Source organism: Narcine bancroftii, chromosome 3, assembly GCF_036971445.1.
Source record: "Narcine bancroftii isolate sNarBan1 chromosome 3, sNarBan1.hap1, whole genome shotgun sequence".
NCBI lineage: Eukaryota > Metazoa > Chordata > Chondrichthyes > Torpediniformes > Narcinidae > Narcine > Narcine bancroftii.
This window is the reverse complement of record NC_091471.1, coordinates 80,242,335-80,733,389: the sequence shown is the minus strand read 5'-3', so window position 1 is coordinate 80,733,389 and position 491,055 is coordinate 80,242,335. Positions and strand designations below refer to the sequence as shown.

General features: G+C 41.2%; 9 protein-coding genes and 1 pseudogene across 14 annotated transcripts; 4 read left to right on the top strand and 6 right to left on the bottom strand.

Moving 5' to 3' along the window:
• Positions 1-21,138: 21,138 nt before the first annotated feature.
• On the bottom strand, positions 21,139-22,956 carry LOC138756691 (general transcription factor II-I repeat domain-containing protein 2A-like). Its single transcript, XM_069923078.1, is given in 1 exon segment — positions 21,139-22,956. A coding segment is annotated over 1 exon segment (1,818 nt).
• Positions 22,957-37,205: 14,249 nt separating this feature from the next.
• On the top strand, positions 37,206-40,697 carry LOC138756147 (cyclin-O). Its single transcript, XM_069922788.1, has 3 exons — positions 37,206-37,789; positions 38,115-38,300; positions 39,806-40,697. Exons 1-3 carry the CDS (start codon positions 37,382-37,384, stop codon positions 40,280-40,282), a joined length of 1,071 nt encoding a protein of 356 aa, XP_069778889.1. The 5' UTR covers positions 37,206-37,381; the 3' UTR covers positions 40,283-40,697.
• Positions 40,698-47,553: 6,856 nt separating this feature from the next.
• Positions 47,554-74,352, top strand: mcidas (multiciliate differentiation and DNA synthesis associated cell cycle protein). The gene is made up of 6 exons (XM_069923077.1): positions 47,554-47,641; positions 48,733-48,824; positions 60,245-60,311; positions 61,915-62,144; positions 66,250-66,360; positions 73,096-74,352. Exons 1-6 carry the CDS (start codon positions 47,554-47,556, stop codon positions 73,558-73,560), a joined length of 1,053 nt encoding a protein of 350 aa, XP_069779178.1. The 3' UTR covers positions 73,561-74,352.
• Positions 74,353-77,789: 3,437 nt separating this feature from the next.
• On the bottom strand, positions 77,790-153,871 carry gpx8 (glutathione peroxidase 8 (putative)). Of its 3 annotated transcripts, XR_011353489.1 has the most exons (4): positions 153,550-153,871; positions 153,034-153,295; positions 82,882-83,116; positions 77,790-78,082 (listed from the first exon to the last, which is right to left on the bottom strand). XR_011353489.1 is itself a non-coding variant. In XM_069924355.1 (3 exons), the coding sequence occupies exons 1-3, from the start codon at positions 153,751-153,753 to the stop codon at positions 83,103-83,105; spliced, it is 480 nt and encodes a 159-aa protein (XP_069780456.1). In that variant the 5' UTR covers positions 153,754-153,871; the 3' UTR covers positions 81,620-83,102. The 3 variants fall into 3 exon arrangements, 2 of the variants coding, with proteins under 2 accessions (XP_069780456.1, XP_069780455.1); XM_069924355.1 differs by lacking the exon at positions 77,790-78,082 and having other exon boundaries at positions 81,620-83,116; XM_069924354.1 differs by lacking the exons at positions 77,790-78,082; positions 82,882-83,116 and adding an exon at positions 126,856-129,871 and having other exon boundaries at positions 153,550-153,852.
• A 1,527-nt stretch (positions 153,872-155,398) lies between these two features.
• On the top strand, positions 155,399-201,369 carry LOC138756689 (uncharacterized). Its single transcript, XM_069923076.1, has 8 exons — positions 155,399-155,488; positions 169,414-169,945; positions 183,596-183,729; positions 184,419-184,500; positions 195,077-195,199; positions 195,719-195,740; positions 196,298-196,413; positions 200,912-201,369. Exons 1-8 carry the CDS (start codon positions 155,399-155,401, stop codon positions 201,367-201,369), a joined length of 1,557 nt encoding a protein of 518 aa, XP_069779177.1.
• Positions 201,370-201,415: 46 nt separating this feature from the next.
• LOC138756688 (cell division cycle protein 20 homolog) lies at positions 201,416-221,841 on the top strand. Its single transcript, XM_069923075.1, has 7 exons — positions 201,416-202,166; positions 207,187-207,374; positions 208,832-208,926; positions 209,503-209,734; positions 212,765-212,890; positions 213,934-214,051; positions 221,502-221,841. The coding sequence occupies exons 1-7, from the start codon at positions 201,416-201,418 to the stop codon at positions 221,654-221,656; spliced, it is 1,665 nt and encodes a 554-aa protein (XP_069779176.1). The 3' UTR covers positions 221,657-221,841.
• A 28,528-nt stretch (positions 221,842-250,369) lies between these two features.
• Positions 250,370-269,630, bottom strand: LOC138756146 (granzyme K-like). 2 transcript variants are annotated; one of them, XM_069922786.1, is made up of 5 exons: positions 269,551-269,630; positions 267,542-267,698; positions 254,757-254,907; positions 253,253-253,528; positions 250,370-250,674 (listed from the first exon to the last, which is right to left on the bottom strand). In XM_069922786.1, exons 1-5 carry the CDS (start codon positions 269,609-269,611, stop codon positions 250,510-250,512), a joined length of 810 nt encoding a protein of 269 aa, XP_069778887.1. In that variant the 5' UTR covers positions 269,612-269,630; the 3' UTR covers positions 250,370-250,509. The 2 variants fall into 2 exon arrangements, with proteins under 2 accessions (XP_069778887.1, XP_069778888.1); XM_069922787.1 differs by lacking the exon at positions 269,551-269,630 and adding an exon at positions 269,062-269,164.
• Positions 269,631-290,052: 20,422 nt separating this feature from the next.
• On the bottom strand, positions 290,053-300,099 carry LOC138757293 (granzyme K-like). 2 transcript variants are annotated; one of them, XM_069924352.1, is made up of 5 exons: positions 300,019-300,099; positions 297,052-297,208; positions 293,931-294,084; positions 292,324-292,599; positions 290,053-290,357 (listed from the first exon to the last, which is right to left on the bottom strand). In XM_069924352.1, exons 1-5 carry the CDS (start codon positions 300,077-300,079, stop codon positions 290,193-290,195), a joined length of 813 nt encoding a protein of 270 aa, XP_069780453.1. In that variant the 5' UTR covers positions 300,080-300,099; the 3' UTR covers positions 290,053-290,192. The 2 variants fall into 2 exon arrangements, with proteins under 2 accessions (XP_069780453.1, XP_069780454.1); XM_069924353.1 differs by lacking the exon at positions 300,019-300,099 and adding an exon at positions 299,543-299,627.
• Positions 300,100-369,407: 69,308 nt separating this feature from the next.
• On the bottom strand, positions 369,408-382,006 carry LOC138756687 (granzyme K-like; annotated as a pseudogene).
• A 13,692-nt stretch (positions 382,007-395,698) lies between these two features.
• Positions 395,699-408,001, bottom strand: LOC138757292 (granzyme K-like). Of its 2 annotated transcripts, none has more exons than XM_069924350.1 (5): positions 407,869-408,001; positions 407,649-407,799; positions 402,813-402,948; positions 399,363-399,638; positions 395,699-396,933 (listed from the first exon to the last, which is right to left on the bottom strand). In XM_069924350.1, the coding sequence occupies exons 1-5, from the start codon at positions 407,930-407,932 to the stop codon at positions 396,736-396,738; spliced, it is 825 nt and encodes a 274-aa protein (XP_069780451.1). In that variant the 5' UTR covers positions 407,933-408,001; the 3' UTR covers positions 395,699-396,735. The 2 variants fall into 2 exon arrangements, with proteins under 2 accessions (XP_069780451.1, XP_069780452.1); XM_069924351.1 differs by having other exon boundaries at positions 407,649-407,785; positions 407,869-407,952.
• Positions 408,002-491,055: the final 83,054 nt, after the last annotated feature.

Below are 491,055 nucleotides of genomic sequence, written 5' to 3'. Positions count from 1 at the left end.
AACTAAAGAGACACAAGAATTACTAGCCCAAAAAATAGATATAATGGAAAATTATAACAGAAGAAATAACATAAAGATAGTGGGCCTTGAGGAAGATGAAGAAGGCAAGAATATGAGGGAGTTTATAAAAGAATGGATCCCTAAGGCCCTAGGATGTCCAGAACTACAGCAAGAAATGGAAATAGAAAGGGCACATAGAGCATTGGCCCCTAAACCACAACCACAACAAAAACCAAGATCTATTGTAGTAAAATTCCCAAGATATACTACAAGAGAAAAGGTACTGGAGAAGACAATGGAAAAAGTAAGAGAGGGCAACAAACCACTGGAGTATAAAGGGCAAAAAATCTTCATTTATCCAGATATAAGCTTTGAACTCCTAAAGAAGAGAAAAGAGTTCAATACAGCAAAAGCGATTTTATGGAAGAAAGGATATAAATTTACACTGAAGCATCCTGCGGTATTGAAAGTAGTTATTCCAGGACAACAAAACAGACTATTCTCGGATCCAGAAGAAGCACGAAAATTTGCAGAACAATTACAAAAATAGACTGAGGGATGAAGACGGGTAATGAGAGCAAAAATTATCACGATTGATATGTATGTGGGTAAAGACAAAAATAGACTGAGGGATGAAGACGGGTAAGGAGGGTAAAAATGACCACGATTGATATGTATGCGGGTAAAGAGGTATAAGAGTGAATAGAGACAATGGGCATATGTGAAAGTATCTGTAATTAGAGGAAAACATAGAGAGTATAGACAAGAATTAATAAGGGAAGGTAATGGAATAGAGAGAATAAGGAGGGAATTAAAAGAGTGACCTTTGTGACATATAAAAAGCGAAATCTTTTCTGGGGGGGGCTGGGTGGGGGAAAAGAGCGGTCACTGCAAAATCAGTTGACGCTTGCGAGTGGATTCGCAAATCCAAATGGAGAGGGGAGATGTGGTTGTCCGACAAGGGATAAAGGGCAACTCAGGAGGGGAAGGGGAGATTGGGGATAAAGAAGATAGAAATAGGAGAATAAGGAAAATGTTGGATGTTGTAGGAATGTTGTCTGGTAAAGAGTTGAAAATAAGAAAACAGAAATGGAAAAGGAGGAAAGGTAATGATGGAAAAACGGAAAGAGAAGATAAATAAAATATAAAATGGCTACGCTGAACTATATGACTTTAAATATTAATGGAATACATAACCAAATTAAAAGGAAGAAACTACTAAATTTACTGAAAAAGGAAAAAATAGATATAGCATTTGTCCAAGAAACACACTTAACTGAATTGGAGCACAAGAAATTAAAGAGAGATTGGGTAGGACATGTAACAGCAGCATCGTATAATTCAAAAGCAAGAGGAGTGGCTATATTAATTAGCAAAAATGTGCCATTTAAAATAGAAGAGGAAATAATAGATCCAGCAGGGAGATATGTTATGATAAAATGTCAGATATATTCAGAGCTTTGGAATCTACTTAATATATATTCACCTAACGAAGAAGATCAAAAGTTTATGCAAGATATCTTTTTGAAGGTAGCTAATACGCAAGGGAACATACTAATAGGAGGGGATTTCAATCTGAATTTGGATCCAAATATGGATAAAACGGGGAAAAAAATTAACAGGAAGAACAAAGTAACCAAATTTATAATTAAATCAATGCAAGAAATGAAACTTGTGGACATATGGAGGAAACAAAACCCAAAAGAAAAGGAATACTCATACTACTCGACTAGACATAAAACATACTCAAGGATAGACCTATTCCTGTTATCAGCCCACATTCAAGGGAGAGTTAGGAAAACGGAATATAAAGCTAGACTATTATCGGACCACTCACCCCTGTTATTGGCAATAGAGCTAGAGGACATCCCTCCAAGAATGTATAGATGGAGATTAAACCCCATGCTACTTAAAAGACAGGATTTTAGAGAATTTATTGAAAAACAATTAAAAATGTACTTTGAAGTAAATACGGAATCAGTGGAAGATAAGTTTATACTATGGGACGCAATGAAAGCATTCATTAGAGGGCAAATAATAAGTTATGCAACCAAGATGAAGAAGGACTATAATCAGGAAACAGAGCAGTTGGAAAGGGAAATAATAAACATAGAAAAAAAATTAGCAATAAAGGAAGATACAACCAAAAGAAGAGAATTGGCGGATAAAAAAATAAAACATGAAACATTACAAACATATAAGGTGGAGAAGAATATAATGAAGACAAAACAGAAATATTATGAACTAGGTGAAAAAACACACAAAATCTTAGCATGGCAGCTTAAGACAGAGCAAACTAAGAAAATGGTATTGGCAACAAGGAAAAAAGACAAACAAATTACATATAATCCAAAAGAAATTAAGGAAAACTTCAGAGAATTCTATGAACAATTATACCGAACCAAAAACGAAGGGAAAGAAGGGAAAATAGATGAATTTTTGACTAAAATTGAACTACCAAAACTACAAATAGAGGAACAAAATAAATTAACAGAACCATTTGGAACAGTAGAAATACAAGAGATAATAAAAAATTTACCAAATAATAAGACACCAGGAGAGGATGGACTCCCAATAGAATTCTACAAAACATTTAAAGACCTAATAATACCGCCCCTCCTGGATGTAATCAACCAGATTGATGAGACACAAAACTTACCAGATTCATGTAAAACAGCAATAATTACAGTGATACTAAAACAAGGGAAAGATCCACTCTCACCAGCGTCATATAGACCAATATCTCTGCTAAACACAGATTATAAGATAATAGCTAAACTATTAGCGAACAGATTAGCAGAACAGGTACCGAAAATGGTAAATTTAGACCAAACTGGATTTATCAAAAAAAGACGCACAACAGACAATATTTGTAAATTTATTAACTTAATTCATGCAGTAGAAGGAAATAAAGCACCGGCAGTAGCAGTTGCTTTAGACGCAGAGAAGGCCTTCGACAGAGTAGAATGGAATTACTTGTTCAAAGTATTGCAAAAATTCAGTTTACCGGAGAAGTATATTAATTGGATTAAAGCATTATATAAGGGACCGTTAGCGAAAGTGACAGTAAATGGACATGTATCAAAGCAATTTAACTTAAGCAGGTCAACGCGGCAGGGATGCCCACTATCACCATTATTGTTTGCGCTAGCTATAGAACCACTAGCAGAATCGATAAGAAGAGATAATAATATAAAAGGAATAAAAATAAAAGACAGGGAATATAAAATCAGTCTGTTTGCGGATGATGTGATAGTGTACTTAACAGAACCAGAACTATCAATAAAAGAACTATATAAGAAATTGAAGGAATATGGAGAAGTGTCGGGATACAAGATAAACGTAAATAAAAGTGAAGCCTATGAATAACGCGGATTTCTCAAAATTTAAGGAGGAATCCCCATTCAGATGGCAAACGCAGGCAATAAGATACCTAGGTGTGCAAATAAACAAAAATCTAGGCCAATTATATAAACTCAATTACAATCCACTAATGAAAAAATTACAGGACGATTTAGAGCATTGGAAAGAGCTAACACTAACACTGATAGGAAGGATAAACTGTATTAAAATGAACATTTTTCCAAGGATACTATACTTATTTCAGGCATTGCCAATACAACTGACAGAAAAATTCTTCAAAGAGTTAAAGAAAATAATAAGGAGATTTTTATGGAGAGGGGGGAAACCGAGGATAGCACTAGATAAATTAACAGAATGGTATAAACAAGGAGGCTTACAATTGCCAAACTTCAAAAATTATTATAGAGCCGCACAATTAAGGTACCTATCAGATTTTTATCAAACAAGGGAAAAACCAGACTGGACGAGACTAGAATTAGATAAAATAGGGGAAAAGATACCTGAACACATATTATATAAATGGGACGAAAAATTGGTACAACATAGAACTTCTCCAGTATTACACCATCTCCTCAATATATGGAAGAAGATTCATGTAGAAAGAAATAAAATAAATTACCAAATACCAAAACTAATATTGACGCAAAATAAGCTACTCCCTTTTACAATAGACAACCTTGCCTTTAGAAAATGGGGAAAAAAAGGGATTAAAAGAATAGAAAATTGTTTTTCAGGAAGTAGATTCTTATCCTTTGAACAAATGAGAGATAAGTACAATATAACTGGAGATACAGCGCTGGCATATTACCAACTGAGATCCTACTTGAAAGATAAATTAGGAAGCAACTTGAGTTTACCAGAGGGAAGTAACCTTGAATATGTGATTACAGATACAATGTTAATCAAAAGATTTATAAAAAATATGTATATTAAACTGCAAGAAAAGGAGAATGAGGAAACAAATGGTAAAACTAAACAAAAATTGGAACAAGATTTAAATATAAAGATAAAAAAGGAAACATGCGAGAAGTTATGCTCTGGAACGATGAGAAATACAATAAATACGAGGCTGCGTATGATACAATATAATTGGTTACACAGACTATACATTATACCGCAAAAGTTAAATAAATGGGACCCAACAGTATCTGATAGATGTTTTCGATGTAAAAAAGAAAGGGGAACAACAATTCATGCAATCTGGACATGTGAGAGAGTAGAAAAATTTTGGGATGATCTCAATCAGATATTAAATAAAATAACAGAAAACAATATACCAAAGAATCCAGAGATCTTTCTCCTAAGTAACATAAAAAATAAAGAATTTGGAATTGACTTGGAAGATGCACAAAAAAGATTTGTCAAGATAGCCCTAGCCGTAGCAAAAAAATGTATTATGTCAACCTGGAAATTGGAAGATAATTTGAGAATACAACAATGGTATATAGAAATGAATAAATGTATTCCAATAGAAAAAATAACATATAGTTTAAGAAATAATATTGAAATATTCGAACAAGTATGGGAGCCTTACATTAAATACAATAGCGAAAACCTACCGGGAACAAACATTACCTAAGTTGATGGAAGGAGAAGAAAAGAAAAGAATGGACTCAGTAGAATTTCTGGTGTATTTTTGTTGAATGACAACATTGTCTAACTGAATTAATGCAACCTAGATTGTATACCTAAAATGGATGAGGGGGGGGGGGGGTGGGGGGGTGGCTTGGGAGGAGGGAGGGGGAGGGAGAAAAAGTCACTGTAAATGTGTGGAAAAGAAAAAGTGTATATCATGGCTATTGTGATTTATGGTGTGAAAAATAAAAAATTAAAAAAAAAAAAAAAATCTTGCATAAACTTTTGATCTTCTTCGTTAGGTGAATATATATTAAGTAGATTCCAAAGCTCCGAATATATCTGACATTTTATCATAACATATCTCCCTGCTGGATCTATTATTTCCTCTTCTATTTTAAATGGCACATTTTTGCTAATTAATATAGCCACTCCTCTTGCTTTTGAATTATACGATGCTGCTGTTACATGTCCTACCCAATCTCTCTTTAATTTCTTGTGCTCCAATTCAGTTAAGTGTGTTTCTTGGACAAATGCTATATCTATTTTTTCCTTTTTCAGTAAATTTAGTAGTTTCTTCCTTTTAATTTGGTTATGTATTCCATTAATATTTAAAGTCATATAGTTCAGCGTAGCCATTTTATATTTTGTTTATCTTCTCTTTCCGTTTTTCCATCATTACCTTTCCTCCTTTTCCATTTCTGTTTTCTTATTTTCAACTCTTTACAAGACAACATTCCTACAACATCCAACATTTTCCTTATTCTCCTATTTCTATCTTCTTTATCCCCAATCTCCCCTTCCCCTCCTGAGTTGTCCTTTATCCCTTGTCGGACAACCACATCTCCCCTCTCCATTTGGATTTGCGAATCCACTCGCAAGCGTCAACTGATTTTGCAGTGACCACTATTTTCCCCCACCCAGCCCCCCCCCAGAAAAGATTTCACTTTTCATATGTCACAAAGGTCACTCTTTTAATTCCCTCCTTATTCTCTCTATTCCATTACCTTCCCTTATTAATTCTTGTCTATACTATCTATGTTTTCCTCTAATTACAGATACTTTCACGTATGCCCATTGTATCTATTCACTCTTATACCTCTTTACCCGCATACATATCAATCGTGGTCATTTTTACTCTCATTACCCGTCTTCATCCCTCAGTCTATTTTTGTCTTCACCCACATACATATCAATCGTGAGCATTTTTACTGTCATTACCCGTCTTCATCCCTCAGTCTATTTTTGTAATTGTTCTGCAAATTTTCGTGCTTCTTCTGGATCCGAGAACAGTCTGTTTTGTTGTCCTGGAATAAATATTTTCAATACCGCAGGATGCTTCAGTGTAAATTTATACCCTTTCTTCCATAAAATCGCCTTTGCTGTATTGAACTCTTTTCTCTTCTTTAGGAGTTCAAAACTTATATCTGGATAAATGAAGATTTTTTGCCCTTTATACTCCAGTGGTTTGTTGCCCTCTCTTACTTTTTCCATTGTCTTCTCCAGTACCTTTTCTCTTGTAGTATATCTTGGGAATTTTACTACAATAGATCTTGGTTTTTGTTGTGGTTGTGGTTTAGGGGCCAATGCTCTATGTGCCCTTTCTATTTCCATTTCTTGCTGTAGTTCTGGACATCCTAGGGTCTTAGGAATCCATTCTTTTATAAACTCCCTCATATTCTTGCTTTCTTCATCTTCCTTAAGGCCCACTATCTTTATGTTATTTCTTCTGTTATAATTTTCCATTATATCTATTTTTTGAGCTAGTAGTTCTTGTGTCTCTTTAGTTGTTTTATTAGATTCCTCCAATTTCTTTTTTAAGTCTTCTACCTCCATTTCTGCTGCTACTGCCCGTTCTTCCATCGTGTCCATTTTTTTCCCCATTTCTGTTAAGGTCATATCTATTTTATTCACTTTCTCTTCTGTGTTGTTTATTCTTCTTCTTAAATCATTGAATTCCTGTGTTTGCCATTCTTTAAATGACTCCATGTATCCTCTAACAAGAGAAAGTATATACTTTACCTTGCCTTTCCCTTTATCTATTTCACTGTATTCTTCCTCTTCTTCTTCCTCTAGGTTGGCCATCTGTTGTTTCTTTGCTGCCCTTTCCTCCTCTTCTTTCTTGTTTCCATTGTCTTCTGTGGTCTCTTCTTGCTGCAGGTGTTCTGCAGCTTTCGTTGCCGGCTGTGGAGATCGACTCCCCAGCTGGTCCCCCCTCCCGTCGGTGTGTTTTTTTTCATGCGCATCGCGCATGCGCGGTTGCGCACTTTTACTCGGCTCTGCGAGCCATTGTTGTAGTTCTTTTTCTACCGACCAGAGGTAGCGGGCTCCTCTCTCCACAGCGGGCCTCTTCGGACAGGTAAGGCCTTCACCTTTTTCCTCCGTTGTCTTCTCTTCCTCTCTTCTTACCGTTGATTTTGATTTTTCTTCTTTTGTCTCCATCTTCTTTCCACCTTTATACTCACTTTTCTTTAACTTTTATTTCTGTGCCTTTGTATTTTCTCTTGTTTTTCCCGACTTTTCTGGAGAGGGCTGGAGTTCTCCGTCCGGCCACTACTCCATCACGTGACTCCTCCGATGAGGGCTGGTTCATGTTCTGAATTCCTGCTGAAGTCCACAATCTTCTTGGTTTTGCTAACTTTGAATAATAGTTGGCTGATCTTTCTCAATCCTCTACACTTCATCATTGCCAACCATGTTGTCATTGGCAACTTTATAGATAAGCATTGAAATTGTGCCTGGCCACACTGTCATGTGTTTAGAGTGAGTAGAGCAGTGGATTAAGCACGCAACCTTGTAGTGGGCCTTTGTCTATGAGGAGGAGACATTTCAAATTCATCCTGACTGTGTTTTCCTGATGAGGAAATCATAGAACCAGTTGCAGAGGGGGTGCAGAGGCCCAGGCAGGGGGAGCTAGGCCTTAGGAGCTAGGGGACCCAATTGGAAACATTTTTTATGGGGCCCAGGTTCACAGTTAAGGTCTGTAAAATCTTAGAGATATATATGAAGTTTATCTCTATGGAAGAAAGGAAATCAATCAAAATGTGAGTTTAAAAATTGCATGTGAGTTAATGGACCAAATATATCTAAGCACATTTTAATCTAAAATTGCATTCATGTAAACCTACATGACATTAATTCAGTGCTATTAGCACACACATGTTCGAAACTTGAGCACAGTGGCATTAAATCTAAATTCTGACTGAGTTTTTAAAAGTTTGTTATGTCGGGTGATCCCGTATTTTGGAAGTCGTTATTTTGGATTTCTACTGTACAGTATAAATAAACACTTTAAAAAAAATTCATTTCTGTTTTCTATAAAACTTGCAATGTGGTGTTAGGTGTATGTTGCCATGCGTTGTGTGTATTTGACAAGACGAGAGAAGACTAGACTAGCGCTAGGCCCCCTTAGGCATGGGCCTAATTGGGAGCAATTGGTCCAATTGGCATCAAGACGGCCCTGGGACCATGGTTTGGAGCTTGTTGACTAGCACTAAGGGAATAATGGTTTTGAAGGCTGAGCTGTAGTCGAAGAAAAGCAGCCGTATGTATGAGTTGCTGTTTTCTGGGTGATTCAGAGTAGAGTGGAGAATCATTGATATTGCATCTGCTGTGGAATGATAAGCCGCTTTCAAGTGCATTCTCTGCCAAGAAATGGATGCAGAGCTTTGGAATCAGCCCTAAAAGCGCTGCGCTGTCCACCTGAAAGGAACAGCAGCACAGGAGGTGCCTTCCCGGAGCGCACTCTGGCTCCTGTCCATTGTAGCTTTCAGGCAGCTGCATTCAGGTGCCTAGGGGGACTTCAGTGCTCCGGCGATTATTCCTTCTAGAGGAGGGTTAGAAAATGCACCTCGGAGGCACCTCCTGCTCTTCTGAGAGCCGCACAGCGGTAGAATATGCGGCTTTACATTGGGGTATTCTGGCCACCTGAAAGAGCGTATAGCGATGTATTGTTGGCAGTTTGCAGTGGCTATACTTCGTGAGGAGTTTGAGGAGATTTGATATGTCATCAGAAGGCACTTTCAGGTGGCCAATTGCCCCGCATTTAAAGCCGCATGTTTAGGCAATAGGCGGCTGTTTTGAGACAACCTGAATGTGCAGGAGGCGCTCTTGAGGCGAGCTATGTAACCCTCCTCCGAGAGGAATAATCAGCTCAGCTCAGTGGCTCCCCCAGCCACCTGAATGCAGCTGGCTGAAAGCAGATGTTAAAAAGTCAGGCTACTGACATGGCAGTGACGTCGTCAGCCTGAGACGCCTGGCGTGAATCTTGAAACACATTGTGCAGGCAGACTAGTGCAGATTCAGTCGTTTTGTTTAGCAGTGAAGGGAAACAGTGCATTTGAACAATGGCTCTAAGAAAGACTAGTAACTGGTCTGAAGAAGAGGTAAGACTGCTTCTAGAACATCTGACTCAGGAATCCCAGGAAAAGAGCTCATGTCCCACATTTGAACGGCTGTCTGGAGTACTCGTAGCACAAGGGCACAAGTGCAGTAAAAACCAGGTGGTCACGAAGCTGAATAGCATGAGGAAGAAATTCCATGCAGTCCTGGACCACAACACGAGGAGCGGCAATGGACGCAAGGAGTGGCAGTACTTCGACCAGTGCCACACTCTCTGGGGGGCTAGCTGCTCAGCTAATCCCTTGAATGTAGCCAATTCTCTGGAGACCCCTGAATCCCCAGAGCTCAACCCTGAGGGATCTCAGGGTTCACACAGCAGCAATGCCACATGCCGACATGCTGGTCCAGGAGGAGGAGGCCACTGCCGAGGACCTGGCAGCCACGGATTTGGATGCCCCCAAGAGAGGAAGCACAGAGGTCACTGTCCCTGGAAGTTCTCAACAGAGAACACAGGTACAGTAGTGTGAGAGATAATAGAATATAGGAAGTAAAGCTAGTATGAATGAAATAAGGAATACTAGACTAGATTAGAGGAAGTTAAGTAAGTGCTGAGTAAGGATGAATTCTGATAAGAGTGTGAGGAAGGGTTACACAAGTATAATAGAATAGGGTTTTATAGTGATAGAAAGAATTAGCAAGTTCTGCAGAATTGGTAAGTCCTGGGGGTTGAGATGTGTGACTAAGGACAAAGGCATATTCAAGAAATAAGGACAATGACATGATGGAAGCCAGACAGGATACCCCATGGTCTTTCAAGTTTACAGAAACTGCACGCAGGCAGACAGAATTACCAAATGCCAAACCAATCCAGGAGGCAGAAGAATGTTAAGGGGGGGAGGGTACCTCTACACTGAAATGAACTGTATAAAAGTTGGGTGAGCCTCAGTATTTGTGTGTATTCCCATGGTAAGGGGAAGCACCCAAATTTGCACTGTTGTACAATAAATGTTCTTTGTTCTCAATTTTTGTCTCGAGCGAAATCTGTGAAGGTACTTCTGTTTCTCACAAGTAGCATTGAGGTTGTGTTTATGGAAAAGCACTTAAGTCCAATGCTGATGAACTTTTCCTGTTTCCACCCATAGCCTTTGGTCCCAGACGCAAACGCCAGTGACTGATGTAGGGTCAAGTTCTCGCGAAGGACCTGAAGGCGATGATGTTGGCACTTGACAGGGAGGACAGTGAGAGAGACCGCAAGTGTGCAGAGGAGGCGCTGGATCACGAGAGAGTCATGCTTGCCGACCAGAGGGAGGACGAGGAAGCAACGCACTGCTCTGAAGTGGAGAAGCTTGCCCAGTCAATGTCTGAGTTTGCCAGTTCCCTGCGGGGACTGAGTGCCACAATGGACAGGCAGTCAGTCATCTTCAACAGATTGGTCACGTGATTGGAGGCCTCCCCATCCCCATTCCCACAGTCATATGGTCAGCCTCATCCCATATACCTGGCCACTCCATCCAGTATGCCATTTCATTCCACACCAGTGCATCACAGTAGTGGACGCTTTGGCATGACTGAGATGCTGGCGTCCGGTACCAGTTCCTCATTTCCCCCCCCCCTCCAACTCGTTCCTCTCAATGCTGAAATGAGGTATGTGTCAGAATATACATCCTTAATGTTAACTTTTGTTGTTCATGAAGCCCCTCATAAGTGCAATGTTAAGTGCGACACTTTAAGGATGGAAACATTCAGCAGTGAGATGCTATGGTGCCGGGTGGTGGTGGTTGTTGTTTACTGTTTTAGTGTTTGATCTGCTGTGTTCAAGTGTGGAGTGGATTTGCACTGTTATTTGTCCATTCCATGATTTCATTCTAGTTTAAGAATGATGTGAAATGTTTACATTGCGTTATCTACCTCAGATATTTATGAAGCAGTATGATTTCTCAAATAACGTCTTTTAATAAATTTTGGACAAGCACACAAGTCACAAGTTTCATTTATATGCACCCTTTCGTTCGCGATAGCACATAACATGCCAGGCAGCAGGCTCATGTTACCACATTGGCTGGGGAGGGCGAAGTGGGGGTACAAGTCGTGGAAAATGGAGAGATGGGTAGCAGGGACATACCCTTACAGGATGGACATGATGAAAGATTGGATGGCCTGGTGCCCATGGCCTTGCTGATCACCACAATCTGACTATTGGACCATCTGCTTCAACCAATGTCCACTCTGAAGGGAAGTCTTCCTTGTTTATTTCACATATATTGTGCAGTACACAGCAGGCAAACACAACATCTAGGACTAAGGCGGTAGAGATATCTAGACGCTTGGACAGGCATCGCCAGCAGCCTTTTAGACAGCCAAATGCATGTTCCACCACTATCCTTGCTGAATTAAGGGCCTTGTTAAATCTTCGCTGATCCTGATCCAGTACTCAGTGCTGTGTGAACCCCTTCATCAGCCAGCTTCGTAGGGGGTATGCCGCATCACCCACAAGATGCGCTGGAACCTCCATTCCCTCAACATCCTTGGAAACCTGCAGGCACAACAATGCAGACTTGTAGTTAATTCATGCACCTGAACGTTGACACGCCAAGCAGGCATAACATTTGAAACATGGAGCTTTGAAGAGTGAACACTCACGTCACGTGGGAAGAGGTATCCGCCCTGATCCTCAGCTTTTCTATACAGAGGAGAGTTGGCAAGCATTCGGGCATCATGCATGTGGCTTGGCCACACCACACCAAATACATCTGAGAAGCTGTAACATGAATGGAAATCACAGTGGAAATCACACAATGAAGTTATAGTCATTGGAAATGTGATGTGATGTACATCAATAGAGGCTTAACTCACCAGAATCTGTGGTCAACCTCCGCTTGCAGAACCACTGAATGCCACCCTTTGCAATTGCAGTAAGCTGCAGCATCCATGCTGGGTGTGATAATGGGAATGTGTGACCCATCAATGGCACCAGCACACATTGGGTATCGCCTTTGGGCGAAGCCATCAATGGTCTCCTGGAGACGTGTTCCACTTGGCAGCAGTGTAAGGGATGGAATATGGGGAGTCAAGCAAGTGCTAATTAGAAATGAATTAGGATGGGGTGAAGGGATAATGGAATATGGGGAGTCAAGCAAGTGCTAATTGGGAATAAATTATGATGGGTTAAATAATAAGAATGGAATATGTGAAGGGGTCTTATAGTAGATAGATTTAGCAAGGGTTGATTAATGAATAAGAACAAAGACATGACACTTCCTGATAAACTGATAAGAAGACACTAGGCAGAATTACCTAATGCTAAACCAATCCAGGAGGCAGAAGAATGTTAAGGGGGGAGGTACCTCTGTACTGAAATGGAATGTATAAAAAGTTGGGTAAGCCCCAGTATCTGTGTGTATTCCCATTGTAAGGGGAAGCACCCAACTTTGCATTGTTATAAAATAAATGTTCTTTGTTCTCAATTTTTGTCTCGAGTGAAATCTGTGAAGGCACCTCTGCTTCTCACAGCAGGGAGATTAAACGTTTACTGAGGAACTTCCTCAAGGCGGCAGTCACCTCCTGCACCACCATGCACACGGTGCTGACATCTATTCCAAAGATGGTACTGATGGATCGATACTCACAAGGGGAGGCATACCACCACAAGGCAACAGCTAATCGAAGTCCAGGCTCCAATGGTCACTGCAAATCTGGTCTATGAGACTTCAGGTGAGGTTCTATCAGTACCAGCACGAAGTGAAAGGTGCCACGCGACATACGAAAGTGTCTGCTCCTCTCAGCATCATCAAATTTGGCGAGGACATAACTCCAGAACTTAGTGCCCTGCGGTCGGTTCACCCTCCAGAGAGACCGATGTGTCACCATAGCTAATTGACTGACCAGCAGCATTCCCCTTCGACTGCGGCGCTTACGCTCCACGTGCCTTTTGACTGCTAATTGCTGTCTTCTTGCCCTCAACCCTTGCAGGAACCTTCTCCTGATGGCACCCATGTGATTTTCACTTTGAAGAGCTTCAACAGCACAAGGGCCACTTCTGCTTCTTCAGGCGCATTCTTAGCACAGAATGCAACTGAAAAATCCTAAAGACTCTTCCAAATCCTACAGGAGACTCTTCCAAATCCTACAGGTGTACCATGGAGACTGGTTGCATTACTGACTCATTTGGAGGTGCTAATGCACAGAACTAGAAAAATCTATAGAGAATTGTGAAATTGGCAATGCCCTCATAGGCATTAGTCTCCACTCTTACAAGGACAATCTACAAGAGGCAGTATCTTAAAGCAATCTCTATACTCAAGGACCTTCACCACCCTGACCATGCCCTCTTCACACTGCTACCATCGGGAAGGAGGTGCAGGATCCTGAAAGTGAACTCCCAGTGGCACAAGGACAACTTCTTCCCCTCTGCCATCAGATTTCTGAATGGACAATGAACCACTGACACTACCTCACTTTCTCTTATTTTTGCACTAATGTGTTTATTTTTAAATGTAATTTTGAAACAATGTTTACACATTAGATGTTCCGGAAAAACAATGAATTTTGTCAAAAGTTCATGGCAATAAATTTTGATTCTGATTCTGAAATGCAAGTCAAAAAATACTGTTTAAATATCAAAAAATCAATTGAATCAACAATAACATCTCTGTTTGCAGTAGTTTCCTACAGCAACTTAGATTTGTATCTGCTTTTCCCATCTGAGAACATCACAATCTGCTTCACTGGAGAGATACAGTACGTACTGTACATGTTCTGTTTAGCTCCCCATACTATTTTTCAAAGTCCTCTAAACACTTTTATCATGCACTAGGCCAAAACTTGGAAAATTAGACTACTGTTACATTTGACCTAATGTGATAAGGTATTGGAATGTGTCACCTTTAGTTGTTATGCTCAGAAGTATTGTTTTGACACCCCAGGACGTGATTCCAGGACTTGATGTACTGCTAATTGCCGAAGATAATGTCTTGTATTCTTTTTTGCTAACAAAAGATAATGGTGCAAGATCATCTTCACACTTGCTTGTCATTGTTAAATCTGTTTTGCTTCAGGGCATACTTTAGGGTCTGGAGTCCAGACCAGTTGTTTGGTCTCCTACTCTCAACTGTGATGGCTGCATACAGAAAAACAAATAAAGTGAAGAGGTTTGGACTTTGCTGAACATGATGGGTATTTCAGTAGCATAGAAAGTGAATGAATAAAGTTATAATTTAACACTAGGTGCATCTTGCAATATTACAATTCAAAAGAAACAGAAAAAAGAATTTTTTAAAAGAATTGTACAAAAACTTGTCACTTTTCATTGAGTGGAACAAAGCAAAGATTTTAGCTGGACTTTGATTTATTTCATCTTGGTTGCTAGTTGCAATAAAACACAGAAAAACATGTCAACAAAGTAAATAATTAGTTCCAAAAAGTTATGCATAACTGTGGGAAGCACAGTTGGCGTAGCAGTTAGCGCAACGCCTTTTCACCGCCAGCAATAAGGACTGGTGTTCAAATCCCTGTGCCGTGTGTAAGGATTTTGTATGTTCTCCCCATGTCTGCATGGGTTTTCGCAGGGGCTCCAGTTTCCTCCCACCATTTGAAATGTACCAGGGGAAATTGAGTGTAAATTGGATGGCACAGGACTTGTGGGCTGAAATGGGCTGTTGTTGTGCTCTATGTCTAAATTTAAAATTAAAAAATTAAATCTCAATTGTGGTCTATGCAACACTCTATCATTGTATAGTTTTCAACAAACACAAACTCACTTTATTTTTTTAAAATGCTGAGTAAATGAGCATTTCTAGAATTTTCTCTTTTTATAAATGCCTGTTCAGTTGTGAACAATGACTCTGTTCAAGAATGTAAGGAATTCCCAGCAGAACACAAAGCTATTTCAGATGTTTTGATCAGCAAAGCGTTCTTCATTGCAAAATGATAAACACACACTAAAACTATTTATCCTTAAAGGTTCTCCATATGAAATGACTCATGTGATGGGAAAGACTTTAAAGCACATAAGAGGAAGGGTGCAAATGAAGGGAAATGCAAAAATTAAAGAAAGTGTTTAGATGAAAAGAACCAACTGCATATAATGGATTTAGTGTAGTCAAAAAGATCAAAGTAAGGAGCAGTGGAGACTTATGCCAGTTAATTTCTTAAATCCAACATAAACAGGCGTTTGACGACAAGGGAACGTTAAAAAAAAACAATCTAGAAAATGTAACTGAGGCGAAGACTGAATCAAACATGATCTATTCAATAGTGGAAGTGAATCCCAGTGACCAATATGCTCTTTCCACTTTAAAAAAAATGTTTATGTATATTGCAAGGTGACCAAGACTAGATACTAAAAAAAAATGTTAGGCAGATGGAAAAAGGGAAGATGGTGTTTATAAAGGGTAAAGTTTGGAAATGGGTGAGAAAAGACCTTTGTTCGGAATAGGGGAGTAGATCCATTAAGAGTAATAATCTCTCAGAAAGTAAAGGTTCATAATTCAAGACAAAGACGGGAAGTAGATTTGAATAAACAAATCGAATTGAGATGTGTAGAGAAAGTATGAAAAGCACAGTAAATGTGAGGTAGAGCTTGGTACAATATAATTTTATTCATCACTTATATTTGACATCACAAAAGCTAAGTACATTGAATCAGACTTTTTCCGATTTGTGCTTCAGATATGGACAGGAAGTTGGTTCATTTTTGCATTTCTACTTGGCACTTAACAAAAAAAAGTAGATAATTAAGGGACAAAAAAGAAGGAGGAACTTAATGTCACCAGAGGAATTAATACTGGTCAAAACCAAAACTAGTCAAAGAGTTTGTAACCTGGATGCTTTATATTCCAAAATGCAGTGGTAATGGGTCTGCAAAATCCCCAAAATTTAAAAAATGTATCAGCAGTGTTTGAAACTAGGATGTTCAAAAAGGAAATCAAAAAAGAAAACATGGAACTATGGGCCAATAAAGATTCCATCATTTGTTATAAATTTGTTGGAAGCCACTATTGTGGAAATGATTACATAATTTAGACAAGCAATACATGATTAGTTAGGAGTCACCATTGGTTTAATGAAAAGGAGTTCATGATGTCATGATGTTGTAGGAGTTTAGAAACAGTTATTATTTTAATGGTAGGAGTTCTGAAACAGTTATAGAAGGTAGAAAGAAAAAGCAAGAAAAAGCTAAAATGTTCTTTGTGTAAAATGGCACATGAAAAACAACAGAACAAAGTAAACAAGATAACAGAGGAATTCAAGCAGACATAGAAATATGCATGTACACACAAAGAGCTTGTTTAATAAGGGATGGGGAAAGGAGGTGTGAGCACGGGATAAGAGAAAGTTGGAGTCAGTCAAGAGTCAGACGAATAGGGAAAAGTGCCAAACCAATCCAAGAAGGACAAACGTAAGACAAATGTAAGGGGAGGTGAAGTGAAAATTGTATAAAAACAAAGAGGCTTCCCGTCCTCGGGGTACTTTCCCCGAGGTAAGGGGAGAGTACCCAACCTTGCAATGTTGTAAATATAAATAAATGTTCTTTGTTCTCAATTTTTTGTCTTGAGCAATTTCTGTGAAGGTACTTCTGTTTCTCACAATGTCACTAGGGTTGGTTTCACCCCGTGTGGTAACTCATGGTGTCATTCTCCCATACTAGACCATACAGAATCCTTAGTAATGTTTTTTGTACTAATGTTACTTGTAGGTCGTGATTCCCGTATATCACTGAATGTAACACCAATAGTAGTGATATAAAAACTAGTGTGGCGGCTCACCACAAGGCAGGTGAACCAGCCCTGCTTGTAAGCCACACGACGGGGCAGCTGGCCAAAATGGCGCCGTCGGGGGTTTCCCTTCCTTCCAGCTCGGGGCTCAGAAACCCGCGCTTGGGGACCACGTGACACCCGGGTGATGTCAGCGCCCTCCAGCACGGTTCTTAGCCAGGTCCGGACTGGGAGTATAAGTGCAGCCCACCAGCCTGCAATAAACTAGTCTGCTCACTGAGCTCAACCCGTCTGGTTGCGTGTGTTATTTATTGCAGGAGAAGTGTAGCCGCCGCTACAATTGGTGACCCGACTGGTTCAAATGTCTTTGAATCCATCATGAGCGAGCCTGGGATCAGCGCTATAGCCGTGAACCTGCCTGAATTCTGGGTTCAGGAGCCGGAGACCTGGTTCGGACACGTGGAGGCCCATTTTCACCTCCGCCAGATTTTGTCCGACACAACCAAATTCTACCATGTGGTTGCTGCCCTGAACCAGGTCACCGCCAGACGCATGTTGCACCTTGTTCAGTACCCACCCACTGAGGACAAGTACGAGACCATCAAGCGAGTGGTTACCGGGTACCTCGGACTATCCAGACACAAGTGTGCCACTCAGGTGCTGCACCTCGACGCCCTGGGGGACGGGTCCCCTATGGAACTGATGGACGAGATGCTCGCGCTCATGGGTGAGCACACCAACTGCCCACTTTTCGAGTGCATCTTCCTTGAACATATGCCTGGGGACATCCGCCCACTGCTGGTTCAGGAGAACTTCACTGCCCCGAGGAAGGTCGCCCAGAGGGCTGAAGAGCTATGACTCACACAATTTTTGGAAGGCTCAGTGGTCCAGCAGATCGTGAGGCACGGGCACGACCACGCCAAGCCTGACCCTAGTGCTGCGGTAGAGCACCTGGCCCCTGCAGGGGTCCCCAAGAGCATAACCAAGGCCACAGCATCCCCTTCAGGCCTCTGCTTCTACCACCAGCGCTGGGGAGCCAAGGCTTGGAACTGTCGTCAGCCCTGCTCGTTCCAGGGAAATGACCAGGCTGGCCGCTGTTAATGGTTGCAGCGGCTGGCCAAGGACACAGCCTTCTCTACCTGCGGGACTCAGTCAGTGGCCAGCGGTTCCTCGTTGACACTGGAGTGCAGATCAGCGCTATACCGGCTATGGCCATCGAATGCAGGAACCGACTGTTCTGGGTAAACTTGTATCTCTCACTTTGTTCATTTTAGATTGGTCACATTGTTTGAGCTACTGAAAGAAAACAGAGACACACGCCGAGAGCACTTCAGTTTATACAAATCTTTATTACTAAATCTAAAGCTGATTTCAAAATACAATATGCAAGCCCTTCCCAATTATACTTTCAATGCCTGGACTGGTCCCAACTGCTGAAGCGAGGCAATGACTCCACACTTGTAGTAGGTTGTCTGGGTGCCGATAGCAGCTTCTCCACCTCCCCTGACTGGGACGTTGGTTAGAGTCTGGAAGTTCTTCTTCTTGCTGAGAGATGCTTCCACCCCTCAGAGAGTCTCAAACTTCAGCAGTGGGACCATGGCTTATATTACCCAAAAATTGTGTACTCATAGCTTATCTCTTTGAATAAATTATTTACTTATCTTCAAGGTCTCCTGACAGTCTGCGACCAACAAAAGACAATTGCATCTCTGGGCCTCATGGTGGAAATTAGATTATGTCTACTGATTCATATCATCTCTGGGCCTCACGGTGTAAATTAGATTATGTCTTCTGATTCAAATACATCTCTGGGCCTTATGGTGGAAATTAGATTATGTCTACTGATTCAACTGCATCCCTGGGCCCCATGGTGGAATTTAGATTATCTCTTCTGATTCACATGTATAAGCTGGTCTAAATCCTCCATTACACCGACCTTGTGGACCTCCCCTCCGTGCGGCCAACGCAATGGCAATCAGGACGTATGGAGACAAGACAGTCCGCTTCCAGATTGGCCAACGGAATTTTGTGTGGAGGTTCACCGTCTTGTCCCTCCCGACTGCCATCCTGGGTGCAGACTTCCTCCTCGCACACAGGCTTCTGGTGGATATTCGAGGTAGGCGCCTGATGGACGCCTGTACCTTCCAGGCCGTTTGCCTCAACGCCTCCCGCTCAGAGCAACCAGAGATGGCCACGATCAGCACGCCCAGAGACGAGTTCCAGCAGATACTGGATGAGTTCCCGACTCTCCTCAAGCCACAGTTCTCCGCTGCCTCACCGCGTCATGGGGTGTTCCACCACATCCCCACCCAAGGCCTGCCGGTTCACACCAAGGCATGCCGGCTCCCACCTGATGACAAGCTCCAGGTAGCGAAGGAGGAGTTTTCGCACCTGTTGGAGCGGGGGATCATTCAGCAGTCCGACAGCCCGTGGGCCTTGCCGCTCCACCTGGTCCCGAAAGCCTCCGCAGCTGGCGTCCCTGTGGAGACTATTTACGGCTCAACAAGGCAACTGTTCCTGACCTTTACCCCATCCCTCACATCCAGAACTTTACAGCCAACCTGCACGGCGCAAGGGTCTTCTCCTTTTATAATTTTTTATTTTTTACTCTGTGAACCATATCAACCAAAATAGATTCAAACATTTCCCTCTTAAATATACACAGTGGGATTTTCTCCTCTTTTTCCCCCCCTACCATTCCTCCCCCTTCCCACCCCCCTCCAAAACCAATAAACATTCAACATATACAACAGAATAAAACCCTTAAACAATGTCATCACACAATGAAAATAAACAAGAAAAATGTGTCATCTACTTTTACACACTGGATCAAGTCATTTTGTCTTCTTATCATTTTAGGGGGTGGAGGTCCGAGGCAAGCCCTCTCTGTTATGTTCCATGTACGGCTCCCAAATTTGTTCAAATAATGTGACTTTATTTTTTTAATTATATATTATTTTTTCCAATGGAATACATTTATTCATTTCCATGTACCATTGCTGTACTCTCAGGCTCTCTTCAATTTTCCAAGTTGACATTATACATTTTTTTGTTACAACTAAGGCTATAATAATAAATCTTTTTTGCGTTTCATCCAATTTGAGGCCTAATTCCTTACTTCTCATATTACTTAGAAGAAAGATCTCTGGATTTTTTGGTATGTTGCTTTTTGTGATTTTATTTACTACCTGATTTTGATCTTCCCAAAACTTTTTCACTTTCTCACAGGCCCAAATTGCATGTACTGTTGTTTCCATTTCCTTCTTACAGCAAAAACATCTATCTGATAATGTTGGATCCCATTTTTTAAAACTTTTGAGGCGTGATATATTACCTGTGTAACCAATTATGCTGTATCATGCATAGCCTTATGTTTATTATATTCTTCATAGTTCCAGAACATAATTTATCCCATGCTTCAGTTTTTATCTTTATGCTTAAAACTTTTTCCCACTTTTGTTTGGGTTTATAGCTTATTTCATCATTTTCCTTATCTTGCAGCTTAATATACATGTTCGTTATAAATCTTTTAATTATCATTGTGTCTGTAATCACATATTCAAAGCGGCTTCCTTCTGGTAATCTCAGTCTGTTTCCCAATTTATCCTTTAAGTAGGCTTTCAGTTGATGGTATGCAAACATTGTACCATGAGTTGTTCCATATTTGTACTTCATTTGTTCAAATGTTAATAAATTATTTCCCAAAAAACAATTTTCTATTCTTTTAATTCCTTTTCTCTCCCATTCTCTAAAGCAGGGGTGTCAAACTCAAATTCACTGAGGGCCAAAATTAAAAACTTGGACTAAGTCGAGGGCCGAACTAAATATTTATTGAAATTTTTCAACAACATTTGCATGTTTTCTCTCAACATATGTAATGTAAAACATTTTCTTATTAAAATAAATGTTTAATAATAGTTTTGGTTAAACTCTTTCCAAAAGAAGCATTAACAAATAAGAAATAAAATATTCAATAAATAATATTTCTCTCTAGCCTTTAAGCTCCTTTTAAATGTATTGTTTTTCACAACCCAACAAGTCAAAAAAATAACAACTTGCTTCAATGAAAATCCAATCTTTCAACTATGAACAGTCCAAAGTTAACAAAAGAAAATATTAATCCAAGCTTAGCTTGCTACACTGTGATTTACTCTGATGCACCTTGATCTAAACCAGATACTTGGCATCTCTTCTTAGATGCAAGTTCATCAAACTCTGGTGTCAGACTCTGAGCTGAGGAAATCCTCAGGACTGAATGAAGGTGCTCGTCAGTAAGAAGACTCCTGTGTGGTGTTTTGTTTATCTTCATCAAAGAGAAGAGTTGTTCGCAGAGATTCGTGCTGCCGAACATTGACAACATTTGAGCAGCTTGTGTACGGAGTTGGGGCAGTGTGTCAGGAAGGAACTGTGGGAACTGCGCAGCACTGACCGAGTCATACTTTGACTTGAGTGTGTCATTACTCTGGAGCTCAATCAGCTCCATTTGGAGGTTGTTTGGAGCGCTTGTCACGTCAACCGCAAACGGATTGCTGAGTAGTTCAAATCTGCATTTCTGGGCTTCAAAGTCAGCAAATCGTCGGGAAAACTCCGCACGAAGTACGCTTAGTTTTTCAGCAAACTCTGCACTGGGCAACACGGCAGGTGAGATCTGTTCTTTCATAATTTGGCAGCACAGAAAATGAGCCATGTTTCCCTGCAGCATCTGAGTCTCCCACAAGCACAACTTAGTTCTAAAAGCCCTCACTGCACTATACATGTCTGTAATGATGAGCCCTCGTCCCTGAAGCTGCAGGTTTAGCGCATTGAGATGGCTCACGATGTCACACAGGAATGCCAGCTCACATTGAAACTTTTTATCCCTGAGCTCTGTTGTATCTTTGCCTTTGCTCTCCATAAACAGACATATTTCTTCATGCAGCTCAAAGCATCTCTTCACTACTTTTCTTCCTCGGCTAAGCCATCGCACCTCTGTGTGATAGGGCACGTCTCCGTATTCTGACTCTAACTCCTCCAGAAAGGACTTGAACTGGCAGTGATTTAAACCTTTGGCTCTTATGAAGTTAACTACTCAAGTTACAGTGTTCATAATATGCTCCATTTTCAAGGCTTTGCCACACAAGGCTTCCTCGTGGATTATGCAGTGGTAAACTGTAAGCTCACCTGCATGATTCTCCTGCATCTTTTCCCGAATCCTGCCCACCAGTCCACTTTTCTGACCACGCATCGCAGGTGCACCATCTGTCGTTAGTCCCACAAGTTTATCCCAAGGCAGCATCATTTCATTGAGACATTTGGACACCTCCTCGAAGATTTCTTTTCCTGTGGTTGTGCCATGCATGGATTTTAATCCTAAAAGTTCCTCTGTAACAGAAAGTTTCGTGTCCACTCCACGGATGAATATTGATAGCTGGGCAGTATCTGATGTGTCGCTGCTCTCGTCTACAGCAAGTGAATATGCCATAAAATCTTTCCCCTTCTCCTTTGGTTGTTCTTGTAGATTAGTAGCAAGCTCACAAGCACGCGCAGCCACAGTGTTTCTGCTCAGGCTCACATTTAAAAATGTTTGCTTTTTATCTGGGCAAATGACATCGCAAACTTTGAGGAGGCACTTTTTAACAAACTCTCCCTCCGTAAAGGGCCTGGCTGATTTGGCGATCTCTGCGGCCACAATAAAACTAGCCTTCACAGCAGCCTCACTTTGGAATTCTGCTTTGGTGAACATAGTTTGCTGTAAAACCAGACTTTTTTTCATCTCCTCCATCTTCTGGAGCTTTTGCTTCTCGTTCAGATCCTTATACCTGTCCTGGTGTTTTGTTTCATAGTGTCGTCTTATGTTATATTCTTTAACCGCAGACACACTGGCTCCACACACAAGACAAACAGGTTTCTCTTTTAAAATGGTGAACATATAGTCAGCCTCCCACCTGTCTTGAAAGGTCCTGTTTTCTATCTTTCGTTTGGCCATTTTTTGTAAGGGGTTTATTAGATGTGAGTTAGGCAACAGGACCTCGCAGATGTTAATGAAAATAAACAGAGGAGGTGGGGGCGCCAACGCATTTGCAAAGCATTCTGAGATTCAATTCAAATTCAATTCAAATAGCTTTATTGTCATTGTACAAAGTATACAACAAGATTAAAAGACAGCAGTTCAAGGTTACCAATGCAGCAACTCAACCACAGACAGCACCACGGAAGTTAAATAAACAAAAAAAAACGCCGCAGTTCTTAACATAACGGTCATCAGCCACCCGAAGTTCCAGCTCGTCCATTTTGCCTGCCAAGGATTGCACGTTGCCGAGAAGCATGCCAGGGAGCAGAGGTCTGCAGGGAGCCCTCCCCAGCCCAGCCAGCAGGCCCAAGCGGCATCCCCCCCCCGCCCCCTCTCCCTCCTCTGCCCCTGCCTCCGCCGCCAACAACCCAAGGAGTCTCCGCTGGTCTCGCTATCTCACCGGGAATACCGTGAGAGCGGTGGAACTCGTCCGCAACCTCCACCCCAGCGGAAAGTCCGATGCCCAGCAGCACCCATCCACAGATGAAGCTCAAGGAGACGCAGAGGTGACCTCCCACGTCCAGCCACATGGAGCTAGGCAGCGGATCCATTGTAGCTAGGCGGCGGGTCCGTTGTAGCTAGGCAGCGGGTCCGTTGTAGCTAGGTGGCGGGTCCGTTGTAGCTAGGCGGTGGGCCCGTTGGAGCTAGGCAGCGGGTCCGTTGTAGCTAGGCGGCGGGCCCGTTGGAGCTAGGTGGCGGGTCCGTTGTAGCGAGGCGGCGGGTCCGTTGTATCGGCGCCGCTGTGAATATCTAATTAACTTTCCTGTTAACTATATCGGTGACTGCTGTGCCTGCTGTGGAAGTGCTAAAAACTACTATGGTGGTACTTGCTGCTGTGCATGTGCTCTACTTGCGCGGCGGCCAGCGGGCCAACTCTAATATATATTTAATATGATCTTGCGGGCCAAATATAATTATATCGCGGGCCAAATTTGGCCCACGGGCCAGAGTTTGACATGTGTGCTCTAAAGGAAAGGTTATCTATTGTAAAAGGGATTAGCTGATTTTGCGTCAATAATAATTTTGGTATTTGGTAATTTGTTTTTTACCTTTTTAAGTGGATCTTCTTCCATCTATTAAGTAAATGATCCAATACTGGTGAGCTTTTATATCATACCAACTTTTCATCCCACTTATAAAGTATATGTTCCGGTACCTTCTCCCCTATTTTATCTAGCTCTATCTTAGTCCAATCTGGTTTTTCCCTTGTCTGATAAAAATCTGATAAATACCTTAATTGTCCTGCTCTGTAATAATTTTTAAAGTTTGGTAACTGCAAACCACCTTGGTTGTACCTCTTTGTTAATTTATCTAACGCTATCCTCAGTTTCCCCCCTTTCCATAAAAATTTCCTTATTATTCTCTTTAGTTGATTAAATAATTTCTCTGTTAAGGGAATTGGTAATGATTGAAATAAGTATTGTATCCTTGGGAAGACATTCATTTTAATGCAATTTACCCTCCCTATCAACGTTAGCGGTAATTGTTTCCAATTTTCGAAGTCTTCCTTGCAATTTCTTTATTAGTGGCTGATAATTTAATTTGTACAAGTGGCTTAAATTATTATATAACCTAATACCGAAGTGTCGGATAGCTGTGTTTGCCATTTAAATGGTGATTCTTTTTAAAATTCTGTATAATCCACATTACTCATTGGCATCACTTCATTTTTATTTGCATTGATCTTGTACCCCGATATTTCTCCATATTACTTCAATTTCTGATGTAGTTCTTTCATTGATATTTCTGGTTCTGTTAAGTATACTATGATGTCATCTGCAAATAAACTGATTTTATACTCCACCTTTATTTTTATCCCTTTTATTTTATTTTCTCTTCTTATCAGTTCTCCCAATGGTTCTATTGCTAAAGCGAACAGTGAGGGAGATAATGGGCATCCCTGCCGAGTTGACCTAATTTAAATTGGTTTAAATTAAATCCATTTACTGTTACCTTCGCCAATGGTCCATTATATAATGCTTTAATCCAATTAATATATTTTTCTGGTAGATTGAACCTCTGTAATACTTTGAATAAATAATTCCATTCTACCCTGTCAAGGGCTTTTTCTGCGTCTAAAGCTACAGCCACTGTTGGCTTCTTATTTCCTTGAACTGCATGAATTAGATTAATAAATTTATAGACATTATCCGCTGTTCGTCTTTTCTTAATAAATCCAATTTGATCTTGTTTTACTATTTTTGGTACACAGTCAGCCAATTTATTTGCTAATAATTTTGCTATTTTCTTATAATATGAATTAAGTAGAGATATTGGTCTATATGATGCTGGTGTTAGTGGATCCTTCCCCGTCTTGGTATTACTGTAATTATTGCTGTCTTACATGAATCTGGCATGTTTTGTGTTTCTTCTATCTGGTATGTTACTTCCAGGAGAGGAGGAATTAATAACTCTTTAAATGTTTTATAGAATTCTATTGAGGGAGCTGGAGCAGGGCGGAATCTTGGACTGAGCGGTTGGCACTGAAAAGAGATTCGAAGTGTTCTGACCATTGGTTAAGGATGGAGGTCTTGTCGCTGAGGAGGACTTTGCCATCTGAGCTGCGCAGCGGGCTTTGGACTTGGGGTGAGGGGCCATACTCAGCCTTTAGAGCCTCGTAAAAACCCCTGAAGTCGCCAATGTCCGCGCTGAGCTGGGTTCGTTTGGCGAGGCTAGAGCTGGATGAGGTCCTCACCTGGGAAGAGACATATAAGGCAATTGAACAACTGAAAAGTGGCAAAGCAGCAGGTATGGATGGAATCGCCCCAGAGGTCTGAAAGGCTGGCGGCAAAACTCTGCATGCCAAACTGCATGAGTTTTTCAAGCTTTGCTGGCACCAAGGAAAACTGCCTCAGGACCTTCGTGATGCCATCATCATCACCCTGTACAAAAACAAAGGCGAGAAATCAGACTGCTCAAACTACAGGCGAATCACGCTGCTCTCCATTGCAGGCAAAATCTTCGCTAGGATTCTCCTAAATAGAATAATACCTAGTGTCGCTGAGAATGTTCTCCCAGAATCACAGTGCGGCTTTCGCGCAAACAGAGGAACTACTGACATGGTCTTTGCCCTCAGACAGCTCCAAGAAAAGTGCAGAGAACAAAACAAAGGACTCTACATCACCTTTGTTGACCTCACCAAAGCCTTCGACACCGTGAACAGGAAAGGGCTTTGGCAAATACTAGAGCGCCTCGGATGCCCCCCCAAAGTTCCTCAACATGGTTATCCAACTGCACGAAAACCAACAAGGTCGGGTCAGATACAGCAATGAGCTCCCTGAACCCTTCTCCATTGACAATGGCGTGAACCAAGGCTGCGTTCTCGCACCAACCCTCTTTTCAATCTTCTTTAGCATGATGCTGAACCAAGCCATGAAAGACCTCAACAATGAAGACGCTGTTTACATCCGGTACCGCACGGATGGCAGTCTCTTCAATCTGAGGCACCTGCAAGCTCACACCAAGACACAAGAGCAACTTGTCCATGAACTACTCTTTGCAGACGATGCCGCTTTAGTTGCCCATTCAGGGCCAGCTCTTCAGCGCTTGACGTCCTGTTTTGCGGAAACTGCCAAAATGTTTGGCCTGGAAGTCAGCCTGAAAAAAAACTGAGGTCCTCCATCAGCCAGCTCCCCACCATGACTACCAGCCCCCCCACATCTCCATCGGGCACACAAAACTCAAAATGGTCAACCAGTTTACCTATATCGGCTGCACCATTTCATCGGATGCAAGGATCGACAACGAGATAGACAACAGACTCGCCAAGGCAAAATGCGCCTTTGGAAGACTACACAAAAGAGTCTGGAAAAACAACCAACTGAAAAACCTCACAAAGATAAGCGTATACAGAACCGTTGTCATACCCACACTCCTGTTCGGCTCCAAATCATGGGTCCTCTACCGGCATCACCTACGGCTCCTAGAACGCTTCCACCAGCCTTGTCTCCGTTCCATCCTCAACTTTCATTGGAGCGACTTCATCCCTAACATCGAAGTACTCGAGATGGCAGAGGCCGACAGCATCGAATCCACGCTGTTGAAGATCCAACTGCGCTGGGTAGGTCATGTCTCCAGAATGGAGGACCATCGCCTTCCCAAGATCGTGTTATATGGCGAGCTCTCCACTGTCCATCGTGTCAGAGGTGCACCAAAGAAGAGGTACAAGGAGTGCCTAAAGAAATCTCTTGGTGCCTGCCACATTGACCACCGCCAGTGGGCTGATATCGCCTCAAACCGTGCATCTTGGCGCCTCACAGTTCGGCGGGCAGCAACCTCCTTTGAAGAAGACCGCAGAGCCCACCTCACTGACAAAAGGCAAAGGAGGAAAAACCCAACACCCAACCCCAACCAACAAATTTTCCCCTGCAACCGCTGCAACCGTGTCTGCCTGTCCGGCATCGGACTTGTCAGCCACAAACGAGCCTGCAGCTGATGTGGACATTTACCCCTCCATAAATCTTCGTCCGCGAAGCCAAGCCAAAGTAGAAGAAAGAGAATTCTATTGGGAATCCATCCTCTCCAGACGTTTAATTGTTTGGCAGCTTTTTTAAATATATCCTGTAGTTCCTCTATTTCAAATGTTTTTATCCGTTTGTTTTGTTCCTCTTCTTGTAATTTCGGCAGTTCAATTTTAGCTAAAAATTCTTCTATTTCCTCATCTTTCCCCTTGTTCTCATTTTGTATAAATGTTCATAAAATTCCTTAAAGTTCTCATTAATCTCCATTGGATTATATGTAAGTTGTTTGTCTTTTTTCCTTGATGCCAATACAGTTCTTTTAGCTTGTTCTGTTTTAAGTTACCAGGCTAATATTTTGTGTGGTTTTTCTCCTAGTTCATAATAGTTTTGCTTTATTTTCATTATGTTCTTCTCTACCTTGCATGTTTGTAATGTTTCGTTTTTTATTTTTTTGTCCGCCAATTCTCTTCTTTTTGTTATATCATCCCTTGTTGCTAGTTCCTTTTCTGTACTTACTATCTCCCTTTCCAACTGTTCTATTTCCCGATTGTAGTCCTTTTTCATCTTAGTTACATAACTTATTATCTGCCCTCTAATGAAAGCTTTCATTGCATCCCATAATATAAATTTGTCTTTCACTGATTCCGTATTTCTTTCAAAGTATGTTTTAATTTGGCGTTCAATAAACTCTCTAAATTCCTGCCTTTTAACTAGCATGGAGTTTATCCTCCATCTATATATGTTCTTGGTGAGATGTCCTCCAGTTCTATTGCTAATAACAGGGGTGAATGATCATATAGCAATCTAGCTTTATATTCAGTTTTCCTAACTCTCCCTTGAATATGGGCCAACAACAAAAACATATCAATCCTTGAGTATGTTTTATGCCTACTCGAATAATATGAGTATTCCTTGTCCCTTGGGTGCTGCCTCCTCCATATATCCATAAGTTTCATTTCCTGCATTTATTTAACCATAAATTTGGCCACTTTATTCTTTTTGCTAGTCTTTTGTCCAGTTTTATCCAACATTGGATCCAAATTAAGTTTGAAATCCCTTCCTATCAATATATTCCCTTGCGTATCTACAATCTTCAAAAAAATATCTTACATAAACTTTTGATCCTCTTCATTAGATGCATATATATTGATCAAATTCCAAAATTCTAAATATATCTGACACTTTATCATTACATACCTCCCCGCTGGACCTATTATTTCCTCCTCTATTTTGATTGGTACATTTTTATTTATTAATATAACTACACCTCTGGCTTTTGAATTATATGATGCTGCCATTACGTGTCCTACCCAGCCTCTCTTTAATTTATTATGTTATGCTTCAGTTAGATGCATTTCCTGCACAAATGCTATGTCTATTTTTTCTTTTTTCAGGAAATTTAATATCCTCTTTTGTTTAATTTGGTTATGTATTCCATTAATATTTATAGTCATATAATTCAACATGGCCATCTCATACCCAGTTTACACCTCATTCCTGTTTGCTCCCCCTCAGTTTTCCCTTTTTAAACTCAATGTATGACAACACATTTAAAACATAAAATACTTCAACAGCTCCCTCATTCAATATTCCCTTAACCCCAAATGTCCCCCCCTCTCTGGGTTGCCCCTTATACCTTGCCGGGCAACCACAACTCCCCTCTCCATTTGGATTGTGAACCCAGTCGCAAGCGTCAACTGATTTTGCAGTTACGGTTATTCTCTCCCACCCAACCCCCCAGAAAAGACTTTTTTTTTCACATATTACAAAGCTCACCCTCTTTTTTTCCCCCTTACTTCCTTTCTCCCTTCTCTTTTTCCCTTTTTTAGTTCTTGCATATACATTATTTTTACATCTTTATATGTATTTTATCGCCGTTTTTCATTCTTGTTACATCTCTTTATCTCTCCTTCTGTCCTGTAGGCATTTTGCAAATTTTCGTGCTTCCTCTGGATCTGAGAACGGTCTGTTTTGCTTCCCAGGGATAAATATTTTAAACACAGCTGGATATCTTAAAATAAATTTATAACCTTTTTTCCATAGGATTGCTTTTGCTCCAACCTCTTCTTTAAGTGTTCAAAACTTGTGTCTGGGTAAAAAAATATTTTTTGACCCTTGTATTCCAATGGCTTTTTGTCTTCTCTAATTTTTTTAGTATATTTTCTCTTGTCATATATCTCAAAAGTTTTACTAAAACGGATCTTGGTTTTTGATCTGTCTGTGGTTTCGGAGCTAGTGTTCTGTGTGCCCTTTCTATTTCCATTCCTTCCTGTATTTCTGTCATTCTCAGGACCTTTGGGATCCATTCTTTCATATCTGTGCCTTCTTCATCTTCCTTTAGACCCATTATTTTTGTTGTTTCGCCTACTATAATTTTCCATTGGATCAATTTTCTGAGCGAACAACTCTTGTGACTCTTTAACTTTTATGTCACTTTCTTTCAATTTTCTTCTTAAGTCATTCACTTCCATTTCTACAGCCATTTCTCATTCTTCCACATTTTCTAATCTTTTCCCTATTTCTGTCATGACCAGCTCTATTCTACTCACTTTTTCTTCTGTACTTTTCATTTTTCTTTTCATTTCACTAAATTCTAATGTCAACTATTCTTTTTATGCTCTCATTTGTTCTTGAAAAAAACTTTATCTATATTCTGTCCATCTATTTTACCTTCTATTTCTCTGTGCAGCTCTTGGTCTTCTTCTTCCTCTTCTTCTGTGTCTGCACCTGTGTTTGTGTCTTCCTCTTCTCTTCCTTGTATCTGTGCCTCTTCTGAATTTCCTGATGAGTTGCTTGTCTCACTTTGCTGGGCTTCTTCTTGCTTGGCTTCTTGCTGTTAGTCCTCTTCTTCTGGGCTACTCATCTGTTGGGCCTCCTGCTGCTGCTCTTCTTTCCTATCACTCCTTTTCCTGTCGTTTTCCTCTTCTTCCAGCTAAGAGTCCTGGTGTCAGGCATCCCTCAGGTGGTCGCGTTGTGTTTGCCCGCTCCTCATCTGGGCCCCCCTCCTGTCGGTGTTCTCCCTTTCCTTAGTGAGCGCACTTCTGTTTGGCTCAGAGAGCCATTTTTGCAGTCCAGTGGTTGGGGGGGGGGGTCGCGACTCTGCGGGGTCATCACCAAGCTTGGAGAACGGGCTCTCTTCCCCACGACAGCTCCCTGTTTCTTCATGCAGGTAAGGCCTTCTCCTTTCTCTTCCAGCGTCTTTTCTTCTTTTTTTCCCCATTGTTTTTACTTTTTCCTTTTTGGGTGCCATTTTCTTTCTTTTCTCTACAACTTTATCTTTTATTTGTTAAGTTTTGTATTTCTTGAACTTTGTATTTTCTTCACTTTATTTCTTCTTTTCTGGAGAGGGCTGGTATTCCCGTGCCAGCCACTACTCCATCACGTGACTCCCCCGGCACGAGGGTCTTCTCCAAGGTTGACCTGGTGCGCGGATATCACCAGATCTCAGTGCACCCTGAGGACATACCCAAGATGGCCATCATCATCCCCTTTGGCCTGATCGAATTCATGCTGTTCTGGCTCAAGAATGCTCAAGAATGCTGCTCAGACCTTCCAGCATCTCATGGACTCTGTGGGCAGGGATTTGGATTTCGTCTTTATTTATTTAGACGACATCCTTGTCGCCAGCAAGGACCGGGTGCAACACAAGGCCCACCTACGTGCCTTTTTCTCCCGGCTAGCTGACTTCGGTCTTACCATTAACCCGGCTAAGTGCCAGTTCGGGAAAACGTCCATGAAGTGCCTGGGCCATACCATCACACCAAAGGAGACATGCCCACCACTGCGAGGGTTGCCGGCATCAGGGAGTTCTAACGCCCGAACAGCCTCAAGCAGCTGCAGGAGTTCGCGGGTATGGTCAACTTTTACAACCACTTCATCCCGGGAGCTGCGTGCATCATGCAGCGGCTGTTCGCCTTCATCGCAGCCAAGCACAAGACTCGCTTGGAATCCAGAAGCCTGCACCGCATTCGAGGCCACCAAGGATGCCCTCGCAAAGGCCGCCATACTCTCCCACCCGCACTCCGACCTGCATATGGCACTCTCTGTCGATGCCTCTACCACAGCTGTCGGAGCCGTCCTGGAGCAGCAGGTGAATGGGCATTGGAAGCTGCTGGCATTCTTCAGCCGCCTGCTCCGCCCGCCGGAACACAAGTATAGTGCCTTCGACCGCGAGTTACTGGGCATGTACCTGGTTGTGCGGCATTTCCACCATTTTTTGGAGAGAAGGATTTTTATCATCTTCACCGACCACAAACCCCTCACCCAGGCGCTCGCGTTGGCAAAGGATCCCTGGTTGGCCCGCCAGCAGCGTCACCTCTCCTTCGTGTCGGAGTTTACCACTGACATTCGGCACAAGGCAGAGAAGGACTATGTGGTTGCCGATGCACTCTTGCAACCAGCCATCTGCATGCTGTTACCCGGCCTCGACTTTGACCAGCTCACCCAGGACCAGGAAGCTGATGAAGAACCGAGGGGCTTTGAGACAGCCATCACAGGCCTGCAGTTCCGAGACCTCCTGACTCCGAGCGGCGAAGGCACCATACTGTGTGATATCTCCTTGGGCATCCCGCGCCCAGTGGTTCCATAGCAGAGGCGCAGGCAGGTCTTCCGTCACATCCACGACCTTTCACATCCGTCCATCAGGTCCACGGACCAGATGGTGGCAGAACGGTTCGTATGTCAAGGGCTGCAGAAGCAGATCGTGGGCTGGGCCAGAATATGCACCCATTGCCAGACATCCAAGGTGCACAGGCACACCAGGGCGCCCATACAGGAGTTTGAGCACGTCCAGGAGTGGTTCAGCCACATTCATGTGGACATCGTCAGGCCCTTACCCATTTCCTGGGGCTACTGTTACCTGTTTACGGTGGTGGACTGCATCACTCGCTGGCCCGAGGTGATCCTGCTGCCAAATGCTCCACCGACTCCTGCTCCCGAGCCCTATTGCACGATTGGGTCACCCGGTTTGCATCCCGGCTCACCTCACCAGCGATCGGGGCACCCAGTTCACATCTGTGCTCTGGGCACAGCTCGCCAACAGGTTGGGGATACAGCTAAACCACACCACGGCCTACCACCTGCAGGCCAATGTACCGGATGAACGTCTGCGCCTCACTGGTCCCGACTGGACGGATGAACTGCCTTGGGTGCTCCTGGGCATCCGCTCCACACCCAAGGAAGATCTGCAGGCATCATCAGCTGAGCTGGTCTACGGTGCGCCGCTGGCACTACCTGGTGAGTTCATCAACACACCTCATAATCCCCAGCGGTCGCCGCTCAAACTACTCCCTCACCTCAGGGCATGCTTGGACTCCTTCGAACCCCCACCATCGCCCAGGCATGGCACCTGCCCATCTCACATTCCTGGCGAGCTGCTTTCCACGGAGTTCGTTTTCGTTCGGCGGGGCCTGACTGCAGCACCTCTGCAGTGACCGTACGAGGGGCTGTACAGGGTTATGTAGCATTCCGGGTCGAGGTTCATGCTGGACGTGCGGCAGTCATGAGCTGTTTACCATGGACAGGCTGAAGCCAGTGCACCTCGGTCCCACCGAGCCCGTAGTCGTTGACTAGCTCAAGAAGTTTGGCCGCCCAGCAAAAAAGGACATTGGTACCGATTCTGGGGTGGGCTGTATGGCGGCTCACCACAAGGCAGGCAAACCATCCCTGCTTGTAAGCCACACGGTGGGGCAGCCGACCAAAATGGCGCCGTCGGGGGTTTCCCTTCCTTCTAGTTCGGGGCTCAGAAACCCGCGCTTGGGGACCATGTGATGCTCGGGTGACATCAGCGCTCTCCAGCGCGGTTCTCAGCCAGGTCCGGGCTGGGAGTATAAGTGCAGCACAGCAGCCTGCAATAAACTAGTCTGCTCACTGAGCTCAACCCGTCTGGTTGCGTGTGTAATTGCAGGAGCAGTGTAGCCGCCGCTACACTAGCAGAATTAAATTTACACCTTTCAATGAAAACAACAGCGTAAGCTTTAAGCGCCTGCTGACAAAACCATTGTAATTGATTGGAGCACTGATTGGAGCACATTAGAAAGTTCAAAAAGTAAATTAGCATGGAGTTTTAGCCTTGTAGGCTGCACCATTTCATCTGATGCAAGGATCGACAATGAGATAGACAACAGACTCGCCAAGGCAAATAGCCTCTTTGGAAGACTACACAAAAGAGTCTGGAAAAACAACCACCTGAAGAAACACACAAAGATCAGCGTGTACAGAGCCGTTGTCATACCCACGCTCCTGTTCGGCTCCGAATCATGGGTCCTCTACCGGCATCACCTACGGCTCCTAGAACGCTTCCACCAGCGTTGTCTCCGCTCCATCCTCAACATTCATTGGAGTGACTTCATCACCAACATCGAAGTACTCGAGCTGGCAGAGTCCGCAAGCATCGAATCCACACTGCTGAAGACCCAACTGTGCTGGGTGGGTCACATCTCCAGAATGGAGGACCATCGCCTTCCCAAGATCGTATCATATGGCGAGCTCTCCACTGGCCACCAAGACAGAGGTGCACCAAAGAAGTACAAGGACTGCTTAATGAAATCTCTTGGTGCCTGCCACATTGACCACCGCCAGTGGGCTGATATTGCCTCCAACCGTGCATCTTGGCGCCTCACAGTTCGGCGGGCAGCAACTTCCTTTGAAGAAGACCGCAGACCCCACCTCACTGACAAAAGACAAAGGAGGAAAAACCCAACACCCAACCCCAACCAACCAATTTTCCCTTGCAACTGCAGCAACCGTGCCTCCCTGTCCCGCATCGGACTGTCAGTCACCAACGAGCCTGCAGCAGATGTGGACATACCCCTCCATCAATCTTTGTCCGCGAAGCCAAGCCAAAGAGAAGAAAGAAGAAAGAATATTGATACATCTAAGCTGGCTTACGAAAAATGATTTTGTTGTTATAACTAACTACAGGGATATTTTTTATAAAATATATGTTTCTGCTGAAACACTGCGAAATTTTTTAGACAGTTTCTTTGGTGTCACCCCCTTTGATGGTGTCACCCGGTACAGTCCGAAACCCCAACCCCCCCCCCCCCCAGTGATACCAGTGTTACTAAGTTTATTAGAGTTCTTTAAGTGGAAAAGGTGGAGGACCAAATAGATGCAATATATAAGAATCAGAATTTATTGTCATGATCAAGTTATGAAATTCAGTGGTTTTGCAGCAGTATCAGAGTGTAAACGTTCATATTATAACCATCTTACATCAATAAATATGAAAAATAAATAATAGAGCAAGAAAAGTAAGGCATTGTCTGTGGTTTATTGATTATTCAGGAATCTGATGGCAGCGGGGAAGAAGCTGTCCTTGTGCAGTTGAGTGCTCATCTTTAGGCTCCTGTCCCTCTTTCCTGAGTGAAGAGACTGTGGCCTGGTTGATGGGTTCTTTGAGGATAGAAGCTGCTTTTTTTAAGACACTGCTTCATGTAGATGTCCTCAATGGAGGGAAGTCTGGTGTCTGTGATGTTGCAGGCCAATGTTATTTCCAAAAGAAGGATTTCTAAAAAAGGATTTAATTCTAAAAGGCTTTTGATAATGTGCCACACAATTGATTATTCCACAGGATAAGGATTATGGATTAAGTATATTAGCATCAACAGAAAATTAGTCAACAAACTAAAAACATTTGGATAAGTGAATCATTTCCGGTTGGATCCTTGTGGATTAGTGCTGGACCCCAGAAATTCACAAATTTTGATGTATGTACATTTGCTGAAAATACCAAGTTAGAGAGGGAGATATAAAAATTAGAAGAAAAAAATAAGGTGACAGATGCAAGGATTGGTAGGAAGAATTACATGTTGGTGTCAAAGATTGGGGTGCCCTTATGCAAGTAGTACAGAAAGCTATCAAGTATAAAGGTATTAAACAAGGAATGTAACAATTTTGGTCTTATTTAAGAATGGAATTAGTCAATTATTTATCTCTATATATATTTTCAACATCTTTGTAGTTATTTTTCCAACAAGCAGCAATTTTTAAAAACTGTTCAATCGTCTTCTCAAGGTGTTCCAGGATATCCAGGTTAGACGTGTGGGAGACACATATGCAGTTGGTTCAGGCAGTCAGCTGAATTCAGAATGGTCTGACCCAATGCTTGAAACATTCAGAATACTGCAAAACGTTGGTATTCCATGTATTTTGCGACGACTCTAGTGTGAAAATATATGGTCGTGGAGAAGGGAAAAATAAACTATTGCTTTATCAAGAATTTTAGTTCATAAAACATTTTTTTTCGGGAAGGAATGTTAAAACAGGTCCCGTCATCATTCATTTATTTCAAAATAAATCATTGCATGTATTTTATTTAACCATGTATTTGTTCGTTCACACACTGCTACGTTCTGTATTTGCTATATATGTATAAAATTTAAGTGTTGCAAATTATTTGACTAATTGCAGTATTTGAATTTAAATGGCGTATTATTAAACAATGGGATTCTTAACAGTATTGAGTTTTCCAATCTGATACTTCCATCAACATTGGGAACATTTTGTGCCCGACCAATTAACAGAGCATGTAACATAGATCGTGTTTATGTTTGATTGAGCAGTTTTGGATCAATCACATAAAAATAGGAGTTACAGGGAAGGTGGAAAAACTTGTTCGACTGTTTCCCTCGCAGTTTGAAAAACAGGTTGTGCGGTTTCCCCTTGCCCTGTAATCCCATCAACTCGGTGAAGCGTTTACGGTGCAGCAAAGGGTTAGTCGCTCTCTGTCGCTCAAGTCCTTGTGTGCTTGCTTGAAATGTGCACGGACTCGACTGTGTTTGTTCAGAGAAACTGCGCGACTCTCTCAGGGTGTCTGACATCACTCTCCAGGGGAGCCCTCCTTTCTCTGAGCCAGCGCGGCAACTCCCGCCCCTCTTTTATTCACGACTTTGAATGTCACCGGATGAAAGCTGTTTGCACAACAGAACCCCTAAATTTCAATAGTCTCTTTTGAGCTAACAATGCATACTTTAGGGGCCGTTGAAACCCAAAGTGTTTTTAGTTGTAAGTGTGTAGATTAAGGCAGTTCATTCACTCCCATTGAGGCGCCTTTATAGCAGCAATTTGCCATCGTTTACCCTTTGAACGAGCGCACATCTCAAATTGTGCAAGACAACAACAGAGAGGGGCAAAGCCTAAGTGGAGTTTGTCATCTGAATGGGTCTTATTCCCGCACACAAGAATCACCTGTAAATGTTCGGTTAGGGTGAATCTGCTTCGAATGCCTAAACTTTACGAGGTAAATTTACAAGGAATTTATAGTTTATATGACCACGTTTTAATCGTGCCATTTTAAACTCAAACACGCCGAATAGTTTTTATTTATGACCCTTTGCTCCTGATATTTATATAGTAATGATCCTGAAGGAATTTCACCACTCGTGACTTCGTTCTATCTTTGTTGAACACTACTTTGTTTAACGGGAACAAGATCTGGAAACTAGATCTGATTTACACCACGAAGTTGATCCAGTTCCATCACATTGAGACCGGTATCTAGTCCTTGATTATTTTTTAAATCGCATGTTGCAATACTCCATTAAACAACGTTGTATGATTCTCGGTGCGGGAATTCTTGCAGTAAAATCGGAATTCGAAATTGACAACTCCCCGCGTTGCCAAGTTACAGGTGGGTGCGCGCTGTGAAAATTGAACTGCTGTTGCCAATCCAAGTCGAAGGGGGGTGGGGAATGAGCACAGAGCGGTCATTTGACCGGGAAAACTGCCACCCTGCTGGGATTGGTGATACGGGGAGGGGAGGGGGGGAATCTGCCAACGTTTCAATTCGCTGAACCAATGCCAATGAGGCTGCGCTGGAGAGAAGCGAATTCAGGACTCAGAGTGAAGCTTGTCTCCTCCAACTCCTCAGCTCAACACTGATGGTTGCAAAAGCAATGAGCAAATTGCTTTCTCTGCCACCATCGCTGAGACAGTTCAGCCCCGCTCAACGAAAGCGACCGGCTGCCGTCAATGACGACGTTACTCCCGAAGAGAGGGCTGAGACAAGCCGTGACATCGCCAGGGCCCCGGTTAAAAGACCCAAGTATCCCAGACATCGAAAGTCAGGCATCGTTTCCAGCGGATGTGACAGTGACTTTTGCGCTGGTTCGAGCCCTTCAGACGCAGTAAGCGACAGTCCCGCTCTGAGAAACAGTTGCTCTTCTCACGGATTCATCAGTAATCTTGATTGGCAGGTTTTCAGAGAGTATGGGGAGGATTGTTACCACCGTCAACGAGAATCCGAGAAGAAATTCCATCCCCAGAACTGTTTAGCTCGACAGCCCCAGGTAAGTAAGACGGCAGCAATCTGAAGAAATAAAATACATAAACATCCCATGCATTAATCAATTTATTTTTGAAAACTTTAATGATTGCCTTACTTCCAAAACCCGAACGTGGCTAGTGTCTACCAACCTAATATTGCGGCCAGTTCCAGTGTGATCGTGCCCATCACTTGCCAGTAAACGGCGTTTTACCAGCCTATGTCTCTTGTGTTTCGCTCACATGGTTCCGGAGGGCAGGGTAACTTCTTCAGTTAGAAGAGGAATGCTGCCCTCTGTTTATTAACCTGATGTAAATAAATCCATTTAACTCCTTCATCTTTCCGCACAGGTAACTGCGGAAGACCGATGTCAACTCGTCAGCTGGCTGATTCTGGTTCACAGACATTTTAACTTCTGTTTTGAATCGCTGTGTCTCACTGTAAACATAATGGACCGGTTCCTTCAAACAACACCAGTGGCATCGGATTGTTTCCAACTGGTTGGAATAACCTCACTACTTCTGGCGTGTAAACAAGTGAGTGAGACAGTAATGAATAGGCATGTCCACCCTTTCCACTCTCGATCCATCCCACTTGTATTTAGATAGCCTGAATCGGGGCGGATGAAAACGATCAGGACCTAAGCCGATCGCCTTTTACTTCCTATAAATGGTGCGTGACCTGCTGATATTGTCCAGCACTTCGGTGCAAATGAAACGACTCGTGGTTTTCTCGAGGTTCAACTTATTTGTATATTGGCATTTTTATTTAGACATGCAGTACAGTGACAGGCCCTTTTGGCCTAGTAAGTTTTGAAGAGTGGGAAGAAACCGGAGCCGCCGGGGAAAACCCACACAGACGCGCGGGATTCGAACCCTGTTCACTCGTAACAACGTTGCGCCAACCGCGCCGTCCTTGCTGAGTTTCTCCGGCATTTTGGGGTAAACTAGTATTTAGGTCTGATGTTACCGTCATTTCGAGGGTGAAGTGATAGTTCCGGCTCTCTACAAGGTTGTCCATAAGTTGGGAAATAAGCAGAAGGGGATTCGATAGGATGTTGCGGTGAACGGAGGATTTGAGTTATAAGAAGTTGGGTCTTTCATCCCTGCACCGTAAGAGGCTGAAGGGTGGCCTCATGGAGGTCGATGAGGAGCGCAGACACAATAGATTTTCACCGTTTATTCCCCCCCCCCCCGGTAGAAAATTCTGAAACTTGGAGGGCTTCGGTTTAAAGTGAGAAAGGAGAAATTTAAGAGGGACCTGAAGGGGCCAAACTTCATCAGGGGGGGAGGAGCGGTCAGAGGAAACTTATGGACGCGGGTACAATTACAACCTTCAAAAGTCACTTGGACAGAAATATGGAATGGGACTAGCCCAGACTGCCAATTTGGTCGGCAGGGTCGAGTTGGCACAAAGGGAATGTTCCGTGTATCATTCACTTCTTCCTCCATTCAGTGGGATATTCCAAAAGTTTTCTTGCAGTAAAAACACAAAATGCTGGAGAAGTTCAGCAGGTCAAACTGTCTCCTTTATGTTGAAGTTCATACTTTGATGAAGGGGTCAAACCTGAAACGTCGGATACGTATCTTTACCTCTGCTGAGCTTCTCCAGCATTTTGTGTTTTTACTCCAACCACGGTGAATACAGATTTTTGTGCTTTACTTTCCAAAGTTTTCTTTGCTGTCCCTTCCCCTTAACCTTGACTCCATTATTGACTGGACACCAGCTTACCTCAGGTTTAAACGTAGCCAAAGAATCTGCCCCCATAGATCGATCGTTCCAATTACTCAAAATTCCCTGACAGAAGTAATTCATCCCCATCTCAATCTTAAATGGGCACGGATCTGATTGCAACTCCCTGTTCACCAGAATGGGCAAAATGGACGTGGGTTTAGGCGAATGACGATCACCAGACTGGAACTCAAATTCACACCATTCTGATACTGCCAACCGAGACAAACGAACGCTAAAAGGTAACAACAAGGCGACATAAATCTACACCTCGCGTATTTTCACCTACTTTTATCTCCCTTTCCCACAGGTTGAAGTTTACCCGCCGAGAATCAAACAGCTACTCGCTCTGTGTTGTGATGCTTTCACTCGTGAGCAGCTGGGTAACCTGGAGTGCATCATCTTGCTCAAGCTCAATTTCAAGCTGGCCGCACCCAGCGTGGACTTCTTCTTGGAGTATTTCACCAATAAAATTCTGCAACGCCATCAACCACAGAGAAGGGCTACGGGGACCGGACGGCTGGCCAGGCGCTTTGCCGAGCTCAGCTTCGCCGATTACTCCTTCAGCGGTTATCCCCCCTCTCTGCTGGCCATCTCTGCCTTCAGCTTGGCCGATCGTATGCTACATCCTGACGACGTTGTCGACCTGGACTTCAGTGACTACCCGCCCAGCGTGCTGGAGGACTGCAGGGACACGCTGAATGTGCTGGTGTCTTTGAACAAGGAGTCACTGGCATCCAGTCAGGCCTTTGAACCGAGAAATAATAGATTCAGCACTGAATTATGAAGTGTTCTTACCTTTCCTTGTACTGTACCTACTCTTATTTCTCAAGAGCATCACATCAATGTTTGCTGAATAAAACTGCACCAAATGTGAACATAAGTGGGTGTGGCAAAACAAAGTGGAATTTGATGTGGATGCAAGTTTACATTTTTGAAGAATAGTACTCATTGAAACCTCTGCTAGTTAAATTGTTTACTAATTATAGACTGGAATGATGTCGAAATGTACTGTAAATACAGGAAATAAATGAAAGCTGGTTACAATAGCCTGGTACAACCACCAAATGCACTGCTATTTACTGTATTAAACCACAACCTGTAAATAGTGTACATGAATATTGTATGTATTTTAAGGAATTGAATCTGCGATATTGTAGTGTCACATGACTAGCCATTAAATTATTTTTCACTAGTTTTAATATTTAGAATTATCATGATCCAAATTCATGTTTATGTTTACAACTCTCAGCATTTCTCCCTTATGGTTGCAAGGTCGCGATTACAAATGTTTCCTTAATAAATAAAGTGTTATGTGGGTATATATTGAACGCCCTCTCCTGAGTGCAATAATTCCCACTACAGCCTTCTGGTATTCCTTCACCTGTGAGGCAGATCACAGGAGGAAGGATAATAACTAATCTACCTAGTTTACAAATGGCAAGTCATCACATACAGCCCTGAGATTCTTTTTTTTCCTGCTGGAGGCAGAATTACCAGTTAGTGAGAGTATAAAATAACTACCCAATGCACACATGTAAACAAATAAAAAGAATAAATTGACTGCAATCGACAGAAAAGATCAATAGAGTGCAAAAGTAAGAGTCCTTAAATGAGTCCTTGATTGAGTTTGCAGTTGAGTCTGATGGAGGAGGGGTAGCAGCTGTTCTTGAACCTGGTGGTTCAAGTCTTGTGGCATCTATACCTATTTCATGATGTAGCAGTGAGAACAGAGCATGTGCTGGGTGGTGTGGATCCTTGATGATTGCTGTTCTCTGACGGCAGCGTTCCTGTAGATGTTCTCAGTAGCGGAGATGGTTTTGCCTGGGATCTCATGGGCTGTGTCCATTAATTTTTTAAGGGTTTTACACTCATGGCTATTTGTTTCCACATTTCAGATCATTTAGCGTTGTAATGCAAGTAATGAGCCATTATGCACAGTTTACCAGTAAATATTTACATGGCAGATTGTGTCTCATGAATCTGAGTTTTTTGAAGAGATGACCAAGAGAATTCAGGGTAGGATAGTGTACATTGTAAAATATGGACTTTAGCAAAGCCATTAACAAGATCCTGAATAGCATGTTATTCTAGAAATCACATGAGATCCAAGGTGATCTGGCTCCTTGGATTCAAAACTGGCTGAATTCAGGGAGGCATTAAAGTGTTGTAGAGGAAGAGTTGGAGGCCTTGGTAGTGGGTGCACTGCTGTTTTGTCATCTAAATCAATGGTTTGGATGGAAATAGAGTTAACTTGAGACAGCACCTAATAGTCTGATCTCGGAAGCAAAGCAGGCTCTGGACTGGTCAGTAGTTGAAGGGGAGACTGCGTAGGAATACCAGGTGCAGTAGATTTCTGAGAATGGCACTGGACAAAGTGGCAACTCTGCCTTACAGTAGACAAAAGGTTAAAAGAATTTAATGTATGTTACATTCTAAATATATTACATGACAATAATTGAAACTTTACCTTTGTTTAGTAAATTTGCGTATGACACCAAAATTGGTAGTGCAGTGGACAGTGGGGAAGGATACTGGTTTACAAAATGTCTAGACCATTTGGGTAGGTGGGCCAAGGAGTAACAAATGGAATCGAACTCTGATAAGTGTGAGGTATTTCACTTTGATAAATCAAATCTGGGGCAGGACTTGCACAGTGAAGTGTGGTGGATTCTGGGGAGGGTATCCTTGAAAGTGACAACTGTTACGAGCCCAAAGGACCCCAAAACCCAGCAGCAATAAGACATTCACCAAGCCAAGTGGTTTTCAAAACAAAAGTTATTTTTAAGCAACTTTAAACATGAAAATAGAATCAAACTCTACCCAAATTAACCCCCTTTAATTCTAAGTGCATGTGTGTGTAAATTTAAGAAAAGTTCTTTGGTTCACAGTTCAATCTCACTTCTTCCTCCCAAGTTCTCTGGTTGCAGGCAACTCTTATTCTGTGCACAGAATTTAACATGTATAAAGTTCACCAGGCTTTGGTGCTTGAAAGGTAAATGTTTACCGCTCAGGAAGGTTCTTGTAGGGTTTGCAGATAGAGATTTGTTGTTCCAGGATTTCCACAACAATGTCACCTCAATCCCTCACTGATGAAAATTGCCCCATCAGTATTTTCCAGATGGTAACCTCTTCCTCTAGGCCACCACAGAGCTCCATTCTGTTCCTCTTATTCCAAGAGAAACATCAGTTAGATAGCACTTCCAGCCATTCACTGCTTCCTGGATTGCTTTTCAGTGTCTCACACACACACACCCACACACTGACTGAGAGAGCTTGTGTCCTCTCTCCAACTGAAACTCCAGAAAAAGCACATGACTCATGTGACTTGCAAAACCCCACCTCCAGCAAACTACAGGAGTTCTTCCTCTCAAATTGTTATCTCAAGTATAAACAAAACCCAGGAGTGACCTTTCTGTGAGCACTTTGCAGAAAGGGTACTTGTACCATCCTGGCTCCAGTTCCAAACAATGGTCATTCATTTTATGACATTAGTTTAATTAACGCCTACTTGTGTAAGATGCATAACATTCTCCAGAGATCTTCAATATTTCTTCAGTCTTTCAAATAAGATCTGTTTTAAAATGTGTGTATGTATGTGACCTGCTCTAAATCTTAACAAATTCCCCAAAATAATATAATCATTACACAATCCAGGTGGAGAAGGTAGTGAAGAAAGAATTTAACAAGCTGGCCTTCACTAGATGGAATATAGAGCACAAAAGTTGGGAAGTCATGATTTGAGTTGACAGGAGTACTGGTCATTCAGCTAAAGGAAAGACATCATTAAATTGGAAGGGATGCAGAAGATTCACCAGGATGTTGCTGGAAGTGGAGGGGTTGAATTATTGGGAGGGGTTGGATATGATGGGTGCTTATTCCTTAGACAAAGGAAGCTGAGGTGTGATCATATAGAGATTTACAAATTCTTGAAGGACGTTGATAAGGTGAATCCTCAGTCTTTATCCCAGGATAGACAATTATACAACTAAGATAAGAGAGGAAAGACTGGAGAGGGTCCAAAGGGGATTCTTTTTTCACTCAGAGTATGGTTTGTATCTAGAACGACCTGCCTGAGAAAACTGCAGAAGTGGGCATAATAAAATACATTCAGACAAGAGGCTTGGCGAGATATGGACCAAGTGCAGTCAAATAGGATTAGCCAAGAATACCATTCTGATTGGCATGAACTAGTTGGGCCAAAGGCCTATTCTATTCTGTATGATCATATCTATGTCTTTCAAAACATTTCAAGATCAAATGTTTGATTGATGTTGGTTGAAGGATATCCATTGAAAAGACATAGAGACACCCCCCCCCCCCCATTGGTCTTCAAAATAATGTCATGGAATGTTAGGTTGAATTAAGGTCTGGTCAGAATGTTGCCACATTTGTTCACACAACATGCATACAGCATTGCACACTACTCAACTGGTTTGGCCACAACTAGAGTTTCATGTAGAAAATACAGTTTTTGTCCCCTTTGGCCAATCACTGAGTCTGAACCATTTCTCTACCGAAATAAAACAGAAATTGCTGGATTTCCTAAGCAGGCCAGGCAGTCAATGTACAGAGAAACAAGCTTTAAGGTTTCAGATCAATGCTCATGTTTTGCTCTCTATAGTTATTTTGGTATTTTGCAGTATTTTGATTTTTACCAAACTTTGAATGGATTCTTTTGGAGTAAAGAAGTCTGATTTGGGTTATAAGAATGAACCCAGATAAGAGGTAGACCAGTGAACTTGGAGACCAGTCACAATCTAACTAATTGGCAAAGAATCACATGTTCTTAATGCTCTCATTTTCCATACTCATAAATCCACATCAGAGTCAGAATCAATATTTATTGTCATGAACATGTCATGAAATGTATCATTTTGTGGCAGCTTTACAAGTGCAAATATTGCTATAAAATATGTTTAAAAGCAAATACATTAGTTCAAAAGAAGAGAAAGTGATATATGTCTATGGTTCATTGTCCATTCAGAAATCTGATGATGGAGAGGAATAAATTTTCATTTAAAACATTTTAGACATACAGCATGATAACAGGCCCTTCCAACCCATGAGGCCATCCCACCTAATTAACCTACATCCTGGTACATTTTGAAGGGTGGGTGCTTAACCATATAACAATTACAGTGTGGAAACAGGCCCTATTGGCCCTTCTAGTCCACACCGATTTAAGTGAACTCCACTAGTTCCATCTACCTGCTCCCTGCCCATAACCATCCAACCCCCTCACATCCATGTACTCATTCATCCTCCTTTTAAATGACAAAAATTACTCTGCTGCAACCACCTCTTCTGGAAGGTCATTCCACTCAGCCACCACTCTCTGAGTGAAGAAGCTTCCTCTTATGTTACTTCTAAAGTTTTGCCCCTGAACCCTTAACTTATGACCCCACACAGACATGGGGAGAACTTCTTATAGACAGAGCCAGAGATGTCCTTGTTGTCACTGGGTATGCCACCTTTCCAATGTATGGCCCGAGTGGTGAGGGTCCTTGAGGATAGATGCTGTTTTCTTGAGACATGGTGTTACGAGCCCAGAGGACCCCAAAACCCAGCAGCAATAGATATTTACAAACAGAAATGGTTACTTAAACAAAAGTTGTTTTTAATTATCTTTAAACATGAAAATAGAATCACACTTTAACTATTGACTTACTTAACCTAACTTCATCTCCTTCTAATTCTACATGCACGTGTATGTAATGTGTGTGTAAGTTCAGAAAAGTTCTGTGGTTCACAGTCCAATCTCACTTCTCATTCCTCCAAGTTTACTGGTTGCAAGCAATTCTTATACTGTGCGCAGAATTTAACATTGATAAAGTTCACCAGGCTTTGGTGCTTGAAAGGTAAATGGTTACTGCTCAGGAAGGTTCTTGTCAATTTTTCAGAGAGAGGGTTGTTGTTCCAGGACATCCACAACTGATGTACTTCCATCAGCCACTCCAGGGTCGTGCTGACGAAACCTGCCCCACCAGGATTTTCCAGGTGATAACCTCTTTCTTTCAGGTCACCACAGAGTTCCTTTTTCTTTCCCTTATTCCAAGTGAAACATTAGACAGCCAGTCCTCTCCTCTTGCATGAACTATAAGGGCTTTGACCAGGCCATCTTCCAAATGGGCTTGCCAGCTTGTCCTGTTCCAGTCTCAGCTACTTCTGCTGGCTGTAACACTGTACAAGTGCTCTCTCTCTGACTCTCTGAGAGAAAGCCTGCTTGACTCCCTCTGCTTGCAAAACCACATGACCTTCTTACAACAGCAAGCTCTCCTCCAGGCAATATATGGCTCCAACAAACTCTTTCATCTGTTGCCTTTTGTAAACAACAATCCATTAGTGAAGTCTCTTGAGCACTCTTCAAAGTTCTTGCAAAAGCTCTGGGGCTGATATATCTACTGTGGGGCAGAGCTCCAGTATTTTAAATAAGATCTGTTTTAAAGTGTTTGGATGTGAACTATTCCAACAAACCTTTCCCAGTTTATCTCCCAAAAATATATCTATATACTCTGTCACAATAGTCTCTTGTAGATGTCCTTAATGTGAAGACTAATACTGGCTGAGTTCACAACTCTCTGTAGTCTTTTACTGTTCTATTCTTTGGCTCCATAACAAACAGTGATGTAACCAGTCATGGTCCTTTGGCTTGGCTTCGCGGACGAAGATTTATGGAGGGGGTAAAAAGTCCACGTCAGCTGCAGGCTCGTTTGTGGCTGACAAGTCCGATGCGGGACAGGCAGACACGATTGCAGCGGTTGCAAGGGAAAATTGGTTGGTTGGGGTTGGGACTTGTGGAAATTTACATGTCTTTGGTGGGTGACATACCAAATCTCAACTCTTCATGAAGGCCACTGGGGAGCCTTCTTCATGATTGAATTAACATAGAGGGCCCAAGAAGTTGAAGTTCTAAACCCTTTCCACTGCTGACCCCTAGTGTTCTCCTGAAGTCCGCCATCAGTTTTGCTAGATGAGTGCAAGGTTGTTGTTGTGGCACGACTCAACTGTCTGATCTATCTTACTCCTGTCTGCTTCCTCATTGCCACCTGTGATTCTGCCCACAACATCGGCTAATTTGGACAAATGAAAAAAAGTGGAGGAAAATTCAGCTCCAGTTACTTTCTGTTCAAAATGAGATTGGCACAATTTTGCAATATTACTTATTCATTAGAAAATAGGAATCAATGCTAACAGAATTATAAGTGCCCTCCAAAAAAATTAATCTTCTCAATTTATTTTTCAATGTGCCAAATATAGCCCACTTATTTGCGAATAAAAATCACAAGAGCTCACATTTATTCAAAGAACCATAGAACACTGCAGCACAGAAACATGTGGTCCGTGCGGATTCAGCATCGTCTCATTGACCATAACACTCCATACCCTTACCCTCCATGTACCAATCCACTTTTTCACTAAATGTCGAAATTGAGACCGCATCTAGCAGTTCCGCTGGTAGCCCGAATTCAGCACTCTGCCTGAAGACGATCCCTCTAATGTCTCCGCCCCCCCTCCCACCCATTCACACTCAACCCATATCCGCTTGTTCTTGTCTCATCTCACCTCATTGACTATCTATACCCCTCTATCAAATCTCTCCCCAGTCTCCGACTCCGTACGGAATAAAGGGCGAACCTGCTCCATTTCTTTATTGGTACATACTTTATTGGTCATGTTCTGCACTTGATCGACCATGCCATAAAATGAACAGATGCTGGAGGCTCTCAGTGAGTCGAGCAGCTTCAGTGGGAGAAAAAGAATTGTCGACGTTTTGGTGTCTCCAGAGAATATTTAATTTCTATCTCTTTGATTTTATAATCACAACCCAAATATTACTTAATCATTTTCTCAATTGCCTCTTCAACTCACACACGTTACATTGAAACGGAAAAGGAATAATTCAGTCCGGTCATTCTTCATTAGTTGCGAGATGAAGGACAATTCGTTGCCTTGATCAATTTAATAAGTGCGTTGGTTAAACAAGGAGGAAGCAGGTGCTGGAAAAACTTTCACGGTGGGATTAATTTCTACTCACATAAATGTCACGTCGTGAGAATGATCATAAACCAAGCAAGGGTTTCCGTCTCTCCAGGACGGACACTGAGGGACTTGGACTTCACACCGGCAACACTTCTGCAGTTTGGTACTTGAAGAGGCGCCAATGAATGAGAAAAGGGCGCAGTTAAAATACAAACGGACGGTCTCTGGAGATCGCGGAGCTTTTCATTTTGCGCCCCGCTCCCGCATAGATCGCCTGGTCTTCAAGGCGCCACCTCTGGCGCTCACCCTGCCTGTTTACAAGGGACATTAATTGCTCTTTCCTGCTCATCTCCAGGGACGCTTTTCCCATAGAGACGAAGTAGAGAAGGTTGGATTGGATAACACTATAACGTGCATATTCCCGCTGGAAGAGGAATACCTTTCCAACCTCTGCCTGGAGGTTATTTAAGCTATAAATAGGCAACTTATGATGACATATTTATGTAAGTCTTCAGAGTATAGAAACAGTTGCAGAGAGAGACACAGAGAGGTGAAAATAAATAGTTATATTAATAAACAGTGGAAATGCAAAATGGAAGGAAAGTCTTTGGAGAAATTTACCCGAACAGGATGGCAGAGTTACCAATGCGCACTTCTGGCAAACAACTGCCGAAAGTTGATAAAAAGGTAGACCTTCGTCCGTGATGTTAAGTCACTCTGTGGCAGAGGTTATTTTCGAACATTGATGTATGAATTTCATTTTGGGTGATAATGTCGGTCAAATTCAATGGCAGCTCGAGTTGTATTTAAAACAGTGCACAGCCTCGTCAATTTTTTAAAACCATTTTAACGTTTTAGATAAGATGCGAAGGGACAATTCTTAACGTAATCGATTGCATTATTGCATTGCATTCACGATAGGATTACAAGTTTTAGCTTTTATTTTAAATGTTCACTCTTTATTCATTTCCAATGGACTTATGTTTTATGTAAGTCATATTTTAGAATTCAAAATTAAATTGACATCAGCACTGCTTTACATTGCTATTTTCCTGTGATGCGCAGAAAATTCGACAGGACATGTGTGGCGCGACCTCACCGGTGACCGTGTATTCTGAAGCAGCGGTGATGACTCCAGACCCAGGTGCAGGCAGTGTTTTAACTTGACTATATTGACAACTCAGATGTACATCGTGCTCGTGTTATTTGTATTCAAAGTCCAAATTTGTTGCTCGTCTGATTTTTTTATTTCAGTATTTGTGACCATAGATGAAACTGTGTGGCACGATTTGGCAGAATGTACATCTACGCTACAGGATGAATCATCAAATGAACCCATCCGACAGGTATGTGGCGGATGTTGTTTTCTCATTCATATTTATTGTGTGTGAATGGATGCCTGGGTGTGAATGATAATGTAGGAATTAGTGGGTCGAGAATGTATCTTCTTTGTAAGAAAGTAAATGGGTTTGAGGAAATGTGAAGGTTTGATGATGGTTGTATACATTAACTAAGAAGGCTTAAGATATATTAAATGGATGAACATGCATCAGTGAGTTTATATATGAGTATGTGAATGTGAACCTAAATGAGTCAATGCTTATATCATGTGTGTCAATACTGTATATGGGTCGGCAAACAAAAAATATATAAAAGAATGTATATAAGAATGGAGGAGTATAAATACATAAAGAGCCAAATAGGAATGTGAATGAATCTGTGAATGACTATATGAATGGATTTTGCATATGAGTGAATTAGAAAGGTCCCATATGTTTGTGTGTACTGTACATGGGATCTAAACCATTAATGATGTATAAATTTTGTGAAATCATCAGTGTTATATTTTAGGACACAGAACATGATTAACTTTACCTTTTATTTTGCTCCTAGTATTGAACGTTTATTTTGCTCCTAGTATTTAACGTTTATTTTCAAAAATCTATTACAGGGTTTACATTACATAAAATGAAAGCATCTTAGATGTTAACCATTTAAAATACAACCAGAGCAGTGATATTCTAATGTATTTTTTCTCTTTGTGAATGCTAAAATATCTTTTGCAAACTTTTAATATTAACTAAGTAGACAAATAATCATTTGACATACATAAAGAACTGTGAATGTTGTGATGAATTTTATATTCGTTGGACCATAATAGTCACACAAGCAATTTATCCCAAGTAGCAGATCCCTTTGCATGCAATGGCCCAAAATATTTAATTCAGTTATAAAACCCCCTCCATAAATCTTCGTCCGCGAAGCCAAGCCAAAGAAAGAACATGGGAATTTATATTGAATTGCTCATTTATCTTGTTTGTATGGAAGGTGAGCCTGAAGTTTGCACATTTGAGAAATGTTGTGTGTGTGTGTGTGTGTGTGTGTGTGTGTGTGTGTGTGTGTGTGTGTGTGTGTGTGTGTGTGTGTGTGTGTGTGTGTGTGTGAGAGAGAGAGATATATATTACAAAGTGAATTTATTGTTTCTTTGTGAGTAGTTCATTCTTTGCTTGCATGGTTATTGTAGAAAATAATGTTTAAAATATTTAAGTATGTATTGCATTTTCTGTAATTTGACATTGTTGTATGTGGAAGAGTAAGTAGAGTTTGGGGTTATGGGGAACAGGTGGGTAAAAGGAGCCAGGTCTACATGAGCAGGCTCATTAGGCCAAGTAAATTCCTTCTGCTCCTATTTCTTATATTTTTATGTCATGCACCCATTTTAGCTCCATGTCTATTTTTATGTCTATGGTTGGTGGAAAGAAAGGTTTCTAATGTTGAATGTGAAGTTTTATTGTTATTTTTCTATAAATTATAAAATATTGTAGGCTGAATCTATTTTGTGAATCACCGTTAACATTTGGAGAATTTGGAGTGAATGGTAAAATAGAAATATTATTTGTCAAAGGAAGGGTAGTATTTTGGGCCATTGCATGCAAAGGGATCTGCTACTTGGGATAAATTGCTTGTGTGACTATTATGGTCCAACGAATATAAAATTCATCACAACATTCACAGTTCTTTATGTATGTCAAATGATTATTTGTCTACTTAGTTAATATTAAAAGTTTGCAAAAGATATTTTAGCATTCACAAAGAGAAAAAATACATTAGAATATCACTGCTCTGGTTGTATTTTAAATGGTTAACATCTAAGATGCTTTCATTTTATGTAATGTAAACCCTGTAATAGATTTTTGAAAATAAACGTTAAATACTAGGAGCAAAATAAACGTTCAATACTAGGAGCAAAATAAAAGGTAAAGTTAATCATGTTCTGTGTCCTAAAATATAACACTGATGATTTCACAAAATTTATACATCATTAATGGTTTAGATCCATAAATTGAAACTACACAGTTTACAGCATTCGTCCCCTTTACATCGGTTGAAATGAGCCCCCCTGCATGATGGAATGAGAATGATCCTACTTTCCTGGCAGTTCTTGTGCTTGCTTGAAGGAAGATTTTTAACTTGACCCACTTTTTTATCAATGCGTCGCTGAGGAGCATCCACTATTCCATCATGTAAGCAAACAAATTAATTAGAACTAATTACTAAAACAAAAGCATGTGATGTCTCTAACCTACTCAGTTGGGACCATGTAGGCAGTAAATAGCTATTTATAAATTAATTAATGCATTCTGATGACATAAACAGTTAGACATTGATTGAACATCAGTGGAAATTGAACAGAAAGACCTTGAAAACTATTTGCTGAATGATTCATAACAAGTTTGTTGAATTAATTCATATCAACTTAATCTAGAGTATCAATTGTTAAATGATCTGTTTAACAGATTAGTTTTAATAAGCTTGTTTCTGAATTTCATTCATGATATATAGTCAATTTTGCAGAAATAAATATTCATTCACCTTGAAATAGAGATAACTGTGGGAAGTTGTTCATGACAAACTATCTTTGCTTTGATGGTCACTGGAAATATTTAATTCAGTTATAAAACACTATTCCTTGAACAATAAGTTTGGCATTAACTGGGAAGATTTTACATTTTAGTTGGTCAGGATGATGGCACAAAACACTAATATTACTATTTTTTGGTCGGAGCCATTGGATGAGTTCTGGACTGGTTACTCATTATCAAAAATCTAGGGATACTTACAGAGTACCATTGCTGCCTGTCTGAAATAACATAAATCAACCCTAATCAGGGTTGAATCACAGTTCCTCTATCATTCAGTTTCAGGCAACTTTGGCCATTTCACATGCAGAGTAAAGATGAAGGCTCACCAGTAGTTCTATTAATGTAGGGGATCTAATCATTACCTCTACTTTTGGAATCAATTCTGTTGAAGAGGATTGAGAAAAATACCTTTGGTTCAGATAATTGATTATCATCCATCATCAGCTGTGGTGTAGAACCCAAAAATTTCTGGAGAAGGTAATATGTATGTGGATCCAATTCCTGTCAATATTCACTATACACATCTACCCTGAAGATTAGTTATTAGAACAGGAGTTGACCCCATCTGGAGTGGCTGAAAGAAAATAGGAATTTAAGTTTAAAAAACAGAAAAGTTATGATTATTACCTGAATTTTTGATTGGATTCTATTTCTGAAGTGAACTGGTGAGTTTATACCAGTCCCAACATGAACATTGTTTCTCACCCTTTCCTCAACAGCATCAGGGGAAACTCGCTAATCTCTCCAGCTGTACAGATGTGTGCACAGCTGGAGAGGAACAGTACTGGAAATGGCAGAATTCACCAGTCACAGAATGTTGCTAATTGGCACATTCCAGGCAGCATGGGTACGTGCTAAGTGTAGCACTGAGGCTTGGTGGTGCCAATGCGAGGGGGTGCGGTAGGGAAGGACTGAGCATTGAGGGGCTGAGACCAAAGGGAAGCCCCTCAAACAACAAAGGGGGGGGGAATAAAGAAAATGTGCCTGTGCCATAGTAGTGGCAATGATGTAATTACAGAATGATGTGCATTGATGGAAATGTATAGATATGCCAATAAGGATGTAAAAAGGGTTTGAATGGTTTTCCTTTTTGTAAATAATTTATTGTGAATAAAGTTTTTTTTTAAATTCACCAACCACAGAGACAAAGAACACAGGTGAATGGGATAACCACCATGTCCAAGTTGGTCTGCAGGTCTCTTCCACCTGCTGCACATGTCTCACCAGAATGGCAATCCTCGTGTCACATTTGGAGGTTCACCGCCCCACACGTTCACCCCAACATGGTTAGCGTTAGAGTTTCCTTTAGAGAGGGATGCTCACCTGCTGAAAGGTAATCGGGGTGGGTCATAAATGCTGACTTGCCAGCAGTTAGCTTGCATTTTTTAAAAAAAGCTACTTCAAAACACATCGGAAGCAAAGGAAGGGAAATAGGTAACGATTAAAATTGATAGAAGGACCCGCGGAAAAACATGAGCCTCTGTGATAGGAGTTAAAGGCGAAATTCTGTGTTAGATTTTTTTTAGAATTTCCAGTGGATGCGGAGTCAGCAAATTACTAGATTTTAAAATCCAAAGTATTGGATTTTCGCATCCCATGGGGGTTGTAATTATGAATCGTTCAAACGTTTTGTGTCGTTTCCTTGTCTGGAAGAATTTGCATTATGTAAGATGAGCACACACAGATCCCGGGTGTGGCAGGAATGCTGCACGCAATCAGTGTGGAGACACAAGCTGGATTAATATTTGACTGCGTTGAAGTGTGCAGGTATTTGCTGGCTCCAGGTGCGCTGTGGTTGGCTTTGGGTCGTGTGACTGGCTTATAAATAGGAAGTGGGCTGGCTGTATAGTAGCTGCTCCGCGGTCGAGTGGCGAAACTCGTGTCATCTAAAAACCATCGCGGGCAGGATTGACAGATAGATGTTCCAGCCCCGGACACAAACTCACCACAGGGACAGCTGCCAGGGAACTGATTACTTCGGTGGTGACTTCTCTTTGCAGCTTCAACATTATTTCGTCGTCTTCTTGGATCACTCCCTCTTTAATCTTTGTGGCGTGCAAGATCGCTGTTGCATCAGGGCGATTGCAATTGTATTTACTTGAATCAGACAGTTTGTGCTGGGCTATTGCAATTTAACAAGAGATCTTTGTAGACAAACGGGAGAGCGTTGGCAGCTCTTGCAATTTCACTCCAAACCTGTTCCATGCCATTTCCTCAATGGAGGTTTGAATTCCAGGTATGTTTCTGTTACCTTCAGTGTACGTGTGTAGAATATATGCAGACAGAAACACACACCACTGACACACAAGCCACTGTCGTCTATTTTAGGACCGGGAAACAGGCAAGACATATTAATGAAGAGTGCCAGAGAGTCAGACGAAGAAGCATGACAGCGGACCAAAGTTTTAAAAAAAAAATTATTTTTCACACCATAAACCACATTGACCATGATACATACTTTTTCCTTTTCAAATATATACAGTGCTATTTTCTCCCCCCTCCTCCTCCCATCCCACCCTCCCTACCTCCCCCCTCCTCCTCCCATCCCACCCTCCCTACCTCCCCCCTCCTCCTCCCATCCCACCCTCCCTACCTCCCCCCTCCTCCTCCCATCCCACCCTCCCTACCTCCCCCCTCCTCCTCCCATCCCACCCTCCCTACCTCCCCCCTCCTCCTCCCATCCCACCCTCCCTACCTCCCCCCTCCTCCTCCCATCCCACCCTCCCTACCTCCCCCCTCCTCCCATCCCACCCTCCCTACCTCCTCCCATCCCACCCTCCCTACCTCCCCCCTCCTCCTCCCATCCCACCCTCCCTACCTCCCCCCTCCTCCTCCCATCCCACCCTCCCTACCTCCCCCCTCCTCCTCCCATCCCACCCTCCCTACCTCCCCCCCCCCCCACCCCGTCCATTTAAAGTACAAAATCTAGGATATACATTAAACCAGTCAAACAATGTTGTCATTCAATAAAAATAAACAAGAAATTCCACTGAGTCAATTCTTTTCATTTCCTTCTCCTTTTGTTAATTTAGGTAGTGAATGTCCCCGGTAGGTTTTCTCTATTGTGTTTCATGCAAGGCTCCCATATTTGTTCAAATATTTCAATATTATTTCTTAAACTATATGTAATTTTTTATAATGGAATACTTTTATTCATTTCTATATACCATTGTTGTATTTTCAAATTATCTTCCAATTTCCAGGTTGACATAATACATTTTTTTGCTACGGCTAGAGCTATGTTAACAAATCTTTTTTGTGCATCCTCCAAATCAATTCCAAATTCTTTGTTTTTTATGTTACTTATGAGGAAGATCTCTGGATTTTTTGGTATATTGTTTTCTGTAATTTTATTTAATATTTGGTTTAGATCTTCCCAAAATTTTTCTACTTTCTCACATGTCCAGATTGCATGAATTGTTGTTCCCATTTCTTTTTTACATCAAAAACATCTATCAGATACTGTTGGGTCCCATTTATTTAACTTTTGAGGTGTAATGTATAGCCTGTGATTCCAGTTATATTGTATCATACGTAACCTCGTATTTATTGTATTTCTCATCGTTCCAGAACATAACTTCTCCCATGTTTCCTTTTTTATCTTAATATTTAAATCTTGTTCCCATTTTTGTTTAGTTTTACCATTTGTTTCCTCATTCTCCTTTTCTTGCAGTTTAATATACATATTTGTTATAAATCTTTTGATTATTATTGTATCTGTAATCACATATTCAAAGTTACTTCCCTCTGGTAACCTCAGACTGCTTCCTAATTTGTCCTTCAAGAAGGATCTCAATTGGTAATATGCCAGCACTGTATCTTGAGTTATATTGTATTTATCTTTCATTTGTTCAAAGGATAATAATCTATTTCCTGAAAAACAATTTTCTATTCTTTTGATCCCTTTTTTCTCCCATTCTCTAAAGGAAAGGTTATCTATTGTAAAAGAGAGTAACTTATTTTGCGTCAATATTAGTTTTGGAAATTGATAATTTGTTTTATTCCTTTCTACATGAATCTTTTTCCAAATATTGAGTAGATGATGTAATACTGGAGAACTTCTATGTTGTACCAATTTTTAATCCCATTTATATAATATGTGTTCAGGTATCTTTTCCCCTATTTTATCTAATTCTAATCTAGTCCAATCTGGCTTTTCCCTTGTTTGATAAAAATCTGATAGGTATCTTAATTGTGCGGCTCTATAATAATTTTTAAAGTTTGGCAGTTGTAAGCCTCCTTGTTTATACCATTCTGTTAATTTATCTAATGCTATCCTCGGTTTCCCCCCTTTCCATAAAAATTTCCTTATTATTTTCTTTAACTCCTTGAAGAATTTCTCTGTCAAGTGTATTGGCAATGCCTGAAATAGGTATAATATCCTTGGGAAAATGTTCATTTTAATAGTTTATCCTTCCTATTAATGTTAATGGTAAATCTTTCCAATGCTCTAAATCGTCCTGTAATTTTTTTCATTAGTGGATAATAATTGAGTTTATATAGTTGGCCGAGATTTTTATTTATTTGTATACCTAGGTATCTTATTGCTTGCATTTGCTATCTGAATGGTGATTCCTTCTTAAATTTTGAGAAATCCGCATTATTCATTGGCATTGCTTCACTTTTATTTACGTTAATCTTGTAACCCGACACTTCTCGATATTCCTTCAATTTCTTATATAATTCTTTTATTGATAGTTCTGGTTCTGTTAAGTATACTATAACATCATCCGCAAATAAACTGATTTTATATTCCTTGTCTTTTATTTTTATCCCTTTTATATTATTTTCTGTTCTTATCAATTCTGCTAGTGGTTCTATAGCTAACGCGAACAATAAGGGTGATAGTGGGCATCCCTGCCGTGTTGACCTGCTTGAGTTAAATTGCTTTGATATATATCCATTTACTGTCACTTTCGCCAATGACCCCTTATATAATGCTTTAATCCAAGAATTTTTGCAATACTTTGAATAAATAATTCCATTCTACTCTGACAAAGGCCTTCTCTGCGTCTAAAGCAACTGCTACTGTTGGCGCTTTACTCTCTTCTACTGCATGAATTAAGTTAATAAATTTACAAATATTGTCTGTTGTGCATCTTTTTTTAATAAATCCAGTTTGGTCTAGATTTACCATTTTCGGTACATATTCTGCTAATCTGTTTGCTAATAGTTTAGCTATTATCTTATAATCTGTGTTAAGTAATGATATTGGTCTATATGACGCTGGTGTATTGCTTTAGTATTACTGTAATTATTGCTGTTTTACATGAATCTGGTAAGCTTTGTGTTTTACCAATCTGGTTGATTACTTCCAGGAGGGGAGGAATTAATAAATCTTTAAATGTTTTATAGAATTCTATTGGGAATCCATCCTCTCCTGGTGTTTTATTATTTGGTAATTTTTTTATTATCTCTTGTATTTCGACTATTTCAAATGGTTCTGTTAATTTATTTTGTTCCTCTATTTGTAATTTTGGTAGTTCAATTTTAGTTAAAAATTCATCTATTTTCCCTTCTTTCCCTTCGTTTTCAGTTTGGTATAATTGTTCATAGAATTCTCTAAAGTTTTCCTTGATCTCCTTTGGATTATATGTGATTTGTTTGTCTTTTTTCCTTGATGCCAATACCATTTTCTTAGCTTGTTCTGTCTTAAGCTGCCATGCTAGGATTTTGTGCGTTTTTTCCCCTAGTTCATAATATTTCTGTTTTGTCTTCATTATGTTCTTGTCTACCTTATATGTTTGTAGTGTTTCATATTTTATTTTTTTATCTGCCAATTCTCTTCTTTTAGTTGTATCTTCCTTCATTGCTAATTCTTTTTCTATATTTACTATTTCCCTTTCCAACTGCTCTGTTTCCTGATTATAGTCCTTCTTCATCTTGGTTACATAACTTATTATTTGCCCTCTAATGAACGCTTTCATTGCATCCCATAGTATAAACTTATCTTTCACTGATTCCGTATTTATTTCAAAATACATTTTAATTTGTCTTTCAATTAATTCTCTAAAATCCTGCCTTTTGAGTAGCATGGAGCTTAATCTCCATCTATACATTCTTGGAGGGATGTCCTCTAACTCTATTGTCAATATCAAGGGTGAATGGTCCGATAATATTCTAGCTTTATATTCTGTTTTTCTTACTCTATCTTGCATACGAGCTGATAACAAAAATAGGTCTATTCTTGAGTATGTTTTATGTCTAGCCGAGTAATATGAATATTCCTTTTCATTTGGGTGTTGTTTCCTCCATATATCCAAAAGTTGCATTTCTTCCATCGATTTAATTATAAATTTGGTTACTTTGTTCTTTCTGTTAATTTTTTTCCCAGTTTTGTCCATATTTGAATCCAAATTCAGGTTGAAATCCCCTCCTATTAATATGTTCCCTTGCGTATCTGCTATCTTCAAAAAAAATATCTTGCATCAACTTTTGATCTTCGTTAGGTGAATATACATTGAGTAGATTCCAAAACTCCGAATATATCTGACATTTTATCATTACATATCTCCCTGCTGGATCTATTATTTCCTCTTCTATTTTAATTGGCACATTTTTAGTAATTAATATAGCTACTCCTCTTGCTTTTGAATTATACGACGCTGCTGTTACATGTCCTACCCAATCTCTCTTTAATTTCTTGTGCTCCAATTCAGTTAAATGTGTTTCTTGCACAAATGCTATATCAATTTTTTCTTTTTTCAGTAAATTTAGCAGTTTCTTTCCTTTAATTTGGTTATGTATTCCGTTAATATTTAAAGTCATATAGTTCAGCGTAGCCATTTCATACTTTGTTTATCTTCCCTTTCCGTTTCTCCATCATCACCTTTCCTTCTTATCCATTTCTGCTTTCTTGTTTTGAACACTTTATAAGACAACATTTCTAAAAGATCAAACATTTTCCTTATTCTCCTATTTAAAACTTCTTTAACCCCATTCTCCCCTCCCCCTCCTGAGTTGCCCTTTATCCCTTGTCGGACAACCACATCTCCCCTCTCCATTTGGATTTGCGAATTCACTCGCAAACGTCAGCTGATTTTGTAGTGACCGTAACTACTCCCCACCCAGCCCCCCCAGAAAAATTTCAATTTTCATATGTAATAAAGGTCACTCTTTTAATTCCCTCCTTATTCCCTCTATTCCCTTTCCCTCCCTTATTAATTCTTGTCTATACTCTATATATTTTCCTCTAAATACAGATACATTCATGTATGCACACTATATATATACACACATATACCCCTTTACACACATACATATAGTTCGTGGTCATTTTTACTCTTATTACATGTCTTCATCTCTCTGCTTGTTTTGTAGTTGTTCTCCAAATTTCCTTGCTTCCTCTGGATCTGAGAATAGTCTGTTTTGTTGTCCTGGAATAACTATTTTAAGTACCGCTGGGTGCCTTAACTTAAATTTATATCCTTTTTTCCATAAGATCGTTTTCGCTGTATTGAACTCCTTTCTCTTCTTCAGGAGTTCAAAACTTATGTCTGGATAGAAAAAATTTTTTTGACCTTTATATTCCAGTGGCTTTTTGTCCTCTCTTACTTTCTTCATTGCTTTCTCCAATATATTTTCTCTTGTTGTATATCTTAAGAATTTTACTAAAATGGATCTTGGTTTTTGCTGCGGTTGTGGTTTCGGGGCTAAAGTTCTATGTGCCCTCTCTATTTCCATTTCTTCCTGTAATTGTGGTCTTCCCAGGACCCTGGAATCTTTTATAAATTCTCTCATATTCTTGCCTTCTTCATCTTCCTTAAGGCCCACTATCTTTATATTATTTCTTCTATTATAGTTTTCTATTATATCTATCTTCTGAGCTAACAGCTCCTGTGTCTCTTTAACTTTTTTATTAGATTCTTCTAATTTCTCTTTTAAGTCTTCTACTTCCATTTCTACAATTGTTTCTCGTTCTTCCATATTTTCCACTCTTTTTCCTAACTCTGATATGGCCATTTCCATTTTATTCATTTTTTCTTCTGCATTCTTAATTCTTCTTTTTATCTCATTAAATTCTTGTAATTGCCATTCTTTCACTGATTCCATATATTCTTTAAAAAAAGATACATCCATTATCTTGCCTTTCTCTTCTTCTTCCACTTCTTTCTGTTCTTCTTCTTCTTCCTCTGGATTGACCATCTGTTGTTTCCTTGTTTTCTTTTTACCCTCTTCTTTCTTGTTGTCGTTATTGTCTGTGTTCTGCACCTGCTGCTGTGGAGATCGACTCTGCAGCTGTTCCCCCTCCCGTCAGTGTGTTTTTTTTCATGCGCATCGCGCATGCGCGAGGAGTCGTGCATGCGCGGTTGCGCACTTTTACTCGGCTCTGCGAGCCATTTTTGTAGTCCCGAGCCCGGGACTTCCACTGACCTGCGGGAGCGGGCTTCTCTCTCCGCGGCAAGCCTCTTCGGACAGGTAAGGCCTTCACCTTCTTCTTCCGACATTCTTTCTTCTTCTTTTCTTCCTGTTGTTTTCGACTTTTCTCTCTTCGCTGCCATTTTCTTCTCACCTTTATTTTTACTTTATTATAAATTTTAATCTTGTACCTTTGTGCTTTGTGTGTTTTTTTAAACTTTTTGGGAGAGGGCTGGAATTCCCTGACCGGCCACTACTCCATCACGTGACTCCTAAGTGAAAGACTGGTTGAGGTTAAAATAGAACTTGATCAGAAACAATCAGTTTGAATTTGGCACTGTGATTTAATTCATTTTGATGGAAAGCCCTACAACACATCGAGCACCTTTGCATTTCATCGTGAACAACAACGACAGGATAAATTATAGTCTTGATTTGGGCGATGAAATTTCATTGCGGTGAATTATGTTCTTTTTTTTTTACAGAGTCTGCTGTCGCATGAAGCATCACAGTTTGACCTGCAGGATTTCAAGGATGTTGATATCATGTGCGGTCAGTACAAGTCATTCCATTTCGTCCTTATGAAACCATCAGAAAGTATGCCCAGCCTTTCGAGGGAATTCTATACTGTTCCCAATCCCACGTCTTAGAAACGAAGGAACACACCGAGGCACCTTTAATAAGGAATCATTCCTTTGCTGTTCCATTAACTCTGTAACCTTGGAGAAGTTAGAATATTTGGGTGACGAATGTCGTTTATAGGGGTTTCTTCTGAAAACATCGCAAAACGGTTTTCACATGAACCGTGTTCATTTTCTTTTGCTGCCTCTGTTCACTGCCGAATAAGCTTGAAGCGATTCGGAATGGGAAAAGGTTATTATTACATTTAGAGCTTCCACATTGAGTAAAAGAAACACGACCGAACTCGGCATCGACTAAAGAATTAATTATTGCGATTAATTATTGTAGAATTCGCGAGGCTGTTTATTGATGTCAGCACAGGTTATTGATCAAGACACGGTTAATAGTGAAGTGCGGCTAATGATGTGTCAACAAATCGAGTGGCTATGAGTGTCCCAAGGACAACCAGCAGACCTCGTTCAAATTCTACTGCATCACATCGCACCACCTTCCTTGTTCAGCATAAACCCCTTTCACACTTGTGTCCCATTAACTTGGCCGTTCACTGTCCCGGGATAGGAATGAGGGTTTGGCTTATCACACTTGACCACTCCTAACTGGGACAATGTAAGCTTTCACACTTGCAAGGAGCCCTCCCCGGGGTTAGAACTGTTCTACCTTCTACTGGTGACGTCATGACGCATCGAGAGATGGTGGACCTGCCCTAATTCCTGATCAATGTATTTGAACAAAATGAATCATGCCCAATTATAACATAATTAAGCTTTATGTACAGCACAGTCTGAGCCCATCAGCCCCTGTTCTTGTGTCGATCTATATAAACCTTTATAAGGGACCGTGGGACAGTGCTAGCAATAAATAGCAATAGTGGACAATTTTTAAACAGCGTGAGTAGGTGGAAGATGATTGATGCAGAGTAACAAACAGGTACAATGCAGTGAGATCAAGTAGCATTTTAATACAAACAAATAACACCAGAGGAGGCCATTCAGCCCACCTTGACCTTACTGATTCATTTTATACCACCGTGTTGCATTTTCCCATGGTCCCACGTTTTCTTATAAAGGACATGTTTAGTTTTCTTCTGTTGAATCTGCTCCCATAACACTTTAGGGCAATGCTTCTGAAATGGCAGCAGGTAGCCCATTTGCAAAATTCTCAACTCCCTTCTGCATTTTTATTTTGCCAGACATTTTCAAGCCATCATTTCTAGGTACTACATCTTTAGTCAGTGGAAACTACTACTCCCTATCTACTTTGTCCATCCCATTCTGAAGCCTTTCTCCCTTAGCTTTATTTCCTCTTAAAATGTAAGCTTCTTCACACCCACATAATTGAATTACTTCATCTCTGTAAGGGTTTCCTGCTAATTTTAAAGCCTTCTGTATAGTGTTTGTCACAGTGTTTCAGCCTAGATGTGATTTTATAAAGATCTCTTTGGTTTTGTACATAATGCTTTATTTCGATAATCCAATATCCCACATGCTAGAATTGCTTATTCTTCTGTCCACAGATCCAGCAACTTTGATGCAACCCTTATCCATGACAGACACTGACCTGCCACTTTCTGACTATGTGTCTCATCTTGACGCGTGCATCTCTTCATCAATATCAGATGCGCATGACTCTCTGATGGAAATGAACCTGCAGGCAGGCCATTTGCATTCGTCTGAGCTATTTTGGCGGGATGTGGCAGAAGAAAATCAGAAAGCTCTGGGAGATGCTCTTGAAGAAAATGAACATGTAAGAAATAAACCTGAAAATGTAACTGGATTTATCCATTTTGATCAGAGTTTAGCAACATAGATAGGAGAGGTTTAAGAAGAAGCTGAATCATCATCTTCTTGAGGGCAACTTGGTATGGTAATAAATGTCAACGCATCTTCAGATCTCGGCGTTAAATAAAAGATATGCTTGTGATCAAAACCAGCTGGTTCTTGCTAGATATCTGTATAGGTACAAAATTCAAATATTTAGCACGACTGGCTAGTTTTGTTAAACAAATGGTTCTTCCCTCGAGTAGAAATGCTTGAGTGAAATATGATTTTGAAGAAATTCTTATGTTTTGTTTCCTATTAAATAATAAAATAAAGTAAAATAAAAAGCCTTTGACACCGTGAGCAGGAAAGGGCTTTGGCAAGTACTAGAGCGCCTCGGATGCCGCCCCCCAAGTTCCTCAACGTGGTTATCTAACTGCACGAAAACCAACAAGGTCGGGTTAGATACAGCAATGAGCTCTCCGAACCCTTCTCCATTGACAACGGCGTGAAGCAAGGCTGCGTCCTCGCACCAACCCTCTTTACTATCTTCTTCAGCATGATGCTGAAACAAGCCATGAAAGACCTCAACAATGAAGACGCTGTTTACATCCGGTACTGCACGGATGGCAGTTTCTTCAATCTGAGGCGCCTGCAAGCTCACACCAAGACACAAGAGCAACTTGTCCGTGAACTACTCTTTGCAGACGATGCCGCTTTAGTTGCCCATTCAGAGCCAGCTATCCAGCGCATGACATCCTGTTTGTGGAAACTGCCGAAATGTTTGGCCTGGAAGTCAGCCTGAAGAAAACTGAGGTCCTCCATCAGCCAGCTCCCCACCATGACCACCAGCCCCACCACATCTCCATCGGGCACACAGAACTCAAAACGGTCAACCAGTTTACCTACCTCGGCTGCACCATTTCATCTGATGCAAGGATCGACAAAGAGATAGCCAACAGACTCGCCAAGGCAAATAGCGCCTTTGGAAGACTACACAAAAGAGTCTGAAAAAGCAACCACCTGAAGAAACACACAAAGATCAGCGTGTACAGAGCCATTGTCATACCCACGCTCCTGTTCGGCTCCGAATCATTGGTTCTCTACCGGCATCACCTACGGCTCCTAGAACGCTTCCATTAGTGCTGTCTCCACTCCATCCTCAACATTCATTGGAATGACTTCATCACCAACATTGAAGTACTCAAGCTGGCAGAGTCCGCAAGCATCAAATCCATGCTGCTGAAGACCCAACTGTGCTGGGTGGGTCTCGTCTCCAGAATGGAGGACCATCGCCTTCCCAAGATCATGTTCTCCACTGGCCACTGAGACAGAGGTGCACCAAAGAAGAGGTACAAGGACTGCTTAAAGAAATCTCTTGGTGCCTGCCACATGGACCACCGCCAGTGGGCTGATCTCGCCTCCAACCATGCATCTTGGCGCCTCACAGTTCGGCAGGCAGCAACCTCCTTTGAAGAAAACTGCAGAGCCCACTTCACTGACAAAAGACAAAGGAGGAAAAACCCAACTCCCAACCCCAACCAACCAATTTTCCCTTGCAACCGTGCCTGCCTGTCCCGCATCGGACTTGTCAGTCACCAACAAGCCTGCAGCAGATGTGGACGTACCCCTCCATAAATCTTCGTCCGCGAAGCCAAGCCAAAGAAATAAAATTGTATACCATTCTTTTAAAATTTTTATTAGATTTCCTTTTATCTCTGATTCATTAGATTTGGTATGAGAGGCTTAGATTGCTTCTATATGAACATAAATCTCAATATATTTATTTATAATAAATAATGTTTACCATACCACATGCTCAGATGAAAAGAACTCAATTACAGTTCTTATTGCCTGCTCCAAACTACTCCTGAATGGACTGGATTGGGCCTGAGTCATAGTGATGTCTCCTCTGAAGACATTGTGAACAACATTTGTTTTCTTTAACTGTAGTCCTGTAGTTTCATATTCAGAACTGTCAACACCATTTTAGATGACAATGTGTTTAATCACTCGAATTTAACTTCCTACTGTTGTTATGGTGCAATCTGAATCCATGTTTCCAATTCAATGGGCCAGGCCTCTCTATTATGTTACAGTGTATATTGAATGTAACTAGAATATTGGTTACCTACCCACTAAATGTTCAACATAGCTAGTGGAGTTGTTCAAGTGAACCGGCGTGTACTTGAAGGGCCGACATGGCCTGTTTCCACGCCGTAAACAGTTATATGGTTATATGGTTAATGAAGGCATACCATGTATAGATAAAAAAAAATTATATAAAAAATGGGAAATTATAGACAAAAACAACTTTGAGCTACCAATCCCAAATCTACTGAAACTGACAAAATAACAAGAAATCTAAAAAAAGGTTTTAAAATGAAAAAAAAAACCCCAAAAATTGGCAGACAGAATTATTTTTATTGAGTTATTAAAAATTGGAATCCTCTGTCAGATACATGGTGGGAGAACTCCAAAGTTTAAAAAAATGATAGATAAATGAAATAAAAAAGAATGAAATAAAACATGTTAATGAGATCAACAAGAATTCTGGGTGTCTCCCATTTTAAAAAAAATTTTTTTTTATTTTTCACACCATAAACCACATTGACCATGATACATACATTTTCCTTTTCAAATATATACAGTGTCATTTTCTCCCCCCCTCCTCCCATCCCACCCTCCCTACCTCCCCCCATCCATTTAAAGTACAAAATCTAAGATACATTAACCAGTCAAACAATGTTGTGATTCAATAAAAATACACAAGAAATTCCATTGAGTCAATTCTTTTCATTTCCTTCTCCTTTCATTATTTTAGGTGGTAGATGTCCCCGGTAGGTTTTCTCTATTGTTTTTCATGTATGGCTCTCATATTTGTTCAAATATTTCAATATTATTTCTTAAACTATATGTTATTTTTTCTTTCTTTCTTTTTCAATCTTTTTATTATTATTATAATTTATAAACACATACAGTTCAAAGAGATATAAAAAAATACATAGTAAGTAATGAATTAATACAGAGATATTAAACAATAATATTACAGAATAAAAATATATCATAAAAAAATATTTTTTGATCAGTTTAGGGTGTGAACTATCTCTAAAAAAAAGATATAATTAATAACAATATATGAAAAAAGAGAAAAAAAACCCCAAAAAAGAAGAAAAAACAAATCTGAATTTAAAAAAAACTTTAAAAAAAACCTACAGATATAGCTAAACCACGCCGATCACTCCGATCTCATCTTACAGCCCAATTATCATACATAATCATAGAAAGAAAACAGAGCCAGATCAACTCACCACAAATGAAAATATTGAATAAATGGTCGCCAGGTTAACTCAAACTTAGAAGGGGATTCATAGACAGAGTTTCTAATTTTCTCTAAATTTAAACATAGTATAGTTTGGGTAAACCATTGGAAAACAGTGGGAGGATTTACCTCTTTCCAATTCAATAATATAGATCTTCTAGCCATTAGTGTAAGAAAAGCAATCATACGATCCGCAGGAAGAGATAAATAAGTCAAATCTATCATAGGTAATCCAAAAATTGCAGTAATGGGATGTGGTTGTAAATCAATATTCAAAACAGTAGATATAATGGAAAAAATTTCCTTCCAATAATTCTGTAAAGAGGGACAGGACCAAAACATATGTGTAAGGGAAGCTATTTCCAATTGACATTTATCACATATAGGATCGATATGAGAATAAAAGCGATGGAGTTTATCTTTAGACATATGAGCTCTATGAACAAATTTATTAGTGAATGTTTTGCACATAGAGAAGAAGAGTTTACCAGTCGCAGAATTTTATTCCAATTTTCATTAGAAATATGAAGGTTGAGTTCTCTTTCCCAATCATTTTTAAACTTTTCAAAAGTCCCAGAATTTATTTTTGTAATTATAGTTATTTTTTCTAATGGAATATATTTATTCATTTCTATATACCATTGTTGTATTTTCAAATCATGAATTATAAAGTATAATTGTAGTTCTAGCATTTTAGAAAATATGATGCATCATTCTGCTCAAGCTTTGGAATGAAGCTTTTGTGACTAATCAGTGTTCTCGATTGCAGTTACAATTTACTTTAAAGCGAAAGCACCATGAAATATTAACATTGAAGGAGAGAAATGTCCAACTGAAAGAACTTGCCAGTAAGGCAAAACTTCTGGCGTCAATACTCGATGTAAGTATTTTAAATGTTAACAACTTTATTGCTATTTTTTATGAGAGGGGTATGGCATAATTACACATAAAATGCATACCTGTTTTAAGAAATCAAGAAGGAACAGATTTGATTGAATGGCCACATTAAAGATTTTGGAAATCTTGGGAGCAGTGGAGGAATGTGTGTTGGATTCTGGACTGGCCAGGCTGCTTACCCTATTGATGTGGCACAGTCAGCTCATCAAAACTGAACCTTAGGCCTCTCAAAACAGCCACACCAAGCTCTATACTGAATAACAAATGACCAATTAATGTATTGATAAGAATAAAAGTTAGAATTTAATTTATGAGCTTTTAAGTGATATTATTGGAATTACTTCATACATGCCTCCAATGAAGTGAGGGAACTAAAAAAAAAACTGGACCAACTTTAATTGGACAGTAAGACAGGTATTTTAGCAACACTGAGTGACAGAATGCACAGGGGGTGTCATTAACCCTCAAGAGCTGATATTGTTGTTGCACATTGAAGCCTCCCTGTTTCTGGACCAGGTTTACCCTTGCTTACCTTTGATGGCTGCCTACTTTAGGTGAGAATAGAAGATTCGGACTTTACCTGAGATAGTTTGGAGCTTGATTCATGTCAGAGAGCATCACTCTCCTCTTCCCACAATGGAAGGCAGTACCATAGATTTTTTTAAATGGCTTTGCTTGATCCATTTCCAGAAATATTGATCCATGGTGCCAATGTCATTGGAAGTTGTTTCTTTTGTTGGCAGGACAAGTTAATTAACACGACTTTGTGACATGGTACTCATGAAGATATTATAGATCATGGTAGAGTATTTGTTGTTTAACGGCCTGTTATTGTGGCAGTTGTGTGAGCTGAGTTTAGTGAACATAATAATTGACAATCTTCTACATCTTATGTTCAATCCAGGTGATTTTCTATAACCCATCTAAAAGAATCCAACAATATATATTGAGTTAAGCCATTTTGTAGGTACATATTCTGATTTTTTTTTGAAAAGCTTGCAATATCATTACACAATAGATACAAAATAATTTTCAATTTTCCCCCCACCTCCCACCTTACCTAACTCCTACAAATAGAAAAAGAAAAAGATAGAAAAAAGAAGAAAGAACACATACATAGTAATACTTATAATTATGTTTATAATACCATAATATATTTCTTGATGTAAATACCATATTCTCAAGAGGGGAGTTGTATTAGATGGTCTGGATCAATCTATATCCATAAATCTCATATGTCTCCTATATTTGACAAAATTTGTCATAATCATCTCTCATATTATAAGTAATTTTTTCTAATGGGAGACAATGTTTTATTTCATTAAACCATTCTTCTATTTTTACATTACTTCCCATTTTCCACATTTTAGCGACACACTTTCTCGCTACCTGCTGTTGCTAAACTCAAAAAACTCTATTTTGTCTAACCCAAACTTAATATCTTTATCATATCTATTACCCAATAAAATGATTCTTGGATCTAATTTAACCTTTACATAATTCTTTCCAAAAATCTTTTACCTTTTCACACAGCCATACTGAATGCAAAAAAAATCACCAACCTCTTTTTTACATCTAAAACATTGAATAGAAAAATTTGGGTTAAATTTATTCAACTTATACGGTGTATGATACATTTGATGTAAAAAAAAATGGAACCATTTGATATTGTATTAGTTACATTGTCTCTATATAATTTCATCCACATTTCTTCTTGAATTTGTATATTTAAGTCCTGCTCCCATTTCAATTTAGTTTTATACAGATCTTTTTTTCTCCTTTGTTTTTTGCAATTTATTATACATAGTGGTTATAAACCTTTGAATAATAAAAGTATCTGTGGTAACATATTCAAATTGACTATTTACCGGAAGTCTCAAATCTGTTCCTATTTTCTTCTTCAAATGTGATCTTAATTGATAATATACAAATATTGTATTTTGCGATATCCCATATTTCTCTTTTAATTGATCAAATGTCATGAAAATTAAACCTCTAAAACAATTTCAAATTTTCTGTATACCTTTATCATACCAAATGTCAAATAAAGAATTATTCATTGTAAATGGAAGAAGTTGATTTTGTCTTAAAGTCAAATAAGCCAACTGACAATTTCTTATTCCTCTTTCTACATGTATCCCATTCCATATTCGAAACAAATGTTTTAAAATTGGTATTTCTTTTCTACCTTTAAAAATTTCATCATTCCATTTATACAGTATTTGCTCTGGACTTTCTTCAACTCATTATTATTCAATATATTATTCAACTCAATATAGACCCACGGTACTTTTTCTCCTTTGATACCAAGAAGACAAAAATCCCAATTGAGCTGCCTTATAATAATTTTAAAAATTTGATAATCTCAAACCTCCTTGATCTTTTTTTATGTTAACTTTTCCATTCTTATCCTTATTGATTTTCCTTTCCATAAAACTCTCTAATAATCATCTAAAAAACATATCAGCCACTTGAATTGGTAATGTTTGAAATAAATAGTGAATTCTAGGAAAAATATTCATTTTAACACAATTCACATGCCCTATTAATGTTATTGGTAATTATTTTCATCTTTTTAAACCTTCCTACAATCTTTTTAAAAATGGTAAACAATTTAATTTATACAAATTATTCAATTGTTTACTTATTATCCCCAAATATTTAACCATATAATTTTTCCATTTAAATTTTGCTAACTTTTTACATTATGTATAATTTGCATTAACCATCAGCATAATTTCACTTTTATCCACATTAACCTTGTGTCCTGATACTAATCCATATTCTATTAATCTTTCATTTCATCTATTCAATAAGATTTCTGGTTTAGTCAAATATACTGTAACATCATCTGCAAAAATAGTAATTCTATGAACTTTACCTCCTAACTCAAAACCAGTAATTTCCTCATCTCTTTGCATCATTTCAGCTAACGGTCCTATTGCCAATGCAGATAGAAATGGTGAAAGTAGGCAATCCTGCCTTAAAGACCCTTCTAATCTAATCAAGCTTGAAATTTGACCATATTCTACTACTTTCATCTTTGGTTCATTATACAATGCCCTTTATTCCTTAATAAATATCTCATAAAATCCAAACTTATATAATAGCTTAAATTAAAAAGTTCCATTCTAATTTATCAAACACTTTTTCTGCATCTAAAGTAACTGCTACCACTGGAACTTTCCTTTTTTGAGTAATATTCATCAGCCATCTTTTTTTGTAATAAACTGCATCGGATTTATTTTGGAGGTTCTTAATCAAACGATTGGCCCATAATTTGGATACCATTGTATAATCTACATTTTGAGATATTGGTCTATATGAAGCTGCTTGTAGTGGATCTTACCCTTTTTTTGGGTATTACTGTTATCAGTGCCATCTTAAAATATTCTGGTACATCATTCACTAATCTAATATCCCTTTAAAAATTGGCACCAACAATTCCTTAAATTCTTTATAAAATTTCACTGGGAAACTTTCTTCTCCTGGCACTTTATTATTTTGCAATGTTTTCATAACATCATATATCTCATCTTCAGCAAATGAATTAGATAATTATTTCTTCTCCTCTTCACACAAATTTGGTAATTGAATTTGTTGCAAATATTGTTCAACTTTAATTTCATCTTGTTTTTAACTCAGACATATAATTTCTCATAAAACTCTCTAAGAAATTTTCATTTATTTCCTTCGACTTATAAACCATCTGACCATTTTTGTCTTTCATTGCTGTTATAGTCCTAGATACCTGTTCTTTCTTTAACTGCCATGCCAACACTTGTGAGCTCTTTCTCCCAGTTCATAATACCTTTGTTTAGTTCACATAATATCTCCTTTAACTCTGTATGATTGCATTAATTTCCTCTTTTCCTCATTTGGACTAATTTGTATTGTTTTCTCTAAATTGGTTATTTCTTTTTCTAATTGATCTACTTCTTTTAAATAGTCCTTTTTTAATTTTACTGTATAACTAATTATTTGTCCTCTTAAATATGCCTTTTAAGTATCCCATATAACAAATTTATTCTTTACCAAATCTTTCTTATTTTCCATAAAAAACTTTGTGTTTTCTTACAAAATCACAAAAATCTTTCCTTTTCAACAATGCTTTATTTAATCTCCACCTATATCCACTAACTTTTTCTTCTTCTTCACATACTATTGACAATAATAAAGGAGAGTGGTCCGAGATAGTACATGCCAGATTTTCCACCTGTGGAACTCTGGGTTGAACTTGAGCTGTCAGTAAAAACATGTCAATTCATGAATATGTCTTACGGCAAAAGGAATAAAATGAATAATCTCTATTATTCATCTGCATTTTTCTCCAAATATCTATCAATCCCATATCTACTATTAATTCTTTTAATTCTTTAGACACTTTACTATCTCCTGTGTATTTTCCCAATCAGTCCATTTTTGAATTTAATGTCAAATTAAAATCTCCTCCCATCAAAATCTTATTGGCATTTGACATAAATTTATTATCTTCTACATTTGGAGCATATAAATTCAACAAGGTCCAATTTTCTGAGGAGTATATTTGACATTCTACTAAAACATACCTTCCTACTGGGCCTTAAAATTTTTATTGGTAGATTTTTATTTTTCAATATTGCAGCTCCTTGAGCCTTTGAATTGAATGAAGCTGCTACGACTTTACCTACCCAATTTCTTTGTAATTTATCTAATTCCTTCTCCACTAAATGTGTTTCTTAGAAAAAAGATGTATCTATATATTCTTCTTTTTCATAAGTACCAATAATTTTTTTTGTTTAATTTGATTTTGTATCTCATTAACATCAAAACTCATAAAGTTAATCTTCCCAATCAATTTAGGTCAAATTAAATCCCTTCATCCAGCCTTCACCTTCCAAATCCCCCTCTAACATAACAAAGGCATTATAGTTCATTGGGTTTATTATACAAATAAATGTGTAGAAAATAGAAAAGCTGAGAAACAAGAAAAGATTGAAAACCCTCAAAAAGGCGCACATTTTCAAAGTATCCTTTTTATCTCCCTTAGTTATTGGACAAACATTCCCTTGCTCCCCTGAATCATGTGTGCGGTTGTAGGTTTGGCCACTACTCCAATAACTAAGGGAGATGAAAAGGGTACTTTGATAATGTGTGCCTTTTTTGGGGTTTTCTATCTTTTCTTGTTTCTCAAATTTTCTCCTGAATCTTGTGCTAACTTGCCTCTAAATGTATCTTATTTACAAGAAAATTCAGCTTTTCTGACACACCAATCAATAACGAAAATTTTTAATACAGCAGGATATCTCAAAACAAATGCATAAACTTTCTTCCTCAATACATTTTTAACGACATTAAATTCCTTTCTCTTTTTCAACAGTTCAAAACTTATATCCGGATAGAAAAAAAATCTTGTTTTCATTGTAGATCATTAAAGCTTGTCTCGCCTTCGCTTATTTTGCCGCTAATTCGAACACTTTCTCTCACCTCATAGCAAAGGAAATTGACTATATTGGATGAGGGTTTTGACCTTCTTGCAGTTTTGGTCTTAAAGCTCTGTGTGCTCTCTCGATGTCAAAGTATCCTTTAAATTCTTCTATTCCCCGTACTTGTGGTATCCAACTTTGTAAAAATTTCTTCATATCCAGACCTTCATCACCTTCTCTCAGCCCCACGATTTTAATGTTATTTCTTCTATTATAGTTTTCCTAAGTATCCATCTTCTGACTAAATTGTTCCTTCATCACTTTTTACTCTGCTAGCAGATTTTTTTACTTGACCTTTTAATTGCTGTATTTCAAATTCATTTCCTTTTATTCTTTCTTTCATAACTTCTAGTTTCTTATCCACTTGGTTTAAGGTGCTCTGCATCTGGCCAATCGCACCCCTATTTTCTGTCACTTTATCAGATATAACTTTAAGGGTCTGTTGTAGTGATTCTTCCAAAGTCTGTTGCAAATTGTCCATGTACATTTCAACCTCCGAAGCCAGAAGACCAGGCTCATTGGTTTCTCGAGGTCAGGATAACTAGCTTAGTTTTATTGTGTGTGAATTCACATTTGCATTTACAGTCATAGTTAGGTTAGGTTGCTTAATCTTGATGGTCCCTGATGATATTCACTTCTTTAGTGATGGTCCCTGATGATATTCACTTCTTTAGTGATGGTCACTCATGATATTCACTTCTTTAGTGATGGTCACTCATGATATTCACTTCTTTAGTGGGAGCCTTGATGGTTTTTAAAGCAACTTTCTTAGTTTTTCTTTACACAAAGAAAATTAATTAAGTCCCACTCATCCTCTGATCCCCCTGATCGCTGCTGTCCCTTCCCTCCCTTTTTCACCTATCATCTCTTGCCTTTGCCACCCCCCCCCCCCCTTTTTACCCCCCCTATATCCTTTTGTTCGGACGCTCACCGATACTCTTCCATACCTTGATGAAAAGCTCAAGCCTGAAACGTCGGTTAAGTATTCTTACCTTTGTTACATAAAGGTCAGTGTTTGACCAACTGCGTTTCTCCAGCAATTTATGTTTAACATAAGTGTTGACAGATTTTTGTGATTTACTTCTAGGATAGGTTTGATTTTTAAACCCAAACTGACTTTGAATATTGTAGGTTGATGATAAGTTTTCAAAGAATTTACTGGCCTTGGAAAATTTTGGAAGTAATAATGAATACAATATCTAATTCCCTTATAGAGATTTAATAAGAGAATTGTTAATTTTTTCTTTTATCAGAAAGTTATGAATCAAGACATGCAGAATACCAACAATACCACATCTGAGAGCTTTCCCTCAAGAAATCCAGGTAAGTGGCAAAAAGTTGAGGCAACCTATTTCGCTAACCAAGACTGTGATAAAGTGGATGAGATTTTAAGAGACATCTCAGAGAAATGCAATGCAGCGCTGGAAAAACTGAATGAAACAAGCTCTAAACTTCTTAAGGGAAATCATAATTTAGAAGGAGAAATTTGCAACGAAGAGCAGGAAACCATCAACATGTATGGAAGCTTCAATGGACTTCAGACATCCAGAATCTGCAATAGAGTCAATTTAAGTAGCAGTGAGCTGGACAACGATGTGTCATTTAAGACTTCAATTCGTGATCACTGTACAATAAGGACATTAGCATTTCCTCAGGGAAATGCATTTAGCACAAGGACACCCAGTGGTGGTTTCAAATTTCGATGGATTCCGAATTGATACAGATGATCAGCTAACTACACTGACCAGTGTAATTTTCCTTTCGCAAATACTATCAAGAAAGAAGTTGCTTTAAGAACCATCAAGGCAACCACTAAAGTATTAAAGAAATGAATATCACCAGTGACCATCAAGATTAAGCAAATTCCAAGACTGATACCACCACTCTTGTGCTGCCAACACTTAGAAGATTAAAATCTTCCTCAAAATTATTATTTCAGGTCAACCAAATACTTTGCAGTTAATATAAAATAAATGTAAAGGAGATTGGCATGTGTGTCTACACTATGCTATGCTTTATGGCCCTACTATTATTTTCAAAACAAAATGGGTTCTGAAATGGAAAGAAAAGAAAGATTTGCATTTTTATATCACACTCAGCACTGCAGGATGTCCAAATGCACTTGACAGCCAATGAAGTACTTTGGAAATAGGTGTAAAGTAAATAATGTGGTAGCAAATTTGCATACATCACAAATCTATAAGCAGATATGACCCCATAATTTGTGCTAATTCTATTGATTAAAAGATAAAATTTCCATGATATCTGGGATAACTCTTTAAAGTAGGATCATGGAGTCTTTTATATCCACCTGAGAGAGCAGAAGGAGATGTAATTTACCATGTTCAGAAAAAAAAGGACCACCAAAATTATCATCAGTCTAGTTTTTGATGTTCAAATCCTGGATAATTCTATGGATGTACCACAAAAATTGCTACCAACTGAATACATCTTGCATAAATCTTCAGGGATTTCAACATGTAGAATTAAATTAACTTATTTTCTGTACATAGCTGATAAGAGAATATTTTAATTTTGTTTGCATTTTAACACACTAGCAGTTTAAATATGTCATACAGCCGAAGAAATCGAGATGTATAATGCAAATTATTTTTAAAATAATGATTGTTTTCTTATGCTTTTTATACATCAGTGGAGACAATTAAATATAGATCTGTGTATGATTAAAGTTTAAATGAACCACATTTTCTAATCCTGTGCTTAAACATAATTTATTTTGATCTTTTAGAGATCCATTCCAAAACTTCTCAACAGTATTGGTAAAAATGTAAAGACCTGTTAAAAGTCGATAATAGGCTATCATCAGAATCAGAACAACTGCAAATCTATCTAAAAATGAGTTAAATGTTGGAACTTCACTATGAGTTAAGTCAAAAGAAAGAGTGCAATAAAAATGGAGAAAAAGAACATTGTGTCTACTGGAGGTCTAAAATCAAGATGGAAAGTTGGAGGTTGTAGAGCTCATCGAAAGAATCAAAGATTTGTTGATCCAAACCAAGGCTTTTATTAGCAAAAGACAGGAGCTCTTCACAGGTGGCCGACCAGTCCGGAATGATCCAACCTGGCTAGGGACACAACCCTTTAAGGCCCAGACAGTAGGCATGGCTTAGCTCTCAGCCAATCGCTGTAAGCACAGTCTAGATACTGTAACTATATACACTATATACATTGGTGATAGACCTGTAGAGAACAGGTACATTCATGTGGGCAATACTCTACTGACAACTTATACCATGCCAAAACAAAAAGGAAATGGGAAATTTGAAATCAGTAGGAGCGAATGGGTTGGTGTGAGTGAAAATTAAAAACCTTGAAAGTATCTGCTTCCATTAAGTCCATTTTTAACTTAACCCATACATAATACAAGAGCATGCTCATATGTTTAAAGTGAGTGCTGTTCAAATGTTAGAGTCTGTTGCCATTGTAGGAGCTTGACTACAGATTTTTAAGCACAGATATGTGGAGAATTGACTGCACGTGCTGTCTACATTAGTACCAAGCTATGAGAGGGGCTATATAGTGCATATATATATCTGCAAAACAACTCCAGGCATTTCTTTTCTTTGCTTTTGTTGTCTAGGTTTTCTTTTGTTTGATGTACAGAACTGACACAGAACTGACACAAATGACTTGGATGGGGTGAAATTAGTTAAGTGTGGCCAAGAAGCTTCCTTAATCAATATATCGAGGGACCTACTGGAGAGGACAGAACAATGGACCTCCACTTAAGGAACAAGATTGTGCACATGATTGAAATGTCAGTGAGGAGCACTTTGGACAGTGCTGGATTAAGGCATAGTCAGGCCTGTAGCATTTATTTTAAATGGTCCTAAATTATGCTGGCTGGCTGGTTGGCGAGGGTGAAATGTGACTGAAGGGCCCCCCCACCCCCTCGAGAGATTTTCTGACATTGACCCTGCATGTCTATTTTGGTGAGCTTGAATTATTCTTAAGAAAATGATGCTAGATTTCTTAGATCACTATGTATTCAGTGATTATCAGCACTGAAATTGTAGCCCCCCCCCACCTGTTAAAACTTACTTAAACATTTTGCACTTACACTGAAATTGCACCCACCCTAACCCTAACCCTTCCCTGAGAAAATTGTGCAGCCTGCAATGACCCATGAACATTGCCACACCCATGGACTGTGGTAATAACCCGATTAAAGGTGATAATTGGCTAAAATCGCTAACCTTACCTTTAATCGGGGTTACTAACACAGACTATCTCATAGCTGCTGCACAAAGATGAAAACAAGAAAGTTTCTCATAATTCATAGTATATAAACTCGGGGGCCCTTGAAAATCTGGGGCCAGTAGTGTATGCTACCTTCTCTACTACAATAATTTGGCCCTGACTTTGGAACCAGTGACCATAACACTATTGGTTTTAAAGTAGTTACAGAGAATGATAGGACTGGTCCACAAGTGAAGGTCCTAAACTGGGGCATCCAATTTTGGAGGCAGTAGGCAAGAACTTGCAGGGGTTGATTGAGAGTGATTGTTTGCAGTTAAAGGGTTAGCTGGAAAGTGGGATAGCAAAAGTTAACGCACAGCATACTCCTTTTAGAGGGATGGGGTAAGGCTGGTAAATTTAAGGTACTCTGGTGATGAGGGACATTGAGACTCTGGGCAGGAGAAAGAAGGCATACATCACGTTTAAGCAGCCTGGAGCCAATAATTCCCTTGATAAGTATAAAAAGTATAGGAGTACAGTTAAGAGGAAAAATCTGAAAGGCAAAAAGAGGACATCAGATGCATCTACCAGGCAGGATAAATGAAAATCCCAGGTGATTTTACACATATGGTCCCATTAAAAGTCAACATGACCTTAGTGTAGAGCCAGAAGACAACTAAGATTTTAAATAAATATTAGTCATTGCTATGGAGAAAATGATGGAAAGCAAGGAAATGAAGCAAACAAGTTGCAATATTCTGGACCAGGAAGGTGTTGGGGGTCTTGGAGAGCATGGAGTGGCCAAATACCCAGAGAGTAATGAAATGCTTCTTCAGACCTTGTGAGGAGCTTGGGAACAAGTTGTGGGAGCCCTTGCAGATAAATATACATAATATTTGTCTTCGGGTGAAGTGCTGGATGATTGGAGGGTAGTTAATGATGCGGTGATATTTTAAAAGGGTAGCAAGGACAAGTCCGTGTATTACAGGACAGAAAACCTGACATCAGGACTGGGAAAGTTGCTGGGGGTGATTCTGAGGGACAAGATCTACCAGCATGCGAATAGTCAGGGTCTGCTTGGAGGCTTTGTGCATGGAAGATTATGTTTCACAAATCGCCAAAAGGAGTGATGAGACAGTAAGGTGGATATTATATTTATAGACTTTAGCAATGCCTGAGATAATGTCCCATATGGCAAGTTAGTTCAGAAGGTTAATCACATGGAATCCAAGGTGAGTTGGCCAATTGGATTCAAAATTGTCTTGATGGTAGAAGACAGAGGGTAGTGGTGGAGAGATGTGATTCTAACTGTCCTTAATCATTTCTTGTCAAGTATGTTCTGTCTTTCAGAATTGCCTCCCGTAACTTTCCCACCACTAATGTTAGGCTCACTGACCCTGGCTTATCCTTTCAGGCTTCTTAAATAAAGTCACATCATAAAAATTCAGTCGCCTGCCCTGCCTTATTTCACAAAAGGAGGCCCAGTATTGTTACCTCTCTGGTTGGGCAATCTGCATGTTGCTTGAAAAAACTTTCTAAGCACATTCAATTGAAGCCCTTAGTACTAAAGCATTCCCATTCAGTATCAGGGAAATTAAGATCATCTACTATTACAGGCCTGTATTTCTTACTGCAATCTGCAATTTCCCTCTAATTCCATTAAAGCGATCATTTTTTTCTTATTTTTGAGTTTCACCCACGTAGTTTCACGGATGATCCCCAGAAATATCCTATTGAAGTACTGCTGTGATTTTTTTTCCTTTATCAAAAGCACAATGTTCCCTCCTTTCTTACATTCACTTCTTTTACACCTGTAACAATTGAACTCCATTGAGTTGACAGTCCTCCCCATTCTTCAACCATATTTCTGTAATAGTTATAATATCCCATTCCCATGTATCCATCCTTGCATTGAGGCCATCTGCCTTAGCTGGCAGGCTTCTTGTGTGGGTATTTCCTATTTGTGACTCCAGACCACATGTACAACTAGTAAATAGCCCAGCAAGACAATTGGTTCGAGGGAAACACGTTGGCTGGATCCTGAAAAAATAAACAAAATAAAAATCTGATGTAGCATCCGAGCAATTCCATGTCAGAAGAAATAGAATCACAATGTGTGCTTTCAAGTAGTGACATTCTGACTTTCCATGGTAGCATATTGCATATAGATAAATCAGCCAACCATTGCATCCCTCTCTGATGGGAAAGCAGAAAGGTGGTTGAGAATTTGGTGCATAAAACTCAATGCATGAATCATCTTTTGCATATTTTCATGTTAACAGGAGTTAGGGGTGGGTTATCATCCTCTGATTTTTAAAATAAACATGCCTCTTGGGTAATTCCACCTAAGTAAGCTGAGGTCAATTATATTCCTTCTGTTTTCATGTGCTGATAGATGTATCCATTGGAAGCAAAGCAAATACATGAATTTTATACCCAAGACTGATTGATGCTGGACTGGAGTTAGAGAATTTGGTTATCGTAAAATGAGGCTGAGTGTCAGAGAGAAAAGCAGCAGCATTTTGCTTGGTGGGGGAAGGAGACTGGGATCAGCGGCAAAATAGGGAGAGGAGGGTTTGTGGCTAAATGCCTTGAAAAAAAACCCAGCAAGCAATTAGTGAATTAAGGTTTGCCTTCTTCACCTGTTATTATCTTGTGATCATTTGACAGCAAGCACATTGTTCAAAATGAACAAAGGAAGGTGCAAACTTTTGTCGGAAATTTATTTATAGTATCTCTATACATTCATTTCAAATTGACTTAGTATAATATTACATAATAGATACTAAATAATTTTCAAATTTTCACCCCCCCACCTCCCCTAACCCCTTAGGAAACCACCATGTGGTGGTTAATTCCCAAAAACCCAAATGGGTGTGGTATAAACCACAAGTGGCATATGACTTTCGGGAGCAGAAGTACCACCCCCTCCCCCCCACCCAGGCAGACAAAATACATGTATAAACCGAAAAATCATCATTTCTTATATCCATAAAACCCCGGTCCATCAATTTAACCAATCTTATTCATAAACTCTTTTTTTGAAAATCCAAACTTGATATTAAATTTTGCACCCTTTCCACCCTCCCAACACTGAGTTAAACATTGTTTACAATCAATAAAAGCTTTTTTAAAATTTTTTTTTCAAGTCTTCCTGAATTTCATCCACTGAATTAAAACACCTCTGAACATCCCAGTTCAACACCGAATCTTCCATTCTTCTCAGTCTCAAGTTGAATTTGTAGCTTACTTTCAAAAAAAGTTTTTTCAAATCTTTTAAAATTTTCTTGAACATAATTCCTTCGGTCTTGATCTTCTAAAGCATCAATGTTATTCATAAGTTCTTTCTTCTGTGTTTCCCAATTTAATACCAAATTTTCCACTTTGTCAATCTTCTCAATGTTAAGTTGAAATTATTGTTTATTTTCAAGAAAAACTTATTCAAAATTTTTAACTCTTCTTAGACATTGCTCCTTCGACTTTAATTTTATAAATCATCAATCTTGTTCATAGTTTCTTTCTACTGAATTTCCAAATTTAATAATAAAGTTTCCGTTTTTTCCAATTTTCTCAATATTAAGCTGATCTTGTTGTTTAGTTTAAAAAAAAAACCTTTTCAAAACTATTAAAATCTGTTTGTAATGTATGCATACTCACAGATAATAAATACACTCTTCCAATATTCCATCCAAAAAAAAATCACTGATAAACCTTATTGCAGGTCAAGGAGTTCCATATATATGTTTATCTTCAGAAAATATTTCAAATATTTCAAATCAACATTCGTTGCCATCTTTCAAAAAGGAGTCCGAAATCAACTTTAATAAGTTCTGTTCTTGAGAAAATTCCAGCACCAACTCCGGCTCTGTCTGGGCAAATAGGTCAAATTTCTTCCAAAGTCAAAGAATGTAATTTGTTCTGTATTTATAGATAATAAATTCATCCTTCTGATATTCCATCCAAAAAAAAATCACTAATAAACTTTAATGTTATCTGGATTTTTAAAACTCATGGGCAACCAATGCCAATTACTGCAATTTATCTTCATAAAACATTTCAAATCAATATTCATCACCATCTTTCAGAGGGGTGTCCAAGACCAGCTTATCCGACAGTCCAATTAATGAGCTCCGTTCTTAAGAAAATTCCAGCCTTGACTCCGTGGTTCTGTCTGGGCAAGTAAGCCGAGTTTCTTCCAAAGTCGGAGAGTGTAGTTTTGTTCTGTATTTGAACTCTATTTTCCTTAATCTTTGTTGCCATTTTAAACTAAAAACAATTGATAAACAAAACAAAGACTTTTAACAGAAAAGAAATATTCTTAAAACGGGTATTTATATAACTGCCTGGGGGAGACCGGGAATGCATGTCCGCTCCCTACGCCATCTTGCCACGCCCCCCGCAAACTTTTGTAACGATCATCAAAATAACCCAAGGATTTCAGATGTAAAGGGAAATGCTTTCATAAAGTAAAAGGAGCTGTGGATTGCACCTTTGGGAATGCTTTCTTGTTGTGATTTTAGAAATAAGTGTGTGATTTTAAGGATGAAATATATGAAACATTCTAATAGATGTGGCTTTTCCAAAGCCATTTTCTCAGTGCCAATTTCATTGACCAAATAGCACACAAAGGTGTGTTGGATGAAGCCCATATGAATACTTGCTTCTCATATCAAATATTATTATTTTGGCCAAATTGTTTAGTCACTTATCAAGATATTTATTCTAAAATTGGCTTAAATAAATATTAAAAGATACTAAGAATATGTTTTGTTTGTAGAGGGGAGTTCATCTTCAACATTATAATTCCATTTAATTATGTTTCCATCTTTGATGAGGAATTGCTCAGAACATTATACACCTTTTATTGATGGTTCTCAGGAGTGGCATATTTTATATTACGTATTTATTGATGTCCCTTGTCAGTTCCCTTATATTTCAAATTTCTTTTATATTATGTTGCTTTCCATTATTCATGCATTGATTTTATTTTCATTTGACTTTACCTATGAAGGAAAACTTAATGCAAATACTTAAAACTATACAAAACCAAACATTGCAGGCTTTGTACTTCACGAAACTTTAACAGAAAGTAATAGCCAGCCAAAACTATTTTCCTTGCTTATCTTGAACCCATTGAGATCAATATTAAAGTTAAGTGCATAGCCTCACTGAGATCGAGTATTATGGCATTTCATGTCACTGCATGTGCCCAGTGCCCAAAGTTCAGATTTATTGTCAGAGTGCATACATAACATCGCACACAAGCCTGAGATTCTTTTTGCTACAGGTGAGGCAGTATTACTGTTGTATTGAAACTGCCGCTTCTCGTTGCAAAGAACACGACTCACAGAAATTGTTCAGTTAACTCTTTATTGAAGACCAAGTTAACCTGAGAGAACCCTTACTGCTTTCAGCCTTCAAAGTAGTCTCTGGGGGTCTCTGCCCGACAAAGGGATGCATCAATTTTTACATACTCAAGTAAACAAGTCAAACTAGAAGATTACATCATTATTCTTCATGTAAGATAAATTATCATTACATACAAGGTAAGTCACACCCCCGGTAGTCCCCTCCCCTATATCCCTGTTTCAAGGTTGAATAATAAGAGCACTGGGTTGCATTGACTCCACATTCAGCAAAAGCACTAATTTCTTAACTACACTGCTGCATTCAAAGCTCTCTGTTGGTGCCTTATGAAGGTCATACCAGTCTGCATTATATTAATGGTGCCGTCCCTTAATCTCCCAGACATCAGGCTTCCATTTTGTGTTTTAATTCATTTTAATACTTCAAAATTATTTTAATATTTACTTTAATACCACATGACTACTTCTTGATAATGCAAAAAGCTCTACTCAAGAAGATACATTTCCATGTAAACAAGTGAATAAATGTAAACAAACTGATTTTGCAATACAGAGAGAGAAAAAAATGAATAAAGGGCAAAAGTAAGAGTCCTTAAATAAGTCTCTGAATTTGTTGTTGAGGAATCTGATAGTGGAGCTGTTCTTGAACTAGTTGGTGTGAGTCTCGTGGCACTTTTTTCCTCTTTTTTGATTGTAGCAGCAAGAAGAGAGCATGTGCTGATTGGTGTGGATCCTTGACGATTGCTGCTGCTCTCTGATGGTGTGTTACCTGTAGATGTTCTCAATGGAGGGGAGGGTTTTGTCTGTGATGTCCTGGGCTGTGTCCACTACCTTTTGAAGGACTTTATGCTCAAAGGTATTGGTGTCCCCATATCAGACCATGATGCACTCAATCAGCACATTTCCCACCACAGAACAGTAGAAATTTGCCAGGGTTATGATGTCAGTCAAACTCCCGAGGAAATAGAGGTGCTGATGTGTTTCATGATGCCATTAGTGTGTTGGGTCCAGGAAAGATTCTCTGGGATAGTGACTCCCAAGAACTTAAATTTGCTCACCCTCTCAGCCCATGATCACTAGATCATACACCTCTGATTTTTCCTTCTTGAGATCAACAATCAACTCCTTGGTTTTGGCGACATTGAGAGTGAGATTGTTGTTGGTGCAACATCAAGCCACATTTTCAATTTTCCTCCTGTACGCTGACTCATCGTCATTTTTAATACAACCCACTAGCTTTGATGATGATGAGAAAACTCATCTTCACTTTTAAGAATCAGTTAAATATTGTTTCATTCTTCTCCCTACATTGAAATATTTTAATTTTCAAGACACCATGATTCATCAAATGACCCAAGAAATAAAAGATACCATAAATAATCTTTTAAACAGGAAGTTACAAGTAAATCTAGGGTTCAAAGGAAGTTTAAAAAATGTAATAAATGTTACAAAAAGTACTAAATCTGTATTCACCTTTGCATAGTCAAGATTGAGGCTTGACCCAAAACGTTGACTTACAACGTTTTGCTGCTTAACCCACTGAGTTCAACCAGAGTCCTGATGCAGTGTTTCAACATGAAATGTCAGTTTTTAAACCTTCTGTCTCCACAGATGATGCTTGAGATGCTGAGTTCTTCCAGTGTCTGTCTTTGTTCTCCTTGGTCTGCTGTGTTTTGCTTTGCATTCAGCTGTCACTATTTATAAATACCTGTATTAAACAAAAGTTAAAGAAAATAATTTAAGAACACTTTCTGTAGATAAATTAGAATGTATTTCTGCTTTCAATACAATCTTGTTCTTGACCACAATAAAGAAACAAGGATAGTTTTTGACATCAACAGTTTGAAAAATAAAGAATAATTTCTAAAGCAGCTTATTCTGGGTTAAAGTTCTTTATTTCCTTTCATTTCTTTTGGAAACTGAAAACTAAAGTTGGATGAAGAAATGGGAAGTAGTTTGCTTTGACACCTATCTCTTGATTATGAAACCACGCACTTTTACGTATTGTACACCTGCATAACTGCTGATAATTTTTGATTAATTATGTTACCGTATTTGCCTTCAGTTGTAAAGAAAGCATTATTAGAAGGTGATACATTTTAAATGTGGTTGTTCAGCTTTTAATCCATCTCTATATGAGAGGACGTTTAGGGGACAGTGCAATTTGGTTTAGTAATATCCCTTCTAAGTGGTAATGCTGAACTTGAATTTTGAGGATAGATAGAAATATCCTGGATTATTAGGATGGTAAAAATTTTAGGGTAGCCGCTATCTTTATCACCAAGCTTCGCAGACATTTTGAACATTCTCCGGAAATGCTTAGAAACAGAACACTGTTAAAGTAAAACGCCAAACTCTGCAGAAGCTGTGATTGTAGTAAAAACAGACTGAAATGCTGGAGGAACTCAGTTGGCCCTTTCAGTGACTATAAGAGACAAAGATATATTTTAGGCCTGACCCCTTCTTCAAAGAATAAGCCAAGAGCAGGAAATCTCAGAATATCTCAGAATTCAGAAATGCTGGCTGGGGGAGGAATCCAGACCAACAAAAGGTGTTCATTGGATATGATAAGGGATGAGGTAAGAATGTATCATGTTTGTGCCAAAGGAGATAGTATGGAGAGACAGAGATAGAAAAGCTGATGATGGAAATGGCGGGGGTGGGGGGGTGGGGGTGTGGGTGGGGGGGGGGGGGGGGTTTAACGAAAGCCAGAGAAGTCGAAATTAATGCCATCCAGTTGGAGGGTGCCCAGTCGGAAGATGAGGTTCCAAGTTATGGGTGGTCTCAGTCTGGCAGTATATGAGACCATGAACAGACATGTCAGCAAGGAAATGGGATGGAGAATTAAAAAGGGTGGCCACTGGGAGATCCATGCTATTGTGGCAGACAGAGCTGAGGTGCTGAACAAAGCGATCTCCCAGTCTGCATCTAGTCTCTTTGATGAAAAAGAGACCACAATAGGAGCACTGGATGCAGTATATGACCACTGCAGATTCACGAGTGGATTGTAGCTTCACTTGGAATGATAGTTTGGGACCCCAAATGGTGATGAAGAAGGAGGTGTGGGCGCAAGTGGAGCATCTCCTGCGGTCACTGGGGTAATTCCCAAGGGGATGATTGGTGGGGAGGGAGGAGAGGACAAGGGAGTCATGGAAGGAAATTTCCCCCTGTGGAAGGGAGGAGAGGAGAATGGCTAGTGGTGGGATCACGTAGTAGGTGGCAGAAATGGTGGAGATTTAGATGTGGAGGCTGGTGGGGTGGTAGGCGAGGATAAGAAGAATCCTGTCCTTGTTGCACGTGCGGGTGGAGGGGTACAGGGCAGAGGTATGGGTAATGGAGGATATGCAGGTGATTGCTGTGTTCATGGTGGTAGAAGGAAAGCCACATTGTTTGAAGAAGGAAGACATCTCTGATGATTTGGAATGGAAGTCCTCATCTTTATACTGAAGGGTGATCACATGGCATGTGCTTTGGCTATATGCATACTGCTGCAAAATTCACAAAATATTCATACTTTCCTGCACACTAAATGGTGCATCTAGAGGAAAATACACCATCTTGAATTGAGTTTGAAGAGAGGAGCAAAGGACAAGGCATGGGTGGATTAGAGGGTAGTGAATGGGGCAGGTGATTAAATTTCAGGGCCTGAGAGGTGGTTAGCCAAAAATTGGAGCTTGAGCTGAGAAAGGAGCCGAGAGCACATGCAAGGGGAGGGTTGGACATGATCCTTGGGGATCAGAATCTTGGGGAAGGTGGAACATGGAGATTGGAACCTATGAGAGATTGATTGGCTGAAGATCAAAGCCCCAGGATGATTGATTAGGTTTCAAAATTAGAGCTGGGGGAGGCCAATGGGAGGTTATATGGAGGACAATGGGTTGTTGGTGAAAGTAGCTAGGGGATTTAATAATGGGTGCTGAGAAAATTAAAGCGCGTCGACCTTGATTGGGTTTCCAGTGCTGGGCTGGGACTTGGGTCCCTGGTAGCTCTATGAAAGAATGGCTCTTCTGATGTTAGCTAATGATGGTTCCTGGTCAGAACAACATTGGTGATTTTAGGAAAGGAAAGTCAAAAGTATACAATCCAGTGATAATTGGGGATCAGGGTTGGAGAGAGTGAACAAATTTATGTTCTGGGGATTCACTATCTTGGATGATCTTTCCTTGACCCAACACACCAATGGCATTGTGAAGAAAGCATGTCAGGACCTTTACATCCTCAGGAGTTTGTGGAGGTTTGCTATGTCACCCGAAACCCTGGGAAATTTCAACAGAGGTGTGGTGGAAAGCGTGCTATTATGAGTCCAGAGGACCCCAAAACCCTCAGCAATAGAAATTCACCAAGACAAATGTTTACTTAAATAAAAGTTGCTTTTAATTATCTTTAAACATGAAAACAAGATCAAACTCTAACTTATTACTATTAACTTAACCTAACTTAACCTCCTTCTAATTCTAAGCGCATGTGTATGTAATGTGTGTGTAAGTTCAGAAAAGTTATTTGATTCACAATTCAATGTCACTTCTCACTCCTCCAAGTTCACCGGTATCAGGCAATTCTTATATTGTGTACAGAATTGAAATTTATGAATTTCACCAAGTTTTGGTGTTTACCTTATTCCAAGTGAAACACTATACAGCCAGCCATCTGTTCTTGTATAGACCACAAGAGCTTTGAACATGCTGAACAAAGAACTCACAACCCATCTTCAAATCTCTCTCACTCACTCAGAAAAAAGCCTGTTTGACTCTCACTGCTTGCAAAACTGCATGAGCTTCCTAGAACAGCAAACTGCAATTCAGACAGATTGCGGCACCGGACCTAATCTTTCGAGTTCGTTCATCTGTTGCTTTCCAAAACAATAATCCATTACTCCACAGCATGTCCAATTAACACCTTCTTGTGAAGTCCTTATAGGCATTCTTCAAAGTTAAAGGCCCTCGGAGCATAGACTGTCTGGCTTGAGCAGAGCTCTGGCATTTTAAATGAGATCTGTGTTGAAGTGTTTGTTTGTGACATACACTAAAAAACCTGCAACAATTTATCTCCTTTAAAACATATCTATATACAATATAAAATATAACATAATCTGTGATACCTTTTAATTCTAAGTGCACATGTATGTAATGTGTTCAGGAAAGTTCTTTGATTCACAGTCCAATCTCACTTCTCACTCCTTCAAGTTCACCGGTATCAGGCAATTCTTAAACTGTGCACAGAATTTAACATTTATGAATTTTCACCAGGCTCTAATGCTGAAAGGTAAATGGTTACTGCTCAGGAGGTTCTAGTTGGTTTAAGAGAGAGATTTGTTGCTTGTTGGACACACACAAACTGATTTCCTCCGATCATCTACTTCAGTGTCTTGCCGAAGAAACTTACCCCATCGTGTGTTTTCCAAATGATAACCTCTTCTTAAAAGTCACCACAGAGTTCCTCTTATTTCCTTTATTTCAGGACAAACACTCTAGCCAGCCATTTCCTCTTGTAAGGAATACAAGGATTTTCAGCAGGCTGAAGTCAGAACTTAGTTCTGCAGTAACTTTTGAGGCTGTAACATGACAAGCTAGCAGACTTATTAAAACCTCATTTTGAAGACAGATTCTAAGTTCTCTCCCTTTCTCTAAGAGAAATCCTGTTTGTTCTTTCCTTGCTCTCTCTGCTTGTAAAACCCAGAACTTCTTGCAGGGCTAACCCAATCCTTGAAAGATCTTTATCAGCACTTGAGCCTGGACTCTTCCATTTGGACCTGCTTTTTAAAATTCCTTTCAAAACAATTTCATTGTCTTTGCAAAGGCACTCAGAGCCTGGATATCTGGTTGGGGCAAAGCTCTAGCATTTTAAAGGAGATGTGAAGTGTAAGTATCTGTTTGTGAAGTGACCTATACTCTAAACCCCCACAATCTATCTCTTTTAAAGACACATTAATATATAATATAAAATATAATATAACCCATAACAATGCTGATCAGCTGCATCACAGTCTAGTATGGGGACACCCATACTAGAGTGTAAAGCCATCTTAAGGGTAATGGACACAGCCCAGGACATCACAGGCAAAACATTCCACACTATTGAGTACATCTGCGGGAAATGCTGCTGTTGGAGGGCAGCAGCAATCATCAGACCCACCCTACTCAGCTTTCGCTCTGTTCTCGCTGCTGCCATCAGGAAAAAAAGTATAGGTGCCGCAAGACTCAAACCACCAGGTTCAGGAACATCTGAACCATCAGACTTCTCAACAACAAAGTCAATCAGACATTTATTAAAGGACTCTTACTTGTGCACTTTGTTGATTTTCTTTTTTATTCTCTGTGTATTGCCCAGTTTGTTTGTATTCATTGTCTGTAGTTCTTTCTTTACATGTTTGCACTGTGTAGTTTTTTTTTGCACTACCAATTAGTGGTAATTCTTGTACACCCACAGGAAAAAAGAATCTCAGGGTTGTATGTGATGTCATGTTTGTAATCTGACAATAAATCTGAAACCTGAAGCACTGTGAAGAGAATGTTGCTAATGCTTTTAGGACAACATTCATGGTTCCCACTCTCCCCATCTCACTCTGCCAACTTTCCCTCTACCTCAACAACTCTCTGTCACCAAGCTGCATACCTCTACTCCCCAAATGCAGCTGATCCCATTCTTACTCCCCCACCAAGTAAAACGCTGTTCCACCAATCACAGTGTCAGCGCCTTCTCCTGAGTAGATGGTCACTCTCTTCCTTTAAGTGGTTTCTTTTCTCCTCAATCCCTCAAATATAGTGTTAATCCCTTCTCTCACAATCTGCCAAGTACACCAACGGTCCCTTCTCTCCCATTTCTCCCAAGCCTTTTCTCTATTTCGATTCCCCTCATGGAGCACCCTATTCAGCTTTCGCTCTGTTCTTGCTGCTGATCTGATCTCCATCAGATGGTTTGCCATTCCCTCCCTATCTTTCAAACTTAATTGGTGCTCCTTCCCTCCCCTGCTAAGTGTAGTGCCAGTAATTGTTCCTTGTATGACTGACAATCCTGGGCACTCTTTAATGTACACATAGTCCATTTAGGTTACATTGTTTGACATACTAACCTGTCTGCTTTACATAGTTCTCTCAATGTATTTGTTACTATGGTAACTAATTTACTGCATAACATGTTGTTCTAACTAATATGCTGGCACCAGTTGTATTGACATCCTAAATTTTAAAAATAATTTTTTTTAGACGTACATCATGGTAACAGGCCATTTTGGCCCACGAGTCCATGTTGCTCAATTTACACCCAATTAACCTACACTCCAGGTATGTTTTGAACAATGGGAGGAAATGAAGCTCCTGTGAAAACCCACACAGACATGGGGAGAATGTACCAATGTACAGACAGTACAGGATTTGAACCCCTGTCCCAATCACTGGCACTGTAAAGGCAATGTACTAACCGCTACGCCAACCATGCTGACCTTTAAAGTGCGACTGCGGAAGGATACCTAACCAATTAGTGCCAAGGAGTCTAATTTCATGACCAATGTGTAGAAATTGACTGACTGAATCAGGAGTTTTTACAAGCTTTATTTTTAGCTACACCAGGGAATCTATTTTTTCACTGTAGGCGCAAGATGGTTTACATCCAACAGCTTCCCTCCTATAGAAACAGCTAAAAGACAGTTGGTTCCTCCTCCATTTCAGGCCCAAGAGCAATTAAAAGGACAAAACAGACAACAGGCAGATCCCTCTTGTGTTACCTTACAGATCCTTGGGGATGGAAAGCAAGCGGCTGTCTCTCACAACTTTTAAGATCCTATGGCTGTTGCAATGGGAATAACCATCTAGCTGATCACACGGAACAAAGTGAATGAGAAAGCAGTAGTAAGGAGGCCAAAAGTAAGAACACCATCAATCAAAGAAGAAGTTAAAGAAATAATCTTTCAAGAGGCATAGAAGAAAGTAATGGCAAAACACCGAACAGATGATAAATGTTCCCATGGTTTCATCAATCTTTCTGAATGTGTGAGTTAATCAAAGTAATAAAGCAGTGAAGGATTAGGCAGTAAAATAGGTTCCATTTGGGAATTGAAGCAGGTGGGATGGTAGGTGTGGTGTTCAAAGAGTTTGGGTAAAAGAGCTAGGTGCCATTTAGAGATTCATAGTATTGTTTCTCTGTATAAATGAATAGGCAAATGAATTATTTTTGGTGGTACAAGGATGTACAGTTACTGGTACAAGAGGTACAAGAGTTCTTGGAAAAAGAGAACAATAACTTTTAATTTATGCACCTCTTATCATAATATGCGTCAGGTGAGTTAGATATTGTAAAGTAGTCTGGGTAGAGAGAAATACTCCCTCTGGGAGTAACAGTATACTGGGGCATCAGTGTGATGAGGAGATTAGTAAATGGCTCTGGGAATAGGTTAAATGACCAAATAATTAGTGGATTATAAATTACAGTGTTAACTTATTGAATTATGGCAATCATGTGGAATGACACATTAAGATTTTGGCACACTTTAAATCAATAGGATGCAATATTACTCTAATTGGATAAAGATCTAAGAGAAGGACAAACCAGTACTGTATTAGCTGTAATTTTTGTTTAACTGATATTAATGTTAAGAAAAGAATGAAATTGCAACTGAAAATGCTGAAAATTCTCAGCAGGTCAGGCAGCATCGAGGTGGGGAAAAAAGTTAAGATTGCATACTAATGATTTATTGTTAAAACTATTTTATTATTGCTATTGAAATTTTTTATTCAAGACTTTTCATATGGAGCATGATGGACCGAGCTGCAGAGGAAACTTTAGGGACAGGTACAATTATGGCATTAAAAAGTATTAAAAAGGTAATGTTTGGAGGAATATGGGCCAAATTCAGGCAAAGGGGATAAACTCAGAGAGACAATTAGTTGACATGGACAAGTGGGCCAGAGGGCTTGTTTCCATGCTGCACAACTCTATGACTCCATGTAGCTCAACATGATAACTCAAAAGGTAATAAGCATTTGAAGTCATAGTCCCACTCACTACATTTGCAAATTGTGATTTTAAATTAAATTAAAGCAAACATCAATTTTCGAGGTTTTTCTGGGTCAGTATAATTTAAAACTTCCAAAATGTGCCCTGCTGAATTTCTGTTGCATATTCATTTTCACAACGTGAGTAGGTTCAATTCATTTAGATTCTGCATAATTCTGTGGATGGGGCCTGATACTTATAAGAAAATAAATATTTGTCACATCACAGAAATTAGAGCAGAGGTGGCCAAACATTTTTAGTTATGGGCCACATATGGAAAAATATAAGGAGTCACGGGCCAAACAATATTAACCCTGGCAGCTTTTAACCAGTTACCCTGAAATAAAAACAGTGTTTTTAGACCAGAGAGCCCCTGCGCCATCGAAAATTGATTTTCTATCCAACTAACTATAAGATACTATTGAACAGATAACTGTTGAAATTACAGTAGTTTATTGATGTGCTCACATATTACGGGAGGCATTTCTGTATCTGCTGCTCTTAAATTTAAATTAATACCAAAAAACTCTCATTCAAAAAGCAGTGCACAATTAAAAGCTGGTGTAGTGACTACTCCAGTAGAGCTACTAAATCAATTCACCAGACACAATGGTTAGTTAGCAGCAAAACTCTTTCTTTCAAATTTGCCTCCTCTTTTAAATCCCCTCCAGCCCAGACACCTGGGACCGGAAGTGACATCACCTCATGCCTACAACTCACCTGAAGGGCGCGTGACTTAAAGAAAAGACAATGGGAGTCCCGTGCCATCTTGTAGGTGAGTACCTAACTCCCTAGTGTGCTGCAATTTAGCCCACAGTGCTGTGCGGCCGTTCGGCCCACTATGCTGGGTGCAAAATAAGAATGGGAGTAAAGATCAAGGGACAAGGCAGTCACCCATATTCTTCCACAACTCTCAGTGAATACAGTTCATGGCCTAAGTGTCCACCTTAATGATTATGATGCAATGTGTAAATCTGTAGAGAAGCTCTTAAAGAAGGCTATTATAATTAACAGATTCCTTGCAAATAAAATAAACACATTTGCCCTTGACTTCTGTGAAAAAGTATTCATTTTCCCCACTGTGTCTTAAATTTTTGACAGTCACTTGGTATTTTCCATCTTTTCGGTTCCGCCATGTTTAATCAACTGAGCTAAACATTTTCATCGATGAGTAACATTGCAATGATCGGTCTAGTATTTGATCAAAATGGTAGCGATATCTAGTGTTGAAAGTAAGAAGTGAAGGTACATACAGTGCAATTTATTTTTAAAGACTATGTTCTAAAGGGCCATATTTCATTTTAATTTTAAAATTCACCCTGGCCACTTAAAAACAGTCAATGGGCCATATTTGGCCACCCCTGATCTAGAGTCATGAATACAATCACTATTTTGGGAACTATTGCTACAGTAGTATCAATACAAGAGGAATTGCACTAGTAAAAATTATTCAATTAAGCAGAATTTTAAGTCATTTTTTACTGCTTTCCATTTTCTTTTACTGTTTTTTCTCTTTGTTAAATTTTGTCCTGCTTTTTGCTATTTTCATCCTACACTAATGTTTGCCTTAGTTTTGCATTAGTGGTGTATCTGGGCTTGAAATACATGAAGGCTGTATTACTGAGTGCACATTATCTTCTGGTAAAGTTACCTGGGTGATAAAATGTTGAATGTCCTGATAGCATAATAACATCCAAGAGTAATAGAAGAGTTTACAAAAATAAATTGGAATTGTTGGTGTGTTCACAACAAAATGCAGTCCAAGATTCTATCAAATTAGCACTTCACCCATCTCATCAGCAACTTTTCCCTCCTCCACTGGAATGTTGTGGCTCTATTGTACAAGATGCATCAAGGTTACCAATATTTTATTGAACAGTGGGTCCAAAATCCACAAACTTTATCTACTTGTATGATGTAAAGGTTTACACATCCAGCAATAATCACAGGGTCTTCTGGCCTATGAGCCTGTGGCTCCTATAAATACAGCAATTAAACTACATACAATTTTGAAGGATTGAAGGATTGGAGGAAACCGGAGAACTTGGAGGAAACCCACGCAAGTCACGGGGAGAAGGTAAAAGCTCCTTATGGACAGCACTCGATTGCTGGCTCTTAATAGCATTGCACCAACCACTACCATAGTCATACCACTTCTCCCGTACTGACATTGAGTTAAGTTAAAACAGCATTGCTGGAACACATTCACCAAACTGACCATAGTGGTATAGAAGCAAATTCATTATTTTCTCTGAAAAGAGAATTATAGATGGACATGAAATCTTGCCCTGCTGGTGAACCTCATTCTGAAGATGAATGAACAAATCTCAGAAAAGCCAGGGACATAAAATGGCATTTCACTCTGTCAAAAACAAACTGGAGGATTGATCCAAGAATATATTTGTTTTTTGTTTTCACTTCTTCATTCACATCAAGTTAACTAGAGATTATATATCATCCAGCTACCTGATCATTCATCTTATTGCTGTTTGTAAACTATACTCTTCAACACATCACTGTCTTATTTCTTACATACATTGGAATTTTCAACTTTTCAATATTGTACATTTTAATTTATTTGATAGCATGCATTGAAAATAACCTGGCTTTCAAGAAGACAGAAAATAGTTATGATCTCAGTTTCAATTGCAACTGTATAGACACATGGCTCTGGTGCCAGGTGTAGAGCTGCTATTACCAATCAGCCATCAGTCATTAGAAACAATCAATTCCCATTGAGAATATTCATCGTCATTTTAAGATCAGGCATCAAGATGGAGATTTTCAGATTAATGGGATCAAACACTAAATAAATGAGAATAAAAATGCACTCTGACGATAATATGTGAAAAAATCTCCAGTCTGTATTTTTGTTGAAATCTGTACCAGGAAAACTGAAAGCATTAGCAAATAAAACTAATTGATTTATATGTGTAAATACAATATCCATAGTTGACTGATAATTACTGAAACTGGCCAGCTGTTTAAATATGCCATTTACGACTGTTTTACCACTCTGCAACTACGGGAATATGCACTTTGCAAAATGCTGTCACTGTACACTCATCATGCAGTCATTCCTATTGGATACGTTTTTAAAATAGATTTTTTAACTTATTCATTTATTAAGTTTCAAGATATTTTTGAATACTTCTGACTCAGAAACATTAAGAAATATTTAGAACATACTTCAATGCTGTCTCACAGCTTGAATATATTCAGCAAAGTTAGGGTTCATGATGTAGCCAGCTGTCAAATTCAGTGTCAGGGCATTTCCATATGACACCTTCTCAAAGTTAGCATTGGGCAACTCACATCTTGATGAGACAATAGTAAGCATTGCCTGTCGATAACCACATCTTTATCAAAATGTTAAGTGGCAAGTATATAATTCTTGCTGTTTAGAAGCAAATTATAGTGTATTTAGACAGTTTATTAAATTATTTTGAAACATAATGAACCTGGTCAATTATTGGCCCAAAATCTGAGGAGACGATAAGCGAAGTAAGTGTACTCACTGATATAAGAATTAAAATAGGCCAATAACTTGTAATGAGAAGCCAGAACCCTCAAAGTTAAGATCACCACAAAATGCTGTACAATTTTGTGTTGTTCTGCTGTTAGTCTCACAAGGACTGAAACTTGACAAGTCAATTTTAGGATAATGCACATCTGTGCCATTATATCAAATTACATTCAATTAGATTCTGTCAGCAGAAAGTCAGGACTATTATTTAACAATGTAAGCACACTTCAGAGTGAGATTTATATTGAAAGCCACACAATATTGAAGTCTTAGAAATGGAAAAAGTAACACTGAAGAATCTCAATCTGTAAGCAGAAATTTTTCCTGAAGATTTTAAAAATTAAAAAACATTCCTTTTTTAAAATCTTTTATTATTTCATCACCAAGGAATGAAGATCTACCGGTACCAATGCCTGAAGAGGGCGCACAAAATCAATGAACCGGTGCGGACTCGAAAGGCCAACATGGCCTGTTTCCGCTCTGTAAATGGTTATATGGTTATATGGTTATATTATATTACTTTGCCTGATACAGGAAGTTCTCTGCTCAGCACTTGGGAGTCCTCATGCAGGTAAACTTGCAGGTTGAGTTGATGGTGTAGAAGGCAAATGGGATGCAGGCATTCATAAAAGGAATAGAATACAAGATCAGGGATGTGATGATCGCTGAGGCTTCATTAGACCCCGGTGAGACATCACATAGTATTGTGAGCAGTTTTGGGCACCTTATTTAAGAAAGGATATGCTGACATTAGAGATGGTTTAGAAGAGGTTCACAAGGATGATAACAGGAATTAAAGCGTTATCATACAAGGAATGTTTAACAGCTCTTGGCCTGCATGCATTGGAATTTAGGAGAATGGGGGGGGGGCAAAATTTCATTGAAACTTTTCAAATGTTGAAAAGTATGGACCGAGTAGATATAAAAAGGTTGTTTCTCATGGTGGGAAAGCCTAAGACAAGAGGGCACAACTTTAGGATTGAAGGGTATCCTCTTTTCTGGGCATCCACGTAGAACAAAGGTGCGGAGAAATTTCTTTAGCCAGAGGGTGGTGAATGTATGGAATTTCTTTCCACAGGCAGTTGTGGAGGCCAAGTCATTGGGTGCATTTTAGGCAGAAATTCATAGATTCTAGATTAACCACAGCATCACAGATTACGGGAGAAGGTTGTGGAATGGGGCTCTGTGGGAGAATGGATCAGCTCATGGTTGAATCAGAATCAGGATTTATTGTCATGAACATGCCATGAAATTTGGTGTTTTGCAGCAGCATCAGAGTGTAAACATTTATATTATAACCATCTTACAACAATAATATAAAAAATAAAAATAATAGTGCACAAAAAGTAAGGCAGCGTCTGGTTCATTGATTATTCAGGAATCTGATGGCAGCGGGGATGAAGCTCTCCTTGTGCCCTCAAATGCTCATCTTTAGGCTCCTGTACCTTTTCCCTGATGGTAGCAGAGTGAAGAGGGCATAGCCTATGTGGTGGGGGGTCTTTGAGGACAGAGGCTGCTTTTTAAAGACACTGCCTCATGTAGGTAACCTCAATGGAGTGATCTGGTGCCTGTTATGTTCCAGGTTGAGTTAACAACCCTCTGGAGTTTATTTTTGTCCTGAGAGTTGGTGCCTCCATACCAGGTGGTGATTCAACCAGCCAGAATGCTTTCCACAGTACATGTGTAGAAGTTTTTGAGAGAGTCTTTGGTGACATAACAAATATCCTCAAATACCTCACAAAGGATAGCCACTGGTGAACCTTCTTTGGGATTGCATCAACATGGAGGTTCCAGGGCAGATCCTCGGAGATGTTGACAACCAGGAATTTGAAGTTCTTGACCCTCTCCACTACTGAGCTCTCAATGAGGACTGGGTCGTGTTCCCCTGACTTCCTTTTGAAATCCACAATCATCTCTTTGATTTTGCTGACATTGAGCACAAGGTTGTTGTCATTCCACCATTCAACGAGCTGATTGATCTATCTCCCTCCTATATGCTTACTCATTGCTGTTTGTGATTCTGCCGACATCTGTGGTGTTATCGGCAAACTTGGAGATAGCATTGGAATTGTGCCTTGCCACACAGTCATGGGTGTATAACAAGTAGAACACCCTTGGAGAGCGCCTTTGTTGATAATCAGTGAGGGGGAGACGTTTCCAATTTGTACTGACTGTGGTCTTTTGATGAGGAAGTCAAGGATCCAGTTACAGAGTGGGGTACAGAGGTACAGAGTTTGTAGCTTCTTGACCAGCACTGAGGGAATAATGGTATTTTTCTCTCGCAAAAAGTGGTCGGTGTCTGGAACAGGATGCCAGGAGTAGTAGATAAACCTGTATATGCAGGGAATAAAGGTACTTACATCACGTGCAAGCAGTAGAGGTTTAGTTTAATTCGGCATCATGATCAGAGTAGATGACATCATGGATTGAAAAGCCTGTTCCTGTATCGCACTGTTTTACACTTTGGACACCTTGTGTTTTAATTTACCTTCCAACTTCTTTGTAAAATATGATCAAAATAATATCAAATATCTTTCAACTTACCTGGAATGTTTCTAAATCTGTTGGCCTAGTATTCATTTTTGTTTGCCCTGAACGAGAAGGTTAATACAAAATTCCCTGTAACAAGATGTGCTTCTTGGCTGTATAATTCATCTGTGATGTGTCCAACATGATGATAAAATAGATGAAAATCTCATAAAGCACATAGCATAATTTTTAAATGAGTTGTTGATAGGGATAGCTTTCAATGTACATTAAAAATGATGTAGTGTGCCCAGAACTGGAGGGTGAAGATAGCAGATGTAAAATACAGAAAACATGTCTGCGTTCGTGTTCTGATGAAGGCTTACAGTCCTGAAATATTAATTTTATTTCTCACTTCACGAATGTTGCATTGCTGCTTCATGTTTCTAAATACTTCCAGTGTTTTCTGTGATTTTTCAGATTTCAGCACCGTTTTACTTCATGTCAGTATTTCCGCTGCCCCCTTCTGGACAGATGTAGATGTGGCCTGCCAGTGTGGCTCAGGAATTAGATAATAGGAGCCTGCTTTGAGGTCTCTGTTATCCCCACACTTCCTGGCTATTGTGGACAAACCTTTGTCATGTAAACAAACAAAAGTATCTTAACTTTGTGTTGAAATTAATTCTAACTTATTGAGGTGCTTGGTGTATGAGTTATTCTACAATAAAATGATGGAAAATATTCTGGGTCTGAACCTGGAATAACTGAGAATGATCTTTAATAAATTGAATTTAACATTAGTATATAGGTAAAGATGTTGTAATTAATCATGTTAGTTGTTGAAAGTCCAAACAGGATGTGAGATCTGCAAAAATATGAACATAGCTAACAGGAATAGGAAAAGGTAATTTGTTCAGTAACTGAGGTCCAAGTTTTGGGTTGATGTGGCTGACCACTGAGGACCCTTCTTCAATTTTTACTTCTTCATCTTCCAACAAATGCCTTGCCTCTTTGGTTCTCTCTGCTCATCCTCTCAGCTATTCCGTATTTCAAGGTAATACCTCCTAAAGCTCCATGCTTAGAAGTAATTCTTACAGAAGACCACAGGTGAGGAAATATTTTTCAAGATATCACTCTGTAAAATGCCAAAACTCACAAAATCATGGATTGCTTGTAAAATAATGTCAATAAGTGGCAGAAATAAATCAAAAATTAACATTGAGGCTATAAAGTGATCCCTTTAAATAATGGGTAACAGTTTTGAGGATCAGACTTACTTTAAGGCTTTGTAATGTTAAGACATGGTATTAACTAGGGTGGTCCATGTTTCCTTATGATATAGAAGGAGGCTATTTGACCCATCAAGTTTCTTTTGGCTCACAGAACAATCCTGTTTCACCACTTATTTACCCTGTAAGGGGAGGTTCAAGAACCTGGTAGCCATTGGAAACTATTCTTGAATCAAGAGGAGCTGGTCTTCAGGAATCTGTGTCTTCTTCCCGAGGGTAGCAGCAATAAGAGATTGTGACTACAGTGATGGGGTCCTTTATGATGCTGGCTGCCTTCTTGAGGCAGTGGATGGGAGATCAGATCTTGTGATGGACATGGCTATGATCTTGTTCAGCCTTCTTCATTCCTGGGCACTTGAATTCCCAAACCAGGCTGAGATGCACCTATCAGTATACTTTCCACAATGCCTAATGGATAGTAGGTACCCAAGCATCCTCACTTTCCTCAACATGGTGTCTTTTGTGACTCACTACATCAATATATCCACAGATTTAAGATAAAATATGCAAAAGGTGTCACTGACTTCATCAAGACCTGAGTGGATGAGTGTGTGCCCACATGGGTATTCCCCAACTAGAAGCCCTGGATGAATCAGAGAATTCACAACCTGCTGAGGGAGAGAACAAGGGCATTTAAGACTGGGGATCAGGATCTTTACAAGACGTCTGGGTACGACCTGTGGAAGGCCATCTCTGAATCCAAGTGGCAATTCTGGAGGAAGCTAGAGACAGACAGATACACTCCAGCTATGGCAGGGAGTGCAGGCATTACAGTGTACAAAGTGGGGGTGAACAATATAGATGGCTGTGATGCTTCATTCCCTGATGAGCTGCACACTTTCTATGCCCGGTTTGAGAAGAAGAACCAAGCAGTGCCTACTAGAATCCCTGAAAAGGTTGAGGACCCCTATGATATCTGTCTCTGAGGGCGACATCAGAACATCATTCCAGAGGGTGGACCCTTGCAGGGCATCAGGCCCTTACAGCGTCCCTGGCAGGATACAGAAAATCTGTGCCAACCATCTAGCCTGAGCGTTCACGGGCATTTTTAACCTCTCATTGTGGATGTTTCTAAAGGGCATCAATCATCCAAGAAGAGCTGCCTCAAAAGTAGCACTAACTTCTACTGTGATGAAATGCAATTCGCCTCCACAATTGCTCTGGAAAGAGAATGCACTTTGGAAAAGCCCTTGGAAATAGCAAAACTATAATCTTTTTTATGCGTTCAGTGGCAATTTAATTCACATGAAGTTTTGGGACACCACGAAGAGGGATTGTTTAGGCTTGGTATCACAGGAACACCTCGTCTCCTGTTAGTGGATCCGGACGCGGGGACTGCGAGGCAGGGAGGACAGTGCCCTCCAATGCTGCGTGTGTGGGCGTGGGCGGGCTCGTTGCGAGGCGGAGTTTCGGTGGCGGCCGTGCCAGCGCCAAGGATGCGGCGATTGCCGCTCAACGCCACCGCTCGCTTTCCTGGCGGTGCCGCGCGGCGTCCCATCGTCTGTCTCCAGGGCAACGCCAAAAGCGCAGCTCGCGCTCCGGGGACGGCAGGCGCGAAAAACGCTGCAAGAGGCGGACTCCTTTCCTCATGGAACCGTTCGTGTCTTTTGTGTGGGTTGCACACAACAAATGGTGACTTGTGCCGCTCGAAATACCAGTTAAATGTTGCCCAGTTCTCAACCACCATGCATTCTTCTTCCAAAACACCCCTCGTCCGTAAGTGTTCATCGAAGGTCTCTAGAACTAATTCTTAATTCATTTATCTTAACGAATCCAAATGCTGTGTGAATCAGTTTATCTTCGTAATTGCAATCACTGTGCACGAAATGATCCCTTCTTGGTATTTTCCCCTGACTGACTAAACGATAAGGTGACATTTCAAACATTATTGTATATTGCATTTCAATCTCCGCAGCTCTATTAAAATCACATCTCTCTCTCCGCAATAATATCTGGAGCGGAAACTTGTTGCACGTCTCAACACATCGTCGGCGATACTCGACCAAGCATTTGGCCAGTTATTGTGGGAGAAGGAGTCCTTGAACTTTCTGTGCCCGAGAAGCCTAGCCTAATTTTCAGCTGGAAAGCTTTGGGTTCAGGGTGCACTCCAAAAAATTCCCTCCATGGAATAGGTTGACACTTTGTTGGATGACATCCATAAAGGGCTGCACCCCTGAAAGTGGTGGCTTCTAAATACATACATTTGGCCCTCATTAATATCACTAACCAGATTGGTTATTGTTGTTTCTGGGAGCTTGCTATGCATAAGATAATCGACAGGCTGGGTTGTGATGCTGAAAGTCGAATGTATCCTATAAATATATTTTGGCTGGTTTTTTTTTGAGGTGTGCTGCTCATTGGGTGACTTTGGGGAGAAAATGTTATTTTGCAAATCTACCAATGTAGAATTTTGGGATGTTAATTTCAGATCGTTTTAATAAGAGTTTATAAAGTGTCCAGGTTGCACTTGTAATGCTTTGAAAGCATAATTTAAATCATATTTTGATTATGAATGAATCATTTAATATCAATAAAAAAGCTGCTTCGGCATGCAACATTTTTGCTCTTTCATTATACTCTGTTTGGAATTAAGTTTGAAGCTAAGTTCCTTCATATCTTGGCGCTCTTCTACCTTAGTTCTATCATTTTGATGCTTTGTGAAAGGGGTCACAGCAATGAGAGATCTGTTATAAAAATGAGGCATTGTCCATTTGTTCTTGAATTAAAATCTGGAGAGATATTTGAAGGGGAGAAAAATCCAAAGGTGCAGAGAAAGTGTAGTCGTTCTCAACAGGGCCCACTTGGGCATGGACTGAAGTAAGATATATTTTGTTTTTGTGTAGTCGGTAGGAGAGAAGTACAGAAGAAACCATCTAAACTTGACTGCTTCGCAAGAGAAAGGGACCCATAAACATTGAGCAGAGTCCTAAGGGGGCCATAGACAAAAAAAAAATTGAGAATGGCTGGGAAGAGGAAGAGTTTGGAGAAGAGTTCAAATGACATCCTACTATAAAGTCAATCACAGTGATTCTGTTGCACCACTTAGTTTTCTACTTAAAATAAGTATAAGATCAATGTAACCTGCCTAAAGACTACATTGTGCGCAGTTTTGCCTCCTTATCTCAGAGACGATATGCTTGTTGTTGTGGGAATGCAGTGAAGATTCACTTGGCTCCTTTCAGAGATGACAAGTTTGTCAAGTGAGGAGAGATTGTGCAGCTGGGACAAGGTTTTCTATAGAAAACTAAGCAATCTCATTGAAACTAAACATTTTTATAGGGCTTGAAAGATTGGATTCAGAGAGGAGGCATCCCCTGAATGAAGAGTCTGGAATCAGTGGTCACAGTCTTATTACAAGGCATAGCCTATGTAGGAGAGAAATGAGAAAACATTGCTTGGAGAATTATGCATTTTTGCAGTGTTGTATCCTGAAAGATTATGAAGCCTTATTTACTGATTATGTTCAATACAAAGATCAATAATTTGTGGATATTAAGAGAATGATAGGATATGGAGACAGTGCCATAAAACAGGCGCTCTTCTACCTTAGTTCTATCATTTTGATGAATGGCAATGAAGATTTAAAGTGCCAGATGACCTCTTCCTGCTCCTATTTTGTATGTTCCAAATGGTTTACAATCACAAGATCAGAATGGGGAATACACTTGAAAACTGCACAATATTTAATTCCACGTGCTACTTCTCAGCAAATGAAATTGACCTCATCTGAACAGTAGGACCTAGACAACATTTATACGAGCCGATGAATGGCACATAATATTGGCAAAGTATAAGGGTCAGCTAATGACAATTTTCAACAAGGGAGAGCCTAACTATCTACTTTTGATATTCAGATGTGCTATCAATGCCTTCATCATCGATATCCTGCGGGAACCAATGACAGAAATGGAACCGGACCAGGCAAATATTGGGGCTGCAAGGGAAGATTAGATGCTGAATATTCTACAGCAAGTGACTTACTCCTTAAACCCCAAAGCTTTGTTGCTACCTTTAAGGCATGGTGAATACTCTTCACTTCTCACAGCAATCAGGTGGTTTGTTACCACCCATCATAAAGCAACCCAGTTGACTGACAACAAATGGATCATCCTCACTGTTTACTCTCTCCACCACTAGCACACCCTAGTTTCAGTAGCATAGTAGTGGTTTTCAAACTTTTTTTTCAGTTGACCAGCATTAATAATGTTTTCTGGTCTGCTGAACTTTTTATAAATTTCAACAAAAAAGATAAAAGCCCATTTTTAACTTCCCATAGCCCACCTGAGGGTTTCAGCCCTCAGCATGAAAACCTACAAAATGCACTACACCTACTCTTGACAGCAATTTCCAAACCCTCTGTCACCAAGAAGGCCAGGGGCCATAGTATGACAATGGGAAAGTACGCGAAAACCAACACCTGCACATTGAAAGGAAATTAAAAGAAAGTTCAGAAGAGTGAGGGGCAACTTGAGTGAAATGTTTAAAGTTTTGAAGGGTCTGGACAGAATTGGCAGGGAGAGGATGGTTCCTCTTGGTGATAGAATTTACTACTTGGGGCGGGGGTCACTATTTAACAAACATCACCTATTTAAAACAGAGTTGAAGTTTTTTTCTTTTATAGGATTGTGAGACTTTGGAACTTTTTTTAAAATGATAGTGGAAGCAGAGCTAAATCTATTCCTGATAACCAAATAAATGAAAGGTTTCTGGAGTTGACAGAAATGCAGAGTTGAGCTTAAGATCAGATCAGCCTTGATCTTATTGAATGGTAGAGCAAGGTCAAGAGGCAGAATGCCTCATACAGGTGCACGTATGTTCTGACAGTATTTATTCTCAATATTTTTGCTTGAGCAATATTCCATTATATATTTTAACTAATTATGAGGATTTTAATGTTTGAATAATATTGTGGTAACTTAAGCCCCGAATCTAATGTTAAATTTAATTCAATAACAGCCACAGTCATTAATTGCTGTTATGGTTATCAGCTCTTTCATTCGATTTGGTATTCCTTGTTGCATATTTGAATGACTAAAAGTGTTTTCCACTGTTACGTTTGACAGCCTTTTCAAATGGTATTATTCAATGTAAGAAACATCTGTCTGGAAGAGAAATGGAATAGATAATTGCCACGTGAAGTAGACATTGTAATTACCTACTGATAAGGCTGTACTAGATATCATACCATATGGCAGTGGCATCTGCTGAATAAAATAAGGAAAGCACCAACAGGTTTTACAATTCACTCTTTATGTCAGTTACTGGAGGTGTATTTTTTTCTTTAATTTCCATGTTTCAACAATAACAACAATTGAACCGCATACAATTAGAAGATTCTGTCATTTTTGTGTACTCAGGAAAGCTCATGGAGTACACTCCTTTGAAGAAGTTAAAAATTTGAAATTGTGTTATAGAAAAAAATATTGAGTTTTAATTTTCAGCAATCTGGTATATGACTTTGCTCTAAATGATTTTATTAAACTTAAAGTAAATCCAGAGTTTGATTATATTGACAATAATTTTCTGGGCAATTTCTTTAGGATCCTTTAGAAAATTTCCAAATGAAATAAGAAAGAGTAAAACTCTTGTTATCTGGAATTCATGCAACCAGCAGCCTCAAGCAACTGGCATAAAAAATCAAGGAAAATAAGTTAGAAAATTAAAATAAATTAGAATAAAATAATAGGTAAAATATGCAAGTTTAAAATTGTAAAAGTAAATGTTCTCTGAAGTAACACATAAACCTTTGGTAAAGATGGGAACAAATATTCAGCCAGTGGGGTGCCTTGGTCATACTTTGCTCATAGTAGCTGTTTGAATAAAGTTGTGTGAAACAGCAAAGGGGTCGCCCAGGATGAAGAGATGGTTGATGCTGCTCGCCATTGGGGTAACTCTCTTAAATGATCTCCTTATCCTTACTCAATGGGTCTCCCTGGTCAGAGGCTGTAAACTAGAGAGTGGGGGGGGGGGTGGTGGGAAGTTAATAATCTATAACTTTATTGTTCATCTTTCAGGTGGCTCTGTGGAGATTCAGCAACGGTTTAACATTTTTAAAGAATGTGACTGAGAAAAGTAAAATGCTTTAAGGTTTATATATTCATACAAGTGAAGTTTGTTCAGTGTAAGTACAATATAAACTTTTTGTCTTTTAAACTTTATTCTTAATGACGGTGTATTAATTGGGCATTAAGTCTTAAGCAAGTGGAATATACATTTTTCCAGCATCCACCAATCCCCATAGGTGCCGGATACCAGGGGGTTTTACTGTATTTGGTATTAAATTTTATAAAATGTCTCTGCAATATTGAAACAACATCCTTGCATCCAGTATTCCATAAATATTACACATATTTTAAAATAATACGTATAATGTTTTAATTTGGCCAATGAGGAAACAAAGGTAGACTCATTATAGTGTATTTACTTAATGGCACAAATTGAGTGGGTGCTTGAATCAGGAAGCTGAATGTTACTGATTGTGCTTTGAAACTCATTTTATATTGAGCTTCTAGGGTAGCTGGCCCATATGACCTTTATTTGCATCACCAGTTGCATCCCCTAAGTAAACTCTGGAAGGGTGAAAAATCATAGAGGAGATCATGGATAGCAGCAGTTTTAAAGAAGAAACTGAGGATCACTGCTTCCATCAGCAGTCCTTATTTACATACTGGCGCGGAGGGTAGCTAGATGCCCTACAGGATGGAAAACAAGACCTGTCGGTGGGGGGGGGGGGGGGGGTCAATGGTCATCTAGCAAACATGTGCCATGAAGTGCGGAAAGGGCATCCCTTGCAGTGATGACCATTCACTGCAACAGAACTTCCCTTAGCCATCATGGATCTCACCATGCCACCGGATCCGGGAGGGGATGTTGAGAGGCTGGATCGAGACCTGTGCAACCCATACTCACCTAAATCCATTAATACACATGCTGTTCCTTTCCTCATATCAAACCCCACAAACTGACTGAAAGGAACCATCATCATCCTTTAGGATGATAGCCAGAAGAAGGAGAAGACCTCCGACATCTACCCCAAATTTTCCTTCATTTTCCTCTGGTATGGGCCACTGCCACCTTGGAGAAAAAGGTGATGGCTGTTCACTCTATCCATTCCCCTTATAATCTTATACACCTCTCTGAAGTCACTCACGTAGTTCCAAGGAGAAAAGCTCATTCACTAAGATGTGTTCTGTAATCCAGACAGCATTCTGGTAAATCTCTGCACCCTTCCTGAAGCTTCCACATCCTTCCTATAATGAGGCAACCAGAACTGAACATAATACTCTAAAGAGTATTATTGAACTGCATCATTAATTACCTTGTGGTTCTTGAACTCAGTCCCCTGACTAATGAAGACCAATACACCACACATCTTCTTAACCACCCTATCAACGTATGCAGCATCTTTAAAGGATCTATGGACTTAGATCCCAAGATCCCTCTGTTCCTCGGCACTACTGAGAATTCTGCCATTAACTTTGTATTCTGCCTTAGGGTTTGATCTTCTAAAGTATATCACTTTGCACTTTTTCAAATTGAATTTCATCTGTCACTTCTCCGCCCAATGTTGCATCTTATCTATATCCTGTTGTAGCCTATGACAACTCTACACAACTCCTCCAAACTTCGTGTCATTTTCAAACTTACTAACCTGCCCCTCCACTTCCATATCCATGTAATTTATGAAAATCACAAAGAACAGGGGTCCTGGAACAGATCTGCGCAGAACACCACTAGTTACTGAATTCCAGACAGAATGTGTTCCATCTACTACCACTGTCTGCCTTCTGAGGTTCCCATGCCTCATGTCTTTCTGAATGAGCGTACCCTAGGGAACCTTGTTAAATGCCTTACCAAAATCCATATACACCACATCCACCAATCTACCTTTATCAGACTGTTTTGTCACCTCTTCAAAAACCTCAGTTAGGTTCATGTCCCTCAAAAAGATTATGCTTCTCCAGATGCTCATAAATCCTGTTCCAAAGAATCCTGCAATAGTTTGCGTACCACTGATGTAAGAGTCAATAGTCTATAATTCCCAGGATTATCCCTTTTACCTTTCTTGAACAAAGGAAAATTACTGCTGTCCTCTATTCCTCCAGTACACTCCTGTGGCTATGTTGATTATCGTCAAAGCCCCAATCTCTAGCCACACTTCCTGTAATAACCTGGGGTATATCCCAATTGATCACAGGGAGCTATCTACCCTGATGTTTTACATAAGCTCCAACACTACCTCTTTCTTAACTTCGACTTGCTCCAACACATTAGAATCAGAATCAGAATTTATTGTCATGAACAAGTCAAAAATTTGTTGTTTTGTGGCAGCATTTACAGTACAAACATTCATATAATCCACCTTACAACAATAAATAAAAATAGTGCACAAAAAGTCAAGATAAGGCAGTGACTTTGGTTCACTGATCATTCAGGATTAGCCTGTTCCATGCTGACCGCACACTTGTCAAGATCCCTTTCCTTGCTGAACACTGAGGCAAACATATTAATTAAGGACCTCACTATCTCTTCTGCTTCCAGGCATGTTGCCCCCTTTGTCCTCAAGTGGTCTTTTCCTCTCTCTAGTCATCCTCCTGATCTTCATGTTTATGTAGAATGCCTTGCTGTTTAATCCTATTTGTCAAGGCCTTCTCATGACCCTTGTTAGCTCTCCCTCAGTCCCTTCTTAAGTTCCTTCTTGACTACCTTGTAATTCTCAGGAGACCTACCTGCTTTTTGCTTCCTAAACCTAATATATGCTTCCTTCTTAAGCAACAATAACACCTTTGCCCTAGCATCCTTTTTGTTTCTTAATGGAGCACATTAATCCAGAATCCCATGCAAGTGGTCCCTAAATAACTTCCATATTTCTGTTGTGCATTTCCTTGATAACGTATGTTCTCTGTTCATGCTCCCAAGTTCTTGCCTAATAACATTGTAATTTGCCCCTTCCCAATGAAATACATTCTTCTATCATCTGATCCTATTGTTGTTCACTACTATGCTAAAGGTCAAAGAGTTGTGGTCACTATCTCTGAAGTGCTCACCTACTGAGACATCTGTCACCCTATCAGGTTCATTGCTGAGTACTAGATCCAGAATGGCTATCACTCTATCTGGCTTATCCACATACTGTGTAGGAAATACTTTTTTTGAAAACTCCAGGGAAATTCTTCCCCATCCAAACCCTTTGCATTAAGGAGATACCATCTAATATTAGGGAAGTTGAAACCACCCAAGATATAACCCTGTTATTTTTGCACCTTTTCAAAATTCTGCCTATGTATTTACCTGTTCCTCAGTGACCCGGTGGTTATTTGGGGACTTATAGTATACTCCCAATAGAGTGATTGTTTCCTTCCTGTTTCTGACTTCCACCCACACCATCCTGGACTTCCTTACAGAAACTCTACAGTCTGTCCGGGTTGGCAGCAGAAGGTTGAACACCGTTACGCTGAGCACTGACGTACCTCAGGACTGTGTGCTCAGCCTGCTCCTGTTCATGCACTGACTTATGACTGAATCGCCAGATGCAGCTCCAACTATGTCATCAAGTTTGTGGATGATATAACAGTAGTTGGCCTCATCAACAACAACAATGAGTTGCCCAACAGAGAAAAAGTGGAAAATCTTGTGAAATGGTGCGACAGTAACAGTCTGCATCTCAACGTGGACAAGATGAAGGAGTTAATCTTGGACTTCAGGAGGACCAGGAGAAATCACGCTCCACTACACATCAACAACTCTGTAGTAGAGAGAGTGGAGAGCACTAAGTTCTTTGTTCACTTAATTAGTGACATATCATGGACACTCAACATCTTGTCATTTGTCAGGAAGGAGCAACAGTGACTGTACTTCCTGTGAAGACTGAAGCAGACAACTACTGGCCACCATTATGTCAACCTATAGGAGTTCTATTGAGAGTGTCCTGTCTGGCTGCATCACAGTGTGTTATGGTTGCTGCAGAGAAATGGATCAGAGGTCAATCCAGAGGACTATAAGAAAGGGAGAGAGGATCACTGGAGTCTCCCTCCCCCACCCTCCCCATCAATGTGATCAACTGGAATCATTGCCTGAAGAGCGTGTGCAAAATCATTGAGGACCCCTTTCACCCTCCATGCAGCATCTTTCAGCTGCTCCTATCAGGGAAGAGATACTGGAGTATCAGAGCCAGCACCACCAGGCTGAGGAACAGCTTCTTCCCATGGGCAATGAGAATGCTGAATGACCAAAGAAACAGCTCACACTAACCATCTGAGACTCTAATTTGCACAAAACGCTATTTATTTATTTATTTGCATAGATAAAATACTTGTCCTACATATGTATTGTTGGCGTGTGTGTCTGCTTATTTTGCACTGAGGACAGAGAATGCTGTTTCATTGGGTTGTATTTGTACAATCAGATGACAATAATGTTGACATAGTAGATGATCCTTCCATGATACTACCATAACTAGCAATGCTAACCCCTCAGCTTCTTCCTTTTACTTCCTTCCCTGTTCCTTCTTAAACATATAAAACCTAGAACATCAAGCGTCTAATTGTGCCCTGATATCACAAGTCAACAAGAACTAACTTTCATCCATTAATGTTTAATGCTAGTAGTTGTAAAATCATGATGTATAGGTCAAAAATTCATAAATTGGATTCGAGGTCTTTGTAATGAGCCAAAGGTTAAGTTGACCAATGGTCAAATATTTTTAATATTCCCAGTATCTTGGTCAAGTAGACAAGGATATTCACTGTCACCAGCCCTCTTTGTACTGGCCATAGAACCCTTGGCTGAAGCTATTCAACAGGACTCAAATATTAAAGGGTTCAAATATTAAAGGGTTCAGAGTAGGCCAAGAGGAGCATAAAATTAGCCTTTTTGCAGATGATGTATTAATATATCTGACAGAGCTGGTAACTTCTCTACAAAGATTGCACTTGCAATTGGAAGATTATGGGAAAGTTTCGGGATACAAGATAAATTGGATGAAAAGTGGAATAATGGCTTAAATGAATGGAGACTCCACAGATTGCAAAACAAATACACAATTTAGATGGCTAGCAAATGGGGTCATATATTTGGGGATTAGAGTAGAAAATGATCTTAACAAATTATATGTTGAATGTTCTCCTCTTGCTTAGGAAAATTGAAGAAGATTTAAATAAATGGGTCACTCCTGATAACATTGATTGGTGGAGTGAGTTGCATTAAAATGAATATATTCCCACGTCTACAGTACCTCTTCCAGACTCTCCTGACACGACTATCACAGAAATTCTTCCAAAATTTGAATAAACTAATTAGGAAATTTTAATGGAAAAATAAGTTAGCTAGAGTCTCCATGGAAAAATTAACTTGGAAATTCGATAAGGGAGGATTACAACTTCCCAACTTTAAATATTATTATTGGCTGGCCCAGATGAAATTTGTCACTTCTTTCTTTGACGGAAGAGCCTTCATGGTTAGAAATTGAACTGCACAAATTCAGGGAAAGAGTTGCAGAAGATTTTATATACAAATAGGCTGTTAATTACTTTCAATAAGAGCTTTTCTTAGAGAAGAATTAGGTCCGACTATGACATTACCAGAGTGCAGTGAAATATTACGGACATAAGACCTAAAATGTGGCTGTCCAATTACCAATGAGAATTTCTTAAAATTGCATTGGCAGTGGTCAGGAAATGTATTGCAGTTACCTAGAAGTCTGATTCTCTCTTGGAAATAGCCCATTGGAATATTGAAATGCATAGCTGTGTTCCCCTGGAGAAAATTACTTACAATTTAAGGAATAAATACAATATGTTTTTGCAGGTATGGGAACCCTACTTACAAATTGTAGGGTTGAATACTTAATAAATAAAATACTTATTCTATTTATTTTTCTTTTCTCTATTTTTCTTCCTTTTATTGAAATTTAGATAAAAATAATTGGGCCTCTTCTTTGTTGAATTGATTTCAGATCTAGGTAGCTCCTTCTCTCTTTCTCTTTTTCTTTTTCCCCTCATTTTTCTTTCTCTTGTTTCCTTTTTCTTTTTTCCTTTGGCACCTATTTTCTTCTTCATTAGCGTTTTTGTTTGGGGGAGGAGGATAGGGATTATATTTGGAACATGTATTAATGATTCACATTTAATTTTCTTAATTGGGATGATAATTTGGTATTGTTTGTTGATAAAATCAAATATAAAATATTCCAAAAAAATCATACCATTTGTGAGAAAGAGTGTCTTTCTTATAATGCACAGTTAACAGGACAGGAATAATATCTTGGAGATATATTGGATGAGTTATTGAAACACCCAGTTGAGTACTGCATTGGATAAAGGATTCATATTTAAGAATTTGACATAAATACAGGCCTGTGAGGTTGAAGTTGAAATGATGATTGGTACAATTGTACTTACATTTTAGTTTTTGTATTATCAGAAATTCACCATCTTATTGGATTGAACTCAGAATCAGTTACAAAGCTAATCCCTGAATTTATTTATGTGAAAAGAAGTTCTTCAGGACCATTTTCTCTCGAGAAGGGAATTCTCCACCTCAAGGTATTGTTGGCTTGTAATTAGTTTCCTTTTAAGGCTTCATTAATTTTTTAAAGGAATTGATTTTTTTTCTTGAGAGTTACTTTTGTATTTGTTTCCACCACCCTACATGGCAGTGGCTTCCAAAATCCTTACCACTTTTTAGAAATATTTTAAAAGCAATTGGGAACGAGATTTGAACTTAATATTTTAAGATGAAGATTGGAACTCTACTGTTGGCTTGATTAATGATTCCTCATTTTTTGAAAGACACTGCTTATTACAATTTAAGGTAGTACACAGAACACATATGTCCAAACTTAAATCTAATTTTTATGCAAAAATTGATCCATTATGTGAGAAATGTAAAATTTTTGAAGCTTCACTGATCCATGTTTTGGGAATGCCCAAATTTAGAGAGATTATGGAAAGACATTTTCCAAACTATATCAGCGATTCTTAAGATTAATTCGGAACCTTGCCCATTAATTGTTCTGTTTGGTCTTTCCCGATTCCCAGATAGACTTCTATCAGTGTCTCAGGAAAAAGTTTTAGCTTTTACCATGTTGATAGCCAGGTGAGCAATTTTATTGAAATGGAAAGACCATTCATCCCCTACTCATACACAGTGGTTCTATGATGTAATGTCCTATTTAAATTTAGAGAAAATCAGATATAATATTAAAGATATAAAGTTTCAATTTATGAAAATGTGGGGCCCATTCTTATAATTTTATTATAATTAGATTAACAATTATTGTATGTTCTGGTCATTGTCTGTTCTCCTGGAGTCACCAGTGGTTCCACATTTTTATTTAGAGTTAATTTCAGTTTTTATTTCTTTTCTTTTTTTCCTTTATTTTATACAAGTTATTTCAATAAACAGGTTTTAACATGGTTGCATAGATCATTTCAATTAAATGTTTTGAGGTATTACCAAGCAATTGTTTTTTTTATTTTAAATTTTTTATTTTTCAGACTATGAACCATACTGACCAAAATACACACAAACATTTCCCTCTTGAATATACACAATGTCATTTTCTCCCCTTTTCCCCCCTCCCTTCCCTCCCTCCTTCCCACCCCCCTCCCCTCTCACTAAACGTTCAACATATCTGATACATTAAACAATGTCATCATACAATGAAAATAAACCAGAAAATTGTGTCATCTACTTTAAAACACTGGGTCAGTTCATTTCGTCTTCTCATTCTGTCATTTTAGGTGGTGGAGGTCCGCGATAGGACTTCTCTGTTGTGTTCCGTGTACGGTTCCCAAATTTGTTAGAATACTGTGATGTTATTTCTTAAATTATATTTTATTTTTTCCAATGGAATACATATATTAATTTCTATGTACCATTGCTGTATTCTCAGGCTATCTTCTGATTTCCAGGTTGAAATTATACATTTTTTTGCTACAGCTAAGGCTATCATAATAATCTTTTTTGTGCTTCATACAAATCGAGTCCAAGTTCTTTACTTATATTACTTAGAAGAAAGATCTCTGGATTTTTTGGTATGTTATTTTTTGTGATTTTATTTAATACCTGATTTAGATCTTCCCAAAACTTTTTCACTTTCTCACATGCCCATATTGCATACCTGTTTCCTTCTTACAGCGAAAACATCTATCTGATACTGTTGGGTCCCATTTATTTAACTTTTGGGGCGTGGTGTATAGCCTGTGTAACCAATTATATTGTATCATGCGCAACCTCATGTTTATTGTATTTCTCATAGTTCCAGACCATAGCTTTTCCCATGTTTCATTCTTTATCTTTATGTTTAGATCTTGTTCCCACTTTTGTTTGGGTTTACAGCTCATTCCATTGTTCTCTTTCTCTTGCAGTTTGATGTACATGTTTGTTATAAATCTTTTAATTATCATTGTGTCTGTAATCACATATTCAAAACTGCTTCCTTCTGGTAACCTCAGCCTGCTTCCCGATTTGTCCTTCAGTAGGTTTTCAGTTGGTGGTTTGCAAACATTGTACCGTGAGTTATACCATATTTGTACTTCATTTGTTCAAAAGATAATAATTTATTTCCCGAAAAACAATTTTCTATTCTTTTGATCCCTTTTCTCTCCCATTCTCTAAAGGAAAGGTTATCTATTGTGAAAGGGATTAGTTGATTTTGTGTCAATATTAATTTTGGTAGTTGATAATTTGTTTTTTTCCTTTCTACGTGAATCTTCTTCCAAATGTTGAGCAGATGGTGCAGTACTGGTGAATTCCTATGTTGCACCAGCTTTTCATCCCACCTATATATGTTCAGGTACCTTCTCCCCTATTTTATCTAGGTCTAATCTGGTCCAATCTGGTTTTTCCCTTGTTTGATTAAAATCTGATAGGTATCTTAATTGTGCTGCTCTATAATAATTCTTAAAGTTTGGTAGCTGTAAGCCCCCTTGTTTGTACCATTCTGTTAATTTATCTAGTGCTATCTTCGGTTTCCCCCCCCCCTTTCCTTATTATTTTCTTTAGCTCCTTGAAGAATTTCTCTGTTAGGTGAATTGGTAACACCAAGCAATTGTTGATGTAGTTTTTTCTAATTTTTCATTGGCTTTTTTGTTCCTGCTTACTTGTATACAAATGAATTATTATGTACTTGTCAATTCTGTATTTATGCTTATACGTTAAACTCAATAAAAATATTTTAAAATGAAATATTTAAGAATGGTCAACATTTGGAAGGATGTAGATTAGAGGTGTTCCAACTTTTTTTCCACTCATATACAATCCCTCTGCCTTTGTGATTAGTAAGGGATTACTTAAGATGGTATGTGGGGGGGGGGGGGGGGGGAAGACTTTGAACACCACTGATCTAGATGAAGGTTCAGGCCTGAAGAGTTGACCATTCTTTTTCTCCGACTGATGCTGATGAACCTCCTGAATTTCTCCAGCAGATTTTTTTTTTGCTCTTTAAATACATGTCTAATATCTTTAGAGAGGGAATCACAAGGCAGGAACCAGGTCAATTGAAAAGACAGTTGGCTGACATGGTCATTAAAGCCAAGGGTACCAAATACAGCAAAATTGAAGGACTAAAGGGGATGTCAGAAATGGAATGCATTACCTCCAAAATACTGTAAGTTAGAATACTTTTAAGGAGAATTTCCCTGCCCTTCTCTCATCAAAAACTCATTAAAAAATATTTTCAGGTGGTTCATCTTATTGTGATAGACATTGTTTTCATTCTGTCCAAGGTCTTGACGTCGTTCCTTAAGTAACCTAGCTGAGGGACTCGCGAAAGATTTCTAAACGCTTTAATTGATTTTCTTGTTTGCGTATTTTAACACCGTCGTCTACTAATCCAGGTATCTTATACACTTCTTAAATACTGTAAGCACACTGCTGCACGTAGATATTCAGTAACAGAGGGTCCTCTCCATTCTCTTTCCAGTAATTTTGGAACCAAACCTTTTGGAACATTAAGGGCGAGAGAGATAATATTGGAGACATTTAAAGAGGACAGATAATGTAAAAGATCAAAATAAAACCCAAAAGTTGGAGAAACTCAGCTGGTCAAGCAGTGTCCTCTCTACAGCAAAGGGCTATTGCCCGAAACGTCGGTTATGTATCTTTATCTTAAGTTTTGACTTCAACCACGTCCGCAGATTTTACGTGTAAAATAAGATACAGTTACATCTTGTTTGACCACATTTCCAGTGTATCTTTTACACGTAGTTAAACACGAAAATCTGCGGACGTGGTTGAAGTCAAAACACCAAGAAATGAATAAATGTATTCCATTAGAAAAAATAACATATAGTTTAAGAAATAATATTGAAATATTCGAACAAGTATGGGAGCCTTACATTAAATACAATAGCGAAAACCTACCGGGGACAAACATTACCTAAGTTGATGGAAGGAGAAGGAAAGAAAAGAATGGACTCTGTAGAATTTCTGGTGTATTTTTGTTGAATGACAACATTGTCTGACTGAATTAATGCAACCTAGATTGTATACCTAAAATGGATGAGGGGGGGGGGGGGGTGGGGGGGGGCTTGGGAGGAGGGAGGGGGGGAGAAAAAGTCACTGTAAATGTGTGAAAAAGAAAAAGTGTATATCATGGCTATTGTGATTTATGGTGTGAAAAATAAAAAATTTAAAAAAAACACCAAGACGGAGAAACAGCAGGTTTCTTAATGCAGCAAAGGTAAAAATACATTTTACGTAAAAACTGAGAAGACATTTCATTCGCAACATTGTTCCACCTCTTATTAAGGGGCAACGTCGCCAAAGAACAGGCGAAACGAAGACAGGCATGATGCTCTCTTCCTCATTACGACCTCGTCTGCTCATTTTCCAACGTGTTTAGAGATAAATCTTATCCACGTAACCGCACTCAGTGGATGCAAATGCTTGACAGATTATTTAAGAAGTTGGTTTATCCTATCCAGAATTTGGATCACTTCCCTTCCTTTTTAAACATTTTTCTAATACAAGATTTTTAAAAGACAATCGTGGGAAGAATTCGGCTGCCTCGGACACCGGTTTGCAAAAACTATTGTGAGCCTACAATAAGTGAGACCTGATGATTGATCTTTCGAAACAAAGAACGAGATACTGCGCTCTCTGTCCTCGTTCCTGAGAAAGTTGTCGTCAGCGCAGCCAAACTCGTAAAAACACAATAAGGTTCCGAGCTGCTCCAAACAGCGGGGACCATTTCGCCACTGGCTTTCGGACAACGGAGAAAACAATTTGCCGCCCCGGAAACTCAGTTTCGCGCTGATTCCCTGCTCGGTGTGTGATCAATTCTATTGACATTCCAAACAATATTGGATGACATTTCTGAAATTACTGTGTTCGAACCGTAATTCCATTTAAAACTTATAGAAACCGCAGCGCAAGGTGTGTATATCGGGGAAGCGGCATTGAATTGTAACAAATCATAACGTCAAAATATCGCTCACTGCGTGGTTTAAACACGTTACCCTGAAAAGTTAACAGACAAATGTATTAATATTCGTTTTTTAATATATTTTAAACACAGTCAATGAACACTATAAACAAAGTGCAGTCCAACATATTGTACATTCTTCTTTAATTTAAAGCAGCATTGTTCTAATGTATGGAATAAATACGCGGCTTTGATTGAAAAATAGTCCGGTTTTAGGCTATTAATACGCGCATATTTTCATTCGAAAGCATCGATGTGATGAATTGTGCAGGGAATCTACAACTGCAGTAGTCGTTTTTATTTTTGTGCACAGTTTGTATTTATTACATAAGTTTAAAACAAATTTACCTATTTTGTGGTTTAGCTCTTTTTCCAACTATTAATTTTCATTTCCTCTAATCAGTTTATTGATATATTTAATCAAAATTACATTTTGTTTAAATTGTCTATTACTTTATTTTCATCTAATTCCGCCTGTCTTCCCGCCTTAAACAACCCCCTTTTTCTTCTCCCCGCGAATTCACGGTTTCCAGTGGCGGGGGCCCGCACCGTCTCCACTGGTTCAGTCAGCGCCTATTTCCACACCAGATCCCGCGGGTTTCCGCGAGGGAATCCCTCTTGGCGACGTCACAGTATTGGGGCGGTCACCAGTTCCACCTATCCGCGAGAAGCTCGGGGTTTCCCGCTCGCTCCGGCGCTCGAAACAGCCTCTTAAAGCAATAAGGGCAGAAAGTTTCAGAGAGGAAGGAACTAGTTTGGGGCTCAGTGTAAACCAGCTATTTCTCAGGTCATTTAATGACAGCATAGCACTGGTTGGACTGGAAAATTAAGCGCAGAGAAAAGGACATCTTTGAGATAAGTTGCGAGGACAGATCTTCAGTTGTTAAGTTGTTCATTCCGAACTAACTTTTAGTGCTTAAGAATGGAGTGGAAATTAGAGCAGGTTTCTTCCCGTAAAACCAAGACGGGAGAGGAGATGCAATGGGTAAGTGCTGCTTAGCTTAACCCTTACGGACACATAGCAATCAGCACAGAGACCTCCTGAAAGGGAAGTTCCAGTGGGTGATTTCGATTGAGGTAGGTTTCAAAGACAGTAGAAAGCTAAAGTTATAGATCTCTAGCCAGATTTACTTTCTAATTTAGTCTAGAGTAAGGCATTAAACAAATCTGGAAATAATCAGGTCATTGAATGAGAACAATTGCTGCACTCTGTACAGAGCGGTGTAAACTATTGCTGTTTTGTTTTGCAGGAGACAGTAATGAAGCAACTTGCCAATGAGACAAAGTGGAGTTCACAAAAATATGCACACCGAATGTTTGAGGTATGTTTTTATGGATGTTTTATGGTGGTAGTAAAAAGTGAGAGGGTTTCACTCACAAAATGATAGCGTGAATGACATTATGTCTTGCTGTCACTCCTTGGCACCGGTCATCCATGATTAAAAAGACAGCAGAATTACTAACGAAATGACAACTTACAGTTGAATTTTGAATTGATAAATACAGACATAGGCAAAAGTTTAAACCCGTTCCAAAGTACAAGTACAGATATAAATGTTCTCTGGCAGATTTGTAATGGAAGGAAGAAAAGGTTGTGACAGTTAGGCAGTGTACTGCTAGCTGGCTGTTGTGTCTGACAGGTCAACAGCTGCTACTTACACTCCACACTGCTGCATCTGAGAGCACTTCATCAGTAATCTTGAAAGGCACCTCTCCTGCTAAATCTTTTTGTTAAAAGCAATTAGATAATTATTCAGTGATATTAAAAAGTAATCCTTTGTCCCAGTGATCATTTATTGGCCATTTCAGTGTGCTAACATTTCTGAAATAATATAATCTGAATTTGATTCTAAGTAGTTTGTCCTGGATTCACATTATCAATAAAATACTTCAAAGATAATGACATAAATTGCATCGAAGGAAAGTTGACCCAAGGAATTTAATCTCATAATCAGTCTATTTCTGGTCAAGAATTTACTTCACATTGAAGACAATTCTATCAATCTAAGTAATGTGAATCAAAATGAAAATAGCATTCTTTTTTTTTTATTTTTTTATTTTTTTTAAATTTTTTATTTTTCACACCATAAATCACAATAGCCATGATATACACTTTTTCTTTTTCACACATTTACAGTGACTTTTTCTCCCCCCCCCCCTCCTCCCAAGCCACCCCCCCACCCCCCCCCCCCCTCATCCATTTTAGGTATACAATCTAGGTTGCATTAATTCAGTCAGACAATGTTGTCATTCAACAAAAATACACCAGAAATTCTACTGAGTCCATTCTTTTCTTTCCTTCTCCTTCCATCAACTTAGGTAATGTTTGTCCCCGGTAGGTTTTCGCTATTGTATTTAATGTAAGGCTCCCATACTTGTTCGAATATTTCAATATTATTTCTTAAACTACATGTTATTTTTTCTAATGGAATACATTTATTCATTTCTATATACCATTGTTGTATTTTCAAATTATCTTCCAATTTCCAGGTTGACATGATACATTTTTTTGCTATGGCTAGGGCTATCTTAACAAATCTTTTTTGTGCATCCTCCAAATCAATTCCAAATTCTTTGTTTTTTATGTTACTTAGGAGAAAGATCTCTGGATTCTTTGGTATATTGTTTTCTGTTATTTTATTTAATATCTGATTGAGATCATCCCAAAATTTTTCTACTCTCTCACATGTCCAGATTGCATGAATTGTTGTTCCCATTTCTTTTTTACATCGAAAACATCTATCAGATACTGTTGGGTCCCATTTATTTAACTTTTGTGGTGTAATGTATAGTCTGTGTAACCAATTATATTGTATCATACGTAGCCTCGTATTTATTTTGCTATCGTATAATGACATTAAATAAAGAGAGAAGATGGTCGAATATAATTATACTCCTGTCCCTTATTTAATGTGGCCTAAAACTGCAATTATTAGAATATCTCCAGTTCAATTGATTAACTTGGTGTATCAGTCAATGTTTTAGCAAGGTAACAAATTCAAAATTAACTAGTTCATCATCATGGATAGTTTGTTATATTGGAGCCTCGTTTTATCTCGGGTACCATATTATACACTTTTGCTGGGTTTTTTTCTTTTACTCAAGTGCTTCAAAGTGATGGAATTGAGATGATCGTTTACAGATAATAAGGTGCCATTCATGTGCATTTTTCCTTTTATTTTGCAAATACTAGCAGTAGTAATTAATATTCTACATGCAAAAAGTCAGAGCTTCCATTGTTAACCCAAATAAACTGAGAAAAATAGAGATTGATTCAATGCAATGTTCAGAATGCATCTTTGGCATACAATATATAATAAATTTCAGTGTCCCTTAACAAAAATATAAAAAAGTTACTATGAGGTGGCTTTAATAAGAACTGGCTAGGATTCAGCCTCAATTTGAGATCTCCTCCAGAGCAGTATACAATCCTATAATCTAGATACAACTGCAATGTAATCTAATCTTAATCTCTAAAACGGATATAGACAATGTGTGAGAGATAAATGTGCTGTGCAGAGAGAACAAAATTTTGACTGTCACCGCTTCATTTAAAATTCATAACAAATTACGTAAAGCCAAAGACAGCTATGGATACGGTTTTACAAATTAGGTCTCGGAATAAGGTGGACAGGACATTGATATGAAGTTGGCTAAATAAAAGATAATGCAATCACGGTGAATGTTTCTTTTAGACTGAAGAAGCTGAACAGTGGAAATGTTCTTAATGGAAAATAAAGAACTAATCCATTTAAATTTCTTGGTGGCTTTATTACACATGATCGAGATTCACGATACACTTTGACATCATAATTTAATTCCAACTCAAATTATGTTTTGGGTCAAATATATTTTATGACCCTATGTGTGAAGAACAAGAATAATAGCCCAGTGATTTATAAAACAGTAAAGGCTGATGGGGCCTTTACATTTTTTCATCAGTATTACTGATCAGGAATTAGAGGTGCAAGCTACAATTTCTAAATTTGAGGATGACTCAAAACTTGGCTGAATTTGTAATCCATGAAGAGAAAACTGAGATACAAGTGGGACATAAATCTTAGGGAGATGAAAACTAAAGAAGAAATGTGAGTTGATGAATTTTGGAAGGAAGAATAAGCAGAGGCAATGTAATTAACTGTTCTAAAATGCATGCAGAAGGGCCCAGGGATATAGGGGCACAGGGTATTGAAAGTGGAAAGGCAAATTGAGAACATTTTGAACTTTAACAATAGACCAGTGATTCTCAACTTTTTTCTTTCCACTCACATACCACTTTAAGTAATCCCTATATCGTCGGTTCTCTGTGATTAGTAAGGGATTGCTTAAGGTGGTATGTGGGTGGAAAGAAAAAGTTTGAAAGGCACTGTTTTAATCATTCCTAATTGACTCGTTTTGTGCACGGTTTTATAACTCCAAAGGATATGGGCCAATGACAATTTTTCTTTTTTTTAAAAAAATTTTTTATTTTTCACACCATAAATCACATTAACCATGATACACACTTTTTCCTTTTCACACATATACAGTGCCAAGCAAATTATTTCAGTAACAGTTGGGTCTAGATCAGTGATTCTCAACCTTTCCTTCCCACTCACTTACTACCTTAAGCAATCCCTTACTAATCACAGAGCACTGGTGGCATAGGGATTATTTAAAGTGGGCAATTATTCTGCTCTCCTGTCATCAACTTTTGGGAGGCATTACCCAAGTGGAGAATGGGTATAAATGGGGAAGTGATGAACAAGATCTGACAATCTTCTATGACGATGTTGAGGTAGGATATCAGGAGAGCTACCAGCCATAAATTATTCTAGTGACACAAAGGTCTATTGAGTTGGTTTCCTGCCATCAATACACATGCAACTTAACCTGGCACAATGTAATTATGTCTCTACACTAGTTGGAAGACACTGAAGGGATATTGTTGTTGCAAATTTATTAAGTATGGAGCTTTATGATAGCATGAGTCAGGTAGGCAGTGTATTGTTAGCTGGCTGCATGGTGCTTAGACAGCAGCTGCTAAGTACCCTGCCACCTGCCCCATTGCCAATACTTCTTTCACCAGGACAAGCAGAAACTCACCAGAAGAAGAAACAACCTCCCATTTTGTGCATGGTGGTAAGGCAGTGTAATGTTAGCTGGTTGTATCCATCTTTGAGACCAGTTAACTTGCTGCTGCCCTCCTCCCGTGCATGCTTAATCTATTGTAATTTCTTGGCAACCGTTATTTTATGGACTGAAAATTTTCAGCTTAGTATGAATGAAGAGATTAGTATGGAAATGTTCTTAATGGAAAATAAAGAACTAAACCATTTAAATTTCTTGGTGGCTTTATTACACATGATCAAGATTCACGATACACTTTGACATCATAATTTAATTCCAACTCAAATTATGTTTTGGGTCAAATATATTTTTATGGCCCTATGTGTGAAGAACAAGAATAATAGCCCAGTGATTTATAAATCATTTCATTTGGGACTTTCAATGGTTTAGGAGTTAAATTTTCCCTCCTTTATTTGCTGTTTTTGTGTAAAGTCCTTGTGCAGCTGTTTGTCTGGTACTGACAGATCATCCAGTGAAAGAAGTACCTGCTTACAATACTCAGCAAGTATGCGCAAGGGCTTTACCAGGAACAATGATTTGGAGTTAATTAGGAATATGTGTGTTGATTAGGCAGTGTAATGTTAGCTGGCTGTCAAATAGGAATCAACAGCTACATGCACTACCACATCAGCTCATGGCCTCACAGCAACAAAACAATTATATTACCTTGATCATTGCAAAAAAAAAAGTCCAATGCACTTCATAAGATGTTCTTGAGTTACTGGACCTGGTGAATAAGCTGAAGCCATTCTCCAATTCAGGAAGCTGGTACTCCAGTAACTTGCTGTAGCATGGGGACTCAACAACTCTTGCACACACAAGGCTGACCACCTGATTTCTTCAGAGATCACGTATATAACTGGTCATGATCTCACTACAATAATGACTAAGTTTTGTTATTGTGATAGCATCATTGCCAAATTCTTTGTGGTTATGCATCAGTGTACCCATTAGACCCAGCAAGTGCCAGCCAGAGACCCAGTGCATCTATTTTGTTGCTGTTCCAAATCAGCAGATTGATAAGACCTGAGTGGGAATAGAGGTGAGGATAAAACATACAAGCACATTTAGGAGAAAGTGCAGGACTGGAAAACAGAAGGGCACAGAAGAAGAGGAACGGGAGAAATCTAATGAAGAATGTTAGCCAAGGCATTATAGTATTTTGAACAGAAAATGATTTGGGTAGTGGGGAAGGTCTTGATAAAATTAATTTAGATTAGATGAAATTCTAGTAGTCATTAGTGTGAACAGTTCAGTGAGAGCTGGATTGGAACAGGGTTCCAAAGTGTGGGTTGTATTTTTGAGGGGAAGCAGACAAAGTTGATGGGACTGGTTTGGGTTACCTGTTGAGCAGGAATCATGACAAAGTTCTGACTCATTGAGAATTTGACGTCGCACAACCTGACAGCACACATTTGTGGAATTAATTTTGTTAATGGAAACTAAAAAGTTGTTCTGGCAAGTATACACACAGGCATATAAATCAATGTAATACTTTAAAATATACAAAACCATTCAAATAAAATATTTTTATTTGTTTTGCATAGATTGTCAAAAAGCTCAAGGAATGTAATCACATTGATATACATCAAAATGTATTAATTTCCCAAACACAATTATTCACAGCAGGGCTGCTGCAGTTTTCTTCTGATCTTATCTTTAAATCTTTCATTTATTGGTTGATTTTCGCTTTTCATGAATCTTGCTATATTGTTTCATCACATTTACTAGAATTCAAGCATTTAAAAGTGAAATGCAAATCACAATTACTGCTATTAAACAGAGCAGTGAAAGCTCATACATAGATCAAACCAGAATTAAGCCACACTCATTTTAAGAACTTGTGAATGAAGTTCTCAAATGCCAACAAAGTAACAAGTACACATAATTTCAGAACAAGCCTTTAAAGTACAAAAAATCCCAAGGTTCTTTAAAGATTCTGAAAATATTAGGCCCCATGATTAAAAAAGAGGTAGATTTTAAGAATGGTCTTAAAGAAAGGTAGCAAGGGAGAGAATTTGAAAGCCCAAAACTGTCACTGATACTATAACTTTGAGAGAAAGTCTGGTATCATTTCTCCAGGAGTTTGTTTCATTGCTGTGGACCATCCAAAAATTGCAAACCCTCCCATTATCCCTATACAAGGACTTCACTCAAAAAAAATGTAATAATCACAGAAAAATCATTGCATCCTTACCCAATAACTTTTTCCAACCTATTTTCTAAGATTTTGATGTTTTTCTTTCTCAAAAAAGTTAACAGCTCAACCTCACATCCATAATTCTTGAAAAATACTTTGTACCTCTGCAGTCCAAAATTAACATGAATATAGGCACAGCAGATAAAAGGCAATGGTGCAACTGGTGACTCCACAGCTAAATGTCACTGAATGCTGGCTCTGCCATGGGCATTTGCAGAGTTTAATGTTTTCCCAGCCATTCAAGCCAGAGATAAGAAGAAATTTCTTCACCCAGAGAGAACCAAATCTTTGGTACTCTCTTCCTAGAAGGGGCATGAAGTTTCTGTCATTAAGTTTATTCAAGGTAGAGTCGTTCAATTTTTAGATTTGAAGGCAATCAGGAGATTGTTACTGCAGGAGAGCAAAGATCAGCCATGCAACAGGCTCAAAAGGCTGAATGGCCTACTCCTGGCTTTTATATCATATGGGCAAACAAACCTGTACATATGCTGTTTTTGGAGGTGTCCTAGTTTCACTGTTATGTTAATGGACAACCTAAATATAAAGAGGCAAACGTGTTACACAGTAAAACCTCTGGTATCTGGCACCTACAGGGTGCTTGAAACTCACTGTTACAATGCATAACTAATGCACCTGGATTAAGAATAAATAGTTTAAAATACAAAAATGCTATACTGCATTTACACTGAACAAACTTCACTTGCATGAATATGTAAACCTTAAAACATTTTTCTTTATTTTTAGTCACATTCTTTGAAACCATTTAACCATAGCGGCATTTCCAAGTTCTTTCCCCTCCATGGAGCTGCCTGAAAGACGAACAATAACACTACTGCTCCCAAGTTTACAGACAAAGCCTTACTAATATACTAATTAAGATTCTTACTAAGCAGGGATAAGGAGACACTTAGAGAGTCACCCCAATGATGAACTGCATCAACCAGCTCTTCATCCTGGGTATGCCATTTTATTCAAACATAACTTTATTCAAACAGATGTTACAAGCAAAGCATGACCAAGGCACTCTGCTTCCTGAATATTTGTTTTAAACTTTTATTTGTTCTTATTTACTTCAATTTATTTATTTTCCTTAATTTTTTTTGGCAGTGCTCGAGGGTGCCAGTTGCTTGCTGTACAATGAATTAACAGCAGATAGTGGTAGATAAATAGAAATAAAAACAGAGGAATATGCAAGAGTTGGTTAAGTAACTGTGGAAGAAGAGTATCATGATATAACTGAGTAGCTACTTTATATTGGGATGTGAGGGAGTTTTGAAAAACTTTTTACATCTCAAAAGATGCGTTGGCCTTTACCCAGCCAAACATATTTACTGTTCAACAAATTCAAAAAGTGAGCAATATGAACATAAAATCAGTTTTTTGTAGATTATGTATTAATATATCTGACAGAACCAGAAACCAAAAACTGCATTTACAACTGGAAGACTACAGGAGGGTCTCTGGGTACAAATTGGGACAAAATTGAGATTATGCTGTTAATTGATGGGGATTATACAAATTGTCAAAGAACTACGCAATTTAGATGGTTGAAGAATGTATTAAGTATTTGGTGATTAAAACAGATAATGATTTGAAAAATTTATATAACCTTGCTTAAGAAGGTTGAATTAGATTTAAATAAATGGATAACTTCTGAAAACTTTAATTGTTAAGAGTTTTTCCAGACTCTTCCAATACCATTACCACAGAAATATTTTTCAAAATTTGAATAAATTGGTTAGAAATTTTCTTTGGAATGTTAGCCAGAGTTTTCCATGGAAAAATTAACTTGGAAATACCATATGGGAGGTTTGCAACTTCCAAATTTTAAACATTACTATTGGGTGGCCCAGATGAAATTTGTCACTTCCCTCTTTGATGGAAGAGACAAGCCTTTGTGGGTGGAAATTGAACTGCACAAAGTCAGAGAGAGAGTAGCAGAAGATCTTGTATTATAAATGGGACACAAAATCTATTTCTGGTGGAAAAAAAGTATCTTTAACAAAGCATATTTTGAATATTTGGTATAAATTGAATAATTGAAACAAAATGAAAAATATCTCCAAAAATGCCCTTGTCTCAAAATAGATTAATTCCTTTAACAATGGATAATAAAATTCTACATACATGGTCCCAGAAAGGGGTATGCAGAAGATTATTATATGCAAGGGCAACTAATGCCATTTGAACTAATGTCAGTTAAAAAAATAGATATAATATTCTTAACAATACAATCTTCTACTTTCAATTAAGAGCTTTCTTCAGAAATGAATTAGGACTGGCCATGATTGTTACCAGAGTGCAGTGAAATGGAGATTCTGATTTGAAAGGTGAATACATGGAAATTTACATTTGCATTGTATTCTCTACTTCAGTTGTAAACTCCTAAGCAGGAGTTATATCAATCAAAAAAATGATGGCAATTTGACTTGAATATTAGTATTAGTGATAAAAACTGGTCCGATCTATGTCAAGACAGCATGACCAATAAAATAAATGTAAGCTATAGATTGGTGCAATACAAGTTTTTGCATCAGCTACATCTTACCCCGCAGAAATTACATAAATTCTAATATATCAGATATATGTTTTAGATGCGGTGAATAAATGGGAACCTTTTTACATTCTACCTGGTCATGCTGTAAAGTGAAACCTTTCTGGGAAAATTTATTAGACCAGATTATTAGGAAACAATTGCCACAAAGTCCAGAATTGTTTCTCTTATTGTGGACACAAGACCTAAACTGAGGCTGTCCAAGTACCAATTAGAATTTCTTAAAATTTCATTGACAGTGGCCAGCAAATATATTGTGGTTACTTGGAAGTCTGATTCCCTTCTGGATATAGCCTGACAGAATGTGGAAATGTATAGTTGTGTTCGCCGGAGAAAATGATGTAATTTAAGGAACGAGAATAGCATTTTGGCAGGTATGGCAACCAAATTTTCAAAATGCAGTGTTGAATATTTAGGGTTACTTATTCTGTTCCTGATTTCTACATCCTTGTTCTGAGGTCCTTGTCTGAGGTCTAGGTAAGAAAAGTAATTAGATCCTCTGAAGTGGATCCCAATAGTTCCTCTTTCTTGCTTTTTTGTCTCTATTTTCTCATTCTTTCCTTTCTTTTCTATCTCAGTGTTATGTTGGGGGGGGGGGAAGAGAGGGGATGGGTTGTTTAGAAATATGGACAACCTGTATCATTGATTTTTTTCATTTAAATTTATGTATTTGGGTAATGGTTAATTCTTGATACATGTTTGACCACAAAATTAAAGTATTAAAAAAAAATTCAATATGCTCTAAGGCTAGTTTTATCCATATTAGGCAAACAGCTGTTCTGCCATGTGACAGAGCACAGGCACCTGTGTAATGGCCATACAGGTTACAGAAATTTTGCTGTGCAGAATTCACAGATAATGGTCCAAAACTTTGAGATACAGAATAAAACTCGGACTCATAGAATTTATGTGAATACAAAGAAAACAGGTCAACATTATTAAAAAAAGTGCACGTTTCTTGACATGTGCAGATGACATGTTCTGGAAAATTGCTTTTTAGAAATGCACCCCTGGGGTTGCCTGCAATAAGGCACAATTACAATCAGGAGTATTGTCCTCAGGCCAAAAAAAAATTGAAGCATCTACAAAATTATTGATACATTATTTGGGAAAATTGATCTTTTAACAAATGCAAACTAAAGCCTTGCCATTATAAATAGTTTGGATAAATTGTGGATATGGTAGTTTATGAAACCAAAAGTATTTTGGAAGGTGCATTTATCTTCCTTATATCTCACACACACTTGACTAGGTGCTATAATTTGTCATGGGCAACCGAACTATATTATTTATTGGCTGATTACATTCACTGGAGAAAGTCTTGCAATACAGTTAAAAAAGGTAAATTAAAATAATGTTATTGTACAGGTTGGCATTATATCATATTGTTTCATAGAATCAGATCATCATTATCCAACACATTTATTTGAATGCTGGAGACAATCTATCTGAAATGTAGATTTTCTTCAGGTTTGCATATTCTCAAACTGAAATTAGAAAGTAGATAAGAATTGAGAAATAAGAATTTAACTGGTAATAGTGCAAAAGAATGAATGAACCAGATGACCTGGATTAAATATTTAAAGATACAGTCTGAAAACTAAAAACTGTGATTGTGGACATAAACCAGTGATCAGTCAATCAAACAGATGTAAACACTTCAACTTAAGTTTATCTTGAACCTTATCCACTACTTTCAAACACAAAAGCCGTTTTCAGGTGCATCCTCCGCCTTGAAGGCAGTTACAGGAGCGGATCCCAGCCTGAAGACTCACCTTTCAGGTGGCAGCCCTAAAAGGCTGCAACAGCCCACCCGAAAGGGCCTATTGATATCCAGAGGCGCCTCGTAGCACCTCCGCATTTGATGGTGGGGGGGGGGGGGGGGGGGGGGCGACTGGTGCCACAGCGCCACCCATCATAAATATGCAGCATAGCAATGGCCGTCCTCCCTACCCATAATCCCCCATGCAGATGGAACCGCTCTGTGTTTCCCCCGCAGTTCTAGCTGCATGGGGCTTTATGGGTAGGGAAGACCGCCATTACTATGCCATATTTTGCGCAGCAGAGAGCGGCCAGCTTGACTGTGACAGCCGCACCGGCCACCCTTGCCCCAAAGTCCCCCGCCCCGCTGCCCAACAGACCCTACCCTACTGGGGAGGGGAGGTTGGCAGTACATCGGGGCAGGGGCAGCCAGCAGGGGAACATTGGGACAGGGGCAGCCGGCTGGGGATGTTGGGCAGTGGGGAGGGTCCTGTCAGGTCATTTGGCGGGGGGATGTCAGGGAGTTGTGTCGCTGGCTGATAGTGTCATCAACCTGCCCCTAGGCAGCTGCTTCCAGCGGCCGCACATTCAGGTGCCTCAGTGGAGCCCGGAAATTCGCCGATTATCCCTCCCCGAGGAGGATTGGTGTCGGCGCCTCGGAGGTGCGTTTGGCGCATTCAGGTTGGCATCTCATCAGCTGCATAGGGGTAGAATATGTGGCTTTACATTCTGGCCACCTTCTCCCCAGCTGGCTGCTCCAGCCCCCCTCTCCCCAGCCAGCTGCTCTAGCCCCCTTCTCCCCCGCCGGGGGGCAGAGCGATCAGTGTGGGGACATTCCACGGGGGATAGCCCACGCTGGCTGTCCCAGCTGACAGCCAGCCATCCTAACTTGACAGCTCAAGGGACAGGAGTTGGAGTGCGCTCAGATGTGCATCCTGGTACAGCTGTCCCTTCAGATGGCCAGCGCTGTGCTTTTAGCACTGCCACCTGAACGGAAAATCAAAGGGCCGCTTTCTCTTCTTCAGGCGCATTCATACACCTGAAGAAGCCTTTAGATAACTCAGACAAAGCAGAATCTGAAATGACAAGGGTCAGACTTAAGCCGCTTTCAGGTGCAATCACTCTGAGAATGCTCCTGAAGAAAAGGCTGTGGGTGTGTTTGAATAGACGTTCAGGTGGCAGCGCTGAAGGTGCTAATCTGGCACCTGAAAGGGCTGGCTGCAGGAGAGGCGCCTTGGAGTGAATGCCAGCTCCTGTCAACTGTGGCCGTAGTCCCGCCCGCTGTCAGGCTGGGGCAGTTGGTGTGGGACATCGGGGCAGGGACAGGGGCAGCCGGCACGAGGAGGGGCATTGCCGGCTGAATGATATCAGTCTGCCCCCTAGCAGCCGCTTTCAGGAGCCACAGGGGACTGCTCAGATGCGGAGATTATACTTCCTTGAGGAGGTTTGGGTGAGTACTGCTCGGGGCTGGGTTTTGCGCTTTCAGGTGGCCTCCCGACTGCCACATTTGGGTAGAAAATGTGGCTTTACATCGGGGTATTCTGGCCACCTCAAAGCGACTAAGCTTAAAAGTCTGCCTCACTGGAGGCCTACCCTTAAACATGAGTTTCTTCCTCCACAAGTTGCTCCTTCTTCCATTCCTGTGACGTCCTCCTCCATCAAAATAGGGGTCGGCACTACCCGACTATGGGTGCCAAACCCTCCCCCCCCACTCCAGTCCAGCGTCATTGGACTGAGAGAGGCTAGATCCCCACACCCCCCCGAAGCCTTGGCCATTTCAAATGTAATGTGTATGTGCAAAGTTTCACGCATGTGCAATTGATCCTCTTGGCCCGGAGATCGATGTCAGTTGCCGGCGCCATCTTGGGTAGCAGTACTCGAGTTCTGCACTGGCGTGGAGTACACCAGTCGATTGATGCTGTGGTCTGGGTTGCGTTGAAGTCAACTCTGAAGGCTTCGTGTGCAAGGTAGGCGGAGTTACTTCAGTAATCGTTGACTGTTTAATGGCTGGGTTCTTGGGTGTTTGAGCTTTTATCTTCCTCATGACTGTTTGAAAGGTACTTCAGCAATGTAATCAACAGTTATAAAAAGTTTTTAAAACTTTCAAATGGGTTTTAAATAGTTCTTCCAGGAGGGGGTGTCTTCCCACGTCTTCTCCCTATGACATCATGCCACGCCCCCACTTCAACTTAAGTGAAGTATCAAGATGTTTACCAGGCATTGTTACCCTAAATACTATAGGTAATATATTTTGCTTTATGGACAATATAACAAATGTTTAGGAAATATTTGTTAATAGATTCTACCATATTAATGTAACTAATTAAACAACTTGAAATCTAGAATTCTGTGACATTGATTAGGTCTGATCCTAGATATGAACAAAACATTTCAATCACCTTTCAAATCACAAAACATATACTGAAACCTAAATGATGTCCATTTTAAGTAACGTCCAAATTTAGGTTGCTTCGAGAAATGGAAATGGAAAAGATAATCTGTTCATTCTTAGTGGTTGTTTAAACATCAAATTTAAATTGATTTCAGGATTATCACATTGTGTATAAACTTGCTGTTGTAGTTTACATGAACTGTAATGCTGGACTGGTAATTTTCAAAAATATTATGAGATGTTTACCTATATAACAAGACACCTCATGTAAACTTCAATAGCTATAAGTCTACCACAAAAAGATAGCACATTTCTATTGTAACACAATAATTAAATATTTGTTAGATATTGAACAAAATGGTGACCACATATTTCAATAGATATAGTTTCAATATTCAGTATCGGGACTTGAAACACATCTGTGTGGCTGGATATTTAAGAGGCGAGGGAAGTTTAATGGCTGGGTTCTTGGGTGTTTGAGCTTTTATCTTCCTCATGACTGTTAAACTGCAACAGCTTACATAAGCTTGAGAAGTGCCGACCATGATCAAACTTCAAACAACGAAGTTGTCTGACACAGCAGCTTAGTTCAAAACTCGTCTCTTTTATCGATTATAATTTTTGCCACTAATTCTGATATTTCTTGCTTGATGGTTGCCATGGGTTCTTCAGTTCGCCAGACCTTTACCACATGACCCTTTGGGTTGACCAGGTATTTCCAAAAATTCCATCGAGGTTCCATCTTTGTTGTATCTAAAATTTTAAAATACATAAATAATCATAACTACAAATAAAGTTAATGCATAAACTAAAGAGTAGGAGGAAACTTCTGAAACTGTCATAATTTGCTTAATCACAAGCGCAAAAATATTCCTGTTAAAATGCCAGGGGGAGGGGTCACTAACAAGGTAGAATACACCAAATTAGAAGGGAGTGATTTTTTTCAGACAATAGGTTGGATTGCACTGTAGACAGCCTGTTGCTGGAGTTTGTTGTCTGATCCTGAGAAAGATGACTGATCCTCCACATATGGTAGGCATTCTGATGAAGCACACTTGGCCACGTGGCCTGAGGCACTATATTTTGATGCTCTGCCCTGAAACATCTCAATGGCCTTTTTACAGCATTCTGCTGTCCAAGGGGTTTGAATTGCTTTTAAACGTCTCTGATATTTTGAATGCAAAAGATAAAGCAGTTTAAAAGATACATTTAATTAAAATCAAGAAGTTAACTAAAAATATTATTGGAAATAAAACATCATGTTTGTCATCAGTATCAATGATCTGGATGATAATGTGGTAAATTGGATCAGCAGGTTTTGAATCATAAAGATTGGAGGAGTTAAGGACAGTGAAAAAGATTTTCAAAGCTTGCAGTGGGATCTGGAAAAATGGCAAATGGAATTTAATGCAGACAAATGTGAGGTGTTGCATTTTGGAAGGACAAACCAAGAAAGGACATACACAGTAAATGGTAGGGCACTGAGGAGTGCAGTAGAACAGACGGACCTGGGTTTATTTCCTGAAAGTGATGTCAGAGGTAGATAAGGTTGTAAAGAGCACTTTTGGCATAATGGCCTTCATAAATTGAAGTACTGAGTATAGGGGTTGGGATGTTATGGTAAAGTTGTGTAATACAGTGCTGAGGCCAAATGTAGAGAATTGTGTGCAGTTTTAGTCACCTGACTACAGGAAAGCTATCAATAAGATAGAAAGAGTGCAGAGAAGATTTACTAAGATATTGCCCAGACTTCAGGAACTGAGTTACAGGGCAAGTACTTTGGGGCTTTAATCCCTGAAGCATAGAAGAATGAGGGGATATTTGATGGAGATGTTTAAAATAATGAAGGGGATAGACAGAGTAAATATAGGAAGGTTTTTTCCACTGAGGGTAGGTGAGATACAATCCAGAGAACATTGGTTAAGGGTGAAAGGGGAACATTAGGGGGAATATAGAATTTGGATAGGTACATGGATGAAAGATATGGAGGGCTATGGACTGGGTCAGTATGACAAAGCAGAAAAATGGTTCGGCACAGACTAGAAGGGCCAAAGGGACCTGTTTCTGTGCTGCAATGTTCTATGGTTCTAAAACAGCTAGCACAATGCCATTACAATGCCAACAGCCAGGGTTTGAATCAGGCTCTGTATAAAGATAAGGAACTTATTTTTCCTGTGACCTGTGTGGGTTTTCTCTGGGTGTTCTGATTTTCTCTCACCCTCCGTCAACTGTGCTGAACAGTTTAAAAAAATGTAAGCTAGTCCTGAGTATTTAACTGGAGATTCTTAATTCCATTTAAGTGTTTGACTGAAATATAAATAACAGAAAAATAAGTTATGGGATCGAAACTCATAGCAGCCCTGATTTTATTGAATTGCAAAGCAGACTTGAAGTACTTTTTATTTACTGTATACAGATTATATGCATATAATAGTGGAATCTTGTGGACCAATTTTTTAGTAAAATTTAGGGGGTCGGCTATTACACACATACTACTTTTGACCGCAGTAAGTACCTGCGTCATTTGGGGGCGTCAGGAGTGTAGTAAACCACTGTATGAATGTTTAGCCATCTGGAGACATCCCTTGGCCGATTGTACCTATGACTCCTCCCGCAGACACCTGAATAAAGGTGACTGTTCCATAGCCCCCTCCCCAGTTCAGGACAGTTGACCAGCATGGACTTGCCTCTATTCTATTGGTAATAAAAGCCTATCAGTTTTTCATAACTTATCTTGAATTTGATGCACCATCAATTATTTTATTAGCAATAAATTTTGATAATGGAGCAGATCTGAAAACCAGAGAAGTTGGAAATCAACCTGCAATGCCGGAAGCCTCCAATAACTTGAAATTCTGGTTGTGTTGCTTCGAAGCATTACTGCAAACATCACCTACTATCATTCTATCAGAGAATGACAAGCTGCAGGTACTACATTCCCGGGTTGAACCCCTGGTATGGTCAATGATCAGGGACACTAAGTCGTACCCAGAGACGATGGACATCCTGAAAGGCTAGTACCTGAGGAAGGTAAACAAGGTGTACGCGAGACACATCCTGGCTACCAGAAAACAGCGACCTGGGGAATTGAACGCTGAGTATCTCTGAGCCCTGCAAACTCTTGGATGGGCCTGCGACTGTAAGGCCATGACGGCCGCAATGAACACAGGGGTCCTGATCAGAGGTGCCATGTCATGGACATCAGGTCCTACTACATCTGGCAGAGGCCTTTGGATCAAGGTAAGCTCAACTTGTAGAGGGCAGTCGAACTGGCAGGCATGCTAGAGGTAGCCCTCCAGAATATGGAAGCCTACTCGGCGACCTTGTGGTTGCCCCAGGCATCTCCATCTTGGGATGTGGGAGGACCGCAACACTACGGAATGCCACCACTGCCATGTACCATCAGCAACCTGTCCATACTCCGCGAGCACCCGAAGTGTTACTTCTGCAGCCTGAACAAGCATTTGATGGAACACTGCCTGGCGAAAGACATGGTTTGCTTTAACTGGGGAAAAAAAGGACATTGCATGAAAGTGTTTCAGTCTAAGTCACTCCAACCCAGCAGCACTGTGTGTGGGCCATGGGGGCTCCATCTTCGATGCTGCCATCTTTGAAATCCAGCAGCAACTGTGTGCAAGTCATGGGGATTGCCATCTTGGGACAGAAACCCTGAACACTCCACCGCATCTACAGACAATGATCCAATATTAGCCTCCATCACGCTGGATCAAGGTAGCCCTCATCAACTCGATGATGGACAAGCAGGTTAATGGTAATGAGACAAGCTGCCTGTTCAATAGTGGGAGCACAGAGAGCTTCAGCTACCCCGACTTGGCGCAGCGTTACTCCCTTACAGTAAGGCCAGTAAGCCACAAAGTCTCTTTGGCCTTGAAGTCCCATACGACTGATGTTCGCAGCTACTGTGTAGTGACCTTGAGTGTGCGGGACACAGACTACAAAGACTTTAAACTCTTGGTGATCTCTGAACTGAACTGCCATGCTGCTGGAACTGGACTTTCAATACCCTACCTCACCGTCCGTAACCAGCAGTTCCACCAGCAAAAGCTCCCCAGCCTCTTCCCCCACTATTTCCAGCCCACAACCCAAAAAGATTGCCCATTGCGCACAACTCTTGACTCTCAGGATCACCCCTCCACCGTTGTTCTTTAACCTCAGCCCTGACTGTAAACCTGTTGCCACCAAAAGTAGGTGGTACAGTACTAGGGACAAGGCCTTTATTAGGTGGAGGTGCAGCGGCTACTCAATGAAGGCACTAATGAAGTCAGCACCAGATCCTGGAGAGCCCAAGTGGTGGTGGTGGTGATGAATGTGGAGAAAAACTATAGTCATTGACTATAGTCAGACCATTAACAGATATACGCAGCTGAACGCATACCCTCTTTCCCACTTATCCGATATGGTGAACCAAATAGCTTAATATCAGGTATTCTCCACCACTGATCTAAAGTCAGCTCATCAGCAGCTCCCCATCTGCCTGGAGGACTGCCAATATAACCATTTACAGCACAAAAACAGGCCAGTTTGGCCATACTAGTCTGTGCCAAACATCTTCTCCCACCTAGTGCCACTGACCACATTTGGCCCATAACCCTCCACACCTCTCTTGTTCATAACCTATTCAACCTTTCCTTGAATATTAACATCAATCTCACCTACCTCCACTGCTGGAAGTTCATCCCATACCCCCATCACCCCTTATGTTTCCTTTAAAGTTTCCTCCTTTTACTCTCAATCCATGCCCTCTTATTTGAATCTTCCCCCACTCTCAGTGGAAAAAACCTGTCCACACTGACTCTATCTGTCCCTCTTATAATTTTGAATACCTCTATCAAATCACACCTCCACCTTCTACGCTCCAGGGATAAAGTCCCAACCTGCTCAACCTTTCCCTGTAACTCAACCCTGAAACCTCCTCTGCACTCTCTCTATACTGTTTATATCATTCCTGTAATCCAGTGACCAAAACTGTACACAATATTCCAAATTTGGCCTCACCAATGCCTTATACAATTTCAACACAACATTCCACCTCCTGTGTTCTATACTCTGATTTATGAAAGCCAACATACTAAATTTCTTCACACCACCCTATCCACATGTGACTCAACTTTCAGAGAATTATATAACATGACTCCTAAATCCCTTTGTTCCACTGCATTCCTCAATTGTCTACCATTTAATGTGTATTTCCTATTTCGATTAGTCCTACCAAAATGTAGCACCTCACATTTATCAGTATTAAACTCCATCTGCCATCTTTCAGCCCACTCTGCTAACTGACCTATAACACCCTGTAAGCTTTGATAATCTTCCTTAACCTTTGTATCATCTGCAAATTTACCACCCTATCATCTAGTTGCTTAATATATATGAAAAACAGCAGTGGACCCAGTACTGATCCCTAAGGCTCTTCACTTGTCACCGGCCTCAAATTCAACAAACAATTTTCCACCACGACTTTGGGATCTCCCATCCAACCATTGTTGAATCCATTTCACTACTTCAACATTAATACCTAATGCTTCTACCTTCCTTATTAACCTCTTATGGGATCCTTATCAAAAGCCTTACTAAAGTCTAAACAGACATCCACCGCCGTCCCCTCATCAAACTTTTTGGTAACTTCCTCGAAAAACTCTGTGTTAGACATGAGCTACCACGTACAAAACCCCGCTGACTACTCCGAATCAATCCCTGTCCTTCCAAATAGTTGTATATACCATCTCTAAGAATACTTTCCATTAATTTACCCACCACTGATATCAGACTTACAGGCCTATAATTACCAGGCCTACTTTTGGATCCTTTCTTGAACAGTGGAACAACATGAGCCACCCTCCAGTCCTCCGGCACCTCCCCCGTGGCCAGTGACATTTTAAATATTTCTGTCAACGCCCCCCTCACTAACCTCCCCCAGGGTCCTAGGGATTATTTTGTCAGGACCTGGAAATTTATCTACCTTGATTTTTTAAAATATAGTCAACATTACCTCCTTATTAATTCTTTCATTATCCATGATCTCCCTACCATATTTCTTCACTTCATTTGGCTCAATATTCTTTTCCTTAGTGAATACTGAAAAAAAAAGTTTTAAATTTCACCCATCTCCTTTGGCTTCTCACAGACCCCTCATCTTCAAGGGTTCCAATTTTATCCCTCACTATTCTTTTACTTTTAATGTACCCTTTGGATTTATTTTTACTTTTCCTGCCAAAGCAGCTTCATATCTCCTTTTAGCTGTTATAATTTCCTTAAGATTTTTTAAAAACACCCCTTATATTCCTCAAGAAGTCCATCCATTCCCTGCTGTTTATACTTGTTGTACATATCCCTCTTCCTCTAAACCAAGTTCCCAATATCTTTTGAAAACCAAGGCTCCCTACAGTTTCTAACATTTCCTTTAATCTACATGGGTCGTACCAACTCTGCACTCTCAGAACTTCTCCTTTGGATATCCTCCATTTATATGCTACATTCTTCCCTGAAAATATCATCCCAATCCACACCCTCCAAATCTTTTCTCATCCCCTCGAAAACTGGTTTGGAGGCAGATGGCTGCATCTACCGTTTCCTGAGGGTTCCCTTTGGCGTCACCAACTGTGTCTCGGTCTTCCAGTGGGAGATGGACCAAATGGTAGACCAGTATGAACTGCAGGCCATATTCCCGTATCTGGACAACATCATCATTTACGGCCATGACCTGCAGGACCATGACACCAACCTCCAAAAATTCGTTCAGACTGCCAGAGTCCTCAACCTCATGTACAATAAGGCTAAATGTGTATTTTGCACAACCTGCCTTGCCATCCTTGGCTTCACATTGAAGAACAGAGTCACTGGCCCTGATCCCAATCACATGCACCCACTTTTGGAACTCCCCCCTTCCCCACAGCCTCAAAGCCCTGAAAAGGTGCCTGGGCTTCTTCTCCTATTATTCTCATTGGATCCCCAATTATGCAGACAAGGTCCACCCCATTGTTAAGTCTACTTCCTTTCCCCTGACATCAGAGGCCTGTGTGGTCTTTAGCCGCATTAAGGCAGACATTGCCAAGGCCACAATACACGCTGTGGATGAATCCACCCTGTTCCAGCAGAGAGCGATGCATTCAACTTCGCTCTAGCTGCCACCCTTAACCAGGTGGGCAGACCCGTAGCCTTCTTTTCCCAACACCCTCCAGGACCTTGAAATTCGACACTCCTCTGTCGAGGAAAAGGTCCAAGCCATTGTCGAGCAAACATTTTACCTTGCTGACTGACCAACTTAAAGTTGCTTTCATGTTCAACAAATCAGCAGTGAGGTAAAATAAAAAACGACAAGATATTGAGATGGAGAATTGAACCTTTCACCTCCAATTATGAAGTATCGGCCCGGGAATCTCAATGAACTCCCAGATGCTCTTTCCCGCGGAGCATGTGCCAGTTCACAAATAGATCGATTTCAAGCCCTCTATAATGACTTCTGCCACCCCAGGGTCATCAGGTTCTTCCACTATCTGCCTTACTCCATTGAGGAGTACTCCCAGATCTATGCAGAGAGCAATCTGCACTTTTATTGACCAGACAGAGTACATTTGATAAAGGCCACCTGCTCTTTTGAACGTCTGAGCATTGATTTCAAAGAACCCCTCCCCTCCTCTGACCACAACATGTACTTCCTCAACATCATTGAAGGGTACTCATGTTTCCCGTTCATCATCCCCTTCTCGGACATGACCACTGCCCCCGTCATCAAGGCCTTATGCAATCCCTTCTCCCTGTTTGGGTACCCCTGCTATATCCATAGCAACTGGGCGACCTCTTTTATGAGTGATGAGCTGTATCAGTACTTGCTAACCAGAGGCATCACTATGAGCAGGACCACCATTTACAACCCCCAAGGGAATGGCCAGGTGGAAAAGGAGAATGCTACCATCTGGAAGACCACTCTCCTAGCCCTGTATTCTAGAGGCCTTCCAGTCTCCCGCTGGCATGATGTCCTTTCTGAGGCACTCCACTCAATCAGATCACTCCTATGTACATCCACCAATCCTTCTCCACATGAAAGAATGTTTTTCTTCCCTAGGAAGTCTGCTTCAGGAACCATGCTGCTGGCCTGGCTGACATCTCCAGGGCCGGTCCAACTCCGGAAGGACGAGAGAAGCCACAAGCCCGACCCACTGGTCAAAAGTGTCCACCTCCTCCATATCAACCCCAATACACCTATGTGGCATACCCTAATGGGTACGAGGACACAGTCTGTTAGGGACCTGCCGCTCTCAGGGGCTCCTGAGACCATTACCAATCATCCTAACCCCTTCACCTATCATTACCCATAATGCACCAGGGCCATGGCATGTTAACCCAGCTCCAGCAAACGGCATGACAGTCTTGTCGTCACACATCCACCAAGCCAAAGCTGATGTCTACATACAGGTGTTCCAGACTGTCCAGGACTCAACAGCTGTGTCACAGCCAGTACTATGATGGTGGCAGCAGTAGACCAGACCACTTGAAAGACTTAATTTATAATAACATCTAATTCACTTCACCCCACCAGGCTCAACAAGGGGTGAATGTGGTAAACCACTGTATGAATGTTTAACTGTTTGGACACACCCATTAGCTGACTGTACCTGTGGCTCCTCCTACAGACTCCTGAATAAAGGTTCCACAGCCCCCTCCCCAGTTCAGGACAGTTGACCATCATGGATGTGGCTCCATTCTATTGCTAATAAAAGCCTAACAGTTTTACAGTTTTCTAGTCTTTTAGAGTTATTGATGGTGCATCAGGGGAGCTCGGATGGGAGATCAGGGCATTGGTATGCGGTGGGTGAGCGGCTGGGGTCTAGGTGAGAGTCTGTGGTCAGGGCGTCGGCAGCTTGGATGGACGGGTGGCTGGGATCTAGGCAAGAATCCGCAGTCGGGGCATCAGGAGCTCGGATGAGTGGGTGACTGGGGCCGGTTTCAGTTTCTTCTGATAATTACTGTTGACAAATAATGAAACTGTGGTAGGGAAATACTGTAACTAAACAAAGTGGTTCCAGAGTATAAAACACAATGCAACAGCAAGATCTGGACTATCTGTGAAAATTTTGAAATTGTTCAACACACCAGCTGTCTAATTTTCTGCTGCCAGGTAAACAACATTCAAGAGTGGTAGAGGGTGGAAACAGGCTACTCCACTCACTGCATCCACACTGATCAGAGGGTACCTATCCACATTAATCCATCTTCTAGTACTTGGCCCAAGGCTTTCTTTCTATGCCTGGATAATATAAGTGCTTGCCAAGATTTGCATGCTGGCAGCAATTCTACTTCAATCACACCCTTTAGTGCTATATTCTGGGTATTTTGGGTGAAAAAGATCCCAATAAACTCTCATTAATTCCCTTACATCTTACCCAAAATCTGTATTCTCTAGTTTTATTCGTCTCTGATGAGCAAAAAGGTTTCCTACACCTATCATTATTATCTCTTCCAATCTTGTTCCACCTTAACCCTCTCCTCTCCAGATAAAATTGATCAAGCCTCTCTAGTTTCTCACCACTGAAGTGCTCCATTGCAGGTCACGTTCGGGTGAACGTCCTCTGCACTCACTCCAGTGCTATCACGACAATTTAAGATGTCAATTTAAGTCACAATGCCACATATGGATTACAGGTTACAGACAGCATGGCAAAAGCCATCAAAACCAACACCTCATGCTATTTAAAATGAGAAGAAAGAATAATCGTGGAAATAAGCACTCTGGTGGTTACAAAAACAAAATAGTTATAATTCTGCAGGAGCGGCCTACTCAGTCTATTGGGTTTTCCAGTTACCTCTGCTAACTTTTAACGAATTATCTAATGCTTATGTAATTTGAGCCTCTGAGATTGTCAAAGACTCTTGGAAGAAGAAAGCTGGTTAACTAACAACTTTACTCAAAGTCTGATGAATGCAAGGGCGGCTTAACAAAATAGGTAATTGAGGCCCAGAGATAAGAGGTTTGAGGGGAAATTGGATTGTTATATGAACAAGTGGAGAAATGCTTTTTGTGATCTTGCAGTTTCAAAATCACTATTCTCTTGATGTCCTTGCATCACTTCTGAACTAATATGTTTCAAGAGTAGATGAATAACTTTGGAATATACATTGTAAAATAAATAAATGCTTGTCAGTGTTTTATTTCTTTTGAATATTTTTCTCAGTACTTACAAATTATGTGATAAACTTCAATTACTATCACTCCAATTGCAACAGACCCTAAATACAAAAAAACTTTGTAACAATAGAAATTGATGAAGGTAGGGCAGTAGATGTGGTGCATATGGATGTTAGTAAGGTATATGGCAAGGTACCCCATGGTAGACTCACTCAGAAAGTCATGAAGCATAGTATCCATGGAACTTTGTCTCTACAGAATTGGCCTGCCTATAGAAAGCAGAGTAGTGGACAGAAAGTATTCTGCCTGGGGTGGAGTCACGTGATGGAGTAGTGGCTGGTAGGAGAATACCAGCCCTCTCCAGAAAAGAAGAAATAAAGTGAAGAAAACACAAAGTTCAAGAAACACAAAACATGACAAATAAAAGATAAAGTTGTGGAGAAAAGAAAGAAAATGGCACCCAAGAAGTAAAAGGAAAAAACAATGGGGAAAAAAAGAAGAAAAGACACTGGAAGAGAAAGGAGAAGGCCTTACCTGCATGAAGAAACAGGGTGCCGTCGTGGAGAAAAGAGCCCACTCCCCAAGGTTGGTGACGACTCCGCAGAGTTGTGAGCTCCCGACCGCTGGACTGCAAAAATGGCTCTCTGAGCCAAACATAAGTGCGCAAACTAAGGAAAAAGAAAACACAGACGGGAGGGGGGCCTAGCTGAGGAGCGAACTAACACAGCGTGACCAGCTGAGAGACGCCCGACATCAGGGATCTCAGCTGGAAGAACAGGAAAACGACAGGAAAGGGAGTGATAGGAAAGAAGAACAGCAAAAGGAGGCCCAACAGATAACTAGCCCAGAAGAAGAGGACCAACAGCAAGAAGCCATGCAAAAAAACACCCAGCAGAATGAGGCAAGCAGCTGAACAAGAAAGTCAGAAGAGACACTGATACAAGAAAGAGAAGTAGAAGACACAAACACAGGTACAGACACAGAAGAAGAGGAAGAAGAAGACTAAGATCTTCACAGGGAAAGGTAAAATAGATGGACAGTATAGAGATTAAAAAAAATTTCAAGAACAAATGAGAGCATTAAAAGAATTTAGTGAAATGAAAAGAAAAATGAAAAGTACAGAAGAAAAAGTGAATAGAATAGAGGTGGTCATGACAGAAATAGGGAAAATATTAGAAAATGTGGAAGAACGAGAAATGGCTGTAGAAATGGAAGTGAATGAAGAAGAAAATTGGAAGAAAGTGATAAAAAAGTTAGAGTCACAGGAGTTGTTAGCTCAGAAAACTGATATAATGGAAAATTATAGAGGGCGAAACAACATAAAGATAGTGGGACGGAAGGAAGATGAAGAAGGCACAGATATGAAGGAATTTATAAAAGAATGGATCCCAAAGGTCCTGGGAACGACAGAAATGGAGGAAGGAATGGAAATAGAAAGGGCACACAGAACAGTAGCCCCAAAACCACAGGCACAACAAAAACCAAGATCCGTTTTAGTAAAATTTCTGAGATACACGACAAGAGATAATATACTGGAGAGGGAAAGGAATAAAATTAGAGAAGATAAAAAACCATTGGAATACAAGGGTCAAAAAATATTTTTTTACCCAGACATAAATTTTGTACTACTAAAGAAGAGGAAGGAGTTTAACACAGCAAAATCGATCCTATGGAAAAAAGACTATAAATTTATGTTAAGATATCCAGCTGTGCTTAAAATATTTATCCTGGGGGAGCAAAACAGACTGTTCTCGGATCCGGAGAAAGCACGAAAATTTGCAGAACGCGTGCAGGACAGAAGGAGAGATGAAGAGATGTAATAAGAATGAAGAACAACGACAAACTAGATATAAAGATGTAAAAATAATGTATAAATAGGAACTAAAGAAGGGAAAGAAAAGGGAAGAAAGGAAGTAAGGGGGGAAAAAAAGAGGGTGAGCTTTGTTATATGTGAAGATAAAAGTTTTTTTGGAGGGGGTTGGGTGGGAGAGAATAACAGTCACTGAGAAATCAGTTGACACTTGTGAGCGGGTTTGCAATCCAAGTGGAGAGGGGAGTTGTGGTTGCCCGGCAAGGGACAAGGGCAGCTCAGAGAGGGGGGGGGGGTTTCATTTGGGGTTAAGGGAATTTTAGATGTGGGAGTTGTTGAAGTATTTTATGTTTTAGATGTGTTGTCATACATTGAGTTCAAAAAGGGAAAACTGAGAGATGAAAATGGGGAAAAGGAGGAAGATGGTGGTGAGGAAGTGGAAATGAGGTGTAAACAGAATATGAGATTGCCATTTATATGACTATAAATATTAATGGAATACATAACCAAATTAAAGGAAAAAGGCTATTAAATTTCCTGAAAAAAGAAAAAATAGACATAGCATTTGTGCAGGAAACGCATCTAACTGAAGTGGAACATAATAAATTAAGGAGAGACTGGGTAGGGCACGTAGCGGCAGCATCATATAATTCAAAAGCCAGAGGTGTAGTTATATTAATAAATAAAAATGTACCAATCAAAATAGAGGAGGAAATAATAGATCCAGCAGGGAGGTACATAATGATAAAGTGTCAGATATATTTAGAATTTTGGAATTTGATCAATATATATGCACCTAATGAAGAGGATCAAAAGTTTATGCAAGATTTTTTTTGAAGATTGTAGATATGCAGGGGAATATATTGATAGGAGTGGATTTTAACCTTAATTTGGACCCAATGTTGGATAAAACTGGACAAAAGACTAGCAAAAAGAATAAAGTGGTCAAATTTATGGTGAAATCAATGCAGGAAATAAAACTTATGGAGGAGGCAGCACCCAAGGGAGAAAGAATACTCATATTATTCAAGAAGGCATAAGACATACTCAAGGATTGATATGTTTTTGTTGTCAGCCCCATATTCAAGTGAGAGTTAGGAAAACTGAATATAAAGCTAGATTGCTATCTGATCACTCACCCCTGTTATTAGCAATAGACCTGGAGGACATCCCACCAAGAACATATAGATGGAGATTAAACTCCATGCTACTTAAAAGACAGGAATTTAGAGAATTTATTAAATGCCAAATTAAAATGTACCTTGAAATAAATGCAGAATCAGTGAAAGACAAATTAATATTATGGAATGCAATGAAAGCTTTCATTAGAGGGCAGATAATAAGTTATGTAACTAAGATGAAAAAGGACTAAAATCAGGATAAAGAACAGTTGGAAGGGAGATAGTAAGTACAGAAAAAGAACTAGCAACAAGGGAAGATATAACAAAAAGAAGAGAATTGGCAGACAATAAATTAAAATATGAAACATTACAAACATACAAGGTGGAGAAGAACATAATGAAAATAAAGAAAAAGTATTATGAGCTAGGAGAAAAATCACACAAAATATTAGCCTGGCAAGTTAAAACAGAACAAGCTGAAAAAATTGTATTTGCATCAAGGAAAAAGGACAAACAAATTACATATAATCCAATGGAGATTAATGAGAATTTTAAGGAATTTTATAAACAATTATACCAAACTGAGAATGAGGGGAAAGATGATAAAATAGAAGACTTTTTAGCTAAAATTGAACTGCTGAAATTGTAAGAAGAGGAGCAAAACAAATTGATAAAACCATTTGAAATAGAGGAAATACAAGATATATTAAAAAAGCTGCTGAACAATAAAACGCTTGGAGAGGATGGATTCCCAATAGAATTCTATAAAACATTTAAAGAATTATTAATTCCTCCTCTCCTGGAAGTAATGAACCAGATAGAAGAAACACAAAACTTGCCAGATTCATGTAAGACAGCAATAATTACAATAATACCAAAGACGGGGAAGGATCCACTGATACCAGCATCCTATAGACTAATATCTCTACTTAATTCTTTTTCTTTCTTTGGCTTGGCTTCGCGGACGAAGATTTATGGAGGGGGTAAAAAGTCCACGTCAGCTGCAGGCTCGTTTGTGGCTGACCAGTCCGATGCGGGACAGGCAGACACGATTGCAGCGGTTGCAAGGGAAAATTGGTTGGTTGGGGTTGGGTGTTGGGTTTTTCCTCCTTTGCCTTTTGTCAGTGAGGTAGGCTCTGCGGTCTTCTTCAAAGGAGGCTGCTGCCCGCCAAACTGTGAGGCGCCAAGATGCACGGTTTGAGGCGTTATCAGCCCACTGGCGGTGGTCAATGTGGCAGGCACCAAGAGATTTCTTTAGGCAGTCCTTGTACCTTTTCTTTGGTGCACCTCTGTCACGGTGGCCAGTGGAGAGCTCGCCATATAATACGATCTTGGGAAGGCGATGGTCCTCCATTCTGGAGACGTGACCCATCCAGCTCAGCTGGATCTTCAGCAGCGTGGACTCGATGCTGTCGACCTCTGCCATCTCGAGTACCTCGACGTTAGGGGTGTGAGCGCTCCAATGGATGTTGAGGATGGAGCGGAGACAACGCTGGTGGAAGCGTTCTAGGAGCCGTAGGTGGTGCCGGTAGAGGACCCATGATTCGGAGCCGAACAGGAGTGTGGGTATGACAACGGCTCTGTATACGCTTATCTTTGTGAGGTTTTTCAGTTGGTTGTTTTTCCAGACTCTTTTGTGTAGTCTTCCAAAGGCGCTATTTGCCTTGGCGAGTCTGTTGTCTATCTCATTGTCGATCCTTGCATCTTAATTCAGATTATAAGATAATAGCAAAATTATTAGCAAACAGATGGGCCGACTATGTACCAAAAATAGTAAAACAAGATCAAACTGGATTTATTAAGAAAAGACGAACAGCAGATAATGTCTGTAAATTTATTAATCTAATTCATGCAGTTCAAGGAAATAAGAAGCCAACATTGGCTGTTGCTTTAGATTCAGATAAATGCCTTTGACAAGGTAGAATGGAATTATTTATTCAAAGTATTACAGAGGTTTAACCTACCAGAAAAATATATTAATTGGATTAAAGCATTATATAATGGACCATTGGCGAAGGTAACAGTAAATGGATATGTATCAAACCAATTTAAGTTAAGTAGGTCAACTAGGCCCATTATCTCCCTCACTGTTCGCTTTAGCAATACAACCATTGGCAGAACTGATAAGAAGAGAAAATAAAATAAAAGGGATAAAAATAAAGGAGAAGGAGTATAAAATTAATTTACTTGCAGATGACATCATAGTATACTTAACAGAACCAGAAATATCATTAAAAGAACTACATAAGAAATTGAAGGAATATGGAGAAATATCGAGGTACAAGATCAAAGCAAATAAAAGTGAAGTGATGCCAATGAGTAACATGGATTATACAGAATTTAAAAAAGAATCATCATTTAAATGGCAAACACAAGCAATCCGATACCTAGGTATTAGATTAGATAATATTTAAGACACCTATACAAATTAAATTATCAGCCATTAATGAAGAAATTACAGGAAGACTTAGAACATTGAAAAGAATTGCCACTAACATTGATAGGGAGGGTAAATTGCATTAAAATGAATGTCTTCCCAAGGATACAATACTTATTTCAATCGTTACCAATTCCCTTAACAGAGAAATTCTTTAATGAACTAAAGAGAATAATAAGGAAATTTTTATGGAAAGGGGGGGAAACTGAGGATAGCATTAGATAAATTAACAGAGAGATACAACCAAGGTGGTTTGCAGTTACCAAACTTCAAAAATTATTATAGAGCAGCACAATTAATGTATTTATCATATTTTTATCAGACAAGGGAAAAAGCAGATTGGACTAAGATAGAGCTAGATAAAATAGGGGAGAAGGTACCGGAACATATACTTTCAGTGGGATGAAAAGCTGATGCAATATAAAAGCTCACCAGTATTGCATCATTTACCCAATATATGGAAGAAGATTCACTTAGAAAGGAAAAAAAATTACCAACTACCAAAATTATTATTGACGCAAAATCAGCTAATCCCTTTTACAATAGATAACCTTTCCTTTAGAGAATGGGAGAGAAAAGGAATTAAATGAATAGAAAATTGTTTTTTGGGAAATAATTTATTAACATTTGAACAAATGAAGTACAAATATGGAATAACTCATGGTACAATGTTTGCATACCATCAACTGAAAGCCTACTTAAAGAACAAATTGGGAAGCAGACTGAGATTACCAGAAGGAAGGAGCTTTGAATATGTGATTACAGAAACAATGATAATAAAAAGATTTATAACAAACATATACATCAAGCTGCAAGATAAGGTAAATGATGAAATAAGCTATAAACCCAAACAAGAGTGGGAAAAAGATTTAAACATAAAGATAAAAAATGATATATGGGAAAAGTTATGCTCTGGAACTATTAAGAATATAATAAACACAAGATTATGCATGATACAATATAATTGGTTACACAGGTTATATATCACGCCCCAAAAGTTAAATAAATGGGATCCAACATTATCAGATAGATGTTTTTGCTGTAAGAAGGAAACGGGAACAACAGTCCATGCAATTTGGGCATGTGAGAAAGTGAAAAAGTTTTGGGAAGATCTAAATCAGGTATTAAATAAAATCACAAAAACCAACATACCAAAAAAATCTAGAGATCTTTTTTCTAAGTAATATAAGAAGTAAAGAATTAGGCCTCAAACTGGATGAAGCGCAAAAAAGATTTATTATGATAGCCTTAGCTGTAGCAAAAAAATGTATAATGTCAACTTGGAAATCAGAAGAGAGTCTGAGAGTACAGCAATGGTGCATGGAAATGAATAAATATATTCCATTGGAAAAAATAAATATAAAAAAAATAAAGTCACATTATTTGAACAAATTTGGGAACCGTACATGGAACGCAACAGAGAGGACTTGCCTCGGACCTCCACCCCCTAAAATGATAAGAAGACAAAATTACTTGATCCAGTGTGTAAAAGTAGAATGCACAATTTTCTTGTTTATTTTCATTGTGTGATGACATTGTTTAATAGTTTTATTGTATTGTATATGTTGAATGTTTAATGGGTTTGGAGGGGGGTGGAAAGGGGGGAAGGGAAGGTAGGGGGAAAAATGCCACTGTGTATATTTAAGAGGGAAATGTTTGTATGTATTTTGATTGATATGGTTCGCAATGTGAAAAATAAAAAAATGAAAGTATTCTGCCTGATGGTCAGTGACAAGCGGAGTTCTTCAGGGATCTGTTCTGGTACCCCTGCTCTTTGTGATTTTTATAAATGACCTGGATGAAGATGCTGGTGGATGGGTCAGTAAGTCTACAGATGGTGGTATAGATAGTGTTGAAGGCTGTCATAGGTACAACAGGTTATAGACAGGATCCAGATTTGGAAGGAAAGGTTGCAGATGGATTTCAATCTGGATAAGTGTGAGGTGAAGCATTTTGGAAGGTCAAACTTGAAGGCAAGGTACATGGTTAATGGTAAGATACTTAACAGTGCAGAAGAACAGAGGGACCTTGGGTTCCAAATCCATACATCTCTCAAGATCGCTGCGCAGGTTGATTGGACAGTAAAGGCGGCCTACGGTATGCTGAGTTTCATTAATCGAGTAATTGAGTTCAGAAGTCATGAGCTCTATAAATCTCTGGTGAGTCCAGTTCTGATCACTTCATTACAGGAAAGATGTGGAAGCTATGGAGAGGGTACAGAGGGTACCAGGATGTTGCCTGGATTGGAAAATATGTCTTGTGAGGCAAGGTTAGCAGAGATTGGGCTTTACTCTTTAGACTGATGAGAGTTACTTAATGGAGGTCAGCAAGATAATGAGAAATAGATAAGGTACACCATCAGCACCTCTTTCCCTGGGTGGAAGTAGCAAACACCAGAGGACATCTGTACAAAGTGATGGGAGGAAAATATAGACAATGAACCAGACAGTGTTTAATTTTAAAACACTAATTTTATTGGACTGTAATGATTTGGGTATAACACGTGCACACAATACCTGGGGATAGTGTAGTTTAAAAGTTAAAACTATAGTTTAAGTGTTAGAAATAAAATTAATGTTTTAAAATTAAACACTGTCTGGTTCATTGTCTATTGCAGCTCACTACGCTTAGTTCGTAACACTCCCTACTTAGCAAATATTATGCCCATTTATTTATCTACCAAAGTGCATGACCATACATTTTCTGACATATACCTATATTTCATTTGCCCCTTCTCTCCCCATTCTCTTAATCTGTCTAAGTCCTTCTGTAACCTCTCAGTTTCATCAACACTACCTGCACCTCCACCTACCTACATATCATCTGAAAACTTGGCCACAAAGCCATTCATTCCATAATCTAAAGAACACAAACTCCTGTTGTACACCATAAGCAACTGGCAGCAAACCAAAATATGATACCTGTATTCCAACTCTCTGCTTCCTGCCAATCAGCCAATTCTCTACCTTTGCTAATATGTTTCCTGTTAAACTATGTGCTCTTGTCTTGTGAAGTAGCCTCATGTGCAGCATTTTGACAAAAGCCTTCTGAAAATCCAAATATGCAACATCCACTACATCTCCTTTATCCAGCCTGCTTGTCACTTCTTCAAAGAATTCCAATAGGTTTGTCAAGCAAAATTTCCCTCAAGGATACTGTGCTGCGTTTGGCCTATCTTATCATGTGCCTCAAAGTACTCCGTAACCTCAATAAACTCTTAACATCTTCCCAACTACTGAAGTGTAGGCCGTTGAAATTTGGTGCTCAGAATTAATGTTGAACTGATGGGAAGACTGGAGTTGTTGCTGCTACACACTTACAAATTCTTATTGCATTGCTTCTGAAGAAATGTCTCAATCTGAGTGGCCTCTACGAAGCTTCCAAATCCTTGACATTTGTCTCTCCAAGTGACCTCCACTGTTAGTCACAATAAAAATGAAAAACTTTGCTTCCCAAAAAGACCCTCCTGGCACAGGTCAATCCACCAAAAAGGTCAAGTCATTCACAGAGCATACTTTGGTCTGAATTCCACAAAAATGGCTGGCCACAAGAGCGCTTTCTCTTCAGCAGTCAAAATGGTTCCCCCTTTCCAAAATCACAATGTCTTTGGAAATATATCGAATTCTGGAACAGACTGTGACAAACCTTCCCTCAGTCACTCCTGTCTATGGTATCCCTAACAGTGATAATCCCATTTTACTAAAATGGGAGCTCATAATAGGAGAAAATTGGAAATGCCCAGATGCAAAGGGAGCTAGGGTCCTCATGCAGGATAGTCTGGAGGTAAACTTGCATGTTTAAATTTTATATTTCCCCAGGACTTTGAGAGAAGTTAGTGAGGAAATAGCAACGGCTCTGACAGTGATTTTTCAAATGTCGTTAGAGACGGGTATAGTTCCGGAGGATTGGTGTATTGCTAATGTGGTTCTTTTGTTTAAAAAGGGTTCAAGGACTTTAAGTTTGATGTCTGTGGTAGGTTAAGTTCATGGAAAGTGTTCTTAGAGATAATATATACAAGTATCTGGAGACAAGGTCTGATCAGGAATACTCAACATGGGTTTGTGCGTGGAAGGTCATGTTTGACCAATGTTGAACTTTTTGAAGAGGTGACTAGGAATGTTGATGAGGGGAGAGCCGTGGATGTTGTCTATATGGACTTCAGTAAGGCCTTCGATAAGGTAAGTTAGGAAGGTTCAAGCGCTAGGTATTAACTTTAAGATAGTGAAATGGATTCAACAGTGGCTGGAAGGGAGATGCCAGAGAGTCGTAGTGGATGACTGTTTGTCAGGCTGGAGACCAGTAACAAGCGGTGTGCCTTAGGGTTCTGTATTGGGTTCCCTGCTGTTTGTCATTTACATTCATTATCTGGATGCTGGGGTGGTAAATTTGGTAAGTAAATATGTAGATGATACTAAAATAGGTGGAATTGTGGATAATAAAGGTTTTCAAAGATTGCAAAAGGATTTGGATTACTTAGAAGAGTGGGTTGAAAGATGGCAGATGGAGTTTAATACTGAAAAGTGTGAAGTGCACAAACATAGTAAATGGGTGAGCATTGCTGAATGCAGTGGAGCAAAAAGATCTCAGGACAATGGTTCATTGTTCCCTGAAGGTAGAATCTCAAGTGGATAGGGTGGTGAAGAAGGCTTTTCGTATGCTGGCCTTTATAAATCAAGGATAGAGTACAAGAGTTGGGAGGAGGTGTTGAGACTGTTCAAGGCATTGGTGAGGCCAAATTTGGAATACTGTGTGCAGTTCTGGTCACCAAATTATAGGAAGGCTATCAACATGGTAGAGAGAGTGCAGAGAAGATTTACGAAAATGTTACCTGGGTTTCAAAATCTACATTACAAAGTAAGATTGAGCAGATTAGGTCTTTATTCCTTGGAGCCTAGAAGTTTGAGGGAGGATTTGATAGAAGTATTTAAGATTATGAGGGGGATAGAGTTGATGTGGATAGACTTTTTCCCTCGAGGGTAGGAGAGATGTAAACAAGAGATCATGAGTTGAGAGTTAAGGAGCAAAACTTTAGAAATAACATGAAGGAGAACTCTTCACTCAGAGTGGTGGCTGTGTGGAATAAGTTTCTGGGAAAAGTAATGGTGGCAGGGTCCATTTTTTCATTTAAGGAAAAATTGGATAGGTATATGGATGGGAGGGGAATGGAGGGTTATGGGTAGGGTGCAGGTAGGTGGGACTAGAAGGGCCAAGATGGCCTGTTTCCGTGCTGTAATTGTAGTGTGGTTAAATGTAAATTTAGACATACAGTATGGTAACAGGCCATTTCAGTCCACAAGTCCGTGCTTCCCAATTTACATCCCATTAACCTACACCCCTGGTATGTTTAGAATGGTGGGAGGAAACCTGCGCAGGCACGGGGTGTATGTAGAAACTCCTTACAGAGAGCAATGTCACACTTAAACTCCCAGGAACATCTATACATTTCTCATTAGATACCAAAACCATAATCCTGCCCCACATAAATGTCTACCCATTTTCATCTCTACTGCATGCATTAAGCCATTGGTGAAGAAGGCAAATGCAATGCTGGCATTAATTTCAAAAGGAATAGAATACAAGAGCAGGGATGTGATACTAAGGCACTGCTGAGACTTCACTTGGAGTATTATGAGCAATTTGTGTTTCTCATTTAAGAAAGGATTGCTGATGTTGGAAAGCGTTCAGAGGAGGTTCACAAGGATGATTCCGGGAACAAAAGAGTTATATGATGAGTGTTTGACAGCTCTTGGCTCTTAACTGTATTTGTTATAGTTTTAGAGAATGGAAGGAAAATCCTGCAAGATTTAGGAGAATCTTTCACTTGAAACATTAATTCTGTTTTGCTCTCTCAATTTATCCTGTTTGACATGTTTCCAGCACTTTTGTTTCTCATTGAAACAATCAGAACATGTATCAAATGTTCTCACTGAAACATTTTGAATGTTGAAAGGAATGGAGAGAGATAGAAAGGTTGTTCCCCATGGTGGGAGAGCCTAGGCCAAGAGGGCAAAACTCGAGGATTGAAGGGCATCTGCTTGGAAAAGAGATGTGGACAAATGTCTTTAGCCAGAGGGTGGTAAATCTATGGAATTTGATGCCACAGGCAGTTGTGGTGGCTAAGTCATTGAGTGTATTTAAGGCAGAGGTTGCTGGGCTATTGATTAATCAGAGGATCAAAGCATATGGGAAGAAGGCTGGGCAGTGGGGTTAAGTGGGAAAATGCATCAGTTTATGATTAAATGGCAGGGCAGAGTTGATGGATTGAATAGCCTGTTTCTGCTTCTCTGTCTATGGACTAACTTGAATGTAGCACCAAGGGTTCTTGAAGTGAATCTCAAAAATGTGGTTTGATATAGCAAAAAAAAAGTAGTTCACGTGGTTAATTTTGAAATTTATTTGTCCCATACACCTGGTAGAGTGAGAATTGTTCTTTTGTGAGCAGTCTAAGATGTCAACTAAGACCAATGTAATGTTAACATACCAGGGGTATAGAGATACAATTAAAAAAAAAATCAACTAGAACATAGCAAGGGTAGCCTGAGAGTACCGTTCTAGGGATCATTCAGGAGCCTGACGACTATGAGAAGAAACTGCCTTTTAAGCCTGTTGGAGTGCAATTTTGCACTCTCAAGTTTTCTTGATGGGAGGAGGGAAAAAAATTATAGGTTGCAGTTAGTATTATTAAGTTACAGCAGTAATGAACCACATTAGAAGGTTATAAAAGGATTATGTTCAATATCCCAGTTTGCCATTTATGCTATTCTATGTGGGCAAACTGTAAACAATTCAAATAGCAAAGTGTACTCAATTCAGAAAAATGTACTTAAATTTACTCCTAATTAAGGCTAAAACACCTTTCTAATTGCTTTCTATGTCATGTTGTTTTTCATTGACTGCTGTATAACTTCAGTTTTTCTACTTCATGCAATTGAAGTGGATAAATTTTGTTCATTGATCATGTTCTTGCTGACTATACTATTTTTCCACATCCCGCTGAAGCCATTTTCATCTTCCTCCCTGTTCATAATTCCATCTAGTTTTGTATCAGCAATAAACACAGAAATAACCAAGGAGCTACAGGTGTTTCAAATTCAAAATAAAACAGAAAATGCTGTAAAGAATCTTTCACTTAAAATATTAATTCTGTTTTGCTCTCTCCATATATCTTGCTTGACATGCAGAATGTTTCCAGCATTTAAAAAAAAAAGGGCAATAGAACACTTGGTTCCCTTACCCACGTGATCCAGATTCTGAATAGCTGGAGCCCAAACACTAATCTTTATTATATCCCACTTGTGGGAAAGGTCTTTTATTCCCATTCTTTATTTTAATTTCCATGATATTTGTGCATTACCCATTCTTTCATATATTTCTCAGAGGGACTTTATGAAAAGCTGCCTGAAAATCGGAATACATTCCTTTCCACAAGCTCCCCTTTACACAATCATAGAACCCCATTTCATTAGACATACAGGATTTCCCTTCCCTACACCTATGTTGACCCTTGTCAAAGTCATCAATACAAAGACAAAAGTGCATTTTTGCTTAAAAATGCACAACAGGATAAAATATTGAAAACACTTAGCAGGTTAGGCAGAACCTGTGGAGAAAGTAATAACGTTTTCACCATTCTTTTCACCAGAACAATTGAGAAAAGCTGTGAGAGTAGAATCTTGAGTAGATGGAACCATCTACTGTCCCTCTTCCCTTCCCACTAGGACAGTTCTGTAAACAACCCAGCTCAATCCCTTCCTTCTCCCCCAGCAGAATAGAGCCAGTGGAGACACAAGTGACAACAGATGCTGCAACTGTAAGCTAAAATCAAATTGCCAGAGAAACAAGGCCAAGCAATACCCGTGAACACAAAGGGATAGTCGATTTTGATTATCCCCTCTTTTCACTCCATGTCCTGAGCCAGATCCTTGATCTGAAACGTCAACCTCGACACACCTGGCCCGGGCCACCAAGTTCCTCCATTAAGGTTCAATTTTTACAATAGACTCAGCACCTCTTTTCCAACAGAAACCCTGGATCGTTCTTAACACTGTGCACTTGCCAGGTTGCGAGTTTTATTGGGTTTTTGGGTGTGAAAAACTTGGCAGAATAGCCAAAGGCAAGAATTCAGGCCGGGACACGGTCGGGGAGGGGTTGTTTGATGGGGGAGATTTATCAATGAGAAGGGGAGGGGGTGATGTCTACAAAACAGAGGTTAAAAGCATTGATTTGGCACTGGTTCATCCAGAAAAAATATCTAAAGGAGAAACAGTTGAACGTTTAATTAGTTACTTTCACAGGGCAAATGACGGAAACGAATAGTTAAGCCGTCTTTACATTTTAGTCAACTTAGTTACAGACACAGGTTAAGACAAGTTTAACGAAAGAGAACGGCGACAGTGATCTTACCCACGAGATAGCGGAACGCCGGCTCACTCTCGTTCCCCAGAACTCTGATCTTGCCGAAAATGGGGAAAGTGGCTCCGAAGGTCGATTTGGCAAAGCTGTCGATTTGGGAATTGGTGCCGGGCTCGGATTTCCCGAACTGGTGACAGGGGAATGCAAGGACGTTGAAGTGCATGGGCCCGAGCTCCCTCTGCAGCTGCTGCAGGCCTCGGTAATTCTTTTCCGTGTATTCGCACTGACTCGCCACGTTGACAACCAAAGATGCCTGTAGGGACGGAACACAGACCAACTCACTCACCAACGATGCAAAAACTACACCCTGGCCAACTCGTCCCCTCTCTGCCGACTCAGAGAGTAACTTTCCAAATGAATCGTATTTATAAAGAAAGTGACATTTTCGGACGGGTCTAGGATGAACATGATTGATAATAACCGCAGCAAGAAAACGCACTGTCTTGTCCATTAAAAGCGATGAAGGCGCTCAGAAATGCAAAGCAGCGAAGCTTTGATGCAACTCACTTTGCCTCTGTATTTTTCCAGCGAGACCAGCTTCCCCCTGGAATTCAGAACTTGGAACGAGTAGAAGTCTTTGTTTTTATGTTTAAATAGTTTAAACTGCAGGACGCATAACGCAGCCAGGCAAACCAGCATGCAGGCGAAGACGGTGAAGATTCGGGCTTTTGGCGTCCAGGGTTTCAGTAGGAAAACGGGCACCGACTCCATTATGCTGGGAGGAGAAAGGGTTGAGCTGGACTGTAATTGGAACTGTCCTCGTTAGAGCGGAGGGAGGGGAGAGAAAGAGGAGGGAATAGCAGTAGAGATACTGAACGTCTTGTTATGTAACTATTGTCCATTGCCGCAGAAACTCAGCAACATAAGGCTAAGGTAATATTTCTCAACTTGTGGTTCGGTAGACTGCATGAGTTTGTTTCGGGGGTGGTCCACGGTGACGTGAGGGGGGTCAGTGATTTTGCATTTATTTAAGGGATGTGGGCTTTGCAGCTAGGCAAACAATTACTTTTTCCTAAAAATACATTTTATTCATAATAAGTAATTTACAAAAAAAAAGGAAAAAACAATTTAAAGTATTTTCAAACCCATAGTGTCATCCCTTCCAACCAGATCCTCAACACCTTCAGGTAATCAGATCTGACTGTGAAGGAGATGTCGGGCCAGTTACCAAAGAACATTGGCTCACTCTTGTTCCAGTTTACCCTGGCACCCGATGCTGACTCAAACTAGCCACAGGGGGTGGCAGAGTTAGTGTATAGTTTAGTGCAACACCTTTGCAGCACCATCGTTCGGGACCGGGTTTTGAATCCCGTGCTGTCTGTTTGAACGTTCTCTCGTGTCTGAATGGGGTTTCCCCAGGGGCTCCGGTTTCCCCCTGTGGTGAATGTCTGCCAAACTGCCTGTCTCCCCTCTGGCGAGCCTTGCTGTACTAACATTGACTGCATTATCTCTACTGTTAAGGACACTCCCCTTGGGTATAACTGTGTATGCACCTATTTCTTTCATTGTTGTACCATGAGTTTCTGCTAATAAAAGCCATGATTGTTGTTTGACCAAATCGTCTTTGTCTACTTCATCAACTGACACTTCAATTTTATTAGTAGAAATGGATGCAGCACTCAAGCCAGAGCGGCTGATAATCGACCAGTTTGCCCCAAGGGCCAGAGAAATTTTCAACCACTGGATTGCTCGTTTCGATTACTACATGGCTCAAAACAACGTGGTTGATGAGGTGATACAGTGGGGCCACCTGAACTCTCTGCTGGGTGAGGTCCCTTTCGCCGTAACGCAAGGAGCTACCACTCTGGCTATAGCCCGGGAACGTCTGACTGCTTACTATGCGGCGCCATGGAATGTGGTGCTTGCTCGACACCAGTTGCTGACTAGACGACAGAAACCCAGGGAAAGTGATGCTACCTATGCACTGGCCCTCGACTCACTGGCAAACAAATGTGATGTCAGGGCAGTCAATGAGCAACAACACCGCAATGCCTTGAAGCTGGATGCTTTTGTCAACGGGTTTGACTCCAGTTACATCCGACAGAGGCTGCTGGAGACGGAGCCCTTAACCTACGACCGGGCAGTCACTCTAGCCAAAACACTGAGAAGTGCCATGCGGTCCAGTGAAATGCTAGAAACCAAAAAGGAAACATCCAGGAGTGCTGAAACCCCGAAGGAAAGAAAAGAGCTAACTCCTGAAAAATGCTACTTCAGTGATAAGAGCTGGCACCCCAGACAGAAGTGCCTGGCTCGATTTGCTACCTGTAGCTATTGTGGGAAACTCGGCCACTTCGCTAAAGCGTGTAAGGCGAAAATTACTCCCACTGATAAGAAGGAGAAGAGAAGAACCAAGAAAATGTATTCTGGAGCTGCAGGAATGGAAGACAACTGTGAAAAGGGGAAATCTTCAGACGAGCAGGCTGAATCGCCTTCAAGTGACGGAGAGGTAAGATCCCCTGTGATAGCTCAATTGACTCCAAAGCTTGGGGGAATGGTACGGACTGGAACGGTCGACTATGAAGGAGGAGGTGAATGGTGAGAGTCTTGATTGTCTAATAGACTCGGGAAGTACTGACAGCTACATCCATGAGAGAGTTGCCAGAGCCTTAAATTTGCAGAGATATCCAGTGAACCGAAAGATATCGATGGCTTGTAGTGAACTTACAAAACTTGTACGGGGAAAGTGTAAAGTTACGTTAAATTTGCAGGGACATTGCCTGGCTAATGTGTGGCTCTTTATTACCCCAGAGCTCTGCGCCCCTGTGTTACTGGGGTTAGATATTCAATCTCAGATGAACAGTGTAGTGTTAAATTTCGGTGGGCCACTACCCACACTTACCATCCCCCGTGCTAGTCACTGCGGTCTGTCCGCATTAAAGATCGAAGCTCCTTCCCTTTTCAGTGATTTATCCCGAGTGTCAGCCGATTGCCACTAAGAGCCGTTCTTACAGCAAAGAGGATCGTGAGTTTATCAAAGCTGAGACTCAGAGACTGCTTAAAGAGGGAGTAATTGAACCTAGTAAATGTCCGTGCAGGCCCAAGTGGTAGTCGTGAAAAATCACACTAAGAGACAACTGGCTATTGACTACAGCCAGTCAATCAACCATTCACAAACCTGGATGCCTAGCCCCTGCCAAGGATCAATGAAATTATTAATTAGATAGCGCAATACAAAGTGTACTCCACTATCGACCTCAAAGCAGCTTATCACCAAATCCTTATTAAGAAAAGGGAATGGCCCTATATGGCTTTTGAGGCTGATGGGGGGTTATACCAGTTTAAAAGGGTACCTTTTGGTGTCACTATTAGTGTGTCCGTGTTTCATATTGTTAGGCCGCATGAGTTACAGGGTACGTTTCCCTATCTGGATAATGTCACTATCTGTGGGAAAACACAGGCTGAGCACGACAACAATTTAAAGAAATTTTTAGCAACAGCTAAAGAACTCAACCTTACATTCAACAAGGGCAAATGTGTGTTCAACGCGACAGAGCTGCCCATTCTGGGCTACATTGTCCGCAGGGCGAAATCCGCCCCGACCCGGAAAAAATGGCCCCCCCTTAAGGAGTTACCACCCCCAAACTCAGCAAAAGCCCTTCAAAGGTGTATGGGATTCTTTTCCTACTACTGCAAATGGGTTCGGGACTACGCCACGAAGGCACGCCCTTTGTTTGACACTAAATCTTTTCCTCTCTCTTCAAAGGCCTTGAAGGCTTTCGACTGAATTAAAGCTGATATTGCCAAAGCTGCAATCTCGTCAATTGACGAGGATGTCCCATTCCAAGTGGAAACTAATGCCTCAGATTGTGCCTTGGCAGAAACCCTTAATCAAAAGGGCAGACCTGTGGCATTCTTCTCCCGCACATTTTGCGGACCTGAACTTAAACATCCTGCCATTGAAAAAGAAGCCCAGGCTATTATTGAAGCTGTTTGCTACTGGAGACACTTTCTAGCCGGAAGAAAATTTACTCTTGTCACTGATCAGAAACCTTTTTTTAAAAATTTTATTTATTCATTCAAAATACAGATAATAAGTAACATATATAACAATAAACAAAACATGAATGTTATATTTTATATATATTAGAAAAAAGAAAGAAAAAAACAGGAAAGAACCCCCCCCCTTCAGCCAACTCTCCTAAGAGAGCCATAAAGAAAAAAATAAAGAAAAGTAAAGCATACATATTAAAATCTAGTCAATATAAATCAAAATGTAAATATTCTGAATATAACAACCACCTATTAATTAAACAAAACTATAGTTATCCGCAAAACATATGTAATTTTTTCCATTATTAAACAATATTTCATCTCATTATGCCAAAAGTCTCAAATTTAATCATTTCAGGTAAAATCTTACCTCTACCGAACACATGTTTTACCAAAGATCGAACTTGATAAAAATATGCTTACGCTTAATCGGACTGTTTAATCCCCGAACTTAAAAGTAGCAAACTTCAACTTTGACATATCCACTGATATTACTAAAAACTAATAATATCAATATATAAAGACGCAGGTCAACGTAAATAGGCCCTCCAATAGGAGAAAAAGAAACCACAAATTAAAGTCTAAATAAAATGAAAATAAAAAAAAGATAAAAAGAGAAAAAAAAACCAAAAAACTACCAAAAGGTAGTAATCCCTAAACAAAAGTTGGGTGTGGATCACCCACCAGTGGCTGATGACTAGTAGAACATAGAGCAAATTTCTCCCTCCCCAGCCAAACAAAGAATAACAAGATGTCATAATGACATAAAGAAAATAAAAATAAAAAAGTTCTTCTATTCTTCCAAGAAATTCCAGACTCGGTGACCCCATTTCAAGGAAATGGACTCTTTCCATTCCCATTTCTCCCATTTCTGTAGTTTCTTCCATTTCCAGAACAACCAGATTTTTCTTTAGGAGACAATGGTGGGCTACGTCTTTGTCCTCTTACACCTGGCAACGAGTCAGAAAAACTCATTGCTTCACACTCATTCTCAAAAATCCGAGATTGAAAGTCTCCACAAAACACCTTCAACACTGCCGGATAGCGAAAAGTCGACTTATAACCTTTACGCCACAAAACTTCTTTAACTGGATTAAATCGACGCCGACACTGAATAACCTCTTGACTCAAATCAGGATAGACAAAACCCTATTATTCTGAATCATTAACGGAGCTTGTCGTTGTCTCGCGTTTTGCACTGCTGGACGAAGTATCGTTTCTCTGTCCAAATAATTCAAACATCAAATTATCATGGGTCTCGGTGGTTGACCAGGCAGAGGTCTTCTTCTTAAGGCTCTATGAGCTCTTTCCAATACCAGACCTCCAGAGAAAAATTCCTGCCCCAGTATTTGTGGAATGCATTCGGTTAAAAAAAAGGAAGAGGATCTTGTCCTTCCATACCTTCTGGCAAACCAATAATTTTCACATTATTCCTTCTACTTTGATTCTCCAAATAATCTACTTTCCTCTCTAATTCCCTCTCATGTTCTCGCAATTCTTTAATGGATTCTTCCACCTCCAACACTTTTTCTGTATTAGAAGCCACTTGTTGTTGACATTTCAAAAAAGCAGCCTGAAATTGTTTAAAATCCTCACAAGATGCTTCCACACGTATTTTAACTTTATCCAGTTCCAAACTGAGCCTCTGAGACATTTCATTCAGCATAGACTGAATGATAAGGCTTAGCTGTTTACATTGTAATTCAGAAAAGCTCAGCCCTCCTTTCTCTAACGTAGTGGCAGAACCAGGTAACTGCAGCTCCTGCTGCATCTGAACAACAGGCAGTTTAACAGTTTTACTGCGGGTCTGGACTCCCAGCGAAGGCACCCCGACTTCCTCAGGGGGCCGCCGCTGTTCTCCCCCCGCAACCTGTTGTTGCTTCAAAAACTCACAAAAAAGACCAAAATATTCAGATTGGAGTATATCCTGGGGTATTTCAAGCAATGGAGTCGTCTTCTTGCGTGCCCCCTTCGTTAAAGTCGGCAGGCTACCAGAATCAGGATTCACATCAGGGGCACACGCACCTTCCTCCTGAGAATGGGTAATTCCAGCGATGTCCTTCTCCTGGTGAGTAGTAGTCATTTATTCAGCTCCCACAGGCAATCTCTGTGGTTTAGGCTTGAAAGAAAGCAAACCTGAAGTTGTAGCAGACTGTTTAGGCTCTAAATCTTCAACACTCCGAAAATGTAGTTTCTTCTGTACTTGAGGTTTAATCTTTTTACCATTAATAGCCATAACAATTCCTTGATACTTTAAACTAAGTTTAAAAAAATTTAAACCTGAAAACAAAGAGTTAAAAACAGGTTCTTAAAAGTCTGGCCAGAGAGGTCGAGATTACACGTCTAGACTCTACGCCATCTTGCCATGCCCCCCCCACTGATCAGAAACCTGTAGCCTACATGTTCAGTACTAAACACAAAAGTAAAATCAAGAACGATAAGATGGCACGCTGGCGAATAGAACTCTCAACTTATAATTATGAGATCCAGTACAGACCAGGTAGGTTAAATGATCCCTCTGACGCATTGTCACCATCTGCTGCTGGTGCTCAGCTGGAGGGGCTAAAAGAGATCCATAGCAGACTGTGCCACCCAGGAGTCACGAGGTTCTTCCACTACATAAGGGCTAACAACCTTCCTTACTCTCTGGAAGAAGTCAGGAAACTGACTAAAAGCTGTCCTGTTTGCGCAGAATGCAAACCACAATACTTCAAAGCTCCGGAGGCCACTCTCATCAAGGAAACCCGACATTTTGAGAGGATTAGCTTAGATTTTAAAGGGCCATGACCTTCCAACAACAAAAATGTATATTTCCTTACTGTAATTGACGAATATTCCAGGTTTCCCTTTGTGATACCTTGCCCTGGCGTCTCATCAGCAACTGTCATTAATTAAGTCACTGCCTTGGGTAAACTTGTACCTCTCACTTTGTTCGTTTTAGATTGGTCACAGTGTTTGAACTACCGAAAGAAAATAGACACACACACCGAGAGCAGTTCAGTTTATACAAGTCTTTATTACTAAATCTAAAGCTGAATTCACACTACAATATGCAAGGCCTTCCCAATTATACTTATCAATGCCTGGACTGGTCCCAACTGCCGAAGCGAGGCAACGACTGCACACTTGTAGTAGGTTGTCGGAGCGCCGGTAGCAGCTTCTCTACCTCCCTCGACCGGGACGTTAGCTGGACTCTTAAAGTTCTTCTTGCTGAGAGATGTAGCCACCTCTTCCAGAGTCTCTCTCTTCAGCAGTGGCTTATATTACCCAAAAGTTGTTTACTTCAAATCCTATCTCTGAACAAATGGTTTATTATCTTCCTCTTGCTGAGAGATGTTGCCACCTCTTGGAGAGTTTCTCACTTCAGCAGTGGGATCATGGCTCATATCACCCCAAAAGTTGTTCACCTCAAATCCTATCTCTTTGAACAAATGGTTTAATTATCTTCAAGGTCTCCTGACACTCTGCGACCAACAAATATAAACTGCTCTGGGCCTCGTAAGTGTAAATTAGATAATGTCTTCCTATTCGACTGCATCCTGGGCCCCCTGGGCTCATGGTGGAATTTAGATGTGTCTACTAATTCTAAAAAAAAACAGGCAAGTTCTCAGCCTTGCAGTAAAAGACACAGTTTAAATCTTCCATAACATTCCACCCCTTGGTCACAGGCTGTCAGACACGAGACTTAACAAGTATTTGAGTACAGAAGGAGCGAAAAAGAGAAACTAAAACTATGATAATCACAAAAATAAACAATAATGCAAGCAACCAATGGAGAATATTATGGTCCAATCTCCCAAATATACCATTTAACCATGAAAAAGGATTCAAACAATCCTTGTGGGCCACAATACCCAAACACTGAAGCTCATGAACAGATTTTGAAACATGCTTAACAATATCAGATATATTAGTGGATACATCGGGCCGTGTCCCCCACGGGCAACTCCCTCAGAACGTCCTCGACATTTCAAATCCAATTGCTGTCCAAAAGGTTGGACAGGTATATGGATGAGAGGAAGATGGAGGGTTATGGGCATTGTGCAGGGAGGTGGGATTAGAAAGGGGTGTTTGGTTCGGTGCGGACTAGAAGGGCCTAATGGCCTGTTTCCGTGCTGTAATTGTTATTATTATTATTATATTATTAAAGCAGCGGTTAAGCCAGATCAGCAGGAGCACAAGATGGAGGATCTGGAACAAAGAAGCCTGACACATGTCACTCACGATACCATAAGCGTTCAGTATTTATAACTAAATCCTCCTGTCCCTCAATAGCTACCCACCGAGTGTTACCCTGGGAGGGCCACTACCTGATAGTACCACCCATAGCTTTTGTCCGGCATTCTCTGGCTCGGGAATGGGGGGCAATGACTGTTTTTCCTCTGGAATAGGCTGTAGTTCAGAGGTGTGAAGAAGTCGGTGGAAAGGTGTACCTCCCTTCAAAGGGCGATGATTCAAATTGTTGACTGCCTGCTGCAACACATGGCACCACCCCTTCAGGGTCCCCAGTGGTGTTAACAAACGAATTTGTTCCTTCAGTAAGCCATTCATTCGTTCAACTAACCTGGCAGCCTGTGGGTAATAAGGAATATAGTGGACCCATAAAATACTGTTGTCAGCTGCCCAATCACAGATTGCCTTCCCGGAGAAGTGCGAGCCATTATCAGACTGAATTTCTGGTACATCATAACGAGAAATTAAATGGTTTAGTCCTTGGATAGTGCTAGCTTGGTCAGCCGTCTTGGTGGGAAAAGCAAAAACCAGGCACGAAAAGGTGTCAACCATTACTAGGATGTAACGTTTACCCATACAGTCTGGCATGTAATCAATTTGCCAGACTGCAGCTGAGCGAGCTCCCCGTCTTATTCGGCCATGCGGACCAAGAGGAACAGTGCGGGACTTCACAAGCTGACATGCTGGGCATCTACGCATGACCATGCCGACATCGTCCTGATGGACGGGTAAAGCATGTGTTCGGGCCCACATAGCTGATCCCTTCTCCCCCAAATGGCCACTCTGTTCGTGTGCCCATCGAGCCAGGGGGATGGTATCGGCACGGCTGATAGTGGCAAGCTGATCTGCTACTGCATTATGTTGTGCCATGTCCGTCGTCGCATTGGTATGGACGACGTTGCGGGCCTCACTACCCCTTCTTCTTGCAGAGCATCGATGGTGGCAGTAATCTCTTCCTGCCGCCCAGGGAGGCGATATTGTGGAATGCATACTGGTTTTTGGGGGGGCGGGTGGGAGGCACCATCACGGGATCCCACTTAGCCCGACCCACCACTAATCTTTTAGTAATAGTCCGAATTCCAAATGCAAATCCCCCTTGGCTAGTATTAAGGGCCGAACCGGCCAACATATTAATACCCAGGATACACTCGTCAGTGGCAGCCACCAGGGCATGTAACCATATAGGGGAAGGGCCATCACCCACCGTGGCGTGGACTTTTATTTCCTTCGCCAGGGTGATCGCTCCTCCCATCACCTCTATTCGAAATGTTGGTCCAGTCCAGAGGTCAGGGTTACCCGGAATCACCGAGTGCTCCGCACCGGTATCGACCAAGGCCAAATATTGGCAGTCATTACCCCCACCCCAATGGACTGTTAAGATGTAGGGCCCGTGGGTCCCCGTGTATCTGTCGTATCTCAATGGAGTAGACACGGGAGCCCTGCCCACACCTTCATGCTTTAGTAGGGTTCGGGGGCTTCCAGGCCCACATGCCACTATTATCCATAAGAGCTTTTTTAACCATCTGTTGTATCTCATCATGGATAACTGGAGCAAGAGAAGCTGGCTCGATAGGAGCAGCAGTGGGAGCAGAAGGCACAACTGGGCCAGGAGGACTCAGCAGCTGGGGATGATGTTCCCCTGCCTTCCTCTTATAAAGGGCATAAAGGACTGCAGTAGGTTTCCCATCAATATCACTTTTAGGTACGTCTAACTTTAACAAGGTTAGAAAAAAAGGTCCTTTCTTGTCGGTCCGTTATTAGCAGCAGCCCCTCTCCCTTCATCCTGCTTGTCTGATTTAACCTGGGTTGTACGTGAGTGGATTTTACCTCCCAACTCTAATTCTCTAAGCCCAGATAAGGCCAATTAGCAGACTAGTTACAGACAGAACCAGTCCCCGTACAGCAGAACGAACCAATCGGGTATGCATTCCGGCTGTGAATATCTCTTCATCAGGGCTCCCCCCATGTACCCACAGCCTCAAACACCCTGCATACAAGGCAGAGGCCAGGGCCTGCTGACGAATTACTGCTATACCCTCCTCTGGGGTGCCCCAATTGTTTTGCAAATGTAAATACCAATCTACTGGTGATGGGTATACTCGTAGCAGGGCATCCCCTAGAGTGGCAAGTAAATAATCCACCTCTCTCCCACTACCCCGCAGCTCAGCAGTGACCCGGATATCAGTAGTCAATGTTACTAATTCCAACAATTCCTCAGGGGTTAAATATACATTACCCCCTCCTTGCTCCCAAACACGCAGGAGCCAGGCTGCCAGAGTTTCTCCCACCTTTTGCCTATATTGATCTCCAATGGCAGCCAGCTCTTTTATAGAGAAGTTACGTATCATTGATTGCTCTTGACCTCTGCTCCCACTTTGGCCCACAGGGTCCTTTGCCCAATGGACGGGACGAGGCCTAGGCCATCCCGTAGAGGGGTGGGTCATTGAGCATAAGCAAGGGTTTGGGTATTTTCCCCGGGTCCTTTTGGGAGATCGGGGTATCTATCCCTTCAATCTCTTCCCTTACATCATCCCCCCTTTCGTCTCTTTGGAAAATCTGCTGTCTTACAGGGCGGGTGTGAACAGCGGTGGAGAGGGTAGTATGTTAAGCACATGCTGAGGAGTATCTGCATTATTACTATTGTCATTCCAGATATTCCCGTCCCAATTAGGATCGTCGCCATTCCTTATCATGACACGAATATGATGCGGATCGGGTTCTACTCCATGCCTTTCTTTATCTGCACAGAGCTGCTGCTGGAGTTTAATATTACGGCAGACAGTTTGGACATGCTTATCCTCCCATTCTTTGGCTCGGTCCTGACTGGTGCAAACAATCTCACTCATCATGGAACAGCGTTGTCGGAGGGCTTCTAACTCCTCCTCTAGTTGCTTGCTCTTATGCTGAGATTCTACTTCTCGCTGAACTGATTCTGCTTCACGCTGAACAGAGTGGCGTAAGGCTATGGCCAGCAGCCAAAAACTGTCCGTCAGCGTCCATTTTTTAACAGGAAATTTACTTTCTCGAAGGAGAGTGGCAACCCGCTCTCCCAGAGGCGCACTTGATGGATCTAACTTCTCATCTCAACTGAGGGGTGGTCCCAACAAAGACAGGGTATTGGCCAACATGCCAAACCCATTGTCTTTGGAAGTCCATCCCGGAATCAAGAATTGCTCAGGGCTCACCTCTTTCTTTCAGCGAAAGATCTTGAGACCAACCCTGCTCGCAGCGCCAATTGTCTTGGGTAAACTTGTACCTCTCACTTTGTTCGTTTTAGATTGGTCACAGTGTTCGAACTACCGAAAGAAAATAGACACACACACACCGAGAGCAGTTCAGTTTATACAAGTCTTTATTACTAAATCTAAAGCTGAATTCACACTACAATATGCAAGGCCTTCCCAATTATACTTATCAACGCCTGGACTGGTACCAACTGCCGAAGCCAGGCAATGACTGCACACTTGTAGTAGGTTGTCGGGGCACCGGTAGCAGCTTCTCTCCCTCCCTCGACTGGGACGTTAGCTGGGCTCTTGAAGTTCTTCTTCTTGCTGAGAGATGTAGCCACCTCTTCCAGAGTCTCTCTCTTCAGCAGTGGGACCAGGGCTTATATTACCCAAAAGTTGTTTACTTCAAATCCTATCTCTGAACAAATGGTTTATTATCTTCCTCTTGCTGAGAGATGTTGCCACCTCTTGGAGAGTCTCTCACTTCAGCAGTGGGCCCATGGCTCATATCACCCCAAAAGTTGTTTACCTCAAATCCTATCTCTTTGTACAAATGGTTTAATTATCTTCAGGGTCTCCTGACAGTCTGCAACCAACAAATGTAAACTGCTCTGGGCCTCATAAGTGTAAATTAGATAATCTCTTCCTATTCAACTGCATCCTGGGCCCCATGGTGGGGGTTTACTAAATATGCATCCTGGGCTCGTGGTGGAATTTAGATGTGTCTACTAATTCTAAAAAAAACAGGCAAGTTCTCAGCCTTGCAGTAAAAGACACAGTTTAAATCTTCCATTACAGTCACTTGACAGAATTTTCAGCATTTTTGGTTTTCCCAATTACATTCATACTGATAGGGGCTCAGCATTGATGAGCGCTGAACTGCAGTGAGCCCTGCCACGAAAGGGGATTGTCACCAGCTGTACCACGAGCTACAACCCACAGGGCAATGGCCAGGTTGAAAGGGCTAATGCTACAGTCTGGAAGACTGTTAATCTTGCTTTAAAAACACATGGTTACCCTGTTACACGGTGGCAGGAGGTGCTGCCTGAGGAACTACATTCTATTCGGTCATTATTGTGTACTGCAACAAATCAAACACCTCATGAACGTATGTTTGTCTTTCCTAGGAAATCAGGAACTGTGATGGACTGGCCAGCCTATTTATCTGAGTCTGGAACCGTGCTGCTGAAGAGCCACGCTCGGGCGCGTAAAACAGACCTCCTAGTCCAACCAGTTCAGCTACTGCATACTAACCCCAACTACGCTCATGTTAAATTCCCAAACGGGAGTACTGACACTGTACCCCTAAGAGATGTGGCCTCGCCTGGTTCACCCCTTTCTTGCACCCCTACTCAGAGTGAGCCTGAGAGGTTGGACTCATCCCCCCAGCCTGTGACCCCTAGTAAGCTTTCAGATGGCCATGCTGAGGCTCCACTGCCTCACGCTGGCGATTCTGGAGCGGGTCCAGAAGTCAGTCCTTCCCACACTACAGACCCAGGACCTGTACCAGTTCCCAAGGTTGCAAAGGAGCCACCTGTTTTGAGACGGAGCACCAGAATTCATAAACAACCTGATAGGCTGACATATTCATAAAACATCTCATTATATTTCGATTGCTTGCTAGATACTGGCATATTTTGGCTGTTAGAGTATTCTCAAGGCCAAACATGGTATCTATGTATCGCTTCAGTCTTTCGTAGCAGCTGTCCTTTTGATTTTAACCCTTCTTCTGCCGGGGAAGACTGTGGTGAATGTCTGCCAAGCTGCCTGTCTCCCCTCTGGTGAGCCTTGTTGTACTAACAGTGGATGTGCATTATGTCTACTGTTAAGGACACTCCCCTTGAGTATAACTGTATATGTACCTATTGTCTTTCATTATTGTGTCATGAGTTTCCGCTAATAAAAGCCATGATTATTGTTTGATCACATCGTCTTTGTCTACTTTGTCAACTGGCACTTCACCCCACTGTTCAAAGACGTACTGGGGGTGTAGGTTAATTGGGTGTAAATAGGGCAGCATTGATTCATGGGCCGAGATGGCCTGTTACTGTGCTGTATGTCTAAATTTAAATTTAGATACTGATCAACCTGTGGACGGATCGTGTATCTGAACAAAAGACAGCGATGTCATCCATGTACAGGTACAGGAGGCCTTGACTTGAGTGCCTCTACTTCGTAGCAACGTCACTCCTCATGTTCTCATCTTTACTTATGGATTCGGCAAAGGGCTCTACACAGCACACAGATAGGACTGGGGAGACTGGGCAACCTTGCCTTACTCCAGACTTGATGGGGAAGCTATCTGCTTCCCACCCATTGATTTGTCCTGTGCTACGGAGGTCTGTGTTTAATCCAATTTTGGATTCCCTCCCCAAAGCTAATTTTGGGGAGCATGCCCATCATGTACTTGTGTGATATCCGGTCAAAAAAACTTCTGGTCTCAGCTGACCAGGCAGGTGTCTGCACCTCTGTCCTGCATGTAGGTGATTATATCCCTGAGCAGCGTGAGGCTATCAGAGATCTTTCTGCCCAGAACCGTTTAGGTTTGGTCTGGGTGGATTACTGACCCCAGGCACATTTGATTCGATTTGCAGAATTTTATAGTTGATGTTTAACAATGATATGGGTCTCCAATTCCTGATATCCTCCTTCTCCCCCTATTTGAAGATAAGAGTGATGATGGGAGTCTGACATGCTGCCTGTCAGGAGCATAGCATTGTATACTTCCAGCAGGTCCGGACCCACCAAGTTCCAGAGAGGTGTGTACAACTCAGCTGGTAAACCATCGCTTCCGGAAGGCTTATTTGACCTGAAGGAATGGATGGAGTCTCTCAGCTCCCCCAGGGCAATTGGCTGGCCAACAATTAATGGCCCGTCACTAATTACCCCTGAGGAGGAGGTGGGGAGCTGCCTTCCTGAACTGCTGATGTGCACCCACAATGTTGTCAGGGAGGCAGTTCCAGGATTTTGACCCACCCACGATGAAGAAAGTGATATATTTTCAGGTTATGTGGAAGCCTAAGATGCTGCAGTTATTTTTTAGGTGGCTTAAATTTCTGCTACTGTGATTCAGGGGGTTTGTGAATGAGATGCCCATCTGGTAGGTTCTGAATGCATCAAGCTTCTTGAACACTATTGATGCTCCTGTGGCAACCAATGTGTTTGGTGTTCAGGCAAACTGGCTGTGATTGTAATGCACACGCAGTCGGAGCAGCCTACACCAAGATGGCACCAGGCATCTTCCCTTTGCCCTTCAAAGAAAGGGCCCCGCATGCGTGAAGTATGAATAGCTGCCAGTCAGTGATGCAACTTCCAGTTCCCAGTGGTGGGAACATGGAGCGCCTTTAAAACGCTCAGTGAGCAAACAATAAAGCAGTGAGCTTTGGAATGAACATGTCGACTGCCGGTTTCGTTATTCGGTCTGAGCGCGAATGCTGCACTCCAATCATTTTGGCTGTGTAGATAGTGGAAATCAATTTTGACCTTTATTGAGGTGCAAAATAGTCACTAACCTTCCAATTATATATGATAAATTTTGTTCAAATTACAGTAGTTTGGTGTGGAACGGGTTATTTTCATTTCCTCCTTCACTACTTTGTTCTATTTTTACCCATGATTCTCAGTGACTGACAATTATTTCTGCCATCTGCTTTTATAGAACAAATCTCCAAAATACATACAGCATTGATCATAGCACTCCTGTCACCCACGTACTTTATGTTAGTCAATTGTGTTTCATTTTATTTTTTGAGATTCTAATAAAATTAGCTTTGAACAGTGTGTATTTATACCATTTTTATTATTAACTTTAGTTTTTCTCTTGGAGCAATGAAGATGAGTTTGTTTTTGACTTTTGGTTAAGGGCATAAGATATTCCAACAGCTTCTGTACACCTTTCCCAATCTCCTTATCATAAATAGAAATTGAAGCAGGGGTAAACTGTAAACAGATCCCTGAATTCATGTCATCCTTGAATTTCAAAAATTTTATACCGCAGATTCTGAAAATCTAAAATAAAAAAAAACAACATCTAACATGCTCAACAAATCAGGTACTAACAACATCCAGGTTATAAAATGGCTACTCTGTGTCAAAAGGCAGCTGAAATTAAGATGAACAAAAATGGAATGCTGGAAGATTCAATTCGCACCTGTGGAGGCCAAAGGTATAAGGCAATGTTGCAGATTGAGACCTTGCACCAGAATTGAGAGGGAACAGGAAAGAGGGTTGCAGGTGATAGGTGGAACCAGATGGGAAAGTAATGATAGATGGGAGGGAGGGGATGAGAAGGATGAACAAATGGAGATGAAAGCTGGGTGGACAGGTGAGTGTGTGTGGGAGGAAAGTATCAGGGGTGTGGGTTACCAAAAATTGGATAACTTAATGTGAATACCATTGAGATGTAGGCTAACCAAATAGAATATGTTATTTTTTTCAATTTGCATTTGGCCTCTCTGCAGCAAGAGAAGGACAAGGACAGACAAGATGATGTAGGAATTGAAGGAGAGTTTAAATGACGTGCAACCAGAAGTTCAAGATGTGGACAGGGCAGTGCTCCACAAATCAGACACTTACTGTATGCTTGGTTTCACCAGTAGAGGAGACCACATTGTAAGCACTAATTGTGGCTGACAAAGTTGGAAGAACTGCCCCAGCTGGCTGTTTGGGTTCCTGGATTGAGATGAGGTGGGAGAGAAGAGACAGGTGTCATACTTCCTTCAGTTGCAGTGGTAATTAGAATTTATTTTCTTCACTCTCACTTCCAAGATTTTAATGTAGCACTTGCCAGGGTTAATAGCTATGTTAGATATAACATGGCATGTCAATACCATAATGTTCCCTGAACCTTTTTACCATTGTAGTTTTTCAATATTACTCAGAACTGCCATTGTTAACATTCACTCTTTCTGCTGGATTGCAGGTGGCAGAAAGAAGAAAGCACGTGGCTTCTCAATTCAAAACCAGAGCATCTGGGAATAGGATGAAATGGGAGCTGCCGAAACCAATCGCCAGCAGTAGCCCAGTTGTCACACGGTGGCAACACCTGAGTGGAAGAAAATTCAGTACAGATGTAGTAACTGGAGCCCCATTAATGACTGTAATAGAAGCAGGAGAGAAAACATGGACTGAGACACCATCGACAGTAAAGTCTAAAGAATTGACACCATCAAGAAACAATGAACATTTGGCTGGAGTGAAAGTGATAACAATGAGGCAGACAGAGCAAGAGACATTGCTAGTAGCAGAAGGTGGCAAAGGATCAGGCAGAGAGTGTGAAACTGAATCTGTGACCTTTGCTGGGAATGTGGTAAGGACAATAACTGGGACAGAAACAAATAGAAGACCTGGGATGGAGGCTGCAACAGATACGGACATGGTCACCAGAGTGGAACCTCCTGCATCTAGGAATGTGAACTTTCAGCTAGTTTCTCCAAGGCATTCTTGGACTTCAGGTATGTGGGTTTAATATTTTAACAAAACTAATATAGGTCTCAATTTTGCTGACCAAGATAGAGGAAAAGCTCTTGCCATTTTCCTCACTGACTTCTGTACACAGAAATTCGGTGGACTTCTCAGCAATAGAATTTTTTTTCTAACCTGAGGTTGTTCACTGTACACTAGCTACATCCAGGGGATTTATAGCACATATAAGCAGGACCATTGTAATATATTCATCAATCAACCAATTGCATTGCATAATCCTATTAAGACATGCAGTAATTGCATTTCAAGTTTTGTTATGTCAGAGGTGGTGGCCTTTCAACCCTTCAAGCCGATGTTGGGATTCAAAGCATTCCATTCAATCTCATTCCCCCACTTATTTACCTGTAACTTGTTCTCTCTCAGCTGGCTGTCAACTTGACGTGACTGTCCCATCATCCACCGAAACTAGGGGAAATTTACTGTGGACAGTGAATCTTTGGGATGTGGGGGGGTGGGGGGGGGACCAGAGCACCTTGGGAAAATCCACACACTCGAGGGAAAATGTGCAAATGCCTGGAGACAGCAGCAGACGTCATGATTGAACCCAGATTACTGGAGGTCTGAGGAAGCAGCACTGCCTCACTGTGCTTTCTCCAAACCAGCAAGGATGAAACAAGAAGTATAAATTAGATTTAAATGATGTAGCAAAAACAAAATGAAGATTGAGATACAGGAGAAAGGTGAGACAGAAAAAATAAATATGTAAAGAGAACACACACACACACACACACACACACACACACACACACACACACACACACACACACACACACACACACACACACACATTTTAACTGCTGAAGAATATGATCAGTAATAATGATCATATTACAGTAGGTTTGAAGTGAAGGTTGAGCTTGCAGCGAACCAGCCGGTGGTCAGTGTGGCATTCCGCGCTAGGCATGACCCTGGTGTGGAGCACATCTCGTTTGTCACTTTCTCGCACCAGGATGTAGTCCAGGAGGTGCCAGTGTTTGGATCGGGGATGCATCCAGGTGGTCTTAAGGCTGTCCCTCTGCTGAAAAAGGGTGTTTGTGATGACAAGCCGCTGTTCTGCGCAGAGCTCCAACAGGAGGCGCCCATTGTCGTTGCACTTGTCGACGCCATGCTTGCCCAGGATTCCTGGCCAGGTTTCTGAGTCTTTGCCGACACGAGCGTTGAAGTCGCCCAGAAGTCTGGAAGGCTGGCGGCAAAACTCTGCATGCCAAACTGCATGAGTTTTTCAAGCTTTGTTGGGACCAAGGTAAACTGCCTCAGGATCTTCGTGATGCCACCATCATCACCCTGTACAAAAACAAATGCGAGAAATCAGACTGCTCAAACTACAGGGGAATCACGTTGCTCTCCATTGCAGGCAAAATCTTCGCTAGGATTCTACTAAGTAGAATAATACCTAGTGTCGCCGAGAATATTCTCCCAGAATCACAGTGCGGCTTTCGCGCAAACAGAGGAACTACTGACATGGTCTTTGCCCTCAGACAGCTCCAAGAAAAATGCAGAGAACAAAACAAAGGACTCTACATCACCTTTGTTGACCTCACCAAAGCCTTCGACACCGTGAGCAGGAAAGGGCTTTGGCAAATACTAGAGCGCATCGGATGTCCCCCAAAGTTCCTCAACATGATTATCCAACTGCACGAAAACCAACAAGGTCGGGTCAGATACAGCAATGAGCTCTCTGAACCCTTCTCCATTAACAATGGCGTGAAGCAAGGCTGTGTTCTGGCACCAACCCTCTTTTCAATCTTCTTCAGCATGATGCTGAACCAAGCCATGAAAGACCCCAACAATGAAGACGCTGTTTACATCCGGTACCGCACAGATGGCAGTCTCTTCAATCTGAGGCGCCTGCAAGCTCACACCAAGACACAAGAGAAACTTGTCCGTGAACTACTCTTTGCAGACGATGCCGCTTTAGTTGCCCATTCAGAGCCAGCTCTTCAGCGCTTGACGTCCTGCTTTGCGGAAACTGCCAAAATGTTTGGCCTGGAAGTCAGCCTGAAGAAAACTGAGGTCCTCCATCAGCCAGCTCCCCACCATGATTACCAGCCCCCCCACATCTCCATCGGGCACACAAAACTCAAAACGGTCAACCAGTTTACCTATCTCGGCTGCACCATTTCATCAGATGCAAGGATCGACAATGAGATAGACAACAGACTCGCCAAGGCAAATAGCGCCTTTGGAAGACTACACAAAAGAGTCTGGAAAAACAACCAACTGAAAAACCTCACAAAGATAAGCGTATACAGAGCCGTTGTCATACCCACACTCCTGTTCGGCTCCGAATCATGGGTCCTCTACCGGCACCACCTATGGCTCCTAGAACGCTTCCACCAGCGTTGTCTCCGCTCCATCCTCAACATCCATTGGAGCGCTTACATCCCTAATGTCGAAGTACTCGAGATGGCAGAGGTCGACAGCATCGAATCCACGCTGCTGAAGATCCAGCTGCGCTGGATGGGTCACGTCTCCAGAATGGAGGACCATCGCCTTCCCAAGATCGTGTTATATGGCGAGCTCTCCACTGGCCACCGTGACAGAGGTGCACCAAAGAAAAGGTACAAGGACTGCCTAAAGAAATCTCTTGGTGCCTGCCACATTGACCACCGCCAGTGGGCTGATAACGCCTCAAACCGTGCATCTTGGCGCCTCACAGTTTGGCGGGCAGCAACCTCCTTTGAAGAGGACTGCAGAGCCTACCTCACTGACAAAAGGCAAAGGAGGAAAAACCCAACACCCAACCCCAACCAACCAATTTTCCCCTGCAACCGCTGCAACCGTGTCTGCCTGTCCCGCATCGGACTTGTCAGCCACAAACGAGCCTGCAGCTGACGTGGACTTTTTACCCCCTCCATAAATCTTCGTCCGCGAAGCCAAGCCAAAGATTACAGTAGGAAAACTCACTCACCCTAACTTTTCCAGCAGTTTTTTTTTGGGGAGCTAGTGGGCAAGAGAAAGTTTTCACCCTGCCAATGCTCAAACTGGTGAGAGGTAGACTTCCTGCAGGATGAATAGGGTTTATCCAACACAGAGGCTGCAGTTCAATTTATCTTTTAATACTGTAGGTGTTATCAATCAAATACTATGCTGCTTCTTTACAGAATCAGCTCTGCAGCATTGGTGAAAGGAAATGTAAAACAACAAAGTGTGGACACCTGTGGGTTTAAAAATGTTTTTTCTTTCAAATGTAATATGTATAAATGCATTTTTATCTGTCAAATGCAGTTCTTTTATACTTAAACATAGTCAAAGTTCATCCAAAAATTCTATGCCACTCAATGGGCTCATAGGTCAGCTGGTGCATTAGCAGAAAGGCACCCTAAGTGAGTGAGATATGCTGGGTACCTCATAGCTAATGTGGATCCATTGTATCTATAAAGAAGCCATTAAAATAAACAGGGATAGATTTCTTTTCTTACAATACCTGGATTTTGCTGATCTTGCACAAACCAGCCACAAACTGTTAGTTTGCCTCGCCCACAGGAAAAAGAATCTCAGAGCTGTATTTGACGTCATGTATATACTCTGACAATAAATCTGAAATCTGAGTATGTGTCCTCCTGGCCCAATGTCACAGGTTGTCTCCTCACATATCCTACAAACTTAACAGCACTTGTTGTTGTTATCCTTGTGTTGTAATAGGGTGTGTTATTGACCTATGACATTCTCTGACACTTGGGTTTATAAGCAACTTTTTAATCCAAGGAGTAATCCCTTAGCAAAACAAAATAAAATCCCAATCAACCTTGGAATGTGAAAAATAATGACAAAAGTGACGTGAAATTTTAAAGGATCGGGCTATTTATACAGTTCTTCCTGAGCAGCATTATAATTGTTTTTGTGTTAGTTATGAAGCAAGACATTTTTTGACATCAAACAAATGTGGTAAATGTCATTAAAATAAGGCATTAAATAAGTGTATTGAAGAAAAAAGTTTATATATGTTATCAAAATGTAAGCATGAATAGATAGGCACTAACAATATTTGTAACATGATCTCTGCCTCTTGCATTTTTATAGTATTAATATAGCATTTGTTATTTCCCCTGTAAATGACTTTGGCTGTTATACCACATCAAAAGTACAGTGCAAATGCATACTAACCATTGCTGTTCATTTTAAGTAAGTAATGATAATGTAAACTAGAAGTAAACCATGAAAATCTGTAGACACTGTGGTAGAAGTAAAAACACAATTTGCTGGAGAAAGTCAGGTATTAAACAACATCCTTTATGTGTAACAAAAGGTAAAAATACATAAATGATGTTTCAGGCTAGAGAAATTTTGGTAGGCATCTGAACAAAAAGATGGGGGAGAAAGGGGGGTGGCAAAGGTAGGAGATGAAGGTGGAGAAGGGAGGGAGCGGACAACAGTGATCAGGGGAGGAGGGATAGCTGGGTGGGTAAAGGGGAAGGGAGGGGAGAACTGGAAAAAAACTAGGAAGGAGGAGGGGAAAGAAAAGGTGAGCAAGTTTAGCAGAAAGCAGAGAAGTCAATATTAATGCCATCTGGCTGCAGAGTGCCCTGACAGAAAATAAAGTGAATTTCCTCCAATCTACAAGTGGTTAGGGTGGGATAGTACATAAGACCATGGACAGACATGTGAGTTGGGAGTGTGATTCAGAATTGAAACAGTTGGCTACTGGGAGTTTACTGTTGTGGCTGATGGAGTAGAGGTGCTGAGCAAAATGATTTCCCAGTCTGTGACCAGTCTCTCCGATGTAGAGAAAGCCACAAAGGGAGCACCGGATGCAGTAAATCAGCCCTGTGGATATATGTGAAGTGTTGCTTCATTTGAAGGGTTTCTGGGGCCCTGGTGAGGGAGGAGGTGTGGGCACCAGTGTTTGCACCCCCTGCAGCCACAGGGGAAGGCGCTGTGGGGAGGTAAGAGTGCATGAGGGAATTATGGAGGGAATGGTCCCTACAGAAGGCTGAGAGGGGAGGGGATGTAAACCAGGCTGTTAATGCCCCTGCACAAGCAGACCCATCAATTTCATGGGCCTCAATGGGAACACCTGTATCTCCTGCAGCATTCTAGTAATACTGCCTATTCAACCTTTTTGAAACTAACTTCCATTTGAACCTTCAGTTCTCAGCATGAAACCTAAGGACAGGTCAACAAGGGCTTCTTATTCCAATGAATTGCTAAGGAGGTCAAATTTTTTTGCAGTTATGTCCACTCATTGAATGTAGATTATTAGAAACAAAAGAAGCACCTTTTCTCATCCTGCCTGCAACTTTATGAATGGGTTAGAAATTTAATAGAATTAGGCTCAAAAGTATTTTTAAGCCACCAGGACCATCAAAATTTCTCAGTGTCTGAATAATTTAATCTGCAAAATGTCTCTCCATATAATTTTCTTTTTCAGTAATTTTAGAACCAAACTTTTTATGAAATCCCGATAGAACAAAAGAAAAAATGATTTAGAAATTCATGCTTACACTTGGACTGCATTGTGATTTCAGACAGGTTGTAGGAGTATCTTTGGGATTCTAAGCTGTTGTAGTCACGCTAGCCAGGCAACAAACAAAAGTCCACAGAGAGTCGAAGTTGAGTTAAACCAAATGCCTAACTGATTTAAAAGTTGCGTGCTTAAGAATCTTCTCCCAGCAGCCCCCACAACCTTTGGGTTGGAACTGATGTCAGCTGCCAGGCTGTGGTCTTGCCCCACACCTGGAACTCATACAGTTGAATCTGCGGCAGACTTGCCCGCGACCCCATGAGCTGGTTTGCCTGTTGCGTGGGTGATCCGCCACGTGACCCCCCTACCCAAGAACTGGCATTAGGAGTTGTGGAATCTGTGGCCAACACCTCTCAAGTCCGTTTGGGTGGCCGACCTTGTTGTTGTTGGGGTGGCACCGTCAAAGGGAGTTCCAGGTCTAGGTGTGCTGGCTTGAGGTGGTCAATGGTGAAGGGCTCCTCATGGCCACTCACGTCGAGGATGTACCTGGTTCCTTTCTGATGCACCACCTTGTATCAGCCCTCATACGGCTGCTGCAGTGGAGCCTGGTGCATGCATGCCATTGTGAACGAAAATGTAGTTGCAGTCCCGGAGGTCCTTAGGGACAAAGGAAGGTGTTGGGCCATGGCATTGGTACAGGAGCTAGTGTTCCTACCTTCTCTCAGAGTCTTGTGAGCACTGCCACGGGTGTCACCTCTGTGCCATGGGCTGCTGGCACAAATTCACCTGGAACTATCAGTGGGGTGCAGTATACCAATTCTGCCAATGACGTGGCTAAGTGTTCTTTGGGAGCCGTGTGGATACCAAGAAACACCCAGGGTAGCTTGTCTACCCAATCCGGGCCTTGGAGGTGCGCCATCAGGGCCGATTTCTCTTGGTCTGCGGATGTTAAGCCATGGTGTGGTGCAGCTGGGTCCCAAGTAGCTGTGCCAGCGCTGACCGTAGGCTGGACATGAATTGCAGGTGATGTTGGCAGGCAGGCCAAAATGTGTAACCCAGCTTGCGATGATGGCTCTGGTGCAGGACTCCGTGGACGTGTCAGCCAGTGGTACAGCTTCTAGTCACCTGGTGAACATGTTGACCATGGAGAATAGGTACCTTACACCTTGGTGGACCAGTAGCAGACTGACAATTCCACATGGTCGGGCTCAAACCTCTTGTACGTTGGGTGGAAGGGATGAAGGGGTCCTTCTTGTGCCTCTGGACTTTGGAAGTCTGGCAGTGTATGCATGTGCTGGCTCAGTGTCTAACCTGCTTGCGTAGGCTGTGCGAAACGAATCTATCTGCCACCAGTTGGATGATTGCCTGAATGGATGGGGTTAAAACTATCTAGTGTGTCGAAAATTCAGGAGGAATGATGGGCCAAGGTTGGCTGGTGGACACGTCATAGAGGATCTTGCTGCCTTTTGTGCTGATGGGGTCCAAACTGGGGTCACTCCCTAGTAGGCATCATCAGCTTCATTGGTGGTGTGGGGAATGCCCAGGCTTTAGGGTGTGAAGCAGCAACTTGGTGTCACGCTGCTTGGTGGACCATAGGATATCTTCGTGGGCCACTGTTTTGTGTGGGTCACTGAAATCGTCATTAGCGATGAGGAGGCGGATATCTTCCGGCATCTGCTCAGGAAAGACATGCTTGAACTGTAAACATGACTTATGCAGTCTGCTAGTGCCAGCATCTCATTCATTAAGGCCAAAGGTGCGCGGCCACCTAGGCCATCCATAGGCAGCAACCATGCTGCTTGCACACGGTGGAAGAGGCCAAAAATTCGGATCAGCAGTGCCTTGATTACTTCGTATCTGTCCACAACCGGTGGCTGGTGCAGGAAGTCAATGATGTAGCCTGTTGTTTTCTGGTCGAGTGAACTGACCACATGGTGCTACTTTATTGCATCCAAGATGATTTGCCTAACCTGGAATTGGACTTCTGCCTGTTCAAACCAGACCTGCAGCTGTGAGGTCCAGAAAGTTGGCAGTTTCAGTGACACTGCATTCTGCATGCTTGGGTTGGTCATTGTTGGGTCCAATTGCCGTTTGCACCATTGGGGTCACCATTGCAGCCGCATTAACCACGCACCAAGCAAAAAAACCGCGCAGAATTGAACATGAGTTGAACCAACTGCTTTACTGATTCAAAGGCTGCACGCTTAGAAACCCTCTCCCAGCAGCCCCCACAACCTGGTGTCTGCCATGGACTTTCCTGTGACTCCATGCCCTATTCTCTTATTGCATGGGCGAGCTGCCGCACTGTTCACAATCCAGCGTGGACCCCTACTGGCAACTTCTGTAATAATCAGGCAATTAGTCACAAGTTGCTGTTGTGGCACATGAATAATGGGTACTTATTTACAATCACAGTTCCTGATAATTTCCCAAGGTGATTTGAGACATTTCTGGATTACGTGACCTGCAAGTAATAGCTAGGTACTTAACATTTACAGTATGAAATAATTTCAATGAGATTTCTTGCTTGCTATTCTATTTTTTTTTAGTGATAGATAAGAGTATATGGTAATTACAGAAAAAAGACTTAAGGTGGACCAGTAGTGAAAGGTTTAAGTTAGGATGTAACAATTTTACCTGGGTGAGAAATAAACATAAATCTCTGTCAGAGAGCCATTTGACGAGGGGAGAGTGAAGGTTCAATAAAAATTTCAAGTAGGGATTAGTTATGTGTGACTCCCAAATAGAAACTCCATGGATCATTGAAGAATGAATATACAAGGAGGATAAGGTTTTAAAAAAAAGGATATTTGTGACAACTGCAGAGTGTTCAACATCATAGAGAGACTGGGGTATTGAAATTACAGGTGTGAATTCATTAAGATATAAAGTAAACTAGGAAGGCAAAGATTCAAAGGAAATTCTGATATTATAGATGTAAAGACAAAGGGAAGCAGGGATTCAAAGGATGTTTCTATAAATCCAGCTTTGTCTGGATTTGTTAATTTTAGCAAATATTCTGCCAACCTATTGGCCAATGCTTTTGCAATGATTTTATGATCTGTGTGGAGTAACGGGATGGGTCTATACGAGGCCAGATTCAATGGGTTCCTGCCTTTTTTTGGAACACCGTGATGATTGCTGTTGAGAAAGACTCTGAGAGGATATGCGTCTCTGCCATCTGATCCATCACCTTTATAAGAAGGGGCATTAAAAGATCTTGAACTCTATAAAATTTGATGGGGAAACCATCTTTCCCTGGTGATTTTCCAGCCTGCAAAGAGCTCAGAGTCCATGCAATCTCCTATTTAGAGAAAGAGACCTCAGCCCCTCTCACTCTTCCTGATCCAAATTTGGTAGTTCTAATGAAAGCAATAAATCATCTCTTTTGATTGGATCACCATCTGATTCAGATTTATATAATTTGCACTGGTAATGCACAACATTGGTGCTGCAAAACTACAAATTTTGTGATATATGTTCATGACAATAAATCTGATTCTGATAATTTGAAAGAAGAGAGAAAAAGGGATGAGCATAGATCATATTTCCCACAAATCTGGTACAAGTGCAGTGCTGGAAGACTGTTAAGGTGGTTTAAGAAGGAAAAACAAGGTAGCCTAAGCAAATGTAGTTCATTTTATCTAACATTGGTGCTGAAGAAGTTATCAGAAAACATTTGAGATATACTTTCACCATCATTTTGAAGAATGAGTGTAACCAAGGACAGTTACACTGGGATATGCTAAATGAATAGCTTGATTTAATTTTTTTGATGAGGAATGTCATTGATTTCATTGAGTAATAGAGAGAGACAGCATGGAAGCAGATTCTTTGTCCCATTGAGTCAACACTGACCATCAAGCACCGACTTTTTACACTTTTCCTACCATAATCATCTTCATTTTTCCATCAACTCTCCACAGATTTTGTGCAGTTTAGATCAATCTAATTATTCCCTCCCTCACAAACCATAATCCTCTAATTTTATTACATCCATGTGCCTATCTAAGAGTACCTATTGTATTGGCCTCCACTACCACTGCCAACAATAAAATTCAGGCACCCACCGCTTGGTATAAAAAAACTTAACTTTGACACCTCACTTAAACTTTCCACTACTCACCTGAAACAGATGTCCTCTTGTATTGGCCATTGCTACCCTAAGAAAAAGGTGCTGACTATCCATTCTATCTATGCCTCTCATAATCTTATACAGCTCTAATAAGTCATCATTCCTCTTCACTCCAAGGAGAAAAGCACAAGCGCGTTCAAATGTTCTTCATTACACATGTTCTCCAATTCAAGCAGTATTCTGGTAAATCTCCTCTGCATTTTCTCCAAAGTGCCTACATCTTTTGTACAATGAGCCAACCAAGACTGAACAAATATTCTGTGTGGCCTAACCAGAGTTTTATAGAGCTACATAATTACCTCATGGTTCTTGAACTCAAACCCCCAACTAATGTAGGCCAGCACATCATACACCTTCTTAACCACCCAATCAATTTCCTTTCTGTTTTTTCAAATTTTTATTGTTTTTTATAATAAATACAGTATAATGAAGAAGAGGGAACAAACTGAAAATACAATATCATATATGTGTGTGTGTGTGTGTGTGTGTGTGTGTGTGTGTGTATTTTACTTCAAACACTATAAACTAGGTCTCCTCTCCACTGCACTGGATGAAGACAGAAAAGACATTTTAAAAATATACTTACTTAAAAAAACCCCACCTAACGTACTCTATTAAAATAAAAGAAAACTAACCAAAAAAAATCTGAGCAGCTTATCCTGAGGGTTACATATATTTTATAGCTTTTGATTCATACTGTGAATCAAAAAACAAATTTAAGACTAAATCTCACTTGGAAGAGTGAGTATATCTAATCACATTAAAAACATTTACATCAAATGAAAATAAGACAAAAAAGTCGGCATATATCTTCAAATCTCACCAATGAATCAAATACATGATATCTACTTTTTTTCTAAACTTAAACAGGACATAATATGAGAGAACCATTGAAACACTAGCTGCTTTCAGGTGGCCACAAAGCCCGACTGTAAAGCCTCACAAAATATTCCTGTGCGGCTGTCAGGTAGCCATCTGAAACCAGAAAAGCTGGCCAGGAGGGTTACTTAGCTAACCCTTCTCTGAGAGATATAACTATCCTCATCGGAATATCGATTGTGGCAGCTGAAAGCAGCCCAGGCTGCCAGGGGATGGGCTGATGACGTTGAAGTGACATCGTCAGCCATTGACTCCTGAGACAAGGAAGTCAGACTAAAGTAGACTTCTTCAAATTTTATTTTGTACCCTCTCCCACTGTCGGTCTCCCCCCCCCCCCACCTGGCTCCTGCTACTGGTCCCCCCCCACCCTCGCCCGCCCAACTCCTGCTGCCGCTGCCGGTCTCCCCCGCCCGCCCGACTCCCACTGCCGGTTTTTCTCCCCACCCACCCTCGCCTGCCTGACTCCCGCTGCTGGTCTCCCCACCCTCACCTGCCTGACTCCCGCTGCCAGTTTCCCTTCCCCCCTCGCCCGCCCGACTCCCGTGCCACTGCCCGTTCTGCCCCCCACCCTCTCCTGCCTGACTCCCATTGCCACTGCTGGTCTCCCCCCCCCTCGCCAGCCCGACTCCCACTGCCGGTTTTTCTCCCCACCCACCCTCGCCTGCTCGACTCCCGCTGCCGGTTTCCCTTCCCCCCTCGCCTGCCTGACTCCCGCTGCTGCTTCGGGGGTGGGGGGAGGGAGACCGGCAGTGGGAGTTGGGCAGGCAAGGGTGTGGGGGGGAACCGGCAGCAGGAGTCGGGTGAGCGACGGTGGAGGTGAACTGGCAGCAGCAATGGGAGTTGGGCGGGCGAGGGTGAGGGGGGAGACCGGCAGCGAGGGTCAGGTGGGCCAGGGTGGGGGAAGAACTGGCAGCGGCAACAGGAGTTAGGTGGGCGAGGGTGGGGGGGGGAGCCGGCAGCGGCAGGGGAAGTCAGGTGGGCGAGGGTGGTGGGGGGAGACTGGCAGCGGGAGTCAAGACATGCCTGAGTTGTTTGTCAGGCATGCCTTGACATGCTGCTATGACGTTGAGGTCAGCGTGGGCAGGACTAGGCACCTGTCCGATGTAGCCGGCTTTCGCTGCTAGGCGACTAGCAGTCAGCTGGCACGTTTAGGTGCCAGAAAGCTGTCCATTCTGTGGCCACCTAAACGTGCTAGCTGAACTCCTCTAGCCGCTCCTTCAACCACCTAATCTTCTATCAGAACACCTGAAAGTGGCTACTTTTGGAAGTCGAGAGTCTTTCCATATGAATAAGATGGCTCTTCTAACCAACAGTGTAGAGAAGGCTACAACCTGTTGCGCAGGTACAGAAAAACTCCCTATGTCTGGTTCAATAACCCCAAAAAGAGCAGTTGTTAGATTGGGTAGTAGCTCGATCTGAAATACAGTTGAAAAGCTATTAAAAATTTCTTTCCAATAGATTTCTAAGGATGGACAAGACCAAAACATATGTGTCAATGTAGAAATATCAGATTTGCATCTGTCACAAGTAGGGTTAATATAGAAAACATACTAGCCAGCTTATCTTTGAATATGTGAACTCGATGCACCACTTTGAATTGGATTAATGAATGTTGGCAACATATTGAAGATGTATTCACCAGTTTAAGAATCTTGTCCCATGGATCCTCTGATAAAGGTCTTGCAAATTCCAATTCCCAAGCCTTTTTAATCTTATTGTGAAGTACTGGTTGTAATTTTAATAATCTTTCATATCTAATTCCAATTAATCCTTTCTGAGAAGGATTCAATCGAAAAACATTATCAACGAGATTGGATCGATATACATATGGAAAGTCCGTAATATGGTGTTTAAGAAATTTCTAATCTGTAAATATCTAAAAGAAATGAATATTTGGTAAGTTATATTTACTTACAGCTATTCAAAAGACATTAAACATCCTTCCTTAGATATATTTGCAAAATAAATAATATCTTTGATTTTCTATATAGTGAAAGATTAATTAATTATTGATGGTTATTGATAAAATTATTGATAAAACATGTTTTTTAATTAAAAAAAAATCCTAAACTGAAACCAGATTCACAATATATGTTTGAGTATTGGATTAGATATATCCTTCTTGATCTTGGAAAAATTAAATGGAAGAGAGATAAACCAATAAAGAGGCCTCTGAATACCGCTGTATAGATTCCAACCGATCAATTTCGATAGTAACCTTGAGGGACCCCAAGATCCATCTGTTCTTTGGCACCACTAATAATCTTGTCATTAGCCAGGTACTCTGTCTTCAAGTTCAATCTTCCAAAGTGTATCACTTCACACTTTTCCAATTGAACTCCACCTGCCATTTCTCTGTCCAACTCTGAATCCTTGTTATATCCATTGTAACTTACTGCAATCTTTTCCATATCCACAACCCCACTAACTTTCATGTCATCTGCAAATGTACTGATCCATCTATTCACTTCTTTGTCCAAGTCATTTATGAAAATTACAAAGAGTTGGAGTCCCAGACAGATTCCCACTTACCTCACTGACCTCCAAGCATTATGCTCCATCTACTACCACACTTTGCCTTCTGTGGGTAAGCCAATTCTTAATCTATGCAGCCAAGTTTCCATAGATTCCATGCCTCAAGACTTTCTGGATGAGCCTTTCTTTTTAAACGCCTAACTAAAATCCATATACTCTATATCAACCACTCTACTTTCATCAATTTGTTTTATCACCTCCTTGAAAAATTTAATTAAGCTCATGAGGCATGACCTTTTACCTTTCTCCCTATTCTTTTTGAAACATCTAATGTCCAGAACCTCAAGCAGCCAAGTCTGCCCTTGCAACAGCCAAGTCTCTGTAATGGTCACTACATGTACTGCTCCATTTTCTAAGTTCATCACCTTTACTCTAAGCACCTCTCGCATTATAGTAGTGAAACATGAAAGCCTGCCGAAATGCTGGATGAACACATCAGCTTTCACAGTGTCTATAGGATGTAAAGATATTTCAGCCCTGAGCCCTTCAAGGTATGAGTGATCGGTCCTTAAACCTAATTTTTTCAGATGGTTATTGAATAAAAATAATGGCACATGGAACAGCTCAAATCATTTAAAAATTAATTTAAACAACACTTATCATCTTCTGCTTGTATTTCAAGGCTTTGCATGTTAACTCCTTTTCTTTTCTTGATCAAAATAACAGACACTGCAAACAGGAAAAGAGCATCTACAAAAGCTCTCGGTGATTACTTGTTCCCAAATCATAAACAATTACATCGAAACACTGGGCACCACTTTTTGAACAATCTGAAAGAAAGGCATTTTGTAATAAAGCAGGTGGGCAAACACAATATGGTTTAAAAAAGTAGTGTAGCTCTATTAATTATGTGATGTACTGTATTTTAGCACATACTTACCTTCTACTTTATTTCAAGCAATATTTTTTCAACAAATTATAATGGCTCATAAAACTAACAATTATGTTTCTATTATATTATATTTTATTACATTTTATGACTTGACGATCCAAATTCAGAGGTGTGGAATACAAGGCATAACTTACTGGAGTTCTGATGTTGAAGTAACTGTGTATTTAATTCATGGCTTACAGATTTTTCTGTTGATTAAAATTTAAGTTTATCAACGAGATTGGATCGATATACATATCTTTACATCCTATAATACATGAAATAGGAAATAAACAACAAGTCTGCAAATGCTAGAAAACAGGAGCACACACAAAGAGAGGGCTGGAGGAACTCAGCATCCATGGAAAGCAATAGGGACATAATCCATGGAAATTGGCTTGAAACATGGACTGCTTATTGGTTTCCATAGTTGCTGCTTGACCTGCTGGGCTCTTCAGGCTAGTCTCTTGCTAGTCTCTTGTGTTGTATTCTTTGTTTGAAATAGGAGAGATATTTGATGCTGCCATGATGCTTCTTTTGCCTTGATCCACAACTTTCTTGACTATTGTGCATACTTCACCAAATGTTTGCTATCATTGTTCAATATATTTTTAATAGAGATTCCAGAGAGTGATGCCTTCTGACCAAAATAAAACCAGAATTGTGACTATCAATGGAAAATACAATCAGACTGGCAAAGGTAATGCAATGCCACTGTTTATCTTTTTGCTTCTGTAGTGCTAAATATGTATTTTAACATGTAGATGTGCATCAGTCCTGCTGCTGTTAATATGTCATATTAGACACTTATTCACTGTGAAATATAGGACCAATGATTAAGGAGTTAAAATATATTATTTTTTTCCTTCATTCTTATTTTGTATTTTGTTATCTGATAGAGGCTTTGATTCAAGTTAGAATACGATCAGCGGTGAACATAAGCCAGTGCAGTCCAGCATTGAAAATGACCCAAATATTCAGTACAAATGGGTAAAATAGATAATTCACTAATGTGGCTGTACCAGCAGGAGATTTAAATTACTTTCATTCTTAAGTAGAATTGACAAAAGTAAAACATTTAATAATTTCTCACATGGTAGGTGTGCCCAAAAGGTTAAGGCATACAAGATCCAATGTGAACTGGCTAATTGGATCTTAAAATTGTTCGGTGATAGGAAGCAGAGAATGGTGCTGGAAGGATGCTTTTCTGATTGGAAGTCTGTAAGCAGCAGTGTACCATAGGGGTTGGTGTTGGGGTCCATATTGTTTATATTCTTCCTCTTTGGCTTGGCTTCGCGGACGAAGATTTATGGAGGGGGTAAAAAGTCCACGTCAGCTGCAGGCTCGTTTGTGGCTGACCAATCCGATGCGGGACAGGCAGACACGATTGCAGCGGTTGCAAGGGAAAATTGGTTGGTTGGGGTTGGGTGTTGGGTTTTTCCTCCTTTGCCTTTTGTCAGTGAGGTGGGCTCTGCGGTCTTCTTCAAAGGAGGCTGCTGCCCGCCAAACTGTGAGGCGCCAAGATGCACGGTTTGAGGCGTTATCAGCCCACTGGCGGTGGTCAATGTGGCAGGCACCAAGAGATTTCTTTAGGCAGTCCTTGTACCTTTTCTTTGGTGCACCTCTGTCACGGTGGCCAGTGGAGAGCTCGCCATATAATACGATCTTGGGAAGGCGATGGTCCTCCATTCTGGAGACGTGACCCATCCAGCGCAGCTGGATCTTCAGCAGCGTGGACTCGATGCTGTCGACCTCTGCCATCTCGAGTACCTCGACGTTAGGGGTGTGAGCGCTCCAATGGATGTTGAGGATGGAGCGGAGACAACGCTGGTGGAAGCGTTCTAGGAGCCGTAGGTGGTGCCGGTAGAGGACCCATGATTCGGAGCCGAACAGGAGTGTGGGTATGACAACGGCTCTGTATACGCTTATCTTTGTGAGGTTTTTCAGTTGGTTGTTTTTCCAGACTCTTTTGTGTAGTCTTCCAAAGGCGCTATTTGCCTTGGCGAGTCTGTTGTCTATCTCATTGTCGATCCTTGCATCTGATGAAATGGTGCAGCCGAGATAGGTAAACTGGTTGACCGTTTTGAGTTTTGTGTGCCCGATGGAGATGTGGGGGGGCTGGTAGTCATGGTGGGGAGCTGGCTGATGGAGGACCTCAGTTTTCTTCAGGCTGACTTCCAGGCCAAACATTTTGGCAGTTTCATATTACATATGAACAATATAACAACTTGGATGTGAAAGTAGGGGGAATAATTATTAAGTTTGCAGATGGCATGAAAATTGGTAGTGTTGCAGATACTGAGGAACATTACATAGTTCATATCGAGGTTGAGTAGACCTTTGTCAGGTGGAATTTAATCTTGATAAATGCGATTTGATACGTTTTGCAAAGTGAATTAGGGATAGGACATATACAGTAAATGGTAGGGCACTAATGGGGTTCAAGTCCATTGTTCCCTGAAAGTGGCATTGCAGGTAGATAGAATGGTGAAGAAGGCATATGACATACTTTCCTTCATAGGTAGGGCCATAGAATATGAAGGTTGGGACATTATGTTCCAAGTTTACAAAACACTGGTTAGACCATACATGGAGTATTGTGTGCAGTTCTAGTTGCCATTAATATGGTTGTATTGGAAAGAGTGCAGAGGAGATCGTTTGGACTGGAGAACTTTAGATAGGAGGAAAAATTGGATAAGATGAACTTGTTTTCCTTGGATTGAAGGAGGCAGTGGCGTTGACCTGATAGAGATATATAAAATTATGAGCCATATATGGGAGATAGAATATTTTCCTCATGATAGAGGAAACATAGGTTTGAGGAAAGAGTTTTAAAGGGGAATGAGTGGAAAATTTTTACACAGAGTGTGCTTGACTTCTGTAACTCTCTGATGAGGATGTGATGCTATCAGATGCAATCACGACATTTAAAATTCTTTTATATGGGCACTTGACTAGGTAGGGTATGGGCCTAATGCAGGCAAATGACAGTGTAGATGAGAAAAAGGTCACATGGATGTTGAAAACCAAAGGCCTGTTCTATGCTCTCCATCTTTATGACTCTAATTCTAGATGCAGTGCCTTCCTGATATCCCTCTGATGTGGCTGTTTATCATATTAAACAGCAGGGCTCGCTGGTTCTGTTTTGACTTTGGGAAGATAACTCATTTTCAACCGCATGATTTCAGGACTGTGGTGAGAAAGTTCAAGGAGTCAGTCACTGCTTAGTCCAGGGAAATAAGTTCTTTCTGTTCATTCTATTTGGGTCTCATAACTTTATCAACGTCCATTAAATCTCCCTTTATCCTTCCCTAGTTCCAGAATTACACCTATTGTATGTCTCATTTCACAAGATGCAATTTTTCTTGGGCTTATATCTTGCCATTCTTTCTATTCAGACCACATAGTTTTATAAGCAATTAAATTTCCCTTTACCTTTGGGCTTATTAGGGATGGATCTGACTAATTGCCTGGGTAGCCTGGAAATAACCTTGCGTACTTCTAGCAGGACCAAGCAAAAGCATCAGAATAGTTGCACACCTCCCACTAGATGGCAAGGTGAAACTCTTAAGAAGAATATTATGTTTAAAATTACACAGCATGAATGCCTTAGGAGAAAAATTCAAGTAACATAATTGGAAAGAAAATTGTCAAATTTTGTCTAATTGCCACTAGATGGCACGATTATATAATTACAAACTGATGACTGCAGAGGCACGCTGCATATTAAATGTAGACATAAGAAGGGGGAAAAATTGCACAGATGTGACAATGGGATGTCATTTGCTCTAAAATATGGGTTTGTGGTTTTCATGATCTTTTAGATATAGGTATCGACAAAGAGATAGACAACAGACTCGCCAAGGCAAATAGCGCCTTTGGAAGACTACACAAAAGAGTCTAGAAAAACAACCACCTGAAGAAACACACAAAGATCAGCGTGTACAGAGCCGTTGTCATACCCACGCTTCTGTTCGGCTCCGAATCATGGGTTCTCTACCGGCATCACCTACGGCTCCTAGAACGCTTCCATCAGCGTTGTCTCCGCTCCAGCCTCAACAATCATTGGAATGACTTCATCACCAACATCGAAGTACTCGAACTGGCAGAGTCCGCAAGCATCGAATCCATGCTGCTGAAGACCCAACTGCACTGGGTGGGTCACGTCTCCAGAATGGAGGACCATCGCCTTCCCAAAATCATGTTCTATGGCGAGCTCTCCACTGGCCACCAAGACAGAGGTGCACCAAAGAAGAGGTACCAGGACTGCTTAAAGAAATCTCTTGGTGCCTGCCCCATTGACCACCGGCAGTGGGCTGATCTCGCCTCCAACCGTGCATCTTGGCGCCTCACAGTTCGGCGGGCAGCAACCTCCTTTGAAGAAGACCGCAGAGCCCACCTCACTGACAAAAGACAAAGGAGGAAAAACCCAACACCCAACCCCAACCAACCAATTTTCCCTTGCAACCGCTGCAACCGTGCCTGCTTGTCCCGCATCGGACTTGTCAGTCACCAACGAGCCTGCAGCAGACGTGGACATACCCCTCCATAAATCTTCGTCCGCGAAGCCAAGCCAAAGAAAGAAAGAAAGAGATATAGGTAGATCTAAAAATTTACGGGTCCAATACTGAATTTGAGGGCAGCTCAAAGTGCGAAAATATATCAAGAATTAAAAAAAATTAGACATTCAGCCAAGTAACAGCCCCACAAGCACATGCCACCCAAATCTATTAATCAACCTACAAGTCCTGTATGCTTTGAAGGGTGGGAGGAAACAGGAGCTCCTGGGAAAAACCCACACAGACACAGGGAGAACATACAAACTCCTTACAGGCAGTGCCGGATTCGAAACCGGGTCGTTGCTGCCATAATAGAGTTGTGCTGTTATGCTAAATGTACTGTCCAAACAATGATGACAACTTTGGCAACAAAGGAAACCATACATTAACTGTCATGTTCATGCCATTCTTTCCAAGTGTGAGCCACACTGCACTTCTCTCCCCCACAGCTCAGTTTGTTCTTCTGCCTCAATGAGTAAATGGTTTCTGTCTCAGCTATGTCCTCCAAACCTTTCTCATTATTCTCTCTATTAGCATTTTAAATTGACGAGTCACTTATCCCACCTAGAGTATTTTATTAAGACATTTCATAAATTTTAAAAGCTATCTTTAATTTTACTTTGTTGTTCTTCCTTTTTTTATGCCTATGCACTTCTTTGAATTTTAACAAATGGTGTAATAGATTTACCTAAGTCACATGACACTCATCCATGTTTTCTTGGACTGTTCTTTGCAGCTTTTGCCAACTCTCTTACTTTTGTTTTCAGAAGAAAAGAAACACTAGTTGTATTTATTTGGGCTCAATAATGTGTATTGTGGAAGTTATGGAAATTGTTTTGATTCAAGAATGACAATTGTACATGCACATGGACAACAACAATATCTGAGAATATGTAGAATCATTCAAGGTATCTAAGGAAACCACTTTTACCCAAAATTTAAGAAGTACTTGATGAAGACTGTGGTGCGCTGTTAGCCAGAATCAGACACTGTATGACAGGCTTTAATCCACAAAGACTTCCACAGAGCCAGGCTGGCTGTAGCTGCAGCAGCCAGCGCAGGCTTAATTCCCGGAAGGTGATTGACATCCGACTGGGTGGGCTTGATCCATTCAGGCCGACTGGTTGACAGCCGGCCAGGTGTTGTCCTGTCCCCTTACACTTCTGCATGCACAGAGGCTGCCCCCTGCAGTAGGCTGGTGGTACATTCCTGCAGGTACAGGTGTTGCCCCTTGCAGTAGGCCGGTGGTGTACCACGACAAAAACTTAAAGCAGTGTAACCCATATAGCTGAGAGTTAGGAAGTTGGGTGAGCCTAAATTTATGTACACTGTTCGATTGCTCAAATAGTCCCCCTTTTTGCCATAATTTTGTTTGGTTTTGAATATCATGCCTGCAGTCAGGGATGAACACATATGCAGTATGTGGGACTTGAAGGCCATGGATTAAAAAGTCTGCAATACTGCCCATGCTCTTTCCTCATCTGACATGAAAGAACCAACCATACTAATATGAATTCCATAACTGTCATAAAATAGTGTCTGTGGAAGTAGAAGAACATTGTGTAAAACACAAAAGTTTGCAGACACTGTGACTGAAGTAAACACACAATGCAGGAGAAACTTAGCAGTTCAAACAGTGTACTTTATGAAGCAAAGATAAAGATACATAACCAATGTTTTAGGCTTTAGCTGTTCACCAAGATATGAACAAACAAGCAGGCGCCCAAACAAAATGGTGGGGGTGGGAGGGGGGCAGGGGCAGAGGGAGGAGTATAGTCCCACAGGAAGTAATAGGTAGATGAAGGAAGAAGGGAACACGAGCAAACAAAGGGAGGGACATTGCACTAGTTTGTTGCTTTTCTCAGAACCTTAAGGGGACACTGTTGACATTGGGGGTCTCATGTCGGTAGCTGCAATACTCATTGCAGACTGCTCAATCCCTGTTAAAGTCCACAAAGTGCATTGTTGCCTGTGTTTAGATACAGAGATAGTTGTGACGTGGCTCATCAGTGCAATCAATGCTCCATTTCTCGAGGCACTGTGTTCGCCATTCAGAATGAGTTGGAACAAATGGGGCTGAAGAAAGATGTACATTTTCAATCAGTATAATGATTATCCAACTGCATGAAAACCAACAAGGTCGGGTCAGATACAGCAATGAGCTCTCTGAACCCTTCTCCATTAACAATGGCGTGAAGCAAGGCTGTATTCTCGCACCAACCCTCTTTTCAATCTTCTTCAGCATGATGCTGAACCAAGCCATGAAAGACCCCAACAATGAAGACGCTGTTTACATCCGGTACCGCACAGATGGCAGTCTCTTCAATCTGAGGCGCCTGCAAGCTCACACCAAGACACAAGAGAAACTTGTCCGTGAACTACTCTTTGCAGACGATGCCGCTTTAGTTGCCCATTCAGAGCCAGCTCTTCAGCGCTTGACATCCTGCTTTGCGGAAACTGCCAAAATGTTTGGCCTGGAAGTCAGCCTGAAGAAAACTGAGGTCCTCCATCAGCCAGCTCCCCACCATGACTACCAGCCCCCCCACATCTCCATCGGGCACACAAAACTCAAAACGGTCAACCAGTTTACCTATCTCGGCTGCACCATTTCATCAGATGCAAGGATCGACAATGAGATAGACAACAGACTCGCCAAGGCAAATAGTGCCTTTGGAAGACTACACAAAAGAGTCTGGAAAAACAACCAACTGAAAAACCTCACAAAGATAAGCGTATACAGAGCCGTTGTCATACCCACACTCCTGTTCGGCTCCGAATCATGGGTCCTCTACCGGCATCACCTACGGCTCCTAGAACGCTTCCACCAGCGTTGTCTCCGCTCCATCCTCAACATCCATTGGAGCGCTTTCATCCCTAACGTCGAAGTACTCGAGATGGCAGAGGTCGACAGCATCGAGTCCACGCTGCTGAAGATCCAGCTGCGCTGGATGGGTCACGTCTCCAGAATGGAGGACCATCGCCTTCCCAAGATCGTGTTATATGGCGAGCTCTCCACTGGCCACCGTGACAGAGGTGCACCAAAGAAAAGGTACAAGGACTGCCTAAAGAAATCTCTTGGTGCCTGCCACATTGACCACCGCCAGTGGGCTGATATCGCCTCAAACCGTGCATCTCGGCGCCTCACAGTTTGGCGGGCAGCAACCTCCTTTGAAGAAGACCGCAGAGCCCACCTCACTGACAAAAGGCAAAGGAGAAAAAACCCAACACCCAACCCCAACCAACCAATTTTCCCCTGCAGCCGCTGCAACCGTGCCTGCCTGTCCCGCATCGGACTTGTCAGCCATAAACGAGCCTGCAGCTGACGTGGACTTTTACCCCCTCCATAAATCTTCGTCCGCGAAGCCAAGCCAAAGAAAAAGAATAATGGGAATGCTGAAATAGCTAACAGGAAGGGACTATTTCCATTCAGAGAGAGATCAATAACTAGGGCTTACAAACTAAAGATAACTAGTTTGATAGGTTGGTTAAAAAGACTTTGGCATATTGGCCTTTAATCTTTAATTAATACTATAAGATATCAATGTCGGAGAGAATGCAAAATGGATTTCCAAGGATGACATCGGAACTGGGACATTATATCTATTTGGAAAGGATGAATAATATGAATGATATGTGGAAAGAAATATCTGATTGATAACTAAAATAATGAAAATTTCATTAAAATGGCCAGAGAAAGAATGTTTCTATTTGTTGCGAAGAGCAAAATTGGAAATGGTTAATATACTAGGAATTAAATTATGAATTAGGAAGCAATTACTCAAATATAGTAAATATATATTCAACCCAATGATTCCAAGCCCAATGATTGTTCCGGATCTTCAATGTCAAGAAGACTTCATGTCAGCTCTTCTTTCTTTCCATTCTTTCCAAACCAATTCCCATTTCCATTTCCGTTTACCCTCCTCTGAGGAGACAATGAATCAGCAAAAACCAAGGCATCGTGATCGTTTTCAAAAAATTGAGGTTGTAAGTTTCCATAAAAAACCTTCAAAATTGCAGGATAATGAAAAGCAAATTTATAGCCCTTTCGCCATAAGACATCTTTAGCCGAATTAAAGAGGTCGTCTTCTAATAACCTCTTAACTCAAATCGGCATTAAAAAAAACACTATTATTTTGAATCATCAATGGGGATTGACTCTACCACGCTTTCTGTACCGCCATTCGTAAAATAATTTCTCTATCTTGATATTTCAAACAACGAATCAAGACCGCCCTCGGTGTTTGTCCAGGAAATGTTTTTTTTCCTCAATGCTCTATGGACCTGATCCAGTTCCAAACCTTTAGGAAAAAGCTCTTTACCCAATACCTCTGGGATCCAATGCTTAAAATTTTTTATTGGATCAGAACCTTCAAAGTCCTCTTGAAGACCAACTATTTTCTCATTATTTCTTTGGCTTTGATTTTCCATTGAATCAATCTTCTTCAATAAATCTTCTTTGAATCCCCCAATCTACAAAAGAACCTTCCACTTTTTCCATTTTTTCTTTATTGCGTTCCACCTGATTTTGACATTCATAAAAGGCTGTTTTAATTAAAAAAAAAATTATCTTGTATGATATCAACAGCTTTTATACATCTGTTAATATCACTCTTAACTACAGTCATTTCTTGTTTCATAGTTGACATTTCTTCACACAAAATATTCATTTTTGTTTTCACCTCCATAATTCCTTGGGTCATTGAGTTAACATTTATTTCGACATATTATCCATTTGGAAAGCAATCCCTTCCAAAACAGTGAACACTGAGCTCAATCCAGATTCCATAACCACTTTTTGAGGTCTACCTTCTTTAACTGCAAGCTCCTCCTCCTGGGCAAATTCCAGTAAGGTAAGTTCCTCTTCACCTTCAGTCACCATAGGTCCTTTGACTGTGCGGCTGCAGGTTTGAATACCCGATGTCGGCACCCCGACCTCGTCGGGGCGCTGGTGCTCGGGCTCCTCCACAGCCCACACTTTTTCCAAAAGGTCACGGACCCGGGATGCTCCGCGCATGCCCGGCAGAACCGCTGGTCATGCAGGAGCATCCTCCGACGCTACACTGCGCATCCCCAGGCCACCCAGCAATGTCACGGGCTCACAGGCCCCTTTATCAGTCGGGCCATCCGCACGCATGGCTTCACGTGCACGCGGGTCGGCTACAACCGAACTCACCAGAGTGCCAGCTTAATGTTTATGGTCTCCCTTCCCTGTGAAGCAGTCAATTTTAGTTGGCTTCTTCCATACTTCTCTTCTACCAACTACATAAAAAATATTAAAAATATTTTATGATTTCAATCCGTGGCCCCCTTAAATGTGCCTTGGCCCCCAGGAGGTCATATGGCCCCCTTTTGAGAATGGCTGGTGTAGAGAATCTTTGATGTGGTCCATTGATAGCTAGTTTATACATTTTTTAGATAAGGAGACCTAACTGTGAACAGTGCTTTAAGTACAGTTTCATCAAGGCCAATCTGACTATCCTAAGGATGGTGGAAGGATAAGAGGTGAAAAGACATTGCCTGAGGTTGCAAGGGATAATGTAATAATAGGCATTAGTTAGTGGAATGAAAGCGTGTACAAGAGGGCCGTGAAAGCAACAATCACTATGAAATGCTGAAGAGAGAAAAAATTGTGATTGATGGTGGAATTGTCTTGAACATGAAGGAAATTGCATCAAATGATCTGTTGAACATGGAGTCTCAAGAGATTTCAAATGCTGAAATCTGGAGCGAGAACAAACTGTGGGAAGAAGTCAGTGGGTGTGGGAAAGGGATTGTAGCCATTTTAGATCAAGGCCCTGCATTAGGGTCCTCCCCCTGTCCTACCCTCCTTGTAGTTAACAAGCTTCTTTTGTCACCTTCCCAGTTTTGATGATGTGTCATCAAGCTAAAATTTAACTAATTTCTCTTCCAACTGTTATGTCCTGACATATTGAGCATTTCCAGCATTTTTATTTTAAATTTCCAGCATCTGTGTTATTTTGATCTTCAATAGCTTTTATGTTTATTGTCATTTTGAACTCCCTTTGATAGTCATTAGTGCTTGGCGGGGGAAGGCATGGCTAAATGGAATTTTTCTCAGTATCGTTTTCAGTGTGATCTTTAGCATTATCTTTAAGGCTATAAACCAAAAGAATTGCTTCCATTCAGAGAATTTGTGTGTAGGATTTATATGTGTTTTGTGGTCATTTCTGCTCTTTATTGTAATTACCATGAGCCAAAAAGGTACTATTCATCACATGATTGAAAACCTCATTGACGACATCAGATTAACAAAATACTTTTATGATCGTATGAAACTTTGGAAAAGGTTACAGAATATGTAAACTTGATTGTTCAGGTCATTCTGTTTTTTTTTCCTTTGAAGTCCACTTGTTGATATGCATGACCAATTGCTTTGGCTTATAAGTTTAATAAAATGACTAAACATTTAGAATGTGCTTCAGATGTTTAAATTATTTAAAGTTTTATGGAGTTAAATATGTCTGGTTGCTAGTGCAAAATGCATATGAAATTATTGTCCGCTCATTGTACTCACAGTTTGATATTCATTTCTGTGAAACTGAGAGATTAAGTGTCCAAACATTCCAGAATTCACATATTTACTGTTGGGCTCTCTTGGACTAATTGTTGATCTATAAATCTAGATTAGATCCATTTTCAGAAAGAATTTACAGGCTCTTCTAATAATGTTGAAGCATCTATTCTTCATTTCAGTGCATAAGAACAATCTAAGTGATGTTTCTCTGCACGTGAAACAGGATGGCACAATAAGCAAACGGAGTATATCTTTAAACCCAATGAAAGTCTTAGATGCTCCAGGAATGAAAGATGATTATTGTAAGTATCATTTTCAGTTTTGGATTTTATTTGATCTATTTAAATACATATTCTGACCTTGTTTAAGAAACTAACCTTATTCAAATGGAATTTTTTTTTGCACCCTGATAGTTTATGGATTAAACTGAAGGGTCTTTGATGCCAAAACATTAATTATGTTTCTCTTTCCCCCATATGCTTCCTAACTTTATGAGTATTTCCAGCATTTTTTTGTTTTATTTCAGATTCCCAGCATCTGCAGTTTCTTTGAATTTTCACAGAAAACGCATTTTTCTTCATGAAATTGCTTTGGTTCAGAGTTTTGATTCACACAAACTCCTGAGCCAAGCAAATTTTCAAAATAATCTCTATTGTGTTCTAAAGCTCAATATAGGTTTAATGTTTTGAAGATTACTAATATATGTGAGTTAATAACCATTGATTATTAATCTTCACTGATCCAGTATTCAAATTAAATTGTTTCTAGGGACCAAGCAAGTGTGAGCTAGTCATTGTTCTTGCTTTTGATTTCTGTTCCAGCCACCACCATAGGAGAATATATGTGAGCCTAAATATTGTCGAAGAATGCTACCAAGCAAATCAGTGATGTTCTGTCTAGGATGCTAACCCTGCAACATTCATCTCATGTATGAGTAATAATATTTGCATTCTGTGTTGAACTAAAACCAGCATTCTTTGCAAAGAAACAAATGACTGAACTTTAGAAGGTAGTACAATACATAGTATAGCACACTAACAGGCTCTTCAGCCCACAATGCTTGTGTTGACCATGATGAAAATTTAAGATGCACATCTAGCCTGTATATAGTTAATTTCTCTCCATTTCCTCCCTGTTTTTGTGTCTGTTTAAATGCCTCTTAAATATTGCTATCATATCTGCTTCTACTCCAACTCATTCCAGTCATCTATTGCTCTTGCCTCACGAGTCTCCTTTAAAATCTAAATTTAAACCTATGCCCTGCGAAAAAGACTGACCATCTACCCTGTCTATACTCTAATTTTACGTTCGTATTAGTTTGCCCCTCAGCCTCTGATTCTTCAGAGAAAGCAATTCAAATTTGTCCAACCACTCTTTATTGCTAAAATTCTTTAATTCAGGCAACACCTCGGTGAACATTTTCTGCACTCTTTACAAAGCATCCACATCCTTCCTGTAATGCGACCAGAGAAACACGACTCACCGATTTTTATATTCAGTACTCTGACCAATGAAGGTAAGCATGTTTCTCAACCACCTTATCCTATTTTGTTGCCACTCTCAGAGAACTGTGGAGTTCCACCTCAAGATTGCGCTCTTCATCAATGTTCCTAAGGATGCTTGCATTTACCTCCCAAAGGGTAACAGAATCTTGGGTTCCACCTCCTTCTACCCATTTTCCCATTGGTTTCTTCTGGTCTCTCCACCTCATCCCTTCCCCCACCTTGGTTTCCTGCTGGTTTCCACTGTCATCTTTTTTAAAATCAGATTTCAGCTCTGCAGCCTCTGTTTTCTAATCACCTATTCCACCCTGTCTGACTCATCTTCCTCCACCTATCCCTTTGTTTTTTTGCCTCTCTGTCACATTGTTTGTGATATACATAAATAACATGGGGAAAAAACGTGGATGGATGGGTTAGTATTGCAGATGATACAAAGAGTGGTGAAGTTATGGATGTGTAGAGGGTTATTAAAGAATACAACAGCATGTGGTGATACAACCACTACTATAACCATGCTCCTACCAGGCTACTGCAGGGGCAACCACTGTACCTGCAGGTAGGCAACCTGCGAGGCTGGGCCCGCCATGCTGGCTGTCAATCACCGGCCCATATAAAGACTTGAGCTGTCCCTTTTCTAAATCATTTGGGCATGTGGAACCAGAGGCTACAGAGACCTGGTGTTCAATTCTAAGCTGATTAAAGCCTGTAGTACAGTCTTCTTGTGTTTGTTTGCTGCACCACAGCGCATCACACAGGATATTTATCAGTTGCAGATGTGGGCAGAGAAATGGCAGATGGAGTTTAATCCAGACAAGTGTGAAGTGTTGCACTTTGGGTGATCAAATCTAAGGGTCATGAATACAGTCAATGGTAGGGCTCTTAAAAGTATTGCTGTGCAGTGGGATCCAGGGGTACAGGTCTGTAACCCATTGAAAGCAGCTGCACAGGTTGATACAGTGGTAAAGAAGGCACATGGTATACTTGGCTTCAATGGGTGGCGCATTGAGTATGTAAGTTCTTCTTTTGGCTTGGCTTCGCGGACGAAGATTTATGGAGGGGGTAAAAAGTCCACGTCAGCTGCAGGCTCGTTTGTGGCTGACAAGTCCGATGCGGGACAGGCAGACACGGTTGCAGCGGTTGCAGGGGAAAATTGGTTGGTTGGGGTTGGGTGTTGGGTTTTTCCTCCTTTGCCTTTTGTCAGTGAGGTGGGCTCTGCGGTCTTCTTCAAAGGAGGTTGCTGCCCGCCAAACTGTGAGGCGCCAAGATGCACGGTTTGAGGCGTTATCAGCCCACTGGCGGTGGTCAATGTGGCAGGCACCAAGAGATTTCTTTAGGCAGTCCTTGTACCTTTTCTTTGGTGCACCTCTGTCACGGTGGCCAGTGGAGAGCTCGCCATATAACACGATCTTGGGAAGGCGATGGTCCTCCATTCTGGAGACGTGACCTATCCAGCGCAGCTGGATCTTCAGCAGCGTGGACTCGATGCTGTCGACCTCTGCCATCTCGAGTACTTCGACGTTAGGGATGTAAGCGCTCCAATGGATGTTGAGGATGGAGCGGAGACAACGCTGGTGGAAGCGTTCTAGGAGCCGTAGGTGGTGCCGGTAGAGGACCCATGATTCGGAGCCGAACAGGAGTGTGGGTATGACAACGGCTCTGTATACGCTTATCTTTGTGAGGTTTTTCAGTTGGTTGTTTTTCCAGACTCTTTTGTGTAGTCTTCCAAAGGCGCTGTTTGCCTTGGCGAGTCTGTTGTCTATCTCATTGTCGATCCTTGCATCTGATGAAATGGTGCAGCCGAGATAGGTAAACTGGTTGACCGTTTTGAGTTTTGTGTGCCCGTTGGAGATGTGGGGGGGCTGGTAGTCATGGTGGGGAGCTGGCTGATGGAGGACCTCAGTTTTCTTCAGGCTGTTTGGCCTGGAAGTCAGTATGTAAGTATGTTACAGCTATATATCACTTTGGTTTGGCTGCACTTCGAATACTGTATGCATTTCTGGTTGTCCCATTACAGGAAAGAGTTCAGAAGAGATTTAACAGGATGTTGTCTGGTTTGGAGGGTATGAATTATGCAAAGAGATTGGACAAACTTGGGTTGTTTTCTCTGGAGCGTAGGAGGCTGAGGGGCAACCCAATTGAGGTGCATAAAATTATGATAGGCATTGATCAGATGGACATTGAGAAACTCTCTCCCCAGAGGAAAAGTGTCGCACACTAGAGAACACAAGTTTAAAGTGAGTGGGAGGAAGTTTTAAGGGAGAAGTGTGGGGAAAATATTTTACATAGAAAATAGTGACAGGAATGGACTGCCAGGAGTAATGATGGAAGCAGATACAACAGTAGCTTTTAAGAGGCTTCTAGGTGGGCACAAGAATATGAAGGGTCAGAGGTATATCTACCAGGAGCAAGCAGCAAATTTTTAGTTTAATTTGCACATCATGTTTGGCACAGACATGTGGGCTGAAGGGCCTGCCCCTGTGCAGTTCTGTTCTATGTTCTGCCTTTGCCCATCATGCCTTGCCAATCCTGGATTTTCTCTCTATTTCCAGTCTTGATGAAGCCCTTCCGCCCAAAAGTTCGATTATTCTTTTTCTCTTATTGATGCTGGTCGACCACCAGAGTGCATTGAGTTTCATCTGAAAAAAATAGACAGTCTCCTATGTTTTACCAACATACATATCTAGATTAAACATCATCTGCTATCTCTTTGCCCAATTTCTAACTGATTTATTTCCTGCTATATCACTTGAAAACAATTCTGACTATCTGCAGTTTCATCAATTATCATGTCATCTGCAAACTTGTTAATCAGCCCACTTATATTTTTGACCAAATCATTTATATATATTATAAACAGTAAAGACTCTAGCACCAATTCTTGCAGAACACCATTAATCAGAGATCTTCAATCACAATAACACCCCTCCACCACAATCCATTGTTACAAGCCCAGAGGACCCATAAACCCAGCAGCAATAGATATTCACCAAGACAAATGGTTAAACAAAAGTTGATTTTACTTATCTTTAAACATGAAAACAGTATCACACTTTAACTTATCACAATTAACGTAACTAACCTAATTAACCCCCTTCTAATTCTAAGCGCACATGTATGTAATATGTGTATAAATTTAGAGTTTCACTTCTCATTCCTCCAAGTTCACTGGTTCCAGGCAATTCTTATACTGTGCACAGAATTTAACATTTATAAAGTTCACCAGGCTTTGGTGCTAGAAAAGTAAATGTTTACCTCTCAGGAAGGTTCTTGTCGGTTTTCAGAGAGAGATTTGTTGTTCACAGGACACCCACAACTGATTCCTTTTAAGCAACCACTTCAATGTCTTGCCGAAGAAACTTGCCCCATCTGGGTTTTCCAGATGATAACCTCTTTCTTTCAGGTCACCAAAGAGTTCCTTTTTGTTTCCCTTATTTCAAGTGAAACATTATGCAGCCAGACCTCTCCTCTTGTATGAACCATGTGGTGGTACACCACCAGCCTACTGCAGGGGGCAACCTCTATACCTGCAGGAGTGTACTGCCGGCCTACTGCAGGGGGCAACCTCTGTACCTGCAGGAGTGTAAGGGGACAGGACAACACCTGGCCGGCTGTCAATCAGTCGGCCTGAATGGATCAAGCCCCACCCGGTTGGGTGTCAAACACCCTCTGGGATATAAGCCTGCGCTGGTCTCCCGAGGCCTCAGTCAGAGTTGCTGCAGCTACAGCCGGCCTGGCTCTGTGGAAGTCTTTGTGGATTAAAGCCTGTTGTACAGTCTTTACCTTGTGTATGTCTGATTCTGGCTAACAGCGCACTACAATTTAATCTGATGGCTGCCTTGGAAAAACTCCTGAGCGCAGGGAGCCTCAAAGTCGACCCACGCCACCCGAAAGCCCAGACACGCTTCGAGATCTGGCAGCACGTGGTCGAGGCAATCATCGAGGCATATGCAGGTGGCATCCTGGACTCAGATCGGAAGAGGTTGGTCCTACTTTGGTCAAAGCTGGGTCCCCATGCCTTCCAGGCAACTAAAGGCTGCTCCATGTACAAGAGCACAATGGACACTCTTGAGAACTTGTAAAAGCCCCCCCCTGAATATGGTCTGTGCAAGGTACCTCCTCAACACCCGAGCCCAGCAACCCATGGAGACAGCTGAGTCTTACCTGGGACACCTGCGAGAGTTGGCCCGACCGTGTCTGGCTGAACCCGGGGTAGGCGCAGAGGAGGTTGAGAGGCTGATCCGGGATGCCTTCATCCAAGGGCTACGGTCGAAGGACATCCAGCAGAAGCTGCTGGAGGATAGTATCTACCCCTTACCAAGACAGTGGAAGTGGTCCAAACCCTGGAAGCTGCAGCTCTGCACATCAAAGCCTTCGATTCCAGGTTTCCTCAGGCTCCCTCATGGCCCTCTCACACTGCAGCTGGGGAGGAGAATGTCACTGCAGCAGGCGCCCGGCACCCCTGTAATTACTGGTGTGGGTCAGACCGATGATTGCACCGAAACTGCCTGCTAGGAACCAGTAGTGTTCCCGATGTGGCAAGAGAGGCCACTTTGCTAAAGTGTGCCTCTCAAAACCAGCCGGCAGCTCAGCGGCCCTCTATGCCTCCCCACCTCCCCCTCAGACCCCTCCACGTGGGCGTGCCAGATGGCGCCATTGTTCCCGTTACAACTTCTTTCTTCCCCGACTCCGACGGTGCAGCATCCGGTTCAGCCAGTGACGATTGCAGCATGTGCCCCGAGCACCTGGACCAGCCCCTGCTTGCCGAGAACTATAGCGACATCACTTCCGGTTCACGGCATGACGTCACTTCTGGCAGACGTCATGACGTCACTGCCACTGGCCACGACGACATCACTTCCCTCAGTGCAACGAACATGACTGGGGAAGGAGGCCAGCCATGCAGTGGGCCCCCATGTGCCACCGCCATCTTGGGCCAGGCAGTAGCTGACACGGAGGGCCCCAGACGATGATGAGAACGACGTGGTCAACACGGGTGATGACCAGGCTGTCCTACCAATGCTCTCCAGGCTTCTAGACGCCATCAGCTGCCGCATGCTGCACCCCACGACCGATGTCGACGTGATCAACACGGGCAATGACCAGGCCAACCTACTGACGCTCCCCATGCCTCCGGACGCCATAAATTGCCATGGACAACTGGAGAGCGACGACTCTGACCCTGAGATGGTCCTGGCTGCTACCACGCTGACAAGGGACATCCCTCACGACCTCGGGTGCTCTATGATGGACATGCAAGCAATTGGGCAGGTAACAAAATGCCTGTTCGACAGTGGCAGCACCAAGAGCTTCATTCACCCGAGCGTGGCCCATTTCCTGAAATTAAAAGTCCACCCCACCACCTGCACGATCGCCCTCACCACCAAGGATAAGACTGTTGGTACCCTCAGGAGCTGTTTGGCCAATATAACTGTGGGAGGGAAGACTTACACAGGGTTCAGGCTCCTGGTCATGCCTAAACTCTGCGCTCCAGTCCACCTGGGTCTAGATTTCCAGTGCCACCTTCAGAGTGTCATCCTTGCCTTCGGGGGGCCCCAACCTCCACTCAAGTTACACAGCACGCCAACCTACCAGCCCCGGCCAACCTGTGGTCTCTCCACACTACGCATTACCCCACCTGCGCTCTTTCCACTTTTTACGCTAGGCTGCAAGCTGATCACCGCCAGACGTAGGCGCTATTGCACCGCAGACAGAGACTTCATTAAGGCGGAGGTGCGGCGACTCCTGGCGGAAGGAGTCATAGAGCCCAGTAACAGCCCTTGGAGAGCCCATGTCCTGGTGGTCAAAGGGGGAAGTAAGCTGAGGATGGTCATGGATTACAGCCAGACCATTAACCAGTACGCCCAACTGGATGCATACCCCCTGCTGAGGATCACCGACATGGTCAATGTGATAGCCCGCTACCGGGTTTTCTCCATGATTGACCTGAAGTTGGCGTATCACCAAATCCCCATCCACCCGAAGGACATGCTCTTCGAGGCAGACGAGCCACCTGTACCAGTTCCGCCGAGTTCCCTTTGGGGTCATGAACGGGGTCTCTGTCTTCCAGCGTGAGATGGATAGCATGGTAGACAGGCACAAGCTAAAGGCGACGTTCCCGTATCTGGATAACATCACTATCTGCGACCGTGACCAGCAGGACAATGATGCTAACCTGGAAAATTTCCTCCAGTCAGCTGGGGAGCTGAACCTCACTTACAACAAGGAGAAGTGTGTGTTTAGCACCACCCGCCTCACCATCCTGGGGTACATCGTGGCCCACGGGGTCGTCGGCCCAGATCCAGAAAGGATGCGCCCATTAATGGAGCTACCTCTGCCCCCCCACGCTAAAGGCCCTCCGCAGGTGCGTTGGCCTATTATCCTATTATTCGCAGTGGGTCCCTCATTTCTCGGACAAGGTCTGGCCATTGGACCAAGTTACAACTTTACCCCTCCCACCTGAGGTACAGATAGCCTTCATCCACACATCAGGCAGGACATCGCAGATGCCACAATGCAAGCCGTGGATGAGGACTCCCCGTTCCAGGTGGAGAGCGATGCCTCCGAGGTAGCCCTCGCTGCTACCCTTAACCAAGGGGGGAGTCCCATCGCTTTCTTCTCTAGGACCCTCCACGGCTCCGAGCTAGGGCATTCTGCCATTGAAAAGGAGGCCCAGGCGATTGTGGAAGCAGTCCGCCACTGGTGCCACTACCTGGCTGTCAGGAGATTCACCCTCCTCACGGTCTAGTGGGCCATGGCGTTCATGTTTAACACTACCCTCAAGAGCAAGATCAAGAATGACAAGATCCTGCGCTGGAGAGTCGAGCTGGCAACCTACAGCTACGACATCCATTACCGCCCCGCGAAGTTTAACGACTCCCCCAATGCCCTCTCTCGGATCTGCACATTTATGCATGACGACAGGGTGCAGGCATTGCATGAGTCCCTCTGCCATCTGGGTGTCACTAGGTTGCACCACTTCATTAAGTCCTGGAACCTGCTGTATACTATCAGGGACATGACCGAGGCCTCCCGGGTCTGAACGGAGTATAAACCCCGTTTCTTCCGCCTGCCCCAGGCCCATGTCATAAAGGCTACTCGGCCCTTCAAGCATCTCGCCATGGACTTCAAACGGCCCCTGCCTTCCACGAACTGAAATGTCTACTTCCTTATAGTAGTGGACAAGTACTCACGCTTCCCTTTCGCTATCCCTTGCCCAGACACCTCCATGGCCACCATCATCAGGGCCTTGGGGCAGATTTTCACCATGTTTGGCTACCCCGCTTTCATCCACAGTGGCCAAGGGTCTAGTTTCATGAGTGATGAGCTGCGCCAGTACCTGACGGCGAGGGGCATCGCGACCAGCTGCCTGATGAGTTATAACCTGAGAGGCAATGGGCAAGTGGAAGGCGAAAATGGGGTGGTCTGGAAGGTAGTCCTCCTGGCTTTCAAGTCAAAAGGGTGGGCCATTGAGTACTGGCAGGACGCCCTGCCCGAGGTGCTCCATGCCATTAGGTCGCTGCTTTGTACGGCTACCAATGAGACCCCTCATGAACGTCTGTTTACATTCCCCAGGAAGTCGGCAACTGGAATGTCCCTCCCAGCATGGCTCATGTCACTGGGACCAGTGCTCCTGCGTAAGCACGTATGGACACACAAGGCCGAACCCCTGGTCGAGCAGGTCTTCCTCCTACACGCGAACCACAACTACACCTGTGTTAGGTTCTGCAGTGGCAGGGAGGACACCGTCTCAACCAAGGACCTGGCACCAGCAGGAGCACCTATCACTCCACAGCATCCTTCAGCCCAGGATGACGCTGACCAGGCATACATCCCCATCCCCAGGCAGCTATGGGACGTGCTGGACCTCCTTAACCACCAGGGGCCCGCTTCAGCCCTGTGGGACGAACCTCCTCCCCCAATCATCCAATACAAGTATCGCACATCGACCCTGGCCCCTTGGCCACCCTCTGTGCGGCACCACACCAGTCACACACACCCCTGCTGCCAGCCCCCCCCACTTCACCTCCAACCAGTGACAAAGAGCTAGTCCTACAATGGTGACAGAGGCCCCGGCGGCAGCTTGATCATCTCATTCTGTAAATATTGTATTTTGTATAGTGGGTATGATTACTGCCCCCTGGGACAATTTTAAAGAAGGGGCTGAATGTGGTGGTACACCACTGGTCTACTGCAGGGGACAACCTCTGTACCTGCAGGAGTGTACTGCCAGCCTACTTCAGGGGGAAACACCTGTACCTTCAGGAGTGTAAGGGGACAGGACAACACCTGGCTGGCTGTCAATCAGTCGGCCTGAATGGATCAAGTCCCACCCGGTTGGGTGTCAATCACCCTCCAGGATATAAGCCTGCGCTGGCCTCCCGAGGCCTCACTCAGAGTTGCTGCAACTACAGCCAGCCTGGCTCTGTGGAAGTCTTTTTGGATTAAAGCCTGTTGTACAGTCTTTACCTTGTGTGTGTCTGATTCTGGCTAACAGCTCACCGCAAACCACAAGCGCTTTGACCAGGCTGAACTAAGCACTCACAACCCATCTTCCAAATGGGGTTTTCCACAAGCTTTCCAGCTTGTCCTGTTCCAGACCCAGCTGCTGCTGCTGATTGTAAAACTGCAGAACTCAATTCTCTCTCTCAGAGAAAAAGCCTGTTTTACTCTCTCTGCTTGGAAAACCACATGACCTTCTTAGAACAGCAAGCTCCACTCCAGACAGCCTGGGGCTCTGACGAGTTCTTTCATCTGTTGCCTTTTTGTAAACAATAATCCATGGGCACTCTTCAAAGCTTTTGCAAAGGCTCTTGGTGCCAGCCTGTCCAGCATGAGCAGAGTCCCAGTATTTTAAAGTGTTTGTATGTTACCTACACTAAAAACCTGCCCCAATTTATCTCCCAAAAACATATCTATAATCTGTCATACCATGCTTTCATACTAATGTAAAACTGGTGTGGTTCTGGTGTGATATCCCCAATCCTGCAAAGCAGAAACATCAAAATAGAAGCCACTGCACAATAAACATCATATTCTGTTAGCACTTTCTGGAAGAAGATGTACACTCTCCCAATAAAAATAAGTGAAAAACTACTGAGGGCAAAAATTTGTGACTCTGATTCAGAAATTGACACTATAAATTTTCATGTCATAGTGCAAGCTAGTAGATTAATGCAAGATACAGTATCTCAAACGATGAATGGGTTAATTTCTCTGATACCTTTGTCAAACATCAACTTTCTCTGATGCAGTTAATAAAAGTAATGTTCTGTTGTGGATCTGACAAACTCCAATTCAGCATTTTTTTGCAAAAATATCTATGATTGGTTGTTCTTCTATCATGAACACTTCAACATAAGGATTACTATACAGATCCTTGAGAAACCCATCTTCTTGTAACTGCATAGAATTTGGAAGTTTGATGCTTTGTTTGGGATTGCCAGGGATTAAAAAAACACTGAGGTTTTTAACTCTCCAAAAATAATTTCCAATCTGTCAGCATCTTCCTAGTTTTAGAGAGGAAAAATAAAGTAGTAAAATAAAGCTTGATAGGATGATCTTTTTCCCTTGTAGTAATTAACAATGATTTACATATACATTGTATTTGCTTTGAGATTTTATAATCTATCTTATATGACACAAAGCAAACAACTGGAAGCCATCTCCTTCTCCATACCTTAAAGATATCAAAATGTATGCGTATACTTTGCATTAATACATTGCAAAATTAGCTCAGTGTCTAGTCTTTAGATTGTAGGCATTTGTTCTAAAGGCAGAAATTTATATTCAATTTTCAACTTTACGTAAACAATTCTCTGTCTGATTACCCAGAGAAGGAAGGTGAATAGAGAATGGAACACAAATTAATCAAAATTGCTCAAGCGAGTTGCTATTTTATATAGAGAAGTGTATACCTTACAGCTGTTCAGAAAAGTTGGATACTCCTAAAAATGGGATGAAGGAATACAGAGAGGAAATTTTTTCTTTTCTGTTTCAACATGATGGTGGGAGAAGTTACTTAGGACTTTAATGAAAAAGTGTTGCAGGACCTCATTGTTTTAAGTACATACACCTTGTGAATTGACACTACTTCCAAAAGATTTCCAATGTAGTTCTCAAACCACCATCTGTAATCCAAAGGAAGATCCTGTGCACATTGGTTAAATCAGAGTTTTCTTAAAATTCTTTCTGCTTCCTACAGTAGGAAACCAGGAGAACTGAAGTACAACTAAGTAATTCTAAGCAAAATATATTGTCCTTGTTAATTTAAGGGAAGTTTTTTTTTACAAGTAATGTCTTTGTGATAAATGGTTACCAGTATTACCAGCTAGGTTCAAGATATGCTCACCTTTATTCTTGTAAAAGATCATTGTTTCTCCTCTCTCAGTGCCCAAAAGTTTTAAAAATCCCTTTTCTTGAACATGTCTCCCATGTCTCTACTTTTATTATTCATCCAATCATTTCTTGTTCTCTGTCACCATTGTCAAAGCCTCTCTCTCCCTTACTTCCCAAACCTCTGTTATTGAGAATTATAATTTGATTTCCTGGCTTTCATTTTCTAGTATCTGTAATCCCTATCGTAATCATTCTACATCCCTATTTCAGAATGCTCCCCTGGGATCCTATTAATTTTTTGAACTTTTGGTCGGCTCTCCCAATCTCTTCTCAGTTGGCACAGTGTTCATTTTCCAACAGGCCCTTAAGAAGTACCTCAGAGCATTTGTCTGTGTTAACTGCACTATCAAAATGTAGCTCATTGTTACAAACATGGATTTTATTTTTTTTAGATCTTAATTTGGTTGACTGGAATGCTGCAAATCTTGTAGCTATTGCCCTTTCCAATGCAGTTTACCTTTGGCACCCAGAAAAGGGAATCCATGAGGTAATTCCCATGGAATCTGGATACATTTCATCACTGGCCTGGATTAAGGATAGAAACAGTCTTGCAATTGGAACTAGTTCTGCTCAGGTGCAGGTAACTGGGTATTGATTATTGTTATTTTCGATCAATTGGGAAAGTTTGGAGAGGAGTATTGTATATTTTATTTAAAATTCCAACATCGTTGAAATATTGTAATTGCTGGTTTTGAAAGATATGCTAAAGATGTTTATAGTAATGATTATATACAACATTATGGATGTATGTAACAATATCTAAAGGAACAACTATTAATGAGGTGCCAGACTTCTCATTGAGAGTTGAGAGGAGTAATTTTTTGGCTTATGGCCTGTATTCATAAGTGGGCTTCAGATCAGTTCTTTCAGAAACCGACTTACATTAAAATTTGACTCTTTTTCTGTGTTCTTTATTTGGCAACTGATAATTTAAAATGTAGACATAAAGCATGGTTACAGGCCCTTTCAGCCCATGAGCCTGTGTCACCCAATTGTACCCAGTTGACCTACAACCCCTGTCTACTTCAAGGGTGGAAACTCACGCAGACCAGGGAGAACGTACAAACTTACAGACAGTGACGGATTTGAATCCAGGTCGCTGGCATTGAAACATGTTGCACTAACGTTTACACTAACTGTGCTGTCACCCTGTGATAACAGAAATAGCTAAATATTAAATTGTTACATTCAGACATTCTGGAGAGGAGAGTACATTCTTCTTCATTTTGGGATGAAGATCGTTCAGTTGATTGAAATAAAAATACTAGAGTGAGAATTCTTTCCTTGGCCCTCTTCACTTTTGGGATTAAATCAAGGATTCCTGTGGATTTTAACTGGGCTTCGCTGTGAATGGAGACTAGAGATATCCATATTTCTTTGGGAATTTCACTTGATCTCATGATATAACCAGAGAATATCATCATAACTAGATATACATCAGAGGAGTTAAGAAGTTCTGCCTCAATGACTGAAAGAACAGAAGGGTTAACTCTACTGATGGATGAGCTTTATGTGGAGATTAGCAACAGAAGCTACACTTTTTAATAAATGCCTTTCTTTTTCTCTCTAAACAAGTCCCACTCTATATTCTATACTCGATATTCAAGTCCCACTTCTGAAGTTTTTTTCACAACTGACTTTGTTGGATGTAGTCCTTCGGATGAAAAGATTTAATTGGTAAATGCAAATGTTTGCATGTTATTATTTTGAAGAGCAGAGAAGTTATCCCTGGAGTTGTGACCAAAATGATTCCATGTCAACACATTAAAATGCAGATAATCTGGAATTTGTGACATCCACTGCTGCATACCCTGCATTGCAACATTGTCTGCAATTCAAAATCGCTTAGTAATCTTAAAGTCCCCAAGTTTGAATGATGTTCTGGAAGTTCTTATTTTTTAAAAACATTTGAGAGAGGTAAGGGAACCTACAGGCGTTAGAAGGAAGACACAAGAAGAAAAGAATGGCCTATTCTATTAGTTTGGATGCAATACTTTAGCAAGTTTGCTCATAACAATTTTGTATTTACAATTCAAGTTGTGGGATATTGAAACTATGAAGAAATTGCGAAATCTTCAAAGTCATTGCTCAATGGTTGGAGCTCTGAGTTGGAATGATCACATTCTTACCAGGTATGTCTGTAGTAGGTGAGTTGTTCAATCACATCTTAGAATCATTTTAGTTATATTTTTCTTGAATGTTTACTCAATGCATGTGATTGGGGAGATAAGATTGTGTGGAAATTTATTGATAAATAAATTTGTAACTAAATAGTTACAAATTCCTAGTAATGGAACAAAAATATTTATGTTTGATTTCAAGATAATTGTTGGCAATGCACATCTCAAACTATCTACAGCCTTCATCTCCACCTCTATGATGTTATACAGTGTGTTAAGATACTGATCATATTTGTAGTTATATCAAATGAATAAAAATTAGAGATTGAACATGAGTTTTATGCTTCATCACCAAATGTAAATTTTATCAATACTTTTGAAATTATAAGGTTTAGAATGAATTGTTAATAAATGAATCAATCCACACGATTCACACAATGATTTTTTATTTGGAACGTGAAAGAATTTTATGAGCTAATCATCACTGGACCCTCCCCTATTAAAAAACTACTGAATTTTGCTGATGTGGATATGAAAAAGTTGGCATTTCTTACTTATATATATTTTTCATCTATTCATGTTCTGTAGTGGCTCTCGGTTTGGATCTATTCACCATCATGATGTTAGGATTGCCCAACACCATGTTGGCTCTCTCCTTGGTCATGATTCACAAGTGTGCAGCCTCAAATGGTCACCAGATGGTGAATTCCTTGCTAGTGGTGGAAATGACGGCCTCCTGAACATTTGGCACAATGATCCTGGGGTCAACAACAGTGATAAACCAGACATGACCATTAATCATTTAGAATCAGCTGTAAAGGTGAATGCTGATTAATTACTAGTAGTATAACAATGTATGTTTCTTGTTTGCTGCTCATAGATTGGTTAAAAACTTTAAGTAACTTTACAAAGTCATAAAGACATAGTCATCGCATAATTCAGTACAGACATGGCAGCTTGGCCAACCCTATTTTTGTTCACGTTCAATAATCTCATTTACCAGCACATGGTCTACAGGCTTCTATGCTCCGGTGATTCAATCACTTGTCTAGAGGCTTCTTAAATGTCATGAAAATATTTGCCTTCATCACCAATTTTTAAGCTATAGGCCTACCCATGCCCTGGGTGGAAAAAATCTTCATCAGATCCCCTTTAAATATCTTATCCTTTATCTTCTAGATCTAGAAACCTCAACATCATCTGCACATGCACCATTGAAAGTATGCTGTCAGGGTGCATCACTGTATGGCATGGAACTGCTCCATCCAAGACCACACAAAAAAAAAAACTGCAGAGAACTATGTACACAGTTTGGACAATCAGACAAATCTCCCTCTCCTCTCCATTGACTCCATCTACATTTCCCACAGTCTTTGAAAAACAGGCAACATATTAAAAGACTCATCCCACCTCAGCCATATTTATTCTTCACACCCCTCTCCCACCATGATGAAGATTCATGAGTGTGACAGATTTGTTTTCCTGCCATTATCCTTAATGAACTTCACAATAGTAAAATGATGTTGCCTTTGCTCTGTATGAACTTATCTCTCTCTGTAACTACAGTCAACTTTGTTTTGCTTACTGAACTATATATGGGTTGACTATCTGGTCTGCTCACAAAACAAACTTTTTAATTGCACCTCAAATGTGACAATAAATGAACTTGATCTCTATTTTGTGGAAAGGTCCCTCATTCTCTATCCTAAATATGCCCCTTATAATTATCTACATTTCTCAGGTCACCCCCCTCAGTTTGCTCTTAGAAAACCAAATGCAGCATATCCAGCCTCTCCTTATAATGGAATCCTCCATCTCAGGCAAGATTCTGGTACATTTCTTTGCACCCTTTCCAGTAAAGTTATATAATTTTTCTTGAATTTTTAACTATGGTGACTGGAATGGTACATGGTCTAACTGATGTTGCACTATGATTTCCGGGCCTTATATTGTATATCTCAAACTTCTTCATCTCAACATTGTTCACCTGTGCTATAACCTTCAGTGATCCTTGGACTTGTGCATCAATGTCCCCCTGTTCCTATGTATTCCCTCAGGCCCTACCATTCATAGTGTATGCTTGTAGGATACTTTGAAGTCCTACCCTTATAAATGCGCACCAACCACCATTTATCAGATTAAATTCTTCCTGTCATTGCTTAGCTCATCTTCCCAACAATATTGTCCTATAGTCCATGACTACTTTGCCCTACCATTAATAACACAACCAATCTGTGAATTATTGATTGTGTCCTACATTTACATCCATGTAATCACAAAAACAAACGGTCACCTTCACCCTCTGCTTCCTATTACCAAGTTTTGTACTTAGATACTATGATGCACTTTCTTTTCTTCTTCTTTCTTTCTTTGGCTTGGCTTCGCGGACGAAGATTTATGGAGGGGGTAAAAGTCCACGTCAGCTGCAGGCTCGTTTGTGGCTGACAAGTCCGATGCGGGACAGGCAGACACGGTTGCAGCGGTTGCAGGGGAAAATTGGTGGGTTGGGGTTGGGTGTTGGGTTTTTCCTCCTTTGCCTTTTGTCAGTGAGGTGACTATGATGCACTGGTGATTGAGTAAATGGGCCAATTTGCATTGCAGCTAGATGACAAAGCAGTAGGGTAAAGTTGGTGTGCTGTTGTGTGTAAATCAATACCTTCCACACTGCAGGCAACTGTATGGAAGAACAGAATATGCTGCAAGTCACTCTGCCTTAAGTCTCAGCATTGTAAGCAGAGAGTATCTGGTCACTTGACTTTATGGCAGTCACGACTGCTAAAAGGATTAATGATATCTTTGAACTTCATTTTAACTAATATTAATATATTTACTCAATTTATACTCTAACTTATGCCTTATTGATGGGAAATTATAAAGTGAGTCTCTTGCTATGGGTGAGTTACTTCCTAATTTGGATGATGGGTACAGTGTGTTTACCATCCTCGAGTTGCAGTATTTATGAAGCTGGTTCTCTTAAGTGCCTGGTCAACAGTGGCCCCATGAAGATTGATTATACAGTTTGCAATGACGTAAATGAATATCGTGTTATATGGCGAGCTCTCCACTGGCCACCGTGACAGAGGTGCACCAAAGAAAAGGTACAAGGACTGCCTAAAGAAAGCTCTTGGTGCCTGCCACATTGACCACCGCCAGTGGGCTGATAACGCCTCAAACCGTGCATCTTGGCGCCTCACAGTTCGGCGGGCAGCAACCTCCTTTGAAGAAGACCGCAGAGCCCACCTCACTGACAAAAGGCAAAGGAGGAAAAACCCAACACCCAACCCCAACCAACCAATTTTCCCCTGCAACCGCTGCAACCGTGTCTGCCTGTCCTGCATCGGACTTGTCAGCCACAAACGAGCCTGCAGCTGACGTGGACTTTTTACCCCCTCCATAAATCTTCGTCCGCGAAGCCAAGCCAAAGAAATGAATATTAAAGACTGGCTGCTATTCGGCTATATTTGAAAGTTGTCCATACCTTGCTGCATTCAGTCACAAACTAAGCAACAAAGCAGCATGCAATAAACATAGATCAGATCAAATTTTGTCAAAAAAATTCTTCAGTGCTAATTGTGAATAGTACAATTGATAACCTGTACTATTCTTTATTGAAAACAAGGCTTCCTATTCCACCTATTCAGATAGAAAGACATCACAAGAAGGTGCAATGTTATGATGAACTTATTACAAAATACCTTGGTTTCAATGAAGTACTGGAATAAAATTCAGGAAATAATTTGCATTAGGAAAATACATATTTACATTTTCTACTGTTCCAGGAGAAAACAATCTATGTAGTCAAGCAGCAAATAACTATTATTTAGCAATAACTGAATGCTTTTTTCAATAGGCCATGAACTGGTGCCCATGGCAATCTCGAATTCTTGCTGTTGGGGGTGGAATGAAAGATGGGCATTTACGTATATGGGATACAAAAACTGGGAGCTGCATTAAAGACATAGATACAAGATCACAAGTAAGAAAATACTGAATCTTGTAATGTCATTACTATGTTTAAATTTGCAATTGGGCTTTGTGGTTTGGTGAATCTGTACATTGATTTTGCTCCAACCAAATAAATTGTGCAATTTAATCTATGGACCAAGTCAAAGCCAAGATGCTATTTTACTTCCGTCTTGAGGCATCTGTCCTTTTGAATTATATTTTGAGAGATTCTGGCTTCTTTGAAGTCACCACCATGATATGCTCTTGTCTGCCTGCTGACGTCTTGCATGTATCGGGATAAGTGAAAAAGACCATTTCTGAATTTTGCAAAATGTACCTATTTCTTCAAATACAACATAATTTCCATAAGGTTTAAGTATATTTTACATAGAATTTATTATAATCTTGTCCCAGTTGACCCAGGAAATACTTTTGAGAATTCCTGCCATGACTACTGATACCACCAATCTTTATTAAATGATGTTTGAAATTGTGGTTATTTTACGTATCTTTAATTGATATTTTAAATTTTAATGCATGATTTCATTTCAACAGATTTTAAATGTTCTGATTGATTTGAGCACCATTGAAATATTTTGACACATGGTATAGCTTAGAGTTGAGTTCAGATACTGATAAAGGCTTTCAGAGGTCTTTTAGGGATGGGCTTATTTTGGTTTGCCCATGTTACTCAGCTGTTACTTTGGAAGACTGTGTTGACCAGCACTCCCCTGGTTTGGTTGTCTGGAACAGTAACATTAGTTTTCCAGCTCTGAATAACAGAGAAAGTGGCCAGAAATTTTGGGCAATGGACTTCACAGGATAAACTAGGCTTTCATTTCCACAAACATTCCGATTTCTATAATAATCACTCAAGTAGGAATTGTCTGCAGCTTTCAAATGAGCAGTGGGCTGAAAATTATTCTATATAAGGGACAAGTAGAATGGGAGAAAGTTATTCCTCCCATCTCTACCCCACACACTACCAACCCAAAAGTGTGTTCCAACAACAGAAAGTTGAAACAATCAATATAAAAACCATGCATTACTAATTAAAATTGGGTTTCCTTCCAGATTTGTTCATTGCTCTGGTTACCCAAGTACAAAGAGTTAATAACTGGTCATGGTTTTCCCAAACATCAGGTTTCTGTCTGGAACTACCCATCTATCACAAAGTTAGCTGATCTGAAAGGTAAGCACCTCATGAACTGCATAGAAGTGTAAATATATCAAAAACTGCTCTAAGGGTCCTGAGTGGGAGGGGAAATTTGAATTAATTTCCTCTGCAAGAATGTATTTAAAAAAACCCTAAGCAATGGAAAATAATCACAAAATGGTTATGAATTTCTGATGTATTGAAATGAAGATAAAATATTATTGTTTTTGGTTGTGTTATGGGTTATATTATATTTTATATCATTATATATGTTTTTTTAAAAAGAGATATATTGTGGGGTTTTAGTGTAGGTCACTTCACAAACAGACATCATCACTTCACAAAAGACATCTCATTTGAAATGCAGGAGCTGTGCAAAAGTAGAGACTTCATGTCTACAGTGACTTTACAGAAACTTTGAAGAATGCCTATGGAGACTTCACAAGTAGGTGTTAATTGGACTGATGTTGTGGAGTAAATGGACTATTTGTGGAGTAAGTGGACTTTAAAGCAACAGATGTGCAGGTATAAACTGATTCCGGTGCCAACAATCTATCTGGTTGCAGTTTGCTGTTCTAAGAGGGGTCATGTGGTTTTCCAAACAGAGAGAGAGAGAAAAAAAACATGATTCATTGGAGAGAGAGAGAGAGAGAGAGAGAGAGAGAGAGAGAACTGATTTCTGCAGTAGCTTTTGGAGGCTGCAACATGGCAAGCTGACAGATTGTTAAAACCCCATTTTGAAGATGGGTTGTGAGTTCTGACTTCAGCCTGTTGAAAACCCTTGTAGTAATTACAAGAGGAAATGACTGGCTAGAGTGTTTCTCCTGAAATAAGGGAAACAAGAGGAACTCTGTGGTGACCTGGAAGAAGAGGTTATCATTTGGAAAACCCACGATGGGGCAGGTTTCTTCAGCAAGACACTGAAATGATTGATTGGAGGGAATCAGTTTGTGTGCGTGTGTCCAACAAGCAACAAATCTGTCTCTGAAATTGACGAGAACCTTCATTTAAGCACCAGAGCCTGATGAAAATTCATAAATGTTAAATTCTGTGCACAGTATAAGAATTGCCTGATACCAGTGAACTTGGAGGAGTAAGAAGTGAGATTGGACTGTGAATCAAAGGATTTTCCTGAACATATACACACAATACATACATATGAGCTTAGAATTAGAAGGGGTTAAATTAGGCTGAGTTAATAGTAATAAGTTAAAGTTTGATCCTGTTTTTATGTTTAAAGAAAATTAAAAGCAACTTTTGTTTAAGTAACATTTGTCTTGGTGAATTTCTATTGCTGCTGTGTTTTTGGGGTCTTCAGTCAATTAAAATTTCTTCAAATGCATAAAATTATTATTACTTTACCATAAATATTTGTGCAGTTATGATTTAAAATACTTGGTCACAAAAAGACACAGGACTTCCAAAGCTTTCCTACTGTAATCCTGGGCCTATCTCTGCTGTGAGACACCAGAAGGACAGGGAAACAGCACAATCTCTGGATAGTTCAATAGATAATCAATAACCAGCAAGTAATTATTTCTATCCACGTGGAACAGATTACTCTCAGCTTTCTGCCATGGTTCTGCTGGTAAGTCAGTTATTATCATGGGTTCCTTTGCTTCCTTTGTGTGATGTTTCAAATAGGTCTCATAGCTGGAAACCATCCTGTGAATGTCAGTGTTTATCCCTGGCCAATAAACAGCAATTCAGGCCCTCCTCTTGCATTTTCCCATTCCAAGGTGTCCCTCATGCATCTTTTTCAACATCACTTTTTGTAGTGATTGATGAATGATAATTCTACTCTGTCTGAGTAGAAGCCCATTGACAACATTCAGTTCAGCTCTGATGTTGTAGTATGGCTGACATTCATCTCTAGGCCATCCTTCATTCAGATTCTTGATGGCCTTTTGTAGAACTCTATCCTTTTCTGTTTCAGCTGTGATCTGCTTGGATTTCATGTCAGATATGGGAAGTGATTCAGTGATGAGAAACTAATGGGACTAAAGCCAAACAAATCACCTGGTCCTGATGATATGCATCCAAGGGTTTTGAAGGAAATGGCAGAAGTTATAGTTGATGCATTGGTGGCCATTTACCAAAATTCCTTGGATTCTGGGCAGGTCCCGGCAGACTGGAAGACAGCAAATGTCACGCCACTTTTTAAGAAGGGATGTAGGCAGAAGACTGGAAATTATCGGCCAATTAGCTTGACGTCTGTAGTTGGAAAAATGCTCGAAGCCGTCATTAAAGATGAAATAGTGAAACTTTTGGAACGTAAGGGTTCAATCAGGCAGACGCAGCATGGTTTTAGAAAGGGAAGATCTTGTTTGACAAACTTGTTAGGATTTATTGAGGATATAATGGGTGCGGTGGATAGAGGGGAACAGGTTGATGTTGTATATTTGGATTTCTAGAAAGCATTTGATAAGGTGCCGCACAAGAGACTTATCAGTAAGTTACAGGAAAGTGGAGTCCGGGGAAGTATATTGGCCTGATTTGAAAATTGGTTGTCTGACAGGAGGCAGAGAGTCGGGATAAATGGGAGTTTTTCTGGTTGGCAGAGAGTGGTAAGTGGGGTGCCGCAGGGGTCAGTGTTAGGTCCACAACTGTTCATCATTTACATTGATGACTTGGAGGAGGGGACAAAATGTGGTGTAGCCAAGTTTGCAGATGACACCAAATTAAGTGGAAGAGCAAATTGTAATGAGGATGTGGAGAGTCTGCAGAGGGATATAGTTAAGCTGGATGAGTGGGCAAAGGTCTGGCAGATGGAGTACAATGTTAGTAAGTGTGAGGTTATCCACTTCGGCAAGAAAAATAAAAGAGATGAATATTATTAAAGGGTGAAAAACTACAGCATGCTGTTGTGCAGAGGGACTTGGGAGTGCTTGTGCATGAATCGCAAAAAGTTAGGTTGCAGGTGCAGCAGGTTATTAAGAAGGCAAATGGAATGTTGGCCTTCATCGCTAGAGGAATTGAATTCAGGAGTAGGGAGGTAATGTTGCAACTGTATAAGGTACTGGTGAGACCGCACCTGGAGTACTGTGTCCAGTTCTGGTCTCCATATTTGAAGAAGGATATACTGGCTTTGGAGACGGTCCAGAGGAGGTTTACTAGGTTGATCCCTGGGATGAAGGGGTTGACTTATGATGAAAGATTAAATCGTCTAGGATTGTATTCACTCGAGTTCAGAAGAATGAGAGGAGATCTTATAGAAACATAGGATTATGAAGGGTATGGATAGGATAGATGTAGGAAGGTTTTTTGAGCTGGCCGGGGAAACTAAAATGAGAGGACACAGTCTCAAGATTCGGGGGAGTAGATTTAGAATAGAGATGAGAAAAAATAGTTTTTCCCAGAGAGTAGTGAATGTTTGGAATTCTCTAACCAGGGAAGTGGTTGCGGCTGCCTCATTAAACATATTTAAAATTCGGTTAGATAAATTTTTACATGATAGAGGAATTAGGGGATATGGGGAGAAGGCAGGGTAGGTGGAGTTAGATCATAAATTAGATCATAAATTAGATCATCCATGATCGTATTGAATGGCGGAGCAGGCTCGATGGGCCATTTTTGGCCTACTCCTGTTCCTACTTCCTATGTACCTATGATCAGGTTCACATGGAGATTCACAACTGTCTCAGTGGAACTCTCAATCTGTGCCTCACTTTGATTTGTTGCCCTGGATAACGCATCAGCTAATACAATAAGTTTCCCTGGTGTTGACACCAATCCAAAGTCATAACATTGTAAATTCATCACCAGGTTTTGGATTCTTGCTGACATTTCAATGAGACTTTTCTTGATTATCGCTATTAATGGTTTGTGGTCCATCTCTGCCATGAATGTTGGTAGACCATACACATAACTGTGGAATTTCTTGAGTCCATCTGGGACTACCGTGAACCTGAGGTGGTGCTCTTTAACTTTCACCTTGAGTCTACATGTACCTTTCGTGTCAATGCTGTGTCCATTGTAGGCTTTGAGCTGTACAGGATTTCCATGGATATATGGCTTTATCTTCATTGCCCTGATGTCGCGCTCACAGATCAAATTGACCTTTGCTCCTGTGTTCAGCTTGAAAGGAATATTTGCTCCATTTGCATGCAATGACACAGTCCACTTATCCTGCTCAACTATGTTCATGCTTAGTTGTTCAGTATCTGTTGGTTTATAATCTTCCTGCACTACCAAGCCAATGAAAAGTGTATCACTGAGGGTGGTTTCTTCTATAGAGTGTACAGTTTCACTTTTGTTTTATTTCCCTTTGGAAAAACATTGGTTTGCATAATGATTCTGCCCTTTGCACTTATTACAGACTTTAGGGCATTGTTTTTGTGGATGTTCAGTGCAACATTGTTTTCACTTGAATCTCTCTCCATCTTTTTGTTGTTTCTTATATCTCATTTTTTGTTTATGTATGTGGACACACATGGTGGCTATGGCTATGCTTTCATTTTCACTGGCTTTTGCGCTGTCACCAAACTTTTTTGCATGATGCATAGCTAATTCACTGGCGTGGCATATCTTCAAAGCTTCAGCTAAGGTAAGCTCTATCTCTCCAGCAACCTCTCTCACTTTCTTATCAATAATCTCGAACACAATTTGATCATAGATCATTGAATCTTGCAGCAATCCAAAATTGCATGTTTTTGCTTTTAATTTCAAGTCTATTAAAAAAGTATCAAAGCTCTATCCTTGTAGCTGTGTGTGTGATCAAAACACATACCTCTCAAAAGTTTCATTTTTCTTTGGTGAACAGCTTTGTCGAACTTGCCATGGTCATCTGCCTCAGCAAAAGCAAATGTATTGAAAACCTTTTATGCTTGAGGTCCCACCACGATAAGTAGCAGTGCAATTTTCTATGCATTAGGTTTGCTATCGGGTAGCAGGTACAGCATGAATCTTTGTTTCAACAACTTCCACTCATGGTTGACATTTCCATTCCAATTTACAGCATCAGGTTTCCTTTACATTCTCCATATCTCAGCTGATATTGACTGATTCTCACTCTGGGTACCATGTGATGTTTCTTTTATTTAATAAAGAAACTTGGGTTCTTTTAAAACAACTATATTTATTAGCCAAGACACACAGATAAGACTTTGTATACTGCAAGCAGTATAATTATTAATATAACTAAGACAACTATTAGCCATGTTAGTGAAAATATGACTTTGTTTTATAAGTGCTTGGAGATATTGCCTATGGCCAAAATGTGATCTAAAAAGAATGTTGTCTCACAGTTTGATAAACATCAAAAGATGATTAAAAGAGAGAACATTTTGAGGTTTTAGAAACCCACACTATATATTTTAATGTCTCTTTGATTCTTTGCAGGTTTGTAATCTTTTTTCTGTAGAAGACACTGTGGTGCTGAGCCTGTGCAGTATTTCCATTAGCTCCCCTTTTGCACCTCAACTGTCCTCACAATAGGACAGGAAGTGATGGATGGAAATGTTTCAATGCAGCAGCAGAACATGGGTGTAGGACACTGTGACTGCTAATATAATCATGGACTTTAGATGGTGCCAGGTTAGAGATCATGGATATCTAAGGGAGAGAACTCGGACAATTGCAGATCTCAGATCTATAGTTGCATTGAGCTGGAAGCCAACTACTTTTGAACGAGATGACTGAGCCCATACTGAAGTGCAGTAAATAAAACCCCCATAAAGATGGAGAAATCAATGAAACCCTGGATACAAAATTGGCTAAGAGCCAGAAAATGGAGAACAGTTGTGAGTGACTCCCCAGCCGCTTTTCCCTCTCTATTTATCCTTCCAGCCGCTCTTCCCTCTTCATCCATCCTTCCACCCCTATGGCAACTTCCTACTGTAATTGCAGAAAATGTATAACTGGTCCCTCCATTTCCTCCCCACCCCCCATCCCTCATCTCCACCCATTGCACCAAACAGAACTTGCAGATGAGGCAGATTTTCACATGCACTGTGTCCAACTTAATCTACTGTATTGGCTGAAATCGATGTGACCTCCTCAACATTGATGAGAACAATCTTTGCTGAGCTTCTGTGATCTGTTATTGGCTACAAACTGCAGCTCACAGTTGCCAGCCATTCACATGCCAATATGCCTGTCCTCAGCCTCATCCATTTCTAGGGTGAAGCCAAATGTAAACCTCAAGAATAACAATCATGTTCTGCCTGAGTAGCCCAAAACCAAATGGCATGAACATTGAATTTCACAGTCTTGGGTAACCCCCACCCCCATTCCGGATCCAGTTCCACTGTTTCCATTTAACCTTGCTCTTGTACTTATTTTTCTTTCAAAGTGCTCCCAGTCTCCTCTCCTACCTTTCTTTCCACCTCTCCCACCTTATCCAGCAGTTCTATTACCACATGGGCTTTTTCCAGTCTTCCCTTTTTTATGCTTGTTATCTCTCCATCCCATATTTTCTTGATAAAGGGCTCTGACCCAAAATGTTGACTGACCATCTCTTTCCATGGATGCTGCCTGACCCACTGAGAACCTCCAGCATCTCATGGTTTGCTCAAGATTCCAGCATCTGCAGTTCTTGTGTTTGAATAGTTGTGAGTGATTGTTTTACTGAATTAAGGCCATTGCTCATTTTAATATACAGTATAATGTCAGGGCACAAGTTCATAGTTTTCAGAGGACACAAAACTCAGAAATGCAGTGAACAGCATTCTAGTAAAATAGACAGATAGATGTGGAGCACATTTAACACTGAGAATTTTGATTGTAAAAGAGAAGTAATACAGAAGCATAAGTGCAAAAAAAGTCCATTCAGCCCTCACCCTACTCCATGATTAAATGTACTGATAACTAATATTCTATTTTAAATCAATATTACCACGCCATCCTTATACTCTTGATACCTTCCACATCTTGAAATCCATCTATTTTATTCTTCTTAAACATATTCAGCAACTTGGCTTTCACTACTTTCTATAGAAGAGAGATCCACCCCTGAGCAAAGTAATTTCTCCACATATCAGCCTCAATATCCACGTATCTGGAGGTCGTGACCCCTCGTTCTTGGCACCCAACCAAAGGTAACACCCTGCCCATATCCACCTTGATGAGATCTGTCAGAATTTAGTACATTTTAGTGAAATCTCCTCTGTCCACCAGTGGACAGTCTACTTAGACCAACGTGATCTCTCCTCGTACAAAAATCCTGCCATCCCAGGAAACATTTGCTGCATCCCTTCTATGGCAAGTACCAGTTTATTCTTTCTACTGTGAGGGCACCAAAACTGCATGCAATACTCTCGCAGCAGTCTTGCCAAGGCTGTGTGTAATTGTTCAAGGACATCCTTGCTCTTGTGCTCAAAACCTCGAAGGTCAGCAGCCAATTGGCTTTCTTTACTGGTTTGCTGCAGGTTCACAGTTACTCTCAATAGCATATAAAGATACCCAAGTTCCTTTGTACAATAGAATTTCCTATTGACCGAGAGGTAGTCTGAAATAAAAATCTTTTAATGCTGTTCTTTCTTTGTAGGTCACAGAGGGAGAGTTTTGCATCTGACATTGAGTCCTGATGGCAACGTTGTGTTTTCAACAGCTGCTGATGAAACTGCATGTTTATGGAATTGTCTGACCACCAATGAGCAAACAGAGGGGAGCTCCGGGGAAGAAGGAACACTGACTTTATAATGTAAGCTGTCTGACTTGAGGTGCACAATTTTTATTGTTTTTTTTTCCCCCCCACACCATAAACCACATTGACCATGATACACACTTTTTCCTTTTCAAACATATACAGTGCCATTTTCTCCCCCCCCTCCTCCCTCCTCCCATCCCACCCTCCCTACCTCCCCCCCTCCCGTCCATTTAAAGTACAAAATCTAGGATACATTAAACCAGTCAAACAATGTTGTCATTCAATAAAAATACACAAGAAATTCCACTGAGTCAATTCTTTTCATTTCCTTCTCCTTCCGTTAATTTAGGTAGTGAATGTCCCCGGTAGGTTTTCGCTATTGTGTTTCATGTAAGGCTCCCGTATTTGTTCAAATATTTCAATCACAATATTTATTGTTGAAGATCAAGCAGTTACTACATTAAGCCTTGGTTTTAAGAGACTACAGAATGTATTATTGTTAAAAATAGAGTTTAATATTATTTATGAATACTGCCATCCAAGTCAGAGCAACTTATAGAAGACATAGTTATCTGTGGTTTATTAGAATTGAATTTTGGATCATGGTGCACAAGATGAAAGAACCCACCAAAAAGCAGCAACAACTTCTATTTATATACTATAGTATCTTTAATGTAGTAAGGAACTTCACAAGAACATTAGTACATTGGCTACACGCAACTGAAGGGGATATTGGGATAAATTAATGAAACTTTATTATTGCATCAGCAAAATGAATAACCATTTAGGAGCAAGGGAAGGAGAGATTTCTTTGCACAGAATACTGTTATAGGTTATATTATATTAAATATAAATATGTTTTTTAAAAAAGATAGATTGCGGGGGGTTTAGTGTAGATCACTTCACAACCAGATACTTACACTTCACATCTCATTTAGAACGCAAGGGGTTTGATGAAGACATGCAGGCACCAATGGCTTTGTGAAAGACAATGGAACTGCTTTGGAAGGAATTTCAAAAGCAGGTGCAAATGGAGAAATCCAGGCTCAAGTGCTGATAAAGATCTTTCAAGGATTAGATTTGGTGCCTTGGGAGAAGTTGGTTTTTACAAACAGAGAGAGAGAGAGAGAGAGAGAGAGAGAGGGGGGGGGTCGGTTCTTCAGTGCTTTTTGAGGCTGCAACATGGCAGGCTGGCAGGCTTGTTGAAAACTCCATTTTGAAGACAGAGTGTGAGTTCAGCCTGTTGAAAACCCTTGTAGTAATTACAAGAGGAAATGGCTGGCTAGAGTGTTTCTCCTGAAATAAGGGAAACAAGAGGAACTCTGTGGTGACCTAGAAGAAGAGGTTATCATTTAGAAAACCCATGATGGGGCAAGTTTCTAGGGCAAGACACTGAAGTGGCTGATCGGAGGAAATCAGTTTGTGTGTGTCAAACGAGCAACAAATATCTCTCTGAAACCAACTAGAACCTTCCTGAGCGGTAACCATTTACCTTTAAGCACCAGAGCCTGGTTAAAATTCATAAATGTTAAATTCTGTGCACAGTGTAGGAATTGCCTGATACTGGTGAAGTTGGAGAAGAGAGAAGTGAATGACTGGGCTATTAAAGCAAAGAACTTTCCTAAACATATACACATTACATATACATGCGCTTAGAATTAGAAGGGGGTTAAGTTAACAGTAATAAGTTAGAGTTTAATCCTGCTTTCATGTTTAAAGATAATTAAAAGCAACCTTTGTTTAAGTAACCATTTGTCTTGGTGAATTTCTATTGTTGCTGGGTTTTGGGGTCCTTTGGGCTTGTAACAATATTGTTGAGGGTCAGTTATCAGATAAAAGTAAGACAGAAATGTTTTTTAGACTGCAAAAATCGCTGAAAAAATTAACATAATTACTGCTCAGGTGGTCATTCACACTGGGTGCAATTTTAGACTGCAAGTACCTGAGTGCAGCAGTCCTGGTGTTTGGATGTGCAGTAGAGTGAATGACCAACAACAAATTTTTCCAGTACAATTTCCACTGCAGGCTTCCTCCAAAAAGTTGTAGGGGTCCCGTGCGGTGCACTCTCCTTTTTAGATTACCTACTTAACAGCAAAATTCCTTGATTGTGCCGTTACATGCCTACAATCTAAAGACCATAAGAGACTAAGATTTTTGTAATCCAAGTAAATTGAAGGGTAAAGCAATAAAGCAGAAAAGGAAGGGATCAAGATTGGGGATCAGTCAGTCTCATTGAATGGGATGTAAACTTGATGACCTGCATATTCAACTGTTCCCATTTGTTATGATCAAATGAATGCCTTTTAAGGAGTGTGCTGATAAATCACTGGAAACAGACTCTTCACCAAGTCCAAGCTAACAATCAAGAATCCCATTTTTCAATAATTCTATCATAACCTATTTCATTCCCCAACTTTTCCAAGAACAACTCCCCCCCCCCACCCCCGCAGATTCGACCACACCAGAGACAAATTGCAGGAGGCAATGAAACTATCAACCTGCTTGAGGTTGGGAGGTAGGATGAAACTGGAGCAACTGGAAGAAACCCATGCAGTAAAAGGGAGAATTGCAGAATTCACATGGATCGCACAGGAGGTCAGTCTCTAAACAGGTCATTGGAGCTGTGAGGCAATAACTGCACTAGCAAAACAAAAAAGAAAAATACAAAAATTGAGCGGTTTAGGGAGTGAATTACAGAATCATGGCCTGGGCAGTAGAGGTCATTGATACTGGGTTAATAAAGGTCCTAAAGCTTGTGGAGTGGGAAGATGTCAGAAGATTTTTATTACCGGAGAAAATTATGGAATTAGGAAAGGTCAGAATGGATAAAATGTGGATCCTTAAATCTAATATCTAAAAAGTCAAGACTTTTTTTTCAGTGGAGACCCAAAGACCGGATCTATTCACTGCAAGGAATGCTGGTGAAGAGGACATGGTCCTTTGACCGTCCTTTCCTCTCCAGGATCCTTGATTATGTTGCTGTGTCCGTCTCATTCACAAACTCTTCAGTCTAGTCTTCAGAGTTGGCAGAGCACTAAACTGGCTTTGAGTAAAGACATAGATTCTTTGGCAATTGACATGATCAACATCACCTAATGCTCCTTCTCCATATCTTCTTGGTGGGACTGACCATTCCTGGATTGAGTCTCATCAGGGTCAGTGAACAAATCCAGAGTGTTACCATGGCTTCTCTTTCTCCACTCACACGAACCTGATCTCTGTACTATTATTTGTACAGGATCTCGTAATGACTTCTTGTGCCCCATTCCTCAGCCTCTACTTGATTCTGTCTATGGAAAACATGATCTAAAGAATTTAGTCAGCTTTCATCAATTATTTTGCATTCGGCACTTGGACAGCCCATGGACCTCTCCTCTACTCATGATACCCAAGTCTTCTGGGGGGGATGGAGACCTTGTGGGGATTACTGCCAGCTCAACGACACCACGACAGTCGACCAGAACCCATTTCCCTAAATCTAGGATTTCACTGCCAATCTACAGCCTTTTTCACACTGCAGGTGAGTGGTGACGTTACTGTGTCCTGGTGAAATTCCCAGGAATTCAGGACCTTCCAGGACATTCACATCACAGTCCATATTCCTGGGAATTCACCCTCATCAATTTGGGGTGTGGGGGTCTCACTCTCAACTGATAACGTGTTATGCACTCACAAGAGTAAGAGTAAATTCACCCCAATCTGTCCATCGGTCGCTTGCCGCCCGCCTGCTCGCTCACTTGCTAGATCCCTCACCCCAACCCAACCCCCTCCACCAGCTGCCGGCCTGCATTCCCCTTCCTTCGACACGTCGCAACATTGGCACATTGCTGGATGAATGGTCGATTTCATTTCCCATAATCCCTCATGCAGCTGGAACTACTCTGGGAAATCCAGCTGTGTGAGGCATTATGGAGAATAAGGATGGCCACTCATCCTGAATTGTGCTGCCATCGCAACATGCCGAAGCAGCGCGCTGTTTCAGGAGATAGGTATCTTTTAATTTTAATTGCCTACATGACACAGCATGCAAGCACTGACATCACAAGGCTTCCCCTGCTTGGCCATTTGCCTTGCAGGGAGAGGGTGGTCCAGGAAAATTTCTTGGACCCGTGGCCCTACCTACGTGAAATTCCCAGGCTGACCTTTGCACACCGCAGGTTCACGGGAGGGTTCCCAGGAAAATTTCCCAAGAATTTTCATTTTACACTGAGGTGTGAAAAGGCCTTACACGGGGCGAGGATCTTCTCAAAAATTGACCTTATCTGGGGGATCCCACAATGTCTCCAATACAGTCCTCCTCACTCCACATGACATTCGGCCTCTAAAACACAGCACAGACTTTATAAAGACTCATGAACTCTGGGGCATGACCTGAATTTTGTTTTTATCTACCTAGACGACATCATCATCACCAGTCATTTGCGACAGGAGCAGCTAACGCACCTGCATCTGCTCTGCCAGTGGCTGAATGACTACAGCCTAGCCATCAACCCAGTGCAATGTCAGTTCGTCCTGATGGCCATCGATTTCCTGAGGCACCACATTGATCGACAGAAGGTAGTCCCTCTTCTGTCAAAGGTTGAGGCCATTCGTAAGTTCGCTAAGCCAACTACGGTCAAAGGTTTGCAGGAGTTCATTGGGATGGTCAACTTCTAACATCGGCTTCTGTTGTCAGCTGCCAGGATCATGCAACCTCTTTTCAAGCTGCTGTCCGGTCATAACAAAGAACTCAGCTGGGACTTGGAGTCTTCAGTAGCTTTCGACCAGGCCAAAGATGCTCTGACCAATGCCACCATTCTAGTGCATCTGTGTGTTGATGTGCCCACCACCCTCACAGTCGACACATCCAACACGGCCATTGTCAGCAACCTGGAGCAGCGGATTGATGGACATTGGAGTCCACTCACTTTCTTCAGCAGATACCTGTAACCCCCAGAGCAGAAGTATACTGCATTCGACAGGGAGTTGCTATCCCTCTACATCACCGTAAGCTATTTCCGCTATTTTCTCAAAGGATGGGATTTCATGGTCTTTACTGATCACAAACCTCTCGCTTTTGCCTTCACAAAGGTGTTGGACTTGTGGTTGGTAAGGCAGCAGTGTCACTTCTCATGATAACTATCAAGCACATTTCCAGAAAGAACAACCTTGTGGCTGATGCTCTGTCCTGTACATCCATCCTGTTTGTGCACACTCTGTCCCCTGGAACCGACTATACAGTGCTTGCAGCGGCCCAGAGGCAGGTTGCTGACAATGGCCGTGTTGGATGTGTCGACTGTGAGGGTGGGGGGGAGGGGGTCATGTAGTGAACTCCACTGCAGCCTACCGCACTGCAGACTCACGGCTACAGCTGGAAGACGTGCATTTCGAGCTATCCAAAGTCACAGTTCTCTGTGATGTGTCCAACAGACAACCTTGGCCCATTGTTCCTGACATGTGGAGGCATTGCTTCTTCGACGTTCTACATGGGTTGGCCCACCCATCCATCCGGGTGACAGCTCAACTGGTCGCAGACAGATTCATGTGGCATGGCCTGCATAAACAGATCAGCCAGTAGGCTAGAACTTGCCTAAACTGTCAGACATCCAAGGTGCAGAGACACGTGAAGGCCCCTCTTCAGTCTTTCCCGCTGACACACAGACAATTTGACCACGTCCACGTGGACATCGTCAGGCCACTGCTGGTTTCCAGATGCACCAAGTACTTGTTCACAATGGTGGACAAGTTTACTAGATGGCCGGAAAATATCCCGCTCTTGGAGACCTCCACGACATCCTGCGTCAGGGCCCTCATCGTCAACTGAATAGCCCGTTTCAGCCTTCCTTCCAATATCATATTGGACAGGGGAGCATAGTTCACGTCTGGCCTATGGGCAGTGCTAGCACAGCTCTGAGGAATCCAGTTACATCACACTATGGCCTACCACCCACGGACTAACAGCCTTTGAAGTTGGACCTCATGGCGCGCAAGGCCCGGATTGGCTGGATGAGCTGCCTTTGATGCTCCTTGGCATCCTCAGAGCGTCAAAGGAGGATTTGGCCATGTCCTCTGCTTTGCTTGTCTAGGCGGCCCCGCTGACAGTCCTGGGAGATCTTGTGCCAGCAGCTCGCTGGCAGGAGAAATCACCTATGGCCTTGCTAATATGACTTTGCAAGAAGGTGGGCATCTTGGTACTTGTACCAACTTCACACCATGGACATATCCTATGTCCTGAAGGATCTCAGAGACTGCAAACATGACTTCTTAAGGAGAAGGGGTTAAGACACAACGGGACTATTCGCCTTTTGGACATTGGGTGTAAGCAGGAAATATTCATGCTTGACTGCCTCAAACTGGCATACCTTCACCTCGACCAACCAGTAACTGTTCCAGCCTCACGCTGGAGAGGTCAGCCTCCCAAATGTGCAAACTGTTTACGAATTGTGGACTCGGCACCTCTGAACACTGGTTCTGGGTGGGGGGGAGGGGGTCATGTAGTGAACTCCACTGATCCACAGGTGAACTGGGTCACGGAGGTGCAGGCTTCAACTGGGCTGACATCACAATGGTCCCGGTGGGAGGGGCCGAAAAGAATCATGGGAGTGGTGCTGATAAGCTCTCAGAGATTTCCAGTAAAGTCAGTTGGTTGGTTCGATTCACTCACACGTTTTGTGCGTTTTTTTTCTTTTATTCGCTGCACAGCACATTGACCATAATACATTAAAAATGGGTGAGATCCAATTTCTCGATGTGATTTTCTGTGTTATTTATGTAATGTAGGAACATATTTGAAGCAAACTGATCAACTGCATGTAGATTTACATTCACTTGAAATAATGTACTTTGTTGGGAACTATTGTTTGCAATTTTTATGTTTGAACAGAGATTTTAAAGAAAATAATCCATCCTTGATCTATTTTTTTGACCAGTTTATTTAGTCGGGCAAAATTACATAATTGGACCACAAGAAATGATTTCTACTTACATTTTATATAACATTTTACTTGGAATAGGGAAACATCTCCAGAGACTTGTCCCATCACACCCACATGGATGAAATAATGAATAAAATGCACAAGTGCATCCTTTTTCTCAGAAGCCTCAGGAAATTTGACATGTCACCTGCATCCTTTAACAACTTCTACAGGCACACCATTGAAACCATGCTATCAAGGTGCATCACTGTGTGGTTGGGAAATGCTCTGATCAAAACCGCAAGAAACTGCAGAAGGTTGCGAACGTGACTCTGCCTATCATACACCCACCCCCCTCCCCCCCACCCTGCCCCACCATTGACTCCATCTGTAACTTCCCTGCCTTGGAAAAACAATTACATTTAAAGTCTCACCTTACCATGGCCATACTCTTCACTCCCCTTCTTGTCTGGAAGAAAATTCATGGGTATGAGATGATGCACTACCAGATTCAAGGACAATTTCTTTCCCACTGCTATTAGACTCTTGAATGAATCTCAAATATTAAATTATGATGTCTTTTCACACCACCAAATGATTTCTCTCTGTAATCTGCACTTTTGTAGTGTGTCTACTTCTCTACTCACAAAAGCAACCTTTATACTGCACATTAATAATAAACAAAACATGACTTGAACCTGTGAAATTCATCTGCATTTTGTACACAACCTAATTCCTTTGCAAGATGATTCAGCTCTTCCTTTGGTTTTCCTCCCAGATCTCTCTGAAATTTGTGAATAAATGGCTCTTGTAACCATGACCCATCTGCCAACTCAGTTTAACAATACAATTTGATCAGCGAGCAGTATTTATTCAGAGCGATTTAAAAATATTTTCAGTGATTTAATAGTAACTTAAATCCTATAATTTTAAAATGCAGGAAGCACGCTGCTGGTCTGTTTGCAGATGTGTGAGAAAAATAAGTCAGTTTTTAAAATGCAAAGCCACAAAAGATCAGTTGCTCTGTGAAATACACTTTAGTTAAATGTTTCTTAATAGTGAGTGGTTTGTGATTCTATCTGTAGATGAATGTAACACTTCTGAAGAAACCACCAGTACTATAAAATTGGTCTTCTCAAGTGAACCTTACAATGTCTGGCCAGAGGAGAAGCTTTCCACAACCTTCTTCATGACATTCTAATTCTTTCATTGTACCTAAGCTTTGCATAATGTCTCAGCACAATGAAAACCATCAGAAAATAATTTCAACTTAAGGTCATATATAAAAGGATCCTTTGTGTAGGAGCAAGGGTGAAAATTTGGCTTTTTAAGTTCCCTCCTCCAATGGTTGGTGTAATACCTCAATTTATCCTCGCTGCATTTCCCATTTGCATTGAATTCCATAGATCCATAGAACATTACACCACAGAAACAGGCCTTTTGGCCCTTCTATTCTGTGTTAAACTATTTTTTCCCTCACTCTCAATAGAAAAAGCCTGTCCACATTGACTCTATCTGTCTCTCTCATAATTTTAAATACCTCTATCAAATGCTTCAGGGAATAAAGTCCAGCCTGCGCAACCTTTCCCTATAACTCAAACCCTGAAACCCAGGCAACATTCTTGTAAATCTACTCTGCACTCTCTCAATTCTGTTTATATCCTTCCTATAATTCGGCGACCGAAACTGCACACAATATTCCAAATTTGGCCTCACCAATGCGCTATACAACTTCAACATGATCAACATGACATCCTAACTCCTGCATTCAGTACTCTGATTTATGAAGGCCAACATATCAAATGTTTTCTTCACCACCCTGTCTACACGTGACTCAACTTTCAGGGAATTATGTACCAGAATTCTTAAATCCCTTTGTTCTACTGCTCTCCTCAATTCTCTATCATTTAACATCTATGACCTTTGCTGATTAGTCCGACCAAAATGTAGCACCTCACATTTATCAGTATTAAACTCCATCTGCCAACTTTCAGGCCTCTCTTCTAACTGTCCTATATCCTTCTGTGAGCTTTAATAACTATTTCACCATCCACAATACCACTAATCTTCGTGTCATCTGCATACTTACTAATCCACTACACCACCTTATCATCAAGATCATTAATATATTTGACAAACAATAATAGACCCAGTATTGATTCCTGGGCACTCCACTCGTCACCGGCCTGCAATCGACAAACAATTTTTCACCACTACCAAGTTGACAAACCATTTTCCACCATTACTCTCTGGCATCTCCCATCCAACCATTGTTGTATTCATTTTACTACTTCAGCATTAATACCTAATGCTTGAACGTTCCTAACTAACATCTTATATGGGAACCTTGTCAAAAGCCTTAAAGTCTGTATAGACAACATCCACAGCCTTCCCCTCATCAACCTTCTTAGCAACCTCCTTGAAAAACTCCATAAGATTCGTTAATTATGATCTATCACGTACAAAACCATACTGACTACTCCTGTCTTTCCAAATAATTGTATATACCATCTCTAAGAACACTCTCCATTAATTTACCCACAACCAACATCAGACTCACAGGCCTATAATTATCAGGTTTACTTTTGGAGCTTTTTTAAATAGTGAAACAACATGAGCTACCATCCAATCCTCTGGCACCTCCCTCATGGCCAGTAAAATTTTAAATATTTCTGTCAGAGCCCCCACTATTTCTACACTTACCTCCATAAGGGACCAGGGAATAACTTGTCAGGACTCGGAGATTTATCCACCTTGATTCTCTTTAAAATATCCCCCCTCATTAATCTGAATATTATCCATGAACACAGTACCAGATTTCCTTCCTTCACCTGGCTCAATATTCCTTAGTGAATACTGAAGAAAAAAATCATATAAAATTTCCTCCGTCTCTTCTGACTTCTCACCTAGCCTACCCCTCTGATCCTCAAGGGGCCTAATTTTATCCTTTACTATTATTTTACTTTTAAAGTGCCTGCCAAAGTAGTACCCTCCTTATGTTCCTCAAGCACCTCATCTATTACCTGCTGTCTATACCTGTTGTACACATACCTCTTCCTCCTAATTAAATTCCCAATATCCTTTGAAAACCAAGGCTCCCTATGTTCTTTAACCTTTCCTTTAATCCTCTCAGGGGCATATCGACTCTGTAATTTCAAAATCTCCCCTTTGAATATTCTCCATTTAATTGTTGCATCCTTCCCTGAAAATAAAGGATCCCAATCCACACCCTCTAAATCCTTTTGCATCTCCTTGAAATTTGCCTTATTTCAATCAAGAATCTCAACCTTGGGCTGGCTATCCTTCTCCATTATTAACCTAAAACTAATGGTATTATGATCACTAAACCCAGTTTTCCCTAACACAAACCTCTGTCACCTGACCTATTCCATTCCCTAATAGGAGATCCAATACTGCCCATTCTCTAGTTGGTTCTTCTATATATTGATTTAGAGAACTTACCTTACTTACATTTGACAAACTCCAACCCATACAGCCCATTTTACTGTAGGGGTGTCTCAGTCAATATGTGGGAAGTTAAAATCTCCTGTAATCACCAACTTATGTTTACTACACATATATGTCATCTTCTGACAAATTTGCTCCTCTAATTCCCTCAGCCCATTAGGTGGTCTATAATGCACTCCCATTAGTGTTTTCATGCCTTTCCCATTCCTAATTTCCATCCAAATAGCCTCACTGGACAATCACTCCAATCTATCCTGCCAAAGGATGGCTATAATATTCTCTAACAAGCAATGCGACTCCTTCACCTTTTATCCTTTCCTGTTCTATTACGCCTAAAACAATGGAATCCTGGAATATTTAGCTGCCAATCATGCTCTCCTGTAACCAAGTTTCACTGATGGCTACAATATCATATTTCCATGTGTCAATCCATGTTTAAGCTCATCCACCTTTCTTAAAATACTCCTTGCATTGAAATATATATACTTGAGAGAATGTCCCCCACATACATTCCTTTGATTACCATCTACTTTTAACCCCAGCCCTTTCCTTCATTAACTTTAACATTCTGGTTCCTCTCTCCCTTCAAATCTTGGTGTTCTTCTACCCTAATCTCCACACTCTCATTCTGATTCCCACCCCCCTGCCAAACTAGTTTAAACCCTCCCCACCAGCTCTAGCAAACATGCCCATCAAGATATTGGCCCCTCATAATTTTATATACATCTATCAAATCTCTCCTTACTCTTCTACACTCATGGTAATTAAGTCCTAACCTATTTAACCTTTCCCTGTAACTCAGTTCCTGCAGTGTGGGCAACATACTAGTAAATTTTCTCTGCACTGAGCAAAACTGCGCACAATACTCCATATTTGGCTTCACCAATATCTTATACAACTTCCAACTCCTAAACTCAATATTTTTTTGATTTATTAAGGCCAATATACTAAAAACTCTTTTTACAAACCTGTCTGCCGGTGATGCCATTTTCAGAGAATTATATATCTGTATTCCCAGATCCTTCTGTTCCACCACACTCCTCACTTCCCTACCATTTACTGTGGATGTCCTTTCTTGGTTTGTCCTTCCAAAATGCAGCACCTCACACTTGTTTGCATTAAACTCTATCTGCCATTTTTCATCCCATTTTTCTAGCTGCTCCAGATCCCTCTGCAAGCTTTGAAAATTTTGCTCACTAACCACAACACCTTCAATCTTTGTGTCATCTGTAAATTTGCTGATCCAATTTACCACATTATCATCCAGATCATTAATGGTCCCAGCATTGATCCCTGAGGCACACCACTAGTCGCAGGCCTCCAGTCTGAGAAGCAATCATCTAATCAATTCCTTTGATTCCAGAAAATAGTTGACCTTTATTTCCAATATATCCAAAGACTAAAGATCCAGAATCTCTTAGGATTGAGAGTTCCATCAATTTCTAAAATTCTAATTGATGAATTTTCCAATTGGCCAACCATTTATTCCACAATTGTGATCCTGGTTATAGTTTACTTACCTGGGATCATCCTTGTCAGCATCCAGAAGACCATTTAGGGGCAAGCAGTAAATTTTCATTCTCATTTGATTGTTACACCGATGACAGTTAAAATTATGATTAATATATTTGAAGTTTTAATCTTGAATATGTAGTTCATTTAACCATCAACACCCACACCAATCCAAACCTGTCCTTGATCTAATTAATTTTCACCAAAAAATCATTGTCTTTGAAGACAACAATGGATAAAACCAAGAGTTTACAAAGCACTTACTAACTACTATTATTGAAACTGATGAACAAACTAAAGGAAAATTGTTTGGCGAGGCTAATTATGGCCTGGAATATTGTTCTTCTTTTCCTTGTCAGTAAGATATTGATGGTCCACATAACAAAGGAAAAAAGAACAATAATTCAGGCCAGATTAGCCTCTCCACTCAATTTTTCTTGAATTTTCTTAAGTCCATATGATCATGAGAAACAGATATAGATGAGAGCATTTGGCACCTCAAATCTGCTCCATATTGATTGAGATCATAGCTAATCAAGCTTTACTCATCTACTTTTCTTCGCATTTTTCATTCATCCTTTATATTATTGAAAATCCTAACTACTACACAGTACGTTAGCTTTGAATCTTTTTACAATTCAGCTACCACAGCTTTCAGGGGCAGTCTTTCAAAATCAAATTTTCTCATGCATATGGCTTGATTTGCAGGACATGGACTATATTATTAGCTATCAATGCCATCCTTCACAGGGCAACTGAGTTTAATTTTAATTGTAAAAATATATAATGATTCTCTTTTTCTTTCTCATCTTGCTGCTACCCTGCTGAGCTATCCCTACCAATATTCCTGAAATTACTTACTTATTTTTTCTTCATGCAAAGATTCTTGGGATGGTGAGTAAAACCTTTTTCACACTTACAAGTGGTCCAAGGAATTAAAGACCAATTGGCCTTTAACGTGTCTACTGTGAAAGGAAAATCTTCTCAATGCTGGTATCAGATCCTCGACAGATGCCGGTATTGCAATCAGGCAAGTATAGAATGGGCAATTGCATTGTGGGATTGAAATGACCCAAGTTTTTGTGTGAGTGCAGGAACATGAAAGAAGAAAAGATTAAAATGAAGGTAGAGACTTTGCTGTGGGAAAGTCGCAGCAGAGTGGGGTGAGAGAGAGAGAGAGAGAGAGAGAGAGAGAGAAAGGGAGAGGAAATAAATAGCAATAGCAGACAATTTTTAAACAGTGTGGGAAAGTTGGTAGTGTTAAAATGCACAATTTATAAAAACCATGGGAAAAAGCAATGGCAGACCTGACTTTCCAGAATGCTAGGCGGAAGAGAAACCCTCCATGAGTATTCCATGCATGCAGCTGGGCACACACCCCTTTCTCTGCTGCATGGCATTTTGGGAGGGCAGGTCTGCCATTGCTTTTTCCCATGGTATTTATAAATTATATGCAATAGCGCTATAACTTTCCAAAGCTATATAAATTGTGTGCTATAGTGCTACCAACTCTCCCATGCAGTTTAAAAATTATCGCTATTGCTGATTTTTGCTAGCACTTTCCCACGGTTCCTTACTTATAAAGGTTTATATAGGTCGGCACACAACAACAGGGGCTAAAGAACTCATAATGTGCTGTACATAAAGCTTAATATTGTTGTAATTAGGCATGATTAATTTTGTTCAAGTATAAGATCATAATACATTGATTAGGATTTAGGGCAGATCCACCATCACTCGATGTGTCATGACGTCACAGATAGAACAGCCCTAATCCTGGGGATGGCTTCTTGCAAGAGTGAAAGCGTTCAGTGTCCCAGTTTGGAGTGGTTAAGTGTGAAAACGCAAACCCACATTCCTATCCTGAGACACTGAATGGTCGATTTAGTGGGATGGAAGTGGAGAAGGGGCTTAAGTTGCTTCCATTCCAGCTTTGTGGGCTTTGAGGAGGATGATGAGGCCAATGTGGGAACAGAGACTCTGCCACAGATGGAGCAGATGGTACCTGGTGGAATGGGTAGAGAGGAAGTTTGCATTTTCTGGCTTATGTAGAGCTTCAATGTGCTCCCAATGAATTGACTCAAGAATTTGAATACCATTTCAAATTCCACATGATTATGACCAAGAGATCCTTAGGAGTCAGTGGAAATGTTGTATTTTTCTTTTTTTGTCTAATTTGTAATTTCTCCCATGACAAAGTTTGGAATGTTGTTTCCTGTGTCTGGTGACCATGTCTACAGTTACCCTTGGGCCCTATTTCTATGCTGGTCTTGATGATAGGTTATTCAATGGAATTCCTTCTATTTACGGATTTGATGCATGCGGTTAGCAAGATTTACTGGCTAGTATCAGCAATAGAATATATTTATTTGTGTTTTCATTGATACTGATTGAAACATTCGTGATGGACTAGGTAAAATTTTTAAACATAAATCAAGCAGCGAGATAATTGAAGCAGCTGAGATATCTGTCCATATATCTATCTTAAAGACACTTTGTCCAAGTAAACATACCAAAGCTTTTTCTCCTCATCTGATTCTCATTGATTAACTTGTGTTGATTACATAGGTCTGCTACTTTTGAGCTTCAGCTACCCTTTCATAATTTTTAAAAATTATTCTCCTGTAGCTAGTCTTGATAACCTCCTGGATTGAACTACCATTCTTGCAGACTGTGTTATCTGACTGAATACAGCAAAAATCATCAATGGGTCATCACTGGAGACTGAGGCAATTCTGTTCACTCTTGTGAAAAATGTTTGTTTCAAGGGAGGACCTGCTGCTCAAATAGTAGTATAATAGGAAGAAACTGAATAAAACAAATTAATTAGACACTCCACATTTTAAATTAAGCTTGAGGCTTCATGTCGTGACCTCTCCTGGTTTACTTCAAACTGGCCTGATTGACCATTAAACATTAAATATTTCAGGTTAAGGAAGTGCTAGGTGTCACATTTGTGGCCCGAAATGTGAAGTTAATAAAACATTAAACACAAGTTTATCAGGTAAACTTCTTAGTGTCTTTTTATTCTCCGGTTTCCTTTGTTCTCCTGCTTGTGCTCTTATCTCTCTCTCATACCACGTGACTTCCGGTACATCTCATACATATTCATTATCATGACACTAGGAAGTTAGCAAACTGGGACAAAGTTATGACCCTGTGTAATGGATCTGTTTTATATTAACATTTAGATAATGTTAAGCTATATTTCTTATAACTATGTCTTAGTTTAGTTGTGGGTTGGTTACAGGGTTACACACACAGGTCATACTATATTTACAGAAAACCATTGCTCTCATTCTTGGAGTCGACATTTCTAGAAAGACAGAGCCATAATGGAACTGAAGTGTTCTTAATTGAAACTCAATTACCAGGTGTGGTTCTTAAAAGCAATTAAGCTTCTTGAACAGAGATGAGGTCAGTCAAGAAGTTTTGCAGAAATGAAACTACAGCTGTTAAAGATTACAGTATATGGTCATGTGGTTTCCAAGAATAGGGACGGATCTCATTGATAATGTAATGAAACATGATTTGGAGAAATATATTATCAAATTCAGAAATTTTTAGATCTGTTTACAGAAGTCAAGACCCTGTGTCTCACACACACACACACACACACACACACACACACACACACACACACACACACACACACACACACACACACACACACACACACACACACACACACACACACTTACTTGTTGGAACCTTGTGGAAAACAGGGTTAAATTACAGTAACCAGGATAGGTGTTGTTATGTGTTACTCCTAATAAAAGTGGAATACAGAATAAATAGATTTCAAAAGAGAAGCCTACTTCTGACTGTTTCTTTAAGATAAAGAGGGCAGTTTCATCATTTGGAAAACAGATTCCAAAGTCTTTATTCAAGAGAAAAAGATTTGACCTCCTGGAAAGAAGGCTTGTATTATTCTATTCACAGGAGAAACAACATAAGTGGCTTTTAAATATGTAAAACCATTTCTCATTTGTGCCCAGAAGATTGTCACTCCTGTTTGAAGAATATCTCTGAAGGACAACTCATCAAAAGAACAGTGAGTTTAAGAGGCCTGGAGTTATGACATTTAAAAGCACTTTATAACTGTTTCTGAACTGAAAATTTAAGATCTTCAAGCAAGACTAAAATGATGATGAAGTTTTAAAAATTGACTTTTCAGAATTTTGGGACTTTAACACGCACAGATATTTACAGTGGGGTTAAATTTAGAGTTTAAATTATAATTGTTTTGAAATAACTATTATTTTGAATTTACTATTGTCTGGTGAATTTTCCATTGCTGTTCCTTTGTTAGTGCTAACAAAATAAAGAGGGTTTAATTCATGACACGCCATTAGATCATTCTGATAAAGGATGTCAGAAAGAATGATCAAAGAGTAGAAGCTCAATAGAATCACATACCTGAACAAGAACTAAAACTTTGCTGAGGGTTGACTGAAAAATTTCTGATGGTAGTGATAAAATACATAAAACAGATCAGAACAGTCTGTTGAGGTAGTACTGTGTTAATAACAGGGAATTTAATTTTTACAAGTTCTGGGAGAAACAATAGCTTGAACACAAAAGGCAGCAAAATTAGAGGAATATAAACCATTAAGTGAGAAAGCACAAAACATGCCATTTGGTTCAAGGAGACCATGAACAGCATAATTTACATTATTCCTCTCATGTTTCCCCATCAATCCTTTAAGAATTTAAAATTCATCTACTGTATATATTAGGGTATTAGGAACAATTTAATGACCAATAAAACTGTACATTTTAGGGAAGTGTTAGGAAATGGGAGAACCCAGAGGGAAATGCTGTCACAGGAAGATTACGCAAACTCCACACAGTCAGCTTTTGAGAGCAAGATTAAGATGGAGTTCCTAGAGCAGTGAGGCAGCAGTTCTACCTTCTGCAATTCTCTTTGATATGTGGGGCGTCCTTTGGAGAATTCTTTGCTTGATTAAAGTTGTCACACCATGCCAGATATTGCTTCACTATGAAAGGTTAGTTTGAGTTTGAATCAATATTTGGTTTAGCAAAAGAAGGATGAGTCACAAACGAATGTTATAAATTAAGGTAAGGCTAACTTTAAAGAGATGAAGCAAAAAAATAATTGGAGCAAACTCTTAATGGATGAAAAACCACAGATGATGAGCTCAAAGAAGCCATTGTACAATATAAGGCTGCATACACCCTACAAGACAAAGATCTACTTGTGTAAAAGATTTTTTTCCCCCATTTTGTGAGTTCAGCACAAGCCATCACTCAAAACAACCTCTGCAAATGCTGTCTTGGGAAACTTGCCAACATATTAAAAGACCCTTCTAACTCCATTTATACTCTATTCTCTACCCTTCCATTGGGCAGAAGATAAAAGAGTTTGAAACCTCCAGCTTCAAGGACAGATTTTTCCCTGCTGTTATCAGACCTATAAATGGAACTCTCATTGATAAAAGATGATTACCTTTCACTCATATAACTGCATTTTTCTCTATTCCCTGTACTTTGATTTTGATTTTGACTATGCCCTGTATTATTTGACTTACTGTAGCACTCCATCCTGCAGTTTTGTTCAAGGTATGAAGGGCTCCTGCCTGAAACGTCAGTTATATATCTTTACCTCCTATGGATGCTGAATCCCTCCCCAGCACTTTTGCGTTTTTAGTACTTACATATGTGTTGGCTTACCTGAATAGCACACAAAAGAAAGCTTGGTAAACATGACAATAATCTATGCAATAAACAAATATTAAATAGCTGGGATAAATATGATACTTTTCCAATGAATGGGAATTATTCTGAAATCCATTGGATTTCAACCAGATGACAATCAGGAAAATTGAAGTTCAGACCAACAATTTCACATTCTAAAAGTAATAGAGGGCCCCTTCGCACATTGTGAGTATTTTAAAGCAAGTTACAAATTTACCTCATAATTATTGCATGTAATTTTCACAGCGAGGAGAAGAAATTAAGTATTAGTGTTCTGGAGACCTGAAGAAAAAACTATGAGAAATAACTTATTAGATAGTAATGCAGAAATTAAAAATATAATAGATACCTACATTTTCTAACCAATTGATTCCACCACAGGGTATGAAACAAAACAGAGTAGGAATAAATAGATACTTTTATCATGATAATCTGTCTGTAAAGGTTTATTATTTAAGAAGGTGCCAGAGAGGAAGCAAAGCATTTTAGACATATTAACATCTCTGACTGTGGGAAAATTAATTGGCGATGTTTGTAAGGGCAGAAAAACTGAAGTATGAAGTAGTTGGAAAGAAATGGCATTCATTGTCTTCTGAGAAACCACTTGAATTTTGTGAGGAGTCGCTGTCATAATTGATAAAAGAATAATGAAACCATGAGATTTCACTGCACGGAGTTTCTCGCTATGCCATCACCTTGAGAAAACTGCCCAATTATTCATAGCTTTGTTTTTCCCTTTCACAAATCTCCAAAGTTAGTGTTCCTTGAAAAAAAACACATGCCTAACCTGGTTTCCAGATATCCCATTGAATCTATTTCCACCACCCTTTAAGACAAGGGTTTCCCGATTTTATAGTCTTCTACCTCTCCTGTAAAATATTTAAAATCAGTTATTTGCTCAATTGTGATAAAGAAATCCTACTGAGTTGATCATAGCCTCTCATAAATTTGAATGTCTTCCTTAAATTTCCATCTAAATGGAATCTACTCTAAGAGCAGTCTTAGCCTTTTCAATCCCCTGCCTTCTCTTTCTTCTAAGGTGGATTCCCGTGGTCTGGCTCCCACTTCAGTTCTGTGGGGTTGAGGAAGCTTGTTGAAGCCAAGGTGGGAAATGCAGACATTGCTCTTGGATGGGGCAGGTGGTGCTTGATCGGGCAGGTCAATAGGTAGTCTTGGGGGCAATCTACTTCCTCTGCAATTTTTATGGGCCTTTGCATGTCATCAATTTAAACTTTGTCTGCCATTCCTGATGCTTCTTTTTCCATGTTAAACAAAAAGAGCCGGGGATTCCCAGGAATTGGTGAGAATGTTACATTTTTCAAGGAACTTTGAAACCATCCTTGAAGCATTCTTTCTGCCCTCTTGCTAATGTCTTACCAAAAAGATGTTTGAAGTTGGGTGTGTAATGAACTAATAACATCTAATTAGTACTAACGAAGGAACAGCAATGGAAAATTCACCAGACACTGGTAAATTAAAAACAATAGTTTTTAAAAAACTATTAATAACATAACATTTCTTACTTATCTTAAAACTTTACTTTAACTTAATTCCCATTATGCACAAATGTAGATATGTATTTGTGTTAAAATTCAAAACATTACAGTTTAATCTTGAGTCTGAAAAGTCAATTTTAAACTTCAGCATATTTTGTTTTGCTTGAAGATTTTTTAAATCACAGTTCAGAAATAATTATGAAGCACTTTTAAACATTATATCATCAGATCTCTTTAAACTCGTGAGTCTTTTGATAAGTTGTCTTTGAGAGATATTTCGTCCTCCAAGTAATTTCACGAACTCCCTCTTATGTTGCCTAAGAGTTATGCAGGTTGTTTTCCACTGATTTCTTTTTTAATCAAGAGCAAAGGGTCTGACTTACTTTTCCACCACTTGCTTTACATTCCCCTTTTCCAGGAGTAGCACACAACAGTACTTTTTCTGGTTACTGTACCTTCAATTCAGAAACTGTCCTCCTTATTCAAAGAGACAGTGAAGTGACTCTTCTTTATGGCCACTGATTTTGTGTATCTCCTATGATAAAGTAATACGATACAGAATAGCATCTCCTTCTCTCTATGGAGACTACTGTTTTACCCCTGTGTCTTTCACAGAAGGGTCAATTTCTTCCAACTGGTTTCAAAATGTATCTCTCTCTTCATTTATGTTTCTCTGAAATCACGTGACACACATCTCTACTGTTTCAGTTTCATTTCTGTCCAAAACATACTTGTCACTCTGTAAAGACTACACAGGTTATTCCAATGATACTTGAGTTTGGAAACAGTTGCCAGAATAATGCTGAATGTACACAAAAAACCATACATAGTACTTGAGTTTTCAATTAAGAAACTACTTCAGCTTTATGGCTTTGTTTTTCCAGACTCTAAAAATGAACTCTTTCTCTTAGTGCAATGGTGTATCTAGAAATGTGCTGTGACCTGTATCCAGCCCACAAACTAACTTACTAAAGCCGCTTTCAGGTGCTCAGATGCAGATAATGCGCCAGCAGATGGACCTGGGGAAGTGCAGCTGGGATGTTCAGGTGGTCACAGAGAAGACACCTTTCCGTCACCTGAACGTGCTGGCTGAAGGAGAGCCACGTCTGAGCGAACGTAGCTCCTGTGGACTGTGGCTGTAGTCACTGCTGCGTTCCCTTCCCCTCTCCAATCCCTGTATCTCTTTTGAGATATCTTCAGTCCTTTAATTTTGACCTCTTATTTATGTCAGCATTTAATTGTGCCAACTTTGGCAGCCCTGCCTTTAGCTGTCAAGGTTCTGAGTTTTGGAAGCAATGCACTATATTTTACTGAGTTTTTGGTTATGTAATCTAATGCCCCAAAGTAATTAAAAAAAAACAGATAAATGCTAAAGTCATTAACTAAACGTAAGGCGCTGTTGTTAAATTGTTACCTACCTGATGGCGACAGAAACAATATTTAATAGGATATTAAATCTTATATTAAATATCACAAGATCACAAGACAATGGAACAGAAGCAGGCCAATCGAGTGTGTTCCATAAATCTACACTAAGCTACTCTACACTAGTTCCAATTTTCGTCCTTTTCCCTTGATGCCCTCACTAATGAGATACTTGTCTATTTCTTGTTTAAATACTCCCAGTGATCTGGCTTCCACTGCTGCATGCAGCAGCGAGTTCCACAGATCCACGACACTCTGGCTAAAGAAGTTCTTTCAAATCTCTGTTTTATATGGATAACTTCTAATTTTCAGACTATGACCCCTTGTCCTTGATTCACCCACCAAGGGAAACATCTTACCCGCATCCACCCTATCTAAACCTTTCAAAATATAAAAAGCCTCTATGAGATCTCCTCTCATTCTCCTATACTCCAATGAATACAGCCCAAGAGCTGCCAAATGCTCCTTGTACGTTAGCCCTTGCATTCTGGGAATCATCCTAGTAAATCTTTTTTGCACCCTCTCCAACAACATCACATCCTTTCTAAGATAGGGGGCCTAAAACTGCACACAATACTCCAAATGAGGCCTCACCAGTGCCCCATAGAGTCGCATCAACACATCTTTACTCTTGTACACTATTCCTCTTGAAATTAATGCAACATAGCATTAATTTTCTTCACTACCAATTTCACCTGGTCATTAACTTTTAGGTTTCCTTGCACGAGGACTCCCAGGTCCTTTATACATCTGAGGTCTGAATTTTCACCCCATCCATATAGTATTCTACATGTTTGTTTCCACTGCCAAAGTGTACAACTGTACATTTCTCTATGTTGAATCTCATTTGCCATAATTTTGCCCAGTCTCCTCATCTGTCTATATCCTTCTGCAACTTTACGGTTTCTACCTCACTTCCTACTCTGCCACCTATCTTGGTGTCATCCGCAAATTTGGCCACAAAGCCATTTATACCACCATCCAAATCATTAATATAAATTGTAAACAGCTGCGGCCCCAGTATTGACCCCTGCGGAACACCACAAGTTACAGGCAGCCATCCAGAACAGGAAATCTTAATTTCAACCCTTTGCTTCCTGCCTATCAGCCACTTTTCTATCCAGTCTAATAACTTCCCTGTAATTCCATGGGCCCTCATCTTATTTAGCAGCCTAATATGCAGCACCTTATCGAAAGCCTTTTGAAAATCTTAGAAGGATTGTGTCTTGCGTTCAGATGCAATGGGGGAAGCTCTGAGCCAGAGAATATACCTACCCGAGGAGGGTTAGGTAAGTGCTCCTCAGGGCTGTGTTCTCCACTTTCAGGTGACCTCCCGACAGCCGCATTGGGGTAGAATAGGCAGCTTTACAGTCAGGTATTCTGGCCATCTGAAAGCAGCTTAAGAAATATATTTAACTTTATAATGAACTTTAAGAAATATATATTTTATAACTAAAGATTAACACAAATCCATTACAGTGCATTTGCTGGAAGTCTCTTGTTGGGTATGTTAATACTATGTCCTTCCCAGCAGAGCCAATCCTAAGTAAATAGTGGGAATTTTGGCCAGGGAGAGGACACTGATATTGATTTATTATCCTGCCAGTGACACAGCATTGATGGTAATTTTTCAACACTTTAAGGTTCCAGGCACAGATCAATGGTGAATGATAGACCATGAGGCTTGTGTTGGTTTGAGATTTTGATCTTCCAGTAATAAGTGCCCAAAGATTGTATTGAAGGTGATGGTGAATTTACACAGTGATATTTGGACTGTGTTAAGAAATTACTCTGACAAATTGGAAGCAGACCATGTATTTAAGGATTTCATTGTTAACTTATTTTCGGGGATGGGTTGCAGTGTAGTGCATTGGAGAAAATTTGGTGGAATACCTTTATTTTGTGGATTTTTGGAGCAAGGCCCATTCTCATATTGGAATATTCACTCTGATAGGGCTGTGCTCTTGTACTCCCAATAGCAAACAGGATGTGGGGGAACACATATGTTATCAGATTATCTTTTTTCTTTGGCTTGGCTTCGCGGACGAAGATTAATGGAGGGGTAATGTCCACGTCAGCTGCAGGCTCGTTTGTGGCTGACAAGTCCGATGCGGGACAGGCAGACACAGTTGCAGCGGTTGCAAGGGAAAATTGGTGGGTTGGGGTTGGGTGTTGGGTTTTTCCTCCTTTGTCTTTTGTCAGTGAGGTGGGCTCTGCGGTCTTCTTCCAAGGAGGTTGCTGCCCGCTGAACTGTGAGGCGCCAAGATGCACGGTTGGAGGCGAGATCAGCCCACTGGCGGTGGTCAATGGGGCAGGCACCAATAGATTTCTTTAGGCCGTCCTTGTACCTCTTCTTTAGCGCACCTCTGTCACGGTGGCCAGTGGAGAGCTCACCATATAACACGATCTTAGGAAGGCGATGGTCCTCCATTCTGGAGACGTGACCTACCCAGCGCAGTTGGATCTTCAGTAGTGTGGATTCGATGCTGTCGGCCTCTGCCATCTCGAGTACTTCGATGTTGGTGATGAAGTCGCTCCAATGAATGTTGAGGATGGAGTGGAGACAACGCTGGTGGAAGCGTTCTAGGAGCCGTAGGTGATGCGGGTAGAGGACCCATGATTCGGAGTCGAACAGGAGTGTGGGTATGACAGCGGCTCTGTATACGCTTATCTTCACTCTGTGTAAAACACCTACTTCTGACATCTCCCCTAAACTTTGTTCCACTCATCAAAGGCAGATGCCCTCTTGAATTGTGATACTAGCTATTGGCCCTCTGGGTAAAACTGTCCACTCTATGGCTCTCATAATTTTATACACCTTTATCCCCTCTTACTCCAAAGAGTAAAACCTTTGATCGTTCAACTTTCTTCAGAAGACATGTCCTCTAATCCCAGCAGCATCCTGATAAATCTCCTCTACATACATTCTAAAGGTTTCATCCTTATAATGATAAAATACAATGTTGGGAAGCATAGAGTCATGCACTTTGGTACAAGAAATAGATGGGCAGACTATTATTTAGATGGGGAGAAAATTCAAAATTCAGAGGTTCAAAGGGACTTGGGAGTCCTTGTGTCGGCAGTCACTAATGTTAACTAGTGTTAATATTAACTTCTAGAGGAATAGCATACAAGAGCAGGGATGTAATGTTGAGATTCTCTAGGGTGGTGGTGAGACTGTACTTGGAGTACTGTGTAAAGTTTTAGGTGCTAGCATTGGAGAGGGTTCAGAGAAGATTTACTCGAACGATACGAGGAATGAAGGGGTTAGCATATGAGGCACATTTGTTGGCTCTTGAACCATACTTGCTGGAATAGAGTAGGATGAGCGGGGACCTCATACAGGCATTTGGAATAGTCCACAGTCCACATCCATAGTTGATGTGACAAAGTTGATTCCCACAGCAGAGGATTCTTGGACAAGAGGCCACAATTTCAGGATTAAAAGGCATCAATTTAAAATAGAAATGTCGAGAAGTTTCTTTAGCCAGAGAGTCGTGGGTCTGTGGAACTTGTTGCCACAGGCAAGAGTTGAAGTCAGGTCATTGATTGAATTTAAGATTAAAATTGACGTATTTGATTAGTCAGGGCATCAAGGGTTATGGGGAGAAGGACAGGGAGTGAGACTGAGTGAAAAGGATTGGCTCATGATTAAATGGCAGAGCAGACCCGATGGGCCAATTTCTGCTCTTATATTTTGTGATAATGAGGGGACCAGAACTGAACACAATACTCTGTGCAGTCTAATTGAGAGTTGTATGGAGCTGCAACATTACCTTGTGGCTCTTGAACTAAATAACCTAATTAATGAACACATATGGGGGTGGGGGGGGGGGAAGGGAGGAGGGAAATAAATGAGAGTGAGAGAGTGAGAGAGAGGGTGAGAGGGAGAGAGAAATAAGTACAAGAGTAAGTAAAGAAGAGATGGAAACAGAGGAATCAGATGGCGGTTGCCCAAAATGAGAGAAATCAACGTTCATGCTATTAAGTGTAAGGGTGTTCAGGAGGAATGTGATGTTTATGTTTAGCCTTGCTCCAACAATGGAAGATGTCAAGGACAGATATGTTACTGTAGGATCAGATCAAATGGTCTGTGGAATGGAGACCAATGATAGTTTGTTAGATGTGTTATGAGCCCAGCTCAAAACCCAGCAGCAACAGAAATTTACCATGACAATGGCTACTTGAACAAAAATGGTTTTATTTTCTTAATAGATAAATACTAAGATCTATGTTCCAGTCCCAGTTGCTGCTGACTGTAAAACTGCAAACTAATCTCTCTCTCTCTCTCTGAGAAAAAGTCTGTTTGACTCTTTCTGCTTGCAAAACCACATGACCTTCTTAGAACAATAAGTTCTACCCTAGACAGTCTGCAGCTCTGTTGCCTTTTTGTAAACAACAATCCATTAGTGAAGTCTGTTGGGCACTCTCCAAAGCTTTTGCAAAGAATCTTGGCACTGGACTGTCTAGTATGAGCAGAGCTCCAGTAATTTAAATAAGATCTGTTTTAAAATGTTTGTATGTGACCTACATTAAACAACCTGCCCCAAGTTATCTCCCCAAAACATATCTATATACAATATAAACACAACATAATCTATCATACTTCAGAGATTTATAATAGACTGAACTTGGAACTGAAAACCTGTCTCGAAATGGGTTCATGCAGTAGGTCTGCAAACTTGCAGTCTTCAACACCAACTGCTGCTGAATCTCTCAGTCTCCCTCTCTCCCAAAGAAGAATGTTTTTTTCCTCTGCTTGCAAAACCACATGACCCCTCTTACAACAGCAATTTTCAACCAGAAATTTAAACTTCTGACATCAATCTTAATAGCAAAAGATTTTCAGTTCTGAAGCCTAGGCACTGTACAAACATGCTGATTCATTAACACTTATTTGTAAAACTCTCATAAGTTCTCTCAGCAAAACCAATTGGAGACACGAAGTCTATCCCTGCATGGCACTTGAGATGTTGTTTGTCAAATGTGATCTAATAACTAAACCTCACAATCTTACATCTTTTAAGATATATTTTATTATAATTTTATTTACTCATTCTGTCTTCTTCTTCTTTGGCTTGGCTTCGTGGACGAAGATTTATGGAGGGGTAATGTCCACGTCAGCTGCAGGCTCGTTTGTGGCTGACAAGTCCAATGCGGGACAGGCAGACACGGTTGCAGTGGTTGCAGGGAAAAATTGGTTGGTTGGGGTTGGGTGTTGGGTTTTTCCACCTTTGTCTTTTGTCACTGAGGTGGGCTCTGCGGTCTTCTTCAAAGGAGGTTGCTGCCCGCCCAACTGTGAGGCGCCAAGATGCACGGTTTGAGGCGATATCAGCCCACTGGCAGTGGTCAATATGGCAGGCACCAAGAGATTTCTTTAGGCAGTCCTTGTACCTCTTCTTTGGTGCATCTCTGTCATGGTGGCCAGTGGAGAGCTCGCCATAGAACACGATCTTGGGAAGGCGATGGTCCTCCATTCTGGAGACGTGACCTACTCAGCACAGTTGGATCTTCAGCAGCATGGATTCGATGCTGTCGGCCTCTGCCATCTCGAGTACTTCGATGTTAGGGATGAGGTCGCTCCAATGAATGTTGAGGATGGAGCAGAGACAACGCTGGTGGAAGCGTTCTAGGAGCCGTAGGTGATGCCGGTAGAGGACCCATGATTCGGAGTCGAACAGGAGTGTGGGTATGACAACGGCTCTGTATATACGCTAATCTTTGTGAGGTTTTTCAGTTGGTTGTTTTTCCAGACTCTTTTGTGTAGTCTTCCAAAGGCGCTATTTGCCTTGCCGAGTCTGTTGTCTATCTCGTTGTCGATCCTTGCATCCGATGAAATGGTGCAGCCGAGATAGGTAAACTGATTGACCTTTTTGAGTTTTGTGTGCCCGATGGAGATGTGGGGGGGCTGGTAGTCATGGTGGGGAGCTGGCTGATGGAGGACCTCAGTTTTCTTCAGGCTGACTTCCAGGCCAAACATTTTGGCAGTTTCTGCAAATCAGGACGTCAAACGCTGGAGAGCTGGCTCTGAATGGGCAACTAAAGCGGCATCGTCTGCAAAGAGTAGTTCACGGACAAGTTGCTCTTGTGTCTTGGTGTGAGCTTGCAGGCGCCTCAGATTGAAGAGACTGCCATCCGTGCGGTACCGGATGTAAACAGCTTCTTCATTGTTGAGGTCTTTCATTGCTTGTTTCAGCATCATGCTGAAGAAGATTGAAAAGAAGGTTGGTGCGAGAATGCAGCCTGTCCATTCTGTAACACATGGACAAACCCACAAAGATTCAAGCTCAAGATGGCTGTGCCCATGCTTGGCACCTCAAACCATGAGAGTTGAGGGCTCCGAGGAATCAGAATACTTGTGCAGGGCACTAGAGCAAAAAAGCATCACACCCTGAGAAGGACAAGCCTAGGCGAGGATGCTATAGGGAAAGACTCCACAGCAGTGGACCAGTGAGCAGCTCAGTAACCAAAGGACTCACACCAGGCTGTGAGGTGCTGGAGACTGAACTGTGACCAGAATTCATGAGGGTTCTGATGGTGAGCAGGGCTCCTGAAGGACCTCAGGCTTGAGCATCTTTGGTTTGGAACTAGGGGCTGAGGAGGGCAACATAGATGCTTGTATCATGGGTTCGCTGCTGGACTGGCAAGTCGCCATGTGGTTACAGATGTTTCAGGAGTGCAGTAGGTGATAACATCAAATACCCCTTTTACACAGAGATCCCACTAAATTGGCTTGTGAATGACCTGTGTTTAAAGCCAGGTTGGGTTGGGTCAAGTCATTCATACTGAACCAAGAAAAGCTGAGTCAGTGTGACCTGGCAGCCTGGTGCCAAAGGAAGCAGAATTTGCAGCATTACAGTGTTGACATCCCTTGAAGGCGGATAAGCCTTTTACACAGGAGCTGACGCAAAATGCATCAGCTCTGATGCAACCTCCCTGGTAGGTAAGTACTGGGATGAAAATGACTCCCCCATCCTGGTTTCTTCACGTTCACACAGGTAAGTGGAGTGGTTAAAAGGCGGTTAATTACTGTCTTTCAAGAGCAGTGAAAAAGGGCCTGGAGATGGGATTGAGAAGTTCCTGAAGGGCCTTGAGCACTAAAGGCTTTCTGTTTGCATTGGAGGTTTGGACTTGGATTTCGAGTTGCCTGATGGTTTGATCTGAAGTCTATGTGGCTGTGGGAATTCTGGAGGTGAATCCATAGTCACTCAGTGTGTCTGAAGGGACTCTCTTTGCTTCACTTTCACCTATTGTTAGGAGGCTCAAGCCAATGCTCATGGCGACCCTTTACGCCATTTCAGATTGGGCCTCCACCTGGAGTTTGGCTACGGGGTGGATCCGAAATCTTGAATGTACCATTTCAAACTGCAGCCCAAAAAGACTGCTCCAGCGTCCCTTTCAAAGGAGAGGCATCTCATAGCACCCTCTGCATCCCCGTGGAGGTAGGCCATCATCAATAGGTGCCAGAGCAATGGCCGTCTTCCCTATCCATAATCCCCATGCAGCTGAAACCGCTTTATGGTTCCCAGAACAGTTCTAGCTGCGTGGTGGATTATAGGTAGGGAAGACGGCCATTGCTCTGCCACGCTTTGAGCTGCAGAGAACGGTCCCAAAGGTGAAGCGGTCTGGTATGACTGCCCCAGCCTGCACCGGGCTCCCCCTGATGGTCCCCGCTGCCCCAACTACTCCCTGCCCCGATGGTCTCTGCTGCCCTGAGGGCTCCCCGCCACCCCTGACATGAAGGGAGAGGGGTGAGTGGGGAGAAGGATCACAGGCTGATGGCATCATCAGCCCGCCCCTAAACAGCTGCTTAGCTGCCAATTCAGATTGATCGACAGAGGGCTGTGCTGTGGAGAGGGGTTGGATTATGTGCCTCCGCACATTCAGAGAGGTAGGTCTTTAGGCGTTTTGGTAGATTTTTTATGCCTTTACATCCCTAGTTTTTGCCTATCTGAAATGGCCTTTTGTTTGCCTTACAGAGGATAAAAGTTGTGGTATATCATGTTTTAAAAAATTTAATGTATTACAAGACAATAAAATGAACCTTTGAACCCTGTCTCTCGTTCCACCATCCTATTTTGAAGTTTCAGAAGTTCGGAGTTCATTTGATACTTTTGATGTAGACTCTAATAGTCTTGAGATGTGTATGATGCAAAGTAAGTCTATCCTACTGAAGTTCAAGACATCACTTACTTCCTGTTTTACAACCCATGTCATTTACTTCGAAGAACAAAGAACTTTCCCAGACAGGGAATTTCACAGTATATTTTTTTATTTGAATTTTGAAGTGAGATGTTTTAAAATGCACTAAAGATATAAATGGAAGCATGTTCCCCAGGCCAATTAATTGAGCATCTTTCTAAGTAAAGCAGAATGAATTACGATGCTGATTGCTCAGTACCTCTCTTTGGTGAGGTCAGCACCAAGTGATTTTTTAATCCAAGCCAGATATTTGTTTGATAGGAAAGTGTAAATCCCGGGTTTGATAGTTTCATTATCGCCATAGGACACGATCCCTGTGTATTTTTTCTTGCATATCAAAGGACCACCTGAATCGCCCTGTGGGGGAAATATCAAAGATAACCATAATTAAATGGAGTAAGCTACAATGACACACTGCCATCATTTAATCTGCCACTGCTTCACAGAACTGTATTTATTTCCTCAGAAGGTGATAAACTTGTACTTGGAGCAGTTGTGGATAATTGGAGTAATAATTGGGTGTTTAAAATATTTTTCCTCTTTCTATCCAGGGAAAACCATAAGGCATGAGTAAATAAATACATTTATGCAAAATACGAATGCTGAAAATAGAAGTCACAACTGTGGTAAGCTCATGGACAATTGGTATTTCTGGTGAGCAATTGGGACCTTAGGAACAGGCGCCTGAGTTTCCTCAAAGTTCCAGGTTTTGGCTGTTCATCTTAGGTTATATTGGCACTGTGAGTAGTGGGATCAAACAGCTCACAGGACCCATCCTGTTCCTCATTTTCAAATTGATGCCTCTCATAGCTACCCGCTGAGTCCTCCAAAAATGTGTCACCTCATCCCTTCCCACTGCTTGGCATCTCATTTTTCAAGATGTCACCCAGAATGTACAACTCTCCCCATCCTACATTATCAAGTTTCTTCTCACCTGCAAATTTAACAATGCTGCTTTCCATAGATCACTCCAGTTCCTTTATACATTTTGAAGTGTGTAAAGGAATCAAACATGGCCCAATGGAACATCCCTCACACAACCTCCCAGTCTCAAATTTGGTATCCACTGCCTTTTGTTTCCCTTCACTGATCCATTTGGATATCTAAGCCTTCCTTTTCCAATAACTGTTTTGGCTTTAATTTTATCCATTGAATAATTGAATCCCAGAAACATGCAGAATCGAAACAACTCGCCTGAGCCAAACAGTTGGGATTCTTCATACTAGCCCCTTCCACCAGGCTTTGGCACTGAGCCCTCTATGCCTGTTTAATTCAAGTGCTGTCAATGAGCCAGCTTGTCATGGAGTTATATGGCATGGAAACAGGTTCTTTGGCCCAACTTGTCCAAGTTGACCAAGGTATCTTCCTGAGTTAGTCCCATATGTTTGATCCATATCCCTCAAAATCTTTCTTATTCACTGTGATAGTACAGATCTATCACCAATGTACATAGTGTATATAGTTACTGTATCTAGACTGTGCTTACAGCGATTGGCTGAGAGCTAAGCCACACCTATTGTCTGGGCCTTAAAGGGTTGTGTCCCTAGCCAGGTCGGATCATTCCAGACTGGTCGGCCACCTGTGAAGAGCTCCGGTCTTTTGCTAATAAAAGCCTTGGTTTGGATCAACAAGTCTTTGGTTCTTTCGACGAGCTCTACATTCACATATCAGCCCAAATGCCTTTTGAACATTGCACTACTCCACACCTCTACCACTTCCTCTGGCAGTACATTCCATGCACTCACCACCTGCTGTGTGAAAATCCTGTTTCTTGGGTGCCCTTTAAATCTTTCCTTTCTCACTTTAAATCAATGCCTCTAGTTTTAGACTTGACTACACTGGGGAAAAGACTATGACTGACCTTATTTAGGGCTCTTATGATTTTATTAAACCTCTGTAAGGTCACCTCTTAGTATCTTCACTTCAGGGAAATCAGTCTCAGCCAGGTGAAAAAGTCCCTCTGAATCTCTTCCCCCCCGCCCCCCACCCACCCTTTACACTAACTCTGTTGTGCCCTTTAGCTTTACCTATATACTCATCATCATTTTATACACCTGAATCATGTCCCTCTGAACCACGCACCACCTCCTCAGGGTGTACAGACATAATTCGACCAGCCTTTTCTCATTTCTGAACTGAAACATCCCAGAAAATTGCCACTAGCCTCTCTCCTTTGATATAAGTTTTAACATGTAACACTTAATTAAAAGCCTTCCAAATGTATTTCAGTTTTCTTTTAAATCCTTTGTGCTCCAGTGCTGTTTATTGGGGCAAACCAATGACATTCCACAGCTGACCTTGCAAAAGAGATTATGACCTGGGATCTGCCACAATATCACAACCATCCAGCTCCACATGAGCAGAATTTTACAATTAATTGTAATTATTTAAAAAATTGATTTCTTGCAGATTTTAAATAAATATTGTTGAATGAATGAAGACGTCTTTTCTGCAACATAGCTGCTCTGTGTCTGAATCCCATTGCTTTTGCCAGATTTCATTGGTAATCAGATCATAGAGAGGTGTGTTACCCCAGTGTCCAGAAATCAACTTTATTCAGAGAAGAGGTGTTAGATTCTAGTGTAACAAAAAACACAGGTAGGACGGTTTCCCCCAGAAACAACATTTCCATATTTACCTATCTGTTAATCTTTTAAAAAAATATCTTGACCATATTGGTATAGTATGAAGGGCAGCATTTATTCATTATTCTTCACATCCTTGAGGTAATGTTGGGTAGCTTTCGTGAAGCACATTTTGATGTAAGTGAGCATCCCTCCAGGTAGAGGGCGAGAGTTAGTCTCTGTGATTCTGGATGAAGGCCAGAACAAGGAAGTTTGGAACATTTCAATCTATTGAAGAGACTGAACTACTGGGGCTTTTACACACAATCTAAGAGTGTTACACTCATTTTACTGACACACAGAACACTCACCATACTTGCATCTTTTTTCCCCTTGGGGTCACCTGCACAGATCATGTCCTTGGTTACTACTAATGTAGGCTTGGGATACTTTGTGGCTTTGCATATTTTGAGATCCATTACTTTTATGATCACCTCTTGAAGGGTGTCAGAGGCAGTTTCTGAATTTGCATTTGTTATTCCCCATCCAGCCACTGTGCAGCAAGTTCCAGGTTTCACATCCTTGACTTCTCCTTGAGGTAATTTTAGTAGATTGACATATTTGTTGATCTTGGCGCTTTTTTTAAGCTGTTGCATTAATAATAAGGATCAAACATCCATTTTTATTCAAATCCTGCATTAATAGCATTTATTCCCACATCCCTTCACCCACCCCTCCTTCAGCATTCTATTTATCACTCATATTAAACAATGGGCAATTAACTTGCTGACCTGAATGGCTTTGGGATGTGGGACTCAGTCAAAGAAAGAATGCAAAATCCATATAGGCAGGATCAAAGTCAATTCTTGCTTTATCTAAAGCATAAATCTACCAATGGAGTACATATCTACAGGTAATGCACTTACATTTTTATGCCTGTGTGTCTGCTTATGCATGAATTGTTATAACCAACTGCTGATGCTCCTCAGGCATTGTACATGTATAGCTTGTAAAATAACTGTTTTGTAATTCTTTTCAGAAGACAAAAAAGATGGGAGTTAGGTAAAGGGGTCAATAAAATTCAATGTCCTGATATTAAAATTATAGAACTTATAGTTTGACATGGCTTTTAAAGTGCATGATGGATGCAAGGCCTCATCTTAATAAACCTATTCATTTTTTTCTTTATCTGTCAAAAAACCTTGGTAATTGAAACTTGACTTTGGCATTTTCATGTTTAATATTTGAAATTTGAGTTGAAAAATATAAAGATATTGCTGGAACTTCAAAGGAAATAGTTGCCACAGGATGTACAAAACAAGATTTATAAAAATGCAACAATATAAAAGAATATAGCCTGAATGTGAATGATAAACACTGGAGGGTGAATGGAAAAGAAATTAGCAAAATGTTTTATTTATATTTAAAATGGATTTTGAGCTAATGAAGATGCAATAAAGATAGGAGGAAAATTAAGTTAGAAAGTTGCTTGATCACTGTTGAAGATCAGAAACTATTTATCCAGAGTTTATCTTCAGGAACATGTATCTGATCATATATTTCAATCAAAATTGTTGTCGCCGCTATTTAAAAATGGTCAATTCCTCAAGTGCTTAATGAAGAGATGATCTCAAAAGCATGTCTCCCTTCACGTCTCCTACATAATGACTGAATCACTGAGCGCTCGTGGAGAGAGAAAGTGTCATCTGATTGTTCTCTAACGACACATGTGGGAAATTTAAATAGGGCCGAACAGCTTAGAAGCTATCACTGTAAATATTTTCCACAAGTACAGCAGTTATTTTTCCATACAATTGTTATATTTACAATTTCACAGTTTTAAGCACTGCCTGCAGATAAGAAAGAAATTCATACTTTCAACAGCATGATGTCATTTTCCACAGTTTCCCGGCTGAAATTTGGATGGGGTATCAATCTCGCAATACCAAGGGTTTGTTCAGTTTCATTTTGTGAAAAGGAATGTGCCCCAAGCACTACTTGAGACATTTTTGATGTGTCAAGATATCTATGAATCAAAAAAGAGCAAATTATGCATTATTCTATATTTAAAAAGACAATTATCAGACATTATTCAGCAGAAGAAAAATTCAATATCCATCAGTCTGTCGTAACAGGCTAACAGGTTGCAGCAGCCATTTTGGTTCCTTACAACAGTGAAATCCCAAACCCATTACATTGTTTCTATGATCAGGATACACGCCATTTAAGACATTTTAAATCTCTCTCATTGCCAATCCATCAAAAAAAAACTGCCGTAACAACAAGTCTTCAAATACTTCACTCCCTCAGCAATCGGGAGACCCTCAGCTTCCATCACATTCTGAAAGAACTTGCTTCCTTCACACAGTATAAAAATCTTCAACGTCACTGGATGGTGCAGCACAAATCTATATCCTTTCTCCCATAATGTTTTCTTAACACGATTCAATACTCTTCTACGTTTGAGTAAGTCAGAGCTTATATTTGAGTAAAATAAGACTCTCGTGCCTTCATACTCAAGTGGTGCCCCTGCCGCTCTCATCTTTGCTGCTACCAATAATAAGATCTTTTCTTTACCTTGGAAACAAAGAAATTTGACCAATATGGAATGAGGGTTTTGATTCTGAAGTGGCTTAGGTCTCAGAGCTCATTGTGTTCTTTCTATCTCCATAGGACCATCAAAAATTTCAGCTCCCAACATTTCAGAGAATCATTCCAGAAGGAAAGCAGACATATCTTGATTTTCTACACCTTCTTTGAGGCCCACAATCTTAATATTTTTTCTCCTGATGAAATTTTCCAAAACATTTTTCCATTGCCAAAACAGTGATAGTATCTTCTGCAGCAATAACTCTGTTTTCCACATGGTACATCTTCCTTTACCTTCTTCATTAAATTTTCTAGTTTATTGAAGTTTGTTTTCACTTTATTAACAACTTCCAGCTCTTTATTTATTTCTCCCTCGACATTAAACTATATCTCACTGATAGTCATCTCCTTCTCCTTCTGCTTTTGCAATTCTGGCACTTTTCTCTCTCTTTGGCTCCTCTTCTTCTTTTTCTTCTTCTTCTGAGTCTTCCACCTCTTCACTGCCTGATGTCTGGGAGCATGAGGCTTCTGAAGGCGTCGCTGAAGGCCTCCGTTGTTCGCGCTTGCGCACTGTGTCACTTCCGGTTTCTTCTTCTTCTTCTTCCATGCCATCTCTCTGTTCTGTCGATCTTTCTCTGAAATGTAAGATGGCTGGAGAAGAAAATGAATTATTTGAATCTGCATCTGAACCAGAGAGAACTGTAAGGCTGCTGTGCTCTGGAGATTACAGAATCATGGCTCCAGGACTCCATTCCAGACTCAGCGATCCAACTGGATGGCCTTATCTTCTTCAGAGCAGACAGAGACTCAGCTCCTTCTAGGAAGACTTAAGGGGGGGGGGGGGGTCTGTGCATTTACATCATTGAGAACTGGTGCACTAATGTCTCTGTTGTGAAGACCTTCTGCTCATCAGAGATAGAGCACCACCTGGTGAAATACAGACCCTTCGATCTGCCCAAGGAATTCTTGGCCACGCTGATTGCTGCAGTCTTCATTCCACCATTGGCTAATGAGGGTGAAGCCATGAAGGAGCTTTATGGTGCCATCTGCAGACCAGACATCCCACCCTATGGTGCCATGATTATTGATGGTGATCACAATCATGGCAACCTGAAAATGGTCTTACCACAGTTTTAGCAGCATGTGAAATTTGCCACCAGAAGATAGAACACCCTCGATTGGGTGTACATCAATCTCTCTGCTGCTTACAAGGCTACACCTAGCCCCCACGTTGGTTACTCGGATCACATATCTGTCCTGCTAACCCCAGCGTATAGACCACTGGCAAAGCAAACTAGGGCAGTTCTCAGGTAGAACAGGACGTGGCCGGGGTGGGGGATCCAAAGCAGTGCTGCAAGAATGCTTTGAGACCACGGACTGGAATTGTTTCAGGGAGCCAGCTATGTACAACAGTCATGTAAACATAGAGTACATGAGCTCAGTGACTGGCTACTTCAGCAAGGGGATTGAGGATGTCACCGAGATCAAATGCTTCACAACCCGGGCTAACCAGAAACCATGATTGGATGCAGAAGTTTGAGCCCTTCTCAGAGGTCATGATGCTGCCTTCAGAACAGGGGACAGGATGGCACGAAGATCAGCCAGGATTGAACTCTCCCATGCAATCTGGAAGGTAAAGTGAAGTGATGCACAGAAGATCCACAGACAGTTGGTGCAACACCAGTGACACGAGGCGCAGGTGGCAAGGGTTCAAATTTATAATGGATCACGCCAACTTTGTGAGTTAAGGACAATGACACCTTCCTTCCAGACAAATTGAACATCTTTTATGCATGGTTTGATCAGAAGAATGGAATGATGCCAAAGAAAGCTCCATATCACCTTGATGAATGGGCCCTCCATATAGCCATGGCAGAGGTGAGGAGAACCATATCCAAAATGAACCCACACAAGGCAGCAGGACCAGACAATGTACCAGACCGAGTACTGAAGGATGGCAGAGATCAATTGACGGAGGTCTTCGTAGACATTTTCAACAACTCACTGCAGCAGTCCATCATTCCCACAGTGTTCAAGACAACCACTATCATCCCGGTACCCAAGAGGGCACCAATAATAGGGCACAATGACTATTGCCCTATGGCATTGACCTCCACCATAATGAAATGCATTTTGCATCAGGTGATGGAATTCAATAAAGCACACCTCCCAGAGACGCTGGACACATTTCAATTCACCGAGAGAAGAAAACATTCCACAGACAATGCTATAGACTTGTCACTTCACTCTGATAAGCCAAGCTGCTGTTCATTGATTTCAGTTCGGCGTTTAATATGATCATTCCCCAAAGGCTGTTGGAGAAGCTGTGAGACTCAATATCCCTCTCTGTAAATGGATGCTAGATTTCCTAACGGAAAGACCACATCTGTCCAGGTCCATAGCAGAATATCGAGCACTGTCACGCTGAATACTGGCACACCTCAGGGCTGTGTGTTCAGCCCTCTCTTCTTTATGCTACTGACCCACAGCTGGATCGCTAGATCCAGCTCCAACAGTGTCATCACGTTTGCAGATGATACCACTGTAGTTGGCCTCATCAGCAACAACGATGAGTCGCACTACAGAGAAGAGGTTGAGTCCCAGCTGAAAGTTACTACCAAAATATAAATTTGCAACCTTTCAAACAGAAGTGTTCTTAAATAATTGTAATTAAACCCTAATTATTTTCTATGATATAGCAAATGTGATAAGAACATAAGGACATAAGAAATAGGAGCAGGAGTCGGCCATCTGGCATATCGAGCCTGCTCCGCCATTCAACAAGATTATGGCTGATCTGATCATTGACTCAACTCCACCTCCCTGCCTTTCCCCCATATCCCTTAATTCCTTTTTGATGTAAAAATCTATCTAACTGAACCTTAAATATGTTTAATAAAGTAGCCTTGACCACTTCCCTGTGTAAAGAATTCCACAGATTCACTACTCTCTGGGAAAAACACTTTTTCCTCATCTCCATCTTATATCTGCTTCACTGAATCTTGAGGTTGTGTCCCCTACTTCTGGTCTCACCTACCAGTGAAAACAATTTTTTTGCCTCATTTTTATCTATCATTTTCATAATTTTATATGTTTCTATAAGATCTCCTCTCATTCTTCTGAATTCGAGTGAGTATAATCCCAGATGATTTAGTCTCTCCTCATAGGTCAACCCCCTCATCTCCAGGATCAACCTGATGAACCTCCTCTGGACTGCCTCCAAGGCTAGTATATCCTTCCCCAAGTATGGAGACCAGAACTGCACACAGTCCTCCAGGTGCGGCCTCACCAGTACCTTGTACATTTGCAACATGACCTCCCTGCTCTTGTATTCAATTACTCTAGCAATGAAGGACAACATTCCATTTGCCTTCTTAATAACGTGTTGTACCTGCAACTCAACCTTTTGCAATTCATGCGCAAGTACTCCCAAGTCCTCCTGCATGACAGCATCTTCTATTTTTACTGCCAAAGTGGATGACCTTGCTTTTCCTAATGTTGTACTCCATCTGCCAGACCTTTGCCCACTCACCTAACTTAACTGTATCTTTCTGCAGCCTCTCCACATAATCTGTACCATTTGCTTTTCCAGTCAATTTAGTATCATTCACAAACTTGGCTACACTACCATCTGTCCCTTCTTCCAACTCATCAATGTAAATGGTGAACAGCTGCAGGCCCAGCACTGACCCCTGTGGAACCCCATTTACCACTGTCTGCCAATCAGAAAAACACCCATTTATCCTGACTCTCTGCCTTCTGTCAGTTAACCAATCCTCAATCCATCCAATATGCTTCCCCTGACTCCATTCATCTGTATCTTATTGATATGTCTCATATCTGGCATCTTATCAAATACCTTTTGGAAATCCAAATATTCAACATCAACCTGTTTCCCTCTATCCACCACACCCATTATTATATCCTTAAAGAACTTCAACAAGTTTGTCAATCAAGACCAGCCCTTTCTGAATCCATGCTGCGTCTGCCTGATGGAACCTCTCTGTTTGAAATGTCTTGCTATTTCATCCTTAATGACAGCTTCAAGCATTTTCCCGTCTACAGACATTAAGCTAATTGGCCAATAGTTGCCTGTCTTCTGCTACATCTCTTTTTAAAAAGTGGCATGACATTTGCTGTCTTCCAATCTGCCAGGACCTGCCCAGAATCCAGAGGATTTTGGTAAATGACTACCAATGCATCGACTATAACTCTCGCCATTTCCCTCAGTATCCTGGGATGCATCCCATCACAACCAGGGGATATAACCGCTTTCAGTATAGCATTAAGATAAGCCAGGGTTGAACTGTCCCGTACATACTGGAAGACAAAGCGAGGGGATGCACAGAAGATCCACAGACAGTTGGTGCAACACCAATGATACAAGGCGCAGGTGGCAAGGGATCAAATTTATAATGGATCAGATCAACTTTACGAGTTAAAGACAATGACACCTCCCTTTGCTCATCATTATCTCTTTTGTAATAATTATTTTATTGAGGTCCTCACCTTATTTCGTATCCCCATCAGTACTCTTTAGCATGTTGCACGTGTCTTCCACCGTGAAGACTGACACAAAATATCTGTTCAATGCCTTGGCCATTTCCTCATTACTCAATATCAATCTCCCTTTCTCATCTTCCAAGGGACCTATGTTAGTTCCAGTCACCCTCTTTTGTTTTATATATTTATAAAATTTTTTGCTATCTGTTTTTATATTTTGTGCCAATTTACCTTCATAATCCTTCTTCCCTTTCCTTATTTCCCATTTAATTGTCCTTTGATGCCTTTTAAAGTGATTCTTCCCTCTCTTACAGCCCTTATTTTTAACAGGGATATATTTTTGTTGAGCACTGTGAAAAATCTCTTTGAAAGTATTCCACTGTTCCTTAACTTTTCTGCCAACTAGCCTGTGCTCCCAGTCCCCCACGACAACTGCCCTGTCGTTCAGTTCTTACATGCCTCAGTTATCTCTCGATTAATTGCCTGTGCCATTGTGCTATTGTTATTTGTTATCCTACCAGTGATTTTCTTTCCCTTTACTATTCTTAATCTCTGGATTTAACATTCTGCTCCTTAGATCTTATATAGTCTCTCATTATTGCCCTGATCCCATCCTTGATTAAGAGCACCACCCCACCTCCTTGACCTTCCTGTCTATCTTTTCATATAACCTGATACCCTTGAATATTCCCAATCATGCCCATCTTGCAACCATGTTTCTGTGATGGCTACTAAATCATATGCTGATGTCGGACTCTGGCTTTACCTTACTCTTAATTTAGTCTATGTGTAGTCTGAGTCCAGCGTGTTCTTTGAATGAAGTGATAGGAGAAGGTATTCGGTTCAACAGTCAGTTTATTACACAGCACAAGAATAAAACTTAACAGAGCTCTGGGTCAATCGTTAGTTCATAGGTCACCTGCACAGTGAGCTACTCCCCAAGACTAACCCCTATTGTCCAGATGGCTCAGTTTATATAGGTCAACCTTATCATACAGAACAAAAGTTGGCTTCCTTTGCTAGATTTCATTATCATACAGAACAAAAGTTGTCTTCCTTTGCTAGATCTTTTTGCATAAGGGTTATCACAAGTCATCTCCTGTTTTGCAGATATCTGGGGTGTAGCACTCCCATCTTAATCCTCCAGGCCAGACTATCCTGTTGATTGGATCAGAAATTAATTCATCCCCAGATATTTCTAATCACCATTCTGTTCCTGTCTGGCCAATTTCTGCTGTTCTCTTTAACACCTCCTCCTGCCTTAATCTTCCTCCTAGATTGGTTTTCCATTCCCTTTGTTTCTTGCAGGCCATTCTTTGTTCTGGTCTGGCCTGTGTCTCCTGTGCTACTCACCACCTCCTTCAGTTTGAGCATTCCTCCTAAATCGATTTATGCATTTCCTCTCCCTGTGTTTGGGAGTAGACAATTTTGCTCAGCCAACTTTACTCCATGCTGTGATTGCCACTTAATCACATTCCTCTTTTCCCCTGAACCATGCAGTAAATATACACTTATTAATTAATCATTTCTTTCATAATGTTTTAACCCCTAGATTCCAACACTGAGTACTGATTTGTGCCTCAAGTTCAATAACCTTGTTTCTAATACTACAGGCATTCACATAAAATGCCCTTATGCTCATTGTCCTTTTAGAATCTAGTGACCTCGGCATCTTTTGCTTTTGACTTTTCTGCCCTCTATTTTTCTTTTTCTCTTTCCTAACTCTTATCTTTGGTCTCTGTACCACCTTCCTTATTTCTTCTTTGTAGGTTCCCATCCCCCTGCCCCATTAGTTTAAACCTTCCCCAAAAGCACGCAAACAATTTCCCTAGGACATTGATCCCTGCCCTAACCAGATGTAGACCATCTGCTTTGTACAGGTCCCATCTGGCCCAGAACTGGTTCTAATGGCTCAAGAAACTAAAACCCACCCTCCTGCACCACTGTTCAAGCCACATATTCATTCTATTCTGCTATTTCTACTCTGAATAGCTTGTGGCACCGGTAATAATTCTGAAATTATTACTTTTGAGGTCCTACTCCTTAATTTTTCTCCTAGTTCCCTAAATCAGCTTGTAGGACCTTGTGAGAGATGGGAAAACTGATCTAAAATTATGAACATGAAGGAAACTAAAATTCATACATCAGTTAATGGCTGTAACCAGTACAAACAGGATGAGCTTGGGGATTAGGATGCAGGAAAGCAGAGTCAGCACGATTAATATAAGAATCTTCTACTCTTTGTGACAAGAGCCACCATAAGACTAAGATAAGGAGTGGTAAGGAACAATAGAATGTAGGAAGTTGAGGTAGTCTGGATCAGATAAGGGTCTCCTAGCCCTGGACAGAAGTACCAAGTCCTACATATCTAATTAGCTAACCTTACACAGATTTATACATATTAAATTAGCCAACCCTAGACAGGATGAGCCAACTCTGCATACCAAGAGACTGTAGCCCCGAGAATCAGAAAGGTGTGAATAAGGACAATAACATGAAGGGACACTGACAGGATATCCCCTGGTCCTCCAAGTATACTGAAACTGCATGTAGGCAGGAAGGATTGCCTAATGCCAAACCTCTCCAGCAGGAGGCAGAAGAATGTAAGGGGGAGGGTATTCTTATACTGAAATCAACTGTATAAAAGTTGGGTGAGCCCCAGTGTATGTGTGTATTCCCAGGGTAAGGGGAAGCACCCAACTTTGCATTGTTGTTGTATTAAATGTTCTTTGTTCTCAATATTTGTCTCGAGCAATTTCTTTAAAGGTACTTCTATTTCTAACAACCTCATTCTGCTTTTTTCCTATATCATTGGTATATGGACCATGACAGCTGATTGTTCATCCACCCCTTTCAGAATATCCTGCAGCTGCTCCAAGTCATGCCTGACCCTTGGACCAACACACCATCCGGAAGTCCTGTTTGCAGCCACAAAAGCTCCTGTCTGTTCCCCTTACTATAGAATCCCCTATAACTATTGCTCTACCAGTCTTTTATCTGTCCTCTTGCACAGCAAAGCTACTCACGGTACCATGATCCTGGCTACTCATGCCTTCTCCTGATGGGCCATCCCCCCCCCAAAAAAAATCCAAAGGGTACATCTGTTTTGGATGGTGATGACCACAGGAGATTCCTGAAGTATCTTCCTGTTACTTTTCTCTTTCTCTACTCTCTTAAGTTGAGGTGTGACCAACTCACTAAATGTACTATCCATCATATTTTCCACATACCAGATGCTCCAAAGTGAGTACATGCGCAGCTCCAGTTCCATCATGTGGTCAATCAGGAGCTGCAGCTGGACACACTTCCTGCACACATAGTCCTCAAGGACACTGTCAGACTCCATGAGTTCCCATATGGCACAGGAGGAGCATGACACGGGTCAGAGCTCACCTGCCATGCCTGAAACGAACATAGTGATTCTATTAAATAATAAAAAAAGAACTTACCTCTTTTAACTGTGCCTCAGCCTCTCTGAGCTGAAGCGTCTCGAGCCAAAGCCTCAGTGCTCCACGCCCTCTCTGTGCCACTCACTCGCTGGGCTGCTCTTCACTGGCTGTTCCATGATCTTCCCCTCCTTTTATTGGCCCCCACCAATTAATCGTTTTGTCCTGTCACTTGCTCCTCCTTCTCCTCACTGCTCCTTCACCTCTTGGCTGATTAGGCCCAAGAGCGGTAAGCACGTCTTTTAACTTAGCAACCCAGTCGCTCGTTCACTTTCTCCTCCACCTCACTGCTCCTTAGCCTTTCATCCGACTAATGTAGAAATTGTCCAAATTATTACCTCCACTTCATCTTAGGAACTGAAACTGGTAGAAGTAGGGAAGAGGAAGCAAAGTAGATCTTTAAGTTTCAAGATAGTGGTAGGAAGAAGTAACGCTCTTCAAGAAAATGTCTTGAATTAGGGAAGGCTGATTTCAGTACCATAGACAGAAGGAGGAATTAAGCAGTTGGGAAGCATGAAGGGAAGGACAGGGCCATGACAAAAGTAGAGCAGAGAAGACAGTTGCTGGTAGAACAACAGGACCTTTTAAAATAAATTTTGCAAGAGTTCAGGGTCAATGTGTTCCAATAAAGCTGGAACACAAAGTTTGTAAAATTGGGGAACTTTGGATGACAAAGAATATTGATGGCTTGATCAGGAGAAATTAAAAAAAAAGCAGTAATAAAGGCATTTGGATTGGAATGAGACCTTTGAGGATATGGAGTAAATATCATGGAAGTCAGGAACGGGTACACAGATAATTTGGAGCTGGTTAATGTTAGAAGGAGGATGTCTAAGATGTTATGGCATAATAAGAGTAGAAATCCCAGGGCAAAGTGAAGTCTATCCCAGGATGGTCTGGGAAGGATGGGAGGAGGCAGCGGGGCTCTGGCAGAGATTTTTTCAGTTATTTTTAATTTTCCCAATACATAATTTTGCATTTTCCCATGTTATAGTCTAATATTCCTTTTGTTATTTGGCTACTAATGTAATGATAGTGATCATGTTTGCATGGCCACTAGCAAGGCCTTGATTATAGTTTTTGTTTGATTAGACTTGGCTGCCAGCAAGGGGCTGACACTGTGCAAGACACAGCATGGAAGATCTGTAATGGAGGCTTGCAGCCTCATGGCATGCCTCATGGAGCTGTTTACAACAATTTAAAAATAAATAACTTTTTCCTTCATCCATGTATTGTCTAAGAACTCACACATATGAATACAAGATGAAACATGATGTCAGAAGTGGGATGAAGGAAATGAAAAGGAAATACTTTAAGAGGTAAAATCTAAAGACAGCAACTGATCAGGGAAGAGAAGATAACAAAGTGAAAAATGAACCAGTGAAACTTCAGTTGACAGGTGTAACAATATTACTATTTGGGGAGAATTTATAAGATTTAGAGTCAGTCACATACATACGCACATTTTAAAACAGATCTTGTTTGAAAGACTGAAGAATTCACATGGCAAGATCTCTGGAGAATGTAAGCATCTTTCACAAGTAGTTGTTAATTGAACTGACGTCATAAAATTCTTGACCATTGTCTTGCTGGAGTCATGCTGTCAATCAGTACCCTTTCTGCAAAGTGCTCACAGAAAGGTCAATTCTGGATTGTTTATCTAACAACAGATGGGAGCAGAAGAAAGAACTCCTGTTGTTTGCTGAAGAAGGTGGGGGTTTTGCATGTGAGTCACATGTTCTCTTTGAAGTTTCAGTTGGAAAAGAGAGAGTTGAGTTAACAGCTCAGTCAGTCAATAGTCAGTGTGTGGGACACTGACAAGTAACTGAAAAGTGCAATCCAGGGAAAACTGTTTGAAACTGATGAAAGCAAGTTTCAGAGCAGTAGATGTTTCTCTTGAAACAGAGGAAGGAATGGAACTCTGTGGTAGCTTGAAGAAAGAGGTTACCATCTAGAAGACCCTGATGGGGCAAGTTTCATCAGCGAGACCCTGAGGTGACTAATGGTGGTACCTCAGTTGTGGAAATCTTGGAGCAACAAATATCTCTCTCTGCAAACCCTACAAGAACCTTCCTGAGCGGTAAACATTTACTTTTCAAGCACCAAGCCTGGTGAACTTTATACATGTTAAATTCTGTGCAGAGTATGGTGATTGCCTGCAACCAGAGAACTAGGAAGAAGGAGAAGTGAGATTGAACTGTGAACCAAAGAACTTTTCTTGAATTTACACACACATTACATACACGTGCACTTAGAATTAGAAGGGGGTTAATTTGGGTTAGTATATAATATAAGTATAAAGTTAAGTTAAAGTTTGATTCTATTTTCATGTTTGAGGTTGATTAAAAGTAACTCTTTTGTTTTGAAAGTTACTTGTCTTGGTGAATGTTTATTGCTGCTGGTTTTGGGGACTTTTGGGCTCGTAACACAGGTAATGTGGTTGAAAATTGTAACAGATTTAAACAGCATTTTGGACTGTATTTAGTGGCAGTTGGAGCTGATGAGAAAAGTGATAAAATGAAAGCGTTAGTTTTCTTACATGTTGTGGGTGATGAAGCCCTGGAGGTGTATAATAACTTCACATTTGCTGCTGAAGGAGACAAAATGAAACTGAAAAAAATAATGGAACATTTTGAGGCATACTGCATACCTAAACCTAATGTAATATTTGAGAGGCACAGATTTTTCACACGTGTACAGAAAACAAGAAAGTATTAATCAATATGCGACTGAATTGAGAAAATGAAGCAAAAAAGTGTGAATTTGTTGAACTGACCGACTCACTGATAAAAAAAACAGACCTGTGTGTGGTATTCCAGATAATAGTCTAAGGGAAAGACTGCTAAGAGAGCAAAATCTAGACTTGGAAAAAACCATAGCACTTTGTGTAGATGTTGGAATTCTGTGTAGATGTTGGAACTGAAAACAAGAAAGAAAGCAGATACTGGATGTTGAGTTTAAAAGTGAATGACATACACATTTCAGTTAAATTAGATACTGGAGCACAAATTAATGTAATATCAGAGACTGATTTTAAGAAGATTAGACCCAGACCAAAGATGTATGGAACAAAAGTGAAGGTGACAGGATATTCAGGTACCGATATACCAGTGCAAGGAGAATGCATGTTCAAAGTGAAACACAAGGACAAAGAGCACATGCTATCATTCATTGTGGTACCAAAGGATGTACAGGCCTTACTAAGTTTAACAGACCATGAGAAACTGAACCTGGTAAAAAGAGTCCCTGTTGTGGAAAGTGAAGGAGAGACAGTTTATGATGAACTCATGAAAGAGTACAATGACCTATTTCAGGGTATAGACTGCCTTCCAGGAGAACAAACGATCAGAATGGATAAACGTGTGCCACCAATGCAGAAAAGTTCTATTTGCGCTTCAAAAGCAACTAAAAGCAGAGTTGGACAGGATGGAAACCCTGATGTGATTCAGAAGATAGATGTGCCAAAGGAGTGGGTGAGTTCACTCGTTGTTGTGGACAAAAAGAATGGAAAGCTTTTAATTTGCCTGGATCCAAGAGATCTGAACAGAGCAATAAAGAGAGAACACTTGAAGCTTCTGACACATTAAAGTAAACTTTAAAGTAAAGAACATTTTCTTTCATCCATGTGTTGTCTAAGAACTCACACATACGAATACAAGATGAAACAACCAGGACAAAAAAATGGTAGATTCCACTTATACTGTTAAAACAAAGATCTTTTTCATAGAAATAAACTCTCAGAATTTAGCGATTGCTTTTAGATAAATGACTTGTCAATACTGTTTAAAAGTAAGGCGACCATTTAAGAAGAAAGCTTGGATTCCCTTCTTAAGGTAAATTAAATATGGTCAGAAACATACTGGCCCAGCCCTCTCTACATCCTGAAAATGCATACCCAAAGAATAAATCCTTTCAAACATCACCTTTTGTTTCTCACAGTTGGATGCAACCACAAGTGAGTTACATTCCAGGATGCCAATCAAACTCATGCTACACCTGTATATAACGGCTGCAAAAATGAGCTGTTAGTTTGGGCGGAATCTTACCTCTCATGTTGGCCAGGTGCATTAACCATTAGTTTATATTTTAAATAATCAAAATAATATTTCATTCATAGCTTACCTTTTACAGTGTGCTGCAGTAAGTACCCAATTTGCTTTGATCAAAACGCCTCCACATTTATGTTTATACTGATCCTCTTCAAATGTTTGGATGGACACCATATAAGGCATTGAGTGGGGTTTAACGACATGACCTCCAATAATTTCCTCTCCGTAATCTGTAATATACACATTTTGAAAAATTATTCCATAAGTTTTGTTATTTATTTATTTATAAGCTGTGAACAATGCCAAAGCCAACATTGACAGTGGAATATAATAAATGATTACTGAGTTATTACAGTCAGATACTTACACAGGATGAATCTCATGATTAAGTTTAATATATGATATTGTGTAAACTAATCTCTCAGTAAATTATTTATATATATTTTAAAGTATGTTTGATAACCTTGATAAATTATGAATGAATGATTGATTTGTCATGAACAAGCAATGTGCAATCACTGTCCATTTTTTTTGGTAATGAAGCAGTCTGAAAATCACTACGCCTGGCACCAAGCAAATTAAATATAGCAGGTGTATGGAAACCTTGGGTTTTTCTCGAAACCACACAACATTCAATAATAACACTGATATTGGACATTGCTGCCCTGGAAAAAGGTGCTGACTCCCCACCTTATCTCTTCATAATCTTATAGACCTCTATTAAGTTGTGACTCATCTTCCATCACTCCAAAGAGAAAAGTTATAACTCACTCAGTCTTTCTTCAGATATTCTCCAATCCAGGTTGCCCACTGTTACTTCTTCTCTGCATCCTCTCCAATGCCTGCACATTCTTTGAATCCATGGACTTTGATGCCAAGATTTCTCTGTTCCTCTATACTGCTAAGAAGCCTGTCATTAACCTTCTGGTTTGACCTTTTAAAGTGCACAACTTCACACTTACCCAGGTTGAACTCCATCTGTCACTTTTCCACCCAACTCTATATATCCCACCGTAACCTACAACAACCTTCTACCTTAAGCAAGAGCATTGTGGGAGATTACTCTGAAGTAAGGCGACCATTTAAGAAGAAAGCTTGGATTCCCTTCTTAAGGTAAATTAAATATGGTCAGAAACATACTGGCCCAGCCCTCTCTACATCCTGAAAATGCATACCCAAAGAATAAATCCTTTCAAACATCACCTTTTGTTTCTCACAGTTGGATGCAACCACAAGTGAGTTACATTCCAGGATGCCAATCAAACTCATGCTACACCTATATATAACGGCTGCAAAAATGAGCTGTTAGTTTGGGCGGAAGCTATCTGCTGCTGAATCTTACCTCTCATTGTTTTCATTCATTTCTCTCCCTCTGAGCTCAAAATCAACAGCGAGAGAGTGTATGGAGCAGCCTATGGTTGCTTACCGAAATAACTGCTCTGCTCATGTAAATGGTGTCGAGGGAGAATGGTGATGATAGGAAGTTTTGGGAGGAAAGTGAGCTTGAGGGAAATACTCCTGTTCTAGGCACCGAAGGAAGCCAAATACAATCATTTTCCTGCCTGAGCCTTTCTTGTCTTGAAGTCCACTTACCACATGCTTAATCTAGTGAAGGACCTCAGACTGACATGCTGATGACATTCAGTGAAAAGTAGAATCAAAAAAGCAGTATCTGGGGCAGAAAATTCAATATTGATTGTTTAGCACCCACGCCCAAAATTCAAAGCTTGTCCGTGAGAATTACATCTGTCAGCTGTCAATTTTGTCATTCACCTGCTAGAAAATATGGTTGCTTTATTAACAAATAGTTTTATAAGAAAATTTGACACTGAGGCATATTTCTCTCATAAAGATTTTGCACTTTCTAAACATGGAAATATATCTATTAGCATAAATATAAAAATTAACGAATCATAATTTGAAAATAGATATATTATTAATTAAATATAAAATAAATATTAATAAAATAAGTCTCTCTAGTGTGTATACAACACATATATAAATAAATTTAAAATATAGATTCATGTATATATATAAAAATGTATATATTAAAACTTAACTATTCATTAATTTATTACTTACAGGCTGGAGTTAGGAAAATAGCAATGAATGAAACCAACAGACTGTTCTGCAACAATTTCATTGTAGCTGCTCTTGGAATCACTATAAAATTGCCAGGTGATTTATAGTCAACTCAAAAGGATGTGGTTTGTTCATTTTGATGTCACTGCTATACAAGTCATATTTATGAACACTTTGAATGAGTCTGTATTCCATTTATGGAAAACTACATGACAGGGTCAGAGCTAACCAGAGAAGCCCACAACTATTAATCGTTTCACTGAGACTTGTTTAATTTTTTTTTCCATGGATTGCCTGAAGAAATACAGGACTTTTTATTTGCATCCTATAGAGAATGCAGATTGACTGATGCCAGAGGTGAGAAATTTGAGAAAATATCAGAAAACAGACTGCCACTTTAATGTGGTTTACTTTCGAGTGAAAACGGACCAATATGAAAGAATGTTACTATCACGAATGCACATAAATTAGGCAATTCTTCTGTTTAATATTGTCACTCTTTGCAGAAAAAAAGATGTGCAAAAATAGTCAGAGAGAGAATGCTACAAGTTCACGATCCAGCTCAGTGCCCAAAGGTGCTGGAGAAACTCAGCAGGTCTTGCATCATCCAGAGGAAGTAAAAGGCTGTCAACATTTCAGCCCTGAGTCCATCATTAGGAGTGTCAGAAATCAGGCTGATAGGTGAATAGAAAGGCAGGGAAGGGGCAGAACACAGGCTGATTGGTAAGAGTTAATAGGTGGATACAAATGCGAGGGTAGAAGAGAAAGAAAAGAGAACTGATAGGAGAGAGGCCCAAGTGTTATGAATGATATTTCTCTGATAGGAGAATGAAGGGAAGGGAGCTGGAGGAATGGAGGCAGACGGATGAGGGAAAGAGAAAGACTGGGGGAGGGGATTAAAGTAAATTGCAGGTCAATATTGATACCATCTGGTTGGGACTAATGAGACAAAATATAAGGTGTTGTTCCTCCAATTTATGGGTGGTCTTAATATGGCAGCACATGGCAGACATGTCAGTGTGGTAATGTTATGTGGAGTAGTATGTTGACCACTGAGAGGTCCTGGTTGTTGCAGCATACAGAGGGAAAGTGCTCAACAAAATGATCCCTAAGTCTACATTAAGTCTCTCCAGTGGAGAGGAAGCGGTATCAGGAGCACTGGATGCAGTAAATGACCATGACAGATTCACAATTGAAGCATTGCTTCACTTAGGAAGACTGTGTGGGGCCAAGAATAGCAATGAGGGAGGAGGTGCAAATGTAAGTGAGGCATGTTTTGTGATCAGAGAGATAGGTACCAAGGAGCTAATTGGTGGGAAGGGATGTATAGTGAAGGAGTTGCAGAATTAGTGGGTAGATATTCATGGGTGGAAGTGGTCAGTCAATGTTTTGAGTCAAAGCTTTTAATAAAGATAAATTCTGGTGGGCAAGAGGCAATGAATGGCAGAAAGATTGGAGCCATCTTCAATTTCTTACATTTCATTTAATTAAATTGTAAATCAGCCTTAAAGGAACAGTTGTTAAATCTGCAGATGACACAGAAATTAATAAGAAAATAATCAGTGAACATAAGGAGACAACAAGTGTAGAGTTCTGAGATGCAGAGACTTCTGAGCTCAGAGTTATTGATATTGGGTGAACATTGATCCAAGGAATTTAGTCAGCTTTCGCCAATTATTTTGCCAGCATAAAGCTAGATCTACATGGGTGAGGCCTTTCAGGAGCTCTGCTCGCCATTAGCACCCTCACAAATCCTGGTGCTCATACTTGCTTCCCTCAAGTAGGACTCTAGCAGCCTGCAGCTTGGTTACTTTCTTTTGGCCTCTAAGACTCTTACAGACCACTGCTATGTTGTCCAACCCTGTAGCGTCTTCTCCCAGGCTTTTACTTCTCAGTGGGAGAAGGGAGGGCTATTCTGTTGCTCACTCAGAAACTGCAACCTTCCTTCTCTGGGCTGCCAAGAATGGGTACCTTCAGATTAATCAGGAGCCTTCAAATTGCTGGTTGTTAACATCTTTGAGGATCTATTCTGGAGTCTTCATGTTGATGTTGATGTTCACGAAGAAGGCTCACCATTGGCTATTCTTGGTGAGGTGGTTGAGGAGATTCAGTATGTCACCAAAGACTCCTGAAAATGTCTACAAGGATTCTGGCTGGTTGCATCGCTCTCTGGTACAGATGCGCTAACTCTCAGGGCAAGAAAAACTCCAGAGCATAGTTAACTCGGCCTGCGACATCACAGACACCAGCCTCCACTTCATCAAGGACAAGAGGGTGCCTTAAAAAAAAGCAGACTCTTCACTTTGCTACCATTGGGAAAAAGGCACAGGAGCCTAAAAACGAGGACTCACCAAAGATACTGCCTTAATTTTCATGCAATTTTGTTTTAAAAAAAAAATTATTGTTGTAAGAGTGGTTGATATTAATGTTTGCTCAATGATACCTGCTGCAAAACCACCAAATTTCCTGACAATAAGTTTTGATTCTCATTCAAATCTGATTTTGAACCTTTCTGGTTCTCTGAGGTTTTAAAAAAAACACCTTCAGCCCCGTATTGGTGGTTGTTTAAATTGATGGGGGCCATTGGCATAATGACCAGGCAGCAGGAGTATACCAATGGAGGAGTATTGGAAGAAATGTCTCCATTGCTGCTCTCGGTTGCACACCAGCTGTGGTGCTGCCGTTACTGCAGCTGCCGTTTATATAGCGTGTGTTATGAACATCATACAGGAGCCCACCTCACTGACAAAAGGCAAAGGAGGAAAAACCCAACACCCAACCCCAACCAACCAATTTTCCCCTGCAACCGCTGCAATCGTGTCTGCCTGTCCCGCATCGGACTTGTCAGCCACAAACGAGCCTGCAGCTGACGTGGACTTTTTACCCCCTCCATAAATCTTCGTCCGCGAAGCCAAGCCAAAGAAAAAAACAGGAGACAAATAAAAGCGTAATCTCAGTCTTAAGGAACATCTGAACCTACCTGGATTTCTCTGATGAGCAATGCGTTTATGTTCATTTTCCAAGGCAGTCTTCACTGTGATATATGAAATACTGTATGAAAACCATCAGCCATATGCCAAAACTGTTCACTGCACAAAGCTAAGCTCATATTAATTCTGGTCATAATGGCCAGAGGATCTTTCCAAGCATCTGCAGAAAATCTCTTCCATGTCACTTAATTTGCTGCTCACTTTAAAGAAGTGACTAACCTAGGCACTGCATACGAACAATGATTTCAATGACAGGAATTACATCCTGGAGCATGCTGGGTAGGCACTGGGATTTTCCACATTTGCTGGTTTCTCATGTATGCAAGCAGTTTTGGTCTAGTCTTGGTGTCAGAAGGCTTCCCTTTACTAACACAGATCTTTTTTGGGTTAAAATGGCATAAGATTGCACTCAATGAATAGGTTATTGTAGATCACAAGAGGAATTCCGTGATGGTGAATGCCAAATTTCCAAGCATCTCTCCTCTCTCTCTCTCTCTCTCTCTCTCTCTCTCTCTCTCTCTCTCTCTCTCTCTCTCTACCCCCCTCCTGTTTCTCTCTCTCCCTAGCTCTCTTCCTCCCTGTCGCACTCTTTCACCAGAGATTATATTGTTGTTGATTAGCTGGCAGGGGAGGGGAGTGGACATTTAAAGGCCAATGCCCTTCTCTGTTTTTTGCTGGGTTAAAATTTTGGAAACTGCAGAAATACAAACACTGCAGGTGCTCATTCTGGAGGGAAAAAAGAAAAGCTGGCTCATGCACCATCCATGGATACAAGGTTCCTGACCAGAAAGTTTGACTGAGCATTTCTATCCAATTTTGTTTGGACATACAGCATGGTAACAGGCCATTTCGGCCCACAATCCTGTGTCATCCGATTACACCCAATTAACCTACTAGTTTCTCCATGTACGTTTTGAAGGGTGGGAGGAAACTGGAGTCCCCAGGGAAAAGTCATGCAGACATGAGGAGAATGTACAAACTTCTCACAAACAGCGCGGGATTCAAACCCACGTCCTGCTCACTGGCGCTGTAACAGCATTGCACTAATCACTATGGTAACTGTGTCACCCAAGTTGCCTGACCTGCTGAATCTCTGTCTTCTCTTTGGGCACTGTTGGAAACTACATTTGGTTGACGCCGGTCCAGTCGGAGACTCTTGTACTTAGGAAACAATATTTATTTAAATTTTGTATTTATGAATACTATTACTTGTCCTGCATATATAGATTCAGATTCAGATTTATTGTTAGAGTATATACATGACATTACATACAACCCTGAGATTCTTTTTCCTGCAGGCAAGGCAAAATTACGACATCGACAGTAAAAAAAAGACTCAATGTACACATGTAAACAAATACCAAAATGTAAACAAACTGTGCAATATAAAGAAAGAAATCAATAAAGTGCAAAATTAAGGGTCCTGATTGCACTTTTTGTTGAGGTGTCCATTGGTGGAGGGGTAGCAGCTATTCCTGAACCAGGTGGTGTGAGTGTTGTGGCACCTATTCCTCTTTCCTGATGGCAGCAGTGAGAACAGAGGATGTACTGGGTGGTGTGGATCCTTGATGATTGCTGTTGCTCTCCACAGCAGCATTCCTTGTAAATGTTCTCGATGGTGGGGAGGATTTTGCCTGTGATGTGCTGTGCTGTGTCCACTACCTTTTGGAGGGCTTTTTGCTCGGGGGCATTGGTGTCCCCATACCAGGCCATGATGCAGTTGGCCAGCACACATTCCCACCACACATCTGTAGAAATTTGCCAGAGTTTCTGATGGTATGCCAAACCTCCAAAAATTTCTGAGGAGGTATCGGCACTGACATGCTTTCTTCACAATGCCATTGTTTTGGGTCCAGGAACATCTTCTGATATAGAGACTCCCAAGAACTTAAATTTGCCCACCCTCTCCACCTCTGATCCTCCAAAGATCACTGGGTCCTCAGTGATTTTGTGTGTCCTCTTCAGACACTGATCCTGGAAGATCACATAAATGGGAACCATAGAACCATTAAATCATAGAACAATTACAGGCCACCATGGACCTTCTAATTTATGCCGAACCACTTTTCCTTGTCTAGTCCCACTGACCTGCTCTCAGTCCATAGATCTTCATACCTGTCTCATCCATGTACCTGTCCAAATTTTCCTTAAATGTTAGAATGGAGCCTGTATCTACAACTTTAGCTGGAAGCTCATTTGACACTCCCACCACTCTCTGTGTGAAGAAGTTCTCCCTCATATTCCCCCTAAACTTTACCCCTTTCACCCTTAACCCAGGTCTTCTTGTTTGAATCTCACCCACCCTCAATAGAAAAAGCCTATCTATATTTACTCTGTCTATTCCCCTGATAATTTTAAATACCTCTTTCAATCCATCCCTCATTCTTATATGCTTCAGAGAATAAAGTCCTAACCTGTTGAACCTTTCACTGTAACTTAGTCCCTGAAGTCAGGGCAACCTCCTAGTAAATCCTCTTTGCACTCTCTCTATCTTATTGATATCCTTTCTGTAGTTAGGCAACCAAAACTGCACACAATATTCCAAAATTTGCCTCACTAATGTCTTATACAACTTTAACATGACATCCCAACTCATGTATTCAATATTTTGATTTTTGAAGGCCAATATGCCAAAAAGCTTTCTTTCCAACCATATCCACATATGACACCACTTTCGTGGAATTATGAATCTATATTCCCAGGTTCCTCTGTTCTACCTCACTCCTCAGTGCCCTATCATTTACTGTGTATGTCCTTTCTTAGTTTGTTCTTCCAAAATGCAACACCTCACACTTGTCTGCTTTAAATCCATCTGCCATTTTTCAACCGACTTTACCAGCTGGTCCAGATCCCTTCTTCACTGTCCACATCACCTCCAATCTTAGTGTCATCTGCAAATTTACTAATCCAATTTATCACATTATCATCCAGATCATTGATATAAATGACAACCAACAATCCCTAAGGCACAAGCCTCCAATCTGATAAGCAATCATTCACCACTTCTGGCTTCTCCCATCTAGCCATTGTCGAATCAGTTCACTACTTAACCATGAATACTTTGCATTTGAACCTTTCTGACTAACCTCCCGTGCAGGACTTTGTCAAAGGCCTTACTAAAGTTCATGTAGCCAACCTCCACAGCTTTTCTTTGTCAACTTTCCTGGTAACCTCCTCCAAAAACGCTATAAGATAAGATTGGGTAAACATGATCTACCATGCATAAAGTAATGTTGCTTACCCCAATCAGTCCTCGGCTATCAAAATAATTGCATATCTGATCTCTTGGAACGCCTTCTATAATTTACCTACTACTGATGTCAGGTTCACCAGCCTATAATTTTCAGGGTTACTTTTGGAGCATTTTTTAAACAATGGAATAACGTGAGCTTCTCTCCAATTCATTGGAGCCACACTTGTGGCTAAGGACATTTTCAATATTTTACGAGAGCCCATGCAATTACCAAACTAGCCTCCCTCAAGGTCCAAGGGACTATCTTATCAGGCCCTGGGGATTTATCCACCCTTATTTGCTTTAAGACAGCAAGTACTTCCTCCTCTTTAATCTGTATAGGTTCCATGACCTCACTGCTTGTTTTCTTACTTCCCATGATTCTGTGCCCTTTTCCTGAGGAAAAAAAAACATTTAAAATCTCCCCTATCTTTTTGGGTTCCATACAAAGCTGACCACTCTGTTCTTCAAGGGGATCAATTTTGTCCCTTACCATCCTTTTGCTCTTAATATACTGTAGAAACCCTTTTTAGCCTTCTGATTTCTTTCTTGAGGTTTTTCTTGCATTTTTTATACTATTCAAGTACCTCATTTGCTCCATGTTGCCTATACCTGTTATATACCTCTCTCTTCTTCTGAACCAGATTCCCAATATCCCTATACCTGCAAACCTTACCTTTGATCCAACAGAAACATACAAAATCTGTACTCTCAAAATTTCACCTTTGAAGGTCCTTCACTCATCCTTGCCGGAAAATAACTTATCCCAATCCACACATTCTAAACCCCTTCTCATTTCCTCAAATTTAGCCTTTCTACAATTTAGAATCTCAACCCAGAGCCTAGACCTAGCCTTCTCCATAATAAACTGGAAACAAATGCCATTATGATCACTGGACCAAAATGTTCTCCTACACATACATTTGTCACTTGTCCTGCCTTGTTCCCTAATAGGAGATACAGCAATGCACCTCTCTAGTTGGTACCTCTATATATTAATTGAGAAAACTTCCCTGAACACATTTGACAAATTCCAGCCATACAGCCCTTTTACAGTATGGGAGTCCCAGTCAATATGTGGAAAGTTAAAATCTTCTACTATCACAACTTTATTTTTCCTTCAGATGTCTGCTATCTCTCTACAGATTTGCTCCTCCAGTTCTTGTTGACTATAATACAACTCCATGAGTGTTGTCATAGCAATCCTGCTATTCAGCTCCACCCATATTGCCTCGGTAGACAAGCCCTGCCTGAGCACAGCTGTGGTATTTTCCCTGATAAGCATTGCTGCTCCTCCCCCTTGCATTCCTCCCCCATTTATCCCCCCTGTTCTATCACATCTAAAGCAACGGAAGCCAGGAATATTAAATTGCCAGTCACCCCCCTTCTGAAACCAAGTTTCACTAATGGCCACAATGTCATAATTCCATTTGCCAATCTGCGTTCTTAGATCATCTGTCTTTCCTGCAATAGTCCTTGCATTGAAATAGATGTACCTGAGAACATTTCCAACATGTTCAACCTGTTGACTTCTAACGGAGCATGCAATTTTCACATCATCATTTCCCTCCTTCACTCCTCTATCTGTTCTGGCACTCTGGTTCCCCCTCCCCCTGCAAATCTAGAGCAGCACAAGGAAACCTGCCCGCAAGGATATTAGTCCCCCTCCAATTCAGATACAAACCATCCCATCAAAACAGGAAGAGAGCCCAATGATCTGAAGTGCTTCCTCCTACACCATGTATTTAGCTACATGTTAAGCTGCATTATCCTCTTCTTTCTAACCTCACTAGCATGTTGCATGGGTAGCAATCCTGAGATCACAACTCTGGAAGTCCTTTCCTTCAATCTAGCGCCAAACTCCCTGAACTCTCCTTGCAGGACATTCCCACCCTCCATACCCACATCATTTGTCCCTACATGGAGCACCACCTCCCTGCTGAGAATGCCGTGAACTTGATCTGAGATATCTCAGACCCTGCACCAGGGAGGCAACACACCATCTGAGCTATATGATCTCCTCCAGAGAACCTTTTATTTGTCCCCCTAACTATGGAGTGCCCTATCACTATAGCTCTACTCTTTTTCTCCCTTCCCTTCTTAGCCACAGGACCAGACTCTATGCCAGAGACTAAATTGCCATGGCTTGTGCCTGGTAATTTTTCTCCCTCAACAGTATCCAAAATGGTATACTTGTTATTCAGGGGAACATCCACAGGAGTGCCCTACACTGCCTGTCTGCTCCTTTCCCTCTCCTGACTATCTACCGCCCTTCCTGCCTCCTAGGTGTGATAGGGTCCCTGTAAGTCCTGTCAATCACCCCTTTGCTCCTGAATGGTCCGGAGTTCATCCAACTCCAGCTCCAATTCCTTAACTTGGTTTTCCAGGGGCTGCAGCTGGATGCACTTCACACAGATGAAGTCATTAGGGACCTGTAGTGCTGGCTTCCCTGACAACCCACATCATACAAGAGGAACATTCCCCTACCTTGACTGCCATATCCACTCACTCTCTCTCTCTCTCTCTCTCTCTCTCTCTCTCTCTCTCTCTCTTGCTATCTATTGCAACTGCTCCTTTTTGGATTTACTACCACTCTCTGCCCTATTATACTGGTAATGTAATTCCTTGGGGAGGTGAAAAACCAAAGAAAAAAATCTGTGGCCAATTTTAGGAAAAATTTTAGGAAATTCCTCCCTGACTCCCTCATGGCAATCAAGCAGAGCTCCAGGAGATGACACTGTTGGAACTGGTTCTGGTGAAGCAGTCATGTGTCTGTAGCATGAACAGGAGAAGGCTGAGCACACAGCCCTGAGGTCCGCCAGTGTTTAGTGTGATGCTACAGGCCCAGACAGACTGTGGTCTTTCCTTTGGAATGTTATGGTAAAGTTGTATAAGATATTGGTGAGGCTAAATTTGGAGTATTGTATGCAGTTTGGTCACCTAACTATAGGAAAGATATCAATAAGATTAAAAGAGTGTAGGGAAGATTTACTAGGATGTTGCCTGACTTCAGAAACTGAGTTAAAGGGAAAGGTTAAACATGCTAGGACTTTATTTCTTGGAGCATAGAAAAATGAGGGGAGATTTGATAGAGGTATTTAAAATTATGAGGGGGATAGATAGATATGCTTTTTCCAATGAGGGTAGGTGAGATACAAACTAGAATACATGGGATAAGTGTGAAAGGGGAAAAGTTTAAGGGGAACATTGGAGGGAACTTCTTCACACAGAGAGTGGTGTGAGTGTGGAAGGAGCTGCCAGCTGAAGTAGTAAATGTAGGCTCAATTTTAACATTTAAGAAGAATTTGGACAGGTACATGGATGGGGTGGGGGGTATAGAGGACTATGGACTGAGCGCAGGTCAGTGGGACCAGGCAGAAAAATAGTTTGTCACAGACTAGAAGGGCTGAAAGGCCTGATTCTGTGCTGTAATGTTCTATGGGAAAAGGCAGTTAGGTGGAGATGATTCTATCATCAGATCACCCATGATCTCATTGAATGATGGAGCAGGCTTGAAGGACAGGATGGCCTACACCTGATTCTATTTTTTATGTTCTTAAGCTAATTCAGTAAAACAATAGAATTTGTTCAATGATTTAACAGTTCCTTAACTCAAATAGTTTTTAAATGCTGAAAACATACTGCCTGCCTGTTTGCAGAAGTGTGAGAAAATAAGTTACTTTTTACAATGTAAAACTACAACAGACCAGATTGCATTATTTATCGCTGTGAAATACACTTTGGTTAAATTGTTATATGTTCCTTAATAGTACGTGGTTTGTGAGTCTATCTGTAGATGAATATATCACTTTGAAGAAACTTACCAGTACCACCAAAGTGGCCTTCACAAGTGAACCTTACAATATCTGACCAGAGGAGAGGCTTTCCACAATGTCCTTCGTGACGTTCTAATTCTTCCACTGCTGTCTTTGGCTTGGCTTCACGGACGAAGATTTATGGAGGGGGTAAAAAGTCCACGTCAGCTGCAGGCTCGTTTGTGGCTGACAAGTCCGATGCGGGACAGGCAGACACGATTGCAGCGGTTGCAGGGGAAAATTGGTTGGTTGGGGTTGGGTGTTGGGTTTTTCCTCCTTTGCCTTTTGTCAGTGAGGTGGGCTCTGCAGTCTTCTTCAAAGGAGGTTGCTGCCCGCCAAACTGTGAGGCGCCAAGATGCACGGTTTGAGGCGTTATCAGCCCACTGGCGGTGGTCAATGTGGCAGGCACCAAGAGATTTCTTTAAACAGTCCTTGTACCTTTTCTTTGGTGCACCTCTGTCACGGTGGCCAGTGGAGAGCTCGCCATATAACACGATCTTGGGAAGGCGATGGTCCTCCATTCTGGAGACGTGACCCATCCAGCGCAGCTGGATCTTCAGCAGCGTGGACTCGATGCTGTCGACCTCTGCCATCTCGAGTACTTCGACGTTAGGGGTGTAAGCGCTCCAATGGATGTTGAGGATGGAGCGGAGACAACGCTGGTGGAAGCGTTCTAGGAGCCGTAGGTGGTGCTGGTAGAGGACCCATGATTCGGAGCCGAACAGGAGTGTGGGTATGACAACGGCTCTGTATACGCTTATCTTTGTGAGGTTTTATGTTCAGATTTCCTGAGCTGTAATGTCTAAGCACAAATGAAGCCTATAAAACCATAAATTGTGCATGAGAAAATTTTTCTGCACAATAATCTGACCCTTTGTGTTGGAGCAGGAGTGAATATTTGGCCTCTTAAGTTCACTCCTCCAGTGGTTGTTGTAATAACTCAATTTAACCTTTCCTGCATTTCCCATTTGCCTTGAATTCTTTGTTTTGAATATACTCAAAGACTGAGGGTCCCAAATCTCTTGGGATAGAGAGTTCCATAGATTTATAAGCTTTTAACTGAAAAACTTTTCAATTGATTGGGGATTTATTCAAAAGGCGTGATCCTGGTTACAGTTTCCTCACCTGGGATCATCCTTATCATCCAAGACCAATCATTGTTACATTACAGCAGTTAAAATATGTCACCCCTGGATGGCAGAGCTCATTATGTAGAGACCGCAGTTGGTCAGTGTGTACTGAGGCACAGCTTCCTCTGGATAAGGCATCTGGAGGCTCATTAGAGCGATGTCACTGTAGTTGGAGAGTTCAATCCTCCATCTAGCAATTTTGTCAGTTTTAATTTTTAATTTTGTCTCTCTTGACATTAAAATGAATGTGGCAGAGTGCTAATCAGTGATGAGTATAAATTTCCTACCAGCCAGGTGGTGCCTCCAGTGCCTCATGGCTTCTACAATGGCTTGAGCCTCCTTTTCCATAGAGGGATTTCAGAGCTCGTGGCTTTGCAATGACCAAGAGGGGAAAAAATGCAACCGGCTTTCCCACCTGGTTGAGGGTAGCAGCCAGAGCCACATATGAAGCATCACTTTCTACTTAGAAAGATACATTCTCATCCATTGCTTGCATAGTGGCTTTAACAAGGGTTTGGACATAGGTAAAAGCTGTTTGGGCTTCAGCTGAGAGAGGAAAAGTAGTGAATTTTAAGAGGGGGTGAACCTTATCAGTGTATTGAGGGACTCACTGGGTGTAATATGAGAAAAACCCCAGGCATCTCCTCAAAGCTTTTATGGTCCTTGGAAAAGGGAGCTCTAACAGAGGGTGGATCCTATCGGGGTTGGGCCAATAATAGCATTCTCCACCACATAGCCAAGGATAGCCAGTCGTTTAGTCCTGAACACACACTTGCTGGAGTTATAAGTGAGGTTCGGGGCTTTTGCTGTGTGGACAAAGCCCTGGAGGTTGGCATTATGATCCTTCAGGCTATGGCCACAGATGGTGACATTATCGAGGTAAGGGAAGGTAGCCTTCAACCTGTACTTATCCACTATTCTGTCCATCTGCCTCTGGAAGATGGAAATCCCATTGGTATTACCGAAAGGGATGCCCCGAAATTGATAGGGACGGCCGTTTGCCTCAAATGCAGTATAGGGACAGTCCTCGGAACAGATTGGCAGCTGGTGATAGGCAGTCTTCTGGTCGATGACCTCCGCTTGAGTGTGGATGATCGCCTTGATTGCATGCTTCTAGATCTCAAGTATGCTGGAGCGTCCGGGTGCTATGTCTAGCCTCTCAAGGGTGAGGAATCTCTCCATGGTCCTCAAATTTTTAAGCTGATTAATTTGTGGTGTGCTGTGGTGTAGAAAACAAACACAAAACTTGAGAAGACTGTACCACAGGCTTTAATCAACTTATAGTAGAACACCAGGCGAACTGGGTTTCATGTGCCCAACTGATTTAGGAAAGGGCCGGCTCGAGTCTTTATATGGGCTGGTAATTGACAGCCAGCATGGTAGGGGCACCTCTCAGGTTGCCTACCTGCAGGTACAGTGGTTGTTCCTGCTAGGAATGTGGCTATAGTAGTGGTAGAATCACCACAGTCCAAGTGTCCAGATCAACTGCCATAGGCTTTGCACAGGCTTTAAACGGTCCATTTAATAACTCTGGGAGGGATTCTCTTTTGCATCTCTTTCTTTGGCTGTAAGGGGAGCTGGGGAATTTCTACTGATAGCGAATCTTTGTCTGCCTTATTGCAAAGTAAAGGAAATTTTGTGTAATATCACATTTTCAATTTTATTACATCATAATAAAGTGATCTTGAGTCTTGAACCATGTGGTTATGGAGGTTATGGGCATGCAGGAAGGGAGTCTTTTTTGCTCTTTTTCCTCTCCTCATCTTGCCGGGGGATGAGACTAGTGGTTCCTCTCCTTGTGCCTTTGCAGGGAAAACAAGAGTAAACACATTTTGTGTATTATGTGCATGGCACTCAAGGAAGCTGATAGGCTTTGGCTGTTGGCACGATAGCTGCGGGCTGTTGGCAACTTGCAGTCGAAGGACTCACACAGGCTGCGAGCTGATGAAGACTAGCTCATGGGAAGCAGGTATTGAAACTGGGATTCAAGATCGTGCTGGGGGAAAGAAGGGCTCCTGAAGGGCCTCGGACACTGAAGGCTGCCAGATCTCAACAGAGACTTGGCCTTGGAGCTTGGGTTGCTGATGGTTTGAACTGGAGTCTGTGCAGCTGCAGAGACTGGAGGTGAATCCACAGACACTCAGTGTCTGTAAAGGGGCTCCCTTTGCTTCTCTTTCCCCTATTGTCAGGGGCGCTGGGCAATGCTCATGGTGACTTTGCCTCATGACAGATGATACTTGGGGTATATCATGTATTTTATATTTTTAATGTATTATTACAAGACAATAAAAGGAAATTTTGAACCTTTGAACCCTCTCTCATCCCACCACCCAATTTCAAAGTTTCAAGATTTCAGTACAAAAGTTCAGTGTTCTTTTGATACATTGATATATAGTCTTGAGCTGTGTATAATGCAAAGCCAGTCTACCCAAAATCAGCCATTTATGGTTTTTACGCAGCCACCATGTAACAGGACATTTTCAAAAATATCCTGCAATGCAGGCTGTGTCAATCGGAAATGAGAGACTAATTCCCGTTCCAAAATTTTTCTTGCATCAGCCATAGACATTCTCGCGGACTGTCTGCAGTCTGAACTGAACTGCAGGCGGTCTGCAATGGTGGGACGTAAAGTCACCGACTTCCAAATTCATTACACTCTTCACCTGTCATCTGGCCAGCTCTGCCTTGTGCCTGGCGCATTTTCTCACCGATCCCTGGCTGTAGAGCTCTCTCTTGGGATGAATGGTGGGGGAGGGAAGGAGGGAATGGGGGAGGGGGGTTCTGTCATGATAATGAATATGCATGAGATGTATGCAGATAGAGGTTGAGCTATTAACCTGACGGGACGTCAGAGGGCATGCGTGCGATGTATGCAGGCGCGGAATGGTGGAATGATGGAAGCAGAGAAATAAATACACGCCGATGTTCAATGGGTAAATCATGTGTTGATGGTGCTATCAATTTCACATTTCGGGCCACAAATGTGACATTGGCGACGAGGAGAAACATTTTGGATTTTGAATCTGTGGCTTTGAGCTGGAATGATTCATCATGGCAGTCACTGGAGCTGAATTTCTAGCACTTCGCGGTGTTCCTCATTTTGACCCGACGGGCGATGCAAGCACTGTAAGAGTGAAGTGGAAGGCATGGCTTGAAGAGTTCGAAGCTTACGCTGACAGTCGTGGCCTATTTCTTGATGGGAGTACGGCAGAGCAGAAAGCGCAGTGGAGGGCATTAGTTCTCTTCACCGCAGGACCTGCAGTTCGGGAAACTTTTAAGACGTTTTCAAATATAGGAAGGAAGGAGGAATATCAGAAAGCTGTAGATGCATTGAATGCACACTATGTGGTGACACCGAATGCCACATTTCAACAACATTTGTTTCACAAAACAAAACAGGAAGATGGGGAAACAGTTGCCCAGTACGTGACGAGATTGCGACAACTGGCTGTTGGATGCAATTACGTGGCAGCTGATTTGGACAACCAGTTATTGGATCAAGTCGTGCAGCACTGCAGATCAGACAAACTCAGAAGGCGACTGCTGGAAAAAGGGGGTAAGTTGAAACTTAGCAATTGCTGCTGCATTAGAGGCTGTTGAGGAGCAATTTCATACCATGAAACTGAAAGACAACTCAAGCCAGCCCAGTAAAGACAAAGTTGGTCAACAAGTAAATAGGCTCTCGCATAGAAGCCAAGAAGCCAAGAAATATGCCAACACGTGACTTGGAGTGTTACAGATGTGGAGACAGAGGTCATTTTGGAAAAGACCCATGCTGCCCAGCAAAAGGTAAAGTTTGTAGAAAGTGTGGAGGTAAAGACCACTTTGCAAAGAACTGCAAAAGCAAGTCAAATGCAAACCAGAATGGGACAGAGAAAGCAAGGCACTATTCGCCATAGAAGGTGACCCAGAAATTGACGGTGATGACGACAACCAGGATGGGCAGAAATCCTATCAGTTTACATTGAATGATGACCATCATGAGAAAGTCCCAGTGATAATTGGTGGTGTGACAGTTCCGGTCATTGTAGACTCAGGCAGTGACAGTAATGTAATTGACCGACACTTATGGGAGAAATTGAAAAGAAAAAAGATCATTTGTACGTCAAAGAAGTGTTCAAAGAAACTGTATCCATACACAGCAACAAAGACATTGCAGACCATTGGCTGTTTCACTGCGACTTTTGAAGCTGGTGACAAGTACACCGAAGCAGAGTTTGTTGTCATAGACGAGAGGGGAGAACCATTGCTGAGTATACGCACGGCGCAAGATCTGGCAATATTTCATATTGGAGCTCGTGTCAATTCAGTTCAGTCATACGAGGATATGAAGGAAGAATTCCCTGCAGTTTTCCAGGGAGTAGGAAAGCTGAAAGGTCGACAACTAAAGCTAGCAGTGGACAAAAAGGTCAAACCCAAGGTGCAACCAGTGTGCAGAACCCCATTTGGACTTCGTGGGAAAGTCGAGGCCAAAATCAAAGAGTTGATTGAGCAAGACATTATTGAACCTGTAGAACATTCAACGCAATTGGTCAGCCCAGTAGTGATCGTGCCCAAACCAAATGGTGACATGAGACTGTGTGTTGATATGAGGATGGCCAATGAAACTATAATTCGAGAACGACACCTCATACCAACAGTAGAAGAAGTACTCCAGGAGTTAACAACCAGTCAGGTGTTTTCAAAAATCGATTTAAAATGGGGCTATCATCAACTAGAGCTGGACCCAGAATCCAGAGACGTGACAACATTTGTGACTCACTGTGGATTGTTCCGGTTCAAGAGGCTATCGTTCGGCATCAATGCAGCTCCTGAGATCTACTAGTATGAAATCCATCGAGTGATTCAAGGCATTCCTGGAGTCGCCAACATTTCTGATGACATCATAGTCTATGCGGCTACACAGGAAGAGCATGACAGATGGTTGAGGCTTGTGCTATCCAGACTACAGGGGGCAGGCCTTATTGTGAATGGAGGCAAGTGCCAGTTCGGTGTCTCAGAGATGGACTTCATGGGACACAGGCTTACACAGGAAGGACTGAACCCAGCTGATGCCAAGGTGAAAGCTGTTGCCGATGCACGTGAACCCCAGAATGCAACAGAGATGAGGAATTTCTTGGGATTGGTCAATTATTGCGCAAAGTTCATCCCTAACTTTGCTACACTGGCAGACTGAGGAAACTAACCAGGAAAGGTGTACCATTCCATTTTGGCCTGAGCAGAAGGAAGCTTTCACAGCTCTGAAACAAAGTCTGACGAATGCTGATACTCTTGGGTATTATGATCCGGATGCACTAACCAAAGTCATAGCGGATGCTAGCCCTGTTGGTTTAGGAGCCGTGCTGGTCCAGACGCATGATGAGGGACCAAGAATCATTGCCTATGCCAGCAGATCTTTGACAGACATTGAAAGGAGATATTCTCAGACAGAGAAAGAAGCACTTGGACTTGTATGGGCCTACGAGAGATTCCATGCATATTTGTATGGCATTGAATTTGAACTCATCACGGACCATAAACCATTGGAGGTGATCTACGCGGCCAAGTCCAAACCGTGTGCCAGGATAGAATGATGGGTGCTCAGACTCCAACCGTACAAGAACAGAGTAGTTCACATTACCGGTAAAGCGAACATTGCTGATCCGCTCTCCAGATTGTTGAAAGATGGATGCCCACAATCCAAGTCAAAACTGGGGACAGAAGCAGAGAGCTTTGTACGCTTCGTAGCTATCCAGTCGACACCGGGAGCTGTGACAACGAGGGAAGTCGAGAGAGAGTCCGAACATGACCCAGAACTCATGGAAGTTAGAGAATGTATCCAAAGTGGACAATGGGACAAGTACACTCACAAGGCATATGTTCCCATTAGAGATGAACTTTGTTGCATCGGGCAGTGTGTGTTGAGGGGTTGTAGATTGGTGATACCACAGAGGTTGAGACCGAAGATCGTATCATTAGCTCATGAAGGACACCTAGGTATTGTTGGTACCAAGCAAAACCTCAGGAGTAAAGTATGGTGGCCAGGTTGTGATAAAGATGGGGAGAAATTCGTCAAAACCTGCCATGAGTGTCAACTCACAAGTAGGAGTAATTCCCCAGAGCTGATCCGGAGTACGCAACTCCCGACAGGACCGTGGATCGATGTAGCTGTTGATTTTCTCGGACCTTTACCAACTGGTGAGTCAATCATGGTAGTGGTAGATTACTACAGCAGATACTATGAGTACTCTGTGATGAGGTCAACAACCACTGAAAAAACATTACAAGCATTGGCAGAGATCTTCGCGAGACATGGATTGCCTGACTCAGACAATGGTCCACAGTTCATCTCAGAGACATTTGCTGAATATATGAGGACCACAAGCATCCACCATCACAAAATAACTCCTAAATGGCTGCAAGCCAACGGAGAAGTAGAGAGACAAAATCAGTCCATCGAAAAATGATTACGGATCTCTCATGCAGAAGGACAGAACTGGAGAGAAGCATTGCTATCCTATGTAGCTGTCTATCAGGCAACCGCTCATGCAACCACAGGAAAAAGTCCAGCAGAAGTACTCTTCGGGAGGAAAATCCGCACAAAAATGCCCGAACTGAAGGAAATCAGGGACGACCAGGAGATGAGGGACCACGATGCTGAAAAGAAGGGGATAGCAAAGCTGGATGCAGACTCGAGACGTGGGGCCAGGTACTCAGACATCGTGCCTGGAGATAATGTTCTTGTATGGCAAGAGAGTGGTGGTAAGCTAGACATACCTTATTACCATCAACCCTACACTATTGTATCCAGAAGCGGCAGTATGGTGACAGTCAGGTCTCCAGCTGGAGTCCTCAACAAAAGAAACGTGTCTGGTGTCAAAAAGTACCAATCCAGAGCGGCACCGAGTGAAGTGGTTGGAAATCCAGTACGAGTTGCTCAACCTGAGGGACCAGACGACGTTCCAGAGGTAGTTACCAGTTTTCCCGATGAAGTGGCCAGAGTACTAGAAACACCAGAGGCCGTAGCGAGCAGTGTTTCCGGTGCTGAGGGTGAGCAACCAAGTTGCGACAGTAGCATTGCAGGAAGGCTGAGATGGGACAGGAAACCACCTAAGCGATATGAAGATTTTATGCCGTATTTCTAATTGTGCCCGCATTATCATGAAAGTGAAAGTTTGTGATAGTTGGAATGAGTTTCAATGAAGAAAAAAAAAGTGCATTGATTCAGTGGAAGTGCAGTAAGGATACACGCCAAGGAAAAGTGGAAATGTGTGATGATTGTGAAAAAAAAGAGAAATAATGTAAAGGGTGTACGCCGAACGCTACCCTTGTGAAACACGCAGTGAATGCATATATGTGGATGTCAGGAAGGAAACCATCATGTATGAGAAAGAGACCTTTGCGAAGTTCTGCTATGATTACATGGATCATCGCTGTTTTGTTGAGTTTAGCGTTATTAGAAAAAGAAAACTATGCGCCGAACATTTATTTTATATTTTACGCGGTTTGACTTTGGACCATCAGTAGCAGTAACCAACAATCAGAAGTATTTTGATGCAGGAAGAGGAATGATAATGGGAACATTTGGACAGTGATTTTGATAAATACATCATAAAGTACATGTAGGAGTGCTGTAAGAATTGCATTTTTGTTTTGGTCGACTATTTGGTATTAAATGAAAAAAAAACCAAAAGTATTGGAATTTAAATATGTGGTTTTATAGAATGGAAAAAAAATAGTCATGAAAACTAAAGGGGAAGGAAATATGTGGGGTGTATAATTTTAAACGTTTACATTTTGCATATGAGGTGACCATTGTATTAGTATAACTACAGAAGAAATGTTGAGCTTAATATTACATTTGGTTATAACATGGTTACGTTACATTTTGTGAAGAGGGAATTTGATGTTGCTTTTGTTGGTTTGGAAGGCAGAAAAATGCTATTGATAGTGATAAAGTGTTTGCATTTAAACAGAAAGAAATACAGCAATGTATTATGTTCGTTGATATTCATACAAGATATACACTTAGATTGAAGGGTTAAGACACATAAAGATATAAAGTTTATTTCCGGTGAAAGGAGGGATGTCATGATAATGCATATACATGCGATGTATGCAGATAGAGGTTGAGCTATCAACCTGATGGAAGGTCAGAGGGCATGCGCACGAGGTATGCAAGTGCAGAATTGTGGAATAATGGAAGAAGAGAAATAAATACACGCTGATGTTCAACGGGTAAATCATGTGTTGATGGTGCTATCAATTTCACATTTCGGGCCACAAATGTGACAGGTTCGTTGTCGGGTTGCTGCACTCTCTGAACCCCTTGCGTTGCAGAAGCTTACCCCCCCCCCCCAGGAAACCGCTTCCCCAGCAAACAAGGGCTTTTTGTTGCTTATAGCGATATATTTAAAAGTTTAAAAACAGTCGGCAGACGCCGGAAGACGCAGCTGGAAGAGTGCAACAGGGACGTTCAGGTGGCTGCAGAGAAGACACCTTTCTGCCACTTGAATGTGTTGGCTGATGGAGAGCCACGTCCGAGTGAACTCTGGCTCCTGTGGACTGTGGCCGTAGTCACGGCTTGTTTATGGAGCACCTTGTAGCAGATTAAGTGCAACTAACAAGCCTTCCTCATTCTCTATAAACCGACACCAAATTGTGGCCAGCGCAGGACTACAGGGCTGGAGCGGCTGGTGTGGGACGTCAGGGGCCCAAAGTCCCGCGCCGGCTGCCCCAGCCCCGTAGTCCCATGCCGGCTGCTCCAGCCACTTGATGCCATGCCAGGGGACTGTTAGGCAGTGGGGAGGTTAGGTGTAGCCAGCAGGGAGGGTGGCTGTCAGAAGCTTACCAGCTGACTGTCAACAATCCGCCCGCTGCTAGGCACCTCAAAGCTGCTAGCAGCTTTACCTTGCAGCTTTCAGGTGCCTAGGGAGAGTGCTCCAAGCCAGAGAACATACCTCCCCGAGGAGGTTTAGGTAAGTGCTCCTCAGAGACGGGTTCTCCACCTTCAGGTGGCCTCCTGACAGCTGCATTTGGGTATTTTAGGTGGCTTTACATTTGGATATTCTGGCCACCTGAAAGCACTTTGTTGGTGAATTAATTTAACTTTGGTGAATTTACCTGGAACCGTCCACAACAAGGATATATGTCTCATGCAGGGTCTCTGTCACAGTCGATGTCAACCAGTGTCCAGCGGATGAAATTACAGCAACTCAGGTATTTAGTGTGTATGGCCACTTTGGAAGGTAAGTGTATAAATTGTTGGCGGGAAAGTATCGCAGGATAAAAATCATAATTGTTTCACAACCCACGTCATTTACTTCAAAGAACAAAGAATTTTCCCAGACAGGGAATTTCACAGTATATTTTTTTATTTGAATTTTGAAGTGAGATGTTTTACAATGCACTAAAGATATAAATGGAAGCATGTTCCCCAGACCAATTAATTGAGCATCTTTCTAAGTAAAGCAGAATGAATTACGATGCTGATTGCTCAGTACCGCTCTTTGGTGAGGACAGCACCAATTGATTTTTTAATCCAAGCCAGATATTTGTTTGATAGGAAAGTGTAAATCCCGGGTTTTATAATTTTATTATTGCCATAGGACACGATCCCTGTGTATTTTTTCTTGCATATCAAAGGACCACCTGAATCGCCCTGTGGGGGAAATATCAAAGATAACCATAATTAAATGGAGTAAGCTACAATGACACACTGCCATCATTTAATCTGCCACTGCTTCACAGAACTGTATTTATTTCCTCAGAAGGTGATAAACTTGTTCTTGGAGCAGTTGTGGATAATTGGAGTAATAATTGGGTGTTTAAAATATTCTTCCTCTTTCTATCCAGGGAAAATCATAAGGCATGAGTAAATAAATACATTTATGCAAAATACGAATGCTGAAAATAGAAGTCACAACTGTGGTAAGCTCATGGACAATTGGTATTTCTGGTGAGCAATTGGGACCTGAGGAACAGGCGCCTGAGTTTCCTCAAAGTTCCAGGTTTTGGCTGTTCATCTTAGGTTATATTGGCACTGTGAGTGGTGCGATCAAACAGCTCACAGGACCCATCCTGTTCCTCATTTTCAAATTGATGCTTCTCATAACTACCCGCTGAGTCCTCCAAAAATGTGTCACCTCATCCCTTCCCACTGCTTGGCATCTCATTTCTCAATATGTCACCCAGAATGTACAACTCTCCCCATCCTACATTATCAAGTTTCTTCTCACCTGCAAATTTAACAATGCTGCTTTCCATAGATCAGCCCAGTTCCTTTATACATTTTGAAGTGTGTAAAGGAATCAAACATGGCCCAATGGATCATCCCTCACACAACCTCCCAGTCTCAAATTTGGTATCCACTGCCTTTTGTTTCCCTTCACTGATCCATTTGGATATCTAAGCCTTCCTTTTCCAATAACTGTTTTGGCTTTAACTTTATCCATTGAATAATTGAATCCCAGAAACATGCAGAATCGAAACAACTCGCCTGAGCCAAACAGTTGGGATTCTTCATACTAGCCCCTTCCACCAGGCTTTGGCACTGAGTCCTCTATGCCTGTTTAATTCAAGTGCTCATCAAGACTCTTAGTTGTTGTCAATGAGCCAGCTTGTCATGGAGTTATATGGCATGGAAACAGGTTCTTTGGCCCAACTTGTCCAAGTTGACCAAGGTATCTTCCTGAGTTAGTCCCATATGTTTGATCCATATCCCTCAAAATCTTTCTTATTCACATATCAGCCCAAATGCCTTTTGAACATTGCACTACTCCACACCTCTACCACTTCCTCTGGCAGTACATTCCATGCACTCACCACCTGCTGTGTGAAAATCCTGTTTCTTGGGTGCCCTTTAAATCTTTCCTTTCTCACTTTAAATCAATGCCTCTAGTTTTAGACTTGACTACACTGGGGAAAAGACTATGACTGACCTTATTTAGGGCTCTTATGATTTTATTAAACCTCTGTAAGGTCACCTCTTAGTATCTTCACTTCAGGGAAATCAGTCTCAGCCAGGTGAAAAAGTCCCTCTGAATCTCTTCCCCCCCGCCCCCCACCCACCCTTTACACTAACTCTGTTGTGCCCTTTAGCTTTACCTATATACTCATCATCATTTTATACACCTGAATCATGTCCCTCTGAACCACGCACCACCTCCTCAGGGTGTACAGACATAACTTGACCAGCCTTTTCTCATTTCTGAACTGAAACATCCCAGAAAATTGCCACTAGCCTCTCTCCTTTGATATAAGTTTTAACATGTAACACTTAATTAAAAGCCTTCCAAATGTATTTCAGTTTTCTTTTAAATCCTTTGTGCTCCAGTGCTGTTTATTGGGGCAAACCAATGACATTCCACAGCTGACCTTGCAAAAGAGATTATGACCTGGGATCTGCCACAATATCACAACCATCCAGCTCCACATGAGCAGAATTTTACAATTAATTGTAATTATTTAAAAAATTGATTCCTTGCAGTTAGTCTCTGTGATTCTGGATGAAGGCCAGAACAAGGAAGTTTGGAACATTTCAATCTATTGAAGAGACTGAACTACTGGGGCTTTTACATACAATCTAAGAGTGTTACACTCATTTTATTGACACACAGAACACTCACCCTACTTGCATCTTTTTTCCCCTTGGGGTCACCTGCACAGATCATATCCTTGGTTACTTCTAATGTAGGCTTGGAACACTGTGAGAATTCGCATAATTTGCGATCCATTACTTCTAATATCACCTCTTGAAGGGTGTCAGAGGCATTTTCTGATTTTGCATTTGTTATACCCCATCCAGCCACTGTGCAACGAGTTCTAGGTTTCTCATCCTTGACTTTTCCTTGAGGTAATTTTAGTAGATTGACATATTTGTTGATCTTGGCGCTCTTGTTAAGCTGTTGCATTAATAATAAGGATCAAACATCCATTTTTATTCAAATCCTGCATTAATAGCATTTATTCCCACATCCCTTCACCCACCCCTCCTTCAGCATTCTATTTATCACTCATATTAAACAATGGGCAATTAACTTACTGATCCGAATGGCTTTGGGATGTGGGACTTGGTCAAAGAAAGAATGTGCAAAATCCATATAGGCAGGATCAAAGTCAATTCTTGCTTTATCTAAAGCATAAACCTTCCAATGGAGTACATATCTACAGGTAATGCACTTACACTTTTATACCTGTGTGTCTGCTTTTGCATGAAATGTTATAAGCAACTGCTGATGCTCCTCAGGCATTGTACATGTATAGCTGTAGAATAAACTGTTTTGTAATTCTTTTCAGAAGACAAAAAAGATTGGAGTTAGGTAAAGGGGTCAATAAAATTCAATGTCCTGACATTAAAATTATAGAACTTATAGTTTGTCATGGCTTTTAAAGTGCATGATGGATGCAAGGCCTCATCTTAATAAACCTATTCATTTCTTTCTTTATCTGCCAAAAAACCTTGGTAAATGAAACTTGACTTTGGCATTTTCATGTTTAATATTTGAAATTTGAGTTGAAAAATATAAAGATATTGCTGGAACTTCAAAGGAAATAGTTGCCACAGGATATACAAAACAGGATTTATAAAAATGCCTGTTCCTTTAGGCTGCTGTTTGCTTGAATTCTAGATAATGGGGATTTTAATGTATAAGAATATGGTTTGAATGTCAAGGATACACACTTTTTTAGGGTGAATGGAAAAGAAATGATCAAGATGTTTTATTCCCTTTTAAAATGCATTTTGAGCTTATGAGGATGCAATAAAGATAGGAGGAAAAGTAAATATATTATAAAGTTGCTTCACCCCTGTGGAAGATCAGAATGTGTTTATAAAGAGTTTATCTTCAGGAACACGTATCTGATCACATTTTTCAATCAAAAATTTTATCTCCACTATTTAAAACAATGTCAATTTCCTCTGTGCTTGATGGGCAGAAGATTAAGAATATTCTAGGTCTCTCACTAGGTCTCTTATATAATTACTGAGAGCAAAAATGTTCAGAGAACATCTGACTGTTCTTTAATGATCCAAGTGGAAATTTTTCATGACCCTATAGGGTAGAATCATTTTTATTTGTGTTGTCCCTAGGACCAAACAACTTAGAAGATGATAATATTTTCCACAGATAAAAACTTTCCTCCAAGACAAGTTATTTTTACATAATATTATATATTGCTGTATGAACAATTTCATGATTTTAAGCATTGCATATAGAGGAGAAAATAATCATACTTTTAAGAGCATGATGTCATTAATCAGAGTTTTAGAGTTGAAATTTGGATGGGGAATCTGTTTTTCGATACCAAGTGATTGTTTACTCTTCTCTTCCTTTGTAAGAGAATGTGCCCCAAGAAGCACTCGAGCCGACTTTAGCTCTTCAATATTTCTATAAATCACAAAAAGAGATAATTATTCTTCATTTCATTCTAAAAATGACAATTATCAGACATTCATCAGGTCAGGAAAAGTCAAATGTCTTGTCATTATCAGGATAGCATTTAATAAACATGTAAATTCCTTAAGATCAGTTCTCAAAGGAGGGTTAGGACCCTGCATCCCAGCTGAAAGTTACTACCAAAATGCAATACAGCCAACTTTTAAATGGAGGTGTTATTTTCTGATACCCAAAATGTGACAATGTAAATATATATAATTTATAATATTACTTTCACCTTATCTAAGGAAATTAAACTGGTAGAAGAGGTGGTGGGAAAGTACTTTGAAAATAGTGATCATAGTTTCAAGGTAGTTAGTTTCAGTTATAGTAGTTATAGTTTAAGGTAGTTATAGTTTCAGTTATCTTCATAACCTCTTGAGGTTGTTCCTCAAGTAAAGGTCTAGAATTAGGGAAGACTAATTTCAGTAACTTAAGCAGAACTGTAAAACTATTGGAGGAACTGAGCAGGTTGAGTAGGTGGAAGGGAAGGATCCATCAGTGTATTGGGTCAAAACCATGGGGAAAAAAAAAAGACCAGAGCAGGTAGTTGCTGGCAAAGCAACAGCAGTCAAGTGGGATCTTTTAAAAGATATTTTACAGGAGTTAAGGGTCACGTGAAGGTTAAAATCTTGTGTTTTTTATTCTTATGTTAATTTTGTGTCTATCCCTTTAAGAAAAATTGTTGTTTGTAGTGTTACCATAGTTACTATGGCATCGTAAGTTGTAAGCGGACCGAGAGTTTTTATCTCATTCTTTGAGGAATCATGACAGAGATGTAAGCTCGAGATACTTTTCTTTGAATAAAAATATAGATGAGACTTTCCAAGTTCTAATATTTCCCAATCTCAAAACGCGTAATCTTATTTGATCTTTTTTTAAAATTTCTTTTATATCTGTTTAAAGTTGAATATCATTATGCTTTGTTTACTCATCATTATGAAAATCTCAATGTGAAGTTATGTAAATTGTTTATTCATTTTATCAACAAATTATGCTACTTACAGCTGTAACTACGAAGTTTTATTGATTGAATTAATAAGATGGTATTCGTCACTTATGTTTCTTTGAAAATGACACATTTTGAAATGAGGAAATACTAGAAGTTGGAAAATTTCATCTATAGTCAGCATGTTCTAATAAAGCTGAAATGCAAAGTTTGCAAAATTGGGGAATTTTGGATGATGAAGATAATTGAAAGTCTGATCAGGAGAAATAAAGAAAACATGGTAGAGGACAAGTTTTTCTCACTTTTTTTCCTATTTCATAGATAGGGGGAATGGCAGCCAGGGCAGGGGAATGCTCCTCTTGCAGGGTATGCATTGTTAGGGAAGCCAAAAGCATCCTTGATAACTTAATCTGTGAGAAGTGCATCCAACTGCAGCTCCTTATAAACCAAGTTAGGGAAATGGAGCTGGATGATCACCTCTTCAGCTTCCCGGATCATTTGGGAAGTTGAGGGGGTGATAGACAGGAGTTATAGGGAAGCTTTCACACCTTGGAGGCAGGAGAAAGGTAGGTGGGTGACAGTCAGGAGAGGGAAAGGGAACCGACAATCAGTGCAGGGAACCGCTTTGGCCATTCCCCTCAATAACAAGTATACCATTTTGGATACTGTTAGGGGGAAGGACCTACCAGGGTCAAGCCATGGAGGTCAAGATTCTGCCACAGCATCTAACCCTGTGGCTAAGAAGGGAAAGGGAGGTGGTGAGCTGTAGTGATGGGAGATTCCATAGTTAGGGGGATAAATAAGAAGTCCTGTGGAAGAGATCAAGTATTCCCGATGGTATGTTCCCTCCCTGGTACCTGGGTCTGAGATATCTCAGATCAAGTTCACACCATTCTCAGGAGGAAGAGTCCATGCCAGATGTCATGGTCCATGTGGGAACCAATGATGTGGTTAGGGATGGTGAGAAGGTCCAACAAGAAGAGTTCAGGGAGATAGGCATTTGGACCTCCAGGGCTATGGTCTCAGGATTGCAACCTGTGCCACATGCTAGTGAGATTAGAAATATGAGGATTATGTTGATTTATATGTGGCTAAAGAGAAGGTGCTGGTGGGAGGACTTCTGGATCACTGGGCTCTCTTCCAGGGATGGTGGGACTTGTTCCATTGGAATAGTTTGCATCTGAACTGGAGGGGCACTAATATCCTTGTGGGACCATTGATTTTCTAGTGCTCCTCTGAGAGGTTTAAATTAGATAGGGGAGTGGAGGAGGGAAAAGACAATGTGAAAACTGCTTGCAATGTTAGAAGTTAGCAGGTTGCATATAGAGGAAATCTCATGTGCATCTATTTCAGTGCAAGAAGTATTGTAGGAAAGGCATGCGAGCTTTGAGCGTATATTGGCATGTTGCATGTGGAATTATGACACTTTTTTAATGCACAATTTCACATCTTCCCTTTTTATAAGCTAATATTCAATTTAAATTTAAATTTAGACATACAGCAAGTTAACAGGCCTTTTCAGTGCACGAGCCCATGTTGCTAAAAGACACCCAATTTACCTGAACCCCCAATATTTTTTGTATGGTGGGAGGAAACTGCAGCTCCCAGAGAAAACCAGAGCACCCAAGGAAACCCTCGCAGACAAGAGGAGAAAGTACAAACTCCTTACAGACTGTGCAGGATTTGAACCCCGTTCTCGGTTGCTGGCGCTATAACAGCTACACTAACTGAGCCACTTTGCTTGGTTATTTGGCTACTGGGACAAAGAATGGTAGATACTTAGATTGCACTTGTTAAAATAAAGATCTTTTTCACAGAAATAAACTCCAATAATATAGCAATCTCTTTTACATGGATGGCATGAGAATACTGTTCCAAAGCAATAATGTCATGTGGGCCAGGAGCATTAACCAACAGTTTATATCTTAAATAATCAAAATAATATTTCATTTATACAAGACTTAGCTTACATTTTACAGTGTGCTGCAGTGAGGACCCAATTTTCTTTGATCAAAGCGCCTCCACAATGATGGATATACTTTTTTTTAAAATCTCTTTGGAATGATCCCATATAAGGCCTTGAGTGGGGTTTGACAGCATGGCCTCCAATAATTTCCTCTCCATTATCTGCAATATATAAATTTTAAAATTATTCCACGTGTATTTTTATTCATTACAATTAATTGTAATTACTATATTAAAAGGTTGTTGGTTATTTGCAGCTTTAACGATGCCAAGGCCAACATTTAAAGTGACAGATGAAAAATGACTACTGAGTTATTACAGATAGACACTTACACAGGTGAATCACATGATTTAGAATAATATATGTAATTGTGCAAACTACTCTCTAAGTAAACTATTCATAAATCATTAAATTAAGTTTGATACCCTTGATAAATTATTGATGAATTATTCATTATTCATAAATAAGCAATATGCAGTTTGTCCATTTCCTTTAGTGAGAAAGCAGACTAAAAATCACTACCTCTGGCACAATGCTTATTTTGATAAGCATTGCAGGAGTATGAAAACCAAAGTGTTTTTCTCCAAATCCCTTACATGGAATTATTTCTCTCTTTTTTTTCCTCAGCATCTGAATCCTAGAAATTATTACCCCTTGGAAGACACCTGCAAGGACCAGAAAGACAAATCTCCTTGCCTCCTTTATCTGCATGTCCTTAAACCATAATTGAGGGCACACAGAAGGAAAAGGCTTCTCGGAACATCATCATTTGCAATTTCCCTCCAAGAGACAAATTATCCTGACTTGTAGGTGCATAGAATATAGAACAGTGCAACATAGTACTGGTCCTTCAGCCCATGATGCTCCACCTGATAATAATATAGTCATACATATGCAAAGTAAATACGCATCGAGATTCTTACTTAGTGTGGCCGAACAGGCACTGGTAAGATAATCTATAATAGGTTACTAATGGAGTTAAATTAAAAGAGACTATATATATATAAAGATAGATAACAATATTCACAGCAAAAAGAAGTGACATGCAATTGAGAAAACAGATTTTTTGTGATGCCTGCGCAGTCTGTAATTAATGAATCAAGGGGAAGTTCCAGAGTCATCTTCTAATATTAGCTGTTGGAAAGAAACTGTTCTTGAACTTAAAGGTACTGGTTTCAAATTTTCTGTACCTTCTGCCTGAAGGTAACAGTGAACCTTCCCTCCCTCACATCCCATAACCCTCTATTTTTCTTATAACCTATCTAAGAGTCTTTCAAATGTTTCATCCTCCACCACCTCCACTAGCAATGCATCTCTTTGTAAAAATCTACCTCTGACATCTCTCCTAAACTTTCCTCCACTCACCTTAAAAGGATATCCTCTGGTATTAGACAACGTTGCCCTGGTAAAAAGGTGCTGGCTGTCCACCTTTGTGCTTCTCATAATCTTATATACTTCTATTAAGTTGACTTTTATTTTCTGTCACTCCAAAGTGAAAAGATCCAATTTACTCAATCTTTCTTCATAAGAAATTCCCCAATCCAAGCAGTGCCCTAGTAATATTCCTGCACACCCTCTCCGAAGTTTTCCCATCCCTCCAAAAATGAGGTGACCAGAACTGAACACAATAATAGCACTACAACATTACCTTGAAGCTCTTGAACTCAATCCCTCAATTAATGAAGGCCAGCATACATCTTCTTAACCACCCTATCAAATTATGTGGCAACCTTGCAGGATCTATGGATTTGGACGCCAATATCACTCCATGCTGCAAAGAACTCTGCTATTAGCTACGTACTTTGCCTTCAGGTTCAACCTTCCTAAGTGCATCACTTCACACTTACCCGGATGGAGCTCCATCTGCCACTTCTCCACCCATCCCTGCATCCCGTCTATATCCATTTGTAACCTACATCAAGCTTCTACCCTAAGTAAGAGTACTGTGGGAGAGATCACTGAAGTAAGGGTGGCCGTACGAAAAGAAAGTTCATGATCCCCTTCTTAAGTTCAATTAAGCATGGGCAGAAATATGGTCTGAAACACAGCAGCCCTCCCTACATCCTGAAAATACATACCCAAAGAATAAATCCTTTCAAACATCACCTTTTGTTTCTCACAGCTGGACGCAACCACAAGTGAGTTACATTCCAGGATGCCAATCAAACTCATGCTACACCTGTATTAACGGCTGCAAAAATGAGCTGTTAGTTTGGGCGGAAGCTATCTGCTGCTGAATCTTACCTCTCATTGTTTTCATTCATTTCTCTCCCTCTGAGCTCAAAATCAACAGCGAGAGAGTGTATGGAGCAGCCTATGGTTGCTTACCGAAATAACTGCTCTGCTCATGTAAATGGGGTCGAGGGAGAATGGTGATGATAGGAAGTTTTGGGAGGAAAGTGAGCTTGAGGGAAATACTCCTGTTCTAGGCACCGAAGGAAGCCCAATACAAACATTTTCCTGCCTGAGCCTTTCGTGTCTTGAAGTCCACTTACCACATGCTTAATCTAGTGAAGGACCTGTCTCTATCCCAGGCTCAAGCTTCAGACTGACATGCTGATGACATTCAGTGAAAAGTAGAATCAAAAAAGTAGTATCTGGGGCAGAAAATTCAATATTGGTTGTTCAGCACCCATGCCCAAAATTGAAAGCTCGTCCGTGAGAATTACATCTGTCAGCTGTCAATTTTGTCATTCATCCTCTCAAAAATAAAACTTTATAGTTTCTTATTAACAAATAAATGTACAAGAAAATTTTACACTACGTATATTTCTCTCATAAATTTATCTTGTTTAAAAAATGTTCTAAACAAATAATAATGCAAGGAAATACATATATTAGCATAAAAATAAATATTAATGCATCATTATTTGAAAATGGATGTAGTATTAATTAAATATTAAATAAAACAATTCTTTATATGTATATATATATATATTTATAAATCAACTATTCATTACTTTATACTTACAGGCTGGAGTTAGGAAAATAGCAATGAATGAAACCAACAGACTGTTCTGCAACAATTTCATTGTAGCTGCTCTTGGAATCGCTATAGAATTGTCAGGTGATTTATAGTCAACTCAAAAGGATGTGGTTTGTTAGTTTTGATGTCACCACTAGAAAGGTCACATTTTGTGAAGACTGAATGTTTCAGTAATCTATTATGGAAAACTACATGACAGGGTTAGAGTTAACCAGAGAAACCCACAACTATTAATCGTTTCACTGAGACTTGTTTAAAATTTTGGTTTCCATGAATGTTGAATGTTTCTTCGAAATACCCCAAGGAAATATAGGACTCTTTATTTGGATGCCCGATGCCAGAAGTGAGAATTTTGAGAAAATATTAACAGATTGCCACTTTAATTTACTTTCTAGTGTAAACGGACAAACATGAAAGAAGGTTACTATCACGAATGCACATAAATCATAAATTAGGCAATTCTTCTGTTTAATGTTGTCGCACTCTGCAGAAAAACGATATCCGAAAATTGTCTGAGAGCGAATGCCACAAATTCACAATCCAGTTTAGAATCGAAAAGTCCTGGTGAAACACAGCAGATCATGCAGCATCCATGGGAAATAAAAGGCTGTCGACATTTTAGTCCTGAGCCGATCATCAGGAGTGAAGGTGAGGTGAATGGGAAGGGGAGGAACACAGACAATCAGATAAGAGCCAATAGGTTGATGCAAATGGGAGAGTGGAAGAGAAAGAAGATAATAATAGATAAGGGATAGGGCAGAGGGTTCTGATATCTCTCTGATAGAAGAATAGAAGGAAGAGAGCTGGAGGAATGGAGACAAAGAGATGAGGGAAAGAGAAAGATTGGGGGAAGGGGGTTAACAGAAATTGGAGTTTGATATTGATACCATCTGGTTAAGACTGAATATAAGGTATTATTCCTCCAATTTGTGGGAAGCCTTGATTTGGCAGGTCATGAGGTATGGGCAGACATGTCAGTGTGGCAATGACATGTGGAATTGAAATGGTTGAGCACTGGAAGGTCTTTTCTCTTACAGCATACAGAGCGAAAGTGCGCAACAAAACGATCTCCCGGTCTGCATGGTATCAGGAGACATCAGGAGCACTGGATGCAATAAATGACCCCTCTAGATTCCTGATTGAAGCATTACTTCACTTGAAAGGACTGTTTGGGGCCCAAAATAGTGATGAGGGAGGAGGTGTAAATGCAAATGTAGTTCTTCTTGCGGTTACAGGAATAGAGATAGTGCTTAGTAAGCTGAATAGTCTACAAGTAGATAAGTCTCTGGGACTGGATGAGGTGAACCCATGGGTTCTGAAGTAGATGGCCTTGGAGTTTGTAGAGGCATTGCAATTGATTTTCCAGAAATTAATAGACTCAAACATGGTTCCCGAGGATTGGAAAATCGCAAATGTAATTCCTCTGTTTAAGAAAGGAGGGAGGCATAAAAAATGGAAATTGTAGGCCTATTAGTCTGACCTCCGTAGTTGGAAAGATATTGGAATTGATCCTCAAGGACAAGATTATGGAATACTTTGAGGTGAATGTATGATAGGTCCAAGCCAGAATGGTTTCATGAAGGGAAGATCCTGCCTGACCAATCTAATAACATTTTTTGAGGAAATCTCAAGAAGGGTGGATAAGGGAGAGGTTGTGGATGTAGTGTATTTGGATTTTCAAAAGACCTTCGATAAGGTGCCACATAAGAGGCTGCTTAATAAGATGAGAGCCCATGGATTCCCAGAAAAATAATAGATTGGGTGGAGCATTGGCTGATAGGCAGAAAGCAAACAGTGGGAATAAAGGGTTCCTATTCTGGTTCCTATTCGAAAGCTTGCAGAGAGACTTGGACAGCTTAGGAGAATGGACAAAGAAATGGCAGATGAGGTATAATGTTGAGAAATGTACTGTTGTGCATTTTGGTAGAGGAAATAAACAGACAGATTATTATTTGGATGGGGAGAAAATTCAAACCTCAGAAGTAGAAAGGGTCTTGGGGGTCCTCGTGCAGGATAACCTGAAAGTTGTCTGCCAGGTTGGGTCGGCAGTAAAGAAGGTGAATGCTATGTTGGCATTCATTTCAGAGGGGATTGTGTACAAGAATAAAGAGGTGTTGATGAGACTCTATGAGGCACTGGTGAGACCTCATTTGGAGTACTGTGAACAGTTTTGGGCCCCATATCTTAGAAAGGATATAGCAAGGTTGGAGAGGGTACATAGGGGGTTTACCAGAATGATTTCAGGAATGAGAATGATAACATATGAGGAACACTTAGCGGCTCTTGGACTCTATTCTTTAGAATATAGACGAATGAGAGGGGAATCTCATCGAAACATTTTCAATAATGAATGGATTGGACAGAGTGGATGTAAATAAGATGTTTCCCCTATTGGGTGATTCCAGGACAAGAGGGAACAGTCTTAGAATTAAAAAGAATTTACAACAGAGATGAGGAGAAACTTCTTTAGCCAGAGGGTCGTGGATTTGTGGAATTTGTTGCCACATGCAGCTGTGGAGGCAGGATCATTGGGGGAATTTAAAAGGAAAATTGATAGATATCTAATTAGTCAGGGTATCAAGGGATATGGAGACAAGGCCAGAACTTGAAACTAAATAAGAGAACAGTTTAGCTCAGGGAGGTTTCACGGAGCAGACTCAATGTGCCAAATGGCCTGCTTTTGTTTTTTATTCTTGTGATCTTGTGTAGTAGCAAAGGACAATTGATGAGAAGGGATGAGTGGATGAGGGAGCTGTGGAATGGTCAGTCAAGGTTTTGAGCCAAAACTCCTTTATAAAGATAAGTTCTGGTTGGCAAGAGGCAATGAATGGCAGAAGGATTGGTGCTGTCTTCAACTTCTTTCATTAAATTGTAAATCAGCATATACATATACATATAAATAAGCGTATACAGAGCCATTGTCATACCCACACTCCTGTTCGGCTCCGAATCATGGGTCCTCTACCGGCACCACCTACGGCTCCTAGAACACTTCCACCAGCGTTGTCTCCGCTCCATCCTCAACATCCATTGGAGCGCTTTCATCCCTAACGTCGAAGTACTCGAGATGGCAGAGGTCGACAGCATCGAGTCCACGCTGCTGAAGATCCAGCTGCGCTGGATGGGTCACGTCTCCAGAATGGAGGACCATCGCCTTCCCAAGATCGTGTTATATGGCGAGCTCTCCACTGGCCACCGTGACAGAGGTGCACCAAAGAAAAGGTACAAGGACTGCCTAAAGAAATCTCTTGGTGCCTGCCACATTGACCACCGCCAGTGGGCTGATAACGCCTCAAACCGTGCATCTTGGCGCCTCACAGTTTGGCGGGCAGCAACCTCCTTTGAAGAAGACCGCAGAGCCCACCTCACTGACAAAAGGCAAAGGAGGAAAAACCCAACACCCAACCCCAACCAACCAATTTTCCCCTGCAGCCGCTGCAACCGTGTCTGCCTGTCCCTCATCGGACTTGTCAGCCACAAACGAGCCTGCAGCTGACGTGGACTTTTTACCCCCTCCATAAATCTTCGTCCGCGAAGCCAAGCCAAAGAAAAGAAGAAATCAGCATTAAAGGAACAGTTGTTAAATCTGCAGATGACACAGAGATTAATAGGAAAGTAAACAGTGAAGAACAAAAGGAGACAACACAAAGAATCAGATTCAGAATTTAATGTCAAGAACACATCACAAAATTTGTTGTTTTACAGCAGCTTCACAATCAAACATTTATAAAAACCACTTTACAAAATAAATCAAAAGATACAAGAATAAGTCAAAGTAAGGCAGAGTCTGTGGTTCATTGTTCATTTAAGGAACCTGATGGCAGAGGGAAAGTAGCTGTCCTTGTGCTGAGTATTCATCTTTAGGCTCCTGTACCCTCTTTCCCATGGTAGCAGAGTGAAGAGGGCATATCCTAGGTGGTGGTTTGGTGGGGAGGGGGGAAGGGGTGGTTATTGAGGACAGAGGTTGCTTTCTTAAGACCTCTTGTTGATGTCCTCCATGGAGTAAAGACTGGTGTCGCAGGTCAAGTTAACCACTCTTGGAGTTTTTTTCTTGTCCTGAGTGTTGGCACCTCCATACCAGACAGTGTTGTAATTAGCCAGAATGCTCTCCACGGTAGACCTTCAGAAGTTTTTGTGTGCCTTCGGTGACATACCAAGTTTCCTCAAACTTTTCACAAAGTATGGAGATGTTGACACCAAGGAATTTGAAGTTCTTAACCCTCTCCACTAATGAATCCTTGATGAGGATTAGTCTTGACTTCCTGCTGAACTCTACAATCATCTCCTTGGTTTTGTTAATATTGAGTGCAAGGTGTTGGTGTAACACCACTCAACTAGCTGATCTATCGCCCTACTGTACGCTTCCTCGTTGCCGTTTGTATTCTGTTGACAACCGTGGTGTCATCAGCAAATTTATAGATAGCATTGGATTGAGCCTAGCTACACAGTCATGGGTGTATAACAAATAGAGCAGTGAGATAAGCACATATCCTTAAGGTGTGCCTGTTTGGATCGTCAGTGAGGAGGAAACATTGTTTCTAATTCATACTGACTGTGGTCTTCCAATTTGAAAGTCAAGGATCCAGTTGCAGAGAGGGTGAGTGCAGAGGCCCAGGGTTTGAATTCTGCCAGGCTTAATATTGTTTGGCACATGATCATGGAACCATAGCATGCTACAGGACAGAAAACAGACTATTCAGCCCTTCTAGTCTGTGACAACCACTCTTTTGCTTGTCCCATTGACCTGCTCTCATTCCATAACCATCCAGACCTCTCCCATCCATGTATCTATCCAATTTATTCTTAAAACTCAAGATTGAGCCGCATTCATCACATCAGATGGCAGCTCATTCCACCCTCCCACCACTCTCTGAGTGAAAGAACTTTCCCTTAATGTCCCCCCTAAACCTTTTTCTTTTCAGCTTGAAACTATGACCTCTTGCATTTATCTCCCCCATATAAGTGGAAAAAGCCAACTCGCATCCACTCTGTTTATACCTGTCATAATCTTGTAAACCTCTATCAAATCTCCTTATATTTTCCTGAATGTGGCCAGTAACCAAAAATGTTTGGCCACCCTGTGTTATAATGTGTGAAATTTTCTTTCTCTGCAGGTGAAAATAAATTTGGATATTATCTAAATGATGAGATGCTGTAGAGTTCTGAGATGCTGAGACTTCTGGATGTCCTATGAGGTGCTAGTATACAGGCATAGCAAGTAATGAGAATGCTGACCCAATGTTATCATTGAAAACAAAAATTGCTGGAGCAATTAGCCATTCAGTAAACTCACCCAGAAACAGGGTTTTGCCCTGAAATATTGATGACCATTTCTCTTCATTGATGCTGCCTAACCCACTGAGTTCCTCCAGGGTTTTTTTGCTCTAGATTCCAGCATCTCCAATCTGTTGTACAATAAAATTAGAGAGGATATGGTTCAGTTATTTAGGACAGTGATGAACCAGCATCAAGAGTACCACGTATCATAGAAGGATGTCAATTGGACATACAGTAGTTTAGAAAAGGTTTACTCCAGCCAGGCTTGCATCTGCTGGATTTTACTAAGTGAGAGGTGATTAGATGATGATACAATAACCTAAAGTGACTTAACAGGATTTGGATAATCTAAAACTAAGGGTCAATCTTTAAAAACAAAAGGTTGCCCATTTAAAAACAAGATGAGGTGTTTTATTTTATCTCAGAGACTTTTGAACTTCCTCCTCAAGAGATAGAGCAAACAGAGTTTGAATATTAGACAGATGTGGTGTCCTTGCATTTTAATATCATAACATAACATAAAAATTACAGCACGGAAACAGGCCATTAGGCCCTTTTAGTCCGCAAGGCCCTTCTAGTCCAAAAGCTTCATAATGTGTTTTGAATAATCACTGGGTATCATTAGTCACAATTGGACAGAGAAATTCAAACATTCACATTCCTCTGGTGAAGAAATTTCTCCTTATCACTGTCCTGAATAACTTATTATATTGCAGATGCCATTTACTTAAACATTCTTTGAACCGGTAAATATCTCCCTGAAATTGCTTGCCTCCTCTACATAGCCCGCAGAGCAACCTAGATCTGCATTATCAATGAAGTTCAATATATTGTCCATGCTCTCCTCATCCAATTCATTACCTACTGTGAAAAACTAGTGCACGGACATCATTCCCTGAGACACCTCATTGACTCCATACTGTCTCAGCACCAAAAGGACCCATTAATTCCTACTCTTAGTCTCTTTGTTATTTTCAATGTAATATAAGGGCTAACGGTAAATTTTCATTATTGTCACGCAATACTACATTTAGCATGTATCATACATGAAATTTTTTTACTTTTGTCTACTGAAAGGCACTAGACAAAAGTCTACTATCTACTTTTGTCTACTGTAAGTCCAGTGCCCCTCAGAAACCTACAGCACCTGGTGTTCCTAGGCAGTCTCCCCTCCAAGTATTGAGCAGGCCTGAACCTGCTTAGCTTCTGAGATCACAATCTCATGCGTTTTCAGGCTATTGGGTTCTAGGCGATAAGGTCCTGCAAACTTGATTCACCAATCAATATATTCATGGTTAAATCTGCTGCAGGTTTCATCTTTTCATTGGTGAACAACTCTCATTAGCCCTTAGTTACCTATTTATCCACTTCTTCTTTAAATACCCAGACATCTCACCTCGATAACCCCCTGGAATATTGAATTCCAGACATTCACCACTTCAGAAATCCTAATCCCAGGTTTCTCATCCTACAAGAGGTTCACATTAACTTTTGCTAGTTAATAATCAATAGTTTTACACATTGATGTTATCCTTCTCTTGTGATCTTTCCTTTTCATTATCAATGCAGGCCTCAATGAGAATTTCATAACCTGAAGCATGAACCCAATAAAATATGATTCACTAATAAATGTGTAATGAAGTAACCCAACTTGATACTTCCATCTTATAAATCATTTTTATTTGTCTTTGTAAAATTATTACAGTTAAGAAGCATTTCATTATCTGATACGCTCTATCAATAACACGAAAGACTGAGTGAGGTGAACAATAGGCTTTAATGCACATTAGATTGTAACTGGCCCGACTCCATGTGCTCAAATGGAGGTCAGCGGAAAGGAAGTCAACCTTTATGGCCAGGTCACAAGGGGAGGAGTCACTAGGAAGTTTGCTTGGCCAGTATAGGATATCATAGTTGTAGGTAGAGAGCTCGATTCTCCACCTCAAGATTTTATTGTTTTTGATTTTACCCCATAGTTTGGTGTTGAACATAAAAGCTCGTTGGTCCGTGAGCAGGGTAAATCTTTTCCCGGCCAGATAGTGACGTAAATGACATACAGCCTCAACGATCACCTGTGCCTCCTTCTTGATGGAGGAGTGCCATGTCTTTGGGCTGTGGAGGGTGCGGGAAAAAAAATGCCACTGGCCTGCCTGCCTGGTTGAGAGTGGTGGCCAGTGCGAAGTTGGAGGCATCGCTCTCCACCTGGAAAGGGATGGATTCGTTCATGGCATGCATTGTAGCTTTCGTGATGTCTCCTTTGATTTGGGTAAATATAGCCCAGGATTCTGCTGATAAGGGGAAGGTTGTGGCTTTTACCGGGGGTAGGCTTTATCGCCGTAATTTGGCACCCATTGGGCATAGTACAAAAATAACCCCAGGCACCTTCTGAGCACCTTGAGGTTGTGAGGGACCAGGAGCTCCACAAGGGGATGCATATGGTCAGTGTCAGAGGCAATAAGGGTCATTGGGCAATCCAAGGAGGGCCAAGCAAGAAGTGTTAAACACACACTTCTCCTTGTTGTAAGTCAAATTCAGGGATTCCGCTGTGCAGAGGAATTTAGCAAGATTGGCATCGTGGTCCTGCTGGTTGTGGGCCACAGATGGTGACATTGTCCAGGTAGGGGTAAGTGGCCATTAGCTTGTGCCTGTCTTCCATCTGATCTATCTCCCTTTGGAACACAGAGACACCATTAGTGACTCCGAAGGGCACCCAGAGGAAATGGTAAAGTCTTGAAGGCAGTGTATCTGCGGACTCCTGAGCAAAGGGGGAGTTGGTGGTATGCCTACTTTAGATCAGTAGTTGAGAAGACCCTGTACTGGGTGATCTAATTGACCATGTTGGTGATCTGGGTCGGGGGTAGGCATCAAGCTGCGTGAATCGGTTGATCATCTGACTGTAGTTAATCACCATTCGGGGCTTACTCCCACCCCTTGACCACCACAATTTGGGCTCTCCATGGGCTGGAACTGTGGGCTATGATCCCCTCTGCCAGGAGTCACTATACCTCAGGTTTAATAAATTCCCTGTCCTCAGCACTTTTGTGTCTGCTCTTTGTTGCGATGAGCTTGCAGTCCGGGGTCAGGTTCTCAAATAATGACAGAGGGAGTTCACAGAGGGTGGAGAGGCTGCAGGTGCGACTGGCTGGCTGGCTGGGAGGGGCAGTGAGTCGGGGGTTGTATACTGTTAACAGAGGTTGTGGTCCTCCGAAAGCCATCGTGACACTCCTGAACTGACTCTGGAAGTCAAGGCCCAGGAGAATTGGCACGCAGAGCTGTGGCATTACAAGCAAATGAAAGTTATCATGGTTTTCGCCCCTCCCCCCACCATTAACGACACTACGCAATACCCACGGATCACTGCAGATTGGTCCTTAGTGAGATAGGGCTAACCGGGAGAGAGAGCTTGCTAGCAGTGTCCGGGTGGATGAAACTCTCTGTCAAACAGGCAGTTAGTTCTCTTCCCATTTACCTCTATCTCTATCATTGAATGGGCGATCAGATGGGGACTGCCTTTGAAGCCAGGACTGGATTGTCGTCATTGTTGGAAGGGAGACCTGGTTGGTAAGATGGTGATCTCCATGTTGACCACGTAGTCATCTCAGGCAAGAAGGAGGAAGACAGAGATGACGTTATCTGTGAGGAAGAAGAAGTCACATGTGGTCGAGCTGTTCAGGGTTGGAAGTGACATCAGGATCGATGGCTCACCCCCAGGGGAGCCTGCAGTGCTGCTCGCACGGGAGGGTTTGGACTTAGCCACACTGTTAGTGGCCTTTCTTCCCACACCCTGAGCAGGTGGCTTCTTTTCATGGGCAGACTCGTCAGTGGGTGCTTTAGCTGGCTGCAGTAGTGGCACTTCAGGTGTCCAGTCACGGAGGCGATGGTGGGGTCGTAGTCAGCTTCCGCAGCAGTGGTCTGTGACGCGGGCTCCCAAAATGGCAGTGCCTGTGGCAAGGCCTACCAGTGATCGCATTGGCATTGGCTAAACCAAGAGTTCTGGCCAGCTGAAATGCTCTTTTCATGTGGTACTTGTCCTCCTCGTGCAGTCAATGACAGATGTAGGCAGACCCCACCCTGGACACGCAGACATCCCAGATCAACTCTTCCATGTACAGGGCTGCAGGCACGGGAGCTGACACAGTGGTCCAGCAGTCTCTCCGCAGGTTGTACAGGGCCAAAAGGAACTCATCCATAGACTCACCAGGCTGCTGCTTTCTCGAGGTCAGGAGATTCTGTGAGTACACCTTGTTCATCCGGGATCAGTAGAGGTTGTGAAGTTCAGCCATGGCATAGGATGTGTAGTTCCTGATCACCTGGTATGCTCAGTGGCCCACTCTCGCTTGTAGGTCCTTAAACCTCTTTTCATCTGAGTCCTCCAGGCTCCCAGTGACCTTGAGGAAGTTGGACAAGCAGGTGATCCACTGCTTGTACTGTTCAGCAGCTCCTGGTGCCTGAGGATCGATGTCTAGCCTGTCGGGTCTCAGCAGCTTGTCCATCTCGTGTGGCAGGAATAATGTGTATTAAATTGATATGTTTTATCAATAACACCAAAGACTTATTGAGGTGAACAATAGGCTTTAATTCACATTAGATTGTAGCTGGCCTGATTCCATATGCTTGAATGGAAGACAGGGGAAGGGAGGTCAATCTTTATGGTCAGGTCACAAGGGAAGGAGTCACTGGGGAGTAAGTCATCAGTGGGTGGGCCAGCCACTCGTACACAGCAGAGTATATACATATCACCACATTCTCATGCTTGAAAATAATCACAACTTTTCTATTTGAACAAGCGATGCAAGCTTTGACCAATTCAACAGAGTTTTGATAATTTACTATAATTTGGTTGCATGTTTGTAGAAATGATATTATGGATTAATGATACTATGACATGAATGGACTGAAATCTAGGCAAGGAAAACATTCAAGCTACAGTTAAAATGATTGAATAAAAATTTACAACTATGAATTTAAAATATAAAGGCTTTATCATGTTGTATAAATGTCAGGCCTTTTGGGATGTCCACAACCTTTTCCATAGGATCCATTTCCTCTGAGCTCATTTTTACACCCAGGTCACTCTAAAATAACATGGGCTAATCTCAGTCTACATTAAAGGTTTTTGTGTTGATGCTTTGATAATCATGAACAATATCGTACGTTAATATATTGAACAGTTATGGATTTTTCTGGATAATCTATAAACATGAAGGCAATACTTCGCAGCATCAAACACTGGGGTGGCAACCTATGGCCCAGTTGCCAGCTGCCCTCCTTGGTGTGAGGCTCCCCTCCCACCTCAGTGTGCAACTCCCTCCCTTCAGTGTGAGCTCCACCTCAGTACTTGGCAGCCCTGCTCTTCACGGCCAGCTGGTGCTGCCCCACTCTCTGCATTGGAGGCCCTCTCGCCTTCTGTGCTGTAGTCCTCCTCACCCTCTATCCAGAACTCCTCCCCACACTCTGCGTGAGACCCTTGCCGTCTGTGGAGACCCCCACTCAGGACTTTCTCCCCCTTCTCACTGTGACATTCTGTCCTTCCCCATGGTGTCATTCTCCCCCTCCCAAGGTGTCGTTCTCCCCCCTCTCATGGTAATGTTCTCTCCCCTCTCTCATGGTGACATTCTCCCCCTCACTGCTGTCTGTTTTGGGGTTAGTTATTTTGTTTTCAATGTGACTAATTTTTCTCCTTTTTGATTTTTGTTTTTTTTTAAATTGTGTCATTTTAGTGACTAAATTGTGATTATTGGTGCATTTCCAGATTTGAAGATGCCTTCCCTGACCTGAAATGCATCATTGAATTAATTCAATGTATTTATTTATTTATTTCATATTGGTAGCATCAGTTCAACCAATGATAAACCATCTGGCCCACACATGGTTAAAGATTGCCCGCCCCTGATCAAACACATTATGCCAGAAATATCTTTTGCCTATTTCCAGAAAATGGTGACCTATAGTGATATTTTAGACAAGCTAAAACGTATCAGTACGTTACATGATTTCATTGGGAGGAGTCATTCGCAAAAAATATTGTGCTAGAAATTCTTCATTCTTTTACCAAACAATGAAGAGACTGATTCCAACTTTGACCCAACACTTCAATGTACCTAGGCTGTTTTTGATACTTCTCTCCCCTCCTTTGATCTCTTGGCCTCCATCCGAGGGAATAAACCATCCGCGGATATCTAATGCAAACCAACCGGCTTTCACAGGTACCTACATTATACCTAATCCCATTCTGTCCTACTTTCACAATTCATTCAGCTCCACTGCATCTGTTCCTTGGATGGAGCCTTCCACTCCAGCTCATCCACAGAACCAAAGAACATGAAAGCACAGAAAGAAGCTCTTTGGCCCTTTTAGTCTCACTATCCTTTTGCTCTTAATATCACTGTAGAAACCCTTATGGTTTTCCTTCACATCATCTGCCAAAGATGTCTTCTTTTAGCCTTCCTGATTTCTTTCTGGATTAAATTCCATCTGCCATTTTTCATCCCATATTTTTAGCTGGTCCAGATCCCTCTGCAAGCTTTGAAAACGTTCCTTGCTGTCCACAACGCCTCCAATCTTAGTGTCATCTGCAAACTTGCTGATCCAATTTATCACATTATTATCCAGATCATTGACATAGATGACAAACAACAATGGTCCCAGCATTGATTGCTGAGGCACAACACTAGTCACAGGCCTCCAATCTGAGAAGCAACCATCCACTACTCTCTGGGTTCTCCCCGTCAAGCCAAAGTCGAATCCAGTTCACTACTTCACCATGAATACTGAGTGTCTGAACCATTCTGACTAACCTCCCATGTCAGGCCTTGTCAAAATCCTTACTAAAGTCCAAGTAGATAACATCCACAGCTTTTCCTTTGTCAACTTTCCTGGTAACCACCTCAAAAATCTCTATAATATTGGTTAGACATGACCTCCCATGCACAAAGCCACGTTGACTATGCCTAATCAATCCCTGACTATCCAAATACTTGTATATCCAAACCCTTAGAACACCTTCCAATAATTTACTTTTACTGGGGACAGGGCCTAGCAGTCGGGAGAGGAGAGGACAGAAGACAGAAGACAGAAAAGAAAAGAGTCGGGGGCAGGTAGGAAAACATTTTTAAAAAAGTCTCTTACCAGGGCCTGAGGGGAGGAGTCGGCGTTGGAGGCGGCCATTGGTCGGGAGGCTGTGCAGGTGAGCATGTCGGGGTTAATTGGGTAAAAGGCAGATAAATAAGAGGCCCAGCGCGTGAGTGGCCCAGCGCATGAGTGGCCCAGCGAAGGAGTGGGACTTCCAGGCTTTGGCTCATCAGGCTTCGGCGAAAGCAGGCGTAGAGAAAGACCTTCCTAGGTAAAGTGCATTGTGAGTACCCTACCATTAAAAGGCTGAGCCATGTCCATGGGGTTGGTGCTATGCTCAAGTTGCCAGATGTGGGAGCCATGGGTGACCTCCACCCTCCCAAAAGACCATATCTGTGCCAGGTGCAAGGAGGTGGGGTTCCTTAGGGGTCGAGTTGAGGTACTGGAGCTCCAACTAGATTACCTTAGGCTCACCAGAGAGTGTGAGGAGGTTGGTGACAAGACCATAAACATTTCCACAGGACATATCTGCAGGGGATGTAATGAGACACAAGCATTTAGGAAAAAAAATTAAAGAAATGGAGATGCAGCTAGATGATCTGAGGCTAATCAGAGAGAGCAAGGAATTTATTGATTCAACACTCAGGGAAGTGCTTACCCCTGGATTGGGGGGGTCAGGAAAGTGGACTACTGTCAGGAGTGGGGCAAAAGTTGCTAGCTCTGTGGAGAGCACCCCAGTGGCTACAGATCTTAGCAACGAATATACAGTATTGGATGAAGTAGGGGAAGATAACCTGCCAGAGGTAGCGCCAAAGGAGACAGTGGTACGGAAGGAGAAGAAGGGGAACAAGGTGGTCATTGGGGACTCCATCGTTAGGGGAACGGACAGAAGATTCTGCGAACCTGACAAGTGTTCCCGTATGGTGTGTTGCCTCCCAGGAGCCAGGGTACGTGACGTCTCGGATAGGGTTCAGAGTATCCTGGGGGGGGAAGGAAACCGGCCAGAGGTCCTGATACACGTGGGCACAAACGACGTAGATAGATTGAAGGAGGAGATCCTGAAGAGAGACTACCGTGAGCTCGGAAGGAGGTTGAGAAGCAGGACCTCCAGGATTGTAATCTCGGGGCTGCTTCCTGTACTGTGCGAGGGTGGGGACAAGAATAATAAAATCAAGAGGTTAAACGTGTGGCTGAGGGAATGGTGCAGAGTGCAGGGATTCAGGTTCATTGACCATTGGGATCTCTTCTGGGGAAGACGGGACCTATACAGGAGGGATGGTTTACACCTGAATGCGAATGGGGCCAATATACTGGCAGTTAGGTTTAATAAAGCTGTCGGAGCTGATTTAAACTAATTTGGCAGGGGGAAGGGAACAGGACTGATAGGGAAGTAGATAGGAGAGAGAATATAGGGGTGGTTCCGATAGGTGGTGAAACAATAAGGAATAAGGGAGCTAAAAGTGATAGGAGAATAAGAACGAATGCACCAAGAACCAAGGTGGAGGGAGAAAGGAGGTATGGCATCAAGGTATTGTGTATGAATGCAAGGAGTGTAAGGAATAAAATGGATGAGCTTGAGGCGCAAATGGCAATGGGAGGTTATGACATTGTCGGAATAACGGAGACATGGCTGCGGGAAGGGCAGGATTGGGAAATAAATGTTCCAGGGTACACATCCTTTAGAAAGGACAGAAAGTTAAGAAGAGGAAGTGGGGTAGCTCTGTTGGTAAGAAATGAGATTCAGGCGTTTGAAAGGAAGGACATTGAAACAGGTGAGGTAGAGTCTGTTTGGATTGAATTAAGAAATTTCAAGGGCAAGAGGAATATAATGGGGGTCATTTACAGGCCTCCGAAAAGTAGCTCAGATATCGGTAGTAGTATAAATCAGGAATTAAGAGTGGCATGTCAAAGTGGTAGCAATACGGTAGTTATGGGGGACTTCAACATGAAGGTGGACTGGGATAATCAGACGGGGGCAGGAACACAAGAGAGCGAGTTTATAGAATGTCTATGAGATACTTTCTTGGAACAGCTAGTGGAGGAACCTACCAGGGGGAAGTCGATTCTGGACTGGGTGCTGTGCAGCGACGCAGACTTAATAAGTGACCTTGATGTAGGGAGCCATTAGGGAATAGTGACCATGGTATGGTTACTTTTAAGCTGCAATTAGAAAGGGAAATGGAAAGGAAGTCGGAAGCATCTGTACTTCAGTTAAATAAAGGGAATTTTGCAGCTATGAGGGAGGAGCTATCCAAAATAAAATGGGAAGATACACTAGCTAGGAGGACAACTGGGGAAAAATGGCAGGTTTTTATGGACATTTTTCACAGGATTCAGGACAAATTTATTCCAAAGTGGAGGAAAGGCTCTAGGAGATGCAAATGGCAGCCCTGGCTAACTAAGGAAATCAAGTGCATTATCAAGTCCAAAGGGAGTAATTATAAGATAGCGAAGCGGAGTGGGAAATTAGAGGATTGGGAAACCTTCAAAGAACATCAGAGGGTAACTAAGAAAGCCATAAGAGACGGGAAAATGAAGTACAAGAGGAAATTAGCAGATAATTTTGCTGAGGATAGCAAAAGCTTTTTTAAGTATGTGAAGAGGAAGAAATTGGTTCGGTCTAAAATTGGCCCTTTGAAAATGGGCAAGGGTGAAATTATTACCGGAAACAAGGAGATGGCAGAGGAATTTAACAAATACTTTGCAACTGTCTTCACCAAGGAGGATATAGATTATAGTCAGTTAGGGGGTAGTGGTCATGCGGTACCAAGAGACTTGGGGAACTTTACTGGGGAGGTAGGGGATCTAATGGATATCCGGATCCAGAAGCAGGAGGTTATGAGTAAATTGTTGGGACTGAGGGCTGATAAATCCTCAGGGCCTGATGGGCTGCATCCTAGGGTTCTTAAAGAGGTGGCTATGGAAATTGTGGAGGCACTGGTCGACATTTTCCAAAGTTCCATAGATTCCGGGGAGGTCCCTGAGGATTGGAGAGTGGCTGATGTGGTGCCGCTTTTTAAGAAAGGAGGGAGGGAGAAAACGGGAAATTATTAGCCTGACATCAGTGGTGGGGAAGATATTGGAGTCCATCATAAAAGGAGAAATAGCAGAACACTTAGTCAGTAATAATAGTATAAGGGCTAGTCAGCATGGATTCCTTAAGGGTAAGTCATGCTTGACTAACCTTCTGGAATTTTTTGAGGATGTGACAAAGAAGGTGGACTCGGGAGAGCCAGTGGATGTGGTGTATTTGGACTTCCAGAAGGCCTTTGATAAGGTACCGCACGGGAGTCTAGTGGGCAAGATCAGGGAGCATGGTATTGGAGATAAGGTGCTGACATGGATGGGAAATTGGTTAAGAGATAGGAAACAAAGGGTTGGAGTAAATGGGTCTTTTTCAGAATGGCAGGATGTGACGAGTGGAGTGCCTCAGGGATCGGTGTTGGGTCCTCAGTTGTTTGTAATTTATGTTAATGATTTGGATGAGGGGATTATAAATAACATGAGCAAATTTGCAGATGACACTAAACTGGGTGGCGGTGTGGGGTGTGAGGAGAATGTAAGGAAAATGCAGAGGGACTTGGACAGGCTGGAGGAGTGGGCGGCTAAATGGAAGATGAATTTCAATGTGAACAAATGTGAGGTTATTCATTTTGGGGGAAGTATTAGGAAAGCTGAGTATTATTTAAATGGAGACAAGCTAGGGAGTGGGGAAGTGCAAATGGATCTGGGTGTACTTGTTCATCGGTCACTGAAGGCTAGCATGCAGGTTCAGAAAGCTGTGAAGAAGGCAAATGGAATGTTGGCTTTCATAAAGAGGGGATTGGAGTATAGGAACAGAGACGCCCTTCTGCAGTTATACAGGGCCCTGGTGAGACCCCACCTGGAGTATTGCGTCCAGTTCTGGTCTCCAAACTTGAGGAAGGACATACTAGCTATAGAGGGTGTGCAGCACAGATTTACAAGGTTAGTTCCAGGGATGGCAGGGTTGTCATATGCAGCAAGGCTAGAAAAACCGGACTTGTATCCATTGGAGTTTAGAAGGATGAGGGGGGACATGATTGAGGTATACAAAATCATCAGGGGGATAGACAAGGTGAAGTCTGATTACTTGTCCCCAATGATGGGGGAGACGAGGACTAGAGGGCATAGTTTAAGAATACAGGGTAGGCCCTTTAGGACGGAGATGAGAAAGCATTTTTTTTACCCAGAGAAGTGTGAATCTGTGGAATGCTCTGCCACAGAGGGTGGTAGAGGCGGATTCGTTGACTATGTTCAAAAGAGAGTTAGATAAGACTCTTGTGGGTAACGGAGTTAAGGGTTATGGGGATAAGGCTGGAAAGGGGTACTGATGGTAATGATCAGCCATGATCTAAAATGCGGTGCTGGCCCGACGGGCCAAATGGCCTACTCCAGCTCCTATTGTTTATTGTCTATTGTCTATTGTCCACTACTGACATCAGGCTATAATTTCTATAATAACTTTTGGATCCTTTTTTTTTAAACAATAGAACAACATGAGATAACCTCCAATCCTCTGGCACCACACCCGTGCCTAAGGACATTTTAAATATTTCTGCCTGAGCCCTTATAATTTCTACAAAATTCAAGGGAATATCTTGTCTGCCTCTGGGGATTTATCCACCCTTATTTGCTTTAAGACAGCAAGCACGTCCTCCTCTTTAATCTGTATCGGTTCCATGACTTCACTACTTGATTTCCTTACTTCAAACAATTCTGTGCCTCTTTCCTAAGTGAATAGTGATGAAAACAAAAACTTTTAAGATCTCCCCATCTTCTTTTGTCTCCATACAAAGCTGACCTCATTGATCTTTGAGGGGACCAATTTTGTCCCTCACTATCCTTTTGCTCTTAATATCACTGTAGAAACCCTATGGTTTTCCTTCACATCATCTGCCAAAGCAACCTCATGTCTTCTTTTAGCCTTCCTGATTTCTTTCTTAATGTTTTTCTTGCATTTTTTATATGCCTAAAGTACCTCATTTGCTCCATGTTGCCTGTACTTGTTATATACCTCTCTCTTCTCTCTGAACCAGATCTCAAATATCCCTCTAAAACAAAGTTTCCATAGCCTGCTAACTTGCCTTTAATCCTGACAGGAACATTCAATCTCTATACTCTCAAAATGTCACCTTTGAAGGCCCTCCAATTATCTCGCACATTCTTGTCTGAAAACAACTTATCCCAATTCATGCATTCTAGATCCTTTCTCATTTCCTCATAATTAACCCTTCACAAATTTACAATCTCAACCCAAGGCCCAGACCTATTCTTCTTTATAATTACCAAAACTAATGGCATTATGATTTTCCCCTACACATGCTACTCTCTCCTGTACTGTTTTGTTCTCTAAAAGGAGATCCAGCATTGTACTCTTTCCAGTTAGTACCTTTATATATTGATTTAGAAAACTTTGCTTAACACATTTAACAAACTCCAGCCATTAGCCATTTTACACCATGGGAGTCCCAGTCAGTATGTGGAAAATTAAAATCCCCCACTATCACAACCATATGTTCCCTGAAGCTGTCTGCTATTTCTCTACAGATTTGCTCCTCCATTTCTCATTGACTATAATACAACCCCATGAGTGTTGTCATACCTTTCCTGTTATTTAGCTTCACCCATATTGCCTCAGTAAATGAGCCCTGCCTGAGCACAGCTGTGATAATTTCCCTGATAAGCATTGCCACTCCTCATCCTTTCATTCCTCCCCCCTCCTTCCCCCCCACCCCCTGTGACTGCTCCCGTCAATAACAAATATTTCATTATGGATACAGGTGGCAGGGAAGGACCTACCAAGGACAAGCCACAGCATTAGGGTATCTGGAACAAAGTCTCATCCTGTGGCTGAAAAGGGAAGAAAGGTGAAGAGGTGAGCTGTAATGATAGGGGAATCCATAGTTAGGGTAACAGATAAGTGGTTCTGTAGAAAAGATTGAGTATCCCAAATGTCTGTTGCCTAAAGCAACAAAACCCTGGAATATTGACCTGCCAGTTCTTTTCCCTCTCCACTCCTCTATCTGCTCTGGCACTCTGGTTCTCATCCCCCTGCATATCTAGTTTAAACTACTAGAGCTGCACTAGCAAATCTTCCCACATGGATATTAGACCCCTCCATTTCAGATGAAAACTGACCCATCAGAACAGAAACCTGAAGCCTTGCCTCCTGCACCATGTCTTTCATCACGTGTTAAGCTGTGTTATCCTCTATTTCTAACTTCACTAGCATATAGCACAGGTCGCAACCCTGAGATCACTGCCCTGGAGGTCCTGTCCTTCAACCTAGCACCTAAATCCCTGAAATCTCTTTGCAGGACCTCCTTACCCTTTCTACTCACATCATTGGACCCTTCATGGCTAAAGACATCTGGCTGCTCACCCTCCCTCCTGAGAATGCCGTGAATTCGATCTGAGATATCTCAGACCCTGGTCCCAAGGAGGCAACAGACATTTGGGATACTCAATCTTTTCCACAGAACCTCTTATCTGTTACCCTAACTATGGATTCTCCTATCATTACAGCTCACCTCTTCTCCTTCCTTCCTTTTTCAGCCACAGGATCAGACTTTGTGCCAAATACCCTAATGCTGTGGCTTGACCTCGGTAGGTCCTTCTCCCCCACCCCCCCATCTGATTCCATAATGAAATATTTGTTATTGAGGGGAAGATACAGGGGTGTCCTGCACTGCCTGCATGTTCCCTTTCCCTTTCCTGTCATCCATCTACCCTCCTACTGCCTCCTAGGTGTGATAGTATCCCTGTAACTCCTGTCTATCACCTTCTCTGCCTCTTGAATGATCCAGAGTTCATCCAACTCCAGCTCCAACTTCTTAACTTGGCTTGTCAGGAGCTGAGGCTGGATGTACTTCTCGCCGATGAAGTAATCAGGGATACTACTGGCTTCTCTGAAAACCCACAGTCTGGATGAGGAGCATTCCCCTGCCTTGGCTGCCATTCCCACAGTTTATGACTAAAGGAAAAAAAATTGCTATCTAAAACTTTCCCCTACTTGTGCCTACCTGCTGAATTCTTTTGCTCCTCAAATAATGTGTCAGCTTCTTACTTCAACTTCTATTATCCCTCACCTCATACCTGTTCTTGCTGAAGCCTGTTGAGCCAAAGTCTTACCACTCTGCCTCAGTCCACTCCGACAATGACTGCTCCCTCAATTATTTAGACTTCAACTGAAGGACTACATCTTCTTAAGGTTCCTATTTTCATTGGATCACAGAGTATAAGAGAAGGAAGTCATATTACAAGTTTGGTTAGGCTGCACATGGAGTATTGTGTGCAATTCTGATCATTCCATTTCAGGAAAGATGTGGAAGCTTTAGAAAGGGTACAGAAAATATTTATCAAGATGTTTCTTGGAGCTATAAGGAGATGTTAGACAATCTTGGGTTGTTTTCTCTGGAGCATCAGAAACTGAGGGGAGATGATAGAAGTTAAGAAAATTATGAGAGGCATAGATAGTGTAGACAGTCAGAATCTTTTTCCAGAATGAAAACATCAAATTAATTACAAGAATTAATTACATGAATTTAAGGTGAAAGGGGAAAAGTTTGAAGGAGATGAGTGGTACAAGGTCTTTATAGAACTAGTGGTAGTTGACTGAGAAGAGTAGAGGTGGAAGTAGTTATGATAGAGGTATTTATGAGGTTTCTAGACAAAATACATTTGCTTCATCTCCTTAAGTTCTTGGTTCTTGGTATGAACAGTTTTCATGTTTGTTCTTTCTTATTCTGTTTGTGTCAAAATGGATTCCCCACTCAATCCCCTATTTTCTCCAATACCTTTGAAACTTTTTATGCGGACATTAGAGGGCAAACTATCATTTGGATTTAAGATTTTCATTTCAGATTGTGCCAATCATTGAACATAGCATATCATACAACATAGAACAGGCTCATGATATCTGTGTCAACCATGATGCAACATTAACTGAATTTCATCTGCCTGCACATGATCCATAACCCTCCATTCCCTCTCTAAAGCCCTCTTAAACAGCACTATTGCATTTGCTTCCACCACACCCCCTGATAGTCCCAGGGATCTACAGATTTCCTGATCATACCACTAATTTGTTTTAAATTCTACAAGGCATAGCAGATAATAATTTCTTCTGTATAAAAACTTTGCCTTGCACATCCCCTTTAAACTTTTGATCTCTATCTTAAACCTATGGCTTCTAGTACAGTTTTTCCACTGAATTTCCACATTCATGACAATAAATTTTGATTCACATTTGCTATTTTTATCCTGGGAATAAGACTGAATATCTATGTCTCTTATAATATTATAAACCTATTAGGCCTCCCCCAGCTTCCAATGTTCCAGAGAAAACAGTTTATGTTGGTTCAACCTCTTCTTATAGCTGGAACTCTCTAATCTAGGAAACATTCTGGCAAATCTCTTCTGCACCCTCTCCAAAACCTCTACAAGCTTCAGCAATGCCTCAACTGGAATTGGCACAATGCTCTTAAATGTAGCATAACCAAAGTTTTAGACAGTAACATGACTTCTTGACTTTATACTCATTGCCCCTGCCACCGAAAGATGTATTCTTCACCATCCACCCTGTCTTCTTGTGTTACAGCTTTTAGGGAGCTATAGAATTGCAGATCAAGATCTATATAGATCTATCAATATATTTTAATTTAATTTAATTTAGCGATAAAGCACAGAACCAGGCCCTTCCAGCCCATGAGCCTATGCTGTCCAATTCCACTCTACTGGCCTGTATGACTTTGGAATGTGGGAGGAAAATGGAGCACCCAGACATGTGGAGAATGACTGTAATAATGTTGCGCTAACCACAAATCTAATCTTGCTGACCATATATATCAGCAAGTATTACATAACTTACATATATGTTCTTACAAACTGCTATGAGGCAGAAAATAATTGCCAAGAAGCTGAACATGGCCTGATATGTCATTGTTGCAGTCATTTTGTGAAAAGTGAGTAAATTAATCTAATATCTATATTTCATGAAAGCTGAGGGTGAAGTTAGTCGGTTTTCTTCAGCGTCATTTGGTAATTCATCCAGGACATAAATATGAGTTTTCATAAAATTCACAACCTTTTAAGAATCAAATATATGATTTGCGAGTGTCTGAAAATATTGAGGAATTTAAATACTATTTAGAATGGTGCAGATGGATGGAAGAAGTGGCAGAAAATCTAAGAGACAAGGGAGAACATTTGTGTAGAGGATGGATTCATGAAGTGTGGAAGTGATTGGCTCTGCGATTTACTGAAATGAGAAATCAATGTGAAAACAGACTATTTTAGAAGTAACATTGTGTAATGAGAAAGGATTAAAGAAAAACCTGGTAGCCAAGAAGCCTCAAGGGAAATATTGTTCTTTACACTAGATTCCAGCACTGGCAGACTCTTGTATATTTCTTCATGATTGGATCCTTTTGACGAGCAGGTGTCATTCACTGTGGAAACAAATTGCCTGACTTAAGCAGAGCAAATGAGGAAATAGAACATGCAATATGAAAAATGACCTGGTCCCATCTACCTCGTCATTCACCAGTTCAATAGTTACATGGTAAAATGATAATGGATTTATATACTAGTCATAGGGTTATAGACCGTACAGTGAAGAGAAAAGAAGTGGTCAAGAGAGCAGAATCCAAGCCTTCAGTAGCATGTTCATTCATCCTGGCCCTGGCAATTACCCAGTCAAGGAAGATTGTTACAATGCTGAATTAACTCATCTGTGTTTGAGGTTCAGTCTAAGTGGCCAGTCACGGTTTGTGTTCTTGTACATGATATCTCTGTTTATGTTTCTGACGCATTCCCAGGAATAAGAGAGCTAGTCATTATGGAATTAAATATATATATATATAATTATGTAATATGTAATGAGAAAAGGTTAATGAAAAACCTTGTAGCCAAGAGGCCTCCAGGGAAATGTTGTTACATAATGGGATGAACTACTAATGGTGCTCTTGGGCAAGGAAATCAGCATTAACCCTTGGCTGCCCATATCTGTGTGCTGACAGGTTGGGAAACTGGCTCAAATACCCAAACTCTGCTGGTATTCCCACAGCAATGCAGTGATTGCTTCAAATACCCAACCTCTGATGGAATCGCCACAGCAATGCAGTGGTTGCTTCAAATACCCAACCTCTGCTGGTATTTCCACATCAATGCAGTGGCTGTTTCATTGGCTCTTTACGGAATGGAGGAAACCACTGAGGGTGCCAGTAAGAGGATGGAGCAAGCTGTATAACCACTCAACACTGCAATGTGGGGCGTAGTGATAATTGGCACTATGAGAATGAACTATTGCTCAAGACAGAAATCATCTGCTCCATGTGCTGACAGATCTGTTAATTTCAATGCTCTCTCCCTTTAGATGTTTTGTAAGCTCCTGACTTTTTCTTTGGCTGCATAACTCTTTCTGTAGAAACAAGCTCAACATAAAGTCACAAGCAATTGAAGTTAATAACTAAGACGTAAGATCACATCAAGTGGCAGAATAAGATTCCAGACACACACATTCTGTTTAAAACCAGCATTTTCACACTGTTAAGCACATCACAGATCAGAAGGACTAGACATGTTAGAAGCATACCTGATGATAGCTACTTTATAGAAAACCGCCTAAAAGCAAATAGACGTGTGATGGGTAGAAATAGAGATTTGAAAACTCTCTTAGAATGTCAACATTAACATGCAGCACCTGGAAAAACAAGCAATGGATTCTCCTGTTTCATATAAAAAGCTTGTTCATATGAGGAACCTAGAATGGAGGAAGCAAAGAGAGAAAAAAAGAGAATCTCAGACTCAAGAACCACTCTTACTGTACCATGTCCATAATCTGTCACCTCTGTGAAAGGAACATTTGAGCTCAGATTGGTCAAATCAACCACCTTCATACATATGCAATATTAAGGTCTAGATCTCAATGCATTACTTGAGGATGCATATTGAACAATGGAATATTTTACCACAGTTATCCACACCAATATATGCTTGAAACTGAGTAGTGAGATGCTGCACTCACCAAACATAATAAAAGAATTAACAGGTAAATCTAACTTCAGGACATCCCACACCCATTAAACCCGAGCAAGCAAAATATTGGCTAATGAAGTTTATTTCATGATAGATTTGAGAATTTTAAATAATTGTATTAATTTTAATCTTTGGAGTTTTGTAAAAGGAAAAATCTGGTTAACGTTTCTGTAGATATATGGAACTAATGGACATATTTTTGGAAAAAGTGAAGATTTCAATAATTGACTGAAACTATTGTGATTAATTGAATAAATGTGAGTCATTCATTGCATCAAAGCTGCACACATGTAAGTGTTAAATACAAGTAACCTTGGTTTTCTCTCATTTAATAAAACCCCACTAACAGCACCTTAAATAAGTCATTTGTTTCAGGTTTACGTTAAACAGTGATATTTAAGTCATTCTGCTCTGTTTTATCTTTGTATGGATGGATCCCAAAGCATAAAGATTCCTTTTGTTTTATTCTATATTTAATGTCACTGATGTATAAAAATGTTTTTGTTTTGCTTTTATTCATTTTCAGGAGTCAATAATTAGCATCAATAGCAAAAATACAATCGAAGTTTTGCAGCATTTCTAATAGTCTGATTTATTTAATAGAATTTTCTCCGATCTCAGTCCAATTCGCTCCTTGTAAGGGAGCCCAGTCTGTATGCACAGAACACTGGATGGGCACTTTGCTAGGAATGGTCTCACTCACTTTGTGAACAGAAATGGAAAATTATTTCATGAGGCTGGACAAGAAGAACATGGATCCACACTTTCCCCATTCTCTGTTGAATTCCATTGGAGCTGAAGGTTTGTGAAAGTTTCATCTGACTTAATTTTGTGATTCATTATCAAAACCTAAAAAGACAAAGGCTTATGGACAGAGAGACTCTTGCTCAAACTGAGAGAAAATGGCCAGAACTATTCCAAATTTGGATAATAGAAGGAAACGGTCTGATATCATGGCTCAATAAATGTGAGGGATGAAGAACTTCTGAACTGTGCATCAGGAGACCCAACCATTCCCTCCCACTTCACCCCTGCATATATGAAATATATAATAGTCAGTTATAAGAACACACACATATTGAAAATGGCTCCCAATCATGTGTGATAGAGGCATGCCAAAGTGAAGTTTTAATTGGATGTGTTTAATATACGTGGGGCCATAATTACAATTTTGTTTCTTGTAAAGAATCATACCGCATATCCGAAGTTGAACCTAGTTTGAATTGGAAGCGCTAGTGGAAATAACTTGGCCACAATATCAAACAGCACTGAGAAATGTCGCAGGTGAAGTCACTTGAGACAGGAAATGTGGTAAACCAATATATCTTGGCTCTCTTGATGTATATGCAGCCATTAAGACTGTGGCCTTCTCCCTATCTCCTCATTCCACTTTCATGATAAGGACGATAGCTCTGTAGTTGTGGGCTCTGAGTGACTGGTGTGTTCAATGTGGGATCCAGACTCTGCCACGTCAAGCCAGAGATGTTGAATGGGCTAGGTAGGTGCCTGATACAGCCCAGAACGCTTTGGCAACTCTACTAATGAGAGTAGCAAAGTAGGAAAGAATTCGAGAGTTTTACAGTTTGGAAACGAGCACTTTGGTCCAACTCGTCGGTGCTGATCATATTGTCCACCTAAGCTTGTCCAGTTTGCCTTCATTTGGCCCATATCCCTCAAAAACATTTCAATCCATGCATCTATCTAAATCTCTTTTAAATGTTAGAATTATACCCGTCTCTGGCAGCTCGTTCCACATACCCACCGCTGTCTGTGTGGAAAAAAGTTACCCTTAGGACCCCTTTAAATATTTCTCCTTTCACTTTAAACCTGTGCCCTTTAATTTTTGACTCTCTTATTCAAGGGAAAAAACTGAACATTAATTTTATCTGTGCCCTCATGAGTTTGTATATCTTGAAGTCATTTACCAGGATGATGCCTGGATTGAAGAACGCATCTTATGAGGCAAGATTAACAGAACTAGGGTGAAGAAGGATGAGAGGTGACTTAATAAAAGACTACAAGATTAAGAGAACTATAGATAGGGTGGACTGCCAGCACCTTTTTCCTATTGCTAGAGTAGCAAATATCAGAGGGGCGAGGAAAGTTTAGGGGAGGCAACAGGGGAAGAGAGTAGTGGGTGCCTGAGTTCATTGCCTGGGGTGATGGTGGAGGCTGGTACAATAGGGACATTTAAAAGATTCTTAGACAGGCACATGGATACAAGAAAAATATAAGGTTATTGGTGTGAAGTAGGGAAGGTTTAGATTGTTGAGTAGGTTTATATAGGTCAGCACAGCATAGTGGGCCTGTACTGTGCTGAAATTTTCTATGTTCTATGTTCAACACCATCCCAAAACCTTGATGAGCCAGAAATTCCCAAGGCCAAATGGGAATGTTACCCATTACCCCTACATTCGCTGACCTAAGCTCATTCTGGGAAATGTGATGTCAACATTTTTTGCTCTTAAATTTTAGCATTGAATTTTAATCATGTCACCAGTGATGGGGGTGTAATCCACAAACAAAATTCTAAATTGCAGAATTTGTTCCTGAATATTTTCTCTTTACTTGTTTATGCTTCAGCCACGTCTATGGTCAAGATCTCTCACTTTGTTCTATGTCAAATTTTCTTGCCATAATGATAAATGGTTGATTAAGTTATCTTGCTGCTAAGTTAATAAGCGAAGTGGCTTGAATGAACTTAAGAGTAAGATTGTGAGATAATATAAATAAAGAAAAGCAAAAAACTGTGAGGTGCACCACTGCAGAGAATGTTCTGTATGCAAAATCATGATTCGCTTTCCCAGTTCTGACTGAAAAAATTTAGTCCGTTTCTCTTTCCACTGATGTTGACTGATCAACTGAGTCTTTTCAGGCTTTTTCTGTTTTTATATTGGATTTTCAATATTTTTAAAATATATTTATTTAACAGAAAAAAAGGATTTTCGGTATTAATTGCATTTTTGAATGTAATTTTTTGAATAAGTCCACGAGAAGCTTTAATGTTAAAGGAGCTATTAAATGCGAGTTATCAATGCATGGAACCAGAAGAGATTGGCAAGATCTTAAATGAAATTTTTGCATCTGTACTTACTCAGAAGACAGACGCATTCAAAAGAAATAGAACAAAACTGCAGTGAAATCATGAACCCTAAACAGATTACAGAAAAGGAGGTGCTTGCTGTTCTTGTTGTCTTGAAGCAGATAAGGGTGGATAAATTCCAGGGCCTTTTTTTCAGACCTTGAGGGAGTTTAGTGCAGAAATTGCAGAGGCCTAGCAATTTTTTTTAACATGTCCTTAGCTGCAATGTGCCAGAGCACTGGAGGATAGCTAATGTTGTTCCATTGTTTACGAAAGTCTCCCAGAATAGTTTGCGGAATTATAGGTTGGTTTGCTTGACATGAGTAGTGGATAAATTAATGGAAGATATTCCAAGAGATTAGATGGACATGGACCGATTAGGGATAGTGAACTTCGCTTTGTGCATGGTACGTCATATCTTTGAGGCAGTTACCAGGTAAGTTGATGAAGAAATCGCAGTGGATGATCTCTACATAGACTTTACTAAAACCTTTGACAAAGTCCCACATGGAAGGATAATCAGAAGGTCCAGTCACTTGTATTAAGTATGTGGCTGGACATACAGATGCAGATTGGACCACAAGAAACTTTATCTGATATTTGTCCACAGTTTTCAAATATTAGCAACAAGGCTTACAAATTTGAAATTCATCCTCTGACATTGACATCAAACATCATTGAGGGAGCGGTCATCGTCAGAGTGGCCTGAGTCAGAGTCAAAAGGCTTTGGCTCAACAGGCTTTGGTGAGAATGGAAGGAGTTGAAGTAAGAAAGGGACACCCTATTCAAGGAACAAAAAGGATCCAGCAGGTAGGCACAGGTAAGGGCAGTTTTTATATATCATATACTTGTTCCTCCAGTCCTAAAGAGTAGGAATGGCAGCCAAGAGCCAAGGCAGGGGAATGCTCCTCTTGCAGAATGTGGGTTGCCAAGGAAGCCAACAGTATCCGTGACAACTTCATCTGCAGGAAGTGCATTCAGCTGCAGCTCCTAACAAACCAAGTTAAGGAATTCGAGGCTGCTTAATAAGATGAGAGCTCATAGAATTACAGAAAATATATTAGATTGGGTGGATCATTGGGCTGATAGGTAGAAGGTGAAGGTTGGGAATAAATAAAGAATTTCATGTATGTTACATTCTAAATGTAGTATTACGAGTCCACGCTGCTGAAGATCCAGCTGCGCTGTGTGGGGGACCATCGCCTTCCCAAGATAGTGTTATATGGCAAGCTCTCCACTGGCCACCGTGACGGAGGTGCACCAAAGAAAAGGTACAAGGACTGCCTAAAGAAATCTCTTGGTGCCTGCCACATTGACCACCGCCAGTGGGCTAATATCGCCTCAAACCGTGCATCTTGGCGCCTCACAGTTTGGCGGGCAGCAACCTCCTTTGAAGAAGACCGCAGAGCCCACCTCACTGACAAAAGGCAAAGGAGGAAAAACCCAACACCCAACCCCAACCAACCAATTTTCCCCTGCAACCGCTGCAACCGTGTCTGCCTGTCCCGCATCGGACTTGTCAGCCACAAACGAGCCTGCAGCTGACGTGGACATTTACCCCTTCCATAAATCTTCGTCCGCGAAGCCAAGCCAAAGATTACGAGACAATAATGGAACCGTTACCATTTTTTTAATCTTTAAAGGGATCCTGTTCTGGTTGGTTGCCAGTTACTTGTGGTGTTCCGCTGGAGTTGGTGTTGGGACTGCTTCTTTTTACAATGTATATCGATGCTTTAGATTATGTATTAAATGGTTTTGTTGCTAAATTTGCAGATGACTCCAAGATGGGTGAAGGAATAGGAAGTGTTGAAGAGGTTGCAGAGAGACTTGGACAGTTTAGGAGAGCGGGCAAAGAAATGGCAGATGAGATACAAATGTTGAGAAATGTACAGTTGTACATTTTGGAAGAAGAAATAAACAGGCAGATTATTATTTAGATGGGGATAAAATTCAAAATTTGGAAGTGTATAGGGACTTGGGGGTCCTCGTTCAGGATACCATAAAGATTAACCACCAGGTTGGATAGGCAGTAAAGAAAGTGAATGGTATGTTAGCATTCGTTTCAAGGGGAATAGTGTATAAGAGTAAAGAGATGTTGTTGAGGCTCTATGGGGTACTGGTGAGACCTCGTTTGGAGAAGTATATGAAGTTTTGGGCTCTTTATCTTAGAAGCGATGTACTGATGTTGGAGAGAGTTCAGAGAAGATTTACCAGGATGATTCCTGGAATGCAAAGGCTAACATATGAGAAGCATTTATCAGCTTTTGGACTGTATTCTTTGGAGTAGAGATGAACGATAAGGGATCTCATAGAAACATTTAAAATGCTGAAAGGATTGGACAGAGAAGATGTGAATAAGATATTTTCCTTCGTGTGTGAGTCTAGGACAAGCGGGCACAGTCTTAGAATTAGAACTAGATGTGTGAACGGTTTAGCTTATGGTGGAGTGGTGGAGCCGACTCGATGGGCTTAATAGCCTATTTCTGTTCCTTTATCTTGTGAACTGATCATTCAGGAAGCAGAGGGGGGTGATAAACACTGGTTACAGGGACACTATCACACATAGGAGGCAGGAAGAGGGTAGATGTGTGACAGTCAGGAGAGGGAAAGAGAACAGGCAGGCAGTGCAGGCCCCCTCTGTGGCCATTCCCCTCAATAACAGGTATACCAGTTTGGATACTGTTGGGGAGGGTGGGGGAATGATCTACCAGGGACAAGCCACAACAATCAGGTCTCTGGGACAAAGTCTGGTCTGTGGATAAGAAGGGATGGGAGGAGAAGAGGTGAGCTGCAGTGATAGGGGATTCCATAGTTAGGGGGACAGATAAGAGGTTCTATGGAAGAGATCGAGTATCCCGGATGGTATGTTACATCCCTGGTGCCAGGGTCTGAGAAATCTCACATTGAGTTCACAACATTCTCAGGAGGGAGGTTGAGCTGCCAGATATCGTGGTCCATAGAGGGACCAAAGACATGGATAGGAAAGGTGAGGAGGTCCTGCAAGTAGAGTTCAGGGAGCTAGGTGCGAGGTTGATGGACAGGATCTCTAGGGTTATAATCTTAGGATTGCTGCCCATGCTATATGCTAGTGAGGTTAGAAATAGGAGGATAATGTAGCTTAACTTGTGACTAAAGACATGGTGCAGGAGGGAGGACTTCAAGTTTCTGGATCATTGGGCTCTCTTCTAGGGAAGGTGGGACCTGTTGCGACGGGACAGTTTGCATCTGAATTGGAGGGGAACTAATATTCCTGCAGGAAGGTTTGTTAGAGTTGCTTCAGTGGGTTAAACTAGATTTTCCAGGGGAAGGGAACCAGAATGTCAGTGTAGATAGAGGAGTGGAGGAGGGAAAAGATAATGTTAAAATTACATGCACTGCTAGAAGTCAAAGGGTGGTATGTAGTGGAAAGGTTCTTGGGTGCATCTTTTCAATGCAAGGAGTATTGCAGGAAAGGCCTGTTATGGGCCAAGAGGACCCCAAAACCCAGCAACAATATATATTCACCAAGACAAATGGTTACTTAAAAATAGTTGCTTTAATTATCTTTAAACCTGAAAACAGGATAAAACTTTAACTTATTACTATTTAACAACCTAACTTAACCCCCTTCTAATTCTAAGCGCACGTGTATGTAATGTGTGTATAAGTTTAGAAAAGTTTTTTGATTCACAGTCCAATCTCACTTCTCACTCCTCCAAGTTCATTGGTTGCAGGCAATTCTTATACTGTGCACAGAATTTAACATTTATGAATTTCACCAGGCTTTGGTGCTTGAAAGGTAAATGGTTACCACTCAGGAAGGTTCTGTCAGTTTTCAGAGCGATTCGTTGCTCGTTGGACACCCACAACTGATTCCTTCTGATCAGCCACTTCAATGTCTTGCCGAAGAAACTTGCCCCATCAGGGCTTTCCATATTATTACCTCTTTTTTTTTCAGGTCATCACAGAGTTCCTTTTTGTTTCTCTTATTTTAAGTGAAATATTATTCAGTTAGTCATCTCCTCTTGTATGGACCACAAGGGCATTGAACAGGTTGAACTAAGAACACAAAACCCATCTTCAAAATTGAGTTTTTTCACAAGTTTGCCAGCTTGTCCTGTTCCAGTCCCAGCTGCTGCTGCTGAACTGTAGAACTGAATTCTCTCTCTCGCTCTCTCTCTCTCTCTCTCTCTCTCTCTCTCTCTCTCTCTCTCTCTCTCACACACACACACACATGTGCATACAAGTACACCACACCATGCCCTACCACCCCCAAGCAAAAGCCTGGTCGAGCATTTCCACTGTCACCTGAAGGCCGCCTTGAAAGATCGGCTGCATGGCTCAAAATAGGTGGATGAGCTCCTGTGGGTACTTCTAGGCATTCAGCCACCACCGAAGGAGGACATCCATTTCAAACCCCCCCCCCCACCCCAGCCCACAGCTGGGGCTTAGATGACCTCCAGAAGTTGAGGGTGCAAACAGGTGAACAGCCCCCCCCCCCCCAGCATTGACACGACACGGCTCGCCGCCCAGCCACATCCCCGCAGACCTGCAGTCCACCCATTATGTTTTCGTAAGGAGAGGTCAGCAAGCAACAGCCCTACATTGCCCACGCGAAGGCCCATTCAAGTTACTAAGGAGAGATGGTGTCACGTTAACACTGGACATTGGCGGCTGACCGGACAGAGTCACAGTTGACCACCTCAAAGCTGTGCACCTGGACTCCAACCTGCCGGCCCCAGATCCCCACGTCAGATGCAGTGGCCGACCGCCCAGAGACTGTAAGTCAGACCGCTCAGGGGCCGGCGGCGATTCTGGGGAGCAGTTGGTATTGCAGGCTGAGCGACTGCAGGGGTGGATGGGCTGAATCGCTGCAACAGTCAGACATCCCAAGATGGCACGGGGCCTCTTTCACTACCAAGAAGAAGCCCGTGGTTGACACCACGTGAAAGCTAAAGGAACCACCCGCTTCAGTGTCGTGCACCGCTGGCCGAGGAATATGGATGTCTCTTCAGTTCGTGGTGCTGCCACAGCAGTCGCTACAATAGTGTCTAGAAGGCAAAAATTTAAGAGAGGGTGGGGAGAATTTTACAGGGGATGTGTGGGGCATTTAAAAAAAGGGGTAAAAACAGACTGCCAGGACAAGATATAATAGAAGAGACAGAAGAGGCTTCTCGACAGACCATGAGCATGCAAGAAATAGAGAGATATGCATTATGTATAAACAGCAGAGTTTTAGTTTAATTTCGGCATTGTGTTCACAGTCATCATGCGCTGAATGACTTGCTCCACTGCTGTACTGCTCTGTGTTCCATGTTCTATTTATGATGTCTATCATAGAGACTATTAGATTCTGAAGACCATTAGAATCTAGACTAAAATATAAAGTACCTTTACAATTTTGAGCTGAAAGACTTCTTTGCAGTAAAGGTGATTTAATTGAGCAGACAAAGAATTTGGAAATGTCTGTACCTCTGTACAGTGAGATTGAGTGACTGCTCACAATCCATCAATTCACATCGGATAGAACAGAAGTCTAACATCTTCATGATGCTGAGATGCCACCTTAGTTGGCCAGTCCTCTCAATTTGCCCAGCCATTTCACAGAATGATGTAAGAGGCCCAAGAATCTTTGTAATTTCCAATTCCAACCCAGTTATTAATTGCACCCTCCGAGACCAGATACTGCAGGGAAGCTTTTGCATTAGTTAGATAAAGTGGCTCCTTTTAGTTTGGGAGGCTTGGTGCCACAGGAGTAAGTGCTGATGCCTCAATTGTCCACAGTCTATATCAATGGTTTGGAGAATACAAGGAAGTTTTAAGAGAATTTAAAATATTTCCGAAAATGAAGGAGGGCATGGCAAATGGAATATAATATGGATAAATGTGAAATCATTGTGGTGGTAGAACAATTTTGAAGGTGTGATTCAACCTTGGGAGAATTAATTAATAACTGACAAAAAAAGTTTTGTAAAATTTTAAATAATCAAAATAGCCTTTGGAACCTGCCTGCATAGTTTTAAGTATGGCTATGAAGAAATGGAAGCTTCAGACAATAAGAATAATGCTGAAAGAAGTTAAAAAAACGGGACTAACCTGAAGAGAGTGAAATTCACCCACCACCCACCCCCCCCACCCCATCACCACAGGATGATTGCACTGAGGATGCTGTCAGTTATAAAGGCCATTACATTTGGGATTGTTTGGACCTACAATACCTTTCTCTGGGTGGCGTATGAGTATGCCAGCATGACCAAGCATTCAGATTGCTGGATTTGCATGCAGACACTGGCACGTGCTTACCATGTGCACTGGGACAAAAGGGTAATCACTGAAGTGGAAAGGTTTTGGGCGATCACCTTACGCCAGTATGGCACTTCCCGGCTGTCCCAGGAAGAAATAAGCATGACCAGTGTGCTGGAGATGCTGTATAAAGAAATGGCTGTGGCACTGCAACATACAGAAGACCCTCTGACTCGAGTGGCAGCAGAATTGATGTCCCTATAAAACTGTATTACCTGCTCACAGCTGAGGGTGGTACCTGTGTTACGGTTGGTAGGGGATGCTGCACCTACATTTCTGATGAGTCAGGGAACATAATGCACCTGGAAAATCACACAAAAGAGTCGGTGAGCAAAATTCAAAAAGCAAGGGACCGGCACTTTCTGCATGACCCCTCAGAGGAACTTGTGGCTGTTTGGGGCACTGGGAGGTTGGTGGCCACTATCCTTCTCTGGGCAACTACTATCACTATCTGTTTAGTCTGTTGTGTTTGTCAGTTCATCAAGCGCGTTCCTGGTTTGGGCTTCTACTTGGCCTGATTGAAGAAATGCCATGACTTCCAAGGGGGTGGAATGTAAATGTGGAGGGTCATGTGACTTCTCTGGCAGAAACCTGTTCAGAATCCAACACATCAACTTGAATGCACCCCAGAGCTTCTGGCAAATAAAACTGCATGAAGATAGCATAAAATACTGTACTAATGGCTGATACTCCTTTCTGAGGATGCCTTTTGGAATTTCCTCAGCTCCGGAAGTGTTCCACAGGACAATGGAGCACATCATAGAAGGCATAGCTGGGGTACATGTGTAGATGGATGACATGATCCTATGGGGATCCACACAGGAGCCACACAATGAGAGACTCATCAAAGTGCTACATTGCATCCAGAAGTATGGATTAAAGTTAAGCAGAGAAAAATATCAGTTTGGTGTGAAGGAAATCACCTTTCTGGGAGATAAACTGTCAGAGGCAGGTGTGAAGGCATGGTGAAAGCAATATTTGAGATGTGAAGGCCCACTGAGAAAAAAAGTGTATTGAGAGTTCTGGGAAATTTCATTGGTAAATTCATACCAAATCTGTCTTCCAAAGCAATGTACCTAAGGAAGTTGTTGCAGGACAAATGTGAATTAAAGTGGACAGCCAACCATAACGAAGAAAGGGGTCGACTGAAGACAATTCTATCTACAGGATCAGTACTTTTGATGTTCTTTGATGTATCCAGAACATGAAAATATCTTCAGGTGCTTCAAAAGATGGAATAGGTGCTGTACTACTTCAGGCTGTGGGAGAAAATTGAAGGCCAGTAGCATACGTATCAAGGACAATGACAATATCTGAATGTTGATATGCACAGGTCGAGAAAGAGTGTCCAAATCTGGTCTATGGACTCAAGAAATTGCACAGTTATGTATATAGTCTACTACCATTCGTGGCAGAGACATATCACAAACCATTAATAGTCATAATCAAGAAAAATCTCAGTGAAATGTCACTGTGAGTCCAAAGACTGATGATGAAGCTACAACATTATGAATTTGAATTGGTGTACACACCAGGGAAGCTTTTTTAAAATCCAGGGCAATGATGCAGACTGAAGCACACAATGAGATTTCCACAGAGACACATGTGAATCTCCACGTGAACCTGATCACTGAATCGCTTCCTGTATCTGACATAAAATCCAAGCAGATCACACCTGAAACAGAAAAGGACACAGTTCTACAGAAGGTCATCAAAAATCTGAATGAAGGATGGCTTAGATGTAAATGTCATCCATACTAAAACATCAGATCTGTGCTGAATGTTTTTAATGGGCTTCTACTCAGACAGACCAGAATTATCATTCCTCAATCACTGCAACAAGAGATGCTGAAACATCACACAATGTAGGCAAATGAACTCATGGTCATAACTGACTTACCAGCAGATCCATAGTAGAAAGTTGTGATTGATCTCTTCTACATGGATGGAAATAATTATTTTCTGATTATTGACTACCTATTGAACTATCTGGAGATTGTGCTGCTTTTGAACATTTCTACGCACTACACTTCCCTTCTCTATGTCTTGGGTAAACTTATACCTCTCATTTTGTTCGTTTTAGATTGGTCACAGTGTTTGAGCTACCGAAAGAAAATAGACACACACACACATACACACACACTGAGAGCAGTTCAGTTTATACAAGTCTTTATTATTAAATCTAAAGCTGAATTCACACTACAACATGCAAGCCCTTCCCAATTATACTTAACAATGCCTGGACTGGTCCCAACTGCCAAAGCGAGGCGACGACTGCACACTTGTAGTAGGTTGTCTGGGCACCGGTAGCAGCTTCTCCACCTCCCCGGATTGGGAGATGTTGCCACCTCTTGGAGAGTCTCAAACTTCAGCAGTGGGACCATGGCTTATATTACCCAAAAGTTGTTTACTTCAGATCTTATCTCTTTGCACAAATGATTTAATTATCTTCAAGGTCTCCTGACAGTCTGCGACCAACAAAAGACAACTGCATCTCTGGGCCTCATGGTGGAAGTTGGATAATGTCTACTGATTCATATGCATCCCTGGGCCCCATAGTGTAAATTAGATAATGTCTTCTGTTTCAACTGCATCCTGGGCCCCATGGTGGAATTTAGGTGTGTCTACTAATTCTAAAAAACATGCAGGTTCTCAGCCTTGCAGAAGCAAAGGCTGCAAAAGTAAGAAACACGGTTTAAATCTTCCATTACACTCTATAGACCCAAACAAGAACAGAGATGTTGAAGATGTCAAATGGAAACAAAAGCATTTGCAATGGAGACAACGAGCAAACTATGACAAATCAGAAAGAAACATAGGGATACTGGCACAACATGACACAGTGAGACTCAGAGATTTCCACACTTGGGAAAAAAAGGCTACTGTGTGGAGGAAGTAAATTCAAGATCCTACACTCAGAACAGAGGATGTAAGGAATCAAAAGAGCCTGCTGAAAATGCAAGAGACACTGCAGAAACAGACAAATGCAGAAAATCCTGCTTGCAGAGCAGCAGAAGAAGCATCACATGTCCTAGACCAACCAAACTGACACAAGCACCTGTGATAAGAAGATCCACCTGATAGATTGAATCTCTAAAAGAAAAGGAATTGCACACTTAAAAAGTTTGTGCTGCCGACATTTGTGTTTACATTTGTGTTGAACTTTAAATTGAAGTGAATACTGTATTAGTGTGTTAAGTTGTTAGATCAAACATCTCAGAAAAAGGGGATGGAGAGATAGATTGCTAGTGATCCCTATGACCACTAGAGAGAGTTAGAGACTAGCTTGTGGCAGCTTCATTGGGATTCAAGATGGATGCCTCCACGAGGTCTTGTCTGTGTGTGGTCTAGCTAATAAATATTGTTATTTTAAATGAACCCATTTCTTTATTACGATAAAAGAAACATCACAGAACAAACCGAAGCTCTACTCCAGGTCATGAGCCATCCTTTACTCACCAATTTGAGATAATCCAATATTAGCCCATATCAAAGGTTTGTCCATTTCAAAGATCCTATTAATAAATTTCAGTTGTGCTGCATCATAATAATTTTGAACATTAGGGAGTTGTAAACCTCCTAATTCATATTTCCAAGTTAATTTTTGTAAAGATACCCTTACCATTTTATCCTTCCATAAAAATTTCCCCACCAAAGCATTTAAATCTTAAAAACATTTTGAGGAATCTTACAAGGAATAGTTTGAAATAAACACTGAATTTGAGGAAAATATTCAATTTAATACAATTAACTCTTCCTATTAATATAATTGGTAAATCTTTCCATTGATTCCTATCATGTTTAATTTTAGATAATAATGGAAAATTGTTTAATTCATATAAAAGACTATAATTACTATCTACCTTAACACCTAAGATTTAATCTGATCCAACCATTTGAATTTCACAATATGCTTGCAAGAAGAATAATCTGCTTCAGCTAATGACATAATATCACTCTTTTCCCAATTGATTTTATAACCTGATATCTCACCATACTGTTCCAATCTGTCACGAAGACACTTCAAAGAATTCTGAGGTCTGTTAAATATAGCAAAACATAATCTGCAAATAAATTAATTTTAACTTCATCATATTTCACATTAATACCTTTAATATTACTATCTTGTCTAATCATCTGAACCAAAGGTTCAATAACCAATGCAAATAGAGCTGGTGACAAAGGACAGCCTTGTCTAGTCGATCTAGTCATTGTAAAAGATAAAGATAACAGTCCATTTGTCACAGTGCTAGCAGTAGGACTTCTATATAATACCTTAATTCAACCAATAAAAATTGGGCAAAATTTAAATTTCTCTAAAACTTTAAATAAAAGTTTTAGTCTATCAATGGCATTTTCTGCATCCAATGAAATAACCATTGGTAGGTTGGATGACTCCCGAGAAGTGTTAATCAAAGAAATCAACTTCACAATATTATCTGCTGATTAACAATTTTTAATAAAACCCACCTGATCTAAAAGAATTAAATATGGTAAATATTTAGCCAATCTATTAGCTAGAACTTTTGTTACAAATTTATAATCAACATTCAATAATAAAATTGATCTATAAGACCCTATCTTTCTTCAGAATAACTGTAATAATTGCTTGAGAAAAAGAGGCTGGAAAAGAATGAACCTCCGTCGTTTGTTTCAGTACTTCCATCAATAATAGAATTAATAAATACTGACATTTTTTTTATAAAATTCAGAAGTAAAACCATCGTCCCTGGAGACTTCCCATTTGGCATGGATTGAAGTGTGCCTATTACTTCTTTAGCAGTAAAAGAAGCATCCAAATCTTTACCACTCAAAAAAGGTAAAGCCATATCAGATAAAAAATGTTCAATTTTAACATCATCTGCCACTACTTCAGAGGTATATAATTTTTCATAAAATTTTCTGAACATGTCATTAATCTCCTGAGGTTTATATGTAATCATTGAATCTTCCCTAATAGCATTTATTGTTCTGGAGACTTGTTCTGTTTTTAACTGCCAAGCTAAAACTTTATGAGCTCTTTCCCCTAAATCATAATACCTTTGTCTAGTTCTCTGTAATAACTTCTCAAACTTATAAGTTTGTAATGAATTATATCATAATTTCATATTAGTTAAACATATTTTCTTAACCTCCATTGAATCCTGCTGTAAATCTTTTTCTAATATCTCTATCTCCTTCTCTAATTTAGTTACATGTATTAGTGTGTCATGTTGTTTCTTAATTTTAGCAGTAAAACTAATAATTTGTCCCCTTAAATATCCTTTTAAAGCATCCCATAAAACAAATTCACTGATAACTGAGTCCATATTTATTTTCAAAAACAACTCTATTTGATGTCTTATAAAATTACAGAATTCAACATTTTTCAACAACAAATAATTAAATCTCCATCGATATGTATTATCAATTCTCTATGAACCTGTACATGTTATTAATAACAAAGAATGATCAGACAAAATACATGACTTTGCAATTGTGCTGATACCAAAAATATATCTATTCTAGAATAAGAATCATGTCAAAATGAATAAAATGAAAAATATTTCTCTCTAGGATTTAGTCTCCTCCATATATCTACTAAATTCATAACTTTCATTCATGCTATAAGCTGTTTAGCCCATTTTAGTCCTAATTACTGCTTTTGGAAATTTATATATTCTTCTTTGGCTTGGCTTCGCGGACGAAGATTTATGGAGGGGGTAAAAAGTCCACGTCAGCTGCAGGCTCGTTTGTGGCTGACAAGTCCGATGCGGGACAGGCAGACACGGTTGCAGCGGTTGCAGGGGAAAATTGGTTGGTTGGGGTTGGGTGTTGGGTTTTTCCTCCTTTGCCTTTTGTCAGTGAGGTACTGCTTTTGGAAATTTATATATTAATGGGTCCAAATGACAATTAAAATCACCTCCTATCATGATTTTTTCATATGCTTGATTTAAATTAAGAAAAGAATCCAACATAAATTTCTCATCCTCCATATTAGGAGCATAAATATTCAGTAAAGTCCAAGATTCAGAAAAAGTTTTACAATTAACAACCAGAAGTCTACTCACTGAATAACTGATTCCAATTTAAAAGATAACTTTTTAAAAATCAAATAGCTACTCCTCTTGCTTTCGAATTAAATGAGGATGCTATAACTTATCCAACCCAATCTCTTTTCAATTTCTGATCTTCCTTCTCAGTCAAATGTGTTTCTTGCAAAAAAGCAACGTCAACTTTCAACTTTTTAACATACGCCAATAATCTTTTTCTCTTAATCAGATTATTAGAACCGTTAACATTAAAAGTAGCAAAATTTAAATTAGCCATCATTCCAATTCATTTCAAAAACCACCTTACCACACAAAATGGAACTCTTCACCATGGTAACCACACAAAAAAACTAGAAAATCTCCTCAAATGATAAAGAAAGAAAAAGAAAAAAACCCATATACAAAAAAAAGGAAAAAATACTGTGCTACAGTATTACCTCCCTCAATTATGCAGGAGTGACCAATGCTACAAAGTGGCCAATGACTGTGGAAGGGTCAGTAGTCAAGCTATCCCCCAACAGAACAAAAAAAATTAATAATCAACAAGTCATTTCAAGTATGATGAGCTTCCTCCAGATCTCTATTAACTTGATCATCATCGATATCAATTTCAACCAACTGCTGAGATTTCTTCTCTTGCCCTCCATTCTTCTCCTTCTGAACTGGTGCAGGTTGTTGAAAAAATCCTTCCTGACTTTTTATCTGCTTATTGTCTGGTAAAGAATTAGCAAATGTAAGGGCTTCAGCTTCATCATTAAAAAACTGAGATTGAAAGTCTCCATAAAAAAAAACTTAAGTACAGCAGGATATCTGAAAGCAAATTTATATCCTTTCTTCCACAAAACAGCTTTAGCAGAATTAAATTCTTCATGACATTTAATAGCAACTTGACTCAAATCAGCATAAAAGAAAACTATCAAGAGGCCTTGATTACTTCTCACATTTTGAACAGCAACTCATAAAATCAATTCTCTATCTTGATAGTGTAAACATCTAATCAGGATAGAACGTGGAGCTTGACCTGGAAGAGGTTTCCTTCTTATCGCTCTGTGAGCTCTATCCAATTTCAAACTGTTCAGAAAATATTCTTTCCCCAAAACTTCAGTAATCCACTTCTGGAAGATTTGAACTGGGTTCGGACCCTCAAAATCTTGCAGAAGACCAACAATCTTAATATCATTCCTTTGACTTTGATTCACCAATGCATCAATTTTCTTCAATAAATCATTTATCTGAATTTCCCAACCAGTAACTGAATCCATCATCTGACCCATCTTTTCTTTACATTGTTCCACATCAACCTTACAATCATGAAAATCCTCTTAAATTTTCTTAAATTTATCTTGTACCTTATCCGTCATTTTCACACACTTTGCCACATTCCAACTTAGTAGATATTTCCCCTTTCATATCAGTAAGTTGTTCCCTCATAGATGAAAAACCTTGACCCATCTGAGTTGCCAAATTTTCTATCTGTTTAGATATATCAACTTGACTTGGTGGATCTGAATAATGAGGGTCAGATTTAAACTTTGTTGAAACCTGTTTAGATATGGGCCTACCCTTGTATATAACAGTCTCTTCCTTTTCTGTACCTGGATAGATTTCTTCTTCTTACAGTCCCCGTCCATTGTCACCTCTTCCTCTTCCATCGATGCAGATGGAATTTCAGCCTGACTGTGGATTCAGATCCGCCTTCCCGTCAGCTCAGCATCGCTGGGCTGTAAGAAGTCGAATCCTCCTGCAGCTCGGGCTGCACTCGATATAACGCTGCATGAAGTCGGCACCGGAGTTGAATGGATCTTTCCCAGGAATTTCCATCTTTATTGCAGTCTTGAGTAAGGAGGAATTGACTCCAGAGGTTCAACTTCGAAGGTAGGCCCAAGTTCTTCTGCACTTGAGAGCTATTTAGAAGTCTTTTTTAAAAATCTGCTTGTACTTTTTTTTCCCTCATAATTACTTTCAGAATATATCAGTAATATATTCAATATTTTCTAAAAAAGTATAAAAACATTAAAATCGGGTTTTTAATTGTTCTGCCAGGGGGTGGTGTTTTTCTACATCTTCTCCCTACACCATCACACCATGCCTCGGCTTGACGATCTCCTGATTGATTGTCCTTGAATCTGAGTTGTTGCCTCAGACAATGTCTTCTCAGCTGTGTATTCAGGTTGTTCAGCGGTATCCATCTACTGTGGCTGGTACTATTTGAAGTTCTCAAAGATTTATTTGCAGAACAGCACATTTATCTGTCTGAATGTTTTATGATCTTGATTGGACTTCATTAAGGATGGTTCCCTTCTGAGTCCATAAGTTTGTCTTTTTCTTTTAGCCTTACTTGGTCATCAGTGTAGACTTCCGGTAGCTTTTATTTCTCTGTCAAAGTAATATTTTTGCTTTTCTTTCTGTTGTTCTTTGAACTTCCTTACTTTCTACCACTCTTTTGTTTTTAGGTTTTCCTGAATGGTTAGGTTTGATCTTAGTCTACGTCCCATGAGGAGTTGTGCTGGTGACATACCACACATTTTAAAAAAATTTTTTAAAATTAACCAAAGTACACACAAACATTTCCCTCTTGAATATACACAGTGTCATTTTCTCCACTTTCCCCCCCTCCCTTCCCTCCCTCCATCCCACTCCCTCCCAACTCACTAAAGGTTCAACATATACAATACAATAAATCCATTAAACAATGTCATCACACAATGAAAATAAACAAGAAAATTGTGTCATCTACTTTTACACACTGGGTCAGTTCATTTCATTTTCTTCTCATTATAACATTTTAGGGGGTGGAGATCCGCGGTAGGCCCTCTCTGTTGTGTTCCATGTACGGTTCCCAAATTTGTTCAAATACTGTGACGTTATTTTTTAAATTAAATGTTATTTTTTCCAATGGAATATATTTATTCATTTCTATGTACCATTGCTGTTCTCTCAGGCTCTCTTCTGATTTCCAGGTTAACATTATACATTATTTTCCTACAGCTAAGGCTATCATAATAAATCTCTTTTGTGCTTCATCCAGTTTGATGCCTAATTCCTTACTTCTTATATTACTTAGACGTCAAGCGCTGAAGAGCTGGCTCTGAATGGGCAACTAAAGCGGCATCGTCTGCAAAGAGTATTCACGGACAAGTTTCTCTTGTGTCTTGGTGTGAGCTTGCAGGCGCCTCAGATTGAAGAGACTGCCATCCGTGCGGTACCGGATGTAAACAGCGTCTTCATTGTTGGTGTCTTTCATGGCTTGGTTCAGCATCATGCTGAAGAAGATTGAAAAGAGGGTTGGTGCGAGAACACAGCCTTGCTTCACGCCATTGTTAATGGAGAAGGGTTCAGAGAACTCATTGCTGAAACATTGCGGAAACTGCCAAAATGTTTGGCCTGGAAGTCAGCCTGAAGAAAACTGAGGTCCTCCATCAGCCAGCTCCCCACCATGACTACCAGCCCCCCCACATCTCCATCGGGCACACAAAACTCAAAACGGTCAACCAGTTTACCTATCTCGGCTGCACCATTTCATCAGATGCAAGGATCGACAATGAGATAGACAACAGACTCGCCAAGGCAAATAACGCCTTTGGAAGACTACACAAAAGAGTCTGGAAAAACAACCAACTGAAAAACCTCACAAAGATAAGCGTATACAGAGCCGTTGTCATACCCACACTCCTGTTCGGCTCCGAATCATGGGTCCTCTACCAGCATCACCTAAGGCTCCTAGAATGCTTCCACCAGCGTTGTCTCCGCTCCATCCTCAACATCCATTGGAGCGCTTACATCCCTAACGTCGAAGTACTCGAGATGGCAGAGGTCGACAGCATCGAGTCCACGCTGCTGAAGATCCAGCTGCACTGGATGGGTCACGTCTCCAGAATGGAGGACCATCGCCTTCCCAAGATCGTGTTATATGGCGAGCTCTCCACTGGCCACCGTGACAGAGGTGCACCAAAGAAAAGGTACAAGGACTGCCTAAAGAAATCTCTTGGTGCCTGCCACATTGACCACCGCCAGTGGGCTGATAACGCCTCAAACCGTGCATCTTGGCGCCTCACAGTTTGGCGGGCAGCAACCTCCTTTGAAGAAGACCGCAGAGCCCACCACACTGACAAAAGGCAAAGGAGGAAAAACCCAACACCCAACCCTAACCAACCAATTTTCCCCTGCAACCGCTGCAATCGTGTCTGCCTGTCCCGCATCGTCTTGTCAGCCACAAATGAGCCTGCAGCTGACGTGGACTTTTTACCCCCTCCATAAATCTTTGTCCGCGAAGCCAAGCCAAAGAGAGAAAGAGAGATATTACTTAGAAGAAAGTTCTCTGGATTTTTTGGTATGTTGCTTTTTGTGATTTTATTTAATACCTGATTTAGATCTTCCCAAAACTTTTCCACTTTCTCACATGCCCAAATTGCATGTACTATTGTTCCCATTTCCTTCCTACAGCGAAAACATCTATCTGATATTGTTGTGTCCCATTTATTTAACTTTTGGGGTGTGATATATAGCCTGTGTAACCAATTATATTGTATAATGCGTAACCTCATGTTTATTGTATTTCTCATAGTTCCGGAGCATAGCTTTTCCCATTTTTCATTTTTTTATCTTTATGTTTAGATCTTGTTCCCACTTTTGTTTGGGTTTACAGCTTATTTCATCATTCTCTTTCTCTTGCAGTTTGATGGACATGTTTGTTATAAATCTTTTAATTATAATTGTGTTTGTAATCACATATTCAAAGCTGCTTCCTTCTGGTAATCTCAGTCTGTTTCCCAATTTGTCCTTTAAGTAGGTTTTCATTTGGTGGTTTGTGAACATTGTACCGTGAGTTATACCATATTTATACTTCATTTGTTCAAAAGTTAATAAATTATATCCCAAAAAACAATTTTCCATTCTTTTGATCCCTTTTCTCTCCAATTCTCTAAAGGAAAGGTTATCTATTGTGAAAGGGATTAGTTGATTTTGCGTCAATAATAATTTTGGTAGTTGATAATTTGTTTTTTTCCTTTCTACGTGAATCTTCTTCCAAATGTTGAGCAGATGGTGCAGTACTGGTGAACTTCTATACTGCACCAGTTTTTCATCCCACTTATAAAGTATATGTTCTGGTACCTTCTCCCCTATTTTATCTAGCTCTAACCTGGTCCAATCTGCTTTTTCCCTTTTTTGATAAAAATCTGATATCTTAATTGTGCTGCTCTATAATAAGTCTTAAAGTTTGGTAGCTGTAAGCCCCCTTGTTTGTACCATTCTGTTAATTTATCTAGCGCTATCCTCGGTTTCCCCCCCTTTCCATAAGAATTTTCTTATTATTTTCTTTAGTTCATTGAAGAATTTCTCTGTTAAGGGAATTGGTAACGATTGAAATAGGTATTGTATCCTTGGGAAGATATTCATTTTAATGCAATTTACCCTTCCTATCAGTGTTAGTGGTAAATCTTTCCAATGTTCTAAGTAATCTTGTAATTTCTTCATTAATGGATGATAATTGAATTTGTATAGATGGCCTAGATTATTATCTAGCGTAATGCCTAGATATTGGATTGCTTGTGCTTGCCACTTAAATGGTGATTCTTTCTTAAACTTTGTGAAATCCGCATTATTTTATTTGTGTTGATCTTGTACCCTGATATTTCTCCATATTCCTTCAATTTCTTTTATTGATAATTCTGGTTCTGTTAAGTATACTATGATGTCAACTGCAAATAGACTGATTTTATATTCCTTCTCTTTTATTTTTACCCCTTTTATTTTATTTTCTGTTCTTATCAGTTCTGCCAAGGGTTCTATAGCTAAAGCGAACAATGAGGGAGATAGTGGACATCCCTGCCTAGTTGACCTGCTTAATTTAAATTGGTTTGATATATATCCATTTACTTTCTCCTTCGCCAATGGTCCCTTATATAATGCTTTAATCCAATTAATATATTTCTCTGGTAGGTTGAACCTCTGTAGTACTTTGAATAAATAATTCCATTCTACCCTGTCAAAGGCTTTCTCTGCATCTAAAGCAACCACCACTGTTGGTGTCTTATTTCTTTGTACTGCATGGATTAAGTTAATGAACTTATATTGTCCAGTTTGATCCAGTTTGATCTTGTTTTACTATTTTTGGTACACAGTCAGCCAATCTGTTTGCTAATAGTTTTGCTATTATCTTATAATCTGGGTTAAGTAGAGATATTAGTCTATACGATGCTGGTGTTAGTGGATCTTTCCCCGCCTTTGGTATTACTGTAATTATTGCTGTTTTGCATGAATCTGGCATGTTTTGTGTTTTTACAATCTGGTTCATTACTTCAAGGAGAGGAGGAATTAAAAACTCTTTAAATGTTTTCTAGAATTCTACTGGGAGTCCATCCTCTCCAGGCATTTTATTGTTCTGTAGCTTTTTTAATATATCCTGTATTTCCTCTATTTCAAATTGTTTTATCAATTTGTTTTTCTCCTCTTCTTACAATTTTAGTAGTTCAATTTTGGCTAGAAAATCATCTATTTTGTCTCCTTTCCCTTCATTCTCAGTTCGGTATAATTGCTCGTAGAATTCCTTTAAGTTTTCATTGATCTCTGTTGGGTTATATGTAATTTGTTTGTCCTTTTTCCTTGATGCCAATACCATTCTTTTAGCTTGTTCTGTTTTAAGCTGCCAAGCTAGTATTTTGTGCATTTTTTTCTCCTAGCTCATGATACTTCTGCTTTATCTTCATTATGTTCTTCTCCACCTTATACGTTTGTAGTGTTTCATATTTTATTTTTTGTCTGTCAATTCTCTTCTTTTTGTTGTATCTTCCCTTGAAGATTCTTTTTCTGTACTTACTATTTCCTTTTCCAGCTGTTCTATTTCCTGATTGTAGTCCTTCTTCATCTTAGTTACATAATTTATTATCTGCCCCCTGATGAAGGCTTTCATTGCATCCCATAATATAAATTAATCTTTCACTGATTCCGTATTTATTTCAAAGTATATTTTAATTTGTCGTTCAATACATTCTCTAAAATCCTGTCTTTTAAGTAGCATGGAGTTTAATCTCCATCTATACATTCTTGGTGGGATGTCCTCCAGCTCTATTGCTATAATAGGGGTGAGTGATCCGTTAACAATCTAGCTTTATATTCCGTTTTCCTAACTCTCTCTTGGATGTGGGCTGAGAACAGGAACAGGTCAATCCTTGAGTATGTTTTATGTTTACTCGAATAATATGAGTATTCCTTCTCCTTTGGGTGTTGTCTCCTCCATATATCCAAAAGTTGCATTTCCTGCATTGATTTAACCATAAATTTGACTACTTTGTTCTTTCTGCTAGTCTTTTGTCTAGTTTTATCTATCTTTGAATCCAAATGAAGGTTAAAGTCCCCTCCTATCGATATATTTCCCTGCGCATCTACAATCTTCAAAAAAATATCTTGCATAAACTTTTGATCCTCTTCATTAGGTGCATATATATTGTGCAAATTCCAAAATTCTGAATACATCTGACACTTTATCATTACATTCCTGCATGAATGCTATATCTATTTTTTCTTTTTTCAGTAAACTTAATAGCCTCTTCCTTTTGATTTGGTTATGTATTCCATTAATATTTATAGTCATATAGTTCAACATGGCTATTTCATACTTTGTTTACATCTCATTTCTGCTTCCTCACCACCATCTTTCCCCTTTTCCCCATTTCCATTTCTCAGTTTTCATTTTTTGAATGCACTGTATAACACTTCTAAAACACAAAATATTTCAACCATTCCCAGATCTAAAATTCCCTTAACCCCAAGTGTCACCCCCTCTCTGAGTCGCCCCTTGTCCCTTGATGGGCAACCACAAGGGACCAACCTCTCTGTTCGTAAGTGTCAACTGATTTCGCAGTGACTGTTATTCTCTCTCACTCAACCCCCTCCAGAAAAGACTTCACATTATAATAAAGCTCCCCCTCATTTCTTCTCTTTTTCTTTCCGTTTTATTTATTTATTAATAATTTTTTTAACCCCTCCTCTTTTTTCCCCCTTCTCCCTTAGTTCCCTTTTCTTCCCTCCTTTAGTTCTTACTTATAAATTATTTTTACTTCTTTATATGTAGTTTGTTGTCGTTCTTTGTTTTTGTTACATCTCTTCATCTCTCTTTCTGTCTTGCAGGCTTTCTGGAAATTCTCGTGCTTTCTCCAGTTCCGAGAACAGACTGTTTTGCTGCCCCGGGATAACTATTTTAAACACTGTTGGATATCTTAACATACATTTATAGCCTTTCTTCCATAGGATTGATTTTGCTGCGTTAAACTCCTTCCTCTTCTTTAGGAGCTCAAAACTTATGTCTGGGTAGAAAAAATTTTTTGACCTTTGTATTCCAGTGGTTTTTTTTGTCTTCTCTCATTTTATTCATTGCCTTCTCCAACATATTTTCTCTTGTCGTGTATCTCAGGAATTTTACTAAAATGGATTTAGGTTTTTGTTGTGACTGTGGTTTCGTGGCTAATGTTCTGTGTGCTCTTTCTATTTCCATTCCTTCCTGCATTTCTGGCATTCTCAGGATCTTTGGGATCCATTCTTTTATAAATACTTTCATATCTTTGCCTTCTTCATCTTTCTTAAGGCCCACTATCTTTATATTGTTTCGCCTATTATAGTTTTCCATTATATCCATCTTCTGAGCTAACAACTCCTGTGTTTCTTTAACTTTTTTTCACTTTTTTCTAATTTTCTTTTTGTCATTCACTTCCATTTCTACTGCCATTACACATTCTTCCACATTTTCTAATCTTTTCCCTACATCTGTTATGTCCAGCTCTATTCTACTCACTTTTTCTTCTGTACTTTTCATTTTTCTTTTCATTTCACTAAATTCTAGTGTCAGCCATTCTCTTAATGCTTTCATTTGTTCTTGAAATTTTTTAAATCTATGTACTGTCCATTCATTTTACCTCCTATTCCTTTGTGCCAAGCTTGGTGTTCTTCTTCTTCTTCTTCTGTGTCTGCTCTTGGGTTTGTGTCTTATATTTGTCTTCCTTGTATCTGTGTCTCTTCTGACTTTCTTGTTCAGCTGCTTGTCTCAGTTTGTTGGGTATTTTTTTTCCATGGTGTCTTGATGTTGGTCCTCTTCTTCTGGGTTGGTTATCTGTTGTGTCTCAAGTTTCCTTTTTTTCTTTCTTACCCCTTCCGTTCCCATTGTTTTCTTTATCTTCCAGCTGGAAGCCCTGCTGTTGGGTCTCTCTCAGCTGTTCGTGCTGTGGAGTTTCACTCCACAGCTGGTCCCCCCTCCCATCGGTGTTGTCTTTGTCGTGCGCCGTTACGCACCCGTTTGGCTCCGTGAGCCATTTTTGCAGTCCTATGGTTAGTGGGTTGCGACGCTGCAGGGTCTCCACTAACCTCGGGGACTGGGCTCCTCTTTCCATGGCGGGTCCCTGCTTTTTTATGCAGGTAAGGCCTTCATCTTTCTCTTCTGGTGTCTTTCTTCTTTTCTTCCCGTTGTTTTTGGCTTTTCTTTCTTAGGTACCATTTTCTCCACACCTTTATTTTTTATTTGTTGTGATTTGTGTGTCTGGGGCTGTGAGAGATGAGTAACACTGATCTAAAAGAAAAGTGAGGATTGTGAAAGATGAGTAAAACTGATATAAAAATATGAAGATGAGGAAACTAGTATAGATATATGTGTAATGAATAAAGCCAGTATGAATAGGATAAGAATAGATATTAGAATATAGGAAGTAAAGTTAATCTGAATAAGATAAGGGTCTTCTAGCCTTTTAGAAAGAATCAGCAAGTTCACCAGTATGAATAAGATAAGGATAGATAATAGATAATAGAATGTAGAAGTAATAAGATAAGGGTCTTCTAGCCCTAGATAGAATTAGCAAGTTCCGCATATGTAATTAGTAAGCCCTAGACATAGCAAGTTCTGCATATGAAGAGGTTGTAGCCCTGAGAGTCGGGAAGGTGTGAATTAGAACAAAGGCAGGTTTGTGAATAAGGACAATAAGGATATGACATGATGAGGATACGTTCCTCCAAGTTCACAGAAACAGCATGTAGGCAGACAGGATTGCCTAATGCCAAACTCATCCAGGAGGCAGAAGAATGTAAGGGGGAGGGTATTCCTATACTGAAATCAACTGTATAAAAGTTGGTTGAGCCCCAGTGTATGTGTGTATTCCCATGGTAAGGGGAAGCACCCAACTTTGCATTGTTGTACAATAAATGTTCTTTGTTCTCAATTTTTGTCTCGAGCGAAATCTGTGAAGGTACTTCTGTTTCACACAAATGGGGACTCGTCCGGGATCCCACTCCCTCCACTGACAGAGTGCCCGGCGACGGGGGTAGGTGCACCCCAGCTGATTCAGCTGGACTCACGGACAGCGGGTGACTGGTCAGTGGATGAAGCGAGTGATATCCGAGAAGAGGCATTGAGAACAAACAACGAGAGGACGTTAAGGAAGCGTGCTAGAAATAGCTACTGGATCTCGGTAAGAGAAATTTTACTTACCTGTTAGTATGGAAGGTGTGAGTAGTAAGGAAGAGAGTCCTAAGGAAGGATGGGAAGATCAGATAACCAAGCAAAGTCCGTTAGGATTAATGCTATCTGATTGGGGTGCGGGGAGAACCCGTGGGAAAGACAAACTGACCATGGTCAGGTATTGCTGTTTGGAATGGGTTAAAAGTTCGATAAAAGGGAGTTCAGTATATTGACCAAAGCTCGGATCCGAGGATGAGTGGATGTGTCAGGCATTGAACATCTGGCTCTATCAAAACCAGAGATAATCTTGAGAGCAGGGAATATGCAGCCTGCTGGCTCAGGGGATTGTTTGATCATCTGGTTTTGAATGAAAAGGAATGCAAGGACAAGAGAGATGAGGAACCTTTTGTCCCTGAAGCACAAGGATGTGATGTGTTATAATCCCTTCCTCCACCTTATGTACCTCCTATGCCGGCTCCCATCTTTTCCCCCCCCCTACCCTTCTGCACCTTCCCCTCCTCCCCCACAGCTAAAGAAAGGAGAAGAAAGTAGGGGTGGTATGATGACCCGTTCACAAAGTACTAGATTACCACCTCAATTGACAAGAGAGGGAGGCGACTTTAATTCAGAACAGTGTGAGACCCTCCGGGAAGAAAGGGCAGAACCCTTTGATTCATTTCCCGGAGTGCAGGAACCTAGACATAATAAGCCAGAAATTAACTGGATTTGACCTCTGCGGGAAGTTCCCATGGGAGAGGGTCTCGGTTTTGTAAATGTGCCCCTGACCAGTACGGAGGTGCATAGCTTTAAGAGAGAAATGACCTCCCTGATAGAGGATCCTTAAGGATGTGCTGAACAATTAGATCAATTTTTGGAACCAAATATATATACATGGGATGAGTTAACATCTATCTTTAAGATGTTGTTTACTTTGGATGAGTGTGGAATGATTCGCCAGGCAGGGATTAGAGTCTGGGATAGGGAACACCAAGGGAGACCAGAGGTGAAACCTGGAGAAGCTAAATTTCCCCTGGCGAAACCAAATTGGGATAAGAATACTAATGATGGTCGCACATTAATGGAAGAATATAGGGTTAATCTGATAAAAGGAATCAGGGAATCTATTCCAAAGGGACAGAATTTTAAGAAAGCATTTGAGGTTCCCCAAGGTCCCGAGGAGACCCCCTCTGCATTTCTGAATAGGTTGCGCACGGCCATACAGCAATATGGGGGTCTGGATATAGAATCCCCAGCAGATGAACAATTAGTATTAACGGGTTTCGTTACGAACTCAGCCCCAGACATTAGAAGGAAATCGCAGAAGACTGAGAATTGGCATGAGCAGGGAATAACCCAGCTTCTACAGATCGCACAGAGAGCATTTGTCCAGAGGTCTGAGGATAAGCAGAAAGGAAAGGCTAAGATTTTGATGCAGGCAGTCAAGGGTGTTGTGGAGGAACAACAAGGAAAGGGTAGGGACTGTGTGTCAGCTCCTGGACGTTGGGAGGAGAGCCAGGGGTGGGGAAGTAGAGACCAGAGTAGAGGGAGGCGTAGAGGAGGATTCCAGGGACGACGACCATTCCCAGGACCCTGTGGAGACCCAGGTAGAAATTGGGAAACAGGAGCAGTGGTCTGCTACCATTGTAAAAAGGAGGGACACTTTAAGAGAGAATGCCCAATGCGAGCCAGGGAGACGCGATCCTACGCCCTGATGGAAGCAATTATGAATAGGGGGGGTCACGGTTCTCAGTCAATACACACCGTGGGGCTGCACGGAGAACCATTGGTAAATTTAAGCATAGGACCCCACAGTGACAAGATGACCTTTTTAGTAGATTCTGGGGCAGCCCGATCTAGTATTTTACAACCACCTGAGGGTGTTAAGATAGAGGGGACAGTGATGATTTCGGGAGTAGGAGGAAGAGACTTTATGGTCCCTGTATTAAGAGATGTAAGAATACAAATGGGAGAAAAGGTCATAACAGAGGATATTTTACTAGTTCCCCAAGCTGGAGTTTGTTTGTTAGGACGAGATTTACAGGACCAATTGGCTATCGGCACCAACCCACTGGAATCAGGTATCGGGGTTCAATTGTATGTATTAAGCGAGGAAGATCGAGAACGAATAAATCCTGGAGTATGGGCAGAAAGAGGCAATAGAGGAGTGTTAGATATTCCTCCCCTGCAAGTTACTTTAAAAGATCCTGAACAAGTAATTAGACGAAAACAGTACCCAATTCCTATGGCTGGCCGAAAGGGGTTGCAGCCAGTAATTGACCAATTGGTGAAAGATTGTATACTCAAACCTTGTATGTCACCTTTTAATACCCCAATTTTACCTGTCCAAAAACCAGACGGTACCTATCGATTAGTGCAGGACCTGAGGGAGCTGAACAAAATTATTCTCACCCGTCACCTAGTTGTACCTAATCCCTATACAATAATGGGTAAAATCGATCCCCATAGTAAATGGTTTAGTGTGATTGACCTCAAAGATGCTTTTTGGACCTGTCCGTTAGCAAGAGAGAGCAGAGACATGTTTGCCTTTGAATGGGAAAATCCTTTTACTGGACGCAAGAATCAATACCGGTGGACGGTCCTTCGCCAGGGCTTTACAGAATCACCAAATTTATTCGGCCAGGTCTTAGAACAAATACTAGATGAGGCTCCTCAGAGAGAGAATTGCCAGTTGATACAATATGTTGATGATTTGTTAATTACGGGAAAAACGTACGAATTAGTTAAACAGTATACTGTTGAACTTTTGAATTTTCTGGAGAATAAGGGTCTCAGGGTGAGCGAATCCAAGTTACAATTTGTTCAATCAGAAGTTAAATACTTAGGTCATCTGGTAAGTCAGGGAACTAGGAAAATAAGTCCAGAAAGGATACGTGGTATTCTACAGATCCCTCCTCCCAAGAATGCCCAAGAACTTGGGAAATTCCTTGGTTTAGTGGGATACTGTAGAATTTGGATTGAAAATTATTCTAACCTGGTCAGATTTCTCTATGATAAACTCATGATTCTAGGGGGCGAATCAGTTGTCTGGACGGAGGAAGAGATTAAAGATTTTAACTTGGTGAAATGGCGCCTTATTAGTGCCCCAGTTTTGGCTTTACCCGACCTAAATAAGCCATTTGACCTATATACCAATGCGAAAGGAGGTGTAGCCACCGGAGTACTAACACAAGAGAGGGCAGGCTGTAGACAGCCAGTTGCTTTTCTGTCAAAAGTTTTAGACCCTATTTGTCGTGGTTGGCCAGAATATGTGCTATTTTAGTTGAGGAAGGATGAAAGATTACGTTTGGTGCCCCGATGATAGTTCGCACCCCTCACACAGTCCGCAATATTCTCTTACAACGTGCTGGAAGGTGGCTCACAGACTCTAGAATTTTAAAATATGAAGCGATCCTAATGGATAGGGATGATTTGACCCTGATTACGAATAAAGAACACAATCCAGCAGCTTTCTTGGTTTCTCCAAATTCTGACAATACCATAAATGAGTTAGAGCATGTATGTTTAGAGGTAATAGATTTACAGACCAAAATTAGAGAGGATTTAAGTGATCAGCCTTTACAGGAGGGTGAAAGGTGGTTTATTGATGGATCTTCTCGTTGCATTGATGGCACTCGCTATAGCGGGTATAGTGTAGTGGATGGGAAAGAAGGAGCGGTGATTGAAGCCGGTCGCCTTCCCGGTCATTGGTCAGCACAATCTTGTGAATTGTATGCCCTCTGTAGAGCTCTCCAGGGTCTAGAGAACAAAGTGGGCACTATCTACATGGACTCAAAATACGCTTTTTGTGTAGTGCACACCTTTGGGAAGATCTGGAAAGAGCGGGGAATGATAACAGGAAAAGGACAAAAGTTGATCCATGAAAACTTAATTGTCCAATCCCTAGATGCTCTTACATTACCTGAGGAAATAGCTGTAGTACATATACGAAGCCATCAAAGTGGTGACAGTCCTGAAGCCCAGGGGAACAGACAGGCAGATGCAGCTGCCAAACAGGCTGCACTCACGGAGAAAATAGACATGCAGCTGTTACTGCCCACCCCACTTGAGGTTAAAAAGACTCCCATCTTTTCACGGGAAGAGGAGGTTTATATAAAAGACCAGGGAATGCGTCAAACTCCTGATGGGTTGTGGTGGACGGCAGAAGGACGTCAAGTGCTGAACAAAGCCTTGGCTCGGCAAATTTTTGATCAGATACACCAGCAGACACACTGGGGAACACAGGCACTTGTGGATACATTTGTACGGTCCTTTCATTGCTCAGGCATATATACAATAGCTAAACAAAGTACTCGGGGTTTTCCAATCTGTCAGAGAGTAAATAAGAAAGCTATGCGCCAGGTAATGCCTGGCGGTCGCGATATAGCTGTACACCCGTTTCAACGGATACAAATTTACTTTACAGAATTACCTAAGATAGGGATCTACAAATACCTCCTGGTGATGGTAGATCATTTCACATGATGGGTTGAGGCTTTCCTGACCCCTAATGATCGTGCCAGCACCGTTATCAGGATACTACTGGAGTCTGTGATTCCAAGATATGGTATGATTCAGACCATTGACTCAGATCGAGGTACACATTTTACCTCTCAGGTACTCCAGGGTGTGTGCAAAAGACTGGGAATAGACTGGCAGCTACATACCCCATGGCACCCCCAGAGCTCAGGCCGTGTTGAACGAATGAATCAGACCTTGAAAAATCAGCTCACTCGACTTCATGAGGAAACTGGCCTCTCCTGGATTAAATGCTTACCCTTAGCTTTAATTAGGACTCGCACAGTCCCTCGTAAGGAAATGATGTTTGGTCTTCCTTACATGGGATTCCACTAATACCCCTATCCCTGAGGCTAATGACCAGTATATATCTAAATATTTACAGGGACTTTCTACTTCTCGCCATGGCTTATGACAGAAGGGTTTATTAGCTCAAACTCCACCCCTGGAGTATCCTATTCATTCTATTAAACCGGGTGATTGGGTATATGTAAAAGCATGGCAAGATCACCAACTGAAACCTGTCTGGGATGGCACCTATTGTGTACTTTTGATTACAGACACTGCCGTGCGAACGAAAGAAAAAGGATGGAGCCACATCCAACGAATTAAACGAACTACTGAACCACAGACTAACGACATTGATAATCTACCCTCCACCTGGCGTGCAGTCCTTCATCCTTCTGATCTGAAAGTTACATTACGCCGGGAAAAGAGCTGTAATCTTGTTTTTACCATTTACTGTATTGTTTACTTGTTGGTTCCCAGTTTTTGGGACATCACTAAATTACTCACAATGTATTAAGTCTTCCTGGAATAGGGGCAGCAGAGGTGACAATTATTTACCTTTAGAATGTAGACAGGGCATAGATATAGAGCATAATCACAGTGAGGTATGGGTTAATATAGGATCCCAATATGGACCAGGGGAACAGAACGGCTCTAGAGGAGAAGATTTGATTTGTATTTTGGCCTCTACAGGTGTTAAAAAGAGGAGTTTTAAAGGGATAGCACAAAGGAGATGGTGGGACAAAGACAGACAGAATGTTAGTGGTTCAGTGATACTTATGCTAATGTTCGCAGACAAGCTGCAACTCACAGCTTAAGTGATAAGAAGCAACCCTCCCCAACTTGGTCTCCTGTCAAGCATGAAATCTTTTGTAGGTGTATGTGATACTGAGCAGCTCCTTTTAAATTTGAACATATCGTGTGTCTACGTGTGTCATTGAGCGTGATGCATATGCAATGGGTTGCCAGTCATCATATTTTTGCAGAAGAACTGCACCAAATCCACTATGCGATGTGTCTATTGATATCTTGATGGGTCTTGCTGGGTCGTAAAATCTGTGAGCAGTTTCTTTAGTTCCCTCCATGACTTTTCATGGTCATAATTCCATTCCCATTCAATGATCTTTTCTGTTAGTCTCCTCAATGGAGACATCTTTTCTGAGAGGGTGGATATTAATTTACCCATATAGTTGACCATTCCATTCTACCACTGTACATCCTTTTTGCATTGTGGCCTTGGCATGTTTCCAGTGGCGGACACCTTTCTGGGATCTGGTGTGATGCCCTCACTGCCGATAATATCTCCTACAAATGTTAGTTCTGGCATTTCTCTCTATTCAGCTTCAGGTTTGCTTTCCTTGTTGCTTCCAGCACTTTCCTTAGTTTCTCTTCATGCTCAATTCTCATGGTTCCCCGTACTATGATGTCATCCATTGAGGTATCAACTCCTTCCAGGTGCTCATATTCCATATGGATAGTTTTGTGATACACTTCAGGAGCTGAGGCAATTCCGAATGGTAGCCTTAGGAATCTGTATCTGCCAAATGGACTATTGAACGTGCACCGTCTTGAACTTGCTTCATCCAATTTCAACTGCCAAAATCCTGATGATGCATCTAACTTGCTTTAAAACTTTGCATTTGCAAACTGTGACATGATTTCTTCATGCATCAGAAGCTTAAAGTGTTCTCTCTTTATTGCTCTGTTTAGATCTCTTGGATCTAAGCAAATTCTAAGCTTTCCATTCTTTTTGTCCACAACAATGAGTGAATTCACCCACTCCATTGACTCATCTATCTTCTGAATCTCGTTCAGGCTTTCCATCCTGTCCAACTCTGCCTTTAGTTGTGTTTGAAGTACAAACGGAACTTTTCTGCACACGTTTATTCACTCTGATTATGTGTTCTCCTGGAAGCAGCCTAGACCCTGAAATAGGTCATTGTGCTCTTTCTTGAGTTCATTATAGACTTTCTCTCCTTCACTTTCCACAACAAGGACTCTTTTTACCAGGTTCAGTTACACCTAGTATGGCTGGACATCCTTTGGTACCACAATGAATGTTAGCATGTGCTCTTTGTCATTTTGTGTTTCACTTTGAATATTGTTAGGTCTGCTTTGTTCGAGAATGAGTGAGTCAGACACCAGACTGAGTCGAAATCAAGGTTCTTTATTACCGGATTGTAACACTTGCAACTAACAGTGTTAGTTGGAGAAGGCGCATTCTCCCGATATCAGCAAGTGGTGTTTTTTTTATACCTCAGGACACGCTCTTAGTAAATTATCATACCATTACATTGTCCAATGAATAAGCTGTTGCTACCCTTCTCTGTTAGTCTGCTGCACATCATCTTGTTATTGCCACACTTACCTTGAGCGTACAAGGTCACACCTGCATCCTGTTACTCCTTAGTACTGGATGACTCCTTCTCCAGTCCCAACTCATGATGTTTTTACCTTACAATATGCATTCTCCTTGCACTGGTATATCGGTACCTGAATATCCTGTCACCTTCACTTTTGTTCCATATATCTTTGGTGTGGGTTTAATCTTCTTCAAATCAGTCCCTGATATTACATTAATTTGTGCTCCAGTATCCCATTTAACTGAAATGTACATGTCATTCACTTTTAATCTCATCATCCAGTCTCTTGTTTTCTTTCTTGTTTTCAGTCACAACATCTACTTAGAATTCCTCTATCTCCCTTTCATCTCTTGCATAAACCTTGCTTTGTTGCACTTGGTTCCTCCAGCATCGGGCATAATAGTTGCTTTTGTTGCACATATAGCATATTTACCCATATGCTGGACACTTTTTTGTAGGTGTTGTGAATCGCATCGATGGCATTGCTTTCGATTGTCCCTTTCATTTTTGTTTTCTGGCCACCCCTTTCCACTTTGGCACTTTTTGTTAAATGGTTTATGCCTGTTCTTGCTCACTGTATCTATGTTGCAGCCAGTTTCACTGAACATTGGCTTTTGACAATTTCCCCATAAGAGGTTAGTAAGGAAGGTGGAATGCATTCTTACAGTTTCTGTAACCCAACAGAGTGCTATGGCTTTTTCCAGGTCTAAATTTGGTCTCTTTGCAGGCTTTCCCTTAGACTATTATCTGGAATACCGCACACAAGTATGTCTTTTATCCCACCAAATTCACACATTTTTGCTTCTCTTTCTCTATTCAGTCACATACTGAACAATACTTTCTCCTGTTTTCTGTGCACATGTGAAAAATCTGTGCCTCTGAAATGTCATGTTACCTTTAGGGATGCAGTATGCCTCAAACTGTTCCATTATTTTTTACAGTTTCATTTTGTCTCCTTCAGCTGCAAATGTGAAGTTATTATACACCTCCAGGGCTTCAACACCCACATGTAAGAAAACTAATGCTTTCACTTTATCACTTTTCTCATCAGCTCTGACTGCCACTAAATACAATCTGAAATGCTGTTTAAATCTGCTCCAATTTTCAGCCACATTACCTGTCAACTGAAGTTTTTTTTCTGGTGAATGTAATCCATCCATTTTTCACTTTGTTAGCTTCTCTTCACTGATCATTTGCTGACTTTAGATTTTAACCTTTTAAAGTATTTCCTTTTAATTTCCTTCATCCCACATCTGACACCATGTTTCATTCTGTATTTGTCTGTGTTAGTTATTTGGCAATACATGGTTGAAGGAAAAGATTATTTACTTTAAAGTTGATTTGAACAGCACATAAGGCAGGCCATGAGGCTGCAAGCCTCCATTACAGATAACATTCTGTTTCTTGCTCTGTGTCAGCCCCTGTTATCAGGCAAGTATAATCAAATGGGAGCTATAATCCTTAAGGCATTGCTAGTTGCATTGCAACCATGATCACTATCATTACAGGTTGATGAGTGGAAGGTGGTGGATGTTGTCTATTTCGACTGTCTATCGGCTTTTGACAATTTCCCCATAAGAGATTAGTAAGGAAGGTGGAATTATTAGGTATTAATGATGAAGTAGTGAAATGATTCAGCAATGGTTGAATGGGAAATGTCAGAGAGTAGTGTTGGAAAATTGAGCGTCGAATTGGTGGCCGGTGACGAGTGGAGTGCCTCAGGGATCAGGACTGGGTCCACTGCTGTTTGTCATGTATATTAATGATCTAGATGATTGGGTAGCAAATTGGATTAGTAAATTTGCAGATGATACAAAGGATGGTGGTGTTTTGGACAGTGAGGATGATTATCAAAGCTTTCAGGGTGATATAATACAGTTAGAAGAGTGGGCTGAAAGATGGCAGATGGAGTTTAATACTGATAAATGTGAGGTGCTACATTTTTTGTAGAACTAATCAAAATAGGAAATACACATTAAATGGTAGACAATTGAGGAGTGCAGTGGAACAAAGGGATTTAGGAGTCATGGTACATAATTATCTGAAAGTTGACTGACATGTGGATAGGGTGGTGAAGAAGCCATTTAGTATGTTAGCTTTCATAAATCAGAATATAGAACAAAGGAGTTATGTTGTTGTGTTGAAATTGTATAATGCATTGGTGAGGCCAAATTTGGAATATTGTGTACAGTTTTGGTCATCAAATTACAGGAAGGATATAAACAGTATAGAGAAAGTGCAGAGAAGGCTTACAAAAATGTTGCTGGGGTTTCAGGGTTTGAGTTACAGGGAAAGGTTGAGCAGGCTGGGACTTTATTCCCTGGAGCATAGAAGTTTGAGGGGTGATTTGATAGAAGTATTCAAAATGATAAGGGGGACAGAGTCAATCTGAATACGGATTTTCCACTGAGAGTAGGGGAGATTCAAACAAGAGGGCATGGATTGGGGAAAAGGGGAAAAGTTTAAGGGAAACATAAGAGGGAATTTCTTCATGCAGAGAGTGGTGGGGGTATGAATGAAATTCAAGCAGTGGTGGTAGAAGTGAGATCGATGTTAATATTCAAAGAAAGGTTGGATAGGTATATGGACAGGAGAGGTCTGGAGGGTTATAGGCCAAATGAGGGTCAGTGGGACTCAGAGGGAGAGGATGTTCAGCACAGATTAATAGGGCCAATTTGGCCTGTTTCTGCGCTGTAAATCGTTATATGGTTTGAAAATACCTTCTAACCCTAGAAACCAATTGGAATAAAAGAGGGAAGTAGCACATTGAACAGAAAGCAAAAAATCATTATTCTGAAATTATTAATGTTAAAAATAGGTTCATTTGGTGAGTCCAGTAGAATGTGAAGAATGGCACAGCCAAGTAATGATATGATTCATCTTCCTCAAATTTATTGTCAAAAACCTTCTACAATGTAATTGTGCATCAAAATTCTTACTTGCTGCAGTAAATTTGGAAACCTTTTGCAGTCTCAGCATTTCTGGGTACTCAAATGACCAAACTAAGGCTGTAATCCAACTAGTCAGTATACTTTGAACAGTGCACCTGTAAAGTTTGATAGAGTATTTGATTACATGCCAAATCACCTGTAAGCTCTTAGAAAGTAAAAGCGTTAGTGTCCCTTCGCCATGGATGCCTTGATGTGCTGGCTCTAGGAAGGTCTTCTGATGAATTCCCCGACTTCACCCTCCAGCTGAAGAAGTTTCTCCTCATCTCTGTTCTAAAGGGATGTCCTTTTATTCTGAGGCTATGCCCTCTGCTGCTCGACTCTCCCACTACTGGAAACATCCACTCTGTCCAACCATTTCAATGCTCAGTAGGTTTCAATGAGATCTTTTTAAACTCCAGCAAGTACAGGACCAAAGCCATCAAACCCTCTCATCCCTGGGATCATTCTAACCAATCTCTTCTGCACCCTCTCCAACATTAGCACATCCTTCCTTAGTTAAGGGGATCAAAACTGCTCATAATTCTCCAAATGTGCTCTGACCATTTCCCTTTTAAAGCCTCAGCCTTGCTTCATTCCAGTCCTCTCAAAATGAATGCTCACCTTGCACTTGCCTTCCTTACAATCAATTGTACCTGCAAGTTGGCCTTTAGGAAATCCTGCACAAGGACTCCCACAACCCTTTGGACCTCTGATTTTTGAATTCTCTCCCCATTTAGGAAAAGTTTACTTTTTTATTCTTTCTACTTGAATGCATGACCATACACTTCCCAATGCTGTACTCCATTTGCCACTTTTATGCCAATGCTCCCAATCTGACCAAGTCCTTCTGCTTCCTTAACACTACCTGCCCATCCACCTATCTTTGTATCAATTCAATCAATTCCATCATCCAAATAATTTATGTATAACATAAGGTATACGGATCCCTGCAGAACACCACTGGTCACTGGCAGCTAGTAAGAAATGGCCCTTTTTTTTCCCCATTCCCATTCTTCTACCAGTCAGCCAATCTAGCAAGCCATGTAATACCATGTGCTCCTAATGTATTTAGCAACATCATGTGCATTGTCACAGGCTTTCTAAACTCCAAAAAAACAGCATCCACTGACACCCCTTTACATCTCCTGCTCTTTACTTCCTCTAAGAATTGCAACTGATTTTTCAGACTTCTCCCCAAAGGAAACTATGCCATTTTCAGCCAATTTTAAGTACCCTGACACCTCATCCTTGATAATGGAATCTATAATCTTGTGAACCACTGAAGTCAGGCTAACCAGCCAAAAATTTCCTGTCTTATATCTCTTTTTAATTTAATTCAATGGATACTAATGTAGTTAAAAAAAAAACCCCACCAAGTATAGCTTGCTACAGCAAGTAAGAATTTTGGTGCATATGAACTTTGGAAATGTACATGATTATTTCTTCCACCCCCTCCCTCCCCCCCCCCCCCCCCCCATTTTTGGTTCCAGCTGGTCTCTCTTTGTACGACTATTGTCACCTTTTCTACTTATTAGACCCAGCACTAGCAGCCTTTAGGCACTTGCAGGTGGCCAAAATCCCCCGATGTAAAGCTACATATTATGCCCCTATGCGGCTGTCGGGAAGCGCAGGAGTTGAACTTTGTAACCCTCCTCTAGAAGGGATAATCGTCGGAGCACTGAGGTCCCCCCGGCACCCGAATGCAGCCGCCTGAATGAGGCTGCTAAGGTGATGACAATCAGCTGGCGAGCGCCTGACAGCCCCCCCCCCCCCCCCCCCCCCGGTGCGGGACGTCAGTGTAGGGGCAGCCGGCGTGGGCTGTCAGCGCTGGGGCGGGCAGTGCAAGCTCTCAGGATTGAGGCAGCCGGCATGGGCTGTAGGGGTTGGGACGGCCAGCACGGGCTGTAGGGATTAGGGCTGCCGGCATGGGTTGTAGGGGTTGGGGCGACCAGCGCGGGCTGTCGGGGTTGGGGCTGCCGGCATGGGTTGTAGGGGTTGGGGCGACCAGCGCGGGTTGTCCCCATACTGATCCCTCTTATGAGGGACAGATTAATTTGTTGCTTTCCAATGCAGGCACCGAGCACCAAATGTTAGTTGATAATCTGCCCATAACCACGCCAAACCTTGAGTGCTCAGAGAGGAATCAGACCAGCAGAGAGTTTGAACTAGCAGACACATCATGAGAAATATATAACCACAAAGGTCTCAGTGGTGCCGAACAGTTTACACATGAACCAGTTAGCAAAAGACATCAGGGTGGCAAATAAAAACCCAGGGAGTTTGTCAGAGGGAAATGTAAACACCAAATATAATGAATATCTAAAACAAAGAACAGTACAGCACAGGAACAGCATGTTTGCTCACAATGTCTGCACCAAACATTATCCCCCAATTAAACGAGCCCCATGTCGGCTCTCACACTGATCCCACTGCCCCACTCTGTTCCCATAGCCCCATGACAGTCCCCACACTGATCCTACTGCCCCATGTTCTCCCCACAGCCCTGTATCAGTCCCAACACTGTGGGGCACCCAGCGGAGGCTCGGGATGCTGGGGCAGACGGCGTCGGCAGAGCAGTGGGATCAGCATGGGGATCGACGTGGCGCTAGTTTAATTGGGGGATAATATTTGGTGCAGACATTGTGGGCAAATGGGATGTACTGTTCTTTGTTTTAGATATTCATTATATTTGGTGTTTGCATTTCCCTCTGACAAACTCCCTGGGTTTTTATTTACGACCCTGATGTCTTTTGCTAACTGGTTCATGTGTAAATTGTTCTGCACCACTGAGACCTTTGTGGTTATATATTTCTCCTGATGTCTCTGCTAGTTCAAACTCTCTGCTGGTCTGATTCCTCTCTGAGCACTCAAGGTTTGATGTGGCTATGGGCAAATTATCAACACACATTTGGTGCTCGGTGCCTGCATTGGAAAGCAACAAATTAATCTGTCCCTCATAAGTGGGATCAGAATGGAGACAGCCCGCGCCGGCTGCCCCAGCACTGACAGCACACGCCAGCCACCCCAACCCCTACAGCCTGCGCCGGCCGCACCAGAGCTAACAGCCTGAAGGGACAGGAGCCAGAGTGCGCTCTGAGGTGCCTCCCATGTAGCTGTCCCTTTCAGATGGCCAGCGGTGCACCATTCCACAGGTCTGAATCTGCTTCTGCAGGTGCATTCTTGGTGGACAATGCACCTGAAGGAGCTTTTTCTTCCACTCAGCCAGTCCCATCCTCTTCCACCTAATCCCTTTGTTTTTTTGTCTTCCTCTCCCTCTGTCTGTCTTATTTCACCTCTTCCTTGGCCACAAATCCCACATGGAGCCTCTGTCCCATCCCTCTCACCCACCTGATCCTCATTACATTGGTTTCTTGACTACATTTAACCAGTCTGATAAAAGAGTTTTGGCTTGAAGCATCAACCATTGCTTTTCTTCCACTTGCTGCTTCACCCACTGAGTTCCTCCAGCAGATTGTGTTTAGCTTTAGATTTTAGCATCTGCCATCTCTTGTATTTCCTCAAATGGCACATTGGCCAAGACAATCCAAGACAATTTGAATATAGAAGCAATGTCTTATTGCAGTTGTATAGGGCCTTGGTGAGGCCATACCACTCTCTACAGTTTTGGTCTCCTAATCTGAGGAAGGTCAGTCTTCTATTGAGAGGAATGCAGCAAAGGTTCATGAGACTGATTCCTGTGATGGCAGGACTGATGAATGAAGAAAGACTGGATAGATTAAGGTTATACTCATTGGAATTTAGAAGAATGAGAGGCAAACTAAATTCTGACAGGTTAGATGGGAGAAGAATGTTCCTGATGTTGGGGAAATCCAGAAGAAGGTGTCATAGTCTAAGGATAAAGGATAGCTATTTAGGACTGATATGAGGAGAAACTTCACTGAGAGAGATGTGAACTTGTAGAACTCCACAACACAGAAAGTATTCAGGCCAGTTCATTGGATTTTAAGTCAATTTTATTTTAATTTAGGGATAGAGCACTGTGAAAGGCCCTTCCGGTTCACAAGCCAAATACACTCATGTGACCAAATAACCTATTAGCTGCATACAACTTTGGAACGTAGGAGGAAACCGGACACCTGGAGTAAACCCATGTGGACATGGCGAGAACATACAAATCTTCCGGTGGTGGATTTGAATCTGATTTGCTGGCGCTATGCTAACAGCTAAGCTGACTGTGCCACCCTCAATAGAGAAAATTAAAAAGGAGTAGGATGTGACCTTATTAGCTAAAGGGATCAAGGAGTACAGAGAGAAAGCATGAATAGGGTACTGAAGTCACATGATCAGCCATGATCATATTGAATGATAGTGTAGACTTCCAAGGGCTCATGGCCTACTCCTGCTCCTATTTTCTATCAATCTATATAAAAGATGCCAGAAAGTCAGTATCCAGTAACACATCTAATTCCCTTGGCTTTTTACCACAGGACAATATGCTTCCATCTCTCAAATATATTCTATTGGGAGAAAATCAAAGGGATCTAGGGCAGGTTTATATTTATGTGAATATTGGAACTGAATTTTTTTTAAGGCAAATTTACACTTTTCTCAATACAACGGTCAAAATGAAAGCACAAGTTTAAACTTTAGCGATTGGTCCTAAATTAAATAATTTTGTGGGTGCTGACAGAATAAATAATGTAGGAATGCAAGAGTTAGAAAGCTGGAACTAGGATCACAATTTCTGAATATGTGACCTACTAATCGGACTCAAAAGGTTATAAAAGCGAAAATGCTCAATCCAGTGAGACTCTATCCTCAGTATATTTAAAACAGAGGTTGAGGATTTTCTGCAAAGAGTTCGAAGTGTATGGGGATAGTGCAGGAAGATTACATCAAGGTACAAGACAATAATCCATGAAATGATGGAGTAGGGTCAAAAGGCCAAATAATTGACTTCTGCTTCTACAACATGTGGTCTTTATGACATACATATGGTTAGGCAGACTTTGTGGTTGGGTTGTTGTACAGGAATCTTGAACATATCTTTGCAATAAGCTTTCGTAAAGCAATTAAAAAGTTAAAATATCATTACAAGTTGTTAAAAGGCAGTTGCAAAGCTCTCTTGAGAAGGTCACTTTGGTGGTATTGGTGGCTTTCGTCATCTAAGGATACACTCACAAACCACTGCTACAAAGTTCAACTGAAGGTGTTTTGCAGCATGAGGAACACTGCAAACCAATCTGCCTTGGTGTCTCAGCTGACAGGATGACTCAACTTTTAACGATCTGCAAACAGACCAACCATATGCTGACTGCATTTTCTATTTGATGTTTTTCTTGGATTAAAGTCATTATTGAATTACTAAAAATTCTTTGAAATTGCAAAACAGTTGCTCACTGAACAGAGGGAATCGTTAATTTGAGTTTGCATATTGTTTTCACTATGATTACATGGTACTGAGTTTGGCCTGCACATGAAACATTTGTTCACAAATTGCAGAGAGATGTGGGTGGAAGACCAAAGGAAGAGTTGAATCATCATGGGATGGAATCGTGTTCTTCACACGATGGTGATGAATGTCAAAGAATTTATTCAATATAAAACTCAATATGAAATGTTTGACAGAAACTGTTCTGACCAGTGGTGATCTGCGGGGATCAATCTGTTGTTTGTGGGATGTACAAATAAAAAAAAAATTCCAAGTCACGGGAAACATTTACTTCCAGGAACTTGAAGCTAGATATTGTCTCCACTTCAGTGCCATTTATTTGGACAAGCTCTACCTACCATCCCCTCTCATGAAGTCTATGATTAGTTCTGTTGTTTGGCTGACATTGAGAAGGAGATGGTTACCTTGGCACCAGGAAACAAGACTCTCAAAATCTTTCTTGTTTTCTGTCTCATTAATTTAACATCCAACCTAAAATTATGATGTCAACACCAATCTTAAATCTTAAATTATGGAATTGGAGCAGTACCTGACAGCATGGTGGAGGACTGAGTAATGTTTTCTGCAGTGGTTTTTATTTGTATTAATTGTACTATTACCCTTATCAAGGGCAATTTGGAATGGGCAGGATATTATATCTTTGCCAATAATACCTTGATCCTTTAAAAATCTAGCACACATCAGTGTACAGATGTATGTATGTGCTGCATGGGCTGGCCTGCCAACTGAACCTGTGACTCCTCCCTCCCATATATCCCCTATAAAGACTGTAACACCCAAACCCCTCCCTCAATACCTGCCTTGGAACCAGGCCAGCAACATGCAAACTGTGTTGACACTTTAAGGTGATTAAAGCCTATTAATCACAATTCTCTGTCTGATTGTGGTTTATTGATAATACAATTTAATCACCTTAATTTTGGACCATTGACAAGGTAGTACAGGTGGATAGATTAGACACTGACTCTAAGGATCTGGAGGCCTCGACTAAATTTGACTAGCGGGTGCACTGCCTTAATGCATTCATGAACGACATGTGGAGCGAAGAAGGCAAGAAGGAAGGACTCTTTGCTCAAGTCAGCCACTGGGTTTTCCAAGCAATAAGAGACTTTACTACTTACTCTGAAATGATGGAGTTCTTGCAGAAGAAGTACTGGGTCCTGATGAACATCATTTATGCACGATTCCTCCTGGGCAGCCGAAAACAACCACCGGGTGAATTGATTGACGAATATATATGGGCACTGTGGCAGCTGGGCCAAGCCAGCGACTGCTGAGAAGTCTGCATTTGCCCACCTCGAAGGCCTTTTACAGGATGCTTGCGTGGCTGGGTTCAGCTCTGATAGATGCTCCTAGAAAAGGGCGATTGGCTGCAGGAAGTAATGGACTTGGCTAAATTGCCAAAGCATTCTCTTCAGGTTACATGGCCACCACATGGGGGATGCAGGTGTCACCATCTTAGGACGTGGGGTCCGACATCACTGCCACCACTATTGAGCATCAGAGGTGTACTTCTGCGAGCACGGGAAGCACCCCCAGAAGAGCTGCCCAGCCCGGTGCCACATGCTTTACTTGTGGGAAGAAAGGGCACTATGTGAAAGAGTGTAGGCCCCAAGCTTCCCCCAGCAATGCCGTGGGCAGGCAACAGCCATCACCATCTTGGAATGCTCCACTTCCAGCTCCAACTCAAATGTCACTTCTGGTGGCCAGGTACAGATCAACAAGGCCTTGGGGATGACAAGCTGGGCGGCATCATTTCCAGCTTCACTTCTGGTGGCACCGGACAGCACCGTGTGACCATCTTGGCAAGCGCCCGTGAGCCAAGGTATTAGTGACTTGCACAACGACCACACGCTTGCCTCCAACATCCTCAACCAAGATACCTGTGCCAACTGGTCAAAGCCATGATGAATGTCGAGGTAAATGGCCACCCAACGAACAGTTTATTTGATACCAGAAGCACCGAGACCTTCATCCACCCTGGTATTGTACAGTAATACTCCCTCGTGGTAACCCCGGCGTAATGTAAAGTCTCCCTGGCCTCCTTATTCAACTCAGTTAAGATTTCTGTACCATGACACTGACAGTGCAGGGCACGGAGTACAGGAACTTTAAACTCCTGATCATGCCACGCAGGGGCCGTGCACTTCTGTGCACCTGTCATACTGGGACTGGACTTCCAGTACCAGCTACAGAGCATCTGCATGCAGTTCAACGGCCACCACAAGCCCCTCATGGCCTGCAACACCAACCAGCTGACCCCCCTTGAACACTACATGTAGTCTCGCTACTCTCTGGGTTCCACCACCTTCCATGTTCGAGAACCTCACACCAACTGCAAGCTGGAAGCCACTAAGAGCAGACAGTACAGTCTCCAGGACAGAGCCTTCATTAAAGAGGAGGTCAAATGAAGGGATCATAGAACCCAGCACCAGCCCACATAGAACCCAAGTAGTGATGGTAAAGAATGGAGGGAAACAAGGCACTGCCTCATCCTGCTGGACGCCTACCCACTTTCCTGCATTGCTGACATGGTCAATGAAATTGCCCAGTTCTGAGTTTTCTCAACTATCAACCTCAAGTCGACTTATCACCAGGTACCAATCCAGCTGGAGGACAGCCCTTACACTGCCTTTGAGGCTGATGGCCTCCTCTACCACTTCGTCCACATCCCTTTCAGAGTCACCAACAGGGTTTCTATTTTCCAGAGGGAGAAACGACTATGGACTCAAGGCCAATTCCCCTACCTGAACAACATGACCATCTGCGGGCACAACCAGCAGGACCATGACATCAACCTCCACAAGTTTCTCTAGGTGGCCAAAAGCCTTAACCTGACCTATAACCAAAATAAATGCCTCTTTAGCACTTGAAGGCTGGCCATCCTGGGCTACATAGTGGAGAATGTCATCATTGGGCCAGACCTGGACTGCATGCCATATTGGAACTCCCATTACCCCAGACCCTCAAGCCCCTAAAATGGTGCTTGGGCTTCTTTTTCTATTATGCCCAGTGAGTCCCCAATTACATAGACAAAGTTCGTCCCCTGGTGAAATTGGCCACTTTCCCCCTGTTGGCAGAAGCCCAAACAGCATTCACATGCATCCAGGACGACATCGCCAATGCAGTGATACATGCTGTAGATAAATGTCTTCTTGCAAAAGTTTCAAGCCTCATTTTCCTTGTTGAGTTTGTGCTGGAACAAACACTAACTAGAGTCTGAGCAGAGTGATCCCATGAGTCTCCTTCCATTGGGAATGTGTCACACCAGAGAGGAGGAATTGGTCTTGAAATAGGTTTTGAAAATTTCCAGCCACTTATTGCTGCATTAATTAACCTCATGGTTTTTTTTTTGCTTTCCTTGTGATCAGCTTGCACAGGGTCATTAAAAAAAAATCATGCTTCAATGGAATGCTATTATTTTGCAAACTGCTGTATTTGTTCTTGCTTAATTGAAACAACGGTCCCCTGAAATGATCTGCTGTTCCTCCAGTCTCAGAAACTTCAGCTCATCCAGACATCTCGTTCCTACATTCAACTGCACGAGTTCCATTCAACTAGAAATGTGGTCTCTCTGCCCTGTAACAATGCTTGGTCATCAGAAGGACTACATTTGGAACACTGCCTCATGTTTAGATTTTTCATAAACTTCCTTTCCTTATTTTTCTAATGAGTCCTGCACCATCCCATGACAATGCCTCCCCAAAATTTCTCATTCTTTTTGAGTCCATAATAAAAAGAGTCCATATTGTTCTGCCTTTTGCATCCATGCCTAGCATGTATGCTCCTGGATTCTCACTTTCTACCCCTTGTTTAAAGCAAGTAGCTCTTCAGCCTAGTTTCCTTAGTCCTTGCAAAGTTTTTGAAAGATGAGGTACACTACCCTGCAGGTATGTTCACCTCTGGTTTGTAGGAAGGAGCAAATTTTATTTTCTGCATAGCCGTAAAGAGGGATTTGTAAGGGTACTTCCTGAAGCAAGAATTTAATAACCCATGTAAATTAAACACTCCAAGTTAAAAATGTATAAATTAATTTTGACAAATTAATATAGTTTAGTTAAAAGGACCATAATACGTATCCATAATTTAGGAAATGTGTGCATTGTAATTGAAACCAATCAATTGTAACACATTCTTTGCTCTTTGGTGTAACACGGAACAGTTTACATTTCACTCTTTAAAAAAAATGATACAGTACAGATCTGTGATGTCATGGTATCTGGGTCAGCTGTTCTGAACCAATTATTAATTTATCAAGCTCCCTCTCCATAGTCATGCAAATTTCAGTTGGCTTGGCCTGTGATTTAGTTCAAGATTTCTTTGATTTATTAATATAGTTTCATTATGGAGATGGAGAATTGAAGTTTCTCTGTAACAAGCTTCTCATACCAAACATAATCTAATCTTCCATAAAAGAACATTTTATTTATTAAAAGTTTGTCCAGTTCTCCAATTCATCATTTCTCAATTTAAAAAAATCTCTCACGTAGGCATATTAAAAATCATGGAAAAAATACAAAATATTTAGAAAGCTATTTATTTTGTTACTTCAGCAAACAACAATGTAGCAATTAAAAGGAAAGACATTGCAAATAATCAGGTGAACATCTTGATCTGATCTTCTATTATGTTGCGGTGTTGATCCTTGTAATCTTGTTTATCCATTGAAAGTATTTCTTAGATAAATGGGTATAGATAGCAGGTTTAGTGGGAATTCCACAGTCTTCTCCAGCTGAAACAATGCCAGTATACTCTTTCTTGTTGCCCTTCTTTTTGCATATCAATGGGCCTCCAGAGTCTCCCTGAAATAAGACACATAAAATGTAATAAAGAGGAACTGCAACAAACCTTGTGGAATATGGTAGTGTAGTATTTATTTTATGAGGTTAGTAATCCAGAGGTCTGGGCTAATAATACTTTTTTCTCTGGAACCACAAATTTCATGCTGGTCAATGTGTTTAAACGTGACCCAGTCAGTAAGATGTGTTGCAATGAAGTTTGAGATAGTACAAGCAGCAACTTCCAATGTTCCTCGTTGAAATGAATTGGCAGATGGTGGAACTTGCTGTCCAATTTCCAAATAAAAAGCTCAAGGTTACAATAAACTTTTTAATCAAACAACTGGCAGTGTGCCTGGTCATGGATATGCCTTGCAACTCGAGAAATTTTAATTTTAATTGAAAAATGCCAACTTACCACACATGAATCCTTCTCAGCTTTGTTATCACCAGCACATAACATGTCCTTCGTGATGTAAGGATGATGGCCATAGTATGCTTTACTGTTGCAGACATTCCTATCAATGATGGTTACATTTACTTCCCTCAGGACATCAGATGCTTTCAAGACTGAACGATTAGTTGCTCCCCAACCTGCACATGGTTCCAGCTTTGACATCTCTTGTTGATTTTGGAAGTTTCAAGATTGACACATACTTGTTCAGACTAGCTTCATAAGCCAACTGTTCAAATTAACAGACAAAATAAACTGGATTTTAAACATTACTATTTGGATAAATTATGCAAGTTTGCACTTTGAATTATTAGGTACCAGATAATGATTAAGATGATGCTTTTCTGCACAACCTGGATCAGTTTTGTTAGTTTTCTGAAGACTTCTACCTAATTTTTTAGCATATAAGAAAATAAACTTAATTCCTCATCTATCCATGTTGACAGCGTTGTCATAGAGGAAATACTGCTGAAAAATTTATTAAAACCATAAAAATAGTACTTTACAAGAATGTGACGTTTAATTCCACTTTGAAATTATAGGATGTCCCTGAGCAATAAATAATAAATATAAAATGATACTAGATTCTCAAGGTCTTCACCAATAATTGAGTTTAATTTAAAAAAAAAATAAAGGGATATCAATAACTGTTTGATACAAGTTGCTGGACTCTACTGATACTGTACCTGTACAGTATCAGCTCTTCAGCGCTTGACGTCCTGCTTTGCGGAAACTGCCAAAATGTTTGGCCTGGAAGTCAGCCTGAAGAAAACTGAGGTCCTCCATCAGCCAGCTCCCCACCATGACTACCAGCCCCCCCCACATCTCCATTGGGCACACAAAACTCAAAACGGTCAACCAGTTTACCTATCTCGGCTGCACCATTTCATCAGATGCAAGGATCGACAATGAGATAGACAACAGACTCGCCAAGGCAAATAGCGCCTTTGGAAGACTACAGAAAAGAGTCTGGAAAAACAACCAACTGAAAAACCTCACAAAGATAAGCGTATACAGAGCCGTTGTCATACCCACACTCCTGTTCGGCTCCGAATCATGGGTCCTCTACCGGCACCACCTACGGCTCCTAGAACGCTTCCACCAGTGTTGTCTCCGCTCCATCCTCAACATCCATTGGAGCGCTTTCATCCCTAACGTCGAAGTACTCGAGATGGCAGAGGTCGACAGCATCGAGTCCACGCTGCTGAAGATACAGCTGCGCTGGATGGGTCACGTCTCCAGAATGGAGGACCATCGCCTTCCCAAGATCGTGTTATATGGCGAGCTCTCCACTGGCCACCGTGACAGAGGTGCACCAAAGAAAAGGTACAAGGACTGCCTAAAGAAATCTCTTGGTGCCTGCCACATTGACCACCGCCAGTGGGCTGATAACGCCTCAAACCGTGCATCTTGGCGCCTCACAGTTTGGCGGGCAGCAACCTCCTTTGAAGAAGACCGCCTCACTGACAAAAGACAAAGGAGGAGAAACCCAACACCCAACCCCAACCAACCAATTTTCCCCTGCAACCGCTGCAACCATGTCTGCCTGTCCCGCATCGGACTTGTCAGCCACAATCGAGCCTGCAGCTGATGTGGACATTTACCCCCTCCATAAATCTTCGTCCGCGAAGCCAAGCCAAAGAAGAAGATACAGAACAAAAGTTGGCTTCCTTTGCTAGATTTCTTGCATGAGATTTATCACAAGTAATTTCCTGCTCTGCAGTTATCTGGGGTGTAGAGCTCCCATCTCTTTTTTTAATCCTCAAGGTCAGAATATCCTGTTGTTTTGATCAGAAATCAATTCATATCCCAGATATTTCTAATTATTTCTTTGTTCTCATCTGGCCATATTCTTCTGTTCTACTAAACACCTCCTTCTGTCTTGCTTTTACTGATTCCATTCTCTTTGTTTCTGACAGTCTCTGTCAGGTTCTTTTTGTTTGTGCTAATCAACACCTCCTTGCCTTAACATTCCTACTAAATTGTTTCATACATATCCTCTCTTTTGTATTTTGGGAGCAGGCAATTCTAAACCTACTGTAATCAGCCAACTTTGCTACATACTGTGGCTGCCCCTTACATACATTACTTTTTCCCTTCACCATGAATATTTGCCTTGGCGAGTCTGTTGTCTATCTCGTTGTCAATCCTTGCATCTGATGAAATGGTGCAGGTGAGATAGGTAAACTGGTTGACCGTTTTGAGTTTTGTGTGCCCAATGGAGATGTGGGGGTGCTGGTAGTCATGGTGGGAAGCTGGCTGATGGAGGACCTCTGTTTTCTTCAGGCTGACTTCCAAGCCAAACATTAGGGTTGAGCTATATAAACTGTAGAGACTGGACAGTAGAGGTCAGTCGTGGGGAATAGCTCACTGTGCAGGTGACCTATGAACTAATGACTGAACCAGAGCTCTGTTAAGGTTTATTCTTATGCTGTGTAATAAACTGATTCTCCTATCACTTCATTTAATGAACACGCTGGACTCAGACGACACATAGACTAAATTAAGGGTAGGGTAAAGCCAGAGTCCGACCGATGGAAGCAGATTATGAATAGGGGGGGTCACGGTTCTCAGTCAATACACACCGTGGGGCTGCACGGAGAACCATTGGTAAATTTAAGCATAGGACCCCACAGTGACAAGATGGTATTTTAGGTAGATTCTGGGGCAGCCCGGTCTAGTATTTTACAACCACCCGAGAGTGTTAAGATAGAGGGGACAGTGATGATTTTGGGAGGAGGAGGAAGAGATTTTACAGTCCCTGTATTAAGGGATGTAAGAATACAAATGGGAGAAAAGATAATAACAGAGGATATTTTACTAGTTCCCCAAGCTGGAGTTTGTTTGTTAGGACAAGATTTACAGGACCAATTGGCTATCAGCACCAGACCATAGGAATCAGATATCGGGGTTCAATTGTATGTATTAAGCGAGGAAGATCGAGAACTAATAAATCCTGGAGTATGAGCAGAAAGAGGCAATAGAGGAGTGTTAGATATTCCTCCGCTGCAAGTTACTTTAAAAGATTCTGAACAAGTAATTAGACAAAAACCAGTATCCAATTCCTATGGCTGGCCGAAAGGGGCTGCAGCCAGTAATTGACCAGTTGGTGAAAGATGGTATTCTCGAACCTTGTATGTCACCTTTTAATACCCCAATTTTACCTGTCCAAAAACCAGACGGTACCTATCGATTAGTGTAGGACTTGAGGGAGCTGAACAAAATTATTCTCACCCGTCACCCGGTTGTACCTAATCCTTATACAATAATGGGTAAAATCGATCCCCATAGTAAATGATTTAGTGTGATTGACCTCAAAGATGCTTTCTGGACCTGTCCATTAGCAAGAGAGAGCAGAGACATGTTTGCCTTTGAATGGGAAAATCCTTTTACTGGACGCAAGAATCAATACCGGTGGACAGTATTTCCCCAGGGCTTTACAGAATCACCAAATTTATTCGGCCAGGTCTTAGAACAAATACTAGATGAGGCTCCTCGGGGAGAGAGAATTGTCAGTTGATACAATATGTTGATGATTTGTTAATTACGAGAAAAACTTACGAATTAGTTAAACAGTATACTGTTGAACTTTTGAATTTTCTGGAGAATAAGGGTCTCAGGGTGAGTGAATCCAAATTACAATTTGTTCAATCAGAAGTTAAATACTTAGGTCATCTGGTAAGTCAGGGAACTAGGAAAATAAGTCCAGAAAGGATACGTGGTATTCTACAGATTCCCCCCTCCCAAGAATGCCCAAGAACTTGGGAAATTCCTTGGTTTAGTGGGATACTGTAGAATCTGGATTGAAAATTATTCTAGCCTGGTCAGATTTCTCTATGATAAACTCATGATTCTAGGGGTCGAAGCTGTTGTCTGGACAGAGGAAGAGATTAAAGATTTTAACTTGGTGAAACAGCACCTTATTAGTGCCCCTGTGTTGGCTTTACCCAACCTAAATAAGCCATTTGACCTATATACCAACGTGTAGCCACCGGAGTACTAACACAAGAGAAGGCAGGCTGTAGACAGCCAGTTGCTTTTCTGTCAAAAGTTTTAGACCCTGTTTGTCGTGGTTGGCCAGAGTGTGTGCAAGCCATCGTAGCCACTGCTATTTTAGTTGAGGAAGGACGAAAGATTATGTTTGGTGCCCCGATGATAGTTCACACCCCTCACACAGTCCGCAATATTCTCTTACAACATGCTGGAAGGTGGCTCACTGATTCTAGAATTTTAAAATATGAAGCGATCCTAATGGATAGGGATGATTTGGCCCTGATTACGAATAAAGAACACAATTCAGCAGCTTTCTTGTTTTCTCCAAATTCTGACAATACCATAAATGAGTTAAAGCATGTATGTTTAGAGGCAATAGATTTACAGACCAAAATTAGAGAGGATTTAAGTGATGAGCCTTTACAGGAGGGTGAAAGGTGGTTTATTGATGGATCTTCTCGTTGCATTGATGGCACTCGCTATAGCGGGTATAGTGCAGTGGATGGGAAAGAAGGAGTGGTGATTGAAGCCGGTCACCTTCCCGGTCATTGGTCAGCACAATCTTGTGAATTGTATGCCCTCTGTAGAGCTCTCCAGCGTCTAGAGAACAAGGTGGGCACGATCTACACAGACTCAGAGTATGCTTTTGGTGTAGTGCACACCTTTGGGAAGATCTGGAAAGAGCGGGGAATGATAACTGGAAAAGGACAAAAGTTGATCCATGAAAACTTAATTGTCCAATCTCTAGATGCTCTTACATTACCTGAGGAAATAGCTGTAGTTCATGTACGGAGCCATCAAAGTGGTGATAGTCCTGAAGCACAGGGGAACAGACAGGCAGATGCAGCTGTCAAACAGGCTGCGCTCACGGAGAAAATAGACATGCAGCTGTTATTGCCCACCCCTGGAGTATCCTATTCATTCTATTAAACCTGGTGATTGGGTATATGTAAAAGCATGGCAAGATCACCAACTAAAACCTGTCTGGGATGGCCCCTATTGTGTACTTTTGATTACAGACACTGCCGTGCGAATGAAAGAAAAGGGATGGAGCCACATCCAACAAATTAAACGAGCTGCTGAACCACAGACTAAAGACATTGATAATCTACCCTCCACCAGGCGTGCAGTCCTTCATCCTTCTGATCTGAAAGTTACACTACGCCGGGAAAAAGTGCTATAATGTTGTTTTTACCATTTACTGTACTGTTTACTTGTTGGTTCCCCATTTTTGGGACATCCCTAAATTACTCACGATGTATTAAGTCCTCCTGGAATAGGGGCAGCAGAGGTGACAATTATTTCACAGATATAAAGTATAGTCATAGTGGGGTGTGGGTTAATATAGGATCCCAACATGGACCAGGGGAACAGAACGGCTCTAGAGGAGTAGATTTGATTTGTATTTTGGCCTCTACAGGTATTAAAGAGAGGAGTTTTAAAGGGATAGCACAAAGGATGTGGTGGGACAAAGACAGACAGAATGGTAGTCAGGATTGTACATGTGGCAGAGATAGAGTTAATACATATGCTAATGTTCGCAGACAAGCTGCAACTCACAGGTTAAGTGACAAGAAACACCCCTCCCCAACTTGGTCTTCTGTAAAGCATCCTTTGGGTCACACAGACATTCGGAATGTTAAAAAAACCACCACTGAAAGGGGAGTTCCAGCTGTAAACGAAGTAAGCTGCTCCAGAATACTAAAGCTGCTTGGCATTTAAATCGTTTAATCAGACTCCAGGCAGCCTTGGAGATCATCACTGAATAGATAGCAATGGCCCAGAATTTAGGGGCTGAAGAAGGGCGACAGATACGAGCCACAGTTCAACAAAACCGCCTGGCTCTCGATTACTCGTTGGCTGCTGAAGGCAGCGTTAGTGAAAGACTGGTTAAGGACAATGCTCACAACGGTCAGGCGGTTAAAGACACTTCTTCAGGAGTTTGAAAATCTTCCCATGCCCAGGTTCAGACGTGGCAACCTTGGTCCGGTGTACTTTTTATTGGTAACTGGAGTCTGATACCCACAGCCCTTATAGCAGCTGGACTCGCTATTCTGACCATTATGGTGCTCCCCTGCCTAAAGACTTGTGTGCAGTATTTAATTCATCGAACCCCTCGTCAGAACACTATAACCCAAAGGATGTATGTTTCCCTAATTCTGTCTAATGATGCTGAGACTGCAGTTCGTTTACTGACCAGCTGGGAAAAAGACCAAGTTTGCAAGTAATACATTTCAGTTGAGAGATCAGTGACACTAATCTAAAAGAAAAGTGAGGATTGTGAGAGATGAATAAAACTGATATAAAAATATGAAGATGAGGAAACTAATATAGATATATGGGGAAATGAATAAAGCCAGTATGAACAGGATAAGAAATGGATATTAGAATGTAGGAAGCAGAGTCAGTCTGAGTAAGATAAGAATCTTCTAGCCTTTAGACAGAATCAGCAAGTTCACATATGAATGAGATAAGGATAGACAATAGATAATATATGTAGGAGTAGAGTTAGTCTGAATAAGATAAGGGTCTTCTAGCCCTAGATAGAATTAGCAGGTTTTGTTTTGCATATGTAATTAGTAAGCCCTAGACATTAGCAAGTTCAACATATGAAGAATCACAGTGCGGCTTTCGCGCAAACAGAGGAACTACTGAGATGGTCTTTGCCCTCAGACAGCTCCAAGAAAAGTGCAGAGAACAAAACAAAGGACTCTACATCACCTTTGTTGACCTCACCAAAGCCTTCGACACCGTGAGCAGGAAAGGGCTTTGGCAAATACTAGAGCGCATCGGATGTCCCCCAAAGTTCCTCAACATGATTATCCAACTGCACGAAAACCAACAAGGTCGGGTCAGATACAGCAATGAGCTCTCTGAACCCTTCTCCATTAACAATGGCATGAAGCAAGGCTGTGTTCTCGCACAAACCCTCTTTTCAATCTTCTTCAGCATGATGCTGAACCAAGCCATGAAAGACCCCAACAATGAAGACACTGTTTACATCCGGTACCGCACGGATGGCAGTCTCTTCAATCTGAGGCGCCTGCAAGCTCACACCAAGACACAAGAGAAACTTGTCCGTGAACTACTCTTTGCAGACGATGCCGCTTTAGTTGCCCATTCAGAGCCAGCTCTTCAGCGTTTGACGTCCTGCTTTGCGGAAACTGCCAAAATGTTTGGCCTGGAAGTCAGCCTGAAGAAAACTGAGGTCCTCCATCAGCCAGCTCCCCACCATGACTACCAGCCCCCCCACATCTCCATCGGGCACACAAAACTCAAAACGGTCAACCAGTTTACCTATCTCGGCTACACCATTTCATCAGATGCAAGGATCGACAATGAGATAGACAACAAACTCGCCAAGGCAAATAGTGCCTTTGGAAGACTACACAAAAGATTCTGGAAAAACAACCAACTGAAAAACCTCACAAAGATAAGCGTATACAGAGCTGTTGTCATACCCACACTCCTGTTCGGCTCCGAATCATGGGTCCTCTACCGGCACCACCTACGGCTCCTAGAACGCTTCCACCAGCGTTGTCTCTGCTCCATCCTCAACATCCATTGGAGCGCTTTCATCCCTAACATCGAAGTACTTGAGATGGCAGAGGTCGACAGCATCGAGTCCACACTGCTGAAGATCCAGCTGCGCTGGATGGGTCACGTCTCCAGAATAGAGGACCATCGCCTTCCCAAGATCGTGTTATATGGCGAGCTCTCCACTGGTCACCATGACAGAGGTGCACCAAAGAAAAGGTACAAGGACTGCCTAAAGAAATCTCTTGGTGCCTGCCACATTGACCACTGCCAGTGGGCTGATAGCGCCTCAGACCGTGCATCTTGGCGCCTCACAGTTTGGCGGGCGGCAACCTCCTTTGAGGAAGACCGCAGAGCCCACCTCACTGACAAAAGGCAAAGGAGGAAAAACCCAACACCCAACCCCAACCAACCAATTTTCCCCTGCAACCGCTGCAACCGTGTCTGCCTGTCCCGCATCGGACTTGTCAGCCACAAACGAGCCTGCAGATGACGTGGACTTTTTACCCCCTCCATAAATCTTCGTCCGCGAAGCCAAGCCAAAGAAAGAAGATATGAAGAGGTTGTAGCCCTGAGAGTCGGGAAGGTGTAAATTAGAACAAAGACAGGTTTGTGAATAAGGACAATGAGGATAATGACATGATGGGACACTGACAGGATACCCCCTGGTCCTCCAAGCTCACAGAAACAGCAGGTAGGCAGGCAGGATTGCCTAATGCCAAACCTATCCAGGAGGCAGAAGAATGGAAGGGGGAGGGTATTCCTATACTGAAATAAACTGTATAAAAGTTGGGTGAGCCCCAGTGTATGTGTGTATTCCCAGGGTAAGGGGAAGCACCCAACTTTGCATTGTTGTATAATAAATGTTCTTTGTTCTCAATTTTTGTCTCGAGCACTTTCTGTGAAGGTACTTCTGTTTCTAACATGTTCTAGATTGTAAATATTTAGTCCAGAAAGTAAACACACATAGACAGTCTGTGGTAAAAAATTATTCAATTCAAAATGAATTTATATTAAGGAGCCAGTCTACTGAATATAATAAGCATTTTGTGACCTTAAGCAATAAAATTCAATTGTCATTGATGCAACCAATCTTCTACCTCTTTGAGAGAGGCTTAACCAATGTCAGGGATTGTAATACCTAGACCTATAAATCAATTTGAATACCTGGAATAAACCAAGTGAAAGGGCACCCAACAACCAGGGAAAGACCTAGTGACAGCCAGAAGACCCTGCTAACAGAAGGGAATAGACCTTTAAGGGGCTGGCATGGGCTAACTCCCCATGACAGCAGGAGCTATCACTGTACACCATGTTGGATCCACCCAATAATGGCTATAAAAATATCAAAATGAAGAATACCTCTGAATCAGCAAGATAACTCAATGGAGGACCACATGGAAAAGACCAAGAAACGGAAATGATCAGAATAAAACCTGATAGATCAGCCACTCTGATAGGCCACAAACTCCTGGACAAAGGTAACCTCGAGAGGAGCCTATGATCCATCAAGTCTTTCATCAACTGTACCTCACACAACAAAAATTACATAAATCCAAACCAGAAATTTCGGAAATGTGCTTTAGGTGTTGTAATGGATAAAATTTAGGAGGAATTTTGTAAGATTACAGTAGGTTACATACATACACACATTTTAAACAGATCTTATTTGAAAGACTGAAGAATTCATATTCAGTAACATTGCAGGATCTATGGAGACTTTTATACACAATTCACAAGTAGGCACTAATTGAAATGACATCATGAAATGAATAGCCATTGTTTTGGAGGAGACAAACTAGCTGTTTGCAGGTACCTACAGGGTACTCACAGAAAGGTCACTCCTGAGTTTTGTTTATCTAAGACAACAGCTTGACCAAGAGAGGAGAATTCCTGTTATTTGCTGAAGAAGCTGGGGGGTTTTGCAAGGGAGTGAGTCACACGAGTTTCCTAGCAGTTGGGGAGAGAGAGAGAAAGAGAGAGAGAGAGAGAGAGAGAGGTGAGACCAATCTAAACAAGTTCTCTCAGCTAGTGTGCATATGATACTGAAAGCTGCTGAACAGTGCAAGCCAAGAAGAGCTGGTTGGAAACAGAAAGTTCCAGATCAGTGGATGGCTGGAAGTGCTATCTGTTTGATGTTTCTCTTGCAATAAGGGAAACAGAAAAGAACTCTGTAGTAGCCTGAAAGAAAGAGATTACCATTTGGAGAACCCTGATGGGGCAAGTTTAATCAGCGAGACCTTGAGGTGACTAATGGTGGTACCTTAGTTGTGGAAATCCTGGAACAACAAATCTCTCTCTGCAAACCCTACAAGAACCTTCCTGAGCAGTAAACATTTACCTTTCGAGCACCAAAGCCTGGTGAACATTATACATGTTAAATTCTGTGCACAGTATAAGAATTGCCTACATCCAAGAACTTGGAAGAAGGAGAAGTGAGATTGAATTGTGAACCAAATAATTTTCTTAAATTTATATACACATTACATATATGTGCGCTTAGAATTAGAAGGGGGTTAATTAAGTATAGAGATGAGTTAAAGTTTGATTCTATTTTCATGTTTCAAGATTAAAAACAACTTTTGTTTTAAAAGCTACTTGTCTTGCTGAATGTCTATTGCTGCTGGGTTTTGGGGTCCTTTAGGGTCATAACAGTGTGGTGTGGAGATTGGAACTTTTATCCATTCAACCTGGCTATGTACAAAGGTGAGATCCTTCTGGGAGGACATTCTGAAAAAAAATATATAGGTGGATTTTCCACAAGGTCTGGAATTTTACCTTCTGGGGAACATGTTTTAAACTGTCCAAGTATCAAATTCAGTTTGTGAAGGTCGCCTTGGCGGTAGCCAGGAAGTGTATAGCGGTCTCGTGGAAGTCCAACTCCCAACTAAACATTACACTGTGGCGACCAACTTGTTTGGTGTTCAGGCAAACCGACTCCGATTGTAATGTGCGCACGGTTGGAGCAGACTACACCAAGATGGTGCCGGGCATCTTCCCCTTGCCCTCAAAGAAAGGGTCTGCATGTGCGATGTATGAATAGCTACCAGGCAGCGACGTAACATCCAGTTCCCAGCACCTGGAACATGGGGCACCTCTAAAACACTCAGCGAGCAAACAATAAAGCAGTGAGTTTTGGAACAAACGTGTTGACTGCTGGTCTCGTTATTCACTCCTTAGCACGATCGTTACAACATGTTGGAATATGGAGATGCAGAGTTGTATTCCCCTAGAGAAAATGACAAACAATTTAAGGAGAAAATATTACACATTTGTTGGGGGTATGGCAGCCTTATCTGCAGCATACAGGTGCGCAGATATAGTTACACCCCTTCTAAATAGAAGCAAGGTAAAAATCTGTACTAATAGTGGAATGACTGAGATAAATGGTGAGTCATGGCGTAGATGACATGTTCTTGTTTTTATGTCATTTTCTTTATGTTACTTTTGGTTTATATTTGGTTCACTTAAGGGTCTGCAGCAGTATAGATTTTTTTTAAAGTTTGCTTAATTTACATAGTCTTTTCCTTGGGGGTACTAGGGCATGAGAGGGAAGGGGGTGGGGTGGGGAAGGGCTCTGAATGTAATATATAATTGTTGAGAAAGATTGTATTGTTGTTTTGGATTCAAGTGAGTCTTGGAAATTCAAAAATAAAATATTTTTTAAAAATCCATCAGGTCAAGGAAAAGTGCTTGAGCGAGCTTAATGAGATACCTTGAATTGACCACTTCTTTTTAAGAAGTAAGTCAAATCAGTCGAATAAAGCCAAGTGGCAGGAGAACCCCCACAGCCCACAGGATATCAATATTCTACTCACAAGCAAAAGTCAAACAATTGCAGACCCAGCCACACCTAGGTGTCCTCAGTCCAGCCAGCCAAAACCAGCGACAGGAAGATTGATGGACACACCCAGAAATATTGCGGCCCAAATCCTGCAAGAGACAAAATCAAAATCCATTGACACAGACCTTATTCACTTACTATAAGGGATTAACCTCATTTACCTCATGGAGTAGAGAGATTTGAAGTGAGGGAAAAGAGAAAGAGGAAACAGAAGAAACAAATTCGGCTCAAATCAAGAAGCCAACAGGAAATGGAGAGACTCATTAGGGAAAGACGGCAACTGAGGAAATAATGGAGGAAGGCATCAGAGGAAGAAAAGGGAGGAAAAGGAAGAGATAAAGAAGTGTCTTGCCACTCTGCAAAGAGAAGGCAGCATAGAAAAAAAGATTGGGCAACAACAAACTTTTACAAAGATCCTTATAAGTTCATCAAAGGCCTTTTCTCTGTAGAAAAGAGTGGGACACTCAGAGTGCCAAGGAGAGAACTTGAGGAACACTTGAGGAAGACCCATGCAGGTTGTGGTGGTATGTCATTCATGATTTCATTACACCACTAGGTCACCAGGTGACTCACCTGGTGATCTTGTATATAAGCCCGGGGGGATCCCTTTCCCCTCATTCTGGCCTAGGCTTATACAGAGGCAAGACCAAAGCCACAAAGTCTAGCTGTAAACCAGTCTACTAAAACTAGTGTTTTACCTGCACTCTGCCTCATGTGGTTTGATGCTAGTAGCCTACAATTTAATAGACTGCTGTACATCTAGCACCGCTAGACCTTGACTCAGCCGAGACCTGACTCAGGAACCCAGGAACGGAAATGGGCCCTGTGCACGTGCAGCCGAAAACAGACCAGCAAGAAAGCTGCGAGATCACGATCGAGAGCAAGGGGGGAGCCTACCCCACAGTCGTGGTGGATTTCGGAAGGGTCAGAAACACCCAGGGATAGGTAATGAGTGGCAGAGTGCCCTACCTGTTCACGAACTCACCAGGACTCAGATCAGCCGTGCAGCACGCGGGGATCCCGGGGCAAGTAACGAGCGGCAGAGTGCCCTTCCTGTTGCGAATTCATCGGGGCAGCATGCGGGGAACCTGGTTTACGACCAGGAGTCATGCCAAACACGGATGAAGGGCATACAGCAAGTCGCCTTGCCAATCACGGTTTTCTGGCAGGATCGGGGGGATGGGCTGTTACCCCAGAGCCACCCCCAACCATCTCCGATTCCCCGGAGGGGGCCTGCATTACTGTAGGGGCAAGTGACCATGTGCAAGAGGGATCAGGCCCAGTCAGGTACTGCGGCCAGAGAGCTTGAGCTGGATCCCAGAACCCCTGGTACGAGCATGCATTTCAGCCGGTGGTATAGGTGTTTTTTAAATTACGTGGGGGTAGAAGGAGTGTCAGAGGAGGAAATGCAGATGCTACTGCTGGCTCAGCTGGGAGATCGTCCGTACTTGTTAATTCAGGATGCCATGTCATACAGGGATGCAATGGACACTCTGCAAAGACATTATAATAGGGGGCACAGTGAGCTGCACTCCAGGCACAGACTCATGACCAAGTTGTAGAAAGCAGGGGAGTCTACTAGAGACGTTATAGTCGCGCTAAGGATTTGGCGAGGGCTTGCAATTTTAAGACAGTATCTGCCCATGACTTCACAGACGATCTGGTGAGGGACAGAATCGTAGCCAGGGTCAGGTCAATGGAGATAAGACAGAGGCTGTTGGAAAAGGGGACAGTGAGGCTAGATGAGGCTGAAACCATTGTGGATGCTCTGGAGGACTCTAGGAGGGAGCTAGAGGAGTACACTGAGCCAGGCTCGTGGGCCACTTACAGGGAGAGGTGCATGGGTGAATAAGGGCAACATTCCGCAGCAACTGCCTCATTAGACCGTTCCAAGTGCTTTTTTTGCGAGCAGCTAAAGCACTCCAGAGCCCACTGTCCAGCTAAGGAGAAGGACTGCTTGAGGTGTGGATAGAAGGTGCATTATGCAAAAGTATGCAGAAGCCTCAAGGCTCCCGCCAAAGCCCTCTCTCATGCAAATGAGCGGTGGGAAAGATCTTCTCCTTCCCCCACAGGCAAGAGGAAGCAGAGTGCCATGTGCTGTTGGCCATCTTGGGACGCCGGGTAGAGGACACAGCGACCAGATGATGGCTTCGGAACCAAGTACTATGATCGAGGTTGGGATGAAAGCTCCAATCAGAATGGAGGAAGCACCAGGCTGGCCTCATTACGACTGAATCAGGTGAGTCCACATGACCTATTGGACGTGACTGTTAGTATTAAGGTTAATGGGTGGATAGTGGGAGTACAGAGAGCTTTATAGACCAAGGGTTGGTAGAACTCCACACTTTAAAAACGTACCCCAGTGACCATCAGATCCTAATGGCATCTAATGGCACCATGTGACTAAGAGCAACCACTTCTGCAGGGTCACTCTGGAGATCATTACGATCTGTAGCCACTCACAGCTGACCATGATGTTAGCCTTCAACATTTTTTTCATGCAGCAAATGACCGCAATCTAACGTACAATAAGGATAAATGTGTCTTTAGCACCAGGAAGTTAGCGATCCTGGTCTACGTGGTGCAAAACGGGGAAATCAGCCTGGACCCGGTCCGCATGTGCCTGCTGCTAGACCTCCCCATCCCTCATTCTCAAAAGACATTAAAGAGGTGACTGGGGCTGTTTGCATACTATGAGCAGTGGGTGCCCAATTACGCCGACAGGGTCCGCTCACTCATAAAGGCCTCAACTTTTCCCTTCAGCCCTGCTGCTATAAAAGCCTTCAAAGAAATCAGGGATCTGATCGCGAAGGCAACCCTGCGATCCATTGACGAGACGGTCCCTTTTCAGATAGAGACCGATGCCTCAGACGTGGCTGCCACCCTGAATCAAGAGGCATGGCCGGTGGCCTTTTTTTCGCAGACCCTCCAGGGGTCCGAGGTAAGACACTCAGCAGTGGAGGAGGAGGCCCAGGCCATTGTGGAAGCAGTGCGGCACTGGAGACATTTTCTGGCCTGTAACCCTTGCCACGGACTAACGATCCATGGCATTCATGTTCGATAACCAGAACAGGGGGAAGATAAAGAATGATAAAATCTTGCGCTGGAGGATAGAATTATCAACGCTCAGCTACGACATCCTATACCCTCCAGGGAGACTCAATGAGCCCTCAGTCGCATTGTCCGGGGGCACTTGTGCGGCACTTAATCACATGTCCCAGCTGCAGAGCTTGCACAATGAGCTGGGCCACCTGGGAGCCACGAGGCTCTTCCATTTTTCAGGGCCCAAAACCTCCTGTTCTCAGTGGAGGAGGTATGGATGGTAAGCAGGGTTTGCCCCATCTGTGCTGAGTGTAAACCGCAGTTCCACTGGCCAGACAGCATCTCCTTAATAAAAACTACTAGGCCTTTTGAACAGCTTAGCCTTGATTTCAAAGGCCCGCTCCCATCCTATGACAGGAACATCTATTTCCTAAATGCTATCGACAAGTATTCACGGTTCCCCTTTGCTATACCATGTCCCGATGTCACCGCAGCCACAGTAATAAAGTGCCTGCAATCTATATTTAGTTTGTGTGGGTACCCTAGCTATATACACACGGATAGGAGTGCTGCCTTTATGAGCACCGAGGTCCAACAGGACCTCAGGGATAGAGGCATTGCGACCAGTCGCACTACGAGTTATAACCTAGGAGAACAGGCAGGTAGAAAGGGAGAATGCCACCATCTGGAAGACGGTTCTGCTAACTCTCAAAGCAAAGGACCTACCAGTAGCAAGGTGGCAAGACATGTTACCGGAGGCTCTGCACTCCATACGCTCTTTATTGTGTATCGCCACTAATGTGACATCACATAACCATATCTTTTCTTTCCCGAGGAAAGCCGCAACAGGCACCATGTTGCCTAGATGATGGGGCAGCATGAAGAGTGGCAGATGAACACACCCCCACGGGCAGAAAGCCCTGCACCCATACACCATACCCTTGCCCAGGGCCAAGCCCCCAGGCCCTGGCACCCCCACCTCCCCCGCCTGGCCCCCCGAAAGTCCAGAAGGAAGAGGAAACCACGTTAAATACTGGACTTATGAACGGGTGCAAAGAAACAGAGGGGGTGGGGGGTAGAGGGTCAGCCACAATTTTTAAAGGGGGGGTGAATGTGATGGTATGTCATGCATAATGTCATTACACCAATAGATCACCAAGTGGCTCACCTGGTGACCTTGCATATAAGCCCGTGGGAATCCCTTCCTCCTCATTCTGGCCTAGGCTTGTACAGAGGCAAGACCAAGGCCTCAAAGCCTAGCTGTATACCAGTCTATTAAAACTAGCGTTTTACCTGCACTCTGCCTCGTGTGGAATATCCCTGGTGTCCAGAAGTTCCTTTGGAATTTGATGAGAGTGGCACGGGGGAAAGGAATCATACCTAAGATATGGTGGTGAGCAGGAGGGATCTTGATTCCTGAAGAAAAGAACTCCTCAGCCATCAGCCAATTCCAACAGATTAGCCTTCTGGATGTGGAAAGAAAGATTTTCTTTGGTGTCATGGCTCAATGACTCTCTATGCACCTAGTGAACAATAAGTTTGTCGATACATCAGAGCAGAAAGCAGGTTTACGGGGATTATCGGGATGTTTAGAACACACTAGCATCATCTGGCACCAGATAAAATAGCCAAAAGGGAAAAGAAAAACTCGCACATTGTATTCTTAGATCTGGATAATACCTTTGGATCAGTCCCTCATAAGAAGCTCTGGACAACTTTCAACTTGCTCAAGGTTTCAGAGGCCATCATGCATCTCCTCCAAGTGTATTTTCAGGATCTCCAGTTCTCCATTACAATACAGGAATTCACCACTGGTTGGAAATAGGCATCTCTCCCCTTGCTTTTACCATGGCAATGGATCAGATCATCTGTGCATCGCGTTGGGTGATAGGAGGAGAGCATCTGAAGAGTGGGTACATCTTCCTCTAATTAGAGCATGATAGATGACATGACCACATTAGCAACAACAAAGGCCTGCACCAAGCGCCTTCTCAATAAGCTTCATGGCAGCATCAAATGGGCACGAATGGAAATCAAACCAAGCAAATTTCACTAATGAAGAACTGTCCTGGAGAAGTCAATCAAAAGTCTTGGACATTGGTTTAATATAACCCTGAAGCAGGTTGACCAACTCAGGCAGGAAATACTCGCTGGCCTTAAGCAAATTAACAACACTGTTCTCCCAGGGAAGCTAAAGGTGTGATGTCTCCAATTCAGCCTGCTACTATGGCATATGTGGCCATTAACAATATACAAATTGCCTCTATCAAATGTTGAGAAAATGGAGAGAATGATTAGCTCACAAACAAGGAAGTGGCTTGGACTACCCAGATACTTTAGATGTGTAGGGCTTTAGGGGGATGGAATCCTATCATTGCCATTGTCTAGCCTTGTGGAGGAATGTGCCAAAGTGAGGCTGGAGATGACGCTCAGTGAATCACAAGATCTGTGCATAAAGGGTGCTGCCCAGCCTTATCTACAGGCAGAAAATGGACACCGGCTGCAGCAGTGCAGAATGCAAAATCTGTACTCCAACACCATATAACCATATAACTGTTTATGGCATGCAAACAGGCCATGTCGGCCCTTCAAGTCCACGCCAGTTCACTTGAACAACTCCACCAGCTTCCCCCTCCTGCTCTCCGCCCATAACCCTCCAACCCCTCACATCCATGTACACAACCAACCTTCTCTTAAATGACAGAGGACATAGTGGGTTATGTGCAACAAGGTAGAGGAGGCTTTGGTGTAGAAACAAAGAAACCCACCTGGCTGAAAGCAAGTCCATCTGAACGTTGGCAACTGGTGATGGAGGAGGTATGCCGAAAAGAAGTCAAACCAGCTTTGCCAAAGCCATATCTCAACCAAAGCAAGGGCAATGGACAAGATGGGAGAGAATTGAAAGGAGGAAACTAATCTGGAAGGACCTGGGGAATAAAGAGTCAAATAGAAACAACCTTTATCATCAGAGCCAAATATGATGTCCTGCCCTCTCCCATAAACAAATCCGTGGTTGGGAGAGGACCCAGTATATCCTCTCTGCGCAGTTCCTGCTACCCTCATTTTGGTTGAGTGCAATATCAGTCTCACCAAAGGCCAATATACCTGGCAAAACAATCAAGAGCTGTGTTGTCTAGCAGTCAAACTTGAAAAAAAGCGAAGAACTTCGAATGCTCTGCCATCAAACACCCTGAACTCAGACACCCTCCCATGCCAAATACCTTTTATCCAGGAGGGAATACATCACAGGACCCACTCTTCCTTACTTATAGGCCATCTGTACATAGCCAGAGATTGGAAATTGCATGTCGACCTCAGTCAGCAACTTACATTTCCACTGGAAATTGCCAGCATCAACCTCTATTGGGAACGGTGTGACAGCACTGCCCCCTAACTAGTTGGAGAACACACCAGCTGCCAATCAAGGTTTGGTTCCACCTCACCCATTAACCACTTTGCTGTTAGATCCATGTAAATGACCTGGACTGGACTCTCCAGCCTGTCTGTACTTGGCCTTGGGCCATTGGCTGTTGTAATTGGACTAACTATCCTGGCATTGCACCATTATTCCCTGCTAACAACTTGGGCTGGACCCTCCAGCACCATAATGGTGCCATGTGTTCTTTGTTCTCTCTCTTTGCCAGTTTGGGACTACCCTGTTTCACTTCAGGCCTAGAAATATGGAAGGGTACTGGAGAAACCTGGTAAGATGTGCACTGTTAAAAGGGTTGGGAGCATTTAATTAGTGTCTCTTGTAGCATAGAGGCATGCCTGCACTGTCAAGGGATGGTGGACATTGTAGTGATTTTTCCTTGATTATTAAATGTATGAGTTCATTGTATGTGTTTGTGTGTATTTTGTTCCCATGCTATTTTCCCCATTTGTTTTTTAATTGTCCACTATTTCTTACCCACAGCTGCTGTAAAGTGTGTGTGTGTGTGTGTGTGTGTGTGTGTGTGTGTGTGTGTGTGTGTGTGTGTGTGTGTGTGTGTGTGTGTGTGTGTACGCATGTGCGTGCATGTGTGCTGCATCAGTTACCATTTCCCATACTTGTCTTCTGTAAATCCGTCCCCACCAAAACTGTGTTCAGAGTCCTTGCCTTTGAGACCTACCAAACCTGTTTGGTAGGTCTCAGGGATCTTGGTTGGATACAGGCTTGGGGAAATATTCTGGAACAGGGCAAAAAAACCAATGGAGGCACTGAGGATAGGATTCCCAGGTGGATAGATGAGAGGGAGGGATTTGAGCGCTTGGCCAGCATATTGGCAGACCACGGTAAACCAGTGGACTGGTCTGAGAAATTGGACCCACATGGTGAGAAACTGGGGCAGGCACCATGTGGTCTTCCTCCTTAAGAAGGCAGGTTCCCCAAAGCCAAAGTGAGTCAAAGGGGTGCCCTTTGTCTGTGTGCGTCCCTCCTGAGATGCCAGATTGGGATTACTAATCAGATCAGCATTTATACAGTCAGAAGGACAGAGAGTTGGAAGAGCTCTGGAAGCACTGCTGCACGCTGCAGGAGGCAGTTTAGACTGCCCAGGTTTGAGTCTCGATCTCGAGGATAGGGGGACTGAAGTCACCTGCAGGCTAATACAGCTGCACCAGGGGCAGGCAGCCCACAGGTCTGGCTAGCAGCCAGACCCTGCAAAAAATCCAAGCTCTTGTCCAGCATAGAAACAATCTGGATGTATGACTGAGGGATGGGGATATATGGTTAAACAGTAATGAGGAAGGGGTGTCCGAGGAGCCTAGGTCCCACAGCCACACTTCCCCCTATGCACCTGAGCCCCTGCATGCTTGACCCACCACCACCCATTTGCAGGTCCACCGCAGAGAGGAGGATGCTGATGACCAAGTTGTAGGGAGCCATGCCCGTGGTCATTCTGAGAGCACAGAATCCCGGGATTTCTCTCCAAAGGAGCTGACTCAACTGGCAGATTGCTACCACCAATGGCCGGGGGGGGGGGGGGGGGGCACCTGGCTGCATGGCTGTTCCGGCTGTGGGGTGGGGGGACCCCCAACTTGAGCCTCTCTCATCAAGAGGCGAATGCCCTGGGGAGCCTCTCTGACCAACAAAGCATCAACTGTAAAACAGGATTCTGTTGACACCGTGGTTAAGTGAAAAAACCCACAAATATTGGAGAAACTCAGCAGGTTAAACAGTGCCTTTATGTTGCAAAGGTAAAGATACATCACTAGCGTTTCGGGCTTGAGCCCTTCAGAAGGCAACGTGACTGTGGAATCAAGTCTGGGTGAGTACATGGTCGTGGAGCTTGAGAGCAGCAGGGCTTAAGCCTGAAACATTGGTGAGGCTGGAAAGTGAGAGATGTACTCGGTTAAGGTCGGTTGTAGAGGATTTGTTGCCAAATCCATGACCAAGCTCCTAGGGAAGTAGGAATCACAAGGAAAGCCACCAGAAAGGCAAGTAAGTCCCTCTTTGACTCAGCTAAAATGAGCAGTCACTGGTTTGAGCTGAGGAGGAGGTAGAGTATCTATGTTATTATGCATGTAAATAAGAACTACATTTCCCAGCATGCAATGTGCATGGTTGGGTGGGAAACCAGAAGTGCATGGTTGGGTGGGAAGTCAGTTGGAAGTGGGTTGAAGCGGGGGGCGTGGCAAGATGGCGTAGGGAGCGGACGTGCATTCCCGGTCTCCCCCAGGCAGTTATATAAATACCCGTTTTAAGAGTATTTCTTTTCTGTTAAAAGTCTTTGTTTTGTTTATCAATTGTTTTTAGTCTAAAATGGCAACAAAGATTAAGGAAAATAGAGTTCAAATACAGAACAAAACTACACTCTCCGACTTTGGAAGAAACTCGGCCTACTTGCCCAGACAGAACCACGGAGTCAAGGCTGGAATTTTCTTAAGAACGGAGCTCATTAATTGGACTGTCGGATAAGCTGGTCTTGGACACCCCTCTGAAAGATGGTGATGAATATTGATTTGAAATGTTTTATGAAGATAAATTGCAGTAATTGACATTGGTTGCCCGTGAGTTTTAAAAATCCAGATAACATTAAAGTTTATTAGTGATTTTTTTTGGATGGAATATCGGAAGGATGAATTTATTATCTATAAATACAGAACAAAATTACATTCTTTGACTTTGGAAGAAATTTGACCTATTTGCCCAGACAGAGCCGGAGTTGGTGCTGGAATTTTCTCAAGAACAGAACTTATTAAAGTTGATTTCGGACTCCTTTTTGAAAGATGGCGACGAATGTTGATTTGAAATATTTGAAATATTTTCTGAAGATAAACATATATATGGAACTCCTTGACCTGCAATAAGGTTTATCAGTGATATTTTTTTTTGGATGGAATATTGGAAGAGTGAATTTATTATCTGTGAGTATGCATACATTTCAAACAGATTTTAATAGTTTTGAAAAGGTTTTTTTTAAACTAAACAACAAGATCAGCTTAATATTGAGAAAATTGGAAAAAACGGAAACTTTATTATTAAATTTGGAAATTCAGTAGAAAGAAACTATGAACAAGATTGATGATTTATAAAATTAAAGTCGAAGGAGCAATGTCCAAGAAGAGTTAAAAATTTTGAATAAGTTTTTCTTGAAAATAAACAATAATTTCAACTTAACATTGAGAAGATTGACAAAGTGGAAAATTTGGTATTAAATTGGGAAACACAGAAGAAAGAACTTATGAATAACATTGATGCTTTAGAAGATCAAGACTGAAGGAATTATGTTCAATAAAATTTTAAAAGATTTGAAAAAAACTTTTTTTGAAAGTAAGCTACAAATTCAACTTGAGACTGAGAAGAATGGAAGATTCGGTGTTGAACTGGGATGTTCAGAGGTGTTTTAATTCAGTGGATGAAATTCAGGAAGACTTGGAAAAAAAAATTTTTTTAAAAACTTTTATTGATTGTAAACAATGTTTAACTCAGTGTTGGGAGGGTGGAAAGGGTGCAAAATTTAATATCAAGTTTGGATTTTCAAAAAAAAAGAGTTTATGAATAAGATTGGTTAAATTGATGGACCGGGGTTTTATGGATATAAGAAATTATGATTTTTCGGTTTATACGTGTATTTTGTCTGCCTGGGGGGGGGGGGGAGGGAGTGGTACTTCTGCTCCCGAAAGTCATATGCCACTTGTGGTTTATACCACACCCATTTGGGTTTTTGGGAATTAACCACCACAAGGTGGTTTCCTAAGGGGTTAGGGGAGGTGGGGGGGGGGGGTGAAAATTTGAAAATTATTTAGTATCTATTATGTAATATTATACTAAGTCAATTTGAAATGAATGTATGGAGATACTATAAATAAATTTCAAAAAAAAAAGGAAGTGGGTTGAAGCAGCTCAAGGAAAATAAAGTTGGTTAAGTGTTAAACCCATGTAAATTTGTTCTTCGTGAAAGAACAAGCATAATATGGTGTCAGAAGTGTCTGAGTAAGAAAAGACAATAGTTTTTAGTTTTTCAGCAATCTAGCCAATAATTGAAAATACTTCAAACAGCAATTCAACATTTATTTAGAAGCTGGTGGAATGGGAGATACCAGTGGAAAATGGAAAGTATTTATGTCTCTGCATGTGATAGATGAAGATGCCTTGGACATCTATTACAGTTTTCAAATTGATGAGACAGCTTTTACGTTGGACACTCTGATGACAAAATTTGAGGAGTATTTTGTTCCAAGTAAAAACGTCATGTTCGAGAGGTTCAGATTTTTCTCCTGTGGCCAGAAACAAGGTATGAGTTTTGACCAATACTTAGCCGAGCTTCACACACTGAATTTGGAGATTTGAAAAATTCACTAGAGACAGAATCATTTGCGAAATGCCAGATAATGGACTTGGAGAAAGACTGTTGAGTGAAAACGATTTGACTCTGGAAAAGGCTGTGATCACACGAGAGCAAGTTAAGGAGCTGCACAGGATGGACACAACAGTGATAAGCAGAGCACCAGGAGTTTCCCAAAGCAACAACAAAGCAAAGTGGTGAGCTCAAACAGCAAATGCAGCAGGTGCAGAGGAAAATCTATTCCAAAGATGTGTCCTGCCTTTGGAAAGTCCTGCTATAAATATGGGAAGAAAAATCATTTTGCAAAGCATGGATACCAAAAGAAAGGTATACACAGTGGACGAAAGAATTGGAGGAATTCTTTGTGGCTTCACTACAGACTGCCACTGTCAAAACAGAATGGATCATTCCAGAAACTGTGAATGAGACAGTAATTCCATTTAAACTTGATACCAGAGCCCAGGCAAATCTGTTATCTATGGACGATTATAAGACCCTCACTGGAAAGAGTAAGATTTATCCTGTGAAATTAAAAGTGACAGGCTACACTGGACAGAAGTTGCAATAAAAGGGTGGTGGGGGGGGGGTGGGATTATATAGTGACCTTCAAAAACAAAGGGCAGCATTTAAAGCAATGGTTCTCAACCTTTTTATTTCCACTCATATACCATTTTAAGTATTCCCTATGGCATAGGTGCTCTGTGATTAGTAAGGGATTGTTTAAGGTGGTAAGTGGGTGGAAAAAAAAGTTTGAAAACCACTGTTTTCACCAAATCGTACCTAATTGACTCATCAAGTGCATGGTTTCATAACTCCAAAGGAAATGGGCTATCGACAATTTTTCAGTAACAATTGGGTCTAGAAGAGCCATCCTATTCAAATGGAAATGCTCTAGATCTTCAACAGTAGGGGTTTGCAAACTGGGACTGCCTGTGTAGTGGGCCCCTTACACACTGGGCTCTAAATTGGCCGGTCAAATGGCGACTGGCCAATTTAAGGGCGATCCTGCCTCTTAGGTTAGGTGGGTGCGTGACTCATCATGAACCTGCTGGAAGTCACTGGTATCCCCCACCAGGTCTGTTCGTGCCATTATAATAGAGGACGGGAGCTGTGTGAGGAACTTGGCTCTGCAGCTATATGGGTCTATTGCGAGGCAGGTAAGTCTTTTAAATGTGGCTGTGTTATTTCATGGAGGTAGTGGAGAAGAGGCAGTGAGTAAATGCTGAGTTAGTGCGGCAGAAGGTGACAAACTGCAGATTGCCTCTGGAACCACATATCTGACTTGCCATTGCTCTGTGGTGGTATGCCACACCATGAGATTATTGTTCCATCAGTGTTCTGTTTGGTACGGGTGTATCCACGGTTGGTCTGATAGTTAAGCAGGTGACTTGGGCCCAGAAGTTGACTGCCTTAAATCATTTCATACATCTACCAAGTGGTGCATGCCTGCAGGAAACTATCGACGCATTTGCAGACAAAGGATACCCGATATGTGCGAGGGCTATTGATGGCACATATATTCCCATAATTTCCCCGCACCAGGAGGAATCAGCATACTAGAACTATAAGGGTGGTACTCCATTGTTTTTCAGTGTCGTGGACCACAAATGGAGGTAAGCAAATCCCTCAACTTGTTCCTTTGTCTGTCTATGTCATTGAGTGTACACTGTATGCCAATCACTCCATTGCACTATTTGCTTTCAGCTTCACAGATGTGTATATGGGGTGGCCAGGCTGTATTCACGATGTTAGGGTCTTAACCAACTTGCCCCTTCACAAGAAGGCTGAGGATGCAGGTGGCTATCTGTTCCTACTGGAAGTAACTGAACCATACTGGCCAGTATGCGCGCATGGTTTAAATATGAGTCTAGTACCATCTATGATATTTGCATGGCGTGGTATCAATGGTGTGCATGTATTGACCCATAGCTGAGCTACATGAAATACTCACATCTCTGCCTTGCACTGGCTACAGACGTCCATGCCTGTGGGCAACATGCACATCTGGTCAGGGACCCTGCCTTCCCTCCTCAAGAATTGGCTTATGAAGGAACTTGACAATTACACGGCACCGTTCTCTCAACCATCACCAGAAGAACTGCAACTATCAATTGAACTTGGCACAAATTGTGGTGGAGAATGTCTTTGGGTGGCTAAAAGGGCACTGAGCAAGGGAATAGACATGAAAACTGCATCCATTTCTGATGTTGTTATGGCTTGCTGTATCCTGCATAATGTATGTGCACTATCTATCTGAGCCAATGCTCCCCCTGCAAGAGAGAAATCCTTTGCAGGGTTCAACAAGGCATTCTACCCTTACTATCTGTGAAGCTTTTGTGTCCACTATGTAAGAATCTGGTCGGCTATGCACACACAATGAAACTTTATTGAAAAATATGGCAGGCCATGCTGCCCCAAGTCGAAAATTGGACCTTAAAAAGGTGTGCAAACACATTGTGGCAGATGCAATATAAATGGGCAAAAGCAAAATAAAAACATTTTTAAAATTGAAATTTTAAAGTGGCTTGGGAGTTTCCATTTCACAAAGATTACATGGCGCAGGTTTCAGACTAATGTCCCGTAAACATATGCAGATCCGCTGCTACACATTTAAAGGGTAAGACTGAGTAATGGGGAAATGCAAAGCGGACATCTATCTCTTATAATAAACACTCAAATACATAAATGTGCAAACATTGCCCTTGTACACAAACAGATCTATATTCACTTTATGAACACATGCTGATTATCACAGCGACCTAACCTGAGCTGCTCACTTTCCACACTTGAAGCTCCCGGCAATGTGTCATTAACATCATCTTCAACCCAGACAACCCTCTATCGATTACAAATTGAGCAGTAGCAGCTACAGGGTACGTCTACACGGGTTGGCAATCCACCTCCTAGGTAGTTTTCAATCCCGCGCAGTTTAAAAAAAATTCTACCCATCAATTGGCCTGTACATGGGTAGAAAACCTGCCAAATTGGCAGGATGAACTCATGTTTACAATCCAATTTTTAAACCCTAAGTGTTTTAATGGTTTTCTCATATTATGTCTTGCCTAAACTTAGAAAGAATTAAATATCATGTATTTGATTCATCGATGAAATTTAAAGATACATGATGACCTTTTATGTCTTATTTCCATATGATGTAAATCTTTCTAATGTGATTAGATGTATTTACTCTTCCAGATGAGATATAGTTTTACCTTTTTTTTGATTTATGGTTGGAACCAAAAATTACAAAATATATGTAACCCTCAGAATAAACTGCTCAGTTTTTTTTTGTTAGTTTTTCTTTTTTTCATTAGAGAGTTAGGTGCATTTGCTCCAAACCAACTGATCACTCTCTGAAATGACACACTTCTGTATTTTTGTGTTATACTTGCTTTATTGTGTATGTCTAATGGTCTGTCCATCAAACAACCTCCATCAATGTGTTTTCAATGCTTAAACTTTACCTTGAGATGCACACAAAACACAGTAAGTTAATCAATAGATTTGGTCGGTCTTTATTTCTGGTAAATTCAGTTGCAATTTCTAAACATGAAAGTAACAATGATGGCTCATTTAGCAAGATTTTTCTTTTTCACCAAGCTATATTGCAGTGATTACAAACAGTCTTAAATGGCGTCAAGATGCAGAATTGTATTGAAAATAACATTGTTATGTAACTACATAATAAACATTTAACATTTCCATAAAATGTCGGCCTATAAATTCAGTCATTGAATAATCAGTTTTCAGGCTCTCACCAGCCAACTTTCTCAGAAATGGAGAGACACCCTATGTGTCTCTATGTGAGAAGCAGGAAAAAGTCATTCTGCCTCACGTGATGAGGTTAGGGATCAATCTTATTCTATCTGTCTTTCAAATAGATTGTGACTGATCTTCTACCTCATCAGCTCTTTCCTGCACTGCCCACACTTTTACTTCCTGGATTCTGTAAATACATATTTGCTATGAATCACAGAATTGTAGAACATAGAAATGGGCCCTATCAGGCCACCTCATTCAGGCTGACCATGATACCCATCAATGTAAATCCATGCATGCATTAGAGCAAAACCCCTCCATGCCATTGTTATCAAAGTGCTGGTCCAATAGTCCAGCAAATGCTCTCACTTTATCAGTTCCTCTGGAAACTCAATTCAAATTTTCATCACCCTCTGTGCAAAAAACGTATCCCTCATATCTCCTATAAACTCCCTTTCCCCCTCCTTTAATTCTCGACTCCCTTGGGAAAAAAAGACTCTGACCTTCCATCCTATTTATGCTGTTCATAATTTTATAACTTTTACTCATTTATGAAATCCTCTGGTATATGAGAAAACCAAATTTGATACTTTCCAATGCAGCAAACGGGGATATAGTAGGCTGGTTGGAGCTTGAATATTGACTGCTGAGTGACTTATACACCACTTCCTTATAAAAATGTAAATGTTTAATATGTAGTCATTGGTTATATTTCAGAAATGACTCTATCCATGCACAGACAATTATTTTTCCCACCTACTGGTCTCTGGTTTCTTCTCATTTTTGCTCAATTTCAATGTCATTGGTTTTGGATTTGATTGTCTTCTTTATCCATTGGAGGTATATATTAGTTAAACGTGTATAAATACCGGGTTTGTCCTTTAAATCACAACCCTTTCCAAAGATAGCAATGCCACTTAATGACTTCCTTTTCTGAAATTTACTTTTGCATAATATTGGTCCACCTGCATCTCCCTGTGATAAAACGGAGAAATAAATTAGACTATACATAGGATAGGTAGCAACATAGTAACAAAGGGCAACACGTCTCAATTTAGCTACTTCATGAATATACCCAGTAATTTATTGGAATCAGTAGTTCAAAAGGGCTCTACTTAGAACTTGGCCATTACACAGTAACAGGGATCCCCTGATGAATAGTAGGGTATCAAGTTCCTCATCATCACCAACTATTAATTAATATTTCCAGTGTTAACATGCACATTCCAAAAATTGTGCAACATTATCAAAAGTGGCATCCCTTCCAGGAAGAATCTTAAGCTCTGCATCCTTGGTTCTCCATAAATCCCTCAGCTTATAAGGAAATTTATTGACAATAATCGACAAATTAGCAAGAATGTACACGACCTCCCTCTCAGAAAGAGTGCATGTGCTTGTAAAGCCTTTGCGTTCTCTGATTTTATTGCTGACCAAGAAAGAATCTTGACTATGTGGCCCTTGCGATTTTATGTTCATCAACTGTAGAGCTCGTCGAAAGAATCAAAGACTTGTTGATCCAAACCAAGGCTTTTATTAGCAAAAGACAGGAGCTCTTCACAGGTGGCCGACCAGTCCGGAATGATCCGACCTGGCTAGGGACACAACCCTTTAAGGCCCAGACAGTAGGCGTGGCTAAGCTCTCAGCCAATCGCTGTAAACACAGTCTAGATACTGTAACTATATACACTATATACATTGGTGATAGATCTGTACTATCACATCAACATAATGATGAAGCAATAATTCTTTTGCCTTTTTAAAACCTTGTTCTGGATTCATATATTGGCAACTTTTGATTAACTCTTTCACCTGTCCTCCAGTATACTGTTCCAAGTAATAAAGATTATCTTTAGCAATTCACAGGCAGGTTTTCATGGTCTTCTGGAATATTCTATTATTACAGTGTAGATGCCTCTTGCTTTAAATTAAGTTGTAATTCTTAAGACAAATTTTACAAGCCTTTTTTCCAAACAAAATTCACAATTAAATTTATCTTTGAATCAAAATATGGACAACACTTTGCTTATTCTAATATATCCTAATTTCAAAGTACAGGTACACAATTCTTTATCCGGATCCCTTGGGGGACAGTGCATTTTGAATTTTGGATTTTTCCGGATTTAAGCCCACCCGAATTGAGCTGCTGCATCCACCCCCACCCTCTTCCAGTCACCCTGCCATTTCTCCTCACCCCCCCTTGCCCACCCAACTTGCACTGCTGGTCTCCCCTCCTCGGCCGCCTGACTCACACTGCCAGTCTCCCCCCCGCCCGCCTGACTTGCTCTGCTGGTCTCTCTCCCATCTGACTGACAATGGAGGTCTGACCCCTCACCCGCCCGACTTGCGCTGCCGCCTATCTCCCCACTTGCCGGATTTTGGAGCTTTCGGGGTTTTAGATGACCGGATGAAGGATTGTGTACCTGTATCATCTTCCAAAATCATGAGCTGCAATATCCCAAATTTCAATCTCTTTTATCCAATAAACCACACTCTGTGGCTGTTACTTTAATTCATTAACAAACTGGATAAACAAGATACATTTGATAGTTTTAGTAAGTTTTTATTTAAAATAATATCCAGATGTTCTCTTTTTCTTCCTTTTTTTCTATTCTATCAGGCTGTTGGGGGGGAGGTGGAGGAAGGGGGATAAATTTTTAAACAATCACTATGTATTAATTTTTAATGTTTTTGAACAAGAACATTTATGCATAAGTTTTAATGTATATGTGAAATTAAATTACATTTAAAAAAAAAAAGAATAGGACAATAAAGATGTCAAAATTTTAAATTCAAAAATTTTTAATTTTAATGTACGACCGATGCAAGTGAAGGTTTGTGTAGCATTTATCACAACACTGTTACAGCGCCACTGATCGGAGTTCAAATCCGGTGCTGTCTGTCTTGCATTCTCCCCATGTCTGTGTGGGTTTCCTCTGGGTGCTCTAGTTTCCTATCACTGTTCAAAATGTACAGGGGGTTGTAGGTCAATTGGGTATAATTGGGCAGCATGGGTTCTGTTACGGGCTTATGGGAAAGGGCCTGTTACGGAGCTGAATGTCTAAATTAAATTAAAAATTAAATACAATTTTGTTTCCTGACAGATTATCGGTTAGTCTTTTGAAAAAAACAACAGGAAAGAAAATTATGCCTCATCTGAAAGAAGTTTTTAGTTCACAATTGTGATTTGCATCAAAGCCTGAGCTTAGATCAATACTATGAAACAAATCACTATCTGTGACTAGGGCCTGGAAATCATCTTCCAGTCCATGAAGAAGAGTGGGATCACCAGAAGTACAAAAAAGTAAAGAAAATTACAGAACTGTTCAACTATATTACCCTTTTTAATATCAGTTACGGACGTAACATTCTTATCACGCAAAGTTTGCATGAACTTTATAACTTACCCTGCACATTTTAGCTTGATCCCCAGGTTTTTCACCAGCACAGAGCATATCATCGGTAACAACAGGATCTCTATTGAAGTACTTTTCAGTGTTGCAGGTTTTCCGATCTATGATAGTTACAGTTCTTTCTTGCAGAGTGTCTGAGGGATCATCATCATAAACAGTGGTTTGTCCCCATCCAAGAACCTTGCATTTTTTCCCAGGTTTGATATCTTTCGTTGATTTTGGTAATGACATAATCTTGACGGACTTATTTAGTTTTGCAGCTTTATCCAGCTTTAAGAAAAGAGAAAACATGTGATATTAAATTAAGGTTTTCATGTCAAAGAGAATATGTAAAATGATTGTGTGACAGATTATGTTATATTTTATATTATATATAGATATGTTCAAAAGGAGATAAATAGTGGCAAGTTTTTTAGTGTAGGTCACAAAAAGAAACAAACACTTTAACACAGACCTCACTTAAAATGTCGGAGCCCTTCTCAAATCAGACAGTCCAGGCTCTGAGAGCCTTTGTAAAAACTTTGAAGAATGCCTGTAAGGACTTCACAAGTAGCTGCTAATTGGACATGCTGTGGCATAATGGATTATTGTTTTGGAAAGCAACAGATGAACGGATTTGAAGATTAGGTCTGGTGCCGTAGTCTGTCTGAGTGCAGAGTGCTGTGCTGTTCTATGAGGGTCATGTGGTTTTCTCTGAGTGAGAGAGAACTGTAGAACTGAGTTCTACAGTTCAGCAGCAGCAGCTGGGACTGGAACAGGACAAGCTGGCAAACTTGTGGAAAACCCCATTTTGAAGACGGGTTGTGGGTTCTTAGTTCAGCCTGTTCAAAGCCATTGTGGTCCATACAAGAGGAGATGGCTGGCTGTATAATATTTCACTTGAAATAAGGGAAACAAAAAGGAACTCTGTGGTGACCTGAAAGAAAGAGGTTATCATCTGGAAAACCTTGATGGGACAGGGTTCTTCACCAAGACACTGAAGTGGCTGATCAGAAGGAATACAACGAGCAACAAATCTCTCTCTGAAAACTGACAAGAACCTTCATGAGGTTCCTGACAAGAACCATTTACCTTTCAAGCACATATATTCAGGCATTTTCCTGATTTTCCGTATTTCTGATGAAGGGTCTAGGACCAAAACACCGCTGTTTACTTCCTATGGATGCTGCGTGACCTGCTGAGTTTCCCGAGCACTTACGTGCACTGCAAAATCAGCATCTGCCGACTTTCTTGTTTACCTCCAATAATTCTTTATCTGTTCAAGATACCTGCATCTGCAGCTTTTGAACTACTCTATTATTTATTTATTTGTTGGTTCTGTGTGCCTAATAAGAGGGTTACACTTATGGCCCATCCCTCATGGTCCCTGAAAATGTGATGGTGAGCATCCTTCTGATGCAGGATTTAGAAAAGGCAAGAATGAAGGAACAGAAATGCACTTCCAGAGAAACATCAGATTTGGAGAGGAACATGCAGGCAAGCATGTTTCCATGGGCATGAAGCACTTGTCCATCTTGTGAGTAAATATCATGTGTTAGGGAGTTGCCGTAAGAATAGCCTGGGTGAGGAACTGCAATGAACTTTGTAGACAGTAGACACAATAGCTATTGTGCACTGATGGAAGAGGGCAAGGAAACAGGACATTTGATGGGGTGACAGTCAAGCTAGTTGCATCATCCTGAACAATGTCAGGCTTCTTGAGAATTGTTGGAGCTGCACACATCCAGACAAGTTGAAGGTATTCCATAATACTCTTCATTTATGATTTGAATGGCTGAAGAGTTTCATGAGCTGTCACTGGCCACAGGATATCCAGCCTCTGCATTTTTGTATTCACAGTGTTAACATGACTGGTCTAGTTGAATGTCTGGATATTGAAAATGGGATGGTAAATATCTTTCAATGTCAAAGATAGGAGGAAGAAGCTGATTGGAGCAAGGGAGGTTAGGTGACCTGAGGAGCGGCAGCAGTTAAAATTTAAAAGGGGCGAGGCAGAGCTACAAGGTGTTTGGAGAAAGAAGTTGAGTATCCTGATAAACGTGAGGGACTGTGTAACATTGTTGGAGTGGGCTGACTCAGAGTGGTAAAGCTTTGGCTCAACAGGCTTCGGCAAGAACAGGTAAGAGGCGAGGAATAGTCAGAGTTGAAATAAGAAAGGGACACTCTTTTCAAGGAACAAAAAGGATTCAGCAGGTAGGCACAGGCAAGGGCTGGTTTTAGATATCATATATTTTGTTCTCTAGTCATAAACAGTGGGAATGGCAGCCAAGGCAGGGGAATGCTCCTCTTGCAGAATGTGGGTCATCAGGGAAGCCAGCAGTGTCCCTGACAACTTCATCTGCGAGAAGATGTCCCATCTGCTGGTCCTGCAAGCCAAGTTAAAGAATTGGAGCTAGAGTTGGATGAACTGCAGATCATTCAGGAGTCAGAGGGGTTGATGTACAGGAGTTACAGGGATACTATCACACCCAGGAGGCAGGAGGACCCATTTATCCCATTTATCCCAAACCTTTGTTTCCTATTTCTCAACCAACTATCTATCCATGACAGCCCCCTACCCCTGATACCATGCTTCTTGATTTTGCTAACTAGCCTCCTGTGTGGGACCTTATCAAAGGCTTTCTGAAAATCCAAGTACACCACATCCACTGGCTCTCCTGAGTCCACCCTCCTTGTAACTTCCTTGAAAAATTCCAGGAGATTAGTCAAGGAAGATTTTCCTTTAAGGAACCCATGCCGACTAACACTGATATTATTATTTCTTCCTAAGTGTTCTGCTATTTCTCCTTTAATGATGGATTCCAATGTCTTCCCCACCACCGACATCAGGTTGACCGGTCTACAATTTCTCGTATTCTCTCTCCCTCCTTCTTAAAACGTGGTACTACATCAGCAGTGAATTTGATCTTGAACACAATCGGAAATGGTGTATGTAGTATCTGAATTCTCTGTTTGACTAGAGTGTGAAGCGTCGATCCAAAAAAAATTTAGATCATCGATTATATCTCGTTAATACAATGTCTCCTTCAAACTGAAGATCTGTGGCTTGTACATGCAAAATTGCAATTCAAAGAACAGTTTAGAATGTGATTCATTTCTTACAGAAATAGCAACCATGACACTGAGGAAAGCAAATTCAATGGTAGGAAATATGAGGCATGATTTGACTGTAAAATCTAGCACAGAAAGATAGGCTGAATTACATCTTGGGCATTGTCTGAAACTGCGATTCATTAATTCTGTGTTCCCAATTGCGTTATTTTCAGAAAATATCCTATTTACAATGATAATTCCAGAACAGACGATTGATCAACTGTACAAAATTACGTGCAAACTGGATATTTGGTTTCAATCATGTGGTTGAGTTTTAATGATAAGCTTCAGACTTTTTATTTACTCTGTGCATTACTGCATGCATATACATTCATATTGAGCATTGAATACCTTGAAGAGAGCCAGGCTATTCTGTTCTGACTTTTTGTTGTACTTGGGATGCACTTTAGTCTGAATCACCTTAAATACCTGTTTTCCTCTTCTATTCATCAAAGAATGTGTTCCAATAACTACGGTAAGTGCATTCCTTGAAAAAAATAAATGAGAAAAGAAAGTTGAAGCAGAAAGTACAGATAAATGTTGCATTGATGTTTCCTCAGGTTGGAGAGTCAATGGTAGCCAAAGTTCAACATATGTTCTATTATCTGGTACTGATGTGAGGATAAATTTCTCTTATAACATGGTAACATGGTCCACGAGTCTGTGCCGCTCAATTACACCTAATTAACCTATACACCCAGTACATTTCGAATGGTGGGAGGAAACCAGAGCTCCTGGAGGTAACCCAAGCAGACATGGGGAGAACATGCAAATTCCTTATAGATAGCGCAGGATTCGAACCCCAGTCCCGATTACTGGTGCTGTAACAGCATTGCTCTAACTGCTACACTAACCATGCTGCTCCTTGTATTTGTAGAGTCTTAGAAATTTATGGGACAGTAGGAGGTCCTTCAGGTCTATGTTGGTTGATAAATGGAACTATTTGGATTGACCTCACCTCTCAGCTCTCAATCCATAATCTTTTAAATTTTGGCTTTTCATGTGCTCATTGTTGAAATTTAATGAAATTTTCAGCCATTACCACTTACTCGAGGAAATGTTCCAGGCCCCATTATTTTTTGGGGGTAAAAACCCTCATAATTTTAATGCCAATTATCTTAAATTTATATCAGCTGCTTATCCACAATCGTCAAACTAAATAGGTCCTTCCTGTTCATATTGTTCAGGCCTCTCAAAATTTTGTACACCTTGATTAAATCTTCAAACAAGAAAGAACTGACCTAATTAATATCATCTCATAACAATAGTACCTCAATTCTGGCAGTACTGTGTCTTGCAAATATTCTCTGCTCCATATCTATTGCTTTACAGATTTCCCATAGTTAAATTCAAATTTATTTTAGAGTACATACATAGCATCACATACACCTTTGAGATTATTTTTTCCTGCAGGCCAGTTGGTGACAGAACTGTACAGAATCCACTAGGTCTAGTGCAATTTGTGTTATTTGTGGTTCCAGCATTACCACTTGTTCCTATATTCTGTGCCATGGCCAATATATTCTCCTGAACAATTTATCCACCTTTCACATTATCTTCAGAGATCTGTTGACATGCAGTCACTCTATTCTCTCTTTCTTTGTCTATTGCTATTTATCATGTGGTCTCCTGCTTTCCTTACTCTCCCCAAATCTGGAATTTTGGACTTAACCAAACTGATTTCTTTTGCTGCAGTTGTGCCACACTTATCCAGACCACTGACATTTCCCTGCCACATACAACTTCCTTCATTTCAGCCACATCGCTGATTTTAGTGCTATTGACAGATCTTTTATGATGACTTTTCATTAAAGTCAAAGTTGCTCATGTATAATACAAAAAAACAAGCAACTTTGAATTGCCTTAGCGAAGCCTACACTTCTTCAATTGAAAAAACTTCCATTAGCTCAGTGGTTCACAACCTTTTTCTTTCCACTCACATACCACTTTAAGTAATCCCTATGTCATCAGTGCTCTGTGATTAGTAAGGGATTACTTAATGTGGTATGCGAATCACTGCTCTGGACCCAATTGTTACTGAAATATTTTGCTTGAGAAAAATTGTCATTGGCCCATTTCCTTTGGAGTTATGAAACCATGCACACAATGAGTCAACGAGGTACGATTAAAACAGTGTTTTTCAAATTTTTCTTTCCACCCACAAAGCACCTTAAGCAATCCCTTACTAATCACAGAGGACCGACAGCTTAGGGAATACTTAAAGTAGTATGTGAGTGGAAAGAAAAAGGTTGAGAAACACTGCGTTAGCTTTTTTTGCTTCCTCTTAGATTCCATGGGCTTTTACTTGATTGATCAACTGCCTTAAAGACTTATTAAAATTCAGATAAACTGTATCAAATATTCCACCTTAATTTACTGACCTTGTTACCTCTTCAATTTTTAAAATCATTAGTTAAACATTCCATTCCATTAACAAATCTGTTATTTCTTGAAGTGTTGATTTAAACACCCTTCAAAATTTATAAGACCCTAAGTAGGATGTAAGAGAAGAATTAGGCCATTCGCTCCATTGAGTCTGCTCTGCCATTTAATCATGGCTGATATATTTTTCCTCTCATCCCCATTTTTCTGCCTTCTCCCCAAAACCTTAACACCCTTACAAATGAAGAACCTATCGACTTCCACTTTAAATATAATCACTGATTTGGATTTCACAGCTAACTGTGGCAACAAATTCCACATATACACCACTGGTTGAAGAAATGTCCTCTCACTTCTGTTCTAAAGGAATGTCCTTTCATTCTGATGCTATTTTTTCTGGTTCTAGACTCCCATGACTGGAGAAATTTTCTCCACTTTATTTATCCTTTTCATTTATTTTCTACTGATCCGCCTGGCACCAATGAAAACTTACCCCTTTCTTCTTTTCAAATCAATGTTATTACATTAGCTCTCTCTGTTTTCTGCCATTATGCCTATGACCAAGGAATGTTGGAAAATTATATTCACAGCAAATATTCAAATTGACTTGAAATCTTTGATTTTTTTTTCATTGCTCCGACAACAATTTATTTCAAGAAGCATAAAAGTCCATTTTAGATAAGACTAATCTTAGTCAGGTAAATTTGGCTGACCAAATTCATGTTCATTCACTTTTTCCTTAACTATGTTAACCTAATTGTAATTGGTGCCAGCAAAACTGACCTCCTATCCAATTGCCCTAGCTCATTCCCTTAAACTATCCCTTTTTTAAAATTGGGTTTACTGTCCACTGATTCTATATATTTGGAATCTTTTAATTCATAAAAGATGTGAATGGTCAGTTTATGAAGATACCTCAGACTTTGATCAATTTGGACTTGGAGTCTTAAATTTGCTTACTGTGATGGCTCAAGAAGGGCTGAAAGATTGGGAATTGGGAAGGGAGCACACCATGCCTGATTTGATCTGCTCTCAGCCACATCCAAACTTACCACAACACTGAGCACAAAATGAAATAAAAACTTCTGATTGAAAGGGACTTCCCTTGTTTCATATGCTCTTTTGTTTTAATGATATTAGCTTAATTATGCTTTGAGGATGAGGTCACCTTTGTCCTTACATTGGATTCACTTTCACATCATTAATTTTACTGACGTCATGAAAGAGGATACAATATGAAACAGTGGAATGAAAAGATATGAAAACATTGCTGTTCTAGGATTGGAAGTGTACATTCTGAATAGTACAGAACTCAGTGCAAACTTCGAGCAAGGACTAATCAATAGTTACTTAATTTACAACTCATAAGTAAAGAAAAATACAGCAAATAGAAATAAAAAGAGAAAATGTAAGAAATACACAGTGAAAAGTTTTGGTCTCCCAACTTGAGACAGATAGGCTGACTTTGAAGGTGGTGCAGATAATGTTCGCCAGGTTGATTCTGGGGATGAAGGGTTAAGTCTATCAGGAGAGATTGGGTCACAGTGACTACACTTGCTAGAATTCAAAAGAATGAGAGTTAATCTTATGGAAACAAAATGCTATGAAAGAGAGATAAGGTAGAGGCAGGGAAGTTGTTTCCATTGGTAGGTGAGACTAAAATGAGGGAACGTAGCCTCAAGATTCAGGGGAATTAATTTAAGACAGAGATGAGGAGGAAAGCAGCGTATCCAGGAGTAGTGAATCTGTAGAATTTTCTGCCAAAGGAAGCAGTAGAGGCTATCTCATTAAATATAGTTAAACCCAGTTAGATAGACTTTTACATAGTATAGGGGAATTAAAGGTTATGAGGAAAAGGCAGGTAAATGGAGCTGAGTCCATGGTCAGATCAACCATAATCTTATTAAATAGCAGAGAAGGCTCTATGGGACAGATGGCTGACTCCTGCTCCTATTGCTTATGTTCTGTTGAAAAAAAATGTGATTGAAGATGTTGATGTATCTCTTTTGTCAAGTAAACAAAGACATACAATTTTACAAGCCTTCCAGCAAACCAGGCATCACACAAATAAGTTTGAATTGTCAGCTTTATCTGACAAAGTGCAGGCATTTTAATTTCTAGGTCAAAGGATTTTTGATTCACATCCCAGAGCAGAGTCTCATGCATAAAAATCTAAATTGGCTGTGGTGTTACATTTCAGATTAGAAGTTTAGTGAGACACCATCTGCTTTCTCAGGTAGATATAATAACCCAATACCATTAATTCAAAGATATGTGGAGAGATTATACCTTGTTCTTAATCATTATTCATTAAGATTTATGAAACAGATTACCTTGTTATTAATGTTTGTGGAAACTTGCATAAGTTGGGTTCCACATTGACTGCTTTAAAAAGAATGTAACTGGCCATGAAACAACAAAATATGAAATAAGACACTATGTAGATGCAGATCTTGGATTTAATTTTCTGAATCCATGCCCTTATGATCCAAAAATGTTTTTCATCTGTACTAATAAGTTACTGTGGAATGTGTTTTTTTTGTGTATTAGAATAATCTTGGATCCGGATAAAATAAACTCAAATCATATACCCACCCGTAAGGTGTAGCAGTCCTTTCAGGTACTAATATAGATCCTAAAGATTGAAAAGTACAAATCATTCAAGCATAACTCTGAAAATTCTTTTAAAAACAAATTGAAAACACCGGATGGAAATGGGAAAATGCACATTCTGCGGCTTAAATTTTTGAATAATTGATTTTAAAATCGTCAGGAATAGATCAAAATAACCGCTCCAGTACTCACTTTGACACTGTACAGTTTGCTGAAGTCAGAACCCAATGCTTTTCGATTAGAATTCCTCCACAAATGTGTTCATTTGATTTTTGGATGGATGCCATGTAAGTTCCTGAACCAGATTTAACATCATGACCTCCGATAATCTTCAAGCAAATACCTACAATAAATATCATGATTCATATTGATTCCACTTTCTGTGAAGCAAAAATAATTATTTATTACTTACCACCCTGAACCATTAAAGCACTAATTATTGAAGCGATGTATGCCAATTGCAGCATGTTAATCATTCTATCACCACTGTGTAAAAACAGTCAAATGCTTGTTAGAGGATGAAATGTGATTAACAAGTGATAGAGTGAAACATAGAAAAATGGTTTCAGTTTATGAAGTTGCTAATTTTTTAACAGCTTTGTCATAACACATTTTGACACAACCAATAAATTTTGAAATCACACCTTCATTGTGAGAAGAATAGAACTACCTGTGAAAAAAAATGCTTCGCTCTAAAGAACTATGCAAATGTAAGGTAGAAATATATTTTAAATACAAAGGAACTACAGTGCATTGAATTGGATTATTTTTAATCACACATTACTTTTTTTTGTTAGTTACATTGAATTAAACATTGAAATGCCAACAAAAATTTACATTTCAGCTCTTCAGCAAAGCACAATGGAAAAATTCAGAATCAGAAATTATTGTCATGAACAAGTCATGAAATTCTGTGTTTTGCGGCAGTGTCACAGTGGAAACATACATAGTTTGACCATTTTATGACATTACTATTGAAAATAATAATAACAAAAAGAATGTACAAAAAGTAAGGCAGTGTCTTTGGTCCATTGATTATTCAACAATCTGATGGCAGTGGGGAAGATGCTGTCTGTCCTTGTGCTGTTGAGTGCTCATCTTTAGGCTCCTGTACCTTTTTCCTGTTGGTAGCAGAGGGAAGAGGGCATGGTTTGGGTGGTGAGGGTCTTTGAGAATAGAGGCTGCTTTTTTAAGACAATGCCTCATGCAGATGTCCTCGATGGAGTGAAGTTTGGTGCCTGTGTCGTCACCTGAGTTAATAACCCCCTGGAGTTTATTCTTGTCCTGAGAGTTGGCTCCTGCATTCCAGGCAGTGATGCAACCAGCCAGAATGCTCTCCATCTGTACACCTACACTTGTAGAAGTTTAAGAGAGTCTTCAGTAACATATTGAACCTCCTCAGGCACCTCATAAAGTATAGCTGCTGGTGAGCCTTCTTTGTGATTGCATCAATATGGAAGCTCCAGGACAGATCCTCAGAGATGTTTACACCCAGGAATTTGAAATTCTTGATCCTCTCCACTACTGAACCCTTGATGACAAATGGGTCATGTTCCCCTGACTCCCCCTGCCCTGAAATCCACAATCACCTCCTTGGTTTTGCTGACATTGACCACAAGGTTGTTGTCGTACACTTCCTAATTGCCATTTGTGATTCTGCCAACAACTGTGGTGTCATTGGCAAACTGTAGATAGCATTATAATTGTGCCTGGCCACACAGTGATGGGTGTATAACAAGTAGAGCAGTGGTCTAAGTATGCATCCTTGGGATGTGCCTGTGTTGATGATCAATGATGAGGAAACATTTCCAATTTGTACTGACTGTGGTCTTCCAATTAGAAAGTCAAGGATCCAGTTGCGGGGGGAGGGGGGAGGAGGGGGGCATGCTAATGAACTGAATTGTTTTGAAAGAGCTTTTCACAAAATGTATTAAAAAATTAAAAAAAAAAAGAATTTTATTATCAAAAAATGGATAAAGCAAGTGCTAAATGACCGAGGCAACTGAGAACAAAAACTGAAGAATTAATAGCTCAGCCAGGAACATCGAGTGGAAGCCTGATGAGGAGTGACTCAGCAGGAGCCATGGGACCAGCTGAAGCCAGCAGAGCTGGGGAGTCGGCCCAAGATATAGACACCATCCTGAACATGATGGAAACTTTATGCAGTAATTTTACAAGTATTGAATCAGCAATGAGAGATATATCAGAAAAAGTCATGAAAATTAAAGAAGTTGCAGAAGACTTAAATGAACAAATGACTCATTCAGAGGTTGAGCTGGACAAAACAAAACACAGACTGAAGGCACTGGAAGAAATGCAAAAAATATGGGGCACAGAAAAGATAGGACTGATGGACAACATTTTAGCAGATGTAACAATGTAAGAATCATTGGACTGAGAGAAGGAATAGAGGGAAAAGACGCAATGAGTTTCTTTGAGACACCGATCCCACAAATGCTGGGACAAAATAAGTTAAATGCAAAATTGCAAATTAAAAGGGTTCACCGGACCCTCAGACACAGAAGAACTGGTGAACAGTGACCACAACCAATCCTGGTAAGACTTTTAAGTTACTGGGAAAGAGATGAAAGAGGTGCAATCTTGGGAGTAGCATATGAATATTAAAAAAATAAAAATGGCCCATTAGTGGTGGAGAATGCAAAAGTAATATTTTTCCAAGACTTCATCCCTGCCTTGGTCAAAGAAAGGAATTTGATGAGGTAAAAGACAATTGCAATCTAAAAAATTTAAATATTTAATGATTTATCCAGCAACTCAGAGGTTGGATGTCTCAGAAGGTAATCCAAAAATTTTCAAGAATAAAGAAGAAGTAAATGCATTCCATTGGAAAAAATAACATATAATTTAAGAAATAACATTACAATATTTGAACAAATATGGGAGCCATACATGAAACATAATAGAGAAAACCTACCGTGGACATCTACCACCTAAAATGACAGAAGGAAAAGAGAATGAAAAGAACTGACTCAGTAAAATTTCTTGTTTATTTTTATTGAGTGACAACATTGTTTGACGGGTTTAATGTATCTTATTTTCTGAACTTAAAATAAATGGGGAGGGAGGGAGGGGAGGAGGGAAGGGGGGAGAGAAAATGACACTATATATTTAAGAAGGAAAATGTATGTATCTTGATTTATATGGTTTAGAGTGTGAAAAATAAAAAAAAATTAATAAAAAAAGAATAAAGAAGAAGTGGAAGAATTTTTAAAGTAAGATACAAAAAGATTAAAGTCACCAGCTGAAAGGTCTGAAAAGAACATTTCAAAATGGGACTAACTGAAAGACGTATCTTTTTATTTGTACTAACAGTACTGCACCATCTTGTTTACACTGTTAAAAGAAAAAAAAACTGGTTTATACGGAGAGCTCTGAAAAGATAAAAAGGTGTTAAGGAAAGCAGCAAGGTGGGAACTTCAACTGGGGGTGTGGGGGGTGGCTCCAGAAGAGAAATGGTTTTAAAAGATGATGCCAAAGGGAGGGTTTCTTCTTTTTCAGAAGAACCTGTGGGCTTTTTTCGCAGACTTCCAGGTACTATTGTCAATGTCACCATCAGAGCTATGGATGTGTATGTGTTTCTTAAAGGGGAAGAAACCTTAATAGGAAATTTTACAACAATATTGAGAAAATTGGGAAGATATTATTGTTATACAATATTTGTGTTAGAAATGGTGTGGATAAAACACTAAATTTTATTAGTCAATATTAATGGGATTAACAGAACAATAAAGAGGAAGAGGATTTTGGCATACTTAAAGATATTAAAAGTGGATATAATCTTTTTGCAGGAAACACATCTTACCAAATTGGAATATAATAAGCTAAAAAGAGGATGAATGGGACAAATAATATAATTTTCCTTTAGTTCAAAGGCAAGAAGGGTGGCTATTGTAATTAATAAAAATATACCAGAATAAACAGAAGATATCTTGATTGATCAAGCTGGAAGGTATGTAATGGCACATTGTAAAATTTATAGAGAAGCATGGATATTTATGAATATTTATGCCCAGAATTATGATGATGAAGCCTTTATGAAGGACATCTTCTTAAAAACAGCAGAAGAAAGACAAAACATATTAGTTGGAGAGACTAATTTCTGCTTGGACCCAATACTAGATAAATCAGCAAGAACAATAATGAGGGCAAAAACTACAATTTCATAAATGAAAGATCTAGTTCTTACTGATGTATTGGGGGGGGGGGGGGGGATTAAATCCCAGAGAGAGAGAGACTATTCCTTTTACTCATGGATGCATGACTCACATACAAGGATTAACTTATTTTTAATATCTGCCCAGTTAAAAAATAGTGATAAAAACAGAATATCTAGCAAGTCTTCCATCAGACCATTCTCCATTAATATTAACTATAGCCACAATGGAAAAGCAAGAGAATGTATGCAGATGCCATCTCAATACTATATTGTTTAAAAGAACAGACTTCTGTGAATTTATAGAGATAGAAACATTTTGTGAACCAAATCTATCATCAACTAATAATGCTTTTCTGATATGGGACATACTTAAAGTATATTTTAGGGGACAAATTATATCCTATTCAAATAACCTTAAGAGGGAACATATGGCAGAAGTAAACAGTTTGGAGATATTAAAATATTAAAAAAAAACAAACAGCAGGACTACAGGAAGAATATAGATTACTGGAGAATAAAAAGCTAAGATATAATATAAACATATAGAACAAAAAAAATTAGATTAAAAACTAAACAACAACACTATAAGTTGGGTGAACTGGCACACAAAGTTTTAGCTTGGCAGATTAAAACAGAGGAATCATCAAGAATGATAAAAAGAGATACAGTCACTCTAGTATATAAGCAAAAATAAATTAATTATATTTTTAGGCAATATTACACAAAACTATACAAATCAGAATTACTAGGAGATGAGAATGAAATGGAAGAATTTTTGCTGAATGTTGAACTTGCAAGGCTAGAAGAGTGAGATAGAATTAGATACTGCCTTCACAAGGGAATAAATTGAAAAGGCCCTGGGCATCCTTCAAGCTCATAAATCAACAGGAGAGGATGGATTTCCACCTGTGCTTTATAGACAATTCAAAGAATTATTAATGCCCATTTTATTGGATGTCCTGGACCAAGCTGTGGAAACACAGTTGCTCCCAGAGTCATTCTCAATGGTGATTATTAGTGTTACAAATAAAGAATAGGGACCCACAAAAACTTTGTCATACAGACCAATATTCCTATTAAATGCTGATTACAAGATACTAGTGAAAGCATTCGCTAATAGGTTAGAACAATACTTGCCAAAAGTGATAATATACAGACCAAGCAGGATTTGTTAAAGGAACACATTCCTCAAATAGCTAGGAATATTATTTAATATAATACATATGGATAAATCTGAATGAAATCCAAGTATTACAGTCTCCCGAGACACAGAAAAAGCATTTGACTGTTTGGAATGGCATTTTTTATTTAAAACATTGGAAAAATTTGGTATTGGCAGATACCAAATTTATAAATTGGATAAAAACTTTATACCATAAAGGACAAGTTAAAATAATAACAAATAATTAGATGTTGGCAGTGTTCCCCTTGAGTAGATTGAGTAGATAGGGATGCCTCCTGTCCCCAGTGCTTTTTATTTTAGTGATTGAACTGCTGGCAGAGATAGAAAGAAGGGATCTTGATATAAAGGGCTTCAGAGTGAGGCAAGAAGAACACAAAATCAGTCTATTCATGGATGCTGATATTGTACCTATCAGAACCAGCTAAATCTTTGTAAAAATCACAAGTAACACTAAAGAAAAGCTACAAAATAAATATAGATAAAAGTGAGATAATGCCATAAATAAATTTTATATATGAAAGATGCCAAAAAGGAAGCAAATTTAGATGCCAAGCTGCCTGTCTCCCCTCTGGAGCGAGCCTTGCTGTAAGGCTGTGCATTATCTCTACTGTTAAGGATACTCAACTGTTGTTGCATCTCTTGTCTTTCATTATTGTACCATGAGTTTCTGCTTATAAAAGCCATGATTATTGTTTGACCACATCGTCTTTGTCTACTTCATTAACTGGCGCTTCAATCTTACCCCACAGAAGTAATATAGATCAAAAGCAGAAATATCAGAGATGTGTTTCAGATGAGGGACTGAGACAGGAACTTTTCTACATGCCATGTGGTCGCGCGTGAAGGTGGTGCCACTTTGGCAAGAAATTGCAGAAAAATTAACCAGGATAACAGGAGTGGCCTTCAGGGGCGATCCAGAACTATACCTATTAGATAATTTCATGGAAATAAGCAACAAGTTGACCAAATATCATTTATAAAAATAGCACTGGCAGTAGCAAAAAAATGTATCACAATCACTTGGAAGTCCAACTCCCCTCTACTAATCGCATGCTGGACTGTGGAAATGAACAGCTATGGAAAGAAAATCACATATAACTTAAAAAATAAATAGGACACTTTTATAAAGGTCTGGCATCCATACCTGGATCACATTGGGGCACAGATACAGTAATAAAAAGGAACAAAAAGGGATATAAAAGTAATTATTATATAAACAAAAACTTAGTTTCCCCAACTGTATTCTATATACTTAAGCTCTGATGGTGATTGGATCTGTATGTATGGAAAAGGAGGAGAGAGGAGGGAGGGAGGGACTGCTTTGTTTTTGCTTTTGTTTGTTGTGTTTGTGAGAAAAGATTTAATATATTGTATATTTAAAATGTCACTATGTATGACTTAAAAAAATAAAACATTCAAAAAACGATGCAGTTGCAGAGCGGGGTACAGAGGCCTAGAGTTTGTAGCTTCTTGACCAGCACTGAGAAAATAATGGTATTGAAAGCTGAGCTGTAGTCTATGAATAGCAGCAGTCTATGAATAGCAGCAGTATGTATGAATTGCTGTTTTTGAGGTGATACAGAGCTGAGTGGAGAGCCAGTGATATTGCATCTGCTATGGAGTGATTGTTACAATAGGCAAATTGCAGTGGGTCCAGATCTTTACTTAGGTATGTGTTAATCCTGGCTATGATCAGCCTCTCAAAGCATTTCATCAAGTAGAAGTTAGTGCTACTTGTTGGTAGTCGTTGATCAGCCCCCGCTATTCTTCTCAGGTACTGGGATGATTGATGCCCTTTTGAAGCTGCTGGAAATCTTTGACCACCACAATGAGAGGCTGAAAATGTCTATGAACACTCCAGCTAGTTGGTTGGTGCAGATTTTCAGTACTCTGTCAGGTATGCTGTCAGGGCCTAATGCCTTGTGGGGTTCACCCTCTTGAATTATGTTCTGATGTTCTCAGAGACAGATATCACAGGGTCCTCAGCCTTTCCAGGGATTCTAGTAGGCATTGGTTGGTTCTTCTTCTCAAACTGAGCATTGAAAGCATTCAGCTCATCGGGGAGTGAAGCATCTCAGCCATCTATAGTCTTCATCTTCGCTTTATAGGCTGTAATGGCCTGCATTTCCTGCCATAGCTGGTGTGTATCTGTCTCTAGCTTCCTCTGGAAATGCCATTTTGCTTCAGGTCATACCTTGGCTTGTAAAAATCTTGATCCCGAGTCTTAACCGACCTTGTTCTCTGATTCATCCATGGCTTCCCCACACAGGGCTTGCTGAAGTCAGTGACACCTGCTGCATATTCATTCAAGTCTATGGATGAGTTCCTGAATATGTTCCAGCCCTTCCAGTATCTTGATGGTATTTCAAGTTTACTTGGCCCAGTTAGTTCAGTTGATAGCAGAAAAACTGATGTTTATTTCTAATATTAATTGAATCCATCTTAATAAATCAGAGATTTATCAGTGATACAGACTTTGGATGAAGTTAGTCTAAAGCCTCATTTGTATTTTGAGGTGGTTATAAACGTTCATGCATAACAATTGGAGGAACAATTGGGGTTTATCTCAGCCTGCATTTGGTCATTTATTAAGTGAAAGTTTGTCCGATTTGGCTATGAACTCATTGTACATATTTACAAATGATTTGTAAACAGTAGCCATTGGATTTAAAGCATTGGATGTGAAGGAGCTCCATATCCCTCTAAACCAGTGGTTCTCAACCTTTTTCTTTCCACTCACATACCACAGGTGCTCTGTGATTAGTAAGGGATTGCTTCAGATGGTATGTAGGTGGAAAGAAAAAGTTTGAAAACCACTGTTTTAATCGTACCTCATTGACTCGTTATGTGCACGGTTTCATGACTCCAAAGGAAATGGACCAATGATAATTTTTCTCAAGCAAAATATTTCAGTAACAATTGGGTCGAGAAGGTGATTCTCAACCTTCCGTTCACACTCACGTACCACCTGAAGCAATCCCTTACTAATCACAGAGCACCCAATGGCATAGGGATTACTTAAAGTGGTATGTGAGTGGAAAGAAAAAGGTTGAGAACCACTGCTCTAAACCTTTCCTATCCACATGCTAGCTACTTTCCCTCCAGTCTCCCAGATGTGAAACAGAATCTTGGCCCAAAATATCGACCATCTCTTCAGCTCCATTGATGATTCTTTACCTGCTGATTTCTTCCAAAGGTTTGCTTATTTCCTTCAGTTATCAGCATCTGCAATCCCTTGTGTTTTTAACATGGTATATAGGATATATAGGATATAGGACCTGTCTCGGCTGCACCATTTCATCAGATGCAAGGATCGACAATGAGATAGACAACAGACTCTCCAAGGAAAATAGCGCCTTTGGAAGACTACACAAAAGAGTCTGGAAAAACAACCAACTGAAAAACCTCACAAAGATAAGCGTATACAGAGCCGTTGTCATACCCACACTCCTGTTCAGCTCCGAATCATGGGTCCTCTACCGGCATCACCTACGGCTCCTAGAACGCTTCCACCAGCATTGTCTCCGCTCCATCCTCAACATCCATTGGAGCGCTTTCATCCCTAACATCGAAGTACTTGAGATGGCAGGGGTCGACAGCATCGAGTCCATGCTGCTGAAGATCCAGCTGCGCTGGGTGGGTCACGTTTCCAGAATGGAGGACCATCGCCTTCCCAAGATCGTGTTATATGGCGAGCTCTCCACTGGCCACCGTGACAGAGGTGCACCAAAGAAAAGGTACAAGGACTGCCTAAAGAAATCTCTTGGTGCCTGCCACATTGACCACCTCCAGTGGGCTGATATCGCCTCAAACCGTGCATCTTGGCGCCTCACAATTTGGCGGGCAGCAACCTCCTTTGAAGAAGACCGCAGAGCCCACCTCACTGACAAAAGGCAAAGGAGGAAAAACCCAACACCCAACCCCAACCAACCAATTTTCCCCTGCAGCCGCTGCAACCGTGTCTGCCTGTCCCGCATCGGACTTGTCAGCCACAAACGAGCCTGCAGCTGACGTGGACTTTTACCCCCTCCATAAATCTTCGTCCGCCAAGCCAAGCCAAAGAAGAAGAAGATAGGATATATTATGATGTGTAAAAATGTGAGGTCATTCATTTTAATTCACAAAAAAAAAGCTGAGGTGTATTTTAAATAGTGTGGATGTTCAAAGGCATTGTACCCAGGTCACTGAAAACACAGCATGATTAGGAAAGCAAATGTATGCCAACCTTTATTACAGGAGGATTTGAACACAGGAGTAAGGTAAATTTTTATTTTATGGGCCTTCCTGAGTCTGCAACTGGGGTTTGGTATACAGATTTGGTCTTTCATGTTCAAGTTCAAGTTTGTTGTCAATATGTACCAAGATGCGGTGATTTTGGATGTTTTGCGAACAGACCAGTAGACATCTCATTCATAATGCGACAAGAAAGACACTTTACAAAATACAGTTACAGAGAAAGACCCGTTGGCATGGAACAAAGACAGCATCATTTTATTCTTTTGAAGTTTATCCAGGAGCCTGAAATTGGCAGGAAAGAAAGTGTCCTTGAATTTGGTGGGGCATGATCTCATACCTATGAATTATTTTCCTGACTGGCAGTAAGTGAAGAGAGTGCGGCTGGAATGAGATGAGTCTTTAATATGGTAACTTCTTTTCCAAGATAGCAGTAGTTATAAATGGAGTTGCTGAAAAAGAGGGAGCCATGAGTGATGATATATTTGCTATAGATGAGATACAGCAACAGTTCCCGTGAATGGTTCTACGAATGGCCAGTTTCCTTTATGAAGTAGGCTTGGCCTGAATTCTTTATAACTTAGAAGAGTGTGAGGGATCTCATTGAAATATGCCAGTTTGGGTGAAGAGAGGATGTCTCCCTGGGTTTAGGAATCTGCTGCTCTTTGCCGCTGGAAGTGACACTGAAAGTAATGCCATCCCAGTTTGCCACACCCCCATAGTCATGCTGAGCCATTTCCCTTAACTGGAAATGATGACGGAGGTGAAGCTGGAAGTGGCACGGTCCAAGATGGCGGTGCAAGACACTGCCTGGGAGCCAGCAGCTGAACCACAGCAAACTTTATGATGGTTGCAGCGATAGATGAGACCACCGGACAGGCTGAACCTGTTATGGACATTGATTTACTTCACCCCATCAGACTTTGTTTCAAAAGAAGGGGTGAATGTGGTACAACCACTGTATTGTTTGTATTGTCTGTGCTGCCCCTTTGACTCCTCACCCTGGAAATCCCAATAAAAGCTGTTATGCCCAAACTCCTCCCTCAGTAGCTGCCTTCGAATCAGGCTAGCCACATGTGAGATGTGTTGATGGCTTAAGGTGATTAAAGCCTATTAATCACAACTCTTAGTCTAATGTGGCTAATCAATAGTTCTATACACTGCTTCACCATCTGACTTGCTTCTGCCAAGACCAGCCTTTAAGGTGGGATGTCACATGATGCCGAAGGATCAACAAACGGACTCCTGAGTCCCTTGGGAAATTAATTTAAAAGTTTTAAATAAGCACTGTTTAAAGTTTAAAAATAATCTTCCGACTTACTCTCATGATCCCTCCAAAAAAAGAAAAAGCGGTACCAACAACTTCTGGAACCCAAAGGGAAGACAAGAAGACAAGAAAACGAGGCCTACCTTGATGATGAAGCAAGGCGCTGGACTCTGCTCTACCTCCCAATTTGATGAGCTCTTAGTGGGTACTCCTGTCAGCGTCTCTCAGCCATCAACGTGGAGAGCTGTCGTTGGTGGAGAACCGCACATGTGCGAGAAGTCATAGAAACATAGAAAATAGGTGTAGGAGTAGGCCATTTGGCCCTTCAAGCCTCCACCATCATTCATTATGATCATGGCTGATCAGTACCCGGTTCCTGCCTTCTCCCCATACCCCCCAATCCCCTTGGCCACAAGGGCTAAATCTAACCTACACTTAAATATTGACAAGGAACAGGCCTCAACTACTTCCTATGGCAAAGAATTCCACACATTTACCACTCTCTTTGAGAAAAGAAATTTTTCCTCATCTCAGTCCTAAAAAACTTCCCCCTTATCCTTAAACTATGGCTCCTGGTTCTGGTTTTTCCCAGCATTGGAAACAACCTTCCTGCTTCTAGTCTGTCTAAACCCTTAAGAATTTTATAAATTTCTATAAGATTCCTCCTCAATCTTCTAAATTCCAGAGAATACAAGCCTAGTCTGTCCAATCTTTCTTCATATGCGAGTCCCTCCATCCCCGGTATCAACCTAGTGAACCTTCTCTGCACCCTCTCCAAGGCAAGGATATCTTTCCTCAGATAAGGTGACCAAAACTGCATGCAGTACTCCAGGTGTGGTCTCACCAAGGGCCTGTACAGCTGCAGCAGGATCTCCCTACTCCTGTACTCAAATCCTCTCGCTATGAGTGGCAACATACCATTTGCCCTCCTCACCACCTGCTGCACCTGCACGCCCACTTTCAATGACTGATGCACAGCAACACCCAAGTCTCACTGTATCTCCCTTTTTCCTAAACAGATACCATTTAAATAATAATCCTCTTTACTGTTCTTACCTCCAAAGTGGATAACCTCGTATTTATCCACATTATACTGCATCTGCCACATCCTGGCTCACTCGCCTAACTTGTTCAAATCACCCTGCACTCTCCTCGCATCCTCCACACAGTTAACCCTGCCACCCAACTTCGTATCATCTGCAAATTCCGAGATACTGTTATCTAATCCCATATCTAAGTCGTTGATATATATTGTAAACAACTGCAGCCCCAGCACTGAGCCCTGCGGTACCCCACTAGTCACTGGGTGCCATTCTGAAAAGAACCCATTTATTCCTACTCTTTGCTTCCTGTCCCTCAACCAATTCTCTATCCACCTTAATAACATACCTCCTATACCATGCTCTTTAAGTTTATACGCTAGTCTTCTGTGCAGAACCTTATCAAATGCCTTACTAAAGTCCAGATATACCACCCACTGGTTCTCCCCTATCCACTCTACTGGTTACATCCTCAAAAAACTCTATTAGATTCGTCAGACATGATTTTCCCTTCACAAAACCATGGTGACTCTATGTGATGCCACCATTACTTTCCAAATGTACTGCAATTGCATCTTTAATAACCGATTCTAGCACTTTCCCTACTACCGACGTCAGGTTAACTGGTCTGTAGTTTCCTGATTTCTCTCTCCCTCCCTTCTTAAAGAGTGGGGTTACATTGGCCACCCTCCAATCATCAAGAACTAATCCAGTATCCAAAGGGGTTTGAAACATTATCACCAACACATCCATTATTTCCTGGGCTACTTCCTTCAGCACCCTCGGATGCAGACTATCCGGCCCGGGGGATTTATCCACCTTTCATCCCTGCAATTTAACTAATACAACTTCTCAACTTGCAATTATTCCCTTTAGTCCCTCCGTCACAATAGATCCTCAATAATTTCCTATAGATTGGTTATGTCTTCCTTGGTGAAGACAGAACTAAAATAGTCATTCAAACAGTCTGCGTACCCTTGTTCCCCATGATCAACACACTTGTTTCTGTCCGCAATGGACCCATATTTGTCTTAACTAACCGCTTTCTCTTAACGTATCTATAAAAGCTTTTACAGTCATTTTTTTATGTTCCCTGCCAGCTTCCTTTCATAATCCTTTTTACCTTTCCTAATTAATCCTTTTGTCCTCCTCTGCAGAACTCTGAATTTCTCCCAGTCATCAGGGATATTATTCTTTTTGGCTAATTTGTAAGCTCCTTCTTTGGATTTGACACTCTCTCGGATCTCCCTTGTTCGCCACGGATACGCTACCCTCCTCAATTTATTCTTCTCACAAACTGGGATGTACATTTTCTGCACTTGCTCCAAGCTATCCTTAAACGACTGCTATTGCATTTCTACCATTAGTCCTTTAAGTACCATTTGCCAATCTATTTTAGCCAATTCACATCTCATACCATCAAAGTTACCCTTCTTAAAGTTCAAAACCTTTGTATCCGTATCAACTCTGTCATATTCCATCCTAATGAAGAATTCTACCAAATTTCCCTCAAGCATAAGCATAGTTTGGAGTCTTCCAGAACCTCAACATTTAGTGATTACTACTTTTATTTTAACTTCATAACTGAGATGGAAGAATTTGGCAATGTTTATATTTATTATGTCATTTTCTTTGGATTTTTGAATTATTATTTTAATCATGATTAATTAATTAGTTGATTATTTTTTATTAACTAAGTGATTAAAGCTTACATATTGAATATACCAAGGGAGGTGTGGATTATGGGTGTATTTGTGACTTTGGTCACCACCTGTAAAATGGAAGGAGTTGTATTAGACAAAACTTATTGGGAGGGTTTTTCTCTATATTGTTATAGGTATCAACTTTTGTGCATATATTATTTCATATTATTTTTTTTTCTTTTCTCTTCATTTGGATTGTTAGAGGGTGTGTGTGCAGATATATAGGTTTATGTTGGATCTGGAGGAGACCTGCAGGACAGGGTGATGAATATTTGCTTTAGAGGAATGAGGTAATTAAGTTTGTAAATTTTAATGTTAACAGGCTAAATGAATCAATAAAAAGAAAGAGTATGCTAACATATGTTAAGAAAATGGGAGTGATATAGCTTTTCTTCAAGAAACACATGTAACTGAAAAAGAACACTTTGTAGCTGCTACTATGGTAGAGCTACTAAAGTAATGTGCACACACACGTCAGATTAGTCAACTCAAGACTGACTTTATTCAGATTTTACAATCTTCTTTTATAGCCCGCATGTCCAGGGCTCCACGGGACAAGGTGGGACATCGCTATTGGAGTGCTTCTGATCCACAGGAACTAATCTGGCGTGTGTGTGCATTACTTTAGTAGCTCTACCATAATAGCTGCTACAACTTGAAATTAAAGAGATTGGGTGGGATATGTGATGTCATTTTCATTCAATTCTAAAGGAAGAGGGGTGGCAATTTTCTTTAAAAGAATCTTCCAATTAATGTTCAGAATATTGTTACAGATCCGGCAAGTAGATATGTAATGATATATTGCCAAATATTTTCAGAAATGTGGACTTTTTTGAATTTGTTTGCTCCAAATATTGCTGATGAGAAATATATTCATTATACTTTTTTTTTAATTTAGCAGAAACACATGAAAATATTTTAATAGGAGGTGACTTTCACTTTTGTTTAGATCCAATGTTAGATATGTCTACTTGGGCAATGAAAGCTCCTAGGGCTACACTGGGTTTGATGAGAGACTTGAATTTGATTGACGTATGGAGAAGAAGTCATCCAAGAGAGAAAGATTATTAATTTTATTCTAGTAGGTGTTTCATCTTGTATTCATATATGTGTGTTCCGAGACAACACATGGATGAAGGAAAAGGTTCTATACGTTAAAGTTGTTGTAAACAGCACTATGAGGCATGCCATGAGGCTGCAAGCCTCCATTACAGATTGTGCATACTCTGTGTCAGCCCCCTGCTGGTAGCCAAGTCTAATCAAACAGTAATTATAATCAAGACCTTGCAAGTGGCCATGCAAACATGATCACTATTATTACATTGCCCTTTCTTAAAACAAAAGTGCTTACTTTTAACTAACATGTTTTCTTTGCAAAACTCTGAAATCTTAACTTTAACATCGGAAACTTACATTTCATCATTATCAACATTGTTAACATTTTAAAACTTGTTTTGAGTGTTCATATTTACATACACTAGAAGAGCAAATAAGATAGCACTACTTCATTCTATAACAGGAGTCTTTAAATTTGCTCATTGAGTCTCTTAGGAAGATACACGTGTCTTGACAATCTCCTGTCTGATTGACCTTGAATCTTAGTTGCTGCCTCAGAGGATGTCTTCTCAGATGTGTACTCAGGTTGTTCAACAGTATCCGTCTTTCCATCTATAGTGGCTGGTTCCATTTGAAGAACTCGATGATTTCTTCACAGAACAGTACTTTCATCTGTCTGAATGGTGTAGATCCTGGTTGGACTTCACTAAGGACAGTTCCTTTCTGAGTCCATAAGTTTGTTTTGTCTTTTTGCCTTACTTGGTCACCAGTGTAGAGTTCCAGTAGGTTTTTTGTTCCGCTGTCAAAGTAATACTTTTGCTTTTCTCTCTGTTGTTCTTTGAACTTCTTCACGTTCTCCCCCACTTTTATTTTCAGGAGGTTCTCCTGAATGGGTAGGTTTGATCTTAGCCTAAGTTCCATAAGGAGTTGTGCTGGTGACATACCACACTCAAGCAGTGTAGTGCGGTACACTAGCATGCTCTGATAGAAGTCTGTTCCACTGTCTTTTGCCTTGTTCATCAGTCTTTTCACTGTCTGTACCAATTTTTACACCAGACCATTGGACTGTGGAAAATGAGGACTTGGTGTGGTGTGTACAAAGCCCCACTCTTTGGCAAACTGTCAGAACTTTAAATTGCAAAACTGAGGTCCATTGACTGTGAAGACCTCACTTGCCATGCCATGTCTGAAGAATATGGCTTTCATACCTGTTATTACAGCATCTGCAGCGGTGGCGTTCAGTCTACACACCTCTGGATACAGGGAGTATAGTCTGTGACTACAAAATAGTCCTTCCCTTGAGATTTGAATAGGTCAGCACCTACCTTCTGGTAAGGTCTGAATGGTGCTGGGTGTGGCTTTAGTGGTTCTGCAGGATTTCTGGCATATTGTACAGTTTGACACTTCATTTGTTATATCATTGTTGATTCTTAGTCAGTACATCACCTTTCATGCTCTTTTCTTACACTTTTCGATTCTGAGATGTCCTGCATGAATCCTTTTTAGCATCTATTTTCTCAGACTCATTGGGATAAGGATTTTGCTTCCTCTGTAGATTATGTCTTCAACCACTGATATGCTTTCCTCATGATGCCATTTGTGTGTTGGGTCCAGGAAAGATCCTCTGAGGTAGTGACTCCCAAGAACTTAAATGTGTTCGCTCTCTCCACCTCTGATCCCCTGATAGTCACTGGATTGTATACCTCTGGCTTTCTTTTCCTGAAGTCAACAATCAGCTCCTTAGTTTGGTGATATTGAGTGCAAGGTTGTTATTGGTGCACCATTCAGCCAAGTTTTCAATCTCTATCCTGTATGCTGACTCATCACCATTCTTTATACAACCCACTACTGTGGTATTGTCAGCAAATTTGTAGGTGATGTTATTGTCATACTGAGCTATATAGCTGTAGGTGTAGAGTAGAGCAGGGGCTAAGAACACAGCCCTCTGGTATTACGGTACTGATGGAGATTATGGAGGAGATGTACTTATCAATCTACACTGAATGTGGTCTAAAGGTGAGGTGTTAACTCCTAGGTCTTGGAATTTGCTGATCACTTTTGCGGAAATTATGGTTCTCTCGCCTTCTCTTCATAACACACTTACTAATCAAGAACTTTTCAACCTTTGCCTTAAGTCTGTCCATTGACTTGGCCTGCACAGTCATCTGTGGCAACAAACTCCATAGAAACAACACACTCTGGGTGAAGAAATTTCTCCTCATCACTTTTCTAAAGGCCATTTATTTCTGATGCTGTGTCCTCTGGTTCTTGATTATCCCATTACTGGAAACATCTTTCCATGGCCTTTGAAATATTTGGTATGTTTCAGTGAGACTCTCCTCATCTTTCTAAACTCTAGCAAGTACAGGCCCATTATCATGCATTTCCTTTTATTAAGACCCTATTTAAAAGTGTAAGTGAAAAGAATATTCTCATTTATACTTTGACAAGATTTATAGAAACAAACTGGGAACATCCTTCATTTTTGCGTGAAAATGAGAGGTAGCTAGGAATGAATGAAATCTTATGGTAGGCAGCTTGCTACAGTCAGAACCCATTTTGCTTTGTCAAAGTTCCTCCACACACATGCTTGTTATTCATTTGGATGGCCACGATATATGGTTTTGAATAAGGTTTAATATCATAACCCTCAATGACGTCCATGCAGTCATCTATAGAAAACAAAAGAATATAAATATTGTTAAGAGCACTTGCTTCAGTAAAGTTAGCAACTCACCTCATTAAATACTTACAGCCCTGGTCAGCTAAGATACTAGTTACTACAACAAGTGATGCCTGAAGAATGCTGATCATTTTGTCAAAATACTGATGCAAGAAGAACGATTTGCTCTTGTAGCATTTAGAAGAGGATGTGGTATAATGCATTTTTAGTCTCATGATGTTTTATGTTCTTGATTTGAAACACAACTCAATTTTAACAGTTTTACCAAATTTTAATATCATAGCATATTTGAGCCCAATTTTGATCACTAATAACTACACCTAGATCTTCTTCCCATCTTTGTTTAGATTTATTGAAGTCTTTCTTTCTAACTCCTCTCAAAAGAGCAATTTTTTTTAAAGTTTGGATTGGTTATAATGGTTTCAATTTTATTATCTTCAAGCATAAGATGTATTCAACTTTTCTCGCAAAAAAAGCCTTTCATTGGTTGTATCCAAATATTGTATTATTTTGTATTCCATATGTATTTTTCAATTGGTCAAATGTCATTAACCTAGGCAATAATCTTTAATAAATTGAATTTCTTTCTTAAACAATTCAATAAAGATGTTATTATCTATTGTGAAAGGCATCTGTCTATTTTGTACTCAAGGCCTCCTTGCTAATCCATAACCTTTTATTCCCATCAATCTATGAACTTGGTGCATCTACTTCCATAGTCAATAGTACCTCATTCCACTTATAAAGAGCTTCTTTTCATCTAATACATTTCAATATCAACCCAAGCTACTTTATCACCCTCCTCAAAAAAAGATAAAAGAAATCGCAATTGAGCTGCTTTGTAATATTGTTCAAAATTAGGAAGTTGTAGACCACCTCCAAGTCAATTTTCCATTGAAATCCTTGACATTTTACCTTTCCATAAACATTTTCTTATAAGCTTATTTAAATCTTTAAAAAAATTCTTAGGAATATGTTATGTTATGATAGTATGAAAAATACAATTAATGTCAGATATAGAATGGTACAATATAATTTCATATATCAGTTGTAAATTACACCATTAAAACTTAACAAATTGTAAGCAGACTTGTCAGATAAATGTTTCTGATGAAAACAAGATACTGATACATTTTTGCATTCTACATGGACAGGTTCAAAATTAAATACTTTTTGGGTTAATTTAATAGATTTTTAAGAATAAGTATCTGGAACTCCACTTCCATGTGAACCTATGATATTTTTATTGGGAGACATATCTAGGGCTTGCGAGGATTCCAAACTGGAATGGTCCCAGAAAGAGTTTTTAAAGATAGTGCTCTGGATCCCATATATGCAAAAGACTGGTAGCCTTGCTTTATGAGAGATAATATTGGATCATTTAGTATCCCCAATCTCACATTAATACGTTAATCCATATATTTGTGTGTGTGTGTGTGTGTGTGTGTGTGTGTGTGTGTGTGTGTGCGTGCGTGTATGTAAATAATATCATTTTTGAATTATGAGAACAATTTGTAACTGTGTAACAATATCCAGTAGAATTAGTTAGTTCATTTACTCATTATTTTTTCCTCTTTTTCTTTTCTTTCTTCTTTTCTTTCCTTTTGGGGCTTTAGGTTTCTTTGTGGGAGGGTATGGGCAGGGGGTGGGTGGAATAATTACCTGATCATTTCTGAAATTGCTAATATTAGCTCTTGTTCTTTCTATAGTAGTTACTTTTAAATTCTGCAATGTCCATCTTGATTATTCAGTACTGAATTATGTTAACTCGAAGATCTCTGACTGTGAAACATTGCACTTTCCTTAACTGATTTCCCAGAGTCAATCACCCTCTGCTTCTTTTCTTGAATCCATCAAGAAAGTTCTCCTGCACATACATAAGCAATTCCTTTTCCTCCTCACCCATGGTGCTTTAGTTTTACCTCATCCCCTAAGAGCTAAATAAAGTCAACTGACATTTCAACTTTTCTCTTGTGGCATGTCTTTGAAGTTGGCCTTATTTTTGACATCATAAAACCAAACAATATAGCAACTGTATTTATAAACTCATCAAATAGATTTTGACCTAGAATCTCTCAATGAAGCCAGACAGTCTATAAAACTCACCACTGTCATCAACAGAACCACTGACCATGTGAGGAAAAGACTGTTTAAAGATCAGTACCCAAAAACCTGTACAAAGCCTGTGCTCTGCAGGGTGGCAGGCTGTGTGTCTGAGTTATGGATTGCCTCATATAACATGTTAAAGCACTGAAGAGGTAACACCAATGCTGCCTCCACAAAATCCTACAAGGCTATTGTTAAGCCAACCAACATCTGTCTCCTCTCCCAAGTCAAGATGTCCAAGATTAGCAATCTAATTGCAGTTAATTAGTTCAGATAGGTAACACACAACATTCATATCCCTGACATTAAACTTCCATATACAGGAGATTACCAAGAGGATTGAGGAAATAATTCCAGGATGTTACTAAGCCTCCTTGGGAAATGTAACATCTTCACCGACTTGTGGGAGTTTCTGACTCTTGAACACTCAATATGGAGAAGAAGCACTGAGAATTTCATTTCTTCAACAGGAGCATGTGGAAGTCCAATGGAATGTGTACACTGGGCATCCACATACAGTAGTTGAGGTTGAGAGCACCAAGTTCCTCGGAGTCCACTTAAGAAGTGACCTATTCTGGACCCACAACATCTCCTCACTTGTCAGAAAGGCACAACAGTGAATGAACTTTGTGAGAAGACTGAGGCAGGCAAGAGCATCCTGACTGGCTGCAATGCAGTGTGGTACGGTTGCTATAGAGCACACGTCAAACTCAGGCCTGTGGGCCAAATTTGGCCCGTGATATAATTATATTTGGCCCGCAAGATCATATCAAATATGTATTAGAGCTGGCCCACTGGCCGCCGCGCCAGTAGAGCGCATGCACAGCGAATACTACAAATCCCAGAATGCTTTGCAAATGCATTGACGCCGGCCCGTCAGCCCGCTAATCGTCCCCACCTCCTCTCTTTACTTTCATTAGCATCTGCAACCTGTCGCCTAAACAGGACCTTTCAAGACAGGTGGGAGGCAAACTCTGACCCCAGAGTTTGATGAACTTGCATCTAAGAAGAGATGCCAAGTATCTGGTTTAGACCCAGGTGCATCAGAGTAAATCACAGTGTAGCAAGCTAAGTTTGGATTAATATTTTCTTTGGTTAACTTTGGACCGTTCATAGTTGAAAGATTAGATTTTCATTGAAGCAAGTTGTTATTTTTTTGACTTGTTGGCTTGTGAAAAAAAATACATTTAAAAGGAGCTTAAAGGCTATAGAGAAATATTATTTATTGAATATTTTATTTCTCATTTGTTAATGCTTCTTCTGGAAAGAGTTTAACCAAAACTATTATTAAACATTTATTTTAATAAGAAAAAGTTTAACATTACATATGTTGAAAGAAGAGAAAACATGCAGATGTTGTTGAAAATTTTCAATAAATATTTAGTTTGGCCCACGACTAGGTCCAAGATTTTAATTTTGACCCTCTGTGAATTTGAGTTTGACACCCCTGCTATAGAGCATCTGATCGCAGGACCATAAGAGGGCCAGAGAGAATCACTGAGATCTCCCTCTTTCCCATTGACGTGATCTACCAGGATTGTTGTCCAAAGAGGGCTCACAAAAAGCAGGGAAGACCCATATTACCCCACAAACAGCATCTTCCAGCTACTCCTGTCAGGAAAAAGATACGGAGTATCAGAACCAGTACCTCAAGCTGAGAAACAGCTTCTAATTAACAGCTGGCACTGGGATCCTGCAAAATGCCCAAAGTCTCTGCTATCAAGTGGAATAGTACCATTTCCTTTTTAAAAACTACTTAGATATCTTCATATGTTTATGCACAGCCAAAAATATTTGCAAACATTTGTTTAAATGACAGCCTGGGGCAAGATCTTTCTGCCTGCCCTGCAGTGTGTGGTGCTGATGAACTGCAAACTCACCCCTCAGTAAATGTCACCCTGCGAGGAAGAGCCTGGTCCAAGGGCAGGGGAGTTCCAGGCCTTTAGACTGCATATTATTTGCATGGCGAACTAGGTATATGAGGATTCCAAGATGGGCCCCATATGTTTCTTAATTAATCTAAGTGTTAGTGATCAAATAGAGCTAATATATGACCATAAGACCATGACAAAGGAGCCATTCAACCTATTGAGTCCACACCGCCATTCCATCATGGCTAATCTATCATCCTGTTATGTCCTCGGTTGTACCATTGGAGGTTTTAATAAACACTCAGAGAAACGTGTAAGTTTACAGCACAAACTTTTACTCACATCTCAGGCTGCCGGTCATGCTCACCACTCAGTGTGATGTGGCTCTTACAATGTGTCTCACTGAGCATGCTCACCACTCAAGTGTGATGTGGCTCTTGCAGTCTTGCAGTGCTCCTGCTCCAGCATAAAATAGTCCCAAGTTTCCACTGTATATAATATCCCCCCTTCTTTAACAAAAAGTCTAAAATTTAAAAGATTTATTAAGATTTAAATTTCTTAAAAATAAATTGTTACTGCTTCTTTACCTGCACATGCTATTAAGAATTAAATATTCTAATTATATATTTGCAGTCCTATATTCTTCTCAGTGGTATTGCACTGGTTGTAGGATGTTGCTTTTCCACCTCGTAGACCTTGTTGTGTCTGTTTGCTTTGGTGGTGTTGGTACGGTTGTGGATGGTGGTGTTGTTTGCCTCGGTTCTCCTGTTGCTTGCTGTTAAGTTGTTGGTTGGGGTTTCTACTTGAATTCCTTCACAAGTTTCTGGATTATAAGAAGCTGCTGGTGCTTCTGGTGCTTTCCGTGTCAGATCTGGGGTTGCGCAAATGTAGATTCTGTTTAGTCTCAGCTGCCTACCAGATTCTGTCTCGATGACGTATGACCTTGGCATCTTAGCTTCTCTAACAATCTTTGCTGGACTCCAGGTTTTTGTATCTACCTCTTGAACATGGACATACTGCCCTCTGAAGTGTCTGGTAGTGTTTGTGCATGTTTATTATCATGTTGACGACTTTCCTCTTGTATGTTAGTCAGCTTTCTTCTTGTTTTCTCTTGGTTGTCTGGTGGATGGATTTTGGTTGGCAGGATTTTCTTGTACTTTCTGTCATTCAGAAGCTCTACTGGGGATTTCATGTCGGCCCTCAAAGGCGTGGCTCGCAGTGATAGAAGGGCAAGGTAGGGATCTTCCTTTGTCTCTTGACACTTTGTGAGAGTGTGCTTGACTGTCTGTACATGCCTCTCAATAAATCCATGGCCTTTGGGGTAAAGTGTTGATGAAGTAGTGATGGTGAACCCATATTCTTCAGTAATTTCTCTGAATTCACGTCATGTGAATTAGATCCCATTGTCACATATCACTTGTTCGGGTCTCCCCAGGTTTGTGAAGAGTGCACATGCTGCAGCAGTAAGGGTCGATGCTTTCAGATCCTTCACTTTCCTGATGAAGGGGAACTTGGAGTAGTAGCAGGACACAATCAGATACCATTCTTGGTTTTCTGTGAACAGGTCTGCTCCCACTGTGTGCCATGGGGGGGGGGGTTATTTCCGCAGGTATCATCTCTTCTTTTTGTTGTGTATTTCTGTATTTTTGGCATGCTGGACATGTAGCCACCAGGTTTTCGATGTTCTTGTATATGCCAATCCAGTAAACTGCTGAGTTTGCTCGAAGTACCTGTTTTATCCTTTCTGGCCATCCTGTATCACCTGTTGGAGAAGCAGCTGCAGCTCTTCATCCTTTACTATTTCTTCTTTAATCAGGTTTAGTTTGTTATTAGTTACCCTGACGAGGGGATGTATCTTGATCTCCATGCCTTTCATTTCGTATTTTTCATTTGGGGAAAGATGTGACAAAGCATCAGCGAGCACCATTTCCTTCCCTGGCCTATACTTCAAGGTAAAGTCATAACATTGGAGCCGGAGGAGTAGCCTCTGTAGTCTGGCTGGTGCCTTGCTTAGGTTCTTTTTCTGGATGTGTTCCAGTGGGTGATGATCACTCTCTACCACAAACTATCGCCCATGGAGGAATTTGTGGAACTTTTCGCATCCATATACGACTGCCATCAGCCCCCTTTCAATATTGGCATATTGGGTCTCTGCTGCTGTCATGGCTTTTCCTTCCTGCACCAATGCTGCCCCGAGGCTTCTGGTGGAAGCATCTACTTATAATGTGACAGATTTTTTTTTTCTGTCATAGTAGCTCAGTTCTATCTCTGCAGACCACTTCCTTAAGCTTGTCGAAATCTCACTGATGCGATGGTGATCACTGAAACTCCACATCCTCTTTCAGCAAACTCTGAGGTTGGCTGTGTGGTCTGACATGTGTGGGATGAAGGAACTCATATAATGGACCAGGCCGAGGAAGTTTCTTAGTTCCTTTACGTCCTTTGGGTGTTCCATTTCAGCAATGGCTGTTATCATCTCTGGGCTTGGCCTGACCCCTTCAGGTGTGTACACCGTTCCAAAGAACTGACACTCCTCCACCTTGAAGATGCATTTGTCTGCATTGAGTTTGATGCCGGCCCTTCTTGTTCCCTCCATGGCTTCATGTAGGTGGAGATTGTGGGTTTTCCCATCTCTGACAAAAATCTGGATGTCATCTGTGATGCCGACAGCGCCCTTGCATCCCATGTAGGTCTCATCTACCTTTTGCTGGAAGATGTCTTAGCTCACCTTTAGGCCAGAATGTAGGTGAAGGAACTTGTACCAGCCAAATGGAGGGTTGAAAGTTGTTAGCAGTATCGATTCTTCAGCCAGCTTCACATTCCAATGCCCATTCTTGGCATCTAGCTTACTGAAGATTTTGGATCCCGCTAGTTCAGAAGTGATGTCCTCAGTATTGGTATTGAATAGTGTCCTCTTTTGATTGCTTGGTTTAGGTCTTTAGGGTCCAGACATATTCTTAGGCTGCCATTCGGTTTTTCTTTTACTACTAAAGAATTTGCCCAGTCAGTTGCCTCTACTGTTTTTGCTATTACTTGTTTTTCTTCCATTACTTCGAACTCCTGCTTTAGCTTTTGTTTCAGCTCTATTGGAACCTTCCGTGGAGCATGGATTATTGGTTTGCATTTTGGGTCTATAGTAATGTGGTATTCAAAGTTCCCAAAGCACCCGACTGTGTCATCTATTCACGGTACATGTCCATGAGTTCGGCCTTATTTGTGATCGGAGGCCATTGCTCAAGTGGGGTGTCCCTATTAATCCTCTTGGACATTTTATTCTCCCTGATCTCATTGTTTACAGAGATTAGCTCTAATTTTTGACAACTATTCAGGCCTAGGATTGCTGGTCCATCGGCGGCAACCACAAAGAATGTACATATGATGCTCTTTCCTTTATGTTTGCCTTTTATTTGGATTTTTCCTAGTTGTTTAATCATGGAGCCACCATAGGCTGTGAGCGTGACATTTGCAGCTTCTAGTGTGCCTTCCTCCGGGTACCCATTCTTTATGTACTCGGGGAACATTTGGTGGTACAGTCTAAGCAGGAGGATGTTGCTTTGTGATCCAGTATCCAACTTTATTTTCAAGTTGAATGCTGTTGGATTGTTTCTGAACTTTCTTTTAACTTGGATCATGGTGTGCAATTCATCTTTTTCTCCCTTCCCTTTCTTGGACATCTCATGATGGAGTATTGTTTCAAGGCTGAGCATCAGTGAATCGGAGTCACTGTTGTCACTTCGCTTGACATGGTGTACTTTCCTTCTGTATTCTTGGTTTCTTTCTCTTTTCATGTCAGACCTATACATCTTTTCCCAATGATTGACCTTCCCACAGGTCCTGCACTTCGAACCATACGCGGGGCATTTCTTGCGGTCATTGAAGGGGTGTATTCTGCCGCACCTCCTGCAGTTCTCGGATGTCTGTGACTTTTTCTGAGTGCACTTTATGGCATCGACCCTTCTATCTCGGTGTTGCATGTTGGCTTGCACGGAGAGGGATTGCATTGGCCTCTTAGTGGCCTCGAAGGCCCTAGCTGTGTCGACGGCATCTGCTAGTTTCAAGCTGTCTTTTCCTATGAGAGCTTCCTGCACTTCAGGATGAGCCCTTCCCCAGATTAGTTGGTCGATTATTCTCTCCTCGATTTATTTGAACTTGCATTTTGCTGCCATGTTCTTTAGCCTTGTGAGGAAATTATCTACTGACTCATCAGGCTCTTGTTTTAATCCCTGGAACTCGTATCGCTTTATTCTATGGTTGGATTTCGGTTCCAGATGAATGGAAAATTTTTCGAATATCCTTTCTGGGTTATTTTCTTCCTCTTCAGCCAGCTCCCAGCTATTAAACAGGTCTAATCCTCGGTCCCCCGTCCAAAGAAGGACGTAACTGACCTTTTCCTCTGGTGTGATTCCCTTGAGGAGACATTTGAATGCCAGGTTGCACTTCAGCTTGAACTTTTTAAAAGCCTCTATGACATTGTCAGCTTCCCCGTCCTTGACTGGGTGTAATGCTGCTGCTGTGGCCATCTTCTTCTCCAGCTTTGGTCGTCAGGTAATGCTGCTTTTTTTCCCCTTTGTTCCTTCTCTTTATGTTTATTTTAGTTTATAGGGATTTTTTCCTTATCTGATGTGGGTTTCTGTGAATCCCACCGCTGCCACCATGTTGTGTCCTCGGTTGTTCCATCGGAGGTTTTAATAAACACTCAGAAAAACTTGTAAGTTTACAGCACAAACTTTTACTCACATCTCAGGCTGCCGGTCATGTATAAATACACTGTCACACTGAGCATGCTCACCACTCAAGTGTGATGCGGCTCTTGAAGTGCTCCTGCTCCAGCATAAAATAATCCCAAGTTTCCACATCCATTCCAATCCCATTCTCCTGCCTTTTCCCCAAAACTCTTTATTCCTTTCCTGATCAAGAACTTATCCACCTCTGTCTTAAATATATCCAGACTTGGCCTCCACATCTATCTGTGACAACAAATTCCAAAGATTCACCACCCTCTGGCCAAAGATATTCCTCTTCATCTCCTCATCTCGGTTCTAAAGAGACAGTTTGTATTCCGAGGCTGTGCCCTTGGGTTCCAGGCTCCCCCACCAAAGTAAAAACCCTCTCCATGCTCGCTTCATCCAGGCCATTTCAGTATTCAATAGGTTTCAATAGATCCCTCTTTATTCTTCTAAACTGCAGCAAGTACTGTCCCAGTTCCATCAAAAGCTCCTAATATGATAACCCTTTCACTCCAGGAATAATATATATAAGGGTAGCACAGTTAGTGCAGTTACAACATCAGTGATCGGGACCATGATATGAATCCCATAGTGTCTGTACAGAGTTTGTATGCTCTCCATGGGTTTCCTCCAGGTGCTCCAGTTTTCTCCCACTCTTAAAAACATACTGGGGTTGTAGGTGAATTGGATATAATTGGGTTGTATGGACTCATGGGCCAGAAGGGCCTGCTACCATGCTGTATGTCTAATTTTTAAAAAAATATATAGTTTAATAAATTTAATATAATAGAAACAATGCACGGACACAAAGTGAAGTTAAGTACTTGAAAAATCCACACAAATAATCCCCACATAGGAAGTAAATGAAGATAAGTAAGCTTCATGGTGATGGGTAAGCAGGACTTTGTAGGAACAAGAAAATGGAAAGTAGACTTTGGATGTGCACAAGTATTTGGGAGGATGACAGGGAAGAAATTGGAATAGCAGATGTCAAAGGGAATGAATGCAAGGATGAGGTATCAATTGTAGATGAATTGAAGCAGGGTTGGCGATAAGCAAACCAATTTATTTTTTGGCTTGTGTAAGTAGTATATTTTGCAGAAAATTGTCACATTTGCCCCTACAAGTTGTTATTTGAGATGCAACCCACAAATGTTTTGTACAATGAGCTGGTCAACCTACCTCTGCATTTGTGTCAGAGTTTCCAAACCACAGTACAGACACATGTAAACCACAGTTTTTACACTTCTAAAAGATATTTTACTTAAACGTGTGAATTTCAACTGATATTTTCCAGATCACATTCATTATTTGTCAGTTAAGTGACAGTATAGGCCTGAACTTATTGATAATACAATTCTGAATTTTCTTTACGTAATGAAAATGGAAGGGAACAAATTTCTCCTCAGTCAGTTGTGTTAAATGAACTTAGTAGCATTATATTTCACTTCCAAAATCTGGATCGATTGACTTCAGTAACAGATTTAAAGCCAACAAATGAATTTCTGCCCTGTCTTTCATAGGTAATTGAAAGTTAATATGGCGTAGAGAGGAAATATATTTAATTTAGCTTCAATTGAAATTAGTTTCAAATTCTACTAGCAGAGCATAGATTGGTCAGCACAGCCTATTGAAGATGTTCATTTATAGGGTCATAAACTGCAGGCAGCAAGTTTAATTTTACAGAGGAATTAATAAACCATAGGGTATCAGGAAATCAGAGTTAGAGGATGTGAAAAATGAGAAATAAAGCGGGAGTAGGCCATTCAGCCCCTTCATATTCTCTATAATGGCTGATCCTCTCTCTCAGTATTACATCTTGCACTAAATCTGGATCCTGACTAAAGATCTATAGCTCTTTCTTCAATGTGTTAAGCTACTGCATTGCCTCCACAGCCCTCTTCATAGCAAATTCCCAAAGATCGACAACCTACAATGTTAATGCTAGACTCCTTAGTTTTAGCCTATCACAACTGGTTTTAGACAGCCCTGCCAGGGAATTATCATTCCTAAATGAACCCTGAAAAAGTACATAAGAAATTTGTACATTTCACTCCAGTTCTTTGAAAGTGTCAGTATCAATCTGTGACGGCGCATTCTCTCATGGCGAACCGGCCCCATGTGTAACGCTATGTGGCGGGGCAGCCATGGAAAGATGGTGGCGTCAGGGGTTCTTCCTAACTCAAACCTCCCTCTCAGCGCACGCTTCGGGCAGTGATTATGATGTCACCACGCACGTGGTGACTGAGTCAGCGCTGCCCTTAAAGGGGTGTGCACTAAATTAAAATAAACAGTCGTTAATGACCCTCAATGTGGTGGCTGTGCTTTCTACAGCTGTGCAGTGTGCCACAGTGGTGACCCCGATGAGCCCAGATGCCTTTCTGGACTCAAAGTCATGGATTTGGCTGAGGTTAATGCTGTGGCAATCAAGCTTCCCTCCTTCTGGACCCATCGCCCGCGGACGTGGGTTGGGCAGGCGGAAGCACAATTCCACCTTAGAAACATCTTAGCGGATGCCACGATGTTCCACCACGTCATGAGTGCGCTGGATCAAGACACAGCAGCCAGGGTGGACGACCTCATCCACCATCCAGGTAAATATACCGCCCTCAAGAACTTGCACCTGGGGTCCTTTGGTCTCACCCACCAGCAACGGGCTTCAAGGCTTTTGAACCTGGATGGGCTGGGGACCGTAGCCCGTCAGCGTTAATGGATGAAATGCTGGCCCTGGCAGAGGATCATAAAGCCTTATTTCCTCTTCCGCTAGATTTTCCTCAAACAAATGCCAGAGGATATCCAGTTGCTCCTAGCAGACGAGGATTTCGTGGACCCACATAAGGTCACAGCCCGAGCGGATGCCCTCTGGTGCATGAAGAGGTAGCCCTCAACCAGGTTTCAAGACCAGGAACCAATCGACTGCAAGCCACCCCCAAACACAAGCCAGAAGTGAGCCTTTCGACCAGGTGCTTTTATCATCAGCGCTGGGAAGCTCAAGCCTGTAAGTGCCGCCAATCCTGCAGCTTCCAGGGAAACGACCAGGTCAGCCGCTGTAGATGGCTGCAATGGCTGGCCATGTGAACAGCCTCCTTTATGTCAATGACAAATCCACCAGCCGGCATTTCCTGGTGGACACAGGGGTCGAGCTGAGCATCCTACCCCCTACAGCGCTGGAGACTCGCACCCGATCTCCCGGTCCAACCCTGCTGGTTTGTTCCATAGTTCCATCATCAAGATCTATGGCACCTGCAGGGCACAGATCCAGATCGGCAAAGAAAAATTTCACTGGAGGTTCGTGTTGGCCTCGGTGAGGGCCGGCTTCCTGAGGGCTCACGGCTTACTGGTTGACATGGAGAGTAAGAGGCTGGTCAACACCGCGGATGCCGTCAGACCCAAGATCGCCGCCACCAGGAATGAGTACGCTGATATACTCCACAAATTCCCCGCTATCTTGGAGCCATGCTTCAATGCTACTTTCCCCCGACAAGGAGTTTTCCACCGCATCGCCACGCAAAGCCCCCTGTGTTGCACGCTAAGCCCAGACGGCTGCTGCCCAAAAAGCTACAGCAGTCGAAGGAGGAGTTTTCAAGGCTCCAAGAGTTGGGGATCATCTGGCATTCAGACAGTGCCTGGGCCTCACCGCTTCACATGGTCCCCAAGTCGCCTGGGGGCTGGAGACCCTTCAGAGACTACTGATGGCTGAACGATGCCACAACTCCTGACAGGTACCCAGTCCCCCACATACAAGATTTCACGGTCAACCTCCACAGCGTGCAGCTCTTTTCCAAGGTCGACCTAGTGCAGGGATATCACTAGATCCCAGTGCACCCCGGCGATGTGGGAAAGACTGTGATCATCACCCTATTCAGGCTTTTCGAGTTCCTTTGGATGCCTTTTGGGTTAAAGAATGCGGCCCAGATGTTCCACTGCCTCATGGACGCAGTGGGTAGGGACTTGGACTTTATGTTCATCTACTTAGATGATATCCTTATCGCCAATCGCAACTGCGAAGAACACAAGGCCCATCTCCACACTCTGTTTGCCCGGCTGGCGGAGTTCGGCCTCACAGTCAATGAGGCCAAATGTCAGTTCGCCAAGCATTCGCTGCAGTTCCTGGGACACACCATCTCGGCGACTGGGGCCACTCCGGCACCGGAGAAGGTGGCAGCTGTCCAATGTTTCCCCAAACCTTTCACCCTCAAAGGCTTGCAAGAGGTTGTGGGGATGGTGAACTTTTATCATCAGTTCATCCCCAGTGCCGCCTGTACCATATACCCTCTGTTCACACTCATCGCTGTGAAAGAAAAGACCTTATCCTGGTCGGAAGAGACGGACAAGGCTTTTACGGCAATGAAAGAAGCCCTCACCAGTGTGACATTGCTGGTGCACCCACGCCCAGAGGCACACACGGCACTCTTGGTGGACGCCTCAGCTATGGCAGTTGGGGGAGTTCTGGAGCAATGGCTTGATGGATAATGGCGCCCGCTGGCCTTTTTCAGTAAACAGCTGAGCCCACCAGAGCTCAAATTCAGCGCATTCGATTGGGAGCTCCTGGCGCAGTACTTGGCCATCTGCCATTTCTGCTATTTCCTGGAGAGCAGATCCTTCACGGTCTTCACAGACTACAAGCCCCTCACCCAGGCACTTGCCATGGCCAAGGACCCGTGGTCAGCCAGACAACAACGCCACCTCTCGTACGTGTTGGAATTCACTACCGACATCCGGCACAGTGCAGGCAAGGACAACGTGGTAGCAGACTCACTCTCGTGACCGTCCATCAACACACTAGCCCCCGGCCTTGACTATACACAGCTAGCCCAAGCTCAACAGCATGACGCAGAGACACAAGCCCTCCGGACTGCCATCTTGGGCCTTGACCTTAAGGACATCCAGTTGCCCAACAGCCCAGATGCCCTGCTCTGCGACGTCTCCACAGACCCACCACACCTGGTAGTACCGCCAAAGTGGAGGGCAAGAGTCTTTAGCCTAATCGTCGACCTCGCTCATCCCTCGGTGAAGACGACTGTGCGGATGGTTGCGGAGTGATTTGTATAGCACGAGCTCAAGAAGGAGGTGACGGAGTTTGCTAGAAAATGCACCAGGTGCCAGGCCTCCAAAATCCACAGACACACGCAGGCTCCAATCCAACCCTTCGGCTCGTCAGCGCGGAGGTTCCAGCACATCCACGTTGATGTCATCGGCCCCTTGCCGGTGTCCAGGGAGGCGCACTACCTTTTTACGATAGTGGACTGAGCCACAAGATGGCCCGAGGCCATCCTGATCAGAGAAGCTTCGGCAGAGAGATGTGCTAGGATCCTGGTCAGTCAGTGGATCGCCCGTTATGGCATGCCAGCGCGCATCACCAGCGATGGGGCCCCCAGTTTACCTCCGCGCTATGGGCCCAGCCGATGAGGCTCTTGGGGGGTTAAACTCCACTATACCATGGCTTACCACCCACGATCCAACGGTTTGGTGGAGAGGTTTCACTGGCACCTAAAGTCTGCCCTGTCCGGACTGGGCAGATGAACTGCCTTGGGTCCTCCTTGGAATCAGGACTGCACCCAAGGAGAAATTGCAAGCCTTGTCAGTGGAACTGGTATACGGCATGCCACTTTCCTTGCCCGGCGAGTTCTTTCGCTCAGAAACCGACGCAACACCCGAGGACACAAATCTGCTGGTGGATCTCCACAGGAAACTGACTTCCCTGGCCCCTCCACTCCCATCACACCATGGCACTTGGCCATCCCACCGCCCCAAGGAACTGGACTCAGCACAGTTTGTGTTCATCCGGAGAGGACTGCAGAGGGCACTATTACAATTCCCATACGAAGGTCCGTAAAAAGTCCTCCGGCGATCCGGCGGAACTTTCACTCTGGATGTAGGGGTGAAGTAGGAACTTTTTAGGATGGACTGCTTGAAGGTGGCCCATTTGGACTTGTCGCAGCCAGTGCAGATGGCCGTACCCAAGTGCTGAGGCCGCCCACCCAAGCGCCGGGATGCATAGCCGGTTCTGGAGGGGCTTGTGTGGCAGCACACTCTCTCATGGTGAACCAGCCCCATGTGTAAAACCACGTGGCGGGGCAGCCATGGGAAGATGGTGGTGTCAAGGGTTTTTCCTGACTCAAACCTCCCTCTCAGTGTGTGCTTTGGGCAGTGATTATGATATCACCACGCACATGGTGACTGTGCCAGCGCTGCCCTTAAAGGGGTGCGCGCTAAATTCAAATAAACAGTTATTAATGACCTTCAACGTGGTGGCTGTGCTTTCTTCAGCTGCGCAGTGCGCCACATGTTTATCTTTTCCTCATACGATGAACCCACCATCCAAGTATGAATCTGTTGAATATTCTCTGCCCTCCTACTGCAAGTACATCTTCCTTTGGTCAGGAAACCAGACCTAAACTTAAAATGCCATAGGCGGACTCACTTGGGTGATGGCATGGATGTCTGGCCCAATATGCACCCTAGAATGAAATACAAATCCAAGGGTTGGGAAGGAAATAGAGCTTACACGGTGCAAGCTTTAAACAATCCTATGGATGATGTGGGAGGAGAAACACAGCAAAAGAGACATTTGAATCATGTTATGGATCCTGGAATGAGTAATTGTGCTTCTGGGGTTCACAGAACCCCCTGAAAAGAACATCCTGATTGCAACATCAAGACATTTCCTTTCTGTCCCTTCCTCCCTCATCCACTGGCACCAAGTCCCTGCAACATATATTCCATGATGAACTCTGAAAATCACAATGTGAAGCATTATTGAGGCCTGGGACCTCAGCTGGGGAATGAAAATGAGACCTCAATCTAAGAATTTTAGCAGCTACTTTGCCAGTTAAAATGCATGTTTGACAAGTGAGATCTACTCACTGGTCTCCTAAACATTGCCACCTACCTCTGTTAAATAGCTCCTTTGGGTCACTGTATAATTGGCCAACAACAAATCAGAATTCCTTATTCTGTGGTGAAAAGTCTTTATTTGAGTTTTAAAGATTACAGTCATCTTAATGTAACAGTGCAATGAGATAGCTGTTCCTTTTATGTACCTCCTCTTTCTATGTTAAACCCTACAGGTATTCATGACTTATCTTGGGAGTGTTCATTCCACTAATGATCCAATGAGACACAACTTCCAGAGAGTTACCATTTCACCTTGCTGACTACAGTCCTTGTTTCAATGGGCCACCTGCTGATATCTGCTAGTGAATGACCCCTTCACCTTTCCTGACTCATGCTGGGCCCATTGCTATTTGTCATCAATATCAAGGATTTAGATGAAAACATTCATGATGGGCTGAAGGGCTTGTTTTTATACTCTATGAATCTCTGAAATGTAGAACATTTGGTAAGGGGAAGAATGAAAACTATTTAAGGTTTAGGAAACAAAAATCATCCAAGACCTCTGTTCCCTCTCAGCTGTGCATGTGTGCACACGCACACATTTTGTCACCAGCGCACAAAGGAAATTAATGGGCGCACAAATAGTGAGTTACCTAAAATAATGTAGTAATTAATAATTATACTTATTGAAAATAATCTCTGTTAACTAGTTGTGATAGTACAGATCTATCACCAATGTACATAGTGTATATAGTTACTGTATCTAGACTGTGCTTACAGCGATTGGCTGAGAGCTAAGCCACACCTATTGTTTGGGCCTTAAAGGGTTGTGTCCCTAGCCAGGTCGGATCATTCCGGACTGGTCGGCCACCTGTGAAGAGCTCCGGTCTTTTGCTAATAAAAGCCTTGGTTTGGATCAACAAGTCTTTGGTTCTTTCGACGAGCTCTACACTAGTTAGTCAGTTAAACAAGTAATTAATCAAACTTGTATGAGATTAAAACATGTCAATACAGATTTATTAGCCATGAGAGAGAGGCTGTGCCAAAACTATTTTGAAACAATTTCAAGTTTACATTCACACAGGCATTCAGTGCGCACATACTTTTGTCACAGGGAAAAAAAAATTACACAACATAAAATTTTTGCACACACTAACTGCTTTAGAGTGGACATTGGGCAGGACGCTTGAGAATTATGATGTAGCCAGGCAGAAGCTTAAGAAGGGACAGGGAAACTAATAGGGGAGAAGAAGTAGGATTAAGGAAAAGCCTGGAAAGCTTTCCACGTGTACGAGAAGAATGACTAGAGTGAAGACAGGTCTGCTCATGATTAAAATGCTTCTGAAACTGGAGGAGGTAGGGATGTCCTTAATGAATATTTTCCTTCAGTTTTTTACCAAGCAGAGGAATCTTGATAAATATGTAGCCAGTGTGGGAAAGGCTAATGGACTAGAGCATACAACGGTTAGGAAAGACGTAGTGCTGAAAATTTTGAAAAATATTTTAATTGATAAATCCCTAGGGCCACACAGGATATAACTCAGGTTACTATGGGAACCAAAGCTAGTGAGGACTGAGGCTTTGACGAATATCTTTGTGTCCTTGCTGGCCAAAGGAGTGGTAAAAGTGGATTAAAAGATAGTAAACATTGTTCTCTTGTTCAAGAAACATAATAGGGAGAATCTTAGTAATTATAGACCAGTAAGTTTATGTCAATGGTGGGCAAAACAATTGGAGAGGATTTTTAGGGATAGGATTTACAAACATTTGGAGAAGCATAGTTTTCTTAAGAATAGTTGGCATCGCTTTGTGAGGGTAGCTTGTGATTCACAAACCTAATTGTATTTTTTGGAGGAGCTGTCAAAAAAATTGATGAAGATAAGAGTGCTGGAACTGGTGTATATGGATTTTAGTAAGGTGTTTGGGAAGGTTTCCCCTGTAGTGATAGAGATCATGTTTGCATGGCCATTAGCAATGCCTTACTATTTGATTATACTTGGCAGCCACCAGGGGCTTACACAGAGCATGAGACACACACAGTGTAAGATCTCTAATGGAGACTTGCAGCCTCATGGCCTGCCTCATGGTGCTGTTTGGAACAACTTTAAACAATAGACAATAGACAATAGGAGCTGGAGTAGGCCCTTCGGCCCGTCGAGCCAGCACCGCCATTTTACAGATCATGGCTGATCACTACTATCAGTACCCCTTTCCAGCCTTATCCCCATAACCCTTAACTCCTTTGTCCACTAGAGTCTTATCTCTCTTTTGAACATAATCAGCGAATCCGCCTCTACCACCCTCTGTGGCAGAGCATTCCACAGATTCACACTTCTCTGGGTAAAAAAATGTTTTCTCATCTCCGTCCTAAAGGGCCTACCCTGTATTCTTAAACTATGCCCTCTAGTCCTCGTCTCCCCCATCATTGGGAACAAGTAATCCGACTTCACCCTGTCTATCCCCCTGATAATTTTGTATACCTCAATCATGTCCCCCCCATCCTTCGGATACAAGTCCAGTTTTTCTAGCCTTTCAGCATATGTCAATCCCGCCATCCCTGAAACTAACCTTGTAAATCTGCGCTACACACCCTCTATAGCTAGTATGTCCTTCCTCAAAATTGGAGACCAAAACTGGACGCAATACTCCAGGTGGGGTCTCACCAAGGCCCTGTACAACTGCAGAAGGGCGTCTCTGTCCTATACTCCAATCCCCTCTTTATGAAAGCCAACATGCCATTTGCCTTCTTCACAGCTTTCTCAGTCTGCATGTTAGCCTTCAGTGACTGGTGAACAAGTACACCCAGATCCATTTGCACCTCCCCACTCCCTAGCTTGTCTCCATTTAAATAATACTCAGCTTTCCTATTACTTCCCCCAAAAATGGATAACCTCACATTTGCTCACATTGAATGTCATCTTTCATTCATCAGCCCACTTCCCCAACCTGTCCAAGTCCCTCTGCATTTTCCTGACATCCTCCTCACACCCCACACCGCCACCCAGTTTAGTGACATCTGCAAATTTGCTCATGTTGTTAATAATCCCCTCATCCAAATCATTTACATAAATTACAAACAACTGAGGACCCAATACCGATCCCTGCGGCACTCCACTCGTCACATCCTGCCATCCCGAAAAAGACCCGCTTACTCCAACCCTTTCTTTCCTATTTCTTAACCAATTTCCTATCCATGTCAGCACCTTACCTCCAATACCATGCTCCCTGATCTTGCCCACTAGTCTCCCGTGTGGTACCTTATCAAAGGCCTTCTGGAAGTCCAAATACACCACATCCACTGGCTCTCCCAAGTCCACCCTCTTTGTCACATCCTCGAAAAATTCCAGAAGGTTAGTCAAGCATGACTTACCCTTAAGGAATCCATGCTGACTAGCCCTTATACTATTATTTCTGCCTAAGTGTTCTGCTATTACTCCTTTTATGATAGATTCCAATATCTTCCCCACCACTGACGTCAGGCTGACCGGTCTATAATTTCCCGTTTTCTCCCTCCCTCCCTTCTTAAAAATCGGCACCACATCAGCCACTCTCCAATCTTCAGGGACCTCCCCTGAATCTATGGAACTTTGGAAAATGTCGACCAGTGCCTCCACAATTTCCATAGCAACTTCTTTAAGCACCCTGGGATGCAGCCCATCAGGACCTGGGGATTTATCAGTCCTCAGTCCCAACAATTTACTCATAACCTCCTGCTTCTGGATCCGGATATCCATTAGATCCCCTACTTCCCCAGGAAAGTTCCCCAAGTCTCTTGATACCGCATGACCACTACTCCCTAACCATAACCTATATCCTCCTTGGTGAAGACAGTTGCAAAGTATTTGTTAAATTTCTCAGCCATCTCCTTGTTTCCGGTAATAATTCCACCCTTTTCCATTCTTAATGGACCAATTTTAGACCGAACCAATTTCTTCCTCTTCACATATTTAAAAAAGCTTTTGCTATCCTCCATTATATTATTTGCTAATTTCCTCTCGTACTTCATTTTCCCGTCTCTTATGACTTTCTTAGTTACCCTCTGATGCTCTTTGAAGGTTTCCCAATCCTCTAACTTCCCACTCCGCTTTGCTATCTTATACTAAAGAACCTTTTCCTTCATCCATGTGTTGTCTAAGAAATCACACATATGAATACAAGATGAAACATGGTGTCAGAAGTGGGATGAAGGAAATTAAAAGGTGACACATTAAAAGGTAAAATCTAAAATCAGCAACTGATCAGTGAAGAGAAGCTAGCAAAGAGAAAAATTGAAAGATTACACCCACTAGTGAAACTTCAGCTGACAGGTCATGTGGCTGAAAATTGGTCAGATTTAAACAACGTTTTGGATTGTATTTAGTGGGAGTTGGAGCCAACAAGAAAAGTAATAAAGAGAAAGCATCAGTTTTCTTACATGTCGTGGGCGATGAAGCCCTTGAGGTGTATAATAACTTCACATTTGCTGCTGAAGGAGACAAAATGAAACTGGAAAAAATAATGGAACAATTTGAGGCATACTGCATCCCTAAACGTAATGTGACATTTGAGAGGCACAGATTTTCCACATGTGTACAGAAAAAGGAAGAAAGAAGAGATCAGCATGTGAATGAATTGAGAAACAGCAGCAAAATATGTGAATTTGGTGGCCTGACCAACTCGCTGATAAAAGACAAATTTGTGTTCCAGTCGAAGGGAAAGACTGCTGAGAGAGCAAAATCTAGACCTGGAAAAAACCATAGAACTCTGTAGAGCTGCAGAAACTGTAAAAACGCAGGCAAAAGAGCTATTCAGTGAAACTAGCTGCAACATGGATGCAGTGAACATGAACAGACATAAAATGTTTAATAAAACAAACGCCAAAATGGAAAGAAAGGCATGTCCAGTGAACAGAAGAGAAAGGGACAATCGAAAGCCATGTCATCGATGCTGTAGGAGCGAAGTGGAACAAAGCAAGGTTCTTGCAGTAGATGAAAGGGAGATAGAGGAATTCTATGTAGATGTGACTGAAAACAAGAAAGAAAACAGAGACTGGATGTTGAGATTAAAAGTGAATGACATATACATTTCAGTTAAAGTGGATACTGGAGCACACATTAATATAATATCAGAGACTGATTTTAAGAAAATTAGACCTAGACCAAAGATGTATGGAACAAAAGTAAAGGTGACAGGTTTTTAAGGTATCAATAAACAAGTGCAAGGAGAATGCGTGGTCAAAGTGAAACACAAGGACAGAGAGCATATGCTTAGCATTCATCGTGGTGCCAAAGGATGTACAGGCCATACTAGGTTTAACAGCCTGTGAGAAACTGAATCTGGTAAAAAGATTCCTCGTGGAGGAAAGTGAAGGAGAGAAAGTGTATGATGAACTCATGAAAGAGTAAAATGATCTATTTCAGGGTCTAGGCTGCCTTCCAGGAGAACACACAGTCAAAGTGGATAAATGTGTGCTACCGATATTACATCCATGCAGAAAAGTTCCATTTGCACTTCAAAAGCAGGGTTGGACAGGATGGAAAGCCTGAGCTTGATTCAGAAGATAGATGAGCCAATGAAGTGGGTGAGTTCACTCGTCGTTGTGGATGAAAACAATGGATCGCTTAGAATTTGCTTGGATCCAAGAGATCTAAACAGAGCAATTAAGAGAGAACACTTGAAGCTTCTGATGTATGAAAAAAATCATGTCACAGTTGGCAAATGCAAAATTTTTCACCAAGTTGGGATTTTGGCAGTTGTAATTGGATGAAGCAAGGCCAAAATTGTGCACATTCAATAGTCCATTTGGCAGATACAGATTACTAAGGTTACCATTCAGAATTGCCTCAGCTCCTGAAGTGTATCATAAAACTATCCATATGGTCTATGAGCATCTGGATGGAGTTGATACCTCAATGGATGACATCATAGTATGGGGAAACATGAGAATAGAGCGTAATGAGAGACTAAGGAAAGTGCTGGAAGCATCAAGGAAAGCAAACCTGAAGCTGAATAGAGAGAAATGCCAGCTTGGGGTGACAGAATTAACATTTGTAGGAAATATTATTGGCAGTGAGGGCATCAGACCAGATCCCAGAAAGGTGTCCGCCATTGTGAACATGCCAAGGACACAATGCAAAAAGGACACACAGAGGTTTAATGGTATAGTCAACTATATGGGTAAATTCATATCCAACCTCTCAGAAAAGATGTCTCCATTGAGAAGACGAACAGAAAAGAACATTGAATGGAAGTGGGATCATGACCATGAAAAGTCATGGAGGGAACTAAAGAAACTGCTCACAGAGGAACCAGTTCTGAGGTTTTACGACCCAGCAAGTAAGACCCATCAAGATATCATCAGATGCATCACATAGTGGGCTGGGTGCAGTTCTTCTGCAAAAATATGATGACTGGCAACCCATTGCATATGCATCATGCTCAATACAGATGCAGAAATTGAAAAGGAGCTGCTCAGCCTCACATATACCTGTGAAAGATTTCATCAGTTTGTGTCAAGACAAGCAATCAATGTAGAGACTGACCATAAGCCCTTGATTGCATTGTTCCAAAAGCCATTTAATGGATGCCCACTTAGGATACAAAGAATGATGATTAGGCTGCAATGCTATACACTGGACGTAGTGTACACTCTGGGTAAGCTAACATACATAGCAAACACATTGTCTAGAGCTGTTGACATAAGAGAGCCCACAAATACCAAAATAGATGAAGACATGAATGCCTTCGTGGACATGATCACTGCCCATTATCAGATGCAAAAATGGAGCTCATAAAGTCAGAGACAAACAAAAATGAAGCACTGAGAAAATTGAGAAAAAAACATCTTGGATGGATGGCCCAACATGAAGCAGGACTGCTCACCTGACATTTCAGAGTAGGAACTGCAGGGCACAACTATCAGTGGTTGAAGACATCATCTACAAAGGAAGCAAAATCTTTATCCCAAAGAGTCTGAGAAAAGTGATGCTAAAAAGGATCCATGAAAGACATCTCAGAATTGAAAAATGTAACAAAAGAGCACGAGAGGTGATGTACTGGCCAAGAATCAACAACGATATAACAAATGAAGTGTCAAACTGTACAATATGCCAGAAATATCAAGCAAACAATCCTGCAGAACCAATAAAGCCACACCCAGCACCATACAGACCTTGCCAGAAGGTAGGCGCTGACCTATTCGAATGACAAGGGAAGGACTATCTTGTCATCACAGACTATTACTCCCTGTATCGAGGGGTGTGTAGATTGAACACCACCACTGCAGATGCTGTAATTACAGGTATGAAAGCTATATTCTCCAAACATGGTGTGGCAAGCGAGGCCTTCTAACACAATGAACCTTAGTTTTGGAATTCAAAATTCTGACAGTTTGCCAAAGAGTGAGACTTTGTACACACCACGTCAAGTCTTCATTTTCCACAGTCCAATGGTCTAGTGGAAAAATCGGTGCAGACAGTGAAAAGTCTGATGAACAAGGCAAAAGATAGAGGAACAGACTTCTATCAGAGCATGCCAGTACACTGCACAATGCTACTCAAATGTGGTATGTCACCAGCACAACTCCTTATGGGATGCAGGCTAATATCAAACCTACCCATTCAGGAGAACCTTCAAAAAACAAACAGCAGAAGAAAGTGAGGAAGTTCGAAGAACAACAGAAAGAAAAGCAAAAGCATTACTTTGACAGAGGAACAAAAAACATACCGGAATTCCACACTGTGACCAAGCAAGACTAAAAGACAAAACAAACTTATGGATTCAGAAGGGAACTGTCCTTACAGAAGTACAGCCAAGATCATACACCATTCAGGTGCTGTTCTGCAAATAAATCATTGAGATCTTCAAATGGGACCAGCCACATTAGGTAGAAAGACGAATACTGTTGAACAACCTGAATGCACATCTGAGAAGACATCGTCTAAGGCAACAACTCAGATTCAAAGACAATCAATCAGGAGATTGTCAAGACATGCGAATCCTCCTAAGAGACTCATAGAGCAAATTTAAAGACTCCTGTTATAGAATAAAGTAGTGCTATCTTATTCGTTCTTCAAGTTTTAGTGTATGTAAATGTGAACACACAAAACAAGTTTAGAAAATGTTAACGATGTTGATAATAAGGAAAATTTAAGTTCTTGATGTTAAAGTTAAAATTGCAGAGTTAGACAAAGAAAACATGTTAGTTAAAAGGAAACTACTTTTTTTTAAGAAAGGGAGATGTAATGATAGAGATAGCAATGCCTTATTGTTTGATTAGACTTGGTTCCCAACAGGAAGCTGACACACAGTAATGGAGACTTACAGCCTCATGGCATGTCATGTCTCATAGTGCTGTTTACAACAACTTTAAAGTAAAGTACCTTTTCCTTCTTCCATGTGTTGTCTAAGAACTCACACATACAAATACACGATGAAATATCCCCTAGTAGGCTCATCTAGAAAATCATGAGGCATGGGATCAATGGAATCTTGGCTGTGTGGATTCAGAATTTTCTTGCCCACAGAAGGCAGAGGACAGTTTAGATGGAAAGTATTCTGTTTTGTGGTTGGTGACTCATGGTGTTCATGGTGGATAGGGGTGGAAGTTTGTTGTAGGCTATAACGAGATATAGACAGAATGCAGAATTGGGAGGAGATATGACAGTTGGAGCTCAATTTGGAAAAGTATGAAGTCATATCCTTGAGAAGATTGAACTAGAAGGTGGAGTACATTGTTAATGGCAGGATTCTTAGCAGGGCAGAGGAACAGAGGGATCTTGTAGTCGAAGACCATAGATCCCTCAAAGTTGGACACAGGTAGGAAGCATAGTCAAGAATATGTATGGTGTGCAGTTCTTCATTAGTCAGGATTGAGTTACAGAGTCATGAGGTAATGTTGCAGGTTTATACACTCAAGTTAGACCACACTTAGAGAATTGTTCTCTTCTGCTTTTCTCCTTACAGGAAGAGTGGGAAGGCTTGAAAGAGGCTGGAGAGAATGCTGCCTGGATTGGAGAACATGTCTTACAATTAAAGTTTAAGCCAGCTGGGACTTTTCTCTCTGGAACCATGTGGACATCTGTTTAAGGAAAGTGGAGGAAAGTTTAGAGGAGAAATCAGAGGTAGTTTTGTTTAACGCTCTGTGCCTGGAATGCATTGTTGGGTGCCTGGAATGAATTGCCAGGGGTAATGGAGGAATTGATACATTAGATTGGCACATGGATATAAGAAAAATGGAGGGTTATGGGCTGAGAGTAATGATTAGATTGATCATGAAGTAGGTTTATATAGGTTGGCACAACATTGTGGGCCAAAAGGGTCTGTACTGTGCTGTACTGTTCTATGTTCAGTTGACTGCACATACACTTCTCAGAACAAAAGGGTATTTAAATATTTTGCTATTAGGAAACACAGATGCACCAGAAAACCTGTTTTTTCCAGTTGCAACACTTTGACCTCCTGAGCATGAGAAAAAAATCATACGAGTTCACAGCTTTAAAACCACAGTGTATTAAAACAAAGCCAGACTCAAGTAAAAAAGTTTTCATGCAATGAAACTTATTTTTACACCCACAAACGTATATAACAGTTTTTGCAGAAGTAAATGCAGTTGACTAGCTTTTAGGTGTTAGAATTGCAGGATGATGAGAGATTATTTTTATAGTCATTGCAATGAAAAATAGATGAATAAGTGACAGAATTCACACAGTACTGAAAGCAAATTGGAGTATAATACATGTGGAAAACTCCATTTTTTGTGGCTTTTGGTGAACTCATTCTATACTCTCCAGAACTATGAAATCATACATCCATCTAACTTTATGCATATAAAGCATGACAATGCATTATTGCTATGCCTTTGTACCTGACAATTAGATTCCCCTACATATTGCTCCCCTCCACTGCCCATTTAGACCCCTCTCCATTGCTTGTCACCAACCATCCATCAACTCCACCTTCCCCATCAAACGGTGAATCTGGCATCCAGAATCCATCTCCACACAATATCAGATCTGCTGCTTGTTCTCCATTCACCACCAATCTTGTGAAACTCAGTCCTTCCCCCCCCCCCCCTCTCCATTACCAACCTTCCATCTTAATCTGGGCAACCCATCCTCTCCCCAATCATGTCCATGTTGTGTCTGCTGTATGTTAATCCCCTGCCCCACCCCACCCACCAAACCACCCCTCCCCACCACCCTTCACTCCCCAGTCAGTCTCAGATCTGTCCCTTCCTTCCCACTGTCACCATAGTGGAGGCTACTTTCATTTATTTGACCTGCTCCATTGAATCCTGGGATTTTTGGTTTGGGCTCTGGTCAAATAAAGAAAACGAGCTGACAATGAATTGCTGGAGGAATTGAGCAGGTCAGACAGCATTCATGGATCGAAGTGTCAGTCAACAACTCAGGTCTGAACCCTTTTATATTAGACTTGATGAAGGGTTCAGACCAGAGATGTTGAATAACCATTTCTACCCATGGGTATTGTCTGACCTGAAGACATCCTCCAACAATTCTTTGTCTGCTCAAGATTCCAATATCTGCATATTTTGTGTTTCTCAAAGAGAGAGTTAGTGAAGATGGAGGTTTTCTTCAGATTGAGGTGTAAACATGGTTGGGATGGTTGGGGAAGGAGGGGGAGAGTGGGTCAATGTGGTATGAGGGAAGATGAGAGTTATGTGGGGTAAGAGAGGGATTGATGCAGGGAGGAAAAGAGGAGATAGAAGAACTTAACATAATAAATAGAAGCATGAGTTGGCCAGTTGACCCCTCTAGCCTACTCCAGCATTCAAAAGGACATGCATGGCTGTCCTTCCTCCTTAGTGCTATTCACTCTATTTCATACATGAACATATGAGTATATTCAAGACTCCTCCCGAGCCTTGAATATACTCAATGGCTGAGCCCCACAATCCTTGGGTTGAAAATTATGGAATAGGTCATCCTGCAGCTTAGGGAGGAAATGGCAAAGATTGGGAAGCAGGCAGTGTGCCCTTCACCCTACACCAGTGGCTTTCAAACTGCCCCACAAAACTCACATTCCACCTGAAGCCATCCTTAAGCCATAAGTGCTCTGTGATTGGAAAGGGATTGCTAAAGGTGGTGTGAGTGGGAAAGGAAGGCCAAGAATCACTGCTCTAGACTCAATTGTTACCAAAATATTTTGCTTGAAAAAAATTGTAATTGGCCCATTTCCTTTGGAGTTATGAAACTGTGCACATAATGAGACAATTAGGTATGATTAAAACAGTGGTTTTCAAACCCTTTTCTTTCTACTCACATACCACCTTAAACAATCCCTTACTAATCACAGAGCACCTATGTCATAGGGAATACTTAAGATGGAATGTGAGCTTGTTGGGGGAGGGGGGGGGGTGGAGTTTGAAAACCACTGCTCTACACTTTTTTTTAGTGTTTGGAAAATGCTCTCCTGGGGAGTGCAGCGAGAGATAAGTTTATAGCATGGCTGTGGGTCAGCTACACAATACAGAGGAGAAAGAAGTCAAGGCCATTTTGATGCATTGTAAGACTTTTCCTTGCACCTTTGTTTTCATTCTTGCACTACCTGTTATAATGTGTATAGGTTGACTATACACATAGGATAGAATAGGTAAAAGAGAATGAAAAACAAAGAATTGATCATTGAAAACAGGTGATTACAGGAATATAGAAAATGCAAGAGTTACTCATAAAGTTGTCTTGGGTAAACTTATACCTCTCATTTTGTTCGTTTTAGATTGGTCACAGTGTTTGAGCTACCGAAAGAAAATAGACACACACACCGAGAGCAGTTCAGATTATACAAATGTTTATGACAAATTCAAAAGCTGATTTCACACTACAATATGCAAGCCCTTCCCAACTATACTTATCAACGCTTGGACTGGTCCCAACTGCCGAAGCGAGGCAACGACTGCACACTTGTAGTAGGTTGTCAGGGCGCCGGTAGCAGCTTCTCCACCTCCCCTGACCGTGACGTTGGCTGGACTCCAGAAGTTCTTCTTCTTGCTGAGAGATGTTGCCACCTCTCGGAGAGTCTCCCACTTCAGCAATGGGACCATGGCTTATATTACCCAAAAACTGCTTACTCATAGCTTATCACTTTGAATAAATGGTTTATTTTGCATCAAGGCTAGGCCTCTGACAGTCTGTGACCAAAACATTGCGTCAAGGCTAGGCCTCTGACAGTCTGTGACCAAAACAAGCAGGAAGATTAAATGTTCTTGGTACACAGATGTCCTTTCGTCAGATAACAGCATCTCTGGCCCCTCGGTGGAATTTTGCTTATGTCTGCTGATTGTAAAAATCAATTAGGTTCTCAGCCTTGCAGAACCCAAAGCTGCAAGTTTAAAAAAAAAAGGTTCTCAGCTCTGCAAAACCAAGAGCTGGAAATTAAGAAAAAACTGGTTAAAAAAATAGGTTAGAATCTTCCATTACAAAAGTACATGATGATGAACAATTGAAGTCAATTCAATTAGTCAATATGAGAGGAATCTGCACCTGTGCAGTATTGCCTCCCTGGTATCAGAGTTAAGATGTCAAAGAACTGCTTAAGGGCTTTCAAAAGGTAAATTAGATAAATGCATGTTTAATTGAGAATTGTAAACATTGATCATATTCTAGAAATGAGAATTATAGATCATATTATAGAAAATCCCCCTTTTTTTAAAAAGGGAATTTTATTTATAACTTACCTCAAAAAAAGGTATAGTTTTGTCTGTTTTTTTATTTTTTTTACTCTCACCCCTACTTGGGGGTGGGGGGGGGTATCTTTTATTTTCTTTTTCAGTATTATCTTTAGATATATTATGAAGAATATGTTAACTGTTAATTCAATCCAATCCTAGATTTAATGTTTTTGATAAGATTAAGTTAAGGAAAGGATGATGGTTACATTTTTGATTAACAATTTATGTACATATGGTTTATATCATTTACTAGATTATTATGTCTATAAGCTTTTTTATTAAACTCAATTAATATATATTTAAAAAAGAAAAGGAAGAAGTTAACAGTCAGAGGTCATAACAATTAAAATCAGGGAGGAGGCATTATAGTTTGAATGAAAGGAGATAGGTAGCCTATTATAAAACAGGTCATTCAAAGTTATAATTTCTAGATTATTTCTTGTGCCATGAGCTGGAGGGCATAGGAAAATGATGAATATGTGGCTGAAGAAAAGCAGGAGGAGGAAGGGTTTTACATTTTTTTGGTCGATAGAACCTTTTTCTGGGATGATGTGTCCTGTATAAGCTGACATTTTGCATGGAAACAGGTCCAACATAATTGGTGGACAGATTACTAGATCTTTAACTATGGTCATAGAAGATATACTTGAACTTAGACGGACAATGGCTGATTGGGAATAGTCCGTATGGTTTTGTAAATGGAAGATAATATCTCACATATCTGAGTTTTTTTTTTCAAGATGTGTCAAAAAGGTTGATGAAGGCAGAGCTGTAGACTTCTGGCTGCATTTCAGCAAGGTTCTGGAAGACTAGATCACATGGGAATCAGGAAGAGACAATCTAATGGATAGAAAATGAGCTTTATGGGAGAAAGTAAAAGGTAATAATGGAATGAACTGGAGCCCCGTAACTAGTTAAGAACCACAGAGTTGGGCCCATTGCTATTTGTATCCTATCCCTATGATTTAGATAACATGTTTTTTTCATGATTAGCAAATTTATGGATGATGCTAAAGTTTCTGGTATTGTAGATGGGGAATAGGGATGTTCAAAATCACAGCAGGACCTTGATAGATTTGTCAGGTGGGCAGGGGAATGGTTGATGGAATTTAATACAGAGACGTGAGGTATTGTATTTTGGGAAGTCTAAAACAGAGGGATTTGGACTGTGGGTACATAGTATCCTGCAGATGGTGTCACAGGTAGATAATATGGTGAAAAATGGCTTTTGACACTGGCATTTATCAAAGTGTTGAGTACAGAAGAGAAACGTGAAAGTCTGCAGACCCTGTGATTGTTTAAAAACATACCAAAATGCTGGAAGATCTCAGCTGGACTTTCAAAGTCCATAGGAGACCAAAATATATTGCTCATGGTTTGGGCCTGAGCCCTTCTTCAAGGAATAAGCAGACTGAGTATAAAAGTTGGGAGGTCATGTTGCAGTTGTATAATGTCAGAAATAAAACTTCTCACACATGAGTCTCTTTAAAACTGATGACACGACAAGCTTTATTTACAAGTCTGCAGAGTTGGACTCAACTGGTTTCTCACCAGTTAAGCCCCGATACATACAGTGCATTGATTTTTATACCTTTATTATTTGCCCTTCCCCTTCTTATTAATACTGTTTTAATTGGTTAGTATTACAAAAACATTCTAAGTATAACTGCATTATTAATTATCACGTTCGTTACGTACGCTGTGAACTCTACATTCACTGAATTCTGTTTCTCACACTTCTTATCAATCCTTTGTCTCCTGCATGTCTCTCACTATGACCATGAAAAGATAGGTTTAAAAAAACATATTCAGCAGCTCCTTCTGTCCTTGACTGCTAGTAAACTCTCTGTCCGTTCTGGCTTCCCTGTTTATGATTAATCATCACATTTTAACTTAAGTCTTTTTAACCTAAATTCTCTATATCACAATCCACCCCTTTCTCTCTTTAAAATGTGTTGAATATATGTATAGATATGAATGGGGATTCTAAGCTAGGGAAGAGAAATGTTTTATGATACATTAATCTCACGCTGAAATAAAAGTCTTACAGGGTCTCCCATCCCCCCTGGTTGCATAGCTTGTTCGACCATGGAAATCACCAGGCTGCGTAGACAGGGAATAATACAGGGCAAAATAAGTAGGAGGAATAAAATACCTCCGATGACCCACAAGAAGGTACGCCACCAGGTTCCTCCAAACCATTTGTCCATCCAATTAAATTGTGGGAAAGGATGCCAGGTTTGAACCGGTACATGGGACAATGTACGAATATTATCAGCGATTTTACGAATGGCTTTTCCATTATCATCAATCTGTAAGCAGCAGTTAGTCAAATTAAGTTTGCCACATACACCTCCTTCCGTGGCTAGGAGATAGTCTAGGGCTAGACGGTTCTGATATATAGCAGAGCGCATTTGACCTTGCTGGGATGCAAGTAATTGCAGGGCTATAGCTGTTTGATTTGTAACAATTTCAAGCACTGCTTGTAAGCGAATTATGCGATTTAACATATATATAGGAGTACGATAACCCCAAGATCCATCTTGAGCCCATGTAGCGGGACCATAATATTGAATTATGCGCTCTGGAGGCCAATCATCTCTCCATTCTCCCAAATGTACCGTGCTAGAGCGGGGTTCACGATGTAATGTATCAAAGACCTTCACGCCTAATTTATGACCGTGATCGTGGGGTAGAAGGAAAAATTCTGGGCGGATTATTCCTAGGAAACAAGTTCCACTCCACTGTGAGGGAAGACGAGTATAAGCTTTATTACCACATACCCAGAATAATCCATTTGGGGATACTCCATACCCCCTTTCCCAAACTCTTTTAAGAACAGGATTTGATTGGTATGGTCCTGTGATGGTAGAAGTGGTACAATTCCAAAACTGAATACTGCTATTAGACAGGGGTAGGCAATTAGTTTTAAAAACAGTGGATAAGAACCAAGTCTGAGGTTTAGGAAACCAAGTGAAAACACCAGGCGAAATGCGAATCCATACAGCCTTGCAGGGACTTTCTCCTACTGGGTATTTGCCGGCTCGTGAGAGACAATAAAAACCAGAGGGGACATTAGAGAGAGACCAGGTTTCTCTTGATCTCGTTCGGTTAGTTGTCCAAATGCGGGAAATCATGGTCAATGAATTGAGAGGTTCTCCCCACCAAGGCCATTGTTCTGACATCCGTGGACCCCCGCAGACCCAACAATTAGTTACATTAAAAGTTCCTGCAATTTTAGTTGCCAGATCTACAAAAAGGTTATCTCCCTCAATTACATTACCGAAACTTACATGGTTATTTGGATGGACTCGAACTAAGTCCGGCTGTCTTAAAGGGACAGGCAATTTCGAGTGTGGAGTGTAACTTCTCATTGGAACAGTACGTTGGTGTATGCAAAACCAGAGTCCATCAGGGCATGGTGGGCTTGAGTCACCTTTCCAACCGTTAAGAGGGAAAGGAGTGGTATTAGGAATCTGTATATAATGACCCATATTATTTCCTTCTTTTTCCACACAAGGGGTATATGGATGTTGGGTGGTATTTTCTGCCCAACATTTCTCAGGAACTGAGGTATGGGAAATGAAATTACCTTCCTTTCTTCCCCAAATGTGGTCCTGAAACAGGACCACTGTATCTCTGCATTTCTTACATTTCACACCTGATAAAGACATAGGCAAACTAAGAAAAATCAAAGAACATAACAATAACATTGTGAATTAAGTCTTTTTGCGAAATCGTAAGGTAAGAGGTTTTTCTCCAGGAATACAAGTCCAATCTGAGTTCGTATAAGGGTCCTGTGGCGCCTCTACAGGTCCCTTAAATCTGGATGCGTGTGTCCACCCCTTCTCTCTTGTTCGTGCTGCAGCTTCTGTAGTTAAGAGAACTTGGTATGGACCTTCCCACTGGGGCTGGAGTTTTTCAGTCTTCCAGGTCTTGATAAGAATCCAGTCTCCTGGTTCCACTTTGTGTAAAGAAAAGTCCAGAGGCGGTGTTTGTGCCAATAGTCCTCTCTTTCGTAAATCTGTAAGAGAGCGTGACAGTGCCTGTAAATAGTTCCTAACAAATATATCCCCTTCCCCCAAGGTGGGACACCCCTCAACTGTACTCCAGAAGGGAAGCCCAAACATCATTTCATAAGGGGACAGCCCTACATCTTTTCGTGGGGCAGTACGAATTCTCAATAAGGCTAGGGGCAGACACTTTATCCAAGGCATTTTAGTTTCCACCATTAACTTTGTCAATTGGATTTTTAGTGTTCCATTCATACGCTCGACCTTCCCTGAGCTTTGTGGATGCCAAGGGGTATGTAATTTCCAAGAGACCTGTAATGCATCACAAATCAATTGCTGGATTTTTGAAGAAAAATGTGGACCCCTGTCTGAGTCTATAGAATCCATTATACCATATCTGGGGATTATCTGCTCTAGGAGGAGGCGAGCTACTGTAGAGGCTGTAGCATTTATTGTTGGGAAGGCTTCTACCCATCGGGTAAAGTGATCTATTATCACCAACAGATATTTCCATCTTTGAACTTGAGGTAACTCTGTGAAGTCGATCTGGATACGTTGAAAAGGGCGTATGGCTAATGGTTGACCTCCCATGGTCCCTGTCCTCATTATCTTCTTATTAATTTTTGTGCATAGGTAACAATTTTGCACCTCTTGTTGGGCCAAGGTGTAGATTCCCTTACACACATATTCTCGAAGCACTGTGTCACATAAGGCTTGGGTGCCCCAGTGGCTCTGTTGATGCAGGTGTTTTAAAATATTGCGAGTTATTTCTTTATTTAGAACAATTCTTCCATCTGGTGTTTTCCATGTTCCATCAGGTAACTGGCTTGCGCCCAGCTGATCCATGTTCTTTTCTTCTTTAGCAGTGAAAATGGGAGCTGTCTTTATGCCTTGCCTTATTGGGATTAAAGTCAGCAAACGGACTTCTTGTTGCATGGCTGCTCTTTTGGCTTCTTCATCAGCCAGTCTGTTTCCAATTGCTGTCGGGTTATCTCCCCTTTGATGGCTTGGTATGTAGACCACTGCTATTTCTTGGGGTAATGTTAAGGCTTCTAGAGTCAGAGTAATCATCTGTTCGTGTGCCAATTCCTTTCCTCTTGATGTAATTAGACCACGCTCCTTCCAGATCTTACCAAAGGTATGCACTACTCCGTATGCGTATTTGGAATCTGTGTAAATCGTTCCAATTTTCTTTGCCAGTATTCTGAGGGCTCTCTGCAAGGCATATAGTTCACAGGATTGTGCTGACCAGCTTCCGGGTAGTCTCGTGGATTCTACTACTTTCCAAGTATTTCCTTCTATTATAGCATACCCATTTCTTCTCATTCCGTCAACACATCTGGCGGAGCCATCAATGTAGAATTCATATCCTTCTCCCAGCGGAGTATCGCAAAGGTCTTCTCGGGTCTTGGTCTGAAGATCTGTCAACTCGACACAGTCATGCTCCACCTCTTTCTCTGTTTCACTGCCGTATAAAAATTGAGCTGGGTTGCAGCTATTAATTTTTGCAAACTGTAAATCTTCTCCAACCATTAAAATGGTTTCATACTTTAATATGCGAGAATCAGTCAGCCATCGATGGGCAGTTTGTGTTAATAAAACACTCACAGAATGGGAGGTGTACACAGTCATCTTTCCTCCAAAAGTAAGTTTACGTGCTTCCTCTACCAACAGAGCAGCAGCCGCTACTCCCTGGATACACGTCGGCCATCGGCGAGACACTGGGTCCATCATTTTGGAAAGGAAAGCTACTGGGTGTCGCTGACCGCCTTTTTCTTGTGTTAAAACTCCCACAGCTGTTCCTTGGTTATGAGTGACAAATAGCTGGAAGGGCTGTTTTAAAGAGGGCAGAGTGAGCACTGGGGCTCGTGTTAGGCGATGTTTCAAGTCCTCGAACCATCCCTCCTCCTCCTGGGTCCATTTCAATGGATAGTCATTTTCATTTGTCAGTTTATCATACATAAACTTCACCAAAACTGAGTAGTCCTCTATCCATAACCTACAGTATCCTAAGAGTCCCAGGAATTGTCTTATTTCCTTCTTATTACGGGGTAAAGGCATTCTAGTGATTCCCGCAATTCGTTCAGGGGTAATCCGTTTCTGTCCTTTACTTATCTGGTGTCCCAGATATATCACAGTTTTCTCAACAAACTGTAACTTGTTTCTGGACACTCGTAGACCCTTTTTCCCCAGATAATTCAAGAGTCTAATGGTCTCTCTCCTCATTTCTTGTTCCTTGGGTCCTGATAATAGTAAATCATCCACATACTGCATTAGTTGGGAATCATCAGATTGTGGATAGTCCATCAGGATTTGTTCTAGCATTTGTCCAAACAGGTTTGGAGATTCAGTGAACCCTTGGGGCAATACAGTCCACCGAAACTGTCTCCGTCTACCTGTCCATGGATTTTCCCATTCAAACGCAAACATATCTCTACTTTCCTCTTCTAACGGACAAGTCCAGAAGGCATCCTTCAAGTCGATAACACTAAACCACTCATGGTCTGGGGGAATCCGACTCATAATAGTATAGGGATTAGGCACCACTGGGTGGCGGGTCTGAACAATAGCATTCAAACTTCTTAGATCCTGAACTAGGCGATAGGATCCATCTGACTTTTTTACTGGGAGTATAGGGGTGTTATAAGGTGACATGCATTCTTCTAATAGTCCGTCTCGTATTAAAGTCTCAATTACCGGCTGTAGCCCTTTCCTCCCTTCCAAAGAAATAGGATACTGACGTTTCCTTACCGGCTGATGACCTGGTATTAATGTGACATGTAAAGGTGGGATGTCCAGACCTCCTCGATTTCCCTCCTTATACCAGACTCTCTCGTCAATCTGCCGTTCATCCTCTTCCTTTAAAGCGCAGAGGTGGACTCGCACTTCTCCGTCCACAGGGAGAGCACCCAAACCTAGGAGAGCCTGTAAGTCCCTTCCTAGGAGGTTAAATCCAGCCGAAGGTAATAACAAGAGGTCTTGTACCCCTTCTCTTTCTTCCAGTTTCACTGTTACTTGGGGAATTATTGATACCATTCTGGGAGCTCCTTCTATCCCAGAAATTGTCAAATTACTTTTTATAGGCTCAGTTCCGATTGGCACAGTTATTACACTACTTCGTTCCGCTCCTGTGTCCACCATAAACACCACCTCTTCTCCCTTGGGACCAATTTTTAGTTTTACCAGGGGTTCCCTCTTATATTTGGTCCCTAACATTTGGAACCCCTGACACCCCTAATCTTCTTCCATAAGTTCGAGGGCACGCAATTCCCTCTTGTATCGGGGGCATTCCCTCTTAAAGTGTCCTTCCTCATTGCAGTAATAGCACTTAACGAATCTCCGGGGTCTTCCCTCTCTTGGATATTTTGGATTGTTTAGAGGAAGGTTTTGTTTTCTTTCCCCTCTGGATTCAGCATTCATCTGTCGGATAGTCTGTACCATAACCTTTGTCGCCTTCTTTTGATCTTCTTCTTCTCTCTGCACATATACTTTTTGTGCCTTTTTTAACAGTTCACTTAGGGGTTTTTCACTCCAGTCCTCCTCCTTTTCTAGTTTCTTTCTAATGTCTTGCCATGATTTGGAAACAAATTCAATTCGAATAAGCTGTTCACCCATTGGTGTACTAGGGTCCACACCAGCATACTGTTGGACATTCTTTCTCACCCTCTCCAAAAAATCAGTAGGGGACTCGTCTTTCCCCTGGTGGTTCCCAAATGCCTTGGTAAAATTGTGACCCTTTGGCACAGCCTCCCGTATCCCTTTAATTGTCCACTCTCTATATTGTCTCATACTTGCCAATCCCTCGGGTGTTCGTTTGTCCCACCTGGGTTCATTTAGGGGATATTTTTGTTCATGGGGTCTAGGGTCCCCAGGTTGTTCATATTCCCACATGAGGAGGGCAGCCCGTCGAATCATCTGCCTCTCCTGGGGTGAAAATAATGTTCCCATTATTGCCTGCATCTCTTCCCACGTATATGTGTTTGGTCCCAAGAATTGGTCAAGCTGTTCAGCCAGTCCTATAGGATCTTCCAATAACTTTTTCATTTCTTTCTTAAATCCCCGCACCTCTGTACTAGTTAGGGGAACATTCACATATCCCGTTCCCCCTCCCGGTCCTCCCATAGGAACTTCTCTCAGGGGATTTAGGTTTATTGAAAACTTTGATGGTCCTGGACCAGTCTGGGATCTTGTCCAGGGTCGGTTTACCGGTGGAAGTTTAGGGTTCGACTCCCTTAATTCATCCTTTTTATCCCGGCCCCCTTCGGGGCAATCAGATTCATCACCTTTCCCCTCCGGTAATAAGCTTTCCTCGGGCGCAGTAGGCACCGGGGGAATATAAGGAGGGGGAAGGTTGTCCAGAGGTTCCCATTTCTTTTCTCCTGCCACTCTCAATTTAAAACATTCTGTTAAGGATCCTGGCCAGGGAACCCAACAAAATGCATATGCTGACTCTTCTTGATTCACCTTTGGTCTCGAATTTACATATATGTTTAATGCTTGTCTAACCCAATCCTCATCAGATCCAAATTTCGGCCACCAGACCGAGGAACCTTTAATAGGTTGTTTTGACCAAAGGAGACAATATTGGACCATCTTTTTCTTGTTTTTGTCCCGATATCTATTACTATCCCAATTTTCAAACATTCTCCCCAAAGGGCTGTCAAGGGGTACTCCCAGGAATTGTCCTGAATTTTCAGACGAGCCCTTAGATTTTGATCCTCCCATTTTCCCACCTAGATCTGTTTATCGTTGCTGAGGACCCTCTCGCTCTGGACCCTACTCCCTTCCTCTCAGACGCCTCGTCGGAGGTGCTGTCCCTCCTTCGGTTACCGCTGAGGTTTCCCTGGGGTCTATCCTAGAGTCCCGCGACAGGGTCCTCACACAACGACAAAAGATCTATACTTAATCTATTCCGTTAGGTTTTTATCCAAACAGGTGTATCCCGTTACACCTGTTACCCAATCCCCACACCACAATCGTAAGTCGTCACTTACCGGTGTCTTCCCGGGGATTGAACCGTCACCCTTCTCCTCTCCGTCTTGTCCTGTCACCCTGTCCGGATACCACTCGCTCAAGCCGCCCGAAGCGACGAGCAAGGGACTAGGAGCCGCTGAACTCAGCGGGGTGCACCGCCTCCGATGTCCCTCTTCTCGCCTCCCCTCACGGCCGGAGTGTAGATCCCGGACGAGCCCCCATTTGTCAGAAATAAAACTTCTCACACATGAGTCTCTTTAAAACTGATGACACGACAAGCTTTATTTACAAGTCTGCAGAGTTGGACTCAACTGGTTTCTCACCAGTTAAGCCCCGATACATACAGTGCATTGATTTTTATACCTTTATTATTTGCCCTTCCCCTTCTTATTAATACTGTTTTAATTGGTTAGTATTACAAAAACATTCTAAGTATAACTGCATTATTAATTATCACGTTCGTTACGTACGCTGTGAACTCTACATTCACTGAATTCTGTTTCTCACACTTCTTATCAATCCTTTGTCTCCTGCATGTCTCTCACTATGACCATGAAAAGATAGGTTTAAAAAAACATATTCAGCAGCTCCTTCTGTCCTTGACTGCTAGTAAACTCTCTGTCCGTTCTGGCTTCCCTGTTTATGATTAATCATCACATTTTAACTTAAGTCTTTTTAACCTAAATTCTCTATATCACATATAAGATGTTGATGAGTCCACATTTGGAGTATTTAGTTTTGGTCACCATGCTATAGGAAAGATGTTGTTAATTGGAGTGGGTGCAGAGAAGATTTACAAGGATGTTGCCAGGATTTGGGGGTTCTGAGCTATTGGCAGAGATTGGGCAGTCCTTGAACATGGGATCATCTCATATAGGTTTACAAAATCAGGAGAGGAGTAGATCAGTTGAATGGACGGTCTTCTACCCAGAATAGGAGTAGAGAGATTTAATAGGAACTTGAGGAGTAACCTTTTTTATACAGTGGGTGGTGAATGTATGGAACAAGCTGCAGGAGGAAATATTTGAGGCAGGTACTCATGCAATGTTTAAGAATCATTTGATGAATGCATGGACAGGATAGGTTTGGAGGGATATGGGCCAAATGCAGGCAGGTGGAACTAGTGTGGGTGGGATATTTTGGTTGACATGGATAAGTTGGGTAGAAGGGCCTCTTTCTATGCTGCATGACTCTATGCAAGAAATGGCACACAGACACAGGAATACTGTGCAAGATGAGGAAGAAATAAATATTGAAGCATACCTATGTCTTCAGACATGTGAAAATCCAAGCTTGGATTGCATAGATTAGGTAAATAGTCTTTCTCAGGGTAAGAGAGATGAATTAGAGTGAAGAGATTTAAGGTGAGAGAAGAAAGACATAAAAGAGACCTAAGAGATGGGAATATGGAACAAACTGTCAGAAACAGTGGTAGGGGCAGGTGCAATTTTAACATTTATTTGAAACTTGGACAGGGGCATGGATAGGAAAGATTGAGAGGGATATGGGCTAAACATGGTTAAACAGAATTAGCTTGGGCAATAAACTTGGACTGAAAGGCCTGTTTCAGAGCTGTAAAACTTGATGAATCTTGTAATGATAGTGATCATGTTTGCATGGCCACTAGCAAAGCCTTAATTATAGTTGTGTTTGAATAGACTTGGCTGGCAGCAGGGGGCTGACAAAGAGTAAGATCTGAAATAGAGGCTTGCAGCCTCATGGCATGCCTCATGATGCTGCTTACAACAACTTTAAAGTAAAGAACATTTTCTTTCATCCATGTGTTGTCTAAAAATGCACACATATGAATTCAAGATGAAACATAGTGTCAGAAGTGGGAAGAAGGAAATTAAAAGGAAATACTTTAAAAGGTAAAATCTAAAGTCAGCAACTGATCAATGAAGAGAAAATAAAAAAGTGAAAAATGGAAGGATTACATCCACCAGCGAAACTTCAGCTGATAGGTAATGTGGCTGAAAATTGGAACAGATTTAAAAAGCATTTTGGATTTGATTTAGTGGCAGTCGGAACCAACGAGAAAAGTGATAAAGTGAAAGCATCAGTTTTCTTACAAGTGTGGGTGATGAAGCCCTAGAGGTGTATAATAACTTCACATTTGCTGCTGAAGGAGATAAAAGAAAATTGGAAAAAATAATGGAACAGTTTGAGGCATACTGTTTGAGGCATACAACTAATTTGGCAGGGGTATCGGCACCAGAGTGATAGGGAAAAGGGTAGGGAAGATAAAGTAATGGCCAGGAAAAGTAAAATAGGAAAAGTAATGTTGGGAGGAGAAAGTAAAAAATCAGATGGTGCAGTGAGTTTTTGGGTCAATGATAGTGTTAAGAAAATTACAAAGAAAAATAGTGGGCAGAAAAATCAAAAGAAAAGGTTACAGAAGTCACTAGATATTAAAAGGACAAAGAGCATAAGGGCACTTTATCTGAATGCCCGCAGTATTAGAAATAAGGTTAGTGAACTTGAGGCGCAAATCGGTACCCATGCCTATGATTTGATAGCCATCACGGAAACATGGCTTCAAGGTGCCCCTAAATGGGAATTAAACTTTCAAGGGTATCAGGTGGTGCAAAGAGATAGACAGGATGGTAAGGGAGGTGGAGATGTACTCTTAGTCAAAGATGAGCTCCAGGAAATAGTGAGGAATGATATAAGATCTAAAGAGCATAATGTTGAGTCCATTTGGGTAGAGATAAAGAATAACAAAGGGAAAAAATTATTGGTGGGTGTTATCTATCGCCCACCAAATAACAATAGTTTAGTGGCACAGGAAATAAATAGAGAGATAAGTGAGGCATGTAATAATGATACGGCAGTAGTCATGGGGACTTTAACTTCCACATAGATTGGGAAAATCAAGTTGGTCGTGGGAGTCTGGAAGAGGATTTCATAGAATGCATCTGCGATAGCTTTCTTGAGCAGCATGTTAAGGAACCCACAAGAGAAAATGCTCTCCTGGATCTAGTGTTGTGCAATGAGATAGGTAGAGTAAATGATGTAATAGTCAAGAGACCATCTGGGAAATAGCGATCATAGTATGATTGAATTTCTCATTCAGATGGAAGGGGAAATAGTTAGATCTAAAGCTAATATATTATGCTTAAACAGGGGTGACTACCTTAGGATGAGGGAGGAATTGGGCAGAGTGGACTGGGAGCACAGGCTAATTGATGACACAGTTGAGGAACAGTGGAACATTTTCAAAGAAATATTTTGTAATGCTCAACAAAAATATATTCCGGTTCAATCAGACAGACGCAGCATGGTTTTAGAAAGGGAAGATCTTGTTTGACAAACTTGTTAGGATTCTTTGAGGATATAATGGGTGCAGTAGATAGAGGGGAACAGGTTGATGTTGTATATTTGGATTTCCAGAAAGCGTTTGATAAGGTGCCGCACAAGAGACATCAGTAAGTGGTGGAGTCCGGGGAAGTATATTGGCCTGGATTGAAAATTGGTTATCTGACAGGAGGCAGAGAGTCAGATTAAGTGGGAGTTTTTCAGGTTGGCAGAGAGTGGTAAGTGGGGTGCCACAGTGTTAGGCCCACAACTGTTCATCATTTATATTGATGACTTGGAGGAGGGGACAAAATGTGATGTAGCCAAGTTTGTGGAAGAGCAAATTGTAATGAAGATGTGGAGAGTCTCCAGAGGGATATAGTTAAGCTGAATGAGTGGGCAAAGGTCTGGCAGATGGAGTACAATGTTAGTAAGTGTGAGGTTATCCACTTTGGCAAGAAAAATAAAAGAGCTGAATATTATTTAAAGGGTGAAAAAACTACAGCATGCTGTTGTGCAGAGGGACTTGGGAGTGCTTGTGCATGAATCGCAAAAAGTTAGGTTGCAGGTGCAGCAGGTTATTAAGAAGGCAAATGGAATGTTGGCCTTCATCGCTAGAGGAATTGAATTCAGGAGTAGGGAGATAATGTTGCAACTGTATAAGGTACTGGTGAGACCACACCTGGAGTACTGTGTCCAGTTCTGGTCTCCATATTTGAGGAAGGATATACTGGCTTTGGAGACAGTCCAGAGGAGGTTTACTAGGTTGATCCCTGGGATGAAGGGGTTGACATGATGAAAGATTAAATCATCTAGGATTGTATTCACTCGAGTTCAGAAGAATGAGAGGAGATCTTATAGAAACATATAGGATTGTGAAGGGTATGGATAGGATAGATGTAGGAAGGTGTTTTGAGCTGGCCGGGGAAATTAAAACAAGAGGACACAGTCTCAAGATTCGGGGGAGTAGATTCAGGACAGAGATGAGGAAAAATAGTTTTTTCTAGAGAGTAGTGAATGTTTGGAATTCTCTAACCAGGGAAGTGGTTGAGACTGCCACATTAAACATATGTAAAATTCGGTTAGATAAATTATTGTATCATGGAGGAATTAGGGGATATGGGGAGAAGGCAGGTAGGTAGGTGGAGTTAGGTCATAAATTAGATCAGCCATGATCATATTGAATGGCAGAGCAGGCTGGATGGGCCATTTTTGGCCTATTCCTGTTCCTACTTCCTAAGTTCCTATGTTCTATACGGCATACCTAAATGTATCATGATGTTTGAGAGGCATAGATTTTTCACATGTATACAGAAAACGGAAGAAAGTATTGATCAGTATGTAACTGAATTAAGAAAAAGAAGAAAAACATGTGAATTTGGTGGACTGATCAATTCGCTGATAGAAGACAGACTTGTGTGTAGTATTCCAGATAATAGTCTAAGGGAAAGACTGCTAAGAGAGCAAAATCTAGACCTGGAAAAAGCCATAGCACTCTGTAGGGATACAGAAACTGTAAAAACGCAGGCAAAAGAGTTGTTCAGTGACACTAGCTGCAACGTGGATGCAGTGAGCAAGAACAGACATAAACCGAAGTGGAAAGAGAGGTGTGGCCAGTGAACAAAAAGGAAAGGGACAATCGAATGCTGTGTCATCGATGCGGTACACAAAACCTACCAAAAAAGTGTCCAGCATATGATAAAACATGTTATATGTGAAACAAAAGCAACCATTATGCTTGTTGTTGTAGCAACCAAGTGCAACAAAGCAGTAGATGAAAGGGATTCTATGTAAATGTTGTGACTGAAAACAAGAAAGTAAACAGAGACAGGATGTTGAGTTTAAAAGTGAATGAAATTTTTACATTTCAGATAAATTGGATACTGGAGCACAAATGAATGTAATATCAGAGATTGATTTTAAGAAGATTAGACCCAGACCAAAGATGTATGGAACAAAAGTGAAGGTGACAGGATATTCAGGTACCGATATACCAGTGCTAGGAGAATGCATATTCAAAGTGAAACACAAAGACAAAGAGCACATGCTAGCATTCATTGTGGTACCAAAGGATGTACAGGACATATTAGGTTTAACAGCCTGTGATAAACTGAATCTGGTAAAAAGAGTCCTCATTGTGGAAAGTGAAGGAGAGAAAGTCTATGATGAACTCATGAAAGAGTACATTGACCTATTTCAGCATCTAGGCTGCCTTCCAGGAGAACACACAAGCAGAGTGGATAAATGTGTGCCACTGATAACACATCCATGCAGAAAAGTTCCATTGCGCTTTAAAAACAACTAAAAAGAGAGTTGGACAGGATGGAAAGCCTGAATATGATTCAAAAGATAGATGAGCTAAGGGAGTGGGTGAGTTAACTCGTCAATGTGGACAAAAAGAATGGAAGGCTTAGAATTTGCCTGGATCCAAGATATCAAAACAAAGCAATAAAGAGAGAATACTTTAAGCTTTTGACATGTGAAGAAATCATTGTCACAGTTTGCAAAGGCAAAGTTTTCAGCAAGTTAGATACATCATCAGGATTTTGGCAGTTGTAATTGGATGAAGCAAGTTCAAGACTGTGCATGTTCTGTTGTCAATTTGGCAGATACAGATTCCTAAGGTTACCACTTGGAATTGCCTCAGCTCCTAAAGTGTATCACAAAACTATCCATATGGTCTATGAGTACCTGGATGGAGTGGATACTAAATGGATGATATCTTTCTTTGGCTTGGCTTCGCGGACGAAGATTTATGGAGGGGGTAAAAAGTCCACGTCAGCTGCAGGCTCGTTTGTGGCTGACAAGTCCGATGCGGGACAGGCAGACACGATTGCAGCGGTTGCAAGGGAAAATTGGTTGGTTGGGGTTGGGTGTTGGGTTTTTCCTCCTTTGCCTTTTGTCAGTGAGGTGGGCTCTGCGGTCTTCTTCAAAGGAGGTTGCTGCCCGCCAAACTGTGAGGCGCCAAGATGCACGGTTTGAGGTGTTATCAGCCCACTGGCGGTGGTCAATGTGGCAGGCACCAAGAGATTTCTTTAGGCAGTCCTTGTACCTTTTCTTTGGTGCACCTCTGTCACGGTGGCCAGTGGAGAGCTCGCCATATAATACGATCTTGGGAAGGCGATGGTCCTCCATTCTGGAGACGTGACCCATCCAGCGCAGCTGGATCTTCATAAGCGTGGACTCGATGCTGTCGACCTCTGCCATCTCGAGTACTTCGACGTTAGGGGTGTAAGCGCTCCAATGGATGTTGAGGATGGAGCGGAGACAACGCTGGTGGAAGCGTTCTAGGAGCCGTAGGTGGTGCCGGTAGAGGACCCATGATTTGGAGCCGAACAGGAGTGTGGGTATGACAACGGCTCTGTATACGCTTATCTTTGTGAGGTTTTTCAGTTGGTTGTTTTTCCAGACTCTTTTGTGTAGTCTTCCAAAGGCGCTATTTGCCTTGGCGAGTCTGTTGTCTATCTCATTGTCGATCCTTGCATCTGATGAAATGGTGCAGTCGAGATAGGTAAACTGGTTGACCGTTTTGAGTTTTGTGTGCCCGATGGAGATGTGGGGGGGCTGGTAGTCATGGTGGGGAGCTGGCTGATGGAGGACCTCAGTTTTCTTCAGGCTGACTTCCAGGCCAAACATTTTGGCAGTTTCCGCAAAGCAGGACGTCAAGCGCTGAAGAGCTGGCTCTGAATGGGCAACTAAAGCGGCATCATCTGCAAAGAGTAGTTCACGGACAAGTTTCTCTTGTGTCTTGGTATGAGCTTGCAGGCGCCTCAGATTGAAGAGACTGCCATCCGTGCGGTACCGGATGTAAACAGCGTCTTCATTGTTGGGGTCTTTCATGGCTTGGTTCAGCATCATGCTGAAGTATGGGGAAACACGAGAATGGAGCACGATGAGAGACTTAGGAAAGTGTTGAAAGCAAACTTGAAGCTGAATAGAGAGAAATGCCAGCTTGGGGTGACAAACTAACATTTGTAGGTGATATTATTGACAGTGAAGGCATTAGACCAGATCCCAGAAAGGTGTCCGCCGTTGGGAACATGCCAAGGCCACAATGCAAAAAGGACACACAGAGGTTTAATGGTATAGTCAACTCTCTGGGTAAATTCATATCCAACCTCTCAGAAAAGATGTCTCCATTGAGAAGATGAACAGAAAAGAACATTGAATGGGAGTGGGATCATGACCATGAAAAGTCATGGAGGGAACTAAAGAAACTGCTCACAGAGGAACCAGTTCTGAGGTTTTACGACCCAGCAAGTAAGACCCATCAAGATATCATCAGATGCATCACATAGTGGGCTGGGTGCAGTTCTTCTGCAAAAATATGATGACTGGCAACCCATTGCATATGCATCATGCTCAATACAGATGCAGAAATTGAAAAGGAGCTGCTCAGCCTCACATATACCTGTGAAAGATTTCATCAGTTTGTGTCAAGACAAGCAATCAATGTAGAGACTGACCATAAGCCCTTGATTGCATTGTTCCAAAAGCCAATAAATGAATGTCCACTTAGAATACAAAGAATGACGATTAGGCTGCAATGCTATACACTGAACGTAGTGTACACTCCGGGAAAGCTAATGTACACAGCAGACACATTGTCTTGAGCTGTTGACACAAGAGTGCCCACAGACACCAAAATGGATGAAGACATGAATGCCTTTGTGGATATGATCACATATCAGATGCAAAAATGGAGCTCATAAAGTTAGAAACAAACGAAGATGAAACATTAAGACAACTGAGAAAAAACCTCTTAGATGGATGGCCCAACATGAATCAGGACTGCTCACTTGACATTTCAGAGTAGTGAAACTGCAGGGCGGAACTATCAATGGTTGAAGACATCATCTACAAAGGAATCAAAATCCTTATCCCAGAGTCTGAGAAAAGAGATGCTAAAAAGGATGCATGGAGGACATCTCGGAATCGAAAAGTGTAGGAAAAGAGCACGAGAGGTGATGTACTGGCCAAGAATCAACAATGATAAAACAATTGAAGTGTAAAACTGCACAATATGCCAGAAATATCAAGCAAGCAATCCTGCAGAACCACTAAAGCCACACCCAGCACCATACAGAAGGTAGGTGCTGCCATATTCCTCATGGTCAAGAACTATCTTGTAGTCACAGACTATTACCCCTGTATCCAGAGATGTGTTGACTGAACACCACCACTGCAGATGCTGTAATAACAGGTAGGAAAGTCATATTCTCCAGACATTGCGTGGCAAGTGAGGTCTTCACAGACAATGGACCACAGTTTTGCAATTTAAAGTTCTGACAGTTTGCCAAAGAGTGGGACTTTGTACACAACACATCAAGTCCTCATTTTCCGTAGTCCAATGGTCTAGTGGAAAAATCGGTACAGTGTAAAGACTGATGAACATGGCAAAAGACATCTACCAAAGCATGCTAGTATGCCGCACAATGCTGCTTGAGTGTGGTATGTCACCAGCATAACTCCTTTTGGGATGTAGGCTAAGATCAAACCTACCCATCCAGGAGAACCTCCTAAAAACAAAAGGGGGGAAAAAGTGAGGAAGTTCAAAGAACAGAAAGAAAAGCAAAAGTATTACTTTAACAGAGGAACAAAAAACCTACCAGAACTCTACAATGGTGACCAAGTAAGGCAAAAAGACAAAACAAACTTATGGACTCGGAAGGGAACTGTCCTTAGTGAAGCTACTTTTGTTTTAAGAAAGGGAGATGTAATGATAGTGATCATGTTTGCATGGCCACTAGCAAGGCCTTGATTATAGTTCCTGTTTGATTAGACTTGGCTGCCAGCAGGGTGTGATAAAAAGCAAGACACAGTGAGTAAGATCTGTAATGGAGGCTTGCAGCCTCATGGCATGCCTCATGGTGCTGTTTACAACAACTTTAAAGTAAAGAACATTTTCTTTCATCCATGTGTTGTCTAAGAACTCACACATATGAATAAAAGATTAAACAAATATATCATGTATTTTAACACAGTGAAGTGTTGATGAACTGAGGACAATGATTAACACATAGAGATATGACAGTGGCTATCACCAATCCTTGGTTGGAGGATGAGAAGGATTGGAAACTCAGTGTTCCAGTGTAAGTAAACTTACAGCAGAATTACGAAAGGAGAGGCCTCCAAATAGCCTGTGGGAGATAAACGTGTAGATCAGCCGTGTGGAATGAGCTTCCAGGAGAAATAGTGACGGCGGAGTCAATTGTATTATTTAAGAAAAGGTTGGAAAGGTATATGGATGAGAAGAAGATGGAGGGTTATGGGCATTGTGCAGGGAGGTGGGACTAGAGAGGGGTGTTTGGTTCGGTGTGGACTAGAAGGGCCTAATGGCCTGTTTCCGTGCTGTAAATTATGTTATGTTATAAATCACAGAAAGGGAAAAGTCAAAGAATAAATATAGTAGGGGGTTTCAACTTCCCCAGTGCTAACTTGGATCCCCTCTGTGTAAAAGGTTTAGAAGACTTGGAATTTCAAAACTACTTCCAGGAGACTTATGTATTACTGGTTCTAATCTGTTGGAATATAACCGGGCAGGTGAAGGAAAATCAGTGGAAGAACATTTCAGAGAAAGAGACGATTACTCAGTAAAATTTAAGGTTGTGGAGAATGGCAAGGGAAGTCAAAAAAAAAACTGTGAATTGGGAAAGACTGTTTTCAATGCGATAAAACATGACCAGGGAAAGGGGGGATCAGAAGCAGTTACTTTCAGGTAAGTCTGCATTCATCCAGTATGAGGCATTCAAACCAACATTGTGAGAACTCAGGGTAATTAAACAAGATGTTGGTTACCTGACTTGTATATGCTAATTGGCTCAGGCTGGCCCACCCTCTGATGTCACTCTTACCTGGACTCCTCCCCTGGGACCCAGGCTATAAAGGTCGGGCCACCTCTCCCTTCACTGCACTTGCATAGTTTGGATCCAGGCCTGCTCAAGTCTTCTGTACAATAAAGCCTATCGTTCCCCTCAGTCTTTGTCATTGTAATTAGTGGGGCAACTGATAATGGGCAACAATTTATTGTACAGAAATTTTAACATCTCCGGTAATGGAGAAGTTGCTGCACCCCGGTCGGCTAGAGGTGGATCCCCAAGTCCTAGGTGCATCAGAACTCTTCGAGCAGTGGGTCAATTGCTTCAACAACTTCTTGGAGGCTGCTGCTGGAGTGGTCAATTCGGACTAGAAGAGGCTGAAAGTCCTGCAGGCAAGAGTTGGCCAGAGGGCTTTCCAGGCCATCAGAAGCTGCACGACCTACACAGAGGTGATGGCTGAGCTACGGACACTATAAAGCCCGAGATCAATGAGGTCTGCTCCTGTTACCTCCTGGCATCCACAAAACAGCAACCTGGTGAGTCGGTAGAAGAGTTAATTCAAGCCCTGATCACACTGGGAAAAGATTGTTTGGGGAACCCCACAGGCCCTGTGCCGGGGGCCCAGTGCATGGAAAACCTTGTCCGGGATGCTTGCGTGTTGGGATTGAGGTCGGACTATATCTGACAATGTCTCCTCGAGAAGCATCAACTCCCACTGAAACGAGTAATCCAACTGGCCAGGACCTTAGACTCGGCCCAGCGCCACGCGGAGTCGATTGCGGGCAGAAGCAGGCCTACCCAATACACGCCGCCGTGAGGGGCGCCATCCTGGGAGTCGGTGTTGGGGACAGCAGACCCGACTGTGGCTACAGTAGGACTGGGATTGGTGGGCAGGCAAGATGTCCGCGACGTCTCTGCCCCGCGAAAGGAGCTACCTGCTTGGGCTGTGGGTAAAAGGGCCACTACCAACGTGTTTGCAGGTCCAGAGCCCCATCTCAGAGTAGCACAGCATGTATGGCCGAGGAGCTTCCAGGGCCGGCCGCGTGCATGATAAGGCGAGTGCCATTTTACCCACTCCCATGTCTGTTGAATGTTGAAGGAAACTGGAGCATCCAGAAGAAGCTTACACGATTACAGGGAGGAATGCACAAACAGAAGTTGAGGTCAGCATTTAAACTGAGTTTCTGGCACTGTGAGTCATGATGGTGCCAAAGTTCTGAGATCCAGAGAGGCAAAGACAAAATCAAGATTCGAAATGACAAAAACACTTCTGAGACAAACAAAAATAATATCCAAAAAATTTAATCTAAATTTACTTGCTCATAGCAGGATTCAGATAATATTGCTGAAAAAGCAACATATCAAAACAATAACTGAATCCAAAGATAGGAAAGTACTTTTGTCACTTTTCCAAGCATTGATTTAAAATGAAAATTTTCAGACGAGCACAACAGTAAAACACTTCTGAGCAAACAAAGAGATTTATGACAAAGTTGTTACAAAGCTGCAAAAATAACTCCAGTCAGTACAATGTCCTTTCACTCTTTCTGCCTTCACAGTAGATGACTCTGTGAAGTAATGCATGCAGGTGATGAGAAGAAGGGGAACAGAGTTTGAGTTCACAGGATGATCATGAGGGTGCTGTAAGGATCACTCTGATTGCTCAGGGAGATGATTTTTAACTCTGAAGGATGAGTCGTCTTCAGTCTCGACAAACTACTGTTCTGAAATTTGTCCAAAGATGAGCATAGGTCGACCAGGACCATTGGGTGCAACTCACCCCTTTGCTGCTGCTCGTGAAATATTGTGGGGATCACCACCTCTGAAATTATGGCAACTACAACCTGTGGAGTAGAACTTGGAGGGCCTTGCTCCCTTCTATAATGGCAGCCCATTTTGTCCATGCCTAGCCATCAACTTCTGCTTCTGGTCATTTCTGTTGTATGGAACTCCATGTTTCATCTGAGCACATCAATGTGGTGCAGGATGAGCTAATGGATGGAGTTAATAAGGAATGTAACAGTGCATTCTTAGGGAGTGAAAGTGAGGGTAAAGGGTTATTATTACCTCTTGGGACTTGGAGGGGTCTGGCTTACAGAGCTGATGAGAAAATGAAATCATGAATTAGAACAGGCAAGATGTTGGTGTCACTTCGATCAGTGAAGTAAGTTGTGTGAACTAGTTGTCAGAATACTATGAGCAGACAAAGAATTTCTGGTCGAACTGTTACGTCTCAAACCAGCAACAACAGAAGATGCAATTCAAAAGGGTTAAATTTTAACTCTATATTTATTAATGACTATTAACAATATAATGTCTTAACACAATTAACCCCTGTGATAGTACAGATTCTATCATCAATGTGTATATGTACAGATTGTAGTGTAGGATGACTTGGCTGAGAGTGTAGCCACACCTACTGGCAGGTCTTAAAGGATTGCTCCTAGCCAGACCAGGTCATTCTGGACTGGTCGACTACTTGTGATATGCTCCAGTCTTTTAGTTAATAAAAGCCTTGGTTTGGATCAAGTCTTTGGTTCTTTCAACGCGCACTACAATTTTATTAACTAAAAATTTTTGAAGAGATGAAGCGTATGCTAGGGCTGGAACACCTCGACATCAACCCTCAGGCAGCTACAGCCTTGAATTACTTTAAGCACTGGGTGAGATGCTTCAAAACATACTTACAGCTCTCTGATTCTGCCGTGATAGAGGACAACCATCGACTACTAATATTGATGACTGTGGTGTCCCCAAGAGTCTACCAGAGTGTCCAGGATGCGACCACTTATGCTGCAGTCATGAAGGTGCTGAAAGGGTTCTACGAGTGACCGGTGAACAGGGTCTATGCTCGGTACAAACTTGCTACGAGGAGGCAACAGCCCAATGAGTCCTGTAAAGCTTATATTCAGGCACTAAGGGCAATGGGAAGGGACTGTGCCTGCACAGACAGAACTGCTGTGGAGACCACAGACGATCTCATTCGGGATGCCTATGTGGCCAGGGTTCAATTGAATGAGGTGAGGCAGCGCCTGCTAGAGCACAGGGGAGAAAACCTAGAGGACGTGATCCGGATCACAGAGACGATGGAGGCTGCAGTCTTAAGTATGGACATGTACTCTCAGGGCTGGACCCCACACTCTGATGTGAGTAGGATGCCCTCCCTCTACCCTACTACTGCTGCTATGCTGCCCAGTGCAACCCCAAAGTGTTATTTCTGCGGGAGGAAAAAGCACAGCAGGTCCCAGTGCCCGATGAGAAAAGCCAGGTGCCAGAAGTGCCTTAAAAATGGCCACTTTGCTGTAGTCTGTCGCTCCAAAATGGCCACTGTCAAACACAGTGCCTCGTGTGAAGCCAAATTGCCACTCTCCATTTCAAACAGTTCTTCCTCAGAGCTTTTGTCCAATGAGAGCGAGGACTCCACTGCGCGGCAGCGCCTGACATTATGGGGCAGACACCAAGCATGGAAGGTACAACCCACCCTCGCCGCAATGACATTCACCCTACCTCATGAAGCAACGTCCGACCAGGCCCCAGCCCCAACCTCAACGCCCACCGCCGCTGCCAACCAGGAACCCACCACCGCCGCTGCTGACCGGGGACCCGCCGCTGCTGACCGGGGACCCGCCACTGCCGACCGGGGACCCGCCACTGCCGACCGGGGACCCGCCACTGCCGACCGGGGACCTGCCGCTGCCGACCGGGGACCCGCCGCTGCTGACCGGGGACCCGCCACCTCTGACTGCCCCACCGCTGACGGCAAGTAGCGACCCCCAACACTTACCTTTGGCTGCAGGCAACAACACCAACTCCCCAACACTGTTTTTTCAGCCCCAACTGTTTTTTTTAAATTTTTTATTTTTCACACTATAAACCATATTGACCAAGATACATACAGACATTTTTTCTCTTTTATACAGTGTCATTTTCTCCCCCTTTTTCCCCCTCTCCCTTCCCTCCCTCCCTCACCCCTTTCCCATTTATTTGAAGTTCAATCTATAAGATACATTAAACCCGTTAAACAATGTTGTCACTTAATAAAAATAAACAAGAAATTTTACTGAGTCAGTTCTTTTCGTTGTCTTCTCCTTCTGTCATTTTAGGTGGTGTAAGTCCATGGTAGGATTTCTCTATTGTATTTCATGTATGGCTCCCATATTTGTTCGAATATTGTGATGTTATTTCTTAAATTATATGTTATTTTTTCTAATGGAACACATTTATTCATTTCTATGTACCATTGTTGTATTCTCAAGTTGTCTTCTAATTTCCAGGTTGACATAATACATTTTTTTGCTACAGCTAGGACTATCATAACAAATCTTTTTTGTGCTCCATCCAAATCTAGTCCAAATTCTTTATTTCTTATATTACTTAGAAGGAAGATCTCTGGGTTTTTTGGTATATTGCTTTTTGTGATTTTATTTAATATCTGGTTTAGATCTTCCCAAAATTTTTTCACTTTCTCACATGTCCAAATTGCATGAATTGTTGTTCCCATTTCCTTTTTACGGCGAAAACATCTGTCTGATACTGTTGGGTCCCATTTATTTAACTTTTGAGGTGTGATGTATAGCCTGGGTATCCAGTTATATTGTATCATGCATAACCTCGTGTTTATTGTATTTCTCATAGTTCCAGAGCATAGCTTTTTCCATGCTTCATTCTTTAACTTTATGTTTAGATCTTGTTCCCATTTTTGTTTAGGTTTACTGTTTATTTCCTCGTTCTCCTTTTCTTGCAGTTTGATGTACATGTTTGTTATAATTTTTTTAATTATCATTGTGTCTGTAATCACATATTCAAAATTGCTTCCTTCTGGTAACCTCAGACTGTTTCCCAATTTGTCCTTCAAGTAGGTTTTCAGTTGGTGGCATGCAAACATTGTATCGTGAGTTATATTATATTTATCCTTCATTTGTTCAAAGGATAATAATTTATTTCCGGAAAAACAATTTTCTATTCTTTTGATCCCTTTTCTCTCCCATTCTCTGAAGGAAAGGTTATCTATTGTGAAAGGGATTAGTTGATTTTGCGTCAATATTAGTTTTTGTAGTTGGTAATTTGTTTTATTCCTTTCTATGTGAATCTTCTTCCAAATGTTGAGCAGATGATGCCATACTGGTGAATTCCTACGTTGTACCAATTTTTCATCCCATTTATATAGTATATCTTCAGGTATCTTCTCCCCTATTTTATCTAGTTCTAATCTGGTCCAATCTGGTTTTTCCCTTGTTTGATTAAAAATCTGATAGGTATCTTAATTGTGCGGCTCTATAATAATTCTTAAAGTTTGGTAGTTGTAAGCCTCCTTGTCTGTACCATTTTGTTAATTTATCTAGTGCTATCCTCGGTTTCTCCCCTTTCCATAAGAATTTCCTTATTATTTTCTTTAGCTCCTTGAAGAATTTCTCTGTTAGGTGAATTGGTAATGACTGAAATAGGTATTGTATCCTTGGGAAGATGTTCATTTTAATACAGTTTATCCTTCCTATCAGTGTTAGTGGTAAGTCTTTCCAATGCTCTAAGTCGTCTTGTAATTTTTTCATTAATGGATGATAATTTAGTTTGTATAGATGGCCGAGATTTTTATTTAGTTGTATACCTAGGTATCGCATTGCTTGTGTTTGCCATCTAAATGGTGATTTTTTTTCTTAAACTTTGTGAAATCCGCATTATTCATTGGCATTGCTTCACTTTTATTTGCGTTGATCTTGTATCCCGATACTTCTCCATATTCCTTCAATTTCCTATGTAATTCTTTTATTGATATTTCTGGTTCTGTTAAGTATATTATAACGTCATCTGCAAATAGACTGATTTTATATTCCTTCTCTTTTATTTTTATCCCTCTTATTTTATTTTCTGTTCTTATCAGTTCTGCTAGTGGTTCTATAGCTAACACGAACAGTGAGGGAGATTGTGGACATCCCTGCCTTGTTCATCTGCTTAAGTTAAATTGTTTTGATATATATCCATTTACTGTCACTTTTGCCAATGGCCCCTTATATAATGCTTTAATCCAATTAATATATTTCTCTGGTAGGCTGAATTTTTGTAATACTTTGAATAAATAATTCCATTCTACTCTGTCAAAGTCCTTCTCTGCGTCTAAAGCAACCACTACTGTTGGAGTTTTATTTCCTTCTATTGCATGAATTAAGTTAATAAATTTACAGATATTGTCGGTTGTTCATCTTTTTTTAATAAATCCAGTTTGGTCTAGATTTACTATTTTTGGTACATAGTTGGCCAATCTGTTTGCTAATAGTTTAGCTATTATCTTATAATCAGTGTTAAGTAGAGATATTGGTCTATATGATGCTGGTGCTAGTGGATCTTTCCCTGTCTTTGGTATTGTCACATTTGTGGCCCGAAATGTGAAGTTAATGAAACATTAAACACAAGTTTATCAGGTAAACTTCACAGTGGCTTTATTCTCCCGTTTCCTTTGTTCTCCTGCCTGTGTTCTTATCTCTCTCTCTTACCACGTGACTTCCGGTACATCTCATACATATTCATTATCATGACAACCCTCCTTTAATCAGAAATAAACTTTACCTTCACTTACCAATATCCCTCGGAAACATACAAACATCGTAACTAATGGTAATACTATAACTCAACTACATAAAATTTACTTCCTACAGCACTCATACATGCACTTTATGATATAAGATTAAAATACTGTCCCAAAGTTCTTATTAAAACTATGGCACAAAGTCTTCGTATCGTTTGGGCGCTTTCCGGTTTCGTTTCGGCCTGCCTGCGATATTGTCGTCGCTTCTCGGTTGTTCACTCTCAGCGTCGGAAATACTGCTCACCACGGCTTCGGGTGTTTCTGGCGCTCTAGTCACTTCATCAGGAGTGCTGGTAACTGCCTCTGGAACGTCATCAGGTCTCTCAGTTTCAGCATCTCGTATTGGCCTTTCAACCTCTTCACTCGATATATCTCTGGACTGGTACCTTTTTACACCTGAGACATTTCTCTTATACAGGACTCCAGTCGGAGACTTGACTGTCACCATACTGCCACTTCTGGATACGACAGTATAGGGTTGATGGTAATAAGGTGTGTCTAGCTTACCACCAGTTTCATGCCTCACTAGAACATTATCTCCTGGCATGATGTCTGAGTACTTGGCTCCACGTTTCGAATCTGTGTACAGCTTTGCTGCACCTTTCTTTTCAGCATCGTGGTCCCTCATCTCCTGGTCGTCTCAGATTTCCTTTATTTCTGGCATTTTTGTGCAGATTTTTCTCCCAAAAAATGCTTCTGCAGGACTTTTTCCAGTGGTTGCATGAGGCGTTGCTCGATAGACAGCCACATAAGATAGCAATGCTTCTCGCCAATTTTGTCCTTCTGTGTGTGCAATCCTCAATCGTTTTTCAATGGACTGATTTTGTCTCTCTACTTCTCCATTGGCTTGCGGCCATTTCGGAGTTACTTTATGATGGTGGATACCTGTGGTCCTCATGTATTCCGCAAATGTCTCTGAAATGAATTGTGGACCATTGTCAGAGTATAATGTAACAGGTAATCCATATCTTGCGAATATCTCTGCTAACACTTGTATTGTTTTTTCAGTGGTTGTGGACTTCAACACCACGTACTCATAGTATCTGCTGTAGTAATCTATCACTACCATAATTGATTCACCCGTCGGTAAAGGTCCAAGAAAATCAACAGCTACGTCAATCCATGGTCCTTTTGGAAGTTGCGTACTCCGGATCGGTTCTAGCGGATTACTCCTACTTGTGATTTGACATCCATGACAAGTTTTAACAAATCTCTCTGCGTCTTTATCACAACCTGGCCACCATACCTTGGTCCTGAGGTTTTGCTTGGTACCAACAATGCCTAGGTGTCCTTCATGAGCTAAGGATACGATCTTCGGTCTCAATCTTTGTGGTATCACCAATCTGCAACCTCTCAATACACACTGTCCGATGTAACAAAGTTCGTCTCTAATGGGAATGTAAGCCTTGTGAGTACACTTGTCCCATTGTCCACTCTGTATGCATTCTCTTACTTCCATGAGTTCTGGATCACGTTCGGATTCTCTCTCGACTTCCTTCGTAGTCACAGCTTTCGGTGTCGCCTGAATAGCTACGAAGCGTACAAAGCTCTCTGTTTCTGTTCCCAATTCTGACTTGGATTGTGGACCACAATCCTTCACCAATCTGGACAGTGGATCTGCAATGTTTGCTTTCCCTGCAATGTGGATTACTTTATATTTGTAGGGTTGTAGTCTGAGTACCCATCTCTCTATTCTGGCACATGGTTTGGATCTAGGTGCATAGATCACCTCTAATGGCTTATGATCTGTGATGAGTTCAAATTCAATGCCGTATAAATATGCATGGAACTTCTCACAGGCCCATACAAATCCGAGTGCTTCTTTCTCTGTCTGAGAGTATCTTCTTTCCACATCTGATAACGATCTGCTGGCATAGGCAATGATTCTTGGTCCTCCATCATGCATCTGGACCAACACGGCTCCTAAACCAACCGGGCTGGCATCCGCTATGACTTGGGTTGATGCCGCCGAATCGTAATATCCAAGAGTTTTGCATCTGTCAGGCTTTCCTTCAGCACTGTGAACGCTTTCTTCTGCTCAGATCCAAAATGAAATGGTACACCTTTCCTGGTTAGTTTCCATAGTGGTTCTGCCACTGTAGCAAAATTAGGAATGAACTTTGCACAAAAATTGACCAATCCCAGGAAACTCCTCACCTCTGTTGCGTTCTGAGGTGCACGTGCCTCTGCAATAGCTTTCACCTTGGCATCTGCAGGGTTTAGTCCTTTCCGTGTAAGTCTGTGTCCCATGAAGTCCATTTCTGACACACCAAACTGGCACTTGTTTCCATTCACGGTAAGGCCTGCCTCCTGTAGTCTAGATAGTACACGCCTCAACCGTTTGTCATGCTCTTCCTTCGTTGGTGCATGGACTATGATGTCGTCAGAAATGTTGGCAACTCCAGGAATGCCTTGAATCACTCGACGGATTTCATACTGGTAGATCTCCGAAGCTGCATTAATTCCAAATGATAGTCTCTTGTAACGATACAATCCACAGTGAGTCACAAATGTAGTTACATCTCGGGAACCTGGATCCAGCTCTAAATGATAATAGCCCCATTTCAGATCAATTTTTGAGAATACCTTGCTGATAGTTAGTTCTTGAAGTATTTCCTCCACTGTTGGTATAGGGTGTCGTTCTCTAATTATAGCTTCATTGGCCATTCTCATGTCAACACATAGTCTTATGTCACCCTTTGGTTTGGGCACAATTACTACGGGACTGACCCATTGTGTCGAATGTTCCACTGGTTCAATAATGTCTTGTTCGATCAATTCTTTAATTTTGGCTTCGACTTTCCCACGAAGTCCAAACGGAGTTCGGCGCATTGGTTGTGCCTTGGGTTTGACCGTTTCATCTACCGCTAGCTTCAATTGTCGACCTTTCAGCTTTCCTACTCCTTGGAAGACTGCGGGGAATTCTTGCTTCATATCCTCGTATGACTGAATTGAATTGACACAAGCTCCAATATGAAGTATTGCCAGGTCTTGCGCTGTGCTTCTACTCAGCAATGGTTCTTTCCTCTCTTCTATGACCATAAACTCTGCTTCGGTGTACTTATCTCCAGCTTCAACAGTTGCAGTAAAACATCCAATGGTCTGCAATGGCTTGGTTGCTGTGTATGGATACAGTTTCTTGGAACACTTCTTTGAGGTACAGATGATCTTTTTCCATTTCAACTTCTCCCATAAATGTCGATCAATCACATTACTGTCACTGCCTGAGTCTACAATGACCTGAACTGTCACTCCACCAATGATCACTGGGACCTTCTCATGATGTACTTCATTCAACGTAAATTGGTAACAACTCTGTCCCTCCTGGGTATCATCATCGTCACCGTCTATCTGGCGAATGGTATCTTTCTTTCCAGGATACTTTCCTTTCCCCCAGGCTTTGCCTTTGGAAGTTGTACTCTTCCTCTTCTGGTCTGCATTGGACTTGCTTTTGCACTTCTTTGCAAAGTAGTCCTTACCTCCGCACTTCCTGCAAACTTTGCCTTTGGCCGGGCAATATGGGTCTTTTCCAAAGTGACCTCGGTTTCCACATCGATAACACTCCACGTCCTGTGTCGACGTATATCTTGGCTGGTTATGGCGATGTGAGAGCCTCTTAATTTGCTGGCTTGAGTTGTCTTTCAGGGTCATGGTATGAAATTGCCCTTCAACAGCCTCTAATGCAGCAGCAATGGTTAAAGCATCGGTGAGTTCCAACTCACTCCCTCTTTCCAGTAGACGTCTTCTGAGTTTATCTGATCTACAGTGCTGTACGACTTGATCCAATAATTGGTTGTCCAAATCAGCTGGCATGTAATTGCATCCAACAGCTAGCTGGCGTAGTCTCGTCACGTACTGAGCAATTGTCTGGCCATCTTCTTGTCTCGTTCTCCGAAACAAATGACGTTGAAATGTAGCATTCGGTGTCACTACATAGTGTGCATTTAATGCATCTACCGCTTTCCGGTACTCATCCTTTCTTCCAGTATTCAAAAGTGTCTTAAATGTCTCCCGAACTGAGGGTCCCGCAGTGAAAAGAAGTAATGCCCTTCTCTGCGCTTTTTGTTCAACTGTATCGGTATCTAAAAATAGGGCACGACTGTCGGCGTATGATTCAAATTCTTCCAGCCATGCCTTCCACTTCACACTTACAGTGCTTGCATCACCCGTTGGGTCAAAATAAGCAATTCCACTATGTGTTAGAAAGTCACAGTTTGCACCAGCCATGAGGAAATATTCCAGCCCCAAAAGTACTGAGTCACAGAGAAAATTCTTATCACCTTGAAGTTGTCTGTAATCCTCTGTAATCTTGTTTAGTCTTTAATTTTCTTCAAGCTTCTTTCATCCTCGTCGCCAATGTCACATTTGTGGCCCAAAATGTGAAGTTAATGAAACATTAAACACAAGTTTATCAGGTAAACTTCTCTGTGGCTTTATTCTACCGTTTCCTTTGTTCTCCTGCCTGTGTTCTTATCTCTCTCTCTTACCACGTGACTTCCGGTACATCTCATACATATTCATTATCATGACAGGTATTACTGTAATTATTGCTGTTTTGCATGAATCTGGTATGTTTTGTGTTTTATCAATCTGGTTGATTACTTCCAGGAGGGGAGGAAGTAATAAGTCTTTAAATGTTTTATAGAATTCTATTGGGAGTCCATCCTCTCCTGGTGTTTTATTGTTCAGTAGTTTTTTTTTAATATTTCCTGTAATTCTTCTATTTCAAATTGTTTTATTAATTTATTTTGCTCCTCTGTTTGTAATTCAGTAGTTCAATTTTAGTTAGAAATTCATCTATTTTGTCTTCTTTCCCTTCATTTTCAGTTTGATATAGTTGTTCGTAGAATTCCCTGAAGTTTTCATTGATCTCCGTTGGATTATATGTAATTTGTTTGTCCTTTTTCCTTAATGCCAATACCTTTCTTCTAGTTTGTTCTGTCTTAAGCTGCCATGCTAGAATTTTGTCCGTTTTTTCTCCTAGCTCATAATATTTCTGTTTTGTCTTCATTATGTTCTTCTCCACCTTATATGTTTGTAGTGTTTCATATTTTATGTTTTTGTCTGCAAATTCTCTTCTTTTAGTTGTATCTTCCTTTATTGCTAATTCTTTTTCTGTATTTGTTATTTCCCTTTCCAACTGTTCTGTTTCCCGATTGTAGTCCTTCTTCATCTTAGTTACATAACTTATTATTTGCCCTCTGATGAACGCTTTCATTGCGTCCCATAGTATAAACTTATCTTTCACTGATTCTGTATTTATTTCAAAGTACATTTTAATTTGTCGTTCAATGAATTCTCTAAAATCCTGTCTTTTAAGTAGCATGGAGTTTAATCTCCATCTATACATTCTTGGTGGGATGTCCTCGAGCTCTATTGCTCGAGGGGTGAGTGGTCCGATAATAGTCTAGCTTTATATTCCATTTTCCTAGCTCTCCTTTGAATGTGGGCTGATAACAGGAATAGGTCTATCCTTGAGTATGTTTTGTGTCTACCCGAATAATATGAATATTCCTTTTCCTTTGGGTGTTGTTTCCTCCATATATCCAAAAGTTGCATTTCTTGCATCAATTTAATTATAAATTTGGTTACTTTGTTCTTTCTGTTAGTTTTTTTTCCAGTTTTATCCATGTTTGAGTCCAAATTAAAGTTAAAATCCCCTCCTATTAGTATGTTCCCTTGCGTATCTGCTATCTTCAAAAAGATATCTTGCATAAATTTTTTTGATCTTCTTCATTAGGTGAGTATACATTGAGTAAATTCCAAAATTCTGAATATATCTGACATTTTATCATTACATATCTCCTTGCTGGATCTATTATTTCCTCTTCTATTTTGATTGGTACATTTTTATTGATTAATATAGCTACTCCTCTGGCTTTTGAATTATATGATGCTGCTGTTACATGTCCTATTCAATCTCTCTTTAATTTCTTGTGTTCCACTTCAGTTAGATGTGTTTCTTGTACGAATGCTATATCATTTTTTTCTTTTTTCAGTAAATTTAACAGTTTCTTCCTTTTGATTTGGTTATGTATTCCATTAATATTTAAAGTCATATAGTTCAACATAGTCATTTCATACTTTGTTTATCTTTCCTTTCCATTTCCTCATCACCACCTTCCCTTCTTATCCATTTCTGCTTTCTTTTTTTGAACACTTTATAAGACAACATTTCTAAAACATAAAATATTTCCACTATTCTCATATCTAAAATTCCTTTGACCCCAATAGTCCCTCCCCTTTCTGAGTTGCCCTTTGTCCCTTGTCGGGCAACCACATCTCCCCTCTCCATTTGGATTTGCGAATCCGCTCGCAAGCGTCAACTGATTTCGCAGTGACTGTTATTCTTCCCCACCCAGCCCCCCCAGAAAAGATTTTAATCTTCATATATAACAAAGGTCACTCTCTTAATTCCCTCCTTACTTCCTTTCTTCCCTTTCTTTCCCTTCTTAGTTCTTACTTATATTCTTATTTTTATATATATATATATATATATATATATATAGTTTGTTGTCATTTTTGTTCTTGTTACATCTCTTCATCTCTCTGTCTGTTTTGTAGTTGTTCTGCAAATTTTCGTGCTTTTTCCGGATCTGAGAATAGTTTGCTTTGCTGCCCTGGGATAACTATTTTAAGTACCGCTGGGTATTTTATCATAAATTTATAACCTTTTTTCCATAGGGTCGTTTTTGACCCTTGTATTCCAGTGGTTTTTTGTCTTCTCTTATTTTTTTCATTGCCTTCTCCAATATATTTTCACTTGTTGTATATCTTAGGAATTTTACTAGAATGGATCTTGGTTTTTGTTGTGGTTGTGGTTTAGGGGCTAATGTTCTGTGTGCTCTTTCTATTTGCATTTCTTCCTGTAATTCTGGTCTTCCTAGGACCCTGGGGATCCATTCTTTTATAAATTCTTTCATATTTTTGCCTTCTTCATCTTCCTTAAGGCCCACTATCTTTATATTGTTTCTTCTATTATAATTTTCCATTATATCTATCTTCTGAGCTAACAGCTCCTGTGTTTCTTTAACTTTTTTAACAGATTCTTCTAATTTCTCTTTTAAGTCATCTACCTCCATTTCTATGGCTGTTTCTCGTTCTTCTACCTTGTCTACTCTTTTTCCTATTTCTGTCATGATCATCTCTAATCTATTCCCTTTTTCTTCTGTACTTCTTATTTTTCTTTTTATTTCACTGAATTCTTGTGTCTGCCATTCTTTTACTGTTTCCATATATTCTTTTAAAAAATATATATTTTGCCCTTCCCTTCATCTTCCATTTCTCTGTGTTCTCCCTCCTCTTCCTCTGAGTCCACTCCAGGATCTGTGTCTTTTACCTCTGTCTCTTCTGATTTTCTTGTTGGGTTGTTTATTTTATTTTATTGGGTATTTTTGTTCTTCTTATTTTTATTAAAAGTGTCTTGGTTTTGGTCTTCTTCCCCTGAGTTGGTCATCTGTTGTTTCTTTGATTTCCTATTTTTATTCTCTTCCTTCTTGTTCCCGTTATTTTCTATGTTTTCCTGTTGAGACTCTTGCTGTCGTGTTATACTTCTCTGTTTCAGTTGTGGAGATTTACTCCTCAGCTGGTCCCCCCCCGCCACCGTCGATGTTATTTTTGTCATGTCCAGTTGTGCACTTTTGTTTGGCTCCGTGAGCCATCTTTGTAGTCCTGAGTTCGGGGTTTCCACTGACCTCAGGGAGTGGGCTTCTCTCTCCACACGGGCTTCCTCATACCGGTAAGGCCTTCACCTTCCTCTTCCGACGTCCTTCCTTCTTCTTTTCTTCCCATTGTTTTTGGTTTTTCTTTCTTTGCTGCCATTTTCTCCACACTTTCACTTTCAATTTGTTATGGTTTCTGTGTTAGTGACTTTGTTTTTTCTCTACTTTTTTTTACTTTTCTGTAGAGGGCTGGTATTTTCTTACCGGTCACTACTCCATCACGTGACTTCCTCCAGCCCCAACTGTTTACGTGACATCATCACGCACATGTTGCAAGACGTCATCACACAGGACTCTACTGTTTACATTACAAGTCTCTGCATCAATAACCCTCGACCAGGACTTCCCCCAGCCCCTCACAAAAGCAATGGAACTGATTAAAGTGCATGGACACTATACCAATTGTTTATTTGACTCGGTGTCTACTGACAGCTTTATCCGCCCAGACCTGGCCCACCATTGCGGACTGGCTATTCTTCCCACTGCACAGAGAATTTCATTGGTGACCTGATCGCTCTCGACTGGGGTAAAGGGGTACTGCATGGCGACCCTGAAAGTCGAGGGCATCACGTTCACAGACTTCAAACTATTAGTCCTTCCCTGCTCTGCTGGGACTGGATTTTCAGTGCCAGTTTCAAACCATTTCCCTGCACTTTGGGGGGCTTCACGCTCTGCTCTCTGCCTGTACCCACTCCACCCCGGAAAGCTCCTGCCAGCAGCAGCCCGAGCCACCCGTCCCCCACGTCCTGGCCTCACCTATAGTCTCTCCACTCTCCGAGTTGCTCCGCCAGCACTTTTCGCAAATCTCACCCTTAGCTGGAAGCCTATGGCCACCAAAATCCGGCAATGTAGTTATGAACACAGGAAAATTATCTCAAGCGAGGTGCACAAACTGCTGGATGAGGGCATTATCGAACATAGCTCGAGTCCATGGAGGGCCCAAGTAGTGGTTGTTAAAAACGGGGAGAAGCCGTGGATGGTGGTTGACTACAGCCAGACAATCAACCGCTTCACGCTCCTGGATGCGTACCCCCTTCCACGGATCATGGATGTGGTGAATCAGATCGCCCAATACCGTGTATTTTCGACTATTGACTTACGTTCGGCTTATCATCAGCTCCCGATCCACCGAGAAGACCAACCTTTCGCGGCCTTTGAAGCTAATGGGTAGCTGTATCAATTCCTCAGGGTACCCTTTGGGGTCACAAATGGTGTCGTGGTCTTCCAGCAGGAAATGGACCGGATGGTGGACCAGAACTGCTGACAGCTACTTTCCTGTATCATCTGCGGCCATGACATGGAGGATCATGATGCCAACCTTGAGAAATTTTTTCAGACTGCAACTCGGCTGAACTTGACCTACAATTTCAAAAAGTGTGTCTTCCGGACCACCCGGCTCGCAATTCTGGGTTGTGTGGTGGAGAAAGGGGTGGTCATGCCGGGCCCTGACCGCATGCGTCCCCTCATGGACTTGCCCCCCCACCCCCCACACCCAGAAGGCACTCAAACGCTGCCTGGGTTTTTTCTCTTACTATACCCAATGGGTTCCACACTATGCCGACAAGGCACGGTCACTCCTCAAGACCACCTCTCTGTCAACCGAAGCCAGAGTGGCCTTCGACCGCATCACATCGGACTTCGCTGCTGCAACGCTACATGCCATCAATGAGTCCATTCCGTTCCAAGTCAAAAGCGATGCAACTGACTTTGCACTGGCAGCCACTATGAACCAGGCCAGCCGGCCGGTAGCCTTCTTCTCCAGAACCCTCCAGGGTCCTGAGAACCGACACTCCTCTGTCGAGAAGGAGGCCCAGGCCATAGTTGCAGCAGTACATCGTTGGAGACACTACCTCACTGGCAGGCCCTTTACGCTGCTGACCGACCAACGCGCGGTCTTCTTCATGTTTAGTAATACCCAGCGAGGTAAGATCAAGAATGACAAAATCGCCAGGTGGAGAATCGAGCTCTCCACCTTTAATTATGACATAATGTATCGGCCAGGTAAACTCAACGACCCGCCAGATGTGCTCTCCAGGGGGACTTGCACCAACATACAACTGGACAGGCTGCATAAACTCCACTAGGAGCTCTGTCATCCAGGGGTCACTAGGTTCGTGCACTTTGTCAAAGCTTGCAACCTGCCCTACACAGTTGAGGAAATTCGCTCCATGACCCAAGCATGCCCAGTGTGCGCTGAGTGCAAGCCCCACTTCTTCTGTCCGGAGAACTCACACATCATCAAAGCCTCCTGCCCCTTTGAGCGTCTCAGCGTAGACTTCAAGGGGCCCCTACCGTCGACCTACCGTAACACCTACATCCTTAAGGCCATCGACGAGTACTCCCGCTTCCCATTCCCTGTGCCCTGCTCGGACATAACTGCCTCTTCAGTTATAGAGGCCCTGCACAACATCTTCTCCATCTTCGGGTACCCTAATTACATCCACAGTGACAGGGGGTCCTCGTTTATGAGCACAGAGCTGCAGCAGTACCTTCTGGAATGTGGTATTGCTTCAAGCAAGACCACCAGCTATAACCCACGGGGTAATGGGCAAGTCGAAAGAGAGAATGCCACCATCTGGAAAGCGGTTACGCTTGCCATCCAGTCCAAAGGTCTCCCAACCTCTCACTGGCAGGATGTGCTCACTAGTCCCCTACACTCCATCTGCTCCCTCCTATGCACTGCGACCAATGCCACTCCCCATGAAAGGATGTTCTCTTTCCCAAGGAAATCCGAGTCGGGTACGACCATACCGGCATGGCTCATGGTTTCCAGTCCAGTCCTTTTACGACGCCACGTCCGGTACTCTAAGAATGACCCCTTGGTTGACCGAGTGAGTCTGCTCCATGCGAACCCGCATTATCCCTACGTTGAGTACCCGGGCGGACGGGAGGACACAGTCTCGGTAAGGGACCTAGCCCAAGCCGGATCAGGCGCAGCAGTGCCTTTAACCCAACCTCCCCCTATTCCTTCTCCCCCAGGTCATGTGCTTGAACAGAGGGACCAGCACTACTCCACCAGCTCAGGCCAGACTGTCGACAGCGCCGTTGGGGAATTGAGCGAAGCAGTGACCGCACCCTACAGGCCTGCCGGCGACACGACTCCGGCAACCCCAATCCCAGCGCCACGGCGGTCACGCCAGATGGTCAGGCCCCCTGACCGGTACAGCCCCTAACCTCCATCCACCCTGGGGTCGGTTCTCAAAGAAGGGGTGAATGTGATAGTACAGATTCTATTACCAATGTGTATATGTACATATGTACAGATGGTAGTGTAGGATGACTGTGATTGGCTGAGAGTGTAGCCACACCTACTGGCAGGTCTTAAAGGATTGCTCCTAGCCAGACCAGGTCATTCTGGACTGGTCAACCTACTTGTGATATGCTCCAGTCTTTTAGTTAATAAAAGCCTTGGTTTGGATCAACAAGTCTTTGGTTCTTTCAACGCGCACTACAACCCCACTATAAGTATCTGCAGCAAATATACAAATATCATATATTTATAAACAGTGTGTATGTGGAAAAGCCCAGACCATTACAGTCTGTGCCCAATGTTCAAAAAGGAAAAATCCCCCAAAGCCCCAGGTCAATCAGTCAAGTAAAGTCAGTCCAGAAAAACACAATCCATAGAATTCAATCTCAAAGTTCAATGTCCAAGTTCAGTTCCTTAACTAATAACAAATGTCATCATATTGAACGTTGGAGAGAGAAATGACTGATGTTAAATTGCAGTCAACTACAAATCCTCACTTACATAGAAACATAGAAGATAGGAGCAGGAGTAGGTCATTCGACCCTTCAAGCCTGCTCCGCCATTCAACGAGATCATGGCTGATCTTAAAGTTCAGTACCCCGTCCCCGCCTTCTCTCCGTAACCTTTAATACCCTTATACTGAAGAAATATATCTAATTCCCTCTTAAATATATTTAATGAACCTGCCTCCACTGCCCTCTGTGGCAATGAATTCCACAGATTCACCACCCTCTGGGTATAGAAATTGCTCCTCATCTCGGTCCTAAATGGTTTGCCTATTATCCTCAAACCATGGCCCCGGGTTCTGGATTTTCCCATCATTGGAAACATCCCATCTGCATCCACTCTGTCCAGTCCTGCCAGAATTTTATAGGTCTCTATGAGATCCCTTCTCAATCTTCTAAACTCCAGGGAGTACAATCCCAATTTGCGCAATCTTTCCTCATAAGTCATTCCTGCCATTCCAGGTATCAGCCTGGTGAATCGCCTCTGCACTCCCTCCATTGCAAGAACATCCTTCCTTAGATAAGGTGACCAAAACTGCACACAATACTCCAGGTGGGGTCTCACCAAGGCCCTGTACAGCTGCAGTAAGGTATCCTTGTTCCTATACTCAAACCCTCTTGATATGAAGGCCAACATACCATTTGCCTTTTTAACCGCTTGCTGTAAATGCATGCTCGCCTTCAGAGACTGATGTACAAGTACCCCTAGGTCTCTCTGCACTTCCCCATCTCTTAATCTATTGCCATTCAACTAGTAATCTGCCCTCCGGTTTGTATTACCAAAGTGGATAACCTCACATTTATCCACATTGTAGTGCATTTGCCATGTATCTGCCCAGTCCCTCAATTTATCCAAATCACATTGGAGCTTCCTGAACCCCTCTTCC

Bases quoted from the DNA above. Each gene is read 5' to 3' on its own strand.
- gpx8 (XM_069924354.1), bottom strand. From the start codon at position 153,753: ATGGAGTCGGTGCCCGTTTTCCTACTGAAACCCTGGACGCCAAAAGCC. The intron at 153,296-153,549 runs GTGAGTTGCATC...CCGTCCCTACAG, and splicing joins TGGAAAAATACAGAGGCAAA to GCATCTTTGGTTGTCAACGT. The intron at 129,872-153,033 runs GTAAGATCACTG...TTAAAATTTTAG, and splicing joins GGCGTTCCGCTATCTCGTGG to ATACAACAAAGATGGAACCT.
- LOC138757292 (XM_069924350.1), bottom strand. From the start codon at position 407,932: ATGATTAACATGCTGCAATTGGCATACATCGCTTCAATAATTAGTGCT. The intron at 402,949-407,648 runs GTGAGTACTGGA...ATTTTTTTCAAG, and splicing joins GCAAACTGTACAGTGTCAAA to GAATGCACTTACCGTAGTTA. The intron at 396,934-399,362 runs GTAAGTTATAAA...GTTTTATCACAG, and splicing joins ATCAAGCTAAAATGTGCAGG to GGAGATGCAGGTGGACCAAT.
- LOC138756146 (XM_069922786.1), bottom strand. From the start codon at position 269,611: ATGAAATTGTTGCAGAACAGTCTGTTGGTTTCATTCATTGCTATTTTC. The intron at 254,908-267,541 runs GTAAGCTATGAA...TTTGATTCATAG, and splicing joins ACTGCAGCACACTGTAAAAG to ATATCTTGACACATCAAAAA. The intron at 250,675-253,252 runs GTGAGTGTTCTG...TTTCCCCCACAG, and splicing joins GGAAAAAAGATGCAAGTATG to GGCGATTCAGGTGGTCCTTT.
- mcidas (XM_069923077.1), top strand. From the start codon at position 47,554: ATGATCATAAACCAAGCAAGGGTTTCCGTCTCTCCAGGACGGACACTG. The intron at 60,312-61,914 runs GTCAGTACAAGT...TTCTGTCCACAG, and splicing joins GGATGTTGATATCATGTGCG to ATCCAGCAACTTTGATGCAA. The intron at 66,361-73,095 runs GTAAGTATTTTA...TTCTTTTATCAG, and splicing joins TTCTGGCGTCAATACTCGAT to AAAGTTATGAATCAAGACAT.
- LOC138756147 (XM_069922788.1), top strand. From the start codon at position 37,382: ATGGTTGCAAAAGCAATGAGCAAATTGCTTTCTCTGCCACCATCGCTG. The intron at 37,790-38,114 runs GTAAGTAAGACG...CTTTCCGCACAG, and splicing joins GTTTAGCTCGACAGCCCCAG to GTAACTGCGGAAGACCGATG. The intron at 38,301-39,805 runs GTGAGTGAGACA...CCTTTCCCACAG, and splicing joins TACTTCTGGCGTGTAAACAA to GTTGAAGTTTACCCGCCGAG.
- LOC138756688 (XM_069923075.1), top strand. From the start codon at position 201,416: ATGCTCTCCAGGCTTCTAGACGCCATCAGCTGCCGCATGCTGCACCCC. The intron at 207,375-208,831 runs GTAACTGGGTAT...TTACAATTCAAG, and splicing joins CTAGTTCTGCTCAGGTGCAG to TTGTGGGATATTGAAACTAT. The intron at 212,891-213,933 runs GTAAGAAAATAC...GTTTCCTTCCAG, and splicing joins ACATAGATACAAGATCACAA to ATTTGTTCATTGCTCTGGTT.
- LOC138757293 (XM_069924352.1), bottom strand. From the start codon at position 300,079: ATGAAATTGTTGCAGAACAGTCTGTTGGTTTCATTCATTGCTATTTTC. The intron at 292,600-293,930 runs GTATGATTATTT...TTAATGCAACAG, and splicing joins ATGACATCATGCTCTTAAAA to CTTAACAAGAGCGCCAAGAT. The intron at 290,358-292,323 runs GTGAGTGTTCTG...TTTCCCCCACAG, and splicing joins GGAAAAAAGATGCAAGTAGG to GGCGATTCAGGTGGTCCTTT.
- LOC138756689 (XM_069923076.1), top strand. From the start codon at position 155,399: ATGTATTCTGGAGCTGCAGGAATGGAAGACAACTGTGAAAAGGGGAAA. The intron at 169,946-183,595 runs GTATGTGGGTTT...TCAAAATAACAG, and splicing joins AAGGCATTCTTGGACTTCAG to ACACTGCAAACAGGAAAAGA. The intron at 183,730-184,418 runs GTGGGCAAACAC...TATTTTTAATAG, and splicing joins GGCATTTTGTAATAAAGCAG to AGATTCCAGAGAGTGATGCC.